At 42.4% G+C, this 576,716-nt stretch overlaps 2 protein-coding genes across 6 annotated transcripts; one reads left to right on the forward strand and one right to left on the reverse strand.

The window, feature by feature from the left end:
- Positions 1–53,328: 53,328 nt before the first annotated feature.
- LOC148148906 (uncharacterized) lies at positions 53,329–104,556 on the reverse strand. Of its 5 annotated transcripts, XR_015758344.1 has the most exons (9): positions 76,354–77,137; positions 76,083–76,225; positions 69,829–69,987; positions 66,871–67,221; positions 66,180–66,297; positions 64,640–64,780; positions 62,795–62,903; positions 57,818–57,914; positions 53,329–55,153 (listed from the first exon to the last, which is right to left on the reverse strand). XR_015758344.1 is itself a non-coding variant. In XM_087991093.1 (8 exons), exons 1-6 carry the CDS (start codon positions 104,416–104,418, stop codon positions 57,888–57,890), a joined length of 600 nt encoding a protein of 199 aa, XP_087847219.1. In that variant the 5' UTR covers positions 104,419–104,556; the 3' UTR covers positions 53,329–54,896; positions 55,061–55,153; positions 57,818–57,887. The 5 variants fall into 5 exon arrangements, 3 of the variants coding, with proteins under 3 accessions (XP_087847219.1, XP_087847221.1, XP_087847220.1); XM_087991093.1 differs by lacking the exons at positions 66,180–66,297; positions 66,871–67,221; positions 69,829–69,987; positions 76,354–77,137 and adding exons at positions 73,031–73,134; positions 104,358–104,556 and having other exon boundaries at positions 53,329–54,896; positions 55,061–55,153; positions 62,780–62,903; XM_087991095.1 differs by lacking the exons at positions 66,180–66,297; positions 66,871–67,221; positions 69,829–69,987; positions 76,354–77,137 and adding exons at positions 73,031–73,134; positions 104,358–104,556 and having other exon boundaries at positions 57,818–57,911.
- Positions 104,557–145,384: 40,828 nt separating this feature from the next.
- Positions 145,385–420,759, forward strand: LOC122552587 (collagen alpha-1(XII) chain-like). The gene is made up of 65 exons (XM_087991107.1): positions 145,385–145,537; positions 159,228–159,335; positions 166,217–166,333; positions 175,799–175,942; positions 177,139–177,195; positions 181,513–181,776; positions 182,123–182,287; positions 183,435–183,608; positions 185,133–185,423; positions 187,388–187,990; positions 190,012–190,284; positions 197,870–198,142; positions 216,918–217,187; positions 219,697–219,963; positions 221,257–221,449; positions 228,434–228,558; positions 234,647–234,796; positions 234,902–235,021; positions 236,567–236,731; positions 237,318–237,464; positions 239,928–240,067; positions 240,821–240,950; positions 242,045–242,190; positions 249,658–249,787; positions 251,664–251,803; positions 254,327–254,456; positions 257,610–257,749; positions 259,388–259,520; positions 262,390–262,416; positions 264,405–264,547; positions 269,848–269,977; positions 274,095–274,237; positions 276,436–276,565; positions 277,919–278,061; positions 278,311–278,440; positions 279,520–279,662; positions 279,780–279,909; positions 294,700–294,819; positions 295,997–296,143; positions 301,697–301,813; positions 307,144–307,296; positions 309,436–309,510; positions 311,814–311,953; positions 312,765–312,888; positions 319,657–319,800; positions 321,119–321,283; positions 322,638–322,676; positions 323,757–323,895; positions 328,269–328,411; positions 330,422–330,531; positions 355,336–355,494; positions 358,115–358,192; positions 360,699–360,785; positions 361,333–361,386; positions 362,469–362,564; positions 376,752–376,805; positions 378,707–378,760; positions 382,847–382,900; positions 386,803–386,874; positions 394,494–394,529; positions 395,781–395,847; positions 404,743–404,931; positions 407,175–407,252; positions 412,086–412,250; positions 419,263–420,759. The coding sequence occupies exons 2-65, from the start codon at positions 159,263–159,265 to the stop codon at positions 419,382–419,384; spliced, it is 9,060 nt and encodes a 3,019-aa protein (XP_087847233.1). The 5' UTR covers positions 145,385–145,537; positions 159,228–159,262; the 3' UTR covers positions 419,385–420,759.
- Positions 420,760–576,716: the final 155,957 nt, after the last annotated feature.

Raw genomic sequence — 576,716 nt, forward strand, 5'->3', positions numbered from 1 at the left:
TTACTCACATAAAGTCAATATAATTTTCCTCACTATGTCATAATCCTGAGAAACCTTCACTGCATTAGCGAAGCATAAATTTCCTGTGTTTTGTCTAACAATTAACAACATATGGAATGTTCAGTTCTCTATTGCCCAATTACCTTTTTCTAGTCATTTTCACATGACAAGAATAATACCTCCATATTCTTTTCCTCAAATTTTAGTACAGCCCTTTGCAAACTTAAACATTCCCTTACTGGACCTCAAATTATGACTTCGATTCCCTGCCCTAGGGCTTACATCAGCACCTGCTGTCTTCTATTTCAATTGCATAATTTAAGCTTATATTCATGCACTCCTAATCTCTCTTTTTTTTGCATTTCTCATTGCAGTTGTTGAATTTCCAATTCCTGTCTTTTTAATTTCATCTCCTTTTCCCCATTTTCCTCTGCTCTCTCCTTGTTCTGCCATCTCCATTTTTTCGTTAAGCTCAAGATGTCTTAGTTGTAATTGGATATTACTTCATTCCAGCATTTCACGATCTAAAATATTCAGCCTCTTTTAGAGTCATAGAGTATGGAAACAGAACCTTCAGTCTAACCAGTCCATGCCGATAATAATTCCAATCTAAACTAGTCCCACCCGTCTGCTCTTCACCCATTTCCCTCAAAACATTTCTTATTCATGTACTTATCCAAATGTCTTTGAAACATTGTATTTGTACCTGCAACTACCACTTCCACTGGAAGTTCATTCCATGCACGAACCACTCTCTGTGTAAAAAACAAGTTTCCCCTCATATTGTTTTAAATCTTTCACTCCTCACCTTAAAAGTATGCCTGATAGTCCTGAAATCCCCCACCCTATGGAAAAGAGACCTGCTATTCACCTTACCTATAACTCTCATTGTTTATAAACCTCTATAAGGCCACCTATTAATCTCCCTTGATTATCATCACATCCACAAGCACACAATCCGTCCACCATCAGTGTTCAGTAGCAGCAGTGTGTTTTATCTGCAAGGTACACTGCAGGACTTCAACAAAGATCTTCAGACAGCACCTTCCAATCTCATGGCCACTTCTATCAAGAAGGTCAAGCACAGCAGATACATGGGAACACCAGCCCCTGCCAGTTCCCCTCTATTTCCTTTAAACTCAAGTGTCATGCTTGAGCCTCAATTATTTCTGCCTCTGCAACTCTGTCATGCAATGCAAACTCCAGTTTACCTGCCAAATCAATCAACCGGGACTTCAATAGTTGCCTTAGGATTGCCAGGGACAATTCTGCCATCTGCAGGAAGTCCTTTGCTGCTTCCAAGTAAAACTGTTGGACTTTTACCTGATGTTGTGTGATTTTTAACTTTGTTGCTTCCAATGACATAGAGTCATAGAGGCATACATCACGGAAAAAGATCTTTCGGTCCAACCCGTCTAGGCCAAACACAATCCCAAACTAAGCTAGTCTCACCTGCCTGCTCCTGACCAATATCCTTCCAAACCTTTCTTATTCATGTACATTTCCAAAGGTCTTTTAAATGTTGTTTGTGTGCCCGATTCCACCACTTCATGCCACTTGCGAACCACTCTCTGTTTAAAACATTTTCCCCATGTCTTTTTAAAATTTCTCTCCTCTCACCTTGAATATGTGCCCATTTGTCTGGAAGGTAAGAGATAATCAAACCATCATCCTGTGACATGCACCACTCTCAACAACCCGGGTGTTACCATTGACCTGAAACTGAACAGATTGAGACAGTTTTTTTTAAGACAAAGGGAAAAGACAACTACCATTAATTCTATCTGTACCCCTCAGTATTTTAAAAACTTCTATAATTCGCTTCTTAACCTTCCATGGTCATGTTGTAAAACAAAATACAGGACTTGGTGTTTTCCTTCACTTGAGTTACTTACTCATGTCACACCCAAATCCTCAATGCTTGCTTCTAATGCAATTCTAGACAAGCCCCCATACTTTGTAATGACTCATTGGTGGAGTCATCACAAAAGTAAAATAAAGTAAGTTTACAGAATTCCCCAAATTACCTGATTTTCGGACCCAAATTGATAAAAAATGCATGGGACAGGTTTCTGTATTTAACACAAATTACTATTTATCACAAGTAATTAGACTCTAGTTACAGGTAAACAGTGATAAACTGACAGCATATAACACTACAAATCCAAACTCTAATCTCTTTATAAACTCCCTCCTAGACAAACACACAGACAACAAACAGGCAAGGGGAAGTAGATTATGGGCAGAGGAAAACTGGGAAGCAGTTCATTGGATCCTATTCCTTATGATTCTTGCGCTGGTTATAACTTCATTTTCAGTCATTTTCCTCCACATGCTTCCACTGTTTTACAGGAGACACAAGGTGGCTGGTTCACTTATAAAAGATCTCTGACTTATCAATAAAATATCACAGTTTCCAACCACCATTGATGGAAAGATGATTGGTTTTCTTCAGATTTAAAACAGGTTTTGACTACAAAGAACAGAGAGACAGCTTGTGTCCTGGTGGAAACAAAAATGCTTCTCCCTATCTTGCTCCTCGCCTCAAAATGGTTAGTTACTTGAGGACCGATGATGAGGAGGTGCTGGTGTTGGACTGGGGTGGACAAGGATAAAAATCAACACAACACCAGGTGAGAGTCCAACAGGTTTATTTGGAAGTACTAACTTTCAAAGTGCTGCTCCTTCATCAGGTAGCTAGATTGAGTCTAGGTTTGTTCAAGGTGTCATATTAGTTGCATGACACCATGACCTTCTGCTATAAATTCTGTTGCTTGACATGAGAGTCAGGTTATTTGGTTTCCAAAACATGCAGGAATCCTTGTAGCGTTAGTTTTTAAATTGTTCTCTTTCGTTCCTGTTCACAATTTTTAAAATCTCAGAAATAAAAAGATATGGTTTTCATCATTTCCTGAACCAACGTCATTCTTTTCTATTCTGCCTTTAGTTTTATCATTTTATTCTCTTCAGAAATTCTCGTCTTACCTTTTGGTTGACTCTTTGACTTGAACACTTAGACATTTCATTCTTATTGTGGTCTGTTGATCATTTCCTGTCTTAATACTTTCCTTTTTGGCTTTGACTTTACTCTTTGATTGACCACATCTCCTCAAATTTGATTCCTGCACCTCCCTCCCACCAACACCCAAAACTTTTGTGCTCATATTCCCATTTGCTTCATATCATTCTGGTGAATCTAAACTGCATTCGTTCTAATTCCCTCATACTTTTCCTAAGGTATGCTGTCCAGTGTTGAAGATAATTTTAAAGGTGAGTTTAAATTAAGGTTCTGTGTATCAAAAACACTTTATATTCAAGCTCTCAGGTGTGAAAGGATAATACTCCCATAAGCATTTGAAACTTCTTATTACCCAATATGTTATTTTTTTAAAAATAGAAGTCAAATTTGCATTTGAATAAAGCAATGCTATCTGCTTCCTCTATCTCCCCAGGAGGTCTTATCCTTAAATTGGCCACTTACTTACTGAAACCATGTTTGAGATTTTAAAGGGGAACAGTGACCTAATCATCAGCCTGAATGTCAGGAGCAACCACTCCATAGACAATCATGGGAGCTCCAGCTACATTTTACATTCCTCTGGCAATAACGTGCCTGCATTTGGGGCTATGTAAATGCAACTTTGTTCTGCCTTTTACATTCAGAGCAGGGACAGTAATTTCCATAGGACTGCAAATATATGGCAAGACAATTGGCGCAGTATTGCCAGGTACAATTGATCCACCCCAAAACTCAGCATACAGGAGACAGATGATGGTTCGTCAAGGTTAGAGCATGGTGCATGAAATTACAGCAAGGGCAGGTTTCAGATTCCCTGTGAATCTGATTGGAATCCGTCACTCTGTTCCAGTGTTCATTGCCACCATCTGCATCAGGAATTTCAGAATGTAGAAGTTTGAGGAAGTGCAAGTGTCTGGGATTTCCCAGTCCCTGCTTTCTTCTCTCTCTGGAGAAGAGCAGTCTTGCTGGGAGAAATTTATATGAATGCAGGATTTCCAAATTGCAAACCTTCACATAATCCATAGAGGAAGCCTGTGGTCTTCAAAACCCCTCTTAAAACAATTTAGGATGAGGGGACAATACATCCCTCACTGAGGTCAGGTGTGGAAGCCAAAATGCAAGCACTTCCCTAATGGCATGAATGTGTGTGCAGACAGAAGGAATTTTCTTCATCTACCAACACCTCAACCCCAGAGTGTTCACCTGGTCAATCTTTACTGTTTTAATAAGTTTATTTTTAATTCCAGGCAATGACCATCTCCAGCAAGAGACAATCTAACCACTGCCCCTTGACATCGAAGGGTGTTAATAACACTGAATCCCCCACAATGAACCTATTGGGGGTTATCATGAGAGTCATAAGGATCAATGGGACCGAAGAAAGCCCTTTGATCATTGAGACTGCACTGGTCAAAAACAAACATCTAGCAATTCTATCATTGATCAGAAATGAACTGGACTAGCCATTTGTAGTGATTGTAATGAGTTCAGCCAGCTAGAGCTCATAGAAAATGAGTTCCCTGATTGGACCAGGTTAACAGTGCCAATCAGGGAGCCCTGGCTGACAGATAAAAAGGGGAGTGACAGTTATACTGGCAATCTTGACAGCTGACTCAGACTGAGGCAATACTAAGAGTCAAAGACTTTTCATGTGTAAATAAAGGGTGACTCGGTGACAGGAGACCGGCCTCTGTGGAGTTATTCCATATGTAAATAGTGGCTGCAAGAATCCTGCAGCAAGTAACTCACCTCCTGACTCCCCAAAACCTGTTGACCGTCTGCAAGGCACAAATCAGGAGGGTGATGGAATACTCCTCACTTGTCTGGGTGAGCACAGCTCCAACAATGATTGACACCATCCAGGACAAAGCAGCCTGCTTGATCAACACCACATCTGCAAACATTCGCTGCCTCTACCACCGATGTTCAGGAGCAGCATGTGCCTTATCTACAAGATGCACTACAGAACTTTTAGTATGCACAAGATGCACTACAGTATGTTCCAAACCCACAACCATTTCCATCTGGAAGGACAAAGGCAGCAGATAAATGGAAACACAGTTTCCTGGACATTCCCCTCCATGCCACTCACCATCCTGACTTGGAAATATATCGCAATTCATTCACAGTGGCTGGGTCAAAATCCTGGAATCATACCATAACAACATTGTGGGTCTACCATCACCAAATGCAGTGGTTTAAGAAGGCAGCTCACCACCACCTTCTTAAGGAGCAATTAGGGACGGTCAATAAATGCTGAGTCAGCCAGCAATGATGACTTAATTGAAGGTCTGTGTTGGGGATGGTAGTGCAGTGCGAATGGTACTGGAGATATAGAACATAGAACATACAACATAGAACAGTACAGCACAGAACAGGCCCTTCAGCCCACGATGTTGTGCCAACCACTGATCCTCATGTATGCACCCTCAAATTTCTGTGACCATATGCATGTCCAGTAGTCTCTTAAATGTCCCCAATGACCTTGCTTCCACAACTGTTGCTGGCAACGCATTCCATGCTCTCACAACTCTCTGTGGAAAGAACACATCTCTGACACCCCCTCTATACTTTCCTCCAACCAGCTTAAAACTATGACCCCTTGTGTTAATCATTTCTGCCCTGGGAAATAGTCTCTGGCTATCGACTTTATCTATGCCTCTCATATGACACAGAACAATGCTGATTGGAGGTGGGGATGGTAGTTGGCATATAGTCAACCTTTTGTCTTCATGGTCCTTGCAATTAATTCTCGGATGGGAGGGGAAAGGCTGACAACTACCTTCTTAGCATGAAACTCATTGAGACTCATAAATGGCCACTGGTAATTATCCACCAATATGGATAGGGGCGAGGAACAAAAGGGAAGCTATCTCTTTGTCTTTCACAATGACATTCCCTGTCCCCATCCCCTCCCTTCCCCTCACCAACTCACTGGGCCTTCCCTGACTGATCCTAGTGATCTCATTAGGGCACAGCACGGTGGTTAGCTCAGTGGTTAGCAGTGCGGCCTCACAGTCCCAGGGACCCGGGTTCGATTCCACCCTCGGTTGTCTGTCTATGTGGATTCTAGATCAATGGCGCTGGAAGAGCACAGCAATTCAGGCGGCATCCAACGAGCAGCGAAATCGACGTTTCGGGCAAAAGCCCTTCATCAGGAATAAAGGCAGAGAGCCTGAAGCGTTGAGAGATAAGCTAGGGGAGGATGGGAGTGGGGAGAGAGTAGCATAGAGTACAATGGGTGAGTGGGGGAGGAGATGAAGGTGATAGGTCAGGGAGGAGAGGGTGGAGTGGACAGGTGGAAAAGGAGCTAGGCAGGTCGGACAAGTCCGGACAAGTCAAGGGGACAGTGCGGAGCTGGAAGTTTGAAACTAGGATGAGGTGGGGAAGGGGAAATGAGAAAGCTGTTGAAGTCCACATTGATGCCCTGGGGTTGAAGTGTTCCGAGGCAGAAGATGAGGCGTTCTTCCTCCAGGGGTCTGGTGGTGAGGGAGCGGTGAAGGAGGCCCAGGACCTCCATGTCCTCGGCAGGGTGGGAGGAGGAGTTGAAATGTTGAAATGTTGGGCCACGGGGCGGTGTGGTTGATTGGTGCGGGTGTCTCGGAGATGTTCCCTAAAGCGCTCTGCTAGGAGGCGCCCAGTCTCCCCAATGTAGAGGAGGCCGCATCATGAGCAACGGATACAATAAATGATATTGGTGGATGTGCAAGTAAAACTTTGATGGATGTGGAAGGCTCCTTTAGGGCCTTGGATAGAGGTGAGGGAGGTGGTGTGGGCACAGGTTTTTCAGTTCCTGCAGTGGCAGGGGAAAGTGCCAGGATGGAAGGGTGGGTCGTAGGGGGGCATGGACCTGACCAGGTGGTCACAGAGGGAATGGTCTTTGCGGAAGGCGGAAAGGGGTGGGGAGGGAAATATATCCCTGTTGATGGGGTCTTTTTGGAGGTGGCGGAAATGTCGGCGGATGATTTGGTTTATGCAGATGTTTGTAGGGTGGAAGGTGAGCACCAGGGGCATTCTGTCCTTGTTACGGTTGGCGGGGTGGGGTCTGAGAGCGGAGGTGCGGGATGTGGATGAGATGCGTTGGAGGGCATCTTTAACCACGTGGGAAGGGAAATTGCGGTCTCGAAAGAAGGAGGCCATCTGGTGTGTTCTATGGTGGAACTGGTCCTCCTGGGAGCAGATACGGCGGAGGCAGAGGAATTGGGAATACGGGATGGCATCGTTTGCACATTCTCTCCATGTCTGCATGGGTTTCCTCAGGTGCTCTGGTTTCCTCACACAGTCCAAAGATGTGCAGGTTAGGTGGATTGGCCATGCTAAATTACCCATAGCATCCAGGAATGTGCAGGGTAGATGGATTTGCCATGGGAAATGAAGGGTTACAGTTATAGGGTGGGCAGCTCTTTGGAGGGTTAGGGTGGACTTGATGGACTGAATGGCCTGCTTCCACACTGTAGTGATTCTATGATCTCACTCACCATGATGTCGGACTCCATCAAGGATCCTCAGCCTTGGGCCTCCTGCAGTACCAGCAGTGACCACCACTCCCGGTGGGGGTGCTATCAGGATTGGAGATTGGCTGGCGGCTTCTGGAAACAGGGCATATGTTACAAAGGAAATTTGCCAGGTTCCAATTTCTCCTTGTGGAGCGGGCAAGTCTGTCAGCAGCCCTTGGATAGCAGATTGGAACTTAATTTTGATGGGGATCCCAGAAATAATTGTAGTATGGTTACCACTAGCTGTTCACCCAATGAACAGGCCTATACAATGACCATTAAATTCTACCCACAGGCTCAAATCTCACCTCAGTAGCTTTTATCACTCAGCCAGTCCCAATGTGTATTCCTCATTAATAATGCGTCAGTTCTTCTGAACCTAATGAATGGAAATCGCAGGCCTTTATTTCAAAGGAAATGGAATATCAAAATAGGGAAGTATTTCCAAAACTATACAAGACACTAGACAGACTGCAGTTAGAATACGGTGAACAGTTTTACATGGAACTAAGAACCTGAGGATGTTTCAGGGAGGGGAGAGGTTGAGAAGGACAATTCTTCATGGTAACCTCAGCTGGTGTAGGAACAGAGTTGAAAAATGTGGTGCTGGAAAAACACCGCAGGCCAGGCAGCATCCGAGGAGCAGGAGAATCGGCGTTTCGGGCATAAGCCCTTCTTCAGGAATGGCACTCCAGCATCTGCAGTCCTTTCTCCTGGTGTAGGAACAGAACCCATAGTGTTAGCAATATTCTGCATCACAAACCAAACATCCAGCTAAGAACTCGCATGAGAATAGATGCACTGGCATTGGGGACAGTCCAGAGAAGGTTCCTTGATGCCACACTCAGTCGAATGCAGCGTTGATGACAAGGGCTGTCACTCTCACCTCTCCTCTGGAATTCAGCTCTTTTGTCCATGTTTGAACCAAGGCTGTAATGAGGTCAGGAGCTGAGTGGCCCTGGCAGAACCCAAACTGGGCGTCACTGAGCAGGTTATTGCTGAGCAGGTGCTGTTTGACAGCACTAATGAGACACCTTCCATCACTTTACCTATGTTTGAGAGTAAACTGGTGGGGCAGTAATTGGCCAAGTTGGATTCCTGATGAAGGGCTTATGCCCAAAATATTGATTCTCCTGCTCCTTGCACGCTGCCTGACCTGCTGTGCTTTTCCAGCACCACGCTCTTGACTCTGATCTCCAGCATCTGCAGTCCTCACTTTTTCCAAGTTGGATTTGTCCTGTTTTATGTGTACAGGACATACCTGGGTAATTTTCCACATTGTCGGGTAGATGCCAGTTTGTAACTGTACTGGAATAGCTTGTTCTGGAGCACACGTCTTAAGTTCTATTGCTGGAATGTTGTCAGGGCCCATAGTCTTTGCTGTGTGAAGTGCCTCCAACTATTTCTTGATATCACGTGGAGTGGGTCAAATTGGTTAAAGACTGGCATCTGTGACACTGAGATGGGGTGCTCTTCCATTGTTGAGGATGGGGATATTTGTAGAGTCTTCTCCTCCAGTGAGTTGATAAATTGTCCACCTCAATTCACAGTTGGACGCGGTCGGACTGAAGAGCTTAGATATGTTCAGTTGGCTGTGGGATCACTTATTTGTCTATCATGTGCTGCTCATGCTGTTTGGCACACCGTTAGCCCTGTTTGGTAGCTTCACCAGGTTGACACCTCATTTTTAGGTATGCCTGGTGCTGCTTCTGACATGCCCTCCTGTACTGTCCATTGAGCCAGAGCCCTGGCTTGATGCTAATGGTTGAGTGGGGGATGTACCAGGCCATGAGGTTATGGATTGTGCTGGAGTACAATTCTGCTGCTGTTGATAGCCCGCACTGCTTCATTATTCTCCAGTTAGAAATCAACCTGTATGTATTAAATAAACCCATTTGAATTGAATAATTTAATTAACTTTAATGGATTAAAAGAGATTTTTTTTGGCAGTAGGTGACAAATTTTGAATTGATATCAGAAATGCCAAAGCTGGAAATGCCTCTTGAAGTAAATCTCACTTTTGACCAGAAGGTGGCAGTGTCAGTCTACTAAAGGCCTCTGAAAATGCACCAACCATTACACAAGCTGATAAATATTTAAAACAATCAATAATTTTTTCAAAAGTTCATATTTAACAAAATAGACAACTAAAAATCCCAGATTACATACAGTAGGACATTTGTCATCGTATATTCTTGAGTTACTTTAAATAAAAGAAAGTGTGCATTTCATTCCATCGAAAGCAATATGTTACAAATCATGGAATGAACAGCAGGGTATTCGTGCAATATAAAACTATCCACTGAACATTTCATACCTTCTCATCAGCCTCTGTCTGATGTTTTAAGTGTAAGAGCTTCCACTTATATAACACGTTTTATTACCACAGTATGTGCCAAGGCAATTTACAGCAGTGATGTGCTCTCCTCTGGCAGTGTGGTCACTGTTGTAATGTACGAAACACAGCAGCCAATTCTTTGCATAGCAAGTTCCACAACAAAGATAAAATGACCAAGCCACCTGTTCAAACGATGTAGGTAGAGGGATAAGTCTCAGTGAGCAGTTCACATGTTGATCTTGCTGTGCAGTTGCAATCTTGTATGTTTCGCTCTGTCTAAGCACCCTATGATCTGTATATGTCCTGTTTGCTATGATCTGCCTGTACTGCTCACAAAACAAACCTTTTAACTGTATTCAGGTAGATGTGACTACAATAAATCAAATCAAATTAATTCAGTCCCGGAAACGATACAGAACTGAAGGAGGCCATTTGGCCCATCCTGATTTCACCAGCTCTCCTAATGAGCCTCTTGACTTAGTGTCCTTTTTGATCATTGTCTCTCTTTAAATAATCACCTAATTCCTTCTTGGAATGCCCCAATTAAATATGCATCCACCACATTTCCAGGCAGTACATTTCAGATCCAAATCACACTTTGGGTGAAACTGCTTTCATTTTCCCACATCACATTTCACATCTTTTGCAAATCACTCCATTTCAAATGATTCCATGGAAATCACTGGCGAGAGAGTGCAGCCTGGATTCACAACTGTAAGACATGGAGCAGAGGTGAGCTATTGTAATGGACGAGGCCAGACCACTCAAAACATTCTTCAGCAGGCAGCCCCAGACCATATCTTCGCAATTTGTTTTGGTAAATGTGCAGTGAAAATTACCCAGAGTACACTAGCTAGGTTAACTATTGGATTTTAAAACACACAAAAATGTATTCACAACATTACATAATGAAACACAAAGAACAGAATAAAGAACCCCTACAGAACTCGGACTATCCAACTAGACTTAATTATGCTGTTCTGAATACACACAACAGTCCCAATAAACAAACTCCCTTTAAAACCCAATATAAATTAGATTACTTACAGTGTGGAAACAGGCCCTTCGGCCCAACAAGTCCACACCGACCCGCCGAAGCGTAACCCACCCATTCCCGTACATTTACCCCTTTACCTAACACTACGGGCAATTTGGCATGGCCAATTCACCTGACGTGCATATCTTTGGACTGTGGGAGGAAACCGGAGCGCCCAGAGGAAACCCACGCAGACACGGGGAGAATGTGCAAACTCCACACAGTGAGTCGCCTGAGTCGGGAATTGAACCCAGGTTTCTGGCACTGTGAGGCAGCAGTGCTAACCACTGTGCCACCGCGCCGCCCACAAATGGAACACATGCTTACAGGTTGAAGTTGAAGAGCAGAAAGAGAGAGAGTTTCTACACATCTCCCTGTTGATCTTCCAATCAATTCAAGACTGAAGTAAAAATTGCTCCGCTAGAGAGCTGACCACACCCCTTTTTATACAGGTCACTTCTAAAACATGACCACTTTGGCCTGAAGTCTCATCTGTTTACATATGAACAATAAGTCTCTCAAAGACCTTTTCATCCATGCATCAAACCAGTCTGATGGGAGCCCGGTGTGGTTTATTACCCCTCTGAAGAAAATCAAGCACATAGTATCCTTGAGCCAAGGAACAATTTTTAGAAAAAAAAGGACTAGCTTAGTGACACCATTCAGCCCATTGAGTCTGCACTGCCACTTGATGAAATGATGGCTAATCTGATCATCCTAAACTCCACTTACCTGCCCTTCCTCCATAACCCTTGCTTCCCTTACTGATTAAAAGTCTAACTATCTCAACATTGAGTATACTTACTTCTGCATCAGAAGCAAGCAGCTACTATTGAATTACAGCAGACACTCGACTTTGTGTATGGAAAGCTGATCACCTGCCTCATTCTCTACCTCACTCTCCCTTACTGTCACCTTCGGCATCAGCCAGGCAGAACTCAAAGCAACATTTAAACATCATCCATATGACAGTGGGGCTTAGTGAATTAAAACAGGCAAAATAAACGTGGGTCATATTTCTGTGTCACACACAAAAAACTGACAGCCTGAAATAAAAATTTAGTGTTCAGCAGGTCAGGCAATATGTAGAGACAGAAACCAAGTTTAAATTTTAGGTCATTGACTGTCTATCCGTTAAATGATAAAATCAAGTTTGTTGGAAGATTCTGATGAGTGGTCATGGACTCTGAAGTGTTGATTTGGTCTCTGTTGCTCTGCAGATGCTGCCTGACCTGCTGGATACTTCCCACATTTCATGCGATTGTGGAAATTCTCACAGTGGACTGTCGAGGTTGGGTCATTAAGCATATTCAAGGCTGAGATAAACAAATTTTTAATCAGTAAGGGAATCGAGGGTTACAGGGAAAAGGCAGAGTGGGGGATTATCAGATTAACTGTGATCACATTGAATTGAGGAGCAAACTGCTGAGCGGTCTATTTCTGCTCCTTTGTTTTATGGTCTTACTGTTAGAGTTTGGATGACTGAGGAATCTGCTTGAAGTGTCAAAAAGATTTGATTGTGTACATACAGAGAAACAATTTGTTCTGGTGTAGAAATTAAGAGTTAGAAAGAAAGTGAGAGCTTAAAATTTTGCAATAAGGGGCCATGTCAATTTCGTTAAAGATGTTAGGATAACTGGAGCTTTCAAGACTAAATCAATTAGAGTTATACAATTAAATGTAGGGCCTTGGGTTGAGAGACCCAGAGGTTCAGGGACATAATTCTTTGCGGTTTGCGTAACATGTAGACAGGGTGGTTAAGAAGGCACATGAGGGGCTTGTTTACTTAGGGTTTACTAATGGTTGACCTTTTACTAATAGTTGGAGACAGTGAGGTCTACAGATGCTGGGGATCAGAGTTGAGAGTGTGTTGCTGGAAAAGACAGCAGGTCAGGCAACATCCGAGGAGCCGGAAAATCAATGTTTCAGACCGGAGCCCTTCATCAGGAATGAACTGATTCCTGCTGAAGGGCTCCAGCCCAAAACATCGATTTTCCTCGGATGCTGCCTGAACTGCTGTGCTTTTCCAGCAACACACTCTCAACTCTAATCCCCAGCATCTGCAGACCTCATTGTCTCCAACCATTAGTAAAAGGTCAACCATTAGTAAACCCTAAGTAAACAAGCCCCTCATGTGTCAAAAAACATACAAACAACATTTATCAAGCTTCTAGTGAGTCAGATCTCACACTTCATCCAAATATTTCTTCCCAATTCCAATCACAGTCTTAAAAATGAGTCTGCTTTTCTGTTCCTTCATTGTTGGGAGATGTAAGGCAAGGTGACCCAAGCAATGTAATGCAAATCACTACAAAAGCTTTCAAGGTTTAAGAGGAAATGAGACAAGGATTGATGGTGATGCATGGACTGGGACAACATAGTACAGATACTGAATGGCCTTCTTCTGTGCCATAACTATTCTGTGTTCTGTGACAAGCAAGAAATCAGGTCTTTCAAAGCGGGTGGGGGCACATTTAACAAGTGGATATGGTAACTGCTACCTATTTCCCATTAAAAACCTCACCATCAGTAACCTGAATACTGCTTACATAACACAATGTAATCAGGCTCCATGGATTATCCACCAATTGTGGAGCTGACTCTCTGATCAACATATTGAAATTGGGCAGGCTTGTCTCAGAAAGGACAGGAGAGGGCAGTGGTGGTTTGTCTAGGCGAGTGATGAGATGCTGGTAAAAATGATCTACAGTTGCCCTTGAATCTAAGACATGTTTATCCATAAGATCATTATCCAGGACTTCCCTTCTTTACCTGACAAACTTTAGTGATCTTTCCGGGAATTTCATTAAGACTTCTTACATACCACAAAACTGGTAAGCCATCTGTAAGAATAATTTTCTCCATACAAGTTGATTCTATCCCTAACTTTCTCCTTAATTCCCGTGTCCTCATAATTGTACTATCGCCAATGCGACTTTCACTGGAAATTAGAAGATTATGACCACTCCATTCCAACATCCTGAAGTGCACCCGATGTTGTGTCCTCCTGAGCACAATTTGAAATTGATTTTAAAGCCCAGCTTAGCAGCTTCACTCCGTGATTACCTCATCTATTCCTCTTCACTCTGGTGCTGCACAGTGATCTTTAATTCTGCATCTCATTCCAATATGACTATGTCTTGAAGACAATATAGGGGGGAGCCGGTGTTGGGGTGGACAAAGTTAAAAATCACACAACACCAGGTTATAGTCCAACAGGTTTATTTGGAAGCACTAACTTTCAGAGCGCTGCTCCTTCATCAGATAACTGTGGAGCAGGCTCATAAGACACAGAATGCTCTTTTGCTCTAAATTCAGTGTCTTCTGATCCTGCTCCACAACCACCTGATGAAGGAGCAGCACTCCAAAAGTTTGCACTTCCAAATAAACCTGTTGGACTATCACCTGGTATTGTGTGATTTTTAACTTTGAGGACAATAGGGAGAGGTTGCAAGCACCAGCAATAGTGTCTACAGCATTTAAAACAAAGAAAGGAAGACACCCGAAAAGAAAGCTAGATTTCTATAGCACCATTAATGTCCTTAGGATATCTCAAAGCCGTTCCCATTTTCTGGATATTTTTTGTAATGTTGGCAGGATACAGAGTACTGACAGGGCCAATATTTACACCTTAACCAAAGCCTGAAACCTGATTATCTGGTCAGTATCAGATTGCTTTTTATGGGATCTTGCAGTGCACAAATTGTCTGCTGTTCTTGTTGCATGACAACAGTGACCACATTTAAAAGGTGTTTCACTTTGGATGTCTGATTGTCTGTGAAAGGCGCTATATCTATGCAATTGCTTTCATTATTTTTAAGCCTGCACGGTGAACAAGAGAGACAAACAAAGACTGCAGGAGACCAACATATTTCAACTGCTCTGAGGTTATGAGAGTTTTTTTTAAACTCAACTCACTTTCGGAAAAGACTTAGTGGATTTCAACAGGATGTTTTCCACAGGATCCCTGTGGCTTTAAACAAAAAAAAATTGGAACGATAAAATATTATGAGAACCTGGGAGGACAGAAATAAATAGCAGATCCTAAGAACAACCAGCCTGAGTTATATAACTTCACTGCCTTTCACTTATCCTCAACAAGGGAGTTGAAATTCATTAACATCAATGCACTGAGTACAATGTTAAACCCAGGCAGATCCCAGCGAGACCAATGATTGATCTCCATTTTGTGTTGAACTAATAGGACTCTCTTGGGGAATTTTCATACCTTACCAGTGTACAGCACTAATGGAGTCAACCCACTGCATCTGTGCCAGCATTTTGCTTAGAACCATCCAAAATTCATCACTGAAAACATGGGTTCAATTCCCACCAGGGCAGTTTGAATTTAGTTAAAATAAATATGGACTCTCTTCTCATAGCAGTGTACTTATCCACTGCTTCAAACACGATCAATTCTTCCTTTAAAGGATATAAAAATTCATGTCTCACTCACTCCCTGTAGGAAAGTAGTGCAGGCTCCTCAGTGTAAAGAAATTTCTTCAAAACTCTCTCTCTCATCACAATTTTAACTTGTGTGTGTGACGTCCAAGTATATGCATGTGTGTCTATTTATATGAATAAATGTGAATGTGTGCTATTGAGTACACATGTGAATATGTTTATTTGATATTCCAACAGTGTGTGGTTATTTTTACAAATTACAATTTTTTTTTATTTCCAGATCTTTAAACTAAATCCAATTGAACTGAATTCAAATTCTCAAATGACATATTGGAGGGTGTTTGATCTCACTTCCTTATTTTTTATGTCCGAGACTCTGGCATTATCATGGAATAGACAGATACTGTGTGAAAGTATATCTGTGCTTGACCCCTCAAACAGAACAGGGCTCAGCATGATGTATGTAACATTAATCAAGTTTTAACTGAGGCTCGTTTAATATTGTACCCATCTCTGAAAGTGGGTGGCTGGGTTCAAGTCCCATTTCAGCCTATAGTTAAGGTATGCATCCTTTCCAGGGTAATGTTGAGTGCCCAGCAGCATTTTCAGAGGTATCATCTTCTGGATGAGGAATTAAACCCAGGTCTCATAGATTCTCTCATGAGAATGTGAATTTCCTTTGAATGAAGGAGGGTGAATTTTCACTTCAGCCAATGCTCATCTTTCAATCAGGAACAAAAATAGATCAACTAATCAATTATTTCCTGTCATATCGAGTGACTTCCCCTTATGCTTGGTTTCCTTATTTATAACTACTTGTTAAAATTGTCAATTGAACTTCCACGAGTTCAGTATTCGGTTGACTCCTTGTGTGGTAACTTGGCAAAAATGTTTGGAAGTCCATATACGCGATATCCACCACAAATCCCCCATTTTCAATCTGTCACCTCCTCAAAAATATTAGTCAAGTACAATTTTCATAACTTTTCTTCTCATCTCCCGGCACTTAGTAACTTCATCTTTAAATAAATAGCTGGTGAAATTCTTGCTCCCACCAATCTGAGGGCATTCCTCCTAACTAATTAATCCAGAAATTGGCACCCTTCCAAATACTTTTTTTTTATTTCATTCAATCACAGACTGTGGCTTTCACTAGCTAGGCCAGTGTTTACCAACTATCCCGAGTTGCCAAAAGGGCAGTTAAAAATTAATCACATTGCTGTGGACCTAAAGTCATTTGTAGCTCAGACCCAGGTAAGGATGATAGTTTCCTTCCCTAAAGGACATTAGAGAGCCAGATGGGTTTTCCCCTGGCAATCAGGCAACAGTTTTATGGTCTTCATTAAACTCCCAATGCCAGATATTTATTGGATTCAGGTTTCACCATTTGCCACAGTGAGAATCAAACCCTAGTTCCCCAGGACATTTCCCTGGGTCTCTGGATTAATTGTCCAGTGATAATGCCAGTAAACCATCACCTCCTCTGCTGCATCATATGAAGTGAAGTAGCTGACAAAGACTCATCAATATTTCCATCAACAACAACTCAATCTCCTATCTGAGGTCTCAATTCACACTTGAATACTCTTTCTTTGCCAATTTTTTTTAGAATTCTTTCATGTTTGTTTCAAAGTTTCCTCTGATTACCTCATCGGCCTCCTAACCTCCTTCCTTATTTGTCATATTGCTGTTGATTTTAATCATGTCAAACAGACTCTTTATTTCCATTTGTTCTTGCATCTACTCTTATTTATACATAGCTTTCTGAAGGAGTCTCCCTTTTCCACTGTTCATTTTATGTTCTGTAACTCTATACCTCATGTTTGAAATTATTCTGCAGTTGTATTTGTCAATTCCTCTGGACATCTCCCCTCAGCTAACTGGCTGACCTTGTCAATATTACTCCTGAACTAATTTGCACTAACTTTGCATACAGACTTTTAAATCTCTACACATAAACTCATTTGGCTCATTTACCTGATCTATTATGCTGTTCATTCTTGGACATTATAACACTTCCCTCTTAGTAGATAAAAGGAAATAGTTCCATTTATATAACACCTCTCAAGACCACTGGAAGTTCCAAAGTGCTTGACAGCCAATGAAAAGCAGCATCTATTGTAACAAAACACAATAACCAGTATGTACAGCAAACTCCCATAATCAGTAATGAGAAAATGATGAGATAATCTATTAGTTTTGTGGGATTGATTGGGGGAAACAGATTGGCCAGGGCAGCAGAGATAGCTTCCCACTTTTCTTCAAAATAGTGCCATGGATCTTTTACATTCACTCAAGCAGGCAGATTAACTTGGTTTCATGTCACTGATAATGCAGCAAGCCCTCCGCCCTGCATTGGAGCATCAACCTGGGTTTTTCAACCAAGCCTGAGAATGGGACTTGAACTTGAATCTTTGTGCTTCATTGGTACCACCAACTAAGTCAAGTGTGACACTCACCTGAGCATCCTATTTGTGGAAGGAGCACTTCATACACTTTAGCAATCCCATCTCTTTGTCACCTCCCATGCATTCCTCTTATTTATATACACAAATACATAAAATGAAACTATATGTGTATTTCTATAAAACTACACCGATGTGGACATACTCGTTTTATATACAGACATTATAAACCTGTTTATGTGTTTGTAACACTGCTTGTGAAATTGATGTCTCTTCATTAAACAAGAATTGGCTGAATTAACAAGCATGCTATTCCCAAAGACATTGATATCCTTCCTTCACTTCTGAGACCCAAACCTCATTCGGATTCTTTTCACGTTTCCCCAATCTGTGTTAATGTAGTATTCCCTATATTGCAGCTCTCCCCTGCATCCCCACTTTATCCACTCTGCTAGCTACCACCTCATAAAATTCAAGCATACTTTTCAAATGGTATTTTCCTTTTGAAAATCTCTGTTGAATCTGACAATGGCATTGGGATTTTCAAAGGGTGTAATCTCATCATCTCTCGTACTTTCCTCGCCACTGGTAACTGTTTCAAGGTTCCTTTGTTTAAACTTTCTTGGGCTGAAGGGCCTGTACTGCGCTGTAATGTTCTATTTTCTACAATCATTCCTCTTCCCTATTCTGTACCTAAGCAAACTGGTCTAAAAAAGATCAGCTTGATTAATTCCCTGACGTTCTCCTCCATAAGAGTACTGAAAATTAGGGTTGGTTATTCTTTGTAAAGATGAAACTGCATGTGATTGCTGTATTACCCTTGTTATACGTAACTCTAATGTCCTCATATATTCTGCCCAACACTATAACCAATGTTGGATATCAATAGCTGTTGCAATTTTCCTGTATGGCCATGTAGGATTTAAAGCCAGATAGGATGGATCAGAGGTAGGGACACTACCACTGCATCACAAGACCTGCTGTGCTGCAACAAAATGTACTAACAATACTTGCAGTCCCTTGTGCTTTTAAGCTCCATCAGAACTGATTCTATACCTTCATCTTCAAAGCTAAAACCTTTTGACTTCTCTGCATTCTGTAATTTTGAGATTATTTACCTCCCGTGTCACTCACAGCCACTCAAGGTTGAGGAGTAATTACCAAAGTAAAAGGTATATTAGCCCTTAATGTGAAGGGGATGGAATGTAAATGCTGGGAAGATAAACAGAGATTATAGAAGGCCCTATTATGACCATACACATCTTAAAAATCACAGCTGAGCATCTTCTGATTTAGAGGATTCCAAAAATTCACAAGCTCTGACTGAAGATATTTCTCCACAGTTCCGTAGTAAATAGCAATTCTGAGACCCAGGTTCAAGTATTATACTCCAGATAAGCTATGGAATGTCTCTTCACTGCTTAGAATATAAGCAATAGGAGCAGGAGTAGGCCATTCGGCCCCTCGAGCCTGCTCTGTTCAATAGCATCATTGCTGGTCTTTTTGTGGACTCAGCTGCATTCACCTACCTACCCACCAAATCCCTTACTTCTCTTACTATTCAAAAATCTGTCTATCTATCTTTGTTTTAAATACATTCATTGGCAGGGAATTCCACAGATTCACAGCCCTTTGGTGAAGAAGTTCTTCCTCAATGACGAGCAACATAAATCCTCTGAGAATTGTATATCTTTTTGATTAGATCATTGCTTATTTCCCAGAACTCTGGAAGCAAAGATCCATCCTGCTCAATTTCTCCTGGGAGAAGGACAGTCCTTTCAATCCTGGAATCAGTCTCATGAACCCTGTTTAAGCCAAGTAAATCCTTCTTATTGGTAAGCACATTGAATTCTACAAAGTTACGGTCTCAGAAGCCTCCTATGTTACTGCAGCAAGATTACTGTTGTACTCCAACCCCTTTCCAATAAAGTTAACAACCTAGTTTCTTTCTGAATTACTTAGTGTACCAAAATGTCAAAGTGGTTTTGTGGTACAGTGGGTAGTGTCTCTGCCTCAGAGCCAAAGCACTAGGTTTGAGTGGCACTCGAGGAGTTGAAGGTCAAGGAATGTGTCATCATAATTCAGTTAAAGATGCTGATTAGCAACCTACGAATCTTTTCAATACTCACCAATGGCAGGGGGCAAGAATGGGAGAGATTCCTGGTGAGCCACGAGGTGGAAAGAAGTTTGGGCATTCTACCAGCACCATCCATAGCTCCGGATTACAATGTACATGTAAATGTGAATGTTACCACAGCAAATCAAAGACACCACCATCACCACTTGATGTTAAATCTCTCTGATTTTCTTACAGCGACACCTAAAACCTACCTCCGATCAACACGCAATAGTCTCTTAGTTTTCAAAAGCATGTGTTGCCTTTTTATTCGTCTGCTCAAAACAGATATTTTATATTTCACCAACTTATACTCAATTGCCACCTTTATGCCCACTCATTAGAATTTCCTTATTCTATTCCACCCTTTTTGTATTGTACTCACAGCTTTCACACACTCACATCTTTCTTAAGCAAACTTGGAAACTTTGTGTCTGATTCCCTGAACGAAGTCTTTGCTACAGCCTATAAATACCCATGCCTGGATTTATAAGCCAATCTGAAAATATTCCATTCATTTCTAGTTCCTATTTTCTGTCTACTAACCAATTTTCTATCTTTGCTGATATATTACCCCAATCCACTGAGCCCGAGTTGAATGTAACAAATTATTGCAAGACACCTTACTAAATATGGTAAAAACAAGGACTGCAGATGCTGGAAACCAGAGTCTAGATTAGAGTGGTGCTGGAAAAGCACAGCAGGTCAGACTCGGACGCTGCCAGAACTACTGCGCTTTTCCAGCACCACTCTAATCTAGACCTTAGTAAATATCATCAGTGTACATTACATCCACTTGTTCTCTGTAATCTTAAATTAAGTAATAAAACTGGAGTAAGATATGAATCTCATTAATAATTATTTTGAAACTACTGACTTGTCAGTAAACACCCCTCTGGTTCATTAATGCCCTTTAGAGAAGGAAGTCAGCTGTCTGGTCTACATGTGACCCCAGAACCACAGAAATGGGGTTGACTTTTAAGCCAACCATTGCAAAAGCTTAACAACCCAGTTGTGGTGACTCACCACCAAGTGCTCAAAGGGTAAAAAAGACTGGCAAATAATTACTAGTGATGCTTGTCTCTCAAAAGGAAACCAAGCCATTCAGATCCGAGAAAATCTCTAACAGATTTGTAAACCATGTGATTTTCCTTTCACAAAGCAATGCTCATTCTGTTTCACCTTAATACAAATTTTTATGTGTCCTGTTATCACTTCCTTCATTATATGAAGCAACTTTCCCAACAACTCATATCAGGTGAATTGACGTTTCATTTCATTCCATGCCTACTCTCTCACTCCTTTCTTGAACTGCAGAGGTGCATTAATGGGCGGCATGTTGGCTCAGTGGTTAGTACTGCTGCCTCACCGCACCAGGGTCCTGGGTTCAATTCCCGCCTGTCTGTGTGGAGTTTGCACATTCTCCCTGTGACTGCGTGGGTTTGCTCCGGTTTCCTCCCACAATTCAAAGATGTGCAGGACAGGTGAATTGGCCATGCTAAATTGCTCACAGTGTTGGGTGTGTTAGTGAGGGGTAAATATAGGGTAGGGGAACCCAACAAGTCCACACCAACCCTCCCAAGAGTAACCCACCCAGACCCATTTCCCCCTGACTAATGTACCTAACACTATGGGCAATTTAGCACAACTAATTCACCTGACCTGCTCATCTTTGGACTGTGGGAGGAAATCAGAGCACACAGAGGAAGCCCATGCAGACACTGGGAGAACTTGCAAACTCCACACAGACAGTCGTCCATGGCTGGAATTGAACTTGGGATCCTGATGCTGTGAGGCAGCAGGGCTAACCACTGAGTCACCATGCCACCCATAGTCCTCTTGCTTGGAGAGGGATGTAATTTCAGAGGAGACAGTTCAGAGGAGGTTGAATAGATTGACTTGAGGGAACAGGGCTTTCTCCTATGAAGAGAGATTAAGTAGTTTAGGTCTGTACTCTCTGAAGTTCAGATGAATGAGAGGGGATCTAATTGTATGAATTGCTAAAAGGGATTGACAAAATATTTGTACAGAGAATGTTTCCTCTTGTGGGACCATACAGAATGTGAGATCACAGTTATAGGGATAAGGGGTAGCATGTTTAAAACAGAGATGTGGAGAAATTACTTTTGTCAAAGAGTGACAATCTGTGGAATTTACTGTCCCAGAGTGTGATGGATGCTGGGATTTTGAGGACATTGGGGGCGATAGCCAGATTTTTAAATAGCAAGGGGTTGAAGGAGTATGGAGAGCAAGCAGGACGGTGAAGTTGGGACCCAATGGAGATCAGCCATGATTGTCTTAAAAAGTGGCACAGGCTGGAGGGGCTGAATGGCCTACTCCTGTTCTTTATTCTCATATACTTATGTAAAGTTGAACCATTTCACACGTATTATTTCTGTTTGTGTTTAAATGCAGAAAAATGCAGAAAAAGAATTTTGTGTGTGAATGTGTTTGGTAGGGTTAAGGCAAAATCGGGTAGCATCACTGTCTTGTGTCTGAACTTCCGGGACAGTTGGTTTTTGTTTAGTTCGCCGTCAGCTCCACATCCAGAGGATAAAGATACAAACCCAGTAACATTTCCAGCCTGGGGTCCTGTTACTTTAAGCAAAAGTGAGGACCGCAGATGCTGTAAACCAGAGTTTGGAATCAGAGTGGTGCTGGAAAAGCACAGCAGGTCAGGCAGCATTGGAGGGGCAGGAAAACCCTTCATCAGGAATAGAGGCAGGAAGCCTCCAGGGTGGAGAGATAAATGGGGGTGGGGGTGGAGCTGGGGAGAAGGTAGCAAAGTGTACAATAGGTGAATTCTAGTCTTTGCTCCCTTCCCCCAACCTCCTCCCTGACCTATCACCTCAATCCCCACCCGCATTCACCTATTGTACTCTTTGCTACCTTCCCCCACCCTCCTCCCTGACCTATCACCTCCACCCCCACCCCCATTCACCTATTGGAATCTTCCCTACCTTCTCCCGACCCCCACCCCCATTTATCCCTCCACCCTGGAGGCTTCCTGCCTCTATTCCTGATGAAGGGTTTTTGCCCGAGACGTCGATTTTCCTGCCCCTCCCTCGGATGCTGCCTGACCTGCTGGGCTTTCCCAGCCCCACTCTGATCTCAACTCCCGTTACTTTCAGACTGGAAATCATTAAAGAGCTTCAGAGACTGTCTCAAGTAAAATGCCGAAACTTTGCGGAGGTTGAAAAGTTCCCAGTTCTCAGGGTAGAGCAGAGGGGCAGCACTTGTGGTGAAATGGTAAAGCTATCATTTTAGATCAAGTTGTTAAATGTGTGTGTCTGGTTCATTAAAGGGACCGCCTCCCCCTCCTCGCCAATACTTCAGAAAGATCTCGCACTAATTGCATTGCATCACCTCAGACCAATGAAACTGTTGTTCCTTCCCGCCCCCTCTGCCCCAAATCTATTCCTAAAATCAACTTGTGTAATACCAATAAATTCGCCAGCCGAAGGAGTTCTTCCGCTTTTCCGGGATGTCTCCTGTGTGATTTTAGGAGCCAAAGCGAGTATCCCAAGGAAGTCTGACTAGATTCCCAATGATGAGCTTTACCGCATCTGAGGTTCGGTATTCCCGCTTTGCTATGCACGTTATGTCTAGACAGGTCACTGTGGCCAACCCTTGAACAGGAGAGAGCGAAGCTGGATTGGATTTCATTCCTGCAATTGGCAATTTTACTGCAGTTCCCCCCTTATCACATAAAGCAGCAATAAACCCTTCTGCTGTCTTAAGTGTCAGCACTGAACCGGGTCTGAAGGCGGTCACAGAGCACAGGCAAGACCAGGTCAGATTCCCCCTGATATAGATATAACTTCCTTAATTTCAGCGAGTGAATTAGAAATAAGGAGTAGCGGGGAGGGGATGGAGAATCATTATCCTATTACTTTTGGAAGGGGGCTGTTTGAATCGGGGTGGTGCTGGTGCTGAATAAAACTCATGAATCATAAAAGAAGATGCGACAGTAATTTGCAAAAACTCAAACTCCGTCCTTTGGAAAGCCTCTCGCTCGCAATTTCAGATCAGAAGCAAAGAAAGAGAAAATTACAAAGCCTCAATTTTGCTCAAAGTCCTGGAGTTATCCCCCCCCCCCCCACTCCCAAAGTTTTTATCCATCTCCAAATAGATTGCCTTAAAAAATGTGATTTGCTTTTCCCCAACTGTAAATAAATCGAGAGCAGTTTTGGGAGCAATGAGGGAGGAGGTGTTGGAAATCTCAGTAAAGATTCAGGCTGTTCGGGGCAATCGTTTCTGTACGATTCACTGTTCAACTCTCAACTGTGTGTCTGGAACTCTCAGACTTGGCTTGAGGAATATTGTATGAAGATGATGATGGCCTTAGCAATGGAATGTAATTACGTTAGACAAGTATGCAAAATGTTGGCTGCCTTTATTCAAATCAGATATTGCATGATCCCACTATGACACTCTTTTTCCCTCTTCACGTTTACCCCCTCCCTCTTAAGTCTCGTTTCGTAATGGTTTACGAAAGCGGCATTTTTTTCGCTGTTGCATAGGCTATAGAATAGGTCAGTATTAAGCTGGGTTTTCCGACATAGGATCGTCCCATTCCAGACAGACACAGAGGGAGACAGAGAGAGAGAGAGAGACTGCAGACTGAGAGTCAATCCGGCAAAAAGGACTTCCCTAAGTTCCCCAACTCAATCCCTGCCTGTGTGCGCTAACCTCCGTCTCCAGGAATTCCCTGTCTGCACAGGTTTGCTGTCTGTTCTTTCACTACACGGTTTAAGCGATTTTTTTTTCGAAAAGAATTCACTCCTAACGTGAAGAGCTTTATTTGTACATTTGAATGCATTTCGTGATGTACATATGGAGATGGGAATTTTAAATTAAGAGTGGTTGTATTGGAATGAATGTTTTGTCTAAACTCTCAGTGTAATGCCTGAGTTGAGATACAATTGGTGGGGGCCGGCGATTCACTGCAATAATTCACCTTGTGCTAACTGTGGGGTTTTATTTTAAACTTCCTGATACTTGTCTTTTCTATTTGGAGCGCGCGACTTGCTTCCACTTTGGACCGGGCAGAGTAGGAACTCATTGAGATACTTTCGAGTTATCCCTAGAGAGTGTTTTTAGTGTGTGAATTAGCAATAACAAAAGAACAACTACAGGCTCTTGTTCATTCTCAGCGGACAAAGCCCCAGCACTGATCCTTGACTGAAGCAGCTCCACGACTGAGCTGCCGGGGTGGGGCAGATTGGGGAGGCTGAGAGAGAGGGGGGCTACTCCTGAGAGAGGGGGCTACTCCTGAGAGAGAGGGTGGCAAGCGATAAGGGAGATTGGTCACATAGTCCGCTGTTTTGTATGCACTGTCTCTCAAAACACACTTAAACACACACAGACAGAAGCAGACCGACACACAGATATGAACACAGTCTCACACACAGACAAACACAGACACACAATCACACAGACATCAACACAAAAAGAAACAAGCACAAAGAGACAGACACAAACCCTGTCAATCCGCAAAGGGATCGTCTCCCAGTTTATAAAAGTTACCTGGAATCACGAGAAGTTAGAAATAAGTTTGGTTTTAAAATAACGACTTTTCATGACGGTTATCTCGTTCAACTCCAATCTGCGGTTCAACAATCCAGAAAGAAAACTCACAAATTTGAACTTTAAAAACTTTCAGCGATTTTGGATTTTGTTTGCAATGTAATTCATTATCGGAGACCCCATTTAAATCTACTCACTGCTCGGCTACTTGACCTATTTGATCCAGGGACTGCGTTGTGTTTAAATACGTTGGCTATTGTTTTCACTGTACGACATAAGTAGAGAGATTTACAGACCTGGCTGCTCCCCCACGTGTAGTCAAAGAGAATCTGAACGCATTCCCTCCCTCTGAGTCCCTCCTGGTTCCTGGGACCTGACTGGATGCAGATCCTCAGTCCAGCCGCGAGGTGGCGGTGTAATACCAGCTCAGAATCTAAGCAGGAGACTTCGATTTTTAAAGTCTTTTAAAAACTTTTCTATTGGAAAAAGTGTTTTTTTCTAATATCAGTCAGTGAAATATAACGCCGATTGCCACCGACGTAGAAAAGCTAATCACTACGAAATGTTATTTATTTTGTATGTTTGTTATTTGAAATAGAAACTTGGAGCAAAATATCTGTGACTTGTGTTTGAGCTTGTGCCTTGAGCCAACGAGAGTGAAATTAAAGACCCAGGTTTCGATTTTAACTGCTAGCAGAACAGCGTAGGTGTTCAAAATCTCCCAGTTATTTCCTACGTTGGGCTGCGTGACCGAATTTCATTGCAATTTTGCAAAAAGTTACAAGGGGTCATCGAAGTGTTTTTAGTGGGGACAGAGAGAAGGGAGCTGGTTCAGAGGTTGTTGCTTTGGGAATGAATATAAAAAAATATAAAGAAAGGGAGCTTTGAATCTGAAAATGACTTCGGGTGAGAGATAAACTGCAGGATCCTCGAGTCTACGAAAAAAAACCCAAACGATAACATCAGAGACTGGTGACTCAGGTTAAACCACCAACTGTTTGTATTGAATGAGAGAGCAGCCCCATGGTCTGGTAAGACTATGGCGACTTTAGGTTAGATTTATTTTATCAGAACTCGGTGAGTGTCTGTGTATGTGTCTGTACGTTTGTATGTGTCTATATGTGTGCCTGTGTACGTCTCTGTGTGTCTGTATCTGTGTGTTTCTGTGTGTCTGTATCTGTCTGTCTGTGTCTCTGTGCGTGTCTGTATCTGTGTCTGTCTGTGTGCGTCTGTACCTGTGTGTCTGTGTCTATGTGTCTGTGTGCGTGTGTCTGTACCTGTGTGTCTGTCTGTGTCTATGAGTGTGCGTCTGTATCTGTCTGTCTGTGTGTCTATGTGTCTGTGTGCGTGTGTCTGTACCTGTGTGTCTGTCTGTGTGTGTCTGTGTGCGTGTGTCTGTACCTGTGTGTCTGTGTGCATATCTGTATCTATGTCTGTCTGTGTGTGTCTATGTGTCTGTACCTGTGTGTCTGTGTCTATGTGTCTGTGTGTGCGTGTGTCTGTGTAGGGGGAGCTGAGAAGTTGTCAGCGAAAGAATTTGTGCTATTTCTTCACGTGAATAGGAATGTCCCCGCATCCCCAGCAAGTCTAAACTCCAGCCTTGGTAATTCAATCCAGACTCTCAGAAAGCAGACTTAGGGTTGTTTTTGCTTTCGGGTATAATAGAATGGGGCAGAATTTTACGAGCTGCCATCTCAGTACAAGTAGTTGATGTAATCTATAACCAAAGGGGAACCTCCTGCAAAGGTATTGACCAGACCCCCTCCTCCTGCCCACCCCCATTGTCCTGCCCAACCCCCTCCCCCTGCCCTATCTCGACAGTGGAAGAGTTAGACTGGGTAGGGAGTTGACAGGTACATATTAACCTCATGTCAGCTTGTAGGAGCCCCCGTGGGATAGTCTTTTAGTCTGCCCCTAATTGATTCGAACCATCTTTATGATTTCCAGACTGTGTCTGAAACGTATGTGTGTGTGACAGAGAGAGAAGGAGCTGGTCAGATATGGGGATGGTGATTTATGAGCAGAGATTGAGGCTACATTAGACTGGAATTGGGGAGGGACTCTTGAGAGGTCTCTGTCCCTGCAACAGATCAGCTGCCGACAGAAAATAAACACCACACTCTTTCCCCACCGCCCGGTGTCCCCCTCAGGAACGGTTGAGCCCACTGTCGGGGAAAGTAAAACGGGGCTGGTAGGTTCGGTTTGCAAATGGTGCAACGCTGAGAGACGGGCAGCTTTGCAAACAGGCTTTTTAAGTCCATAGAAAATCCGGGAGGCATATACAAACAAACACACTCCTCGGGGACAGACAGCTGCAGATAGCAGGCTGGATGGGCCGAACGGCCTTCTGTCAGCTTTCCCTGTCTCTGCTCGCCTCCCTCCCCACGCGGGTTCACTTACCCGGTTCCAGGCACTGGGGCTTTTCCAAAGAACTAAAGGGAAAGGATGGAGGGGAGTCAAATCTGAACCACTCCCAGCGCCCTATAAAATAATCCTCAATGTCTGAAACTGCAGGCGATTTCAATCAAACCTAATCGGTGATTTTTTTTTAAAAAAGGGAGAGGACAGTGGATACAGGCTCCCGACAATGTCACACATGACCCACACCCACAAGACCGTCTTAGTCTTACACACTTTCTCAGGCTTCCAAATTCAGGGCAACAGCGATACAACAATAAAGTTGTCAGAGTGAAAACAAAACTTCACACATATTTCCGTCTCAGGGGAAGCTCCATCCTTATCCCCTCCCTGAACATTCACTCCCAGTGTCACACCTGCCGCGGCCACTGGGGACGGTATATTCCTCTCTTTGAGTTTTCCAAGACACTGTACGGGCGTAGACCGTTCGGCCCATGGTACCAGGGACGGCTCTCTGGAAGGGCGACACAGTTAGTCCCTCCAGTTTTCAATCTTTCTTCCCCCCCTCTCACCCCGCCCCACCAATCCGGTCCCTTTCAACCAGGACATCACAGCAAAAAATAAAAGTTATTTCTTCCTGCGTGGATTATCTCAAACTCTCGATGCCTTAGTCAATGCCCCATTTCCCATTGGTACGTTGTGCCATCAGGGGTGGTTGAGATGGTAACTGTTTACTCTGGATTTACCATTCCTCTGGGATATTTATATTCAACATCAAAAATCTCTCCATAGGTCACTCTATCGGTGTCCTTAGTATCTCTGATTTCCTGGTTGAAAATTTTGGAAATGTTGTGATGTGACAGATTAGGTTCACACCACTCCCCCCACCCCCTTCCCCAACACACACACCCATACCCACTCGCTCCCATATTCATGTTATATTCGGCTTGGCTGACAGATCCCAGTGCAGTGATGCGGAAATACTCCGTGCTCCGTCGCTGGTCCCTCTCGGATGAGACTGAGGTTAAACTGCCCACTCTCTCCTTGGAAGGAAAGATCACCTGGGCATGAGGAGGGCAGCGTCCTGGCCAATTCTTATCTCCCCTCCTCACAATCAGCATTACTAACCCACCGTCTCAATAGTGTCTGTGGGATCTTGCCGTGCACAAGCAGCCTCACATATTACCTGCATTGCCAGTGCCTTCAACTGTGCTGTATTGGCTGCGGAGCATACTGGAGTGAGCTGGGATAGAAATATTCCTGATGAAGGGCTTTAGCCCGAAGCATTGATTTTGCTGCTCCTCGGATGCTGCCTGAACTGTTGTGCTCTTCCAGCACCACTAATCCAAAATCTGGTTTCCAGCATCTGCAGTCATTGTTTTTACCATAGAAATGCAGTACCCTATTCCTTTGTTCTGACCTGTTCAGTAGGTACCAAAAGATATGACCCGCCCTCTCTCTTGTCCCAGCACCTTGGCAAGTTGAGGCTAGGATGAGAAAGGGGGTCATTGATTAGGATCCTGGAAGTTGATCTCAATTTATTCTCTCTGTCAGAAGGATTTGTGTGTATGTGTGTGTGTGTGTGTGCGTGTGTGTGTTTCGGAGTGAGGTGTGAGATGAATAGGATTGGAGATCATTAGTTGAGGTCAGAATTTGCCATGGTCGTGATGTCTAGTATAGATGAATACCACCCCTCCACCCTCTTTCAATGCTCTCAAAGGAAAGGTCGGTTTTTGAGCAAGGGCATTGTTGGAAAAATAAGCCAGTCAGAAGCTGACAATTTCTTCACCTGGGAATGATAGTGGGGTCAGGCGGTGAGGGGAGAGAGGACATTAGCTCGATGCAACTTGGCAGTCACTCCAATAGAAACTGAATATGCTGCAAATACGCAGCAGTTCAGGCAGTGCCTGTGAGGAGAGGCACAGAATTACCATTTCACCAACATCAGAAAGGTTGAAAAATGTCACAGGATTTAAGCAAGTGAAGAGGCAAGGATGTACATGTAAGGTCACCATTGTCCCAGAGGACCATAGGGCTACTCGCTCATTACAGAGAGAGATGCCTGGTGATGGTTTAACATGACAGTAACACTGTCTCAGGCAAGGGGAGAAGTTGAAGAAGATGGAACTATCATGGTAATCTCAGCCAGTGCTAGGCCTTGAACCTGCACTGTTTGTCATCACTTTGTCTCGCAAACCTGTCATCCGTCCATCTGAGGGGAGAGCAGAACTTTGTGATATCACAGAAGGTAGGAGATTTGAAATGTAAAAGTGACAGAGCTTTGTGGGAAAAGTTAGTATCGTTAGGGCAAGTACAGAAAGGAAAGATGAGTGTGCAGAAATAAAGAATCATCATCAAAAAGTTCTCTCTATAAAAGGGCTTTCAGCAGTACCCTAACATTGTCAGAATATATCATTGGTTTCTGAGTGGAGGAATGCGTCAATTTAAACTCTGAACGGAATTGTGAAGCAGCTTAGCGATGTCCGATATATAAATGACCTTAATTGTAAATACAATCCTTATCGTTGTTGGAGACAGAATATTTCAGTAACCACAGGTGCCTGTCAGTAACTGGCAGTGTTTGAAAACTTACAGATAGTTCTTGTAGAAATACAGTCCCAATGATTATGAAAGGGATCAGGCCGGAGATACAACCACTTCAGTGACCTTGCTATTTAAAAATCACAAACATTTAAGAACACAAGATGTAAGAACAAAAGTAAACCCATTGAATCTGCTCCATTATTCAATGGTGGATCTGATAATCCTCAACTTCAAGTTCCTTTCTTATACCATAACCCTTGATTTCCCTTACTGCTCAAAAAAATCTATCTTCGCCTTGATTATACTTTAATAACCAGACTTGACAGCCTTCGGTTGTGAAGAGTTCACTGTCCCCTGAGAAAAAAAATTCCTCTTCATCTCTGTTTTAAGTGGGTAGTCCCCTACGCTCAGATGATGTCCACTGGTCCTAGACTATCTGACAGGAGGAAACAACCATTCTGCATCTACCCTGTGACATTCTCTTATATAGAATATTAAGAATCTTATAAATTTCAATAAAGTCTCATATCATTTTTCTAAATTCCAATAAATACAAGCTCAACCTACTTAGCTTTCCAGTTAAGAAAATCCCTTGTTGAGGTAGATATGCCTGAAAGATGGATTCAGGAGATGCCTAGACTTTGGAGAGAAAAGATTTTGGAGACAGGGTGCTAGTTTGTAAGGAGGGTGTAATGAAGTGTTTTTTTTTCTTGAAGGCAGGTGTAATTATAGCAGATTTGAAGAAGAAAGGAAACAATAACTGAATAGAGAATGGTGGAGATATTTGCCAAGACAGGAACCCAGAAGGAAGTGGCTGATCAGTGGTTTTGTGGGAATTGGATAGAGGTAAGTGTCATGGGTGAGATGAGCCAGGAGTGTCACCATGGGAGACAGGACAGAAGTACAGAATGATGCATGTATGGAGGTAAGGCGGCAAGAAGTTTGATTGGAAGTTTGGTTCTGTGGACAGATGGAAGGGAGGGGAGCAGCAGAAGCAGCTCATCAAATGGTCAAAATCTTAGTGAAAAAGAAGTTAATGTGTTCCTCAAACATGCTGGAGAAACTGAGCAGGTCCAGTTTTTTTTCCTCACAGAAGAAGCGGGAGGAGCAGGGGGCAGTGACGACGCCCAGAGGGGCAGGCGGGAAGGAAAGGGGTGAGTATAAATACTCACCATTCGACGCCAACGGTCACCTTGAGTGCGAGCAGCAGCTGAGGTTAAACGAACCCGGAAGACTGTAGCTAAGGTAAGACAGTTTGCTTTAAAATTACTTACCGGTATCGGGCAGCGGTGAGTTTTTTCTTCCCTCACAGAAGGAGCATGAGCAGCAGGGGGAAGTGACGACGACCAGAGGCGCCTTCCCGATTTATATACTCATTGCTTTCCTTCCCGGCTGCCCCTCTGGTCGTCGTCACTTCCCCCTGCTGCTCCCGCTCTGGTCGTCGTCACTTCCCCCTGCTGCTCCCGCTCTGGTCGTCGTCACTTCCCCCTGCTGCTCCCGCTCCTTCTGTGGGGGGAAAAAAAGCACACCGCAGAGATGGCTGGGCAGGTGAAGTGCTGTAGCTGTATGATGTGGGAGCTGGCTGATCCCATTGTGAATGGCAGTGACCACATCTGCAGCAAGTGTTTGTTGCTGGAAGAACTCCGCATCAGAGATGATGATCTGGAGTCTGAGCTTCAAACACTGCGGCCCATCCGGGAGGGGGAGAGTTACCAGGACGCTTTGTTTCAGGAGGCAGTCACACCTGGGAGATTAAGTAATTCACATCCAGTTAGTGATCAGGGACATCAGAGTGTGACTGTAAGTGAGGCAGGTAGGGGGAACCTGAGTGCAGGACTGCAGGAGCCTCAGCCCTTGACCTTGTCCAACAGATATGAGATTCTTGCTCCCTATACGGATGAGGAAAAGGGCTGTGGACAGGATGAGCCAGCTGACCACGGCACCATGGTGCAGAAGGCCATTCAAGAGGGGGAAGCAAAAAGACAAGTAGTTGTTATAGGGGATTCTATAATTAGAGGGACAGATAGTATCCTTTGCAAGCCGGATCGGGAGTCTTGCATGGTGTTGTTAGCCCGGTGCCAGGGTGCGGGACATCTCTGACCGGTTTGAAAGGATATTGGAGCGGGAGGGGGAGGATCCAGTTGTTGTGGTCCACGTTGGGACTAACAACATAGGGTGGAGGACCTGTTTGGAGATTAACAGCACTAGGAAGGAAATTGAAGTACAGGTCCTCAAGGGTCATAATCTCCAGATTACTGCCCGAGCCACGTGCCAATTGGCATAGGGATAAGAAAATTAGGGAAGTAAACACATGGCTAAGGGATTGGTGTGGGAAAGAGTGATTCCACTTCATGGGGCATTGGCATCAGTTTTGGAACCGGGGGGATCTGTACCGTTGGGATGGTCTCCACCTGAACCGATCAGCCTCTACCATTGTTCTAGCGAAGAGGATAAATAGGGTGGTCAGTAGGACTTTAAACTTCTGAGTTGGGGGGAAGGGAAAGTGAAAGCGACAGGGAGTATGGAGTTAAATGGAAAGAGAAGCAGCAGGATAGCATGTGTGCAGGTGGATTTAAACTTGAGGCAGACTGGGAATGCAGCAAAAAGGAAGGATAACTTAGGACATCTTATGACTTCCAATATCTCTAATGATAAGAAAGTTAGCATTAAGGCACTTTACCTGAATGCTCATAGCATTTGTAACAAAGCAGATGAACTAATGGCACAGATCATCGTGAATGATTTATGATGTGGTAGCATCACAGAGATGTGGTTGCAGGGGGGTCAGGACTGGCAGTTAAACATCCAAGGGTTTTCAACTTATCGAAAAGACAAGGAGGTGGGCAGAGGGGGGCGGGGTTGCCTTGTTAGTCAAGAACAAAATTAATTAAATCTATGGCACTGAATGACATAGCGTCGGATGATGTGGAGTCTGTGTGGGTGGAATTGAGGGACCACAAAGGCAAAAAAACCATAGTGGGAGTTATGTTCAGACCTCCTAACAGTGGGCAGGACCAGGGGCGCAACATGTACCGGGAAATAGAGAAGGCATATCAGAAAGGCAAGGTCACGGTGATCATGGGAGACTTCAATATGCAGGTGGACTGGGTAAATAATGTTGCCAGTGGATCCAAAGAAAGGGAATTCATGGAATGCTTGCAGGATGGCTTTTTGGAACAGTTTGTCATGGAGCCCACAAGGGAGCAGGCTATTCTGGACCTAGTGCTATGTAATGGACCAGACTTTATAAAAAATCTTGAAGTAAGGGAACAGTTAGGAAGCAGCGATCATAATATGGTAGAGTTCAGTCTGCAGTTTGAAAGAGAGAAGGCAAAATCAGATGTAATGGTGTTACAGTTAAATAAAGGTAATTATGAGAGCATGAGAGAGGAACTGACAAAAATATACTGGAAGCAGAGCCTAGCAGGGAAGACAGTAGAGCAAAAATGGCAGGAGTTTGTTGGTGTAACTGAGGACACTGTACAGGGGTTCATCCCCAAGAAAAGAGAGATTATCTGGCGAGGGATTAGACAGCCATGGCTGACAAAGGAAATCAGGAAATGTATTAAAGAAAAAGAGAGATCCTATAAAGTGGCTAAGAGCACTGGGAAATCAGAAGATTGTGAAGGCTACAAAAACAGGATAACAAAGAGAAATAAGGAAAGAGAGGAACAAATATGAAGATAGGCTAGCCAGTAATATTAGAAATGATAGTAAAAGTTTCTTTCAGTACATAAGAAACAAACGACAGGCAAAAGTAGACATTGGGCCACTTCAAACTGATGCTGGAAGCCTAGTGATGGGAGATAAGGAAATAGCTGGAGAACTTAATAAGTACTTTGCATCAGTCTTCACAGTGGAAGACATGAGTAATATCGCAACAATTAAAGGGAGTCAGGGGGCTGAGTAGAGTATGGTTGCCATTACAAAAGAGGAAGTGCTAGAAAAGTTAACAGATCTTAAAATTGATAAATCTCCTGGCCATGATGGGCTACATCCGAGAGTTCTGAGGGAGGTGGCTGAGCAAATAGCAGAGGTGTTGCTTGAGATCTTTCAAAAGTCACTGGAGTCAGGGAAAGTCCTGGATGATTGGAAGATCGCTGTTGTAACCCTCTTGTTCAAGAAAGGATCAAGACAAAAGATGGAAAATTATAGGCCGATTAGCCTAACCTCGGTTGTTGGTAAAATTCTAGAATCCATCATTAAGGATGAGGCTTCTAAATTCTTGGAAGAGCAGGGTCGGATTAGAACAAGTCAACATGGATTTAGTAAGGGGAGGTCGTGCCTGACAAACCTGTTGGAATTCTTTGAAGAGGTGACAAGTAGGTTAGACCAGGGAAACCCAGTGGATGTGGTCTGTCTAGACTTCCAAAAGGCCTTTGATAAGATGCCACACGGGAGGCTGCTGAGTAAGGTGAGGGCCCATGGTGTTCGAGGTGAGCTACTGGTATGGATTGAGGGTTGGCTGTCTGACAGAAGGCAGAGAATTGGGATAAAAGGTTCTTTTTCGGAATGGCATCCGGTGACAAGCGGTGTTCCGCAAGGTTCAGTGTTGTTCACGTCATATATTAATGATCTGGATGAAGGGACTGGGGACATTCTAGCGAAGTTTGCTGATGATACGAAGTTAGGTGGACAGGCAGGTAGTACTGAGGAAGTGGGTAGGCTGCAGAAGGATCGAGACAGTTTGGGAGAGTGGTCCAGGAAATGGTTGATGGAATTCAATGTGAGCAAATGCGAGGTCTTGCACTTTGGAAAAAAGAATACAAGCATGGACTACTTGCGAAACGGTGAGAAAATTCATAAAGCCAAAGTACAAAGGGATCTGGGGGCGCTAGTCGAGGATTCTCTGAAAGTAAACGTGCAGGTTGAGTCCGTGATTAAGAAAGCGAATGCAATGTTGTCATTGATCTCAAGAGGGTTGGAATATAAAAGCACTGTTGTGCTGCTGAGACTCTATAAAGCTCTATAAAGCCTTTCCTGAAGAAGGGCTTATGCCCGAAACGTCGATTCTCCTGTTCCCTGGATGCTGCCTGACCTGCTGCGCTTTTCCAGCAACACATTTTTGGCAAAGCTCTAGTTAGGCGCCATTTGGAGTACTGTGTCCAGTTTTGGTCCCCACACCTCAGGAAGGACATACTAGCACTGGAGCATGTCCAGCGGAGATTCACATGGATAATCCCTGGAATGGTAGGTCTAACATACGAGGAATAGCTGAGGATCCTGGGATAGTATTCATTGGAGTTTAGAAGATTAAGGGGAGATCTAATAGAAACTTACAAGATAATACATGGCTTGGAAAGGGTGGACGCTAGGAAATTGTTTCCATTAGGCGAGGAGACTAGGACCTGTGGACACAGCCTTAGAATTAGAGGGGGTAAATTCAGAACAGAAATGCGGAGACATTTCTTCAGCCAGAGAGTGGTGGGCCTGTGGAATTCATTGCCGCAGAGTGCAGTGGAAGCCGGAACGCTAAATGTCTTCAAGGCAGAGATTGATAAATTCTTGATGTCACAAGGAATTAAGGGCTACGGAGAGAATGCGGGTAAGTGGAGTTGAAACGCCCATCAGCCATGATTGAATGGCACAGTGGACCCGATGGGCCAAATGGCCTTACTTCCACTCCTCTGTCTTATGGTCTTATAGATTAAGTTAGGATGACAGTTTCCTTCACTAAAGGACAGGGGTGAACCAGATGGGTTTCCCCTGACAATTCATAATGGTTTCGTGGACATAAAACATAGAACATAGAAGAATACAGCGCAGTACAGGCCCGTCGGCCCTCGATGTTGCGCCGATCCAAGCCCACCTAACTTACACTAGCCCACTATCCTCCATATGCCTATCCAATGCCCGCTTAAATGCCCATAATGAGGGAGAGTCCACCACTGCTACTGGCAGGGCATTCCATGAACTCACGACTCGCTGAGTAACGAATCTACCCCTAACATCTGTCCTATACCTACCCCCCCTTAATTTAAAGCTATGCCCCCTTGTAATAGCTGACTCCATACGTGGAAAAAGATTCTCACTGTCGTCCCTATCTAAACCCCTAATCATCTTGTACACCTCTATCAAGTCACCCCTAAACCTTCTTTTCTCCAATGAAAACAACCCCAAGTGCCTCAGCCTTTCCTCATATGATCTTTCTACCATACCAGGCAACATCCTGGTAAACCTCCTCTGCACCCATTCCAGTGCCTCCACATCCTTCCTATAGTATGGCGACCAAAACTGCACACAATACTCCAGATGCGGCTGCACCAGAGTCTTATACAACTGCAACATGACCTCAGTACTCCGGAACTCAATTCCTCTACCAATAAAAGCCAGTACGCCATATGCCTTCTTCACCGCACTATTTACCTTGGTGGCAACTTTCAAAGATCTGTGTACATGGACACCAAGATCCCTCTGCTCATCCACACTACCAAGTATCCGACCATTAGCCCAGTACCCCATCTTTTTGTTACTCTTACCAAAGTGAATCACCTCACACTTAGCTACATTGAACTCCATTTGCCACCTTTCTGCCTAGTTCTGCAGCTTATCTATATCCCGCTGTAACCTGCCACATCCTTCCTCACTGTCTACAACTCCTCCGACTTTCGTATCATCCGCAAACTTGCTCACCCAACCTTCTAACCCCTCCTCCAGGTCATTTATAAAAATGACAAACAGCAATGGTCCCAAAACAGATTCTTGCGGAACACCGCTATTGCCGGCACTCCAAGATGAACCTTTGCCATCAACTACTACCCTCTGTCTTCTTCCAGCCAGCCAACTCCTAATCCAAACCTCCAACTCACCCTCAATGCCATACCTCCGTATTTTTTGCAGTAGTCTACCATGGGGAACCTTATCAAACGCCTTACTAAAATCCATGTACACCACATCTACCGCTTTCCTCTCGTCCACCTCCTTAGTCACCTTCTCAAAGAATTCAATAAGGTTTGTGAGGCATAACCTGCCTTTCACAAAACCATGCTGACTAGCCTTGATCACATTATTCCTATCCAGATGTTCATAAATCCTATCCCTTACAATTCTATCTAAGATTTTGCCCACAACAGAAGTGAGACTCACCGGCCTATAGTTACTAGGGTTATCCCTACTCCCCTTCTTGAACAAGGGAACCACATTTGCTAGCCTCCAATCTTCTGGCACTACTCCTGTAGACAACGAGGAGATAAAAATCAAGGCCAATGGCTCTGCAATCTCCTTCCTTGCTTCCCAGAGAATCCTAGGATAAATGCCATCAGGCCCAGGGGACTTATCTATTTTCACCCTTTCCAGAATTTCCAACACCTCTTCTCTACATACCTCAAAGCTATCCATTCTACTTAATTGTGACTCAGTATTCACATTGACAACAATGTCCTGTTCCTGATTGAATACTGATGAAAAGTATTCATTCAGTGTCTCCCCAATCTCTTCAGCCTCCACACGCAACTTCCCACTACTATCCTTGACTGGACCTATTCCTACCCTAGTCATTCTTTTATTCCTGACATACCTATAGAAAGCCTTAGGGTTTTCCCTAATCCTACCAACTAAGGACCTTTCATGTCCCCTCCTTGCTGCTCTTATCTCTCTCTTCAGGTCCTTCCTGGCTACCTTATGACTCTCAATCGCCCCAATTGAATCTTCACGCCTCATCTTTACATAGGCCGCCCTCTTCCATTTCACAAGGGATTCCAATTCCAATTCCTTATTAAACCACATTAAACTCTGAATTCCCCCTACTTATTGAATTCAAATTCCAACATCTGCCTTGGCAGAATTCAAACTTGTGTTCACTGATCATTACCAGGGTCTCTGGATTGATAGTCTAGGGGTAATACCACTGGATCATCACCTCCTCTTGAATCATGGTCTTGAACTGCTGCAGTCATGAATTAAAGGGTACCCTCAGTGTTTGTTGTAGTTGGAGGAGGCAAGAGGAAGAGGTGAGAGATGGGGGAAGGGGGAATGGAATCTCATAATATTGACCCATCAATACTGAAGGAAGGAGCAATATCACAGATGCACTGAATTATTACATCTGCAACATCTTTATTATCTCATATGAGTCTCTTGAATTTTCCACACATCCCTGCACACTATCTCAGTCCAAATAACTATGCAATGCCCTCTTGAATACCTCAGTTAAAACATCCTCCATCACATTTCCAGACAGTCCATTCCATACCCTCACTACGTGCTCTGAGAAAATGGTTTCTCTCTCACATTATCCTTGCTTCATTTGCACATCACTTATCTTGAACTCACCAATGCAGTAGCGATCAAAGTAGCAGCAATGTGCTCTTCCCAGAGACAGCTGGTTGGAATTCCACAGACCCTGTTGTATTCGAGCTTTAGTTTTACTTTGATGTGTTGCTGGAACAGTGCAGCAGGTCAGGCAGCATCCAGGGAACAGAATGCCCGAAACGTCGATTCTCCTGTTCCCTGGATGCTGCCTGACTTGCTGCGCTGTTCCAGCAACACATTTTCAGTTTGACAGAATTATTTCAGTGCAGGAGAAGACCATTCAGTCCATCGTGTCTATACCAGCTCTATTATCTGGGGCTAATCTCCTGCCTTTTCTCCGTATCCCTGCACATCACTTCTATTCAGGAAACCAGTCCAGGCCTTCCTGAATTGAACCTATCTCTACCACATTTCCAGGCAGTGAAATCCAAACCTGAACAACCACTGCGTGAAAATGTTTTTTTTAATCTGACGTCCCCCATGCTTGGTTTGAACACTACTTTAAATCTTTGCCCTGTCATTCTGAAATAAAAACTGGGAAGTACTGCAGATACTGTAAATCAGAAATTGCTGGAAAAGCTCAGCAGGTCTGACAGCATCTGTGGGGGGAATTCAGAGTTAACGTTTCAATTCGATTGACACTCCTTTCCTCTTACTCTTGTTTCTTTATCAAGCAGAAACAGTTGCAGCCTTTCTATTCTGTCCAGCTGTCTCCATCAGATCTTCTTTCAGCCCTGTTCTGTCCGGAGAAAACACTCCCAATGTTTTCAACCTATTTTCATAGCTGAAGTTTCTCTCTCCTGAAACCAGTTCTAGTAAATTGCTTCTGCACTTGAGAGATAGGAACATCAAAACAGAGGGAGGTCATTCTTTCCCTCCAGCCTGTTGTCCCATTCAGTCAGAACTCGATTGATCTGTATTCGAACTGTATCGACTTGCCTTGATCCATTGTCCCGTGTGACCTCAGCCGAACAAAATTTTGTCATTCTTTGTTTTGGAATTTTCAATTGACAATCAGACACAGCTTTCTGAGGAAGTGAATTCCAGATTTGCATTTCTTTTCATTTGTGAAGGAAGGAGAGCTTTCAGTGACCACCTCTGAATGATCTCGATTTAATTTTATCATTGCATTCCCTTTCCACCATGAAAGAAAACAGTTTATCTTGAAACCCACCTATTTTCTTTAAATAGATTAAACACTTCAATAAAGTTACCCTTTCATCTTCTGCAGTCAAGGTAATACAATTCTGCCCTGTGTGCCTGTCCTCACAAATTAACCCTCAATGTCCTCAGTACTTTTCTGATGAATTTGCATTCACCCCACTGCAGGACTATCCTTGCTGCAGTGTGGTCCCAGAATCAAAAGCAATGCTCCGGTAGGAAAATGTTTACATGTGATAAATTAGATTCCCTCCAGTGTGGAAACAGGCCCTTCAACCCAGCAAGTCCACACTGACCCTCTGAAGAGTAGCCCACCAGACCCATTTCCCTCTGTTTAATGCACCTCACACTATGGGCAATTTAGCACAGCCAATTCACCCTAACCTGCACATTTTTGTGACTGTAGAAGGAAACCAGAGGAAACCCATGCAGAGACAGGGAGAATGTGCCAACTCCACACAGACAGTCACCCAAGGCTGGAATCAAACTTGGGAGCCAGGTGCTGTGAGACAGCAGTGCTAACCACTGAGCCACCGTGCCACTGGTAATCTTCCCCCCTCCCCAACTATTGTCACACTTTGAATGAGGTACTAGAACAATTGTGTTAGCTGTAGAACTAGGCAAAAGTGAGGACTGCAGATGCTGGAAACCAGAGTTTAGATCAGAGTGGTGCTAGAAAAGCTACTCCACACTGGAGACTTCCAGCCGACATTCCTGATGAAGGGCTTCTGTCCGAAACGTCGATTTTCCTGCTCCTCGGACGCTGCCTGTCCTGTTGTGCTTTTTCAGCACCACTCTGATCTAAACTTAGCTATAGAACTGCAACGCAAGATAGTTTAATCAGCCCTGTCAGGAGAGCAGGGGAGAAAAGACCAGACAGAGGAAGAGCTATTGCAGGAATAAAGAATACATTTGAGTGGATGAAACAGACTGAAAGAACAAAAAAAGACTTTCAAAAAATACTCTTCAGCAAGACAAGAAAATAAAGAAAATTGGAGAAGATATTGAACTAGAATTTCCAGGAAGTTACTGGAGAAATTAAGTCAAAGGCAGAGGTTGATAAAATGATTCATAATCTGAAAGCTCACACTATGAAGGTTTGATGGTTGTGATCAGAGCTGAATGAGAGGACAGGCTGTCCGAAGGGCAACAGAATAATGTGTGCACCTGGCAGGATGGAATATTGCAAAATATTAATTATTTCATCTCCACTCCAAAAAACACACTGTTCTGTTAGATTAAATTATTGAACTCTTTATGCCAGTTGAAAATCACATTCTGCCATTATTTGATTATTGAAAGGTACATTCTGTCACTGTGTTAGAGAATTGTTAACATATTTTGTTTTTCATGCTGTAATTCATTGTTTTTATCCATCTGATGCTCTGTATGATCAATGTGATGGCAGGTGGTGTACATGCCAAACAGATAACTCTTGGCTGGCATCTATCCATTCAGGGAGGAGAAAGTGAGGACTGCAGATGCTGGAGATCAGAGCTTAAAAGTGTGTTGCTGGAAAAGCGCAGCAGGTCAAGCAGCATCAAAGGAACAGGAGAATTGACACTTCGGGCATAAACGCTTCTTCAGGAATGGGGAGGCCAAGCAGGCTAAGGTAAAAGGTAGGGAGGAGGGACTTGGAGGAGGGGCGTTGGGAATACGAAGGTGGAAGGAGGTTAAGGTGAGGGTTATAGGCCGGAGAGGGGGTGGGGACGGAGAGGTCGGGAAAAAGATTGCAGGTCAAGAAGGCAGTGCTGAGTCTGAGGGTTGGGACTGAGAAAAGGTGGGGGGGGGAGGGGAAATGAGAAAGCTGGAGAAATCTGCATTCATCCCTTGTGGCTGGTGGGTTCCTCAGTGAAAGATGAGGTGCTCTTCCTCCAGATGTCGTGTTGCCATGATCTGGCGATGGAGGAGGCCAAAGACCTGCATGTCCTTGGTGAAGTGGGAGGGGGAGTTAAAGTGTTCAGCCACAGGGCGGTTGGGTTGGTTAGTGAGGGTATCCCAAAGGTGTTCTCTGAAACGTCTCCGCAAGTAGGTGGCCTGTTTCCCCAATGTATAGGAGGCCACATCGGGTGCAGCGGATGCAGTAAATGATGTGTATGGAGGTGCAGGTGAATTTCTGATGGATATGGAAGGATCCCTTGGGGCCTTGGAGGGAAGTGAGGGGGGAGGTGTGGGTGCAAGTTTTGCATTTCTTGCGGTTGCAGGGGAAGGTGGCGGGAGTGGAGGTTGGGTTGGTGGGGGATGTGGATCTGACGAGCGAGTCGCAGAGGGAGTGGTCTTTCCGGAACGCTGATAGGGGTGGGGAGGGAAATATATCCCTGGTGGTGGGGTCTGTTTGGAGGTGGCGGAAATGACGAAGGATGATGCGATGTATCTGGTGGTTGGTGGGGTGGTAGGTGAGGACCAGTGGGGTTCTGTCATGATTGTGTTGGAGGGGTAGGGTTCAAGGGCAGAGGAGCGGGAAGTGGAGGAGATGCAGTGGAGAGCATCGTCAACCAAGTCTGAGGGGAAATTGCGGTATTTGAAGAAGGAGGCTATCTGGGTTGTTTGGTATTGGAATTGGTCCTCCTGGGAGCAGATGCGGCGAAGGCGAAGGAATTGGGAATATGGGATGGCGTTTGTACAGAGGGCAGGGTGGGAGGAGGTGTAATCTAGGTAGCTGTGGGAGTCAGTCAGTTTATAGTAAACATCCGTGTTGAGTCGGTCGTCCGAGATAGAAATGGAGAGGTCTAGGAAGGGGAGGGAGGAGTCTGAGATGGTTCAGGTAAATTTGAGGTCGGGGTGGAAGGTGTTAGTAAAGGTGTCATTCAACTGCTTGTCTTGATTCAGCTGAAGACATTCTTTCCTGCAAATCTAGCCCCCAATCAACAGACTCTACAATATCTCAGCCAGCTTTCCCAGTGCAGTACTGAGAGGGTGCTGCACTAACGGAGGTGCTGTTTTTTTGGGTGCTAGTAAGTTTGCCTGCCCTCTCAAGTGGAAGAGAAAGATCCCATAGCAAGAAAGGGAGACTTTTCCCCTTAGAGTCCGAACTGAAAATGATCTCTCAAGCAGTTTTGTGACCTCGAGATGGCACAATCCACATGGGTACTTCAGGAATGTGATCATTATTTAAATGTCAGAGAAGATTTTAAAACCACCAGATGGTCTGTTATAATAATATTGACAGAGGATCCGACATCCAGAGCTTTGACACTGGGGAGAACTCTCTTTCCCTGACAGCCATTAGGTCGTATTGAACTTGAGTATTGCCGAAAAAAACCCACATTTTGTTGAAGATTTTAATATTTTTTGAGAGGGCAAACAATTACTAATCAACCATCACTCTCCTCTCATGCAGTCTAAATGTAGGTTTCCCCTTGAATTGGTAATCCTGCAAATAATCCCGACGACAACAGGTTGTAAAACTTTGACAAAATCCCTTTTCTCCTCCCGTTGTCCAAAATGTGCTGAGATCTTTTATATTCACTTGAAAGGGCAGGTAGGTGATTAATTTGAAGGTTGATTTGGACAGCTGAATGTCCAACAGTGTGGCATGACACCAGTCTAGTATTGAGATCTAGATACTGTGTGCTAGACTCTGGAGCAGGACTTGGACCCACTCTTCCTTCCTCTGAGAGCAGGAGGGCTGCACAGAAAGCCACAGCTGATATGAACACTGCTCCTCGTAGTTTCAATCTTAGTGGGATGTATCGTATGCCTTGAATCTTCACTTAGCTTTTTCATTAAGGGAAGGCGGGGTTGGTCATGTGTAAGTTATTTGAAAGAAAAGAAAATTAAGTCAATCAATAGAAATGCCCCTGCAGTGGGACTTGAAATCATGATCATTATTCTTAAATGTAACCTAGTTTATTTTGTTTGATTATGTTAACCAATCATCACTTATATCACTTAGTAAAGCTGGAATTCTCCCTGTTTTAACGTAGGCTTTCATTTCGCCATAAGAAAAAGGAACATTTGTAATGACATTCAGCCCTTTGAGTCGAGAGTGTGTTACTGGAAAAGCACAGCAAGTCAGGCAACATCCGAGGAGAAGGAGGATCAACGTTTTGGGTATAAGCCTGTGATCAGGAACCTGATAAGGGTTTATGCCCGAAATATGGACTCTCCTGCTCCTCCAAAGCTGCCTGACCTGCTGTGCTTTTCCAACAATGCACTCTCATATCTGACCTCCAGCGTTTTCAGTCCTCACTTTCTCTAACTGCAATTTGAGCCTACTCTGTTGTTCGAGAAGATCTTGGCTGATCTGATTGGATCACAACCTTCCAGTCCAGTATCTCATCAGTTGCTTGCATGTTCGTAAAGAATCCATCTATTTTTGCCTTAAAATCTGAATCTCCAACACACTGTTCCTAAGGTTCAAGACCCTCCAAGATAAATAATTCTTCCTCATCTCTATTGTAAATAGGAGGTCCCTTATATCTAAACCTATATCCATAGGTTCTAATATCTCCCACAAAGGAGAATTTTTTTTTTACCATCCACTCATCACCCTCTGTCACTCTGCCATCCATGACTTATGATCGAGCTCCATAATAACTGTTTTGTACAGTTGCTAACCTGGGGCCAATACCACAAGAGAGTTGAGCTGTCAGAGTAGAAACATCAGCCCCAATAATTGAACACCGTGTCGTGTTCAGTCGCTGAGCCCAGCCTCCAAATTATAGTTTCCAAGTCCACTCGCAGGAATTTCCTCTTTTGATTCTTGTCAAGTCCTTTCACCCAGTCGGGTTGTTACAGATATACATATTTAATATCTTAAGTGAAGTTTCATTAGCTCAGACTCATTAACTTTCCAATTGACAGGAATTCTTGATTCTCCTGTTCCTTACCGTCGTTCTAATAATCTTTTGACTACAGATGTCAAGCTAATGGTCATTTAATTTCCATGATTATTATCTGCCCTTTCTGAAATTCCGATAATTGGAAACATGTTTTGTCTGGGGAGAAATTGTACAGGAAATGATCATTCCAATTATGTCGGGTGACAAATCTTAGTTGTCCCCTTTGAATTGCAAAGGATATAGATATTATTCTTTTGAAGCTTAGCTTTGCCTAACAGGTTCATTGGCGGGGAGGAGAGTAAGTTTCTCTACAGCTAATATTAAAGTTCTTGATGAAACTGGTGAGGGGTGTATGTGACATCATGCCTTGATGGTAATCTCCCTGAGGCGGAAGTGGGTACTGCAGATGCTGGAGTTTAGAATCAAGATTAGAGTGGTGCTGGAAAAACACAGCAGGTCAGGCAGCATCTGAGGAGCAGGAGAATTGACGTTTCGAGTAAAAGCCCTTCATCAGTATTCTCCCTGAGACCGTTCCTCCATCATTGCCCAATTTTTGACCCATTGGTGTTTACAATGGTACTGATTGTTAACATCAATGAGCAGGAAACCAGCTCCTTAGAACACCAAGTGTTGAGGAAAAACTTATCTCTAGTTCTGGTTTTAAAATACATTTTGGGGTGTGATTGCTGGTGTTTCTTTTGCCCATTCTCGGTTGCCCTCCGAAGGTGGTATGCACAGAAACATGTCTGTGTTACCTCTAAATTGATGAATCTGATAGACATCAGGCTGGCCAGAAATCATCTAAAGTTCATAAACCTCAACTCATTGACAACTCTTCTGCCCTTAAATTAGCTTGCACCATATCCCATTGATCTATCCGTACCTTGCTGACTGAGCTTGGCTCCTTGACCAATTTGAAATCTATCCTCTTTGTTGCCAAATCCCTCTATGGCCTCAGGACCATCCAAACTACTCAGTGCTCCAAGATATTCATGTATCTCCATTTCTGGTCTCTTGCATATCCCCAATTTTGAAGACTTCCCCTTTGGCAGCTATGGTTTTAACTCCTAAGCTCTGGGATGTGCTTCATAAACATTTCTACCTCTCTTTCCTGTTTTAAAACGATCCTTAAAATCTATCTCTTTGATCCAATCTTTCCTTATCCATAGGGTGTAGGTTTGCTCGCTGAGCTGTAGGTTCAACCTACACCCTAAACCTCAACCTGAGCTACAAACCTTCACTTTCCTTATCCATCTTAGTACCTCCAAAACAAAACAAACATTGCTGGTAATTCTCAGCAGGTCAGGCAGCATCTGTGGAGAGAAATCAGAGTTAACATTTCATCGAATCCCTACACTATGGTAGCAGGCCATTCAGCCCATATTGACCCTCCAAAGAGCATCCCAGCTAACCCCTGTAACTCTGTATTTCTAATGGCTAATCACTTAGTCTACACATCCCTGGACACCATGGACAATTTAGCATGGTCACTTGACCTAACCTGCAAATATTTGGACATTTGGACGAAGGACAAAGCCAGAGCACTCAAAAGAAACCTACACAGACACGGGGAGAATGTGCAAACTCCACATAGTCACCTGATGCTGGAATCAAACCTGGGCCCCTAGCACTGTGACGCAGTGATACTCAGCACTGAGCCACCATATTGCCCACAAAGCGTCCAGTGACACTTCTTCAGAACTAATGGTAACTAGGCACAAGTTGTTTCTTTTTAATGCAAAAGGTTTGGGTGGGGGCGACGGGCAGGTGGTATGTTGTAAGTGATAGATGGAGGTAGAGCCCAAAGAGAGAGAAGAACAGTTGGACAGACACATGGATAATGGTTGGCCTGGGAAAACGAATGTATACTGATGGGGACTATTAGTGGCTAACAATGGGTAGTGTGTAAGAGCAGATCATATGATAACAAGGCCTGGTGTGTGGGGGCTGGTTTAAGGACATGGGAGAAGGTGTCTCATGCACTAAAATTGGGGTTGGTGAGCTTAGTTAGCTGGGTGCCTGCTTTATGTTGAGTGACATCAACAGCATGTGTCCAATTCCTGTACTGGCTGAGGTCACCATGAAGGTTCAACCTTGCCCTTGCCTGAGCTGCAGTGACTGTCAGGTTAAACCCACCGCTAATTGTCTCTCTTTAATTCGACAATGGTACTGTAGTGGTATTATTCTGTTGCGATTCATTGAATTGAATTTATTATCACGTGTACCGAGGCAGTGTCTTGCGAGCAATATAGGCAGATCACAGAGTTAAGTAGCATAGATAAGTAAATAACAGATAAACAGCAGCTAAAACAAAAACACAGGTACAGGCGAATGTTCAGAGTTTGTGAGTCCATTCAATATTCTAACAACAATGCGGTAGAAACTGTTACGAAACTGGCTGGTGCAGGTGTTCAGGCTTCTGTACCTTCTCCCTGATGATAGAGGTTGTAGACAAACATTGTGAGGGTGGGATGGATCTTTAAGAATGCTGGCGGCCTTAAACACTTATCGATTAAAATAATATCAGTTCAGGATTCATCAGTGTTGAGTGTTGAAACAAACTTATTTTCTCTCCGAGAAATTCGGGGCATTTCAGGAAACCAGTTACCTCAGCAGAAGGATTTATTTTGTGAAATTTCCAAACTAGGAAAGTGTAGTGAGCAATTTGCAAGTGATTGAAGGTGGCAGGACCGGTGGAGAGGCTAAATTTGAAAGCATGCTGTGTTGTCAGCTTTATTAATAGGGGCATAGAGTGCAAGAGTGAGGAGATGACATTGAACTTGTACAAGACAATTTGTTAGACCTCAGGTGCTCATAGAATCCATACAGTGTCGAAGCAGGCCATTCAGCCCATCAGGTCCACACCAATCCTCTGAAGATCATCCCACACAGACCTACCCTATCCCTGTCAGCCTGCATTTACCATGGCTAGTCCATCTAGCTTGCACATCTCTGGATGCTGTAGGCAATTTATCATGGCCAATTCAATCAACCTGCACATCTTTGGACTGAGGCAGAAAACCGTTCTACCTGGAGGAAACCCACACAGACACAGGGAGAATGTGCAAACTCCACATAGACATTCATCTTAAGGTGGAATCAAACATGGATCCCTGGCGCTGTGCTGACCACTGAGCCCACTGCCACCCAAAGGAGCATTGTGTACAGTTGTAGGCAACACATCAGAGGAAAGATATGAATTCATTTGCAAGTGCACAGAAGTAACTTACAGGAATCCTTCCAGAAATGAGAAACTTCAGTTGTATGGGTAGATTTTTTTCCTTTATTCTGTAACAACATGAGGGCATCCCTGACTAGGCAGCATTTATTTCCCATCCCTAATTGCCTAGAGGGCAGTTGAGAGTCAACCACATTGCATCGGGTCTAGAATCACGTGAAGGCCAGACCAAGTAAGGATGACAGTTTCCTTTCCTAAAGGGCATTAGTGAACCAGAAGATTTTTTTCTGACAATCAGCAATGGACTTATAGTAGTCCTTACATTCTTAATTCCAGATAATTATTGAATTTGAATTCCACCATTTGCTTTGGTTGGATTCGAATCCAGGTCCCTAGAACATTATCTGGGTCACTGGATTCACAGTCCAGTGATAATACCACAAGCCATCATCTCCCCATAACTCCACATAGTCCCCAGACTGAAGAAATTGGGAGTGCTCTCCTCGGAGAGAAGAACGCTGAGAGGATATTTGCTGGAGACTTTTTAAATCATGTGTGTGTTGGGAAGAACAGATAGTGAGAAGCTGTTCCCACTCATAAAAGAAAAAAGAGTGAGAGGGCACAGATTTTAAACAATTTGCAAATGAAATAAGGGTGATGTGAGAAAAAAAAATTCAGACATGATTCGAGTATGCAATGCGCTACCTGAAAATATGGTGAAGATAGTTGCAATTGAAGCATTCAAGAGGGCATTGGATGTTTACTTGGATAGAAATACAGTGCAGGGATATGGGGCAAAGAAAGGTGTTATGGACCAGGTCAGAACATTTGAAGGAAGTAGCCCAGACCATAAATTTGCTAGTTGTTTTAAGCAGGTGTAAAGTCGATATCCCAGGAGTTATGCAGCTGGCCCAGCCACTTAGTTTTAAACAAAACAGAATTTGTTAGCAAGATTATTGAATGAAACATGAACAAAAAAGAATGGAATACAAAATAACTTAATCTATCTGAAAACACAACAGATTATTCCAACTTAATGATGCTGTTCCAAATACTTGCAACAATCCCTATAAACACTCCTTAGCCCAAACGGTAAAACCAAACATGGGGTCCTACAGGAGAGATGTCAGAGAGAAGAGGATCTGCATGGACCTGCTTCTTTGGGTCCAGCAACTTCACAACAACCAACTGCTTGCTCAAACCAACCCAAACCAGAGTTAAGCTGAGCTGCCAGAACTGAATACTCCACTTTCATTGTACAAGTTTTTTTAAAAGACTTGAATGCCTTTTGTGTGAGGCAGTATCTGTTAGCTATAATCAAATTGGCCATAAAACCCTTCAACTCTAAACCTTTCGGAATTGCTGCTTTTATGACATCACTGAAAAAATGTCAAGGACAGTATGACCTTGTAAAAGGAGCAGCATCGGCATACAAGAGATTGGCATTAGTTAATTCTGGACAATTAATGAGTTCATTAAATATTTAATTCTGGACAATTGAAAAATGATACCATCAAAAGTGGGACTCCCTTAGATAAAATATTATCATTTGAGAATTTGTATTCTCTAAATGGTCTTTAGTTTTAGCCCTGTGAAGGGGCTTTATTTAAGATGGAAGAAAGTAATATTTTAAGAGTCTGTTCAAACATAATTCCAAGAAACAAGTGATTTCATTCAAATGACTAGCAAGCTATTTAGGGAGTTAACTTTGTTTTTAAATGTTCGCTCAGATGTTTACTGTGACACACAGAGAAACAAGTGAAACATTCACCATTTGAGTTCAGAACAAACACAACTGAAACCTAGAGAAGGGCAGTGAGTTCATTGAAATCTTCAGGGAGGAAATAATTATTTTACCAATCTAAGGAGCAGAACTGGGGGACACCCTAAGTTTCTCTTGATATTCACTGAGAAAAGCCAATGGGTTAACTTGCATTATAGGTTCTCAGTGAGAGCTGCAGAGAATCACATTTGATAAGTATGCAGAAAGTTTTAAAGGAAAGAACTTTCAACCTCATAAGTTAACTCAGACGTTATAAGAATTAAACTCGCTGTAATATGTCACTGGGTTTGAGTGTCCATAATGAATATTGTTTGGAAAATAGGATAAATGATCCATTTTGATGCTTATATGCTCTTTCAAAATTGCCTTATGAACATAGATTATTTTCCCTTTAGTGCAATAGATTCATGGACAAGCATGTGCGTGAGATCAAAGTTCTAGACTAGGTAAGGCCAATTTTAATTAGATCAGTTATGATGTAGCCAGAGTGGAGTGGGAATAGATGGTTTTCGGATGCTTATGTCAAAGCAGTAGAAAGCATTCAAGATTGAAATAGGGTGAGCAAAGCACCAGAGTCTTCCAATAAAGATACAGGGTGGGACCAACAAATTCAGTAATCCATGGATATTAAAGATCTATAGACAAAAGGAGACTTTTGGCAGATACCAAGGGCTCAAAACAGGAAAAGACCGAAAGGAATATGGAAGAGCAAGGGGAATTTTAGAAAGGAAATTAAGAGAGGAAAAAGGATGCAGGAAAGAGTATTAGAAGGTAAAGTAACAGAAAATCCTAAGTTATTTTACAAGTACATTAAGGATAAAAGTATAGCGAGAGAAACAGAATGATCCATTAAGGAACACAATATTAATTTGTGCATGAAGCCAGAGGATGGAGATAGGGTTCCAAATGAATATTTTGTTTCAGTGTTCACCAGAAAGAGTGACATTTTGGGTACAGAAATCAGGGAGAGGCACTGTGTTATGATATACCAGGCCAAGCAATAATAACAATTAAGTATTTTCAGAAGGCCAGTAGAAAGATTAAAGCCAGAGTACAGGATGTGCATACTGTCAAGGGCACCACATAAAAGAAAAGAAGATGTTCAGTGTGAGGAAAACAGTACTCTAACTTCAGAAACAGAGTGCATTTGTGTATAAGTGTTTGACTAGGAAGAAGCAAGGGAAGCCTATAAAGATGGAGAGAAGTCAGACTTGATCTTGATGAGTCAATCTATACCAAACAAAATATTGGCACCATCAGGTCTGAATAATTTGTGACAGCTAGAATGATGACAGTAGAAGGAGAGGATCAAACCTGTGAGGTGCCAGGTAGATGACAAATGAAGGTTGGAGGCTAATACAATGGGAAGAATGAAAATCAGCAGTTGCAGATAATGGCTGCTAAGCAAAATCTGCAGCTCACAGCTGAAAAAATTCCAAAGGGATGGACAATAAATGTTGGATTACCCAGCAATGTGGAACAGGTTTTTTTAAAATTCACTTATGGGATGTGGGTGTCGCTGGCTGGGCCCAGCATTTATTGCTCGTCCCTAGTTGCCCTTGAGAAGGTGGGGGTGAGCTGCATTCTTGAACTTCTGCAGTCCACCTGCTGTGGGTTGACCCACAATGCCCTTCAGGAGGGAATTCTAGGATTTTGATCCAGAAACAGTGAAGGAATGGAGATATATTTCCAAGTCAGGATGGTGAGTAGCTTAAAGACAAAATTGTAGTTGGTGGTGTTCCCATATCCTTGGTCATTATTCTTGTCCTTGGTCATGGGTTTGGAAGGTGATGTCTAAGAATCTTTGGTGAATTTCTGCAGTGCATCTTGTAGATAGTACACATTGCTGCAACTGAATGTGATGGGGGTAGATGATTATGGATAGTGTCAAATGCCTTGCGTGTTGCTAAAGCTGCACCCATCCAGGCAGGTGGGGAGTGTTCCATCACACTCCTGACTTATGCCTTGTAGATGGTGGACGGGCTTTGGGGAACCGGGAGGTGAGTTACTCGGCGCAGTATTCCTAGCCTCTGACCTGCTCTTGTAGCCACTGTGTTTATGTGGTGAGTTGAGTTTCTGTTCAATGATAAGCCCCAGGATTGAGAAAATGGGAGATTCAGTGATGATAATACCATTGAATGTCATGGGGTAGTGTTTAGATTGTCATAGCATGGTAATAGTCAGAACCTCGCATTTGTGTGACATGAGTGTTACTTGCCACTTCTCAGCCTAAGTCTAGGTATTGTCCAGATCTTGTTGCATTTGAACATAGACAGCTTCAGTATCTGAGGAGTTGCCATTGGTGCTGAACATTGTGCAATCATTAGCGAACATCCCCACATTTGACCTTATAATGATGAAGCAGCTGAAGATGATTGGGCGTAGGACACTACCCTAAGGAACTCCTACAGAGATGTCCTGGAGCTTAGATGACTGTCTTCCAATTACGACAACCATCTTTGTATGTGTCAAGTATGACTCCAACCACTGGAGAGTTTGCTCCCTGATACCAATTGATTACAGTTTTGCTAGGGCCCCTTGATGCCACTCTGGACCGAATGCAGCCTTGTTGTGAATGAGGGTAACAGACTTGAACAGATCGAGATAGAGGAAGTTGATGTGCCAGACATTTTGGCAAACATTAAAATTGATACGAGCTGAGGACCAGACCACATTTATCCGGGAAGCGAGAAAGGAGGTTGCTAAGCTGGTGGTGAAGATCTTTGTTTAAAGGCAGTCAGCATGGCTTTGTGAGGGGCAGGTCGTGCCTCACAAATCTTATTGAGTTCTTTGAGGAGGGGACGAGACAGGTTAACAAAGTTCAGGCAGTGGATGTGGTGTCTATGGACTTCAGCAAGGCATTTCTTAAGGGTCCCCATGGTAAGCTCATTCATGAAGTCAGGACATATGGGATACAGGGAGATTTGGCTATCTGGATTCAGAATTGGTTGGCTGACAAAAGGCAGAGAGTGGTTGTAGATGGAAAGCATTCTGCCTGGAGGTCGGTGGTGAGTGGTGACCCGCAGGGATTTGTTCCTGGGCCTCTGCTCTTTGTAGTTTTTATAAATGACTTGGATGAGGAAGTTGAACATAGAACATAGAACATAGAAGAATACAGCGCAGTACAGGCCCTTTGGCCCTCGATGTTGCGCCGATCCAAGCCCACCTAACCTATACTAACCCACTATCCTCCATATACCTATCCAATGCCCGCTTAAATGCCCATAAAGAGGGAGAGTCCACCACTGCTACTGGCAGGGCATTCCATGAACTTACGACTCGCTGAGTGAAGAACCTACCCCTAACTTCAGTCCTATATCTACCCCCCCTTAATTTAAAGCTATGCCCCCTTGTAATACCCGACTCCATACGCGGGAAAAGGTTCACACTGTCAACCCTATCTAACCCCCTAATCATCTTGTACACCTCAATCAAGTCACCCCTAAACCTTCTTTTCTCTAATGAAAACAGCCCCAAGTGTCTCAATCTTTCCTCATACGATCTTCCTTCCATACCAGGCAACATCCTGGTAAACCTCCTCTGCACCCGTTCCAGTGCCTCCACATCCTTCCTATAGTATGGCGACCAAAACTGCACACAATATTCCAGATGCGGCCGCACCAGAGTCTTATACAACTGCATCATGACCTCAGGACTCCGGAACTCAATTCCTCTACCAATAAAAGCCAGTACGCCATATGCCTTCCTCACTGAGGGGTGGGTTAGAGAATTTGCCGATGACACAAGGGTTGGACGCGCCGTTGATAGTATTGAGGGGTCTTGTAGGCTGCAGTACAATATTGACAGGATGCAGAGCTGGGCTGAGAAATAGCAGATGGATAAGTGCGAAGTTCTGCATTTTGGAAGGAATAACTTGAATGCCGAATATATAATTAAAGACAGGATTCTTGACAGTGTGGAGGAACAGAGGTATTCAAGTACATAGATCCGTTAAAGTTGCCACCCAATTGGATAGGGTTGTTAAGAAACCATATAGTGTTTTAGCTTTCATTAACAGGGGGATCATATTTAAGAGCTGCAAGGTTTTGCTGCAAATCGATAAAACCCTGGTGAGACCACACTTGGAATATTGTGTCCAGTTCTGGTCGCCCTCTTATAGAAAAGATACAGAGGCTTTGGAGAAGGTGCAAAGAAGGTTTACTGAGATGCTGCCGTGACTGGAGGGCCTAACTTATGAAGAGAGGTTGACTAAACTTGGACTTTTCTCTCTGGAGAGAAGGAGCAAGAGAGGTGACCTGATCGAGGTGTACAAGATAATGAGAGGCATAGATAGAGTTGATAGCCTGAGACTTTTCCCCAGGGCAGGATTGACTGCCACAAGGGCTTATAGTTTTAAGGTGTTAGGAGGAAGGTATAGCAGAGACAATAGAAGTAGGTTCTTTACGCAGAGAGCTGTGAACGCACGGAATGTATTGCCAGCGGTGGTGGTGGAAGCAGAGTCATTAAGTAACTTTAAACAACTGGTGGACATGCATATGGATAGCAGTGAATTGAGGGGTGATTACATTAGATTATTTTATTTTAAATTAGGATTAATCCTCGTCACAACATTGTGGGCCAAAGGGCCTGTTCTGTACTGTACTTTTCTATGTTATTTATAGATAGAAACAATTTGCAGAGCTACAGGGAAAAGTAGATTAACTTTAAGTTAAATCAGTAAAGAGAGCCAGTGCAGATGTGATGGTCTGAATGGCCTCTGTCTGTTCTGTAATGAATTTGTGACCTGTAGTCGCAACCTTACTTTGACGGTTTTACCTATGAATCATTCTGTTGAGCCTTTTTACACATGTTATGCACCAGTGAATATTTGTCACTTTATGTTGACTAGATATTGCACTTTTCAGTCAATATTCCAAAAGCCGCAAACCTTTCCACAGAGTTTAACTCCTTTTATGTTTGGACTCGATAGTTTCAATCCATTTGTTCAGACATATCTCTGGAGTGGGTGGGACTTGACCCAGACCTATTGTCTAAGAAGTAGGGACACTACCACAACTGTGAATCTGCACTGCAGCCCCTGCAAGGCCAATGTCTCCTTCCTGAGGTGCTCCCTCAAAACTGAATGCAATCCACCAGCTGGTAAGTTTTAAGCAAATAACACAAATTTCATCCCTTTGTATTGGGTCCCTTTGACATAAAGGCTTCCCTTGCAACTAGAGTAAGACAAAGGGAAACAAATTATATACGACTTAATACACCAGAGATATAATTCAAACTTTATAGTCCAGAGGTGAGAACAATTGAGATAACTCATTAACAGCCTTGAGTGTAATGGGTACGCTTACAACATAAGTTAATACAGTGTGTCTTTCACATGCTGCATTCAATACATTTATTAGGGGTTAAGGCCCTGAAGAAGGGCTCATGCCCAAAACATCGATTCTCCTGCTCCTTGGATGCTGCCTGACCTGCTGCACTTTTCCGGCAACACATTTTCACCTCTGATCTCCAGCATCTGCAGTCCTCACTTTCTCCTCAGGGCAGTATAGAAGAGTAACATTGTCAATATATATTTAATAGATATATACAACTTTTAGACAAAGGTTGACCAAAAAAGATGTTATTTATAGTGAATGAACAGTGACTCTCATTTGCAAGGAACTAAATAGGTCACCAAGACTTTCACTACACAACATACTAGCTTTGGAGTCTGATGCGTTCTCTCCTGATTAATAAAGGAAAAAGGCTGTATGTAGTTTTCAGCTCAATAATTCGGAGGTCTTCAGAGATTCTATTTAAAACAGAAAGAGCAGCTATTAGACAGTGTATGTCTTTCTCGAATCAGAGACTCAATACATTCAGTGATATTGCAGCCCCCCCTTCACTGTCCATTTCAATAAGAAATCTTTGAAAAACATTATGTTAATTTTGGCCTTATTAACTCAAATAAATTACAACTTGTTTTAAATTCTTGACAATGATACATTTTGGTCCAAGGTACAAGGAAGAATTCTCCCTCTTCTCTACTGTTCTTCCACTGGGTAATTTACCTCTACCTAAGAGAGGGCAGGTAAAACAACTCTATAGAAGTCATATCCTCTCACAAAGCCCCCTTTATTGACATGTAGGTACGTGTATGGAATGAGCTGCCAGAGGATGTGGTGGAGGCTGGTACAATTGCAACATTTAAGAGGCATTTGGATGGGTATATGAATAGGAAGGGTTTGGAGGGATATGGAGGCTGGCAGGTTGGACTAGATTGGGTTGGGATATCTGGTCGGCGTGGACAGTTTGGACCGAAGGGTCTGTTTCCATGCTGTACATCTCTATGACTCCATGTACATAGTACTTGATATACCAGCTTTCTCATGCCAGCTCTCAGTGAACAGAGCCCCTGACATTCCTGTTGACACCTGTCAGCCAGGGTTCCCTGTTTGACCCGAGAATCACAGACCCAATCAGGGAACACATATTCCAAGAGGTCTACCTAGCTGATTTCAGTAGAATCACTGCAGCAGGGAACCCCTTTTAATATGACAACCCCTTTTAATATGTACTCTCTTAATATTGCATCAAGAACATTGCTGAGTTTGCGTGCTCCAGTCTCTAGAGCAGGAATTGAACCCACAAATCTTCTAGGTATTCATTTCACAATCTGCTTTTTAAGGCAAGTGTGGCCAAGCTCACTTGCAACTATTTGGTTTACATTTGGTTGGGAGAGGCAAGATGGAAATCTTTAATCTGGCCCATCCATCAGGGGACTGATGCAATCTGGTTGGCGAGTCATTTTATATCCTGGTCAATTTCTTTCCACATTTTATTTATCAATTGTAAATTTAGCAGCATTTAAAAATGGTACAGAACATCTAACTGCTTCCACTTGCCTTGAAGAAAGATTAAAATGACCCCCCTTTAATCTAGAAACAGCAACGGAACAGATGACAGACTGAGTAATCAACAAATACTTTGTTAAATAAAGGGAAAGAAAAGCAAATAATTTTACACTTCAAAAAAAAATTGTCATTCAATTGGCTCTCCAGAGGAGGTGCTTTGATAGATTTAGTTAGCCAAGGCAGGAATAGAAAATGGTGGCATGGTAATGTCACTGGACTGGTAACCTTGATATCTATGTTAATGCTCTGCAGATATGGATTCAAATCCCAACCACAACAGTTGGGGGAAATTTAATTCAATTATCTAAATATTCTGGAATTGGAAACTCATCACAGTAACGGTGACCATGAAATTATCAACTGTCACAAAAGCTTTGTTTCAGTCACACCCTTTGGGAAGGAAATCTACCATCCTTGCATGGTCCAGGCTACATGTGACTCCTGACTCACAGCAATACAGTTGGCTCTGAAGTGGCCTCCCAAGTCACTCAGCTCAAGGCACCCAGAGAAGGGTGACAATTGTTGGCCTTGCCTGGGATGCTCACGTCCCATGAAATATTAAATGAAAAAGTCAAATTGATGGAGTCCTACTCTCTAAAATCAGGTCACTTTTAAGTCTGCCACTGCTCACAATAAATCTCAGGAAAGTAAGGCATTGACTGCAAATGTGTATGGGGATATTAGTAGGAAATATCACAATGATGAAACCTTTAATTTTAATTCTATAATTATTCCCAAACATAGTCCAACCTGAACATTACTCACTGATATAGACCACTTGAGAAAAATGCTTCATCACTTCTCATTTACTTTATAGCAAAATATCTGACAGGAGTAACTACAGTCTATTCCAGAGGAAACTGTACATTGCATTAAGCACCTTCAAGCATGGCATTCAGAGAGAATACATCCAGTAATACAAGCTACCCTATTGTATCTGTGGTTGTGACTCATATTCCCTTTTAGCATAGCTCGCAGCTCAGAGCATGAGGTTGATGAATTTATCCTTTTATCTACAAAAAGCCTCTAAAAGTAGCTTTGATAAAATATTGTTATTTCCAGAGCATTGTGAACAGAATTTTATTTCCAGATGCATCATCACACAGATTGCAAACCCATTTCAATGAATGGAACTGTTCTCTTTTTAATTGATTCTCAGGATGTGGGTGTCACTGTCAAGGTCAGCATTTATTTTGAGTCTTTAGATGTCTTTGGAAAATATTAGTGCACCTTCTTCTTGAACCATTATTCCAATACAACTGAGTGGCTTATTAACCACACTAGTATGTTTAAGTCAGACTGGGAATGGATGCTAGATTTCCTTTTTGACAGGACATTCGTGAACAAATGAGTTATTAAGGCAATCTGCCAGATGATAAACCATATCGTACCTGCAGGAAGTTACAGAACAGAAAAAACTCCTTTGCCATACTGTACTGACCAAACCTGTGAGAAACTGATAGTTTGTTTTAATGCAAATGAATACTCATTAACTACAATTGCACTTACTGAAAATTATCCAGGACTTTCACATGTATCCCGGTGGGAGAATCTATACCTACCTAATCTTGAAGCTGACTCTAAATCGCATCACTGACATAATTTTCAACAGGCGAGGGGTTGTCTAAGGTATCAGCTGAGTTTGGATCTTGCTGGCTGCTGGAAAATTAGAAAGAGTTGTTCACCATACTTAGAACAATAATTCTTTCTATTACCTGGATTTGTTACCTTTAACTCTTGAAAGGCATTGAATCATTACATAAAATTAAGTGTTGAATCAATTCAGTTGGAAATCTAGAAGAAAAATATACAAAAAGAATTCAATGCTAAGTTCTACTCTATTAAGAAGCCCACTTCTGAAATGTATTAGCAAGTGCATTGCTTAAACTGGAACAAGCACACTTAAGCTTAGGTTTCGTGCACATGTTTTGAGATCAAATTTGGCAGCAGGAGGATTGCTCAGACTTCAGGACTTGAGTGTCCATATTATTCTTCCAAACGTTAGACATGAAGTTTAATGAGATTGTTATAGCTTTTGATTTTGTGGGTGGGTTAGCTTGGTTGGCTGGATAGGTCGTTTGCAATGTAAAATGATTCCAACAGTGTGGGTTTAATTCCCACACCTGCTGAAGTTACTATGAACAATGCTTCTTCTCAAACTCTCTCCTCACCTGAGGCATTGTGACCCTCAGGTTAAACCACCATCAGTTCTCTCTCTAAGGGGAAAGTACACCAATAAGACAATGGTGACTTTACCTTTACTTATATTTTAATCTAAGGTAAAATGAAAGGGGCTTTGGAACTTTTCCTAACCCTGTCCAACAACAAGATGGGATGAAATGTCTGTTAGAGATTATCGGGAGATGTAAGTTATTTTATTGGAAAGAAGGTGGGAAACATTCACGCATGAACCAATGGCAGCAACAGTCCTGTTTACATTAATTAGATTTATAATCTCTGAAATCCCTGGAACATGGTCAGATTGTGAATTTGCAAACACTTATGTTTTAATTTAATTTCATGATAAGCAATTTGGGGTCTCAATGTGGCGAATCAGCAATCACAAGGTCAGTGTGATTCACAGTATCATGGAGTTGGGCTTTGAGGACGGGCTCAGTTTTAGAACTATCCCTGAGAAAATCACAATCGCTTCATTAGGATCTGGGGGACGGAATGAATAAAATTTGATAGTCTGTCTGGTTCACTCTACAGAAACAGAGTGGTGCTCATGCTCAGATTGAAAGGAACAATGTATGAAGGATTTGCAACAAGGATGGAAGATTTGCCTGGCCTATGCCAGATGGAGAACCTCCAGGAAAAGTAATCATAAGAGATAGTTCTTGGGGTTCTGTTCGCCGAGCTGGAAGTTTTTGTTGCAAACGTTTCGTCCCCTGGCTAGGCGACATCATCAGTGCTTGGGAGCCTCCTGCGAAGCGCTTCTTTGATGTTTCCTCCGGGGTTTATAGTGGTCTGTCCCTGCCGCTTCCGGTTGTCAGTTTCAGCTGTCCGCTGTAGTGGTTGGTATATTGGGTCCAGGTCGATGTGTTTGTTGATGGAGTTTGTGGATGAATGCCATGCCTCTAGGAATTCCCTGGCTGTTCTCTGTCTGGCTTGCCCTATGATAGTAGTGTTGTCCCAGTCGAATTCATGTTGCTTGTTGTCTGCATGTGTGGCTACTAAGGATAGCTGGTCGTGTCGTTTTGTGGCTAGTTGATGTTCATGTATGCGGATTGTTAGCTGTCTTCCTGTTTGTCCTATATAGTGTTTTGTGCAGTCTTTGCATGGTATTTTGTACACTACTTTAGTTTTGCTCATGTTGGGTATCGGGTCCTTCGTTCTGGTGAGTTGTTGTCTGAGCGTGGCTGTTGGTTTGTGTGCCGTTATGAGTCCTAGGAGTCGCAGTAGACTGGCTGTCAGTTCTGAGATGCTCCTGATGTATGGTAGTGTGGCTCATCCTTTTGGTTGTGGTATGTCCTCGTTCCGTGGTCTTTCTCTTAGGCATCTGTTGATGAAGTTGCGCGGGTATCCGTTTTTGGCGAATACCTTGTATAGGTATACCTTGCCAGACAGAGAACAGCCAGGGAATTCCTAGAGGCATGGCATTCATCCACAAACTCCATCAACAAACACATCGTCCTGGACCCAATATACCAACCACTACAGCGGACAGCTGAAACTGACAACCGGAAGCGGCAGGGACAGACCACTATAAACACCGGAGGAAACATCAAAGAAGCGCTTCGCAGGAGGCTCCCAAGCACTGATGATGTCGCCTAGCCAGGGGACGAAACGTTTGCAACAAAAACTTCCAGCTCGGCGAACAGAACCACAACAACGAGCACCCGAGCTACAAATCTTTGCACAAACTTTGGATAGTTCTTGGGTTAAAAAGGTACCTGGCTGGGAAATAAAAGGAAGTAAAGGAAGCAAGCATTTGCAATCTAAGGATCAATTTCGGTCTGGATCTGGGAAAACTGATTGCATACTTAAGGGCAGAGTTATATGTAGTTGTGAAGTGAATTTTTCTTTTGTCGACAGTAAAGGGGAAATTTTCTGTTCTGTAGTTGACAGTATAAGTTTACTACAATAATAGTGTTTAGCTGATAACGCTTTTAGTCTGATTGTTACAGAGAAAGATCTTAAAATATGAAAAAGTATTTATCACCCTTTTCTCCATTAACGGAAAGGGTGAATTGTTTTAAGGTTGCTGGTCTCTGCAGGGATAGTAATGAATGGTAGTGCCACTGACAAACATGTATGAAACAACTAGGAAGAGCATGATTTACTTCCCATCTTTAACAAAATCAAGACCTTCCAAAGGACTTCACAGCCAATTAAGTAGCTTTAAGATGAAGTACTAATATAAGGAAAGATACGTTTACCAATTTCCAATACCACGGACCCACTAGCAGCAGTGAGATAATGAATGCTGGTTGAAGGAGAAATATTGGTCAAGGCACAGAGAAATCCCCCACCATTTTCATATAGGGTCAGTGGATCTTTACATCTATCTGGGGATATTAAATGACAGAATGCCTAACAGTGTAGCATCCCTTCAACACTCCATTGAACCATGTCTTACATGTTGAATTGAATATGAGAGGCTTTGGATAGAGAGACTATATCTGGTTTTGCAAGGCTACGTGACAATAGCAGAGATTGAGTGTTTTAAGTTGAGAAATTGAATATATGGTGTGTGCAGGGCAAACACATATTGGGTTAGATCAAGTAACCTGTGTCATGGTTGTTTCTCAACACAATGTTTATACCATGCATACACAGGACAGATTTGCATTGATCTGGGCTTACGGACTCTTGAGGCACATTCTGGTCATTTTCACTAAGCAAAAGGAGAATATTGTAGAGGAGAAGAATGAGGTATGAGATATTAGACTAGAAAGGATCTAGGTTAGTTATGACCAGGAGTTATCAATTCTAGAAGGAGTGAAAGGAGACAAGTCCCCTGGGCCAGATGGAATTTATCCGAGGATTCTCTGGGAAGCTAGGAGGAGATAGCAGGGCCTTTGGCTTTGATGTTTGAGTCGTCATTGTCTACAGGTTTGGTACCAGAGGACTGGAGCCTTACAAATGTTGTGCCCTTGTTCAAGAAGGGCATAGAGATGAGCCAGGTAATTGTAGACCAGTGAGCCTTATTTCTGTTGTAGGAAAGGTTTTGGAAAGGATTATAAGAGATAAGATTTATAATTATCTCGCAAACAACAATTTGATTTCAGATAGTCAACATGGTTTCATCAAGGGCAGGTCGTGTCTCACAAACCTCATTGAATATTTTGAGAAGGTGACGAAGCATGTAGATAATGGTAGGGCAATTGACGTGGTATACATAGACTTCAGGAAAGCCTTTCATAAGGTTCCACATGGTAGACTGTTGGAGAAAATGCAGAGGCATGAAATTGAGGGTAATTTAGCAGTTTGGATTAGAAACTGGCTTTCTGAAAGAAGGCAGCGAGTGGTGGTTGATGGAAAATATTTAGCCTGGAGTCTGGTTACTACTGGTGTGCCACAAGGATCTGCTTTGGGACCACTGCTGTTTGTCATTTTCATAAATGACTTAGACACAGGCATAGGTGGATGGATTCGTAAATTTGCAGACGACACTAAAGTTGGTGGAGTAGTGGACAGTGTGGAAAAGTGGTACAGGTTGCAGGGGGACTTGGATAAACTGCAAAATTGGGTTGAGAGGTGGCAAATGGAGTTCAATGCAGCTAAATGTGAGGTGATGCACTTTGGGCATCAGCAAGGCAGAGTACTGGGTCAATGGAAAGATTCTTGGTAGTCTGCATATGCAGAGGGATCTTGGAGTCCATGTACATAGATCCCTAAAAGTTGCACCCAGGAGGATAGTGTTGTTAAGAAGGCATACAGTGTGTTAGGTTTCATTCGTAGAGGGATTGAGTTCCGGAGCCGCAATATCATGCTGCAACTATACAAAACGCTGATGCGGCTACACTTGGAATATTGTGTACAGTTCTGGTCCCGAGATTTTGGGAAGGGTGTGGAAGCATTGGAAAAAGTGCAGAGGAGATTTACCAGGATTTTGCCTGGTCTGGAGGGAAGGTCTTATGAGGAAAGGCTGAGAGACTAGAACCTGTTCTGATTGGCAAGAAGAAGGCTAAGAGGGGATTTGATAGAGACATACAAGATGATCAGAGGATTAGATAGGGTAGACAGTGAAAGTCTGTTTCCTAGAATGATTACTTCAGTGTGTACGAGGGGGCATCACAACAAATTGAGGGTTGGTAGATTTAAGACAGATGTCAGAGGCAGGTTCTTTGTGCAGAGAGTGGTAAGGGCGTGGAATGCCCTACCTGCTAATGTAGTTAACTCAACCACATTAGGGAGATTTAAACAATCCTCAGATAAGCACATGGATGATTTTGGGACAAGCTGAGAATAGTTCACAGTCAGCGCAACATCGAGGGCTGAAGGGCCTGTTCTGTGCTGTATTGTTCTATGTTCTATATTCTATAACCTTGTCATTGCTCCAAATGTGTTTAAAGTACCTTATCTCCATTTACCAGCATTTTGATAAAGTCATCCAATGCCTTCTTCAACATTGCATTCATGTACGTATTGTGGAATTCCGCATCAACGTGACGTTTGCTTGCGTTCTGCTCATCCTGGGTTCTGGTTATCAGAAACAAAAGCATCTTCAGTCTAAAATGTTCAGGCCAAGCACATGATTCAGTTAAAAAGATTCAATATGCCTGCTCCCTGACCTCAGAAGTACATTACACATGATAAAACGTTTCCATTAGAATTCTTCTGTTAAGTGGCTGAAACCATGATTAAATTCGGAATGGAAAGGAGATTATGCTTCAGTTATACAGAGCATTGGTAGGATCACATCTAGAGTATTGGGTCCAGTGCTAGTCAGGGTGCTTAAGGATGCTAATGCATTGGAAGCAGCTCAGAAAAGGTTTACAAGACTAAGACCTAGAATGAGTAGGTTGCTTTGGAGGAAAAGTTAAATCGACTAGATCTGTATCCTCTGGAGAAAGTCAGTAGTGACTTAGTTGAAACATAAAAGATCTTAAGGTGACTTGACCAGTTGTACATTGAAAGGAGTTTCCTCTTGTCAGGTGGAACTGGGAGTAATAGTTTTAAAATAGGGTGTTGCTCAGCTAAGACAGATGAGGAAACATATTTTTCCTCGAAGAAGATTAGGAGTCTTTGGAATTCAATTCCTTAAAGGGCAATGGATGCAGAGTCTTCAAACATTCTGAAGGCAGAGGTAGATCAATGCTTAATTAGCCAGGGGATGAAAGGTTATTGATGATGTGTAGGAATACAGAGTTGAGTTAAAACCAGATCAACCATGATCTTATAAAATGGCAGAGCAGGCTTGAAGAGACTTTCTCAAGTGGCTTACTCTTGATCTTTGTTCAAATGGAACACCCTTTAGATTCAATTAAAATTAAAAATTTGGGGAAATATTCATCAATACAGTTGCCATATCAAAACACTGAGTCATAGAGTCTGACATCACAGACAGAGACCATTCAGCCAATGCTAGACTATCTTTCAAAGGGCTATCTAATTGCCCCACTCTATCTCTATCATCCTGCATCTTTTTTATTCTTTCTTTTTGAAAGTCAGTATGGAATCCTTCATATTCCGTAGCATATGCTGGATCAGGACAATCTGCAGCACATGAGAAACCATATTTTCCAATTACCTTAAACTGGTGCACTTTGGTTATCAAACCTTCCATCAAACGGTTTCTTCACTCTTAAGCTTTTAAAAACCTTCATAATTTTGAACAATTCAACTAACTTGCTCCCTAACATAGTGATGGACATTTATAAACCATTCAAACACACACCAGCACTTGCCTAAGCAGTATGGCTACTGAGAAGTCATGTGCTCAACATTAATGGGAATAAGAGATTGCATTAGGCATAAAGGTTGGGCCTGTACTCACTGGATGTCAGCGGAAAGGGAGGAAATCTTCTTGGAAAAGATTCTGAGGTGCTTCTTGGGAGAGGCACAGTTCATAAATAAAATGTATTTCGCTTAAGATACAAATGAGGAGATAATTCTGCTCTCAGTTGCACCTCTTGGGAATTCTCTTCCTATGAGCATTGAAGGCAAAGTTACTGAATATGTTCAATTCTGAACTAACAGATTTTCTTTTTAAAATCAAAAAGGAGTCAAGGGTTATAGGGCTGGGGAGGGAAATTAGACAAGAGAAATAAGGCTGCAACCAGATCAATCACAAATTGAGTTTGAACGTGGAACAGGCTCCAAGGTGCCTTTTTTTCCTAAGTTTTAATGTAGATCATTGTGCTGGACCAATATAGTGAGCAGTTCTGAATTTTTTTTTGTTTAAATATGCAGGATTGGCAATGTAATTCTCTCACCTTGGCATGCTTGCGGACAACTGGTAATAGACTTTGTCGCTGTCTGACGATGGGTTTTGATAAATGTCACTATCAGCTCTCACTGGTGATTGTGACTGATCCTCACTGGACTGTCCATCGAAACCAACAGCATTTCGCAGCCTGAAGGTCAGAGGTAAATAAAGTCAGTCCAACTATAGTCAGCCTTGATGGAGCCATCACTGGCGTCAGATTACGAATTAGCATGGGTCTGATTATAAACAGCATAAGGCTGGCTCACAATGTGTTGGTGTAACTCAGTGGCCACAGTGCAGACAAGCAGCATAGACAGAACCAAATATGGCAACAATCCAAACTATGAAAAGTATCAAAATAACAGAAACTAATTGTATAAAAGGGTAATATGTACGCAATTTGAGGCACAAGTGATTTTGTCACTATCTGTAGGCACTGGTTACTTTATCGTTGAAGTTTTCCAGACGATTTCCGCTACGTACCGATTAGGACAAACCTCGAATTACCTAATCGTGGCCCAACACAGGATCACTGCACTTCTACTCCAACAGCATTCGGGACAGACTAAAGGAAGCCGTTCGCAATAAACAGCGAAACTCTCAATCGGATGGATGCCCTTCTCTTCACCCGGGACAGTCGGGGCATCCCCTAACACAGGCCACTATAAATGCCGGAGGAAACACCACAGAAGCGCTTCACAGGAGGCTCCCAAGCACTGAGGATGTCACCTAGACAGGGGAACGAAACGTTTGCAACAAAAACTTCCAGCTCGGCGAACAGAACCACAGCAACGAGCACCCGAGCGACAAATCTTCTCACAAACTTTGTGTACAATTTTATTCGGTATGGAGGCCATAATTATTTATGAACATTATATACGCACTTAATGTGATGGATTAATATCAGGCGAAATGAAATGAAATACTCTGGAAGTTGTGATCATCATCAGCGAATCCTCCCCGCTCCCCACCCGCAACAGCGCGTGTTGCCATAGCAAAGCTCTGGACTTGAGGCTGAGCCAGCCATCCCACCCCCAAGTAAGTGCTACATCCTGCAATGTACAATCGAGATTGCAGATGAGCCCATAAGAAATAGGAACAGGAGTAGGCCATTCAGCCCCGCGAGTTTGCTCTACCATTTTGCTCATTCCATGCTCCTCACTTCCCTGCTCCTTTCCGGTAACCCTTGACCTAACTGGTCAAGAATCCATCTTCATAATGAAGGGCTTTTGCCCGAAACGTCGATTCTCCTGCTCCTCGGATGCTGCCTGACCCGCTGTGCTTTTCCAGCACCACATCACACAAGAATCTATCTCAGCCTTAAATCTACAGAATGAGCCACCTCCCCACAAACCTCCTCCCTCCCCTACCACGACAGCTCTCTGTACAGCTCAATGCTATATTTTCAAATCTACAATAATGTAGGATTGCCCACATTAGTTCAGGACACTTTAGACAAAGAAAGTTAATGGGGCGGGTGGGGGTGGGGGATTGAAATGGAATTGAGTGCCTTTGGAAGCTGGAGAGAAAGGGGGGAGTGAACTTACCCCAGGTGGGAGTAGGTTCCGAGGGCCGCGAACCCCGATGTGCGGGAGCAGAACACATTCAGAAGAGCGAAAAGCGTCAGGAAGTGGGAGCTGAGCCGGATCATCATTGCGTCGGGTCCTGAAATCCAACACAAAAAGGCGTTACCTCACTCGGCTGAATGGGTTCCGACCTGTGTCCTGGCTGAAAAATTAGGGAAGTCCACTTTGGGGGGAATGTGGGGTGACGGAATAAAAGGATCAAAGTTCGCCCTTCAATCTTTCTTGGAAATAAGACATACTCGACTTGAAATTCTAATCTATTATCTCTCAAACCCATTTCTCTCATTCTCTCTCTCACACACATACGCACAATAACTATCAATTCGTCTGGAAATACATGGGAAAGTACACTGTTAAAAATGATTCGGAGATGCCGGTGTTGGACTGGGGTGTACAAAGTTAAAAATCACACAACACCAGGTTATAGTCCAACAGGTTTAATTGGAAGCACACTAGCTTTCGGAGCGACGCTCCTTCATCAGGTGATTGTGGAGGACTCGATCGTAATTTTTGCTATAAATTCTGTGTTACGATCGAGCCCTCCACAAGCCCTCCACCTGGTGTTGTGTGATTTTTAACTTTGTTAAAAATGATGCAGTTTTGCATTTTCCAGAAACAAATTTATCGACCGAAAGCCAGTTGAAAGGCTTACCAGATACTGCACTACGTTGTTGCTTGAGGCTGTAGTTGGAGGTTTGGTCGCTGCCCTTGGTGCTGAATTGGACAACGAGAAATTGAAGCACAAACGATCTCTTTCAGTTGTTTGCGTCTGTTTCTGATCCTCTGACAATTTCTTTAGCTCTCTGTCTCTCTCTCTTTCTCGCAGTAAAGTCGAGATCTCCTAGTTCTCTTCAAGTCCCAGGACTGGAACTCTGATATCCAACACTCAGAAACTTGTGGGTTTTATACGACAGAGCAAGTCACCGTCCACGTGGAGCAGTCACGCTCCGGTTCCAAGGAAAAAAAGGACAAAATACATACACAAGGACGTCATCGGCATTCCCTATGGAATGAGAACACGTAGTCAAAGCCGGTTTAACAACTTATCGTGGGAGGTGCTTGTAATGCGTGGACATCTCCAGAGCCTGGTCTCTTCTGTATATTGAAATGTTCAGCGTCAAATTCCAAACTTTCCCCGACTTCTAATGTCCCTCCATTAGAAATGTGCATGTTTCAACAGTCCCCAACCCCCTACCGTGTAGAATCTTACAGCACGGAAGGAGACATCACAATGCCTTTCTATTAAAACTAACCAATATCTTAACCCCACAAATTTCGCTCCTACAACTAATGATCTAGTTCTTTTTGAAAAAAAACGTTTCAAAGTTGTGTATCTCAATCACATCTCACTCCCTCTATAAAGTGTTAATGTTTCCTTTGGATCTTTTGCCAATTATCTTAAATTTGTACCTTTTGGTTACTGACCCATTGGTCACAGTCTCTTCTCATGCCCTCTTCATTTTCAATCCCTCTATTAAATTTCCCCTTAACCTCGAATGAACAGGAACAGTCTCAGTCTTTCCACGTCATGAAAAAACAAATCGCTTTTATAAATCTATTTAGATATGGCTGAATTGTCTGTACAACTGATGAATAGCTAAAAACACCCAAATACAATAATTCGAGCAATTGAACATGACCTGGACATTAGAATTTGTGCAAATTTAGATTTTGTACTTAATGATATTTCTTCCCCACCTCCAATTGCCGTGGCATTAGATGCAGAATAGATACACACGACTGTATATGTCTGTATCAATTTTTTTAGAATATGATATTAGGAATTTATACATGGCACATTACCTTGTCAGCGATGAAATTATTAATCAAAAGATTACTTTTTTGTACCAACAAACTAAGACAAAAGGGAAAATTAATCCCAATTGAAAACTGTCTCGGTATAATTGGTTTGCGTGCAATTGCAATTCAGTCAATGGTTTGAATGTATTAAGTGACAGTTTAGGAAGAGCCTGTCGATACCATGGGTGGGTTAGCAAAGGTAATCTAATGAAGGGTTCACAAAGTTTATGTATGGATTAATGGAAGCGGCGACTGCAGCAGAATCTAATCGAAGAGTTCAGAGAGTTTGCGTTCAAAACAGTCAATGGTTGGTTGATAGTGGGGCAGTGGTAGTGTCCCTATCTCTGAAGTTCCGAGGCCGAGGTTCAAGTAATATCTATTTCATAAAGACATATTATAACCTGTCGGTTCACAATGTTGAGTGACAGTAGAAGCGAGACTCCCGAATCTCTTCTGTGTAAAAACAGACCCAGAACTGAGGGGATGGTAGAAGGCAGTAAACGTAAGGGAACTTGTGTCACAACAACGACATTAAATGGCTGGGTACAACATTATTCCGGGAAACATGCACGACATTTCTTCAGATTACTTATATGGAGGAGGCAAATTTAGGATTAGTTTACTCAAGGAATTCAAGAGAATTTGCGTGTAGAATCATTCATATCCAGAAACGAAGTGGTGTGGAATTTAGATGAATTCCAGATTAATTGAATGCTCAGTAAGTATTCTCTGGGAACATTTTGAAAATTAATGGAATATGTCATAGATGGCCTCTATGGAGGAAACGTTGGATACTCGAGAGTAAATTACAATCGTAACTCACCAAATCTGTTCAATTCGTTAATCAATGGATACCTAATTGCAAGTTATGGGCTACGATTTAACAAAGGTTTGGTTGGGTTAGGGATACCTGGGAATTAAAACAAAAACGTTTTTTTTCCGGAGCAGAAGTGCTCTTATATACACCTGGAGCACGTGGAACTCGAATTCAGGTCTCTCGATCTCGGGATAGAGACACTACTACTGTACAGCAAGAGAACCCCAGGGATGCTATAGGTGGGGTTCTAATAAGGTAATCCTGTTAATCTGACAATTCACTGAATTCAATATGAGAAAATGGTCGGTTACCTGGATCCCATTCCCAAATCAGACCATTTAGATTGCGTTTTAGTGGGCTTTGTTTGTAGATATCTAACTGGCCAGATGGCTGATTACTGGTGATAGTTAATGATAAAAGAAAGCCATGGTAATTTGGTGGTGGAAAAGCAGTTCAGTTGTGCGTGATAGCTCTTCTGGGCAATAAAAAAAGTCTAGATTGTGTTTACCTCTAGACCAAGTGGCCTAGGTTCAAGTTCTACCTGCCCCAGAGGTGTGGATTAGCATCTCTGAACAGGTCCATCAGAAAATATCTAGATCGCTTTAAGGGTTGAATGGCACCGTGTTCGTGTAACTACTTCTGGTCCTGAAAGCCTGGGTAAAGCGCCACCTGCTCTCGAAGCATGTCATAACCCATTTGAACAGATTGCTTCAAAGCATCTATCTGGATTGCGTTGTGGCTTTCCTCCAATGGCTTAGCTGCGAGGATTGGAGGACTATAGTGTGTCACAAAATAAATTAAGTTGTCTTGAGGAGGGCTCCTGTGAAACAGTGATCGTGTCCCTACTTTTGAGCCAGGAAGCGTAAATTCAAGTCCCAGCAGCTCCAAAGGTGTAATAACATCTCTGACAGGTTGATTAGTTGCATTGAAAGCTGATTAAATAATGTATTAGATTTGTGTTGAGCTTTTGTGGTGCAGTGGCAAAATCCCTACCTTTGAAACAGGAGGCCTGGGTTCATGCACCATTTGTTCCAAAGGGGAAAGCTAATAATCGTGATCCAAACTCAGCGAATGTTTTCAATAGGAACCATCAGCTGATTAATGAGTTGACATGCACGAAATCTTCTTTGCTCTTTTGTCAACACATTCACCCTTAAGTCAGACACAAAAAAATCTGTTTTGAATAATGTTTCTTTTATGTTTGAACTTAACAATCAAACGCATTGAAGGAATTTATTTTTTGTTCTCTAGTTTGTGAGAACATTCATTTAAAATAAAATCTTCCGATTTTGTTACGGAGTGCAGGCATTTATTTTTCTTTTGTTAACATTTTTGTTTGACTGACCCAGTTCGAACTGAGTACAACAGATCATCAAACGGAAGTTGAATGTGTTCTCTTGAGCTGCATTGAAAGCTGATTAAATAATGTATTTTGATTCATGTGTCTTTAATTTTCTGCTTCCCTAATTAAGAGTACACTTGGCGTATTTGGAACTGAATGCAATTAAGTGATCTTTAACTTTCTGTAGTATTTTAGTATTTGGTGGTGGTATTAAAGTGAAGGTGCCCAAATAAGTATCGCGAGGGAGTTCTAACAATATTTGGACTAACCATCATCTGCGCAGTTAATATATAAATTCAACTTTAAAATATTAGTAAAGCTTTCTCATATTTATTAAGTTTCCATGTTCTAACGAATGTCACTGTATATTGTATTAGGTCAACTTGTTCTGGATCATTTTGAAACTAAGTTGATAACACTTAGTTCTGATGAGAAAAAGCCTGTTGGACACCAGGGAGTGAGTCATATCCCAATCAAATTCAGATCACAAAACTTTTTTAAGAACCACTTGAAAGTGAGAATCTCGGTAAATTAAATCTTTAGAGATATCTGGGATAACTTAAAAGAAAAATAATTTTTAGTATGGATGTGTCTTTTTCAAAGTCTACAATTGTTGTCTATTCCTGATGAAGGGCTTATGTCCAAAACATCGAGTCTCCTGCTCCTTGGATGCTGCCTGACCTGCTGTGCTTTTCCAGCACCACCTTTTTTGACTTGGAATTGTTGCCTATTCCTAATTAATCCTGAAAGCCAGTGATGGCTTTTACACTGAAACACTGCAGTCCTGAAATTAACTTGCTCGCAAAGTGTAATGAGGGCAGTTAAGATTTTTGACACTTGCACTGTGGAGATTATTTAACTTGATAAGGATTGATTCAATCTTAGGAAATCCATTTTATCCATTTTCTGAATTGCCTTGTGTGAGGTATTGAGTCAAGTGTGTAATGCTGGAAAAGCACAGTCGGTCAGGCAACATCTGAGGAGCAGGAGAATCGACGTTTCGGGCAGAAGCCCTTCATCAGGAATCTGCTTTATGGCAGAGGGGATGACCTCGAGACGGGGGGGTGGAATGAGAGAGGGACTCACTTAAGATCCTTGTAGAGAGAGGAGGAGAACTTCTTCAAGGTAGGCATCCTTGGAAGAGGCTTCACAGTAAGGTTAAAAGCAACTGATAGAAAGTGAGGACTGCAGATGTTGGCAATCAGAGTTGAGAGCGTGGTGCTGGAAAAGTATCCGACGAGGAGGAGAATTCAGGCATAAGCCCTTCATCAGGAATCTTGTTTTGTGAGGTATTGCTGATTTCAATTTAAATGATCATTTAGTGAATTATGGTTACCTGGATTTGAGTTCCAGATGGGATCTAATTAAAGATTTTTAATCAGTAAGGCAAGTTATGGGGATATGCAGGAAAGTGAAGATGAGGATGATTAGATCAGCCATGACCTCATTCAATGGTGGAGCACACTAACTTGGCCAAATGGTCTACTTCTGCTCCTTAATGGGTTTGGTTGCTACTTATATAAAATAATTGAAATCTATGAACAACAGTCATAATGTAGGAAGATAAGCATTTGTAATAAAGACAAAAGACCTGATGTTTATTTTCAATATGTTGCTATTTCAGATTTCCAAGAATTTACAGTTTTTTTGCTTTTTAAGGTTGGAGATGGATAATCTTGGATAAATAGTCTCTTAAATGAATAACTATATCAAGCCTTGCAGAAATTAAGAAATGTCTCCCTTCAGAATGCAACAAGAGCTGATGTTGATTTATATCTCACACTAATTCTGAGAGTGACTTTATTTGAGAGTTTAAGATCAATCTTGCAACTAGAAATACTTGGTAATTAAATGGATGTTTTGTCTGACACAGAAATCTAATGGATTTAGCAATGTAACTGAATTGTTTTAGTTAAAAATCAGTTTGGATGAGGACCCAATTTTCTCCTCTTTTGCCCACTATTCCCTATAACCACCACCAAATGTAAGCTTACCCATGCTTTTGATGGAATTTGAATAAATCCCCATCCAACCATATAGTTTGAAATGGGATGAAATTAAGAGCTCATCAATGAGGGCATGACAATGTGTATAAGAGTGCAGATTTGCACTGAATCACTAAAGCACTGCTATAGGTAGCCAGAACACATTCCTTTGTTTAAAACTCCCATTACTGAAGATAAAAAATGTAATATTGCTATTTGTGGGATCTCTTGTTGTTTTTGTATTTTCCTACATTATGACAGTGACAATGTTTTGTAAGAGTGGACAAAGTGTAAAGCTGGAAAAAACACAGCATGTCAAGCATCATCAGAAGAGATTTCAGGTCAGAACGTTTCATGCTTTGTGGGCAGTGAAGACAATGGAGATTTCTTGAGGTCATCAAAGGCACTATGTCATGCAACTGCCTCCCTAATTTGTTCATTGTAATAAAGGTATGACAGCAATATTTTTGTCTCAAGCATTTTTTTTTTGTCAGCATCTGCTCAGTGGTAGCACTCTCACCCCCAAAATCTGAAGCTTTTGTTCATTCAAGTTCCATCCAGATTTGAGCCTGAAATCTTGATTGTCATGCAAAAGTTGCTGCACTGTCAGAGATATCATCTACCAAATCATGTATTGAAACAAACCTAGTGGACCCAAGCAGTTGAAAGTAAAAGTTTATCATGATTGAGATCACATCAGGAGAAATACCAAGGAATGCAGCATTAAGCAATGTGACTTAAGTGGCGTTTGAAATCACAATTATCCATTCACATTACACTTTCACATCTGCTTGAATATATTAACAGCCAGAGAAACACACCGTACCCTTTATTGCAATCACATTCACTAACACACTTTAGCACTCACCTTGGCGTAATGTCAGAGTAAGGAGCCATCCATTTAAGACAGAAATGAGGAGGAGTTTCTTCTCTCAGAGGCTGGTGATCCTGAGGAATCCTTTCTACAGAGGGCTGTAAAGGCTGGGTCATTAACTATGTTTATGACTGAGATAGATTTTCAATCATTAAGAAAATCAGGGGTGATAAGCAGAAGGCAGGTGCAATGACAAGCTCTATATAAATGAATATGAAATTACAGAATTGTAGAATCCCTACAGTGCAGAATGAGGCCATTCAGCCCATTGTTAGTACTGGTTTTCTGCAGAAGCCTGGTGTCAACCCCAGCCCCACCTTTCTCGTATTCTGACAAATTCCTCTGCTTCAGACAATGATTGAATTCTTCAACTGCCATGATTTAATCGCCACTAAAGTTTAAGGTGGGACATTCCAAAATGCCAACCACTGACTGTTTTAAAAAAAGTCTTTGTCATATATTCACAGCTTCTTTCATCAATCATCTTAAATCTGTGTCACTTTATTCTTGATCCTTCCAATAATGTAGTTTCTCCCTGGGTCCTCTGTAGATACTCCTTATGATTTAGTACACCCCATTAAAATCTGTTCCCAATCCTAACTTCTCCATGGAGACTACCCCAGCTTCTGCAGTCTATTCTCAACTTTGGTACCAATCACCTTAATCTTTTCTGCACCCTCTCCAACATGTACATATTCTTCTTTAAGTGTGTTACCTGGAACTTGACACTACTTCACTTGTGACCAAATCATACCCTGTTTTATACAGGGTCACTATAGCTAGGAGGGTTGGTTAGCTTATTTGGCTAGATGTTTGGTTCATACTGTAAAGTATTGATAACAACATGGTCCAATTCCTGCACTGATTGAGGTTACCATGATTAGCTGTCCTTCTCAACCTTTCCCCCTCCACTGAGGCTTGTTAACCCTCCAGGAGAAAGTGAGGTCTGCAGATGCTGGAGATCAAAGTTGAAACTTTATTGCTGGAACAGCACAGCAGGTCAGGCAGCATCCAGGGAACAGGAGATTCAACGTTTTGGGCACAGGCCGTTCTTCAGCATTCCTGAAGAAGGGACTGTGCCCGAAACGTCGAATCTCCTGTTCCCTGGATGCTGCCTGACCTGCTGTGCTGTTCCAGCAATAAAGTTTCAACCTTGTTAACCCTCCAGGTTAAATTGCTTCCAGCTGACAGTCTCTCATGAGAAAGCAGTTCAATCGGAGAATGATAGTTTTACTTGTATTAAACCTTCCTTGATATTGTAACCTATACCACTATTTATATGGTCCAGGACTCTACTGTATTATTTTAAATAACACTCTCAGTCACTTAACCTATCTACATTCCTTGGTAGGCGCTTTATATCATCTTCACAACTAACTTTCCTACCTGCCTGTTGCATCATCAGCAATTTAGCAATCATACCTTCCATCCCTTCATCTATATCAATGATCAAGTTAGGTCCCAGCACTGATCCCTGTGGCATGACAGTCATGATGTCTTGCAAACCAGAAAATTACTCATTATTAAGTTTTCTGTTAGCTTGTTAATCTTTTACCCATGTTTATATATTCTCCTCATGCCAAGTGCTTTTAATTTTCACCAACTTTGTGACATCTAATCAAATGAATTCTAGAGATCTAAATACAGTACATCTACCAGTTCTACTTTATCGGCAGCATTTCACAATGTTAAAGAAATTCAGTAAATTGAAAGAGAAATCATGTTTAATCACAAAACTTTGAATTTTTCAAATTAAATATAATATCTACAACAACAGCTTTTAAATCCTTCCTCAGATAACTGTTTGTAGTTTGGTGCTTTCTGCCTATCTCCCCTTTTGCATAAAGGACTTATATTTCCCATCTGATTCTTTTGCAACCTATCTCAACTCCTGCCAGTGGAAACAGGTTCTCTCTCCTTATTCAATGCTCAGCCTGATCAAAAGTGTGGCGTTGGAAAAGCACAACCATTCATACAGCATTCAACGAGCTGGAGAGTTGATGTTTCAAGCATAAGCTATGGAGAGCTTATACTTGAAATGTTGCCTGTTCTGCTCCTTGGATGTTGCTTGACATGTTGTCTTTTTCCAGGATCACAGCTTTCGACTCAGATGTCCAGCATCTGCAGTCCTCACTTTGTCTTAGCTCAACCCTTGTGGTTCACCTTTCATTGGTCTCTTTAGGACATATTTGGGTCACTTCAGAATATAAAGGTAATCTGCTTGCAAGGTTGCATTTATAAGGCAAACTGTTTGGACACAGGGATCCAGCGCTGCTTATCATTACAGCTTCCTGACTGAAGTGTGGTAATTGCTGGACAGATTACAGATGGTCAAGCAAACTTTCTCTTAGTTCATCCAACATATTGTGTGCCGAAAGAATTGGCCTTTGAACTATTTTCCTGTTCTCTGCTGGCATTTATACCTCAACTACACCCAAACTTAGATTACTTCCCATTCTTGTCAGCTTCTTGACAATGCATGTCCATGTTCTTTGTGTTTAGATAAGTGTGTTATGCCCTAAACAAATGAAGGTATATGCTGCTTCCCTTTACTGCATGGGGATCTGTCAGTTGTTTGGCTGTTCGTTTGATAATATGTCTCTGCAGGTGATTTGCATCCCAATTGAGTCGTTAAAACATTAAAGATTATGGCCATGTTTTAAAGAAAGAAGATACAATAAGTCAGTTGCAGACAGAATTACAAAAGCAGGTTAATTTCCATCCTTTTAATGAGTAGAACAAATGCAACATCGCTTACAAAACTGAAGAACAAAAAGAAAATTCCTCAAAGTTCAATTCCATTGAAACAAAATGTATTAAGGCTTTAATAAAAAAAGAAACAATTAAAAGTATGTATTTTGTAGGTTATGGCTAACAATGAATTGAGAACACTCTGCCATGTGCAGGTCATGTCAGTATATTAGAGCATAGTAAGAAGGGACAGCAATAATTTCAGGCTTCATGGCAAACAGCAATTTATATTTTCACTCATCCGCACGACATAATAATACAGATGCTGAATGTATTTGTATTGATTTCTCTTTACCTGGTAGTATTTTACTGCTCCTCGGATGCTGCCAGAACTGCTGTGCTGATTTGACTGCTCCTCCGATGCTGCCTGAACTGCTGTGCTGTTCCAGCACCACTGATCCAGAATCCAGTTTACCAAAGTTGGCCACTTATTTAAACCTATTAAAATAAACAGGCTAATGCTTGTTTGAAAACAATGGACAAGAACTTCATACAAAAGAAAGTCTTATGTGAGTAAATTGTGAGCTAAGTTCAGATGGACATTCTCCAAAATGCAAGGTATTTACATGAATGCTTGCCTGTCTTTGCAGTGTGTCATGATTTCAAGGTGTTATTCACAACCACGAAGACCCAGTTGCAAATTGGTGGTGAATTGCTTCTGAAAATTACAAATCTTGTGCTCCGGATCTCCAACATGAAGAGGGACCATCTTCTCTTGTTCATAATGGGAAATAAGTTGAAGGAGTCCAATTATCTTACTGACTTCTCTGAAATTAGTTTTACAGCATTTCTGAAGGAAAGTTGCACTGTCAGAAATGCTTTTCTCTTTGGATAGGGCTTTAATGTAAGACCTCATCCCCATCTCAGGTAAATGTAAAATATTTTGAAAAAGACTATAAATCTTTAACTTAAGGCTTCTGGGCCAACATATCTCCTTCATGCTACATCATACACATATGCAAAAAGCAGATTATTGATCATTATCACATTGGTATTCGTGGAAGCTTGCTGTGTGTAAATTGGATCTGCATTTCCATCACCACAACAGTGATTAAAAATTAATTTAAAGCATTTATGAAAATTACTAAGTATATACTTTGTTATAGAAATTATCCTGAGATGTTGACAAATGCTATAGAAATGCAGAGTTTCTTTAATAAATGCAGGTCCCTTTCAGGAGTACAGTAATTGTGCAATTTACTGCTTGGCTGAGCATAAATGAGTGAGTTTGAACTGAGGTCTTTAAGACAACCAACTATTCTACAATCTGGCAACTGTTCGTCTTCAATGGGTGATGGACATAGAACATAGAACATAGAAGAATACAGCGCAGTACAGGCCCTTTGACCCTCAATGTTGCGCTGATCCAAGCCCACCTAACCTACACTAACCCACTATCCTCTATATGCCTATCCAATGCCCGCTTAAATGCCGATAAGGAGGGAGAGTCCACCACTGCTGCTGGCAGGGCATTCCATGAACTCACGACTCGCTGAGTAAAGAACCTACCCCTAACATCTGTCCTATACCTACCCCCACTTAATTTAAAGCTATGCACCCTCGTAATAGTGGAAAAAGGTTCTCATGGTCAACCCAATCTAAACCCCTAATCATCTTGTACACCTCTATCAATCACCCCTAAACCTTCTTTTCTCCAATGAAAACAACCCCAAGTGCCTCAGCCTTTCCTCACATGATCTTCCTACCATACCAGGCAACATCCTGGTAAACCTCCTCTGCACCCATTCCAGTGCCTCCACATCCTTCCTATAGTATGGCGACCAAAACTGCACACAATACTCCAGATGCGGCTGCACCAGAGTCTTATACAACTGCAACATGACCTCAGGACTCCGGAACTCAATTCCTCTACCAATAAAAGCCAGTACGCCATATGCCTTCTTCACCGCACTATTTACCTGGGTGGCAACTTTCAAAGATCTGTGTACATGGACACCAAGATCCCTCTGCTCATCCACACTACCAATATCCGACCATTAGCCCAGTACCCCAGCTTTTTGTTACTCTTACCAAGGTGAATCACCTCACACTTAGCTACATTGAACTCCATTTGCCACCTTTCTGCCCAGTTCTGCAGCTTATCTATATCCCGCTGTAACCTGCCACATCCTTCCTCACTGTCAACAACTCCTCCGACTTTCGTATCATCCGCAAACTTGCTCACCCAACCTTCTAGCCCCTCCTCCAGGTCATTTATAAAAAATGACAAACAGCAATGGTCCCAAAACAGATTCTTGCGGAACACCGCTAGTAACATGACTCCAAGATGAATCTTTACCATCAACTACTACCCTCTGTCTTCTTCCAGCCAGCCAATTCCTAATCCAAAACTCCAACTCACCCTCAATGCCATACCTCCGTATTTTTGAAGTAGCCTACCATGGGGAACCTTATCAAATGCCTTTCTAAAATCCATATACACCACATCTACCGCTTTCCCCTCGTCCACCTCCTTAGTCACCTTCTCAATAATTCAATAAGGTTTGTGAGACATGACCTGCCCTTCATAAAACCATGCTGACTATCCTTGATCACATTATTCTTATCCAGATGTTCATAAATCCTATCCCTTACAATTCTCTCTAAGATTTTGCCCACAACAGAAGTGAGACTCACCGGCCTATAGTTACTAGGGTTATCCCTACTCCCCTTCTTGAACAAGGGAACCACATTTGCTAGCCTCCAGTCTTCTGGCACTACTCCTGTAGACAACGAGGATATAAAAATCAAGGCCAATGACTCAGCAATCTCCTCCTTTGCTTCCCAGAGAATCCTAGGATAAATGCCATCAGGCCCAGGGGACTTATCTATTTTCACCCTTTACAGAATTTCTAACACCTCTTCCCTACATACCTCAAAGCCATTCATTCTACTTAACTGTGACTCAGTATTCACATCGGCAACAATGTCCTGTTCCTGAGTGAATACTGACGAAAAGTATTCATTCAGTGTCTCCCCAATCTCTTCAGCCTCCACACGCAACGTCCCACTACTATCCTTGACTGGACCTATTCCTACCCTAGTCATTCTTTTATTCCTGACATACCTATAGAAAGCCTTAGGGATTTCCCTAATCCTACCAACTAAGGACCTTTCATGTCCCCTCCTTGCTGCTCTTATCTCTCTCCAGGTCCTTTCTGGCTACCTTATAACTCTCAATCGCCCCAATTGAACCTTCATGCCTCATCTTTACATAGGCGACCCTCTTCCATTTAACAAGGGATTCCAATTCCTTATTAAACCACGGCTCCCTCACACGACCCTTTCCTCCCCTCCTGACAGGTACATACTTATCAAGCTCCACATATAAATTACGCTCTTGCCTTGAAGCCTACTTTTCTAAGCCACGCATCCTAAATCATGCCTCACCGCATCATAATTTCCCTGCCCCCAGCTATAACTCTTGCCCTGCAGTGCACACTTATCCCTCTCCATCACGAGAGTAAAACTCACCGAATTGTGGTCACTGTCCCCAAAGTGCTCACCTACCTCTAATTCTAGCACCTGGCCTGGTTTGTTACCCAGAACCAAATCCAGTGTGGCCTCACCTCTTGTTGGCCTATCTACATATTGTGTCAGGAAACCCTCCTGCACACATTGGACAAACACCGACCCATCTAACGAACTAGAGCTATAGCTTTCCCAATCAATATCAAGAAAGTTAAAGTCCCCCATAACAACCACCCTATTACTTTCACTCTTCTCCTGAATCATCCTCGCAATCCTTTTTTCTACGTTTCTAGGACTATTAGGAGCCCTGTAAAAAACTCCTACCAGGGTGACCTCACCTTTCCTATTCCTAACTTCAGCCCAAACTACCTCAGATGGCGAGTCTTCATCCATCGTCCTTTCCACCGCTGTAATATGATTTTTGACAAGCAATGCCACACCTCCCCTCTTTTACCCCCACCTCTGGCCCTACTAAAACATTTAAATCCTGGAACCTGCAACAGCCAATCCTGTCCCTATTCTACCCATGTCTCCGTAATAGCCAAAACATCGAAGTCCCAGGTACCAACCCACGCTGCAAGTTCACCTACCTTATTTCGTATACTTCTTGCATTGAAGTATACACACTTCAAGCCACTTTCCTGTTTACAGGCACCCTCCTCTGAGATTGACGCCATGTTCCTAACCTCCCTACACTCCAGGTCCTGCACCCTAAAGCTACAGTCTAGGTTCCCATGCCCCTGCAGAGTTAGTTTAAACCCCCCCCCCCTCCCCAAGAGCACTAGCAAATCTCCCGCCAAGGATACTGGTGCCCCTCAGGTTGAGGTGTAGACCATCCTGTTTATAGAGGTCCCACCTTCCCCAGAAATAACCCCAGTTATCCAAATTCCGGAATCCCTCCCTCCTGCACCATCCCTGTAGCCACGCATTTAACTGCAGCAAACTGTCCATTTCAGCTGGGTTTGTCTTCATATGTCTTCATATGTTGCACCTTTTGTGTGTCACAAGTGCCCCACGTTAAACTGGGGGTTGCTCAGTTGGAATGGATGGCCAGTTTTGCCGAATTGATTTTAACCTTACTGCGAATCCTCTTGCAAGGATGCCTCCCTTGAAGAAGTTCTCCTCCTCTCTCCACAAGAATCTCAGTGAGTCTCTCTCTCGCTGCAACCCCCAGGTCATCTCCTCTGCCCTGAAGCTCTTACTCTTTGCTACCTTCCCCCACCCTCCTCTTTTGACCTATCACCTCCATCCCCATCCCCATTCATCTATTGTACACTTTGCTACCTTCTCCCCAACCCCAACCCCCCATTTGTCTCTCCACCCTGAAGGCTCCCTGCCTCTATTCCCAATGAAGGGCTTTTGCCTGAAACATCGATTTTCCTGCTCCTTAGATGCTGCCTGACCTGCTGTACTTTTCCAGCACCAATCTGATCTAAACTCTGGTTTCCAGCATCTGCAGTCCTCACTTTTGCCTGGCCAGTTTATAATGCAGAGTGATGCCAAAAGCATGGGTTCAATTCCCACCCAACCTTCTGCCTCATCTGTGGTGTGGTGACCCTCTCAGTAGTGGGATTGTGGTATCTTTACCTTTTCCACGTAGCCTTCAAATATTGCAAATCTTTTTCCAGGCTGTAATCACTGGTTCATGAAGGCTGTACATGCAAGCCCATATGAGGTGTCACCATTTTCCTCCAAGCTTGATTAGTGACCTCCAGATGTGATGATGTCCAAAGTTTTCATATTGCACATGTAAACACCCTTGAAGCATACCTTTGTGTGTCTGACCGAATGCTGGCTCTGACTGATTGCCCAGTCCCAGTTCTTTCCCCTTACCAGAGATACTTGGGTATGCAGTTGTCTTCCAGCCTGTGAATGGGCCTGAACTAACAAGGCTATCTCTGCTTGATGAGTGTTAGCAAACTTGTAAGCTCTGTCCTGAGGACTGCCATATTTGTCACTTGTCCTGCCAGGATATACCCATTAGATATGGTAGACAACAAAGATGGAAACTGAAAGCTGTAAATATCCAATTGCAGCAAGGTGCTGAGAGCCCAAGCTTCATAAACCATCAGTTTAAAGTCTTAAGAGTTAACATGATGTTATCCCATGTGCTTTGGTTTGAGTTGTCCAAAGGCTGAAGCTGCTTTCCCAATGTATGTCTCATATCTTGCACCAAGGAACAGACTGTGTGTCATTGTAGATTTGAGGTAACAATATATGCTCGTCACTTCCATTGGAGTGTTATTTGGTGTAATAAGGGTTAACGATGCAACATCTGTCCCATGAATGTTTAAACTTGTGGAGAACAATTTTCAAAATGGGAAAGACAGCCTATGAGTATTTGCCGTTGAGTTTTCATGTGGCTGGTGTGGCATCATCAGTATAGATGAGATCTTTGATCAGTGTAACATGTTTTTGTCTTTGCTTTCAGTCTTAAAAGACCATAGAGATTGTCCTCTGACCTGGCATGCAAGTGGACTCCTTCATCTGAGGGGCAGAAAAAGTCAGGCGCTGGGAGAAGAAAATGATGGACCGCAGGCATGCATCGCTCCATTCTTCACTCTGACACTATTGGAAGTGGAACGATCTAACTGTATATTATGTCATGGAGAGCGCGGATGGGACTGAGGTGTTTTGGCGAACAGTCAATTTTTCCCAAAATCATGCAGAGTCCCACCCTGTGGATAATGTCAAATTCCTTAGTGAGATCTGTGAAAGTATGGAAAGAAGTATATTCTGTTCCCTGCACTTGTCTTTTGGCTGGCACAGGGGAAAGATTATGTCCAGAGCAGATCTGTCAGTAGAAAAGTCGCACTGCTCCTGATCTGTTAAAGAGACTTGTGCAAATGCCTTGTCTGTGATGTTAAGGAGTGAGATCCAGCTGTGGTTGTTGCTGTCTTTGCAGTTGTCTTTGTTTTAGATAGTATGACAACTTTTGCATCATGCACCTCCTCTAGGGACGGTTGAGTTGGAATCCAATGGGGTGCGAACAGCATCGTTTCAAATCCCATCACCAGCTGCAGTTACCATAAAGGATCCTCCTTCTCAACCTCTCCCATTACCTAAGGAATGATGGCCCTCAGGTTAAATCACCACCTGTTTTCCCTCTCTAATGAGAGAGCAACTCTATGGTCTGGTAAGCCTCTGGTGACTTGACTTGACTCCAGTCTGCTAACAACTCTCCCCTTTTTCAGCAGTTATAGATTAGTCAAGTGACATGCCAATTCTATTGGTGGCAACACATTTCTGAGGCTTGCAATGTTCATCTCAATAGCATGTAATGAGCAGAAATGTACATTCTGTGTCCTGAGGGTGGGATACATTCTTCATGAGCTTTAAAATGTTCCAGTTACTATCAATTTTCCTACAAAACTATGACATTCTATCATTCTCTCTAGATTCAGAGTTGGGTTTTGAGAGTTCGTGCAGCGGGTAAAGGTATTTTTTCACAATACCCATTTCAAATTGTCGTAAGTTGAATACAGAGTAAAACTCCATCTGTATTACCTCTTTGCCCATTTATACTAATCAACTATACTGAGGTTTCAGTTCCATGCAGAGTAGGACTTTTTCCATATTACCATGCAGAATATGCTCGGCCTTAGGCCTGTCATGGTTTAGATGTCACTCAAATGCTCCTTCTCTTGAATACTGCTAGGTCAGGTGTATTGTGGAATGATGACAGCACAGGAGGAGGCTGTTCGATTCAGTATGCCGATACTAGCTCATTCATAGAACAATCTTGTCTTCAGGTACCCACTAATCAGGGCAGGACTTATATACTTAATGGCAGGATCCTGGGAAGTATTGCCGAACAAAGAGACCTATGGGTGCAGGTGCACAGTTCTTTGAAAGTGGAGTCGCAGGTGGTGTTTGGCACTTTTGCCTTTTTTGGTCAGTGCATTGAGTTTAAGAGTTGGGATGCATGTTGCGGCTGTGCAGGACATTGGTTAGGCCATTTTTGGAATACTGCATTTAGTTCTGGTCTCCCAGCTATAGGAAAGATGTTGTTAAACTCGAAAAGGTTCAGAAATTATTTACAAGGATGCTGCCAGAGTTGGAGGGTTTGAGCTATTAGGGAGAGGCTGAATAGGCTGGGGCTATTTTCCCTGGAGTGTCGGAGGCTGAGGAGTGACCTTATAAAAGTTTATGAAATCATGAGGGGCATGGATAGAGTGAATAGTCATGGTATTTTTTGCAGGATGGGGGAGTCCAAAGCTTGAAGGTATAGCTTTAAGGTGAGATGGGAAGATTTAAAAGGAATGCAAGGGGCACTTTTTTCTCGCAGCGGGTGGTGCATGTATGGAACAAGCTGCCAGATGAAGTAGTGGAGGCCGGTACAGTTACAACATTTAAAAGATATCTGGATGAATAGGAAGGGTTTAGAGGGACATGGGCCAAATGCTGGCAAATAGGACTAGATCAAAGTAGGATACCTGGTCGGCATGGACAAGTTGGACTGAAGTGTCTGTTTCCGTGCTGTACAGCTCTGTGATTCTACTTCATTCAGAGTCAGATGCAAAGTAGGCTGCCAAACAACATGCTATAACTTCAACGCTCAGAAAGAAGCTCTTCATTGCAGTAGTGAAATGATTTCTCCTTTTTACCTAAATCATGTAGAGAGCACGACGAGAGCATTAGGCTCCAAACTCAGGTTGGTTGGAAATGAGATGGAATTTACTCTCAGAATCTTACAGCCAGCAGAGAGAGACTTTCATTTAGTGGATTTTGATTCAGGTTACTTTTAATCATGACATCATCCATAGTGCCAATCGATTTTTTTGGACACTCAGTATTTAGTATGATATTCCGTGCAGTACTGGGTAATGTTTATTCTAAGCTGCATGGGTTCACAGCTTCACAGAGCTCAGAAATGTACCAGGCAATGTAATCACCAGACTGTGTGCAAGGAATAAAATTAGAAGGAGCATTGGTATTGAAGGAGTGCTACTCTGCAGGAGGGAGGTTGTTCAGATGAAAATATGAGCTGGGCACATGATTTAGGTAAAAAGGAGAAATCATTTCACTACTGCAATGAAGAGCTTCTTTCTGAGCGTTGTGGGCGGCACGGTGGCACAGTGGTTAGCACTGCTGCCTCACAGCGCCAGAGACCCGGGTACAATTCCCGCCTCAGGCGACTGACTGTGTGGAGTTTGCACGTTCTCCCCATGTCTGCGTGGGTTTCCTCCGGGTGCTCCGGTTTCCTCCCACAGTCCAAAGATGTGCAGGTTAGGTGAATTGGCCATACTAAATTGCCCCTAATGTTAGGTAAGGGGTAAATGTAGGGGTATGGGTGGGTTGCGCTTCGGCGGGTTGTTGTGGACTTGTTGGGCCGAAGGGCCTGTTTCCACACTGTAAGTAATCTAATCTAATCTAATGATCCTGTGGCAATTTAGGAAGAATAGCAGCGAATCTCTCCATAACATCCTGCTCAATATTTTTGCCTTAGTCAGCTTACTAAACAAGATTCTTTGATCATTATTTTATTGTTGTTTGTGGGAACTTGCTGTGTGTAGATTAGCTGCTGTGTTTTTCACAATATAGCATTAACTACACTTCGAGAAACACACTTCATTTAATGTGGGATACTTTGGCTCATACGGAGATAGGGGCATGTGCTCAATGAAAGCGAGCTTTTCTTGTCACTGCAACTATTAGAATCACTTAATTTTTACAATACTTGGCACAGAATTATTGAATGGTTACAGTATAGAAGGAGGTCATTCAGCCCAATGAGTCTATACTAGTTCTCTGCAAAAGGAACTTGAATGGTTCCACTTCTCTGCCCTTTGCCCCTTGCCCTATAAATATTTTCTCTTTGACCAACTCCTCTTTTGAAAGTTTAGGTTCTGAAAGCCTCAGTCATCCTTTCAAACTGTGCATCCCTGATCACTTCATTGGAAAAACTTTCTTTGTATTGTCAATGTTGCTTTTGCCAATCATCTGTGCACTTCTGATTCTTGACCCTTCATGTAGTGGGAACAGTTTCTCTCTATATGCCCTGACTCGAGGATTTCAATGTTGCATTGTATGCTTTTGCACAGTTTGTAAAGCCACCAACCAACCAATTAAATTACAAACATTGAGAATCCATCGAGCCTCAAATGTTGAGGCCGGAGCATCATGGTAGAGACTCTTTACTGGGTTCCACCACAAAATCGTATGCAGGAGGTGGGGTCTGGGATGAGTGACAAACGTAGTGTCGGGCCTCTGACCAGTGCTGCTCCTGGTAGCCCAGGCTGCAGTTGAGTGTGGATGATTAAGTCACTTTGATGGAGCAGACTCGATGGGCTGAATGGCCTGCTTTTGCTCCTAGTTCTTCTGTTCTTGCCTTGGATGAGACATGTGTCACTGTTGCAAGAGAAACAACATTGACTTTGAGGTAATGTGGCATTCTTGTCAAGGACCCAGAAGAATGGAAGTCCTACCCCTGAGAGATGGCAGCCAATCAGAGGATGACAACTCGATTGAACAGCAGCGCCACTACTCATGGTGGCCACTGCCAGTATTGCACCGGGGCTAACCCGGGGATCAACCATGAATCCTCCAGAACAGGTAAGCACAGTGGGAGATGGATTCCAAGGAAGAGGAACACCAGCCTCGTGAGAGACGGGAGGGGGTGAAGGAAGGGAGCTCAGAAAATGGGCAAGAGTTGGCTTCTTGTCAGCTCATCCCACCCTTTTCCCCATCTCCCCATCCCCAGTTTACATTGTCAGGTCTCTCATTTAGGCTCAAAATTACGGACGTTGGAGGAATATTAGCCTTTGAATGAAGGACCTGCACTCCATCACCCCCGCATTCAGAAGGACAAACTCAATGGAGTTTGCTTAGTGTATTTCCTAACAGTTAAGTTTACCATTCATTACCAGTTGACGAGCTGTGGCGATAGGGTAAAGTCCATAAATTATTCATCAGAATCACTAAAGGGCCTCAATTGGCCTCTGAGCAGGAAGACTGACCAAACCCTTTCCACCCTGGACTTAATCAGGGGGAAGCAGGGAGACAGGGATTTTCACCCACGCCTACATGCCCCAATCACTTGAGTCCCCCTCTTTCGGGTATTCACCATTGTAATGTAGGAAACGTAGCAACTGATCTGCTCAGAGCAAGCTCCACAAACAAGTGATGAGACAATCTGTTATTTTTATTGATGGTGATTGAAGGACAGATATTGTCCAAGGTACAAGGGAGAATTGCCTTTCTCTACTTGTTTGAATTGTGCTCTGTGGTCTTTAAGATTAGATTAGATTACTTTACAGTGTGGAAACAGGCCCTTCGGCCCAACAAGTCCACACCGACCCGCCGAAGCGCAACCCACCCATACCCCTACATTTACCCCTTACCTAACACTAGGGGCAATTTAGCATGGCCAATTCACCTGACCTGCACATCTTTGGACTGTGGGAGGAAACCGGAGCACCTGGAGGAAACCCACGCAGACACGGGGAGAACGTGCAAACTCCACACAGTCAGTCGCCTGAGACGGGAATTGAACCCGGGTCTCTGGCGCTGCGAGAAGCGCCATTCATGAGAAGGTACAATATCTCATTGAAAAGCCAGTATTCCTGATAATGCAGCATTCCTTCAATACTGGACTGTGCCAACCGAGCTGGTTAAGTCTTTGAAGTGGAAGGTGAACCCATGACCTTTCGGCTCATAGCAAGCGTGCTGCTGATTGACATCCAATATGAGTCATTCAACCACATGTCGTTGAAGGTAGTATCAAGATTTGAATGCGAGACACAAGAACAAACTTGCAGTAATGCGGTCTTCTATATACTCAAAGGTTCATCACAGACAAGGTAAAAAAATTACTTTTGATGCAGATTCACTGTTTTGGAGACCGCTGAAGGAAGCAAATTAATCCAAAACCCTCTGACTCAGAGATGAGAGTGCAATGACTGAGTGAAGACAATATTAAAATTAGAGGTTACTAAATCCTGAAGAGAGAATGGGCTTCACAACAAAAGTTAGTTCCTCTTTCACAAAATGCTGGGATTTTGTTTTTATTCTCTTGTGGGACATGGGTGTCACTGACAGGTCAGTATTTATTGCCCATGTCTCGTTGTCCTTGAGAATGTAGTGGTGAGCAACCTTCTTGAACCATTTCAAATCATGTGCTTTATACAGACCCATAATGCTCTGAGGAGGGAATTCCAGGAGTTTGAGGAAACGGGGATATATTTCCGTGTCAGGATGGTGTGTGGCTAGGAGAGAAATTTGTAAGGGCTGGTGTGCCCATCTATTTGCTACCCTTGTCCTTCTAGATGAAAGTATTCATGGGTTTGGAAAGCACATTTTAAGGATCTTGCTTGTAAATTTCCGCAGTGCATCTTATGCATAGTACACACTGCGGTAAAAACAATGACTGCAGATTCTGAAAACCAGATTTTGGATTAGTGGTGCTGGAAGAGCACAGCAGTTCAGGCAGCATCAGGCAGCAGCAAAATCGACGTTTTGGGCAAAAGACCTTCATCAGGAATAAAGGCAGAGACCTTGAAGCATGGAGAGATAAGCTAGAGGAGGGTGTCAGTGGGGAGAAAGTAGCATGGAGTACAATAGGTGACTGGGGGAGGGGATGAAGGTGATAGGTCAGGGAGGAGAGTGGAGTGGATATGTGGAAAAGAAGATAGGCAGGTAGGACAAGTCATGGAGACAGTGTTGAGCTGGAAGTTTCGAACTAGGGTGAGGTGGGGGAAGGAGAAATGAGGAAACTGTTGAAGTCTACATTGATGCCCTGGGATTGAAGTGTTCCGAGGCGGAAGATGAGGCATTCTTCCTCCAGGCGTCTGGTGGTGAGGGAGCGGCGGTGAAGGAGGCCCAGGACCTCCATGTCCTCGACAGAGTGGGAAGGGGAGTTGAAATATTGGGCCACGGGGCGGTGTGGTTGATTGGTGCAGTACACACTGCTGCTACTGAGCTAATGTTATTGTTGGAAAGCTGAAATAATTTGGTGGAAAAAACTAAAAAAGAACATTTCAGCAGTTCTACCATTCCTTCATATAACTGCAGCATCTCAACTCCATGTACACTGACTCTGTATCCTTTTTCCACCCAAAGATCAGCTCCATGGAGAAAAAAAAAAGGCTGAAGCCTTCAAGTGGATGATTTGTATCAGAATGTCATTGTCCTGAAGTAGTCTGTCAATTTTTTGGAGAAAGATTCTGTTCCCGAAATGCCATGGGATAATGAATAATTAATGAACATTTTCTCTTAGATGAGAGTCCCCACAGTGTGGAAACAGGCCCTTTGGCCGAACAAGTCCACACCAACCATCCAAACGGCAACCCATTCTCCCACCCCATATTTAAACCTGATTAATACATCCAACATGGCCAATTCACCTGCCTATCTTTGGATTGTGGGAGGAAACCTGAGTACCCAGAGGAAACCCATGCAGACACGGGGAGAATGTGCAAACTCCATACAGGCAATCACCTGAGGTGGGAATTGAACCCAGGTGCCTGGTGCTGTGAGGCAGCAGTGCTAACCACTCATCCACCATACCACTCTGGACTACCTACAAGATGCGCTGCAGAAACTTACCAAAAAGATCCTTAAAAAGCACCTCCCAAACCCATGAATACTGTCATCTAGAAGGATAAGGGCATTAAATACATGGGAACATTATTACCTTCAAGCTTCACACATTCTCACCATTTCTCCTCAAATCACAAGCAATCCTGACCTTGATGTGTATCTCTGTTTCTTTCTATCTCTTGGTGTGATACCCTGGAATTCCCTTCTCCATATCACTCACAATGTTCACCATATGCACTGCAGTGGCTCAAGTGGAAAGCAGCTCACCACCACACCGCTTTTCCAGCAACACATTTTCAGCTCTGATCTCCAGCATCTGCAGTCCTCACTTTCCCCACTACCACATCTTGACAGGCAAATAGACATAGAAACTGATAAAGCCAGCGATGCCCACATGCCATTTAGAAAACAGCACACTTTATTCCACTGACCTGTCTTCTTCTGTATCGTAGTATGTGCAAACTCCACACAGACTGTCACCTGAGGTTGGAATCGAATCCAGGTCCCTGACTACTTGAGGCAGTAGTGCTAACCACTGAGCCACCTTACCACCTGCAGCTTGGGCTATGTTGCCCTGAAGTCAGGCTTTGCAAAAAATCAAATTCCTACAGCACATTAGTTTAGATGTGATGAATTCAAACTGATCTTTGTGTTTATACCTCAGTCAATTTTGTACTAATCTGACACATTTAATAAACTACCTGCTGATGCCTCTTATTGTGGATCAGCTAGAGTGCTGGATAACAATGATATACTTAACACAGTAAGGAAATTGTTGAAAAGAAACATATTTTGTAAAATATTTTTGTCTTGCACCCATCAGAACACCAGAAGGGAAATTGTAGTGATTAGAATGAACTCTGCCATTCCAATTCAGGACATCACAGAATATGAGTTCGCTAATTGGGGCTGTTAACCTGATCCAATCCGGGAGTCCTGGCTGACAGAGATAAAAAGGGTGTTACGTTAGAACCTGGGTGTCTCTGGAGAAGGAGCACACCGTGTCCACCAACACCCTGGAGTTTTTCAGGGAGGGGTGTGCGCCGCAGGGAGTGGAGTGTATTATTTCCCCTTCCAACTCTATTTTGGTTTAATCCCTGCCCTCCCCTTCACTGCTTGACCACGCAGCATTGCCCTTTGATGTGAAGGGCACTGCCTGTCACTGGCCACTCAGGTGTTTCCTTTCTTCCTGGTAGTGGAAATTTGAATAAAGTTTCATGCACCTTGTGTCTTTCACTGTGTCTCACACCTGCACACACACAACACGGGTGCTGGGGAAAAAATAAACACTACCACAGTTAGGTGGTAATGTGGCAGTAATTTTAAAAAAATAAACAGGAGCGTCAATCATTCTGTAAGAAAACAAATAAATAAACAAGAGTGTCAGTAGTTCTGTTCACTGTAGAGTTAGCTGGGTCATTGTTATATACTATGCACAGATAAATAAAGGGTCACTTGGTGATGGCATACCAGCTTATAGTGGAGTTATTTCAGAAATAACATTTTATATTGTTTGAGAAGAGAGTGCTGAGTGGTTGGCAAGTGGACTCCGATGTATGGAGTTACCACATGAATTCACAATAAGTGGGATGGCATGATTGCTGACAGTTAACTGTCAAGCTTTGTTTAAATTTAAACCAGACAAGTTGACGCTGATTGGCGGAGGGTTGTCAGGAGGAATGAAGCACAACATGACCTGACCTACAGGCACAATGAATGTTCATATTTTATGCAATTTCCTGTATATGCATCACACTGCAAGCATGACAAGCTAACAAATTTATAAAGGCATATAGATAAGAGAGAATCGAAAGCAGAAAGTACAGGAAAAACTCAGCAAGTCTGGAAGCATCTGTGGAAAGAGAAATAAAGTTAACAATTTGAGTAAGATCTGATGAAGGGTCACTGGATTGAAACATTAACCATTTTTCTCTCCGCAGATGCTGCCAGACCTGCTCAGAACCTCCTCTATTGGTTTGTTTCAGATCTCCAGGATCCAATGATCTTTGTTTTATTTTAGGTAAGAAAGAATAGGATCTGGGTGTTAATGAAAAAGTTAAGACTGACTCTAAGGTACCACTGGTTTTAAAAAAAAAACTGAACAAGCCAGAGGTATTGCTGTAACGATATGAGGGGTTTTCGTCGAAAAACCATTGTTATTTTAATGTGATTATCTTGGTCATTCTGGTTCCTTGGTCATTGGTCACTCTGTAAATATAGGTGTGAAAGGATAATTTTACATTTTCTGTTCACTTCACTGTATCACCAACAAGCAAACGGAAATGTTAAAGTTCATATCCATGCAGAAATATGTTTTGAGATCGGTGTTATTAAACATTAAAGAGCCAGAAATGGGTCACATCTAATGACACACACATGGCTCGTATATTGGACAACATACTCTGAAAACAATTTGAATAGTGTCTTGAGACTTATTACATTTTCCAGAAAGAGCAAACGGGGATGTTGTTGTTTAATCCTTATCCAGAAAGATACACCTTCCAACAATGTAGCATTCCACAAGAGGTTTTATGCTTAAATCTCTAAAGTAGGATTTGAACCCACAACTCCCTGAGGCAGGAGCGATGAGACACAGATGACAAAAACCTCCCTGTCTCACCTTTTTATTTCCCTTTTTGTAGCGGGTTGTACTGATCATTTTAGTCCTTCCGCTAGCTTTCTCTGAGCCAGGACATTTGAAAAGTTGCATTAAATTTTGTGCATAACAAATTTGTGTTTAGTCATGTTCTTGTTAAATCTGGCAAACTCAGTTGGCAGGTTTGGACTGTGGCAGTGGTTCATTATTTCATCATTCTCCAACTATTACGAACACCAGATGGCAGGAAATTCCTGAGACAGTCAAGGTCTCGTTGATAAACTCATTATCAATATGAATCAACTCGACTGACTGAGGAAGAGAATTAGATCATCAGTATCCGCAGTTTTGTCTTTCAGAGGCTGAGATGTGTTCTCTTCAACAGCAACAGTTCATTTTTTGAGGCCTCAAAGCTTGAAAACTATTGACTCGGTTCAAGTCAGGAATGTGATCACAGAATGGCCTTCTCTGGGTGAAATCATTCAGCCCATCAACCATATGGCACCTCTCTGGAAGGGACCTTGATCCTCATCATTCTCCCCTGACCTTACCCTCCCAAACTGGCAAATAATTTCCTTGTTTATTGAGTGTAGATTCACTATTCATCTGGCTGACTAAGTCCAATCTGCACAATGGTCCAATAGACCACAAAAATTATTAAACAGAAAAGTCAACACTTTTTCTTTTCTGTTCACCAGTGGAATGTGCACATTGCTGATTGGACCAGCATTTATTTCTCACCCATAGCTGCCCTGGAGAAGGATCTGGTGAGCTGCCACCTTGAATCAATACAGTCCGTGTACTGTGGGTAAATCAATATCACTGCTCAGGAGGGACTTCCACAATGTTGACTCAATGATACTAAAGGAACATAGATACACTTCCAAGTCAGGATGATGAGTGGTTTGAAGGGGAACTTGCATGTGATGGTGTTCTCATGTATCTACTGTCCTCCGTTTCAAGGTGGCAGAGATCACAAGGTTTGAAGGTGCTACCTAAGGAATGTTGGTGAATTTCAGCAGTGTATCTTTTAGATGGTAATCATTGCTGCTCTGAGCGTCAGTGTTGCAGGAAGTGGATGCTTGAGGATATGGTGCCAATCGATTGAGCTGCCTTGTCCTGGATGGTGTCAAACTTCTTGAGTATGGTTGGAGTTGCACACATTCAGGTCAATGGTAACCCCCAGGACAGTGTTGCCATTGAATGTCAAGGGATGATTTTCATTTGACACTCATTAGGACTGGGATACAAGAAATCACATTTGGAAAGGGGACACCAATTTATACGACTTGCGAAGAAGATGCTGATGGTTGTATCATGATTGGCTTGGGGATGCAGGGGGAAATTTTAGCTGTCTATCTGAAGGAACTGATTGAACTCAGATCAGGCAAGTAGTCAGCAGTCAGAATGTCACTATGGGGAATGTCACAGGGGACCCTTAGAATACCATGTCCAACATGAGATGTGATTCTGCTTTGGACAGCAGTAAGTAATCCCAACTGTCCTAGGAATTAAACCAGCAAAGTAATTTTAAGATTATCAGTTTGGTTTGCAACTTGAAGCATTTAGGCCACACTGGGTCCTGTTCAATATACGCGATAGGGATTTGTTCATACATCTCAATTTTTTAATGCCAATCCCTGCTGCATTCCCCATGGCAATACCTCAATCAATCAGAGTCTACCTGCCTCATCTAAATTTCTTTTAGCTAACTGTGATTGACAATTAACAGATGCTGAAAACAAATTGAGGGGCAGAATGTATCTGCTCCTGGTTTGATGTTGGTTCTCATTTCCCTGAAAACTGGTTGTAAGGTGGGGTTTGGGGCCCAGCTCTGTCACTCCTTTCCTTTGTAAATTGCTGTTTCGTGTATATGACTGTTCACATTAACTGTTTGTAATTTCTACTGGTTCATAAAATTATATATATATTTTTCTGGTCCTGGAGTGGTATGGACTGATTAGGGATGTAAACATGGATTAGTTAATGGAAGTTCATGATTTACAAATTTAATCAATATGCTTTGAAGAAGTAACCAGGGGTGTTGATTAGGGAATTCTTTTGATATGATTTAGATGAACATTAGTGGGATTTCTCATAAGATCCCTCATGGTAGACTAACCAAGATAGTTAAAGGCCATGAGATCAAGAGCAAAACGGCTTATTGTTTACAAAACTGTCTGAAATGCAAGACGCAGGGGTTACACCACGCATGGTAGGGCACTGGAAAGTACTGAAGAGCCAAGGGACCTTGGCATTCATATCTATGGATCCCTGAAGGTAGCAGGGCAGGTAGATAAGTTGCTTAAGAAATCACATGGGCAGCTGCAGTTAGAAGCTAAGGCATGGAATACAGAGCAAGCTGGTCATGCTATAACTGCATAACACACTAGTTAGGCCACAACTGGAGAACTGTGTGTAGTTCTAAATACCATGTTAAAGGAATGATATGATTTCACTGGAGGAGGGTTAATCCAGAGGCTAAGTCTGAAGCTCTGCTGACATAGATTCATATCCTACTGTGTCAACTTGTAAAACTTAAATTCAATCAATTGGGAATTTAGAGACAAATGTGTTTGATTCATTAATGCTGTTTAATCTGCTTCCCTTACCTCGTCTGACCTACATGTGACTCCAGACCCAGCCTCAATTTTAGCAAACCACTCAGTTTAAGGAAACTTACAATGGGCAACAAATTGTACCATTGTCAACAATCTCACATCCCATCAAAACAATAACAAAAGCCTCAATTTCAAGGATGAGGATCAAACATCATTTCATGTCCATTGACCTTCTTTGGATGCATTTGATTCATTCAAAGTCAGGCATCAAGTGAAACAGTTCCCACCTTGTGCCAAGCACTGTACATGATGATTTCTACTTTTTCCTGACGCAGCTTATGAACTACATCTAGTCGTCCACTTGAATGGGATTAAGACAATTATAATGCGTTAGTTTGTTACAGAGATATTGAGAATAAAGGTGCTCAAAAATGTTTGAGAAATAACCTTTTAGAAAAATAGTAAGGTGTAGATCATGAGCTGATGTTTAGAGTTTGAACAGGGTAACTGGTACATAAGTTACTTTTAAGATAGGCTTAGGAAATATGAAATTACAGAGAGTGTTTTCTTCCAATAAATGTTAATTTCATGGACAAGACTTTGAGGAAACCATTGCATTTGCACACAAATATTCACTCACAGTCAAAAACAACCAAAGAACGTCAAATGCAATTGCAGAAACACAAACAGAAATTGCTTCAAAAACTCAGCAAGACTATTGGGCGAAAGCATAGTTAATGTTTCAGATCTCATGACCCTTCTTCAGAAAGGACCCAAAATGTTAACTCTACTCTCTCTCTCCACGGATGCTATCACATCTCAATTTAACTTAGATTTGCCACAGTGTGGAAATAGGCCATTTGGTCCAACAAGTCCACACTGACCCTTCAAAGAATAATCCACCCAGACGCATTTCCCTCTGACTAATGCACCTAACACGATGAGCAATACCTCACGGCCAATTCACCTGACCTGCATATCTTTGGATTGTGGGAGGAAATTGGAGCACAGAGGAAACCCACGCAGACACGGCGAAGAATGTGCGTAGACAGAATGCCCGAGGCTGGAATCAAACCCAGGTCACTGGCATTGTGAGGCAGTGGTGCTAACCACTGAGCCACCATGCCACCCTCAAACCTGTTGAGTTTTTCCAGCAATTTCTGTTTATTTGATTTCCAACATGTAGTTCTTTTGTTTTTTTTTGTCTGGATTTGAGTCCAATAATGATCATAAAACCACTGTTGGATAAAACTCATCTGCTTCTTTAGGGATGGAAATTGACATCATTACCATGTGTGACTACAGTAATGGGGTTGACTTGTAACTGCCCTCTGGGGTGATGAAGGATGGACAATAATCGCTTCCCTAGCCAGCGATGCCCACATCTTGTTAATGAATTTAAACAAAAATCTCGCACTTTTCAGATGATGTACATTTTAACTTCCCAGTTCAAAGGAAGACATATTTCTATGTTTTGGTTTATGTGTGAATAGTGACATCAGCTTTGGTCCAAACTGGTGAAGAAGCATTCATAAAGTGTCTTCAGTAGACTCAGATGGAAGCCTTGCATAAAGAAGGGAAGGAGTGTGCAAACATCAAAGCATCCCATTGACTAGTGCAAACACCCACTGCTCCATCTGCCAAAGGGTGTGCAAACAGTGGACTGTTCAGTCACCTCTGGACCCACAACAAGTGGGGAATAAAATCGTCTTTGATCTCGAGGGCACAGAATTGGGAGAACAGGGAGTAATTGAATGTGAGTGGGCGTGCAATCAGTGGGAGAAATGAGAAAAAAAAGCAGGGGAAAGCTGACATGACAAGTATGGTAAAAAGTGAGGACTGCAGATGCTGGAGATCAGAGTCAAAGAGTGTGGTGCTAGAAAAGCACAGCAGGTCAGGCAGCATCCGAGGAGCAGGAGAGTCGACATTTTGGGCATAAGCCCTTCATCAGGAATGATGCTTGTGGGCCAAGTTGACAGATAAATGGGTGGGGGTTGGGACTGGGGGGGTAGGTAGCGGGGAATGCGATGCCTAGATGGAGATGAGGGTGAAAGAGATAGGTTGGAGAAGAGGGTGGAGCAGATCAGTGGGAAGGAAGATGGACAGGTTGGACAGGTAAAGAATGGTAGGGTGCGGTGTGGAGAAAGAACAATGTCTGGGAGAAGCTTCTTCACCAATGAGATGACCAGTCAACTTTACTGTGCCACACCAAGGTCTGAGACCCTAAATCAGTCCGCTCTCGGGCCTACCCATTCAGACTCAAGGATTGTTCCTTCTGCTAGTTTTCAGGTCCTTGGATGTAAGGCACTTTACAAACAACACACTGGATTCCTGATGCTTTTCTCTAACCCCATGACTGGTGTTGTTATATAAGGTATCAGCTGTCAATCACATTATGAATGACATCACAGGAAGTGACATCTGACATTCAGTGTGTCAAAGGACTTGCTCCAACCACGCGGGGGTCACTCCTTTTTCTGTGTGTGCATAGTTCAATGAAGGTTTTGGTGACTGAAGTCTGCTTTATGTCCATAAGCAAAGTTACAATGGGTTATGAGCTTTAATAAAGAGAGATTAATCCACGTTAGAAACTTTCAAATGCGGTGAATTGTTATCATTACATGTAGAGAAACTCAGCAGGCATTTTGTCAACATCAAGGTCTCACAGCTATCCATGAATCATGAGATCATCTGGTTTCTGATTAGATGAGGAAGGCACATTTGATGAGAACACCACAGGGAAGCTTTCAGCTATTTGTCAAATGAGAGGGTAGTGAACACAGAGGAGCTAGCTTGGCTTGACATCTCAGGTGTCATTTCAGCAGCAGTACATTACCCCAGTACTGTGTGAAACTTGATTACAGGTATCCATTCTTGTCAGCAGCAAGTAAATCCATAGCCTTTAGACTGGTAGCAAAGGTTTCTTTTAACTGAGCCAAATACTTGATGAGGAAACAAGCAGTGAGTAGACCTATGTTACTGGGACGAGTAACCCTAGTCTCTGAGCCAACGTCTAACACATGACCCCATCACCCCTGAGTAACATAACACTTGTGAGAGTAAAGAATGGAACAATCATTTCTCTCTGGTGCTGAACAAATTGCTGTATACACCCTGTTTCTTGTTTATATAATGCTGCCTTGTAGTCTCTCCACCAAACCGTGATCCCTACATGATTCGGAGATGCCGGTGTTGGACTGGGGTGTACAAAGTTAAAATTATACATTGAAGAATTGATTGTCTTAACAGACAATCTTAACAGGCTTAACAGACAATCAATTCTTCAATGTATAATTTCAGTTACATCACACTGCAAATTTTTGCTCTAAATTCTGTGTTACGATCGAGCCCTCCACAATCACCTGATGAAGGATCATCGCTCTGAAAGTTTGTGTGCTTCCAATTAAACCTGTTGGACTGTAACCTGGTGTTGTGTGATTTTTAACTTTGATCCCTACAGATAGTTTCCTGCCATGTTGCTCTTTGTATGATTTTGTATCATATTTTGGAGAGGGCTCATTCCACATTGAGCTACATCTGTGATGTTGAGAGTGAGGAGGTGGGATGGGGATAGCCAGCTTTCCTCCCATCATGACACTGACAATCAGCTTCAGAACTGACCCTGATCGCGAAAGGGAAACAAAGACTTGCATTTCTGTAGCGCCAGGATATCCAAGACAGTGTCATGTTTTCAGTACTTGTGCACAGCTTGTCATTGACTGCCAAGTTTCCTACATTGCAACAACATGCGCACAGCAAGATTCCACAAGCTACAATGTAATAATTGTGACCAGACTATTAGTCTTAAGGATATTTATCACAGGATCAACACTGGGCCAGGTCTGGGGAGACAGAAAACAGGAAACTATAGGCTGCTTAGCCTGATATTGGTCATTGGTAAAACTTTCGAGTCCATTATTAAGGATGAGTTTGCAAAGTGGTAGGAAGTGTATTGTAAAATAGGGCTGAGTCAGCATGGCTTCATCAAGGGGAGATGATGTCTGATAAATCCATTAGAATTCTTTGAGGAGGTAACGAGCAAGTTAGACAAAGGAAAGCCAATGGATCTTTTTGGATTTCTGAAAGGACTTTGACAAGGTGCCGCACGGGAAATTGGTAAATAAGATAAAAGCCCATCATGTTAGGTGCAAGGTATTGGCATGGATAGAGGATTGGCTGACTGGCAGAAGGCAGAGAATGGGGTTAAAGGGGACTTTTAATCATAATGATCTGGACAAAGGAACTGAGGGCATTGTTGCTCTGTTTTCAGATGACACAAAGGTGGTGGAGGGAGAGATAAAGTTGAGAAAGCGGGGAGGTTGCACAAGGACCTGGACAGGCTAGGAGAGTGGGGAAAGAGTGGCAGATGGAATACAATGTGGGCAACTGTGAAATAGAGGCACAGACTATTTTCTAAATGTGACGGGCTCCAGAAAACTGAAGTGCAAAGGAAACTGGGAGGCCTAGATCAGGATTCTCTTAAAGTTATCATATAGATTCAGTTCATGGTTCAGAAGGCAAATGCAATGTTAGCATTCATTTCAAAAGGTCTAGAGTACAAGAGCAGGGATGTACTGCTGGGGGTGTATAAGGCTCCGGTGAGACCACATTTGGAATATTATGAGTAGTTTGGGCCCTGTATCTAGTGAACAATTTTCTGGCATTGGCGGGGTTACTGAGGAGATTTACAATAATGATTGCAGGGATGAAGGGTTTGTTATATGAGGAATGGTTGAGGACTCTGAGTCTGTACTTATTGGAGTTTTGACGGACAAAGGGGAACCTTATTGAAACTTACAGGATAATGAGAGGCCTGCATAGATTGGATGTAGAGAAGATGTTTCCACCAAAAGGAGAGACTCGGTCCTCAGGCACAGCCTCAGAATGAAGGGATGACTCTTTTGAACTCAGATGGCGACGAATTTCTTCAGCCAGAGATGATGACTCTGTGGAACTTATTGCTGCAGAAGGCTGTGGAGATTGAGTGTACTTAAGACAGAGATAGATAGGTTCTTGATTGGTAAGCAGATCAAGAGCTGGGAGAAAGGCAAATTAATGGGATTGATGAACATATCAGCCATGATCAAATGGTGGAACAGACTAAATAGGCTAAATGGACTAATTCTGTTTCTATTTCTTATAGTGTAATGGACTGGCCTATCTACACTAATCTCACTTTCCAGCCCTTAGTCTTGACTGTTATGACATTTAAAAGTTCATCCATGTACTGTACTTTTTAAAGGTGAGGTTTCCTGCCTCTATTTCTCCTTCCCCCATATTTGTCCCCAGTGCATTCCAGACCCCCACCCTTTGGATGCCAAAATTTTGATTCAAATTTTCTCAAAATCTCCTGTCCTTAAATTTGTTATGTCCCATTATTATTACAGCTGAAGGTAACAGCTGCTTCCTCTGCACCCTGTCTATGCCCCTCATAATGTTATACACCTCTATCAGGCTTCTTCACTTTTTTTTGTTTGAAAGAAATAATCCCATTTCTCTTTATAGCTAAGATTCTCCATCCCAGGCAACATCCTGGAGAATGAAAGAGAGAACTGCAGATGTCGGGGATTGGAAACAAAGACATTTGCTGGAGAGACTCAACCGGTCTTGCAGTATCTGTGTAAGAGAAATTGAGCTAGTGTTTCATGTTCAATGATCCTTCTTCACAAATACTAACTGTGCTTTCTGTTCACAGAAGTTGCCAGATCTTCTGAGTTTCTCCAACATCCCAGTGGATATTGACTTTGTCCAGTCAGATAATTATTTTTTAGATGTTCAGTTATCACAATAAGAGATTTGAGTCATTTCTCTACTGCTGACATCAGACTATCAGGTCTGTAGTCCATTTTTATTGTCTCTCTTTCCTTTCTTAAATAGTGGGGTTAAGTTTTTAACCTTCCCATCTGGAGGTATTTTTTCCCAAATATACATAATTTCGAAAGATGACCACCAATGTATCTAACGCCAACTCCTTCAACATTCTGAAATGTAGATCATTGGGATCTGGGAACTGGTCAACCTTCATTCCCATTCATTTCCCAATAACCATTTTTTAAACTAACTTATTTCATTCCCTATTCTCATTAATGTAGTTATTTTAACAAGGTCAGCCAGCTGAACCTCATAGAATATGAGTTCCCTGATTGGGCTATTAATCTGGTCCAATCAGGGAGTCCTGGCTGATGGATAAAAAGGTGAATATCAGAGATGCTGACACTTTAGTAGTTAATGCTGAATGAGCCAGCACTGATATCAAGGACTATTCATGTGTTAATAAAGGGCACCTTACTGACAGATACTGGCCTCTGTGAAGTTATTTAGATAGTCTCTTGTATCTATAACTCTGGGAGATTTCTAGTATGTCCCTCTGTGAAGACAGACACAAACTTCTCTGCCACTCCCTCAGTACTGTCCAAGTGTTAGGTTGAGTAATGTGCTCAAGTGACTGGAGGAAGAAACTAGGGTGGTCCCTGTCCCAAATATTCTCTGGATTAAAACCAATTATTTTTATGCCTGTTGTCAAAAGCATGTGAGAAAAATGTTACAGGGTTAACACAGCCTGGTTCATTTTGTTTAGGAGGGAGGAGTCCTTGTTTGAATTACAAGAACTTGAGAAGGTGGATTTTGCAGCTTGTAAAACAAAATAAGTTCCAACTGTAGAGGAATCTGTGTGCTCTGGTTTCCTGAATTAAATTCTTCTGCTTACTTTCAGGTAAGCAGGTTGTTAGTCATATGTGTTCCCAAACCATCTGGTTCCTTCCTTGCTAATTGTTTGCGATGTTAAAGGTCAACTGTCTTCCTATGAGAAAGGGGTTGGTGGAGACTGATGGTTGGTCAGGGCACGGAGAGACAGAGTCTGGTTAGATCCACACTCATATGACAATTCTGTGATGACAGAATATATTGTTGACACAAATTTGATAGATGATCATGATAAAGGGTGTGTCCCCTTTAAGAAATGTCATTAAATATTTAAGGATTAAGGCCTGTGGGAGAACAGTTCTTGGAGGAATTCTTGCTCACACCTCTCAAGAAAGGGTTACTGAATCTCGATCAGGCATAAATTCAGGTGGCTTTGAGTTACAATTCTTTCGTGAGCCATAGAGTCAAACAACATGGGAACAGGCCCTTCAGCCCACATTGTCTATGCCAACCTGCAAACATCAAACTACACTAATCCCATTTACCTGCATTCGCTCTACAGCCTACTGTGCCCCAGAATTTAAAGTACACATCCAGATGTTTCTTCAATGTTTTAAGAATCCCTACCTTCAACACATTCTAAGGCAGTGTGCTCCACAGATCTATCGACATTTGGATCAAATGATTTTTCTCAAACCTCCCATAAGCCACTTACACCCCATCCAGTCCTTTTGTACCCTCTGGTCTTAGACATGTCTGCCATGGGGAAAATATTCTCATGCTCTATTCAATCTATAGCTCTTGTACACTTCAATCAGATTCCCCCTTAGCCTCCTCTGCTCCAAGGAAAGCAAACCTAGCCTATCCAATCTCTCCTCACAACTGACACTTTTCATCTCAGGCCACATCCTGGTGAATCTTCTCTGCATCCTGTCCAATACAATCACATCCTTCTGTTAGTGTCCAGAACCACACACAATATTCCATCTGTGCCTTCCACATATATTCCATCTGTGGTCTAACCAATATTTTGGAACGTTGTAATATGACTTTCTTGTTCCTAGATTCTACATCCAAACTGATGAAGGCAGGCATCCCATATGACTTCTTCCCCAGCCTGTCTACCTGAGCTGACAACTTCAGGGATCTATGGACTTGTACACCAAGGTCCCTTTATTTCTCAGTCCTCCCCAGGGATCTACCACTCACTGTGTATATCCTTCCCTTACTAGACTTTTATTACACTATACCTATCTTGCTGCCATAGGAATTGTATCTGTCCTTTCAATGGGTCAATTGTGGTCTTGAGCCCCTAAGTGGTCAACCAGTGACAACAAGAGCAACCTCCTGCTCTGGTAGTATTTCATCAACAGTCATGGAACAAAACAATAAGGTGAACTCTAATGACTTGGTTGTGGTTTGGTGATTGGTCCCTACAGATCTCTGTGTCAAATGAATGTGCCCCAGGACTTGGCTTCCCCACCTGCTTGCGGCATGCAGTAGACACTGTCCTCCCAATTGCAGCAACTTCCATCCCACACATTGGGACCTGTTGGCCTGGCTCGAATGAAACCCCTTCCATGTACATCTAGGTATCAAATCCAGCAATGAAGCTGCATTGAGTCAAACACCACAGAAGCTGCCCTTCAACTCAATGGGTTTGTGCTAATCTGTCCATACAAATCTCATTTTCTAACACTTGACCCATAGCCTTGAATGTTATGGCCTTTCAAGTGCTCATTAGAGATTCACTTTTCAGGTTTGTGAGGTTTCTTGCCTCAACAGTCCCCCCGGTCTGTGCCCCCATCACCCCCAGGTGAAAAAAGACCTTTCCTCAAATTCCCTCTAAATGTCCTGTCGTTAATCCATGAAATAATGGCCCTTTGTTACTGACCCTTCAACTCAGGGCGACAGCTGCTTCCTATCCATGGGTGCCTAATGGCTTTGCTGGGACTGGAGGTCTGCTAGTCATCTAATTGACCTGCAATTTTCCTGGAGGTGGGGCTTCCTCGAAGATGGGCAGAAGTCCCAATCTGAACCGATTGAGAGAATGACGACTGTTAAACCAGCTCAGGGTTTTGTAGCTTTGCACTGGCATTCTCAACCCTCAACTTGGGAGATTCTGGGCAGGGAATTTGTTTCACAAAGAAAGAGCAAAGCTGGAGAGTGGGTTTATGAATCAAACTGAAAAGGACAGTCAAATATTTGGAAGCTGCATCTAAAAGTGGAGTTTAAATGAAAGTTGGATTGAACAGCCTGCTTTGTTTTGGTTTTAAATCCAGTCAGACGCAAAAGCTATCAAATAAAACTTTCCCTTTCCACGAACGTTTTCTTGAATGTGTGACTTAAGAAGTGCATGATGCATTTCTAAATCATTTATTGCTCAGAAGAGCAAGAGCTTTAATTCAGAGAGATTAACAGGAATGGAACGGAAAGACAAAGTCATGAGTGACGCATTCCATCGTAGAGAGACTGAGGGAGAAACATGGAAATATACAAGCGAGGTTTGGAACACAGGATATTCAAGACTGGAAAAACTGATTTCTGACCTGGGAGATACTTGTGCACGAAATAAAGATAGCTAGCAGATAGGTACAACAGAAATCAGGAAGGTTCATGGAATGTTGGCCCGAATTTCAAGGGAGTTGCATATAAGAGTAGGGAAAACTTACAGCAAGGTGCTGTACAACAGTGCAACATGCTGGCGAGACCACATCTGGAGTATTCTAAGCAGTTTTGATCCCCTTATTTAGGGAAATATTATTTCGTCAGAGGCAGTTCAGAGAAGGTTCACTCAGATGACTCCCGGTATGGAGGGATTGTCTTGTGAGCAGAAGTGATCTCATTGAAACATGTAAGTGACTTGATAGGGTAAATACTGAATGGATGCTTTTCCTCATAGTAGAGTCTATGAGGAAAAGGCATCATCTCAGAATAAAGGAGCACCAATTTAAGATCAAGATGAAGAGGAATTTTCTTCTCTCAGATGGTTGTGCATCTTTTGGCCCAGAGTGCTGTGGAGGCAGAGACTTTCTATTTACTTAAAGCTGAGCTAGATAAGTTCTTGATCAATATGGGAATCAAAGAATATGAGGAAAGGACAGGAAAGGGGACATAAGAAATGTTGGATCAGCCAGAATCCCATTGAATGCCAGAGCAGGCATGATGGACTGAACTGTCTGCTTCTGTTCCTATTTCTTACAGTCTTCTGTCTACCTGCTGGATGGTCAGAGTACACTCTAAGTGATTAATCATCTCTTCAAGTGTTCTCTATGCAACATAAGTCAGAGATGGGCAAAAATGAAAACAATGGATATGGAAGTACAAAGAGAAGCAACATAGAATGGCTGAGAAAAAGAGTGTGGGAGACAGTATAATGAATGGAAAAGCGCAGAGTGACCAGTACCTGAAAACGGAGCAAACTTAGGGTATTGGGCTATGAGGGAGTGAGGCAGAGTAATTAAGAGAGTACAATGGAGTAGAATTAATTGGAAAAGGCAGTTGTAAAGTAACAGAGAACATGTGTAAGAAATAGAGAGAGAAAAGGGAAGAAAATGATATCTGGACAAATATATGAAAGAGATAAACCAAATAGAGGTGGAGAATCTCTCACACAGTGTGAAGTGGAGAAAAAAATGAGGAAAGAAAAATCGAGAGTGAACTGGAGAGCTCCTCAAACCCGCTGATATTCCTAAATTAACACTTTACAACAGCAAAACAATCAGTTCCAATCCCAGCAGATAATTTGTGTGCAACTTACCAAGAAATCTGTCAGGTAACGAGTAACTCACTGAATAATTCGCAGTCCTATTGACATCCATGATCAGTTCAGTGGAGCCAGTGAAAACCAGACACTGTGAGGTGTCAGCTCACCAGACAAACTGAACAAAGTTACCTCTCAGTGAGGAAAAAGAAGTTTTCCTTATTCGCTCAAAAAATAAAATTGGACTGTTTGTTGGAATGGAAACTCTGCTGCAGTGGTCTTCCTGCTTTTGTACTGAAATTAGTAACTGCTGCCCTTATCAGTGTTAAACACTGGGCTGAAAGAATGTTGCTATTTCCTTGCTATCATTTCCTCTAATTGAAATTATTGAACTGAAAGACACAAGGGAAGGGGCTGCAGAGAGAAAGATATTGCAGTCAAATATCATTCTCTGCACATATTGGAAAAAACCGTTAGGGCACTTGTTTGCTCTGGGTGGGTACGATAAATGTCCATGATTATTCTGCTTTTGAATGAATCTATTAATATCAAATAACAGCTTGAGTGAAGGACTGGAAAATGACCTCGACCTCTATGAGAGGATAACCTTGGGGACAGGAGCAGTGTTTTCAAATCAGAATAGCAAGAACTGAAAGCATTTTTTAAAAATGAAATTGCAATTAATTAATTAACTCCAAATATTTGCTTTGAAACTGAAAAATTTCCAATCCTGTGATTGAATTTTTAGTTTCTGCTGAGTTTTACCAGGTTTGCAGGGTTAGGTGGAATGAACCGGAGATTGAGACGAATGGCATAATCTCTTTCAATGGGCTGGAATGGTTAGAATGGGCTGAAAGGCCTGCTTCTCATAGAAATCTGTGAACTTTCAATGGATACTTTTTGAGTTGGAGGAAGATTTGTCATGGCGTTCCTCAGGACTCTATACTGGGCTCTTGTTTTTCCCGATCGGTATATTAATGATCTGGAACTTGGTGTGCTGGTGTGTTTCAAAACTTTCAGATGAAACTAAACTTAGAAGGATTGCAACTGTGAGGAGGACTGTGGGGAACTCCAAAGGAATATTGACAAGTTGGTGGATTGGGCAGATAGGTGTCCAGAAGAGCATTGAAAGAATTTAAAACAAGGGTTACCATTCTAAAGGCGTACAGGAGCAGAGGAACCTGAGTGGGTATGTGCACAGATCATTGAAGATGACAGGATGGGTAGGTCAACTAGGAGAAAGTGAGGACTGCAGATGCTGGAGACCAGAGTTGGAAAATGTGGTGCTGGAAAAACACAGCAGGCCAGGCAGCATCCGAGGAGCAGAAGAATCGACGTTTTGGGCATAAGCCCTTCTTCAGGAATGAGGCTGGTGTGCCAAGCGGGCTGAGATAAAAGGTAGAGGGGAGGGAATTTGGGGGGAGGGGCACTGGGAATACGATAGATGGAAGGAGGTGAGGGTGAGGGTGATAGGCCGGAGAGGGGATGGGGGCGGAGAGGTCGGGAAAAGATCGCAGGCCAAGAGGGCGGTGCTGAATCCGGGGGTTGGGACTGTGATAAGGTGGGGGAAGGGGAAATAAGGAAGCTGGAGAAATCTACATTCATCCTGTGTAGTTGGAGGGTTCCTAGGCGGAAGATGAGGTGCTCTTCCTCCAGGCGTCGTGTGGTCAGGGTCTGGCGATGGAGGAGGCTAAGGACCGGCATGTCCTTGGCAGAGTGGGAGGGGGAGTTAAAATGTTCAGCCACAGGGCGGTTGGGTTCGTTGGTGCGGCTGTCCCGGAGGTGTTCCCTGAAACGTTCCGCAAATAGGCGGCCTGTCTCCCCAATGTAGAGGAGACCACATCGGTTGCAGTGGATGCAGTAAATGATGTGTACGGAGGTGCAGGTGAATTTGCGCTGGATATGGAAGGATCCACTGGGGCCTTGGAGTGAGGTGAGAGGGGAGGTGTGGCCGCAAGTTTTGCACTTCTTGCGGTTGCAGGGGAAGGTGCCGGGAGTGGAGGTTGGGTTGGTGGAGGGTGTGGACCTGACGAGGGAGTCGCGGAGGGAGTGGTCACTCCAGAACGCTGATAGGGAAGGGGAGGGAAATATATCCCTAGTGGTGGGGTCTGTTTGGAGGTGGCGGAAATGACGGAGGATGATACGATGTATCCGGAAGTTGGTGGGGTGGAAGGTGAGGACCAGTGGGGTTCTGTCCTAGTGGCGATTGGAGGGGCAGTGTTCAAGGGCGGAGGTGCGGGAAGTGGAGGAAATGTGGTGGAGAGCATCGTCAACCAAGTCGGAGGGGAAATTGCAGTCTTTGAAGAAAGAGGCCATTTCGGTTGTTCGGTAGTGGAATTGGTCCTCCTGGGAGCAGATGCGGCGGAGGTGAAGGAATTGGGAATATGGGATGGCGTTTTTACAGGGGGCAGGGTCAGAGGAGGTGCAATCTATGTAGCTGTGGGAGTTGGTCAGTTTGTAGTAAATGTTTGTGTTGAGTCGGTCGCCCGAGATAGAAATGGAGAGGTCTAGGAAGGGGAGGGAGGAGTCTGAGATGGTCCAGGTAAATTTGAGGTCGGGGTGGAAGGTGTTAGTAAAGTGGATGAACTGTTCAACCTCCTCGTGGGAGCACGAGGTAGCACCAATACAATCATCGATGTACCAGAGGAAAAGGTGGGAGGTGGTGCCAGTGTAGCTGCAGAAGATGGACTGTTCCATATATCCGATGAAGAGGCAGGCATAGCTGGGGCCCATGCGGGTGCCCACGGCTACTCCTTTGGTTTGGAGGAAGTGGGAGGATTGGAAGGAGAAGTTGTTAAGAGTGAGGACCAGTTCAGTCAGTCGAAGGAGGGTATCAGTGGAAGGGTACTGGTTGGGTCAGCGGGAGAGGAAGAAGAGGAGGGCTTGGAGGCCTTCGTGATGGGGGGATGGAAGTGTATAGGGAGTAGATGTCCCATTGTGAAGATAAAGCGTTGGGGGCCGGGAAAATTATGGAGGAGGTGGAGGGCGTGGGTGGTGTCACGAACGTAGGTGGGGAGTTCTTGGACTAAGGGGGACAGGACAGTGTCGAGGTATGCAGAGATGTGTTCAGTGGGGCAGGAGCAGGCTGACACAATGGGTCGGCCGGGGCAGTCGGGTTTGTGGATTTTGGGCAGGATGTAGAAATGGGCGGTGCGGGGTTGTGGGGCTATGAGGTTGGAGGCGGTGGATGGGAGATCTCCTGAGGTCATGAGGTTATGGATGGTCTGGGAGGTGATGGTTTGGTAGTGGTAGGTGGGGTCAAGTTCAAGGGGGCAGTAGGAGGAGGTGTCCGCGAGTTGGCGTTTAGCCTCAGCGGTGTAAAGATCGGTGCGCCAAACTGCACCTCCCTTGTCTACCGGTTTGATGGTGAGGTTGGGGTTGGAGCAGAGAGAGTGGAGGGCTGCATGTTGTGAGGGTGAGAGGTTGGAGTGGGTGAAAGGGGTGGACAGGTTGAGGCGGTCAATGTCATGGCGGCAGTTGGATATGAAGAGATTGAGGGCGGGTAAGAGGCCAGCACGGGGTGTCCAGGTGGATGGGGTGTGTTGGAGGGGGAGAAGGGGTCATCCGAGGGTGGGCAAGAGTCCTGGTTGAAGAAGTAGGCACGGAGGCGAAGGCAGCGGAAGAAATGCTCGATGTCTAGCCGCGTGTCGAACCCATTGATCCGGGAGCATAGGGGGATGAAGGTGAGACCTCTGCTGAAGACTGATTGTTCATCCTCAGAGAGGGGGAGGTCTCGAGGGATGGTGAAAATACAGCAGGGCTGGGAGCTACGACCTGGTGTGGGGCTGGAGCCTGGAGTTGGGTGCGGAGTTAGGCATGGGGGCAGAGTTAGTCGTGGGGGTGGAGTTGGTCGTGGGGACGGAGTTGGTCGTGGGGGCGGAGATCGACGTGGGGGCGGAGATCAAGGTGGGGGTGGAGATGTGTGGAGACAGCAGTTAACAAAGCATACAATAAGACCATAAGACTGTCAAAAATAGGAATACCCCATTCAGCCCCTCGAGCCTACTCAATAGGATCTTGGCTGATCCAACAATCATCATACCTACTTTCCTGCTCTGTCCTTATAACTCTTGGTTCCCTGACTTATCAAAAATCTATCAAACTCAACCTTACACAGGCACAAGGACTGTGTCCCCACAGCTCTCTGTGGCAAGGACTTCCAAATATTTCCAACCATCAGAGAGAAGAAATTCCTCCACAGTGTTAGAATAAAATAGAATGGAATGCCTATAGTGTGGAAACTGGCCAGTTGGCCCAACAAGTCCACACTGACCCTCCAAGGAGTATCTCACCCAGACTCATTCCCCGAACCTAGCCGACACATCCCTGAACACTTTGGGAAATTTAGCTTGGCCAATTCACCTAACCCACGCACTGTGGGAGGAAACCAGAGCACCCAGAGGAAACCCCCACAGGCAGAGGGAAAATGTGCAAACTCCATGCAGACAGTTGCCCGAGGCTGGAATCAAAGCTGGTTCCCTGGCGCAGTGACGCAGCAGTGCTAATCACTGAGCCACCGTATCACCTGAGCCACTGTGTTCTTGTCTTATTAATATTTTTATTGTGTATGAGTACCTGGGGAGCCAATGCAAGTAAGTGGGGTTAGGGTACAAATTAGTTGTGATTAAATTAAATATTGCAGAAATAAATCCACAGAGGCTGGTGACATGTCACCTAGTCACCCTTCATTTACATATGGAAAGCCCTTGACACTGATCCAACTCGCTCAGAGCCAGCTCTCAGAGTGTTGGACTGTCTGATGCTCCTGGTTTTATCTGTCAGCTAGGGCTCCTTGATTGGATCAGATTTATTTTTCTTTATTTATTCACGGGATGAGGGAGTCGCTGGCTAGGCAGCATTTATTGCTCATCCCTAATTGCCCAGAGGAAAGTTAAAAGTCAACCCCATTGCTGTAGGTCTGGAGTCACATGCAGGCAAGAACAGGTATGAGCAGCAGTTTCCTTCCCTAAAGGACATTAGTGAACCAAATGGTTTTTTTCCAGCAATCGACAATGGATTAATGGTCATTAGAACCTTAATGCCAGATATTTATTGAATTCAAATTATACCACCTGCCATGGAAGGATTCAAACTCAAGCCCCCAGACATTATCTGGATCTCTGGATTAAAAGTCCAGTGATGGGGGGATTCAAGACGGCAGTGACCCAGCAAGACTCAGTCTGTAGTGTTCTCCCTAAGACTCAGGCAAAGTGGGGTACCCGTCTTCACCACACCCTTTAAATCATTTTAGATAGCTTTTGCCCAGCACAGTGAGTCATTTTACATCAAACTTGGACAGTTTGGTGTTGTTTTTAAAATGACTCAGGGCAAACATTCCCACAGTTCGCAACAGACAGGGACCCCTCCCCCACCCCTCCCCCGCAGCAGCAGAGACGTCCGCGGCCGCCTCAGGGGAGTTACCTGCAGAGGTGGGCCTGATCTCCAGGATCAACAAACTCCAGGAAAAGATCAACGGCTTCAATGAAGAATCCAAGTCCTGGTGGGAGTTGTTCTCAGTCGTACTGCAGAAGCATGACCAAGAAATCCAAAAATTGAACAGCGCGTCAGAGGGGCGGAGTCAGGGCTGCGGCCTCGGAGTCGGCTGCCGAGTCGTCCATGGGTCAGGTCCGGGCTCTCGAGTAGCAAATCCAGACCCTGGAGGAGCACATCGACGACCTCGACAATCGGGGCCATCGAAAAAAATCGAGTTTCCCGAATGGGAAGAAGAAGGCCAGCTCACAGTCTTTTTGGAGCAATGGCTCCCTCAAATATTAAAGTTGGAGTTGGGATCAGGGCCAGGTGCAGGAGGTGTGTGCCCATTGGGTTGCTATACCCAGGCCCGGGTCGGACCAGCGTCCCCGCCCAGTTCTATTCTGGCTCCAATGTTATAGAGATAAACAAATGCCTCTGGAAGCCTCCAGAGTCATGGGGAAGGTTCCCCAGGCCATGATACACAAGGGTTCCAGGATAATGTTATTTCAGGATTTTTCTCCAACCGTGCTCTGCAAGAGGAGGGCAATCGATGAGATGAAGATACATTTAAAAGACCTAAATATTGCATACTCTGTGCGTTACCCAGCAACGCTGCATTTCAGCCACGAAGGATCGTGTATAACTTTGGATCACCGGACAAAGTTAAAGAATTCTAGGACTCTCCTAAATAGACTGTGGGACTGAAACGATAAGGATAACGATTTTATTTTGCCTCCCCCTGTCTACCCTTATTTCCTTCTTTATTTCTTTCCCTTTTTGTCTTTCCTAGGGATGGGGAGGTGGGGGCTTGTTCTTTACTCTCTCTTTTGTTTCTTTTTTTACAGGCTGTGCGGCCTATTCGATTTGTGTGTGTGTGTGTGGTCGGGGGGAGGTGGTTTGTTCTGTTTTATCTGTCTTTAGTGCGGGGTTTTCTTCTTTGTCATTTTACTCAGTCACCTAATACTTGCGGGGATTGTAACTTTGTAGTTTTATATAGTTATATTTTGTATTACCCTTGTTCAATGCACCTAGGTGTAGTTGGGGGGGGAGGGAATGGGTCACTCACTTTTAACTTTGTCTACCCCATTCTATAACACCTGGGCCAAGGGCAGGACCTGAGTTCGAAGAGGTTATGGTGAGGTTATTGCCAGGTAGACATGCCCTCTGGGAGCAAGGGGGAAATACTCCCTTCAAATATGTTCTGTGTTTTTCTTTGCACTTAGGAATAGTTTTTAATTGTGTTGGTGTAAAATGTTTTAAAGATTTCTCTCATTTGTGAATTTTCTCTGATTTTTATTCAAAGTATCTTGGGTGGGGTTCTTGAGTCTGGACGATACATATTGATCAAAGCCCTAATACATGGAGTAGAATATGAAATTTTGAATCTTTATTGCCCCCAGCACACCCCTTTAAATTTGTAACAGAAGCCTTTTCTAAGTTGATGGCTTTTGGGGCCCACCGTACAATTATAGGAGGAGATTTTAACTGCATTATGGACCCAGAGATAGATAGGATACCTGAGAGCACTTTGGGTATACCTCTTAGGTCTAGACAATTGGCAGATCTGAATAAAGAGCTAGGGCTAGTAGATGTGTGGAGGTGCCTTCACCCTCAGAGTAATGTATGATATCCTATTTTATCTTTTGGTTGTTTATAGGATAGATCAGTAGTTTATTGGGTTTTTCACCTTTTTCTTGTTCGTCATTTCGGTTATTTTAAAATTTTATTTTCTTATTTATTTAACCTTATATTGGTATTTATACTTGTATTACTTTTGTAATTTTGTAAAAAAAAACTTTAAGAAGTTTTCTTTTTTCAATAAAAGTATCTATAAAAAAAGTCCAATGATAATATCACTCGGCTATTGCCTCCCTTATTAACAGCCCCAATCAGGGAACTCAGACCCTATGTTATCCAACTCACTGAGATTGATTTTAACTGCATTATGAAATGGCTTGGCAAAGCACTCTGTTCAAGGGCACTTAGGGATGGGCAACAGGTGCTGGCCTTGATCACATTGCATGAAAGAATAAACAAAAATCAGCCATTGTCTCAGGGCAAACTTCATCAAGGTGATCAGTGTAAGCAATATATTGACATACTGGAAGTGAACATGACAAAGCTCTATAATGCAGGCCATCTCACTCGGGAAAACATTGAGCTGACACACCCCTTTTGGAGGTGAGCACTAAAACTTGGTTCAGCTTCAGTGCTTCTTTGATGACCATCTCCTCCACAGCTGCAAAACTCCCACATGCCCAGAAGGAGGGCAGTAGTGAAACATCATCAACAATGACAACATGGACAATCAGTTCTGTGGTCGCTTCTGCTGATCTGGCACTGCACTCTCCAGTCATGAGAAGATCTACAGAACTTTGGGTATACTTGGAGAAAGTGAGGACTGCAGATGCTTGAGATCAGAGTTGAGAGTGTGGTGCTGGAAAAGCGCAGCAGGTCAGGCAGCATCCGAGGAGCAGCAGAGTCAACGTTCCGAGCATAAGCCAGATTCTCCTGTTCCTCGGATGCTGCCTGACCGGCACGCTTTTCCACCACCACACTCTCGACTTTGGGTGCACTTGAGCAACATACAGCCTACCATAGAGCCATAGATCTGTACAGCATGGAAGGAGGACCTTTGGCCCATCATGTTTGTGCTGGCCATTGAGCATCTATCTATCCCATTTTCCAAAACTTGGTCCATAGCCTTGTATGCTATGGCATTTGAAGTGATAATCTATGTACTTCTGAAATGTTGTGATGGTTCCCATCTTGACCATCATTTCAGGCAGTGAGTTCCAGTTATTCACTACACCCTGCATGAACAAATCATCCTTAATTCCCATTTAAAGCTTAAATCGATGACCCGGTTAATAATCCCTCTACCAAGAAATAGTTCTTGCTATCTCCCTTATCTATGCCCTCATAATCCTGTACACCTCAGTCAGAACCCCTGCCTCATCCTTCTCCACTCTAAGAGAAACAATTATAGCCTATCTTGTCTCTCTTCATGGCTACCTCTATTGTCAGAAGTCATCCTTCAATGTGACATTTGGCACATAGACTGACTGACCTAAATCTGTTCCTATCATGCCTGCTCCATCATTCTGTGTTGGTGTCCACTACTGTGGTGAGTGCTGGGTCCACTACTTTTCATCATTTATATAAATGATTTGGGTGTGAGCATAAGAGGTATAGTCAGTAAGTTTGGAGATGACACAAAAATTAGAGGTGCAAAGAAGGTTACCTCAGATTACAATGGGATCTTGATCAGATGGACCAATGGGCTGAGAAGTGGCAGATGGAGTTTAATTAAGATAAATGCGAGGTGCTGCATTTTTGGAAAGCAAACCTTAGTAGGACTTATACACTTAATGGTAAGGTCATAGGGCGTGTTGCTGAACAAAGAGATCTTGGAGTGCAGGTTCATAGCTCCTTGAACGTAGAGTCGCATGGAGATAGAATAGTGAAGAAGGTATTTGATTTGCTTTACTTTATCGGTCAGAGTATTCAGTACAGGAGTTGGGAGGTCATGTTGCGGCTGTACAGGGCATTGGTTAGACCAGTATTGGACTAATGTGTGCAATTCTGGTTTCCTTCGTATTGGAAAGATGTAGTGAAACTTGAAAGGAGTCAGAAAGGATTTACAAGGATGTTGTCAGGGTTGGAGGGAGCGGTTGAATAGGCTAGGGCTGTTTTCACTTGAGCATCAGAGGCTGAGGGGTGACCTTAAAGAGGTTTATACATTCATGAGGGGCATGGATAGGATAAATAGATAATGTCTTTTCTCTGGGGTGGGGGAGTCCAGAACTAGAGGGCATAGGTTTAGGTTGAGAGGGGAAATATATGAAAGAGACGTTAAGGGGCAACTTTTTCACACAGAGGGTACCCATATGGAATTAACTGCCAGAGGGAGTGGTGGAGGCTGGTACAATTGCAACATTTAAAAGGCATCTGGATGGGTATATGAATAGGAAGGGTTTGGAGGGATATGGGCCAGGTGCTGGCAAGGTGGGACTAGATTGGGTTGGAATATCTGGTCGGCATGGACAAGTTGGACCTAAGGGTCTGATTCCATGCTGTACATCTCTATGACTCTAATACTTAGATTTGTGATTATTGCTGGATGGATTAGAGAGAATATGTGGAAAAACATTTTCCTCCTCTTTGAGGTGGGTGTTTGGAATTCACTGCCTGGTTTGGTTATGAAGGCAAAAACCTTCTCTCTGTTTGAAAGGTAGCTGGAGCACTGTGACCTGAACGTGGAATTGGAATGGCTGGCTAGTTTGGTTTTCTCTCTCTGCCTGCACAGATACAATGGACAGAATGGCTGCTCTCTGTACTGTCACATTTCCCTTGTTCCAGATCGTGGCTGATCATCCACCTCAATAACTGATGTCATCAGTCTCCAAAAGCTGAAGGATTCTGTCTCAAACTCACTAAAAGATTGAACTTCTCAGCCCTCTAAAGTAGATAGTGCTAAAGATCTACCACCGTCTGGATGAAGAAATACATCGTCATCCCAGTCATAAAATGGCCTCTGTCTTATTCTGAAACTACGCCCCTGGTTCTAGGCTCACCATCCAGGGGAAATAGCCACACCTTATAAATTTCAATGAAATCACCTCTCGTTCTTTGAAACTATAGAGAATACAGGCCCAGTCAAAGTACTCTTGGAATATGGTCACATTTGTCAGAAACACTGCATTCTACAAACAGCAAATTCCCATGAACTGCATGGTAACACAGGGCAATCTGTTTTAGTATTGTTTGTTGAAGGATAGTTATTGGCCTTGTTCTTTTTGAAGTATGGGATCTTTTATTTCCACCGGAGATGGTGTCTCAGTTTGACGTCCACATCAGAAAGATGGCATCACCCTGAGCACAGACTGTCGTACCAGTCTATAATTGTACAATTCGAATGCATTTCTAATCTGGTTATGACTTAGGTGATGTACACTTACGTTATTCACAGTCTGGAAGCATTTAGTCTAGGCATCTTAAAAATGATGTCCATTGTTAAATTCAGAAGCAGCACCCTGTGGATGATCCGTGTCAGTGCGGTTGCAGTCTTTCAGATACCAAATTGAACTGTTGGCATGATACCAGCTTTCACTTAGCCAACCTGGTGCAAATTCAGCTAAACCATTTTAAAATACATAGCCTTCTGTGTCCAATTGAGTACAGAATAATGGTGCACAATCTTTAAAATTGGAACTAGACTGTTCACGAATGAAATCTAGAGGCATTTCATCTGAAAAAGTGGTGGAAATCTCTTCCACAAGGTGTTGTAGATGCTATGGTTTAATTAAAACTTATGGTGATTGTAGTTGAATTTTTCTTGAGTGAGGTTATCATGGGATATAGAGATCTTTCAAGAATCTTTATGTTCTTAAGTCCTAGAGGATTAGAAAACTGCCAATATAACACCCTTTTTCAAAAAAGAAAGAGACAAAAAATGGTAAATATAGGCCAGCTTGCTTAATATCTGTCATCAGGAAAATGGTAGAGTCCATTTACAGATGTAATAGCAGAGCTTTTTGCTTTGAATTGGCAAGCATTATGTACCTCAAATACCACATAGTTTTCTTTATTGTTTTGTCCAATTATTATTTTAAATTTCTTTACCTCTATGTCAATATACTTGTTCGATCGAATGGCCACAAAAAATATCAACAGTTGATTCAGTTTCAAGTCAATTTTCCTTAAATACTTCGAACTTTGCTGTGCAACTTGTAAGGGTTCAGAAAAGATTAACAAAGATGATGCCAGGGTTTCGGTGGGGAGGGTGTTTTGAACTATCAGGAGAGGCTGAATAGGCTGGGGCTATTTTCCCTGGAGCATTAGAGGCTGAGGAGTGACTTCATAGTATCCTGGGGATTTTCTATGACTTAGTGTATTTTACATTGATTGTGGACCTCATAGAGCCATAGAGATGTGCAGCACAGAAACAGACCCTTCGGTCCACCTTGCCCTTGCCAACCAGATATCCTAAATTAATTTTGTCTCATTTGCCAGTACGTGGCCCAAACCGATCTAAATACTACTTATTCATGTACCTATCCAGGTGCCATTTAAATGTTGTAATCATGCCAGTCTCCTTCCCTTCCTCTGGCACTTCATTCCATACACGCATCACCCTCTGCATGAAAACTTTGCCCCTAAGGTCCCTTTTTAATATCTTTTCCCCCTCTCACCCTAAATCTATGCCCTCTGGGCCTGGACTCACCCAACCTGGGGCAAGGCCTTGTCTATTCAACTTATCCATGCTCCTCATGATCTTATAAACCTGATTTTCTGGAATATTTGATCAACCAGTACACTCCTGGTCCCATAGATTAGATTAGATTCCCTACAGTGTGGAAGCAGGCCCTTCGGCCCAACGCGTCCACGCCGACCCTCCGAAGAGCAACCCACCCAGATCCATTTCCCTACACCGAACACTACGGGCAATTTAACATGGCCAATTCACCTAACCTGCACATCTTTGGATTGTAGGAGGAGACTGGAGGAAACCAAGGCAGACACTGGGAGAATGTGCAAACTCCACACAGATGCTCAGGGCGGGAATTGAACCTGGGTCCCTGGCACTGTGAGGCAGCAATGCTAACCACTAAGCCACCCCATAGGTGCTGGTTAATATTTTATTGAACCATTTTTGGGAAATACCAAGCAGAATATACAGAGGCAAGAAGTGTGGTGCTGGAAAAGCACAGCCAATCAGGCAGCATCCGAGGAGTAGGAGAGTCGACTTTGAGTACAAGGCCTTCATCGGGAAGCACAGAGGAACAGCTGACATTGTGTAAATATATTTGAATTTCCAAAACTCGATGGAACGATGGCCTCTTTCTGTACTGTGGGGATTCTACGACTCTTGTGCTTTGGGGATAGCCTCTCAATCCTTTGACCTCAATCATCAGATCATACGGCACAGGAGCAAACGTAGGCTGTGGCCATGTGTCAGACTATGGGCCAAGGGCTGGAAAATGAGCTTGGAGTAGTTGGATGCTTGATTTTGACTGGCATAGACTTGATGGGTTGAAGGGCCTAGGTTCCATTCAATAGACCCCTATAACAAAAGGCCAGTCTGCTCATCCTGTCTGCTGTGCTATTCAGTAAGATCATGGCTGATTTGATTACCCTCAACTCCACTTTCTCACCTTTTCCCCATAATCCTTCATTCCCAATTGTCGGATTGTTCTGTCTGCAATGAGCTGCCACAATTTCTACCTTCCAGCAGGTGTGAGCAGATTGGAGGGACCCATTTTAATACCACTGTGAACAATTGCAAAACTTGAGGAATAGTTCAACCAATTTCCTTCAACCTGTTATTTTTCGCTTGGACTGACAAGTGACTCCAGTCCTGACTTGCTCTACGTGGTGACACTGAATGGCCTCAGACTGACTGGGAATGGGCAATGAATGCTGTTTTGTCCACATTGTCTGCACTTGAGGAACTATCTGTACCAGCTGCAAGGTCCAAGGGTTTTCTGAGTGCCAGGTCACTGACTCCAATCCTACCAAATTTCTGAAGACTGGCAGAGCTTTTGCTGCTGGTTATAGTGTTACTAACACGCTGACGTGCCTTTTTCATCCCTAATTTAACCATTGTTTAACTGTTGACAATAAAGTCTCGTCATTTTTTCTAGTCATTCCTGATGAAGGGCTTTTGCCCGAAACGTCGATTTTACTGCTCCTCGGATGCTGCCTGACCTGCTGTGTTTTTCCAGCACCATTCTGATCTAAACTCTGGTTCCCAGCATTTGCAGTCCTCACTTTTGCCTAATAAAGTTTAATTTTCACTTTAATTGCTCAGCAGCAGTATTTGCCACACAAATATTTAATGCCAGAGAATGCTTGACTTTCAAACCTGATACATCTGCTCGTGTTCTCTTAGTGAATGACTTGCATTTTCACCCCTCCCTTCTGGTGTCTGCAAACTGTTGAATTTACCTCCAGGCTTTTATAATTCCTTATGACTACACTTTTCCTGAACTTTCCTTTACTTGCCTCAACAAATCTTTAGTCTACCTGCTCCTCCTAAGCTAGAGGCTGAAAAAACTTGAAGTTATAATTATTTTCTTAAGAGTATCATTAATTTTTTATCCATTTGCCGTTTGATGTTTCCCCTTTTTAACATAGGAATTGCAAGATTCAAAATGATAAAATTCCATCGAGTTCACTCTCTATCATCCTGGACTCCCTTGGCAGTTATTGATTAATCCCAGTGATCAATTTTGACCAATGGATCTACAGCAGAGCGAGGCATGAGCTCAGGAAAGCCCTCAGTGGTGGAGACTGTTGGAAATTGCTTCAAAATTACTAGTTCCTTCCACTCACAACACACCATGTCTCAAATTAAGTTCATGGAATAGGATCAGGCCATTCAGCCCCTTGAGCCTGTTCTGTCATTCAATTTGATTATGGCTGATCTATATATTCATTCATTCTAAACATTGTCGGTAGATTAACCCAAACCTCCCCTCCAATACTGCTATCTCTAGGGTTCTGGCTGAACTTCTCCAAGAGAAAATAGTCAAAATGTCCAATTCAACTTTAATAGTTTATTGTAAGGTTGATTAATTTTTCAAACATCAGTAAACTATCACCCTCTTAAATTAAAATCTGCATTCTACTCACCAGTCCCTGTGAGTTTGATGCTGTTTGGTGATGTTACAAACGCAAGCTTGTGTCCTTTGCTAACTTTGGCTCCTACTTTTGAGAAACAAAATTACACCAGTAACAACGATTGTCACAAGAACCCCTCCTCCAAACTGCAAATTCTTACATATTGAAGCATTCTGCTAACAACGGAAGCTAGTTTTGATGGGGGACCATCCTGCTATTGCCAGGTCACCTTCACTTACATTATATGTCTTTCTCTGGGATTAGCATTTGCAAGATATATGGGGAACATTCAGAGTCAGTGACTCCAAAGCTCCAGATATATTTATAGTTCTGAAGTGTGTTTGTGTCAGCCTGTTCATGTCCTGTAAGAGGCATGACGTGTTGCTGTTGGTGTTGACTTGGAGTGGACAAAGCTGGAAGTCACAGGACACCAAGGTATAGTCCAATATATATATTTAAAATTACAAGCTTTCAGAGCATTGCACCTTCGTCAGGTGAAGTCCTGTTGGATGATAAGCTGGTGTCATGTGACGTCTGACTCCATAGGAGGCAAAACTTAGCTAATTTCTGAAAATTGTATACCACAAACAGCTTTTGCTTTTAACCATTGGCTCCTTTTACGTTAAATGCTGAAAGACCTGCTAAATGGTCTCATCTCCCTGCCCCGTGTTCAACAACTATTTATCAATCTCAGCTTTAAAATGACCGACCCTCTCCTGGAAATGTTTGTTCTTGATTTACACAGGGGTTTTCTGCATTTAAACGACATTTTGTGGGAGTGGTTTCCTCACCTCATTCCAGAATAATCTGACTGACTCTTTTGTCCTGAAGATTGTCTTCAGCTACAAAGTATTGCTTTATTTACTGAGTCAATTCGTCGATTTCGCTGCTCCTTGGATGCTGCCTGAACTGCTGTGCTCTTCCAGCACCACTAATCCAGAATCTGGTCTCCAGCATCTGCAGTCATTGTTTTGACCTCCTTATAAAAAGCCCCCAGACATACACAGCCTTTGATAGTCCAATGAATGGTTGTAACTTCTTCATATAATCTAATCACCGGATTCACAGAACGTACCAATCAGGTGCAGGAGAAGGCCATTTGATCCCTTAAGCCTTCAATAAGGTTAAAGCTGATCTGATAGAATATAGAACAGTACAGTGTCGGAAGAGGCGGCTTGGCCCACCATATCTGTGCTGACCAGATGCTGTTCAGAACCAATCCCATCTGCCTGACCTGGTCAATGTTTTTCATCTTTTTTGTCAAGATCTTTCAGGATTCTATATGTTTCTTACTCTACAAAACCCCTGTTTGTCCAACCTTTCCTTATAGAGTGACAGCCCTATTCCAGTTGGGACTAGTTTTGTTTAGGATTATGGGTGACATGGACTGATCAGACTGAAGGGTCGGTTCATGTGCTGTATGACTCTGTGACTCTCAAAGTCCAGGTATTAGTTGAGTAAATGTTCTTTGAACTGCCTCGCCTGCATTTACATCCCTCCTTAAATAAGGTGACCAATGCTATACAGAGCACTCCAGATGTGGTCTCACATCTGCCCTGTATAAGTGGAGCACAGCCTTCCTTATCGGGTATTCAATTGCCCTCATGATATTGGCAACACTCTATTAGCTTTTCTAACTACTTGCTGTAACTGCATACCATCATCTTGTGATTCATGCAGGAGGACACCCTGATCCCTCTGCATATCAGAGCTCAAAGGATCAGTTAGACTCAAAACGTCAGCTCTTTTCTCTCCTTACAGATGCTGCCAGACCTGCTGAGATTTTCCAGCGTTTTCTCTTTTGGTTTCAGATTCCAGCATCTGCAGTAATTTGCTTTTAACCTCTGTAACCTTTCACCTTTTAGATAATACTTGGTTTTATTTTTCCTAACAAAATGGACAATTCCACATTTTCACACACAAACTGCCACATCTTGGTCACTCACTTGTTATGTATATCTTTCTGGTAATAGCCTAGTATTTTCTTTGCACCTCATATCCCCAACCATACTTTCAATCTCTTTTTCAAAGTAATTTATACAGCTTGTGAACAGTTGAGGTCCCAGCACTGATCCCTATAGCACACCATTTGTTATATCTTGCCAACCTGAAAAGGACCCATTTATCCCTACTCCCTTCATCCTGTTTACCAGATATTCTTCTATCCATGCCAACTTGTTACTTGCTATACTAAGTACTTTTGTTAACCACAATAACCTTTCATGTGTCAACTTAACCATTGCCTGATAGAGGTACTCACTGGGTGAGTACACATTTGCAAACCTTCAGTCCTCAACATAGGTTTTTTATTATGGATGGTAGGGAATGTTTAAATCCCTCTTTAAAAAAGAAATTCTCAAGGTTCTTCATAGATGGTTTCAGTTTCAATGCTCTTATTCACCTGACAAAATTACTTTATTTAACTCTCTCTAATCCAATATATGATTGCCCAAGTTGCTTCCTTTAATTCAGGAGTGCCGAACTGCATTAGATACTTACTCACATACAGTCAATATAATTTTCCTCACTATGTCATAATCCTGAGAAACCTTCACTGCATTAGCGAAGCATAAATTTCCTGTGTTTTGTCTAACAATTAACAACATATGGAATGTTCAGTTCTCTATTGCCCAATTACCTTTTTCTAGTCATTTTCACATGACAAGAATAATACCTCCATATCCTTTTTCTCAAATTTTAATACAGCCCTTTGCAAACTTAAACATTCCCTTACTGGACCTCAAATTATGACTTCGATTCCCTGCCCTAGGGCTTACATCAGCACCTGCTGTCTTCTATTTCAATTGCATAATTTAAGCTTATATTCATGCACTCCTAATCTCTCTTTTTTTTTGCATTTCTCATTGCAGTTGTTGAATTTCCAATTCCTGTCTTTTTAATTTCATCTCCTTTTCCTCATTTTCCTCTGCTCTCTCCTTGTTCTGCCATCTCCATTTTTTCGTTAAGCTCAAGATGTCTTAGTTGTAATTGGATATTACTTCATTCCAGCATTTCACTATCTAAAATATTCAGCCTCTTTTAGAGTCATAGAGTATGGAAACAGAACCTTCAGTCTAACCAGTCCATGCCGATAATAATTCCAATCTAAACTAGTCCCACCCGTCTGCTCTTCACCCATTTCCCTCAAAACATTTCTTATTCATGTACTTATCCAAATGTCTTTGAAACATTGTATTTGTACCTGCAACTACCACTTCCACTGGAAGTTCATTCCATGCACGAACCACTCTCTGTGTAAAAAACAAGTTTCCCCTCATATTGTTTTAAATCTTTCACTCCTCACCTTAAAAGTATGCCTGATAGTCCTGAAATCCCCCACCCTATGGAAAAGAGACCTGCTATTCACCTTACCTATAACTCTCATTGTTTATAAACCTCTATAAGGCCACCTATTAATCTCCCTTGATTATCATCACATCCACAAGCACACAGTCCGTCCACCACCAGTGTTCAGTAGCAGCAGTGTGTTTTATCTGCAAGGTACACTGCAGGACTTCAACAAAGATCTTCAGACAGCACCTTCCAATCTCATGGCCACTTCTATCAAGAAGGTCAAGCACAGCAGATACATGGGAACACCAGCCCCTGCCAGTTCCCCTCTATTTCCTTTAAACTCAAGTGTCATGCTTGAGCCTCAATTATTTCTGCCTCTGCAACTCTGTCATGCAATGCAAACTCCAGTTTACCTGCCAAATCAATCAACCGGGACTTCAATAGTTGCCTTAGGATTGCCAGGGACAATTCTGCCATCTGCAGGAAGTCCTTTGCTGCTTCCAAGTAAAACTGTTGGACTTTTACCTGATGTTGTGTGATTTTTAACTTTGTTGCTTCCAATGACATAGAGTCATAGAGGCATACATCACGGAAAAAGATCTTTCGGTCCAACCCGTCTAGGCCAAACACAATCCCAAACTAAGCTAGTCTCACCTGCCTGCTCCTGACCCATATCCTTCCAAACCTTTCTTATTCATGTACATTTCCAAAGGACTTTTAAATGTTGTTTGTGTGCCCGATTCCACCACTTCATGCCACTTGCGAACCACTCTCTGTTTAAAACATTTTCCCCATGTCTTTTTAAAATTTCTCTCCTCTCACCTTGAATATGTGCCCATTTGTCTGGAAGGTAAGAGATAATCAAACCATCATCCTGTGACATGCACTACTCTCAACAACCCGGGTGTTACCATTGACCTGAAACTGAACAGATTGAGACAGTTTTTTTTAAGACAAAGGGAAAAGACAACTACCATTAATTCTATCTGTACCCCTCAGTATTTTAAAAACTTCTATAATTCGCTTCTTAACCTTCCATGGTCATGTTGTAAAACAAAATACAGGACTTGGTGTTTTCCTTCACTTGAGTTACTTACTCATGTCACACCCAAATCCTCAATGCTTGCGTCTAATGCAATTCTAGACAAGCCCCCATACTTTGAAATGACTCATTGGTGGAGTCATCACAAAAGTAAAATAAAGTAAGTTTACAGAATTCCCCAAATTACCTGATTTTCGGACCCAAATTGATAAAAAATGCATGGGACAGGTTTCTGTATTTAACACAAATTACTATTTATCACAAGTAATTAGACTCTAGTTACAGGTAAACAGTGATAAACTGACAGCATATAACACTACAAATCCAAACTCTAATCTCTTTATAAACTCCCTCCTAGACAAACACACAGACAACAAACAGGCAAGGGGAAGTAGATTATGGGCAGAGGAAAACTGGGAAGCAGTTCATTGGATCCTATTCCTTATGATTCTTGCGCTGGTTATAACTTCATTTTCAGTCATTTTCCTCCACATGCTTCCACTGTTTTACAGGAGACACAAGGTGGCTGGTTCACTTATAAAAGATCTCTGACTTATCAATAAAATATCACAGTTTCCAACCACCATTGATGGAAAGATGATTGGTTTTCTTCAGATTTAAAACAGGTTTTGACTACAAAGAACAGAGAGACAGCTTGTGTCCTGGTGGAAACAAAAATGCTTCTCCCTATCTTGCTCCTCGCCTCAAAATGGTTAGTTACTTGAGGACCGATGATGAGGAGGTGCTGGTGTTGGACTGGGGTGGACAAGGATAAAAATCAACACAACACCAGGTGAGAGTCCAACAGGTTTATTTGGAAGTACTAACTTTCAGAGTGCTGCTCCTTCATCAGGTAGCTAGATTGAGTCTAGGTTTGTTCAAGGTGTCATATTAGTTGCATGACACCATGACCTTCTGCTATAAATTCTGTTGCTTGACATGAGAGTCAGGTTATTTGGTTTCCAAAACATGCAGGAATCCTTGTAGCGTTAGTTTTTAAATTGTTCTCTTTCGTTCCTGTTCACAATTTTTAAAATCTCAGAAATAAAAAGATATGGTTTTCATCATTTCCTGAACCAACGTCATTCTTTTCTATTCTGCCTTTAGTTTTATCATTTTATTCTCTTCAGAAATTCTCGTCTTACCTTTTGGTTGACTCTTTGACTTGAACACTTAGACATTTCATTCTTATTGTGGTCTGTTGATCATTTCCTGTCTTAATACTTTCCTTTTTGGCTTTGACTTTACTCTTTGATTGACCACATCTCCTCAAATTTGATTCCTGCACCTCCCTCCCACCAACACCCAAAACTTTTGTGCTCATATTCCCATTTGCTTCATATCATTCTGGTGAATCTAAACTGCATTCGTTCTAATTCCCTTATACTTTTCCTAAGGTATGCTGTCCAGTGTTGAAGATAATTTTAAAGGTGAGTTTAAATTAAGGTTCTGTGTATCAAAAACACTTTATATTCAAGCTCTCAGGTGTGAAAGGATAATACTCCCATAAGCATTTGAAACTTCTTATTACCCAATATGTTATTTTTTTAAAAATAGAAGTCAAATTTGCATTTGAATAAAGCAATGCTATCTGCTTCCTCTATCTCCCCAGGAGGTCTTATCCTTAAATTGGCCACTTACTTACTGAAACCATGTTTGAGATTTTAAAGGGGAACAGTGACCTAATCATCAGCCTGAATGTCAGGAGCAACCACTCCATAGACAATCATGGGAGCTCCAGCTACATTTTACATTCCTCTGGCAATAACGTGCCTGCATTTGGGGCTATGTAAATGCAACTTTGTTCTGTCTTTTACATTCAGAGCAGGGACAGTAATTTCCATAGGACTGCAAATATATGGCAAGACAATTGGCGCAGTATTGCCAGGTACAATTGATCCACCCCAAAACTCAGCATACAGGAGACAGATGATGGTTCGTCAAGGTTAGAGCATGGTGCATGAAATTACAGCAAGGGCAGGTTTCAGATTCCCTGTGAATCTGATTGGAATCCGTCACTCTGTTCCAGTGTTCATTGCCACCATCTGCATCAGGAATTTCAGAATGTAGAAGTTTGAGGAAGTGCAAGTGTCTGGGATTTCCCAGTCCCTGCTTTCTTCTCTCTCTGGAGAAGAGCAGTCTTGCTGGGAGAAATTTATATGAATGCAGGATTTCCAAATTGCAAACCTTCACATAATCCATAGAGGAAGCCTGTGGTCTTCAAAACCCCTCTTAAAACAATTTAGGATGAGGGGACAATACATCCCTCACTGAGGTCAGGTGTGGAAGCCAAAATGCAAGCACTTCCCTAATGGCATGAATGTGTGTGCAGACAGAAGGAATTTTCTTCATCTACCAACACCTCAACCCCAGAGTGTTCACCTGGTCAATCTTTACTGTTTTAATAAGTTTATTTTTAATTCCAGGCAATGACCATCTCCAGCAAGAGACAATCTAACCACTGCCCCTTGACATCGAAGGGTGTTAATAACACTGAATCCCCCACAATGAACCTATTGGGGGTTATCATGAGAGTCATAAGGATCAATGGGACCGAAGAAAGCCCTTTGATCATTGAGACTGCACTGGTCAAAAACAAACATCTAGCAATTCTATCATTGATCAGAAATGAACTGGACTAGCCATTTGTAGTGATTGTAATGAGTTCAGCCAGCTAGAGCTCATAGAAAATGAGTTCCCTGATTGGACCAGGTTAACAGTGCCAATCAGGGAGCCCTGGCTGACAGATAAAAAGGGGAGTGACAGTTATACTGGCAATCTTGACAGCTGACTCAGACTGAGGCAATACTAAGAGTCAAAGACTTTTCATGTGTAAATAAAGGGTGACTCGGTGACAGGAGACCGGCCTCTGTGGAGTTATTCCATATGTAAATAGTGGCTGCAAGAATCCTGCAGCAAGTAACTCACCTCCTGACTCCCCAAAACCTGTTGACCGTCTGCAAGGCACAAATCAGGAGGGTGATGGAATACTCCTCACTTGTCTGGGTGAGCACAGCTCCAACAATGATTGACACCATCCAGGACAAAGCAGCCTGCTTGATCAACACCACATCTGCAAACATTCGCTGCCTCTACCACCGATGTTCAGGAGCAGCATGTGCCTTATCTACAAGATGCACTACAGAACTTTTAGTATGCACAAGATGCACTACAGTATGTTCCAAACCCACAACCATTTCCATCTGGAAGGACAAAGGCAGCAGATAAATGGAAACACAGTTTCCTGGACATTCCCCTCCATGCCACTCACCATCCTGACTTGGAAATATATCGCAATTCATTCACAGTGGCTGGGTCAAAATCCTGGAATCATACCATAACAACATTGTGGGTCTACCATCACCAAATGCAGTGGTTTAAGAAGGCAGCTCACCACCACCTTCTTAAGGAGCAATTAGGGACGGTCAATAAATGCTGAGTCAGCCAGCAATGATGACTTAATTGAAGGTGTGTGTTGGGGATGGTAGTGCAGTGCGAATGGTACTGGTAATGGTTCTAGAACATAGAACATACAACATAGAACAGTACAGCACAGAACAGGCCCTTCAGCCCACGATGTTGTGCCAACCACTGATCCTCATGTATGCACCCTCAAATTTCTGTGACCATATGCATGTCCAGTAGTCTCTTAAATGTCCCCAATGACCTTGCTTCCACAACTGTTGCTGGCAACGCATTCCATGCTCTCACAACTCTCTGTGGAAAGAACACATCTCTGACACCCCCTCTATACTTTCCTCCAACCAGCTTAAAACTATGACCCCTTGTGTTAATCATTTCTGCCCTGGGAAATAGTCTCTGGCTATCGACTTTATCTATGCCTCTCATATGACACAGAACAATGCTGATTGGAGGTGGGGATGGTAGTTGGCATATAGTCAACCTTTTGTCTTCATGGTCCTTGCAATTAATTCTCGGATGGGAGGGGAAAGGCTGACAACTACCTTCTTAGCATGAAACTCATTGAGACTCATAAATGGCCACTGGTAATTATCCACCAATATGGATAGGGGCGAGGAACAAAAGGGAAGCTATCTCTTTGTCTTTCACAATGACATTCCCTGTCCCCATCCCCTCCCTTCCCCTCACCAACTCACTGGGCCTTCCCTGACTGATCCTAGTGATCTCATTAGGGCACAGCACGGTGGTTAGCTCAGTGGTTAGCAGTGCGGCCTCACAGTCCCAGGGACCCGGGTTCGATTCCACCCTCGGTTGTCTGTCTATGTGGATTCTAGATCAATGGCGCTGGAAGAGCACAGCAATTCAGGCGGCATCCAACGAGCAGCGAAATCGACGTTTCGGGCAAAAGCCCTTCATCAGGAATAAAGGCAGAGAGCCTGAAGCGTTGAGAGATAAGCTAGGGGAGGATGGGAGTGGGGAGAGAGTAGCATAGAGTACAATGGGTGAGTGGGGGAGGAGATGAAGGTGATAGGTCAGGGAGGAGAGGGTGGAGTGGACAGGTGGAAAAGGAGCTAGGCAGGTCGGACAAGTCCGGACAAGTCAAGGGGACAGTGCGGAGCTGGAAGTTTGAAACTAGGATGAGGTGGGGAAGGGGAAATGAGAAAGCTGTTGAAGTCCACATTGATGCCCTGGGGTTGAAGTGTTCCGAGGCAGAAGATGAGGCGTTCTTCCTCCAGGGGTCTGGTGGTGAGGGAGCGGTGAAGGAGGCCCAGGACCTCCATGTCCTCGGCAGGGTGGGAGGAGGAGTTGAAATGTTGAAATGTTGGGCCACGGGGCGGTGTGGTTGATTGGTGCGGGTGTCTCGGAGATGTTCCCTAAAGCGCTCTGCTAGGAGGCGCCCAGTCTCCCCAATGTAGAGGAGGCCGCATCATGAGCAACGGATACAATAAATGATATTGGTGGATGTGCAAGTAAAACTTTGATGGATGTGGAAGGCTCCTTTAGGGCCTTGGATAGAGGTGAGGGAGGTGGTGTGGGCACAGGTTTTACAGTTCCTGCAGTGGCAGGGGAAAGTGCCAGGATGGAAGGGTGGGTCGTAGGGGGGCATGGACCTGACCAGGTGGTCACAGAGGGAATGGTCTTTGCGGAAGGCGGAAAGGGGTGGGGAGGGAAATATATCCCTGTTGATGGGGTCTTTTTGGAGGTGGCGGAAATGTCGGCGGATGATTTGGTTTATGCAGATGTTTGTAGGGTGGAAGGTGAGCACCAGGGGCATTCTGTCCTTGTTACGGTTGGCGGGGTGGGGTCTGAGAGCGGAGGTGCGGGATGTGGATGAGATGCGTTGGAGGGCATCTTTAACCACGTGGGAAGGGAAATTGCGGTCTCGAAAGAAGGAGGCCATCTGGTGTGTTCTATGGTGGAACTGGTCCTCCTGGGAGCAGATACGGCGGAGGCAGAGGAATTGGGAATACGGGATGGCATAGTTTGCACATTCTCTCCATGTCTGCATGGGTTTCCTCAGGTGCTCTGGTTTCCTCACACAGTCCAAAGATGTGCAGGTTAGGTGGATTGGCCATGCTAAATTACCCATAGCATCCAGGAATGTGCAGGGTAGATGGATTTGCCATGGGAAATGAAGGGTTACAGTTATAGGGTGGGCAGCTCTTTGGAGGGTTAGGGTGGACTTGATGGACTGAATGGCCTGCTTCCACACTGTAGTGATTCTATGATCTCACTCACCATGATGTCGGACTCCATCAAGGATCCTCAGCCTTGGGCCTCCTGCAGTACCAGCAGTGACCACCACTCCCGGTGGGGGTGCTATCAGGATTGGAGATTGGCTGGCGGCTTCTGGAAACAGGGCATATGTTACAAAGGAAATTTGCCAGGTTCCAATTTCTCCTTGTGGAGCGGGCAAGTCTGTCAGCAGCCCTTGGATAGCAGATTGGAACTTAATTTTGATGGGGATCCCAGAAATAATTGTAGTATGGTTACCACTAGCTGTTCACCCAATGAACAGGCCTATACAATGACCATTAAATTCTACCCACAGGCTCAAATCTCACCTCAGTAGCTTTTATCACTCAGCCAGTCCCAATGTGTATTCCTCATTAATAATGCGTCAGTTCTTCTGAACCTAATGAATGGAAATCGCAGGCCTTTATTTCAAAGGAAATGGAATATCAAAATAGGGAAGTATTTCCAAAACTATACAAGACACTAGACAGACTGCAGTTAGAATACGGTGAACAGTTTTACATGGAACAAAGAACCTGAGGATGTTTCAGGGAGGGGAGAGGTTGAGAAGGACAATTCTTCATGGTAACCTCAGCTGGTGTAGGAACAGAGTTGAAAAATGTGGTGCTGGAAAAACACCGCAGGCAAGGCAGCATCCGAGGAGCAGGAGAATCGGCGTTTCGGGCATAAGCCCTTCTTCAGGAATGGCACTCCAGCATCTGCAGTCCTTTCTCCTGGTGTAGGAACAGAACCCATAGTGTTAGCAATATTCTGCATCACAAACCAAACATCCAGCTAAGAACTCGCATGAGAATAGATGCACTGGCATTGGGGACAGTCCAGAGAAGGTTCCTTGATGCCACACTCAGTCGAATGCAGCGTTGATGACAAGGGCTGTCACTCTCACCTCTCCTCTGGAATTCAGCTCTTTTCTCCATGTTTGAACCAAGGCTGTAATGAGGTCAGGAGCTGAGTGGCCCTGGCAGAACCCAAACTGGGCGTCACTGAGCAGGTTATTGCTGAGCAGGTGCTGTTTGACAGCACTAATGAGACACCTTCCATCACTTTACCTATGTTTGAGAGTAAACTGGTGGGGCAGTAATTGGCCAAGTTGGATTCCTGATGAAGGGCTTATGCCCAAAATATTGATTCTCCTGCTCCTTGCACGCTGCCTGACCTGCTGTGCTTTTCCAGCACCACGCTCTTGACTCTGATCTCCAGCATCTGCAGTCCTCACTTTTTCCAAGTTGGATTTGTCCTGTTTTATGTGTACAGGACATACCTGGGTAATTTTCCACTTTGTCGGGTAGATGCCAGTTTGTAACTGTCCTGGAATAGCTTGTTCTGGAGCACACGTCTTAAGTTCTATTGCTGGAATGTTGTCAGGGCCCATAGTCTTTGCTGTATGAAGTGCCTCCAACTATTTCTTGATATCACGTGGAGTGGGTCAAATTGGTTAAAGACTGGCATCTGTGACACTGAGATGGGGTGCTCTTCCATTGTTGAGGATGGGGATATTTGTAGAGTCTTCTCCTCCAGTGAGTTGATAAATTGTCCACCTCAATTCACAGTTGGACGCGGTCGGACTGAAGAGCTTAGATATGTTCAGTTGGTTGTGGGATCACTTATTTGTCTATCATGTGCTGCTCATGCTGTTTGGCACACCGTTAGCCCTGTTTGGTAGCTTCACCAGGTTGACACCTCATTTTTAGGTATGCCTGGTGCTGCTTCTGACATGCCCTCCTGTACTGTCCATTGAGCCAGAGCCCTGGCTTGATGCTAATGGTTGAGTGGGGGATGTACCAGGCCATGAGGTTATGGATTGTGCTGGAGTACAATTCTGCTGCTGTTGATAGCCCGCACTGCTTCATTATTCTCCAGTTAGAAATCAACCTGTATGTATTAAATAAACCCATTTGAATTGAATAATTTAATTAACTTTAATGGATTAAAAGAGATTTTTTTTGGCAGTAGGTGACAAATTTTGAATTGATATCAGAAATGCCAAAGCTGGAAATGCCTCTTGAAGTAAATCTCACTTTTGACCAGAAGGTGGCAGTGTCAGTCTACTAAAGGCCTCTGAAAATGCACCAACCATTACACAAGCTGATAAATATTTAAAACAATCAATAATTTTTTCAGAAGTTCATATTTAACAAAATAGACAACTAAAAATCCCAGATTACATACAGTAGGACATTTGTCATCGTATATTCTTGAGTTACTTTAAATAAAAGAAAGTGTGCATTTCATTCCATCGAAAGCAATATGTTACAAATCATGGAATGAACAGCAGGGTATTCGTGCAATATAAAACTATCCACTGAACATTTCGTACCTTCTCATCAGCCTCTGTCTGATGTTTTAAGTGTAAGAGCTTCCACTTATATAACACGTTTTATTACCACAGTATGTGCCAAGGCAATTTACAGCAGTGATGTGCTCTCCTCTGGCAGTGTGGTCACTGTTGTAATGTACAAAACACAGCAGCCAATTCTTTGCATAGCAAGTTCCACAACAAAGATAAAATGACCAAGCCACCTGTTCAAACGATGTAGGTAGAGGGATAGGTCTCAGTGAGCAGTTCACATGTTGATCTTGCTGTGCAGTTGCAATCTTGTATGTTTCGCTCTGTCTAAGCACCCTATGATCTGTATATGTCCTGTTTGCTATGATCTGCCTGTACTGCTCACAAAACAAACCTTTTAACTGTATTCAGGTAGATGTGACTACAATAAATCAAATCAAATTAATTCAGTCCCGGAAACGATACAGAACTGAAGGAGGCCATTTGGCCCATCCTGATTTTACCAGCTCTCCTAATGAGCCTCTTGACTTAGTGTCCTTTTTGATCATTGTCTCTCTTTAAATAATCACCTAATTCCTTCTTGGAATGCCCCAATTAAATATGCATCCACCACATTTCCAGGCAGTACATTTCAGATCCAAATCACACTTTGGGTGAAACTGCTTTCATTTTCCCACATCACATTTCACATCTTTTGCAAATCACTCCATTTCAAATGATTCCATGGAAATCACTGGCGAGAGAGTGCAGCCTGGATTCACAACTGTAAGACATGGAGCAGAGGTGAGCTATTGTAATGGACTAGGCCAGACCACTCAAAACATTCTTCAGCAGGCAGCCCCAGACCATATCTTCGCAATTTGTTTTGGTAAATGTGCAGTGAAAATTACCCAGAGTACACTAGCTAGGTTAACTATTGGATTTTAAAACACACAAAAATGTATTCACAACATTACATAATGAAACACAAAGAACAGAATAAAGAACCCCTACAGAACTCGGACTATCCAACTAGACTTAATTATGCTGTTCTGAATACACACAACAGTCCCAATAAACAACTCCCTTTAAAACCCAATATAAATTAGATTACTTACAGTGTGGAAACAGGCCCTTCGGCCCAACAAGTCCACACCGACCCGCCGAAGCGTAACCCACCCATTCCCGTACATTTACCCCTTTACCTAACACTACGGGCAATTTGGCATGGCCAATTCACCTGACGTGCATATCTTTGGACTGTGGGAGGAAACCGGAGCGCCCAGAGGAAACCCACGCAGACACGGGGAGAATGTGCAAACTCCACACAGTGAGTCGCCTGAGTCGGGAATTGAACCCAGGTTTCTGGCACTGTGAGGCAGCAGTGCTAACCACTGTGCCACCGCGCCGCCCACAAATGGAACACATGCTTACAGGTTGAAGTTGAAGAGCAGAAAGAGAGAGAGTTTCCACACAGCTCCCTGTTGATCTTCCAATCAATTCAAGACTGAAGTAAAAATTGCTCCGCTAGAGAGCTGACCACACCCCTTTTTATACAGGTCACTTCTAAAACATGACCACTTTGGCCTGAAGTCTCATCTGTTTACATATGAACAATAAGTCTCTCAAAGACCTTTTCATCCATGCATCAAACCAGTCTGATGGGAGCCCGGTGTGGTTTATTACCCCTCTGAAGAAGATCAAGCACATAGTATCCTTGAGCCAAGGAACAATTTTTAGAAAAAAAAGGACTAGCTTAGTGACACCATTCAGCCCATTGAGTCTGCACTGCCACTTGATGAAATGATGGCTAATCTGATCATCCTAAACTCCACTTACCTGCCCTTCCTCCATAACCCTTGCTTCCCTTACTGATTAAAAGTCTAACTATCTCAACATTGAGTATACTTACTTCTGCATCAGAAGCAAGCAGCTACTATTGAATTACAGCAGACACTCGACTTTGTGTATGGAAAGCTGATCACCTGCCTCATTCTCTACCTCACTCTCCCTTACTGTCACCTATAGGCATCAGCCAGGCATAACTCAAAGCAACATTTAAACATCATCCATATGACAGTGGGGCTTAGTGAATTAAAACAGGCAAAATAAACGTGGGTCATATTTCTGTGTCACACACAAAAAACTGACAGCCTGAAATAAAAGTTTAGTGTTCAGCAGGTCAGGCAATATGTAGAGACAGAAACCAAGTTTAAATTTTAGGTCATTGACTGTCTATCCGTTAAATGATAAAATGAAGTTTGTTGGAAGATTCTGATGAGTGGTCATGGACTCTGAAGTGTTGATTTGGTCTCTGTTGCTCTGCAGATGCTGCCTGAACTGCTGGATACTTCCCACATTTCATGCGATTGTGGAAATTCTCACAGTGGACTGTCGAGGTTGGGTCATTAAGCATATTCAAGGCTGAGATAAACAAATTTTTAATCAGTAAGGGAATCGAGGGTTACAGGGAAAAGGCAGAGTGGGGGATTATCAGATTAACTGTGATCACATTGAATTGAGGAGCAAACTGCTGAGCGGTCTATTTCTGCTCCTTTGTTTTATGGTCTTACTGTTAGAGTTTGGATGACTGAGGAATCTGCTTGAAGTGTCAAAAAGATTTGATTGTGTACATACAGAGAAACAATTTGTTCTGGTGTAGAAATTAAGAGTTAGAAAGAAAGTGAGAGCTTAAAATTTTGCAATAAGGGGCCATGTCAATTTCGTTAAAGATGTTAGGATAACTGGAGCTTTCAAGACTAAATCAATTAGAGTTATACAATTAAATGTAGGGCCTTGGGTCGAGAGACCCAGAGGTTCAGGGACATAATTCTTTGCGGTTTGCGTAACATGTAGACAGGGTGGTTAAGAAGGCACATGAGGGGCTTGTTTACTTAGGGTTTACTAATGGTTGACCTTTTACTAATAGTTGGAGACAGTGAGGTCTACAGATGCTGGGGATCAGAGTTGAGAGTGTGTTGCTGGAAAAGACAGCAGGTCAGGCAACATCCGAGGAGCCGGAAAATCAATGTTTCAGACCGGAGCCCTTCATCAGGAATGAACTGATTCCTGCTGAAGGGCTCCAGCCCAAAACATCGATTTTCCTCGGATGCTGCCTGAACTGCTGTGCTTTTCCAGCAACACACTCTCAACTCTAATCCCCAGCATCTGCAGACCTCATTGTCTCCAACCATTAGTAAAAGGTCAACCATTAGTAAACCCTAAGTAAACAAGCCCCTCATGTGTCAAAAAACATACAAACAACATTTATCAAGCTTCTAGTGAGTCAGATCTCACACTTCATCCAAATATTTCTTCCCAATTCCAATCACAGTCTTAAAAATGAGTCTGCTTTTCTGTTCCTTCATTGTTGGGAGATGTAAGGCAAGGTGACCCAAGCAATGTAATGCAAATCACTACAAAAGCTTTCAAGGTTTAAGAGGAAATGAGACAAGGATTGATGGTGATGCATGGACTGGGACAACATAGTACAGATACTGAATGGCCTTCTTCTGTGCCATAACTATTCTGTGTTCTGTGACAAGCAAGAAATCAGGTCTTTCAAAGCGGGTGGGGGCACATTTAACAAGTGGATATGGTAACTGCTACCTATTTCCCATTAAAAACCTCACCATCAGTAACCTGAATACTGCTTACATAACACAATGTAATCAGGCTCCATGGATTATCCACCAATTGTGGAGCTGACTCTCTGATCAACATATTGAAATTGGGCAGGCTTGTCTCAGAAAGGACAGGAGAGGGCAGTGGTGGTTTGTCTAGGCGAGTGATGAGATGCTGGTAAAAATGATCTACAGTTGCCCTTGAATCTAAGACATGTTTATCCATAAGATCATTATCCAGGACTTCCCTTCTTTACCTGACAAACTTTAGTGATCTTTCCGGGAATTTCATGAAGACTTCTTACATACCACAAAACTGGTAAGCCATCTGTAAGAATAATTTTCTCCATACAAGTTGATTCTATCCCTAACTTTCTCCTTAATTCCCGTGTCCTCATAATTGTACTATCGCCAATGCGACTTTCACTGGAAATTAGAAGATTATGACCACTCCATTCCAACATCCTGAAGTGCACCCGATGTTGTGTCCTCCTGAGCACAATTTGAAATTGATTTTAAAGCCCAGCTTAGCAGCTTCACTCCGTGATTACCTCATCTATTCCTCTTCACTCTGGTGCTGCACAGTGATCTTTAATTCTGCATCTCATTCCAATATGACTATGTCTTGAAGACAATATAGGGGGGAGCCGGTGTTGGGGTGGACAAAGTTAAAAATCACCAGGTTATAGTCCAACAGGTTTATTTGGAAGCACTAACTTTCAGAGCGCTGCTCCTTCATCAGATAACTGTGGAGCAGGCTCATAAGACACAGAATGCTCTTTTGCTCTAAATTCAGTGTCTTCTGATCCTGCTCCACAACCACCTGATGAAGGAGCAGCACTCCAAAAGTTTGCACTTCCAAATAAACCTGTTGGACTATCACCTGGTATTGTGTGATTTTTAACTTTGAGGACAATAGGGAGAGGTTGCAAGCACCAGCAATAGTGTCTACAGCATTTAAAACAAAGAAAGGAAGACACCCGAAAAGAAAGCTAGATTTCTATAGCACCATTAATGTCCTTAGGATATCTCAAAGCCGTTCCCATTTTCTGGATATTTTTTGTAATGTTGGCAGGATACAGAATACTGACAGGGCCAATATTTACACCTTAACCAAAGCCTGAAACCTGATTATCTGGTCAGTATCAGATTGCTTTTTATGGGATCTTGCAGTGCACAAATTGTCTGCTGTTCTTGTTGCATGACAACAGTGACCACATTTAAAAGGTGTTTCACTTTGGATGTCTGATTGTCTGTGAAAGGCGCTATATCTATGCAATTGCTTTCATTATTTTTAAGCCTGCACGGTGAACAAGAGAGACAAACAAAGACTGCAGGAGACCAACATATTTCAACTGCTCTGAGGTTATGAGAGTTTTTTTTAAACTCAACTCACTTTCGGAAAAGACTTAGTGGATTTCAACAGGATGTTTTCCACAGGATCCCTGTGGCTTTAAACAAAAAAAAATTGGAACGATAAAATATTATGAGAACCTGGGAGGACAGAAATAAATAGCAGATCCTAAGAACAACCAGCCTGAGTTATATAACTTCACTGCCTTTCACTTATCCTCAACAAGGGAGTTGAAATTCATTAACATCAATGCACTGAGTACAATGTTAAACCCAGGCAGATCCCAGCGAGACCAATGATTGATCTCCATTTTGTGTTGAACTAATAGGACTCTCTTGGGGAATTTTCATACCTTACCAGTGTACAGCACTAATGGAGTCAACCCACTGCATCTGTGCCAGCATTTTGCTTAGAACCATCCAAAATTCATCACTGAAAACATGGGTTCAATTCCCACCAGGGCAGTTTGAATTTAGTTAAAATAAATATGGACTCTCTTCTCATAGCAGTGTACTTATCCACTGCTTCAAACACGATCAATTCTTCCTTTAAAGGATATAAAAATTCATGTCTCACTCACTCCCTGTAGGAAAGTAGTGCAGGCTCCTCAGTGTAAAGAAATTTCTTCAAAACTCTCTCTCTCATCACAATTTTAACTTGTGTGTGTGACGTCCAAGTATATGCATGTGTGTCTATTTATATGAATAAATGTGAATGTGTGCTATTGAGTACACATGTGAATATGTTTATTTGATATTCCAACAGTGTGTGGTTATTTTTACAAATTACAAATTTTTTTTATTTCCAGATCTTTAAACTAAATCCAATTGAACTGAATTCAAATTCTCAAATGACATATTGGAGGGTGTTTGATCTCACTTCCTTATTTTTTATGTCCGAGACTCTGGCATTATCATGGAATAGACAGATACTGTGTGAAAGTATATCTGTGCTTGACCCCTCAAACAGAACAGGGCTCAGCATGATGTATGTAACATTAATCAAGTTTTAACTGAGGCTCGTTTAATATTGTACCCATCTCTGAAAGTGGGTGGCTGGGTTCAAGTCCCATTTCAGCCTATAGTTAAGGTATGCATCCTTTCCAGGGTAATGTTGAGTGCCCAGCAGCATTTTCAGAGGTATCATCTTCTGGATGAGGAATTAAACCCAGGTCTCATAGATTCTCTCATGAGAATGTGAATTTCCTTTGAATGAAGGAGGGTGAATTTTCACTTCAGCCAATGCTCATCTTTCAATCAGGAACAAAAATAGATCAACTAATCAATTATTTCCTGTCATATCGAGTGACTTCCCCTTATGCTTGGTTTCCTTATTTATAACTACTTGTTAAAATTGTCAATTGAACTTCCACGAGTTCAGTATTCGGTTGGCTCCTTGTGTGGTAACTTGGCAAAAATGTTTGGAAGTCCATATACGCGATATCCACCACAAATCCCCCATTTTCAATCTGTCACCTCCTCAAAAATATTAGTCAAGTACAATTTTCATAACTTTTCTTCTCATCTCCCGGCACTTAGTAACTTCATCTTTAAATAAATAGCTGGTGAAATTCTTGCTCCCACCAATCTGAGGGCATTCCTCCTAACTAATTAATCCAGAAATTGGCACCCTTCCAAATACTTTTTTTTTATTTCATTCAATCACAGACTGTGGCTTTCACTAGCTAGGCCAGTGTTTACCAACTATCCCGAGTTGCCAAAAGGGCAGTTAAAAATTAATCACATTGCTGTGGACCTAAAGTCATTTGTAGCTCAGACCCAGGTAAGGATGATAGTTTCCTTCCCTAAAGGACATTAGAGAGCCAGATGGGTTTTCCCCTGGCAATCAGGCAACAGTTTTATGGTCTTCATTAAACTCCCAATGCCAGATATTTATTGGATTCAGGTTTCACCATTTGCCACAGTGAGAATCAAACCCTAGTTCCCCAGGACATTTCCCTGGGTCTCTGGATTAATTGTCCAGTGATAATGCCAGTAAACCATCACCTCCTCTGCTGCATCATATGAAGTGAAGTAGCTGACAAAGACTCATCAATATTTCCATCAACAACAACTCAATCTCCTATCTGAGGTCTCAATTCACACTTGAATACTCTTTCTTTGCCAATTTTTTTTAGAATTCTTTCATGTTTGTTTCAAAGTTTCCTCTGATTACCTCATCGGCCTCCTAACCTCCTTCCTTATTTGTCATATTGCTGTTGATTTTAATCATGTCAAACAGACTCTTTATTTCCATTTGTTCTTGCATCTACTCTTATTTATACATAGCTTTCTGAAGGAGTCTCCCTTTTCCACTGTTCATTTTATGTTCTGTAACTCTATACCTCATGTTTGAAATTATTCTGCAGTTGTATTTGTCAATTCCTCTGGACATCTCCCCTCAGCTAACTGGCTGACCTTGTCAATATTACTCCTGAACTAATTTGCACTAACTTTGCATACAGACTTTTAAATCTCTACACATAAACTCATTTGGCTCATTTACCTGATCTATTATGCTGTTCATTCTTGGACATTATAACACTTCCCTCTTAGTAGATAAAAGGAAATAGTTCCATTTATATAACACCTCTCAATACCACTGGAAGTTCCAAAGTGCTTGACAGCCAATGAAAAGCAGCATCTATTGTAACAAAACACAATAACCAGTATGTACAGCAAACTCCCATAATCAGTAATGAGAAAATGATGAGATAATCTATTAGTTTTGTGGGATTGATTGGGGGAAACAGATTGGCCAGGGCAGCAGAGATAGCTTCCCACTTTTCTTCAAAATAGTGCCATGGATCTTTTACATTCACTCAAGCAGGCAGATTAACTTGGTTTCATGTCACTGATAATGCAGCAAGCCCTCCGCCCTGCATTGGAGCATCAACCTGGGTTTTTGAACCCAAGCCTGAGAGTGGGACTTGAACTTGAATCTTTGTGCTTCATTGGTACCACCAACTAAGTCAAGTGTGACACTCACCTGAGCATCCTATTTGTGGAAGGAGCACTTCATACACTTTAGCAATCCCATCTCTTTGTCACCTCCCATGCATTCCTCTTATTTATATACACAAATACATAAAATGAAACTATATGTGTATTTCTATAAAACTACACCGATGTGGACATACTCGTTTTATATACAGACATTATAAACCTGTTTATGTGTTTGTAACACTGCTTGTGAAATTGATGTCTCTTCATTAAACAAGAATTGGCTGAATTAACAAGCATGCTATTCCCAAAGACATTGATATCCTTCCTTCACTTCTGAGACCCAAACCTCATTCGGATTCTTTTCACGTTTCCCCAATCTGTGTTAATGTAGTATTCCCTATATTGCAGCTCTCCCCTGCATCCCCACTTTATCCACTCTGCTAGCTACCACCTCATAAAATTCAAGCATACTTTTCAAATGGTATTTTCCTTTTGAAAATCTCTGTTGAATCTGACAATGGCATTGGGATTTTCAAAGGGTGTAATCTCATCATCTCTCGTACTTTCCTCGCCACTGGTAACTGTTTCAAGGTTCCTTTGTTTAAACTTTCTTGGGCTGAAGGGCCTGTACTGCGCTGTAATGTTCTATTTTCTACAATCATTCCTCTTCCCTATTCTGTACCTAAGCAAACTGGTCTAAAAAAGATCAGCTTGATTAATTCCCTGACGTTCTCCTCCATAAGAGTACTGAAAATTAGGGTTGGTTATTCTTTGTAAAGATGAAACTGCATGTGATTGCTGTATTACCCTTGTTATACGTAACTCTAATGTCCTCATATATTCTGCCCAACACTATAACCAATGTTGGATATCAATAGCTGTTGCAATTTTCCTGTATGGCCATGCAGGATTTAAAGCCAGATAGGATGGATCAGAGGTAGGGACACTACCACTGCATCACAAGACCTGCTGTGCTGCAACAAAATGTACTACCAATACTTGCAGTCCCTTGTGCTTTTAAGCTCCATCAGAACTGATTCTACACCTTCATCTTCAAAGCTAAAACCTTTTGACTCCTCTGCATTCTGTAATTTTGAGATTATTTACCTCCCGTGCCACTCACAGCCACTCAAGGTTGAGGAGTAATTACCAAAGTAAAAGGTATATTAGCCCTTAATGTGAAGGGGATGGAATGCAAATGCTGGGAAGATAAACAGAGATTATAGAAGGCCCTATTATGACCATACACATCTTAAAAATCACAGCTGAGCATCTTCTGATTTAGAGGATTCCAAAAATTCACAAGCTCTGACTGAAGATATTTCTCCACAGTTCCGTAGTAAATAGCAATTCTGAGACCCAGGTTCAAGTATTATACTCCAGATAAGCTAAGGAATGTCTCTTCACTGCTTAGAATATAAGCAATAGGAGCAGGAGTAGGCCATTCGGCCCCTAGAGCCTGCTCTGTTCAATAGCATCATTGCTGGTCTTTTTGTGGACTCAGCTCCACTCACCTACCTACCCACCAAATCCCTTACTTCCTTTACTATTCAAAAATCTGTCTATCTATCTTTGTTTTAAATACATTCATTGGCAGGGAATTCCACAGATTCACAGCCCTTTGGTGAAGAAGTTCTTCCTCAATGACGAGCAACATAAATCCTCTGAGAATTGTATATCTTTTGATTAGATCATTGCTTATTTCCCAGAACTCTGGAAGCAAAGATCCATCCTGCTCAATCTCTCCTGGGAGAAGGACAGTCCTTTCAATCCTGGAATCAGTCTCATGAACCCTGTTTAAGCCAAGTAAATCCTTCTTATTGGTAAGCACATTGAATTCTACAAAGTTACGGTCTCAGAAGCCTCCTATGTTACTGCAGCAAGATTACTGTTGTACTCCAACCCCTTTCCAATAAGTTAACAACCTAGTTTCTTTCTGAATTACTTGGTGTACCTCCATGTCAAAGTGGTTTTGTGGTACAGTGGGTAGTGTCCCTGCCTCAGAGCCAAAGCACTAGGTTTGAGTGGCACTCGAGGAGTTGAAGGTCAAGGAATGTGTCATCATAATGCAGTTAAATATGCTGATTAGCAACCTACGAATCTTTTCAATACTCACCAATGGCAGGGGGCAAGAATGGGAGAGATTCCTGGTGAGCCACGAGGTGGAAAGAAGTTTGGGCATTCTACCAGCACCATCCATAGCTCCGGATTACAATGTACATGTAAATGTGAATGTTACCACAGCAAATCAAAGACACCACCATCACCACTTGATGTTAAATCTCTCTGATTTTCTTACAGCGACACCTAAAATCTTCCTCCGATCAACACGCACTAGTCTCTTAGTTTTCAAAAGCATGTGTTGCCTTTTTATTCGTCTGCTCAAAACAGATATTTTATATTTCACCAACTTATACTCAATTGCCACCTTTATGCCCACTCATTAGAATTTCCTTATTCTATTCCACCCTTTTTGTATTGTACTCACCGCTTTCACACACTCACATCTTTCTTAAGCAAACTTGGAAACTTTGTGTCTGATTCCCTGAACGAAGTCTTTGCTACAGCCTATAAATACCCATGCCTGGATTTACAAGCCAATCTGAAAATATTCCATTCATTTCGAGTTCCTATTTTCTGTCTACTAACCAATTTTCTATCTTTGCTGATATATTACCCCAATCCACTGAGCCCGAGTTGAATGTAACAAATTATTGCAAGACACCTTTAAAATATGGTAAAAACAAGGACTGCAGATGCTGGAAACCAGAGTCTAGATTAGAGTAGTGCTGGAAAAGCACAGCAGGTCAGACTCGGACGCTGCCAGACCTGCTGCGCTTTTCCAGCACCACTCTAATCTAGACCTTAGTAAATATCATCAGTGTACATTACATCCACTTGTTCTCTGTAATCTTAAATTAAGTAATAAAACTGGAGTAAGATATGAATCTCATTAATAATGATTTTGAAACTACTGACTTGTCAGTAAACACCCCTCTGGTTCATTAATGCCCTTCAGAGAAGGAAGTCAGCTGTCTGGTCTACATGTGACCCCAGAACCACAGAAATGGGGTTGACTCTTAAGCCAACCATTGCAAAAGCTTAACAACCCAGTTGTGGTGACTCACCACCAAGTGCTCAAAGGGTAAAAAAGACTGGCAAATAATTACTAGGGATGCTTGTCTCTCAAAAGGGAATTTTACAAATGTACCAAGCCATTCACATCCTAGAAAATCTCTAACAGATTTGTAAACCATGTGATTTTCCTTTCACAAAGCAATGCTCATTCTGTTTCACCTTAATACAAATTTTTATGTGTCCTGTTATCACTTCCTTCGTTATATGAAGCAACTTTCCCAACAACTCATATCAGGTGAATTGACGTGTCATTTCATTCCATGCCTACTCTCTCACTCCTTTCTTGAACTGCAGAGGTGCATTAATGGGCGGCATGGTGGCTCAGTGGTTAGTACTGCTGCCTCACCGCACCAGGGTCCTGGGTTCAATTCCCGCCTGTCTGTGTGGAGTTTGCACATTCTCCCTGTGTCTGCGTGGGTTTGCTCCGATTTCCTCCCACAATTCAAAGATGTGCAGGACAGGTGAATTGGCCATGCTAAATTGCTCACAGTGTTGGGTATGTTAGTGAGGGGTAAATATAGGGTAGGGGAACCCAACAAGTCCACACCAACCCTCCCAAGAGTAACCCGCCCAGACCCATTTCCCCCTGACTAATGTACCTAACACTATGGGCAATTTAGCACAGCTAATTCACCTGACCTGCTCATCTTTGGACTGTGGGAGGAAATCAGAGCACACAGAGGAAGCCCATGCAGACACTGGGAGAACTTGCAAACTCCACACAGACAGTCGTCCACGGCTGGAATTGAACTTGTGATCCTGATGCTGTGAGGCAGCAGGGCTAACCACTGAGTTACCATGCCACCCATAGTCCTCTTGCTTGGAGAGGGATGTAATTTCAGTGGAGACAGTTCAGAGGAGGTTGAATAGATTGACTTGAGGGAACAGGGCTTTCTCCTATGAAGAGAGATTAAGTAGTTTAGGTCTGTACTCTCTGGAGTTCAGATGAATGAGAGGAGATCTAATTGTATGAATTGCTAAAGGGGATTGACAAAATATTTGTACAGAGAATGTTTCATCTTGTGGGACCATACAGAATGTGAGATCACAGTTATAGGGATAAGGGGTAGCAGATTTAAAACAGAGATGTGGAGAAATTACTTTTGTCAAAGAGTGACAATCTGTGGAATTTACTGTCCCAGAGTGTGATGGATGCTGGGATTTTGAGGACATTGGGGGCGATAGCCAGATTTTTAAATAGCAAGGGGTTGAAGGAGTATGGAGAGCAAGCAGGACGGTGAAGTTGGGACCCAATGGAGATCAGCCATGATTGTCTTAAAAAAGTGGCACAGGCTGGAGGGGCTGAATGGCCTGCTCTTCTTCTTTATTCTCATATACTTATGTAAAGTTGAACCATTTCGCACGTATTATTTCTGTTTGTGTTTAAATACAGAAAAAAGAATCACCTCTATTTTGTGTGTGAATGTGTTTGGTAGGGGTAAGGTAAAATCGGGTAGCATCACTCTCTTGTGTCTGAACTTCCGGGACAGTTGGTTTTTGTTTAGTTCGCCGTCAGCTCCACATCCAGAGGATAAAGATACAAACCCAGTAACATTTCCAGCCTGGGGTCCTGTTACTTTAAGGCAAAAGTGAAGACCGCAGATGCTGGAAACCAGAGTTTGGAATCAGAGTGGTGCTGGAAAAGCACAGCAGGTCAGGCAGCATTGGAGGGGCAGGAAAATCGACATTTCGCGCAAAAGCCCTTCATCAGGAATAAAGGCAGGAAGCCTCCAGGGTGGAGAGATAAATGGGAGGGGGGTGGGGGGGTGGAGCTGGGAAGAAGGTAGCAAAGTGTACAATAGGTGAATTCTAGTATTTGCTCCCTTCCTCCACCCTCCTCCCTGACCTATCACCTCCACCCCCACCCCCATTCACCCATTGTACTCTTTGCTACCTTCCCCCACCCTCCTCCCTGACCTATCACCTCCATCCCCACCCCCATTCACCCATTGTACTCTTTGCTACCTTCCCCCACCCTCCTCTCTGACCTATCACCTCCATCCCCACCCCCATTCACCTATTAGAATCTTCCCTACCTTCTCCCCACCCCCACCCCCATTTATCCCTCCACCCTGGAGGCTTCCAGCCTCTGTTCCTGATGAAGGGCTTTTGCCCGAGACGTCGATTTTCCTGCCCCTCCCTCGGATGCTGCCTGACCTGCTGGGCTTTCCCAGCCCCACTCTGATCTAAACTCCCGTTACTTTCAGACTGGAAATCATTAAAGAGCTTCAGAGACTGTCTCAAGGAAAATGCCTCAACTTTGCGGAGGTTGAAAAGTTCCCAGTTCTCAGGGTAGAGCTGAGGGGCAGCACTTGTGGGGAAATGGTAAAGCTATCATTTTAGATCAAGTTGTTAAATGTGTGTGTCTGGTTCATTAAAGGGACCGCCTCCCCCTCCTCGCCAATACTTCAGAAAGATCTCGCACTAATTGAATTGCATCACCTCAGACCAATGAAACTGTTGTTCCTTCCCGCCCCCTCTGCCCCAAATCTATTCCTAAAATCAACTTGTGTAATACCAATAAATTCGCCAGCCGAAGGAGTTCTTCCGCTTTTCCGGGATGTCTCCTGTGTGATTTTAGGAGCCAAAGCGAGTATCCCAAGGAAGTCTGACTAGATTCCCAATGATGAGCTTTACCGCATCTGAGGTTCGGTATTCCCGCTTTGCTATGCACGTTATGTCTAGACAGGTCACTGTGGCCAACCCTTGAACAGGAGAGAGCGAAGGTGGATTGGATTTCATTCCTGCAATTGGCAATTTTACTGCAGTTCCCCCCTTATCACATAAAGCAGCAATAAACCCTTCTGCTGTCTTAAGTGTCAGCACTGAACCGGGTCTGAAGGCGGTCACAGAGCACAGGCAAGACCAGGTCAGATTCCCCCTGATATCGATATAACTTCCTTAATTTCAGCGAGTGAATTAGAAATAAGGAGTAGCGGGGAGGGGATGGAGAATCATTATCCTATTACTTTTGGAAGGGGGCTGTTTGAATCGGGGTGGTGCTGGTGCTGAATAAAACTCATGAATCATAAAAGAAGATGTGACAGTAATTTGCAAAAACTCAAACTCCGTCCTTTGGAAAGCCTCTCGCTCGCAATTTCAGATCAGAAGAAAGAGAAAATTACAAAGCCTCAATTTTGCTCAAGGTCCTGGAGTTTTCCTCCCCCCCCCCCCCCCACTCCCAAAGTTTTTATCCATCTCCAAATAGATTGCCTTAAAAAATTGATTTGCTTTTCCCCAACTGTAAATAAATCGAGAGCAGTTTTGGGAGCAATGAGGGAGGAGGTGTTGGAAATCTCAGTAAAGATTCAGGCTGTTCGGGGCAATCGTTTCTGTACGATTCACTGTTAAACTCTCAACTGTGTGTCTGGAACTCTCAGACTTGGCTTGAGGAATATTGTATGAAGATGATGATGGCCTTAGCAATGGAATGTAATTACGTTAGACAAGTATGCAAAATGTTGGCTGCCTTTATTCAAATCAGATATTGCATGATCCCACTATGACACTCTTTTTCCCTCTTCACGTTTACCCCCTCCCTCTTAAGTCTCGTTTCGTAATGGTTTACGAAAGCGGCATTTTTTTTCGCTGTTGCATAGGCTATAGAATAGGTCAGTATTAAGCTGGGTTTTCCGACATAGGATCGTCCCATTCCAGACAGACACAGAGGGAGACAGAGAGAGAGAGAGAGACTGCAGACTGAGAGTCAATCCGGCAAAAAGGACTTCCCTAAGTTCCCCAACTCAATCCCTGCCTGTGTGCGCTAACCTCCGTCTCCAGGAATTCCCTGTCTGCACAGGTTTGCTGTCTGTTCTTTCACTACACGGTTTAAGCGATTTTTTTTCGAAAAGAATTCACTCCTAACGTGAAGAGCTTTATTTATACATTTGAATGCATTTCGTGATGTACATATGGAGATGGGAATTTTAAATTAAGAGTGGTTGTATTGGAATGAATGTTTTGTCTAAACTCTCAGTGTAATGCCTGAGTTGAGATACAATTGGTGGGGGCCGGCGATTCACTGCAATAATTCACCTTGTGCTAACTGTGGGGTTTTATTTTAAACTTCCTGATACTTGTCTTTTCTATTTGGAGCGCGCGACTTGCTTCCACTTTGGACCGGGCAGAGTAGGAACTCATTGAGATACTTTCGAGTTATCCCTAGAGAGTGTTTTTAGTGTGTGAATTAGCAACAACAAAAGAACAACTACAGGCTCTTGTTCATTCTCAGCGGACAAAGCCCCAGCACTGATCCTTGACTGAAGCAGCTCCACGACTGAGCTGCCGGGGTGGGGCAGATTAGGGAGGCTAAGAGAGAGGGGGGCTACTCCTGAGAGAGGGGGCTACTCCTGAGAGAGGGGGTGGCAAGCGATAAGGGAGATTGGTCACATAGTCCGCTGTTTTGTATGCACTGTCTCTCAAAACACACTTAAACACACACAGACAGAAGCAGACCGACACACAATCACACAGATATGAACACAGTCTCTCACACACACAAACACAGACACACAATCACACAGAATCAACACAAAAAGAAACAAGCACAAAGAGACAGACACAAACCCTGTCAATCCGCAAAGGGATCGTCTCCCAGTTTATAAAAGTTACCTGGAATCACGAGAAGTTAGAAATAAGTTTGGTTTTAAAATAACGACTTTTCATGACGGTTATCTCGTTCAACTCCAATCTGCCGTTCAACAATCCAGAAAGAAAACTCACAAATTTGAACTTTAAAAACTTTCAGCGATTTTGGATTTTGTTTGCAATGTAATTCATTATCGGAGACCCCATTTAAATCTACTCACTGCTCGGCTACTTGATCTATTTGATACAGGGACTGCGTTGTGTTTAAATACGTTGGCTATTGTTTTCACTGTACGACATAAGTGGAGAGATTACAGACCTGGCTGCTCCCCCACGTGTAGTCAAAGAGAATCTGAACGCATTCCCTCCCTCTGAGTCCCTCCTGGTTCCTGGGACCTGACTGGGTGCAGATCCTCAGTCCAGCCGCGAGGTGGCGGTGTAATACCAGCTCAGAATCGAAGCAGGAGACTTCGATTTTTAAAGTCTTTTAAAAACTTCTCTATTGAAAAAAGTTTTTTTTCTAATATCAGTCAGTGAAATATAACGCCGATTGCCACCGACGTAGAAAAGCTAATCACTACGAAATGTTATTTCTTTTGTATGTTTGTTATTTGAAATAGAAACTTGGAGCAAAATATCTGTGACTTGTGTTTGAGCTTGTGCCTTGAGCCAACGAGAGTGAAATTAAAGACCCAGGTTTCGATTTTAACTGCTAGCAGAACAGCGTAGGTGTTCAAAATCTCCCAGTTATTTCCTACGTTGGGCTGCGTGACCGAATTTCATTGCAATTTTGCAAAAAGTTACAAGGGGTCATCGAAGTGTTTTTAGTGGGGACAGAGAGAAGGGAGTTGGTTCAGAGGTTGTTGCTTTGGGAATGAATATAAAAAAATATAAAGAAAGGGAGCTTTGAATCTGAAAATGACTTCGGGTGAGAGATAAACTGCAGGATCCTCGAGTCTACGAAAAAAAAACCAAACGATAGGTTAACATCAGAGACTGGTGACTCAGGTTAAACCACCAACTGTTTGTATTGAATGAGAGAGCAGCCCCATGGTCTGGTAAGACTATGGCGACTTTAGGTTAGATTTATTTTATCAGAACTCGGTGAGTGTCTGTGTATGTGTCTGTACGTTTGTATGTGTCTATATGTGTGCCTGTGTACGTCTCTGTGTGTCTGTATCTGTGTGTTTCTGTGTGTCTGTATCTGTCTGTCTGTGTCTCTGTGCGTGTCTGTATCTGTGTCTGTCTGTGTGCGTCTGTACCTGTGTGTCTGTGTCTATGTGTCTGTGTGCGTGTGTCTGTACCTGTGTGTCTGTCTGTGTCTATGAGTGTGCGTCTGTATCTGTCTGTCTGTGTGTCTATGTGTCTGTGTGCGTGTGTCTGTACCTGTGTGTCTGTCTGTGTGTGTCTGTGTGCGTGTGTCTGTACCTGTGTGTCTGTGTGTCTGTGTGCATATCTGTATCTATGTCTGTCTGTGTGTGTCTATGTGTCTGTACCTGTGTGTCTGTCTGTGTCTATGTGTCTGTGTGTGCGTGTGTCTGTGTAGGGGGAGCTGAGAAGTTGTCAGCGAAAGAATTTGTGCTATTTCTTCACGTGAAGAGGAATGTCCCCGCATCCCCAGCAAGTCTAAACTCCAGCCTTGGTAATTCAATCCAGACTCTCAGAAAGCAGACTTAGGTTTTTTTTGCTTTCGGGTATAATAGAATGGGGCAGAATTTTACGAGCTGCCATCTCAGTACAAGTAGTTGATGTAATCTATAACCAAAGGGGAACCTCCTGCAAAGGTATTGACCAGACCCCCTCCTCCTGCCCACCCCCATTGTCCTGCCCAACCCCCTCCCCCTGCCCTATCTCGACAGTGGAAGAGTTAAACTGGGTAGGGAGTTGACAGGTACATATTAACCTCATGTCAGCTTGTAGGAGCCCCCGTGGGATAGTCTTTGAGTCTGCCCCTAATTGATTCGAACCATCTTTATGATTTCCAGACTGTGTCTGAAACGTATGTGTGTGTGACAGAGAGAGAAGGAGCTGGTCAGATATGGGGATGGTGATTTATGAGCAGAGATTGAGGCTACATTAGACTGGAATTGGGGAGGGACTCTTGAGAGGTCTCTGTCCCTGCAACAGATCAGCTGCCGACAGAAAATAAACACCACACTCTTTCCCCACCGCCCGGTGTCCCCCTCAGGAACGGTTGAGCCCACTGTCGGGGAAAGTAAAACGGGGCTGGTGGGTTCGGTTTGCAAATGGTGCAACGCTGAGAGACGGGCAGCTTTGCAAACAGGCTTTTTAAGTCCATAGAAAATCCGGGAGGCATATACAAACAAACACACTCCTCGGGGACAGACAGCTGCAGATAGCAGGCTGGATGGGCCGAACGGCCTTCTGTCAGCTTTCCCTGTCTCTGCTCGCCTCCCTCCCCACGCGGGTTCACTTACCCGGTTCCAGGCACTGGGGCTTTTCCAAAGAACTAAAGGGAAAGGATGGAGGGGAGTCAAATCTGAACCACTCCCAGCGCCCTATAAAATAATCCTCAATGTCTGAAACTGCAGGCGATTTCAATCAAACCCAATCGGTGATTTTTTTTTAAAAAAGGGAGAGGACAGTGGATACAGGCTCCCTACAATGTCACACACGACCCACACCCACAAGACCGTCTTAGTCTTACTCACTTTCTCAGGCTTCCAAATTCAGGGCAACAGCGATACAACAATAAAGTTGTCAGAGTGAAAACAAAACTTCACACATATTTCCGTCTCAGGGGAAGCTCCATCCTTATCCCCTCCCTGAACATTCACTCCCAGTGTCACACCTGCCGCGGCCACTGGGGACGGTATATTCCTCTCTTTGAGTTTTCCAAGACACTGTACGGGCGTAGACCGTTCGGCCCATGGTACCAGGGACGGCTCTCTGGAAGGGCGACACAGTTAGTCCCTCCAGTTTTCAATCTTTCTTCCCCCCCTCCCACCCCGCCCCACCAATCCGGTCCCTTTCAACCAGGACATCACAGCAAAAAATAAAAGTTATTTCTTCCTGCGTGGATTATCTCAAACTCTCGATGCCTTAGTCAATGCCCCATTTCCCATTGGTACGTTGTGCCATCAGGGGTGGTTGAGATGGTAACTGTTTACTCTGGATTTACCATTCCTCTGGGATATTTATATTCAACATCAAAAATCTCTCTATAGGTCACTGGGATAGAAATATTCCTGATGAAGGGCTTTAGCCCGAAGCATCGATTTTGCTGCTCCTCGGATGCTGCCTGAACTGTTGTGCTCTTCCAGCACCACTAATGCAAAATCTGGTTTCCAGCATCTGCAGTCATTGTTTTTACCATAGAAATGCAGTACCCTATTCCTTTGTTCTGACCTGTTCAGTAGGTACCAAAAGATATGACCCGCCCTCTCTCTTGTCCCAGCACCTTGGCAAGTTGAGGCTAGGATGAGAAAGGGGGTCATTGATTAGGATCCTGGAAGTTGATCTCAATTTATTCTCTCTGTCAGAAGGATTTGTGTGTATGTGTGTATGTGTGTGTGTGTGTTTCGGAGTGAGGTGTGAGATGAATAGGATTGGAGATCATTAGTTGAGGTCAGAATTTGCCATGGTCGTGATGTCTAGTATAGTTGAATACCACCCCTCCACCCTCTTTCAATGCTCTCAAAGGAAAGGTCGGTTTTTGAGCAAGGGCATTGTTGGAAAAATAAGCCAGTCAGAAGCTGACAATTTCTTCACCTGGGAATGATAGTGGGGTCGGGCGGTGAGGGGAGAGAGGACATGAGCTCGATGCAACTTGGCAGTCACTCCAATAGAAACCGAATATGCTGCAAATACGCAGCAGTTCAGGCAGTGCCTGTGAGGAGAGGTACAGAATTACCATTTCACCAACATCAGAAAGGTTGAAAAATGTCACAGGATTTAAGCAAGTGAAGAGGAAAGGATGTACATGTAAGGTCACCATTGTTCCCGAGGACCATAGGGCTACTCGCTCATTACAGAAAGAGAGAGAGACAGAGATGCCTGGCGATGGTTTAACATGACAGTAACAACGTCTCAGGCGAGGGGAGAGGTTGAAGAAGATGGAACTATCATGGTAATCTCAGCCAGTGCTAGGCCTTGAACCTGCACTGTTTGTCATCACTTTGTCTCGCAAACCTGTCATCCATCCATCTGAGGGGAGAACAGAACTTTGTCTGTGATATCACAGAAGGTAGGAGATTTGAAATGTAAAAGTGACAGAGCTTTGTGGGAAAAGTTAGTGTCGTTAGGGCAAGTACAGAAAGATGAGTGTGCAGAAATAAAGAATCATCATCAAAAGTTCTCTCTATAAAAGGGTTTTCAGCAGTACCCTAACATTGTCAGAATATATCATTGGTTCCTGACTGGAGGAATGCGACAATTTAAACTCTGAATGGAATTGTGAAGCAGCTTAGCGATGTCCGATACAATTAAGGTCATTCATATAAATACTATCCTTATCCTTGTTGGAGACAGAATATTTCAGTAACCACAGGCGCCTGTCAGTAACTGGCAGTGTTTGAAAACTTACAGATGGTTCTTGTAGAAATACTGTTCCAATGATTATGAAAGGGATCAGGCCGGAGATACAACCACTTCAGTGACCTTTCTATTTGCTAAAACTAAAAATCACAAACATTTAAGAACACAAGATGTAAAAACAAAAGTAAACCCATTGAATCTGCTCCACCATTCAATGGAGGATCTGATAATCCTCAAGTCCAAGTTTCTTCCTTATACCATAACCCTTGATTTCCCTTACTGCTCAAAAAAATCTATCTTCGCCTTGATTATGCTTTAATAGCCAGACTTGACAGCCTTAGATTGTGAAGAGTTCACTGTCCCCTGAGAGAAGAAATTCCTCTTCATCTCTGTTTTAAATGGGTGGTCCCCTACGCTGAGATGATGTCCACTGGTCCTAGACTCTCTGACAGGAGGAAACAACCATTCTGCATCTACCCTGTGACATTCTCTTATATTGAATATTAAGAATCTTATAAATTTCAATAAAGTCTCGTCTCATTTTTCTAAATTCCAATAAATACAAGCTCAACCTACTTAGCTTTCCAGTTAAGAAAATCCCTTCATACCTGAGATAAACCTCGTGAACCTTCCCTAGGCTGTCTCCAATACTCGTGCATCATTCCCTAAATAACGTGAACAAAACAGTTCACAGTATTCCAGCTCTGTTCTAACTGTCTTGTATGTATAGTTTTAGCAAAATTGCTTTAGTTTTATGTTGCATTTCCTTGGGAATAAACGCCACCATTCTATCTCCCTTCCACATTACCTGCTGAATTTGGATGCTAGCCTTTTGCAATTTATTTGCCCTGGCTCCACAGTTTTTCAATATGTTGACATGATGCATGTAGATTTTGTCTTTGTGTGTGCATATTGCTATTTCAATGTGTCTGCATATGTGTGTGTGAGAATGAGTGAATGAGGTTGCACGTTTGTCAGTTTGGTGGATTTGAGGTGAGTGAGTGGGGGTGTGAATGTATGGATTTTGTGAGTGAGTGTGTGTGTGCCTGTGAGTGATGGGTGTGTTTCTGTGTGTGTGGTTCAGTTTATGGCTGAATGTTTGTGCATATGCATGCATAACAGTGAGAGTCAGTGTGTATGTGTCTGTATGTAGATTAGTGTGTGTGTGAATGAGTTTGTACGTGTGTGTCCATTCACGTGTGTGTGCATGCGTGCCTGTAACACAGGCCATATTTTTAAAATGAGCAAAGAAAAGGATTGCATTTTCCAGCTTCTGTCAGGAGATGGCAACAAGACAAACAAAGCTAAAATGTGTGGGACTGTACCTCTCAGATTGCAGCAAACACTGGACAGATATTTCTGTTCTGATGTGAGCTCCAAGAGACACTGCATTCTTTTGAAATTTTTCGACAGGTGGAAAGTTGTCAAGCTAATTATACAAAATCCAACAAGAGCTTAACAATTTAATTTTTGAATAGTTTCTGATCTTAATTAAATCAGAGCTCATCTTTCGCTGTAAACTCTAGAATACTCTGTCTCATCACAGTCACATACTTGGACTTAAGCATTTTTAGTGTTCCAATTATTTGTAATATATGTCCAAGCAATCTCTTCTTTCTGGTGCCAACCATTCCCCATCCCCACTCAGTGAGATGTGTAGCCCTCTACCACCCCAGCACTGTCAGCACCATTTTTACTTCGGTATAGACCCAAGTTAGAAAGTGAGGATATCTTTTCCATCCATCATCACCCCTTCAATCTGTTGCTGATGTCTTGACCATAATAAAGAATCAAGCATTCACATTGCATCTTACATATGCCTAGGACATCCCAAAGTCCCTTCCTTATATGTACTGTTGAAGTATAATCACCATTGTTGGATATCTGCAAGTCAATTTATACACAGCAAGCTCTTACAAATAGCAATATGATAATGATGTGATCGTTAGTTTTAGTTATGTAATTGAAGGGAGTAAATGTTGTTCAGGGCAAATATACTGTTGTTCTTTGAAATTTTGACAAGGAGTTTTTTACATATAAACTCTGCCTTCTTTCCTCTTCACTTGGGCTCGGGGTTGTTTACAATGTTAGAAGTGTTATATAAGTGGAAGTCATTTTTTTGTTTATTGCATATCCTAACCTCTTCCATTCCATTGGGCTCATTGAGTGATATGTTGTAGTGTTCAGGAAATTAAACTTGATTTACTGGAGATTCCTGGGACAATCCTGGAGACCTGGGAGCCCCATATCCTTTACCATTCCTGCTAGCTGGATCATTGTGCATTGGAAACGTAGTCAGTGTTGTGATGTTTAAATATAAGGACCCAAGCTCCCTCAACCAACAAATTCAATCAATACAGTTAATCTGTTTTAATGATAAGGTTGGAGGAATGAAAATTGGGCTTGTAACCAAAGAAATCTTCATTGTTGTCAAGTATTGTCTAGTGATTTTTGATATCTATCTGAAGAGCAGCTCACACGAGTGATGATGCCTCTGATAGTCCTGGGAATGTTAGCCAGGATTATGTACTCTTTTCTCTGCAGCAAAGCCCTGGGTTATTGATCTGGAGTATTGCACAATGTATTGCTGGCAGATCATAGTTATGCAGCTGACGACCCAACAGTATCCCATGAGAACTCGGCTTGTACTGCTGGTAACATTGAGCACTGGTGGAGCAGGAGCATCACATCTGTCTGGCTGCATGACCATGCAGCAACAGTGTTTATAAAGTGCTTCCATGCTCCAGTTATCAATGCAATTAAATTATGGCTGTGCTACAATTCACATTGGCGGAGGTGTCCAGGGGAACTGAGCCAACCATTTCAACCAACCTCTCAGCTTCAATGTCCTTGGAATTCAAATCAAGACTTCTGCTTTCATTCTAATGTTGAACTGCATCCAAAACCTGGCTGCACTGACACAGAAGTGGTAGAGTCTAGCACTGTAATACATATATTTTACAGGTCTTGTATCTTGCTGAAAAGACAGAGAAGAAATAAATATTGTAAACATTATTTGTCTTCATCAGGACCAATGCAAAAATTTAAAATGTCAAGTGATCACACCAATTTACATGAGAAAACTGTGCTAACTGGTTGCCAAGTTGACTCTGATTGACACAGGTACTGCTGTGGAGAGAACAATGGGAACCTAGAGGCTCCCCAAGCTCCTGGGTAATTCAGTAAAAACAATGACTGCAGATGCTGGAAACCAGAGTCGAGATTAGAGTGGTGCTGGAAAAGCACAGCAGTTCAGACAGCATCCCAAGGAGCAGGAAAATTGACATTTCGGGCAAAAGCCCTTCATCAGGAATACAGGAAGAGTGCCCAAAGGCCATCTCTCCACCCTTCAGGCACTCTGCCTGAATTGAAGCAAAGAACTGTGGATCTGGAAGTCTGAAACAATAATAGAAATTGCTGGAGAAATTCTGCAGGTTTGGCAGCATCTGTGGATGAAAGCAATGTTAATATTTTGGGTCCAGTGACTCTTCTACAGAACTGACAGAAGCGCATTGGATCCAAAACATTAATGCTGCCAGACCTGTTGAGTTTTGCTTTTTTTGCTTTTGCTAGATTCTGTTTGTTTGCAGAGAATTGGTCCCTTTGTATCACTTAATATGTTACCTCTAGCAAGCGTAATTTAGACACACTATGAGCTCAAATGATTATCTTCAATTGGAAGTTAGTGTTACTATCTATCAGCGTACTTAGGATTGTTCAGCAAGTCCTGCCTAATCACAGAATCTCATCAAGCAGTGTATAATTTGTTTTAAGTTGTATGAGCATGATCACAGTTGACTTGTCAACCAATCAGCACCTTGTTCTCATATTATATATTACTGTGATCACAGGAAATAGGAGCAAGAATAGGGCATTTGGCCTCTCAAACCTGCTCTGCCAATCAATCAGTTTATGGCTGATCTTTTAACTCAACTCCACTTTCCTGAGTTACCCACCTAGCACTTGCTATATTTAATACATAGAAATACATTGATCACAGTCTTGAAGATACTCAATGATGTGATGTCCTCTAAGATATGGAATTCCAAAAATTCACTGCCATTTCAGTGAGGAAATTCTTCCTCACCACAGTCTTAAATGCTTATCCTGAGACTATGTCCTTTGTTTGTTGCCTGATTGTTTGAAATTTGGCATTCTTGTATTTGACTTGATGAATTCAAGATGAGAAGCTTTGGCAACATGTCTTTATTTTCAGCAAAATTCAAGTCCTATTCTATCAAGTAAACTGTTTATAACAGATATTTCATCTGTGAAGAGGCAATGACTGGGGCACTGATCAGTTAGAACAACAGCAACAAATCACATTTAGATAGACCATAAGATGTAGGTGCAGAAATAGGCCATTCAGCCCATCAAGTCTGCTCCTTCATTCAAGAAGATCATGGGTACACTGATAATCCTCAGCTCCAAATTCCTATCTTAACACCATACCCTTTAGTTCCCTTCATTATAAGCCCAGAAGACATAAAAGCGAAGGTCGGCTATTCAGGCCAAAAGTCCCTAAATGTTTCTCAAGTAGCAAAACTTTCAAAGGGACATCACAAAAGTGCAGTCAGACACAAAATTGACAGTGAACAAAAGAGGGAGATAGAGACAGCCTAGAGCTAGTTCAAAGAGATCAGCTTTAAAGAAAGCAGAAAGGTGGAGATAATAATTAGGGAGGAAATTGCAGAGCTTCATGCCCAGACAGCTGAAGGCACGCAGCCAAGGGTGGATTAACAAAAATCATGAACATGCAGGAGACCAGAATTTAAAAAAAAATCATTGTTCACTTGCAGTTGTAGGGCCAGAGAAAGTCATAGAGATTGGGAGGGTTAAGGTAATGGAGGGATTTGAACATAATAATGATAATATGCAGAGGTTACATCATGGATAAGAGTGGTTTTAAATAAATCTATACATAAAGTTGCCAACAGTAACATTACAGTCGCTATCTTTAGGATTTTCACTATCAGGCCCTGCTTATCACCATGGTAAACAAATACATTATTTTCTTGACTGGATAGCATTTTTTTTACTCATTACATTATTAGTTAGGTATAGCTACTCTGGTGATGTATCACCACCATGCATACCTCAAGATCCAGGGGACATTTACTCTCCCTTTGAGTTGGAAGATAGCCTAACCACTGGGAGAACTATTTATTCTGATGGGATACCATGAATACAGTGGTTACGTTCAGGCATCAGTGCTACTCGGCTCAATGGGCAGTGCTATCATCTCTGAGCCTGAAGGCAGAAGGTTCTTGATCCACCCCAGTGTCTTAGTTTTACACAGTCCTAAAGAGTGTGCTTTCTGGAAGGAGCTGTGTGTAAAGTCATCAGGAATGGTTGATGATGGTTGTCTTGCTGCTGGCATTTAACAGCAATGTTGTAAGTGGCAGATGGCCTCACGTATATCAGGGTCCAATCGAAGCCTGTACACAGCCAGCACCAGCACTGACGGGCACTGTTCCACATGTGAAGACTGACGGGTAAGCCTCCTCATGGGCTCCTGTTTGTGTGGCCCTTGCCAACGTCTCTGCCCATTGAAAGACAACCCTGGTCGCAGAACCAATCTGGCCACTCCTCTCCCCCAAACTCACCATTCTCCCATTTCCAGTTCATTGCCAGCCTGATTGGCTTCTGTGAACTCCACATACTTGGCTTCTACATCTTATGACCATAAGACGTAGGGGCAGAAATTGGGCCATTCAACCTGTTGAGTCTGCTCCGCCATTCAATCATGGCTGATAGGTTTCTCAATCCCATTCTCCCATTTTCTCTCCTTGATCCACTTGATACTCAAGAACCTATCTATCTCTGTCTTAAATACACTCAATGACCTGGCCTCTACAGCCTTCTGTGGCAGTGAATTCCATCGATTCACCACTCTCTGGTCTGTTGCAATTCCTGCAATGGCCACTGCTCTAAGTGAGACTGAAAAGAACTGAAGTGTTGCAATTGTCCAGCAGCCTTTGGGGGATCACATCCTCTAGTGCAGGCCTGGGGAACATAACTTATAGCCTGTGTCTCCATGGTTAGCTGAAGCAAGGTTTCTCTCCAAGTTCTGATGGAGGGATGGACTCACTGCTGTTCCGTAAGTTCCCAGCCCCAACATTGAGTTCATAATTCAGCATGACTCCGGTAGTGCTGCACTGTCAGAGGTGCCATCTTTCAGTTGAGAGATTAAAACGAAGCCCTGGTTGTCCTCTCAGTTGGATGTAAAAGATCCCATTGCTTTATTTGAAAAAGTATAGAGGAATTCTTACTAATATTGATTCCCAAAACAACATTATTGAAAACAGATTGTTTAGCCATTGTTATGTTACTATATGTGGGAGCTTGCTGTGTGTAAATTTCCCATGGCTGACCTACACGTCCCTGGACACTATGGGCAATTTAGCATGGCAAATCCACCTAACTTGCACACCTTTGGACCATGGGAAGAAACTGGAGCAGAAACCCATACAGACACAGGGAGAATGTGCAAACTCCATAAAGGGTGGAATCAAACCTGGGTCCCTGGCGCTGTGAGGCAACAATGCTAACCACTGAGCCACCCTGCCACCCCCTGTTTGCTAAATTGCAACATTGACTGCACATCAGAAATATCTCATTGGTTGTAAGGGGGGTTGTGGTCTGAAAATGGCTATATAAATTCATGAATAAAAGCAAAATAATGCAGATGCTGTAAATCTGAAACAAACACAGAGAATGCTGGAGAAACTGAGGAGGTCTGGAAGTATCTGTGGTGTGAAAAAAGAAGTTACTGTTTTCAAGTCTGGTCTGAAGACATCATATTGGACTTAAAACGTTAATTCTGTTTCTCTCTCCACAGATGCTGCCAGACATGCTGAGTTTCTCATTTACTGCGTTTGTTTTACACAAATGCAAGATCTTCTTTTATGCATTGACATCCATGTATATGCAACTCCTTAACTTGGATGTGCCTGTGCAGCCACTCACATACAACAGTACACATGGTAAATTACATATTATGAAATGTCAGAGACGTGGTGGTTGCTATTACTGTTTTACTTTCCTGAGATAATGGTTCTGCACTCAGGACCTTCCTTTCCAAGAACAATTCAGAACACTACGAGCTATCAGTCCCCAGGTGAGACAGTGCAGACTATGAATTGTTTGCACACAAGCAGAACCTGACTCATACATAATGTAGAGAGAAAGTGAGGGCTGCAGATGCTGGAGATCAGATCCTGAAGAAGGGCTTATGCCCGAAACGTCGATTCTCCTGTTCCTTGGATGCTGCCTGACCTGCTGCGCTTTTCCAGCAACACATTTTCAGCTCATACATAATGTAATCTGGGATGCACCAATTAACAATTAGTGCAGCCCTTTTGACCACAGTAATTTAATGCCTAAAGCTTTCACTTAGCTGCAACAGTAAATTGGTTAAAGGGGAGGTGATGGCCTATTGAGCCAGAGACCCAGATAATGTTTTGAGGGACCTGGGCTCAAATCCTACCACAGCAGATAGTAGGATTTGAATTTAATAAAAAGGGAAACCTGGAGTGAAGAGTCTAATGATGACCATGAATCAATTGCTCGAAAATCCCATTTGCGTCACTAATATCCCTTAGAGAAAGCAACTCCTGTCCTTGCCTGATCTGGCGGACATGTGACTCGAGACCCACGTTGACTCTTAACTGCCCTCTAGGCAATAAATGCTGCCTAGTAAGTGATGCTCTCATCCCATAAATGAATAAAGAAAATAAGTTCCAGACCTAAACAAATCTTTTGCATTTAATTCCACATGGAAAAGTGAGGCACTAGTTTTACTTGAGGTCTTAAGTGATATGAACTTTTTCTTCTTCTATCCAACTTCTTTTGCCTCAAGTTGAAATTGTTCTTCTGATGTCAAGTAATGATTGTTACATTCTGGAGTCCAAGGCAAATGTGAACAGAGGATATGAACCTTATTAGGCTGTTTAATTGTGTACATGCATGAGTGAGTATTTGTGTGTGTAAGCATTTCATGTGTGTTCCTGAGAGTTTCGGTTTATCTGTAAGTTTTCACGCATATGTGTATGAATAGTTCTGAATTTGTGTATCTGTGGGCATGTTGATTGTAGTTGCATGTGTTTTTGTACATGTGAGCATTTGAGACAGTGTGTCTTTCTGTTTGTGTGTTTATACGGGCATGTATGCCTTTGCATGTTTCTCCAATGTGTGTGTGTGTCTGCCTGTGTTTGACTGCACATATTTGTGAATGTGTGTCTGCCTTTGCGTTTGTGCGTGTGGCTACATATGTATGTTTGCCTGTGTACCTGTTTGTGTATTACCGTTCAGTGAGTCACAGCTTCCAGTGAACTGAGCCCATTCTTAAATCTGTTTCGTTCTCTTCACAACACCACTGTTGAGTGTTTCTATTCTCTTTTCAGATTCATTCATGCACTTGTGAATCCAACGAGTGAAAATGAAGAGTAGGCTATGCCTAGCAGTTGCTGCTCTCCTCGCAGCTCTATCTGCCCCCTCGGTGGAAGCTCAAGGTAATCTCTCATTCCTGTTCAGCAACTCCTGCACAGAAGTGGTCCAGGAGCAGTGCACATGAGCTACTCCAGAATGATGATCAGCTCCTTCTATTTTCCTAGTGATTGTTTTGGATTCATTTCCCGGGAAATATAATCCTCCTGGAGATTGACTGTAAATAAAACTTACCCTTTCTCTCAATAGGTTCTCCATGAAACCCTTGTTATTAAGAGATCAATCTATATTTATTGTCATGCTTATCTGATTTTGGCTGCAGTTTTCTATTAATAATTTATTTATTCTTAACAGGTTATCTAAAAGCCCACAGGAATACATTTATATTATTGCTTTAATAAGTGTTTGGTTTTATTTGCCTATCACATCAGAACTGAGAATTATTCGAGTGGAATTCAGTCACTACATGGATTCAGCTTTTCTATTCAAAGTATATATTCAACTATGAAATGCTAATGATTTTATTCAGATAATGATTTAATAATTATGCTTTAATTTATTTTTCTTTTCTCAGCATATGGATATCATGAGAAAAGTCTATCCATAGCACCTACTGTAAAAGCAAAATCACTAATGCAATGAATTGATTTTCTTTAGATTTACAAATCCTTGCAAAGTTATTCGAAATACAGACAAGAATGGATCTTTCCACAGTATTTACAATGTCACCAGTACACAGTAAAATAATTTTATCACCACACATTCCACTAAAAATTTCACATTCTCGATCCTTCAGATTACCTTTTTCCTGTCTGTTTGTTTTGGTCACACTTTATATTAAAGCAGCATGAAATGCATTACTGCATTGTATTAAATATTATTGAAATATGAGTCCTTTAGATTAAACTTTATATTTAGGAGAAAATGACATGAATTTGGATAGGTCTTTACGGAATTGATAACTTGGTGTGTTATGCATCAGATTAGGCAATGATTAGGGGCACAGTGCCTCAGTGGTTAGCACTGCTACCTCACAACACCAGGGAAGTAGGTTTGATTCCAGCCTTGGGTGACTGTGTGGAGTTTGCATGTTCTACCTGTGTCTGTGTGCATTTCCTCTAGGTGCTCTTGTTTTCTCCCACAATCCAAAGATGTGCAGGTTAGGTGGATTGGCCATGCTAAATTGCCCGTAGTGTTCAGGGATATGCAGGCTTGATGGGTTAGGCATGGGAAATGCAGAGTTACAGGGATGGGTGGGGTCTGGATCTTCAGAGAATTAGGGTGGACTCAATGGGCCAAATGGCCTGCTTCTACACAGTAGGGATTCTATGTGCAGAAAGGAACCTATCAGTCTTTTTAGACTTCTGTTCTAATTGGCAATATCTTTATGCAACCACACTTAATAGTGTCTAAACCCAAACACTGAAAAATTCACATTAGTCCTTTCAGTTTTGTCAGATAAGAAGTGCAGATTGTTTGTCAATGTACTTAGACAGGACCACCGGATTTACAGCAAATTGGAGATGCTCCACTTGGCAACAAAGTGCACTCACCCTCCCTGACTGCAATTAATGACCTAAAAAGGCAAGACCCACCTCCTCCAAAGCCACTGGTTAAATGGAGAATCAAAACAGTCGTGTTGTTTGACTTAAACTTACGTTTTTGGAAAATCCTCATTGAAATGATATAAATGTGGCTTGTTCTAATTAATGCAAAAAAGACTGAGTTTTCCTTTTGTGGGTCCCATATTGAAGTAAGATATTTTATCCAAAATGTTTATGACAAACCACTGATACAGAAATCAAAGGAAAAGTTTCAATGACATTGCTGTACTGTTGTGCTGCCACTGACGAAAAAGCACTAAATGTTTCATGTTATAATTAAACAGAACACTGATGTTTTATAGTAAATTTATTAAATTGCTCCCAACACTGGCCATAAATTTTATAGGATGATACTGCGCAGGAAGTCTAGTTAACCAGTTAGACTCATTCACCCATACAGTCCTACATTTCTTCCCATTAATTCCCTTTGTTTTTATCTATTGAAGTTCATCCCAGATGATAAGAACATCTTTTGCTAACCAAGTGAAATCTGTGGACCCTCCCCCGCCAGTGGAAACAGTTTTTTTCTTATTTACCAAAAGTGTACCCTCCCTGATTGAGCACATAAATAAACATGCCAACCAGTGGTTGCTTCAGGGCTGAAGTCATGACTACAAAATCCTTCGGTCACTGAGATAGTGGCAGGATGTGGAAGATTTTGAAATGTTTAATTGTGGTTTGCCAACATTTGGGAATTGTTTAGAAATGATTTATTTTCCCTTTAATCAGCAGGAGCAATTGCGGGCTTGCAAATCCGTCTAATCTTATAGAATCATGCTCTTTTTCTCTCAGCAGGGAATCACTTTAATTAAAACATATCAATTCAGATTTACCAGGGGTGTGTCATTGTGTGTGTGAATGGCATGAACAGCTTGACAAAGTGCAACATTCGGTGTTGGTGAAAGGCCTAGGGTTTCAAGGGGATTTGGGGAAAGAAAATTGTCACCCTGAGGGCGGTGAGGATTTGGAATGTAATGCCTGGGAGGGCAGGAAACCTCACAATCTTTTGTAAGTACACTTGAAGTGTCATAACATTCAAGGCTATAGGCCCACTGCAGAAAAGTGGGACTAGTGTGAATATAGCTTTGGCAGTACAGATTTGTTGTCCACTGTACCATTCTTTGATTTGGATTTTCAAAGGAGGAACTGAGGCTGAAGCTGCAGAACCTTCTCTGATGCAAATTCTAGGAAACAGCATGAGGCAATGTCCAACACAACCAGCTGCAAGACTGTAAAGGCTGCTTTGGCAACTCCCACCTTGAACATTCGGATGAAGATTATTCCTGGGGACACCACCAGTGACGGACAAAGGAACAGACCATTGTCTGCACACAGGAACCACTTCTTCACCTTATACGTCAAGACAAGGCAGCAGCATTTGAACCAGTGAGGGGAGGGGGCGCGCAATCCCTCGTACTCGCGCTCTGCTTGTGTCACGCGCTTTCGCGGGGACGCGCACATGGAGAGGATCTGCCAAAAATGTTTTCTTTGTGGGGGAGGTTTGTGCTAAAAGACACCCCCCTTCTAATAGTCAGAGAAAGTTAAAATCTACAAAAGTCATACCTTGAATATCTTATTTTTTTAAGGAAAAAAAGAGACATTTTATGCAATTGCTTTTATAACACGAAAACACATCCCATTGCTTTACTGATGCTGTAGAGACTGATTATTTCAGCAATCACTTTCAAGGGAGGCGCCAACGCTGTTTAGAAACAGTAGATTGGCGTCTGAGTTCATGGGCAAAATCCTGCGAATGCGTTAAGGAGGAAGGATGGTTCGAATCAGGAATCTCTGAACTCATTGAAAAGTCGGGGTGGGGGGGTATAAATCCCCGAATGATTGGAGTGGTGGATGAGATGTGCTTGCATTTGAGTGAATGTGAAAAGAACGTTGCTTTTTCTGCACAAACACACAGAGGAATAATTTCCCTGTAAACAAAAAAAAACTAGATGTGCTAGACTCCCTCCCACCCCGCTAGAGAGGGGAAGACAGCGCAGATTGCGAATATGTGCGTGTGTGCTTCGTGCGATTTTAACCGTCGGATTTTCCACCGAGAAGCGGAATCCTTTAGCCCTCAGCTCTGTCCTGGGGCTGACAGACAGGAGGTGCTGAATACCTGGACCCACTGACTGCCATCCCTCTGCGAATCACTTGCCCCAATTTAAAACAAAAACACACACACCCAGGTTGGTAATACTGCTTTTATTTCCACCTAACAATATTTTAATAACAACCACAAAAAGTGTTCATTTAAAAAACTCAGCTCAGTTTTCTGTACCTTTGCATTAAATTTGTCCTGAGCTGTAGATCTTGGAAACAAGAAGGATATTTTACAATGATATTCTGTCCTCCTGTACACTAACTGCTTTGGAATTCTTAAGCCACTATCTTTCTTCACATGTTAACTGTATTTTATACATTTGTATTAATAATGTCTTGTTGGAAAATACAGCATGTTTAATTTGCCTCCTACTTTCTGACAGCATGGCATTTTTAAATATAAGAATTATTAATTATATTTGATTTCTTTACTTGCAGCCAAAGTTTAGGAATCAAATATTTTTTAAAAAGCGACTCCAGAGTTTAGACTGTAATGCACCCCTGTCTCCTCCTTTGACTGATTAATAAACACATCTTATCCCGATTCAGGAACACTCTCCAGTTCTTGTATACTTCAACATCGAGAATATCATTATAAAATATGTGAAACAGTCTTTTGTGTTCAAGCTTTCACTGTGTGAGGGTGGAAACTCCTGTTCCTGCCATCAGTTTCAATCTGCATGAGTGTGAGACACTAATTAATGTTACAATATCAGTCGCTAATCAGAATTTTAAAATCCATTTGTCTCCGAATGTTTTATTTTATTTCTATTTATAACTTTTGTTACAGTGCTTCTGTGTGTATAGGGATCCCTGTATTTTGCGAGTGTCTGGAATGGGGAGGGGGTCAGCAGGGGAACATCGTCTGAATCTATGGGGGGGCCGGTGATTTATTATGAATCTCTATGACCACCTGGACACTGACTGGATTGAGGTACAACCTGGCTTTTACTTGCAAAGCCACAATTTGCTCTCCATCAAAATCCCAGGAGAGCAACATTTTAAAGTAGTGAAAGATAGAAACAGTAGGCCATTCAGTCGATCTATGCAATCCTATTACTAGATGGAGCTATATCTTAACCCCACATACCTGACTTCATCCTTCCTTCCGAATACCTGTGCCAAAATTGAACTTCAAGTTTTACATTTTAAATTGCATCATTCCATCCTTCCCTATATCAACAGATTTTGGTGGAGGAGGTTCCAGATTTTCAATATTGTTTGTCTGAAGAAGTCATATCTGATTAGCATCGCTCTTATATCATGCCTTGCTCTTTCCATTTCTCCAGCAGAGAAAATAGCTTCTCTGTATCTGCCCATAGAATACCTTGATGATTATATCATCATGTGGAAGTACAGAACTTGAGTATTTGTCAAAAAAAAAGAAAAGCTGCCATGTTTTTTATTTTGTACTCACCAGGAAAGATGTAAGAACACACAATTTCAAAGGCAGCAGTAATTTATGCACTGCAGCAATTAACCAAATATCCTCAGACAGCATCTTCCAAACCCATGACCACTTCCATCTAGAAGGACATGAGTAGCAGATACATGGGAACGCCATCACTTCCAAGTTCCCCTCCAAACCACTCACCATCCTACTTGGAATATATCACTGTTCCTTCACTGTAGCTGGGTCAAAACCCTTCAATTCCCTTCCTAAGGGCATTTTGGGTCAATTCTTAGCAGATGGACTACTGAAACTATTCTCTTTAATGCATAGAAAGGACAATGCATTGACAAGTTTTCCTTGTAGAATACAGAGGTCCTTGCCTATGAATAACAATCAGGCAAGTTAGGTTAAAATGCTGGTATGTAGCATGGATGGGTACAGGGGAGAAACAAACTAAAATAGATACACGGTGAAATACAGGCAAACTCTGATCATATAACAGAAGTACTGTTGTTCGCAACACCCACGTTTCTTTGTGAAGGTCCCCGTGAATGTCTTGCAGTGTCTCTGGCTGTGGATTATGTGATTGTGAAAAAAAGCTTGTCTGTTCAAATGTGAGCATTTCAGCAAGATCTCTCTCAAACACCAACAGGTGCTTTGAAGATTGCCAGTGTGTGGCCTGGTGTACAAATTAACAGCATCTTCTTGTGATTTCTTTCAATACAGAAGCTTTAGCAAATTATCAGAAGATCATACAGTAATGGTGTTTATGTGTGTGCATCTTTAGGCAATTTTAATGTTCAACTGGTGTTTAAACTCAGAGGACTTTGCTTTCTTAACTAAAAAAAAGTTTTATGTTTTTGAAAGAAGTCAAAGTCAGTATTTTGTATTCACATTAATGCTGATCTTAAACATAACCATGACTTTCCATCATTCAGGTTTAATCTAACACCAGATCGACAATGATTATAATAATTAATTAAATATAATGACAAATCGATTAAAATGATGTTCAATGTTATGCACATTTATTAATTCTAGTGGATGAGGACAACCACCATTAGTATTAAAGTAAAAGTTACAAAATCTCTTTGTGTTTCAAATCAGCTGTCAAAAATTGCTTTCGTGAAGTCACTGGAAAATTTGAAATTACTTTATTTGGCTGCTGAATTCCTTTTTAAATTATATATATAAAAACATAAATGAACAACCGTTTGCAATTAATCTTTCAAGATTATTGGAGATGACGTTGCACTAATTGGACATTCTGAAATCCCTAACTCTTGGGCAACTTGTGAAGTCTCAAGTGTTCTATTCTGGCAAGTAATTTGACAAGCTTTGTATTGAGTGCAGCAAGCATGTAATGATCAAAACTTGTCCCCAGATTGAGTGTCAGATGTTCGCCTACTTTTGGATTAGTTTGTATCTGTGTAGCTGCTCTATTTGTACTTGGGTGTGTTAATAATTGTTGTTTTATCCTTTTCTGTTTTCTGCTGCAACTCGTGAACTTCCCTGATGGTGCAAAACCCAATGTCTTGTGCTCTCCTTGTGCTGTTTATATTTTATGTTAATATTAATTTGTGTTTACGTCAGCTTTTGATATTCGTGTTATATGGTCCTCTCTATCTACCAACAATAGACATCAAACTCCGAATGCTTATTGTTGGAAGCAAATTTATGCAAAGATGTAGGTTTCGAAATGCTTATAGCTGCCATTCGGCCAACTCTGCTTTTAAGCATTGCAGTTTGAACCATCTTTTCATAAAACAATTTATTTTGCTTTTATCATGTAGCGGGAATCCTACCTGAGACTAACGTCTTCCTGTTTGTGGCATTCTTCTCTCTGCAGTGGAGCCTCCTTCACAGTTGAAGTTTAAAATTTTAACTGAAAATAGTGTTCAAATGATGTGGAGACGTTCGCCCAGCAGATTACAGGGGTACAGGCTTACGCTAGCACCCACCACTGGTGAGTAAATGTTGCAGCAGTCGGCACTGACTGATTGGTGAACGTCCATTGAAATAGAGTTGCATTTCAATTACAGCTTTCGGGAGATCCATGCCATAAATCGGTGCCACTTGCCCCAGTCACACAATAGTTCTGGCTCAGGAGGGGGCCATTCGGCCCATCGTGTCTGCGCAACTCTCCAAATGAGCATCTCACCCGGTTCCATTCTTCCTGCCTACTCCCACACCTCTGCATGTTCATCATTTGCAAATAAACTTCAAATTTCCTGTAGACAACCTTGATTGAACCTCTCCTGAGCACAAACAGGCAGCACATTCCAGACCCGAATCAGTTACTGTGTGATAGAAATGGTTCTCGTATCACTTTGACTTTTTTTTCAATCAACTTTGAATATGTGTCCTATCATTTGCAATCCTTTCTTGGGTGGGCATATTATTCTCTCTATTCAATCTGCACAGAGTTCTCATAATATGGACTATTTCAATTGGATTTCGTGTCAGCCTTCTCTTGTCCAAGGACAGTAGAGTCCCAACTTTTCCAGTCTATCTATACACAGAAATTCTCATTCCTGGAACCATTCTCGTAAACCTTTTCTACACTCCCTCAGCTGCCTTCACATCCTTCTGAAAATGTGATGCTCAGAAAGGGATACTATGCTGTAGTTGAGGCTGATGTGGTATGTTGCATAAGTTCAAAAGCACCTCCTCACTCTGATCCCATTAATAAAACACAGGATATGGATTATGTTTAATAACTGCTCTCCTAACTTGGAGAAAGTGAGTACTGCAGATGCTGGAAAGTGGTGACATAAGCACATATTGCACCCAGGTTCCTCGGTTATCCTTCAATTTGTACTGTCTCCCCATGGTCTTTCTACCAAAACATAACATCTCATGCTTCTCTGTAGAGGTTCATCAGTCCATTTACAAACATGTTCTGCCCACTTTACATGTACATTCCATTGATTCTTTGAATGGAGTACCCCGGGGCTACATTTATGGCAGTGGAACTCCTTGAAAGAAATGTACTTTTATGGAAATAGATATGTTTTCTTTGTTTGCAAACTGCAATTTTAAAATGTTAAATTAGCAGATATTTGTATTAATATAATAGCACCTTCAGTGGTTCACTAACAACATAAGAAATCAGGTTGCATTTGAAGATAAAAATTTTTTTTTTGCTCAGGCAGTAAAATCTGCTTGACAAAATATTTTGTTTTTTTTCTTAACTATTTTTTCCTTCTTCTGATGGTAATGACCCCTTATTGGGAACTGCGTCCATGGTTACTGGTAGCTCTCTGACTTGGCTTAAAAAAAATGTGTATGAGTCTAGCTCTTGAATATGGACTGCGCATCATTCCTCTGGCAATTTGCCCCACGAAACCCAGGCAAACTATTTCCATTTTTAACTAAATTTATTAGTTGCTCAGTTTACGTTGTTTCAATTAAGTTGGTTTGGAATGGGCTGCATTTTTTTTATGATTGGCTTGTTGCTCCTTCCTTTGTAGATATATTTTAAATGAGAGTGATGAGATCTGTCAGAATGTGCAACTTAACATAGCTATGTGAAAACAGATGGGAATGTGGACTATGACGTGGGTTGACTGAGATACTATAAATGGTTGGCATTCATGTAGCTCCTGAAAGCAGAACACTTGCACATCTCTGGCCTTAACATTGAAGTTTGGCAAACTGTTCCATCTTGAAACTTGGAACATCAGGAATAAAGTGAAATCCATTTGAATAATCCAGAAGGAATCACTGATGGGGATGTGGTTACACTCCACTTGGACTATTGTGAGTAGACCTAGGCACAGCACCTTACAAAGGGCATATTGGCCTTGAAGAGATGTTATGAAGATGTGGGTGGACTGTACCTTTAAGAGAGTTTGAAGCTAGCAGAACTACCTGACAGCACCAAGTTTTCTTATTAAGGTAACAATGTAACACTTGGTTAAAAGCTAGATTAGATGGGTTGCCTGGAGACTTGAATAGATTTGAATTAGACCAATTAGTTTAAATTATACTCCAAAAAAAAACTCCAATCAAATTTGAATTTAGTATATTGACAATCTTAAAAACCAATGACACAATCCGATGCTTTGAGGGGGTATAAGACTGAAGAATAATTAAACAGTAAGGAGGAGAACTGCCCTGCCACCAGCATGTAGAGACTGCCCAAAAATAGCTCTCTTAAAAGTACCATTATCGATTCATGACTGGTGAAGTATAATCCCTAAGAAAAAAAGAAGACACAGGAAGATCCAAATAGAAGATCCGACACTGGCTTGTTTTGAAAACTTGAATTTTTGGTAAATCTTAATTGGGGTTTTTTTATTGGACTACTATTATAAAAGATAAGGTAAGTGATAAGTTAGAGGAAGGAGTTGTAAATAGTTGTTTGGTAATTATTCTCTGCAACACTTTAAGAAATAAAGTTATTAATTTTTACTTTAAATAGTTCTTAGCCTCTCTGATTTTCACAGATTGCTGCATGGAATAACACAGGAGGGTTTACCCCATGTCGTAACAGAGAATACAACATAGGTTTTCAAGACTAATACGTGGACCTCAGTTGCTAAGTGTTGAGGAGAGGTTATGCAAACTAGGCCTATTTTCTCTAGAATTTAGAAGGTTAACGAGTGATCAGATCAAAGTTTTCAAGATATTAGCAGGAAAAGACAGGAACAGATAAACTATTTTCACGAGTTGGGGATTCTACAAATAGGTTGCATAGTCAGAGAATCTCGGGCCAGAACGTTCAGGAGAGATGTTAGGAAGCGGTTCCATGAATAAAGAGTGGTAGAGATTTGGAACTCTCTTCCACAAACAGCAGTGAATTCTAGATCAGTAATTTTAAGTCTGAACTAGACAAAGGTTTGATAAGGAAATGGGCCAAAGACCAGTCTATGAAGTTTGGCCACAGATCAGCCATGAGCTCATTGAATGATGGGACAGGCTCGAGGAGCTGAATGGCCTACTCCTTTCTTATGTTCCTGTCTGATGACTAAATACAATATTGTAGTATACCTGGGATTAGCACAAAGCATTGTTTGATGTGAGTAAAGGCGAAAAGTTAAAGTCTCAATTTTCTAAGATAGTTACATCTACTGAGATTGTTCATTTGACAACAGAGCCTTGCTATTGATCCTTGTATGTATGATGTACTTTTTAAAAATGTGATTCATACATGTTTTATCCTGACAATCGATCAGATTCAGAGTGAGTTGAGTTGGTTCTCAAGGAGATCCAGAAAGGAGATGAATTGATCTTTTTGGGGATTTTACATGGGGAATAAAGGTATAAAATCTTAGAAACTGGAGGATGCCACTCAGCCCTCTATCCTATTCTATCATTGAATGAGATAATGGCTTAACTGTATTTTAACTTGATCCATCAAAATTAGCTGTATATTCCTTTTGTTTTTCTGTCCAGAAAAAGTTTTGCCAATCCCATTGAAATTCTAATTAACATCTAGTTTTTGTGTAAGAGAATTATATACTTCTAGCAGCATTTGTGTGCAGAAGCATTTTCTAAACTCTCACTTGAATGGTCATCCTTTTCCTAAACACCCTCCATACAAAAGCAGTAGCTTGAAAACTTCAATCAATTCAGCTTTGACCTTCCACATTTCATGGGGCAAAAGCCTATTTGATGCAATGACACTTCACAATCTATTATTTGTCACCTTCGGTGAATTCTGCTTCTGATCCACATCCCCATCTGATCAACAGGCTCAAGCAAAATTAGCACTAGGTAAAGCTTACTTTGCTCATCCTCATGAGGTTGTCAGTGAATGTAAAACATGCTCATAAAGGGCAAAGATGGAATGTGCATTTTGCACATGAAATCGCAAACCTATTTCTCTCAGGTCCATTGTGGGACTGAGCCACTTGATTCACATAAATCGACCAAACTTGTTCCCTTCATAACTTCATCACCAAAAGTGATGTTCATAATGCAATCATATCCCTGAAATCTTCATTTTCTGGTGTTGAAAGTACTGTTAAAATGCACCCACTGGGGAAGAACTTGATAAATCCCCAACATCTTTGAAACAGGAGGATTTTGCATTTTGATCTGCAAGATTGGGAGCATTGAGTGAGCTGTCAGTCATCACTGACGACATTTTCCACTTGCAGTCCAGACTGAGAGGGGAAAAAAGTACCGAATGCATAATTCCATTTCTGATTCTGTAATAGGCATCACATGAACTACTGCTGCTGGTGTCTAGACTAACTTTTGAAATTAGCATCCTTAGGGAAATGCTTTCAAGTTCATATCCTGCTCATTGCCACTGATGTGATCTCTGTCATGTACTTAGGGACCTGCTTCTTTTCATTTTGGTTTTACATGTGGTCTCCATTGTGAGAAGTGAGAGCAAAGTAATGGAATGTAGGCAGAATTCCATCATCATTCTTCCTAATGCATATTCCTTACAGCGCTGAGCTGCCGTGTTGGTTTGGGAGGGGAGGTGGGGATGAGGGAAGGTAATAATCTGTTCCAGATGTTGCTTTTTCCATTGCATTTGAGAAAAAAAACTGAACAGCCTTCAGCATGAAATATAGGCATCTACAGAAGAAAATTCAAAAAGTTGAGAGAAGCCATTGAACTGTCACTTCTCAGCCCTCCACATCAGACTTTGATCTTATCGTCAGATTGCACTTTGAACTTTCCAATGATTACTTGCTTCTTACGTTCTTTAAACAAAATGGGGACAAGGTTAGGAAAGCCATTGTTACTGAACATAAGAGCTAAACTTGATCTAGATTTGATGTTTGCAATGCAAGTTGCACTCTTAGTCCTTTTGAATAATTTTGACTCACTGGAGTTACAGTTACATTTATGGGAATCAAGTAGTTCCTAATTAGATTATGGATTTTGCTTGTTGCAAATCTTGTGGGTTACTTTGAAATATTATTTGGTTTTATCTTGTCCAACCTGTAAATCATTTTACAGACCTTGACAGAATGTTCGCTTCAATATCCCCTTTGAAAAGCAAGTTGTTGGCTTCCCCTATCCTCTTTTTGCATTTTCTCCATTATGCCTGTACCAGGTTGGTTTGGTTTTTACATGTGGCAGGATTCAACCCTAGACCCATTGTAACTTCACCAACTTAATGAAACTTTATCCTAATCTCTGTGACTTTGTACTGCACTTTTCTGTTGGCATAGCTTCATTGTGGGCTCCGTTAAACAATCCCAAGATGCTTGGAGCACTCAATTTGGCACCTTAGGCTGCTATCCAGTGTGAATGGCCTCCTGATTGTATGAACTATCATTCTAAGGTGTTTTGCTAACTTTTAAATGGATAGTTGATTTATCTTTATTTTGTGCATATTTTCTAATCAATATTTATTCTTTTCATTTTGCAAAAAATATCTTATTCCTTTCTTGACATCTCAGTTGCACCGTAATCAAAATCTCCTTCCCTAGATACATCAGCCTCCTTTACTTATTTACCTGTTTTGGGGTTATCCGCACATCAGATTGTTTTTTTAGTGACCAGACCAGTTGCATAGAACTTTTGAACCCAAACCAATGATCATAACTCAGGACCTAATCTGAAAAATCTCATAAACCCCAACAAATATTTACAGTCACTGTTTTTAAACCAAAGAGAATCTAAGACCCTGTTCTGCATTGGAGTCCTGATGCTTTATAGTTTCATAAAGAACCTTAGAAGATTTATGCCAAAACCTTTGAATGTTCAATTACAAAGAGCAATCCTTAATCAAACAAAAACCAAAGGGAATTTATCAAGTGAAGTTTTCCCTTTTTGTGTCCACTTTGGCTATCACATCAAATTACTATTGTGAAAATGTCCACATTCCACCATTATCTATGTCTAAACTGCCTGAATTAAATTAAGTATTGCTTTTAAATAACTCCAGGTCCAGAGGAACAGCAATAGTCAACGTTCTTTGATTTTTGATTTGATACCCAGGAGCAGTGAAAGTTTTATGTGCAGTACAGGTAGATCATGCCATAGAAGGTGCATTGGGGTAATAGAGTGAGGAATACATTGTTACAGCATTAGTAACTCTCATGATGATGGGCAGTGTCTTTATAAATCTCCCTTGTAATCCTCAGTGCCTTTAAATAAAGCAGCATGTACCTGGCTGAAAGGATATATTTGTTTTACAGATGAGCATTGAAATTAGGAGCAGGAGGAGGCTATTTGGCCCTTTGATCCTACTTCACCATTCATGATGATCATGGCTGACCATTCAACTTAATAACCTGTTCCTGCTTTTCCCCAATATCTTTTGATCTCTTTAGTTCCTGAGACTTTGATCTCTGGTTCTAGACTCCCCCACCATTGGGAAGATCCTTCCTGTGCTTACATCGTCTAGAATTTTCCTTTTTAGCTTTCACTACTCAGAATACTCTAGAAGACGGCCATCCTCATTATCATTGGGTTTTGGAAAATAATCATCTGATATTCTTTAAAAAGCTTACTTTTCTAAAGCCATCTGTTTTGTTACTTTTGTCCCTGCAATGAGATTGCCAACCAGTCCTGGATTTAATCATATCATCGCTACTGGTCTCCAGACAATCAGTGTTGTCTCATATTATTGGTGGTTATCCGGTTGCAAGAACCCGATTTAGAGATATATTTTTCAAAGCAGCAGTATGTCATAACACACATAATCACAAAGATCGTTTTTGCTGTTTGCTTGGCAAGTCTTGCAGTGACGCCATTGATGTTAATTTTGATTTTGGCCAGTGCTCTGAAGTGGTGCTAGTACATGGCAGTGCATCACACATCTCTACATTTTTAAGTCCATGGAAGTTAATTGTCATCACCTGTTGTTACACTATTGCATATAGTCACGCTTTACCACACTGCCATTCAAACTAACAAATGATTGCAGTCCTTCAGATAATTTGCAATTTGTTTCCCTTCTCAGCGTCACTCAGAGCAAATCTGTTGATCAGTTAATTGATCAGCTTGTCAAGAAGGCGATGGGGGGGGTTGATAGGTTGTAGAAGGAAGTATTCGACTATTGATTAGAGTAAGTAAATCAAGACAGCCTCTTTATATCCTGGCGAAGCTTGGTACAAAATTCCCTTTGCCTTCAGACTTTTTGCTTCTTAGAAGTTACTATATAAATGCACATTGTTGCTGATGCACTTTGACGACTTAAAGAGAGTGCCAGTCGTCACTCAATATGTGGAAAGTTGTCTGAATACTACGGTCATTCTTGGAGGTGCTGCAATTCCTCCATCTTGACCCCTGAGGAACCACAATATTTGTTACAGCCTTAGTCTGAAAATGGTCAAAAGAGCTGAACTCCAAAGGTGAAATAAAAGTGACTGCTTTTGGCATCAACTTCACCAACAAGCTGATTAAGTAACATTTGCTCCACACAAATGTCTAACATGAACTTCTTCAACGGGAGAGAATCTAACCATCACCCCTTGAAATTCAATGGGATTGCCATTACTAATTCCACCCTATCAATGTTCTGGAGGGTTTACCATAGACAGGACGTTGGACTGGACCAACCATATAAATATTGAGGCTTTATGTGCAGGTCAGAGACATTTTCCAAAGAGTAACTCACCTCCTGCAGGGTGGGTTTGTGGAGGGAGTGGGGTTTGCTGTTGGGAGCCGGGAAGTGGGGACATTGTTGAGAAGCGATGAGAAGTGGGTAAAAGGTTGAGGTGACACCTTCATCTCCATGTTATTGCAAAAAGATCTGTCAAGGTGCTAGTCCCTGATAGCGATCCAGAAGATCATGTTGAAAGGTGTGCGCATGTCACTGGTGATTGAGGGCAGAGTCTGGGTAGCTCTGAAGGAGTAATTTGAGATAGGCATATGCTGGGTGTAGTATCCTTGTGAGCAACAGGTGACTTTAGTGCCCTAAAGGATTGTAGTGAACCAGATGAGATTTTACAACAATTGATAGGAGTTATGTCATAGAGTCACGAGAAATACAGCATAGAAACAGACCCTTCAGTCCAATTCATCTATGTCGGTCAGATATCCTAAATTAATCTAGTCCCATTTGCCAGCATTTGGCCCATATCCCTCTAAACCCTTCCTATTCATATACCCATCTAGGTGCCTTTTAAATGTTGTAATTGTACCAGCCTCCACCACTTCCACTGGCAGCTCATTCCATACATGCAAGCCATCACCGGTTTTCTTCCCTCGATTTCCACAGGATTAAAATTATACTATCTACACTATACAAATGTTTAAAACATTGGCCTGAGGTTCTGGGTTACCAGTCTAGTGACAGTACCACACACCTCTGCCTCCCCTATAACTCCACAGTCGAATAGCTGGCTGACATTCCTCTTTGTGGATATTTAAGGCTGAGATAGATAGATTCTTGATCAGCTGGGGAATCAAAGGTTATAGGGAAAGGGCAGGAAAGTGGGTGTAGGGACTATCAGATCAGCCATGATCCTATTAAATGACAGAGCAGGTTCAAGGAGTCGAGTTGCCTACTCCTGTTTCTATATCTTATGGTCTCATTCACAAATGCTAGTTCCCATCTAAGGCTATTTCCGCATGTCTGGCTGAGCCGTTCACAAAGCCAGCAATAAACTGGATTGAAAACCTGACGCTGAGAGTCAATTCAAGAGGGCAGATTTGTTGACCCCAGAGTTCCTATTCTTAAAGTGCCCCATGATTTCCAACCCAGTTGATTCCTGTTGTGGTGCTATCTGACCAATATTTGTCTGTGGAATGCACCCTGGAAAAAGTGGGATTTTGTTCGCGAGCATTCTCTGTTGTGAGACTGACAGGAATGAGGAACATGCCTGTTAATTTCCCAACCTCTTTCGCAAAGGGAGCCTGCATTTGCAAAATCCATTCTACCACTTTCAGGAGAGGATGGAGAAAGGAAAGGGAAAATGCATTGAGGAATGAAACATGAGTAAAACATGAGTGCACCACAACAGGAATCAACTGGGTTGGAAATCATGGGGCACTTTAAGAATAGGAACTCTGGGGTCAACAAATCTGCCCTCTTGAATTGACTCTCAGCGTCAGGTTTTCAATCCAGTTTATTGCTGGCTTTGTGAACGGCTCAGCCAGACATGTGGAAATAGCCTTAGATGGGAACTAGCATTTGTGAACTGAAATCTCTTTGCATTTTTCCATTTTCAAGCCTATAAAGTCTCTCTATATTTATTGGTTGTTAAATTAATTGTGTAGTGGTTGCTATGGTGCAACTCAGAATCTTTTCTACACTATATTATCCTAACTGATTCTGCCAGGAAGTGATAATTGTTATTTTACAGTGACTTTGAATCCATTAGTTTCCTTCCAGGTAGGTCAGGTTAAACTTACCTATCAGAGCTTATTATAGATTTATAAAACACACAAAAAATATTCCATTTATTCCTCAGAATGACTTTTCTATCACTCACATATCTGTTGCATTACTGTTGTGATTTTTGATGTATGTTTTACGTACCTTTTAATTGGATCATTTGCTCTTTTCCAGTTGGATCTGCAAAGGAAATGATATTACCCCAGGGTGCAAGCAAAACAACGTTAACAGACTTAATTCCTGACGTGGAATATGTGGTGACGTTAGTTGCATTTGACCGTTCATCAGAAAGTGTACCAGTTTATGGACAACTTACAAGTAGGTGCAAACTGCATCTTAAAGCCTATATATGGATTAAGGGTATTAAAAATATATTGGTACATGCATATACGCAATCGTTTATAATGTGTGCATGCTGTGTTCTATTTATGACACCTGTTACACTAGTTAATGCTCAGATTAAAGAGCATGGATAGATATTTTGGTAGGAACCTAAGGACCACAAGCTCAAATTCTATCAATGACCAATTGTGAAAGTGAACTAAATAAACCTGTCCTTTTCTCGTCTAGCACCAGAATAAAAGAAAAGTATTGACTCCAAAAATTGCTGAATTGTTAAAGAAAACCTGTCTGGTTCAATCAAATTCTTCAAAGTTAAAAATCACACAACACCAGGTTATAGTCCAACAGATTTAATTGGAAGCACTAGCTTTCAGAACGCTGCTCCTTCATCAGGTGATTGACAACCACCTGATGAAGGAGCAGCGCTCTGAAAGCTAGTGCTTCCAAATAAACCTGATGGACTATAGCCTGGTGTTGTGTGATTTTTAACTTTGTACACCCCAGTCCAACACCGACATCTCCAAATCACAAATTCTTCAAGGAAGGGAATCTGCTGCCCCCTTTTGGACTGTGTGTGAACATTTTCATGCCCCTCATCGTTTATTGCAGATGAATACTGTGAGACTCCCAGGTGACTCAGTAAGTAGATTGTCAGACTCTTCGCCTCAGTCATGGGTTTGAGCCATGCATTGTCTGCTATATCCTTTTAGGGCTGTTGAGATGGAGTGGTGTTGTCCCTGTCTCTGGGCTAGAAGGTCTGGGTTCACATTCTCCATGCTTCAGAGATGTGTCATAGCATCTTCGAACAGTTGGTTAAAATATTTACAATCAGCTGCACACATGTTTATTCGCTTCATGAACCAGCTCACATAATGCTGTTGAGTCCAGGGTTAAAGTTGCTAATCACACAACACCAAGTTACAGTCCAACAGGTTTATTTGGAAGCACCAACTTTTGGATCACTGCTCCTTCATCAGGTAGTTGTCTACCTGAAATGTAGTGTTTCCAAATAAACCTGTTGGATTATAACCTGGTGTTGTGTGATTTTAACTTTGTCCACCCCATTCCAACATGGCTCGTCCACATCTGTCCAGGGATGTATAGTTGTGGTTTAATGTCAGAAAATGAATGAACATATTTGCTGATTTACATATGTTTTGTTTCTCTCCTAGTTCAGTCAGGTCGTACACCAACTAAGCGACCGAAAAAACTAGAAGAACTTTCCAAAAGTAAGTTTGATGGGTTTATTTTCAGTCTCCTCAGGTACACGGAGTGTCTAGAAACACAAGCAAAGTCAGCAATAGTGTGTCATAATACGATCTCAGAAGGACAAGGGCAGCAGACGCATTGACCACCACCAGTTGCCAGTTTCTTTCTATTTCACTCACCGTCCTGATTTAGAAATATATCGCCATTCCTTCAGTGTTGCTCAGTCAAAATCATGGAGCCCTCTCCTTAAGAGAATTTTGGAGGTACCTGCACCCCAAGACCTGCTGTGGTTTGAGAAGGCAGCTCACCACCACCTTCTCAAGGGCAGGTTGAGATTATCAATACATGTAGTTCCCACCACTGATGCCCACACATTGAGAATCAAGTTTTAAAAGGGCACACTTAACGTAATCCCAAATTCTTAGTATTGCTATCATAACCATTTGGCATTTGAAAGGTCAAGTCTATCAGTGATATAGATCAGGGAACAGACGACATTGCTCCAAATTGTATATGAGAATGAAGCCATGTTAGGATCTCCGTTTTTGATTGTTGCCATCTGGATAAGGTTGTTCCCTGTGGCTCTACGTGTAGTGTTGTGTGTTAGAGCAGGAACTGGCTCCATTCTTGAAGGCTGAGAGCCAGTTGCTGTAGCATTGATGCCCATCGAGTTTTGTCGTCCAAGGTGTCAAGACACATGTTAACCTGTCTTTGTGTTCTCATGATGTGAATGGAAGTTTACTAGGAGGTTCATGGGAGCAATGGGATTTTGGGGAACTTGTCCTCAGAAGCCTGAAGGGGGCAGGGCATATTAGTAGGGTAAATAAGAAGGCATTTGGGACAATTTAGCAGTCAAGGCATAGACTATTAGAGCAGGGAGGTTATAATAGAGCTGTACAGGTCTTTGGTCAGGCCACAGCTGGAATTCTGTGTATGGTTCTGATACCACACCAGAGGAAGAATGTGATTGCACTGGAGGGGGTGCAGAGGACATTGCCTGGGATGGAGCATTTCAGTGATGAAGAGAGCCTGGATAAGCTCAGGTCATTTTCTTTGGAACAGAGAAGGTTGAGAGGTGACCTGATAGAGATAGAAAAGATAATGAGGCAATGGACTTGTTAAACAGCAAACAGGGTCATTGAAAGGCTAGTTACAAGGGGACATAATTTTAAAGTCAAAGGAAGGAAGTTTAGAGGCGATTTGAGAAGCTTTGTCACCCAGAGGGTGGTGGGAATCTGGAATGCACTTCCTGGGAGGGTAGTTGAGGTGGGAAACCTCACACCTGTTAACAGTACTTGGATGAGCACTTGAAGTGTCATGTTGTTTGAGGTTTTGGGCGTAGTTTGGGAAATTGGATTAATTTTGAGAGTAGTGTATTTTTGGCAGTATAGACTGGATGGACTGAAGAACCTCTTCAATTCTTTTTGATTCTATGATTCTCAGAGAAATTAGCGTGGGGTGGCTTTTAATCTGAGCTTTGAAGGAAATTCCAGAGCTTAAGGGCCAAGCAATTGAAGAGTCGGTCACTAAGTGATTAAAAGATAATGACGTGCTGGAGGCCAGAATTGGTGTAATGTATAGATTTCAGCGAGCTATAGAATTGGTGGAGGTTGCAAATATCAGATATGTTTGAAGACAAAGATAAGAATTTTACAATTGAGGAGCTACTGGTTGAGAGTCAGTGCTGATCAGTAAGCAAGGGGTGATGATGGATGCATTGAACTTGGTGCAAGAAAGTCTGGGCAGGAAGCTATTGGTTGATTGCAAGTTTAAAGAGCTTGGGAGGTGACAGGCTCACCAGTGGAATTTTGGAATGGTCAAGTCTATCAGTGACATAGATCAGGGAACAGACAACATTGCTCCAAAGTGTACATGAGATTGAAGCCATGTTAGGATCTCCATTTTTGGTTGTTGCTGCCTGGATAAGGTTGTTCCCTATGGCCCCATGTCTTCACTTGTAGTGTTGTGTGTCAGAACAGGAACTGGCTTCATTCTTGAAGGCTGAGAGCCAGTTGCTGTAGCACTGACGCCCATCAAGTTTTGTTGTCTAAAGTGTCAAGACACATGTTGACCTGTCTTTGTGTTCTGATGATGTTGTTATTTGTGGGACTTTTATACTGTGCTGTGAGATTAAGTCTCCAATCAGTGATACCACTTTGACAAAACTATGCGTTTAGAACAATCATTTACAGAAAGTGCTGGACACTGTCCCATCGAAAAGTGGGAGCTGGAATAAATCAGTGTTTTCCAACACATAAGCCACATGTTGTTAATTGTAAATCCAGATGTGGTTAATTATATTTCTGATTAGTATGTAATCTTGATACTCACATTTGCATAGTGTGTGTGAACTCTTAATCTTTGGCACGTTAGTTGGTAAATCGCTACAATGAAAAGGAGAAGATGCAAATGCTTTTCTGATTGTTATGAGTTTAAAATGTCCTTATTGCTGAATGTTTATGTTCATCCATTAAGTTCGTTTTTAGTCTTTCATGGGATGTGGGTGTCACTGGTTGCGCTAACATTTATTACCCATCCTTAATTGCCCTTAAAATGGTCGTGGTGAACTGCCCTCTTGGACTACAGCCCATGTGATGTACATAGACCTTCAGTTCCATTCAGGTTGGAAGTCCAGGATGTTGACCCAGTGACAGTGAAGCGACAGCAACATTATTCTACATCAGGAAGGGGTGTAGCTTAGACAGGAACTTACAGGAAGTGATGTTCCTACGTATTTGCTGCCCTTGTCTTTCTAGGTGGTAGAAATTATAGTTTTGGAAAGTGCTGTTGATCGAGATTCATTGAGTTGTGGTAACGCATCTAATGGATGGTTCATATCCTTGCTACTGTGTGGTGATAGTGGAGGATTCAATTGTTTAAGCTGATGAATAGGGTACCATTCAAGGGATAAAAACAACGACTGCAGATGCTGGAAACCAGAGTCTAGATTAGAATGGTGCTGGAAAAGCACAGCAGGTCAGGCAGCATCCGAGGAGCAGGAAAATCGACGTTTTGGGCAAAAGCCCTTCATCAGGAATAGATGACTTTTGCCCGAAACATCAATTTTCTTGCTCCTTGGATGCTGCCTGACCTGCTGTGCTTTTCCAGCATTACTCTAATCTAGACACTACCATTCAAAGGGGCCAATTTGTCCTGGATAGTATCCAACCTCTTGAGTGTTATTGGAGCTACAATCATCCAAGCAAGTGGAAAGTATTCTATCACACTCTGACCTGAGCTGTCACCTTTTTTATACTGATAAAACCTTAAATTAACTTGGTGCAGTGACTTGAAAAGAATTCTGCAATATACATTTTAATCACTTGAAACCTGCACCTCCATTCTAATTGATTAAAGACTTAATAGCTATCTAGGTTTGTTCAGTTCATTTGGGTCAGTTGTATGAGCGTTTGATCTTTTACTTATAAATTTTGTATCTGATATACCCTCTCTCACTAGCTACTTGCAAAAGGAGCAGAGCTTTGTAAGCTTATGCTTTCAAATAAACCTGTTGGACTATAACCCGGGGTCGTGTGATTTTTGACTGTATATTTTGTGCCTATTCACTTCCTTCCACTTCACCTGATGAAGGAGCAGTGCTCTGAAAACTTGAGATTTTAAATGAACCTGTAACCTGTCCAGTCCAACACCAGCACCTCTACATCAAAACTGTTTTCCTCGTTCTTTCACTGTCTGCCTTCCCATTACTTTAAGTCTGTGTTCTCTCATTACACACCCTCCTGTCTGTAATTTTCTTTTTAGTTGTTTCATTAAAACCTTTAAGATGTCAAGAACCCCAGACCAAGTTTCCTCTTCACTGCCTCAGTTCCAAATAGAACAACTCCTCTTTCTTTAGTTTCTTCTCATTACCACTGTTTCTCAACCCTGGGACCAATCAGGTGAAGCTGCTCCACTCCTTTCACATACTCTATACCTCACCATTGGCTGGGATGTTGTGTCATTGTATTTACTTTGAGTGTTGGTGTTATGGTTAATCCTCATTAAATCCTGCTGTCAATACAGCCCCCTGTTGGGGTGGCATGGTGGCTCAGTGGTTAGCACTGCTCCCTCACAGCACTAGGGTCCTAGGTTTGATTCCAGCCTCAGGCGACTGTCTGTGTGGAGTTTGCACGTCTTCTCTGTGTGGGTTTGCTCTGGTTTCCTCCCACAGTCAAAAGATGTGCAGGTCAGGTGAATTGGCCATGCTGAATTGCCTATTAGTCCTTGTGTTAGGAGGGAAATGGTCCTGGATGGGTTACTCTTTGGAGGATTGGTTTGGGCTGAAGGGCCTGTTTCCACACTGTAAGTAATCTAATCTAAATATTTTATTCCTCCAGAGTGCTCAGCCTCTGCAGTTGCCGATTTGGTATTTCTCGTTGATGGATCATGGAGTGTGGGCAGGGCAAATTTCAAAAAAATCAGGGAATTCATCTACTCCCTCGTTTCTGCATTTGAGATTGGAGAAGATAAGACCAGAGTTGGAATTGTGCAGTACAGTTCGGACACAAGGACAGAGTTTGACTTAAACAGATACAATCGGAAGCAGGAGCTACTGAGTGCGATTACTAATCTTCCTTACAAGGGAGGCAATACAATGACTGGTACAGAACATTATTTTTATCTCGCTTTCAAGTACTCCAGCTATCTTATAAACTGTGATTTAAAGTCAATGTAAGATGAAAGGTTAGGTATAGATGCTCATTCAGCGAATGTAATGAATATTTGCATGTGAGTTGGAGGCTGAAATCTAATCAAGGGGTTGAGGTAGTTTATGTATCAAATAATGGATGTGAATTAAAGGCTTGAAATTAATCAAAGAGTCAGGTCATATGGGGAAATGAGAATAACATAAAGGCATTAATCTCAGGAGAGCTGAAATGTCTGTTGTGGATTAAAATGTATTGAATACCGTGACTGATTTGAAATTGTCTAATGTTTGGTTTGTAGGTGAAGCCATTAATTACTTGGTACAGAACACCTTTAGTGAAACTGCTGGAGCAAGAAAATCCTATCCCAAAATAGCAGTCATCATCACTGACGGCAAGTCCCAGGACCCTGTGACAGAAAGTGCTGAAGCTCTACGCAATATCGGGGTTGAGGTATTTACATTAGGTGAGATGCTTTATACCTACAATTCTTTCTTTAACCCTAAAGCCACACTTGCCTAGCATTGCACGCAGACTGTAGAGCATGGAAAGGAAAATGACCATCCAGCCCTATCAACCTCTTCCTTCCACAGCCTGCATACAAACCTCTCTATCTGAGACTCAACATGCTGAGTGTCCTGTGGAAAACGTCTGTAAAGTTTCTCGCTTTGCTGCCCAAGATAAATAAACTAGACTATACATCCAATCCTGCATCCAACCTTATATTCCCACAAGCTGCTGCTTTCTTTGGCATGATGTCTAATGTCTTACAATGTCCACATCTGTCCAAGACTTGAATAGTTCTCCTATATCTGGGGAGCCTCTCTGGCACCTTCTTCTCACACTCCTGGATAGAACACAAAATAAGGCTTGTTTTCTCAATTTGGAACTGTCTCCCTACCTACAACCCCAATCCTCTCTCTCTCACAACCAGTCTGCCCTTTCATTTGATCCCAAGTCAGATGTATCATTGCTCGTCATCACTTTCTTTTCTCATTCACTCCAGGTTTTAGTTGTGACACCTAATGCACTGTTCCTTCCTCTTTCTCTTTGTACTGCCTTCTGCTTGGAATTACGCTTTTTCAGAAATGAACTAGTGCCGAGCTCCTCAATGCCTTTCAATGTTCTGCCTTGCTGTGTGTAAATTGGTTGCTGCATTTGCTTCACTGCACTGGTGACTACACTTCAGAAGTACTCCATGGGTGTAAAGTGTTTTGGGGCCTCTGAAGGTTGTGAAAGGTGCTATGTAAATACAGGTCTTTTTTCCCCCTCTTCTGTGTATGCTCTAAAGGTTTCTAAATGTCAAGCCTGGTGGCACCCAATTTAGTTTTCCTTGATTTGCCCTGTGTCTTGTTCTTGTTATCTTTCTGAAGTGCGGGCTGCTGAATTATATCTGCCTGTGAATACTTTCTGTGCATGTTGAGATCTTTGGCTTTTTTTCTTATGACTTTGAACTATGACAGAAACATGAAGGCATCCAACAAAGCACTGTGAGCATGGATGATTAAACTGTCATGAAACATCACTTGTCGGCTTTCCTCCAATGCCATGCTTTGAAAGAATCAGCGCAAGCCTTTATTTGCTCCAAAACCCTTTTGCTTTCCCTTCCCCAGGTATAAAAGGAGCTGATTTGGATGAATTGAAATTGATCGGCTCCTCCCCCCTAAACAAGCATGTCTTCAAAGTGGCAGACTTTGACAACATCCAGGATGTTCAAAATGAAATAATAAACCTGGTGTGTTCTGGCATCGAGGAACAACTCAGCGATATCGTGAGTGGGGAGGAAGGTAGGATTTATTAATAAGAGGGAAAGAACTTCTTCCTTTCCATTAGAATTAAACAGTAATTTTACTGGAGTGTCGGATGTTGAGAGGTTTATAAAATAATGAAGAGTGTAGATCGTATGATGGTAGTTGTCTTTTCCCTCGGGTGGGGAACTTCAAGACCGGGGCAACATTTTTAAGGTGAGAGAAGAGAGATTTAAAAAAGACATGGGAGGCAAATGTTTTACACAGAGGGTGGTTCGTGTGTGCGATGAACTTTCTGAGGCAGTGGTGGATGTGCGTTCAATTACAACAAATAAAATACATTTTGATAGGTACATAAATAAGAAAGGTATTGGATGGCCAAGAGCAGGCAGGTAGGGCTAGTTTAGTTTGGGATTATGTTCAGCATGGACTGATTGGACAGATGGGTCTGTTTCCATCCTGTACGACTGTATGACTCAATATACTCAGGTTTGTGCAGAATGTTCCCAGGGTTGTGAGTTTGGAGGTGGGAGTTGGGAATGAAGTTTTTTATTGATTTGCTCATGCATTGGGACTTTGCTGATTAAGCCAGCATTTATTGCCCATGCTTAATTGGCCAGAGGGCTGTTATGAGTCAACCACATTGCTGTGGGTCTGGAGTCACATGTAGGCCTGACCTGATTAGGACAGCTGCTTCCTTCCCTAAAGGAAATCAACGAGGCAGATAGGGTTTCCCCCAGAAATCAACAATCAGTTGACAATCAAGGGTTTGGAGGCAGAGTCACTTAACCGGAAATGCTAATTTTGATTTCTCTCTACAGATGCTGCCAGACCTGCTAAGCTTTTCCAGCAATTTCTGATTTTTTTTTTGATTTACAGCATCCATAATTAATTTGCTTTTTAAAAAAATCAACAACAGTTGCATGGTCATTATTAAACCCATTGTTCCAGACTTTTTAAAATTCAAATTCCAACATCTGCCATGATAGGACCTAGAACCTTGCCTGAGTCTTGGGATTAATAGTCTCCCCACCCATGGAAATGGCTCAGAATAATGAAACAAAGAACTGCAGATGCTGGAGATCTGAAACAAACTAAAACAGAAATTGCTGGCGAAACTCTATCGGTCTGGCAGAAACAATATTGCAAATCCAATGATTCTTCATCAGAATGGTTTTGTCCATTGCCAATGCTGCTGTTGCAATGGCAGTCTCATGGAGAGGTTTTCTGATAGAGGCCTTTAAAATTGTGAAAGACCTTGATAGGGTAGATGTGGAAAAGATATTTTGGGGAAGTCCAGAACCAGGTGTCATAACTAGGAGATCATCATCAATAAGGAATCTAGAGGTTTTTTTAAAATCAGAGTGGTGAGAATATGGCACACAGGGAATAGTTGAGGGAGTAGCCATGTGGAATATAAACCGAATGGTCAGTTTCTGTGTTGTAGCATCCATCCTGATAGATGAAGTCAATCAAAGACTGAACTCTTAACATCTACATTACATGTTCAGAACATTTCTTGGGAAGTCTTTTCATGTTGTAATATTTTTCTGCAATCTACAGTGGTGGAGCCACCTTCCAATCTACAAGTCTTGGAGATTGCGTCTAATTTCATGAAGCTCGTCTGGGATTCATCTCCCAGTCAGGTCACTGGTTACAGAGTCCATCTCATTCCCATGGTGGCTGGCATTCCGGAGCAAAGCGTCAATGTTGATGCCAGGACCAGGACAGCCGTGGTCAAAGACCTTACTGCTGAAACCGAGTATCAGGTTAATCTGTACGCCATGCGAGGGCTAGCATCCAGTGAGCCTGTATCACTCATGGAAAAGACACAGCCAGTCAAGGAGTCAGTTGGTAAGTTGCCATTGTTGTCCTCCAAGATTCAGTACGCATTTAGCAGACCCATAGACAAAATACCAAGTTACTTCCCATTGTGGCCATGCACTGACACTGAACAAAGGAACAGAAAGATAGATAAGGCTTTGCAGAGATGGTTTAAGAGTCATATAACTCAGATGGTTACTCTTTTGAGGAGGATTATCAACTGCAATGATTCATAGAGTGAACTAAACACAGGAACAAGAAGGGAATTGTTTTAAAAAGTGGAGTCAATGGGAGTTGGGGAAATTCTCTGTGGTCTTAACTAGCATGAGGAATCATACCTAGAACAAGGGAAGTCATTGTGAATGGTGGAGGCCAATCATGCCATCTCCAGGTTATCACTGCAGAGGTTTCTGAAGGTAGTGTCCTGAGGCACTCATCCTCAGTTGCTTCATCAATGATCTTCCCTTCATCATATAGTCAGAAGTGGGAATGTTCCTGAAGATGGAACAATGTTCAACAGATGCTAAAGCATGACCCAGTGGTAGTTTTATCATGAAGTGGGAAGACTGTGGGTTGTGCCTTATTCAAACGCAGAGGAAAATACAAAAATAAGACCTGCTGGTACACTAACCTGTGCCATATAGTTGTGGTGCGGACTTCAAGAACTAATTGACAATAAGAAGGCCCTGCCATCTTAAATGGCATCAGATGTTACACACAGAATCATACAGTACAGAAAAAGCCCTTCAGTCCATCTACCCTGTCACCAAAAGTACTTCCTGAAGAAGGGCTCATGCCCGAAACGTCGATTCTCCTGCTCCCTGGATGCTGCGCTTTTCCAGCAACACATTTTCAGCTCTGATCTCCAGCATCTGCAGTCCTCACTTTCTCCTACCAAAAGTACACTGCCAAACATAGTGGTCCTACTTTCCTACATTAGGCCCATAGCCTTGCATGATATAGTTAAAAATCACACAACACCAGGTTATAGTCCAACAGGTTTATTTGGAAACAGTGAAGGAGCAGTGCTCCGAAAGCTAGCGCTTCCAAATAAACCTGTTGGACTATAACCTGACATTGTGTGATTTTTAACATAGTCGACCCCAGTCCAACACCGGCTCCTTCACAACATGACTTGCATGATATGACCACTTCAAGTGCTCATCCAAGTACTTTTTGAAGATTATGAGAGCCTTGCCTTAATGACCCTCCCAGTTAATGCATTCCACACCTTCTGGTTGAAGCTCTATTCATCAAATCTTCTCTAAACCTCCTGCCTTTAACATAAAATTAGATCGTCTTGTTGTTGACCCTTTGACTAAGGATTACATTAACTTTCTATTCCCCCTTATAATGCCCCTCTTAATCTTATACACCTCCATCAGATCCCCCCTCAACCATCTCTACTCCAGAGAAAGCAACTCGAGCTTATCTTGCCTCTCTTCCTTGTTGAAATTCTCCATCCCAGACAACATCCTGTTGAGGGTCCTCTGCACCCCCTCCATTGCAATCACATCCTTCCCTCACAGTCTTTTCATCAGAATAGTACAGCATACAATCCTCTGATAGAGGTCTTTAAGATCATGAAATTGGAAATGAAGTGAAGGTATTTCTATTTGTTGGGAGGTCGGACCAAACTATCATCAATAAATATAAGAGCATCACTAATAAATCTAATTGGAACTGTCTTTACTCAGAGAAGGTAGGAATTTTAAAGTTGTTAGTTCAGGGAGTAATTGACTTGTAAAGCAGTCGACATATGAGGGAGAATGATATGAAAGGACATGTTGATGGAGTTAAATCAGATGGGAGGAGGACTATATGACATCAACAATGATCAGATGGGCCAAATGGCCTGTTTCTATGTTGTAAACTCAATGTTCCATAGTATCAATGACGATCTCATTTGTCATGAGATGATCAGAAAAGCTATTAAAAATTTCTTAGTATCAGAAAAAAAAGTGACAGTGGATTTTATCTTTTGATCCCTGCAGAATGTACCCTGGATGAAACCACACAAGCTGATGTTGTCCTGTTGGTGGATGGCTCCTATAGCATTGGCCTGAGTAACTTTGCTAAGGTCAAAGACTTTCTGGAAACCTTGGTCAAAACATTCCAGGTTGGTCCCAACCGCATCCAAATTGGCCTCGTTCAGTACAGCCGGGAACCCCATACAGAGTTTACCCTCATGAGACATCAAACGCTGGAGGATGTGCTAAGCGCTATACGGACTTTCCCCTATAGGGGAGGCTCCACCAACACTGGCAGGGCCATGACTTACGTGAGGCAGAAGGTCTTTGTCCCAGAGAAAGGGGCTAGGTTCAACGTGCCACGGGTGATGGTGCTGATCACGGATGGCAAGTCCTCCGACGCCTTCAAGGAACCTGCCTTGAAACTGCGAGATGCTGGGGTGGAGATCTTTGCGGTGGGCGTCAAAGATGCAGTGTTTAGTGAGCTGGTGGCTATCGCCTCGCCTCCTGAAAATACTCACGTGTACCAGGTGGACGATTTTGACTCCTTCCAGCGAGTGTCAACGAAGCTGACGCAGACCCTATGTCTCAGGATCGTGGAGGAGGTGAAAGCCATCAGGGCAAGGGGTGAGTGAGTGAGCGGGATCTCTGCTCAAACCATTTACGTGGCATTTCATGGAGCAAACTGTCCCCCTGCTCAGAAAACACAAGAACTGGGATAGAAATTTGTCTCTGGCATTTGCTTAAAAGGGGTGGTATTATTTTGACTACCTGTTATACTCACTTCCTGCATGGAGTTATATGAATGGAACTAAACATTGGGCCGGGCTTCTGTTAAGTACCACAATCCAAGATTAATTTCTACTCAAGTGCTTGTTCTGCCCAAAGATTCAATCAAAAGGTGTGTTAAATTTTCAAAAAATGCATTTCAACTGTTCTCACAGCCTTGAAATAGCACCATCCATATAATCACAATAATCCTGATGTGTTTGTTTAAAATATCTCCATTCAATATTTGAAAAACTAATTAACAGATTCATGGCCAGCCTGTCAGTATCCACTGCAGTTCCTGTATCGTTGGTGCATCACAGTAATGTTTAGAAAGGGTATTCCAGGATTTTAACCCCAGCAACACTGAAGGAACAGTGCTGTTGTTCCAGATCAAGACAATTCAGAAGCTTATAGGGGAACTGGCAATTGATGGTCTTCCCATACGTCCGCTGCCCTTGTCCTTCTAGATGGTGGCAGGTTGTGGGTTGGAAGGTGCTGCCTCAGATGTCTTGACAAGTGACTGCAGTGTATCTTCTGTATCTACACACTGTGGCCACTGTGCATCAATCTTGAAGGGAGTGAATGTTTCAGGTAATGGATGGGTTGCTGATTGGGCAAGGATAGAGTCTTGAGTGCTGTTGGAAATGCACTCATTCAGGCAAGGGGGAGCATTCCATCACACTCCTGACTTGAATCATGCGGATGGTGAACAGACACTAGGGAATCAGCAGGTGTGCTACTTGATGCAGATCTCTCAACGTCTGATTTGCTCGGGTCACCGTGCAGCTTGGGTAGTAATTGGTTCAGGCAGTTTTTTTGTGGGTGGTCACCCCTCATATTTGATTGCAGCATTCAGCTAAAGTAACAAATAAATGTCTCACAACTGTGTTAATAGGCAAATTATTAATATCACATAATATTAATTCATGGCAGGAACACCTTGTTGGTGACTATTCAGTGTGACTTACTTCTTATCCTAGAAGAGATGGCAATGACATTTGGAACAAGTGAATGCTCCCATTAACAACAAATCCCTACAGTATGGAAACAGGCCATTTGGCCCATCAAGTCCACACTGTCCCTTAGAAGAGCATCCCACCCAGGACCACCCCATCCCTGCATTTCCCATGGCTAATTCACCCAGCCTGCACATCCCTGGACACAATGAGCAATTTAGCATCCCCAGTCCACCTAACTTGCACATCTTTGGGCTGTGGGATGGACCCCACGCAGACATGGTGAGAACGTGCAAACTTCACACAGACAGTCGTCTAAGGCTAGAATTGAACCCAGGTCCCTGGTGCTGTGAGGCAGCAGTGCTAACCACTGAGCCATTGTCAGGCTTTTCTTTGAACAATCAACTTTTGATTTTCCTTTTGCCTTATTGATAAATGTTGGTGCTCAGGTTAAACAGCTTTGATCCAGCAACGTGAAATGACCAGAAGACATAGGCCAAATAATGTACTTCTATTCCTATCAGGTCTCTTCTGCCATTCAGTGAGATCATGTCTGATCTGACTATCCTCATCTCCACTTTCCTGCCTTATCCCCATATGCCTCGATTCCCTTATTGATGAAAAGTTTTGAAAAATGTGTTGCTGGAAAAGCGCAGCAGGTCAGGCAGCATCCAAGGAGCAGGAGAATCGAGGTTTCGGGCATAAGCCCTTCTTCAGGAATCAAAAGTTTGTCTATTACACCCTTGAATATGGTAATGGTATTCAAGTGAATGTGAAAGTGTCGATTTATGGAATCAGAGATAAGTTATCATTGAAAGCCTTCTCAATGATGGGCACAAATAGACAATGAAACATTAAAAATAAGGTCTGATCATTCCGACAGAACCAGTAAATAATTGGTGTCTCTTTCTCTGATTGTAGCCTTCACGGCAGCCACAGATTTGAGGACCTCCGAGGTAACATCTCGCAGTTTCCGAGTGAGTTGGACCGGAGCTGGCCCAGATGTCCTGTCCTACCTGTTGAAGTATAAAGTAGCAGTAGGAGGTGATTTCACTTCCATCCGGGTGCCTGCAGACCAGACGACCAGAGTCCTGACTGACCTCTTGCCTGAAACGACCTACCTGGTCAATGTGATTGCAGAATATACTGAAGGCAGCAGCCTTCCTCTAGAAGGAGAAGAGACTACTCTTGAAGGTATTGTATGGCTGTTGTTTTCAGGAATGGAGTGGTAATTATCTAGAGAATAAGCGTTTACATGCCATCATTTGCAGTTTGAGAATTCAGTCTGAATGTAAAATTTCAGGCAACACTAAAAACTACTGTGCTTGTTTTAATAACTATTTGGAGATAGTGAGGACTGCAGATGCTGGAGAAGTCAGAGTTGATAAAGTGTAGCTCTGGAAAAAGCACAGCACATCAGGCAGCATCCAAGGAGCAAGTGAGTCAATGTTTCAGGCATAAACCTTCATCAATTTTCTCTTTGCTTTGCTTTTATCTGAATTGTATCGACATTAATAATAGGCCAGTTATTACTTCTTGATTTTTTTTTGCCTTTCTCAAAGCATTTTTTGCTATTCAGTTTCCTTATGTCTGAAAGTCTGTGATACACTCTTAATACTATGATTACCCCTCTGTAATCTTCAGTTCAAACCATACAGTGTGAGTGTAAGGTTTTATGCAAGTGTATGGACATCACTGAGGGTGCCTTCAAGCAGGACTGTTATGCTGTTCCTCACTCAAGTAGCCTCTTGCCAATCTTTCAATGGTAACTGCCCCATTTTGAACAATGCTGATGCTTTGAGGGCAGTTTGCATTCCTTGAAGATGTTCATACATGAAACCACAGCCTGCCCATGCAGCTATTGCCACAAAAGTGAAATGTATTTGATTCAGTGGTTGCCAGATTATTTCATGACTTCCCACCCCATCGCACATCAGCATCCATTCAGAAACTCTCCGCGTGTTTGGTGCTGCCCATGCCCATTCTCCCCTTCCTCTTCATCTGCAAAAGTGCCTTTTGGACATCACACCCTGCCCTTTGCAACTGCAGCATTTCATTTCCTTCCTCCCTTCAAAATAAGGCTTCCAAGAATTCTTCTTTGTACTTTTAGATTCCTCTGCTAGCTTTGTTCATCTACAAACTATATTAAATGTCTTTCTATCTCTGAGCAGTTTTAATTTAAGCAATTTAACTGTATTTACAGTACTCTGCACTAGTTAGCATTTCACAACTCCCCTCTAATTCACAGTTTTCTTCTCTTATCCCTTGAGGAGAGTAATTGCTGAAAAGATTGGTTCTAGGCTATTGAAACTTTGCTGCTGCTCCTGTGAAGACTTTTAGGAAAAAGCTCATAAGATTCGTCTGCGATTTTATAATCTTTCCTTTATCCCATGTAGTATTTCTATACACAAACTTACAAAGCATACAAATCCCAATTGTAATCACACATGAATATGCACAGATGCCAATGTGGGCACACACCAATAATGAATGCATAAACATGCATGCACACAAAGACATGAGTGTACACATACCAACATACTCACTTCAACATACATGAACACTAGCATGTGCACACATTAGCATACATACAAGCAAGCCAACATGTCCATAGACATCACAAATGCCCAATGTAAATATCCTAACAGGCAATCATGCCAATGCATGGGTGCAAATAATATTTTCCAGCAGGGTAGAGTCACTAATAATTTAATGTAGGAAGACAAATTGCTTCTCCTTGTTGCTTAGCTGAGATTCTGGTACCAGTTCACATGCTCAAAAATATCTCCTGAGATCAAGTAATCGAACCCTGTGATGTCTCCAAATCTACATTACACATCAGACCATCTGCTAACTTAACCCTACCACCAAAATGCTCATTGTTACTCTTTACCTTGTTGCTTTACATAACTGCTAACTTTCATATCAGTTCAAACCAGACCAGAACTCAGATGAACTGTGAGATGTGAAATCTCCAGGGGCTCACTGCAATCATCTCCTGGCAGGCAACACCAAACAAAGTTGACTCATTTAATCTCAATGATACCACATTCTCTGTTTCTTGCTTTGTAAATAGTCTCGGGGTGGTGAAGGGAAGGGACGAATGGTTGTCATTGCTGCCAGCAAAGTAAAAGCATCAAGTGCCTCTTAGATTAAACTGAAAGAAACAACAGAGCCAGTCAACTGTGAAGTTTAATTGGAGAAAGCATTATAAACCACCACTTTGACTGTCCTTTGATGTGAAGGGCAGTGTTTGTCACTGGCCACCCGGGTGTTTTCCTGTCTTCCTGGTGGTGGAAACTGAATAAAGATTCGTGCACTTTGTGTCTTTCACAGTGTCTTACACCTGCACACACACACCATGGGTGCTGGGGATAAAATAAGCACTACCGCAGTTAGGTGGTAGTGTAGGGTAAAGAAAAAAATAAAAAAAAAAAAAAAAAAATAAACCACCACTTTGAATCAACATCGCAGTGACTTGAGAAAAGGCCATATCTGTTTGATTAAAAAATGGTGCGGATCTTGGATGGAAAGCCTGCTTTGCAATCTTTCCTCATAACCTGCGTCTCCCGAATAAAATCAAACTAAACAAAATGAAATTGCTTCAAGAGGGTTTTCACAAAAGGTGGAGCGATATAGATTCTGCCACTGGACTGTGTCCTCTGCTGAATCTGGATACACTCAAATCCTTTCAATGTACTTGCATCCTCTTCACTCTTATTCCCAAGGTTAACATAAACCCTAAGGAATTAGTGGATGTCTTGCAGACCTTAAGTTTGTATGATCTGTCGTTCAATATGATGATGGGTGATCTGTATCTACCAGAGATTTCTGTAAACCTAATGATTCTACAACTTAACCCCAGTACTTGCCTTAGGTTTTCTATAAGTACACAGTGTGAGAGTGTAGGTGATGAGGAATCTGGACTAGGAGTGAGATTGAAACCAATCCCAATAAAAGTCTGTCGTTTTGCATGAAAAAAATGTGCAACTTTTAGTCTTTCACTAGAGAAAAACCAACCACAAAAGTTGTTGGATTTTTGTTTAAACTCACCTGGCTCCAAGTAATTTCCTTAAGGAAAGGGAACTTGGTGCTCTGATGCATTCTGACTTCTCTGTAAATCTCATTCCCCTCTGAAATGAGCAGAGGAAGTCACTCAGGTCAGTTTTATGCCACTATAGAGAGATAGGACAATGCATCTTGTGAGGCCCACTTTTCAATATCACGTTCGTCGATAAAATGTTTTGTGTGATACAACTGAGGTTTGCAGAATTCTGTAGGGTTTCTTAGCCTTGGTTGTACCAAGAGATTCTACATTCCTTGCCTAGTTCAAGTAAAAACAAAAGATTAGATTCCCTGCAGTGTGGAAACAGACCCTTTGGCCCAACCAGTCCACACCGACCCTCCGAACAGTAACCCACCTAGATCCATTTCCCTCTGACTAGTGCATCTAACACTATGGGCAGTTTAGTATGGACGATTCACCTGACCTGCACATCTTCGGACTGTGGAAGGAAACCGGAGCACCCGGAAAAAACCCACACAGACACAGGGAGAATGTGCAAACTCCACACAGACAGTCACCTGAGGCTGAAATTGAACCTGGGACCCTGGTCCTATGAGGCAGCAATGCTAACCACTGAGCCACTGTGGCAACATGATTACTCAGCATGATTACTGTATGAACAGTGTTCATTCATAACTAGTGATATTTATACAACCTGTCAAATTAACTTCAAATACACACAGGACATCATGGCTACATTAATTTATTGTGCTCCCAGAGTGTAGCTGTTACTTTTAGGTGCAAATTTGTGAAAGTTGTTATTTTAAAACAGGTGTAAACTGGCAGACTAAACTGTTTCAAATGTTTCTGGTACCATTTAAAGTCTTCCACGGTAAAAGGTCATCAATTGAGTGTGTATTATTTCTTGACACAACCGACCAGGGAAGATCTTGAATTTGGGTGATCATGTTGAATGGATGATATGTTTTGACAACCTCTTGGGTTTGTCTACCCAATTTCATCCACCAAAGCTAACCTCCTTTAAAGAATCACAGAAATGTTATAGCACAGAAGGAGACCATTCTGCCCATCATATTTACACTGGCTCTCCAAATCAGAGTTTCACTTAATATCACTTTCTTGCCTTCTGCTATGACTGGATTCCTTGACTCCATTTGAATATTTTTTAGAGATGTTAGTTCAGTGTTTATTTAATGCATGTTTCACAGTTGTCTTTCTCTTAAAGTGTAGTTATTTATTATCCAGTCAATCTTTGGAAATCAATAAATTGCTGCAATTTATTTTGATGAACATCATCATTCCAAGTCCCTTGAACATATAACTTGGTCTCTTTGCTTGGAGCATTCTGATCCTTATTACCTGGATATAATAACATATCCAGCAGAGCCTAAAATAGACCAAACAGTAATTTTCTCCAAACTAGTTAACAGTTGCTCTCTGGCAGTGCACAAGGTGCCAGAATTGGTGAAAGTTCTTGAAGGGTAATTAGGCTGCAGAAGGTTACAGAAGTTAGGTGGATGATCGGTTTTAAATGTAAGATTAACAAGTTTAAGTAAAGGCATTAGAACAAGGAGAGATATTGTCAGATATTGAGTATTGGGGTGATGGTGAACAGGACTTGATGCAGGACAGCATTAGGGCAGTAGAGTTTGGAGAGAAGCTGTCCAGGAGAGCCTTTCCCAAGCAGTAAGTTGGGGTGAGATCACAGAACTTGTCCACTTCGTCATGAGAGTGTGGGTAGAAGAATGAGAATAATGAGCAATTTCAGACAATTGTTTGAAGAGAAACATTTTCTGTATCTTTGCTGTAGTTGTATATTGTTGACCAGAATCCGATTTTAGTAATTAGTTCACCTTTGCAAAAAAGTCAAGATTCCATTAATTATTGAACCTTCTCCTGGTGAAGCCTTTCTATCAGCCATGTGTGTGTACTACACCATAGAATCATACAATCACGACAGTATGGAAGCAGTCCATTCGGCCCATCAAGCCCACATTGACACTCTGCAGAGCATTTCACTAAGATCTGGCCCCCTAGCCTATCCCTGTAACCCTGCATTTCCCATTGCTAATCCATCCACCCTACACATCTTTGGACTATGGGAGGAGACTGGAGCACCTAGAGGAAACCCACACAGACACAGGGAGAATGTGCAAACTCCACATAGGCAGTTGCACACCAGATGGACTGCAACTCACCACTACCTTCTTAAGGGCAGTTAGGAATGGGTAACAAATTTTAGCTTTGCAAGTGATGTTGACATCCCATGATCTATTAAAAGAAAATGAATATCATTTACAGCAATTGTGGGGAACCTCCATGACAATATTCATAATCCTGTCTTTCTTCTTTCCTGTGAATGTACACTCTGTAACGTCCTATGTAATTTCCACCATCACTTGGAAAAGCTGCGGGGTTAATAATATTATAATCTGCACTTGCTTTGTTAGAAGCACTTAAGTACATGCCAAATGAAATACCAAAATGTTTATCATTTTTCAGATTTATTTATCTAATCCCATAAAATATAAAACCTGTGCTACTGCAAACATGTTCACTTAGCTATCATATCCCTTGAGGGATATGATATCCTCTTATACCCTAGGTACCTTTTCAAAGGGAGTGAGCTTGAATTACATTTAATATTAAATTAAAAATCTTGTTTTTAGCATTATTGAAAATCATTGTTCTTTCTATAGAGGAATAGTGGCTTTAATTTTGTATAAGTATGTGAAACTCCCATGTAAACAAGTATCTATCCTGTTAATAATCAATGCCAACAAGTCATTCAGTTTATTTATGTGCAAGAGAAACACAGTTAATTCTGTTTTTTTTAAAAAATTGTCAAAGTACTTATTGCAACTGGCTTAGATGCAAGTAACATTATCTTGGCTCCAGTCGTTGGTGTCATAGGGGTCTACAAACATATTTTGGCAAAACAATCACTTGAACATCGTACATAAATCATGTAGCAGTCAGCAAGAAAACCTCTAATTTACCCTTGTACTAGAGCATAGCAGCTGATGTGCTGACTGTAGTTTATAACTCTGACCTTGAGATGCTCTCAGATCATATGGGGAATCAGGCATCATGTTGCTCACACATTTTGCTAAATCCATTGCATTCACTTGTGGCTTACATAATGGTATTGTATAATATCCCTGTCCAATATTTGAGCACCCTAGCCCTCACATGATTGCTTGTTTTAGGCTGGGTACATTTATGCAGAAATATCTTGGGCTCAAACAGATAATTAATATCCAAAAAAAATCAGATAAGGATTGAACAGGAAGAAATTGCAGATCTATGGTGAAAGAGAAATGGCGATAGGACTAATTGGAGAATATTGTTAAAAGACCCAGCACACACACAGTGGGCCAGTTGGCCTTGATGTGTGCCGTAGAATTCCAGAGTTAATTTTTTTTAAGAGCCTGCTGCATTTTATTAAGGCTAGCTGACTAATGCATTGTTAATTCAGTTGAAAGGTAGAACATCATTCATACCCAAGCTATGATTGCTGATTCAGGATGTAACACTTGCAACAGTCAAATTCCCAAAATTAAACCTAGAGACCAGACTATATAAAGGATCCCGTTCTTAAACCTAGTTTTGAAGAACTTAATCCTTTGGTGGGGGGGGGGTGAACAGACTGTCTGGGCTTTATTGTAAAAATGTGAGACTTGTCAGCTAGGTCATAGAAGGAATACTTGATTCTTCATACATATGATCTGAGTTTTGTTATTTATTGCGAAAGGTATATTGTAAAAAAAAGTAGGGAAGTGATGCTGCAACTATACAAGGCATTAGTGACTGGTGTATTGCATGCAATTTTGGTCCCTTTATTTGTGGAGTGATGTAGTTGCACTGGAGGCAGTTCAGAGGAGGCTGACTCAATTGATTCCAGAGATGAGAGGTTCAGTTATGAAGAGCGATTGAGTAGTTTAGGCTGATACTGGGTTTTAGAAGGATGAGAGAAGACTTGATTGAGGTAGATAAGATGCTAAAGGGAATTGACAAGATAGACATACAGAAGATGTTTCCTCATGTGGCGCAATCTAGAATGAGAGGTCATTGTTTTAGGAAAATGAGTGGCAGATTTAAAACAGAGATGAAGAGAAACAACTTCCCTCAAAGGGTTGTAGATCTGTGGATCTACATACTCCAGGGCATGATAGATGCTGGAACACTGAATAAATTTAAGGAGGAGATAGATTTTAATTAGGAATCGGTTGAAGGGTTATGGGGAGCTGGCAGAAAAGTGGAGTTGAGGCTGAGGTCAGATCAGCCATGATTGTATTAAATGGCAGAGAGGGCTGAAGGGACTGAATTACATACTCCTGCTCCTGTTCTTTTGGGTTAAAATGTTCTTTAAAAAAAAACAAATAAATAAATTAAGAATTGAACCAGTTTTTTGTTTGTTGAACGTGCAGAACACATGTGACGGAGTTCCATGTTTGAGGGTTTTAATTGAGATATAAACATGTGAAATTCAAGCTAATTGATAGCTGACTGAAATCTGGAATATCATTGCCTTTTTATTAATGTATCCCCATAATATTATGGGCTGTCTGATGCATCCTGGTTCACGAACATAAGCAACACGTTTTGTGAAATGGTGCGTGAATTATTCGGATTTTGTTGCCTCAGATCTAGCTCCTTAACCAGCAGACCACTGGTACCCCTCTCTGTGGAGCCCATGTGATATTTTCCTTGCTATTAACAATGCTGTTTTTTTTCTGTGTTTCACCACAGAGGTTGGGTCACCGAGTAACTTGGAGGTATTGGATGAAACCACAGACAGTTTCAAGGTCAGGTGGACAGCTGCTCCCGGGAATGTTCAGCAATACAGAGTGGCGTACAGACCAGTTTTGGGAGGCGAGAGCAAGGAAGTGACTGTTGGAGGTCTGGAGACATGGACAACCCTCCAGAACCTGCTCCCAGACACCAAGTATTCAGTGACAATTATACCTGAATACCAAACTCTTGTTGGTCAACCGCTAGTTGGAGAAGGCACCACTAAAGAAGGTACATTTCACACAAAATTATTAAATTATTAAATGAGAAAATTTAATAACCTCATCAGAATAAATTTTTAACAAGTTTACACAGTGGAGTCAGGCCACACTGGGGGGTCCAGTTGGTTCAGTTGGCTGGAAGGCAAGAACGTTCTTTTGAATAATGCTGAGCGCAGCTGTTTGATCTCCATTCCAGTTTAACTAGACTTGGGACCTGCCAACATGCCCAGCCGCTGAGAGTGGGAGGGAGTGACTAGCCATCCCTGATGAAAGTAACAGCCCAGGATGGATCACCAGCAGTCAGTCAGCCCCAGACTTGCCTTCAGGCAGAGCACAAATAACATCAATACAACAATCATTGAGCCAGTTAAATCCCAAACATCACAGCCCAACTGTCGTGCCCTGCTGTTGAGAGAAAATCGTGTAGCAATAAAATAACAACACTGGCCATATACTACTGGGTCTACATCTTGACCTAGAGAGTGGCGTCTCATGGGATCCTCAGGCAAAATTAATAATTACATATCATTTCCCAGCAATTAACTGATGGGTATATCCATGGTGAGGGTCGGCTAGAGTGACAACAATAGTGCAGTTCAGTTCCCACACCAGTTGAAGGTGCATGAAGGTCCTGCCTTCTCAACCTTGCTCCTGGTCTGAGATGTGGTGACCCATTACCTACTACTATCGTGCAATAGAGTTATATTCCTCCACCACAATTATTAATTGCTCTTGAAAGGGACACAAATAAAGGACAAATGATTCTTTAAGACCACATGCGGGCAGTACCATTATATACTGCACCCAATTCAGTTAACCCCTTGATGTAAGATTCTGAAAAACCTTGCTCAATCCTTTACTCCTCCAAAGGTAGATGCGTTGGAAATATGGAATCACATGCAGCGTTAGACCATTTTGATAGATCGCATTTCTTAGCATGAAGTTTCCCTAGTCTAACTTTATAGGGAAGGTGATCAGGAAGCCAGGAGCAAACTCTCTGTCAGACTATGATGAAACTGGTGTCAGCACAAGAAGAGAAACTGGAACCAAATTGGATCATCCTTTTATAAACATCGCAGTAACAAACAAAAACAAATGAAGAAATACTTGAATTATTTCAAGATGGTACCACATTCATAGATGTTGCATGCTGTCCAAATGTCATTATGATTATTTGTGTGTTACGATTACTGCATCATAACCATCCCCAGGTATCTGTGATTATGCTTAACATATGTGCAGGCAAGAGATGTTTATTGTCAATAGAAGGGAGATGAGTGGAAATTATGTAGTGTTATGATTACTGAAGTCTGGTCATTTTCAACATTGTGAAACTTTTAGCAATTTTATCTGCCAAACATTACAACTTATTATAGTTTTGGGTTATTGGGGATGTGGGGATGGGGAGCTCACAGTGGAAATCTCACAAAGAATGCTGTAAGACACAGAATGGTGGGGCAGGGGTTGTAGACCAGAGCCCAACATAGTGCGAGGAGCAGGGATAAAAAAAAATTCTCCTGACGGAGCAGAAACATCAACATTTCTTACAGCTATTGATTCTTGCAACTTAGGGGATGGGAGGGAATTCTGTGATAGGGTTATGGTTCAATCCTGGAGGCAACGGAACATGTAGGAACAGGCAATTTCAGGGCCTTGATAAAATGAATTTCTGGTTGCAAAGTAAAATAAAAATAGTATGCATTTTTATAAATTTCTTGTATGCAGATGTTAATTATCCAGCCCAAACCTAGGCAGGTGAAAATCTTCATCTGCTCTATTTTATCCCGCATTATGATGCCAATGCATCATGAAAGTGACTGTTAGCAAGTTTCCTCTCCTGCGTTTTGACACGTTAAGGAAATGTGAGATGCAAAAGACACCGAGGAAAGATTTGCAATTTTACTGTTTCTTTGTACCAGCTGCAGTCCAGTTAGTAGCAAAGATGTTTCAAGATTCTGGCTTTAAGTCTCATCCCAGGTCCTAAGCACAAGATTCCAGGCTAACACATCATTGCTAACACTGAGGGTGTGCTGGACTCCCTGAAATGCTTAGGCCATGACTGAACTCTCAGCTCACAGTTGAAAAATACTTTGGCACTCTTTTGAAGAAGAGCAAGAGGGAGTTAACCATGATGCTCTGGGTACTTGTTTTATTCATTCATGGAATGTGGGTGGCACTGACTAGGTCAGCATTTATTGCCCATCCATAATTGCCCAGAGGACAGTTAAGAGTCAACGACATTGCTGTAGGTCTGGAGTCACATGTAGGCCAGCCCAGGTAAGGATGGCAGTTTCCTTCCCTGAAGAACATTTAGTGAACTAGGTGGGGTTTTCCAATAATCAACAATGGATTCATGTTCATCATTAGATTCTTAATTCTAGATTTTTGTTTAATTCAAATTCCACCATCTGCCATGGCAGGATTCAAGCTGAGGTCCCCAGAACATGACCTGGGCCTCTGGATTAACAATCCAGCAATAATACCACCAGGCCATCCACTTGCTGTGCATGTTTCCTGCATAACGCAAGTGACTACACTTCAAAAATTAGTTCCTAACTCTCAAGCACTTTCAGATTGATAGTACTGCTCGAACAAATGGGACATAAATGCAAATCTCGCCTTTTCCTTATTTATTTCAAATCCTTAGGACATCCCAAAGCACTCCACTGTTGATGAAATCCATTCGTACTCAGTGCTGTCATGAACGTCGTGACCAGGAATTTTTTAACTCATTCATGCAATGTGGGTGTTGCTGGCTGGCCAGCATTTATTACTGTCATTGGTTGCTCTTGAGAAGGTGGTGATGAGTTTGCAGCAAGCTCTCAGAAAGAGCAAGGCAATTTATATTTCTAAAATTACATTTTATTGCATAAAATCTGGAGAAATACATTCCAAAATGTTGCAAGTTTCAGAAGGTGCACCAAAATTCAACTCATCTCCGTACAGCAAGTTCTACCCTTATCATAGAATCATAGAGTTTTACATCCCCTAAAATCTACACTAAATCTACAGTAGTCCCACTTCCCAGCACTAGGCTCATAGGGACTTCAACTAGGAGAAAGTGAGGACTGCAGATGCTGGAGACCAGAGTTGAAAAGTGTGTTGCGCTTTTCCAGCACCACAATTTTCATCTCATAGGGGCTTCAATACAATTATAATGGCCTTAATATTTACAATATCCATTCCATGTCAAGCATATACAGCCTGTAGCAAAACGTTTTTGCAGTATAAATTAACTTTTCTCCCTCCACCATGTTCTATTCCTGTTCACCTCAATGCAATTTTATTACTCTTGATGTTCACAATGTATAGTTCTTGTTAAATACAAAACCTGTGGCACTCTATAGATTCCAATTCCTTGTCTAGTATAGTTACAAAGCCTCAGAAAGAGCAAGGAGATAAGTGATCAGGTGACCTGCTATTGATGATGTGGAATATACTGGAAGAATGTCCCTTCTTTTCTTCAGATCTTTTGCCCCTACCCAAGCTGTCAGACAGTTCAGGTCACAGACCACATCTTGAACATCAGAGATCAATGACTCAGTGGTTAGCACTGCTGCCACACAGTGTCAGGGACCCTGGTTTGATTCCACTCTCTGTATGGAGTTTGCACATTCTCCCCGTGTCTGAATGGGTTTTCTCCGGGTGCTCCTGTTTCCTCCCACAGTCCAAAGATGTGCAGATTAGGTAGATTGGCCATGCTAAATTATCCATAGTGTCCAGGGATGTGCAGGCTGGATTGATTCAACTTGGAAGTGCAGGGTTACAGGGGTGAGTCTGGGTGCAACGCTCTTTGGAGGGTCAGTTTGGACTTGATGGGCTGAATGGCCTGCTTCCATACTATAGGGACTCTATGAGACTCTTTCACTAAGGAACAGGTTAGGTGCTCTCAGATGGAGCTTGATCCCATGTTTCCCTCTTTTATTCAAATCCTGAAGCAGCCTGACTCCAAGGAACAGGAAAATACATGTTGCTGGCTTTAAATAAAACTCAGCTGAGCGTTTTCTCATATTGCAAGGTAATAGGATACTTCACAAAGTGGCAGATGTTGCATATTTCCTTTGAAGTTTATAAAGTTGCATGACATTCACACTTACCCTTTTGGGAAGATTCCTCTGCAGGACCTTCTGAGAATTCTGGGCGGGTCCCCATTAAATTGCAAAGTGGGTGTATGTTTCTATGTGTTACTGGGCTGAGCATTGATGTCTCTGTTCGTGCAAGCATGTACAAATAAAAAAAAACAAATTGCGCTCAATGTGCATGGATTATTAACCACATTACCACAGGATAATGCTTGCGACAAAAGGAAAGGATCTTAAAATGTTGACTGATTCAGTGAAGCTAATTAGTTCAGCCTAACTTCAGTCACGTTAGAATGGTTAGAATGTTGCAGTGGTTTGGGGCTCTTGTCTCTGATTGTTATCCAGTTAATGTTAGACCATAAGATCAGAAGGAACAGGATTAGGCTATTCAGTCCATCGAGCCTACTCCGCCATTCCATAGGATCATGGCTGATTCAACATTCCTGACATCCACCTTCCTGCTCTTTTCCCACAGCCCTTGGTTCCCTGATTAATTATGAGTTGATAACATCAGCAGTTTGGTAACTTGACTTCAGCTTCAAAATATCTGGAAGCAAAGAACTGGCGCCAGTAAAAGTGGACATGACACTGTCCAGTGGTCATAAAAATCCATCTGCTTCCATGTACTTCAAAGAAAGAAGGTTTCCATCATTATGTGGTCTGGTTTATATAGCGTCATAGAGATGTACAGCATGGAAACAAACCTTCAGTCCAAATTGGCCATGCCGACCAGATATCCTAAATTAATCTAGGCATATTTGCCAGCACTTGACCCATAACCCTCTGACCCCTTCCTAGTCATATGCCCATCTAAATGCCTTTTAAATGTTGTAATTGTGCCAGCTTCCTGCACTTCCTCTGGCAGCTCATTCCATACACACACCAGCTGAAAATGTGTTGCTGGAAAAGCGCAGCAGGTCAGGCAACATCCAAGGAACAGGAGAATCGATGTTTCGGGTATAAGCCCTTCTTCAGGAATGAGGAAAGTGTGTCCAGCAGGCTAAGATAAAAGGTAGGGAGGAGGGACTTGGGGGAGGGGCGTTGGAAATGCGATAGGTGGAGGGAGGTCAAGGTGAGGGTGATAGGCCGGAGTGGGGTGGGGGCGGAGAGGTCAGGAAGAAGATTGCAGGTTAGGAAGGCGGTGCTGAGTTCGAGGGATTTGACTGAGACAAGGTGGGGGGGAGGGGAAATGAGGAAACTGGAGAAATCTGAGTTCATCCCTTGTGGTTGGAGGCTTCCCAGGCAGAAGATGAGGCGCTCTTCCTCCAACCGTCGTGTTGCCATGGTCTGGCGATGAAGGAGTCCAAGGACCTGCATGTCCTTGGTGGAGTGGGAGGGGGAGTTAAAGTGTTGGGCTACAGGGTGGTTGGGTTGGTTGGTCCGGGTGTCCCAGAGGTGACTGAACTGGTCCTCACCCTGAACAACTTCTCTTTCCAATCCTCCCACTTCCTCCAAACCAAAGGAGTAGCCATGGGCACCCACATGGGCCCCAGCTATGCCTGCCTCTTCGTAGGATATGTGGAACAGTCCATCTTTCGCAGCTACACTGGCACCACCTCCCACCTTTTCCTCCGCTACATCGATGACTGTATTGGCGCTGCTTCATGCTCCCACGAGGAGGTTGAACAGTTCATCCACTTTACCAACACCTTCCACCCCCACCTCAAATTCACCTGGACCGTCTCAGACTCCTCCCTCCCCTTCCTAGACCTTTCTATTTCTATCTCAGGTGACCGAATCGACACGGACATTTACTATAAACCGACAGACTCCCACAGCTACCTAGACTACACCTCCTCCCACCCTGCCTCCTGTAAAAACGCCATCCCATATTCCCAATTCCTTCGTCTCCGCCGCATCTGCTCTCAGGAGGACCAGTTCCAAAACCGTACAACCCAGATGGCCTCCTTCTTCAAGGACCGCAATTTCCTGCCATTCGTAGTCGACGATGCCCTCCACCGCATCTCTTCCACTTCCCGCTCCTCCGCCCTTGAGCCCCGCCCCTCCAACCGCTACCAGGACAGAACCCCACTGGTCCTCACCTACCATCCCACCAACCTCCATGTACAACGTATCATCCGCCGTCATTTCCGCCACCTCCAAACGGACCCCACCACCAGGGATATATTTCCCTCCCCTCCCCTATCAGCGTTCCGAAAAGACCACTCCCTCCGTGACTCCCTCGTCAGGTCCACACTCCCCACCAACCCAACCTCCACTCCCAGCACCTTCCCCTGCAACCGCAAGAAATGCAAAACTTGCGCCCACACCTCCCCCCTTACTTCCCTCCAAGGCCCCAAGGGACACTTCCATATCCACCACAAATTCACCTGCACCTCCACACACATCATCTATTGCATCTGCTGCAGCCGATGTGGCCTCCTCTATATTGGGGAGACAGGCCACCTACTTGCGGAATGTTTCAGAGAACACCTCTGGGATACCTGGACAAACCAACCCAACCACCCTGTAGCCCAACACTTTAACTCCCCCTCCCACTCCACAAAGGACATGCAGGTCCTTGGACTCCTTCATCGCCAGACCATGGCAACACGACGGTTGGAGGAAGAGCGTCTCATCTTCTGCCTGGGAACCCTCCAATCACAAGGGATGAACTCAGATTTATCTAGCTTCCTCATTTCCCCTCCCCCCACCTTGTCTCAGTCAAATCCCTCGAACTGAGCACCGCCTTCCTAACCTGCAATCTTCTTCCTGACCTCTCCGCCCCCACCCCACTCTGGCCTACCACCCTCACCTTGACCTCCCTCCACCTATCGCATTTCCAATGCCCCTCCCCCAAGTCCCTCCTCCCTACCTTTTATCTTAGCCTGCTGGACACACTTTCCTCATTCCTGAAGAAGGGCTTATGCCCGAAACGTCGATTCTCCTGTTCCTTGGATGCTGCCTGACCTGCTGCTCTTTTCCAGCAACACATTTTCAGCTCTGATCTCCAGCATCTGCAGTCCTCACTTTCTCCATACACACATCACCCCTACATGAAAAATTTGCCCCTTAAGTCTCTTTAATATTTTTCACCTTTCATCTTAAAGCTATGTCCTCGAGTTTTGGGCTTCCTTACTGTGGGGAAAAGACCTTGACTATTCACCCTGTGCATACCTCTCATGATTATAAACTTTTATAAGGTCAGCCCTCAGCCTCCAACACTTAAGGGAAATACATGACCCCAGATCAACAGAAATGGGTGTGGATCTTGACTACCCTCTGAAGTGAATTCCGCTCAGTTACATCAAACCAGTTACTACAGATGGACATTTAACTCAGCACCATCAGCAGAGACAGGAGATCAAGGCAGGTAAGCTTGAAAATTGAAGGAAGAGTTCAGTTATAAAAGAATTTGATTGGGAGAGATCATTTCACAGAGTGAAGGGAGGAAATGGAGTTGGGGGGCAGGGACAGACTGTGCATCAATGTCTTGACCCTGGAACATTAAAAGCACTCCCTCCATTGTTTGAAGATTAAAATTGCATCAAAAAGGATTCTGCAAGGGCTTGTTTTTTGTTTTGGCAGTGCACTGCCAAATGAGGAGATCAGGATCGAGAAGCATCTTTCTCATTGTAGCTGGCAAACGCTGAGCAATGGAGCTTTAGCCAGCTCCAGCGTGCAGCCTCCCGGGACCTCGCTAAGTCTTTACAAAATTGTGGAAAGATCACGGAATAACAAGGGCCAGCATGGAAAATTGAATGGTTTTTACATTCTTCCTTCTTGACTAATAGTCAATGATATCACAACCCATTTAACAGCCTAGTTACAAGCACTTGACAAATCTTGGATAAGTTGAATGTAAAGATTGATGCGGTTTCTTTGCAGACTATCATATACACTCATTAGCTGAGTGACTGAATGTTTTTGGCTCAGAGTTGTGCACGAGGCTGATTTTTATTTTTGCTGTCGCAATCGCAACTTGATGTGGTCATGCAGTGGTCATGTTACTGAACTAGATCCTTGAAGCCTGGGTTAATAATCCAGAGATTGTGACTTCAAATCTCTACCATGGTGCTTTGAGAATGTGAATTCAGTTTGTGTAAATGACATAGCGGTCTGGCATCAGAACAGATTGACAAAGAGCCTGACTAATGCCATTACCTGGTCCAGGCATTGTCTCACACCATGCTATTAATTCTTCAGTATTTTCCAAAGTGGTTAAAAAGCTGGGAAACTTCGGACTGAAAATAAATGCTAGTTTCAATGCCCAAAAATAAATAAACTGTCTCTCTTGATTTGGAAGTACAGTGAGAATGTAGATACTCCCAATATGGTGTATTCCAATATGATGGATGGAGCTTTGTCAAGTACTGGTTCTGAATTAGAGACAATTCCCCAACATTACTGGCAATGCTACTGGTAGGGGTGCATGATGGTTGTGGAATTGGTGGTGGTAAAGGCAAGTAACAATCAGGTACTACAACAAAGCAAAGCCTAGTGGAAAATTTATTCCTAGGTCCACTCGTACAGTTTGTCATGTTGGCCATGAAAGGAATAGCAGAGACTGGAAACTAATTGGGAAATACGGGATGACAACACTCATACAAAATTTCAAGTGGGGTGAGGGGTTAAGAAAACTAATTTCCCTAAGGATGGGGAAGATGTTGTAAAATACTCAGATAGTTGATTTTGAAGTTAGTTGGTAGTTTCGAATTTAGCTGGCTTGATACCAGGTGGTACAGGTTTTCATGTTACAATACTGCAGTGGTTTTTCATAGCAGCTTCAGGAAAGAAGATTGTATTCCCTAAGGCAGCAAATAGGAAGTGGTTTTCAAGAGGGAATAATCAGGCTTGAACTCTAATTGTAATAGTTCTGATGGGCTGAAAGATCTTTTCCTTTTCTTGAGTTTTCTCTCTGTATTTATAGCCTTGGTAGAAGCTTGGTTCAAGTCTAATGGTTGGCCTGGTAAGAGATACAAGGAGTAAGAGAAAAGCAGTGCAAATTTAAAAATATTATACATTAATTGTCTTAATAGAAGTGAAGAGCTCAGTTAGTTGTGTGCAGTGATTCTGAAGTGGAGAAATACATTTATTTATCTTATGATGTAGGAGGAGAACAGAATATTGCCATATTCTTATGGGTCATCATTGGCATTATCAGTAACTCGCTAAGCTTCCTTTGACAGCAGTTTCTAAGCCACAAACTCTAAACCCAGGTTTAAAGTGTTAGCCCACAAGGGCAGACTGAATAAACTTGGCTTGTATTCCCTTAACTTTCATTGATTAAAGGGTGATCTACCCCTGATAACTCAAGATCCCAGCTCCTTGGGGCAGAAAGGTTTATGGAAGATTTAGCAGAGGCGTTCAGATTTAGAAATGTTGAGTTAGGAGAAATGGTTTCCACTTGAAGGAGGGTTGCAAGCAGAATTCACAGATTATTATCAAAAACAATAGAGAGAGGAGGAGGAGGATTTGTTTTTTTACATAGAGAGTTGTTATGATCTGGAATGCACTGCCTGACTCAGAAACTAGTGTGCTTCCAATTGAGTCATAGTCGGCATCGTTTCACTGTAACAAGTGACTATTACTGCTTCCTTCAAATAACACAGTCACTTTTTGGCAACATAGTTCTGACACTGGCTGAAGATAAGGGAAGCAAGATTACATGTGGTCCCTCAGATATATTGACCCCACGAATGGTCGCCTCTCTCCACTATGGCAGGGCAGTCCTAGCTTTGCAATCCAGTGGAAGCTGGAGAGAAACACTGATCAAAAATAAGATAACCGCAAGATTTAAATCTTTACGCAAACTGGGCAAACAAATTTGTTATCTTTGTGCGTTTGCCACTTTTCCATTGGGTATATAAATCTTCTGAAGTTAAAACAATAAATATCTTTTGGCCTTGTCAGAATGGTATGTAGTTTGCAGTTACTGTGTGCTCTCATGGCCAGGATTTGTCAGTTGAAAGCATGCAGCTTAAGTGGAACCCAGTGAGCTTTGCAGCAGAGCTCATCAAAACTCTGGAAAGTGCTTTCGGGAGTCTTAATGAGATCAGCAGACAGAATATTTCACCGTAAATACTCAAGTTCTGTGAAAGTGCCGACTAATCTTCCTCGTAGATGGAACCGCTCAAACGCACTTCTTATAGCTGGGTCAGAACACAAAATGTAAAGCAGTGGATTAACGCACCTCTGAGGATTCGCCTATCGGCTGGGGCCCTGTCTTGATTTTGGATTGTGTCGTGTCTGATGTTTTGTCTCCTCTGCATCAGTCTTTGTTTATTGCACCGCTCCAAACTCATTTTCTTCCCATCCACTAATTACCATTCCCATCTCTCTACTGGATAGATGTGCAACTAACGATTTCCACTCTGAGTCTTATCAAAGATGAACAAAGACCTTGAAGATGCTTTATTGAGTTTTGCGGACACTTTTCTCCGATATAAACACTAAGGTCAATGCAATAAATTTCCATGACTCTAAGTTGAGTAATTACAGTTATATCACCTCCAAATCTCCAAATTTCCAAGGAATAAAAGCCAATTTTGGCTTCAATAATATGTCAATACAGTCCTGGTACCAGTCCAGTCAATTTCCTTTGTACCCACTCCAAAGCTTCAACACCCTTCCAAAAGCATGGTGCCCAGAGTTGGACATAATGCTCCAATTGAGACTTAATCATTGTTTCATTAAATGTTTTCTGCAACAATAGTCTATGCAAGCAGAATTTATTTGGTGAAGTGTTTTTGAATTTTTGTCTTCAACAGTCTATTCGGTTTAAACGCAAGTAAAATATAGCTGTAGCTTCTAGCTTGATAACTAAGACAAAACAGGTTTATATCAGTCTTAAAATAAAAGAGGAAAGATACTTATATGACAAAGGACTTTTTTTGTCAAATAATTCAAAATTGGCATCAAAGTCCATTCACAGAAAAAGTCGCAGAGTTTTAGTTAAAAAAAAATGCCTCTCACATTTACTTTTGAAATTGTCTTCCTTTTATTAACTCAGGCTTAGGATGTATATTGACAAAAATGGGTTTTAAATTTAAGATGGATTATGCATTATAAAAAGAAGCAAGGCACCAACGTCAACCAGATTTAAAGGCACCTTAGTAATATTTCATAGTTGAGGTTACACAGTGAGACTAAAGATGTGCAGGTTAGGTGGATTGGCCATGGAACGTGTGGGGCTTGGGGGCTTATGAGGATGGCATGAAGGGCTGGTTTTGGTTGACAGTCTATTTAGAAAGGTTAGGGCAGGTGTGATGGGCCAAATGGCCTTTTTCTGCTCTGTTGGGATTCTCTGATTCTTGTCAGGGATTTGCAGTTAGCCTATGGTACTGTGGGACATCAATCAGGCACTCAATGCTTAAATGTATATTGGTTGCCATCTGGATGTTATATTAAATTGGCTTCTGCATCTGGAATCCACTAAAACATCTGCACAGATACTTCATATATATTCACAGTTTGGCACTTGCAAGCTGTAAAGATACACATGAGGTGTGGAGAGATGAATGCATTTGAACTGCTGAGTTGAGTCCGGGAGAATTGCGGAATGTGTCACAGAAAATTAGCAGAAATAAGATTATATTGCTTTGGTTGAACCTGGGGACCATTTCTAGGTGATATAAGATCACAACAGGGAGCAGACACTGAAAGGACTGCATTGGACTGTATCAAGACATCCAGCTGAATATATCTGTGGAAGGAGCTACATGTTTTATTACTCAGGACAGGCATCTTTCCTACATAGTGCTTTCATGCTTTTCTTGTTCTGGTGTTGAATGCACAGGGATTGATTGAGTTGCAGATAATTTTGAGGGAAAAATGGATATGTCTTTGAAACAAAGGAATGTAACAAGGCCATGGGGAGAGAATGTGGCTCTGAGATTGGCTTTGGATTAATAAAGTGAAGAAGTACTCAGATTGGCCTTCTTGGATACTGTAATATTTGATGGTTCAATGGGTCATTTCCCATTGCCATCCATTGGCAGTTCTGCATGAAGAAAGTTCTTTGACCATCTTGACTAAGCAGGGACGCTGGTACAGCAATAAAACCACTGTGTTAGTAATTCAAAGGACCAGGCCATTACTGTGGGAGTCAATGATTCAAAATCTATCACGGCAGCAGTTGGAAATGAAATTCAGTTCATCAAAGTGTGAACTTGAAAGCAAGCCTCAGTAATAGTGAGTTTAACATTGATTCTTGTAAAAACCTATCTGGATTTATGAATGTCCCTCAAGGAAGGAAAACAACCATTTTTGCACAGCCTGGCTCTCATATGGAGCCCGGGACCCACAGCAATGTGGTTGACCCTTAACCAAGCAAGACATTCAGTTCAAGGGCGACAAATGTTGTCCTTTGTTGTGTGTACTGTGGAAGAAAAAGCAATATTTCGTAGTGCACAGCCTGGAAGGTGGTCTGGACTGGAAATATAACCTTAGTGGTTATTGTTACACTCAGCTGAGCCAGATGACATGCACATGCACACAATCAGAGCACATTGGTATCTACACATGGAGCAGCTAGATCTTGACTTTTAGTCTAATTATAATAATGGGCAAAGGAAATCTTCAGCTTGGTTTACAATTTTCCATAGAACATACAACATAGAACATTACAGCGCAGTACAGGCCCTTCGGCCCTCGATGTTGCGCTGCCCTGTCATACTAATCTGAAGCCCATCCCACCTACACTATTCCATCTACGTCCATATGCCTGTCCAACGATGACTTAAATGCACTTAAACTTGGTGAATCTACTACCGTTGCAGGCAAAGCATTCCATACCCTTACTACTCTCTGAGTAAAGAAACTATCTCTGACATCTGTCTTATACCTATCTCCCCTCACTTTAAAGTTGTGTCCCCTCGTGTTTGCCGTCCCTATACTTGGAAAAAGGTTCTCCTGTCCACCCTATCTAACCCTCTGATTATCTTGTATGTCTCTATTAAGTCACCTCTCAACCTTCTTCTCTCTAACCAGAACAGCCTCAAGGCCCTCAGCCTTTCCTCGTAAGACATTCCTTCCATACCAGGCAACATCCTATAAATCTCCTCTGCACCCTTTCCAAAGCTTCCACATCCTTCTTATAATGCGGCGACCAGAACTGTACACAATACTCCAAGTGTGGCCGTACCAGAGCTTTGTACAGCTGCAGCATAACCTCCTGGTTCCGGAACTCAATCCCTCTATTAATAAAGGCCAAAACACTGTATGCCTTCTTAACAACCCTGTCAATCTGGTTGCAACTTTCAGGGGTCTGTGTACATGGACACCGAGATCTCTCTGCTCATCTGCACTCCCAAGGATCTTACCATTAGCCCAATACTTTGCATTCCGATTTCTCTGTCCAAAGTGTATCACCTCACACTTGTCCACGTTAAACTCCATTTGCCACCTCTCAACCCAGCTCTGCATCCTATCTATGTCTCTCTGCAACCTACTACATCCTTTGTCACTATCCACAACTCCACCGACCTTAGTGTCGTCCGCAAATTTTCTAACCCATCCTTCTAAGCCCTCATCCAGGTCATTTATAAAAATGATGAACAGCAGTGGACCCAACACCGACACTTAAGGTACGCTGCTAGTAACTGGACACCAAGATGAACATGTTCCATCAACTACAACCCTCTGTTTTCTTTCAGCAAGCCAATTACTGATCCAAACTGCTATGTCTCCCACAATCCCATTCCTCCGCATTTTGTATAATAGCCTACTGTGGGGAACCTTATCGAACGCCTTGCTGAAATCCATATACACCACATCAACCGGTTTACTCTCATCTACCTGTTTGGTCACTTTGTCAAAAAGCTCAATAAGATTCGTTAGGCACAACCTACCCTTCACAAAACCGTGCTGACTGTCCCTGATCAGATTATTCTTTTCTAGATGGTTATAAGTCCTATCTCTTATAACCTTTTCCAACACTTTACCAACAACTGAAGTGAGATTCACTGGTCTGTAATTACCAGGGTTGTCTCTACTACCCTTTTTGAACAAGGGAACCACATTTGCTATCCTCCAGTCCTCAGGCACTATTCCTTGTAGACAATGATGATTTGAAGATCAATGTCAAAGGCTCGGCAATCTCTTCCCTTGCTCCCCAGAGGATCCTAGGATAGATCCCATCCTGCCCAGGGGACTTGTCTATTTTCACACTCTGCAGTATTTCTAATACCTCTTCCTTGTGAACCTCAGTCTCTTCTAGTCTAGATGCAAGTCCCTCTGTATCTTCCTCACCATTTTCATTTTCTATAGTGAACACTGTCGAAAAATATTTATTTAGTGCTTCCCTTATCTCCTCTGACTCCACACACAACTTCCCACTAGTATCCTTGATTGGCCCTAATTTAACTCTCGTCATTCTTTTATTCCTGACATACCTATGGAAAGCCTTGGGGTTAACCTTGATCCTATCCGCCAGCAACTTCTCATGTCTCCTCCTGGCTCTTCTGAGCTCTCTTTTTGGGTCTTTCCTGACTTCCTTGTAACCCTCAAGCGCCCTAACTGAGTTTTCACATTTTGTCCTAGCATAAGCCTTCTTCTTCTTCTTGACCAGGGATTCCACTCTCTTAGTAAACCACGGCTCACGCGTTCTATATCTTCCTCCTTGCCTGACAGGTACATACTTATCTAGGGCACACAAGAGCTTTTCCTTGAATAAGCTCCACATTTTTAATGTGCTCATCCCCTGCAGTTTCCTTCCCCATAGCTAATGCTTAGTAAAATGAGGATGATAACGCAACATTTTTTTCACAAAACTGCGCAAAGTCCAAAGTTGCACCTAGCAAGAACTTATCTTATGGTGAACAGGTTTTAGAAGCAGCAGGGTGAATGATTTAGTGGGATTGAAGGATAATTACAAATGGATGGGCGAAATTGGAAGGCAGTTGGCCCCTAAGCTGTTCCGAATGTTGAAATCACATGGCCAAGCAAGGCAGTCAGTCACGAATGAGTAATATGGCATTTAAAATGGCAACGGCATGTTTTACTGCAGCTTGGCGTTAGTAGGGAGAAGGACTGCAGAAACTCTCCTCAGAGATTAAACAGGCTGGGTAGAATCCACGCTAAAACGACTGTATATGGAAGCAGTAGACTATTGGACCACAAAGCCCTTTTTCGTTCCATATTTCTCTTTGCTGTTTTACGCACACAGATGCAGTCATGATCCAACTCCTACCTTCAGGGAGAAAATGCTTTACATCTCACGCAATTAAAAAAACACATAAGTCCTCCGAGTCCAAGCAATCACATTGTCAAAATAGAACTAAATGAGCTGAGGTACTTTGCATGAGCAAGATCATTTTAACTTTGTCCTTTCAGGCAATGAGTATATTCTAAATCATAATAACTTGTGAAGTATAATGCTGTGTCCACTCGTTATTTACCCTCCAGCAAGGAGAAGTGGTTTCTCTGTCCACATCAAATCAAATCCTCACATTGTCCTGAACACTTTGATGATTTTGAAAATTGTTGAGTACAGTGTATATAATATATCTTTATCTGCATTCTTGGGATGTGGACATTTCAGGAAATGTCTGTATTTATTGGTCACTGACAATTGGCCTTGCCAAGGTGGTGGTTGAATGCCTTCTTGGACAACTGCAGCCCATCGGGAATGATGGTCTAATGGTATTATCACTGAACTGTTAATCCAGAGCTCCAGATAATGTTCTGGGGACCCAGATTGGAATCCAGCCACGGCAGATGCTGTAATTTGAATTCTATAAAAGTAAAGCCAAATGAAATCATTATGACCATGAAACAGTGCTGAATGTCAAGAAAACCCATCTATTTCACCAATGTCCTTTAGAAAAAGAGATCTGCCATCCTTGCCTGGTCTGCCCTACATGTGACTTCAGGCCCACAGCAATGTGGTTGAGTCAATGCAATTAATGTTTGCTTATGCAGTGATGCCCACATCCTGATATTGCTCCCACAACAATGTTACATAGGAGTGTTCCAGGGATTTTGACCCAGGGAACTGAACAATCTCACAAACGTGGCTGAAGGAGACATGTTTGGCACACTAGCCTTCATTGCTCAGTCCTTGGTGTATAAGAGTTGGGAAGTCATATTGAGGTTGTACAGGACATTGGTGAGGCCTCTTCTGGAATACAGAGTCCAGTTCTGGTTGCCCAGTCATAGGAAGGAGATTATTAATCTGGAGAGGGTTCAGAAGAGATTTACCAGGATGTTGCCAGGTGTGGAAGGTTTGAGTTGTAAAGAAAGTCTGGAAAGACTTATAAAGAGAGGCTGGGGGTTTTCTTTTCACTGGAGCCTGGAGGTTGAGAGGCAACCTGAGAGAAATTTATTAAGTAATGAGAGGTATAGACAAGGCTAATTGTCATTGTCTTTTCCCTCGGATGGGAGATTTCAAGACCAGAGGGCACATTTTTAAGGTGAGAGGAGAGAGATTTGAAAAAGACTTGAGAGGCAAGTTTTTTTGCAGAGGGTGGTTCACGTGTGGATGAACATCCTGAGGAAGTGGTGGATGCAAGTTCGGTCACAACATTTAAAAGACATTTGGATAAGTATGTGAACAAGAAAGATTTGGAGCAGGCAGGTGGGACTAGTTTGGTTTGGGATTCTGTTCAGCATAAACAGGTTAGACCGTAGGGTCTGTTTCCATGTTGTATGACTCTCTGACTCTATGATAAATATTGTTTCTGGACAAGTGGATTAGTTTATTATCATAAGGCCAAAGGTCAACGTGTCAGATCTGATTGCTGGTCTTCTGTTGTTGCTTCACTGGCGTGTTGCTCAGAATAAACAAAGGGAAGGGAATTGGAAAATCTGACAGTTCAAAAATACAGTCCAGAAAGTCAGGAGGTATGAACAATTCAGATGCAGAAGAGAAGGAGTTTGGAGAGTTGAATGGGTATGAAAATGAATTCAAGACTCCTGCTTCATTCATAGGAAGTGGGTATTGTTGGTATTAGTTGCCCATTACTAACCATCCTTGAGAAGGTGATGTGCGCACATATTGAACCACTCAAGTCCATATGGTTTAGGGTATACCCACAATATTATTAGGGAGGAAGTCCCAGGATTTTGATTCAGTGATGCAGGAACTGCAATATGATTTTAATTCAAGATAGTAATTGGCTTGGAGGGAATCTTCTTAGTGATGTTTTTATGAGTCAATTGTTCTTATTTTTCTATAAAACCATAAGAAATAGGAACAGGAGTAAGTTGATTGGCTCCTTGAGCCTGCTCCAGCCTTCAATAGGATTAGGCTGATCCAACATTCCTGATGTCCACTTTCCTGCCCTTGCCCCATAAGCCTTAATTTCCTGACAGATCAGAATCTACCTTTCTCAGGCTTAAATATCCACAAGGACTCTGCCCCTGCAACCCTGTTGTGTCAAGGACTCTCAACCCTCTGAGACAAGAAATTCCTCCTCAACTCAGTCTTAGATTGGTGTCCTTTTATCTCAGACTAAGCCATCTGGCCCTAGACCTAGACTTTCCCATGAGGGGAAACCTTCTCTCAGCCTTTACCCTGCCAAGCCTCTTAAGAAGACTCAATGTTTCAATGAGAATTGGTAGATCGACGTTTCAGGCATAAGTCCTTCATCAGGAATGAGGCTGGGAGCCTTGGGGTGGAGAGATAAATGGGTGGGGGTGGTACTGGTGGAAGGTAGCTGAGAGTGCAATAGGTGGATGAGGTCGGGGTAAAGGTAATAGGTGAGAGAGGAGGGTGGAGCGGATAGGTGGGAAGGAAGATGGACCCAGTGGGACAGGTCATGATGGTGATGCTGAGCTGGAACGTTGGAACTGGGAAAAGGTGGGGGGACGGGAAATGAGGAAACTGGTGAAATCCACATTGATGCCGTGGGGTTGGAGGGTCCCGAGGCAGAAGATGAGGTGTTCTTCCTCCAGGTGCAAGTGGTGAGGGAGTGGCAATCGAGGAGGTCCAGACCTGCATGTCCTCGGCGGAGTGGGAGATGGAGTTAAAGTGTTCAGCCACGGGGTGGTGGGTTGGTTGGTGTGGGTGTCCCAGAGATGTTCTTTGAAGCACTCCGTGAGAAGGCATCCAGTCTCCCCAATGTAGAGGAGACCGCATTGGGAGCAACAGATACAATAAATGACGTGTGGAAGTGCAAGTGAAACATTGATGGATGTGGAAGGCTCCTTTGGGGCCTTGGATGGAGGTGAGGGATGCGGTGGCGGGGGAAGGAATTGCAAAACTTGTGCCCACCTATCCACTCCAACTTCCACTCCGACCTATCACCTTTACCCCCACCTCCATCCACCTCTTGGGACAATGATGACTTTACTTTATTTATGTGACTAGTCGAGTTGAGCTTCTGGTTAATGTGGCTGATCCAGTTAAATTCTGGTCAAGCATTTAGATTGGTGAGATAGTGGGGATTTGGGAATACTCACACCTGTTCAGGTGTTAAAGTGAAGACGGATAATGGAAGCATCAAGGTGACGAGATGCAGTAAGCCTGGTTTCCAAGGAGTGACACCTTCAGTCAGCTGGTTACAGACAATCATTAATGAAATGATGCTGGTGATAGAGAGCTCAATTTGAGCAGCGTGTCATATGGAAAGCAAAATCAGATAGCCATAAAACAAATGGGAAGAAAATACAAGTGCTTACAAATCATGTGTATTTGAATTAATCTGATAAAGTATTAATCAGTGAAAGCATTGATAAAGCTGGATTATGAAACGTAATGACTCAAGTGAAAAAAGATGATAGAACCGATTCTGACCTTGCACTGATCTGGTTGTTTATTAGTACGTGGCTCAGCTCGTAACCTTGTGACTGAAAACGTTACACCAACCACAATCGACGTTTCGTGGACTTCAGCTCCAGGCAACGTGTACAACTATCGTGTCACCTGGAAATCTCTCTTTGATGATGATAGTGGAGAAAAGTGGGTCCCTGGATACAGCACCACAACAACACTGGAGAATCTACGGCCAGAGACCAAGTACCAGATCAGGATTTATGCTTCATACGGCAGTGGGGAAGGAGATCCGCTTGAAGGAACAGAAACCACTGATGGTACAGTAAATCATGCCAGTATGACAAGCCTTACCTTTTATACTGTAATAATCATGTTTTGAATGGCTCTCGTGCAGACCTGTCACCATATTTTTAAATAAAGCAAAGAGCTGCAGATGCTGGAGATCTGAAACAGAATCAGAAACTGTTGGAGAAACTCAACAGGTCTGACAGCATCTGTGGGAAGAGTGAGAGACAGAGTTCATATTTTGAGTCCAGTGACTCTTCTTAAGAACATATTCTTAAAGTTAGGATGCCTTATCCTATTGTCCAATAAACCTCTCACTATGAGAATATAATGTGTGAAATAATCCCTTTCTCTTTTTAACTCATCCATTTCCTCTCTTCTACTGAAAAGTTGACTTGTGTCCTGTTTGATGGACACTACCTTTCCTCCAATAACTTGCATCTGTGGCAACCTTCAGGCCCTAGTCTGGTGGCTTTGCAGACACAGGTGATACCATAGCCAGGTCTGGTATTGCTTATACATGTCATAATGCATGTATATAGTGCTGCTTACAAGGGGATTTCTGAATAGCAATCTAGGGTGGCACAGTGGCTCAGTGGTTAGCATTGCTACCTCACAATGCCAGGGATACAGGTTTGATTCCAACCTCAGGCAACTGTCTGTGTGCAGTTTGCACATTCCCTCTGTGTTTGTGTGGCCTTCCTCTGGGTGCTCCGGTTTCCTCCCATTGTCCAAAGTTGTGCGGGTTAGGATGGATTGGCCTCGCTGAATTCCCCATTAGTGTCCAGGGATGTGCAGGCTAGGTGGGTCATCCATGGGAATTGCAGGGCTACAGAGATTGGGTGATATGCTCTTCAGAGGATTGGTGTCGACTTGATGGGCTGAATGGCCTGTTTCCACACTGTAGGGATTCTATGATGGCTGTCCAACATTGGTAGACCTGTCCTTTTGCCAGGTCTTCCAGAGCTGATTTGAGTCTCATTTGGTTAAGATCAACCAATTTAGCACTGACTGATGATCAACTTTAGAACATCCCTGATGTGTCCACTTTCTTGATGATTAATACTTAACTGTATCAACTTACTCAGCAGATAAGAGCAATCCATTTACCTTAAATAGATTCTTAATTTGTGCGGTTGTATAAAACCTGCGATAGCAAGTTGGCTGTCTGCTTTACATCTCTGCTCTGATGTCAGCAGAGACTCAGTGTGCTCTGTCAAGCACAGTGTAAAAAGCTTCTGCAGCATTGTGTTGGGAAAGAGCAGTGGAAATACCCCAGTACCCTAGTCAATCTTTATCCCTTACCTAATAAATTGCAAGTAGATGACCTGGTTGTGATTGTCTGTGGGAGCTTACTATTTGTAGTTTGTTTGCCTCTTTTCTCTAAATTCCCTGCATTTCCAGTATCGGTGAGATTTATAGAGTCTTACAGCACAGAAACAGATGCTTCGGAACAACTCGTCCATGCCAACCAGTTTTCCTAAACTGAACTAGTATCATTTGCCTGCATTTTGCCCCTCTAAACCTTTCCTAACCATGTACCTATTCAGATGCCTTTTAAATATGGTAATTGTACTCACCTCTAGCATCTCCTCGGCAGCTCGTTCCACACATACATCTCTGTGTGAAGAAGGTGTCCCTCGGGTCCCTTTTTAATCTTTCTTCTCTCATCTTAAATCTATTTCCCGGTGTAGGGGAGTCCAAAACTAGAGGGCAAAGACCTTAGCTTTTTACCTTATCCATCCCCCTTATGATTTTGTCAGCCTCGATAAGATCACACCTCAGCGTCCTACACTCCATGGAAAAAAGTGCCGGTCTATCCTTATATCTCAAACCCTCCAGTCTTGGTAACATCCTGGTAAATCTTCTTTGCAAACTTTTCAGTTTAATAACATACTTTCTATAGCAGGGCTATCAAAATTGTATGCCGTACTGCAAAAGTGGCCTTACCTGTCTCTTGTACAGCCCCATGATGTCTTAACTCTTGTATCAATGCTCTGACAAATAACTTACCAGGAAGTTGTCTGGGCTGGATAGTTTGAGTTATGAAGAGAGATTTAACAGGCTGTAATTGTTTCTCTTGGCACAGAGCAGAATAAGAGGGGACATGATTGAATTGTTTAAAATTATGAGGGGCATAGATTGGGTAGATATTTCCCCTTGATAGAGGGATAAATAACCAGGGGGTACAGGTTTAAGGAAGGGGCAGAAGATTTAGTGGAGGTGTGAGGGAAAGTGCTTGAACCCAGAGGATGGTAGGAATCTGAAACTCACTGCCTGTAAGGGTGTAGAGGTAGAAACCCTTGTTACATTTAAGAAGTATTTAGATGTGTACTTGTGATGCCAAGCCATACAAAGTTATGGGTCATGTGCTGGGAAAGGAGATTAGAATGGTTAGGTTGGTGCAGATTTGATGGATGAAAGGACCTTTTTCTGTACTGCAGACCTCTATGGCTCCATTCCTACACTTCAAAAGTTAACCAAACTGACTTGTCAAAAAAAAAATCAACTCCAACATCTTTCTCTTCTACTGTTGAACAGCTACACCAGAGGCTAAGATGTTGACCATATCAGACGAAACGGTCAACAGTTTCCGTGTGAGGTGGCTACCAGCTCCAGGCAATGTCCTGAACTACAGACTCTCGTACCGACCAGCCACAGGAGGAAGGGCCATTGGAACCAAGATTCCTTCTCACGTGACCACCACTGTCCTAAGGCGACTCAGTCCTCAAACAACGTACAATATCTCTGTGATTCCAATGTACAGAAAAGCAGAAGGGAAATTAAGATCAGGACAAGGAACCACAGGTGAGATGGTTGTATCTGAACCACCTAAACTGAGATATAAAAGCTTTCTGAATTGATATTCCCAACCAGCAAGTCTTATTTTTAAGATTTCTGCCAGTTATACGTCTTAAGATAAAGTCATCATAATCCATAAGAATTAGGAACAGGAGTAGGCCATTCAGCCCGTCAGGTCTGCTGCACCAGTAATTTAGATCATGGCTGATCTGACATTCCTCACACCCACTTTCCTGCCCTTTTACCATAACTCTTGGTGTGTCGGCTGATCAAAAATCTATCTGTTTCAGCCTTAAGTATGCACAAGGACTCTGCCCCCCTCTATAGCTCTCTGTGGGAAGAAGTTTCAAAGACTCACAACCCTCTGAGAGAAGTAATTAACCTTTATATCAGTATGAAATTGGTGCCACTTTATCCCAGAGGACAGCTTTCACATTCGAGAGAGACAATTGATGGTGAGTTGAACCGGAGGGTCACCACACCTCAAATAAAGGCAGGATTTGGGAAGGTGGGCCTTTCGTTGTAACCTCAGCTTGTTTGGCATCCAACCCATACTGTTCGCACAAATCTGCTTCACAAAGCAGCATTGAGGCAACTGAGTGATGGTACGATTAAAGACTTGTGTTCTCATGTCAGTCCAAGCACTTTTGAACACACAACCCGGCTGACATTACCATGAGGGACATGCTATTCGAGGAGACATTAAACTGTAGCTCAATCTGCCCTCTCAGTTTGATGTAGAAGATCCCATGGCACTATTCCAAAGAATGTCCTGGCCGATATCCTGGACAATATTTATCTGTTCGTCAATGTTACAGAAATGCAGATTGCCAGAGTGCTGTTTGTGAGATCTTGCTGTGCACTTGTTAATTGCTCCCCTTTTCTTTTCCATGACAATAGGCAATGACTGCTTCAATTAAACGTCATCATCCGACGTCGCCAATAGCAGTTTCTGTGTTGAAGTGCAGTGAGAACAAATCACTGTCCTCAATTCTCCTGGCCATCTGTAAGGCCCTTAACTACTTGACTTCAGACCTGTCAACATTGCTTGGCCTGTCCTAATGTTTGATTCTTTGTCTCTCCCGGGAGATTCTCTAGGCTGCCAGATGGGTGGGGAGTGCTGGTGTTGTGTTGACAAGACATTAAAACTATACGGGTCACGCTGGGAGTTGTGTTGTTCTGTTCCTGCCTGCATTTTAATATGCTGATATTTAGTAAATTGCTTTAATGTGTTGCATTCAGTACTGTTTGTGATGACATCCTGTCATTAACACTGGATCGTTTCCCACTCTTCAACAGCCTCTCCATACAAACCTCCACAAAACTTACAAACTTCCGAACCTGCCCGGACGAGCTTCAGAGTAACCTGGGACCCCTCCCCGGGGGAAGTCACAGGATATAAGGTCATCTACCATCCCAGGGGAAGAGAAGAACAACAGGGAGAAATGGTACTGGGGCCATATGATACAACCGTGGTACTGGAAGAGTTGAGGTAAATACAATGTTGTTTATAAAGAGATAATCCTTGAGAACTGAGGGGAGGAGGAATTTCTCCAGCGAGAGGGTGGTGAATGTCATAGAATCCATGCAGTTCACATAGAGGTCATTTGGCCCATCCAGTCCACACTGATCATCTGAAGAGCACCCCACCTGTAGCCACCCTATCCCTGTATTTCCCATGACTAAGCCACCTATCCTGGACACTATGAGCAATTTAGCATGGCCAATTCATCGAACCTGCATTTCCTTGGACTACTGGAGGAAATCGGAGCACCAGGAGAAAGCCCACACAGTCACCCAAGGATGGGATTGAACCTGGGTCCCTGGTTGCAGTGCTAACCACTGACCCACCACGTCACCCTGTGGAATGTGTTGCCACAGAAGACTGTGGAGGTCAAGTCATTGAGTGTGTTTAAGCTAGATGAATTCTTGATTAGTAAAGGGATCAAAAACTAAGTGGAAAAGGCAGGAGAATGGGGTTGAAAAACATATCAGTTATGATCGAATAATGGAGCAGACCTGATGGGCTGAATGGCCTAATTATGCTCCTATATCTTCTTGCTAGAGTATACTTTAGAATGATGCTAACATAACCAGTTTAATCCTGAGCTTATTAATCATGGAAGATTGCTCCTGGCTTCCCCGCATTCTTTGTTTGGAAAGGGATGACCTTTTGGAACTGAGATGAGGAAGAATTCATTCCGCCAGTAATACCCCTCCAGGAAGATGCCTGTGGTCCTTCATAGACTAATTACCATCTACTAGAGAAAATCTGGAAATATGTTTAGTTAAGAGCTTGAATTATGATATTGAGATCCCCTCTTTTGATTTTACTGACTTTATAGAGCAGTCACCAATGACAAGTTGTAGCTTCCTGCCAGAAATAGATGAAAGTAATCAAGATGCATGTCAGTGAGGAAGACTGGTTTCCTCTCTGTCCCTCCACCAGGATGTAACAGGGACCATATGCTCAGGGTGTCTATACATTGTTTTAATAAGGCCCTATCTTATTTTAAAAATACATTCATGTGAATGTGATCATCGCTGGCTAGCTGAGCATTTATTGTCCATCAGTAATTGGTCTAGAACTGAATGACTTGTTTGGCTATTTCAGAGTGAATTCCCTTGCTGTGGGCCTGGGTAAGGATGGCGGCAGATCTTCTTCCTTAAAGGCATTTGTTGCAGCAAAAGCTAACATTGGGTAAATGGCTACTGTTTAATTCCAAATTTGGGCTCATGCAGTTCAGTGGTGGTGTCCCTACCTCAGAGCCATGAAGTCCTACCCATGACAGAAGTGTGTCATAACAACATCTCTGAACAGGTTGAATAAATTTCTTTTTCCATTTTACATTTTTGTCAAATTCCTATTTTGCCATGGTGGGATGTGAACTCATATTCCCCAGAATATTGGGGCAGGCTGAATCACTGGCTGAGTAACATTACCATAATGCCACCAACTCCCTTGATGGCTTGATTCTAGTGCATCTGAGAATAATGTTTGATTATTTTGATGTGGGAATGGCTTGTACTATGGATTTTCTCTTAAATTAATGTTGTGTTTAGATTATTTGGTTCAATTTTGCATCCTGCCGCCCAGTAGTATGTCTGAAAGACTCAGAGAGGTGAAAAATGGGCTGGTTGGGTTGATGGTGTGGCCAGTCCTATATTCCACAGGGCACATTGTTGGGAGCACTAGCTCATGTCAAGTGTTGGACCCCACTATAGGTTCCAAGCATCCTTGGACTCCCAACTAAATGTTTGCACTCAAATTCAAATGGGAGACTGTCCTGTTTTATCCCAATAAGTTTGAAGTTTCATGCTCATCTCCATGCAGGAGGATTTCTCCATGCATTACCTGACTTAGTTTTGTAACTTCATTTCAGTGTTAAACACAATAACTGGAGCCAGTTGCACTGTAAGCCATTGTATGTCTCGGTCCAATTTAGACTTTAGCTCCCACTCCAGCTTGTGCCATCTTCAGGTTAAGTGGGGTTCAAGATTGGGAATTGTTAACTAAGAGCTCAGAAATGGAATGAATTCCCAATTTTGAAGCCATGTGGAATCCTTTGGGATTCTCCTGCTCATCTTGCATGTCTCTGTCAGGAGAATAACACAACTCCTGGAAAAATAGGATACTGTTTACCCTGTTCTTCTAAGATTTCTGAAGCTTTTACACTGAGACTTTGGGGACGAGAGGGGAATGCCCTGGCAGTCTAACTTTATTTTTATAGTTTCCATGTTTGTGGAGCTAAATATTTAAAATGAAGGTTACCCATGTAATTATCTCATGTCTGCTAGTGGAGGTACTCTATCCTGGGGTACTCAGTTTTGGGTATACTCTACTGCATTTAGTTTTTTTAAATTAATTCATGGGACAGTGTTGTCTCTGACTAGGGCAATGTTTATTGACCATCCCTAATTGCCCCAGAGGACATTTAAGAGTTAACCACATTGCTGTGGGTCTGGAGTCACATGTAGACCAGACCAGGTAACGATGGCAGTTTCCTACCCAGAAGAATATTAATGAGTCAGATAGGCCTTTTCGCCAACAATCAACTCATGGTCATCGTTACACTCTTAATTCCTGATTTCAAATTCTACCATCTATCATGGCAGGATTATGAACCCAGGTCCCCAGAATATTACCTGGGTTTCTGAATTGATAATCCAGTGATAATACCACCAGTCCATTGCCTCCCTATTAAACATCCTCAACCTCGCGAATACATTCCAGCCCACAACTCTCTGCCATTTATCTATTAGTTCACATGTAAATCTATCGATCTATCCATGAGATGATGTCTGCCTACTGAGTTTCTGATATCTGTCCCTTTGTAGTACATTGATGGCTGGATTTATGGCCCAATCTTGATGGGCCAAGTTTTGAAAATTGGTGGTTCAAATGGAAGTAAAAACAAGCTACTGAGAAATGATGTGTTGATTTGCCTCAATAAGTTTAAGGATTCATTTATGCATTGTCAGAGGTCTCAGGCGACTCCTGTTTAATCATGCAGAACTCTAAATTTTTATGCATCTTTTGTTTTTAAAGTTCGGCCATTTAAGCTCTTCCAAATGTGTACTATTGGAAGGAGAAAGGCTGAACCTTTTGTAATTTGCTGTGTTAAATGTTATTTGTATGAAGAATTCTGGGTGAAGAGCCAAGGGCAGATGTCCACTGAACTTGGAAGAGGGTAGAAGGGGAGAATGAGCTAAAGTAAGGAGAGGTGACATTCCCAAATTTGGGATTTCAGTGTTGATTCTTGGAAAGTATTCTGATTGTGGGGTAATTGAGATCATTGCCTGACCTCACAAAAGGGCAGGGAGCCCTGGTGAGATCAGAGACTTTGAAAATATGGTTTCTTTTCTCTTCTTACTCATAATAAAACAGCAGCAGTGAACTGAAACCGAATAGAATCATCATTACTGACTTGGAAGGAGTGACAGTGATGAAAGAATGATTACAGCCCAGTTTGGGAAATGTGGTGGCTGGTTTGCATTACTCTCTTTGCTGCAAACATCTTCTTTTCATTACACTCTGGTTGACCGAATTGTGTTTCTGCCAGCTTTTGGTTGTCATTTCACCTGAACACAAGGGTCCCTGGGCCAAGAGAAATGATTACTGGTTGACCACTTATCCCCACTCGATAACCATTGATAACTACCCTCTCTTTTTATTCTGCAGAAAATGCTTGGTGGTTGCTTTATCTGTTTTCCATTAGACCATGATGTCACTGTTTTCATATTTATTTTAGCTTCATCCTTTAAGTTTTGTTTTAACTCAAATTTCTTTAGAGTTGAGTCACCTCCCATTGGTACAATTAGATATTAGTGTTCCATATATTTGCTAAACTATGTTACCAGTTTGAGTGGGGAAGGTAAAGACTGAAACAAATTTTGATGCTCATGAGGGAGTTATCATATTTAAACATTTATTTAATGCTGTTTTGATTGCAACCATTTGGAATAGTTTGTCAATCAAAGGCACTCAGTGCTATTAACAACAGCCACATACAGAATGCCTGTAGAATATTTTATCATATTGTTGTTATGTTCTCCATACATAACAGCTCGCTGGAAAGCCTGTCTTCCAGCTGAAGCTTTGCTAACCATCTGGTTCCGGCAGAATGATTCCTTTTGCTCTACATTTTGTCAATCTGTTCCTATTTGACCCTAAGCTGAGTTCAAGACTGCACGCACTGTCCAGTGCCACAATTGCCCGCCTCCTTCCGCAAAGTTCCCCTTTCTACCCCTGCCTGAGGTCATTTGCTGCTGAAGCTTCATCCATGACCATGTCACTTCCAGCTTCCGCCATTCCAACATTCTCCTGGCTGCACTTTTCATCCTCCAGAAACCTGAGATCGTCTGGAATTCTGAATCACACAGTACAGAAGGGACTCTTTGGCCTATCAAGTCTGCACTGCCAAAAATACACAGTAGTTCCACTGCCCCACACCAGAACCATGGCCTTGAATGTTACTTCAACAGCAGTCACATCCAGACTCAAACCTGCAATCTTCTGCTCTCAATACCCACAGAAATACCAAACTCCCCCTCTCACTGATAGCCATTATTCTCACTGCTCCATGTAACTGCCAGCGACTCAGATTTAACATTTTCATAGTTGCGTTCAAATGGCCTCAACCTTCACCAGCCTCACCATCCCTCTGCACCAAACCCACCCACCTCAACCTCCAGGATTTGGAGATGCCAGTTTTGGACTGGGGTGAACAAAGTTAAAAATCACACAACACCAGGTTATTGTCCAACAGGTTTAATTGGAAGCACTAGCTTTCAGAGTGGCGCTCCTTCACCAGGTGGTTGTGGGCCACCTAATGGAGCAGCGCTCCGAAAGCTAGTGCTTCCAATTAAACCTGTTGGACTATAACCTGGTGTTGTGTGATTTTTAACTTTGTACAACCTCCAGGACATTTGCACTTCTTCAGTTCTGGCAGCTTGTGCATCCCTAAGTTTCGTAACTGGATTGTTAGCACTTATGCCTTCAGCTTTCTGAATACCGAGCTCTGAAATTCTCTCCCTAAATCTTTCTATATCTCTCTCCTCCATTAAGTTAATTCTTTCGAAATTCACACCGACTAGTCATTTCCCTGTGTCTCCCTGTGTGGCACAAGGTAAAGTTTGTTAAATAGTGCTCTGGTGAAATGCCCTCAAACTCTGAGAAGTCCTATGAGCAGCTGGAAGCAGAGATCAGAGATAAAAGGGGATGGAGGCAGATGTAATGGTGGTAGAGGAAGAAGAGATGGGGGCGCGGTTTGTCGGAAACCTCACTTAAAGTACTCCCGCCAAACTCATTCCAAGCTGTTGTGAGAGAAATTTAGGTAGTTTTGGGTCATTTAGGAAGAATGTGGAGGCTTTGGAGAAGACCAAAAGAGGTCTACCAGGATGTGAGAGTGGATTGGATTGTATTATCTGTATGGAAAGGTTAGACAAACTCAGATTGTTTTCACTCGAGCATTAGAAGCTGATGGGTGACCTACTAGAAGTCTATAAAATTATGAGAGGCATGGATAGGGTAGATAGTCAGAGTCTTTTCCAAAGCATAGAATGTCAACCTCTAGGGGACATAAGTTTAAAATGAGAGGGGGAAAGTTTAAAAGAGATATGCAAGGCATATGTTGTTTTTATATAGAGTCTGTTAGTTAGCTGGAACTCACTGCCAGGGGAGGTATTAGATGCAGATACAATAGCAATGTTTAAGAGGCATCTTGACAGGCCGGCTACTTGCGGAGCGTTTCAGAGAACACCTCTGGGACACCCGGACCAACCAACCCAACCACCCTGTAGCTCAACATTTCAATTCGGGAGACAGGCCGGCTACTTGCGGAGCATTTCAGAGAACACCTCTGGGACACCCGGACCAACCAACCCAACCACCCTGTAGCTCAACATTTCAATTCCCCCTCCCACTCCACCAAGGATATGCAGGTCTTTGGACTCCTCCATCGTCAGACCACAACAAAACGACGGTTGGAGGAAGAACGCCTCATCTTCCGGCTAGGAACCCTCCAACCACAAGGGATGAACTCGGATTTCACCAGTTTCCTCATTTCCCCTCCCCCCACCCTGTCTCAGTCAAATCCATCAAATTCAGCACCGCCTTCCTAACCTGAGATCTTCTTCCCGACCTCTCCGCCCCCACCCCAGTCTGACCTATCACCCTCACCTTGACCTCTTTCCACCTATCACATTTCCGACGCCCCTCCCCCAAGTCCCTCCTCCCTACCTTTTATCTTAGCCTGCTGGACAAACTTTTCTCATTCCTGAAGAAGGGCTTATGCCCGAAACGTCGATTCTCCTGTTCCCTGGATGCTGCATGACCTGCTGCGCTTTTCCAGCAACACATTTTCAACTCTGATCGCCAGCATCTGCAGACCTCACTTTCTCCTCAGATGCATGAACAAGCAGAGAATAGAGGGATAAGGATCATGTGCAGGCAAAAAGGATTAGTTTAGAATGACATCTGGTTGGTATATGCATGGTAGGCTGAAGGGCCAGAACCTATGCTCCACTATCCTATGTTCGAAATGTTTTAGACCAGCAATGACTGTACAGAAGGATGATAAATGCTGAGTTCTGAAGTAGAGTCACCAGACCTGAAACAGCTTTGACAAAGGGTCAGTTAGACTCGAAACGTCGGCTCTTTTCTCTCCTTACAGATGCTGCCAGGCCTGCTGAGATTTTCCAGCATTTTCTCTTTTGGTTTCCGAAACAATAATTCTGTTTGCCTCTCCACAACTGTTGTCAGACCTGTTGACTTTCTCCAGCAATTTCTCTTTTTGTAGTAAATTGGGAATACAGTTGAGGGAGTGACTACCTTGTAAACAATTTTTTTTTACTCATACCCTCTTGGAATTGTTAACAACTGGACACAGGTTTTTCTCATCATGAAGTGATCAATTTGATTGCAAGATGAACATTTTGATATGAACGATTGTGTCAAATTGTGTTTTATTTCCAGAGCTGGCACCACCTATAAAGTGGCTGTTTCTGGAATGTTTGAGGGTGGAGAAAGTTTGCCACTGTATGGGGAGGAACAGACAACCCTCTCAGATGAAGCATTAGAGAAACCTCTGGGACCACCAGGTAACGAGTTTACTGATTGATCAGTGACTTAACATGAAGCTTCTCTCCAAATCAGTGACGTCTTAGATATTGGCATTAATGGGAACATAAGGAGCCCGTTCAGTCACCCAAACCTGACTTAGAAAACCTCCTGCACCTTGAGGTGGATGGGGCAGACATAACACATGCTTAAGTCAGTGATTTATTGCTTGTTTTCCCTGGTGAAAGTCAGATATGTCAAGTATCACTGACCACACACTGTTCTCAATCTCCCTTAGGCATCTTGGAAGGATTTACTAATACACAATGCACTAGTAAGTTCTAAACGTACCATCAGTGGCCATCAGATCCTCAAGTGAGACTCGAGCCTGGAGCTTCTAGCTGAGAGTCAGGGCACTACCCAGTGCAACACAAGACCTCCCTTGTAAATCTGATCTGCCATAAAATTATATCACAGCTGACCTGAATCTCAACTCTATTGGTTCCATAATAACCATACCTGACAAAAAACTATCAATATCAGCTTAAATTTTTCAATTGATATCACCTCAAAATCTTTTAAGAATTTAACATTGGAATTTTTTAAACGTTCTTTTTGTAAATAGATAATTTGATAAGTAGCAAGGTAGATGGATAATGGAGAATTTTTAAGAACTAGATATAGATCATTGCATATCGATTTCCAAAAGTCATTTGACAAGCTACCATGAAAGGCTATGGTAGAAAGGGGAACATCGATAAAAGATTTATTAATTAACTATCAGTTAGTGAACAGGAAGCAGTCAGTAATGACACTCACATCGTTTTTTGGATTAGCAAGCTGTAATTATATGAATGCCACAGGTAAGAGTGCTGGCACCTCAAATATTTACAATCTGTACCAATGACTTGAATGTGGAAACTGAAAGCACTGCAGTTAAATTTGCCAAGGAAGCCAAGATCGGTAAGCAAGTAAAAGTAAAGTATTGCGGATGTTGGAAGCAAACACAGAGAAGACTGGAGAAACTCAGCAGGTCTGGCAGCATCTGCGAAGAGATGTTCTGAGTGAGACTCAAACAGAACTTGAAATATTAACTCCGTATATCTCTCCACAGATGCTCCCAGACCTGCTGAGCATTATTTGCATTCTCGGTCTTTGTTATTGTAAGGGGTGTTAGAGGGTCTGAAAATGGATATGGACTGGACAAGTGAATATGCAACAAAATCGCAGATGGAGTATAATGTGGGAACTGGTGAACTTTGGTAGTATATTGTTTAATGGAGGAAGATTGCAGAATTTGGTGGTCCAGAAGGATCTGGTGATTTGGGTACACAAATTCGCAACAAGTTAGTAAGTAGGTATAGCACTGTTTTCCCCAGAAAACAGTATGGACTGAGTCATAGAGTCATAAAGGCATAGAGATGTACAGCACAGAAACAGACCCTACGATCCAATCCGTCCATGCTGGCCAGATGTCCCAACCCAATCTAGTCCCACTAGCCAGCACCCGGCCCATATCCCTCCAAACCCTTCCTATTCATATACCCATCCAAATGCCTTTTAAATGTTGCAGTTGTACTAGCCTCCACAACTTCCTCTGGCAGCTCATTCCATGCATGTACCACCCTCTGCGTAAAATAGTTGTCCCTTAGGTCTCTTTTATATCTTTCCCCTCTCACCTTAAACCTATGACCTCTAGTTCTGGATTCTCCGACCCCAGGGAAAAGACTTTGTCTATTTACTCTATCCATGCCTCTCATAATTTTGTAAATGTCTATAAGGTCACCCCATAGTCTCCGACGCTCCAGGGAAAACAGCCCCAGCCTGTTCAACCTCTCCCTATAGTTCAAATCCTCCAACCCTGGCAAAATGCTTGTAAATCTTTTCTGAACCCTTTCAAGTTTCACAACATCTCTCCGATAGGAAGAAGACCAGAATTGCAAGCAGTGTTCTAACAGTGGCCTAACCAATGTCCTGTACAGCAGCAGTGTGACCTCCCAACTCCTGTACTCAATACTCTGACCAATAAAGGAAAGCATACCAAACACCTTCTTCACTATCATATCTACCTGTGACTCCACTTTCAAGGAGCTATGAACCTGCACTCCAAGGTTTCTTTGTTTAGCAACAATCCCGAGGAACTTTCCATTAAGTGTATAAGTCCTGCTAAGATTTGCTTTCCCAAAATGCAGAACCTCGTGTTTATCTGAATTAAACTCCATCTGCCACTTCTTAGCCCATTGGCACATCTGTAATCCAAGGTTATCCTCTTCGCTGTCCACTACACCTCCAATTTTGGTGTCATCTGCAAACTTACTAACTATGCCTCTTATGATCACATCCAAATCATTTATATAAATGACAAAAAGTAGTGGACCCAGCACCGATCCTTGTGGCACTCCACTGGTCACAGGCCTCCAGTCTGAAAAACAACTCTCCACCTCCACCCTCTGTCATAGCCAAATGGCTAGTTCTCCCTGTATTCCATGAGATCTAACCTTGCTAACCAGTCTCCCATGGGGAACCTTATCGAATGCCGTACTGAAGTCCATATAGATCACATCTACTACTCTGCCCCCATCAATCCTCTTTGTTACTTCTTCAAAAATCACAATCAAGTTTTGTGAGCCATGATTCCCCACGCATAAAGCCATGGTGAGTCCTTGAATTTAGTTAAGGCTGATTAGATAGATTTCTATTTGACTTAGGAATCAAGGCTTATGGGAGGCAGAATAGAAAGTGGAGCTGACAGCATGAGATCATCCTTGGAGGAGCAATCATGAAGGGCTGAATAGCCTACACATGCTTCTAAGGCTTATGTTCTATTATTTATGAACATATTGCATGACAATGACTTGATGTTATTTTGAGGACTATTTCCAGCTCAAGAGGATGTTAAGAAAATGTAAAAGTTGATCCACATTCATACTTGTCTTAATCTTCCTTCCCAATTCTTCCAAAGTCCTAATCCTGCAATCTTAATCCTACTGCTCAACCATCTATTTATATTCCATTAGCATAAACAATTTGCTGGGAAATTTCAGCACATGTTCACTCACCACCCACTGGAATCTGAGATAAGAAGGGTTTGGGCAAGGGTTAAGTCCTGAAAATACAGCTAATGGCCCAACTCTCAGGAAACCACTTTAAAAGGGGGCTCAGTGCGCCTTCATTAATCACCAGAGTGCTGCTGTCACCCTTGGTATTGCCTGCAGGGGGAGTGCCCGAGCACCATCAGTCCAAAAAACTCAAATTGTCATTTGTGAGATTAAAGTAATAAAACTAGAACATAGTGTGTGCATATGAATTGAATTTCCTCAGACTGGGATTCCAATTTTGTCCTCTTATGATCATTTAATGCCCTCATATGAATCTCCCCTCTGCACTCTATCAATGCAGATGTGAATGTCTATGCAGAGGTGAATTTCTGCATAAATGTTTTCACTAAATCTAACTTAATGACTCAATTCTGCATTTAAACAGTTGACCCAACAGTTCTAAAGTGGCAATAAGATAGTTGCAAAACTAGTTGCTAAAACTAATTGCCTCAAAGTATTAAAGTCAAATTACATTCACACAAACCATACTGTCGCATTTGGTTAGCTCAGTTGGCTGGATGGCCGGTTTGTAATGCAGAGTGATGCCAACAGCATGGGTTCTTTCAAGGGTTCTCCTTCTGAACCTACACCCCTTCCTGAGTTTAAAGTTTAAACTTACCACCACTTGTTTCTCTCTGCTAAAAAAGTAACTTCATTACATTCTACCAGATCACACCAACTGTGATGCTCATAGATAATATTACAAATATTTCATAGCAGTGGCATTGCGTCATGTTGTATTTCAGCAATTATTTTGCTTTAGTAGAATTGCCCATTGCAATCCTAAACATACAGCAACAAATAAAAGGTCTCACAATACTGCACTGAACAGCAGGTGATCCCAAAGGATACTCATGAGGCCAATGGTCTTTTAAACTCTCATACAAATAGGGTGAGAAAACATTCTCAATGTATGTCAGGCATTTCAAACAGTGAGGCTTTTATATTTTGGGCAGGAAAACGTGGTAGCTCATTCAGCCACAAACTGCAAAAGCTTAAATCCTCCTTCAGTTTCCTTGCCATTAAATGTAACTATTTGCCTCACACTGAAATGTTACTATATGCAAACATTCCGAAGAAACAATATCCCACTTCAGACATTTGCTTTTAATTTTGGAAGAGTGTCTCTGACAGATGAACAGATTTGGGGCTTAATGATTAAAACTATAATTTAAGTATGATAGATTCATTTGAATATAGATCTTGGAAATCCCGCTCAGAACAGAAGAATATTTGACCTTCAAAGCGTTGAATCTTTCCCTGTTCCTGTCTTCTCCGATTCCTTAACATTTGGACATTAACCTGTTTATTTTCAATTAATTGATGTAACACATGGAAGTAGGCAGAATGAGTGTACTCAGTGCTTGCATGGGACATTAGTAAGTATGCTGTAACTGTTGCAGAGTTTACCACTGCAGCTATCAGTGAGATTAAAGTACCACTGCAGCTTTCAGTTCTCTGTACACACTTTAAGGTGCCTTTACTGGTTAAAATATAAATTTGTTCTTTTTCTTCCCAGTCATGAGCATGGACAGTCTATAAATTGCACATGGATCAGAGACTCTGATTAATGGTTATTTATTCCTTTGTGAAGCAGTAACATTTTCAATTTTGACATTTACGCAGAAGACGACCTTCCTCCACTCCCGTTCCCTTTTGATTTTGCAGCTAGCACTATATACCTGCTTACAATATTCCAGCCATTGAAAGCAGTAATCGTACATGAGCACAGAAGAAACTTATGAAGTGATGGAGTGGATGTTTTTTGAAATTTCCAAGAGGGTACAAATGAGGCCAAAGGCTGGGAGGATTGCAATGTCATGTAACCAGCAATTGCGTGGATTGTCACGAAAACAGCAAAAAAAAATGTTGTTGGAACATACGCAAGCACTTTATTCATTTAAATAAAAATTCCTCTCAAACCTTCTCTGTGTCTTGTCATCTTTGGTGTTTCTGCAATGCGATCCTTCATATATTATCCTCAAATTCTGCAGATTTGTGCCTCAAGCTGAAGGGAGTTGATCTATACTTCAGTTTGTTTATTGAGATTGTGAAACCTAGGAACTGTTTTCGTGCTGCGTGTTCTCTTACCAAAATCATGAGCACTTATATGTGACAATACTAACCTACCTGCTGTTGGATTTGTTAGAATTGAGTGTTTGACTGACAGTATCATCCCTTTTATTTACTTTGGTGTTTTTACAGCATTTGGTTTGGAATCGGATACAATGCCTGCTTGTTTTTGAATTCGAAGAACCTTCAAAAACATTGGGTGACTTTCAGCATTAAGGAAACAGTATTTAACCTAATTAATATTCCTTATTCAAAATGAACTGGTGAGGAAGATGGTAATCCAAGTTGGGGATTATAGTTAGGGTGCTGTAAATGAGGAATATTATATTTGACAATGGCTTTAGAATAGTTTTGTAGTATTGCATGACACTCTGCTTTACCAATTGGAACAACACATAAATAATTCTTTATTACTTCAATTTCCAATTCAAAAATTGAAATTGAATGTTATTTTTAGAATGGTAACATCTGTAGCCCTATGCTAGGATTACCATGTACCAATTCACCACTGTCCAATATGTTTTAGCTTTAAAAAGTAGTCTCTAAGATTTATTTTCTGATCTGCTTAAACGTAAGTGATACAACGATGTGAAATGTCACAACTAGCATCATTGTGACACTTATATGTGATGGCATTGTGTGGCAGAAGTGGCAAAAAATACGTTGAACTCTTGTCACAAAAACAATGTCAATTATAACTCCAATTTTATTCCCAAGGTCAATAGAGATTTCTTGATGTTAATTGCAAAGGTGAGCATACCAGCAAATTTCACCCTGGTTTTCTTGCATTGCTTAACCATATTCTAATGCAAATTGTCTTTTATGTTTTGTTGATTTATACATTTCATTCCTGAATAATAGTATCAGCTGCATAATGTGCACATTTTTCTTCTTCTGAAGTAGGTTAAAAATTTACGCCGGAGGTTTGTTCCTTAGTAACTGTTTTTCACTGTGACAGGGCTGCAGTGTACCACTAGGGCAGCTGCTGACATCGTGCTGCTTGTGGATGGATCTTGGAGTATCGGGCGACTTAATTTCCGACAGATCAGAAATTTCATCTCCAAGCTGGTTCAAGTCTTCGACATTGGTCCCAGAAGAGTACAGTTTGGTGAGCTCTCGCAGAGTCCTCCTTGATTCTGTCAATTTGCTATTTCATTTCCTCAAGCAACAAAATAAATTGACATGGCTCACTGGATTGTCTGAATGTCCTTAGGTCTGGCCCAGTACAGCGGAGACCCAAGGACCGAATGGAACCTTAATCAGCACAGGGACAAGAAGAGCTTACTTGATGCTGTAGCGGGTCTACCTTACAAAGGGGGCAACACCTTGACAGGTAGGCTGTTTTACCCTGTGGATCTGGATGATCTTGTGGAAACACAGGCCATTCAGCCTTTTGAGACTGTGCTGTCCTTCAGTGAGATCACAGCCGATTTGTAGCTGATTGTGACTTGAACCAGTCATGAGTGAAGACTAGCTATCACAGAATCACTGCTTCGACACTCTCTCTAGTGCATTCATGTCCTTCCTATAATGTGATGCCCAGGATTGTACAAAATACTCCTGCTGAGGTCTCCCAAATGTCTTAAATAAGTTGAACATCACCTTTTTGCTCTTCCACTGAAAGCCCTTAGCAATAAAAATGAGTCTACTGTGTGTTACTCACTGCTCTCTCTACCTATTCTGCTACCTTCAAAGATCTGTACACATACACAGAACAACCTCAGTTATTTGAACGAGACGGATGGGGAGTATTTTGTTAAGATAACTGATTGTTCGGATTTCGGATTGTTCGGATAACAAATTGTTCGGATAACTGATTGTTCGGATAACTGATTGTTCGGATAACTGATTGTTCGGATAACAGATTGCTTGGATAACTGATTGTTTGGATTACTGATCTGATCATAAACAAAGGAAGCATTTACAGGACCCTGAGACATGTTTGGAGAATCCGAAATTCGGATAATTGATGTGCCCTCCCCAACTTGGAAGTGAACTCCCTATTTCATTTTATCTTTCCATGTTTTTCTGACCAAAGTACATCTCCTTACACTTCTCTGCATGAACCTCATCTACCACCTTCCCTTCTACACCCCCAACTTCTCTATGTCCTTTTTGATTGCCACACTGTCTTCCTTATACCTTACAATTCTTCCAAGCTCAGGTGGTTTCCCATGATCTTTACCTTTTAAAAAATTCACTTGTGGGATGTAGTGTCTCTGGCTGCGCCAGCATCTGTTTCCCATCCATCGTTGCCCTTGAGTAGGTGGAAAGCTGCCTTCTTGAATCACTGCAGTCCATGTGCAACAATGTCTTTAGGGAGGGAGTTCCACAATTTTGACCCAGCAACACTGAAGGGACAGTGATATACTTTCCTCAGGATGGTGAGGGGAGGGGAACTTACAGGTACTGGTGTTCCCATGTATCTGCTGCCCTTGTCCTTCTAGATGGCAGTGGTCCTGGGTTTGGAACGTGCTTCCTCAGGGATTTGTCATGTGTTCAGAATATCTTTGCTGCAATGCTAAATACAACCTGTACAATAAGGGGGGAGCCATACTGTCAGAGCCAGTGCACACCAAAGCAATATTGGCAGCCTTAGCTTGTAATGACTGACCAGAGTATAGCACAAGTTTAACCATTCTAACTCTGAAGTGAGGATGGTGATCTGTCTGTGCAGCCGTGAATTCTCCCAATGACTATTGCTGCATTTTTCTGGACCCATGTTCTAATCTCTCTCACCTCGTAACTCAGAGCAGAGAACATCTTTTGCCAAAGCTTTCATCCAATTCCCACTCTCAATTTACTTCTCAAGTAACCCTCCTTCAATGATTGATGCAAGTTGCCTGTTTTTACCTTATTTTCTCACTGTTATTCTCAGGCATGGCTCTCAACCACATATTGCAAAACAACTTTAATACTGATGCTGGTGCTCGTCCGAACGCACGTAAGATTGGTGTCCTCATCACTGATGGCAAGTCGCAAGATGATGTTGGCATTCCCTCCGATACTTTGCGCAACATGGGAGTGGAGCTGTATGCTGTTGGTGAGTTGGCATGGTGTGAAACAGAGTGGGAAACTGGAAGGAAGCGAAGGCAGTCAAGGTATTGAACATAACTTGGGCAGAGCAGCAGATTCTCTAAGCTCAAGCAACTAAGGTGATATCACCATTCAAGTCTAACATTCTTTTCTAAAGTATAGCTAACCACTTGACATTTTATGATAAGCTGACACTTTTGCTGATACCAAAGGTCTTTTCCTATTTTTCAAATAAACTAAGTTTGATTTCTCAAATGTCTTTGGTGGGATCCAAGCTTGCATCCTCTGGATTGCTAGATCAGTAATAACCACATTGTTACCATATGTATCAATAATAGTTATACCTGCAGTATTACTTTTAATAAAGTGACTTTGCAATGGCATTCTTTGAAGAGGTAGTAAAAATCATAGTTTGTTAACTTTAGTGTTTAAGTTAGATATGCAATTCTGCTCTGAACACTGAGCTGTAGAAACCATCTCTGAAGCCATACTGCAGAACAATAGCCTGGGCATTGGATTGCTAGTCTGGTGACTGTACGACTGTGCCACTTTCTTGAGTACTCACTGTTATCAAATATGATGTTCTTCCTTAGGTATTAAGAATGCGGATGAAGCCGAATTGAAGCAGATTGCCACTGACCCAGACAGCATTCACGTGTACACCGTGGCTGATTTTGCTTTACTCACTGAAATTGTTGATGACCTGAGCACGAATCTCTGTAACAGTGTAAAGGGGCCAGGTATGAAATATCGTTCGAGAACTTGATTTTAGCAAACGCTGTGCAGAGAATCAGATTGCAGCAAAAGAATCCACTCAGCCCATTGTTCCTGTACTAGCTCTTGGAAAGAGATTTCTAATTCATCTGACTGCCCCATTGGTTTGGTTTGCAAGTATTTATAATTCCCTTTCGATTCAAGCAGTCAAAATGGACCAATCAAGTTTCAATCTGCTGCCTACTGTTGGGTGGTTTTACAATGTCAAGACTGTACTGTGGTTAGGGTTTGGACTAGGATTCTTACCTTGGCTATAGGTTTATGAGGGACATGGACAGGGTGAATAAAAAACAACTGTTCCCCTAAGTTGAAGGGATAATAACAAGGGGGCTTAACTTTAAAGAGAAAGGCTGGAGATTCAAAGGGCAATTGCAGAAAACCACTTTCACCCAGAGGGTGGTGGAGCCTGGAGTGCATTGCCTGGGACAGTAATTGAGATATGAAGCTCACAACCTTAATAAAGCACTTGGATAAGCATTTGAACTGTTGTAACATTGGAGGCTATGGACCCAGTGCAGGAAAGTGGGACGATTGTAGATTTAGTGGAACTTTGGCAGTACAGACTTGATGGGCCCAACAGAATAGCAAGCAGTTAAATTATGTGTTTTTTTTTCACATTTGATGACAATTTACACCATTAAAGTGTTGAGAGGGAACAGGTCATCTTAGGTTACCCGTGTTAAATAGCAGTGTGCTGACTGAATACTTCCATCATGCCTGTGTGAACGTGGAACTGGCAGATTTCTTTGGGAAGCAGGAGACAGATACAGGCAGAGGGGAAGCAGGTATGGAAAGCCAATAGCTGCTCCTTTGGTTGAAAATTGATCTGGAAAATAATCAGTGTTAGGCCGAAGCGATGTTTTCTTCACACGAGCAAATTAATCACCTTGCTGCCTCTATCAAGTTTAAAATAGCAAATTCTGGCTAATGAGGCAAAACAGTCAATGTCAACATTCCTTTGCATTGAGCCATACCCAATAATACAGCCTAAATTCCAATTTTTGGCCTGCCTTCAGTTAGTTGGACTTCAGCCCTGGACTATAAACTGATCGTGTCAGAATGTGTGAAATTACGGAGATTATCAATTGTTGAGCCTTCTTAGTTTAGGGCTTAACTCATGGAAATGTTCAGAATGGATATGGGTAGATTTCTGATCTTACAGGTGTGGAGCAATTTTGGTTTCTGTGAAAGTGGGAGGGGCATGGAATGAATATTATAGTGGCAAAAATGAAGGGCCTGTGTGCCTGCTATGCTGTGCAAACTAATTGTGGGCTATGGTGCATGGTATTAAAACAGAGCCCCAGTGTGAGAACATTTGTGAGTTGGTGTCAGTCACCTCAATAATTGCAAAGGGAGAGCAGCAAAGTGACAAAGCATAAATGAAATGTACCTCCAGAAATTTGGGATGAATAATCTTTTTAATACCACTAAATGATCTATCAAGTTAAAAAATCACACAACGCCAGGTTATAGTCCAACAGGTTTATTTGGAAGCACTAGCTTTCGGAGCGCTGCTCCAAATTGACAACCACCTGATGAAGGAGCAGCGCTCCGAAAGCCAGTGCTTCCAAATAAACCTGTTGGACCACAACCTGGTGTTGTGTGATTTTTAATTTTGTACATCCCAGTCCAACACTGGCATCTCCAAAAAATGATCTATCAATATCATACTCTTTCTCCAGGTAATTATTGGGAACAAATTGTACAGCTGCAATGCTACCAGTACCGGCACAATAGGCTGAATGGCCTCCTTCTGCACCATAATAGTTGTGTACAGTGCTATAAGAAGGGTTGTAGAAAATAATAGTACATACATTTCAAGAGGAAATGGTTAAGTGGTAATGTCATCAATATAAATAAACAGGTAATATAATGTAGATATGTAAATCCAGAAGTTTATTTTGAGCAACTCAATGAATTTAAACAATTTAGAGCATTTTTAGTTGTAGGAAATCTGTATTTACCTAATTGTAGATCCTGTAATTAAGATTCATTCTCTGGACATGGGTGTTGATGACGAAGCTAGTATTTACTATCCATTTCCTAACTACCCTTGAGGAAATGGTGACGGGCCATTTTCAGAAACCTCTACAGTTCAGCTGGTGACATTGCTGCCTCGTGCTGTTATAGAGAGGTCTAGGAATTTGATCTATCGACAATGGAGGAATGAGAATACATGTCCAATTCAGGGAGCATGGAACTTGGAGGAGTACTTGGAAATAATCGTGTTTTCTTGCAACTGCTACCCTTGACTTTCCAGATGTCGGAGAGTTCAGAGTTTGGGAGGTGCAGCTGAAGGAACTTTAGCAAGAAGCTCGGGATTGTCCATCAGACAGGTTGGGGACTATGAGAAATGAGTGGGTGCTAAGCTAGCAGAGTGAGTACCAGAGGGATCTACTCATGCTGTCTCTTGACATTTGCTGTCGTAGGTGACTTGAATCCTCCAACAAACCTGGTTACCTCTGAGGCGACTCATCACACCTTCCGGGTAACTTGGGATCACTCTGATTCAAACTTTGATCGGTACAGGGTGGAATACCAACCAGTGGCTGGAGGGAAACCTGAAGAGGTTAGTGAACTGCTTCCCAAGTGTTGTATAAATATCAATAAAATCAAATTGAGAGAGCTGTTAAGAGGTCAAACATTGGTCTAAGTTTAGTAAGTATATACATTTATTTATTATTATGCATTTGATTCCTCCTCCTGCTGCTCCCCCCCCCCCCCCCCGTCCAGCCCCGACACCCAGCATGCTGAGCTGGGCTGTCTAACAGTGGCCTCTGTGTTGTGGGGATGCTGTTACAGAAAAGTCACCTAACTGTATATTCAAAACATATGTGGTCTCCTTGAGTTCACAGGGATAAGAGAGAGTTGTTTTAACATTGCTACTCGCGAGTCAGGGCACTTCCAAACTTCAGCTGTGATCGTTGTGGACCCTGCAATGATTAAGTCTGGAGTGGGCTCAAACTGGAGTGGGAATGCAGTGTCAGATAGGCACAGGCAGCCTCTTTCAGAGCTGAGGCAGAGATTTTATGGTTGCCCTCACTCTGTGTGGCTGCAGTAGTGAACGCAATTGTGTCAACTCCCTCTTCCCACTCTTCCAATAAAAGCATGAAGCCATTTCTGTCAACTGGCTTCTTAACCAATGCAGACACAGGGAATTTCATGCTGCCATTTCACTTACCAATAAATATGGGTCAGAATCAAAGATTCAAAACTTCGGATTGTGTATGGAACCACATATCCAGCCTTCCTCCTGTTGCTTGCATTGTTTTACTGTCCCAGTTCATGGCCATATTTGGATGATGGCGACGTGCTCTTTCAGGTGTTAGTAAATGGAAGAACCAAGACCACAGTATTGAGAAACCTGCAGCCTGACACGGAATATGTTGTCAATGTGTACGGACTGCTGGAAGGAGAAGTCAGTGAACCTCTTATGGGAACAGAGACCACACGTGAGCCAGATATTATCTACTTGCTTTTACTTTATTACGAGGTCTATGTAACAAAAAAATGTTTGTCAAACCTTTCTGATTGTTTTGTTTGAAATCGCTTGATTGTAATGGCAGAACATCCACAGAAACTTGGCTTCAAGCTATTTGTAACTGTTGATGTAGTGAAAACGTTCCAGGTCTTTCTTGTCTGGCATATTTCCCTAAACAAAGAGATCAGCCACACAATTTTTCTGGTGCCTCTCTAGCTCTGTTTTGAGTCAGTATCAGCATGCTCGTCAGTGATGCAGGGAGCAAAACTCGTACAGTTAGCTATGTTCTTCAGTGTACAAGTTAAGGTACATTGCCGGGGCATTGCAGAGGGAGCTCTACTCTGCAACTAACTAGTCATAGAGTCAGAGCGGTCCACAGCATTGAAACAGGCCCTTCAGCGCAACCTGTTCATGCAGCCCAGTTTTCAGAATTAAATAGTTTCATTTGCCTGCATTTGGTCTGTATCCCTCCTTGGAGATATTGAGGTCTGCAGATGCCAGAAAGTCAGAGTTGATAAAGTGTGGAGCTGGAAAAAGCACAGCAGAGGAGCAGGGGAGTTGACATTTCAGGTTGGAACCTTCCATTAGGACTCCCCCGCATTTCCATCCAGACCTATCCCATCCATGTATCTGTTTAAATGCTTCTGAAATGAAGAAATTGTACTTGCTTTCACCACTACCTCTGGCAGACCATTCTAGACATTCACCACCCTCTGTGCAAAAACATTGCCCCGTGGACCCTTTGTGTCTCACCTCTCTGACCTTAAACCTATGTCGTCTAATTTTATACTCCCCTACCATAGGGTAGAGCTATTATCTGCCTACCCTATCTAGTGTGCTGTCCCTGACAGGGCAAGTCCTTCACTCTGAAACTCACACAGTGGTTCCCCAGCAATGGTTTTCATTCTCTTCCTCTCAGTGCCATTGTGACTTGGAATTTCAAGGCTCCTTTTTGCTAGTCAGAAAATCCATCTCAAGATACCTGAAAGGTGCTGGATGTCAGATAAGAGGATATCACTTTCTTAGCAATTACTTCTTCATGATTTTTAAATTCTCTTTTGACAGTGCCCATTCCTGGTGTGAGAAATCTAAATGTCTACGATATTACCCCGACCACGATGAATGTCAGATGGGAGCCAGCTCGTGGTGCCTCGGGATATATGCTGCTCTACACACCGATGAATGCCAGTCAGCCAGCTGTACAGAAAGAGGTATCGGAAAATACGATTTAATTTCCCTGGCTCCTTCAGACATTACCAATCAAATTCCATCCTGATTATTAGCTCAAACCAGCTTCTGTGTGATCTGTATTTTGCTTGTGTGTGGACTGAGTGGAGAAGACAAAGAAGCAATTTATTATTCATTCTCAGGGTTAGGGTCATTGGCAAAACCAGTACTTATTGTTCATCTCCCAGTTGTCCCTGAGGACCTGGTGGTTGTGGTGGAAATTCTTCCTCAACCACAGGGGCTTTGCACAGCTAAGAAGACTGCTAGCCCACATCTAGGCAGCTAAAACCCAACCACATTTATGGGTGGGACTGAAGTCACAAATAAACTCAGCTCAGTTATTTCCCTGGAGACATTGTTAAAAGAGTTGGACTTCTGATGAATATTGACATGTTTTAAATTAAACTCCAATTTGCCAACGACCATACTGGGAGTTCACTACTTTGTGAGGATTACTGATCACGTTCCATAATAATTAGGCTACTGTAATTCTATCTTTGCATAAAACAACTGGAGCTGCATTGCAACATCTTTTTGGCAATTTATTTTATCAGTTTCAAATACAAAATGGCCTGGTCCTGTGAGGCAGCAGTACTAACCACTGAGCCATTCTGTGTATATCCTCAACATTACATTACACAATTAATAATTGCCACTAGATTCCAATGCCAGCCGATTGAGTTGTTGCATTTAGATTTCCACAAACTACTGTGGCACGATTTGAACTCATGACCTAAGGGTCTCTAAGTTATAGAGTGGTGATATTACCACCACACCATCATCTCCCAAGTCCACCTTGGCACTTAGGGAGTTTAAATTCAGCTAACAAACCAAACAATTTTGAATAAAGCTAGGATCAGTAACACTGACATTACAAAGAAATTAATAGTTAGGTGAAGAGGAGGGAAAGCGTTTCCCTCTAGTTCACCTGACAAAGGAGCACCGTTCTGAAAGCTTGTGATTTCGTATAAACCACTTGGACTATGAGCTGGTGTCAAGTGACTTCTGACATTGTCTGCCCCAGTCCAATACTGGCACCTCCATGTCTGGAAATTAACGGACCAATATATTTTTAAAAAATCAGTTTCACAACTGTTCCTTCAGGGTGGAAAATGAGTTGACCTTAAGAGTCCTTTGAAATGGCCAAGTGACCCATGCAGTTAAATTCAAAGAGGTGATTCATTGCCCATTACCTCAAGGAAAAGTGGGAACGATAATACTGGAACAGCCTGATCCCATGAAGGAGTGAAGAAAGTAAATAAGATCACAAGGAATAGGCGAAGGAGTAGATGTTTTAACCCACGGAGTCTGCTCCATCAACCAGTAAGATCATGAGTGACCCACTTGCTCCATAACACCTGACTTCTTTGCAGATTAAAAAAAAGTCGGTTTACCTCAACCCTGAATATTTCAATGACTCTAACTCCGCAGTTCTGTATGAAAGAAAATTTAAAAACTCGTGGACTCTCTGAGAGATCACTTCTTTTCTTCCACTTTAAATGGGGGCCTTTTACTTTGAAACAATACCCCTAAGTTTTAGATTCTCAATGAGAGGAAACATCTCAACATCCACCCTGTCAAGACCCCTTCAAATCTTATATGTTTCACTGAGATCACCCCTCATTCTGCTGAACTCCAACAAGTATAGTTCCAATCTGCTCAACCTATTCTTGTAAGAAAATCCCTTCACTGCAGGAACTGCAGTTAGTGGTGGACAAAGAGAATCAACAGAGGAAGAATATTGCCCGGGCATACATTGGGTCAATGTGTTTGAAAATGTTTTCAGTGATAAATGCTCAAATGCCCAAAATGCTTGACATTACTCAACTTGTTTCTGAGATCCTTGCCATCTTCGATCCTGGTGTCCTGTCTGTTTGGTTCATCTCTCATAACACTGAGGGAAGGGAACTCCTCTCAGTGCAAGACATATGTATTAGATTAATCTGTTCCATGTTCCAAGCTGTTCTCGGACAGTTATGAACACTAGCTGTACTCAATGTGTGTGTTGGATCCCCAAATATGTCTTATTAAGACAAATCAACTAATTTGGTTAGCCACTATCTTATTCAGCTTTATCCTAATCAATTGTTGGAAGGAATTAACCACGCCAGCATGAAAAAGCATAAGTTACCAATAGCCTGCCCACATCAGTTTGAATCCTATCAAAAGTCACTTGACCCAGACCTAACACAAGCTGAATTAAACTGGAAAAGCAAGAGTAGGTCTCCTCAACTTCACGGCAACATTCAGCCAAGTGTGTAACCAGTGCGTCCTGTTGTAATGGAGGGTAATTGTTGACAGTAGGAAACCCTCTGAGTGTGGGGCCATGGAGACCATGGTAGTGTGATTGGATTGGTAATTCGGTGCTGCATGTTAATACTCTGGGGTCAGGGGTTCAAATTGCACCATAGCAGCTTAAATTCACTTAATTGATAGATCTACACTAAAAGCTAGTCTCAGTAATGGCAGCCAGGAAACTATCATTGATTTGTGGAAAAAAATATCTTGTTCACTCATACCTTTTGGGGAAGGAGGTCTGCTATCATTATCCATTTGGCCTCCATGTGAGTCCAGATCCACAGCAATGCAAGTCTGAACAAGGCACTGAAATAGCTGAGCAAGTTCAAAGGCTGTGAGGTAAGGGCAAGAAATCCTGGCTTTGCCAGTGATGCCCACCTCCCTTGAGAGAGTTAAGGGAAAAATAATTCTGACTTGATGAGATTAAGAAATGCTTGTCATGCAGCCCCAGAGCATCAGTGGTGGAGTTCCTCAGCCAAGTGCCTTTGGGTCTTGCATCCTGATCTGCTTCACATGAGTTTTCTCTGATTCTGTATTGTTCAGCTCCACGTATAACACTATCCAGAATGAATCAGCCCATTCCATGCTCGAATTGGCACCCTGTTCAGAGGAAGAAAGCATTTATGCTACAGTTTTGAACAATGGCCACCCCAAAGCAGAGAAAGTTGAGCCTTCTCCCCTATCACCAATCTCTTGGGTGTTTTATTGACCAGGAGGGGGACTTAATCAACCATCTTGGCTACATCCAAGGCAGAGGCTTGAGCTCTATTCATCTTCCACTGTATATATGCTCAGTCTTTGCCTGGATGAATACAAATCAACAGTCCCTAAAAATAATTGCAGTGTTTTCTCAAGGACAGTTAAGAATGTGCAATAATTGCTGTTACAGCCAATGAAGCTGATATCCCAGGAATGAATATAAAAAGGCATACAACTGCTGATCACTCTTGCTACTACAACTACTAATCATTGTTGCATTATGGTTGCAGTATATATGATCAATAGGAGTCACTGTATTAACACACCCACGCTTGCTTACTACTGGGCCACCTTTCCTGTGGAGAAGGACAAGGATTGCCATGTTGTTGGCACAGTGTCCCCTTGTAGGTCACAAACCATCGACTTGGGTGCATGTCATTGCTCCTTTATTGCTATTGGGTCAATGGTCAATGCTATTGGGAGATTATTCCGCAAGAACTACAGCAGTTCAGGAACAATGCCAATCAGTATCTGCTAGGGATGCCACTGTCAACACAGAAACACATTATTAGCAATATCCAGGCCTGAATGACCTATCACTAACTTCCAGTCCTGCTTCCTGTGATCTTGATATCCAGCTCAGTGATATGATCCCTTTCTCTAGCTCTCTGACCTACCTACCTCCTGCAGCTTGGATGATTTTCCTCAAATCTATTTGAAAGGTGCATATTCTACCCCTATATAAGGTATGGTTTCTTTGAAGGTTCCTTAATGTACTTTTGGAAAGGAAACTGCCACCTTTAGCTGGTCTGGCCTACACGTGGCTCCAGACTCACAGTAACATGGTTGACCCTTGTCTGCCCTCTGGGCAATTAGGGTTGGGTAACAAATGCTGGCCTAGCCAGTGACACCCTCATCCTGTGAATGAAAAAGAAAAGAAAAACTGAATTCAGCCATCCCCTTTGCCAATTAATGATACTTTGGTACATGATGAATTAATGATAGTTCTGTTTGTAATGCTTAACTATTGTTGAAAATGTTTGGACTTTAATTGTGAGGGGGAGCTGGTGGTATCATGACAATGCCACTGGACTAGTAATGTAGAGAAGGGCTTTTGCCTGAAACGTCGATTCTCCTGCTCCTTGGATGCTGCCTGACCTGCTGTGCTTTTCCAGCACCACACTCTTGACTCTAATCTCCAGCGTCTGCACTCCTCACTTTCACCTAGTAATTTAGAGACCCAAACAATTGTTCTGGGTGATGGATTCTAATCCCACCATGGAGACAATGACATTTGAATAAAATAATATAGAATTAAAAGCCAGCCTCATGATGGCCAGATAACTAACAATTGTTGTAACATACATCATTTAATGCCCTTTAAGAAGGAAATCTGCCATCTTTACTCTGATAAACATGTGATTCCAGAGCTAAAACAAAGTGACCTACTCTTAACTCCCTTCTGAAATAGCCCAGAGGATCAATCAGTTTAAGGGCAACTAGGGATGGACGACAAATGCTGGCAATACTTACATTCCATATGAGAATTTTTTAAAAATAGTGCTATTAGAGAACTGCTTTGCTTGATTAATGTTTTTTTCAGAAACAATGAGCAACAAGCAATGTGACTGGCAGTGAAACATGATCTTGAGCTACAATCTCCACAGTATTTCATCCTGTGTTAAGAAATAGCTAACCAGTTTCACTCACCGTCTGCCTCACATCACATTCAGTTTTATTGCTCAGACAGCCACAATCTTTAGTCATAATCTCTCTCACGCTCTCTCTCTTTTAAGAGATTTTAACACATGCAAATATTTTCCCATTTAAGTGACTTAGCTTGTGAATACAGAATTACACATGCACTAAGTGGCCCCGTTAAACTTTAGCCAAACCTCTCTGAAACGTTTACAGAGTGCCTAACACATCATTGTGTGACCCTATGCAGAGCATAAGCAGCACTTCAGCTCCACTTTGACTTTGGCATGCGTCTCTTCACTTGAGAAAGGCAGAATCATCAAAGTTGTAGGGAGGCCAGCCACAGAGTTAATATTGGTCAACATAATTAGGTGATTTATGTCTTGAACTTAAGAACTGTTGAGTAAGAATTTATAGGAGAACTCCTTCAGTCCTGAATTGTCAGCAATGGCTCAGTGTCAGACGAGGTTATAGTTTCTAATCCCTACTCTAGTGGCTTGAACATATAATTCAGGCTAGAAGTTGGAAATACTGAATCTCAAATGAGGTATTAAACTGTGTCCTTACCAGTTGGATGCAAAAAATTATACGTAATTTTAAAGAAAGGATTGGGGAGTTTTCTCCAGTTCCAGCCTAAAAACGTCATTCAGACACAGAATCATAATCCCAAACTAAACTAGTCCCACCTGCCTGCTCCTGGTCCATATCCCTCCAAACCTTTACTTTTCGTGTATGTATCCAAATGATTTTTAAAAGTTGTAATTGTACCCACATCCACTATTTCCACAGGAAGTTCATCCCACACGCAAACCACCTTCTATGTAAATAAATTGCCCCCACGTATTTGTTAACTCTCTCTCCTCACACTTTAAAAATGTCCCCCCCCACCGGCCTGGTCTTAGAATCTCCCACCCTAGGGCAAAGACAACTACCATTAACACTATCTAAACCTCTCATTTTATAACCTTCTATAAGGTCGCCCCCTCAACCTCCTATGATCCAATGAAAAAGTCCCAGTCTATCCAGTTTATAATTCAAACTTTCCATACTTGGCAATGTCCTGATAATTCTCTTCTGAACTCCCTCCAGCTTAATAATATCCTTCCTATAAACCAAAAAGAATTGCAGATGCTGCAAATGTGAAACAAAAACAGACATTGCTAAAAAACCTCAGCAGATCTGGCAGCATCTGTAGAGAGAAATCAGAGTTAACATTTCAGGCCCAGTGACTCTTCCTCAGAATTGATGGTAGATAGGAAAAGGATTTTTTTTATACAGAAGATAGAGTGGAGGAGGAGGAGAAAAAGAATTGGTGGAGATACAGCTCAAAGGCAGAGAAAAACAGTTAGACAAAGGAATATTAAAAGTCAGTCTGAGGAAATGAGTAGCTGCTAATGGCGACGATTAGTGGCTGACAATGGGTAGTGTGTAGTAGCAGCCCATGTAATAACAGGCCGGGTGTACAGGAGGTGAGAGAAAACATGGGGAAGGATACTCAAACCCTAAAACTCAATGGTCCAGAAGGCTGCAGGGTTCTCAAGTGATAAATGAGGTGTTGTTCTGATGTAAGTTTACTCGCTGAGCTGGAAGGTTCGGTTTCAGATGTTTCGTCACCATACTAGATAACATCATCAATGAGCCTCTGGACGAAGCACTGGTGGTATGGTCCACTTTCTATTTATGTGTTTCGGTTGCTCTGAGATTGGCTGGAGCACTGCAGCATAAAGATAATTTATATTTGATATCATCTGTTCCCAAAATGCTTTACAGTCAATGAAATAAATTGTGAAGATCAGGGTAGAATTTTACAAGGTGCCTGGCTCCCAACTTCCTCAACTATAATAGGCTTCTGCCCTTCAACAACAGGAAGCCCATCTTAGAGAGCTGCTGATCTATCAGAGGCCTGTGTCTCTTAAGCATTTTGGGACAGAGACATGTGGTATTGGATTGGAATTTAGTAAATATTATGAAGTTCTGAGAGGAGCTCAGCTCACAGGCCCAGGCAAGATGGCAGGCTGGGGTGTGGGGGTATAGTTGTGACGCACTTTGAGTAGAGGGGTTGAGAGGTCAGTGGGGTGAAGGCAACCTGGTTGGGATTTGGATGACAGCAAAACCTCAGATAGGACATTTGGTAATTTTGGGGGGGATACCCTCTCCCTTTGCCTGGCAACAACCCATGATGGTGGGTTGATGGCACCTCTTCTGTCATTGGTTAAATCACAGGAACAGTCGAAGCAGTCTTTTTTGGGAACTAATTGCCTGCTGAAGGACTCCAATTGACCTATTGCTGGAGGGGGCACCTGACAGCACACTCACTGCTGATATAGTTGTGGCGTTTGGTGGGGCCAGGTGGGTACGAAAAAGGCATGCTTGATTTAACTAGTGCCCTCACCCCCATTCTTCAAACCTGTTGAAGTGGGTGCACAAAGTCTAGCCCATTAACATGGGAATATGATGCGAGTAGGGAAAAATGGCTGCTTATCTACACGCATCAAGCTCTCAAACACAGCAATGTGCTGACAGCCAAACAATCCGTTCTTTAATGACATTGGTTGCTGGATCAGTATTACTCACACACATATTCAACTTCATGTAGTAAGTGTCACACAGAAGATCAGTTGGAAAGAAAAACAAGGATTGATGCATGAAATTGTCATCAATTTCATTGTGATTTAAAGTGAGTTTGTAATAATGCTGCTCTTTTTTCTTCATTATCCCCCATATTATTTACAAATTATTGATCTTTTCTCTTGCAGTTGAAAGTTGGCCCTGATAACACTGATGTGAGGCTGGACAATTTATTTCCCAACACTGAGTATACACTTACAATTCATGCCTTGTACGAAGATGTCCCCAGTGATCCACTGAGTGTGCAAGCAACTACCTGTAAGATATTTTAATTACACAGTCTCTAAAGCTTGCAGGTTTTCACCCAGTTCAGGAGATTGAATCTCTGGCATGCAATATTAACCACAAACCTTTGCGTTTCAAATTCGAGTATCTATCTTTTCAATAACAAAGTTTATCCATTTCATTGAGCAAAACAGCATCTTTGTTTAGCAGTTTCACCGTCCAGGCCATGCAGGTGGAAGCAGGAAAATAGACAATGGCCAGGGAGAAGTGAGCAGGTAAACCTATGGTAGACAGAGCTCAGAGTGAAGACCTTGTACCCTTTGGATGAAAGGAAATCCATTTGGAATTGGAACTCATGGAGGCACAGTGGAATTTGTTTCCTTGCTGATATGTCATGAAAGATAAGTGTACAGATACTGGAAACATGGAAGGAAGAGACATGAATAGGACCGAAAGGAATAGATGAGAGTATCACACATAATGATAGAGAAGTGATGGAAATATTAAGAAGAATGATCTTACATTGGAATTTATCTAGGAGATGGAATAGATAGATATTTCAGTGAATTATGTGCAGTGCTGATCACCATATTGTCAAAAGGATATAGAAGAATGCAGAAGGATGAAGAGCTCTCTTCGGAGGGTTGGTGCAGACTCAATGGGCCAAATGGCTTTTCTTCTGCACTGTAGGGATTCTATGTTTCTTTGATTCATTGGAGAGGCTGCAGAGGATGTTTCTGAAGCCGATACCAAATATGTGTCAGTATCCATTTCAGAAATGGATTAGCAAGCTGGTCTCTTTTATCATGGGTTCAGAAAAGGTTGAAGGGTCCCCAAAAGAGATCTTTACATTACAATGGGTTTTGATAGAGTGGGTACAGAGAGATTGATTCCTTTTGTGGGAAGCGCTTAGTTAGAGGTCTTCAAGATAACGTAGTCACCAAGACATTGGTAGATGAAAAAAACTTATTTCTTAAGATGGATGTTCTCAGCGCAGGCAGTGCTTAAAGTAAATAATGCAGATATATTTAAGGAAAGGCTCAACAAGAATATGTGGAAGAAAGGAATGAAGGATCATGCTCATAGATTTAAATGTGAATGGTAATGGGAGGAATCTCAAGGGAAGCATAACATGAGCATAGGAGAAAGTGAGGACTGCTGGATATCAGAGTTGAGAGTGTGGTGCTGGAAAAGCACAGCAGGTCAGGCAGCATCCGAGGAGCAGGAGAATCGATGTTTCAGGCATAAGCCCTTCATCAGGAATGAAGAAGAGCTTATGCCCGAAACGTCGCTTCTCCTGCTTTCCTGTTGAAGGGCTTATGCGAAACGTCGATTCTTCTGCTCCTTGGATGCTGCCTGACCTGCACCACACTCTTGACTCTGATCTCCAGCATCTGCAGTCCTCACTTTCTCCTCGTAATATGGGCATCGCCTGGTTGAGTCAGATAGTCTAATTCTATGCTGTATGTCATGTATAATCCTGCACAAAGTAATGAGAAGACAAATGTAATGCTGACTTTTATCATATGGCGGCTATCACATGAGTTTAATGGTGTGTTCAGGTGCAAATCTCAGAATGGTTCTAATTCATCCTTGAAAGCTTCACTTTCTTCAGAATTCTTGTATTTTTTTCAGAGTAAAAATCGATTCCACTTTGACAATTTAAAGACAAATTCTAGTTTTTTGAGAGTTATTTTAGTCTCTGAAAGATTATTGCAGAGATTAGTTTAACATCAGTGTGAAAAATTAGATGTTCTCAGAGGAATTTAAACACGTTCTGGAAGGAGCCACATAATGTAGCCACAGTGTGTCATGTCAAAACTCAGTACCTGATTTTGTTTTGACTTGCTTCATGGTATTTTGTCACCTGTTTTTCTCTGTTGAGCTCTGTTTCATTCTGTCTCCACAGTGCCACTGGGTGGACCCAGGAATATCTGGTTTTCCGATGTCACTCACAGTCACTTACGGGCCCACTGGGATCCTGCACCAGGCAGGGTGCTTAAATATGTGATTAAATACAATGAAGTGGGTGATGAGACCGTCAAGGAGGTGAGGTGATATGTTCCATTGCAGAGTAACATGATTTTTAAAAATTTCTTTGTCTTATAGAAAAAAGTTTTAAGGTTCTTGTTATGTTAGGGCATGAAAGTTTATCGGGATAGATGGAAATACTCAGATCAGCTATGATTTTATTAAATGGTGGAGCTGGTTAGAAATAGGGAGTATTAAAAATAAATCAAAGACCTGTGTAGATGCTGCAGATCTGATACAAACAAAAGTTGGAAATTGCTGGAGAAACTCAGCAAGTCTGGCAGCAGCTGTGAAGAGAAAGCAGTCAATTAGCTCAGTGGGCTGGATGGTTTGCGAAGCAGTGTATGTGCGACTGTGGGTTCAGTTCCTACCTGACTGAAGTTACAATGAAGGTCCCTCTTCCCCTCGCCTGAGGTGTGTAAAGAATTAACGTGACCCTTCTTCAAAACTGTTGGGTTTCTGCAGCAGTTTCCGTGTTTAAAAATAGGAAGCCTTGTGGCAACTGTGCAAGGCATTAATAAGATAGCTGTTTTGCTGTCCATATTTAATGAGGGAAATCCTTGCATTGTAAACAGTTCAGAGAAGGTTCTCATGGGTTACTCCTGGGATAAAGGATTTACTTTGAGAGGAAAGGTTGGGCAGATTTGGCTTGGAATCACTAGAGTTTGCAAGAATGAAAGGTGACCTTATTTATACATCTAAGACACAGATGTACCATGACAGAGTAGCTGCTGAGAGAATATTTAAGCTTGTAGGGGAATCAAGAGCTTTCATTGGTCTTCCATTTAAGATGCATTTGTCATGAGAGAAGGTCATTAATCCTGAGACAAAGCTATAAATCACACAACTCCAGGTTATAGTCCGATTCTGTGTCTTATGATTTTATTCTCCACAACCACCTGATGAAGGAACAGTGCTCTGAAAGCTAGTGCTTCCAAACAAACCTGTTGGACTATAACCTGGTGTTTTGTGGTTTTTAACTTTGTCCACTCCAGGCTCCTCCACATCATTAATCCTTTGAAATGTGTACCCAGAGAGGAATAAAAGTTGGATCATTGTATATATTTAATAATTTACAAAAGAAAGTCAAAGGTTATAGGCTGCAAGATTGAGTTCGGACAGGATCTTAATGAATGATGGAGCAGACTCAGAGGCCAATTAGTTCACTGCTGTTCCTATTTCTGATGACCTCACATTCCTACAACAACCTAACATTTTCATTATCACTTTTATTGATATGATATTGACAATGTAATCAGAATTCAAATCCTCAAACTCTCCACAGTGAGATTTGAATGCCCAAGCTCTGGATTATTCATCCAAGCTTGTGGAGAATTTAAATTTGAGTCAAAAATAATCTCTAAATAAAGATGAGTTGTGTCAATGTCCTACCAATCGTTTCCAAAGGAAGTCCATCACTAGCTTCTCAAGGGGCAACAGGGAATGGACTAACTACCTATCTTGTCAGTGATGACTACATTCTGAGATGAAATAATCGAAATGGCCAGCATATTTTCTTCCCTTGAGAGGGTGGTGTTGGAGTGCCTTCATAAGTTGCCATTTAGGGAGTCAATTAGCTCAGTTGGTTGGATGGCTTGCAATTAAGAATGACAGCAACAGTGTGGGTTCAACTCCTGTACTGACTGAGGTTACAGTGATGGTCTCGCCTTCTCAACCTGTCCTCTCGCCTGAAGTGTGGTGACCCTCAGGTTAAACCACTACCAGTTGTCTATCTCTAATGAGCAAGTGGGACTATAATGCCTATACTTTTAATTTGCCAGTCACAGTCGGATATGACTGAGAGTGTTGCTAGACTAGAGGAGAGTGATGAAGCAAACCACAAGTTGGAAAACAAGACTCAGAATTAAAGAGAACCATGATTAGGATGGGTGGTGGGAAACAACAAAATGCAACACTGGCAAACGGAGTGAACTTAGTTACATGAGTTGACCCAAAGAAAAGCACATCTCTTAAACCAGATCGTATGGTATTTGAAACTCGTCACTAAGTAACTCATTTATGACAAGAACATTCTTCCAGGGTAGTTATACAATTCCGTGGACTGGGTGAGTTTGATGGAGAAAGACAAATAAGCTCCAATAGACTTCTCCCATTGTCCCTTTGTGATTCCAGGGGAGGTGATGGCTTAGTGGTATTATTGCTGGACTCTTAATCCAGAGACTCAGATAATGTTGTGGGGACCCAGGTTTGAAACCTGCCACAGCAGATGGTGGGGTTTGAATTCAACGAATATCTGAAATTAAGAGTCTACGATGATGAGGAATTGATTGTTGGGAAAAATCCATCTGGGTCACTAATGCCCTTTCGGGAAGGAAACTGCCATCTTTCCATGGTCTGGCCTCCAGGTGACCCCAGACCCATAGCAATGTGTTTGGCTCTTAACTGCCCTCTGGGCAATAAATGGTGGCCTAGTCCTCATCACATGAATGAATTTTAAAAAAAACTTTACATTACATTTTGCTATGAATTCACTCTGTTACCCGAACAAGTGTAACCAATATCTTTTCTTCAACCTTATAGGTGGAAATCCCCGGCAATGAGAACTCAGTGTCACTATCAGGCCTTGCGTCACAGACGGAGTATAAGGTTGCAGTTACTGCGGTACATGATCATGGCCCCTCAGCTCCCCTGATTGGGAGAGAAAACACCTGTAAGTGAGACACTTCAGTCAAAATATTGAGGGCTTCCATTGAGCCTGTAACAATTCTAATAGTTTCAGGCACACTGAGAAAGGCTATGATTGTTCATCTTGAGGCAGGGAACGTGAGCAGGAGATCAAATGGAGGTGCTCAAAATCATGAAGCACTCCAATATAGTAAAGGAAGAAAGATCATTTTGCATCATTAACCAATGGACACCAAATTTTTGATAGTTGACAACAAACAATAGAACAGAGAAAGATTTTGTTTTAACCCAATGAGCTGTTCTGATTAGGACCATGCTGACTGAATAAGTGGTGGAAACAAGTTCAACAGTAGCTTTCAAATAGGAATTAGGTAAATACTTCGAACCATAACATTGTTACAGCACAGAAGGATGCCATTTGGCTTGTTATGTCTGTGTATTGACTTTTTAACGTGAGTACCTCAATTAAGTTCTAGTCTAGAACTTTGCCTGTACACCCGCTAATATGTTCTATTCAAATAAATATCCAATTTCTGTGAGCATCTCTGTCAATATGTTGCTGAAGTCTAACTTACAATGACAGCACGCTGTTAGGTTAGTTGTATGATAGGTTATCCCCTACATCCATGCCACCTCCTAATGCCCCCATGATAAAACAATTATCCAATGCACAGAGATGTTTTATTCCCCCCAGATTCATGTCTCTGCTGAAAGTGACCTCGAGCCCTTTGGATGCTTAGTTCATCAGAAGAGTTGGTTCCTTGATCTTTGAGTTAATCTCACTGGGTGAAATATGGTGCCCTTCCCCATGACAGGCTTGGTGAGGGGCTGGTGTTTAATCAATTGGTTGGGGAGTCTGCTGCAAAGGCCCCCTGGATGACTCAGCCACCCAGTGCCAACTGAGAATTTCAAGTGGGTCTTTAATATCTGCTACAGGGCCTCATCCTGCTCCAGGCAAGTTTGAACCCAGACACAGTAGAGGTATTGTGGACTGGAAGCTCAATGAACAAACGTGTGCGAGGTTGCTTGCAGGTTCTCCTTGTGGGAAATGGAGGAATGGTGGGTGTAGTAGACGTGGGTGACAGCAGTTGAGGAAGGTGTGGAATCTCTGTTGCTCAAAATCACTTCAGATCAGAAGTGTCTAATTGAAGGACTTGACATCAGAAAGCAGGAAGCCCTCTGCTGACAACATACTCATCACCTGTGACCGCCAAGCCTTGAGCATCCTCCATGACCTCCTTCATCACTCAGCTGTGGCCTGTATCCTGATAATGGCTGTAATACTCCCAGCAACAATTGCTTTCTCTGTGCCACTGCTGCTCTTCAATAGATCTGATCAGCCAGCAAACCCTCGGGTCATTGATCCAGTATGGTGCCTGAGGATGATGATAACACCCTAACAGAGGAGACAAGGGGCCTTTCACTGTCTCTATAGCCAGGGAACCAGAACCTTTCCAACCTCCATTCAATACCATCCACTCGCTCAGCAAGTAGTGTGCTGAGTGGGAAGTTTGCATTGCACACCTGATCAAGGAATGGTTAAAAACTAACTGAAGTTCCTCCAGTGTCTGAATATTCCATTTACTCAATGCAAACAACCATGTTGAGATGGACCAATTCAACAGAAACTAGAAGTTTCATAACTCCCAGTTTCCATCTCATCAGACTCCTCAGATTTCCCAACAGTGAGATCAAGTCATATTCATTCATTAGATGTCTGATACTGCCAACACCAGTATTTGTTGCTTATCCCTCATTGCCTTGGTGATGGTGATGGTGAGCCACCATCTTGAACCACTGGAGTCCTCAGAGTACTTATGTCCATCTATGGTGCTATTACAGGGGACCAACAGTGAAGGATTAGCAGTGCAGCTCCAAGCAGTTTATACCACCAATATAGTTCCAAACCATGATGGTGTGTGACTTGGAGGAATGGTGTTCCCATGTGTCTGCTGTCTTTATCCTTGTCATGGGTTTGGGAAGGATTGTCAAAAGAACCCTAGTGAGTTGCTGCAGTAAATCTTGTAGAAAGTACACACTGCTGTTACTGTGCATGGGTGTTGAAGGGAGTGAGTCTTAATACAGGTCGTTCTGCTATAACGCACATTTAATTAACATGAATTCACTATAACTTGATTGACGAATTGGGGACACTGTTTCAAAAGCATGAACTTTTAAAACATATGTTGGCTGTAGGGTGATTACATCACCAACACTTTAAGCGCTGTTTCTAAAGCGCAATTTTTCTACAATGTGGGGTTGCAAAAGAATGCAACCATTGTGTTATAGAAGAACTACCTTTAGTTGAGGTGCTGATCAAGTCGGCGGCTTTGTCCTGGATTGTGTAAACTTTCTTCAGTGTTGTTGGAGCTGCACTCATCCTGACAAGTTGAGAATATCCCACAATATTCTGAGCAATGCTTTCCAAACTGGATGTATGATGTATGGGACATCATGCGTCTATCCCTGCAGGGCTCTGAAAGTCATAAAGATGTCAGTTTGGCACTGGTCGGAATGTAATGTGATATAAAGTTCAATATTTTTAGAGATTGTAGAGTAAGATAAAAACCAGAACCTATCCCCAAATGACTTGCCAGACACTGAAAAAATGCAAAGCAAGAGATGAAACACAGCACTTAATTGGAAATGATATATTAGAATTGAGCAAAAACTGTGTTTTTAAGTCTTCACTGTGCTGGGAGAGAGTTATTCCTGATTATTATATACAAGAGAATCAAAATTATATTGGCCAAATGTTTGCACATATTAGAGATCTTCTTACTGCCATCAGCTCATGGCAATGTAAATTTGCCTACTGTGATTTTGTATCTGTCTTTTGTCCTAAATCTTGCTAATGTCTTCCCTGATGGAACACGTCTTAAAATCTGCCTCCTTGGTGAAGCTTCTGATCACCTGAGGAGAAATCCTATTCTTTGTTTGTTGTCAATTCAGTTTTTTTAAACTGTCTATGCTCCTTTGAAACATCTTTACTGCATTAAATGTACTATATAAATGTAAGTTATTCATGTTATAACATCAGATAACAGTGACAGTATCTTGAAACGTTTTCTTGTATTCTGCTTCCTTTCCTGACTATTCTACTGGGCCATGATCCTGTTATCAGTGTTCATGTCATGTACATTTAAGGTCCCACAGCTTCTGTTTTCTCTCACTCCAGTGGTTGTCCCAGCTCCATCAAACCTACGCTTCACCGACATCGGGGAGAGGCGTTTCCGTGTACACTGGGATCATGGAGGTAGGGATGTTGCCCTCTACAGACTCTCCTGGGTTCCATCTGGAGGAGGGGAAAGAAAAGAGGTGAGGAGATCAGTGCTTTCTGTTTCTGTTATCATTTTGATTTCCCCTTAAAGAGGTGAATGTGATGCAAATTGCAGATGGGCAGATCTTTAGATGTATGGAAATGTTCCTGCTGTACACCATTGATGTTGCGCAGGTTTTTGTTATCCCTTCCATCGTTTGCAGATGAATTTCATACTCTGCTGAATTCCAGCTCAGTGAATCCATCTCAACTGGCTCATATAATAATGATTGGGAATGCCAATGGGCCATTCACTGTGATGGGACTCACAACAGCATTCAATCCTATTTTGAACCCAAAATCCATGTGTGTGAACAGGCTTTTGGATTGGATGGGGAATGGGAAAATTTATAGTAAACCCCAATCCCTGGCTGTACCAAGTCAGAAGTAACATGACACCAGGTTATAGTCCAACAGGCTTATTTGAAATCACAAGCTTTTGGAGTGCTGCTCCTTCGTCAAGTGAAGTCAGGAGAGTAGCGTTACGAAAGCTTGTGATTTCAAATAAACCTGTTGCATTATAACCTGGTGTTGTGTGACTTCTGACTTTGTCCACCCCAGTCCAACACTGGCACCTCTACATCCTTACTGTACCAGGAAGGGACTAGTTTGGTCCTTTAGCACAGCCTGGATGAACCTGTTGAGGTTTGTGGAGAGTCTTCCTTGTCCAAAGACTTCTGCAGACCTCCCCCAGAATGAAACTGAAAAAACCCTTTATTTTCAAATTATTGGTCTTTCCCCTAGACTTGAAAAGAAATACACATTCAGAAATTTCGAAAGGGAACCCTGATGCACAGTTGTTCATCTTACTTAGTTGCAAGCTCTTCAAATGTACACAAAAACACATGACTTTTGAGAGCTACTTCACAATCATGTTGTTTTAAAAGAAAAGGGCGGCACGGTGGCACAGTGGTTAGCACTGCTGCCTCACAGCGCCGTAGACCTGGGTTCAATTCCCACCTCAGGCGACTCCCTGTGTGGAGTTTGCACATTCTCCCCGTGTCTGCGTGGGCTTCCTCCCACAATCCAAAAATGTGCAGGTCAGGTGAATTGGTCATGCTCAATTGCCCGTAGTGTTAGGTGTAGGGGAATGGGTCTGGGTGGGTTGCGCTTCAGCGGGTTGGTGTGGACGTGTTGGGCCGAAGGGCCTGTTTCCACACTGTAAGTAATCTAATCATGGTGACAAAAATGCTTATAAATTAAACACTTCAGACACACTGAAAAACCCATATATCACTAATTTTCAAATTAAACCTAAAAATAAATGATATTAAAATTGATATACATCACAATGGGAAGAGTCCTTTCAATCACTTGTAGCAAAGTCCATAAACATATTCTTTACCTGTGCATTCATATTATGGCTACACAAATTGATTTTGACCATTGTGCATTAGCGATGTTGGGCCTAGTTGAATCAACTACATAAGAGTATTTATTCACTGAGCAGATCATTCCAAATTTGGGACAGTGGCTGCAGTCAGAGGTTAAGAAATTCAGGGTATGATTACTGTAGTTGCCTGGATGATATCAAATTGAAGCCTCCCATTTCATTAGGAAAATGAGGTTTCAGAAAGAAAATTGGCTCCAGGTTCTGACACCCTATTGACCTTAGTGTTGATGCTGGTTCTGTCTAGATGATTATAAATGGCGTGGATAACAGCCAAGTTTTAGACAGCCTGACTCCTGACACCTTATACGATGTCTCGCTTACTGCCATCTACCCAGATGAGATGGAAAGCGAAGATCTCCTTGGCTCCCAGCGCACATGTAAGTCTTTAGCACAAAAACATCTTTGTCAGGCTTTTCCTTTTTCCCCTATCCCTGCTTCTGCTATTGTGGTTTGGAAACAGGCACTTGATAGTGTTGGTCAGGGAGGGGGAAGAGATTCAACCCCTCAGTAATCTATTCCTCATCAAAGTTTAAAGGCTTTCAACAGCTTAGCTTTACCAGTTTGGGTGAAAGGTTATCGATCTTAAATGTTAACACAGTTTTTCTACCTGTCTCGAATATAATGAGCCAATATCCCCCACCATCAAATTCATTATCTCCTCCTTGTCGAGAAAATGTTGGCTCCAGTTGTACTGTCTGCCTATCTTGGGATTATGATCTTTGGATAAGGATGGAACCCCCTGGTCCTCACCTTCCACCCCACCAACCTCCATATACATCACATCATCCTCTGCCACTTTTGCCACCTACAAACAGACCCCACCACAAGGGATATATTTCCCTCCCCACCCCTATCAGCATTCCAGAGAGACCATTCCCTCCTAGACTCCCTTGTCAACCCATTCCCAGCACCTTCCCTTGCCACCGCACGAAGTGCAAAATCTGCACATGCCCACTCACCTCCACCCAAGGCTGCAAAAGGTCCTTCCACACCAACAGACATTTACCTGTACCTCCACCAATGTCATCTACTGTACCTGTTACACCCGATGTGGTCTCCTTTACGTTGGGGAGACAGGACACCAACTTGCAGATCTTTTCAGAGAACATCTCTGGGCCACCCGCACCAACCAACCCCACCGTCCTGTGCCTGAACACTTCAACTCCCCCTCCCACTCCACCAAGGACACGCAGGTCCTCGACCTCCTCCATCGCCAAACCCTAACCCCCCGACGCCTGGAGGAAGAATGCATCATCTTCGATCTTGGGTCCCTGCAACCATACAGGATTAATTTGAATTTCACCAGTTTCCCATTTCCCCTTCCCCCATCTGATCCCAGTCCCAGGCCTCTAACTCAGCACCACCCTCTTGAACTGTCCATCGTCTTTCCCATCTATCTGCTCCACCCTCCTCTCTGACTTATCACCTTCTCCCCCATCTTCATCTACCTATCGCATTCATGCTATCTTCTCCCCAGCCCCCATTCCCCTCCCATTTATCTGTCAGCCCGTGGTACCACAAGCCTCATTCCTGATGAAGGGCTCATGCCCAAAACTCATGCTGTCTGACCTGCTGTGCTTTTCCAGCACCACACTCTTCTACCCTGATCTCCAGCATCTGCAGTCCTCACTTTTTCCATTATGTGACAATCAGTTGATATTTTCTTGATGCATTCCATCTAGATTGTCCCATGTTAACTTTATTGGATGACATCAGATCGCTAATCATTGATGTTTGTTTTTATGAAACGCTAAACAATACCAGACCATGTGTTTTAACAGAAGCAAGTAAGGTGATTGGAAAGGCAATCTGTCTTAATTAGTGTGTCCCATTTGAAGGAATTCAACCTCACTCTCTCATGCTGTTCATGATCTACTGATACACAATGAACAAAATCACAAAGAACTGCAGATGCTGGGAATCTGAAACAAAGACACATTTCTGGGCAATCTCAGCTGGTCTGGCAGCATTGGTGAAGCAGAGTTAATGTTTCGGGTCCAGTGACCCTTCTTTGGAACAGCTCTGAAGAAGGATCACTGGACCCAAAACATTAACTCTGCTTTCTCTCCACCCCTGCTGCTGGCCATGTTGATGTTTTTCAGAAAGTTCCGTTTTTGTTCCAGTGATGCACATCCCTGTTGCTTAGACCTGTGTTTACTGGTGTGTTAAATAAGCTTTCATGAGGATTCACTTCAGTCTGTTGCCCCCACCCCTACTCTATTTACCCAGAGAGAATTCTACTTCATTCCAGTTTCTGAAATTGTTCCTTACATCTCCTAGTATCAATTTTGCCCTGCTCTTTCACTGACTTTGCTGTCCTTGGGCTCCCGCACTGTTCCAGTGGAGCTCAATGTAAGCTTAACAAGCAGCAACTCAACCTTCAGTTAGACACCTTTTAGCCTTCCACAACTAACTTTGAATTCAGCAATGTTGGACCATAGTCACTCCCTCCATTTTGCTTTGTTTTTCTTTGAAGTTTTCTCCTTTAAATAATTTTTTTTTTCAGTTTTGCTTTTGAATGGCAGCTTGTCTTATTTCTTTACTTGCTCAACCAACTCTTTCATTATTTAATTTCACGTCTCCTCTAGCTGATCAATTACTTTCCCTTGTGTTGCTGCCCCTCTCTCCTTTAAACCTGCTTAAAGCCTTTTAAAAATTTAGTTTTACCAGTTTGGATGAAAGATTATCCACCTGAAAAGTTAACACTTTTTTTTTGCCTCAGCCATTGCCAGACCTGCTGAGTGTTATTATCATTTTCTTAGGTCACTTTTATCTTGTCTCTCTTGCTAAACTTTCTTCCAAAGTTGCACAGCACAATAAGAGAACTAAAGTCCAAAGATGTGCAAGTTAGGTCGATTGGGAATAGGAAAATGGCCATAGTGTCCAGGTAAGTGCAGGCGAGGTGGATTAGCCATTAGGTTACAGAGATATGGTGGTTGTGGGGAGCGTATCTGGGTGGCACGATCTTCAGAGGTACTGTGTAGACTCAATAGGCTGCATGGCCTGCTTCCATACTGTAGGGTTTCTATGGCTCTATTCTATTGCTGGGGAAACTCAGAAGGTCTGGCAGCAGTTGTGGAGAGAAAGCAGGGTTAATGTTTTGGATCCAGTGACCCTTCTTCAGAATTTCGTTCACTGTGACTATAAACTTGAGAATTTAACGAGTTCTGAATGTTGACCAGATTTTTGCTCTACTTTAACGAAAACACCTGATATTAACAAATGCCCTCTTTTAATTTTTTTTAGTGCCCAAGACGATTCCAATTACACCCTGTAAGTGTTCAGTTTCTGTTACTTTCATTGGTAAATCTCTGCTTACAAAACATGTGAATCAGAGTATCAAACTGCCATGTTTATCTCTGGGTCTGTAAGGATTTTCTTTCTGGGAGAACTCCTGTTTCTGAATTTAAATGAACCCAGTTCCAGACATTCCCAGTGCCTGTACACCAAAACTCTTCCTCGGAATTTCCAAATGATCTTTTACCTCCATCAGCTGGATGAGTGCACTGCTTTCTTCTCTAGGTTCTGGTGAGACTAAGGTCCCCAGGCTCGGAGAAAGATTATCAGAACCACAGAGGAACCAGTAAAATTTCAATCTGTCAGGTTGTTACTCAACCTGTTCCTCCTTCTGATGCTTTACATGTTCCTCCAAGGGAGCAGCATGAAGATACCAAAACAATTGTAATTTCTCCCTTTGATCCTTGCCTCCTGTGGGCTCAGACCCCTCCTGGGACTCACATTTACCTTGATATCATGAATGAAAATACTGAACAAGAATTATTGTGAATGATCATATAAATGGAACACTGCCTTTATGCAAAAACATGTTTGCAATATGTTTTTTTTCTCTCATTCATAAATGTACGGTCCATGATGTAACTGTCATCTGGATTAAATAAAATTGTAGGTCTTGCAATACTAGAAGAGACCATTCATCTCATCTTTGCCTGGAACGGCTGTTTGAATGAGTTATCCACATTCCTTGTGCCACTTTATTTTTCCTTATGACACTGCAAATATACTCCCTTTCAAGTGTTTGTCCACGATAAGCACCATGCAAACTGGTAAAATGATGGAACATGCTTGATGGGCCAAATGGTCTCCACAGAATTGCAGTGGAGTTCTTCAGGAATTCAGTAGTAAACGTTTGCCAGGAGGTTTCCCATGAACATGCAAATTACCTATCTACTGTGTTGCTAAAGTATTTTACAAAATACAAAGTGTAATTGTGGATGACTGAGGAGGATGTAATGATCTAATATTCAAACCCAGCTTAGGGAATCCATCTGTTGCCTTAGAAAATCTGACGTGAAATGCGTTTTGACAGCTGGAGTACTGTTGTTAGTGAGTAAGGCTGCTGCATACAATAACCACTCCAAGTCTGGCACTGATTTTGGCATTGCTCACTGAGAGACATGCTGTGGAGGTGCCTGGAGAGACACGCACACACAAATGCCTATGTGTTACAACAGAGGATGTTCTGAAAAGGTGAGCCTGAGGCATGTTATTGCAATTAAGAAGCAGCTTTATTGTAAAGCTGGTCTGCTTGGCCAGAAATTGAAAATTTCCAACCTCGAGCTCATCGTTCTGGCTGACGTTCGCACTGCCCAGTACTGCACTTGTCTGAGATTCCATCTTTCCATTAGATCTTGTACTGACACTTAATTTAACCCTCCAATGAATGGGAAAAAGCCCATGATATTAGTTCAAAGTAAGATGCAAGGATTTTTCTCTGGTGTTCTGGCTTATGCTTTCTGAACCAAAATCATGGAAAAACAAATAATCTGGTTGTTATCACCCTGCTGTTGATGGGATTTTACTGTGTGTAAATTGGCTGCTGCATTTCCCACATTGACTTCACTTCAGAAGGTTGTGGAGTGTGAATGTCCTAAGCTTGTGAAAGATGCTAATGCTATCAGATTCTTTTATCTTTTTCTAAAGGATGAAAGGGGAAAGATATAAAAGGGACCTAAGGGGTAACGTTTTCACACAGAGGGTGGTGCATGTATGGAATGAGCTGCCAGAGGAAGTGGTGGAGGCTAGTACAATTACAGCTTTTAAAAGGCATCTTGATGTGTACATGATTAGGAAGCGTTGAGAGCGATATGGACCAAGTTCTGGCAAATGAGACTAGATTAGGTTAAGATATCTGGTCGGCATGAATGAGTTGGAACAAAGGGTCTGTTTCCGTACTGTAAATATCCATGACTCTAAGAGGGAGGAAATGGCAATAATTCTCATGATGTCTATTTACTCTACAGCCACTCCCACTCCCCCTCGTAACCTCCAAGTTTACAATGCCACATCTCACAGCCTGACAGTGAAGTGGGACCCTGCCATTGGTCGAGTCCGGGGTTATCGGGTTATCTACGCTCCCATGACTGGAGACCCCATTGATGAAACGGTAATCTCAATTGTCTTCATGATTCTTGTCTGTCTTTTTGTAGGTTAGAGTCCGTATGAAGCAGTGATACAGGGTGGATAATGGTATGGTAACTGACTTATCTGGATCCCAGAATCCAGGGACTGATAGGAAAGCTGTCACTGGGAGGAAAAAAGCTTTCATGTCTGACAAAGTGAGGGAGAACCAGCAATGGGCTGAATGGCCTGAACAAAGGTGCTCTAGTTTCCTCCCACAGTCCAGAGGACTGATGTCTGAGGAAGAATCACTCGACTAGAAATATTAACTTTGATTTCTCTCCACAGATGCTGCCAGCTCTGCTCATTTCTATTTTTGTCCAAAGATGTGCAGGTTAGGTGGATTGGCTATGCTAAAGTGCCCCTAGTGTCCAGGGATGTGCAGGCTGTGCGGATTAGCCATGGGAAATGCAGGGTTACAGTGGGTCTGTTTGGGACGCTCTTTTGGAGGGTTGGTATGGACTCGATTGGCCGAATGGCCTGATTTCATGCTGTAGGGATTCTATGATTCTGTGAACTGCATGGGTATGGAGCCAAACCTATTGAAACAAAAATGTTACATAATTTTCCAGGCAATTAGAAAAGAATGTAATTGATGACATTAATTCCCTTGACTATAATGCAGCTTCAATTACATAAGTTAACCATCGGCTTCTTTTGGTAATAGTTGTTGCAATACATGTCAATGTCAGTGCCCATTCAGGGGACCAAAGGAATAGATTGAAATCCAGTTCAACTCCTTCATGTGTTGATGGAAATCATCCTGAAACAGGTTTTTGGTAATCAGTTGCAATATCTTGGAACTTGACAGCCCCAAATGCAATGACACACTTGTGATTACAGATTAACGAGTTATTATTACACAGTTGCTTTTACATTCAAAATTATTTGCAGATCCCTTAAATTGCTTTTATACGATTGCCATGCAACTAGCAAGGAGATCTTAAAGTATCCACAATCAAGTCTTAATGCGAATCGTCAGAATAAGTTTTCGTTGTTGTGCATTGTTGAGGCTTTTATAGAATTGTTTAAAAATCGAAGCGGGGTGCAGACATTATCCTGTGCAGATACTAAACACATCTGTTTCAAGTTTCTCTGTTTTAGCAGATGTCTTATTTTTAGTATCAGAGGAAGGGGTTGATTCCAGTTCATTTCAGTAACACCCCATTTAATCATTACCAACAGGCTTTTTTTTTAAACCACTGTTTCAATTTGCAAGGATTATGAAAAGAAGGCACTGAGATCATCCATTGGTGTTAAAATGGACAGGCTACCAAATACAGCACAGCAGAATGGACACTCAGAGTAGATTGGGATCGAGATTAGAGTGGTGCTGGGAAAGCACAGCAGGTCAGGCAGCATCCGAGGATCAGGAAAATGGATGTTTCGGGCAAAATCCCTTCATCAGGAATGAGCTTTTGCCCAAAACGTCAATTTTTCTGCTCCTTGGATGTGCCTGACCTGCTGTGCTTTCCCAGCGCAACTCTAATCTTGACTCTAATCTCCAGCATCTGCAGTACCTACTTCCCCTCTCAGAGTATCTTGTTTACAGAGCTGGTGCAGACACAATCAGCCAAATGACCACCTCCTGTGCTGTTACCTTTCTTTGAGCTATGAAAAGTATAATTTCCCAAAAAAAGAACAATTGTTGGAGCATCATTTCGAATCAGTACTGATTCTGTCCGTAAACACGAGTGCTCTTGGATCAAAGCCAACTCTTTTTTCAGATCATGGTATTAAAGAAAATGAGAAAAAAAATCTTTCTTCCTTTCAACTATCCTGGTATTCACATGATTCCAGCATAATTGAATTAGTTTGTTAATCAGAGAAATCTATATTCATTTCACTGAAAGTGACCCAAGTTGGAAATAAGGGAAAATGTTATTTCTGGGAGCTTTACAAAACATTGTTTCAAATCCATATATTCCTTCCAAATATGCCGCATCCACCACACACATATCTCTGATTACTCATGTAATCTTAAAAGCACTCTAGTTTATATTCAAAGCGGTCGTCATTCATTAAGATAATAGGGATTATATTAATGTCGCCTTGTGAGCTAAATACATACCTCCTGACATTACTCCTGTGACTTTGCAAGAGAGTAGAATCAAAGTCTAAACCAGATGTTGTACCTTATACAGTTTTCCTGTTTCAGTTCTAGAGTTATCACAGATTGATTTTAAATATCTTCAAACCTCCTCTGAACTTACTTATCAGTGTGAACCATATGGTCAGTTCTATTCTGGACAAGGTGACTTCACACGACCTAGACTTAGATCATTGATGAAAGCCTCAGCCTGTTTTCTGACTCAATGTTCCGTCTGCAGCCAGCAGACACTCCCAGCTTTCCACAACAGGATTTACTCAAGGCATTGGAGATCGGACAGTCAATCACACCCTCCCTTCTTGGAGGCTTGGACTTTCTACAATTTGCGAAATCATTTGACACACTCTTGCTTCATCAAATAATTACTATGTTTAACCTTCAGAAACTGCCAATGATACTTTCTAATAGCCTGAATAATTGTAGAGGAATATGTTATCACAGAATCCCTACAGTGTGGAAACAGGCCATCCGGCCCAGCAAGTCCACATTGAGCCTCCGAACAACATCCCACTCAGACCCACCTCATCTCTGTGACTCTGCACATTTTATGACTAATCCATCTAGCCAGCACACCGCTGGACACTATGGACAATTTAGCATGGCCAATCCACCTCACCAGCACATCTTTGGACTGTGGGAGGAAATCAGAGCACCCTGGGGAAACCCACGCAGACGCAGAGAGAAAACTCCACACAGATAGTTGCCCAAGGGTGGAATCAAACCCAGATCCTGGCTCTGTGAGGTGGCAGTGCTAACCACTGAGTCACCATGCTGCCCCAATATACTCTGGCTGTGGACTGAAATGCTCTACAATCCCTGGTAAGCCACTCAGTTCAAGAGTATTTCGGGGCAAACAAAATATACTGGCTCTACCATTGACACCCCATGACAGAATAAAGGAGGAAAGGATGTTAAGAAGAATCCACAGTCTGACATTCCTTTTGTAAACTGTATTGACTAATTCACTCGATAGATTCAAACATTCGCGTGTGTTCCTTTATTGAATAGTTCATGTATCAGTACCAACAAGCCTTTCTCAGACTCAGTTTGAAAAAACACAAAATAGAAAACACCAGTTACTGTTTGCTGTGTGCCAATAAATTGTTTTCCAGTAAATTGGATTACTTTCCTTGTGTTATGGCTAACCTTTTGATGTTTTTGTTTGAGTTAGTATCTAATCTGTCAAGAATAGAGAGGTTTTAACTAATCTTCAGTGACCCATTGTACTGGGTTATGTTGCATTGCACCATGTTCTTTATGCAAAGCAGACTTGTAGGTCATCTAAGACAAATCCATCCAAGAGGTTTGTTTTTAAAACTCTCATTGTCTTCATGTCGTAAAAAAAAATCAATGATGTTTCTCCAGGTGACTGCCAGAATGCCAACAGCACAATTTCTCACAATTCTGCTTCTTTCTAAAATAACCTTAGTACACCCCATAAAAATTACGCCCTAACTGGATATAACAAAGAAGGAAGACTTTAATCCACATTTAACACCCAGGCATTTTCAGTTACATTTGAGAAATTAGCTGCAATTAAGAACATCTAAGGTTTGATGTTTTGGAGTTCACACATTTTTGCATTTATATTGCACACAGCTACCATTTATCATGAACTTTTTCAACTTAGAAAATGGGAACAGCATCCTGCTCTGTAATATCACTCCCAGAAACAGAAAGGAGCTGTTTACTGTTGAGAAACAAAAATGTAATAACTTCCAGATGGCTCGCTGGCAGATTGGCAGCAGTGTCCGGTTTGAGGTAGCCCACAAATGGTGCAGGATTATAGAATCTGTCTACCAGAGAGCCTGCCTCTGCCAACGTGAAATGATGTGACAGCGTTGGACCCAAAAGGGCTGACAACCTCAACATATCCCCAAGCTCCTTCACATTTAATTAAAATCCAAGGATAGTGACTTTCTGAATGAAATTAGACTAGCAATGCCCCATTGACACAGGATGGCATTGGAAAATTTTCTTGAAGGTTGTTCGTGGCTGAAGCATTTAAAGCAGTCAAGAGGGAGCTTTTTTCAAAATGGTTTCATATCCAGACTTGGCTCTGGACGTTTTCTTCGCTGTGACATAAAACATTTTTAAGGCAGGATTTTGGACATTCAATGTCTGAGAGAAAGAAATGTTTCACAACCTCAGGATGTGTCACAATGTTTTACAGCCAATTAGATATTGTAGTCTCTGTAAGTCACATGGCTCTCATTCTGTGCACAGCAGGATCCCACAAAAAGCGAAGCATACATGACCAGGTGAGCTGTTTTATTGGTATTGATACCTGTTGGACTATAACCTGGTGTTGTGTGATTGTATCTTTGTCCACGCTAGTCCAACACCAGCACCCCCACATTATTGATATTGGTTGAGGAAAATATATGATCTATGATGTCAGAAGGTTTTTCTTTCAAGTAGTACAATAGAATCTTGTATTTTCACCAGACGAGACAGAATGCCTTTGGATCTTATTTGATAGATGGCATCTCCAATCATCATTGAGTCATAGAGTTTTTGACATCACAGAAAGGGGCCCATCAGTCCATGGAGTTTGCACCAATCATCAAACATCCATCTATTCGAATCCAGCACTTTCCAACACTTTGCCCATAGCCTTTCATGTTCTACAATAGTGTGGCAATCCATTAGTACCACATTGGGCTGAATTTTGTCTGACCTAGGACTGAGAATGATACTGCTAAGCTGCTGCCCAGTCTGAGCTCCATGTTTGCAGTGATGGACAGTGTGGGAGGCCCCAATTCCTGGGACTGCAAAAGCCAGGCATTCCTTTCTTCAGTTACCCTTCTTTACAGATTGTTCAGGATAATTGAGGAAGGATATTCCAATGACTGGACAATCCAGAATCAAGGATTGCAGGATATGGGGTGGGTCATTGAGGATTGAAATGGAGAACTGAATTCATCCAGAGAGTGGTGAGTCTGTGGAATTCTCTGGCATGGAATATGATTGAGGCTAAAACACTGAAGGAGTTAGATGCAGTTTTTAGGCCTGAAGGGATCATAGAGAGAAATCAGAAACAGGATATTGATTTGAATGATCAGCCATGATCATACTGAATGGTGGAACAAGCTCAGAGGGCCTACTCCTGCTCTGATTTTCTATGTTTCCATATCCATTGAATATTTAACTCAAGGCATTTATTTCTCTTCAAGGTCACTGTGGGCGCCAGACAGAACAGCGTGGTGCTGCAGAACCTGGATCCAGACACGCCTTACTCAATCAAAGTGGTATCTGTCTCTAGAGCTGGAGATGGGGGACAGATCATTGGAAATGGCAGAACAAGTATGTTCGATGACCTTGCACATGATTGCTCAGTGTAGGGGTCGTGGGGAGAATGGTGGTTGGGGATTGGGTGGGAGGTTGGCTAGGAGAAATTACATCACCTGAGGGTTCAAAAACTGAACTAGACCAGCCATATAAATACTGTATACTGCGGTTACAAGGATTACTCAAAGACTGGGAATTGACCAGAGAGGAACCCAGCTCCCTGATCCTCAAAGTCTGTCCACCATGTACAGGGCACAATTCAGGAGTGTGATAGAATACTCCCCACTTGCCCAGAGGTGTGGAGCTCCAATAAACTTTTTCCAAAGTATCCTGTTTGATTGGCACTCCATCTGCCAGCTTCCAATTTTGCTGCCTCCACCACTGATGCTCAGCATCAGCAGTGTGTAACATCTGCTAGACACTGTAGTAATTCACCAAGGTACTTTCAGCAGCATTTTGCAAACCCAGGACCTATACCAATCAGAAGGTCAAGGGAAAGCAGATACATGGGAACACCACCAGCAGCAAGTTCCCCTTGAAGCCACATACCATCCTGAATTGGAAATATATCACTGCTTTATGTCAAAACCATGGCGCTCTCTCCCTAAAAATACTGTGAATGCTCCTATATCCCAAAGACTGCAGTGGTTCATGAAAGCAGCTCACCATCATCTTGTGGAGGGTAAATGGTAATGGGCACTAAAAGCTGGATTAGCCAGTGACCTTTGTATCCAATGAATTAATTTTAAAACTGTACAGTATCTCTGTGATCTTTGACTTTAGTAGCACATGTAGATCATTCAGCTCCTTAGTACGGTCCATCATTCTGTCCAAACATCTCTCCTCAATATTAACCTAACAAGAAAGGGGCAGGCTTAATCATTGGCCAATAGAGTATCACAATTGGGTGGATTTATATCATGTATTCAACTATTTACACTGGGTGAGTGAAGTTCGAAACCAGGAGTTATTTAACTTTATATTCAAAATTCCCTGCTCTTCATTAATACTTGATAACCTAATTTTCAAAATAATAATGTCCCTTTCTAAAGCCTCAGTTGCTTCTCAATTCCTTCTTGGGCTGATGGAATAGAATTCTGCCTCTTCCTCCACATGTGTCCCGCAGTGGAATGGAATTTTCAACTTGCCTGAGTGCAATATCAAAGAGATCCAAAACCCATAGCACAAACTAGTTGCTATTTGGCATCAATCTCACAGCCTCCTTCAAAAGGAGCTCAAGAAAATAATTGTTTTTTTCTAAATGTAAAATAATTAGTTTGGGAGTAAGGAAACCAAATAGTGGAGTATGTTTTGAATAAATCAGCAGCAGGCCGTGCTGATTGGGAAAGGGATTTGGGGCATTTTGTGGAGAAGTTATTGAAACCACCCGCTCAGTGTATGGTTACGTTGGGAAAGGCAAGTAAACTTTCTGGTTTCTTAGCAATAGGATGGAGTGTAAATCAAAACAGGTGATGTTGTTCCTTTAGAAGAAAGAACATTCATTTAATTAGTGCCTTTTACAACCTCAGGACATTCCAAAGTATTTTGGAGCCAATTAAATACTTTTGAAGTGTAGTCACCATTACACTTCTGTAATACACGAAATACAGCAGCTTCGTTTTGCACAACTTGTCACAATCAGCAATGAGATAAAGAAACAGTCAATTGGTATCATTAATGACAATTGATGGATAACTGTTGACTAGGTAACTTACCTCCTGACTTTTCAAAACCTGGCCACCATCTACAAGGCACAAGTCAGGAGTGTGATGGACCACTCCCCATCTGCCTGAATGGGGGCAACTCCAACAACACTCAAGAAGCCTGACACCATCCAGGCCAAAGCAGTCCACTTGATTGTCACCACATCCACTACCATCCACTCCAATCATCACTGGTGCTCAGTAGCAGCAGTGTGTACTATCTACAGAAGCACTGCAGAAATTCTAGAAAGATTCTCAGACAGCACCTTCCAAATCCACAACCACTTACATGTAGAAAGTCAAGAGCAGCAGATATGTGGGAAAACCACCACCTGCAAGTTCCCCTCCAAGTCAATCACCATCCTCACTTGGAAATATATCGTTATTCCTTCAGTGTCACTGGGTCAAAATCCTGGAATTCTGTCCCTAAGGGCATTGTGGGTCAACTTCTAAAATGTGGACTGCAGCGATTCAAGAAAGCAGCTCACCACCATCTTCTCAAGAGCAACTATGGATGGGCAATTAATGCTGCCCCAGCATTGCCCATGTCCCAGAGATGACTGAGAAAAAGTTGACAGTGGAGATTTTCATCAAAATATGCCACAAGATCATTTCTTCCCCATCCGAAAGGACCTCAGTTTATGTCACAGCAGCTCCAATCAAACTCCAATAGTGCACTGCAGTGCCAAGTGGGCCATGCATTCACATTCCTGAATGATGAGGGGCTGCTTTTGTTCACAACGGTTTTGCAGTATTAAGCAGGAATGAAGAGTCACTCACGTTTCAGAATGCTTGCCCCGCCCACTCAAATCCCTGAGGACTGATGCAGTTTGTTTAAAAGATTTGAGATCTTTTTTGAGGGCGGCATGGTAGCCCAGTGGTTAGCATTGCTGCCTCACCTGACCTCTCACCCCCCATTTCCATTGCCCTTCCCGCTCCCTCTCCGAAATGACCAGCCTTGGCCTCCTTCATTGCCACAGCGAATCAGATCGCAAATTGGGGGAACAACACCTCATCTTCCACCTAGGCAGCCTACAGCCTGGAGGACTCAACATTGAGTTCTCCAATGTCAAATAACCTCCCTCCCCAGTCCTTCCCCTTCCCTTCCATTCCTCTGACTGACCCTTCCTTCCAGCTACTGATTGGATTAGTTCCTCCCATCGACCAACCAGGCCGTACCCTCTACCTGTGTTCACCTATCCCTACCTCACCACCCTGCCCCTCTCCCCACCCAAAACCCTCCTCCGCCCTTCCCTTTATCTGGAGCTTCCCTGATACCCACCCTCAGCCCTGAAGAAGTGTTATATCTGAAACGTTGACTTCTCAACCTCGTGATGCTGCCGGGCTTGCTGTGTTCTTCCAGTCTCATGCTGGTCTACCTTGGATTCCAGCATCTGCTGTAATTTTTGTCTCCACATATGCCAGTGACATAAAAAACTCCTGGGATTTGCAGAAGCGGATATCTACGCATTCATATTTTCCAAATTTTCCATCTGGTGGGTGAATCCAGAACAAGCAAAGGTGGAAAAGGAGGTTGAAGTACAGATGTACTGTGAGGTATAGCAGGCTTGATGGATTGAATGGCCTCCTCCCCACTCCTTTGCAGGCTATGTAGCTTGCATGTGGCAAATATGAATGGCACCCGGTAGCTACTGGTGTCGGATCAGTCATTTACTCGATAACAGTTCCAGAGACAATGTGGTTTTGCCAGGATAGTCCTCGTTTTCATTAGATGTCCTGGTGTCCCAACAATTTCCTAAAGATACTTCAGATTTCCCAGTTTTCACCTTATCCCTTTAGAGTTGATGCCCATAAGCCTTGTGTATGCTCTCATAGCATCTTACAGATCTCTAAGCACAGTAAAAAGACTTTGGCCTTTCATTTCTGCACCAGTCAGAAACAGTTACATGATTATTCTAAACCTGCTTTCCATCATTTGACCCATAGCCTTGTATGCCATGGCATCACAAGTGTACATCGAAATCCTTCTGAAATGTGATGAGGATTTCTGTGTCTCCCACCCTTACAGGCACTGAATTCCTGATTTACACACCCTCTGGGTGTAAAGGTGTTTCCTCAAATCTCCTCTAAACCTCCTGTCCCTCACTTTAAATCTATGTCCCTTAAATCATTTAGCCCTCCATTGAGAACTGAATGGCCTCATTCTATGCTTTCTGAGAGTGAAACTTGATACCTCTGAGGGTGTGAAGACCACATCTAGCTCTCTGATCACATCTCCCATTGTGAGTTACTCACTCAGTACAGACTGGGAATCATTGCCTAATCCTTTATGCTGATGGACTCTATTTGAAACCATGGTTTATGTTGGGAGACACAAGTTGGTAGCGCACAGTGGAAATCAAGGGAGCATTTGGGAGCTCTGTCTAGGCCCTTCATATAAAACCATCTGAAATGTTTGTGTTTTTCAGAGCCACTTGCTTCTGTTCGAAATCTCAGGGTGTACAACCCAACAACGAGCTCGCTCAATGTGATCTGGGATCCTGCTGAAGGAGTTGTACGTCGCTATAAGATTCATTATGTTCCAACAACTGGAGCTGGAAATGAAGAAGTGGTGAGCATCACAACTCAGTGTAGTTCATTGCTAAATGTAGCTCAGGGCTTACTGCAGATGCAATGTAGCGATAGTCAACAGCATCGAGTGGCATTTCCATAGCGCCGTTAATGCTGGGAAACCTTCCCAAGGTGCTTCACAGGAATACGATCCATAAAATGTTGACATTGACTCACGCAAAGATGTAAAAACAAACCTTGGTGAAAGTGGTAGGCTTTAAGGAATGTGCTCAAGGAGGAGAGAAGGGTAAGTACAGCAGAGAGACTTATGGAAGGAATTCCAGGGCTTCAGGCCCAAACAGTTGAATTATAGAATCCCTAAAGTGTGGAAACAGACTACTTGGTCATTGAATCCACACTGCCCTTCTAAAAAGCATTCTACTCCAACCCAACCCCCTTCCCTGCAACCCTGTACTTTCCATGGCCAATCCACATAATCTGCGCATCCTTTGACTGTGGGAGAAAACCGGAGCACCCAGAGGAAATCTACGTGGACGCAGGGAAAATGTGAAAACTCCACACAGAGAGTCAACTGAGGTTCGAATTGAACCCAGGTCCCTAGCACAGTGCTAACCACTGAGCCATCAAAGGTGTGGTTGGCGATAGTGGAATCAGGGATATTGAGGGTATGCAAGCACAATCTGATGGTGATTGAGTAGGAAACGCACCACACATTTCACTATGACTGCTTATGCTATCTATTAATCTCTTATTTAGTCCCTATACCAATGACACACTGTCAAACAAATGTCAGGGGTGTCAGAGCCCTTGTGTATACTTAAGACTGACACAAATGGATTCTTGATCAGTGGAGGAATCAAGGGTTATGGGGAAAGGGCAAGAAAGTGAGTGTGAGGAATCTCAGAACAGTTGTGATCCCCTTGAATGGGAGGGCAGGCTCAAGGGGCTAGATGGCCGACTCGTGATCCTATTTCTTCTGGTCTGTGGAAAGGTTACTGCCTTACAGCTGGAAATTTGGGGAAATCAGTCCTTGCTTCCTTGCATGAATATGATCTCTGTCAAATTCACAGCAGCAAGACCCAGGAGCTTCATCCCAAGGTTTTGAAATGATGTTTGTTTGTGTCTGAGGACTTATTCATGTTGCTATGCACACTTCTAGAATACTTTCTCCTCGTTGAGTAGCTGTACGGAGTTTTCTGTAAATAGGACTTAGGACCAGAGGGAAATAAGTGTAATCACAAAGTCATCACTGCACAAAAAAAAGGCCATCCACTCCATTAAGCCCATGCTATCCATTGTTCTACTTGACCCTCATTGTCTTGTGAGTTTATTTCCTTCAACTGTCGACACCCATTTGAATTTCCTTTTGAAACCATTGACCATCCTTGCAAAGATCCATGAACTTGAAGCTCCCAGCTCCTCTGTTTTTTTTTGATTTTGAACTTAATTACAAGAATTAATAAAGGCACTGAGCTTTATATAGAAAGAAAGAGCTGCTATTTGTATGCTATACTTTACAGCCATTGAAGTAAGTTAGATATAAGTTCACTGTCAACCAATTAGCGCACAGCAAGCTCTCCTTGTTAATTAAGAAATTAATGAGCAATAAAACTTTATTCTTAGTATGTGGGTCATCACAGGTAAGTCAGGCATTTATTGCTCTTCATAATCCGATTCAACTGCTAAACTACTTCATTGGCTGATTAAGGCTGATATGGTACTGGAGTCACATGGAGACCCAGAATGGGTAACTTCAACAAGTTTCCTTCCCTAAAGGGCCTGAATGAAGCAATGTTTACAAGTGGACAGACAGCCTTATGATCACTTTAACTGGGATCAAATGTTTATATTTCTTTTTTGTTTGAAACTGAGTTGAGGCTGCCCGTTGAGAGATTTAAAAATCACACAGCACCAGGTTACAGTCCAACAGGTTTATTTGGAAGCACTAGCTTTCGGAATGATTCTCCTTGAGCAGTGCTCTGAAAGCTAGTGCTTCCAAATAAACCTGTTGGACTATAACCTGGTGCTGTGTGATTTTTAAATCTCTCAACGGGCAGCCTCAACTCAGTTTCAAACAAAAAAGAAATATAAACTTTGTACACCCCAGTCCAAATCATTGAGAGAATTGAATTTACACTCTAATGGACTATTAGTACATTAACAACACTGTGGCACAACTGAATTCCATCCAATAATATTTGCAGATGGTGCTGAGTTGTGTTGCCTTTATTTTGCCAGGTCACTGTGCCAGGAAATACACACAGCACGGTCCTCAGGAGCCTGAATCCGGATACACCTTACAAAGTGACAGTGGTTCCTGTCTACAGCGAAGGTGAAGGTGCTCGTAGATCCAGTACTGGGAGAACATGTAAGTGCTCAGTAAGATCATGACCTAAAGCAGATAGTTTGCTTTTCTTCAGGTCAAAAGCTGGGTAGCTTAAAACAGAGCATAGCAGAAATGATTTCTCTCAAAGGATCATGAATCATAGAATCCCGACAGTATTGAAGCAGGCCATTCAGCCCATGGAGTCCACGCTGACCCTTCGATAAGATCCCACCCAGTCCCACCCCCTACTCTGTCCCTGTAACCTTGCATTTCCCATGGCTAATCTACTTAGCCTGCACATCCCTGGACACGACAGGCAATTTAGAATGGTCTAACCTGGACTGTGGGAGGAAGCCCGCACAGACACGGGAAGATTGTGCAAACTCTGCACAGCCAGACACCCAAGGGGGAAATTGAACCTGGGTCGCTGGTGCTGTGAGGTAACCTGTGAGTCACCGTGCCATCCTTTGTGGAATTCCCCCCAGAATGTAGTGGACCACATTAATTGGGGATTGCTTTCATCAACATTGACTTTCACCTTGAACCACAGCAGTGTGTGTGAAGATGGGAGTCTCAGCATCCCGTTGAGAAGGGGAAGTGCACTCCAGTCATCTGCAGGCCATGTCGTATGTTTAGATCAGAGTGGTGTTGGAAAAGCACAGCAGGTCAAGCAGCATCTGAGGAGCAGGACCTCGGATGCTGCCTGACCTGCTGTGCTTTTCCAGCACCAGTCTGATCTAAACTCTGGTTTCCAGCATCTGCCATCCTCACTTTTGCCTAGGCCATGTCATATGCAGGGGCAAATTTTATAGGCACTGGAGGTGATCAATGTTTTGCCAAATTGACCAGTGTATCGGTCTAGTCAAGTCAGTGCATGATTTTTAACATTGTTTCAGTCAAGCCCAATCCTGTTTTCAAAAGAAGTTTGCAAAATGTTCCAGCAGACAAGAGAAAGATCGAATTGATCTAAACATATACCATCGAGGGAGCATTGATTTCCTTATTATCACTCCTTTGTCTCCCATTAATAATGGGGACAGTAGTGCTTTGACTGTGTAATGTATCCCATCCTAGCCCACTTTGTGACCTCATTGTCATCTCAAGATACAGCAATGGCATTTGGAACTCCAGAAGTTGCACAGAGGTAGCTATTCTCTCACCACCACCTTCTCAAAGGCAATTAGGGATGGGCAATAAATGCTGGCCCAGACAGCAACACCCATGATTCACAAGTGAATAAAGCAGGAAATTCTCCCCTCTACATCTTGACCAACAAAATGTATTGAGCTGCATGATTAGAGAGAGAGAGAGAGAGAGAGAGAGAGTGTGTGTGTGTTTGTGTGTGTGTGTGTGTGTGTGTCATAACTGTAATACAGTCTTTCTTCCTATGTCTAGTAATCCGTGGGGCACCTGGAAACGTTCAAGTCTTCAACCCATCACCAAACAGCCTGAATGTTCGCTGGACCAGTGCACCGGGGCCTGTGCAGCAGTACAGGGTGGTTTATGCACCACTGACTGGAACCCAACCCCCTCAATATGTAAGTCACCATTACCCAGAAACCAGTACAGTAAGGAACGTTTCTGACTGATTCATTTCGCTGAGCTTCAGTGCAGTTTGTGATAATCTAAAACTAAAAATGACTGTGTAATCAGTTTGGCTTCACTCATTGGCACGTTAGTAAGTTGCCATCTGACTGCAATATGAATGTTGGCTGTGGGTTTATGGACTCTGATCCTTTTTTTGTGATTGTGTATATGCTGATGTGGATCTGCTGTTCGCTGTTCAGGTTGTGGTGCCCGGAAACACCAACAATGTGCTCTTGCAACGTCTGCAACCAGACACAAAGTATTCTGTCAACGTGGTAGCAATGTATGCTGATGGGGAAGGGGATCCGCAAGCCAGCGAGGGCCAAACATGTAAGTTCAGTAGCTGTTCACGCATCTTTATTTGCGTAAGCCCATGTGCATGTACCTGTTGTGTCCATACATCTGTGCGACGATGAATGGGTGCATTTTGTATGAATGTGACTCTAACTCCGATACAGCTATCAGGAGTGGCTGATGAGGCAGAGGCTATTTCCTGTCTCTAAGCCTGAAGAGTGTTCTGATCAAAATCCTTAAAAGTTCAAAAAGATCTGAGGGGATGGACAGTGAGACATGACCTCAGAGGAAGGAGGTGAACGCAGTTGAGAGAGTACAGAAAAGATTTACAAGAACAGTTCCACGGATGAGAAACTTCAGTTCTGAGGCGAGATTGAAGACTTTAGGACTGTTCTTCTTGGAGAACAGGGACTAAGAGAAGATTTGATTGATATTTTCAAAATCATGAGTAGCCTAGATAGGGTAAGTAGGGAGAAGCTTTTCATGCTCAGTAAAGGAACAAGAATGTGAGGGAGTAGCTTTAAAGTGATCTTCAAGAGAAGCAAGAATGACGTTAGGGAAAAAAAAAACATTTCACTTAGCAAGTAGTTAGGGTATGGAATGCGCTGACAGGAAATGTGGTCGAGGCAGGTTCAATTGAGGCATTCAAGAAAGCATTAGGTGGTTATATAGATAAAAATAACATCCAAGGGTAAGGGGATGAAGTAGGGGATTGGCTCTAGGTAATTTAATGAGATAGGGCAGGCACAATGGGCTGAATGGCCTGCAACAATTCTGTGATTCTGTGACATTTGGGGGATCACAACTAAGGGCCATAAAAATAAGACATTTGCAAATAAAACCAAGAGGAAGAACGTTCTTTACTCACAAGAAGTGGTTAGGGTGAGTTGAATGCAATCCTTTCATGGGGAGCTGGAAAAACACCCGAAAAGGAAAGGAATAGAAAAATCTGGGGATAAGGGTAATGAAGTGGGGGGTGGTGGGAGGTGGAGGAGAGACACCGATATAGTTGGGATGAATGGCCTGTTTCTGTTGTGTGAATTGTCTGTGATTTCTCCTGCACTTGGTGCACATCACAATCATAATTGACATTATGTTTCCCCCCATCTGCACAGTAACCCGGAGTGGACCCAGGAATATGAGGGTGTATGATGCTACAACCAACAGCTTGACTGTGAGCTGGGATCATGCTGAGGGTCCTGTTCAGCAGTACCGGATTATATACGCTCCCACTGTCGGAGACCCCATCGAGGAGTTTGTAAGTGCACTCAACAATCCTTCCCTGAGTTTCAGATCTTTGAATTGGTCACTTTTATCTCCTTGCTCCATCCCTCCGCAGTGGGCTTAACTCATGGAATTGTTTCCTGTTTTCCAGACCTTTGTTCCTGGAAGGCGAAACACAGTCACTCTGCAGCCCCTCACAGCCGACACTCCCTACAGAATAAGTGTTGTGGCGATGTACGAGGATGGAGATGGAGGACAGTTGACTGGAGACGGGAGGACAGGTGATCACTCTTTCTTTGTTGTTTTGTGTCGCTTGTAAAATTATCTCTGGTGTTTGTTGGCCAATTCTTTGAAAAAACAGGAACCAGTGTATATTCTCGTGATTCGCTCAGATGCAGAGATACTGCAGTGTGATTTGGATGGGCTGAGTAAGTGGGCAAATGCACAACAAACACAGCATAATGTGGATAAATGTACCCACTTTTACAGCAAAAATAGGATAGCAGATTATTATTGGATGGCTACAAATTTAGAGAGGGACATATTCAATGAGTCCTGGGTGTCCTTGTACGCTTGTCACTGAACATAAGCACGCAGGTATAGCATGCAATCAAGATAGTAAACTGTTGGCCTTCATCATGATAGGATTTGTGTACAGGACCAAGAAATATTGCTGCAACTGTACATTGGTGAGGCCACACCAGCAATATTGCATGCAGTTTTAGTCTCCTTATCTGAGGAAGGATATTCTTGCTATGGAGGGAGTACAGCGAAGGTTTATTGAGACTGATTACATTAGATTAGATTACTTATAGTGTGGAAACAGGCCCTTCGGCCCAACAAGTCCACACCGCCCCGCCGAAGCGCAACCCACCCATACCCCTACATTTACCCCTTACCTAACACTACGGACAATTTAGCATGGCCAATTCACCTGACCTGCACATCTTTGGACTGTGGGAGGAAACCGGAGCACCCGGAGGAAACCCACGCAGACACGGGGAGAACGTGCAAACTCCACACAGTCAGTCGCCTGAGGTGGGAATTGAACCCGGGTCTCTGGCGCTGAGGCAGCAGTGCTAACCACTGTGCCACCGTGCCACCCACTGATTCCTGGAATGGCAGGAATGATGTATGAGGAGAGATTGAGTCGGTTAGGACAATATTCATGGGAGTTTGGAAAAATGAGGGGGGATCTCCAAGAAACCGTGAAAAATTCTAGCACGTCTAAAGAGGTTAAATGCAAGAAGGATGGACCCTATTATGTTGGGCAAGTCCAGAACCATGAGCCACAGTCTAAGGTTAAGGAGGTAAATCTTTGAAGACTAAGATGAAGAGAAACATCTTTAATGAGAGAATGGTGAGCTTGTGGAATTCACTAGCACAGATAGTGGTAGAGGCCAAAATACTATATGTTTTCAAGAAGGGGATCAGTACAGTTCTTGTAGCTAAAGGGAGTCAAGAGTTTGGTGCTGGGAAAGCACAGCAGGTCAGGCAGCATCCGAGGAGCAGGAGAATCGATGTTTCAAGTTTAAGCCCTTCATCAGGATGAAAGTCGATTTTCATGCACCTTGGATGCTGCCTGACCTGCTGTGCTTTTCCAGTGACACAGTCTATACTGGATGTTCTGACTGATGAACACATGCTGCCAAATGCCTTCTTCACCACCCTACCTACCTGTGAGACCACTTCCAAGGAACTATGTACCTGCACCCATGGGTCTCTCTGTTCAAAAACATGCTCCAGGGCTCTTTCATTAACTATGTAAGTCCTGCCGTGGTTTGTCTCACCAAAATGCAACACCACAGATTTATCTAAATTCAACTCCAATGCCATTCCTCAGCCCACTGATATTTCAAGGATAAGCTCTTTATCAGGAATGTCACCTACTCTCCCTGCAATCAGCCCTGCCCCAGCTCAGGGCCACACTTGCCCAGACCTGCAAGGGATCTCTGCTGTGCTTCATCCTGAGAAGAATCTGCAGACTCAACATACGCTTTTTCTCCAGCTTATCGGACATTAAGGAAAGTAAGTGCATCAAACTTCCATGTACTTAACCTCCAAGCTTGGGATTCCTCAATCATTTCAGAACCTTCTTCCGGCCTCAGGAACTGCTCGGACGCCATTTAGCCACGTAGCCACTACAGTCACCACTACAGCAGCCAATGATGCCGTCACTTCCACCCCCGTCACCCCACAGCCCGCAGCCACTACTGACACCATTGCCTCCGCGATCGCTGGCAAGACAACAGCCTCCAAAACCACTGCCAGAATCACCGACAAGGTTAACTGACACATCACCTCCGCTCCCATACTTGCCGCCACCTCAGCTACTTCTGCCCCCACCGACATCACTCACTGGATCACCACTGACAACCACACCACACAGAACGTCACTTCCACTCCCGCGGATGCCACTGAAGGCACCACTTCCACCAACCCCCGACCTCCCATTCCTGATGAAGAACTTATGCCTGAAACGCCGACTCTCCTGCTCCTCAGATGCTGCCTGACTGGCTGAGCTTTTCCAGCGCCTCACGTTTTGACTCTGATCTCCAGCATCTGCAGTCCTCACCTTCTCCCTGTCTTCTTAGATAACCTTCCTCACTCTCCACTGTACCACCAATTTTGGTGTCATCAACAAACTCACTAAACATGCCTCCTATATTCTCGATTTGGTGTGCCGGTGTTGAACTGTGGTGGACAAAGCTAAAAATCACATCACACCAGGTCATAGTCGAACAAGTTTATTTGAAAGTGCTCACTTTTGGAGTGCTGTTCCTTCACCAGGTATTTGTGGAGTATCAGATCCGAGATCAAATATGCCAGATTTCGTAGGAAATCAAACGTTTCAACATTGAGAAATCCCTGACAAATATTGGCACACACCGAGGGACCCACAGAAAGAATTATCCGTCAGTTGGGAATCCCATGTAAATCATGACACACTCCCAGTCATCTGCTATAAATATTGATTCACTCCCCAGGTCCCCCTTGTAAAAATGCTGGCACTCAGCCAGAGACAACCCCCACCCCAACCTCACTACTGCAAATATTGATACAAACCCAGGCATTCTGCTGCAAAGTTAACATACACACAGGAGTCTCATAAAACATCCGACAAACTCTCATGCACCCCTGGCAAATACTAACATGCTTATTGGCAACAAGAGAAAGTCAACATCACTTGGAAAACAGTACATTTTGAGGAATATTTAACGTTCGGAGACCACGACCTATATGTCAGCATGTTAAATAGTGAAAAGAACAAATCTCTTGACAGCTGGATAGAATTTGCTTGCCTTAGGGACACTCTGAAGTCCTCTGTATGAAAACCAGTGCTGTAATTAAGAAACAAAGGTTAATGTTTTGCACAGATTAGTCTTTACTCTGCTGGTTTGTAGAATTAATTTATAGTCTCAATCGTTAGATGATCCGGTATCATTAATCTTTGGCTGGCCACAGTTTACTCCAACTGATACAGGACTCATATGTATTTAACTATGGAATCTTATAGCATGGAAGACATTGCACAAGTGCTTGTTTATTGAAAATGTATCGAGTCAGATCTAATTCCTTGCCCTCTCCACCACACTCCATCAAATCTTTCCTTTTGAACCATTGATCCAAGTACCGTTTGAGTGTTATAAGTGAATTTGCTTCATTTCAGGCGTCCTATTCTTCATCAAAATAACTTGCCAAGTTTAAGAGAAAGAAAAATCTTCTCATCTCTACAGCTTAATCACAGATCAGAGAATGGTACAGTGCCCAAGGAGGTCATTTGATCCATCGTTGACTGCGCCTGTTCTCTGTGAGAATGGTTCTCTTCAGTCGCTTACCATAGCCTTTGCTCTGCAACCCGACAAATCGGTCTTGCTCAAGAGTCCAGTTGCCTTTTCGAAGGTCCCAAAGGGATCTGATTCCACCATCCTTACAGTAGCAAGTTCCACATCTTAAGAGTCGATAAAATGTGGAGCTGGGAAAGCACAATAGGTCAGACAGCATCAGAGGAGCAGTCAAGTCAAACGTTTCAGGTCAGGTCCTGATGGATGGTCCTGATCCAAAACATCGATTTTCCTGCTCCTCTGATGCTGTCTGATCTGCTGTGATTTACCAACTCCACACTTTATCGTCTCTGACTTCCAGCATCTGCAGTCTTTACTATCCCCACGTCTTAAGACTCTCTTGTGTGAAAAAAATAAATTCGCCTTACCTAGTCTCTGGTTCCCTTGCCCGTTATTTCATGCCTGTTGAGCTCTGGTTACTGACCCACGCCAGAGGAAACAGTTTTTGCTGCTTGCTCTATCGAAAACACCTCGTAACTTTAAAAAAAAGCCTCTGTCTGGTTCATTTCTAATTTTGTTAAATCTGTGTCTTGTGGTTACCAACCCCCCTGCCAGTGGAAACAATTTCTCTTTGTTTCCTGTTATGATAGACAATTCCTCAGCGTAGATGGTGATTTTATTACAGCGATGTGGGTAACAGCAGTGTACAGATTGGGTTACTGGACTAACATTCCAAAAGCCTAGGATAATAATCCAGCTCTTAAATCCCACCCTGGCAGCTTGAGAAATTGAATTCAGTTTTAAGTCTGAGAAACAAAAAGCAGAGATCAGCGAAACGTGTCTGTGGAGCTGTTGGTTTGTATTGAAACAAAAATGAAGCACTTTCACTTGTGAAAAGAAGACCTGCCATCCTTACCCAAGTCTGAGTCTGCACACGACTCCAGCTCATGTGGGTAACTGTTCCTTTGAATGCCTTCTGAAGTGAACAGGAAAAATAGGAATCAGCATTAAATGTAGGCTTTGCTAACAAGCCCCCACATCCTGAGGATGAAACAATGATGTACTTGTTAAGCTACCTGTTGCTTGCCCACCGTGGAGTATTCATTGCTCCTTGTATTCCTATGTATCCATTAGACTCTTAGCAACATTTGCAGAGTTGATATCGAATCCCGTACATTGAAGATTACATTCACTGGTCTCCACATGCGAGAGAAGATGATTTGCAGTTACATAACGCTGAAAATACTGGAGAAGCTCAGCAGTTTTGGCAGCATCTTTGGAGAGCGAAACAGAGTTAACGTTTTGAGTCCAGTGCGATTCTTCTTTGGAAGCAGAACCACATTGGACTCAAAGCATTAATTTTCTTCTCTCTCTCTCTCTCTCTCCTCACTCTCTCTGTCTCTCTCTTTCTTTGGAAACATCTCAACTGTTAGATTAGATTAGATTATAGTGTGGAAACAGGCCCTTCGGCCCAACAAGTCCACACTGACCCGCTGAAGCGCAACCCACCCATACCCCTACATTTACCCCTTACCTAACACTACGGACAATTTAGCATGGCCAATTCACCTGACCTGCACATCTTTGGACTGTGGGAGGAAACCGGAGCACCCGGAGGAAACCCACGCAGACACGGGGAGAACGTGCAAACTCCACACAGTCAGTCGCCTGAGGCGGGAATTGAACCCGGGTCTCCGGCGCTGTGAGGCAGCAGTGCTAACCACTGTGCCACCGTGCCATCCAGAGATACTGCCAGACTTGCTGAGTTTCTCCAGCATTATCTGTGTTTGTTTCAGATTTGTATATTTAGGCTTTCAGATTTGATACAGTGGCACATGGCAGGTTAGTTAGCAAATTGGACATGTTTAGCTTTGCTGGGTCCTCCACGGCATTGGTTAAAAGATAGGAAACAAAGTATAGGTATAAATAGGCATTTCTCAGTGTGGAGATGAGTTGAAAGGAGTGTTGCCCAGGGATCGGTGTTGGAACCTTTGCTTTTTCTGATCTTTATAAACACTTCGGAGATGGGTTTTGTGGGCAAAACCTCTAAGTTTGCAGATGATTTGGGGAAAGCCATGAATTGTGAGGATGATGCTCAGTGACTTCAGAGAGACATTGACAAGTTGGCTAAATGGGCAGAAGCCTGGCAGATGAATTTCAATGCAGAGAAACATGAGGTAACGCATTTTGGTAGCAGAAACACAGAAAGCCAATACAGGCTCAATGGTACAACTTTGAGGGGAATACAAGAGAAGAGGGGCTTTGGGTTTCGTGTGCATGATTCTCTGAAAGTGGCCAGGCAAGTTGAAACAATTGTTAAGAAGGTTTGTAAGATCATCAGGTTTATAAATAGAGGCATAGAGTATAAAGGCAAGCAGGCATGGTCAGACTACATTTGGAGTATTGTGTTCACTTCTGGGCCTTATGTTAAAGCCCTGGAGAGAGTTCAAAGGAGATTTACTAGAATGATACCGGGACCGATGGATTTTAGAAACAAGGAAAGGTGAGAGAGATTAGAGTGGTGTTCAAAATTATGAACAATTTTGACAGGGTAAAGAAGGATATTCTGCTTCCATGAGTTGCCATGTCAGTAACTAGAGGGGTCACAATTTCAAGATTGTCAGCAAGAGAGCTAGGAGTGAGATGAGGAGAAGCTTCTTTACTCAGAGAGTTGTTAGGATTTGGAATGCATTGCCTGGGAGAGTGGGGGAGGAGGATTCCATTCCAGGTTTCAAAAGAGGGCTGGATATATATCAAAAAGGAATAAATTTGAAGGGCTGCAGAGATTGAGCTGGTGAGTGACACTAGCTGGGTAGCTCTTTCAGGAGTCAGTGCAGACACGATGGGCTGAATGGCCTTCTTCTGTACTGTAAAATTCAATAATGCTATGATTCGTTTCATGCATCTGCAGTATTTTGCCTTTATTGCAGTTAGGTATCATGTGTATTAAAGTATTTTACAGAAAATTTGTTGACTTTAGTGGGCTGTAGTCATCATCGTTAAACAATGTCATCCATTAGTTTTCTCACACAACAAATACCGCAGAAGACACTGAAAGGCTGGAGTGATATTTTGGTTGGCGTTGGTTGAGAAGTCACGAGGGCCCAGGGCACTGGTGGACTTCCACTAAATTGCCCTCAACCAAGAGGCATGCAGACAATCTTTTCCTGAATATGCACAGAGTTGGCCCTGCCACATCTTAACTTTATTGGCCATCCCTTATTCCTCTTGAGAAAGTGAGACTGAGCCGCAACTTCCATTCCATGTGGTGATGGTACTTCCCGCAGTTCTGTTAATTATGTGGGTTGGCACAGTACAACTGAGTGGCTTGCTAGGCCATTTCAGGCAGCAGTCAACTTCAGAGCATCTTTGTTTTCTTCCATTCTCCAACACATCTCAATCTTTGCTTCATCACCCTTTGCCTTTGGCTTTGAGCACCCTCAGTCCGTTTCACCTACTCCTCCTTCCTTTTTGTCTATAGCATAAACAAAACACCTTTTCCAAACCCCTACTCTGATTTGGAAGAAGATTTAGGCTGGAGGCAATACATTAGCTCTGTTTCTCCCTCACAGATGCTGCTAGACCTGTTGAGGTTCTCAAGCACTTTCTCTTCTTATAACAATCAAGAGGATAACCGGGTATCCAGCCTATTTCAGACCAACACAATTTGGACCCAACCAGGACAACCAGTACCTGCAACAAATCTGAAGCCTCCAGCAGCAGACCTCTCTCCGTATCCTCCGCTCCACGCTCGCAGCCATGCGCCGCCACCTACACTCCCTGCAGTCAGCCCTGCCCCAGCTCAGGGCAACACTCTCCCAGACCTGCAAAGGACCTTTGCTGTTACCTCTCCGTTCCCACCCCCTCTCCGGCCTATCACCCTCACCCTCACCTTCCTCCACCTATCGTATTCCCAGCGCCCCTCCCCCCAAATTCCCTCCCCCCTACCTTTTATCTCAGCCCGCCTGGCACAACAGCCTCATTCCTGAAGAAGGGCATATGCCCGAAACGTCGATTCTCCTGCTCCTCAGATGCTGCCTGGCCTGCTGTGTTTTTCCAGCACCACATTTTTCAAATCCAGCCTAGAATGACAAGTTTCCCTCACTATACAGCATTTGTGAAGTTGCTTAGATTCTACAGCAATCTAACTAATCATGGTCATTTCAAAATTAATTTGAGTTCTTAAGTTGTTTTGGTGGAACTTAAACTCATGTTCTGGTACAAGTGATTGATGTGGGCCTCTGGATTACTAATCCAGGAGATGTTACACAACACCACTATTCCCCATCTCCTCATTTTCTCAGCCTGCAGACATTGAGGCAAATTGCAATGTCTCCAAATGCTGTCTCAGCTGAGATCAACTAACTGGATATAGTCGATTCTTCATTAACCCAGCACTCCCAGGTGTATTTCAAAATTTTATAGCCAACATCTATTAGAAATTGCATTTTAAAACTCAGCCAGAAAAGAAATCATGAGCTGGCTGCCATCCTTGAATCTTGGAGCTGCAATTTGGTGCATTGAGGATTGGTTTTATGTTGGAATGTTGTGAGCAGCAGGCCAGGTGATAGGGTACTCAGTAACCTCTGTACCTTACAGAATGTTGGCAGTGGCTCAGTAGGGTAGCAAGCCTAGCTTGGCGTCTGAAAGTTGTGGGTTCAAATCCCAGTCCTGGAATGTGTGTATGCAATCCATATTCCACTTCACGGTTGCAGTACTGCAGGAGATGTAATCAGTAAAATAATATCCTGCTTGCCCTTTCAGGTCATAGTCATAGAGATGTACAGCATGGAAATAGATCCTTCGGTCCAACCCATCCATGCCGACCCAGATATCCAAACTCAATCTGGCCCAAACCCTTCCTATTTATGTGCCTCTTAAAGGTTGCAATTGGACTCGTCTCCACCACTTCCTTCGGCAGCTCATTCCATACATGTACCACCCTCTGTGTGAAAAAGTTGCCCCGTAGGTCTCTTTTATATCTTTCCCCTCCCACCCTAAACCTATCCCCTCTAGTTCTGGACTCCCCGACCGCAGGGAGAAGACTTTGTCTATTTATCCTATCCATGCCCCTCATAATTTTGTAAACCTCTATAAGGTCACCCCTCAGCCTCCGATGCTCCAGGGAAAACAGCCCCAGGCTGTTCAGCCTCTCCTTATAGCTCAAAACCTCCAACCCTGTCAACATCCTTGTAAATCTTTTCTGAACCCTTTCAAGTTTCACAACATCTTTCCAATAGGAAGGAGTCTAGAATTGCACGCAATATTCCCACAGTGGCCTAATAATGTCCTGTACAGCCGCAGCATGACCTCCCAACTCCCGTACTCAATACTCTGACCAATAAAGGAAAGCATACCAAACACTGCCTTCTTCACTATCCTATCTACCTGTGACTCCACTTTCAAGGAGCTATGAACCTGCACGTGGATGTAACAGATCTAGTGTAAATCACAAAGAAGGGAAACAAGTTCTGCCCAGTCTCCGGGCTGATATTCACTTCTCAATCAACTGAAAACAAGTGGTTCTGCCACCCAACTGGGTAACCTTTCAAAAGATGCTATATAAATGCAAGTCCTCCTATCAGTTCATCAATCACCTGTGGCTTAGAGAATCCAAGGAAAATGGTGAGCAAGGTGGAGTACAGTTAAATCCTGATGGAGGGATCAATAACCAGGGGCATAGGTTTAAGGTAAGGGATTCGAGGTTTAGAGAGAATGTGTGGAAGTGTTTTCACCCAGAGGATGGTGAGAATCTTGAATTCGCTGCCTGTAAAACTGGTATTGACAGAAACCCTCATAACATTCAAGAAGTACCTGTATTTCATGTCCACTTGCGATGCCAGGGTAATGGGCCAAATGCTGGAAGACAAGATTAGAAGAGTTAGGTGGTTGTTTGTGGCTGGCACAGGGTCAGTGTGCCAAAGATATTGTTTCTGTGCTGTAGGCCTTCATTGACTCTCAATCCTGATAATTAAACAAAAGCTGAGGGAATTCTGCAAAGGAAAGGGGGTTTCCATCAAGTTTTAGACCTATTTTCAGTGTACTTCAGTGTTAGTGAGTGCAAAATGTGGAGGTGGTGAGGCTGGATAAGGAACAAGAGCTAACTAGGGAATTTGGTGGAAGTGGGAATTCAGTTTAAGTGGGACAGGAAATGCTTTTTTGATGCCTTTTCTCAGCTTCCAACACCTGGTGGTTCTTGCATTAAATTTATAGCTTAGCTCTTTACCAATGATCCTGAGACAGCGTCTTCCAAACCTGTGACCACTTCTATCTAGAAGGACAAGGGCAGCAGATACATAGAGACACCATCACCTTCAAGCTCCCCTGCAAGCCAATCAACTATCCTGACTTGGAAATATATCACCGTACTATTAGTGTTCCAGGGGTCAAACTTTTTAAGCTCCTTCCCTAACAGCATTGTGGGTCTACCTACAGCAAATGGACTGCAACGTTTCAGGAACGCAGCTCACCCCACCTTCTCAAGGGCAACTAGGGATGGGCAATAAATACTGGTTGAACCAGTGATGGCCACATCCCATGAGCGAAAAAAAAACAAAGACTAGTTAATGTAACTATGGATAACAGTTGAGAGATATTTTTAAGTTTGAAACTTAATTAGTTAAATAAAGGACAATAAAAGTGTCAGGTTAAGATATGTGTTGCAGCTGTAGCATTTTGGAGATGGTGAATGCCTGTGTGATCGAAAGCTGAGTTGGTGTTTGAGTTGCAGACACAGCGATGTATTAGGAAAGGGGAACATTACCTGGACCCTTTGTTTCTGGAGGTGGTATTAGCTCTTAGGATAGAAATGTCTGATGAGATCCATAGTCAAGGGCAAGAGGGTATGAGTAACAGTAAGGCAGCAGTGGAGGAATCTCCAACAAATAGTCTTGTAGCTTGCAGACTTCTTTACTTGCTCTATGTTAGGGTGAAGGGCATCTCCTCACGACTGGAATGAAATGGACGGACGGAGGATCTGTTCGCAGTTTTCCATGTGGGTCCCAATAATATAGGTAGGCCACAGAAAGAAGTTGTATTTGGGAATAATGAGGAACTAGCACTAAATTGGAAAGCAGAACCACAAAGACAGTAAAAACTGAAAGGACTGTGAATGCTGTAAATCAGAAACAAAGACAGAAGTTGCGGGAAAAGCTCAGCTGGCCAGGCAGTAACTGTGAAGAGAAATCAAAGTTAACACTTTGGGTCCGGTGATACTTCCTCAGAGCTGGACCCGAAACATTAACTCTGACTTCTCTTCACAGATGCTGCCAGATCTGCTGAGCTTTCCAGAAACTTCTGTTTTTTGGCACAAAGATAATAATCTAATTTTGTGACGATAAAGGCCTGGTGGTCACATAACTAGGCTCATAATCTGTGGATTGGGATTTGAATCTTTTGTCTGTCATGTGGTAAAATTTCAATTTGGGGAGAAGGATTCAGGTGAAAGAAGGTTAGAAATCTCATGGTAAAAGGTGAGGAATTAGAGAAGCATATTATTGTGGGTAAAGAAAAGGGAAGTTGAACAGGAAGGGACGGGGAAGTTTAATGATAAGAGTGCATCAAAGAGTAAGTCTGTGCAGGGAAATCCTTTTGGCCGTGCAGAACATCTGCACTGAGATATATGAACAAGTAGCGCAAGTAGAAGGAAATTACATAGGTCTGATTGGCCATTACTAAGAGATTGTTAGAGGGTGACCAAGTTTGGAAAATAAACATTCCTAGGAAAACATTTTAAAATAAAACAAACAAAATGGAAAGTGAGAGCAGTAACTCTGAAAACAAAACATGGCATTCGGATATTTGGGAGAAAGTAACTGAGCACAAAAAAAAATCAGGAAGTTGAAACAATATGGTTAAGGATTGTTAATATCAAGGATCAGAACATAAGAGTTTAAAAGGCCCCTTGGTTTGTGGATAATGCAAACGTTACTTGTCACTTCTAAGCACATGCCTGCATATTTTTAATATCTGAGTAATCACGATTGGTGTTGAACATTTCTAACCATTGGCAAATACCCTCACTTGTGACTTCGTGATGGAGGATTAGTCATTTATGAAGCAATTACAACTGCAACATTGAAAAGGCATCTGGATGGGTTTATGACTAGGAAGGATTTGGAGGAATATGGGCTGGGTGCTGGCAGGTGGGACTAGATTGGGTTGGGATATCTGATCAGCATGGATGAGTTGGACCGAAGGGTCTGTTTCCATGCTATACATCTCTATGACTCTATGACTCTAACAGTAATTATATTGATGGAAAGAGCATTTAAAAATAAATGGTTGGAGCTTTTTAAAATGCAATTAAATAGTTGTGGGCAATGTTAATTGTAATACTGATGGGAATATATCAAATTGGCAAAAATATCTGGAAGTTCAGTTTATCAAATGTTTTTGTGATAGATTTCTGGAGCAAGATGTTATGGAACCAATTAGGTATGAAGCTATTTTAGATCTAGTTTTTTGTAAAGAGATAAGATAAATAAATATCATCATAATAAAATATCCACTGGGAAGTCGTCATCATAATACCATTAAATACCACATTAAATTTGAAAACAACATTATACAATGTGGAATATGTGCACAATAATATAAGATGTGGAGTTTAATGTTTGCTTAATTTAGGATCAGCTGTTCTACACCATCATAAAACATTGATTTATTCCTCATTATGTGTGTGTGGGGGTACATTTACCTTTTCATTTATTTGACTTTCTGAGCAGAAGATGGAGATTTGAGGTAATTGGCATAGAAGCAATGGGGTAATGAAGAGAAAACTTTCAGATAGTTATTGTCATGTGGAATGTTCTATCTGAAATGGGAGGGGAATCCAATTCAATAGTTAACTTTCAAAATGAATTGCATAAATAATTGTGAAGGAGAAATGACCTAGCCCTTGCAGAAAGCGCCGAGTCAGTGAGGCGGATTGGATCAATTCTTGCAAAAGCTCACAAACAATGTGCTGATTTGTCTCTGAAATAACTGCACAGAGGCTGGTATCCTGTTATGAAGTCACCCTTTATTTACGTGTGCACAGTACATAGGCTGTGACCACCCAGCTCAGAGCCAGTCCCTCGAATGAGGAGACTATGTGACTCTCCAGGTTTCCTGACTTTTTTTCTTGCACAATACATTGGGTCTGACCAGCCTGCTCAAAACCAGTCCCTAGATTGAGTAGACCTTAAGACCATAAGATCATCAGACATAGGAGCAGAAATTATGCCATTCAGCCCATCGAGTCTGCTCCACCATTCAATCATGGCTGATAAGTTTCTCAACCCCATTCTCTCGTTTTCTCCCCGTTACCCTTGCTCACCTTGATAATAAAGAACCTATCTATGTCATTCTTAAATATACTTAATGACCTGGTCTCCACAGCCTTCTGTAGCAAAGAATTCCACAGATTCACCACGCTTTGGCTGAAAAAGTGTCTCCTTATCTCTATTCTAAAAGGTCTTCTCTTTACTTTAAGGCTGTGCCCTCCAGTCCTAGTCTCTCCTACCAATAGAAACATCATCACAATAACCACGCTGTCCAGGCCATTCAATATTCTCTATGTTTCAATTAGATTCCCCTCCTCATTCTTCTGAGCTCCATCAAGTATAAACCCAGAGTCCTCAACTGTTCCTCATATGTTAAGCTTTTCATTCCTGGGACCAGTCTCGTGAACCTTCTCTGAACAAGCTCCAGTGCCAGTACATCCTTCCTGAGATATGGGGCCCACAACAGCATACAATATTCCAAATGTGGTCTGACCAGAGCCTGATAGAGCCTCAGAATTACATCTCTGCTTTTATATTCAAATCCTCTCAAAATAAATGCCATTATTGCATTTGCCTTCCTGACTACTGACTCAACCTGCAAGTTTACTTGGAGAGAATCCTGAATGAGAAATCCCATGTCTCTTTGCACTTCAGACTTCTGAATTTTCTCCCCATTTAGAAAATAGTCTATGCCTCTATCCTTCCTACCAAAGTGCATGAGCTCATCCTTCCCATATTGTACTCCATCTGCCACTTCTTTGTCCACTCTCCTAACCTGTCCAAATCCTTATGCAGCCACCCCACCTCCTCAATACTACCTGCCCCTCTACCTATCTTTGTATCATCTGCAGATTTAGTTCCTTCGTCTAGATCATTAATGTAGATAGTGAAAAATTGTGGTCCCAACACTGAGCCTTGAGGAACACCACTTGTCACTGGCTGCCAGTCTGGGAAGGACCCTTTTATCCCCACTCTCTGCTTTCTGCCAGAAGCTTCTATCCATGCCAGCACCTTGCCTCTAACACCAAGGCCCTTATCTTACTCAGCAGCCTCCTGTGCGGTACCTTGTCAAAGGCCTTTTTGAAGTCCAGGTAGATAATATCCATTGGCTCTCCTAGGTCTAACCTGTTCATTACTTCCGCAAATCATTCTAGCAGGTTTGTCAGGCATGACCTCCCCCTGATGAAACCATGCTGAGTTTCCCCCTATTTTATCATACACTTCCAAGTATTCAGAAATCTTGTCCTGCACAATGGATTTCTACCCACGACTGAGGTTAGGCTAATAAGTCTGTACTTTTCCATCTTTTGCCTTATTCCCATTTTAATCAGGGGTGTCACTTTAGTCATTTCCCAGTCCTCTGGAACCCTCTCTGATTCTAGTGATTCCTGAAAGATCACCACTAACACCTTCACTACCTCTTCAGCTATCTGTCTTAGAACTCTGGGGTGTAGTCCATCTGGTCCAGGTGATATATCCACCTTCAGGCCATTCAGTTTTTCTAGCACCTTCTCCTTGGAGATGACCACCATATTCAGCTGTTCTCCTCACTCTCTTGAATTTTTGGGATATTACTCACGTCTTCCACCATGAAGACTGACATGAAGTAATTATTCAGTTCTTTCTGAATTTCCTGTTCATATCTGTCAGCCAGAGCTCCCTGATTGACCCAGATTAACAGCCCCACACAGGGATCTCATAGTCAATGAGATCCACATGAGCCCTCATTCCAACCTCCAATGTCTCCTTCTATGATTGTTTCTGTTGTGACTCTAGCCTCAGAAGATTCGCCCCTACATCTTCTATGTTATTTCCTGAATGTCAGCAGTCTCTATAATGAGGTGTCTTCCTCTTTATTGTTTATGAATCTTTGCCAGCAGACCTGTTTAGATACCAGCAATCAGCATCAAAGCTCAGAGCAGGAGACAAATCTCAGACATATTTTTTTGCTTTCACTGTGAATGAATTCAAGGTTTTTTTTTGTGTTCATTCTGTAACTCTTCTCCTTTACCCCCTTCAGTGGGATTGCTGGAGCCACGCAATCTGAGGGTGTCTGATGAGTGGTATACTCGATTCCGTGTGACCTGGGATCCTGCACCATCTCCAGTCCTGGGATATAAGCTTGCTTACCAGCCCGCAGGTAGGTAAACACCACATCTGTGCTGCATATGTCCCATTCGCCTGCTCTTTTACATAGCTTTATTTCCCCTCCTGTGGTTTCACTGCAGGTAATAATGCATTGCCTTCAATTTTCCATTTCCATCATTTCTGAGCTCCTTCCAGCTTAAATATGCTGCAGTCCAAGAGTTTACGATCTGCCTCCCCTGGATTTTATTCATCTGGTATTTGGAATAACAAAAGAATAACAAAAATTGCTCGTAATCAAATGACTGAATTAAAACATGGACTCACCTGGCCTTCCAGACCTAATATTCTGCCTCTCAACTTTGTGCATCTTAGCCAGTGCTTGCTGATTTAGGGAGGATTAGGAGATCAGTCAAGGGTTTCTGGTTCAAGGAAGTTAGCTGAGGGTAGATTTCGGTTGCAATCTCACCCAGAATTATACAGTTCACCCACAAGCGGAATCAGGCACTGTGTGCCAAATTCAAAGACCAACACCTCCATTGTTTCATAGCTACCTGACCGAAGTCTGACACAAAAGATTGGCCTGTGCATGGCTTCTGAATAAGCTTCATCTCTTCACAAGTATAGAGTGAGGCCTAACATCTGTTTTAAGCCCCTCTCTGAAAGTGCTTGGATTGAGATTCAGGCCTGCACTGACCAGGATTCTTCAACCTTCAAAACAATAACTGCTTTCAAGATAAAATTGCAGGAAATACATTTGGGAACAGTGGCTCTACCTTTCCAGCAATATCACCTCCCACCTCCACCCCCACCTGGTCCCTGGCTGATATTCCATGAAACGTGAATGTTTCCCTAATTTTGAAATGGCTGAGCTACCAAGCAAGATGCACCTGGTTCAATAAGCTGCCCTAGAAAATCAGGCACCAGTCTTAATGTTTGTTGCTGATTTGGGGGTGTGAGGCCCAGTCTGTGACCTTGAGCCCAACTTTGGGCACAAAGCCTGAATCTCAGTTGAGTTGTTGCACCATGTTGAAGATGTGTATGAATCTATGTTCACATTCAATTGTCAGATTGCAATTATACAGAGCTGAAGTTCAACACAACAGGTACATTTATTATTCAGTGTTTGTACTGCCCCCTCCCTTCTCATTGACATGGAAGCCAGACTCGTAAAGGAAAAGTAAATCGTGAGAGAAGGTCAAATCTAAAATTGAATGCATTGGTTGTTCCAGGCAGTGATGAGAAAATGGAGTTGTTCGTGGGGGATGTGACATCTTACACACCGCAGAATCTGAAACCTGGGACACCGTATGATGTCAACGTCTACGCCATCTACGATTCGGGGAGCAGTGGGCCATTGGCAGGCCAAGGCACTACCCGTAAGTTAATGAGGCCGAATTTATATTGTGGCAAAGTGGTGCTGCTTTTGGTTCCTTTTCTCAACCGTTCTTCAAAGTTCACCACCAGCTTTATCCGCTGGGCCTTAATCAAGAGCTCGCCCCTAGTCTTGCACAACACGCTGCCATTGATGGATTGAAGGTCACAGCTCCTTGGTATAACTCCCTGGCAGAGTGAAGGTGCCATGCTGACAATGCCAACCTACATGGCTTCATTCGTGAGTGGGCCACTTGCATGGACGAGAAGGACGTGATTCAGGACAAAGGGATTGGTGTTTCTCTTACACACATAGATTCGGTAATGCCTCTTTTGTTGCGAAAGGACAAATTTGCAATGCCATCGCACCAGCTATGCAACAGCAAGTGACCATGCAGACACTACCTTTAAAAATACCTCTGTGTGTCTCGTAGGCTCATAGAGTCACAGAGATGTACAGCACGGAAACAGACCCTTCAGTCCAACTTATCCATGCAGACAAGATATCTTAAATTAATTTAGTCCCATTTGCCAGCACTTGGCCCATATCCCTCTAAACCCTTCCTGTTCGTGTACCCATTCCTTTTAAATGTTGTATATCCACCAGCCTCCATCACTTCCTCTGGCAGCTCATTCCATACACATACCACCTTCTATGTGAAAAAGTTGCCCCTTAGGTCTCTTTTATATCTTTCCCCTCTCACCCTAAACCTATGCCCTCTAGTTCTGGACTCCCCCACCCCAGGGAAAAGACCTTGTCTATTTAGCCTATCAATGCCCCTCATGAATTTGTAAACCTCTCTAAGGTGACCCCTCAGCCTCTGGCAGTCCAGGGAAAGCAGCCCCAGCCTATTCAGCCTCTCCCTGTTGCTCAAACCCTCCAACTCTGGCAACATCCCGTAAATCATTTCTGAACCCTTTCAAGCTTCACAACATCCTTCCGATAGCACGGAGATCAAAATTGCATGCTGTATTCCAAAAGTGGCCAAACCAATGTCCCGTACAGCCACAACATGACCTCCCAATGCCTATACTCAGTGCTCTGTCCAATAAACTGTTTCGATTCACACATAAAGAGGGTGAGGAAAACAGCCAAAGTTTTCAGCCTGAATGCTGAGTTGGGGTTAAGTCTTAATGAGCTTCCCTGAGGATTCACTGAGTTTCAATCAGTGCCTAAGCTGAGCCACACGGACTGTGAGTGCAGCACATCTCAGTGTTGGACAGGGCAGGGGCTCGGACCTTGCCTCTCAGCATACCTTGGGAGCAATGCCCTGTGATCTTGCTCCCAGTTTCCATTCACTCACAGGCCATTGGTGTTGCTGGGAATACCAGCACTGATTCACAATCCAGTGAGACACTATTTAATGGGCAGTGTCTGGGGAGTAAGGCAGGACGAGATTCTGAACACATGAACAAGGTACAAGAGTAGACCAATTGGCCCTTCAAGCCTGCTCTGCCATTCAATAAAATTATAGAAGTTCGAATTTTAACCACAATGCTATACTCCTTACTCTCTGATAATCTTTCATCTCCTTGGTAATCAATAATTTATCTACCTCAGCCTTAAAAAAATTGAAAAATTCTGCATCCAATGCATTTTAAGGAAGGGAATTCTGAAGATTCTCAACCCTCTGAGAGATAAAAGAATGTTTCCTCATTTCCATCTTCACTTTCCAAGTGACGCAGGTGACAAGTCTGAAATCCTACAGTGGACTGTTCTGTGCAGCGATGCTCAGGTGGCTCTGGATGGACCGAATGGTCATTCTCAGGTTCAAACACATTGTGATGCTCTACTTGATCCTGAGAATGAATGCAGGGGAGAAAAAAAATCACTTGCTCACACAGAGGGGTTTGGCTGTAATATCCAACTTTCACATAGAGTTTGCAAGGGGAGCAAGGTGCTAATGGTTTGAAGATTAATTTGAGAGATCGAGAAAGAAAAAATATTTTGAAATATCTATTCTCAGGGCATGTCTTCACTGGCAAGGAGGGTGTTTATTTTCTTAACAAGATGGTAGTTTTTTTTTACCCCTGTAACATTACCCTAATATCTTTCTCTCAGCTTCTCTATTTCTTATCTGTAAGGGGAGTACAGAGGCGCTGATTTTACTTTGCACCAATCTGCTTGTGGCCTCCCTTCGCTCCCCAGACATATCACACATTGCCTTTGCAGGATGAATTTGTTTTTTTTTGCTGAATGCTGATTTCCTCTGGGATTATACTGACGGGCTGCCAGGTTCACTGTAAGCACTGGCCAGTGTTAAATTACCAGCCCCTGCACGCGCTCAGTTTTCACTCCCCACAGAAAAGTTGCAGGATATTCCTGTCAACCCTTTGTTCCAGCCAACACAGACTTCACACTTTCAGAGTTCAAGCCAACTTGGAGGTTGTGTGGTGAAAAGTTTATTTCAGAATGTAGGTGAAGAGATTAAAGCATCATCATTGAGCCTAACCTGCTGTATGAAGGTCAGACACTTTATTGACATCCGTCAGATGTCCCCTTTTTATCTATCCATTTAAAAAAAATTTTACCCCTCTTTCCCAGTTTCCTTGCTTCTTTAATATCTCCCGTATTGGATATTCTTCCAATCCAAATTCCCTCCCCCAACCTTAGTCTTAACAATCCCTACTAGGCGAAAGTGAGTACCGCAGATGCTGGAGATTAGAGTCGAGAGTGTGGTGCTGGAAAAGCACAGCAGGTCAGGCAGCACCAGAGGAGCAAGAGAATCGACGTTCCAGGCAAAAGCCCTTCATCAGGAATGAGGCTGGGAACCTTGGGGGTGGAGAGATAAATTGGGGGGGTGGGGAGATGGGGGAAGGGGGGCTGGGGTGATTGTAGCTGGGAGTGGAATAGGTGAATGGAGGTGGAGGTAAAGGTGATACGTCAGAGGGGAGGGTGGAGTGGATAGGTGGGAAGGAAGATTGACAGGTGGGATGGGTCATAAGGATGGTGCTGAGCTGGCAGGTTGGAACTGGGGTAAGGTGGGGGAACGGGAAATGAAGAAATCCACATTGTTGCCATGGGGTTAGAGGATCCCGAGGTGGAAAATGAGGCGTTCTTCCTCCAGGCCACGGGTGGTGAGGGAGTGGCGATAGAGGAGGCCCAGGAACTGCATGTCCTCGGCAGAGTGGGAGGGGGAGTTAAAGTGGTCGGCCACGGGGCAGAAGGGTTGATTAGTGCGGGTATCTGAAGCGCTTTGCGAGTAGGTGTCCTGTCATAGAGTCATAGACTCATAAGAGGTACAGCATGGAAACAGACCCTTCAGTCTAACCCGTCCATGCCAACCAGATATCCCAACCCAATCTAGTCCCACCTGCCAGCACCCAGCCCATATCCCTCCAAACCCTTCCTATTCATATACCCATCCAAATGCCTCTTAAATGTTGCAATTGTACCAGCCTCCACCACTTCCTCTGGCAGCTCATTCCCTACATGTACCACCCTCTGCGTGAAAACGTTGCCCCTTAGGTCTCTTTTATATCTTTCCCCTCTCATCCTAAACCTATGTCCTCTCGTTCTGTACTCCCCGGCCCCTGGGAAAAGACTTTTCCTATTTACCCTATCCATGCCCCTCATAATTTTGTAAACCTCTATAAGGTCATCCCTTAGCCTCCGGTGCTCCAGGGAAAACAGCCCCAGCCTGTTCAGGCTCTCCCTATCGCTCAAATCCTCCAACCCTGGCAACATCCTTGTAAATCTTTTCTGAACCCTTTTTTGTTTCACAACATCTTTCCGATAAGAAGGAGACCAGAATTGCACACAATATTCCAACAGTGGCCTAACCAATGTCCTGTACAGATGCAACATGACCTCCCGACCCCTGTATTCAATACTCTGACCAATAAAGGAAAACATACCAAATGCCTTCTTCACTATCCTATCTACCTGTGACTCCACTTTCGAGGAGCTATGAACCTGCTCTCCAAGGTCTCTTTGTTCAGCATCACTCCCTCGGACCTTATCTCTCCCCAATGTAGAGGAGACCGCATTGGGAGCAACGGATACAATCCGCTCCACACTCCCCTCCAACCTATCACCTTTGCCCCCACCTCCATCCACCTATTGCGCTCTCAGCTACCTTCATCCCAGTCCCACTCCCCTCCCATTTATCTCTCCATACCCGAGGCTCCCAGCCCCATTCCTGATGAAGGACTTTTGCTTGAAACGTTGATTTTCCTGCTCCTTGGATGCTGCCTGACCTGCTGTGCTTTTCCAGAACCACACTTTTAACAGTCCCTACTGTCCTTCCATATTTTTCAGCTTGAATCTCTCTTAGATAGTCTGTAGCTTCCCTCTGCATCTCGGAGTGGGCTCCATAGGGACCATTGAGGAACTCATTGCTTATGACCCACAAGCCCTAACCGCCCCATTCTCCTCTCTCATAATGAGCAGTTTTAGGCCTCATATCTAAGGATGGATCTGCTGGAGGGGTCCAGAGGAGATTTACAAGAATGATCCCGGTGATGAAGGGTGTGTCAAATGAGAAGTGGCTGAGGACTCTGGATCTGTACTCGATGGGGTTTAGAAGGAGTGGGGAAGATCTGATTGAAACTGACAGAATACTGAGAAGCCTGGATAGGGTGGATGTGGAGAAAATGTTTCCACAAACAGGAGAGACTAGGACCTGAGGGCACAGCCTCAGAGTGAAGGTACACCTCTTTAAAACTGAGATGAGGAAGAATTTCTTCAGCCAGAAGGTGGTGACTCTATTGCTGTAGAGACAAAGTGATTGAGTGTATTTAAGACAAAGATAGATGGGGGTCTTGATTTTTAAAGAGATCAAGGGTTGCAGGAAGAAGGCAGGAGAATGGGGTTGAGAAACATATCATGATTGAATAATAAAGCAGAATCAATGGGCAGAATGGCCTAATTCTGGTCCTATATCATATGTTCTTATGGTCTTACTGAATGAGCCATCTTGTTGGGGGGGGGGGGGGGGGAGAGGATAATCCTTCCAATCTTCTCCATTTCCAATCAACTTCACATCCAACTCATCACTTGCCATGTTGACCCAAAGAATTCTAGCCACATTTCCCAACAGAAAGTCTTGTGAACAAAGCCCTTACCACCTCTCAGCTGAGGGCTGATAACCCCTTCCTCCTGAATGAATCCTTATCTGTTACGCTGTCGATTTAAATACTATCTCTGCCATGTCCACCAGGGTCGTAGTGTAGCATGTGTCATTGTTACCCACCTTGCTTGTTCCCCACCATTTCTCTGGCACTTTCTGCTTCTCCATGGCTGGGTGTGAGGAGGTAGGGTGGAGTGGAGAAGGGGAAGAGAGGTGGTGGTTTCCTCCCCTCATGTTTGGATCTCATACAGATTAATTGATAAATTTTAAGTTTTGTAATCTGTGTGGCAACTCCGTTATCACGGGTATTGGTGAAAAAGAAGCAGATGGACCTGGGGGACTTGTTGCATTCTGCAATCCCTCGGCTTCCAATATCCAGCGACCTGTGACACAAGATATCAGCTGAGCAGTGATGTGCGCGGTGATTACTCATGTTGCTCATGAGACTGGATATAATGTTCTTTGGTTTTTCTTTTTCTCTCCTAGTGTACCTGAATGTGACGGGAATAAACACGTACAACATTGGCTGGGATACCTTCTGCATGCAGTGGAATTCTCATAGGGCAGCAACCTCCTACAGAATAAAACTACAACCAGTGAATGGTAATCAGAAATTCTAGAAGGATTTTTGTTGTTAACAACCTGCTTGTTTTTACATCTTAGATTAGACTAGTTAGGTGGGTGTTTTTGACTGGCACAGACGTGATGGGCCCAAGGATCATTTTCTGAGCTGTAGGTCTGTATGATTCTATCATTTTGATATTTATCCAATGTACAGCAGCCTATATCCTACCAAGTTCCACTTACTCAGCTTCCCTGTGCTTGTGACCTCTATTGGTTGTTGATCCAGTATCTTTGGAATTTAAGATTCTTGACCTTGTTTTCAAATACCTCTGTGTCCTCTCCCGTTTCCTTTAATTAATTTGTGGGACTTGAGTGTCGCTGGCTGGGCCAGCATTGATAGCCCATCCCAATTTGCCCTTGAGAAGGTGGTGGTGAGCTGCCTTCTTGAATCGCTGCAGTCCACTTGCTGTGGGTTGACCCACAATGCTGTCTTAGCCAGATCCTAAATCCTTTCAAGTTCTCAGTGTTCTTGATTGGTCTATTCTCACACGTCCTTTCACCCACAATCCATCACTCAATAAACTTCCATCTCAATGCTGTCAGTCACCCAGTAGACTGATATGCTCTGGGAGTGACTCAGTGTTGTGACTGGAGAGGACTAGCAAAAGAATTCCAAGACATGGATAAAAGGATAGGAAATTGGATGGTGCAGTGGGTTAGGTGGTGACACTGGCATTTAATTTTCAGCAGCTGTGGTTTGAATTCACTCCAGATTAAGTCTCCGTTATCCAGTCAACTGTTGCATCTGGTTTGAAAACCAGAATAGGGGCGTCGATTTTGTCAGCATAAATCTGGCCTGAATTAAGATTGAGTTAGCAATGCTACTTGAAGGCAGGATGGCACTGGTGTGAAATGGAAAGCCTTTCATATTTTCGAGCTGAACCATGTTGTTAGGACAGTGTAACGGGAGTTTTTACAATGCATCTCAAAGTGATGTGTTTAATAGTGAACTTGCACATATTCAGTGACATCCATGAGCTCAGTATATCCTGAGCTCAGCCACTCAAGTACTGGGCAGTGCAGTCCATCACTCAATTTCTGCACAGCAAGCTCCCATTAATAGAAAATGATAAGTCCTTCTGCTTTAGCTGTTTGGTAACTGGTCAATATTAGCCTGAACACTGGGAAAATCTCCCCTGCTCTTCTTGAATAGCCTCAAGGGATCTTTTGTGTCTAATTCAGGGAGCAGATGAGGCTTGACATTTCATCTGAATGATAGCATCTTCAATTGTGCGGCACTCCATTAGTACTGCTCAGGGGAGTGTATGTGCCTGAGTGTAGATGCACAGTTTAACCAATAGGGGATGCCTAGTGTCTTTATCATGAGACTGTTAATTCAGAGATCCAGGCAGTATTCTGGGGAGTTGGTTTCAAATCCTGCCAAAGCAGATGGTTAAGTTTAATTTTTTAAAAAATCTGGAATTAAGAATGATGACCACAATTCCAATTGTTGGGAAAAACTCACCTGGTTTAGGGAAGGAAACTGCCATCCTTAACTGATCTGGCCTACGTGTGACTCCAGACCCACAACAATGTGGTTGACTCTTAACTGCCCTCTGGGTAATTAGGGATGGGCAATAAATGCTGCCCTAGCCAGAGATACCCTCATCCCATGAATGAATGAAGAAAAGGGTCTTCCTGACCAATAATAAAGCAAGTTCCACACCTGAAGTTCCTCGCTGAAGTTGGGGCAGCCAGGAAATGAGGAGGAGTGTCTGACCCTTGGAATACTGTCTGCAGACATGCCTTCACCTGGTACTCTGAATTGGATGGTCATGTTGTGGAGCCCCACATAATCTCCCAATCTCGACTGACACTCCAGTGTGGCACTCACTGAATGGTGCGCTGTTGAGCATCATCTTTCCACGCTCCATGACTGTTCTGATGAACCTTAGAAATTTGCACAATTCTGGAGAAGATCAGGGGAGGTAGTATGTGCTGATATCCACACCAATATTCCTGGCTGAAGCAACACCATCAGTAACAGATGGTTATATGTTTTCTGTAAACAAACACAGTTCAGCATCCTCCACAAACATAGTGATTGCGCCTACATCATTAGCTGATAAACACTGAGATAATTTGTTGATACGATAAGAGGCCATATTGATGAAATTGTTCCCATCATGTTTTAGAACTCTCCAGAAACAAGTTGTAGTAAAGGACAACTCATACATAAACCTGCAAATTTTTATTATGCTGAAGTGATTTTGGAATGTTTTCAGCTACACCTTGTTTCCATATGGATTCAGTTCACAACAAAGCCTGTAAGATGTTAAAAAACAGGAAACCGAAGTGTGCACTGGAGACTACAATTCATTAGCCTCCATTAGCATAGCCTTTGAAGGTTTGCCAACTAATTCTCGAACAAATATGAAACAAAAGACGTTTAATAGTATCAGAAAGGGATCCTGAAGCCCAATTGAGTTGAATCCACATATGCATATAAACTCCAACATGTGTACACACACGCAATGATGCAGATGGGAGGCGATGGCCTCACAGTATTATCACTGGTCTGTTAATCTAGAGATCCAGATGATGTTCTGGGGACTGGGATCTAATCCTGCTATGGCAGATAGTGGAATTTAAATTCAGTTGAAAAAAACTCTGGAGTTATGAGTCTAATGCTGACCATGAATCTATTGTTGATTGTCAGGAAAAACCCATATGGTCACTCATGTCTTGTAGGGAAGGTAACAGCTATCCTTCCCTGGTCTGGCCTACATGTGACTCCAGATCCACAGCCATGGGGCTGACTCTTAACTGCCTTGTGGGCAATTAGGGAGGGCAATAAATACTGGTCTCGCTCGAGATGCCGTTATCCTGTGAATGAATAAAAAGCAAGAAAAATGCAAGTGCAAACATACATGCTTGCAGATATATGAGTTAGTTGCAGGAGTAGGAGTTTGACATTGCTCCACTGTTTAGTAAGGTCGTGGGCCCGATCTGGTTGATGAATTCCACATTCCCGATAACTTTTCACCCCCTTGCTTAGCAAAAGTCTATCCATCTCCACCTTAAAAATATTCAAGGACTCTGTGTCCACCACCAATTTAGGAAGAGCCTTCCAAAGGCTCAGGACCCAGAATGAGAAACATTTCTGCCCAACTCTGTCTTAACTGGACATTCTCTTGTTTTTAATCACTGACCTCTGAGTTGTATATTCTTCCACAAGTGGAAATATCCTTTCCATGTCCACTCAGGCAAAGCTTGATCGAGGTCCTATGCGATTCAGTTGAGTCACCTCTTAATTTTCTAAACTCCAGTGGATAGAAACCTAGACTTTCCAACCTTTCTTCATAAAAAAGATATGCAAGTTTGGTGGATTGGCCTTGGTAAAATTGTCCATTGGGTCCAGGGATGTGGAGGCTAGGTGGGTTAGCCATGGGAAATGTGGGATAACAGAGATAAAGTGGGGTCTGGTTCTGGGTGGGATGCTTTTCGGAAGGTCGGTGTTGATCCGATGGGCTGAATGGCCTCTTTCTGCACTGTGGGGATTACCTGATTCTAAGACAACCACTACACACAAATACACACAGTACATCTACACGCATTCACGCACACGCACAAACATGCTTCTTTATACAAACAGATTTTAAACAATATCCAAGGGAAATATACCTGCCCCCGTCAGAGAGCTAAATGTATCTGTGAGCTGAACAGCATTTCCTGTTTTCATTGTACTGCCATTCTGCCACATGATTTGGAGATCAATGGAAAGCAGAAATGCCTGTCAGCTAAAAAAAAAGTCTTACTTGGTTTTTTGACATGTCGTCAGGTTGAAAATAGGGAGGGATTCTGAGTTGCTGCTGTGCATAGTTGGAAAGGTTTTTACAGATTCTGCTTCTAGCCCTGTTATAAACTCACAGGAGTGAATGGAGAGCTGAATGGAGCTGATGAATGGTAACACCAATGGAATACCATTCCAGTACTTTGGAAATTTTAGGAAGCAAAGAAAAGGCTGAAAACTCAACAAGCCTCATCCTGATTACTTGCCTCCAGCAAACTTCTTCCCAATTTCTGAATTAAAGTCTGACAGCACAATCGTGGAGGGGTTTGAGATTATTTTGTGGGTTCCTTCAGATTCCCCAGGAATAATGTGATCTTATCCAACCCTGCCATCACCATCTGCAACCCACCTCACTGCTAAGCCAGGTCTGTCAAAACTTGCTCATGTTGAAAGGACTTTCTGTCTTAAAATATCAGGCAGGATGGCCAAGAGGACAGACAACTGCTTTAAATGTGGATTGTCTGTCAAGACTTATGCACAAAATGCCACCTACTCCATTCTCTGCACAGACACTGGCTTATCTTCATAATGTATCCATGATCTCTTTATTCAGATTTCCTGGCATCTGCGGTTTTATTTTGGTTTATCTTACATGGTACATTCAGAAAGTCTGCATCCTACACACCCCAGTCTAATTATTGTTAAGTTCCATAGTCGTTAAATCATGAGGCTCGCTCAAGAGCAAACTCCCCCACCACAGCTCTCTGGTTTTAATCATACTTACTTGCTCTATCCCCATTCACTTTAATGCTGAGCATTCACCTTATATTGTATTTGCATGAATAAGCCTTGTGTTGGTGATTCCAAAAGATTGCCGGAGAATTTCCTCCAGCATTTTAGGGTCCCTAACATTGGTATTACATTACATAGAGCTCTCTTTGAAAACTGATATGTCAGTCGAGGGCCTTCTTAAATGAATGATGATATCCAAAGGGAAATGAAATAAATATTCCTGCTTCACAGATACTCCTGGACATTTCAATCCAAGGAAGTGAACAGTTGAAAGACAATATCAAATAATTGACTGGCAGCGTCTAAGGATAGGTCAACAAACAACTCAGCATAGATTCCCACACAGGATGCTGCGCAGTGGACCAATTTGAAAAGTTCACATTTGTTACATGAATATTAATGACCAAAATACTACAATATCAAAAACAAGTAACAGCTATGTCTTTATAAAGATTATCATTAAGTTTAAACTCTAGATGCTCACGTTGTATTTTATGTCTCCAGCATAAGTTATTGTGATTTAGAATTCATACAAAATGCGCTGCAGGAATTATGTTAGCCTGCTCACACTGAATACTCATTCATAAAACAAACGCAGAGAATGTTGGAGAAACTCAGCAGGTCTGGCAACATCTGTGGAGTGAGGAACAGAATGTATGTTTTGAGTCCAATGTGACTGTTTTTCAGAACAGTTTGAGTCATACTGGACTCATTGAAACGTTGACAGTATCCATTGTATTTCATTTTCAATGGACACTCATTCATGCCTCTCTTTGTTTTGAAGCTTATGCCGGTGGTCATCAAGAGGTAACCATCAGTGGTGCTGAAACCAGCCATTGTTTCACTGGGCTTTCTCCAGATTCCCTTTATGAGGCCGTCATTTACACTCAGCTGCCAAACCTCGAGGGACCTGGAGTCCACGTGCAGGAGAGGACCTGTAAGTATTGAGGTGCAAACTATCATTGACAAGAGGGCAAGGGAGGAACAATAAACTTTCAACTTGCAAGTGAGAGTTGGGACACTATCTCTATTGATACAATCAGTAACACAAGGTACTTGGGGAGCCATCACAGAGGGTAAAGTGCGAGAGAGAGAGCTATAACTGTATCAGTAGAGAAATACAGTCAGTAACCCCAGGCACTGGGGGGAAAGGGTTACTGAGTGACTGTGCAATTTAGCTGGATTAACATCAATAATGATACAATCAGTAACATGGTGCTGGGGGGAGAATGGTTACTGAGTGACTGCAATTTAGCTGGATTAACATCAATAGAGATACAGTCAGTAACACGGTGCTGGGGGGAGAACGGTTACTGAGTGACTGCAATTTAGCTGGATTAACATCAATAGAGATACAGTCAGTAACATAGTGCTGGGGGGAGAGGGGTTACTGAGTGACTGTGCAATTTAACTGAATTAACTTTAATAGTGATAGGGTCAGTAATACAGGGTCTTGGGGGGAGAGGGGTCACTGAGTGACTGTACAATTTAGCTGGATTAACTTCAACAGTGATACAGTCAGTAACACCAGACGCTGGGGGAGAGGGGTTACTGAGTGAGAGTGTGAGGGAGCTGGATCCTCATCAGTGGAAAAACAGTCAGTAACGCAGGGCACTGAAGGGAGAGGGGTTACTGAGTGACAGTGTGAGGGAGATGGATCCACATCAGTAGAGATACAGTCAATTATGCAGGGTGCTGGGTGGGGAGAGGTGTTATTACGTGACAGTGTGAGGGAGCTGGATCCACAATCGTAGGGACATAGGTGGAACATTCAAATGCACCTTGCATGAGAAATTGTTAGGTAAATAGACAATGCTTTCATGGCACTTGAGAGCCAATCTGTGTTCTTTAACTCACCTCGAGCTCATCCTGTCTCCAGGTTTAATTGGTGATTGCAACAGTTTGTTATACTGAACTGTACAGGGTAAGAAGGGCCCCCCAGAAATGAGAGATACCACCTCTTTTAGAGGACATGACATTAAAATAAGAGTCAGGGTGAGATTAGGAAGATCTTCCTCATGGAAAGGGAGGTGGAAATCCAGAACGATCTTTCCGAAAATGCTGTAGAGTTGGGAATCAATTCAACATGGCAAAGCAAGATGTTTGATGGGCACGGGTATTAAGGGTTGAGAGTGTGGTGTTGGACAAGCACAGCAGGTCAGGGAGCATCCAAGGAGCAGGAGAATCAATGTTTTGGGCATAAGCTCTTCATCAGGAGTAGATGGAGTTTTTATACAGACCAGCCATGATCCAACTGAATGATGGAACATGCTTCTGTATTAGAGTAAAGATAGTGTAGTGGAAATGCCGCAGGGCTAGTAGTCCAGGATTCTAGTTAATGTTCTGGAGATGTAAGTTCAAATCCCCCCATCATGTCATATGGTGAACGTTGAATCTGGAGTTAAAAAAACAGCACACCTCATGCCAACTACATAACTGCTGTTTGCCTTAAAAACTGACCTAATGCCTAATGGGAAAGGAAAGCTGTGTCCATACCTAATCTGGGTCTGACTCCAGACTCACAGCAAAGTGGTTGAAACTTAACTGTCCAACTGATAATTAGGGATGGATAGTAAGTATTGACCCGTCCTGTGAATGAATGAAAAGAAATGGACTCCAATGGGAGTGGGTGGGATAGAGCCTGGCTACTGTTTAATCCCCACTGAAAACACATGTGAATGTATACTGGAGGAGTACATAGTTATCCTGTGACCGCCCATTTGATCATTTACGCAAGACTCAGTTTCCAATCTCTCAGAGAATAAAATGGACCCTTCATTGCCTTTGACTGTGGTCATGTACTCCAGTTCAAGCCATTCTCGCCTGGGCAGGGGAAGAGGGAATGGCGGAGGGTGAGGAGAGCGGGGAAGTGGGTGAGAATGTTGCCAAAGGGCTACGGTTTTGAGTTTGAATTTGAGCATTGCTATTAAGCTCACAAACTGAATTGCTGAACCTGATCTACAATACGATGGTCAAAAAGTGAATGCCTTTTTTCAGGAACTGGGGTTTTTGATTTTGTGATCATTGAAGAAATATTTCATTGAGATCTGAACTGCATGCTTAATTTCCTTTGCAGTGCTTCGCCCGACAGAGGTTCCAACAGAACCCCCATCTCCTCCTCCTCCACCGACCATCCCTCCAGCCCGGGAAGGTGAGCTCTTTACCTTAACTGTGTTGCCATTTCTGATGATCTTACTTGGAGCATTGCGATGAAAGGAAATGGTCCAAAATTTGGAAGCCTCTCTGGAAACTTTTAGGTTTTGGATTTCAGTCAGAATGAAACCTGGAATTCTGCACAAAAAGCAGAGAGCTTTGGAATTATGCAACACGTCTGACTGCGCCTGAGGGAGATTTTTCAGGGGCCTGTAGGATTACTGCTCTGATTCGATGTATTTCTAGATTTTATATTTATGTCACATCAATGATCTGGATATTAAATCATGACAGAACCTCTTGCATCAGCTGCCGCATCAATTAATCAAATATTTTGCATGAACATTTTTGTAACGAACAAGAAAGCAGAAGAAAAGTGAATGGTTTTTAAAATGTCCTCTGGTTTTTGTTCTGGCTTGTAGGAATGCTCTGAGGAAAAACCTTTAAATTCCAGAGAATCCAACACAGTCCTGAAGGGCTTATAATTCTTTGGCCAGTCACCTTTCAGTGACACAGCACCAGAATGCTATAATCCCCTTTGTCCCTGTAATGAAATGGACCTGTCAGTGTATTCCTAGTTATTACACTTTGCACTTCAATTTTCCTACATGTAGATTGAATTGAATTGAATTGAATTTATTATCATGTGTGCCGAGGCACAATGAAATGCTAGATTAGAGGCGATAGTGTTGGGGTGGGGTGGGTTATTGTGGCAATTGATTCCATCTGTGGTTAAAAAAGTTGCATTTATTCTATACCTGGTGGATATCTGGTGGAATTGACTGTTTGCAATTAGAAGAAACTTAGGAGATGTCACCCATTACACAACAAGAATGAACTTTGCGTTAGAGGCAAAGTCCCCTCCTGGGCTAAAGAATGGGGTTTTGCTCCACTTTAGCTGGAGATGAGATCTGGGGAAGCACATTCCCCTGGTGGCAATTGATGGCCCTGCAATCCCTGTTGATTGCAATGGCCTATGTCCATCTTCCAAGAGTCGCTGATACACTCAGAGGGTAGCCATTGCTGGCTCAGCACCAAAAGGAGGGGTGAGCATTGATGGATGCATGCCCCAAAGACAGGCATGTAGTGTCTAGGGACAATGGGGCCAGGCACCCAGAGAGAAGATGACCACATGCCAAGGGCAGGGGTCACTTTGTCATGGGAATCAGCTGTGGCATCAGGAATGCCCTCTATGGATCATGAAGCAGTCCTGCAGCCCCCCAAAACCTAACCCTAGTGGAACCCACTGGGAGACTGATGGGTCTTTCATATACAATCTCCCGTGTGGTGAGTGGTCCCTCCCACTGCCTACAGTGGCTGGAAGAGATGTTAATCAGTTACTTAAATGGCTTGATTTGGCTTCAGGTAGGTGATAAGACTGCCAGCTCTCCAGCCATTGGCAGGAAGTGATGGAGCATGGCCACTCCTCCCCCAGTACTTTAACACCTCATTTTGCCAGCCTTCCCATCTCCCTGTCCATCATCATGGGGACACTGGTGAACGTCTGAGGAAACAAGCCATCCTCAGCAAGGGAGGAATGAGGTCACTGGAATCAAAGAAACCTGTAAAACTAGGCAGGATTAAATATTTTGAATCAAACTTTTCAACTGTGGTAACGTATACCCCTGGAAGAGCTGGTACGTGAAACCAAACCTCACTACCACTGCACCACAAGAGGTCCATCAATGTTTCCTGTGATTCACACCATTCCCTGAATGACTGAAATCCATTCTCATCCTATTCTGCACAAACTCACCAAGAATTGTGCCATTGTAGATATTTTCTAGTCAACTTGTTCAGGGACATCATTGCATACCTCTGCAGCAGATGGGTCTTGTATCCAGGACTCCTGGGCTACCACTTTACCACAACTGGTCACAATTAGGGAGAACTAAAGGAAGGCTGATAATTGAAATCACTGGGAATGTTTTAGCATTGACAGATGGAAATAGACCATTTTGCCAAACTGGTTCATTCCAAGACCCTCCATCTAAATGTCTTTATCTAACTCTATCAATGTACCCTTCTTTCTCCCTCATGGTCTTGTTTCCCTCATCTCCATTATTTGTCACATCTTCACTGTTCAATGTGTCTTGGCCCCAGATAAAACATTGACCTGTTATTTGTCTTTCGTTCAACTGTTCATTGACCGAAGGATTACATTTCTATTGTTATTGCACTTAACTTGTTGTACATCTTTTCAACGTTTGAAGAGAAATCTTTCAGTTTGTGAAATCAACACGTAATGTGAAGGAAAACAAAACCTTGTGACGATCTTTATCCTTTCCTTTCCACGGCCAGTGTGCCTGGGTGCAAAGGCCGACCTGGTGTTCCTGATTGATGGTTCTTGGAGTATTGGTGATGAAAACTTCCACAAAATATTGCAGTTCTGTTTCGACACTATCGGAGCTCTTGATAACATCAGCCCACAGGGAATGCAGGTGGGTATGGTGTTTCATGCTATCCTCAACATGTAAAAGTGGTTCAGCTTTTTTTTAACCTCTTTAATTTGGCACGGTTGGCTCCAGCATCAACTTGGAGATATACGACTGTGGGCACAAGCCTCCAGTGCATGACATGATCAGTACTGGGGAAGTGGTGCACCTTTTGGAATTGCTGACATATTAAACTAAAGATTTCTGTCTGTCTGTCTAAAAGCCACTACACACCAATCTATATTTACACATTGTTTCAGTGTAGCGAAAGGCAGAGAAACAATTTCTTTCACTCTGGCCACTGGCATAAATCCCCAACCTCCACATCTCTTCATTGCATCAGTGATGATAGCATCTTCAGCCACTCTGCTCCCAAGAATTGCCTCCTTAAACCTTCCTTCCTTATCAAGCTGTCCATCACTTCTGCAAACATAGCCCTTTCTGGTCCCATCGGGTGTCCTACCTATATAAATACAAGTCTGTATGGGCTAAATGTACATCACAAATAATCTTGCCTTAGCAGTCACTGCATTACATTACAACCCTTTGTATGTAGAAAGCTCTGGGATATAATCAGAAATGTGTAAAAGTATTGCTTTCAGGTACAAGTTCTTCACCACATTCCTGACATTCAAATCTTCTTCCTTCCTTCCTTCCTTTTTCTCCCTTTGCATTCTATGTTTTGGTTTATTTTTCTGTGTTTTAAGTTGGGGCCAGAGAGTGGCAACACTACACAACACTTTCCACTCTATTTTGTAACAAGATACCTGTGCTAATAAATAAATCCAATCAAACTTTGCTTTCTTTGTTTGTTCAGGTTTCTCTGGTTCAGTTCAGTGATGATGCAAAAGCTGAATTTAAATTGGACACTTACAGAGATAAGGGAATGGTCCTTGCTGCTCTTCAACTCATCCAGTACAAAGGTGGAAACACAAAAACAGGTACAGTAAACGTTCCCCTATTGAAAGGAAGGATGTAAATGCATTGGAAGCAGTACAGAGGTTTACCAGATTTATATGTGGAATGTGCTGGTTATCTCATGAGGAAAAACCGGACAGTCTAGACTTGAATCCATTAGAATTTAGAAGATTGGCTTCATTGAAATGTAAAGGATCCTGAGGGATAGATGTGGAGAGGATGTTTCCTCTTGTGAGAACATCTAGAGTTATGGGGTCACAGTTTAAAACAAACAGGTCACCCATTTATGAAGAGGAGAAATGTTTTCCCACAGAGGTTCATGAGTTTTTAAAGAATTTAAGGCGCCACAGTCTCATTAGACGATGAGGCTGTTCTTTCATTAGAGAGACACAAACTGGTGGTGGTTTAACCTGAGGGTCACCTCATGGTAACCTTTGCTGGTGTGGGAATAGACCCACTGCTGTTAGTGTCACTCTAAATTACAAACTGGCCCATACAATCAACTGAGCTGAGCAACACCCTCTGGCATTGCAGTAGTGAATACTTCCAATTGGCCATAAATCCCTTTGACATATTCAGTTGTTGTGAAAAATGTGATGTGAACACAATTTTTTTTTTACTTTCATTGGTTGGGAAGTGCTTTGGCTCATCCTGAAACTAAAGTGCTTTGAAAAGCCACGTCATTTATCTGTGCGTGTAGCTGTTTTGAAGTAGAAAGTTTAGTGTTACGTCCCACTGAGTCAACGAGAACAAATCCTCATTGTATCTGGTCCTCCTAAACACCATCCAGTGACTCCTGCAAGAAGGTACAATATTCTAACGTGTGTACAATAACCCTCATGAATCTTGATTACTGGATTGCTGTCTTCAGTTACGCACATAATCATTTTTGAGTTTGTGAACTTCTTTGAACTAAAAGCTTTTTGAAGCAATTTTACTTTCAGTTCTAATTTGGAGTTATTATTGCCTGATTTGCTCCCCCACTAGGCTAATTTAGCAGAATATGTCCACGTTTCATGTCTAGTGTTAAAGCTCATGATGTTACACATTAAATAATCAGCAGACACAATTATTTATTGTCTGCATGGTAACGGCATTATCAGTAACTGCCAATACAAGGTTTGGCAAGTATCCCCATCATTTTTCTGTTCTCTACCATAGTGACCTCATCCTGTATACTTAACAACACCAGCTCAAGCTCCAATCTTCCCCACTCCCCACTAAATACCTTCTCCAAACTTATCCCTTCTAACAATATTTTGGCTTTGGTTTGGTTTACTCTTAACTAACTTCTGAATTTGCCCAAGCAAACCCCTCAGTTCATGGGCAACTAGAGATGAACAGTAAATGCTTTCCCAGCCAGTGATGGCCTCATGCCATTCATGACAAAATAATCCAGGTGCTTTGGCAAATGCCCTTGGAAGACCAGTTCGAATCTCATGACAGCTGATGGAATTTAAATTCCACCAATTCAATCTGGAATGTGTGAAATCAGTAATGGTGACCTTGGGGCTGCCTTCAATTGTTGTACAAGCCCATCTGGTACTTTGCTGTTGTTTAGGGAAGCTGTTTTTACATATGATTCCAGATCCACTACAATGTGGTTGACTTGTAACAGCCCTCTGCAGTGGACTGGCAAACTGGGCACTGAGGATGGGCAACAAATGGTCTTGCCAGTGATGCCCACACCCCATGAAAGACTGATTTAACTGGAGAGAAAAATAGAAATGTTGGAGAACTTTGGGAAACAGGTCCAAAATTATCTGCTCCTCTCTAAACATCCTACATACATAAAAACACAGAAAATATAAGCAGGAAGAGCATTCCACCCTCACAGGCTGCCCTGCCATTCATTAGGATTGTGCCTGACCATGCAACCTCACTAGTTGGCCCTCCTTTTCCCAAAATCCATTGATCCATTTGGCCCCAAATGCCATATGCAACTCCTTCTTGAAATAATGCAATGTTTTGGGCTCAATTGCTTTCTCTGGGAAAGAATGCCACAGGCTCACCACTCTGGGTGAAGACATTTCTCCTCATCTCAGTCCTTGAAAGATTTACCCTGTATCTATAGATGGTGACCTCTGCATTTTGGATTCCCCAGTCATGGGAACGTCCTTGCTGCATCTTCCATGTCTCGCTCTCTTAGAAGTTTTTGGGTTTCTATGAGATTCCGCTCATTCTTCTGTGAATTCGCCTGATGTTGTGTCATCCCAAAATCTATGGATTAATAATAATGAATGGAATAATAATAATACTAACCACACCCACTGTCTCCATGGATGGAAATTAAATTACTGAAATACTTTCATTTTCTATTAATCCTCTAAACACTCAGAAAACCCAAATGGAAAGGAACATTGTTTATTGCTGAACACCAAAATAGAGCCACTACTCATGGCATAGATCATGGCTAGTCCCAGCCCTGGCTCCTTATTTTTATTTATATCCAGAAGTGTTTTTACACACAACTAAATGGCTTTTCTCCCATCACCAAATCACCTGTTTCTTCTATTAACCAGCACTACTAAATCGCCAGTGTTTTCATCTGGGGTCTGTTTTACGTTTTTTTGTTATTTGATCTATTTTTCTAATTAACCTGTTCAGAGATATTACTGTACACATCTGGAGTAGGTGGGACATGAACCCGGGTCTGCTGATGCAAGACAGGTACTGCAAGAGAGCCCTCGAGGTCTGCTTTACAAAGGGTTCAGGTGATGAGTACAACTAGGGAGGCCATTGCCTGTTACCAAGGAAACTCATACTCAGTGAGCTTTCCAGGAAGATTATTTAGTGGTTCCCTATGGGCCTTGTAAGGGTTATCACAAGTTCAGAGTTTGCCCCACTAACCTCCCCCTCCTGGTGAAAGAAGCTTCAAGATAAATTTTATAGAATCAGAAAGCAATTGTATAAATATGAAGAAGACAATTTTTCATGGCTGTGGTAATTTTTCATGGCAATACAGTCAAATGGATTGAACAATCATTTGCCATAGAGCTGTCATAGACATGATGGATGGACCAGTGACTTAGGAAAGCTGAGAGTAATTTATTGCCTTTGTATCTTATGCCTAGGATATAGGCATACTAATGCTAGGATCCCATTTCTTTTTAATAGCCGTCCTCGATTCTCCTATCATCTTTCACACTCTTTGAATGTATGCCCCTCCTGGGTCTTTCATTTCCCACATCCCTATGAGATTTGTGCCATTGATCTTGTGTCACACTCAAAATAAAGTTAATCAGCTGCACGTTACTACAAGGACAAGTTCCCTTTGTTTCCCTTTGCAAATAACATAAGCTTTCCAATCTTGACGAACTCCCTCCATATAGGTCAACCACTGGGCTCTCATGAGATCTGAGTGATATTTGTCAGTGCATTAGCTCACATATTCTGCCCTTGGCTGGGGTGAGTCACCCACATGTTATGTCTGGACATTTGTGTTACAGACTGGAAAACTGGGAGCCCTGAGGTTCACCTCCCGACAGGATTTGTGATTAGTTTCCATAGGAAGTACATGCAGAATTTCCATCCTAGGATCTTCAGGCTCGTTAAGGGGATAGTAGTATTTTGTTGGCTTTTAATAAAGAAAGAAAGCATTTGTTGAGATTAGTGTACCAGGGGACTTTTCTATGCAATTACTTTGGGCAAATATTGAAAATGATGATGAAATTCTTTAAACTCTCTTCGTCTCCAAAAAATTATAAGATTTGTCAAATTTTATACAGTTGACGGTAGCAATCCTTTGAAATAAACAACTTGGTGTAGACAAATCCAATTTTTTTCCCTGCCTTCACATCCAGTATGTGACCCAGCATTCAGTACCAAGGAAAAAATCTATTGGTCTTCACCGCCATCTGATGTTTTTGTAACAGACCTCTGTTATATTAAGGCAGTTAGGAGGTGACCCGATAACAGTAGACTAAGAGACGATGTTTCCACTCATTGCAGGAGATGGAGTGTTGGGGGTAAAATGGCTACACTATAAAACTAGGATCCTAAATTGAAGACAGTCACTGATAAATATAATGAAAAATTCAAAAGAAACATCTTAACCTAAAGATTGGTGAAAACATAGGAGAAAGATAAGGATGAAACATTCAAACACCCTTCAGCCAGATGTGCCCAGTGAATAATCCAGACCAGCCTCCTCCATGGGTCCCAAACATTTTGCATGCTGCCTTCAGCCAATTGCACATGAAATCAAGAACCTACCTGACAATGTCTAAAATTTTTTAATTTAGACATTATAGGTATGTCCTGTACACAAAAAGCAGGACAAATCTAACCCAGACAATTACTGCCCCATTAATCTACTCTCAATCACCAGTAAAGTGATGGAAGGTGTCGGCAACAATGCTTTTGGCTTTGCAATAACCTCTCAGTTTGGGTTCTGCCAGAGCCACTCAGCTCCTGACCTCATTACAGTGTTGGTTCAAACATGGACAAGAGAGCTGAATTCCAGAGGGGAGGTGAGAGTGACAGCCCTTGACTGTTGCATTTGACAGTTTACGGCAGCAAAGAATCCGAGCAAAACTGGACTCAAAGGGATTAGGGGGAAAACTGTCCACTGGTTAGAGCTATACCAAGCATAAAGGAAGATGGCTGTGGTTGTTGGAAGTCAGTCATCTCAGCTCCACGACATCTCTGCAGGAGTTGCTCAGTGTTGTGTCCTTGATCCAGCCACCTTCATTGCTTCGTCAATGGCTTTTCCACTATCATATCTAACTATTAGCCCTTGATGTTTTATCGCATTACCATTATCAAATTCCCCACTAACTATCAATATTCTGGGGATCACAATTGATCAGGAACTGAACTGGATTCTCCAGTTAAATACAATGGCTACAAGAGTAAGTTCTCATAAAGTAATCCCTCATACCTGTTAACAGCGTAGTGAGCTTTCTCTGGACTGCCTCCAATGCCAGTTTATCTTTCCTTAGATAAGACCCCAAAAAGCTTCACGGTATTCCAACTACAGCATGTATAATGCCTTGCATACATTTAGAAAAACATCTCTACTTATCTTCTGAATGCCACCCAGGACAAAGCAGCCTGCTTTATTGGCACCACAGCCATAAAAATCCACTCCCTCCACCGCCGACACTCAGTAACAGCAGTGTGTGCTATCTACAAAATGTACTGCAGAAATTCACCAAGTCTTCTGAGAGAGCATCTTCCAAACCCATGACCACTTCCATCTAGAAGAACAAGGGCAGCAGATACATGGGAACACCATCCTCTAAAGGTCCAAGATACTCACCATCCTGACTTAGAAAAATATTGCTGTTGCTCAATCTTGCATTCCTGCCTTTTCCCTATAACCCTTGATTCCCTTATTTCACGTTTATTTCATGGACATACTTCATGACCCACCCTCAATAGCCTTATGTGGTAAAGAATTCCTTCACTGTTGCCAGGTCAAGATCTTGAAATTCCCTCCCTAATGGTATTGTGGGTCCAGCTACAGCAGATCGACTGCTGAGGTTCAAGAAGGCAACTTAGCACCAAGGATGAGCAATAAATGCTGAGTCGGCCAGTAACACCCACATCCACATGAATGTACTAAAATAAACAGAGGGAATAATTATGGTCAATAACATATCAGCATTAGGCAAGTTAAACACATGCAGGAGAAGAGGAGAGGGTGAGGGGAGACTTGTACAGAGCATAAAGGTAATATAGAATATTAAGGCAATATGATCTATTTTGGACTAATTTGCATTGATTAATATTCCATTCATTTAAATATATACAAAGTAATACCCTACGCAGATGTTAAGCTTTTGTCTCCTAATTCTTAATAACATGATTTTTTATGTTGACATGAATAGGGTAAGCTTTTCAGATGACAGTTATAAAGTATGACACAGCAATGATTTATACAAAACAAACCACTCCATTATTAATAGGATACATGTGGTAAGTGAGTGAGTAACAGCAGCAAGATGCAACTCATCACCTCAAAGTCATTGCTTAATTCCCATGCCGGTCTGAATTTCACCCCTGGTGTTGCTCTCTCAGCAAAAAGACAGGCAATTATAAATTTGATGAAACACTTGTTGTTAATCGTGATTAATGATATCCCTTGAGAGGGCTGTGGGAACCTTTTTGACAACTCACTCAGATTACATTAAGTCTGATTATTAAAATACTTGGGCTGGAAGTTGCACTTAAAAATAAACTAGATCATCTGTTAGGGATTGACTAAGGGACTCGACCCTGCCCGATCTCCAAACCAAATAGTGTCATGGGCACACTTATGGCCACCTGAGTGGGCAAATGGTGATTCAATTTATGTTTCAATGTAGCCAGCTCCTCTGGAGGTGCAGCACTTCCTCAGCTGGGTGTGTCAGCCTGGACTTTTGCATCCACATCACTAAAGTAAGGGTTGAAGCCCATGACTTTCTGACTCCAAGGCAAAAATATTAACAATTGACACTGGAGAAAAATCCCTCCACTGGCAAATACTATGGTTCTAAGCATGAGTTTGCCTCAGTCTCAATCTTGCAACTTGAAGTGAAGGAAAGAAATCTCAGCGTTAAATCTCTTCCTGTTTGCTTTCATAATTAAGAGCAGAATGTACTTTGCCTGTAACCTCCTAGCTTTCCTGGGCAATGGGATCTGACTCAGCAATGTCTGAACTTGGTTTTGCTTGAAGCTAAATGGTGTTAAGTATAGAATGATTTCTGGTTGTTAACAGTCCAGTCTGTCACATTCGCAAATGCAAAAAATGAGGCAGAAAGATAATGTACAGCTGATTTAAATCGATCTTCACTTTTCTGTTCCAGGGCGAGCTCTCAAGTTTCTACGCGACCATGTCTTTGTTTCTCAAAATGGCATGAGAAGGACTGTACCGAAAGTTCTCGTTGTTGTCACTGATGGACGTTCACAGGATGAGGTTAAGAAACCTGCACTTTTGTTACAAGAAGCTGGTAAGTGTCCTGAAAGATGGCTGTACCAGTCATTGATCTTATCTGAGCACTAAGACACAGCATTGGTTATTCTATTGTGTCATTAGTCCAGTCCTCAGTCTTTTGCTTAATCTGAATCATTCAGTTTAATTGGGAGGTACTTTCTGTTGTACGATGAATCCTCACTGTAGCTCCTCATGTTGTATGAGCTAGAGGATGGATTTACAGCCACCAAGCTCTTTTTTGCAAGGGATGGATCTACTGGAGCTGTTTGGTCCATTGTGGTCCAGGAAATTCACCTGGTCATCCCACATAAAGAAGATATAGGTATTGCATGACAGCAATTATGCACAAGAAACATTAATATGATAGATATTGTGACAGAGACTATAAGAAGATGTTAGTTCTCACTTTTTCAAAGTCTTAACCCATTCTCCTACCAAATTCACTTGGTATCATCATAGTCGGTGATCCTTAAATCACTCCACAGAATTAACCGTTACACACTTATACAGCACTTGCCTTTTCTTCCATATCATAGTCAAAAAGTGTGGTGCTGGAAAAAGCACAGCAGATAAGGCAGCATCTGAGGAACAGGAGAGTCGATGTTTCGAGCATAAGCTCTTCATCCCTGATGAAGGGCTATTGCCTGAAACATCGAATCTCCTGCTCCTCGGACGCTGCCTGACCTGCTGTGCTTTTTCCAGCACCACACTCTTCGACTTTGATGCTCCAGCATCTGCAATCCTCACTTTCTACTTGTTTCCATATCACAGTGTCCATTTAATTGTTCTGAAGTGAATGTTTCCAGAAGTGATGCAGTAAATCATTTAGCTTCTGCACCTAAAGCGTTATTTTAAAACTGAGAGTTCCATGCAGTGAGGATATAAAAAGAACCAAAACATTTTTTACTGAATGATTAGTAACCTGAGGGTCACCACACCTCAGGCAAGGGGAGAGATTCAGAAGGTGGAACCGTCATGGTAACGTCAGCTGGTCTAGGAATTGAACCCACTTTGTTGACTTTACTCTGCATTGCACACTAGCCATCCAGCCAACAGAGCTAAGCAACTCCAAAATAAAGTAAAATGGCCATTGATCCAAATATCAGTGGAGAGACACATCTGGTGGTGGTTTGATTAGAACAGTGACAAAGGTTGCTCTCTGCCACTACTCTTATTGAGTAACTTGTAACTCCCAGGAAATAAGATGGAGGACTTGATGAATCAATGTTCTTTTTGTTTACCGCCTAGCAATTTTGGCATTCTTAATGACAGTCCAACCACAGTTCCTGGCAATCTCTGAAACTGAAGAATTGTTGATTTTTCCTTCCTTGCAGGTTACAGTGTGTTTGTTGTGGGGGTGGCTGATATTGATGTCACAGAGCTGAAGAACATTGGCAGCAAACCCAGCGAAAGGCACCTGTTCATCGTGGACGACTTTGATGCTTTTGCAAAGATTCAGGATGAGCTTATCACCTTCCTTTGTGAAACGGCTACTTCTAGTGAGTATTTCCATCCATTACAATGATTGCCTTCCTCTCCCTCTCACTGTCAATGTAACAGCTATGGTATTCATTAGCATTCCATGGAAACTAGATAGAAGCATACATAGGAATTCCTAGAATAACTGCATTACAATGGTCCACCAATTAATATAGGCAATTGACAGATGTAACAAAGGGCTGTTAGCACCAGTGGGACCATTCCTGCAGTTGGATTAATGCCAGAATGAGAATCATCAATGGCAAACAGTGGAAAGGAACACAATGTTTGCTGTTAGCCAGCTCAGTTGTGTAAGCAGCATGTCATTGCCTATAAGCCTAATGCGAAATGCATTTCTTGCTTTGTTTCAGTCAGGCCTCCTGGCTTGATAACTGGATTCATCTGTGACTAGAGAGAAAGTCTTAAGACAATTTTGCATTGACTCTGTAATTGGAAAGAAGGCTTCAAGACATTTCTTGTACTGTTTCTGGAAGCTTTTTTTAAGTATCTGTTCTTCAATGAAAAATGACAGTGCTTTCTTGTTGCTGTAATCATAGACTTGCAGCTAGTTGTGCTTTAGAATGAAAAGATTATTGGTAACCACCAGCATTCTCATCATTTTTGATGGTTGTTTCTTGGTAGTTTGTAATAGCCCACATTTTTGGTTACTTTCATTTTACCGCCTTGTCCTTAAGTGGCCATTATTGACTGTTGGCAAATGGTTTGGCGATGGGTGATGTCTTAGCTGAAGCCAATTTGATGTGCCCTTGGAGTTGCAATCAGAACAGCATTGAATACCACACACACACACCCCATTATTTCTGTTGAGACCCCTCTCCATTTAAGGGATTAGGAGGGGGGAAGCTCAATAACACTTCTCACCATGGATCCTCAATCACTCCGAGAAATTCCAGAAAAGTGGCTCATTGTCAGACAGTGCTATAGTGGTTTAATGGTTAGCACTGCTGTTTCATAGCACAATGGTTTAATTCTCTGTGTGCACATTCTCCCCCTTGTGTCTGTGTGGGTTTTCTTTGAGTGCTCTGGTTTCCTCCCACCATCCAAAGATGTGCAGGTTAGGTGGAAATGCAGGGTTACAGGGATAGGCCAGGAGGTTGGGATGTTCCTAAGGGGGTTGGTGTGGACTTGATGACCTGTTGCCACACTGTAGGGGTTCTATGTATGTACCATCAAAGTTGTTACTAATGACTGAAAGAGAATCCTTGCAGAAAATCAATCCCATCATTTCAAGGTTCCCCTTGTCTTCATGTGCTGAATACACGGCAGTGTTTATCTGGTGATGTGTTGGTATGGTTAGTCCATGTATTCTTTTGAAAGAATGTATGTTAATATTTCTTTTCTCTCATGTTACAGCTTGTCCACTGATTTATCTCAATGGATTCACTACTCCAGGTAGGGGACACATTGCGGTCACAACTGTTCCCTTTCTGAATCTGTCATTATCTCACTCCAAAGAATTTGGTTGAAGTTAGGAGTAATGTACTAGTACTGCAATGGAATGTTCATTGTGATTTATAGTATTTGGATAAATGTTGGTTTATAGTTTAAAAATTATGACCTAACATTACAAGCTGTTTTTTACACTGCACATGCACAATAAATTAGCTCTTTCCATCATCTCTCTGCTCTTCTTTCTAAACTCTCTCTCCTTACTTGTGTTTGTCTTTTCCTCTCGCATCTTTTAACTGTTTCACCCCTCACCTCTCTTAACATCTCGCCAATCTCTTCCCTTTCCACTGCTCTGCTCCATCACTCATTTCCCGCCTCAGGCGACTGACTGTGTGGAGTTTGCACGTTCTCCCCGTGTCTGCGTGGGTTTCCTCCGGGTGCCCCGGTTTCCTCCCACAGTCTAAAGATGTGCAGGTCAGGTGAATTGGCCATGTTAAATTGCCCATAGTGTTAGGTAAGGGGTAAATGTAGGGGTATGGGTGGGTTGCGCTTCGGCGGGTCGGTGTGGACTTGTTGGGCCGAAGGGCCTGTTTCCATGCTGTAATGTAATGTAATCTAATCTAATCTCTCCATTTCTGAACACTCTGTCTCCTCTTTACCTTTCTCTGTCTCTCTCTTAATTCTCTCTTTATTCAATTTCCACCTCTTTCATGATCTAGTTTCTGTCATCTCTTTGTTACTTTCTTTTTTGGCCTCTTCACTGATGTCTTAGGAAGTATTCATTCATAAAGTTACTTGCGATTACTTTAGATATAAAATGGGAAGTCATGGGGCCATCCAAGGAGGAGATGGCGAGGGCCTGGTTGAGTTTCAACAGAATTCTGTTAAATTTATAAAGAGCAGCAGAAGCAATTACAAGGAAAGGCTGAGATGTCAGTCCCTATCCGGGAGTAACTAATCAGAATCTTGTTGAATCATCAGGTCATCGAGTTATTCGTAGAATGTGAATTGAGTGGTTCTTTTACACCATCCAAATACAATGACAGTGACTAACAGGTTTCCGTATGTTTCCCTGTTCTGAAGGTTACAGAATGCTGGAGTCATTTAATCTGACGGAGAAGGATGCTGCATCAGTCCCAGGTGTTTCTACGGGACCAGGGTCTTTCAATGGCTACACAGCTTATAGCCTTCATAAGGATGCACACCTCCTTCAACCTACCATGTAAGTCCAGGTGCCACCACTCACCAGGTCTTGTTCTCTCACAGCTGAAATCAACAGGTAGCATTCTTGTCTCAGACAGAAAGCTGTGAATTCAAACTCCATGTCAGACCCTTCAGCATATCATCTCAATTTAGTGCAGTAACAAGGGAGTGCAACACTGCTAGAGCCATTTCTCAGGTGAGACTTTAAACTGACAACCTCTCGTGCTAAGTTAGTTAGACATTGCTGACAAAAGACATGAAGTTGCAGATTTTTGTGTTGTGCTGATCACATGAACAAGAAAACCAACTTTCAAAAGAAAGTAACAGGTTCTACAACATGAGAAGCAAGAGATTAAAAACGTGTTGCTGGAAAAGCGCAGCAGGTCAGGCAGCATCAAAGGAACAGGAGAATCGATGTTTCGGGCATAAGCCTTCTTCTCCTGTTCCTTTGATGCTGCCTGACCTTCTGCGCTTTTCCAGCAACACATTTTTAAGCTCTGATCTCCAGCATCTGCAGTCCTCACTTTCTCCAACATGAGAAGCAAGGCTGATTTGTCAGACTACCAGACAAATATTTATAAACAATTTTGTTCCAGCAATGTGAGTCCCCAACTAAACGTTGGAGAGCTGGTGAGAACTCCATGTCACTTCTGAAGGGTGACAGCTCTCTAGTCTCAGTGGCGCCACAGGGAGCAGTGGCTGCTGCTAGTAATGCACCGTGGCCCAATCCCAGGATTGATCGATTCATTGATTTATTTATTGTGTGTACCGAAATACAGTGAAAAGCTTTGTTTACGAGCAGTACAGGTAGATCATAGTAAGCGAGGATGTACAGAATAAAAGGAGGCACACAGATAACTTTGCAAAGGGTGTACATGAGAGATCAATGTTTGCAAGACCAGCATTATTTGAGGTTAGAGGGTCCATTCAACAGTCTAATAATAACGAGGAAAAAGCTGTCCCTGAATCTTCTGGTACGTGGAAGACAGCTTCCTTTTCACAGGTGCGAGAGGATGGGGAGGGGGGAGTCATAGAGGTGCAGGTAGCCAGAGAGGGGGGTACAATGCAGCAATGCCAGACGTTTGCACAGGGATAGCTGCCAGCAGTGTCCACTTGCATTTTCCCGATGCTGGTTTTCGTCATTAGGCAGATTGTGCCTATCAGCCAGGCATGCAGGATTCCCACATCAGGCTCTTTCCAGTCCCAATTTAGTTTGGGACAGTTTTCCCAATGTTGGGAATCCGATGGACATACTCACAACTGACTGTCTTGACACCCTGCCCCTTCTTGTCATCATACCAGCTCTGATTGTCTCCCACTAAATCTAGCCTTGTAGTTCCCTTCAAAACAACAGGTCACAGCACTTCGACAGAACATTTCTACAACTTAAGGTAATAAGAACCAGAGCTTTCACAAGATGACAATTTACATGATCTGGAAAACATCACCTGAAAGGACAGTGGAAGCAGATTTAATAGTTATTTATAAAAGATGAAAAAAGGAAACATTTACAAAGCAGTTGGGAAAGAAAAGGAGAGCTCTTTGAAAGAACTGGCCCAGCCGCTGACACTCTATATGGACTCCCTCTGTGTTCTTTGAGTCTCTTACCCAAGCCCATTTCTTGGAATGCTGTTATTGTTACAGAGAAGGGAAGTTCTCATAAATCTTGGCAAAATGTTTGGAAGTGAAAGGACAATGTGTGATTGTACGGAATGAATCTGCACCAAAGATGAACATGGATGTGGGCACGTTATACCTCAAACCTAGTGAAATATCATGACTAATTAATGTGCATGGGATTTGCTCAAGGAAAGCCAAATCCACAACTATGCTAAATAAAAGGCTTGAAATGATCGACAAGTGGTTAACCAACCATGCTAAGAAACAATTGCTCATCGCATTTCATATTTAGCCAATTCTGTCATACTGTAAAAGGTCATGTGTGTATAAGACCCCTCTACTTTACACACTGACTCTCTCTGTCACCCTCCCCTAATCTTTTATTCCGCAGTTTTTCTCTCTAAAAATACTAGGAAGGATCTTCAATCTTCAGTGAAACTGTTCATTTTCTGTATTTATTTACACAGTATCTGCAACCCATCTCATTTCTCCTTTAAATTGCTCATTCTTGCATAATCTTTTACTGTCTCTTGACATTGTCACAATAGTTTTATATTTGAGTTCATTAAATCCCACAACTTGTGAATTTGGGTTTTCTAGGAATAATTATTGACTAAAGCAGTTGAATGGACTCAGTAACAGAATGACTTTTGGAATACTGCGTTCAGTTCTGGTTTCCTGCTGTAGGAAAGATTTTGTTAAACTTGAAAAAGTTCAGAAAAGGTTTACAAGGATATTGCCAAGGTTGCAGGGTTTGAACTAGAGGGAGAGGCTGAATAGGCTGGAGCTATTTTCCTTGGAGCGCCGGAAGCTGAGAGGTGACCTTAAAGAAGTTTATAAAATCATGAGGTGAATAGCCAAAGGAGGGTAGGAGTAGGGGAGTCCAAAACTAGAGGGTATAGATTAAAGGTGAGAGGAGAAAAGTTTAAAAGGGGTGTGAGGGACAACCTTTTCACACAGAGGCTGGTTGGTAAATGGAACGAGCTGCCAGAAGAAAGGGTAAGGTCCAGTGCAATCACAACATTTAGAAGTCATTTGGACAGGTACATGGATAGGAAACATTTAAATGGATATGAGACTGGTTCAGTTGAGGATCCCTGGTCAGCATAGATGAGTTGGGCTGAAGAGCTATTTCCATGCTGTATACCTCCATGACTCCATTACCTCTAATGGGTACACAGAAGTTAATCTGAGGAGTTCAAGGTTGAATGGTTATATAAGGTCTCTGTAATGCCAATTAGCATAAGAAGATAAGAGCTAGGAGCAGGAGCTGGAGTAGGCCATTCAGCCATTTGAGCATGCTTCTATACCAATCTGGCTGATCAAACCTAGGTCTCAACTCCACTCACTCACCGGTTTTCCATAACATTTTAATCCATTACTAATTACAACCTGTCTATCTCCTCATTCAATTTACTCAATGTCTCAGTATCCAACGCAGTCTGGGGTAGAAAATTCCACCCATTCATGACCCGTTGAGCGAAGTAATTCCTCCTCATCTCTGTTTTAAATCTACTACCCCTTATTCTCAGAGGGCATTTGTTAAGATGCCCGTCAAGAGATTTGTTACAAGAATTACAGTATCCTGTATTGACGATACTGTAATGCTGACATTTGGAGCTTGACTGGATTGATTGCATTCTTGACAGTAAGAAGCTGGAGGCTGTAACTCCATTCCATTGTCTTAAGCACATAATATGTATCAGCAATACATATTGTCGTGCAATGCTGCATTATGACAGTCCTGTTCTTCAGAGTAGATGATATACTGAGGTTATATATTTTCTGTTCACAGTTTTAAATATCCATTGGGAGCTGAAGAACATTGGAATAGGAGTCGGCCATTCAGCCCCTCAAGCCTGTCCTGCCATTCAATGAGATCACCTCTGATCTGTAGCCTAACTTCCCTTAATTCCTCTACTTAACAAAAACTGATCCATCTCATAGTTACAGCCAGTTGCTAAGACGATTGAATTTGCTGCATCAAACCTCTCATTTGAGGCGATATCTACAAAACAGTTTTATTTTCTTGAAAAACAAACGATATCAAAAGATGTAAGGAGTGAACAGCGAAGTGAGGCTTGTGAAGAAAGGGAACTTGATGGGCCAAATGGCCTTATTCTGACTCTCAGCTATGCTTACCCTGTGGCTTCATGTAAACAAAGGATGCACCCCAATATTGAAAAAGAATTGACAAAGTTTCACCTAAGACTGACAATGTGTATTACAGTGCTGTTTAGCTAGAGCTTTCCTTGACTTGCTTACTGGTGCTATCTTCCCCACTTTCTGAATTTGGATGAATAAATTCATGGACGAGACATGGAAGTATGTCACATTTGCTATTTTCAACAATTTTTGAAATTGTGAAGGAAAGTATTTTGCTCAAAAATACCATTTCTTCACAAATCTCAATGGCTTACATTGTGTAACTAAGAGAAACAGAGGCTGTTGCGTCCATATTCACTTTCCCCATTCAATGTTTTACCGATATCTCCCATGTCTCACCTTACCTTTCCCCTCATAGCCCTGTTGCCAAATGAAGGCTTACTTCTCAATTGAAACTTTTTCTGCAACTTCCTCAGAAATGATTAATCAAGCCCAACAGAGGCCAGATCTTTGGAATAATTAAATTCATTCTCCGTTTCCAGCAGCAGTTATGGTGACTGAAAGTAGACATTTGAACATTTCTAAATATTGTGTTAAGGTGCTATAACAATGCAGTTCTTACTTTTATATCGCATCATCTTTTTGTTTATTTATCTTACCAAACAGAGACATTCACCCTGATGGTCTGCCGCCAACCTATACCATCATGATACTCTTCCGACTTCTTCCAACCACTACCTCTGAGCCTTTTGCCATTTGGCAGATCACAGACCAAGATTATAAACCAGAAGTCGGAGTGCTTCTAGATGGTGAGCTGTGGTTTCTAATGCTTGAGCAAGTAGCTGTTTTGTAATTGAGGAGGAGATGGCCTAGTGATATTATTGTTAGCTCATTAATCCAGAGCCCAGCTAATGCTTTGGGGACCTGGGTTCAAATCCTGCCAAAGCAAATGGTGGAATTTGATTGTACTATATACAGGTTGTCCTGATGTAATGTGGATTTTGTCAATGCAAATTGAGTATAATACAATTGGTGAATTTTGGACATTGTTTCGATAACATGAACTTCCTACTGAATGGGTATAGTGATCTTCTACAGCATGATTTTCTGCAGATGTTTTCCCTAGCAAGACTTTCTATAGCACAAGGTCACAGAAGAAAATGACTCTCACATTATAGCAGAATGACCTGTACCAGAATTAAGAGTCTCATGATGACAATAAAACAATTGCCTAATTGCTGGAAAAGCCCATGTGGTTCACTAATGTCTTTTAGAGAGCAAATCTACTATCCTTACCTGATCTTGCGTACATATGACTCTCGACAGTGACATCCACATCCTGTGAGTGAATTTGAAAAATGGATATTAGAGCTGTAGGTCACTAGTGAGATATTGGATCTTTCTGTCGTTCCTGAAGTCTGCTTTGATTTCCGTTTCAGTTGGCAGACACATTGAATCCATCTACATATTTCAAGACATGAAGTACAGAAATTGCTGAACTTGAATGCTGAACATGTGCAATAGGTCTATCGGCATCCTGTGTTTATTTACTCTTATGTTGTGGGCAATACTAGCAATTTTTATTGGCCATCTTTACTTGCCTTGGATCAATGAAGACATGCATAGTTTGGGACTGGAGTAATGTGTAGAACAGACTAGGCCAGGGCAGCAGATTAACTTTCCCTGAGGAATTTGAGTGGAGCACTTGGGTTCATATAATGTTCAGTAGTTTCCCAAATTGAATTTAAATTAACCAAATTCTGTAATGCGATTTAAAAGTTCCCATCCTTCTTAAAAATTATTTCAATGCTGCATTCACCCAGACCTGACAGAATAATGGTATGAAATCTAAGAACTTTAAGGGAGCTTCTACCCAAAGAGACCTATATAGTCCAAAAGGTTCAGAACTTATTAGAAATACAGGGCCAGGAATAAATGATTCAGCTCCTCAAGCCTGCTCCGTCATTCAATTAAATCATGCTTTACCTGGATCTTAACCTTCATTGGTAATCCCTTGATCTGCTTACCTTACAAAACGTTAGTCAGTACTCCACCCAGCCACATCCTTAGGAAGGGAGGAATATTGGAACAGGAGGAGGCCATTCAGCCCCTTGAGCCTGCTGCACCATTCAGTGAGATCATGGCAGATCTGTGGTCTAACAAAATATACTTGCCTTTGATCTATAACCCTTAATACCTTTGCTCAACAATAATTTATCCATTAAAAAAAAAGTTCCAAGGAAGGGTCACTGGACCTGAAATATTAACTATGAATTCTCTCCATAAATGCTGTCAGACCTGCTGAGTTTTTCCAGCAATTTCTGTTTTTGTTGTTGTTGATAATTCATCTCTCTCTCAGATTTAAAGTTAACAACTGATCCAGCATCCACTGCCATTAGTCAATGAGAGTTGCAAACCCCTCTCACCCTGTGTGTGTGTGTGGAAATGTTCTGAACATCTCTCCTGAATGGTCTGACCCTAATTCTCAGACTATGCCCCCTAGTTTATCTCTACCTTTCTAACCTTCCAAATTCTGAAGAAAACAGCCCACTAATTTCCTTTTCTCTCCAAATCTCAATTGTACTGTCCCAGGTCTTCCATGAATTGTATTCCGATAATTAAATACTCTTTGCACACAGAGTCTGTCTGGTCTTTTGTTAATTTTTTATTTCCAAATGCCTATCTCCTGGTGTTTCCCACCTTGCAAAATTCTGAACAATCTCCCTGTGTAGTTTGGAAAATGGATAAATTCAGTAAAAATGTTTTTTTAAATGTATAAAATAAAGTAACACTTATTAATGGTATTCCCCAAACCATAGGCAACAGCAAAACACTGTCATACTTTAACAAGGATGAAAGAGGAGAGTCTCAAACAATCACGTTTGACAATGAAGATATGAAGAAACTCTTCTATGGAAATTTTCACAAGGTCAGTGTTTATTTATCTTTTATTCTGCTGATGACTTTTTAATTCCCCCTCAGTGCAGCCTGTTTATATTCTTGTGATTAGGTCATTATGTTGCCATGAATCATTGAGGAGACAAAATGTGCTGGAATGTAGCCTCTGGACACGTCATGTGGGATGCCTCACAAATTTCTGTCTGCAATTCTTCTGATTTTTATTCCACTTCTTTTTGAAGGTGTTGACTCTCACCAGGGGAGGCTTCATATGCCCTGGCAGACCCATCATGACATGTCGGAGATTGACATTCTTCTAACCTGGGTTGACAGGCAGGAGGCTGGAAGAACACAGCAAGCCAGGCAGCATTAGGAGTTAGAAAAGTCAACGTTTGGGTATAACCTGAGTCCCAAAGAATGGTTACATCCAAAATGATGACTTATCCACCTGATGCTAACTGGCTTTCTGTGTTCTCCCAGCCTCCTGCTTGTCTATTTTGGATTCCAGCATCTGCAGTTTGTTTGTCTCTAACTAATTCTTCTGGCCTGTGCATAGGCAACACAGCATGGAGCACAGAAACACCATATCCCACCCTCACTGCGTCCTGTATAAAATCCAGTACAAATAAGGAAGCGGGCAAGTACAGCTCAGTTTGAAATGCCATGCCTTGTCCAGAGTTACTGAGGCCAATTGGAACACATCAGTTGCTACCTTAATTAAGATCAGGACCATCCTTTATTGTGGAGTTAATGACTCAACACAAGTCTTCTCAGTTTCCTGTTGGACCTCTCCCGTGAAATATGTAGCCAATCTTTATTCTTTGCTTTACAAACTATCATGAAGTGTAACATTGTTTTTGTGTCGTTTTTCCTTTCACTCATTTTTTTTATAGTTGGACTTTTTTGTTTTTTTTTACCACCCGAAGTCTGCATTTCATCTGACCTACTCTAGTGGAAATTCAATGACCCAACACCAACAGCGATCCTACCTCATGTTAGAAGCTCAAACTTGTATTTATATATACCAAGTCCTTTACAACCTCAGGAGATTGTAGAGAGCTTTAGAGTCAAGGAAATACTTTTGAAGTATCACGATTGTAATGTAGGCGATATTGCAAGTAATAGCAAAATACTGCTGGAAATCTGAAACAAACACAGAAATGGCTGGAGAAACGCAACCAGCCTCACAGCATCTGTGGGAAGAGAAACAGAAAACCTTTCAGAAAATGGGTCATACCACACTCGAAACAGTAACTCTGTTTCGCTCTCCACAGACACTGCCAGACCTGCTGAGTTATTGAAAGTTGCATAGGGTCAACACTCAAATCATGTACTGGAAGTTCACAGGAAATTAAATTAGTTAGCTGCTTTTGTTCACTGGAGTGAAGGCAGTATGCCAACTTTGTGCCATCAGCTGATTTGAATAATTTCGACATTGAGCTAACATGAACTCTGCTGTTGATTGGCAGGGTCTTCAGTTGGAGCCAATATCACAAAAGCTTACTTGTGCAATCTGCATTGCCTAAATCTAGCTTTTCACACCTTTCTCCTTTGAAATACCTGACAATTTAGAACTTGGGGCCAATCAGTAGAAGAGGAGCAAGGCTCTTCAAAGCAGACTTCTTGAAAGACCGCAATTTCCCCCTAGACTTGATCGACGATGCTCTCCACCGCATCTCCTCCACTTCCCGCTCCTCCACCCTTGAGCCCCGCCCCTTCAATCGTCAACAGGACTGAACCCCACTGGTCCTCACCTACCATCCCACCAACCTCCATATACATCGTATCATCCGTCGTCATTTCCGCCACCTCCAAACGGACCCCACCACCAGGGATATATTTTCCTCCCCTCCTCTATCAGCGTTCCGAAAAGACCACTCCCTCCGTGATTCCCTCGTCAGGTCCACACCCCCCCACCAACCCAACCTCTACTCCCGGCACCTTCCCCTGCAACCACAAGAAATGCAAAACTTGCGCCCACACCTCCCCCCTTACTTCCCTTCAAGGCCCCAAGGGATCCTTCCATATCCGCCACAAATTCACCTGCACCTCCACACACATCATTTACTGTATCCGCTGCACCCGATGTGGCCTCCTTTATATTGGGGAGACAGGCCGCCTACTTGCGGAACGCTTCAGAGAACACCTTTGGGACACCCAGACCAACCAACCCAACCACCCCATGGCTCAACACTTTAACTCCTCCTCCCACTCCACCAAGGACATGCAGGTCCTTGGACTCCTCCATCGCCAGACCATAGCAACACAACGGCTGGAGGAAGAGTGCCTCATCTTCCACCTAGGAACCCTCCAACCACAAGGGATGAACTCAGATTTCTCCAGTTTCCTCATTTCCCCTCCCCCCACCTTGTCTCAGTCCCAACCCTCGAACTCAGCACCGCCTTCCTAACCTGCAATTTTCTTCCTGACCTCTCCGCCCCCACCCCCACTCTGGCCTATCACCCTCACCTTGACCTCCTTCCATCTGTCGCATTTCCAACACCCCTTCCCCAAGTCCCTCCTCCCTACCTTTTATCTTAACCTGCTGGACACACTTTCCTCATTCCTGAAGAAGGGCTCATGCCTGAAACGTCGATTCTCCTGCTCCCTGGATGCTGCCTGACCTGCTGCACTTTTCCAGCAACACATTTTCAGCTCTGATCTCCAGCATCTGCAGTCCTCACCGTCTCCTCAGTGATGGTAAAGTCACATCATCATTTGATTTCAGACTTGCACACCAGCTCAGATGTTGTCCATAAATTTACAGGAGAGCACAGTGCAATCACTGGTCACAAGGGGCCTGCAGATAACAGGGGGTAGGAATATCAGACGGTGAGGATACATTCACTGCTGAGGATTCACACAAAACATGTCTCCCTAGACATGGTAGCGGTGTTCCTGAGAAACATTACCCGCCTCCCAATTCTTCCCTCTTCCCTTTTCCAGCTTGTTTTGCTCTGAGAGGACTTTGTTCATTCTTATAGTGTGTTCCAACGGGAATGTCAGCTACTGCACCTATGCCTGGCCATAACTATCTCATGCAGGTGTCTTGAAGTCAGCAAAAAGTATTTTTTAACTCATGCCACACGACTTCCTTTAGAATGTTGATGTTTGAAACACTTTTCAAAAGCATCAAACAGTGAGAGAACCACGGTAAGGAAAAAAGAATGACTAGCATTTACAGAATGGTTTTCTAATATTACTGGGATGTGACAGCCTGGTATGATCAGAAAGCCAGGTAATGTTAAGGGCATTCAGGCTGAAATCCCACCAGACCTAGAGGGAGAGGTGGCGGGAGGGTGGGATGCTCTTCGGAGGGTCAGTTCAGACATGATGGGCTGAACAACCTTTTTCAACACTATAGCGATTCTATAAAATTTGGGGGTCATCAGAAACGTAGATGACAGGCAACACAGTAGCCTATGGAACACACCCCCCCTGCACTTATCCCTGACTTCCTTCTTCCCGTACAAAGAGACTTTGTTTAACACGTAAGATCTCCAAAAGACAAAACTATCCTAATAACAGTAATGCCAACTTATGTCACGGGCCTGCCAAAAAAGACACAAGAAAAGACTTACCTTCCAGCTCCTGGATCCCTTGAGGAGATAAGTTATGACTGGTCGCATTTAGGACCCAGCCTCTCATTGGCTGGGAAGTCAGTGTTGAGTGCAGTGATGGAGCAAGACCCTTAAGCTGATTGGTGGGCAATTGGGTGAGTTAAACTGACAATAGATTAAATAATTTAATAACAATGAGTGAATTCTGCCTTCAGTTAATGCTTCAGGTTGGTAACCTTTCAACAGGACTGGGAAACATGATAGACATCATCTGATTAACTATTTAAGTTTAGAAAATACCAAAGTAATCAGACTTCTGACCTGCCTTTTTGTGGGCTCCACAAAGTCCTGGAAAAAAATTGCAGTACAAACATTTTCTGGTTCAGCATAGTCCAGAATATTTATCAATGCCACATCCACTCTGTTTAAGAACAGATCTGTTGCTTTTAATGTTTTCCCCTTCCTCTGCTCACTCTATCCCAACACAAACTAACGTTATCCCATGGAATTATTGAGCTGCCTCTCTCATGGGACTTGGCTTCATGTCTTGCTTTAAGTCCATTCATTCCCTGGCCTTTCATTCATCGATCTTTGGCCCATGCCCAGTTCCCCAGTCAACAGCTTCCTTCATTTCACATTTTAAAAATAATGTGGCCAACAGTTTCACTTTCACTTACAGATTGGTAATATACAAAGGGGTGGAAATCTGAGTTAATGGGCTTAGAGATAGTGCACAGTATTTCCCAACTTAGCATTTAAAACAAGAGTCAGGCCCTGCCTGCTGTCATTGGTCAGCTTTGTGTTTTGGATATTTTACCATGTTAAATAAAGCTGAAAATGTGTTGCTGGAAAAGCGCAGCAGGTCAGGCAGCATCCAAGGAACAGGAGAATCGACGTTTCGGGCATAAGCCCATTCCTGAAGAAGGGCTTATGCCCGAAACGTCAATTCTCCTGTTCCCTGGATGCTGCCTGACCTGCTGCGCTTTTCCAGCAACACATTTTCAGCTCTGATCTCCAGCATCTGCAGTCCTCACTTTCTCCATGTTAAATAAAGACCATGCCATTATTTTAGCAGCAATCTTGATCACACATATTTGATATTCCCCTGATGAAAACCTTGTATTTACTTTGTCTATTATGTGCTCCTGTGATTTACAAGAATTCATCGAGGTATTATGTTGAAAACCTCCAATTTCTTCTGTTATGTTTTCCTAATGATTTTCTTTTATGTTTTCTGGCAAATTACATGTTTTATTTCTTGTGACCTTAGTCAAGAAAGAAAATCTTGCATTTGCATGCATCTTTTATGCTATTTGTGTGTCCTAAAGCACTTTATAATGAAGTACTTATGCAATGAAATCACTGAAGTAATGCAGGACAGTGTAGCTTCCACTTTGAATATAGCAACCTGCTACAAAAAACAATGACATGATGACCAGATCATCTGTTTTCATGATAAGAACATAAGAACTAGGAGCAGGGGTAGGCCATCTGGCCCTTCGAGCCTGCTCTGCCATTCAATAAGATCATGGCTGATCTTTTCATAGACTCAGCTCCAATTATTCACCCTCTCACCATTGTCCTTAATTCCTTTACTGTTCAAAAATCCGTCTATCTTTGCCTTAAAAACATTCAATGAAGTCGCCTCAACTGCTTCACTGGGCAGGGAATTCCATAGATTCACAACCCTTTGGGTGAAGAACTTCCTCCTCATCTCAGTCCTAAATCCTACTTCCCGCTATTTTGAGGCTATGCCCTCTAGTTCTAGTTTCACCTGCCAGTGTAAACACTCAATCTGCTTCTCCCTTATCTATGCCCTGCATACTTTTAAATTTTCATGTGACGCTAATGAGGACTTAATATCAGCCTGGAAATAGGGCATAACAGACTTGCTATTCGTAAAAGTTGTGCAAAGAGATCTTTCACATCTCTCCAGGTGGGCAAATTTGGTTTGATGTTTTATCCAAAGGAAAGTGCTTTCACCAGTACAGAGCATATATAACACTGCATTGGAGTGTCACCCTCATTTTGGGAAGCTGGTCTGGGACTTAAATCCACAACTTTCCAGAACTAGATGCGAGAGTATCCTCAGCGAATCTAAACTGACACAATCACTTGGAAAAAACAAAGAACTGTGGATGCTGAAATTCTGAAGTTACATAATCTTAGGGACTGAATATCTTCTTCCATGTCATCTACCTACCCTGAACCTCAGGACCTGTCATCACATGGTCTGCTTTCAGCCGACTGATGGAGCCCGTTAGCAACTTTTCATTGTCTGTGGCTCATGATTATGCATCCCTTTATCACACACGCGCACACACACACACAACATCTTCTAGTTATACTCGGTCTGCAAAGGAATCATTGGCCTGAAACATTTATTTTGCTTTCTGCCCACTGATGCTACCAGACCTGCTGACTTTCTACAATAATTTAGCAATTCCTTCTGAATATCCTGAGTTTTTTTTTAATACCATTCCTTTTGAACATCACTAAAAGCCATTCACCTGCCTTCTCCATCTCATTTACACAGTAGGTTGACCCCACATGACACACAAGGATTATAACCATATGTTGATTCCTCAACCAAAACCACTGAACCTTCCAGTCTTAGGATTGGCACAGTGGCTCAGTGGTTAGCGCTGCTGCCTTACAGCGTGAGGGACCCAGGTTAAATTTCACAATCAGTTGATTGTGTGGAGTTTGCACATTCTCCTGTGTCCTTGTGGGTTTCCTCTGGGTTCTCCAGTTTCCTCCCAAAGTCCAAAGATGTTCAGGTTAGGTGGGTTAGCTGTGGGAAATGCAGGGATAGGGTAGGGGTGTGAGTCTGGGTGGGATGCTGTTTGGAGGGACAGTGTGGACTTGTTGGGTTGAATGGCCTGCTTCCACATAGTAGGGATTCTATGATTCTGCAGCCCTTTCTTAAAAATTGCCAGGGAAGACTCAAGAGGCCTGGTGGAAAGAATCAATAAGCAATTAACACCCAAATTGCCAGAGATGGCCGAAACTGAGATTACTTCATTAAGCTGAATGGCAAATTGGAAATGGTTCTGCAGAAAGAAGAGTTTAAGCCAAGATTTCCCAAAAGCAGTGTTCAGGAGGCTGAGTGAGGGTCTTGAGCTGAAATATTAGGGACCCATGCTCTGAGGGAGCAATGGCTTGGTGGCGTACAGGGAATGGGATGAGGAAAAGGCATTGAAGTGTTCGATTGGCCATGACTCTTGTTTATATTAGAATGGTGAGGTGTTTAAAATGATACAAACATTGACATTTTGCACTGAAATCAGGAAATATTCTTCCTCACAAATAGTAATATAAATCTTGAACTCTGGTCTGTTCTTCTGGAAAGCTCTTGAGTCAGAGGAAGAGAGATTTTGAGGCCCCAAATGATATAAGAACCGACGTCTTTATGAATACAAAGAGTAATCTAGAAGCAGCAGGACTAATTTATTGGATATAAAGCAAATGCCTTCTTTTGGCATTGAAACAACCCCCTTTCATTCCTGTTTTGTAAATCAAAGAGAGAAATATTAACATATGACACTTATCAAATGATTGTTTTTGGAATCTAAGTGGATGGAATATTTCTAGCTGGAAGCCTTCATTCTGAGGGCATGTTAGCGTGAAGTGAGCAGAGCATGTGTGTCATACTGTACGCCAGTCTTCAGGAAAAAGCGGAATATTAATGGTGTATTCTCTGGCTGTGCTTAAAGGCAAGTTTGTTAATTTCAAATTATCTGTAAATTTGGCTCACAGTGTGCACTTGGCAAACACTATGTAGAAAGAAAAATATCTGAATGAGTTAATGTTTTGCAAGGCTCGACTGGGTGAATGACAGAGTGGAGCAAATTGCTATGAACTTGGATCTTCTCGAATGATAGACCTTGAAACAAGGACGCGCAAAGCAGATTTGTGGAAGGGGAAGTTTAAGACTAGAAGTGAGAGGAGAAAGATTTAAAAAGGACAGGAGTGATTAGTGTGTGGAATGAACATCCAGAAGGAGTGGTGGATGCAGGTACAGTTAGAATATTTGTAAAGATATTTGAATAAACACATGGATTAGGAAAGGTTTGGAGAGATATGGGCCAAGGGGGATGAGTTTAGTTTGGGAACGTGGTCAGCATGGGCTGGTTGGACCGAAGGGTCAGTTTCTGAGTTGTGTTACAGCGAGGTTATGACCTCATTGAGGAAAACATATCAGGTCTTTTTGTCCTGGTTTGATGGTATGTCTATTGCAACTGCCTCAGCAATTCTTTGTCTATGAAAATGAATGTGAAACAATGGGCTGTCTACCTGTGGATTTCCATCCCTAGCTGAACCCAAGTTGTACTCCAAATTGTGGCCTATCCATACTCTTGGAGGAATAATACTGTTCATTCTGAATCAGTTCAGATCGACACATTTTTAATCAGTAAGGGAAGTTATGGGGGAAAGACATGAAAGTGAAGCTGAGGACTATCAGATCAGCAATGATCTCATTGAATGACAGAGCAGACTTAGAGTCATAGAGATGTACAGCATGGAAACAGACCTTTCTGTCCAACTCGTTGATGCCGACCAGATAACCTAACCTAATCTAGTCCCATTTGCCAGTATTTGGCCGATATCCCTCCAAACCCTTCATATTCATATACCCATCCAGGTGCCTTTTGCATGTTGTAATTGTACCAGCCTCTACCACTCCCTGACAGCTCATTCCACACGCACACCACCCTTTGTGTGAAAAGTTGCCCTTTAGGTCCCTTTTTTATATTTCCCCTCTCACCCTAAACCGATGCCTCTGGACACCCCCACCCCAGTGAAACTACTTTGTCTATTTACCCTATCCATGCTCTTCATGATTTTATAAACCGCTATAAGGTCACTCCTCAGCCTCTGATGCTCCAGGGAAAAAAGGCCCAGCCTATTCAACCTCTCCCTATAGCTCAAATCCTCCAATCCTGGCAATCTTGTAAATCCTTTCTGAATCCTGTCAAGTTTCACAACATCCTTCCGATAGGAAGGAGACCAGAATTGCACGCAATATTTTGAAAGTGGCCTAACCAATACCCAGTACAGCTGCAACATGACCTCCCAACTCCTATACTCAATGTTCTGACCAATAAAGGAAAACATACCAAACGCCTTCTTCAGTATCCTATCAACCTGCAATGCTACTTTCAAGGAACTATGAACCTGCACTCCAAGGTCTCTTTGTTAGCAACACTCCCTAGGACCTTACCATTAAGTGGATAAGTCCGCTCTGATTTTCTTTTCCAAAATGCAGCACCTTGCATTTATCTGAATTAAACTCCATCTGCCACTCCTCAACCCATTGGTTCATCTGATCAAGGTCCCATTGTAATCCAAGGTAACCTTCTTCACTGTCCACTACACCTCCAATTTTGGTGTCATCTGCAAACCTACTAACTTAACCTCCTGTGTTCACAGCCAAATCATTTACATAAATGACAAGAAGTAGTGGACCCAGCACCGATCCTTATGGCACTCTACTGATCACAGGCCTTCAGTCTGAAGAGCAACCCTCTACCACCACCCTCTGTTTTCTACCTTTGAGCCTGTTCTCCTGGTTCTCTCTGTATTCATGAGATCCAATCTTGCCATCCAGTCTCCCATGGGGAACCTAGTCAAATGCCTTACTGAAGTCCATATAGAGGCTCTACCTTCATCAATCCTCTTATTACTTCTTCAAAAAACTCACTCAAGTTCGTGAGACATGATATCCCACACATGTTGACTATCCATAATAAGTCCTTGCCTTTCTGAATACATGTAATTCCCGTCCCTCAGTATTCCCTCCAACAACTTGCCCACCACCAATGTCAGACTCGCTGGTCTATAGTTCCCTGGCTTTTTGTTACACCTTTCTTAAATAGTGGCACCATGTCAGCCAACCTTCAGTCTTCCGGCACCTCATCTGTGACTATCAACTTGATGGGCTGAATGGCCTACTTCTGCTCTGGCACCTTGTGGTCTTTTTAATTATCTGGCAATATTTGATGGAGTCGTAACTTCTTTAGATCCCCCTTTAACTTTCAATGCCAGAAGGCCAAGACACAATCTTGTACTTTTCTTCAAAAGCACTCGTGGCAATTTTATCTTGGTTCTAAATCTCATTTGTTCCACACTTACTGAACCAAATAAAAAGTTGTAATTCATCCGGCTGGAGTGAAGGGAAAGTGGACGTGGAAAATCCTAAAGAGAAAAAAGGAAGAAAAAGTGTAGATTTTCAGAGTCTACTGGGCTTCATCGCTTTTAATTACATCATCAGAGTCAGTCGGAGACAGATTCCATACTTTCTTTTCTCTTTCATAACTTGAAACTTGAGTAAATAGAGCCCTGTAAAAGGAAAATATTGATGCGGTTTCCATTTTCTTTTGACTGAAACTTGGCGACGCTTTCAAAATAAGTGGGATATGCAACATAGTTGTTGTGTTTATATTCTGCTCACGTTCCCAAGGAGAACTGAGATCATTTTGAAGTGCGGTTGTGTTAATAATGGGATGCCATTGGGATAGTGAGCCAGTGAGTTTTTGTGCAGTCTTTGTGGTGATAAAGCAGTGTTAGTTCACACTAACTAGTGTTAGTGCGGCTACATTCCAGAACCAAGCCGACTCCCAGCCATTCCGTGGTTATAAGTTTAAGACAGACAACGTCGTATCCCCCTTCACATAATGGCAGATCAACAGCTGGGATGGGTTACCCAAAAAGGCTACTCAAGGTCAGATTCTTGGAATAGTTTGACGACGTGCTGAAAAGGCCTTTGGGTTGATGGATGGCCATCTGATTTGGGGAAATGGAGATTGGGATTTCTCTATCTCAACTTAGCTTGCAGTTGGATAGGTTTGATTTCTGCGGTCTAGTGGTGAATATTTTCATCAATCTGTGAGTTCTTTTGAACAATATTAAGTTACAGAGTTTTTTCCTTTTAGCTTCATCTTCCCAACTGGGAACCTTATCTATCGAGCTGCATGTCTGTTGCCTCTGTAGTATAAAAGATAAGAATGTTTGCAAAGCATGGATCCAATAATGGTTCTCATTGTAGAACAACAGAATGCCAGGAGCTAATTCAAAGCAAATGGAGTTAAGTGAATAGTTTCAGAAAGGGATATATTATTGTATAACACCTGACAATATCCATATTCACTACATGCTTAACTCCTGGCTACTGTTTAACTGTGTGTCCACAATGATTCATTGAGACCTCTCTTTTTTTTGAGTTAGAGGGTTATAGGTTCAGGTTCCAATCCAGAGACTGACTGAGATAATCTAATGCTTTCAATGCAGCACAGAGACAGCACTTTCGGAGATACCGATTTCTGGCTATATCATTAAACCAAGGCACTGACTTGCTTACTGAGAATATATCATAAGGTCTGACCTCTGTTTGAAGAAGAAGGGATCTGTTTTTTTCCTGGATTCCAATAATGATCCATTAACCAAACCTAAAGCAAGTGAAACAAAAAGAAATGTAGATACTGACAAAACAAACCACAAAGTGCTGGAGAAACTCAACAGGTTTGGCACCATCTGTGGAGAGAATGCAAAGTACGCATTTTGAGTCCAGTGGTTCTGAAGAAGAGTCATTGGATTTGAAACCTTAACTCTGTTTCTCTCTTTGCAGACCTGCTGAGTCTCACCTAAACTAAGTGATCAGTTATTATTTCTGCACTGTGAGTGGGTTCTTGATATGACAAATTGCCTGCTAAGTGTTCTTATAGTGGAAAGTAATGTCTAGGGCAATGCAGGAAGCTGATTATAACGTGTTTGGGGCATTCTGGGATTTTGAAAGCATCATAGAGTCATGGAGATGTACAGCATGGAAACATGAGACCCTAGGGTCCAACTTGTTCATACTAACCGAATATCTTAAATTAAGCTAGTCCCACTTGCTAGCATTTGTTCCATAATTCCATATCCTTTCCTATTCATATGCCCATCCAGAAACTTTTTAAATTTTGTAATTGTACCGGCCTCCACTACTTCCTCTGGCAGTTCATTCCATCCACCCTCTGCATGAAAAGGTTGCCCCTTAGGTCCCTCTTAAATCATTCCCTTCTCACCTTAAACCTATGCCCTCTAGTTTTAGACTCCTCTGCCCTGGGGAAAAGACCTTGAATAGTCACGCTATCCATGGCCCTCATGATTTTTATAAACTTCTATAAGGTCACCCCTCATCCGCCGCCGCTCCAGGGAAAATAGCTGGATGCTATATAGATGGAAAGTTAGCGACTTTTGAAATGCAAAGTTCTTTTAAGTTCACTACACACTTGGACGAGAAGCTCACTTTTCTTTGACCAGCTTATTTCCTTCAGGGAGCTGTGCGTCTTGAGAAACAGAATGAAGAAGATTGAGGGTGACATCTAAGACAGTAAATATTTATCAAGCCATGGAAGCTGTGGTAGTTGCCATGAGTTTTGTAATAAGTAAGGGTGAACTCATCCTGTCTGTGGTGAATTAAAGTTCATAATGCATCCCTTGCTTTGGTGGTAACCTTATATTTTGGATAATGACCGTGAATTAAAACAGGATTTAGCAAATTTGCTGAATGCGCAAATGAGCCAAACATGGGCATGCTGACTAAAACAAGCAAAGCCACAATAATCATGGTCTTGTCAGGATGTGCAGCATGCAATCCTTCAGGAAGGGCTACACACACTGAATCTTTCTGCTGTGCAATTGAAAAAAAAGCAGTATCTTACATGAGTTGGCTGCTTATTTCAGCACAGTTTGTCTCAGCACAGTAATAAGAGGGCTGAGGGAAAGGGCAATGGAGTGCTGCTTTGCAAGAATTTAAGAGAAAGTTAATATCCGCATTGGTGGACCAGTGTCTGCTCTATCTTCAGTGGAACTGTGCCAGTTGGCTGCAGATCTGGATTGTTCCTACATTTCCTTGGTTGAGTCGGTCAACAGAATCCTTAATACTGCCTCTGTTCCTGTTTCTGGTACAGGGGCCATTGTATCCGCAATTTATGGACTTTGACCAAGTGGGACTAGGTCAGATTAGGATATCTGGAAGGCACAGATGAGTTGCACCAAAGGGTGTGTTTCCCTGCTGTATGGCATGACTCTATGGCTCTCATGTTCTGGGGACCCAACTTTAAATCCTGTCACAAAGAATGTGGAATTTGAATTCAATAAAAATCTGGAATTAAGTGTATAATGATGACCAAGAATCCATTGCTGATTACCAGGAAAACCTACGTGGTTCATTAATGGAAGGAAACTGCCATTGTTACCTAGTCTGGCCGACATCTGACACCAGACCCACAGCAATGTGGTTGACACTTAACCGACCCTTAACAATCAGTGATGGACAGCAATGCCCTCATCCTATGAATGAATAAAACAAATCACAGTCCATATCAGAGGGTGGGCATTACTAAATTAACTCTATTTACAATATGATTATTGAAAGAAGAGTAGGTTTACTGGTGTTATTCTGTGTAATGACTTTTACATCACTGACCATGTACTGGTATTAGAATCACAGAGTCATAGCGATGTACAGCACAGAAACAGACCCTTCAGTCCAACTCGTCAATGCCAACTTAATCTTGTCCCATTTGCCAGCACATGGCCCATGTCCCTCTAAACCCTTCCTATTCATATACCCATCAAGATGCCTTTTAAATAATGCAGTTGTACCAGCCTCCACTACTTCCTCTGGCAGCTCATTCCATACACGCACCATCTTCTGTGTGAAAAAGTTGCCCCTTAGGTCTCTTTTATATCTTTCTCCTCTCAACCTAAAGCCACGCCCTCTAGTTCTAGAGATATATATAGCATGGAAACAGACCCTTCGGTCCTACCCATCCATGCCGACCAGATATTCCAACCCAATTTGGTCCCACCTGCCAGCACCTGGCCCATATCCCTCCAAACGCTTTCTATTCATATACCCATCCAAATGCCACTTAAATGTTGCAATTGTACCAGCCTCTACCACTTCCTCTGGCAGCTCATTCCATACACATACCACCCTCTGCGTGAAAAAGTTGCCCTTTAGGTCTCTTTTATATCTTTCCCCTCTCACCCTAAACCTATGCCCTATAGTTCTGGACTCCCCGACCCCAGGAAAAAGACTTTGCCTATTTACCCTATCCATGCCCCTCATAATTTTGTAAACCTCTATAAGGTCACGCCTCATCCTCCAACGCTCCAGGGAAAACAGCCCCAGCCTGTTCCAAAGTGTATCTATTTGTTTGGAATGGGTCTTCCTCAAAAGAAATAACATTTCAGCTTTCTCCTTAAAAACTCAAAATGTTTCTGTGGTATGTCCATCAAGAACACGTACCTTCAGATTCATAACTCATGTCTTTGAGTTTTGTATAATCTTGTTGAGTGTAAACAGCTGGTCTCAGAGTAGCAGATAGTCACTGTGATGCAGAATTCTTGCACTTCGTCAATGTCAATTATAGTAGCTGGACTTGGAACAGAGTCAACATCTCCTACCCTATGAGCCTGTAAGGAAACTATTGAGAGAGGAATCGCTGAAAATAACCAAATGGTGGAATTTATCATTTTTAGATACTTCCCGGTATATCTCCTTTCCTTGTGAAAGCAGTAACTCTGACAGAGGTTCAGTTTCATGGACACAACAGCTGCTCCCGGGATTTCATCCAAGTGGCCATTTGTCATCTCTCAACAGGGATTGTTAGTGTTATCCGAGGCCATGTTAAACTTGGAGAGTTTACAGCCAAGACCATTCCTGATTTCGTCTGTTACTAGAAGGGTGTCTTTATGCCATGATCAGAAATGGGGAATGTGGCTGATTTACTCTATAATCTTCCTTTTCCCCCGCTTTGGGCACTGACACAGATTGTAATGCTATTCTTAGCAATTTGACTGGAATCACTTAACTTGATGTAAGTTCACCATCCCTTGGCACTACTCTATAGGAGGAATCCTGATAAGTTTTTTTGTTTAATGTTTCCCTCCAATCCGATGCACTGAGCTAATGAGAGGACTTTATTGCATTCAGCTGAAATAGGATAGACCTGCAACTGGATCTTCAGTATATATGTACATATACTATAGATGCACCTTCCAGTTTGAAAATGAACCTTCCAGCTCAGCAAGCAAACCTACGTCCACAAACAGGCTAGAGTGGTTCAAGTTGGCAATTCACCATCACCTTCTCAAGTTCAATTAGTTACGGGTATTGCCTAGGTTACATACAAAGAGCTTATACCCAAAACGTCGATTCTCTTCCTCCTTGGATGCTGCCTGACCTGCTGTGCTTTTCCAGGATCACACTCTTGACACATATATCTCATAAGTACAGAAGTTACTGGAAAAGCTCAGCAGGTCTGGCAGCATCTGTGAAGAGAAATCAGAATTATCGTTTCGGGTCCAATGACCCTTCTTCAGAACTGATGGTAGCTCTGTCCATTTCTGATTTACTGCACCCACAGTTCTTTCAGTTTTTATGTCTCATAAGTAGCCAGACTAATTCCGGGAATATCATGATTGACGTACAAGGACAGATTGGATCAGTTCACTGGAGTTTAGAAGAATGAGGAGATATCTCATAGACATCTCATAAAATTCTAACATGACCAGACAAGGTAAACACAGGAAGGGTGTTCCCTACAACCAGGGAGTCCAGAACCAGGGGTCACAGTCTAACAATATAGGGTGAAACATTTAAAACTGAGATGAAGAGAAATTCATTCATTCAGAGGGTGGGAGTCTGTGGAATTTTCTGCCACAGAGAAAGGTTGAGGCCAAAACATTGAACATTTTCAAGAAGGAGTTAGATATATTTCTGAAGGCTAAAGGGATCAAAGGCTGTGGGGAGAAGCAGAAAGAGGATACTGAGTTGAATAATCAGCCATGATCATATTGAATGGTGCATGAGGCTCGAAGGGCCAAGTCCAAGAGTTTATAGAAACCCTACAGTGTGGAAACAGGCCATTCAGCCCAACAAGTCCACCCCATTCTCCAAAGAACATCCCACCCAGACTCACCCCATCCCTGAAGCCCCCCCACGACAGCTAATCCACCCTAACCTGCACATCCCCGGTAACTATGGGCAATTGAACATGGCCAATCCACCCTAACCTGCACATCTTTGGATTATGGGAGGAAACTGGAGCATCCGAAGGAAACCCAGGCAGACTGGGGGATAATGTGCAAACTCCACGCAGACAGTCGCCCAAGGTCGGAATTGAACCCAGGTCCCTGGCGCTGTGAGGCAGCAGTGCTAACCATTGAGCCACAGTGCCACCCCAAGTACCTACTCTTGCCCCTCTTTCTATATAAAACAAATTTGAATAAGTATCTTGGCAGCAATGCCAGTTTCTGTTTTTCGTTTAGCCCTCATTGGTTTAGATCTATGAAGCTTTGCATTTACCCAACAAGCCTTCAATGGTGTACATCATGAGAGATTTGTTTGAAGAATGGTTGATAATTTCACTAATTGCATTCCACAGCCTTCCATGTAACCAATGCAAAAAGCTCCACGGGGAAATAAGAGTTGTAGTGGTAAACGTGATAAATGTTTTCTTTAGGGATTGCAGACACAGTGGCTTTATGCTTGAAGAGTTATGATGTTTTTGGAATCACTTCTAACTCTCATTGATGCAAATCTGCAAACATATGTGGAAGGGCTGGTGGAAAAATATTCAGTTGCAGTTATGAAAATAGAGGGTTCCGGGCTCCTGCCCCAGACCAAAGCCATTAGTCCACTTCTATTTTCATAATACAGTTCAGCACAAGAGTTTTCCAGTCATGATAGTGCGTTTCACCACCTCAAGGTTTCATAAAGGATGTTAGAATCAATTAAGTATTTTTGAAGTAATGTCATAACGTAGGAAACAAAAGAAACCAGTTTTCAAACTGACACTCCTGACTTGTGGGTTGAAGGAGGTGGAGCAGTGTTTGAGATGTAGCAGGTGAACATGTTAATTTAACAAGTAATTAAGGTCAGAAGGGAACCAATTGATGGTTGTTAAATGGTTTATTGTTGTTCAGCTGTCTAGGCTCTTTTGTGTGCAGTCGTAGTGTCCCTATGTTTGGACTAGGAGTCTCAGGTTCAAATCTTACTTATTCCAGAGGTGTGTCATAACATGCCTGGGCAAGTTGATTAAAAAGAAATCGTCTAGATGGCTAAGGATTTTTTGATGCAGTGATAGTGTCCTTACCTCTGACCCAGGAGGCCCAGTTTCAAGTCCTAACTGCTCCAGTGTAATAACATCTCTCTACAGGCTGATTAGAAAGTATTTTGTCTAGATATCTAGGGGCTCTTGAGGCACAGTGGTATTGTCCAGACCTCAGAGCTGGAAATCTTGGGTTCACATCCTACCTGTTTCAGAGGTGTGTTATGTCTGAACTGGTTGAGCAGGGGATTTTTGTGATGCAGATGTAGTGTCCCTCCCTCTGAGCCAAGAGGCCTAGGGCTCAAGTCCCATGTGCTCTAGAGGTGTTTAATAACATCTCGTTACAGGTTGAGTAGAACATATCCAAAGGGAGAAGAACTGGAAGAGAGTACTGTTAGTTTGGAGCAGTCATAGAGTCATAGAGATGTACAGCACAGAAACAGAACCTTCAATCCAACTCGTCCATGCTGACCAGATATCCCTTGTCCTATTTGCCAGCACATGGCCCATATCCCTCCAAACCCTTCCTATTCGTATACCCATCCAGATGCCTTTTAAATAATGCAATTGTACCAGCCTCTACCACAACCTCTAGCAGCTCATTCCATACACGCACCACCCTCTGCGTGAAAGTGTTGCCCCTTAGGTCTCTTTTATATCTTTCTCCTCTCACCCTTAACCTATGCCCTCTAGTTCTAGACTCCCTCACAAAAGACTTTGTCCGTTTATCCTATCCAAACTCTGCCCTTTAGTTTCTGCCTGGCCAACTTGCTTGGGTTCCATTAACAAACCACTCAAGACAGAGAACAAAGACTCTGGCGATTAGTTGTAGCCTGAGCTATGAGAAAGCTCTTCTGATTCTGAAAGCTATGTGTAGAAATGCCATTCTAAAGCCTTTGTCACGTAGCCCACCAGGCTGATACTGTAACGTAGTGTCATGGAATTGGTAATGCACAATAAAAGATGTTAAGCAGAAGTTTGCCTGCCCCCCCACCAATGGGAATGAAGGATGTTCCCTCTCTATGCTCTATTATTGGGGAATTTTATAGAAAGAGGGATCAGATTCAGGGAGCCTATTCGAAAGGTAGTGTGCAGACGTTAGGGCCCGATTAAGGGCCATTTTGGCACTATTTTGGTATTTTGCCGATGAAAGATCACCTCCTTACCTCATAGGGAGGGTGCCAGATAAATGGAGGCAGCTTTCTAGTGACGGAGAGAGGGACGTTATATCAAAAAGGGGGTTGGTAGTAGATGAGGCAGCAGCCACAGCTCCATCAGTGTCCCGGAAGGACCACCAGGACCTATCATTTCAGACATTTCCTCTCCTCCTGTAGGCCCCTGGCTTCCCACAGTGGTGGCCCAGGCTCGGCTTTTCCAACTGGGCTAGCAGGTCTGTGAATGGGCTGCAGCCCCTGGACCAGATGGCAGCACTGGTCCCAGTCACCCAGACAGCTGGCACGTTAATGTTGAGTGGAAGGCTCACCATCCGCGCATGTGACAGTGACACATATTTCCAGCTAACTGGGCCAGTCCCCCAACCAGTACAATTCAGCCCAGTGTTTTTCAGCTGTACTTAAAACCTAGAGATAAGCTAGAGGGACATGTAGATTTTCTTTTGAAGAAGAATAATGAATTATCTTGGTTTTTTAGGCAATATCTCTTTCTCGAAAATCCCAAGAAGAGGTTTAGGATGAAAATTGGCTTTGGCAGGGTCCACAAAACAGCCAATAGAAAAATCACCTGTATAGTAAACACTTGGCCTGATTTCTCTCCTATTGGTGCAAATGACAAAGTAACTTATTTGGCTGTGAAATGCTTTGGGAATTTGTCCTCTTTTGAATAATATAATGAAATAGACAGCTTTTAGTCTCAAAACTCAGTCGAGTGATTCCTTGAAGTCGAATAAGTATTTTTTTTAACTCTGCAACATTCTCTTAAACAACATCAAAGAACTCTGAGGAAACTTGGATTATGTATAATAAAGCAAGGGTTAGTGATCCTGACACCTGAGAATTGAGTGAATTTCAGTTCCATTTGGACACTGATGTGAGCACTCAGGGATCTAGTGGAATATAGGAACTGCTGCAGTTCTGAAACTTTTGACTTGTTTTTAAGAAAAACTTTAATCAATAGAAAGGATATTAAGCTGGACAGAGCTCAGAAGAGATTTGCCTGGATGTTGCTGGGTATGGAAGGTTTGAGTTATAAAGAAAGGCTGGATAGGCTGGGACTTTTTTCACTGGAGTGTAGGAGGTTGAGAGGTGACCTGGTAGAAGTTTATAAAATAATGTGAGGTATAAATAAAGTTAATGGTAGTTGTCTTTTCACTAGAATGGGGAATTTCAAGATGAGGAGGTACAATTTTAAGGTGAAAGGCAAAAGATTTAAAATAGACAAATTGAGGGGCAACTTTTTATACAGAGGGCGGTTTGCGTGTGGAATGAACTTCCTGAGGAAGTAGTGGACGTGGGTACGTGGCAATGTTTAAAAGACATTTGGATGAGTACGTGAGTAGGGTGGGTTTGGAGGGATGTGGGCCAGGAGCAGACAGGTGGGACTAGTTTTGTTTGGGATAATGGTTGATGAGGACTGGTTGGACGGAAGGGTCTGTTTCTGCGCTCTATGACTTTTATGAGACCTAGCACAGCAAGTACATTGTTGAACCAAAGTTAAGCAAAGGATTGTTTTCGTACTGGCATTGTAGATGAACGGCTCAACAGCTGTAAAATGTTTATCAGATCTGTGTGACATGAACCTTGCTAAAATCAGCCAAGACTGTGAAGTTTAACTAAGCAAAAATAAACACGCAGAAAACATGATGGGATTGCACTGACCTGGAGATTGACTGGGGAGAGGGCAGTTAAAAATAAAACAGACTGAAAAATTACAATCAAGATCATTTTAAAGGCGGGTATCAGTCAAAGATAAGTGTCGGATTTGAAAGATGGGTGCTGAATCCTTACATAAGCAAGATCAATCCTTGTGGATTGTTTTTCTGGTTCTAAGTAAAACTTTTTTATGTGCATAGTCCCAAAAGTTAAAGTCTCCTTTCATGTCTGTACTGGAGCCACAAGAAATGACACAACCCTGAGTCCCAGAGGTCAACATCACAGCCAGGCTTAGATTTGAACGTTGATTAAAAGGCTCCAAGCCAGACAAACTTGAGTAATCATCCTCTTTAAAAGGGAAGGAAAGTGTAACAAAAGCACTTTCTATAATACTCACTTCATTTTATTTTAAAAAAACAGTAGATGTAATTTAGAAACTATGCTGGATTCTGCCATTATTCTCATCCAAACAGAGACTGACATTTGCATTTCCATGTCTCCATCAGTCATTTTGATGAAACATATTCATTGACATGTCATCAAGTGTTGAATGCGGTCTTTGTCAGGTTTTGAATCTGAGCCTGTACAAGCTAGTTATGACCTCCCTTCACATTCTGATCAGGTTTCAAGCCTTTCAACAATATTTATCAAGATCAAGAGTGACATGTGCTTTGACTATGATTGTGGTAAATATCTCTTCCTTATCCCATCAATGATACATTTGGTTTCTCACCGTAACACACGCGGCCTTTTCCACCCCTTCTTATGCTTGATGTCCAATCTTTGCTTCCTTCTATCACATGGAATGCCTTGCTGTTTCCTGTAAATCAAAAGTGCTGTGGAAGTGCACTCTGTCTGACCTTCCATGTGGTGTAATCCAATGGAATGATTTAAAACCCTTTGCTTTTAAATCATTCAGTTTTCTGTTCTCTTCCATTCAGTCTGTTCCATATTGAAATTACCTTCTCGATTCCTCTTTCTAACTCTACTTCATCAGCATTTTTAGAACCTTGATGCATAGCCTTATTGTCTTAAAATTAAAGCATTTCTGATTGACCTCACATTTTTGAACACAATGAAAACCTATCTCTTTCAATTCTGCAAAGGCCAGGTTCTTTTACGTTGGTTGCAAGGCTGACAAGAGACCTCTTTTCTTTGCTGATATTCCTTCTTATTCTATCAACATCTTACTATCATCAAAACAATCTCATTAACTCCTTTTCTGAGATAAAATTTCCCATGTCCCTTCCACTGCCAGATGCGTCACGAAACTTAGATTTTCTTATCAAGAAAAGAAAATTGTTCTTTTTCCTTGAATGATACCTATGATTTGAGACTGTCCAAGATTTGCACAATGTCCTTATGAATGGTTGACTATTTTTTGCTGCAGTCCTGGATATACTGCAAGATAAAATTACCATTGAGATGATCTTCAACTCCAACTTGTCACCATCCATCCCAACCATTTATCATAAGAACAGGAGTAGGCAATTTTACCCATAAAGCCTATTCTACTTTTTAATGTGATCATTGTTTATCATTGCATAAAATCCATTGATGTATGTGCTTTCCCTCATAGCCTTAATATCTTTATCTCATACAAATTCTTGATCTCAGTCTTGGGAAATATAATTTGACTCATCAATCATAGTCTTTTGGAGAGAGTTCCAGATTTTCACAACCTCCGTTGGATCAAAGCGTGCTTTTCACTCTTGATTTTTGTGATTGAGTCCCATTTATTCTGGATGCCCTCACCAGAGGAAATGAGTTTTCATTTACTTAATAGATAAAAGCCCCTTGTAATTTAATAAATCTGAACTACCCACCCCCTCCACCCCCACTTACTGATTTCTGAAATTATGGGAGTACAACCCAATGGTTATGTAACCTTAGAATTTTATTCCTGAACCCTGATATCACTTTCGTTCAAAGTTTATGAGAAGATTTGTAGTTCGGGTGCTCATTGTTGTGGTTCTGTTCGCTGAGCTGGGAATTTGTGTTGCAGACGTTTTGTCCCCTGTCTAGGTGACATCCTCAGTGCTTGGGACCCTCCTGTGAAGCGCTTCTGTGATCACTTTTGTGAAATTGTGTAATGTACTCTTAGAGAACACTACCTATTTCATGGGGTGAAATGTAATTCATCATACAGTTTCCTGATTCATTCATCAAATGCTCAGAACTAGCTGTGGAACTCATCATCTCCATCAGCTGTTTCACCTTTTTCCGTCTTGAGCTTTGAAAAGTTTGGTTCATCCAGGTTTGTCTTTCATAAGACGTGCTGGTATTTCAATCGATACAACCAGAAAGAACATCTATTTCTTATGCTATGTGTAAAAATAAGTGATCGGTCCTCAATAAAATTAAACAGGAAGTGCTGGAGAAACTCAGCAATTCTGGTAACTTCTATGAAGAGAGAAACAAAGTTAACATTTTGAGTCTAATCTGACTCATCTTGGAAATGATGTATCGATACAGTCTTGTGTAGAAAGCTACCTCCATCATGCCTTCATCCTTCAATGTTTCTACACATAACATTTTCTAAAACAAATATTTATCGTAAAATATATTCTAGGCTTCTTCTGCAAAATTAAAATTTGTTGCAGCATTACAGACATTTTACATTTAATATAGCTTGGGGGACTTTGACAGATTGCATTAAAAATGAATTTATTTCAAGTTTTGTGAACATACCTGAAGTGGTTTGTTCAAAAGAGGTAATTGGAAGTTCTTAGATTAGATTACTTACAGTGTGGAAACAGGCCCTTCGGCCCAACAAGTCCACACCGCCCCGCCAAAGCACAACCCACCCATACCCCTACATTTACCTCTTACCTAACACTACGGGCAATTTAGCATGGCCAATTCACCTGACCTGCACATCTTTGGACTGTGGGAGGAAACCGGAGCACCCGGAGGAAACCCACGCAGACACGGGGAGAATGTGCAAACTCCACACAGTCAGTCGCCTGAGGCGGGAATTGAACCCGGGTCTCTGGCGCTGTGAGGCAGCAGTGCTAATCACTGTGCCACCGTGCCGCCCACCGTTCTGTCGGGACATTAGAGAACTTTTGAAACAAGGCTTCCTAAAAATCACCGGGTGGCACGGTAGCTCAGTGCTTAGTATTACTGCCTCACAGCACCAGGGTCCCATGTTTGATTCCAGCCTTGGGCGACTGTCTGTGTGGAGTTTGCACGTTCTCCCCGTGTCTGCGTGGGTTTCCTCCGGGTGCTCCGGTTTCCTCCCACAGTCCAAAGATGTGCAGGTCAGGTCAATTGGCCATGCTAAATTGCCCATAGTGTTAGGTGCATTAGTCAGAGGGAAATGGGTCTGGGTGGGTTACTCTTCGAAGGGTCGGTGTGGACTTGTTGGGCTGAAGGGCTTGTTTCCAGACGAGGGAATCAAATGACTGGTAATAACTGTGTTCTTTTCCATAGACCTTACTCAGACTGCTTTTGAATACTAATTGGCTTGGAGAAGTTCTTGTTTTATCTGGTATTGATGGACGAAAGCCTGCTAAGAACAAGCTGAGCTAGATAGAAGCTAGTTAAGGACAAACTGAGTTGGTAGAAAGCTTACTATGAACAAGCTGCCCAGCTCATTATCTCTCCTTTCTTTAAAGAAACCTTATATGTCAGTTCAGGGTGAAATTTAATTGTTCTTTTGAAAAAGTGATTGAAAAGAATATTTCAAGATTGTATTTCCTGAATAAGCTGTGCCTGCAAGCCTTCAGAGACAATGGTTCATGTTTAGCATTGTCCAGAATATCAGTGCAACAGACTGGAAAGTATCCAATACTTTAAGAATAAGCCATTATGGCCAAAGTGATTTTTTTTTTTGTGGAAAACTGATCTCTGCAGAGAGTTTTATCTTACCTCTCAAAGTGCATATTTATAGGGCGAAGTATTTATATTTCTGACTGTGTGTGCTAACCAATTATTGCATCTTCATTGAATAATTTTGCTTTGATATTATTATCAATTATTATGTTTATAGTCTTCTGTTCCAATCAGATATTGTCACCGTGGTAACTGGAAAAGTATTTTTATGTGATGTAGTTTAGAGAGACAGTTCACTAACTGCAGCCTTGGTCGCAACAATAGGAAGCACAGAATGTATGCTCAGGATGAAATTGAGGGACAGACACTTGAAAACAAAATACCAAAAAAAAGATAAACTAACATCAGTGTGCAGAAGTAATTCTGGAAATGTCATTTTCTTCTGCTAACAGATTCAATGCTGAGAAAACATTCTAAACCCCTGACAAATCAGTTGTTGAGTCATTATATGCAAGTATACTTCAAGACACCTTAAGTGTCGCTGAGTCAATATCTTCAGACTTCTTCCCTAGCAGCATTGTAGGTCTATGCAAAATGGACTATAGCACTTCAAGATGACAGTTCACCACCACTTTCTCAAGGGCATTTCAAGATGGGCAGTAAATGTAGGCCCAGCCAGCAATGTCCTAGACTCCATGAATAAATGGTAAAAGAAGTAAGGCATGCTTGCAGTAAATATATCACAGTCGAGAGTGTGTTGCTGGAAAATCACAGCAGGTCAGGCAGCATCTGAGGAGCAGGAAAATCGACATTTTGGGCACAAGCCCTTCATCAGGAATGAGGCTTGTGGATTGGGGGTGAGAGATAAATCTCTCAGCCCCGACCCACAAGCCTCTCTCAGCCCCGGCCCACAAGCCTCAATCCTGATGAAGGGCTTAAGCCCAAAACATCGATTCTCCTGCTCCTTAGATGCTGCCTGACTGGCTGGGCTTTTCCAGCAACACACTCTCGCCTGTGATCTCCAACATCTGCAGTCCTCACAATATATCACAGCTAGGGATCTCGGTAAAGCAATCCAGTGAAAATGAATACATAATGAAGCAAAAATGTATTCTTCATACTCGTTTGATAAAGTAAAACAATTCATTGGGACAGTTTATTACTTTAAACTTGTTTGTTTCAGATGTTACAGGAGGCAGGTAAAGAGACAACTTGCATTGAAATAATGCTTTAAACTAGCAAACCATCCCAGTTAGTCATACCTACTCACACTGTGACCCCAAACTATGTGAGGAGATATTTGATCACACAGCCCAAAACCTTAGTCAAAGATGCAGATTTCAAAAATTCTTACAAAGACGGGAAGGAGAACAGGTTTAAGTATGAGATTCCAAGGTTTAATGTTCAGGCAGCTGAAAGTAAGGCCACCAAGTTTACTAAGGAGACGCGAAACTGGGGTCACGCTGTGTTTAATGAATCCTTGCATTTAGTGAATACAAAAAAGATGTACATCATTCTGTGGAATGTGAATTTCACTCTCATGTTTCCAATGTCCCCTTTGCAGGTTCATCTCATGGTGAATCAGAACACTGTCAAACTGATTGTGGACTGTGAAGAGGTTGAAGAGAAGACGGCAAATCCGCCCGGTAACATTACCACCGACGGATACGAAATTCTTGGAAAGCTGGCAAAAACTAGAGGGCCAAAGGGCAGGTCGGCTCCAGTAAGTGACAACAATTTCATTGAGTTAAAGGTGCTAACCTTTTCGATACTTCTTTGCCTCCCTTGCAGATCTTTGATTGTTCAGAGCATTTGATACCCAACTAGTTGGCATGAGTATATGCCAAGCTGTTAACTGACATCAACATTTATTAGCTATTTTTTCTGAATGGTACAGTTATGTCACATAATCAAGAAACTGATTATGAAACACGCAGATGACAAGCAACATGAATTCGACTGGGACAACACTACTATTATAGGACAAGCCAAACAGAGAACAGCCAGGGAATTCCTAGAGGCATGGCACTCATCCACAGATTCAAATCAATAAGCACATTGAACTGGACCCAATATACTGACTACTGCAACGGACAGCTGGAACTGACAACCGGAAGCGGCAGAGCCAAACCACTATAAATGCCGGAGGAAACATCACAGAAGCGCTTCACAGGAGGTTCCCAAGCACTGAGGATGTCACCTAGACAGGGGACGAAACGTCTGCAACGCAAATTCCCAGCTCGGTGAACAGAACCACAACAACGAGCACCCGAGCTACAAATCTTCTCACAAACTTTGATCAAGAAACTGAAATTATTTTTGGTTAAGTTAGCCCTTTTCTCAAAAGCTTAAGTGTTAAACACCCAAATGGGGGTTCTACCAGAACTGGGTGAGTGTGGGTCAATACCAGCGACAACCATGTGTGACTATATATGCCCCCCATTGCTTTTATATTTAGAATCATCAATCCTGGAAGTTTCAGTTCAGTCCTTCTCCAATCTGTTAATTCTCCTCTGTTCCAATAGCTCAACAGTGTGCCAGAGATGAAATCAAGAACTGCCTGTGGGAGGAGAACATTTCTAGTTTTAAATGTTTTAGTGAGCAAACACAGCTATATTGTGCCTTTTGTCCATATAACCATCAGAAAAACAAATTTCTCTAATGTATAAAAGATGGTGCAGGAGCATGTTTGTTACCTTGTGTGAGACCAAGGGTCTGAAGGCATTTATCATTGATCCTTTTTGGGTAAAAAGAAAATGCACCATTTGTCCGCCAATCTCTGGTATCATGGGTATAGAGGAATGGGTTCCCATTTTATGGGATAGTGTTTTACAATGCTGAATTTGATTCTGATCAAGGCCTCATCCACAATTGTAGGCCAATGGTCTGTGCTCCATTTAAAGATGTAACTTTGCGAATAGACTTTGGGCATAATTTTCAGGCTTGGAGCATCAGGTTGGAGATGGGTGCAGAAGCGAGTGAAACTCCAAACCAGGAGCAGAGTGCATGTTCATGTGCAATCTCACGATCCTTAGCCTATTATACTCATGCACACATGAGGATCCTGGCAAGTCTTGCAATAGGGCATGCAGAATGTTGACAACCCACTCACACATCATGGGGTGATTGGGCATCCTGTCAGCAAAGAGAAGACATGACCCCAATGCTTCCTGGGTCAGTTCTTCTCCTTTCCCAACAGACCCTCCTCCCCTATGCTACCTTTGCTCCACTTGGGGAAACGTACACTGCAACTCAACCATTCACATACCTTAACGGTGCATTGCTTGCTCTGAACTCACGCCAAGGTCCTGGAAAAAGGTTAACTTGCCAGATGCATGTAGCTAGGTCTCTGAATATAGTTGGAATGAACTATATTGGGAACCTGATTCTGGTGAATTGGGCTTGCGATGAGTTGCAAATGTACGCAGATAGGTTTCCCGGAACTTCCCCACCTTCCAAGGTTGGAGGACATCATTGCAAATGTTTACCTGGCTGTCGGGTTTCCAGTGTTTTTCTGCCTTTTATCTAATCTCTTGTGGACCAGATACTTCTGCCTCAATGAATAGCTTGTGTCAAGCTCCAGTATTTAAGGTGCACCTTCTCATGGGTTTGAATAAAAGGAGAGCACAAAACTGGGGTAAAATCATTGCAGTCCAATAGCAATTATAAATAACTTTCCTATCCATGAACAATTTATTCAACAGAAACATTGAGTGAAACATTTTGTTGAATATTAATTGGTCTAATGGGCCATTTTCAATAATTGGAATATCTGGAGAATTTAAGGTGAGGAACAGAGAATTCTGGTAATGCAGGGCATATCCCAGTGTTGAGTTGTTGCTATAGACAATTACGCTATTTGTCAAGCTCAGAACTGGAATAACTGTGAGGCTTAAATGAGATTAAAAACAATGGAACAAAGAAAGACTAGAGTGATAGTTGTACTGACTGCCATTGCAGCAGTGCATGGAAAAATAAAAGAATGTCAAGAGATGAAAATCATTGGGCAAAAAACTCCAATCAGCTAGTGAAAAAGCATTAGGCAAAATAAAAGCATTGAAGACAGAAGGGAATACAGAACAAAGTGCTACTGATGTTGGAAATCTGTAACACACTTGAAGATGCTATAGGCACTCCAAAGTTCCAACTGTATCTGTACAGGCAGGAGAGAGAAGAAAACCAAAGGGTATAGCTTTGCGAGTTGATGAACATTTCATTAGAAAGGAATAAATGGAGCACATTGGTTTGAGTGAAGACCATTGGCAAGACCAAGGGACATTCAGGCTAATTGCCACAACATCTGTTGATTTGCTTCAATGTTTTTTTTTCTCTTTTGATTACAGTTTGAAATTCAAAGCTTCGACATCATCTGCAGCCTAGGTTGGGTTATGAGAGACAAATGCTGCGATCTTCCTTCCATGGCAAGTATCCACCTGTCAGTAGGTGACAGACGCCAGTGTTTTGGCCCGTTTGTGTTTTCCTTGAATTGTCAGAGGTGCCTGTTTTTCATAACTGAGGAGGTATTTCTGTTGCAAAAAAAGTGTCGGGAAAGCAAAACAATTTTGTGTTTCTGAAATAACTGCACAGAAGCCAGTATCCTGTCACAAGAAACCCTTTATTTACACATGCACAGTACATGGGCTCTGACCAATCAGTTCAGAGCCAGCTCCTAGCATGAGGAGAATCTATGAATCTCCTGATTAATATCTGTCAGCCAGGGCTCTCTGTTTGGGCCAGGTTAAAAACCCCAATCAGGGAATTCATAGCTAATGAGATGTCCCTGGCCCTTGTTCCAAGCACTGCAGAATTCTTTCAGAATGAAAACATAAGAACTGGGAGCAGGAGTAGGCGATCTGGTCCCTCGAGCCTGCTCCCCCATTCAATAAGATCATGGCTGATCTTTTCATGGCCTCAGCTTCACTTCCCCACCCTCTCATTGTAATCCTTAATTCCTTTACTGTTCAAAAAATTATCTTTCTTAGCTTTGAAAGCATTTACTGAGGAAGCCTCAACTCCTTCACTGGGCAGAGAATTCCATAGATTCACAACCCTCTGGGTGAAGACGTTCCTTCTCAGTTCAGTCCTAAATCTGCTCCCCCTAATCTTGAGGCTGTGCCCTCTTGTCCTAGTTTCACCGGCCAGTGTAAACATCCTCTCTGCTTCTATCTTATCTATTGACTTCATAATTTTATATGGTTCTATAAGATCCTCCCGCATTCTTCTAAATTCCAATAAATATAATCCCAGTCTACTCAGTCTGTCCTCATAAGCCAACCCTAGTAAATGCACTCATTAATGAAGCAGCACTCAACAAGGGCTGCTTCATCAACACCAAATATCAGCCCAATTGGATAACAGTGAGTCTCCCAAACTTAAGTGGGCATGCCGTATCCCTGGGTGATGGATCAATTTCAGGAGCGTGACAGAGGTGGGGCTGACTTTGAGTTCAAGTGATGACACCTCCAGGATAACATACAGCTGGAGTTGGCAAAACCGCATCCAATGCACACTTGAGTCATTGTGACTTTATTAACATTACAGGAGAGGTAGGGTTGATTACTCACATTCAGTTGGTGTCATAAAGGCACTTTATTTCCACTTGCTGTGCTTCACTCAGTAAAATTTAGTCTCAAAATAACTGAGGTAATGGAAAGCTTCCCAATGATTAGTACAAGATTCATTGTACTTTATCACCAGAAATAGGTGATCATGAACATTTCCAAATTGGTGCAAAACTCCTAATATCTTTGGTGCAAGTAATATTCAGTGACACGGGGAACATATCCATCTACCTGTCTGCATTCTGCCACTTCCAAATTTGTTATGGGTAACTCAGCAATAAATGGATACATTTCTATATTTTTCAATCTTCTGAGAATCAAAGTGAAATTGCACCAAATTTTGGTTTTGAAAGATGGCAGGTTGTATCATCCTGGTGTCCCAGGGAAGCATCACTTGGTGTGGAGAAACAGATGGATTCTATATTTTTACATGGAATGGCAACACTCATCAAATGGTATTTCATGGTCATGTTTTATTTACAGACTGAGGAACTGGTGGGCGGCACGGTGGCACAGTGGTTAGCACTGCTGCCTCACAGCGCCAGAGACCCGGGTTCAATTCCCGACTCAGGCGACTGACTGTGTGGAGTTTGCACATTCTCCCCGTGTCTGCGTGGGTTTCCTCCAGGTGCTCCGGTTTCCTCCCGCAGTCACAAAGATGTGCAGGGTCAGGTGAATTGGCCATGCTAAATTGCCCGTAGTGTTAGGTTAAAGGGGTAAATGTAGGGGTATGGGTGGGTGGCGCTTCGGCAGGTCGGTGTGGACTTGTTGGGCCGAAGGGCCTGTTTCCACACTGTAAGTAATCTAATCTAAAAAAAAACTATGCCAAGTATTGTACCTGATATTTGGCAGGAAACTATTTTTGTTACTGCTCTTAGAAGCCCTTAACTTCCCAACAAAGATGCATGCAAATAAAAATAACAATACAGAATATCAGTTAAAGTTGAATAAATGCCAAAGTAGAAAATGTGTTGCTGGAAAAGCGCAGCAGGTCAGGCAGCATCCAAGGAGCAGGAGAATCAACGTTTTGGGCATAAGCCCTTCTTCAGGAATGATGCTAATGCCCGAAACGTCAATTCTCCTGCTCCTTGGATGCTGCCTGACCTGCTGCGCTTTTCCAGCAACACATTTTCAGCTCTGATCTCCAGCATATGCAGTCCTCACTTTCTCCTAAATGCCAAAGTAGACTTCCACATAAAAGATGCCTCTGCTTTATTTGATTTTCTTTTAAAATGCTGTCTATTTGGCTTCATAGCTTTTTACATCAATGGCCATACATAGAGGATGACTTTGTTTTGTATTGGTTTTCTTCCTGTAATGATTTACTTCATTATCTGATGAAATCGCGTGTTTTCTGTGACTTCAGAGAGACGAAGCAAAGTGTCCAGCTCTTCCACACGCCTGCACGTGTGCTCAGGACAGCATTGGGCCCCCTGGACCTCCTGGACCTTCTGTAAGGAAATGCCTCATTCATTTTCATTTCCTGGCTTAGAAAGCAGTTCACGTAATCCATCGAGCTAACAGGAAAGACGGAGAGGGAGAGAGAGAATAAGATATTGTGGCAAAAGGGTAATCATTGCAGGGTGCATCAGTACTGATGGTACTTGAAATGCTAGCAAGAAAGCTCTTGGTCTTGGAGAGAGAGAGAGAGAGAGAGAGAAATACGCTGTGCATGTAGCTTAAATTGAAACGAAAATGAAAGGATTGTGTTGAACAATTATGAATTACCTAATGTAGAAATAAGGGAAAATGCTGAGCCAGGTTTTTTTATGCATGAATGTGTATAATTTACTAATTGTGTCCATGTGTAATGAAACTCACTCAGCCACCCAACGTATCCAAACAAGACAATCTCAGACATTTCCTTCTCCGCTTGATTATTTTACAAGCCTGGGGCGGGGTGGCGGGGGGGGGGAGCGTTCAGTGTTGGAGGGAATCAATGTGTATTGAATGCAAGCTGTGCTTATTTTGCCTTCTCTGTGGTTTTTCTCCATTGACAGGGTCAAAGTGGTAGCAAAGGTCCAAGAGGAGAAAGAGGTCAACATGGACCACCTGTGAGTATCTTCCTTTCTGTTAATTGATTCTGCTATTCAGGCCTAGTGCTGCCAGCAAACCCATGATGCAATGGCTGGGAGTGTTATCAGGCTCTTCTTCAATGGGGTCTATTCTCAATCCAGCTCAATTTCACCCTTAACTGATATCGTGTATATATATTATACCTTCCATCATGGACCAACAGACAGCAACACAAATGGGATCACTGGTTAATACCTCCCTTCCTGCCACCCTTAGGACATAGAGTTATAAAGTTTTACTGCACAGACCAAGGCCCTTTGACCCATTCTATCCATGCTGGTCATCAAGCGGTCTATCTATTCCAATTCCATTATGCAACACTTGGCCCATCACCTGGTACGCTGTGGCATTTCAAGTGTTCATTGAAATAACTCTGAAATGTCTTTAAGACCCCCATCTGTACAACCTTTTGAGACAGGAATTCCAGATACACACCTCCCTCTGGCTTAAAAAAAATTGGTTTTCTTCACATCCCCTCTAAACCTATCTTAAGACTGTGCCCCTTCGTCATTGTCACCTCTACTAAGCGGAAATGTCTTTCACCTGAGCTATTATTCAGTGAGTATCAGTCTTGTAGGTTGAATGTAGACTCTTAATCCAAGCTGGTACTGATACAGTATTGAGAGAGTGTTGTAGGAGTCAAACACCAGATGATAAGTTAAGTTGAGGCCGAGTTTGCTAAGCTTGCAGGTGGACCACAACATCTCATAGCAGTACTCAGTCAATCGGCATCTCTCAGGATTACAGGGACATTGTTTCATTGATTTCTTTCAGGCTTTGCTGTATAAGTAATTGTAGCATTTGTCACCTTATAACAGGTCAGTTAGCAGAGATTTAACTTGCCCTGTGTAGTGGTTCAATTACATGCTGATTGATGTAATTACCAACAAAGCCATCGGGGTGTGTAAGTCAATATTCGGATGAAATTTATGCATATTTGGTTTGGAGCAATGTCCAGATTTACATGACGGCTGCAGATGACTGCAGTCACAGCTACATACTGTTTTCCTTTTGTCATGCAGAAAGCTCACCGAGAAACCTCCTCATTGCTGTTTTGCAGGGTCCAGCAGGTCCACGTGGTGATATCGGACCACCAGGTGCACAAGGTCTTCCTGGCCCTCAGGGTGCGAATGGGCTCTCACTTCCAGGAGAACCAGTGAGTCTAACTGCTTTCTTTTCCATCCCTTATTTCCCACCCCCACCCATTTCTGTTAGAGTATATAGTTGAAAACAGTTCAGAATTATTACACGTTAATCAAAAAACTGTCAATCTTCAACAGAGAGAGAGAGAGAGAAACTATGTAGTGAATGTGCCTTAAACTACTGCACCAATATTGTCATCCTGTTTGCTTTCCTTAATTTCAAGAATGAACAACAGGACCATTCCCAGAGTTGTATTACAATTCTCATGGTGGTCCTTCAATTGTAAGGCATATAATATATAATATTTATTTTATTCTTCCCTCTCCTTTCGAACAGCTAGTTTTAAATGTTGTTTTAAAAAAGACATAATTAGACACAAAGTACTTGTATTAACCATTGAAATTTTCAAATTTTGGCTTATCTCACTCAATTCAAATAAGATACATTTGCTTTGGACCAGTAAGCATTCAGTAACTGTCAAATCCCAAACTCATGGCTGATTTGTCAAGATGAAAACACATTTCATTAATGTGTCTCTCTCCCCACCCCCCCCCCCCCCCCCCACCCCCACCCCCCCACACACACACACACACACATTTCCAGTTTTAAAATAATATAGGGATCAGAATTTCAAAAGTGAGTCAAGAGGGATCTGGAATGTTTATTTGGGAATTATCTTTGCCCATGTATAAAACTTACTTCACGGTTGGGCATTGCTAGTCAGACTAGCATTTACTGCCTATCTTTTAATGCTCTCGAGATGCAGGTGATGAGCCTTCTACCTTGAACAGTTGACATTCCTGTTGTGAAGCTATTTCCAAAATGTTGTGAGGTAAGGTGTTCCAGGAGTTTGACTCACTAATAATAATGGAATTGGGATAAATTGCCAGGTCACCAGGTTATGTGGCTAGGATGGAGATTACCCCCTGAATGGTTAGTACACCATTAAGGTACCCTTGTACGTTAATGTGCTATTGATCAGAGATTTGGGAGATTCTACACATGAAACAAAGTCCCAAAACATCTGATATAGGGAGAAGCCTCTAAATCAGCTTTCATTGCTGATCGGCTTTGATACTTACATGAACAACTTAAATTTCTGATTTGACTCAGCCCAGATTGATCAACGCTTCTGATGGCAGTAGGATTGGTTGGCCAGATGATGGAGTCGTTAGTTGTTTGTTCTATACTCAGCTTGGCTTTCTACATGATTTACTTAGAGCTATCCACATTAAACTCCCATGTCTGTATTAAACCCAGAGGAAGTAAATCAGCTGGCATGTCAAAATAGTTCGAGATGTGCTTCAACAACCATCCTGTTCACCCCCCAGCCTCTCCAGACAGCTTATCCCATCGTACACTCCTTTCCCAGCTCCTATCTGGCCAATGTCAGAAGAATCAGTAAAGTGAGGAAAGCCATGTTGGAGGGGAGCAATTAAAAATATTTGTGAAGTGGGGAAATGAGAGAGAGCTAAACATTGAGGGTGCTAAACATTGTCAGGGTGGGAGACGGGGGGATCAAACACTAAATAGTATTGGAATGAGAGGGGAAGATGACCGTTCTCAGGAGATGACTGTTGACCAGTAGATCTGGGTCTCCATTGCATGTATTCTTCCCTTAAGTGCTAAGTGGTTAGTTTGCGTCACCAGTGAAGAATCTCTTTAACAAAGAATATGTTGTTGTGAAGTCCTGACTTCTGGTGTGAGTCGGATTACATTTCCAGGCATCTTTGCTGTTTAGGAGTTATCAAAGCATTCCATAGATTAGGTCTGCTTTTCTCAAACAAGGAATGCTATCAGCTATCATCTGTAACATATGTGATTTTTAACAGTATCAGTCTTGTGACGTTTAAAATAGAAGAGATTCAACAGGTGGATAATCTGCAATATCAAGGCTAATTTTCCACCTCCAAGAAAAATTACAATGTTAACTTTTCATGAAAGGCTTACTGTTTAATGAATCAAAATGTGATAGTGTACAGTGTTATCTGAAACTTGTATAAATGTAAAATTACTTGTATAAATTTCTCAATAGCTTCATTTCTCATGCGGCATTGCAGTGACCAAAAGGTGACTGGACTATAACGAACATATGAACTAGCAACAAGAGTTGTCCATATAGCCCTTGAGCCTGCTGTGCCATTGGAGTAGCATAAGAACAGAAGTAGGCCATTCAGCCCCTCAAGCCTGTCAGCCATTCAATGAGATCAGGCCTTATCTGTGACCTAACTCCATATACCTGTTTTTTTCCCATATCCCTTAATACCTTTGCTCAACAAAAAAATATCTATTACAGATCTAAACTTAACAATTGACCCACCATCCACTGCCACTTGTGGAAGACAGTTGCAGATCTACCACACTTTGTGAGTCGAAGTGCTTTCTAATGTCTCTCCTGATTGGTCTGGCTCTAATTCTCAGATTATGGCCCCTAGTTTGAGAATTCACAACCAGTTAACTAGTCCTCAAGCTTGCTCTATTATTCACTAAGATTTTAACCTCCATCTACATTCCTACATATCCCGATGATGTTTCATCCCCTTGGTAATCAAGATTCGATCTAATTTTGCATTAAAAATATTTTTAATATTCTGTATGCCCTTCCTTTTAAGGAAAGGAATTCCAAAAACCCTCTCGTTTGGTCAGTCAGTTTCCTTCTTTGGTAGTGGTAAATCATTTCATTAGTTGACCATCCAGTGACGGTCACTTGGACCCTGGTTAGCATTGTCAAATTGTTGATAATATGAAATTAGTTGCTTCTGATAATAAAACAATGAATACAAGTAACTAGTTTCAAAATGTTTCTTGCCATCTATGCCAGGCCATAGGTGCTGTCCAATGTCACAGAGTTCCACATGTGATAAGAGATGAAGGGATTTCAGGTCCACATCTGTTGACTTAGGGCAGACTACAGAACCTTGTGAAGAAATTAGGAACATTGCAATGCCAAGGGATGTTTTTCTGCATCAAATAAATTTGCCCTGCTTTTTGAGCAACTTGATGGTTACATGTATAAAGACACATTCAGAAGAAAAATGAGTTCAGTTCTTTGACGAGCAAGGAAATGCTTTGTCGATGAGCTAGATGCCAGAGAAGAGATAATAGAGAGACCTCATTAATTCCCTATTACTCCCAAGTGCCCTGTTATACATTTCTCCAGATGTAAATTTTACCTTTGGTCAACCAAAGTCATTGTAACAAAGGTCTCCATCAGTGTCACCAAATGACACTGTGCAGATGGATGAAATTGAATAAATAAGTTTTAAAACATCAAGATTTGACTTTGTGATAGATGTTACACCAGTTTATGGTAATTGTATTCATGAATAGCAAAAGAAACATGCTTTAATAAATGTGCAAGGCAGAATGTGGTGTAGCTATTGCATTTTCTATTCCTCAGTTCCAATTAATCTCTCAACAATCTGCTACTTTATCCATGGCACAACTCCATTGGCATCAAGTCTTGAGTAAGACAAGATCTATTGGCACTGCAATACTCGAATGAATGTCATGGCAACGGACCAGCCTCAGATAGAAAACCCTTTCCAAGTTTGCGTAACTGTAAATGTCCCAATACAATTGCCAGCTTCCGCAATCCATAATTTAGCTAATCATTTCATGTATACTGAGGAAAGAACCTAATTGCTAGAAACTAAACCAAACAAGATTAGCTTACCTTGAAAGACACATGTGAAAGACCTTTATACTTCTACAGCCTGAAGCTTTAGACTTTAATCTTAACTGTATCCAGAGGCTGATTGTCTTATACCTATCCGTATCATAGAATGGTTACAGTACAGAGGAAGGGCATCAGCCTGTTGTGTCTGTACTATTGTTCTGAAGGAGAAATTCACTGATTAGAATGCCCCGGTCTTTCCCCTGCCATCCTGTATTTGTTTTAGGAGAATGATCCTTTTGAAAGTGTCAAGTGACCCTGTGTCAGTCATCTTTTTTTTCATCAGGCAGTGCATTCTAGATGCTAACCACTCACTCTCTGAAATAGTTTCGCCTTTCATAATTGCTCCTTGAATTTCTGCTCTCTTGTTCTCAACTTTCCATGGATAGGAGCGGTTTGTCATGTTACAGACCTTCTTGATTTTGAACACCTCAGTTAAATCTCCTTTCAAACTTCTCCTTTCCAGGTAGAAAATTCTCAATTTCTCCAATCTGTCCACATAACTAAACTTCCTCATCCCTGGAATCATTCTCATGAATTGTTTCTGCATCCCCTCTCTAAACTTCACTGTATGATTTAACTTCTCTGACACTATGTCTCTAGTGTCTTACACAGGTTTAATATAACTTCTTTGCTTTATACTGTGTATCCCTACTGCTAAAGCCTAGGATGTTGAGAGGTTTAGTTATTGTCCTTTCAGTCTATCCTCCCACCTTCAATAAATTGTATAAGTATATACTCAAGTGCTTCTGCACCAGCTTCACCTCTAGAACTGCATCTTGTATTTAGCATCGTGTCGCCGTGCTCTTTCTACAAAAATGAATTGCTTCACACTTGCTGCATTAAATTGCATTTTCCACTTGTATGACCATTTAACTAATATATCTTTCTTTCTCATGAAGTTTTATAATATTCTCCTCATGTTTCACATGTTTTGTATCATCTGTAAATTTTAGACGTTTGTCCTGCAGAACACGATGTAGGTCATGAATAGATATCAGGAGGAGTAGGAGTCCTATCACTGATCCCTGGAAACTGCACTAGAAACTTTCCTTCACACTGCAAAATAACCATTCACCACTATGTCTAGCTCCTGTCAGTCAGCCAATATTATATCTAAGTTGCTACTCTGCCTGCATTTCTCTATAATATCGAACTCGTCTATTCCATTCCTGAAGAAGAGCTTATGCCCGAAATGTCGATTCTCCTGTTCCTTTGATGCTGCCTGACCTGCTGCGCTTTTCCAGCAACACATTTTCAAGCTCTGATCCCCAGCATCTGCAGTCCTCACTTTCTCCTATTCCATGCTGTTGCACTGAATGGGACTTGGTAAACTCAGTTGGCTGGATTTGTGATGCAGGCTGATACTAATAGCATGGGTTCAATTCCTGCACCAACTGAGGTTACCATGAAGGTATTGTGTTCTCAACCACTTTCTTGCCTGAGACATGGTTGCCCCTCAGATGAAGCTCACCACTAGTTCTCTCTCCCTAATAAGAAAATGGGACTCTGGTGACTTTACTGTGATTGCACTCTAGTCCATTGTGTGTCACTCTATCAAACATTTCTAGGTAGACCATGGAGACCACATCAAAGCATTACCCTCACAAACCCTGTTACCTCCTCAAGAAACTCAAGCAAGCTACTCAATTTGCCTTAACAAATTTGTTCTGCTTTTTTAAGTTAACCCATGTGACTATTAATATTATCCCAAATTATTGTTTTTAAAAGTCTGCCTATTACCAGGGTTAAACAAACTGGACTGTAGTTGCTAGTCTTCTCTTCATATTTCTGAAGAATGGTGTAACATTTGAAATTTAGTCTTCAAAGTCACCTTTCATCATAAAGAAACCTGGAAAATTATGGACTGTGCCTCTGCAATTTTGACTCTCATCTTGTTCAGTAACAGTACATACATCTCCACCAGTTCTCATGCTTGATAAGCTTTAAGTACAGGCAGCTTATTGTCAATGTCTCTTTAATAATTCAAGTACAGGCAGCATCTTGTCAACACCTCTTTATTAATTTAAGTACAGGCAGCCTATTGTCAATGTCTCTTTAATAATTCAAGTACAGGCAGTCTATTATCAATGTCTCTTTATTAATTTAGTTACAGGCAGCATCTTGTCAACACCTCTTTATTAATTTAAGTACAGGCAGCCTATTGTCAATGCCTCTTTATTAATTTAATTAGAGGCAGCTTATTGTCAACACCTCTTTAATAATTCAAGTACAGGCAGCCTATTGTCAATGTCTCTTTATTACTTTAAATACAGGCAGTCTATTGTCAATGCCTCTTTAATAATTCAAGTACAGGCAGTCTATTATCAATGTCTCTTTATTAATTTAGTTACAGGCAGCATCTTGTCAACACCTCTTTATTAATTTAAGTACAGGCAGCCTATTGTCAATGCCTCTTTATTAATTTAATTAGAGGCAGCTTATTGTCAACACCTCTTAAATAATTCAAGTACAGGCAGCCTATTGTCAATGTCTCTTTATTACTTTAAATACAGGCAGTCTATTGTCAATGCCTCTTTAATAATTCAAGTACAGGCAGCTTATTGTCAATGCCTCTTTATTAATTTAAGTACGGGCAGCCTATTGCCAATGCTTCCTTATTAATTTAAGTACAGCTAGCCTATTGTCAATGTCTCTTTATTAATTTAAGTACAGGCAGCCTATTGTCAATGTCTCTTTATTAATTTAAGTACGGGCAGCCTATTGCCAATGCTTCCTTATTAATTTAAGTACAGCTAGCCTATTGTCAATGTCTCTTTATTAATTTAAGTACAGGCAGCCTATTGCCAATGCTTCCTTATTAATTTAAGTACAGGCAGCCTATTGTCAAAACCTCTTTATTAATTTAAGTACAGACAGCCTATTGCCAATGCTTTTTAATTAATTTAAGTACAGGCAGTCTATTGTCAACGCCTCTTTATTAATTTAAGTACAGGCAGCCTGTTGCCAATGCTTCCTTATTAATTTAAGTACAGGCAGCCTATTGCCAATGCTTCTTAATTAATTTAAGTACGGGTAGCGCCAGGCTATTGTCAATGCCTCTTTATTAATTTAAGTACAGGCAGCCTGTTGCCAATGCTTTTTAATTAATTTAAGTACAGGCAGTCTATTGTCAATGCCTCTTTATTAATTTAAGTACAGGCAGCCTATTGTCAATGTCTCTTTATTAATTTAATTAGAGGCAGCTTATTGTCAACACCTCTTTAATAATTCAAGTACAGGCAGCCTATTGTCAATGTCTCTTTATTACTTTAAATACAGGCAATCTATTGTCAATGCCTCTTTAATAATTCAAGTACATGCAGCCTATTGTCAATGTCTCTTTATTACTTTAAATACAGGCAGTCTATTGTCAATGTCTCTTTAATAATTCAAGTACAGGCAGTCTATTATCAATGTCTCTTTATTAATTTAGTTACAGGCAGCATCTTGTCAACACCTCTTTATTAATTTAAGTACAGGCAGCCTATTGTCAATGCCTCTTTATTAATTTAATTAGAGGCAGCTTATTGTCAACACCTCTTTAATAATTCAAGTACAGGCAGCCTATTGTCAATGTCTCTTTATTACTTTAAATACAGGCAGTCTATTGTCAATGCCTCTTTAATAATTCAAGTACAGGCAGCTTATTGTCAATGCCTCTTAATTAATTTAAGTACAGGCAGTCTATTGTCAATGTCTCTTTATTAATTTAAGTACAGGCAGCCTGTTGCCAATGCTTTTTAATTAATTTAAGTACAGGCAGCCTATTGCCAATGCTTCCTTATTAATTTAAGTACAGGCAGCCTATTGTCACGCCTCTTTATTAATTTAAGTACAGGCAGCGCCAGCCTATTGTCAATGCCTCTTTATTAATTTAAGTACAGGCAGCCTATTGTCAACGCCTCTTTATTAATTTAATTAGAGGCAGCTTATTGTCAACACCTCTTTAATAATTCAAGTACAGGCAGCCTATTGTCAATGTCTCTTTATTACTTTAAATACAGGCAGTCTATTGTCAATGCCTCTTTAATAATTCAAGTACAGGCAGCCTATTGTCAATGCCTCTTAATTAATTTAAGTACAGGCAGCCTATTGCCAATGCTTCTTAATTAATTTAAGTACAGGCAGCGGCAGCCTATTGTCAACGCCTCTTTATTAATTTAAGTACAGGCAGCGTGTTGCCAATGCTTCCATATTAATTTAAGTACAGGCAGCCTATTGTCAATGCCTCTTTATTAATTTAAGTACGGGCAGCCTATTGCCAATGCTTCCTTATTAATTTAAGTACAGCTAGCCTATTGTCAATGTCTCTTTATTAATTTAAGTACAGGCAGCCTATTGTCAAAACCTCTTTATTAATTTAAGTACAGACAGCCTATTGCCAATGCTTTTTAATTAATTTAAGTACAGGCAGTCTATTGTCAACGCCTCTTTATTAATTTAAGTACAGGCAGCCTGTTGCCAATGCTTCCTTATTAATTTAAGTACAGGCAGCCTATTGCCAATGCTTCTTAATTAATTTAAGTACGGGTAGCGCCAGGCTATTGTCAATGCCTCTTTATTAATTTAAGTACAGGCAGCCTGTTGCCAATGCTTTTTAATTAATTTAAGTACAGGCAGCCTATTGTCAACGCCTCTTTATTAATTTAAGTACAGGCAGCCTGTTGCCAATGCTTCCTTATTAATTTAAGTACAGGCAGCGCCAGCCTATTGTCAATGTCTCTTTATTAATTTAAGTACAGGCAGCCTGTTGCCAATGCTTTTTAATTAATTTAAGTACAGGCAGTCTATTGTCAATGCCTCTTTATTAATTTAAGTACAGGCAGCCTTTTGTCAATGCTTCTTAATTAATTTTAAACCCTTTAAGTCTTTGAACTGTCTCCTCTTCCTAGGTCAAAACAGGATGTAAAGTATTTATTTAAAAGCTCACTCTTGTCCCCTGTCTCCACTCTAAATGACAATCTTGATGTCTAATGGTCCCCAGTTCTCCCTTTACTATCTTTTTACTGACTTTTTATCTGTAGAAGACTTTAGAATTACCAAACCATTTATCAAACCATTTATCATGACCATTTATCATTTTGCTTCTCTTGGCTACTTTTTAACTGATTCCTGATGTAGGGCTTACTCCTGAAACGTCGATTCTCCTGCCCCTCGGACGCTGTGCTTTTCCAGCGCTACACTTTTTGACTCTGATCTCCAGTGTCTGCAGTCTTCACTTTCTCCTAGTTTTTAAATGAGCCATCTACACTCGGCCTGGAATTTTTGTTTAAGTTGTACTGTCTATCTGACATCTATCATAAGCACACTCTTTATGCTTTATCTCAATTTCTATCCCTTTCATAATCCAGGAAGTTTGTTTGCCCTCCCTTTTCCCATTACAAATATACCCGGACTGTGTTTGAATTCCCTCTCCTTTAAAGGCAGCCCATTGTTCGATTCGTTGATTTCCAACTAATCCATGCTACAGATTTCTCTTGGCCCGAACCATTTTGATGCAATTGAATAAATACCAAAGATCTGAGGATACTGGAAATCTGTGGAGAGATGCTGTCAGATTTGCTGAGCTCCTCCAGCAATTTCTGCTTTTGTAGGCCATTGAAGTTGATTTTATCTGAATTAATTATTGTCCTTTTCTGTAGCCAACTTAGTTAAATGATCACTACCATCTAACTGTTTCATTTGTTACAATCCTCAAAGAGATCAATAACTTTAAAAAAAACTACGTAAACTTTGAATCAACAGCTGAATGGATGACACAAAATTTCATGTTCAAGACTTCTTCAACAAATGGACCAAAAGCACTGTTAACTGAGTATTATTTTTGTAGGCAGCTATACTATAAACTACAGGAGAGAGCATCGCTCTTTTACTTCAAGTACAGCAGAAAACCCAAATCATATAGATACTTTAAACTGACATTTAAAGATTTATTTGATTTTTCCAGTCCAATTCCTTTCTTAGCTTCCAAATCTTTACTTCCCTTCACTTCTTTTTCCAACTTAGTAACCTTTAACCACAAGCCTGTCATTCACTGTAAGAGTTGTTCCTGGCAATTCTCCCTCTTCCACAAAGTTGGTCAATCTTCCAGGTGCAAATCTTTATGAATTTTTGATCTACTCAGTTGAGCATGAGATCCCAGAAATGTTCCATTTGGTAGGCTATTGAGAGTTTGCATATCTCGCTCGGTCTCCCCCTTTTGGATCTTGGCAGCTTAGCACTGTCAGTGTGGTTCAGTGATAATGTTGGGAAACCTTTTGTAATCACAAAACCCATCTCTATGGCAATATGAATCAAATGAGCCTTATAAGCAGGTCGAAATGCTAATTATTTATGTTTGAGACCCTAACTGTGTTTTAATTTTGCAGTAAATGGAGATTTAAAAGCAAAACCGTTTCTTGCCTGACATTCTGCACACCATTGTGGGGCCAGTCAAACCCCTGCAATCACAGATGCTGCTGCCTTTCATCTTCTCTCTGCAAACAGCCCGAACTGCCCTTTAAGCTTTAACTGCGATAACGTCAGGCAGATTTCAGAACAGGTTACATGGATCCTTAATTTGTATCCTAACTTAAACCACAGTCTTAAAACATCACTGTATTATGTATATCATATCTGTAAAACCCTAGTCACACTTAATCCACTTGGCCCACTTTGTTCCCAAAAAGCAGATCTGATGCCTCTTGCTCACTAGTCTGAAACAAAGACCTTTAAGGTAGAACTGGCTGCCATACTTTAAGTAATCATATAATTTAACTGGAATCATTGAGGCACTCTTACAAATTTGGGACTGCAGCACTTCTGAGGAATCTTTAAATGGCTATATTTAACTTTCCCCAGCATTGCCCTCTCTCCTGTTCCTGACACAGAATTCCATTTTGTACCAGTTGGGGCATGTTTCACTGGTGTGCTCTCGTCATATAAAAGCTGAATGCATTTGCCTTAAGTCCTTCATCCACCAACTTGAATAGTTACATTAAAACATAAGGGTCAGTTTATTCATTAGATTGGTGATAAAGGAATATCTCTTGAATATTTTCAGCACTTGTTCTCCAATGTCACTCAGTTGAACTTTAAAGGCATCATCTATTTGTTACTTACAACTTCGTGTAATGTGTTTTTTGAAGGCAAGATTTATTTCAACAGATTAGAGTGATAGAAAAATATTTTGCATTTTTAATTTTGTGACAATGAGGTTGAGAACCATCCCAATAAGATAGATGCAAAGACCATACATAAACCCACTCTGCTGAAGTGGCTGTTTCAAGCAATCAAAAGGTTTGCATTCCTTCCTACAGAGATGTTGTTGCATTCATTGCCTGGTTGCCATGGTAGTGTTCCATTTGAGTTCGAATCACTTCAGCCACCCACAAACCCATACATGGCCAATTTTCATCAGGCTTGCCTCTCCAGTATGTGTGCTCTTAGCAACAAGGACAAAACAGATCACAACTATTGAACAAGACATAGAGATGGCTGTTAACATAGCGGATGCTGATGTCATCTCCGTGAACATAGAAATCAATCAGAATAGTAATCTTTCAGTGCTGTGCTATCTTTCAGAAATGGTTTCGCTCCAACGGCACACCTGATACCTCCCCCCTCATTCTGGGTTCTAGCACCATCTGATAATGAGAGAACCATACCACTGATTTCCATTAAATAAACTGATTTATTTACAGTGGCTTCTCCCATCCAGAGCCTCTTCTAGATTTTAGTTTCTTTTAAAAAAAAGATTGCCCTCATTTGAACTTTAAACAGAATCCCACAAAATCTTGCAGCGATTACACATTGATAAAAGGAGATGCCTGACTTTGACATAGATACAGTTCCAAAATGTCTTGCTCACTGCTATTTACCTCACCACATATTGAGGTCTGCTGTTAACTACCAGATAGAGTTTAATTGCTTTGGTCAGTAACTGACTCCATATCATTTTATCATGTGACTACTCGGTGGATTTTAGGCAAGCTAAACCTCAGTCTTTTATCAACTGACAATTCCTACCATATTCAGTGCAGCCTCACTGTATTTCATAATGACGCTTGGTTTATGATTAAGATAGCTTTCTCATTTCAGTTAACAATCAATTTATTTGTCTGACTATCAGTCCATCTTACCTTTAAACTAATTTAAAAAACAAAAGACAACCAATGTAATTTCAGCCACAGGAATTTGAGGTGCATTGTTTTTTTCTGGATAGGAAATTGGTTAAAACAATATGAAATTAAGTGTAGGTGTTGAGTGAAGTCCTACTGAGTCGGTGTTTAAAACGTATTGTTTCTAATTTGCAGTACTGGTGTAGACATTGCTCTTCAGATTTGTTGCTGACACTAAAATAGGAAGAACAGAAAGAGCAGGCAGTACTGTAAGCCTAAAACCCCACTTCATCAAGGACTTTCACATTAAGACCAGAAGTGGGCTGTTTACTGATGATAGCATGATGTTCACCTCCATTTGCAACTGCTTAGATAATTAACAGTCCATGCCCCATTCAGCAAGACAATGGCAATATGAAAGTTTGGGATAAATAGTAGCAAGTAACGTTTATATCACACGAGAGTTAGGTAAAGATTATTCAAGGAAGAGAAAGATCTTCCATTGATAATCAATCGTACTTTCCTTGCCAAATTCTCAATCATCAGTATTCCTTAAGAAGCTCACAGCATCCATGACAAAGGAGTCATTTTAATTGACATTCAGTCCATCACCTTAAGCATTCACATTTCTACCACCTGCATTTTCATTTCTACCACCTGCACACCATAGTTGCAGTGTGTACCATCTTTAAGATTCATTGCTGTAACTCTTTAGTAGCAGAGCCTATCCCACTGCCTAGAAGAACAAGGGCAGTGTGCTTAATGGACTTGGAAGTATATCCTTGTTCCTCCATCATTACTGGATCAAAATCCTACAACAGCCTCCCCACCAGTGCTATGAGAGTACTTCATCACACAGAAGTGGTTCAAGAGAACAGCTCACTTTGACCTTCTCCAGTGCAATTAGGGATGTATACTGTACAAAATGCAGGACCTGCCAGTGATGCTCATCCACCAGGAAAGAAAAGAAAAGTGAATAATGTCGCTAGAGACTTGCTTCAGGCAAAAAAACACATTCTAAGAGTTGAATAAATGAAAATGGATATAACACAGACAGACTTGGAGAGGGAACCTGGGAATAACATCAGACCTTTAACTTTCAATATGGTAAAAATGTTGATAGAATACTAGAATGGAACAATAGAGAGTATAACTCTTCAGAGATTTTACAATACACTGGTCAGATCACACTTGGCGCAGTGTTCGGTTCTGCTATTCATGCATTGGGAAGGGATTCAGCAAGGCTAGTCCCAGATGTAAAGAGGATGAGCTATGAGGCAAGATTAGAGGCAGCCAAATTCACCAGCCAAAAATGAAGACACTTTCAGGATATTCACACATACAAAATATGAAATGGGGGAAGCATTTCTTCATTATTTCAAAACAAGCTAGGAAAGCAAGTGTAGGAGGCATTATTTAAAGTTTTGACAAGTAAACGTAAAACAGACAGAGGAAGATTTACTTCACGCAGGGATAAATGTTGGGAATAATCTGCCAGGTGAGATAGTAAAGAAAAAACAACTGAGAAGATTGAAAATACAGCTGGATGCTATTATGTGAAAGTTATGGGACTAGAAGGTGAGTTGAATGGGTCAAATAGCTATTTCTCATCTTTGGCTTTTCTCATATCACATTAAGGAAGTCAGTATTTCCATTGCTCCATCTATCTTTCTATCTCAATGAGAAGAAAATAGTGCTGAATATGCAGTAGGTCTGTCATCATCTGATTGGAGACAGGTTAATGTTTCAAATCAGGGGGATCTACAAAGCATTAAACATTGACCAGATTTTTCTCTTCACTGATCCTTAGCGATGTCCTAGAGTGTGGCTGAACTGATGTATTCATCAATAAAATAATTGTTAGCAACAAGAAAGAGAGATAAGTTACAATTTATATCTACCAAACTGCCTGTATTTTCTTTTTAAAAGTTGTACGAGGTTTGACATAAGATAGGTTTGGTTGAAAGCAGAATAGTTAGGAGTTGATTAAAGTGTGATTAAACTAAATAACACAACCAACATTTCAACTGCTTGAATATCTGTGTTTAATTGATTTTTTTTCTCTGGTAAGGGAATTGGAGTAACCGTATATAATCTCAAAATTGGAACCAGGCAATGCAGGAAGCACTGCAAAGTTGAAATTGCGAACTCTGCTAAGAGGCTGTAGATGCTGGCACAATTAAAGCTTTCAAGAGATAAAGTTGCACTGAATAAAGGGATTGAGTGATTGAATACAAAGTCAGGTCATGGGAATTAAGATACAGATCAGCCATGAACTCACTGAAAGATAGAATAAGCTGAATGGCCTAATTCTGTTATATTCTCTCTGTCAGTGCTTTCATTCAGACGAGATTACTGGGAAACTGTTTCTGATGGGCCATTTTCTTTGCTGTGCTTACGATCTGGGCTATGTCTGTTACAGGGACGCCCTGGAATGAAAGGTGATTCAGGAGAACCGGGATTGCCAGGCCGGCAAGTAAGTCATTTTTGCTCTTCCTCTTTTATTTTCTCTGGGGTTGCTATGTAGTGCAAAGGCTGGTGAGATTGCAGTGTTAAACTTGAATTGCAATGGAAACCTAATTGTGATAGATGCTACGTGACTGGTACAGGTAGTCGAAGGAATGCAAAGGATGCTCCTCTGAGGCTGGGGGAGAATTGTGCTTGATCCTAGGTTGCTTGATGGGAATGTAAAGGGAGGTTTATTACTCTCCATCGATCCAATGCTGTGATTGCTTGATAAAGCAGTGCAGTAGGAGCTTCAGCCTTACAGGAAAGCCACATAGCTGGACGGCAGATGTGCAATGCAGACATCAATGGTGTTCAATTCCCTCACCAGCTGAGGTTACCATAAAAGACTGATCTTCTTAACCTCTCCCCTTATCTGAGGCACGTTGATTAGGTTGAACCACCACCAGTCCCCTCTCTCTGATGAGAGACCAGCCCTATGGTCTGGTAATACTATGGTGATTTGACCTTTTTCTGGGCAAACTTGAAAGCAGAGTGTAGCAAATACCTTAAATTATATTTATCCTGTCTTGTACCCAGGAGTACCTCTCAGCAAGGTATTGTGGGAGTTTGGCTTGCACTGGCCTGTGCTGTTCTGGTTCGTTTGACATAGAACAGTCCATTCAATGTACATGCTGCAATAGTTTGCTTAAGTCTGATCATTTTTATGATGCTCTATTTAAAGAAACAATGCATCATTTTCACCATTAAACTGAAATATCTGGACAGAGCCACATATGGAGATGTTAACAATATTTAAAATCATTTCAGATTGAAGAACATGTAGCACTCTCAAGTTCTGGGCTTAAGTTACACATAGTGACCAAACTTGTGTGACTTCTCATCCACATCTTCAGGATTTCTGAGTCAGCACACTTACCAAACAGATTTTAGTTCTTTTCACACTTGGTGCGAGTGTAAAACTCTTCCTTCACAGACACTCCCTGGGCTACCTTAGCCTATGGCACGCTATGGCACCCTTAGTTCCTGCCGAAGTTTTAGATGGCGTAGTACTTCTCTGAGTCTATTCCTTGTTTCACCCAGAATCCCACATTCAAAAGTGTCCCAACTCTTTCTTGACAAAAGCCAACTGAGACAATTGATACTGAATGTTTTCAAAAAAAGTGGTAAATTCCTTTCAAAATATCATAAGGAACAAAGGCATGTGACCCGTTGAGCTTGTTCTGCCAATCATAGAATCATAGAGTTGTACATCATGGAAACAGATCCTTTGGTCCAACGTATCCATACCGACTAGATATCCTAAATTATTCAAGAAGATCATGGCTGTTCTGAACGGGCCCTTAAGTCCTCTTTCTGGTCTGTCTGTTCCCTCTATCCTTGACACACTTGAGACCCACAATCTGATATTCTGTGATTCTTTTCCTGAAATTTTTCTCAATAAGAAAACTTCCAGATTGGATAGGTGAAAGTAGTGGTCCAATTTGGTTGGAGGCACAGTTGTGTTGACCATCTTAGACTCCACTTCCAGTTTTTTAGCATCCAATGCTGTAAGAAACAGAGAAGTCTGGAATACATTACACACATTGTAAATATCAACATAACTTAAAAGGGCACCAAAACTGCTTGACATTTTTAAATACCTTTCGTTTACAAGTCCTTCCACATCTGTGAGGGTCACAAACTGAACAATATGGAAGAATGGTGAATGGTATTTGTCTAGCAGTCTATTTTGTGAGACAAGCTAGCTCTTTAAGAGTTTGTTTGAAAGGCAATTTACAATGTAGATCTTAGCAGGGCCCAAGACTTAAGGGAGTTTTGATGTTATGTACTTTTACAAGTTAATGATGAAAGTCAGATGAGGGCGAATTGTGATACTAGTATCTGACTGAAAACCTTGTTTGTTAACAGGGACCATCTGGTCGTGTTGGCCCTCCAGGTACAGCAGGAACAGAGGGTCCAAGGGTGAGTACTGTTTTACTCATGTGAATCAGAGAGATCCCAAAAAGGTGCAGATTTTCGACACAAATGTATATCCTTTCCTACAACACTGGCTACACTTTTATTTCACTGGCTGTAAAACACCTTGACACATCCCAATCATTTTCAGAAGGACCTCTTGTATCTGGACATTGTAAAAGATGAAAGGCTTAATAGAAACCTAGGTTTGTTTAATATATGGTTTCTATTTTTTTAACATTTAGATTCCCTACAGTGTGGAAACAGGCCCTTCGGCCCAACAAGTCCACACTAACCCTCTGAAGAGTAACCCACCCAGACCCATTTCCCTCTGACTAATACACCTAAAACTGTGGGCAATTTAGCATGGCCAATTCACCTGGCCTGCACACCTTTGAATTGTGAGAGGAAACTGGAGCAAACCCACACAGACGCAGGGAGAATGTGCAAGCTCCATACAGAAAGTTGCCTAAGGCTGGAATTGAACCTGGGTCCCTGGTACTATGAGGCTGCAGTGCTAACCACTGAGCCACCCTGCTTCCCCCTGTTTCAGTTGTATGAAATTGTAGTCATTTAATATAAATTCTGTGTCTTCTGATCCAGCTCCACAACCACCTGATGAAGGAACAGCGATCCTAAAGCTAGTGCTTCCAAATAAACCTGTTGGACTATAACCTGGTGATGTGTGACTTTTAACTTTGTACGCCCCAGTCCAACACCGGCACCTCCACTTCTTGTACCTGGGCATACATAATAGCAGAGGGCAGTAAACGCTTTGAAGTATATTTACATAAATTGCAAGTTTTTATTTACTGCAGTATGAGTGCAACCTTCAGGTTTTCCTGGAACATATCTCGGATGATAAGGTGCCCTATGTGAGGGCTTTACAAGGCCCCCCGGGGGGGAGAAAAACATAAAGCAGATCCAATTTTTTGGTGATTTAAAAAATCTTTTGTTGTGTTTTTAGTTGCACTTCAGCCCCCACGCTCCTGATCTTTGGGCAACCAGTGTGAAGGGGTGTGGGCGGATGGGAGGAGCTCCTCCTATGTCAGGTCCAGGCAGCAGGCCGTGGAGGGGGGTCATCTCTGCCACCTGTCCAATTAATTGTCAGTGTGATTTGGTGACGGGAAATAAAATGTTCAGTAGTGTGTAAGAACACTTCTGGAAAAGGCAAAACAAGACATCAGACCCAAGGATGGGTCTGTCCTGTACTGGGACTAACCTATGTATGACACTATTTTGATGTTTAACTCTAAATAATGTTCCTTTCCAGTGGGGTTTTCTGAGTTATTACACCCTGCCAGGATGGAACTAAGCCATATGGAACGGAAGGATCTTGAATTTCTCCTTGTGGATGTGGTTTTTATTTGATTTCAGTTGTAATCAGGGCAGAGTGGTCTTGGATCTGAAAATGTGTTGCTGGAAAAGCTCAGCAGGTCAGGCAGCATCCAAAGAACAGGAGAATCGACGTTTCGGGCATGAGCCCTTCTTCCTCAGCTCTGATCTCCAGCATCTGCAGTCCTCACTTTCTCCTCAGAGTGGTCTTGGATGTCAAAGAAGGAAACCTAAGTGTCATACTCCTGGTTGTGAGTTCCTGAACAGTGTATTTAAATGTGGGACTTTTGCTGAGTTACCCCCAGGAACAAGCAGTCTGCTCACTGTAACAGACAAGTCTTAGATGTGGAGACATGGTACTGAGGTAAAGCTCCAAAGACTGCTGGATAGTCATGGATCATATCTACCAGGAGTGGGCGCCTTCATGAAATTGGGGGCACGTAGGGAAGTGAGATATACAAGGTGTAATATACAAAGCAGTGATGAGTACACTCCCACAAATGGTATAGAGATAAATAACCAATTGCTTTATACTTTTGTACCATTATGTGTACAAGAAGGATGGCAGTTACTCTTTGTTCAGTAGTGATACAATGGCCTAACATTTTCAATCAAAACACCAACGGGAACCCAATGAGCTGAATAGCTTACAGTCGTAAAATTGAGGTCAGAATGTTTAACATCTAGAACAACACGTAAGTGATAAAAACAGAAATCGTTGGAAAAGCTCAGCAGGTCTGGTAGCATCTATGGAGAGAAAGGAGAAAATGAGGGCTGCAGATGCTGGAGATCAGAGCTGAAAATGTGTTGCTGGAAAAGCGCAGCAGGTCAGGCAGCATCCAGGGAACAGGAGAATCGACGTTTCGGGCATAAGCCCTTCTTCAGGCTTCATTCCTGAAGAAGGGCTTATGCCCGAATTGTCGATTCTCCTGTTCCTTGGATGCTGCCTGACCTGCTGCGCTTTTCCAGCAACACATTTTCAGCTCTATGGAGAGAAAGCAAAGTTAACTTTTCGTGTCCAGTGACCGTTCCTCAGAACCATGTTCTAAGGAAGGGTCACTGGACCTGAAACGTTAACTTTGATTTCTCTCCACAGATGCTGCTGGACCTGCTGAGGTTTTTCAGCAATTTCTGTTTGTCTTTGTGATTTACAGAATCTGCAGTTTTTTTGGTTTTTAACAAGTAAGTGATGACTTCAACAAGTCATCTGGACAAGAACATTTACCAAAGTGCAGTGCTAGATGGTAGGATTAAGCCATGGAGGGAGATTGAACTGACTTGTCTTAAGGTGGAGGAACGACCAAATGAGTTAAGCTTAACAATAAGAAATAAAAGCTCTTCACTAGTGTTACCTTCATGTTAATCACTAACTGACTGAATGATTAGTGTCAGCTAAACTAGACAACAGAGTGAGAGACTGTATAAAGCTGAGGATCTGAATGAATAATTCAGAGTTATTCTGTTGCATTGCAAAAGAAAAAAACTTAGATGCATTCCTCTGATCAAACAAATTATCTTTACCATGATGTTATTTCCTGCACAAAGCTACTGTTCTGTTTCCTAAATTGCACTTCAAAAATACTTTAGTGACTCCAAGGAGCTTTGAGATGCCCAGTGGTCATTGAATAAATGCCAGATTATTTTTAAGCTGAGCTGCAAAAGATTGATGGTGAATCAGCGACCTCTTTTCTACCCCATGCTAATTTCTACTAAGGATGAAAATCTGGCAGTGTGTAAATCAGGCCACCGAGTCTCCAACATCAATTTTGCAAAACTTATTCAGATCCACTTCATTCTTGCTGTGGGCTGACTAGAAATTTATCCCATGAATTTTTTTCCAAGATCTCCTGGCAGAAGCCACTTCTCTTGATGCTGCTAGAGTCAAAGGGACACGCCTTCTATTACTGAGCGATGGTATATAAACATGAATGCCATGGTGGGTTTACTCAGGTTGCTTGTTGAATGAGGGAAGGAGGCAGAAAAAGTGACCCTGGCAGTCATACAGGACCACTGCTGTTTGATTTTGTCAAGGATGATTTGTTGCTGCTTCAGCTTTGACAGGCCTGGAATACCCAGTGGGTGGCACTTTCTGACCTTTAGCTAACTGGTTGTCAGGCATTTGAACATTTGGCACTGAAAGAGACCAGTGCAGGGAAGGTTCCCCATTTGGGATTCCTCTTTGTTTGGTTTAACCCATCTCTGTGATGTAATGTGCCATATTTGGAGCAGTTGGAAGAGTCTGGGAAGGCATTGGCCTTGGGTATTATTGTTGGATTGTTAATGCAGAAATCTAGTTAATGTTCTGGGGACCTGAGTTCAACTCCCACCATGAAAGATGGTGAAATTTTAATCCAGTTAAAAATTTGAAACTAAGAGTCTAATGATGATCATTGTCAATTGTTGTGGAAAACACCCTCCAGGCTCACTAATGCCCTTTAGGAAGGAAATGGCCATCCTTATCTGGTCTGGCCTATATGTGACTCCAGACTCAGAACAATGTGGCTGACTCTGAACTGACATCTGACATGCTTGCCCATTCAGCAACACCCTCATTGATGTCCCACAATAAATGAATTAATAAGAGGTCCCACTTAACAAGATCCTCAAGTAGCTGATTCATGATACTTGCCAATTCCAGCTGATTGATGTCAAGACTGTGCTGCCAGACAGTTTTTTATGGGGGGGGCATAAATGCTTAATGCCAAAAGATACATTAACTCCAATCTCTTTCAAGACTGTGTTTCTTTCATATTACAGGGTTTTCCGGGTAAACAAGGACCAATTGGACCTTCAGGACCACGAGGACCACCTGTAAGTCATACCTTCAGAAAGAAATACCGCTGTTCAATGTCTTTAACCAATGTTATGAATTATGAATAATCATCATACAAACAGTTTTAGCTTAAAGTTTCACTGCACAAGTTCTTCACTGTAACTCAGCATCAAGGACAGAAATCATGGAATAACAAAAGGTTTTCCTTTGCCTTAAATCTGATTAAGGAAAGGTAAAGTCTCCATAGTCCCTGATAGCTTTCTTATTAAAGAGAGTCAATTGGTGAGTTTAACCTGAGAGTCACCATGTCTTAATGACCTCTTGTTCTCACTCATTGATTTAATCTATGAAGCAACAGAAGTTTACAGCATAGTATGAATCTATTCAGTCCATAATAACAGCACCAACTAATATTAGAGCAGTTGAAAACCAGTTCCATTGTCCCAGGGACCTATATCACCTTCTGATTAAATTTTATACACTTTTGTTCTGAAAGATACATTTGTCTCTGCCTCTTCCATTCTCTGCAGTGGAACATTTCAAGCTCACAGCATCTATTTGACTCAGTCCATCGAGAAAATAGGATGGAGTTATGATGATAGACTAAAGCCACTTTATTTGCTCAAGAAGCTTGACCCCATCCAGGACAAAGCAGCTGCTTGATTGGCACCACATCCATAAGCATCCATTCCCTCCAACACCAACCCTCAGTAGCAGCAGTGTGTATCATCTACAGATGCACTGCAGAAATTCACCAAAGATCCTCAGACAGTACCTTCCAAACCCACAAACACCTTCATTTAAGAGGACAAGGGCAGCAGATACATGGGAACGTCACCTCCTGCAAGCTCCCCTCCAAGCCATTCACCACCCTGAGTTGGAAATATGTTGCTGTTCCTTCACTGTCACTGGGCCAAAATCCTGGGTCTCCCTCCCTAAAGATATTATGGGTCAATCCACAGCACATGGACTGCAGCAATTCAAGAAGGCAGCTCACCCCCACCTTCTCAAGGGGCAACTAGAGATGGGCAAAAAGATGCTGACTCAGTCAGCAAAGCCCACATCCTACAAATGAATAAAGAAAAACAAAACTATCACAGGAAGTGCAGGTGGGGTGCGGTTGTCAAGTTAAGTTTGTTGTTTCGGGAGGATGTCAGACTGGGATCGGGGGGCTGTTGGGGTCTGACAGTGGAAATGGCTGTCGGTTCCGACATCAAGTGGGAGAGATGTCAGTTCAGGGGTGAGAGGGGTTGGTCAAGCTGGTGATGGAGTGGAACGGAGTCAGGGGCGAAGGTTGTGGTGACAGGATGAGGTCTGAGGGTAATTAGGCGTACGAAGTGGAATCAGTTTCAGGCAGGACAGAGGGTCTGTTCAGTGGGTATATTTGGGTAAGTCACTGATGAGTTTGGAGCTCAGTTTTAGAGTTATCCAGCAGTTATCTTGCAGAGTAGCCAGTCTGCAGAATTCTTTACCATAGAGCTCTATTGAGCATGGGTCTTTAAGTATATTCAAGGTTGAGGGACATAGATTTTTAATCAGTGAGGCAATCTAGGACGATTGGGAAAAGGCACAAAAGTGGAATCGAGGATTATCAGATCAGCAATGATCTTGTTGAGTGGTGGAGCAGAATTGATGGGCTGAATGGCCTACTTTTGCTCCTGTGTCTTCTGGCCTTCTGTCCAGATGAAGACTTTAGTCCTCTAACTGTAGGTGCGTAATGACTAAGTTTTAGTGAGTTGGAATACTCCTAATTCTTCATCTTCAGTGGGATCTTCTGGAAGATTCCAGTCTTGAGGGTGTTGCCCACAAGAAAATCAAGGTTCTTGGGCAGTTCCCCAGTGAGGGATCCACATGACCCAATTGTGGAAATACAGTCTGCACTGCTCCAATGACTCTCTGGCCATCAGATTATTTAGGCCAATACAAGTTGGAAAGAAGATGCTCGTATCTCCAATGTAGAGATAGCCTCGCTACAGGTTCAAGAGGACAGTTGCCTACATTTGTATGTGCAAACACAAAGCTCAGAAATAATCAGAATTTGTCTCAGGCAGGATTGTAGGATGAGCATTATTGGATTGGACACCCATCCCACAATATACGTGGTTTTATTTTCCACTGACTTCAACAGAAAGGACAATTGAGCTGCTCGCGCAGCCAGCTTCCTGTCCACTGTGAGACGGGGCGTTATTAACCCATTGCGTTATTGAGAGCATTCAGTTACCTCTGCCTTTACTTCACCTTGTAATGCTCATCTCATTCTCTGTCAGGATAACCATCCAATCCTCTTGAGATGAAGCTTACTATTTTATGCTTACACCGTGCACACCATTGCTGAAATTATATTACACCAGTCTTTATACTGGCTCCAGTCCACTGCATTATGTCACAAGTTAAACAGATAATGCAACAAGTATGGCTCAGATTCAATCCATGACACCATTGTTGGAACACCCCCATCACAGGGAGTCAGGAGAGACAAGAGGATATCACTGAACTTGTAATTAGGTTTAAAAGGAACATGAATGGCAGGGTGGCACAGTGGTTAGCACTGCTGCCTCACAGCGCCAGAGACCCGGGTTCAATTCCCACCCACTGACTGTGTGGAGTTTGCACGTTCTCCCTGTATCTGCGCGGGTTTCCTCCCGGTGCTCCGGTTTCCTCCCACAGTCACAAAGATGTGCAGGTCAGGTGAATTGGCCAAGCTAAATTGCCCGTAGTGTTAGGTAAGGGGTAAATGTAGGGGTATGGGTGGGTTGCGCTTCGGCGGGGCGGTGTGGACTTGTTGGGCCGAAGGGCCTATTTCCACACTGTAAAGTAATCTAATCTAATGAACCAAAAGAGTGTGAGGAATCTGTCACCTGCTAACATTCCAAGGACCACTGTCATTGTTACAGTGGAGAGACAGGACTCAGAATTGGTATTGGTGCCATCTCTCTGTGTAACAACATACAAGCACAGGTAGACACTCATTGTATGATTGCAGTGCATTAAATAATAGAATGACAGTTTCTGTGGCTTTTTGAGGAGAGCCAATACAAGGGGAAAGCCTGCTTACTGTCATCTTTGGAAAACCTCCCAGCTACAGATGAATCTAATGACCGGAGCAGTTTAGGTCTCTGTGATCAATACACAGAATTTAGAGTGAAGTTCCACCTTCACAGTGAACCACCTCTACCACTGTGGCATTGGCATTATACAGTCATAGAATCACTACAGTGTCGCTGGAGGCCATTGGCCCATTGAATCCATGCTGACCCTCTGCAAGTCATCTCACCCTGACCTACCCCCCCAATCCTGTCCCGTAAGCTTGCCTTTCCCATGGTTAATGCACCTCACCTACACATCCCTGAACACGATGGGAAATTTAATATGGCTAATCCACCTAACCTGGACATCCTTGGACACTATGGGCAATTTAGCATGGCCAATCCACTTGCACATCTTTGGACTGTGGGAGGAAACCTAGATAAATAATCCAGGGACTGGGGGTTCAGCATTTAACTTGGCAATTTGAGGGTTTGAATTTAGTTTTCAGAGGAACATGATGTGTTGTGCCTACAGTGAATTCAGATGATGTTTTTTTTCAGTTCAATGCACACTATCCTGTTTGCCAATCCCTGCTGTCTAGAAATGTAACTTCAAATTAATTTTGACATAGTGATATTCCACATTCCTCTTCCTAATAATGACCTCAATCTTCACCATCTCTGACTCATCAGAGAATTACACTTGCTGAACTACTTTTGACTGATGTAACTGTCTATCTTTCCGAGACTAGAACTTAGAGGGCCACAAGGACTGAGACTGGCTGGGTAACTCTTTCAGGAGCCGGTACAGTCATGATGGGTCAAATGGCCTCCTTCTGTTCTGTAAAATTCTATGATTCTATGAAATGCTAATTATAGATTCTCAATACTCACAAATTATTTGTTTTGTTTAGGGCCCAATTGGTGTTTCTGGCCCTCCCGGTCAACCAGGGAGTCAAGGACCAAAAGGTGAAATGGGATCAGTGGTAAGTGATGAACTTAACAAATTCAAATTTGCAGAAGGAAGGGATATAGCATTTGACATGAATCAGCTGGAGTCTGTGCTGTCTGCTATTCCCTTTACAATTGCATAAGACTGAAGCCCGTGCGGCAGCAGATCAGAAGAGGACGTGTGCAATCCCATATTGTTTTTCAAAGGCAAGCTGTGTTCTGTTGCTATGAGAATTAGGATGAGCATAGAGAAAGCCTGTTGTTGAAAAATGAAGCAGTTTGCAGTGCACACGCAAAATCAAGTCAAATCTGTCAAGCCATGGGACATTGATGCCTTCCCTATATGCATAATTTTACCCATGTGTATGGTCCTGTGGGTTGGGTGTGGGCAATTTGCAAGCATTACACCACTTCCTATTTTTTCATATGAAATGCGTGGATGAAAACTCCAAATTTCTTCTCAGTTTTGCCCAAATGGCATCAGTTTGTATCCCTGCATTGTTGCATTGGCACTTTTCCTCCAATTCTCTGCAATCAATCAAGTCAATTTCACTGGACAGCTATCCTTAATGCAGCCATGCCCAGTGGTTGAGCAACAAAATATTTTCTTTTCCACTAGAGTAACTGAACCTCATATTTTCTCCTTCCCAATATTAATCATTGAGGGCTGATTTAGGTCCTCAATGTGCATATCAATCAGTTGATGGCATTTAAAAATAACTTTAGATTTGAGAAACAGTGTGGAGTGTGCAAATATTTAACACATCCACATAACTTTTCACTCCCTGCTATTTTAAAGGAAATGTTAACTTTCTTTTAAAATTCCCTATGTGGGGAACTTCAGATCAACCCCCATTAAATATTCAGACACTAATATTGAACATGGTAGTTTCAAAGTCCTTATGATTCTCACTGCTGACTGTTTCAAGCTGTGTATATTCAGTGATTTGAGCTGGTTCCTGACTTACCAATAAATTAAACTCAGATGTGACCTCAATGTTATAGTCTTTACACTAACATTGTTATGTGACTAGTCTTATTTCTAACAAATCCTGATCTAATGTATATCAATGAAGTCTTTCCTTATGACTTCAGTTTACCCTGACAGGCCTTAGTCTTGATTTTTAATTGTCTGTATAATTTAACCCAATTGACTGTCTTGTCAGCGGACACAAATAGAAGTTTCAAACAAAAGCAGAAACTGCTGGAGAAAATCAGCAGGTCTGGCAAGATCTATGAAGAGAAAGCAGAATCAACGTGTCGAGCCCAGTGACCCCTTTTTCAGAACTCATAACTTTCCTAGCTGCCATAAGTTCTGAGGAAAAGTCACTGGACTTAAATATTAACTCTGCTTCCACTCCACAGATGCTGCTGGACCTGCTGAGCTTCTCCAGCGGTTTCTGCTTTCATTTCAGATCTTCAGCATCCACATCTCTTGGTTTTATTTTTAGATCAATGGAAATTTGTTGCTTGTGCAAAATTTTCTAAAGCCAGCTCATGAGTGAAAAGTTGGATGAAGTTAGGAAGTCTACCAGTGAATGGAAAATTGTGCACTGAAGAAATTTAAGGGGTCGAAGGAGTGTTGGAACGGAGTACAAAACCTTGAAACGTGTCAGACAGTCTGAAAGAAATTTACATTAATGGCTATTGTCAAGTCTAGGGAGGCAGGGAATAAGAAGCAATGGACAAATAATAGGGAAAGGGCAATCAAGGTGAAATCATGAGCCTGTGGGAAGCATCAATAGAAATGATATTGCACAGCGTGGTAGGGTGGAGTTTCATCCTCTTCCATTGTGCCAACTGGAGGTACAATCAAGATTTAGCTTCCAAGGTAAGTACTGACCCCACTGGACATACCAGCTCCAGGATATGTATTAGGGACAGACACCTTTCAGCAGGTCCTCCAACTGTACTTCATGAAACAGGCTCTGAGACATTAGTTCGCCTTTAAGACCACTGCATTGAGCAGCTTAGGTCCCCTTACCTCAGAAAAAAATTTTGTTTCATTGGAGGCAGTTGAGAGAAAGTTCGTTTGGATGATCCGTGGATATGGAGAGACTGTCCAGAGAGCAAAGATTAAGCAGATTAGGACTGTGTTCACTGGAGTTTAGAAGAATGGGACGTGATCTGATTGGAATGTATCAGATTTTTAAGGGGTTTGACAGTAAATGCTGAGAGGCTGTTTCCCCTCATGGGAGAGTCTATGGCCAGAGGGCATAGTCTCAAAATAGTCTCAATTTAAGACTGAGATGAGGAAGAATTTATTCTCTCCGAGAGTTGTGATTCTTTGGAACTCCTTGCCATAGAGCGCTGTGAACGCAGAGTCCTTGTGTACATTTAAGACTAAGATCGAGGGATACTTGATCAGTCGGGGAATCAAGGGTTACGGGGAATCAGCAGGAATGTGGACATGAGGAATATCGGATCAGCCATGATTCTATTGAATGGTGAAGCAGATTTGAGGGGTCAAATGGTCTCCTCCTATCTCTTAAGGTCTTCAGACTTTTAGGTGGGTATGATTGGCAGCCTTTGACAGGAGTCAACTTAGGTAATGCAGCTTGCTCATCCCCCAGCATGTCTTTCATACTATGATTTCATTTTTAATAACATCCAGTTTTGGGAAATGGCTCTGACTAGCGATGCCAGCATTTATTGCCCAGTCAAAATATATAGAAATATGAAAATAGCCCAAACTGTAAATATTAAAAAACAATAGTAATAAAATAAACTTTTGAATTCAACAGCTGCTTTGCATTAGGACTCTTGTTCCTTGTGGGTTAAATTATTTTTGTTGGTTGGATTGAGAAAGGCTTGTAGCTGTACAGTACATTCTCATAGGAAAAATAGTGTAATGTTCCAGGATTTCAGACTCGTTTCCAGATATAGTTCTATCATAGAAAAATGTAGAAAGCTGCATATGGGAATGTGGACCACAAATAGATCAATGAGGTTGTTTTGGCAACTTTTCATTTCCATGCAACAAAGAATTCCACACACATCCTTCATCTAAGGTAAACTCAGTGCTCTCCTGGAAGAAAACCCCTCTGAGGTCCTATTGTTAAAGAGATGGTGAATACATTTGGCTGAACTTCTCCTGTAAGATGCTTGAATTGACAAATTGATTAACTTGTTCTTGAGGTATCCCTGTGCAGTGCTTTCAATGAATTCATTAAAAGTTGAAGTACATTTTCTCTGTGTATTGTTATTCATGATTGTTGGATTGTTTGGTGTAGTTTCCGTACACAACACTTACAATGAAGTGGTAAACATTTTGTGATGTCGTAACTAGTTGTAATGAATTTGTGAACATGCTATGGTGAACTTTGTGTGCTCTTTGGCACAAAATTAACAAAACGTTTTGCCCATTCTGCAAAAACAGTGATCAGAGAAGATCACTCCAGTCAACTCATAGAGTCATAGAGATGTACAGCACGGAAACAGACCCTTCGGTCCAACTCGTCCATGCCGACCAGATATCCTTAATAAACCTAGTCCCATTTGCCAGCGCTTGGCCCATATCCCTCTAAACCTTTCCTATTCATATACCCATCCAGATGCCTTTTAAATGTTGCAATTGTATCAGCCTCCACCACTTCCTCTGGCAGCTCATTCCATACACGTACCAGCCTCTGTGTGAAAACGTTGCCTCTTAGGTCCCTCTTAAAATTTTCTCCTCTCACCTTAAACCTATGCCCTCTAGATTTGGACTTCCCTGCCCTGGGGAAAATACCTTGTCTATTCACCCTATCCATGCCCCTCTAGACAAATGTATAAATCAAACACAGGCATTCTGCATACTCACTCCCCACAGCCTGGCCACCATCTACAAGGTGCAAGTCAGGACTGTGATGGAATACTCCCCACTTGCTTGGATGGGTACAGCTCCAACAACATTCAAGAAGCTTGGCACCATCCAGGACTAAGCAGCCCTTTTGATTGGTGCCACACCCACAAGCATCCACTCCCTCCACCACCTACGCTCGGTAGCAGTAGTGTGTACTATCTACAAGATGCACTGCAGAAATTCTCCAAAGATCTTTAGACAGCACCTTCTAAGCCCACATCCCTTCCATCTTGAAGGACAAGGGCAGCAGATACGTGGGAGCAGCACTCCCTGCAAGTTCACCTCCAAGCCACTTACCATCCTGACATGGAAACATCTAGACGTTCCTTCACTGTGGCTGGGTCAAAATCCTGGAATTCCCTCCACTAGGGCATTGTGTGTCAACTCATAGCTGTGGTTCCAGAAGGCAGCTCACCATCACCTTCTCAAGGTCAACTCGGCTCAGGCAATAAATACTGGCCCTGCCAGTAACACCCACATTCAATGAGTTTAAAAAAAAGCAAAAAATATGTAAACTAGTCAAACATGACCTTGGGTGGCTCCTCATGATCACCCAGTAGCAGTAGCTTGGTTAATAGAAAGCTGTTGCTGATTATTGTTGGGAAACAATAGATTGCCTAGCAGGGTGCTTGCAGGGACTTGTCTGGAGGGTATTATTTCGGAGAGTCCCAGTTGCTGGCGTCAAGCTCATCTGGCACCAGGGCAGTCTAGCTTCTGTATTGAGCGTCAGATGCTGCTTCAGGCTGGGGACCTCAGTATTGGCTGCCACTATGCATTGGAAAGGATGCTATCCAAGCCCCATGAAAATCCCTAGTGTGCCGTATTAATGTCAGACTGCTGCAGGCTCCCTGACATGTATTTCAGCGGGTTTGCCAATGCATCAAGTATTTTACTGTGCAAATCCATCAGTCTACTCATGTAGGCCAGGCATCAAGGACCTCTGCAGCAAATCTCCCCTGTGATCCTTACAGCGAACTAGCACCTGGGCTTATTCCTTATTCCTCAACTGTCTGCAGGCAGTCTGATTGAAGGTCTATGTTATCCTTTAGGATGATGGTTGTGGAGTCAGAGAGTCATAGAGATGTACAGCACGGAAACAGACCCTTTGGTTCAACTCATCCATGATGACCAGATATCCTAAATTAATCTAGTCCTGTTTACCAGCATCTGGCCCAATACCCCCTTAAGCCTTCCTATTCATATACCCAATCAGATGCTTTTTAAATGCTGTAATTGTAGAGTGCATAAATAATTGATGGTATTCCATCTCTGTCCTTCTTGCTCTTGACTTGGAAATCTGAAAGAAGTAAGATATACAGGTAGGGAAGAAACAGAAGGTGCTGGAGGAACTGCAGCAACTATAAGAAAAAAAGTTCACATTTGGATGTTGGTCTCAGTTACCCTCAGAACTGCTAGTTCTGAAGAAGGTCACTGAACGCAAGGTGATTACTCTGCTTTCTCTCCACAAATGCTGCCAGACCTGCTGAGTTTCTGTAGCATTTTCTGGTTTTGTTTCAGATTTCAGCATCTGCAGTTCTTTTGTTTTACGATAGCTGCAGGGATTTGGTAAAAGGAGTGAGCAAAGCATAAGGTTCTTTCAACCGTCCATCTGTAGCTGACAAATCAGAACAGATTCAGTGATCAATGTGTATGTCAGGATTACTACAACTCCACAAGCTATGAGCTTAGCCCTATCGTAAATCTTGTAAATAGTGCTTAAGTCATTTACTCACCTTGGAGGCTTGATGGTCAAATAGGGCATATCAAAACAGTCCCACAATACAATGGCTACCAATGCAGATCAATGCAACAGGTGAAGTTAGTTGTTCATGGTGCTGCTCTTTTAACCAACAGAATGTAGTCTCACCAAAAAGACGTTCTTCCTACCACATAAATGAGTAATGTGGTGAATGAGTTTCAATTCTGGTGTAATGCCAGGTCTGTTGTCTGTCTGTCCCAGTGAGTGGCGCATCATAACAAAAAACACATCTTTTTGACTATTTGCAACAGTAAGATTATTGGATGTACTCAACCAATCTGTGTTTTCAAACCTCAAGACAGAATGTCCAGCATTGGAAGTGGTTCAATGCTTCGCCAACACTTATTCGACATTCCTAAATTTGCCAACATTTCCACGAAAAACTATTTAAAATTATCATTTGAGCTGACACTTTCTAGAAGCTACATATACGTGTGTGCAGAACCTGGTCCTCTGCAGGAGAACAGAATTTGTCCAAGCATTGCATCTTCTCAATTAAACAAAATCTTGAGAGGACATTGTTTCTCAATGCTTTCCCTGTGGCTTGTCTCATCCAATCATAGAGTCATACAGCATGGAAACAGACCCTTCAGTCCAACCAGTTTATGCTGACCATAGTCCCAAACTAAACTAGTCCCACCTACCTGTGCATGGTCCAAGTCCCTCCAAACATTTCCTATTCATGATCTAATTGGAGTTGACTTACCTTTTTGAATTAAAATAAAATCTTGAGGATAAATTGGTGCATTCACATGGCAATGTCTCAAGTGCCAACCAGTCAGCACCCTGTGCAGTATAAACTGTTGTTCCTTTTGAAATTTTATATTCTTGTGTTGGTCCTGATGGGTGCAGGTCAGAAAGATTCAAATGCATGTCCCTTTCACTTCTCAGCAACATATTGTGTGATGTGGGAAGGAGGATTGTTTGTGGGGAAATGATCAACTTTGTTGGTTTGAGTCCAGTTGCTGTCCACAGCCTCAGCATTCCAGTGATGGTGATAATTTCCGCTGGGAAATGCGATCATGCTTAGCCCTGTCAGTCAGATGTTGCCACCTTCAGCTCTTGTCCATCCACCGCTCTTATGAATGAGGCTGGTGCAATCCATTTGGGTGATATGGGCTGGGTTGTTGTGAACCAAGCAGTGCATGCAAGTTGTGAGATGTAGGTGCGAGTTTTGGACCAGTGGTGAGAGAGAGCTGAAGTGAAACTATGGATGTTAGATATGTCTTGCCACTGACAAAGATGGTTATTCAGTGGCTCATGTAAGTGTGGTCATGTAAGCAGTGTGCGAGGCTAGTTTTGAAGTTAGTAGGATGGACCAGTGAAGATTTTTCACTGACCTTAACCATTCATGGTAAGGACTTCTAACTTCTTAGAGCCCAGCATCCAGGATATGAGGTTTGTTGTACAGTTGTTGGGATGTGGCTTTTAAAACTATATGGAGAGACTTGTGAGACTGTCAGCGTGTGAGACCATTGAACACTTAGTTCTGAATCCAGGACCATTGAGGTGAGACTTCTGGGATTGAAGTCAAGGCGATCTGGTTCCATTGCTTCCACTAAGTTTCTTTGGAAAGTCTCATAGAAGTCTATGCATAGGTGATATCTTGATGTGTCAAAGCCTCCAGTGCAGCTGCAGAAAGCCTTACCTTTTTCTGTCTGCCATTTTACACCGTGATTGAATGTACCCCCATATCAAAATCAATGAGAATAGCTTGCAGCACTTGCTTTAGTGAAAATCACTTTGTTCCTTAGAAAGTGGCTTTTATTGGTGAAGGCTAGCTCTAACGTATGCTATAGTCTCTCAATATTACACCACCTCCTGCAATAAGATTAGAGTTAGTCACTTGGCAATTAACATAATGCTGGCCATAGGCCTCTATCATTGAAATTAGCAGGCAGTACAAAGATTGCATGCTGTTTACTTCAGAAGCAGTGGGACTGGGTAATCCCTTGATGTGATCCTCTGGGTGTTTTCATACTGAAACCAAAGAGATTCAATTACATTTGATGCTGAAATGCAACTAAATTAATGTACTTTCTTTTGTATAGGGACAAACTGGTCCAAAGGGAGAGAAAGGTGACCGGGTAAGTGCAGATACTAACCCTATTTCTATTTTGTGACTCAATCTCTGCTTGTAATGCAGCATCTCTGAAGGTAAGAGGGTATCAGTTGAGACTCCCCCAGCTTCTAAAGGAGCTGTTTGAGCTCATGACCTGGCTCTGTGTGAATTAAAGGTTGGAATTGAGCCGAGAGTTAATATAATGTAGAATTTGTGAGTTACGGACAGAATTTGTCTAGCTAACTTCAGATGCCTATGGGTGTTGCCTCAGCATGTGTAACTCAAGAGCATTCATAAGATGAGGCATCCATCAAGCAGCCCAGATACCCCTACTGGGGGCACTCTGAAGTGGCCCAATGGCATTGCCCACTTTGTAGCCACTTTATAATTCCAAGATCTGGGAACGGCATCCCACACGGTTTATAATCACCATCATCTGTTGACCTGAACATAACAATAGCATCACTCTTCTGTGAGCTACTGTTAAACCTTCCATAACCCACCACCCCAGAAGCTTATTTTATTGGAAAATGAGCACATCTTTCCTGAACGTTTAGCATCAGTTTCATTGTGTGTTCTGTGCAGGAGACGAAGCAACAGGTAGCCATTAGGATGCAGCAGGACAGCATCTTTAAGCAAAACACCTTAAAAGTTTGGATACCACTGAGTAAAATTCATAATGAACAAAAGATCCAAGTACAATTTATTGTGTGTTCTCTCTCACTGCTTTACAGCACTTTATGACTGAAACTAGTCTTAGACATTAGTGTGTAAAAGCGAGTTCTTTTTTAACAATGACTTGCCCTCACTTCTGAGTGAGAATTTTGTGAGCTCAAACCCCACTCCAGAGATTTGAGACCATCATTGAGGATACTTTTCCAGGCCAGTACCGAGGTTGTGCTGCACTGTCAAACATATCCTCCTGTGGATTAGACATTAAACTACAGGAGAGTGCATCTGATCCCACTGCCCTCTTTGCAGAGGAATCAGCACATTTTTGTGGTTTGCTGGCTGAAGTCCACCCTTCAGCCATTACCTAAAAACAAACATCTGGTAATTCATTTCATTGCTGCTTCTGGGGGCTCATTGTCTGAAAATTGGCTGCCATGTTCGCTCCAATTTAATGTGACCATACTTCAAAAGTACATCTTTGGCTGCTGAACACTTTGGAATGCACTATTTATCTGAATAAATGACAGATCTAACTTTTCTTTTCCTATTCCTTTCTGATAATTGAATTTGTGATATGTGTTTCCTTTTTTCATAATGTTTCCAGGGTGACTTTGCCCCCCAGAACATGATGAGAGCAATTTCAAGGCAGGTCTGTGAGCAGCTGATGAACAGTGAGTATGACTGGGTTGGTTACTCAGGGAAACCTCAAGGTTGTTGCGACTAGAGTTGGAACTCTATGATGTTTCTGTTTCCATGCACTCGAGACAGCAATTAGCATTACCTGATCTACATTCTCATGTATCTGAGAGTGAGGTGGTGCAAAGAAAGCATTTCACATCATTTAGCCAATTACAATCATACTTTCCATCTTCGGAGCCACAGGACTGAAGTTCGCTGTCAGTTGCCTGACACACCAGTCGGAGAATTTTGGCACACACACCCAGGTTTTACTTGTCCCCGTTCAATCTAGCTATTTCATTTTTGTAAACAGACGAAGCCTTCTCCTGTTAAGTGGTAAATAGTGGGCGGTCAACATTTCAAATGCCAATTTTCTTCTGCGAACTTTAATATCTTATATTTATCAATTGGTTTCCTTGGGGGAAGGGGTGGAGAGGGGAAGTTTACACAAACACTTATACAATCAAAAGAGTATGTAAAATGGACCATAAGTTTCTGAAACTGATATGTAGACCAAAAGAAGGTTCAGCTAAACTTGAGGACACTTCAATAATGCCGACATATCAAATATCTCCAGTGGTATTTAAAGTGTTTTGTGAGTCCTTAGAGTCAGGAGCAGGAAATGAGAACCTACAACAATTGACCTCCCAGTAATGACAGATGGCATTCAGACATGCTATTCCCATTGTGGCTCTTGCTGTGCATTAATTGGCAGCTGGGTTTGCTTCGTTAAAACAGAGACTACACTTCAAAAGAACTCTGTTGGCTGTGGGGTGCTTTGGGACATTTTGAGGTCCTGGAAGGCACTATAGAAATGTATGCCTTTCATCCGTTCTTACTGCAAAGGTAAGTGCAGGAAGCATGCACTCAGAACTTGCAACAGATTAGGAATAGAGGAGGAGTAAACTCACTGTGGAAATTCAGTCATAAAAGACTGCAAACAAACATTGTTCATTCAATCATTATTTAGTTGAATGCCAATGATGGAGTTGTTTGTATGACAATCTTTGACTGAGGATATGGTAAAATATTTGCTGAAAATTCTTGATATCTAGTCATACAAATCCTGAGTAAGTGTAGACTAGATGGTTAATTCTACTGGATTTTACTTTGCCATAATCATCAATATGAGTGGTGATGTAGATATGTGTTATATTTAGATGTGTTTGTATATCTTTACATACATATATATAGAAAATGTATGTGTGTTCATATTTAGGTTTATCATTAACTGGACAAAAGACATTCATAATCTTTTAAAAAATTATTTCAATTCTTGGACACTAGTTGTATGTGTGTCTGCAATAGGATGATTAGGTAGTGAGTACAGCTCACAATATGAATGCTCTCATGACCAGCTTTCTCTTCAGATCTCCCCCAAGCAGGCTGATGTTTGCCAACTTCACAAAGCTCCTAGCATGTTGCAAGGAAGTCCATATCCCGCTGAGATCAAAGAGCAGCAACTGAACCACGTCACCTCACAATGATTTGCTTCTGTTCAGACAGATCAAACATTTCCCAACATCACAGATTGGTAATGCTGCAGGAGAAGGCCATTCAGCCCTTTTTGTCTGCTGCAGCTCTCCACATGGGTATCATTACTCGGTGCCATACACTTGAACATTGTTTCTATTTAAATAACCAACCAATGACCTTTTAGATACTTGCCTTCATCACACTTCTGGGCAGCACATTTGCAGACCTAAACCACTTGTTAAAATAAGAAGTGTTTTCTGACCTTGCATCTGTTTCAGATTACTTTAAATCTGAGCCCCTTGTTCATTATCCTTCTGAAAGCAGCAACAGCTTCTTCCAATTCACTGTATGCAGACCCCTCATAATTTTGAAAAAACCATCATATCGCCTCTTAGCTTTGTAAAGCTCCTTTCATTTCCTTTAGTTTTGAACTATGATCTAAAAAAAGGAAGATACCACTTTAAACAAAGTGGAGTGATCATCCAGGGGTGTTATTGCTAGACTATTAATCGAGAGACTCAGACAATGTCCTGGGACTAGATAAAATATGGAATACCCAATAGAAAATCTGGAAATAAGAATGTAATGGTGAAATTGTTGCAGATTGTCAGGTAAAACCCACCTGGTTTGCGAATGTTCTTTAAGAATGAAAATCTTCCATCCTTACCTGGTCTAGCCTACATGTGACTCCAGGCCCACAGGAATGTGGTAGACTCTTAACTGCCCTCTAGGCAATTAGAGAAGGGCAATAAATGCTGGTCTAGCCACCGATACCCACAACACCTGAACAAATATGATGGCTCAATGGTTAGCACTGCTACCTCACACCACAAGGGACCTCGGTTCAATTCCAGCCTCGGGCAACTGTCTGTATGGAGTTTGCACGTTCTCCCAATTTCTGAGTGGGTTTTTTCCCACAGTCCAAAGATGAGCAGTTTAGGTGGATTGACCATGCTAAATTGCCTATAGGGTCCAGGGATGTGTAGGTTAGATGGATTAGCCATGGGAAATGTGAGGTGATAGGGTAAGGGGGTGAGTCTGGCTGGGATACTCATCAGAAAGTTGGTGTGGGCTTGTTGGGCTGAATGGAACACTGTAGGGATTTTATGAAATAAAATTATGACTCTTAGCTGGTTCAGAGCATCATTGGCTAAAATTTAAGAGCATACCTGTTAGTCTAAATCATTTAATTTAGTTTACCTGAAGTATTTCATATTGGCTATTATCTAGCTGGCTCTGGCTGAAGATTGCTGTGAAAGCTTCAGCCTTATCTTTTGCACTGATGTGTTGAGCTCTTCCATCATTGAGGATGGGAATATTTGTGAAGGTCCACCGTCCAGAATTGGATATGCCAGGACTGCAGAGATTAGATCTGATTTGTTAGTTGTGAGATTGCTTGATGCTGTCTATCACTTGCTGCTTACGTTGTTTGGTGTGCATGCTTGGTGGCTTCACCAGGTTGACACCTCATCTTCAGATATGCCTGGTGCTGCTCCTGGCATGCTCTCTTGCACTCTCCATTGAACCAGGCTTGATCTCCTGGCTTGATGGTAATGGTTGAGTAGGGGATATGCCAGTCCAAGAGATTACAGACTGTGCTGGAGTATAATTTTGCTGCTGTTGATGACCCACAGCGCCTCATGGAGACCCAGTCTTGAATTGCTTGATTTGTTTGAAATCTGTCCTATTTAGCACAGTGATAGTGCCAACATCAAGATGAAGAGTATTATCAATGTGAAGGTGGGACTTTGTCTCCACAAGGACTGTGCAGTGGTCACTCTTACCGATGCTGTCATGGACAGATGCATCTGCAGCCGGCAAATTGGTAAGGATGAGGTTAGGTATGGTTTTCCCTCTTGGTGGTTCCCTCACCACCTGCTGCAGACCCAGTTTAGCAGCTCAGTCCTTTAGGACCCGTCCAGCTCCATCAGTCGTATTGCTGCCGAGCCACTCTTGATGGTGACATTGAAATCCCCCACCCAGGATACGTTTTGTGTCATAGAACATAGAACATAGAACAATACAGCACAGAACAGGCCCTTCGGCCCACGATGTTGTGCCGAACATTTGGCCTAACTTAAGCACCTATCCATGTACCTATCCAATTGCCGCTTAAAGGTCACCAATTATTCTGACTCTGCCACTCCCACAGGCAGCGCATTCCATGCCCCCACCACTCTCTGGGTAAAGAACCTAGCCCTGACATCCCCCTTATACCTTCCACCCTTCACCTTAAATTTATGTCCCCTTGTAACACTCTGTTGTACCCGGGGAAAAAGTCTCTGACTGTCTACTCTATCTATTCCCCTGATCATCTTATAAACCTCTATCAAGTCACCCCTCATCCTTCGCTGTTCCAATGAGAAAAGGCCTAGCATTCTCAGCCTATCCTCGTATGACCTATTCTCCATTCCAGGCAACATCCTGGTAAATCTTCTCTGTACCCTCTCCAAAGCTTCCACATCTTTCCTAAAGTGAGACGACCAGAACTGCACAAAGTACTCCAAATGTGGCCTTACCAAAGTCCTGTACAGCTGCAACATCACCTCACGACTCTTGAATTCAATCCCTCTGCTAATGAACGCTAATACACCATAGGCCTTCTTACAAGCTCTATCCACCTGAGTGGCAACTTTCAAAGAGCTATGAACATAGACCCCAAGATCCCTCTGCACCTCCACCTGACTAAGAACCCTACTGTTAACCCTGTATTCCGCATTCTTATTTGTCCTTCCAAAATGGACAACCTCACACTTGACAAGGTTGAACTCCATCTGCTACTCCTCAGCCCAGCTCTGCATCATATCTAAGTCCCTTTGCAGCTGACAACAGCCCTCCTAACTATCCACAACTTCACCAATCTTCGTATCGTCTGCAAATTTACTGACCCACCCTTCGACTCCCTCTTCCAAGTCATTAATAAAAATTACAAACAGCAGAGGACCCAGAACTGATCCCTGTGGAACTCCACTTGTAACTGGGCTCCAGGCTGAATATTCACCATCTACCACCACTCTCTGACTTCGACCCGTTAGCCAGTTCTCTATCCAACTGGCCAAATTTCCCACTATCCCATGCCTCCTGACTTTCCGCATAAGCCTACCATGGGGAACCTTATCAAAGGCCTTACTAAAATCCATATACACTACATCCACTGCTCTATCCTCATCCACATGCTTGGTTACCTCCTCAAAGAATTCAATAAGACTTGTAAGGCAAGACCTACCCTTCACAAATCCGTGCTGGCTGTCCCTAATCAAGCAGTGCCTTTCCAGATACTCATAAATCCTATCCTTCAGTACCCTTTCCATTACTTTGCCTACCACCGAAGTAAGACTAACTGGCCTGTAATTCCCGGGGTTATCCCTATTCCCTTTTTTGAACAGGGGCACAACATTCGCCACTCTCCAGTCCCCTGGTACCACCCCCGTTGACAGTGAAGACGAAAAGATCATTGCCAACGGTTCTGCAATTTCCTCTCTTGCTTCCCACATAATCCTAGGATATATCCCGTCAGGCCCGGGGGACTTGTCTATCCTCAAGTTTTTCAAAATGCCCAACACATCTTCCTTCCTAACAAGTATCTCCTCTAGCTTACCAGTCCGTTTCATACTCTCCTCTTCAACAATACGGTCCCTCTCATTTGTAAATACTGAAGAAAAGTACTAATTCAAGACCTCTCCTATCTCTTCCGACTCAATACACAGTCTCTCACTACTGTCCTTGATCGGATCTACCCTCATTCTCATGTTTCTCACATACGCATAAAATACCTTGGGGTTATCCTTAATCCTACCCGCCAAAGATTTTTCATATCCTCTCTTCGCTCTCCTAATCCCTTTCTTCAGCTCCCTCCTGGCTATCCTGTATCCCTCCAACGCTCTGTCTGAACCTTGTTTCCTCAACCTTATGTAAGCCTCCTTCTTCCTCTTTACTACTTCCTCTCCCTCGTCAACTAAGGTTCCCTCACACGACCATCTCTTTCCTGCCTGACAGGTACATACATATCAAGGACACGTCGTATCTGTTCCTTGAAAAAGTTCCACATTTCAATGACATCCTTCCCTGACAGCCTATGCTCCCAACTTATGCTCCTCAGATCCTGTCTTGCAGCATCGTATTTACCCTTCCCTCAATTGTAAATCCTACCCTGTTGCACGCACCTTTCTCTCTCCATAACCAAGGTGAAAGTCACAGAATTGTGGTCATCATCACCAAAATGCTCACCCACTAACAAGCCCATCACTTGTCCCGGTTCGTTACCGAGTACCAAATCCAATATGGCCTCCCCTCTTGTCGGACAATCTACATCCTGAGTTAGAAAAGCTTCCTGGACACACTGCACTAACACCGCCCCATCCAATCTACTTGATCTAAAGAGCTTCCAATCAACATTTGGGAAGTTGAAATCGCCCATGACTACTACCCTGTGGCTTCTGCACCTTTCCAAAATCTGTTTCCCAATCTGTTTCTCCACATCTCTGCTGCTATTGGGGGGCCTATAGTAAACACCCAACAAGGTGACTCCTCCTTTCCTATTTCTGACTTCAGCCCATACTACCTCCAAAGGCAGATCCCTCTCGAACTGCCTTTCTGCAGCCATTATACCATTTCTAATTAACAACGCCACATCCCCTCCTTTTTTACCATCCTCCCTAATCTTACTGAAACATCTGTAACCAGGAACCTCCAACAACCATTCCTGTCCCTCTTCTATCCACGTTTCCGTGATGGCCACAACATCGTAGTCCCAAGTACCAATCCACGCCTTAAGTTCACCCACCTTATTTCTGATACTCCTTGCGTTGAAGTATACACACTTGAATCCATCTCTGTGTCTGCAAGTATTCCCTGTCAGTGCTACCTTCTCCACAGCCTCTCTACATTCTTGGACATCCTGACAAACAGCTAGCCTACTTGCTGGACTACAAGTCTGGATCCCATCCCCCTGCCAAATTAGTTTAACCCCCCCCGAAGAGTGCTAGCAAACCTACCTCCCAGGATATTGGTGCCCTTCTGGTTCAGGTGCAACCCACCTTCCCCAGAATGCAGTCCAATTGTCCAAATACCTGAAGCTCTCCCTCCTACACCATTCTTGCAGCCACGTGCTCAACTGCACTCTCTCCCTATTCCTTGCCTCACTGTCACGTGGCACCGGCAACAACCCAGAGATGACGACTCTGTCCGTCCTAGCTTTTAGCTTCCAGCCTAACTCCCTGAGCTCCTGAATTACCTCCCCATCCCTCTTCCTACCCATGTCGTTGATGCCAATGTGCTCCACGACTTCTGGCTGCACATCCCCCCCCTTAAGTTTTCTGAAGACACGGTCCGAGACGTCTTGGACCCTATCACCCGGGAGGCATCAAACCAACTGAGAGTCTCTCCAATGTCCACAGAACCCCCTGTCTGTCCCTCTAACTATAGAGTCTCCTATAACTAGCGCTCTCCTCCTCTCCCCCTTTCCCTTCTGAGCCTCAGAGCCGGACCTTGTGCCAGAGACCTGGTCACTGCAGCTTACCCCTGCTAGGCTGTCCCCCCCCAACAGTATCCAAAGTGGTATACTTATTGTTGAGGGGAACGACCACAGGGGATCCCTGCACTGCCTGCTTCCTCCCCTTCCCACCTCTAACTGTTACCCAGCTACCTCTGTTCTCTGGCGTAACTATGTCCCTGTAGCTTCCATCTATCACCCTCTCAGCCTCTCGAATAATTCTCAGTTCATCCAACTCCAGCTCCAGTTCCCTAACACGGTCTGTGAGGAGCTGGAGCTGGCTGCACTTCCTGTAGATGAAGTCAGCAGGAGCATCGGTGGTCACCCCTACCTCAAACATCCTGCAGGAGGAACATTCCACTGCCTGCGCTGCCATAACTCTACACTTAGTCTCCAAAACAAGAACACCAAGTAGTTTACCTTTTATTTTAAGGTTAGAGGAGGAAGGAGGGTGGGAGACACTACACGTGTAGTGTCTCGGGTTCCTTCTCCGCTCAAATAACAATCACTTACCTTCCCGACCGGCTTTGCACTCCGACTTCACTTCCGCCCAGCTCCCGCTACTCTCTGCCATCCTCAGCACTTCCTCTAAGTGCTGTTCAACATTCATCAGCTGAGAGAGGATGGTACTTGGGAATCAGTAGGAGGTTTCCTTGTCCCTGTTAACCTGAAGCTACGAGACACATGGGGCCCAGAGTCAATGTTGAAGAAACTCCCTCCTGACTGTATACCACTGTGCCACCACCTCTGCTGGGTCTGTCCTGCCAATGGGACAGGACATATCCAGGGATGGTATCATGGTGTCCAGAACCTTGTCAGGTATGATTCCATGAGTGCGAATATGTTGGACTATTGCTTTGTGAGTCTGGGTGAGACAGCTCTCCCAATGTTGGAACTAGACCCCAGAAGTTAGTGATGCAGACTTTGAAGAGTTGACAGCGCTGTTTCTGCCGTTGTCTTTTCCAGTGCCTAGGCTGATGCAGGCTGACCCATCCAGTTTCATTTTTTTGTTGAGACTTCGTAGTGGCTTATATATTTCGAGGGCAGTTGAAGATAGTTGAGAGTCAACCCCATTACTGTGGGTCTGGAGTCACATATAGGCCAGACCAGGTAAGGATAGCAGATTTCCTTCCCAAAACAGCATTAGTGAACTAGGTGGGTTTTCTGACAATTAACAACGGTTTCATGGCCATCAATAGATTCTTAATTCAAAGTTCTACCATCTGCTGTGGTGGGATTCAAATCCAGGCCCCAGAAGATTAGCTAAATTCTGGATTAATAGTCTAGTGACATTATCACCAGTCCATTGCCTCCCTGTAAGACGTGGAGAAACTTCTTCACCCAGAGAGTGGTGAGTCTGTTGGGATTCTCCGTCATAGAAAGTGTTTGAGGGAAAAACACTGAATGTTTTCAAGAAGGAGTTAGATATGGCTTATAGAGTTAAAGGTTATGTGGAGAAAAACAGCAACAGGGTACTACTTGGATCGCCAGCCATGATCGTACTGAAGGGCAGAGCAGACTCACGGGGCTGAATGACCTGCTCCTACTCCAATTTCCAATCTTTAGTTAACAGGTGATGCTGTTCTGCCAGGAGGAAATCCAGAAAAAGCTGTTGAATGGTACGTCCCTTCCTGACCTTTCCTGTATATTTCAAAGTGGGGTGCTGACACTAACAAGTATTACTGGTTTTCCCCCCTGGGCCACAAGGTAGGGAAATGGCTGTGAATAGTTCACAAAAGGTTGAATTAAAACACAGTGGAAGCCTTAACTGCATTACTTACACAAAATTGTTCAGGCAGGCAAGTATTTCTGGGTCTGGTCATTGCACCAAAAGATAGGAGTATCAAATGCATAGCAAGTACGGAATGAAAAGTTAGCTGCTGGCTCGAGATAATGTTAACATTTATCTTCTAATTTGCAGACCATATGAGGAGAGTGAACTCATTGATAAACCAAATCCCCAACGGTTACTACTCGAACCGAGCTGTTCCTGGTCCACCTGGTCCACCTGGTCCACCAGGTAGTGCTGGACAACTCGGAGAAGCAGGACCCCCAGGCCCACCAGGTTTCCCAGGATCCCCTGGTGATCAAGGCCGAGCTGGTGAAAGAGGTAAGAGGCACCTCGTCGGGAATTTGAAATTACATTTGCCAGACTTAAAGCTCCTTATAGATTTACAAATATGCATGTTACAGAAGGTAGCAACTGAGCCCATCACACCTGATCTTGGAAAAAGCTATTCAGCTCAATTACCTCCCCAGTCTTAGTCCATACAGCTGTAGGTTACAGCTCTTAAGATGCATAGTCAATTGCTTTTTATATACAATGAGGGTTTTGATGCTGTATTCTTTCAAAATTAAAAATCACACAAGAGCAGGTTATAGTCTGACAGATTTATTTGGAAGCACTAGCTTTCAGAGCGCTGCTCCTTCATCAGGTAGCTGTGGAGCAGGACCATAAGACACAGAATTTATAGCAAAAGAATGCAGTGTCATGCAACCAAATTGCTGTTAAGTCTTTCATCTTTTAGATTGGTGTGCAAGTTCATTAATATGTAAATCCCAGAAATTCTTTTAAGTCACATTCTCGAGATAACTTAAGGTTTTATATAAAAAAAGGTGACATCTCAGCTCAGACAATGCATTAAAGGTATACCCTCATCTATTCTTTCAAGACCTAGTTCCTGATACTTAACAGCCTCAACATAAGAATGTAGAAATACAAGCAGGAGCGGACAATTTGGCCCATCAAACCTGTTCCATCATTCAGTACGATCTTCGCCTTCACCTTTACCTTCATTTTCCCATCTGCTCCACACATCCCTAGATTCCCAGGTAGACCCAGAAGTTGTCTATTTCTGCTTAAAGAATTTCTCTTCATCTCCCCTCTGGTCCTTATGCCACTCACTTTAAATCTGACCTCTGACCTCTGAAGTGATGACCAAAACTGTATGTCTAGCTGCAACCGAAGGAGGTGTTTATAATATTCCAGCACAACCTCCTTTTAAAATCAATGATTCACTTAATGAGGAATATACCCCATCAGCATTATTGACCTGACCTGATACCTTCAGAGGATAATGGAAATGCATTCCTTGGTCCATCTGTTTCTCTACATTTCTCATTTCTTATTTATCACTTGTTGTGTATTCAAGTTTGCATTCCTGAAATATATTATCTCACATTTTGCTGGATTAGAGTTCCATTTTTTTCTTCTCCACCTGACCGCTCCACTAATATATTCCTGCAGTTTTATTCCACAATATCAAACTACCTGGCCGATTTTTGTTTTAGCTGAAAAATTCTTAATTATGCCAACTATACTTAAGTCCGAATAGTTAATATATCCCACAAAAAGCAGCACCAACTCTGAGCTCCATGAAAATACATCGGCAAATATTTCCCAGTTACAAAAGTACCAGTCAATCTTTACCCTTCATGTTGCTGAGCCAATTTGGGATCCAGACTTGCCAACTTCCTGTGAATCCCACAGGTTTTTATTTTTGTGACCAATCTACCATATGGGACCTTGTCAAAAGCTTTGCTAAATTGCCAGTAGACTGTCATTAACATGCCAATCTCATCAATATTCCTTGTTACCCTCTCAAAAGCTTCAGTCAAGTTAGGCAGACATGACCTTCCCTTAACAAATCCATGCAAAATACTGATTGTTCATCCTGGACTTGTCACAGAATAGAATCCCTATGGTGTGGAAGCAGGCTATTCAGCTCATCAAGTCTGCACTGATTCTCCATAGAGTATCCCACCCAGACTCACAACCCCATCCCTGTAACCCTGCATTTCCCATGGCTAATCCACCTAACCTGCACATCCATGGACACTGTGGGCAATTCACCTAACCTGAACATATTTTTGGACTATGGGAGGAAACCGGAGCTCCCCGAGGAAACCCACACAGGCACAGGGAGAATGTGCAAACTTCACACAGGCATTTACCTGAGGCTGGAAACGAACCTGGGTCCCTGGCACTGTGAGGCAGCAGTGCTAACCACTGAGCCACCCCTTGCCAACTTGTTAAATGATAATATTTTGTCCATCACTGAGGTTAGGCTAATTCATCTTTCATTTATCACTCCTGGATCAGAGGTATGGGCATGATTAACATGACACCAGAGGCCTCAGTACCTTATTGACTAATGGAGGGCCATATGGCTCATTCCCGCTTAAAACCAGTTATACTGGTACATTCATTCTCTTGACAAACAACAGTGTTGGAAGTGCAGATAGTTGACCTGTTGTTGCTTACTTTTTAATTGCATTGTGAGTGAATCATTTGAAGTTTCCTGTGTTTTAGCACACTCTCAATGGTACATCTTTTCCCCCCTTGACTAACAGGAAGCCCTGGAGAGAAAGGTGAACAAGGCAGTTCAGGCATTGGGAAACCAGGACAACGTGGCTTACCTGGACCTCCAGGTATGTCGTTTTATGTTCAGGTCGTTCTGCCATAAGGCGCGTTTCATTGACGCAAATTCGCTGTTACACGAGTGACAAATTGGAGACACTGTTTCCAAAGAGCGAACTTTTAAAATGAGCATTGACTGTAATGCGATTACGTTGCCAGCACTTTAAGCGTTGTTTCTAAAGCACAATTTTACTATAATGTGGGGCTGCACAAGAGTGCAACCATCACGCTATAGAAGAACCACCTGCATGTTTGGGTCCCAACATGTAAATCGCATGATGAAAAAGGTTGTGAAATCCTCAAAGTTTTCACTGTTTTCACACAATTTAAATGACAAACAAACAGAGTAACCCCCCTCCCCAGTGCCAGTATATCTTGGGTACCATTTTTAATTTGGCTGGCTGTGCAATAAATTGGATGTCTATTAAATGCAGCATTTTCTGATCCAAAATCAATTATTCCGAATGAGCTTTGGACAATTTCTCTCTGTCGTCATCTTTGTGCCAAATTGTGGCCAGACAGCTCTCATCTTCTCTGGCAGAGATATCAAAAGCTCCTTCCCAAACATTCTGCCATGTGAACGATAAATCATAATTTATTCAAGGCAAAACCAAGTTGGCAGAACTTTGTTTGTTCTTTGTTTTGCCACAAACTTGTTTTGTTGTCCCCATTTGCACGCAGCAGTGACTGGGAAATTGATTCTTAATTCCTGAAGACAATTGCGATTTGCAAATTCTAGAAGATGTCCCGTTTTTGCCTCCTTCCTTGATAGAATTCCACTACTGGCACAAGGACTCAGCCAGGGTGCAAAGTGCTGGTTCCTGATGAGCAGTAGCTAGCAGAAAACTGAATTATATGATGTCCCAGGAGTACTAAAAGTTTCTTCTGTTGAGGAACACAAAATGTGCAGTGCACGTAGTTTGCAGAGTCCTCAGCAGTAGAGGTTGAGTTGTTTGGTTACCCATGACTTGGCTCATTCCAACACAAGCATTACATCAGCCACTCATGGGTCAGAGGGAAGCAAAGGTGCTACCTTGTTTTATTTATTTAAGGTAGGCTATCCCCTGAGGTAGCCATAATTCATAATTTAAAAAAAAAGCAAAGCCATGCATTTCTGTGTAGCCTCCTACCCACAGGCGAATAGTTCAATCGTTAAATAGGAGTCAAATGCTCATGGAAAATTTTTTAAAAATGAAGTGAATAATGGCTCATTTTTCATTTCAATTGTCAGAATTTTAATTTACAGTAGCAGGATAAAAGGGAGACCCCGTGAGGTTGGGAATGGGGGTGTTTAGTTTTGTGGCTTTGTTTACAACAAATGTGGAAACGTGCAAGCAACTGCTCTTGAATTACATGAAAACAGTCTGGACAGCATGGGGAACAGCTGCCAGTAAGGTTTGGGGTTAGATATGAGTTTTCCAAGTTAATGAACGGAGAGAAGGGTAAAAGCACAAGTCATTTAAAACCGCTATTCTTGTAATGGATAGGTGTAAAAGATTTCATTCTCCCTTCCAAATTGATTTAAAGTGAGGTGAGAGCAAAGTGGCAAGGAATAACTTTTTCACACAGCGAGTAATTAGGGTCTGGATTTGATTGGATTTATTATTGTCACATGTACTTCAGTGCAGTGAAAGGTTTTGTTCTGTGTGCAGTACAGGTGCATCATACCATACAAAAACACAAAGATCTTAGGGTGATTGAACTGACCGAAAGAAATGTGAGAGTAAGATCTGTAGTAGAGAGCTCACAAAGAGTCATAGAGTCACCCTGCGTCAGAGCTATCTTGAATCCATGTAAATGCGCGCCCTGGGAATGTGGTGGGGGCAGGCTGAATTGAGGCATTTATCAGGGCTTTGGATGATTATTTAGATAGAAATTGTGTGTAGTGCATATAATCTGAACAAATAGAAATCTAGGTAATTTACTAGTGCTAGTTAGTGAAAATTGCCACAGGTGATTTCTTGATGGGAACAGCCATTCATTGAACATCCGTTGTTCGAACATCCGGATTATAAAAATGAAAGAAGAAAGCTGAAATAACTCCACAGAGGCTGGTATCCTGTCACCAAGTCACTCTTTTATTTACACAGTGCTTGACCTTAGTACTGCTCATTCAGAGCCAGCTCTCCAAGTGCCAGAATCTCAGGCACTCCCCTTTATTTATTTTTTCTCCTGTTCTTTTTTATTCTTTCCCCCACACTACCGCCTAACTGCGGTAGTGCTTATTTTTTTTCCCAGCATCCAGGTGTGTGTGTGCAGGTGTGAGACACAGTGAGAGACACAAGGTGCACGAATCTTTATTCCGTTTCCACCACCAGGAAGATAGGAAACACCCGAGTGGCCAGTGACAAGCAGTGCCCTTCACATCAAAGGGCAATGCTGTGTGATCATACAGTGAAGGGGAGGGCAGGGATTAAATCAAAATAGAGTTGGAGGGGGAAATAATGCACTCCACTCCTTGCGGCGCCCACCTCTCCCTGAACAACTCCAGGGTATCGGACACCGCGTGCTCCTTTTCCAGAGACACCCGGGCTCTAACGTAACCACGGAAGAGGGGCAAGCAGTCGGCCCTAATGACCCCCTCCACGGCCCGTTGCCTGGACCTAAGACGCTCCCCTTTTTTTTTGACAAGCAGTGCCCTTAATCTACTGTTTATTTTTTTCTTTTTTTTCCTTTTTTTTGTATTAACCCCCACACTACCACCTAAGTGCGGTAGTGCTTATTTTTTCCCCAGCACCCATGGTGTGTGTGTATATGTGTGAGACACAGTGAAAGACACAAAGTGCACAAATCTTTATTCAGTTTCCACCACCAGGAAGATAGGAAAACACCCGGGTGGCCAGTGACAAACACTGCCCTTCACATCAAAGGGCAATGCTGTGTGATCATACAGTGAAGGGGAGGGCAGGGACACCCGGGCTCTAACGTAACCATGGAAGAGGGGCAAACAGTCGGCCCTAATGACCCCCTCCACGGCCCGTGGCTGGACCTAAGACGCTCCCCTTTAACCTGCTTTTCGGATGCTGCCTGACTTGCTGTGCTTTTCCAGCACCGCATTTTTCAACTCTGACCCTCCAGCGTCTGCAGTCTTCACTATATTCACAGTCCTGCCTGTGTGGTTGTACATGCCTGCATGTTTGTGTTAAGAAGTGCACGGTACCCAATTCATCTTCCCATAGTGCAGTGTCTAGCAGCAGACCCTCAGGGTTAAGTTTCATCTGGCTGTTTGGGACCAAGGTGGATGAGTCAGCAATTTTCTCAGAATGAGCTGGCATGGTGGATTGTCAGCTGGTTCTTGTACCCATGCCGTTTTTGGATCAGGTTTCTTCAGGGTATGCTGGGGTTGGGGAGGGGGGCAAACAATGGGTAAATGCCCCCACACAAATCAAGTAGATACTTGAACTAATTAAATGTCCAATAAGACCAACTGTGACTGATGCTTTCCAGTTGCCATTCTGAAAACCCAGAGAATGACAGGAGTAGGAGTGCTCCATTATTGAAGTTAAGTAACCATTTGATATAATAGAGTCACAGATCACACTGGTGATGTAGTCACTTTTTACTTTAAAAGGATCCTTCAAAGGACATTTCCAATGTGCAAACCTCAGGGTTAGCACCCATCTCAAAGGCTAGTCCCTTATTGCTCGAAATCCTCCTTAACTTCCAAAGCCATGTATCACAGGCCAGCTATCTTGACCTTTTCTCCCAGGTCAATTTGTGTAAAAAATGCTGAGTTGGGAATCAGAAATACTCCTCACACTGAGGTACTGACTCAAAGATGAAAGTCCAACTCAGTCTCCAGGCTGATCTACAAGGAAAGGTTGAGTTTGTTTTTTTTGGTGGGGGAAGGAGCAATGTTTCTGAAGAGGTGATAGAAAACAAAATGGATAGGAAATAAAATGTCTCCTATTGGAAAGATTTGTTCAACTTGAAAAGGTTCAGAGAGATTAACAAGGATGTTGCCACGGTTGGAAGGCTCGAGCTGTAGGGAGAGGCTAAATAAGCTGGGGCTGTTTTCCCTGGAGCGTCGAAGGCTGAGACGTGACCTTATAGAGGTTTATAAAATCACGAGGGGCACGTATAGGGTAAATAGACAAGGTCTCTTCCCAGGGGAGGGGAGTCCAAAACTAGAGGGCATAGGTTCAGGGTGAGAGAGGAAAGATACAAATCGGTCATAAAGGGCAACATTTTTACTCAGAGGATGTTGCGTGAATGGAATGAGCTGCCAGGGGAAGTGGTAAAGGTTGGTACGATTACAACATTTCAAAAGCATCTGGATGGGTATATGAATAGGAATATGGGCCAAATGGGACTAGATTAGGTTAGGATATCTGGTCAGCATGGACGAGTTTGACCAAAGGGTCTGTTTCTGTGCTGTACATCTCTATGACTCTATAAACAGAAGGTCGATGGAAGGATTGTACTAATCTCCAGAGGGTCAGAGGCTGAGGGGTGACCTTATAGAGGTCTAAAAGATCATGAGGAGCATGGATAGGGTGAATAGCCAAGGTCTTTTCCCTGTTGTGGGGGAGTCCAAAACTAGGGGATACAGGCTTAAGGTGAAAGAGGAAAGATTTAAAAGGGACTTAAGAGAAAACGTTTTCATGCAGAGGGTGGTGTGTATATGGAATGAGCTACCAGAGGAAGCAGTGGAGGCTGGTACAATTACAACATTTAAAAAGTGTCTGTATGGATAGAAGAATAGGAAGGGTTTAGAGGGATATGGGCCAAGTGCTGGCAAATAGGACTAGATTAATTCAGTCGATGTGAACAAGTTGGGCTGACAGGTCTGTTTCTGTGCTGTACATCTCTATGACTCAATGACTCTCTGCGTTTAATCATAGGCCCACCAGGACAATCAAGAACTGGTCCCACAGGTCCTCCAGGTCCAAGGGGGCCAATTGGACCACCAGGTCGTCCAGGGCGATATGGGTCTCGGGGTCCAGCTGGTCCACCTGGTTACTGTGATTCCTCGATGTGTGCAGGCATTCCCTACAATGGTTATCCAGGTAGGTTGCAATCTTCAGAATTAGTGCAACAATTGTGACGGGTTTTTAAAGTCGGTAAGTGATTGACATCAGGCAACATTCTTTAAAACCTTTAAACACGGCTGATTTGGGTGAAATTATTTTTAACTGCTTTTATAACTATTCTATAAACAACCTTTTAAAAGAAATTTAACACGATTAATTAACTTGAATTAAACTGAGGCACTAAAATCTAATGAGCTTCTTATATAATTTGTAAACTAACCACTCGGTAGGCAAGTAAAGAGTTTACACCTCAGTAAACTGGAGAATGGTCAGTCGACCATTCTGTCCTGGACCTTGCAATGCATGAGACCTAACTGCACCCCAGGCAAGAGATTAAAGAGAACAAGAGAAGCATCCATTGCAAAGATTTATAAGGCTGTAACTTTTCTTTCTTTAAACTTATGGAGTGGCAGGAACATTTGCTAAATGATCCAGTGGCTGCTGATATAAATTTGACTATTATTTTTAAAAAGCATCTAAACTAGGAAGTAACAAAGTAACGTAGTAGGTTACCACAAGGTAGTGGTGAAATGTATTCTTGGTTAGTCATTGTGTTTAAGGAAGCTAATCCAAAATGATTGTCTCCTAGTAGAGAGGAGTGTTCAGTAAGGTGTACGACCTGCCTATTTGGGCTGTTAGTCATTGAGGTTTGGTGAAGAGGTTATGGGAGCAGTGTCCATGAAGCTGGATGACCGTGAGTGTAAGAGAAATCCACATGATCTCAGGAACATGAGTGGAAAGACCAAGTCAGGAGGAGGAGAATCGACCACAACCCACAGCACAGTCCCAGTCGCAATTCTTAGATTCTTGTAACTGATACCCTGAAAACTCAAACAAAATACAAGCTGTCACCTTAGCTTTTGAGAAACAAATAATGATCTGGGTAATTTCTGTCAATTACTAAAGCTACCCACCACTCCAGAGCACTTGACTATAATTTCACTTGGCAAAAGTTCCTAAACCTTTATAAATCACTACTTAGACCTCATTTGGAGTATAGTATTTAATTTTAGGCACCACTGTGTAGAAGAGATGTCATGGCTTTGGAAGGGGTGCAGAGGAGATTTACTCACATGGTTCCAGGGATCATAGTAAAGTGCAAACACTGGAGAAACTGTAATTGTTCTCCATCCAGATTCACGAGAGGTGCTTGAAATTGTGAGTGTGAAATTGAGGAAATAAGGCAAAACTGTTTCCTTTGCTGACAGGAAGAATTAGCACAGAGCATAAGTTTAGATATTTCCCCAAAGGAAAAGGAAGGAAATAAGGAAAGCCTGCTCTTTATGCAAAGAGTTGTTCTGACCTGGAAGGCGGTGGAAGCGGATTCAATCATAATTTCCAAGGGAGAATTGGAAAAATGATTTGCAGGTCAACAGAGAAATAGTGGGATAATTGACTGGCCCTATCAAAAAATCAGCACAGGCATGACAGCCCAAATGTACAATTTTATTGTACTGTGTGATTCTGACACTTTGCTCAGTTGAATTGTCAACATAAAGGCTTAAGGGATACAAGTAATAGGAGGCCATTCGGCCCCTTGAGCCTGCTGTATCATTCATTCAGATAATAGTTGATCTTCTAATTCAACTCCACCTTCATGCACTATTCCTACATCTTTGATTGCCTTAATATCCACAAATCTCTTGACCTCTGACTTAAGCTCACCAACTGATTGAGCATCCATAGGTTTCTCGGATAGAACCCTTTGAGTGAAGACATTGGTCCCCTTCCCAGTTCTAAATGGGCCACCCTTCATCTGTGATCATGATCCTTCGTGCTACCTTCCCCACCCAGGAGAAATATTTTCTCAGCTTCTAATTGGTTAACACCGTATGAATTTTGTATGTTTCAATAATAACTTCTAACTGTCAGACCTATTCTTCTCAATTTCTCTGAACAGCTGATTTCATCCCAGAAATCAGTCCTTCTGAGGATTCCTTCAGTATAAGGAGAGAAGAATTGTACGCAACACCACGTATAATTTCACCACGACCCTATATTCTTGCAATAAGACCTTTCGCCTTGTACTCCCAACTGTGTGTTTGCTTTCCTAATTGTTTTCTGCCTGGATTAATTCGTAGTTCTGGGCTTGCACCTGTGGCTCTTACAACTTCAGTCATTACAACTGCTGGCTAAACCCATGTGCAAAGATACAAAAAGCAAAGTTTGGGTGGAGTAATGTTTGCAAGCAGATGAAACTTGAATCAATAGCACATGATCAGGTATCATCACATGACTATAGGGACAGGAGTAGGCCATTCAGCCCATTGAGCCTTCTCCACCATTCAATACAATCATGGCTGTTCAAACGTTTATCCACTCCATCCCTATAACCCTGTACAGCACCATTATTCAGAAATCTATCAATCTCAAGATTAAACAAACTCAAAGGCAGCCCTCCAAAGCCATGAATTCCAAAGATCCACAATTCTCTGAGTTAAATACTTAGCTCTTATCTCCAACCAAAGTGCTCCCTGCCCCCACATTATCTATCAACGATGCTCCCGGGTTTTAGGCTTCCCAACCAGGGAAAATATTTTACTTGCATTTACCCCTTTCAGTCAAGTTAAATTGCCATAGTCTTACCAGACCTCCTGCTTTCTCATTAGACAGAAATGACTATTTGGTGGTTTAACCTGAGGGTGACAATACCTCAGGTGAGGGGGGGGATGTTGAGAAGGAGAGTCCTTCATGGTATCTTCAGCTGGTGTGGGACTGAAGCCAGGCATCACAAACCAACCATCCAGCCAACTGAGCCAAATCAACCTCCATCTCTTTAATGTATATTAACAAACAATAGGCATAAGTCCAATCTCAAAGCTAAGAAAGAGGGAGCCCTGAAAGGGAAACACCAATGCAGTGAGACCTGTCTGAGAGATACTGAAAACGACCCCACAGATTTTGGCTTATTGTCTGGCAAAAATGTCATTAGCTCAGATTCAAGGAGACCAATCTCTTCAGAACATTGACAGGCTATTTGTTAACTAAAGCAGCAATAAAGTGTAATCATGAATGAAATTTTATTTTCTTTAGATAGAAAAATAATATTTCAACAGTAAAATATTTTAAACTTCATTGTTAAACAGCCTTGGTTGGCTTGAAGTATTTTACTAAAATATCAGTATTATTAAACATAAATCTAGACTCACACGTGGCTGTACTGATCGTTAAAAACTTATGAAGAATAAAAGTTTTCCAAGTTTCTCTTCTTTTGAGGAAGGAGATGGATCATCTGTTACTTTGGACAATTTAACTTGTATTGCATGTTTAAACAAAGATAATTACCTTTAAACTCAATATGACCTCAGTATTCCTTTTGATTTCTGGCCAGCAGAAGGCAAGGGAAAGTGTTGAGATTTTTAAGAAGTGCCATCTTCTTAAAATTAAATGCTTGAAAACTTTCTTAATGGAGAAATCTCTTGCACAGCAACAAATTGTATTAACACTGATGCACTGACACATCCCTTCCTCTTTTTTGAACCATATTATTCCCCAAAGTTACCCAATTGAAAAATTGCACAAAAAGGTTTGCTTGAAGAAATATACCTTTACTACACCTTCTCAATTTTTACAACGTTAAGATGAGCACATATAGAGCAGTCTGTAGCTAAACACAAAAACATTTGTTTCAATGAAGTACTTCTTAAAGAAAGCCATATGTATAACTCAGAAGAATTCAGCATATAAACCTCCTCCATTAGCTGGAGGGTGTAAAACCAGATTTTAATCCATCAGTGTAACTTCTTGCATTGATTACTGTAAGCAGAATATTCCCCTTAGACCCCATCCCATATCAAGAACTTTATTCTTCTTGTGGGATTTTACTGGTTATCTGGATATTTCTTGGAAACTAAAGCCTGGAAGCATTCCTTGCAAAAATAACATAATTGTCCCTTTTCAGCGGGTAAACTATTATATCTTTGTATCTGCCTAGATCTATTGCTTGGATAGCAATGTGGGACCAGGTTAATTGTAAAGAGTGATCCAGAAGGCACTGCACATCTTTGTAAGGCATCCTGAAAATCTATCCTTAAATATATCCAATGCATATCTTTCCTGCCAGCTGCATTACTGTTCTTGTCTTTCAATTCTCTATCACTGTTATGAACCAATACATTCAAATTATTGGTAATTTGTACCAGTTTTCTTGCGACTGACTTGGCTCACGTCTCAAAATTTTGAATTTTCGTCAAACTTTCAGAAACCAGGATCAAATAGTCCCAGTAAAGTTTATGCAGCCTAGCAAGTGAATTGAAAGTAGCCAGTTGAAATGAATCCTCTTCCAACCAACTCAGTATTTGTAGAGTAGCCTTATCTCCATCAGTTCCCCTTCAGCCATCAACCTCATTGTGCAGTTTCTAATGATCCATCAAATCTATACCTACGACTTGTTTTTACTCACCAATCCAATGTCCAGAGCTTCCCCTCCCTCAAGAACCCAATGTAAGCTTTCCATTCTTCTCCAAATCTCTGAGTTAAGGCTCCCCTTCCCTTCTGGCTATTAATCCCTGAGTGATCCATTTTATATATATGACCTCCTAACTCAGCACTGCAGCATTTCAGGTCAAATTGTTGCTGGAACTAAGCTCTGCTCGAATCACAGAGAAAGCTGGCTCTGAATAAAAGGAACAAACAAATTGTTGCAATTATAAAAGAGTTTTGCAGCTACTGACTGATCCCTAAATAGAGGCATTATGTTTGTAACCAATCTTATAAAAATAACCATATTTTAACAAAAATTAACAAAGTATAAAACTCTCAATCTGATTATAAAAAAACCTAAAGGAACTAAAAAAAAGTTAATATTTAGATATAACTTAAGACCGTAAAGTCCAATTTATTTTATAATTTCGGGCAAAAAAAAGTAATGTTTTCGCCTGTCGTCAATAGTTCAAATATACTGCTTTAAATAGCAATTGCAATTAAAGTATTGACAAAGCGAACTTTAATATTCTTAGTGCTCTGATTCTAGTGACCTTGCGTTCTACCCCGATTTGTATTGATGGAAGACAAGCTGTTTGTTTGAAAGTAGCTGTTATGTCACAAGACTGACTACAACTTAGCACCAACCAGAACGTCAAAAAATCTGGGCAGCCCAGATATGTTAACAGTCTAATTATTGTGATGTTATGTGTTTGATTTTTGTTCTGAGTAATTAAAAACAAAACAGAAATAGCTCATTTATTCTCCACTGCAGAAAAAAACAAAAATATATAGCAATTTTTCCCAAAACTAACAACATTCTTAACCTGTTTCAGGTTCCGGATAAATTTTACTAGGTTACCCATGATGTTCACAAAAACCGAAAAGCCCTGTTTCTGAAATATTTGTTCCCGAGCTTAATAAGAAATGAGCCTTTTTGGAAAATTCACCAGGAGTTGATTTAACGAACTCTGTTGACCATCAGTTCTTCGTAAGGAGACAGAAAGACACACCTACTAAACTAAGAGAGTTTGCAGTTTCTATATATGAAACAGACGTCAGATGCCTGTCCTTTTAAGGCTGTTTCATCGTGAAGCAAAAAAAAAGTCTCACTCACGAACAAGGCTTAAACTTACTACTAACCTTGTGGAGATACACCATTTTACAAACTACAGCTACAAAACAAAACACAGACTTTTTAGCCTGGAATGTTCAAATTACTTTGTCGTATTGTTTCTGTAAATAACTAATTGCGGCACCGCAAAGGTTCGAACTGAATTACAACCCACACCAGCTGTAACATCTAGTAAACCGGCTTCTGCGTTCGGGCCTGCTGCTTGCTACTTGCTTTAGATAGGAACCGCCCACCTGAAACTGTACTAGAACACTGAGAATACCAACAAATGTCAATGGAAAAAGTAGAGTTAAAACCAGTCTCAGCTGCAAGATGGGTGATGGCAAATTGGCAGTCTGTTCTATGCCCTGGCTGAATTTCTTATCCAACGGAATGGAAAATTAGGCAGAGTGTAAAACTGGCTTAAAAATTCACTATTATCCATCTTGTGCTGTTGGAAGAGACTGACTTCAACCCCAAAACATTTCAATGGTGGGACATTAGGAAAAATGATTTCTGTTTCAGGTTTCTTGAACTTCGCAATGCAAATTATTTCTTTTGGAAGTATTGATCAGCTAGAAAGAACATAGGTTTTGTGCAATCATGCATGATTGGCAGAAGGAATACCATGTGGCATAACTGTTGTGGCATTCCACCTGGACAGAAGCTTGTAGTACAGGAGCAGCACCACAAATTTTGAGCATTCACAGTCACAAGTAAGCATGGGTTGGAATTTCAGCTCTGCCTTTGACCTGTGCTCCCTCTGCCAGCATTTGATTAGTGAATTCGAAACTTAAGTTTTAGCAGTGCACCCACCATTGCTTTTCACTTTGTTTCCCGTCTCTCTCGTGTTTCTATGTTTGCTGACACTTATTTTTGTCTGCTCTTTCCATTTTACTATTGTGGTCTTTAGTTAAAACTGTAATCGCCATTGAATGATTCTCTTTCATGTTATTGTTTTGAAGTTAATGGATAATTTTTAAACAGCCATGGGCAGTTCAAATCGTAGTGTTCTGTATTAGTAATGATCAAGCTGAGAAATTCATATGACATACATTTTAACATTCGGCTCAGCAACTTTGTTAAAGCAGCCCCTTACTACAACAGCACAGCATGATTTCAACTGCCCTGTCACTACATAGTGTTGATTATACATTCTGTGCAATTATTGCTTCTTTTGTTCCAACAAAAAAAATCTCTTCTTGTTTTTATAAATATTAATAACGATTGAAAAGAAAGCAATTTTAACCACCCCACTACTTTGTTAGAAAATAGTATAATTGAGCTAAAGCCTCATTTCCAGATGAATGTGCCTACAAATATATATATATGTAAAATGTATATGTTATAAGAATTTAACTTGCCTATGACATGTCAAATGCATGTCTAAACAAGAGCATTGGTGATTGCCAAATATAGTGTTTGTTATATTAGACCCATATTTCCAACCAGGACCATACGAGCCGCAACCTTATCGACCAGAAACCCATGTTGTACCCATAGAAAGGGAAGAGGAAGAAGACCAAATTGAAACTGAAATTCAGTCGCCTGGATTTAGCCGAGCCTATTCATGAGGAACGACCATCATTTATCCAATACCAAAAACAGGGGAGGGCATGGAGTGGTTTTATATGAACTAAACTTTCAATCTTTCTTTTGTTGCGACATTCACATCTGCAGATCATCTCTGTGCTTTTAAATTTGAGCAAACCTGTGTTAGTTTGACTTGTAACCACTTAATTTTGGTGTTGGCTATGACCAGTAAAAGATAACTTTATTCTCATTCCAACCACAGCACAAGGATGCTCCTTTTCAACTCACATTTCTTTTAATGTTACTGAACAAATAATGAGAGCTCTTCCTTATCTATACCTCTTGTAACTGTAATGGTGCACTGGGGAATAGCAAAAGTCAGAAACTTCCAATTGCAAAGAGTTGGGATATCATACAGGGAGACAACTGTCCCATCCCAGCCCTGTGCCCTGTACAAACTGCATTTACATCTTTGCAAGAAATACTAAGCAGCAATAACTTTTCTTAACATTGACAATCAAGCTAATTTTTTACCCTGCCCCCTTCCCTACGAATGTTTGAAAGCCAGGACTCTTGCACATGTGACTGATGCAAAATGAACCTAACGCCTGTGTAATCTCAATCTGTCACTTTCCACTGTTGTGTATATGCTTCTATGTAGTAACTCACCTGTTCTGTTGGTCTCAACCTGCAGAGATTGGTTTTAACTGTGCCTCTGTTCACTTTATTTACACTGCGCTAAAAAAAAACCCAAAAAAAATCCTATAATCAATATTTTTTTTCAAAATAGAAAAAAAACAAAAAAAATGCCCACATTGATCCACACCATAGACAGTCTCCTACCCTTCCTTCCAATGGCACTCAATACTCACCCTTCACAATGGTTACTCTGCAACTTTATCCCAAGTTAGCATTTCAAATGCTATTTAAATACGACAAGCTTGTCTACTACATTCCAATTATATAGTTTATCTGTATTTTCAGTTATAATCCTATTAGGAATATGTTACTTTATCTTACAAGTGTATCAGCTGGTTAAATCAAGAATTAGGTGCAACACACTCTTAAAACAAATACTGCTTAAAATCATTGTACCTACCAATACAGTACTTAACACTGCTTATAACTTTTTTTTTTACATTAAAACTTTAAATATAAATGTGCTGGTTCTCAGCAGATCTGTTACAAAGGGTGGTGGAAATGCATGTCTGTGATGTATATTTAGTATGGAACCTTTACCAGAATATAGTGTTTTCAGAAACTCGAATGCAGTTGGAATCTGTTTGCAAGACTATGGATATAGAATTGCTGCTTCATATTTGTAACTGCAGATTGTGAATTTCACAGCCTAAATTTCCTATTTATTTCTGAAATGAAAGAGGCATTTTTCAATAAAACTACTGAAATTAAACCAAACTCTCTGTCTTCATTTAGCCAATGACATTTTTATTTTACTTAGAGTGATACCAGGAATGACGTGTTTCGGCTATGTATACAGCCTAGAGAAAAAAAGAGTAAGTGAATGATATGATGGAGGTGTTCAACATTACAGTGACTAAATAAGGAGAAAATATTTTCACTGATAAGAGTGGTAGAAGAACCACAGGCAACATTTGATCCTCACAAATCATAAAATCTCTGCAGTGCAGACACAGGCCAATTGGCCAAACCTGTCCACATTGACCCTCTGAAGAGTATCCACCCAGACCCATTCCCCTACCTCTATTACTTTACATTTCCCCTGAATAATGCTCCTAAGCTACATCCCAGAACACTATGGGCAATTTCCCTTGGACATTTCAACCTAATCTGCACATCTTTGGACTGTGGGAGGAAACCCATGCAGACACGGGGAGAATGTGTAAACTCCATACAGACAGTCACCTGTGGCTGGAATTGAACCTGGGTCCCTGCCCTGTGAGGCAGCAGTGCTAACGACTCGTCCACCGTGCTGGAGGTTGTTATGATACATAGAACATAGAACATAGAAACATACAGCGCAGTACAGGCCCTTTGGCCCTCGATGTTGCGCCGATCCAAGCCCACCTAACCTACACTAGCCCACTATCCTCCATATGCCTATCCAATGCCCATTTAAATGCCCATAAAGAGGGAGAGTCCACCACTGCTACTGGCAGGGCATCCCATGAACAGAATGGAACAGAGAAAGAGCTGGGCAGTGGAACTAATTGAGTAGCTTATACTAAGAGCTAACGCTGGAATGAAATTGAGTTCAAATACAGAAATAGCTGGAAAAGCTCATCAGGACTGGCTGCACTGGTGGAGAGAAATCAGAGTTTACCTTTCAGGTTGAGTGACCCTTCCTCAGAACTTAACCTGAAGCTTTAACTCTGATTTCTCTCCACAGGTGCTGCCAGACCTGCTGAGCTTTTCCAGCAATTTCTGTTTTTGATTTTCTGACTTACAGCATTCCCAATTTTTTTCGTTTTTTTACTTCGAGGTTGAGTACACTGGGATTATGCATTTTGGAATTCAGAAGAATGAGGGGGTGTCTTATAGAAGCATACAAAATTATGACGGGAATAGATAAGATAGAATCAGGGAGGTTGTTTCCACTGGCGGGTGAAACTAGAACTAGGAGGCATGGCCTCAAAATAACAGGGAGTAGGATTTAGGACTGAGCAGAGGAGGAATGTCTTCACCCAGAGGGTTGTGAATCTGTGGAATTCCCTGCCCAGTGAAGTTGTTGAGGTTACTGTGTTGAATTTTTTTCAGGCAATGACAGATAACTATTTGAACAGTAAAGGAATTAAGGGTTTTGGTGAGCGGGTGGATAAGTGGAGCTGAGTCCATGAAACAGTCTCCAGTGCTTTAAGATTTTGGGAGTTTAACTCACAAGGGAGTCAGGAAAAGATATCCAGTTATATCAGAACATCAAACTACTGCATGAGTCACAGGAAGCTAGTTTGCAGATACCACAAACGATTAAGGAGACCAAATGGAATGCTATTGTTTATTAAGAGAGGGATTTAACATAACAGTAAGAAAATAACATTTCACTGTGACAGAGCGTTAATAAGCCCACCTCCCAAATACAGTGTGCAGTTTTGGTCTCCTTATTTAAGTGAGAAGCTAATGCTTTGGAACTGGTTCAGGTGAGGCTTGCTGGATTGATGCTTCTCACAAAGGGCTGTGAATCTGTGGAATTCCAAATCGCAGAGTGCAGTAAAGGAACAGTCATCGTAGACTTACCAGACCATAAGCCTGCTCTCTCATTAGAGAGAGAGAGATGACTGCTGGTCTTTTAACCTGAGGATCACCGCACCTCAGGCAAGGTGAGAGGTTGAGAACGAGAGTCCATCTTGGTAACCTCAGCTGGTGTAGGAATTGAACCCATGCTGTTGGTTTCACTCACCAATCATCTAGCCAACTGAACTAATCAAGCCCCTCCTTCTCGAGTGTGAAGGGTGCTGGGACATTGAGTAAATTTAACAAGAAGGTTTTAAATTGGGAATGGGTTGAAGGGTGAGAGAGAGTGGCAGGAAAGTGGAGTTGAGGCTGAGATGAGATCAGCCATGATGGTAATAAACGACAGAGCAGACTCGAGGTGCTGAATGGTCTACTCCTTCTCCTAGTTTCGACATGTGGATCATGAGGAAAGGTTGGATAGGCTGGGCTTGTCTCCATTGGAGTTGAGAAGTGTCAGGGATGATTTGATTGAAGTGTATAAGATCCGGAATGGTCTTGACAAGGTGGGTGTGGAAAGACTGTTTCCTCTCGTGGGTGAGTGGAGAACGAGGTGGGTATTATTTTCAAATTAGGGGTCACCCTTTTAGAACAGAGATCAGAGGAAACAATTTCTCTCAGACTGGGTGTGACTTTGTAACTCAGCTGAGGAAGGCTGTCGAGGTGGGTTCATTGTAAGTTTTTAAGGCAGAGGTAGATATTTTCGTGTTGTGCAAGATATCCAGAAGCTATCAGGGATAACAAGGGATGTGGAATTCAGAATACAATCAGATCATCCATGATCTCATTGAGTGGCAGACCAGACTTGAAGGACTGAGCAGCCTGATTCTGCTCCTAATTCATAAGTTCATGTACCGTGGCATTCCAGAACATGATAAATGTTTAAAAGTTTGCTCCGTTCAGAATCACAGTGTCACTGTTACCGTGCAAAAGGAGGCCATTTGGACCAGTGAACCTGTACTGGCTCATTAAATGAGCATCATTACCTCATGCAAATCTGCTACCTTTTCCCCATCCCTTTCTACCTAAATAATCATCCATTTCCCTCTTGAATACCTCAATTGAATGTGCCTCCATCACATTTCCAAGCAATACATTCCTATACACCAACTACTTTACCTCATTTCACTCTTACTTCTTTTTGCCGATCCATTAAATCTATGTTTTCTCAATCTTTTTCCTTTACGAGCAGAAACAGTGTCTCTCTGTCAACTCTATCCAGCTTGCTCATGATTTTGAAAGCCTTTATCAAAGCCTTACTCTTAGCTTTCTTCTCTCCAAGAAGAATAGTCTCAACTTCTTCACTCTATCCTTACAACTAAAATTCCCCAACCCTCACTCCACTCTTGTAAACCACCTCTGCACTCTCTCTATATTTCCTTCCTATCATATGGCGTCCGGAACATTACACAATACTCTAGCTGGGGTCGAACAAGAATCTTCCCCTGAACATAAAGCTGAGACGGCTGTATGCTGTACCTGATATCGTCTCTACCTACTCTGCCTCTTTCAATGTATGTTCACACAGATCCTGCTGTTCCTGCAACCTCCACTGAGAATTGTACCCCTCTTTTATATTGTCTTTCAATGTTCTTCTGACCAAAGTGCATCACCTTGCCCGTCTTTGCATTGAACATCACCTGCCACCTATCTGTCTACTCCAACAGCTTGTCAATGATCTTCTTGAGTTCTACAATGTCATCCTCAATTTGAGTCATCTGTAAGCCTTGAAACTGCCCCCTCTGCATGAGCATCTAAATCATTAATGTATATCAGGAAAAGCAATAGTCCCAACACTGACCCCTGGAGAACTCCAGTACAAGCCCTCCTCCAGCTCAAAAGGCCATTGCTGACCATTACTGTCTGCTTCCGATCATCCTTCCCATCACAGAGTTTTTTACTCACATTACTGTTGTTTGGCAGTATATCAAATGCCTTCTGAAAGTTCATGTACGCCACATCATTACCCTCAGTGTGACCTGTTACCTCTTCAAAAAAACTTCAGCAAGTTAGATAAGCAAGGCTTCCTTTAGAAATCCACGCTGACCCATCCTAATCTACCCACTTGGTCCCACATAACTACAATTCTATCCTGGATAATTATCTTCAGAAGCTTCCCCACCACTGAAGTTAAACTGACTAGTCTGTAATACTGGCTTATCCTTACAACCTTTCTTGAACAAAGGCACAATGTTTGCAAATCTCCAGTCTTCTGCCACTTGGCCCGAGTGCAGGGAGGACTGAAGGTCATGGTCAATGTCCCTGCAATTTCCACCCCCATTTCCTTCAAAATGTTTGGATGCATCTCATCTGACCCCCAGCAACTTTGTCAACTTTCAGTACAGATAGTTTTTTGAAATGCTGCCTGTCAATTTTGAACCTTTCTAAGGGCTGAGTTCTCTCCTGTGCCACCATGGGCACGGTTTCATCTCACTCTTTGGGAAAGACAGGTGGAAAGTATTCTTTGAACACTTCAGCTATGCACCCTGTTTCTAGGTGTAAATCTCCTTTGTAGCCCCTAATCTGCACTACACCTTGACCTACCATTCTCTTTTTATTAAATTGCTTTAGAAGGCTTTAAACACCTCCTTATACTGGCTGCCAGTCTTCTCTCATAATTTCTCTTTGCTCCTCTGATTTTTCACATCCCCACAAACCTTGGATATTCCTATTGGTTCTCATTTTGATATTCTACCGGACACTTTTTCTTCCTTATCGTTTTATCTTAATTACTACCTCCTTCATCATTCAGGGAGCTCTGGATTGGTTTGTCCTACCTTTCCCATTTGAGGGCCTATATCTCGATTATACCCGAACTATTTCTTCTTTGAAGGTAGCCCACTGATTTTCCTCTCATTCCAGTCAATCCTGCTCAGCTTCTGATCTTTTTTTCTGCAAACATTTCTGGATTGTTACATCTCATTCTCTACCCATCATTGTGAATCTTTTGATACGATGATCACTGTTAAAGAGGGAATAATTCTGGCTCCAATTTAAATGACTTTCTCAGTATTCAGGAAGAGAAACTCCTATGCTTGGAACTCAAATCTAAATAAGAACCCTGGAACAAGAGATGGAAGCAGAAATAAGCCACCTGGGACTTTGGGCCAGGCCCATTTTTCAGTAAGGTCAAAGCTGGTCTGATCTTGAGCTCAACTCAACTTTCCAGCCTTCCCCCTTCGCTTTTAAAGAATGACCTCACCACCAGGATTCTTTTTGGTGATAGTTAAACCACTGAGACTCATTTAAAAGAAACAATTTCACTACCATGACTCCAGTCAAAGAAAATGTTTGAGGAACTATTTTTAAGAATCTACATGAAAGGAAATCCTTGTCTACATGTGATTTCTCTTTTACCAAATTTCTTGTTCAAAAAATGTGATAATCTCCAGTGATGAATAACTCAGTTACTCAGCTAAACAGTAACAGCAAACCGAACACACACGCAGAATGAAGCTCAGTTGCTTTATGCTGTTGGAAACAGGAAATTCTTCAGGCCAGCATGTCTGTAATTGTAATTAGAGCCCTCTTGTTTAAAGAAAACAGAATAATTACAAATGGACCAAGTGCATCATCCAACACATTCCTTTACTTCTCTGCATTTTCACTTGTTAAATTAACTCATTCCTTTCCAGGACTTCAGAACTCCTCACATCTCTCAATCATCGCTTCTCCTAAAAGTTTCTTATGCCCCAAATATACTGTCATCCATTCCCCATGGGCTCAAGTTATTGGCAAGTTATGTGACATGGGGGCGGCACAGTGGCTCAGTGGTTAGCACTGTTGCCTCACAACATCAGGTTCTAGGTTCGATTCCAACCTCAAGTGACTGTCTGTGTGGAGTTTGCACCTTCTCCCCGTGTCTGCGTGGGTTTCCTCTGGGTGCTCCGGTTTCCTCCCACAGTCCAAAGGTGTGCAGGTCAGGTGAATTGGTCATGCTAAATTGTCCGTAGTGTTAGGTACATTAGTCAAAAGGGAAATGGGTCTGGGTGGGTTACTCTTCGGAGGGTCGGTGTGGACTGGTTGGGCCGAAGGGCCTGTTTCCACGCTGTAGGGAATCTAAATTACAGGCTCTGTGGGCTAAAAGCCCTCTTCTAGACAATATGATTTGTCCTGTATGATTCCATTAAGTGCTTTAGGATATCATGTAGATATTAAACACATTCAAATTTATTTTCATTGATTTGTTTAAATTATGGTCACTTCAATGGTCACTGGACAATTCATGTCACTGGACTCTGGGCAGAAACAGCTGCAACAATCTAGTGGTGGTGAACCAGAATTCTACTGGGACTTACTGCCCAGAACCAGGAGAGAATATACTGGGCAAGCAGAATCTAGCAGTCTGTAGGTAATTGCAGGTAGATTTCTGCTTCTATCAGTCCAGTACAACTCCCGGTTCCTTCTGGGCTTGTACAGAACTCACTGAAGGAACTGCAAGTCACATGTAGCCACAACAGGAGAAACTTCATCCTCAATGTTATCTGATGTGCTCTGTCTCACATCTTTAGCTCCTCATAGTACAAAAGGATATCCTTTGAAAAACCTTCAGAAACTGACCACATTATGCCTGGACTACATCTTTCTTTCATTCTCCCCTTACCCTCTGCCAACCACCACCAACCCCACACAGCCCTGTCTTGTTTGTGTAAAAAAGTATGGAGCTGGAAAAGCACAGCAGGTCAGGCAGCATCCGAGGAGCAGGGGAATTGATGTTTTGGGCACACGCCCTTCCTGATGAAGGGCTTATGCCTGAAATATTGATTCTCCTGCTCCTCAGATGCTGCCTGACTTGCTGTGCTTTTCCAGCACTACACTCTCGTCCTTACAGTCCTCACCTTCTCTTGTCTTGTTTGTGACTTGTTTACCTTGCATTTAGTGGAGAGGATCAATTCTCTTACTTTCACAACTTAATTTACGCCTGATTTCCATCAATTCTTTTTTGTATTCATCATTATCAGGCCTTTTGTCCTTTACACTGGGCCTCCATGTCTATTAAAAGTTTGTACAAAAAGAAATTACCAACCCCTTTCAGCTCTGAAAAAGAGTCTTACCAGACTCAAAACGTCACCTCTCATTTCTTACCAACGATGCTGCCAGACCTGCTGAGTTTCTCCAGTATTCTCCATGTTTGTTGTTTCCATTTGGGCGGCACGGTGGCTCAGTTGTTAGCACTGCTGCCTCACAGCACCAGGGTCCCAGGTTCGATTCCAGCTTCGGGCGACTGTCTGTGTGGAGTTTGCACATTCTCCCCATGTCTGCATGGGTTTCCTCCGGGTGCTCCGGTTTCCTCCCACAGTCCAAATATGTGCAGGTCAGGTGAATTGGCCACGCTAAATTGTCCATAGTGTTAGGTGCATTAGTCAAAAGGAAATGGGACTGGGTGGGTTACTCTTCAGAGGGTCGATGTGGACTTGTTGGGCTGAAGGGCCTGTTTCCACACTGTAGGGAATCTAATCTAATCTAAGAAATTCATGTGCAAATTAACATCTATACTGGGATACATTCCTTCTCCATCATTAAATATTTGCGTTTCCATAGGTGTATTCATCTCAACTCTCCAGAATTCCATTCAGATTTGGGATTGTGGTGCTGGAAAAGCACATGAGGTCAGGCAGCATCCGAGGAGCAGGAGAATTGACATTTCGGGCAAAAGACTTTCAATCTGGAAAATCCCAATTTTGATTTCCAGTATCTGCAGTCCTCACTTTCTACCAGAATTTCATTCGGGCCTTGTGAGGATCTGAAGAATGAAAATCCTGGAATCTCACTAACAAATGCTTCTTTGATGTGTAGGATAGAGCTGATGGAATATTTAGCCCCATCCTGCCTGCCCACATATTGAGGTAAAAACAATGACTGCAGATGCTGGAAACCAGATTCTGGATTAGTGGTGCTGGAAGAGCACAGCAGTTCAGGCAGCATCCAATTTCAAGGGTTGGATTAACAATGGCTAACCATTGCTTCATCGCGTTTTTTCCACGCCAAGCAGAGTTTGGGGTGGCTGCAGAGGAAAACACAACTAGGTCAAGTATAATTTGCTTTGTAAATTCCGTGTTCCTCCAATTCCGGTCTCTTCTGCATCCTCCACTTACATTGCACTGACATAAGGTTCTTTTTTTTTGCATTATAAGACCATAAGAAACAGGAACGGGAGTAGGCTGTTCGGTCCCTCGAGCCTACTCTGTCATTAAATAGGATCATAATATAGACCAGCAGGAGGCTGGAAGAACACAGCAAGTTAGGCAGTATCAGGAGGTGGAGAGGTCAACGTTTCAGGTGTAACCCTTCTTTAGGGATGTCTCTATGCAATAGGATCATGGCTGATCTGGCATTCCAATTTTTTGCCCTTCCACCGTAACCCTTGATTCCTTAGTTCACCAAAAACCTATCTATCTCATCTTAAATATATACAAGAATTTTGTCCCCACAGCTCTCTCTAGCAAAGAGTTCCAAAGACTCACAACCCTCTGAGAGAAGAAATTCCTTCTCATCTCAACCTTAAATTGGTGCCCCTATATCTTGTGGCCTCTGGTCCTAGACTCTCCCATGAGAGGAAATATTCAGCATTGACCCTGTCAAGCCCTTTAAGTTCCAATGAGATCACCTCTCATTCTTCTAAACTCCAGTGAGTAGCGTCCCAATCCATTTAGCTTTTGCTCATAAGACAAATCCTCTATACCAAAGATCATCCCAGTGAACCTTCTCTGACCAGTCTCCAAAAAATGAATACTTTCTTTAAATACGGAGACCAAAACAGCTCACAGTACTCCAGATGTGGTCTCCCCAGTCCCTTGTATAGTTGCAGTAAGACTTCCCTACTCTTATACTCCAATCCTCTTGAAATAAGGGCCAACATTCCATTCCCCTTCCTGATTACTTGCTGTCCTTGCGTGCTAGCTTTCTGTGTTTTATGTACAAGTTCCCCCAAGACCCTTCATGTTGTAGATTTTGTCAATTTGGCTCCAGTTAAATAATAGTCTGGTCTTTTGTCCCTTCTGAAATGTACAACTTTGTATTTTCCAATACTGTACTCCATTTGCCAAATTTTGCCCATTTGATTAACCCATCAATATCCATCTGTAAACGGTAAAATATCACACAACACCAGGTTATAATCCAACAGGTTTATTTGGAAGCACTAGCTTTCAGAGCACTGCTCCTTCATCAGGTGGTTGTGGAGTATAAGATCGTAAGACACAGAATTTACAGCAAAGGTTCACAGTGTGATGTAACTGAAATTATATATTGAAAAAGATCTGGACTGTTTGTTAAGTCTCTCATCTTTTAGAATGAACATGTTAGTTTCAGTTCTTTCATATGTAAATCATAAAACCTTTTTTTAGAAGTTATATTCTCAAGTGAACTTTAACAATAGGTATCATGTCGGCCCAAATAGTGTATCGAAGGTGTGAGGTGCCCTGTGTGAGACTGTGCCACAACAGGTTTTAGATTAGAGTGGTGCTGGAAAAGCACAGTAGTTCAGGCAGCATCTGAGGACCAGTAAAATCGACGTTTTGGGCAAAAGCCTGATGAAGGGCTTTTGCCCGAAACGTCGATTTTACTGCTCCTCGGATGCTGCCTGGACTGCTGTGCTTTTCCAACACCACTCTAATCTAAACTCTGGTTTCCAGCATCTGCAGTCATTGTTGTTACCTGTGCCACAACAGTCAGACTGATTCTAATCTAAAAGATGGATTTACAGAATCTGACATGGATTCATGCAGTTTTTGAGCAAAGTAAAATGTAATTCTGCAAGTACAAATTCACCCCACAAGCTTATATGTGTGTGTGTGTGTGTGTGTGTGTGTGTGCGTGTATTGCAATGGGGTCACCTGTAGTGTGACATGAACCCAAGGTCCCGGTTGAGGTCATCCTCATGGGTACCGAACTCGGCTAACAGCCTCGGCTCGGCCACTTTTCGTTGTTGCCTGTCCCAAAATCTGCCTTGAAGAATGGTCGTGTGAAGGTCGAAGGTCAAATTTCCTGGACTGTTAGACAATAGACAATAGACAATAGGTGCAGGAGTAGGCCATTCAGCCCTTCGAGCCTGCACCGCCATTCAATATAATCATGGCTGATCATTCCTAATCAGTATCCTGTTCCTGCCTTATCTCCATAACCCTTGACTCCACTATCTTTGAGAGCTCTATCCAACGCCTTCTTAAATGAATCCAGAGAGTGGGCCTCCACTGCCCTCTGGGGCAGAGCATTCCACACAGCCACCACTCTCTGGTGAAGAAGTTTCTCCTGAGCTCTGTCCTAAATGGTCTACCCCGTATTTTTAAGCTGTGTCCTCTGGTTCGGCACTCACCCATCAGTGGAAATATGTTTCCTACTGCCAGAGTGTCCAATCCTTTCATAATCTTATACGTCTCAATCAGATCCCCTCTCAGTCTTTGAAACTCAAGGGTATACAAGCCCAGTCGCTTCAGTCTTTCAGTGTAAGGTAATCCTGCCATTCCAGGAATTGACCTCGTGAATCTACGCTGCACTCCCTCAATAGCCAGAATGTCTTTTCTCAAATTTGGAGACCAGAACTGCACACAGTACTCCAGGTGTGGTCTCACCAGGGCCCTGTACAGCTGCAGAAGCACCTCTTTGCTTCTATACTCAATTCCTCTTGTTATGAAGGCCAGCATGCTATTAGCCTTCTTCACTACCTGCTGTACCTGCATGCTGACCTTCATTGACTGGTGTACAAGAACACCCAGATCTCTCTGTACTGCCCCTTTACATAAATTGATTCCATTGAGGTAGTAGTCTGCCTTCCTGTTCTTGCCACCAAAGTGGATAACCATACATTTATCCACATTAAACTGCATCTGCCATGCATCTGCCCACTCACTTAACTTGTCCAGGTCACCCTGTAATCTCCTAACATCCTCATCACATTTCACCCTGCCACCCAGCTTTGTATCATCAGCAAATTTGCTAATGTTATTGCTGATACCATCTTCTATATCATTAACATATATTGTAAAAAGCTGCGGTCCCAGCACGGATCCCTGCGGAACCCCATTGGTCACTGCCTGCCATTCCGAAATGGAGCCGTTTATCACTACCCTTTGTTTCCTATTAGCCAACCAATTTTCAATCCAATCTAGTACTTTGCCCCCAATACCATGCGCCCTAATTTTACTCACTAACCTCCTGTGTGGGACTTTATCAAAAGCTTTCTGAAAGTCCAGGTACACTACATCTACTGGATCTCCCTCGTCCAACTTCAGAGTTACATCCTCAAAAAATTCAAGAAGATTAGTCAAGCATGATTTCCCCTTTATAAATCCATGCTGACTCTGTCCTATCCTGTTACTAATATCCAGATGTGCAGTAATTTCATTCTTTATAATAGACTCCAGCATCTTTCCCACCACTGAGGTCAGACTAACTGGTCTATAATTTCCTGCTTTCTCTCGCTCACCTTTCTTAAAAAGTGGTATAACATTAGCCACCCTCCAATCCTCAGGAACCGACCCCGAATCTATTGAACTCTGGAAAATAATCACAAATGCATCCACGATTTCTCGAGCCACCTCCTTCAGTACCCTGAGATTCAGACCATCAGGCCCCGGAGACTTATCAACCTTCAGACCTAACAGTCTCTCCAACACCAAATCCTGGCAAATATAAATTCCCTTAAGTTCAGGTCCTTCAACCACTGTTACCTCAGGGAGATTGCTTGTGTCTTCCCCAGTGAACACAGATCTGAAGTACCCATTTAATTCCTCTGCCATTTCTTTGTTCCTAGTAATATATTCCCCTGTTTCTGTCTTCAAGGGCCCAATTTTTGTCCTAACCATTTTTTTGCCTTGCACATACCTAAAAAAGCTTTTACTATCCTCCTTAATATTCTTGGCCAGTTTACCTTCATACCTAATTTTTCCTCTGCGTATTTCCTTCTTAGTAATCCTCTGTTGCTCTGTTGCTCTGTTGAAGTAGTCTCCGAGGGAACATTCTAAAAGATGAGAGACTTTACAAACAATCCAGGCTGTTTTCAATATATAATTTCAGTTACATCACACTGCAAACTTTTGCTGTAAATTCTGTGTCTTATGATCTTATTCTCCACAACCACCTGATGAAGGAGCAGCGCTCCAAAAGCTAGTGCTTCCAAATAAACCTGTTGGACTATAACCTGGTGTTGTGTGATTTTTAACTTTGTACACTGTAGTCTAACACCAGCATCTCCAAATCATATCTGTAAACTGTTTGTAACCCTCTCACAGTTTACCTTTTCACCTATTCTTGTGTCCCCTACAAATTTGGCTACAGTACATTCGCTTCCTTTCTCCAAGTCATCGACATATATTGAAATAGTTGAAGTCACAGCACTGATCCCTGTGGAACACCACTGGTCATCAACCTGAAAAAATACCCTTATTCCCATTCCCTGTTTCCTGTTTTTGAGCCAATTCTCTATCCACGACAATATGCTACATTGAACACCATGGGCTCTTATCTTATGACTTAATACTTTGTGAGGCGCTGTGCTAAACACAAATTTGAAATTCGAAATACAGCACATCTACTTGTTCCCCTCTATCCACTCTGGTTGAGAATTCCTTGAAAAACTCTAATAAATTAATCAGGCACAGCTTCCCATTCTGACTCTGCTTGATTAGATATTACAATCAGATCAATCATATATTTATTAGTGCAAGTAAATGCACATGAATACTTGCAATTTTCTGTGTCTTCCTCTTGCAGAGCAGATGGATTCTATCCAGCAGTGCAGGAATTGGCTTAATCCCAGGGAAAGGATGCTGTTTCACTGTGAGGCAGCTAACAGCTGTTTGTTATCAGATCCCATTAAGTCCTGGAGGGGGGGAACTAAAATTGATCTCTGTTGCTGCTTTAGGCAGGCTCTTTTATCATAGTATGATGCGAAAGTGAGAAAAATCAAAAGAATCGCAGAAAAGCAGAGGGAATTTCCACTTTGAAATCACAGATCTGAGATAATATGGGCGTAGTGGGAGTTAGAATACAAAATAACAAGACTGCAGGGAACTTACATAGATATAACACACCTATTTTATTTGGACAATATGTTAGGAATACAATTATCTTGCACAAGTTAAAATTATTCTTGGAAAGATGCTTGAAAATTTTAAAAGATAATTTGGAAATTATGCATCTCAGAAAGATCTTACATGTGCTGGTATACATTCAGTGATGGGTTGGAGCTACAGCCCAGCCAGGTTTTGTGCAGACTTTCCCATCTATTCTGCTGTTTTATCTTGTCCTGAAGAACCAGTCATTACAACTTGTATTTGATACATAATTCAAAATAAATCGTGGAGACAATGGAGGTAGTTTAACTTTACTCCTCAGGATGGATACCAAAAATAATTAATAGTATGTTTATTTTACAAACTGTTCTGTGTTACTGTCCATTAACTTCAAAGAAGAGCAAACCAGGTGAGATTTGCATTGAATCAAGATAAGTCACCATCATTTTTAATGGTCTCTAACTCATAGATCTTACAAGTTGGTAAAAGGTGCTGCATAAGGTGGTGCTTTTGAAAGGGTCAATGTTGGAGATTGCATCAAGATGGTGATGTCAAACTAGATTTGGTAGGAATAAACCAGAAAATAGATTTTGTGCAGTGAAATCTACAGGTCTCCTCATTGTTAATTTTTCAACAAGCTGTTTGAACATGCTATGGCTTATGTCTGGGGACAGTCAGACTGAAAACAAACCTTCTGAATCAGAGGTAGAGGCAGAACCACAGCGCTGCAAGAGCCCAAAGCATTCAACACTCTCTGAGCAAAGGGGTTCCTGATAATTATTTAAATCATCTTGTTCAGACATGGTAAGACATACTGCTGAAGCAGGTGGGACTTGAATCCAGATCTCCTGGCTCAGAGATGAGGACACTACCATGGCATCACAAAGGCCCTTACTATCTCCTCATATTCTAGAATTTATTTATAGAAACATTTTTCTCATTAGTCTGTTTAGAGATGTTACTACACACCTCTGGAGCTGGTGGGACTTGAAACTGGGCCTCTCAGTCCAGGGGTAAGGAAACTACCACTGCAAGAGGGGCCCCTTCTCCTCATGTTCTAAGTTAGAATGTTCAAAAGCTAACCTAAGTGTAATAAAGTACAATTTGTTACAAATCAATGATGGCGGTTAGTCAACCAATATGAACCAATTAGGCTCTTAAACCCAATCAAAGAAAAAGGATTTGTGGCAAAATCTTTGTGCTCACAAATGCCACAGAATGTTCTACAGCCGTAGTTTTGGAACATGCTGCTGCAGTCCTGTCCCAGGAAAACTAACCTCAGTTATTCATCACAATACAGTCCTTTCTGCTATAACATGGTAGTTGTGTCCTTGCGTGACCTTGAGCTACATAAAAATTGTGCAATAAAAATATACTTAAAGTGTCGGGATGGAATGGTGTTATAGCCAATACACATATGCAAAAGTGTGTGTTTTACAAACAATGTTCACCTATTCATCAATTGCTTTACAGTCAACTTGTGTTGACAAAACATACATAATACCAGAAAGGATGGTACCTGCCATCAGATAGCCCCAGTCAAGACATAGGAGCAATGGAAGGGTGACATTAATGAAGGAGCTACATCAATCAAGCAGTGCCCCTCGCTAAGGTGTGTCATAGGGGTTGTGAGTGATTGTTGAAGTGACCAAAGGCAATCTAAATGTGTGATCATTCTTTGATAGTAATGCAATGTGAATGGGAGCCAATAACTAATCTGGTGTCAGTGAACCTGAGGGATCAGACAAGGATTTGTAAGCAAAGAAGATCACTCTGATAGGGTGGAGTAAGACTATGGAAAGCTGTTCAATTTGTGGACAAGGATCTTGTTGGAGGAACTACTGGAGTGTAAAAAAAGATGAAGGAATGCTGGTTGTCCAGAATGTTCTCAAACAATAGTTCTACAAAACTTCTTTTCAGGAACAAAGGAACAGGGGATGTTTCTGTCAGTCGCCTGAGATTGTTCACATTTCTCTTTCTTATAGTATAATCACCTTTCATCATCTCCCATCACCTCCCCAAAGGTTCAGCAACATCTGCAAAGTCAGGTGATGTTTTTTCACTTCCCTTTCCTCTGAGCGGCTCTCTATAGAATCCTTTCTTTATCAGTATAGTTCCAGTCACAATCATTCTTTTTACTTTCTCTGACTTTTGTTGATTTTCACTGCTCTTGAGAACATCCTATTCAATGGCTTCTTCCTTTGGGAATCAATTGCTCATTTAGCAGAACAATGAACCTTGTCTAAATCCAAAATACCGGGATGGAATTTGAGTGTTTTTTAAAGATTCCCACTAAATCTCAGAGATGAATCCACACACTGACAATTCCATGCTAACTCCATCCCAAATAAATCCAAGGACAAAAGTCTTCTCGAGTGCTGTAGATTCGGAGATCTGACTTTGTCCAGCTTAGGTGAATCTTCATCCCTCTAGTGAGTCAATTAGTTGAGTTGTCCAGAGTGTGGTGCAGAATGATCACAATGGTGTGGGTTTTATCCCTACGTCAATTGCAGTAGCTCATGGATAGCTACCTGATCACATTCTCTGACGCTTGGTGCAGACTTGTGCCCCTAAGCTGTATACAGGGGTTCCCTAATTTACAAACCTCTGACTTACGAATGCTCGCATATGCAAACACGATCTCATATGTGGTTTCAATTTTTAAAGACCCAATGTATAAACATTCCCATTATATGACTGGCTATTTTATATTGTCCTGCATTGCGTCTGGAGTGGTACCAGAGTGGGATTTTGCAGTGAGGTGGCTAACGTGGCAATGGAGTATGGACAAGCGTGGGCCCAGATGGTGGCGAGGCGGTGGTCAACAGCGAAGGATGGCGGCAGCCGTAAAAAGATGGCGGCAGTAATGGTCAGTGGCGAAGGGGCGGTCAGGGCCGAAGTTTTGCAAGCAACTCTGAAGCCCAGAGTGTCCTATCGAGGTCAGCAGAGGCAGTCAGCTGTGAAGGCAGTTGGTGAGCACAGCTGGATCTTAGCCCAGTGTGGTAAAACGTGGTCAGTATGGGGGAGAGTGAGCCCTCCTGGGGACAGCCCAGCTTGGAGTGTTTGCTGAACTATGGCTTAGGAAAGAACTGTCCTGTTTGACTTTTAATGTTAGTTCTTCATTTTCCACTTTATGCTCAAAAGACTGTAGTGTTGAACTTTTTAACTTATTTCCTTATTTTCCTACTTCTGTAACTAAGAATTTGTACCAGGGTACTTTGCACCTCAGATGGTGCTGCGTGTGGTGACATTGTACACTTTTCACTGGACTCGTGTACCCTGTACTTGAGTACACATGACAATGAAAGCTAAATCTAAAATCTGCCTTGTGTACAAATCAACTTGCAATTCGACGCAAGAACGGAAACCTGGGTTTGCAACTCAGGAACTACCTGCAGCCTACTATTCCTTCTCTAACAAACAGAATACCTCTGACCATATCGATATTATCCATAACTGATATTTAAGATTACCTATCTGTAGTTCCCATTGTCACTTTTTAGATATGGATATTGTTATTATTTCCATGATTAAGTGAGGCTGTACCTACCTGGACCCACATGTGCCAATTGTATCTGGTTCCTTGATGTGGTTTAGTTTCTTAGTCCATTGGTGAATGTCTTAGCTGATATTTTTTTGTCTGTCGATGCTTTTATCATTCACTTCTCTGCTTCTCAGCAAAATAAACTTTTTTGTTGTTGGGTAGACTGACCCTCACCATAGCAATGAGAAGAAGAACACATTCAGTTGCATTTGTTTTCTCCTGGTCACTTGATATCAGTGTAATTTTTAGCTGGGCAGTGGGAACACTGCTGCCTGAGGTCAGTGGCAACAGTAAGGAGGGGATTCAGAATGACCGGTGAGTGGATTAATATTTGAGGCAGACTGATGAGAATTCATAGTTGGACAGGTGGCAAAACAATAAGTCAAAGAAGTTTGCCATTTCAATCTTTGCATTTATTTCCCTAAAGTATTTGTTTGCCAACTCTATACACAATTTCACATGAAACAAGAATGAAATGCTTGCTTTAAAATTTTTATTGAATCTCTACAGTGTGGAAATAGGCCCTTTGACCAAAAAAGTCCACACCAACCCTCCGAATATTAACCCACCCAGACCCATATCCCTCCCTATTTACCCCTATTTGCCCTGACTAATGCACCTAACCCACACATCCCTGAACACCATGGGGAATTTAGCATGGCCACCTAACCTGCACATCTTTGGACTGTGGGAAGAAATCCACGCAGATTCAGGGAGAATGTACAAACTCCACACAGTCACCCAAGGCTGAAATCAAACCTGGGTCCCTGGTGCTGTGAGGCAGCAGTGCTAACCACTGAACCACCTTCCACCCTATAATAGCACCTTTCATGACCTCGGATTATCACAAAGGATAAAACCGATAATGCCATGGAAAAACCAACAACCAGTTTGTACACAGCAAAGTTCCACAAACAATAATGTCTATTACTGATATTTGCTGATGTGTTGTCGAAAAGTGTGGCGCTGTGTCTCCTCCACCCTTCACAATCTGCAGTCCTCACTTTCTCTCATTAGCTGAAATATTCCCAGGCCACCTAGATGAATCCCACTTTCTGCTTTACAATTGCCGCCTGGGATAATTTATGCTGAACCACGATGTCAAGTGAATCTTGATTTAATTTCTTGTCTGTTTCTTGTTGGTGCTACCACCAAGAATTGTAGCTACTGTCGGCTGGAAACTGTAACATTGTGATGTTAAAGGAGGGGTGCTATCAGTTTTTGCTTGAAATAGAAAACTGTATGAAAGGACAAAGGTTATTACAGCACCAAGAAACAATGCCTGGGCATCGGATTAAGGCTCTGTTCTTCATATTTGCTTCAGACGGTCAAATTATCCTGTTGCTGTTTATGTCTCGCTCTAAATATAATTGAGAACAGATTTCCCTGTCGAAAATTTGAAGTTTGATTTATGAATTCTGTGGAAACACTCTCAAAATCTGCGACATAGTTTAATATTACATTAAAAGTTCAAATAAGTCTGTAAGGAATAGAAACAGGAGGAGGCCATTTGTCCCCTTGAACCTGCCCTGTCAGGCAGTAGGATCATGGCTGATCTGAAATTCCTCATGTCCACCTTTGTGCCATTTCCCTGTTATCTTTGATTCTATGGTTCAACAAAAATCTACCTAACTCAGCCCTTGTATTTCGAATAGGACTCTGCCCACACAAGTGTCTACAGCAAAGAGTTCCAAAGACTTGCAATCTTCTGAGAGAAGAAATTCCTTCTCATCTCAGTCTTAAATTGGTGTTCCTTTATGCTTAAGTTATACCCTCTGGTCCTAGACTCTCCATTGAGGGGAAATATCTTCTCAGCCTTTAAAAATACCAAAAGAACTGTGGATGTTGTAAATTAGAGACAAAGGTTAACTCTGATCTCTCTTCATAGATGCCACCAGACCTGCTGAGCCTTTCTAGTAATTTCTACTTTTGTCTCTCAGCCCTTACCCTGCCAAGCCCCTGTATGTTTCAATGAGATTACCTTTCATTCTTATCAACTCCAATGGATGGAGTCCCAACCTCTTTAGCCTTTTCTCATAAGACAATCCCTCCATACCAGGGATCATCCTCGCAAATCTTCCCTGAACCGCCTCCAAAGAAATGAAATCTTTCCTTAAATAAGGGGACCAAAACTGCCTAGAGTACTCCAGCTGTGGTCTCCCCAGCACCTTGTACAGTTGCATTAAGACTTCTCCCCTTGAAATAAGGGCCAACATTGCATTTGCCTTTTTGATCTCCTGCTGCCTCTGTGGTGCTAGCTGTCTGTATTTCATGCATAAGTATCCCCAGGCCTGTTTGACCTGCAGCTTTCTGCAGTTTCTATTGTTTGCTTCATGATGCCATATGGTTGTGGAGGCAGCATCTGGGCTCCTGTGCTCGAGGCTTGTCCACTCCATCTTCTTTTCTTTTCTATTTTTTAACTTTTCTGTTTTTTTAAATCTCTTCTTTGCTTTCTCTCCCCTTCTTTTTTAAGTCATGTTTTGGCAGGAAGGTGGCTTTGTCAGGTTCCAGAAGGTGGCAGTGACTAGCATGCTCCCTAGTTTTGAACTCCCCCACCCTGGGGAAAAGACCTTTGCTAGTCATCTTATCTATACCCGTCATAATTGTATAAGCTTCAATAAGGTCACTCCTCAACTTCCTATGCTCCAGTAAAAAAGAGTTCTAACTTACCCTTCTAACTCAAGCTCTCCCCAACATCTGGGAAAAACTTTTTCTAAACCATCTCCAATTTAATAATATCCTTCCTACAGCAGGATGACCAGAACTGTACACAGTACCCCAAACCTGGCCTTTTCTTAGTGAGTTTTGAGATGATTTAGATCTCAGGTTGAAGTTCTGGATGTAGGTTTGCTCATTGAGCTGGAAAGTTTGTTTTCAGACGTTTTGTCACCGTACTAGGCAACATCATAAGTGAGTTTCTGGTGAAGCACTGGTGTTAGAGACCAGCTTTCTATTTTGTGTTTAGGTTTCCTTGGGTTCGTGATGTAATTTCCTGTGGTGATGTCATTTCCGTTTCTTTTTCTGAAAGCTTGAATTCAAGGTGATGTATTACAGCATCATCAGTTGCCTCATTCTTTGCCCAATGCTATGGGGAGCAAAACCTCCTTTCCTGCTGTTTGGCTCAGGGATGCTGTGGAAAGTTACCATCACTCCTCTTATCACAGCACAGGTGCAGAACCAAACGTGAGATCTTCATGTGCTTACATTGGTTGGAATTTTCTCTTGTCAGATCAAGTGTTTTATCCAGTGAGATTCACAGCACCTGCTTCTCCATGTCCCAGAGTGACATTTCTTTCAGAATGCACCTCCCTTCACCTCGTTCATTTTTCACCTTGGACACTTTCTCGTGCCATTGGACAGCAGGAGAGGTGCAAGCATCATTCACATCATGAGCATCATGTTTAAAGCCCAGTTGTAAACCGATTTGTACGCTGCAAACCAGGAACTGTGCCTCAAACTGTGCTGCTCAAGCATCATGGCCCAGGAAGGATGTCTCACACCTTTTTCTGAGACCTGGAGGTGCTGGTGAACTTGTGTGGTGGAAAGGAAGGTTGTCCTTTCTCCAGCTGACCTCTACAAGAGGTCATGCTACCAGACTGAGCCAGCCTGACCACCGCTAGTAACTTGGGTGACTACTGTGTCCCAGGGGAAGCTGGATGCCCCTCAGTATGGAAAGAAGTTTGATGACTTTCTGAGCTCAGCAATGTAAAACTCCACTATCTTCTCTCTGCTACCCCACAGAAACAGGACCAGCATTCACTTCTATATTACCTTTCACCACTAAGGCATTTTTGAATCCAATTTGCCAAAGTACTCCATATCCAATGGGTTTGTACCATCTTGAACAGACTCCCACATTAAACCCGTTCAAAAGCTTTGCTAATGCTTACATCAACTGCACTAGCCTCATCTTACACAGCTTGTAACTGTTTGAAAAAAAATCAGTCAAATGTTTTAGACATAATTATCCCTGACACTGTCATGTAGACTTTCCTTGATTAATCTTTGCCTCTCCAAGTGGAGATTAGTTCTGGACTACAATTCTTTTTCCAGTGGTTTACTTTCCACTGATGTCTGGCTTATATTTGTATAGTTTCCTGGTTTTTCCCAACCTACCTTCTGGTAAGGTGCCACATGATCTGCCCAGTTCTGTGACCAGAGAGGATTTGAAAATTAATGTCAGAGCTCTAAAATCTCCTCTCTTGCCTCCCACAGCAGTCTGAAACATATCTTACCTGGGCCTAGGGATTTATCCATCTTCTAGTCTGCTAAAACCATTAACACATCTTTCCTCTCAATGCTAATTTGTTAAGTATATCACAGTATCCCTCTCTGGTTTCGATACCTACATCGTCCTTCTTTACACTGAATACAAATGCAAACTACTCATTGAAAACATTACCGACATCTTCCAGCTTCACATCCAGATTGCTGCTTTGGTCCCTGATGGCCTTGACTCTTTTCCTGGTAATTCTTTTCACCTTAATATACTATTTAATTCTTCTCACCTTAATATATTTTGGATTATCCTTTAATTTATCTGCCAGTGTTTTTCATGTCCCCTCTTCACTTTCCTAATTTCTAACTGCCTCGAAGCCATTCACATTTTCGGAACTTCAGTATCTACCATAAGCCTCTCTTTGTTTAATCCAATCCTGTACTTTCCTCGATACCCAAGGTGCTTTAGATTTTGTTGATCTCACTCTTTGCCTTGACACAAATAGATTGGTCTGCACTCTCACGATTTCCTTTCTGAATGACTCCTTGCCTCTTAGAAGCTGCTCCCAGACTACTTTAGCCAGGTCCTGACTTATCATATTAAAATCAATCCTTCCCCTCAAGTTATTTCTTGTCAATCTTTGTCCTTTTCCATAACTACCTGAAATCTTATTGAGTTATGGTCACTTTCACCAAAACGTGCCCCACTCACCAACCAGGTGAAGGTTGGTGGATTGACCATGTTAAATTGCCTCATAATGTCCATGGATGTGCGGGCGATGTGGGTTAGCCATGGGAAGTGAGGGATTACAGGGATGAGATAAGGGATGCTGGGATGCTCATCGGAGGGTCGATGGGGACTTGTTGGGCCGAATAGGGATTCTATGGATAGTGTAGAAGGTACTGTTTGATTCTATACTTTAGGCCAGCTCTCTATTCTAGATTGTACAGAATTAAATATCACCATCTGATATAGCAGGATTCAAACCCCATCCATCTATAGAATTCACTTGTCCCACTGTTTAAAGTTGGGAGAATACCTGAAGACTTTGAAGTTTGCAGTCTCCTTGTCTCAATACTGGACAATGGAAAAGTTTGGAACTCGATTGTCTCCATCTGTTTCTTGTTATATCACAGTGGCTGGAATAACTGCACAGAGACCACTATCCAGTCAACATTTACCAGAGTCTTCATACTGCCTGCAGTGTAAACACCAAACGTCACATGAATTTGCGACAGCCATTTTAAGAGCAAGTTTCTATCCAGCTTTTGAATTTCATCATGTCATAATTCAATATGGCTGTACTGGGCTTAGTATTTGAGAAAACGAAAATTTGGAGCAATTTGATTAAACAATGGTCAAATTTGATTATGACAAATGATGAATCATTTCAAAAAGGCTTTCAAGGACAAGGGATATATCGATTATTTTTGGGAAGCGCTATGTTATTGTGTTTATAATATTTAAGGTATTATGAGTGTCCCTGGCAAGGCCACCATTTTTTGCCAATCCCTAATTGCTCCTCAACTGAATGACTTACTGGCCAGTGCAAAGAACTGTTAAGAATCAAACATATTCCTGCGGATCTGGCTTTTATATATTTAGACCCCAGACCAGGTTAGAACAATAGCATTACAGAATTGTGCAGAAGAAGCCATTTGGCCCATTGTGCCAGCACTTAATGCCAATCCCCTGCCTTTCCTCCATCTTTCTCCCCTGCCCAACATTCTATCCAAATAATCATAAAATACCCTCTTCAGTGCCTCAGATGAACCAATCTCCATCAGTACATTCCTGGCAGTTCATTCCAGACTGTCTCTACTCGCTGTCTGAAAAAGCTTGTACTCATAACTCCCTTGATTTGTTTGCTAACGCTTTAAATCCATGCCCTCTTCCTTTTGTTGCTTTCATGACTGATTCGATAAATTTCCACTCCTAAAGAATATTAGTGATTCAGATGGTTTTCACAACTAGTGATAGGCATCATAGTTATCATTACTGAGAGTTATGCAATCGGCGGTGGAGATTCCCACTCCTGACCTTACAATGGAGGCAAGACCATAGACGAAGAAGCTGAAAATGGTTGGGCCTAGGACACTACCCTAAGGGAATGCCTACGAGATGATTTGAGACTAAGATAATTGACCCTCAAGAATCACAACTATCTCCTTTGTGGTTGGAGCAGTACTGTCTAATGCAGAAAAATACATGTTAAATACTTTATACAATAATTTATAAGCAGCATAATTAAAGAAGAGAGGGGGTGTGCTGGAGAGAGTTTGGAGGTAAGATTTGAGAGGGCTATCAGATGCTAGTTTTGGATATCATCTAGCGCTGTTATGCAGTTTCCCCGGACAGACTGAAGTCTACTCTCGTCATTGTAATTTTTGGAAGAAGAGAAGAATTTTTTCAAGGATAAGTAGAGGCTATTAAAACCAATGAGTCAGTCCAGTTTTATAGATCAGATGGCTGTCTGCAAATCACCAGCCAAATCCTTCAATGCGTTGTCTTCAGGAGATATCTAGTACTCCCTTGAACCTATTTGTCATATCTACTTCAGGGAAACTCCCCTGAATCGTTTCTACAATCATTCCTTGAATGTGATAGTCCCACTGACTACCTTCTAATTTCCTATTTTTATAAGTCAACATTTATTATTTGACTACTTATCATGGAAAGCGCAATTGATATGAGAAAAGCATTCATAAGCATTGGAAAAAAGTGTAATCTCTCTCCCTGGGCCACTAAATCCAACAATTATTAACTCGGTTCAGAGTTTCCATCTGCGCTTTCAACTTTTCAACTTTGAAGCAGATTTTTTTCAGAGAGTTGAGGACCGGAGATGAGGGATCTATCAATCCCTCATTTCAAAACCCAAGCATGTTCCCTACACCACACTTGATAACCATCCCAGAGGAGGAAAAAGCTTGAAATATTGGCATTTGTTACTTTACAACAGAAAAAAAGAATATTCCTGGAGTTGCTGCATGAGAAATATACAATAAGGATGCTCCATTATCATCATGATGTCTGCTTAATCTAGTCTGCAAGGTTTCTCATCATGTGATGTCCAGCTTCAGTAATGGCCACACTGTTGTACAGTGGGTTCTGATATCTTTCTGATCAGCCACTTCCACTTAATTCACTTACAATCACATCGTTGGTGTAATGGCTCGAATTGGTGCCAAAGTTAAGTCTGGAAGAAAAGATGACTTTTATCATAATGACAGTCAGTTTAACTCTTGACTTAGGCTGAGTAAGTTGGTTGTGTCCTGTGATACCCTCAAACATAGAAACTAGAAGCAAAAGTAGATCATTTGGTCCTTCAGTATGATTCTGGTTGGCCCTCTCTCTCAATGTCATATCCCCACATTTTCTCCAAACCCTTTGATGCCTTTAAAATCTAAAAATTTATGTCCCTTTTTGGAATATATTCAGTGAGTTGGCTTCCACAGACTTCGGTGGTAGTGAATTCTATAGTGAATGAAGAAATGCGTCCTCATGTTTGTCATAATTGGTCTAGAGACACATCCAGAGACAGTTTCCCCTGGATCTGGACTCCCCAGTGAGGGAAAACATTCTCCCAAAATCTAGTCTGCCAGTCCCGTTCGAAGTTTATCAGTTTCAATCAGATCCCCTCTCATCCTCTATACTCCAGTGGATACAGACTCAGTTGAACCAATCTTTCCACATTGAACTGTCCTGCCATGCCCGGTATCAGCCTAATGCAACCTCTGCTGCTCTCCCTCCATGGGCAAGGGCATCCTTCCTTAGGTAGGGAGACTAAAAACACATGTTATTATCCAGGTGGGGACTTATTGAAACACTATATAACTGCAGTAATACATCCTTTTCTTGTGAAGGATGATAACACCACTCCAGGCATCATTTCTGATGAGAGGAAATGAATATCTCTGCTTGCCTCCTGCTGATGGTTTGATGGTCTCTGTTAGAAAGACAGGGCTGCACCTGATTATAAATCAGTTCACCTGCTAATGCCAGACAAAATGATTTGTATCTGCCATAATAAAAGAAACCAGATAAACGCAGCATGTGTGAGCACATTGAGGAGAGGAGGGAGGAAGATTGGCGGATTTAGTTTCTAAACAGTTATCATGCCTCGGACAAGATTGGGGGGTGAGAAGGTGAGACCTGCATCAACCAAGAGATTCGGTATTAATTGTCTATGCAATCACACAGATAAGGAACTTAATCTTTTCTGTTGCAAGCTTTGTTTGACCACCTGCAACTATTTTTTCAAGTCTTAACTCATTTCCACTTTCTCATGTTACAGTCCTACAGTCTTTTTTGTATTCTTGCATCTTGACTTTCTCTGTCATTGGATAAATTATTAATCTTACATTTATCTGATACAGAGCTGAAAATGTGTTGCTGGAGAAGCGCAGCAGGTCAGGCAGCATCCAGGGAACAGGAGAATCGACGTTTCGGGCATAAGCCCTTCTTCAGGAATTTATCTGATACAGTAAAGTGTAATTCTTCAGCCTTCTGGAAGGTAAACACTGTATATAGATATTGTGAGGTATTAGTTGGATCTGGGTTGACAAGTTGAGCCGAACTTGGATGAACTAGGTATGTATGGAGTGTAATTAGAGGATGTTACATAGTCTTCCATACTGACGGATAGTTAATTCCTGTGTTTTAATAATTTCTTTCACTCAAATATTTCCAGGGCATTGTCCTGCTTAATAAGAAAAATGGGTCAGCCACTGTTTTTAAACATGCCAATCAATGGATGTAGGTTTGCTCACTGAGCTGGAAGGTTCATTTTCAGATGTTTTATCACCATACTAGGTAACATCTTTAGTGAGCCTCTGGACAAAACACTGCTGTTGTTTCTTGCTTTCTATTTATATGTTTGGGTTTCCTTGGGTTGGTGATGTCATTTCCTATGGTGACATAATTTCCTTTGGTGATGTCATTCCCTGTTCTTTTTCTCAGGGGGTGGTAAATGCGAGCTAACCTACATCCAGAATCTCAACCTGAGCTACAAATCTTCTCAAAACTTGCTAATGCTAATCAATCACTGAAATGGCACAGCCACTGTAGCCCATAGGGCTGCTGTCTCTTTGGGCAGGGATGACTGGTGATGTCTTAACCTGAGGGCCACCACACCTCAGGCAGGAGACAGGTTGAGAAGGTTAGTCCTTCATGGCAATTACTTCTGGTGTGGGAACTGAACACATTCCACGCTATTAACTAGCGTTGCAAGCTAATTATCCAGCCCACCGAGATAACCAAGCATACAAAATCCAGAAGAAATGCAGATGCTGTAAATCAGGAACAGAAACAGAAATTGCTTCTGATAGCTCAGCAGGTCTGGCAGCATCTGTGAAGGGAAATCAAAGTTAACATTCCTCAGAGGAAGGGTCACTCGACCTGAAATGTTAACTTTGATTTCTTTTCACAGATGCTGCCAGACCTGCTGAGATTTTAGAAGCAACTTCTGTTTCTGTTTCTGAGCTAACGAACCCCCTGACACTCACCAGGGGCTCCAATATAATTCAAATTGTCAGGTAGGCTACATAAGTAGGCAACTAAAAGTCAGCCACCTGATATATGGTTGAAGTCACGTGCAGTGCCCACACACTGGGCAATGATGACAGACTTTCTTCATTAAATTAGTGAACATTTAAGATCACTTTTATTGATACCAGCTTTACAGACTTTTTCAATGCATTCAAATTCTCAAACTGCCAAAATGAAATGTGTACTATCACTCTGTTATGTATTACATGGACTCACAGTATTAACAAAAGAAATAAACTTTGTAGTGAATGAAACCTTTGAAGAGCAGGTGTGAATGCTGGAATGGATAGAGATAGAGGAAACTCATCTACTGAAAATTTTGTCAAGCATTAAGATTGACAAGTCGCCAGGCCCGTAACAGATTTGTCCTCGGCTGCTTTGGGAAATGAGAAATGCAATTGCTTCGCCACTTGTGAAGATCTTTGCATCCTTGCTCTCCACTGGAGTCGTACCTGAGGACTGGAGAGAGGGAAGTGTAATTCCTCTCTTCAAGCAAGAAAATAGGGAAATCCCCGGCAATTACAGACCAGTGAGTCTCACGTCTGTCGCCCGCAAGGTGTTAGAAAGGATTCTAGGGATAGGATTTATGACCATCTGGAAGAGCATGGCTTGATTAAATGCAGTCAACACAGCGTTGTGAGGGGCAGGTCATGCCTCACAAACCTCACAAATCTTTGAGGATGTGACTAGAAAAGTTGATGTGGGTTGAGCTGTGGATGTGGTGTATATGGACTTCAGCAAGGCATTTGATAAGGTTCCCCATGGTAGGCTCATTCAGAAGGTCAGGAGCAATGGGATACAGGGGAACTTAGCTGTCTGGATATAGAATTGGCTGGCCAACAGAAGACAGCAAGTGGTAGCAGGAGGAAAATATTCTGCTTGGAAGTCTGTGGTGAGTGGTGTTCCACAGGGCTCTGTTCGTGGGCCTCTACTCTTTGTAATTTTTATTAATGACTTGGATGAGGGGATTGAAGGATGGGTCAGCAAACTTGCAGACGACACAAAGGTTGGAGGTGTCGTTAGAGGGCTGTTGTAGGCTGCAGCATGACATTGACAGGATGCAGAGATGGGCTGAGAGGTGGCAGATGGAGTTCAATCTGGATAAATGCGAGGTGATGCGTTTTGGAAGGTCGAATTTGAAAGCTGAGTACAGGATTAAGGATAGGATTCTTGGCAGTGTGGAGGAACAGAGGGATCTTGGTGTGCAGATCCATAGATCCCTTAAAATGGCCACCCAAGTGAACAGGGTTGTTAAGAAAGCATATGGTGTTTTGGCTTTCATTAACAGGGGGATTGAGTTTAAGAGTCGTGAGATCTTGTTGCAGCTTTGGTTAGACCGCACTTGGAATACTGCGTCCAGTTCTGGTCGCCCTATTAGAGGAAAGATGTGGATGCTTTGGAGAGGGTTCAGAGGAGGTTTACCAGGATGCTGCCTGGACTGGTGGGCTTATCTTATGAAGAGAGGTTGACTGAGCTCAGACGTTTTTCATTGGAGAAAAGAAGGAGAGGGGACCTAATTAAGATATACAAGATAATGAGAGGCATAGATAGAGGTGATAGCCAGAGACTATTTCCCAGGGCAGAAATGGCTAATACAAAGTTTTAAGTTGGTTGGAGGAAAGTATAGAAGGGATATCAGAGGCAGGTTCTTTACACAGAGAGTTGTGAGAGCATGGAATGCATTGCCAGCAGCAGTTGTGAAAGCAAGGTCACTGGGGACATTTAAGAGACTACTGGACATGCATATGGTCACAAAAATTTGAGGGTGCACACATGAGGATCAATGGTCGGCACAACATCGTGGGCTGAAGGGCCTGTTCTGTGCTGTACTGTTCTTTGTTCTATGTTCTATGTAACATGACAGGATCAAAGGGGAGAAGGCAGAGAATGAGGTTGAGAAATATATTGGCCATGGCCTAATGGTGGAGCAGACTTGTTGGGCCGAAAGGCCTAATTCTGGTCCTACATCTTTTGGTTTTATGTCAATCAGGCTTCTGAATGACTTGTCAGTAATGCTATAAAGCTGTGCCCAACTATTCACAATATTAACAGGTTGGGATGATTTAATGGTTTCCTGATGCATTAAAGTCCAGGTTATGGAGTGCAGTTTTCATTCACAAAAACCTTCATGTGGTGTCTCCCAATGGACTCATACGCAGAGTGTAATGCTGAGAATATTTTGTCACAATCATTTATTTTCATTGATTTCCCTTCATCCTTTGCCTACTTGAAGAGAGAGACCTCAAAGTGAAACCTGGTTTAGTGGTAAATTTGGTTACCATCGTGCTCAGTTTCCGAACATACACACAAGACAATCAATGTACTCTTAAGAGAAGAACATAAGATTATTACACAGATGAAAAGTTATTGATATGATAATTGGAAAGGTCTTCTTATTATCAAGAAGGACAGATTATTTTTCACATGGACTTTGAGGGAGAGCCTATCAATATGTTTGCTAATGGCTCTCAAAGAGATTTTCTTTTCTGTATACATGAACAGAACTCTGAAGATTTTCCTTTTCAACCTGTTTTCTGTAATTGTTTAAATAATAACATTGATCAGGGATCAGAATTTCTTTTCTCAGATGAAAGACTTTTGCCCGAAACGCCGATTCTCCTGCTCCTCGGATGCTGCCTGACCTGCTGTGCTTTTCCAGCACCAAACTCTCGACTCTAATCTCCAGCATCTGCAATCCTCATTTTCGCCTGTTCCCATTCTCAGATCTGATGATTTGAAAGCTGACTGACAGAGGATTTGAGGAGGCTTTTCTTGTTTGATAAAAGTTTCAGCTAAGTGCTTGAATTTTTTTTTAAATTTTAAATGCTTAATCTTTTTATTTTCCCTTTTGCATGGTTAAGAATGAATTCTGTGTTAAGGAAGGATAGTATTTTTTTTAAAGATATCTAAAGTTCCTTTAAGAGCTTCATTTTTTAGGTTTAATACCACTGAGGGCATTCAGAGTGTAATGTTTAGTAGATATGTAGAGGTGGTTACACAGCAGAATCACTCAGATAGATGGGTTACTGTCAGGAATGGTATAAAAGTTGTTCAGAAGTCTCCTGTGGCTATTCCTCTCGCAGACGGTACTTCATCTTGGGTACTATTGAAGGGGATAGTCTCTCAGAGGAAAATAGATGTGGCAGTCAGATCTTGGGCACTAAAAATGAATCTTATGAATCCAGGATAGTATTTACCTTCCTGGTGCAGGGATAAGGATGCTTCAAAACAATTGATGCATATTATCAAAGAAGAGAGTGAGAAGCCAGAAGTTATTGTCCAAGTTAGTAAGAATGACATAGTTAGGGAAATGGTTAAGCCTTTGCTGAGTGAATATAAGAGGTTAGGTTGAAGGTTGAAAAGCAGAACCTCAAAGGTAGTAACCTCTGCCATATTCTAATGAGATTAGGGGTAAAAAGATAGGACAAATCCATCAACGGTTGATAAGATTGTGCAATGTGCAAAGATTCAGATTTTTGGATCATTGGGATGTCTTTTGGGGCAGAAATGATGTGTTCAAAAGGGATGGGTTTCACCTGAACTGGAAAGGGACCAACACCCTGGCTGGGAGATTTGCGAGTTCTGTTTCAGGAGCCTTTAAAATAGTGAGGGGATGGGGAGTTGCTAAGTGGCATAAAAAATAGAAAGGCAGATGAGGTTGGTTCTGAGAACAATTTAATTAGAAAAAACAGGCAAGAATGAGTCACTGAATGAGGTAGCTTTGAAGAATCAAACTGGATTTATTTCAATGCAAGGGGTCTTACAGATAGGGCTGGTGAACTCAGGACATGTATGGCAACATGGGACAGGGATGTCATAGCTCTTCCAGACACTTGGCTGAGGGAAGGACAGGGAGAAAGTGAGGACTGCAGATGCTGGAGATCAGAGTCGAGAGTGTGGTGCAGGACAGGACTGGCAGCTTAATGTTCCAGGTTTTAGATGCTATAGGAAAAACAGAATGGGAGGCAAGAGGGGAAAGGGAGTAATGTTTTTGATCAAGAAAAATTACTACTGTACCTAGAGAGGATATTTCTGAGGGGTCATCCAGTGAAGCTTTTTTGGGAGAAATTAGAAATAATAAAGGGATGATCACCTTGATGGGATTGCACTATAGGCCCCCCCATTAGTCACAGAGAAATTGAGGAGCAAACATATTGACAGATCACAGATCTATGTAAGCATAATAGGGTTGAAATAGTGGAGGATTTTAATTTTAATTTTAATTTTTCGAACATTGAGTTGGACTACTATAATGTTAAAGGCTTGAATGGTGAGGAATTTGTTAAATGTGTTCAGTATAATTTCCTTAATCAATATGTAAATGTACCTTCAAGAGAAGGAGCAAAACTTGACCTTCTCTTGGGAAATAAGGCAGGGCAAGTGACTGAAGTGTTAGTAGGGGAGCACATTGCAACTAGTGATCATAATTCTATTTGTTTTTAAATAATTATGGAAAAGGATGAATATTCAATAAGAATTAACATTTTTAATTGGAGTAGAACTGATTTTAATGGTATGAGACAAGCACTTTCAAAAGTTGATTGAAGTATACTGGTCGCAGGTAAAGGGATGATTGACAAGTGGGAGGCTTTCAAAAGTGAGATAATGACAGTTCCAAGGTATTATATTCCAGTTAAAGTGAAAGGTTAGAGTGGTAAGAGTTGGGAACAAGAGATGAATAAACACATTGAGGTTCTGGTCAAGAATAACAAAGAGTCATATGTTAGTATGGACAACTGTGATCAAATGAATCTCGTGAAGAGTATAAAGGTTTTAGAGGCATCCTTAAGAGGGAAATCAGGAGAACGAAAAGAGGATATGAAATAACCTTCGCAGATAAGATTAAGGATAATCCAAAGAAATTCTACAAGTATATTAAGAGCAAAAAAGCAACAAGAGACAGAACAGGGCCTCTTAAATATCAATGAAATCATCAATGTGTTGAACACCAGATGGGACATATACCAAATAATATTTTGTGTCAGTTTTTACTGTGAAGAAAGAAATGGAGACCAGAGAACTCGTGGAAATAAGTACTCATTTTTTGAAAACAGTCCACATTACAGAAGAGGATGTTTTGGAGGTGTTAGAAAACAGAGGTGGATAAATCTCCTGGACTTGATCAAATATATCCTAGGGTGTTGTGTGAAGTTATGGAGAAAATTGTGGGGCCTCTGGCAGATTGTATCATCTATAACCACAAGTAAGATGCCAGAGGACTGAAGGGTGGCTTTATTTAAGAACAAAGAACAAAGAGAACAAAGAAAATTTACAGCCCAGGAACAGACCTTTCGGCCCTCCAAGCATGTGCCAATCCAAATCCACTGTCTAAACCCAATTCCTAAGGATCTGTATCCCTCTGCTCCCCACCTACTCATACATTTGTCCAAATTCATCTTAAATGAATCGACCGTGCCTGCTACTGCTACTCTGCTGGCAATGTGTTCCAGGTACCTACCACCCTCTATGTAAAGTACTTTCCACGTGTATCCCCCTTATAGTTTTCTCTTCTCACCTTGAATGCATGACCTCTCATTATTGAATCCCTCACCCTGGGAAAAAGTTCATCCCTAACCACCTTGTCTATACACTTCATGATTTTATAGACCTCAATCAGATCCCCCCTCAATCTCCTTTTTTCTAATAAAAACAATCCTAACCAACTCAACCTCTCTTCATAGCTAGCACCTTCCATACCAGGCAACATCCTCGTAAACCTTCTCTGCACTCTCTCCAAAGCGCCTGCATCCTTTTGGTAATATAGAGACCAGAACTGTACACAGTATTTTAAATGCAGCTGAACCAAATTTAACATGACTTGCCAGCTCTTATACTCAATACCATGTCCAATGAAGGCAAGCATACCATATGCCTTCTTGACCACTCTATCCACGTGTGCAGCCGTCTTCAGGGTACAATTGACCTGAACTCCCAGATCTCTCTGTTCATCAACCTTTCCCAAGGCTCTTCCATTTACAGTATAGTTCACTCTCAAATTAGACCTCCCAAAATACATCACCTCACATTTGCCGAGATTGAACTCCATCTGCCACTTCTCCACCCAACTCTCTAGTCTATCTATAATCTCCTGTATTCTTTGACAGTCCCTTATGCTTTCTGCTACTCCATAATCTTCATGTCATCTGCAAACTTACTGATCGGACCAACAATGCCCTCTTCCAGATCATATATGTATATCACAAACAACAGTGGCCCCAATACTGACCCCTGTGGAACACCACTGGTCACCTTTCTCCATTTCAAGAAACACCCTTCAACTCTCTGTCTCCTGTTGCTTAACCAGTTCTTTATCCACCTAGCTAGAACAGTCTGCACACCATGTGACTTCACTTTCTCCATTAGTCTACCACGGGGAACCTTATCAAACACCTTACTAAAGTACATGTATATGACATCAACAGCTCTTCCTTCATCTATCAACTTGGTCACTTCCTCAAAGAAATCTATTAAGTTGGTAAGGCACGATCTCCCCCGCACAAAACCATGTTGCCTATCACTGATAAGCTCATTCTTTTCCAAATATAAATAGATTCTATCCCTCAGTACCTTCTCCAGCAACTTTCCCATCACTGACATCAGGCTCACTGGTCTGTAGTTACCTGGAATATCCTTACTACCCTTCTTGTACAGGGGGACAACATTAGCAACTCTCCAGTCCTCTGACACTTCACCTGTGTTTAAGAATGCTACAAAGATATCTGTCAGGGCCCCAGCTATTTCCTCTCTCGCCTCCCTCAGCAACCTGGGATAGATCCCATCTGGTCCTGGAGATTTGTCCTTCTTAATATCCTTTAGCCTACCCAACACATCTTCCCTGCTTATGTCAACATGATCCAGAGTAAACAAACTTCTATCTTTAATCTCAATATTCATCATGTTCCTCTCCTCAATGAACACTGATGTAAAGTAATCATTGATATCTCACTCATTTTCTCAGGTTTCCTTCCTTCATTATCCTTTAGTGGACCAAATTTCTCTAGTTATCCTCTTGCTTCTTATATAAGGGATTCTCCTTAATTCTGCTCGCTAAATTTATTTCATGACCCTTTTTAGCCCACTAGATTCCTCATTTAAGATTGGTCCTACTCTCCCAATATTCGTCTAAAGCCTGTTCTGTTCTTAGCTGCCTGGGCCTTATGTACGCTTCCCTTTTCCTCTTGGCTAATCGCACAATTTCTCCTGTCATCCACGGTTCATGAATCTTGCCTTTCCTAGCCCTTGTTTTCAAAGAGACATGTCTATCCTGCACTATCTTCAACCTATCTTTGAAAGCCTCCCACATATCAAATAGGTACTTCCCTTCAAATAGCTGCCCCCAGTCCACATTTCCCAACTCCTGTCGAATTTTGATAAAATTGGTTTGGCCCAGTTTAGTACTCATCTCTTAGAACCACTCTCTTCTTTGTCCACGGGTATTCTAAAACTTACAGAATTGTGGTCACTATTCCCAAAGAAATCCTCACTGCAACTTCTACCACCTGGCCTGGCTCATTCCCCAACACCAGGTCCAATATGCCCCCTTCCCTAGTTGGACTATTGACATACTGCTCTAGAAAACTTTCCTGGACGCTCCTTACAAATTCTGCCCCATCCAGACCTCTGACACTAAGTATATCCCTGTCAATGTTGGGAAAATTAAAATCTCCCATCACCACCACCCTGTTGCCTCTACATCTTTCAATAATCTGTTTACCTATTTGTTCTTCTACCTCACACTCACTGTTGGGAGGCCTGTAGTACAGCCCCAACAATATAACTGCACCCTTCTTATTTCTCAGCTCTACCCATAATGCCTCACTGCTCAAGCCCTCCATAGCGCCCTCCTTTAGCATAGCCGTGGTATCATCTCTGACCAGCAATGCAATTCCTCCCTCCACTTTTACTTCCCTTTCTGTCCTGTGTGAAGCATTTATATCCTGGAACATTTAGTTGCCAATCATGCCCTGCCTTCAACCTAGTCTCTGTGATCGCAATAACATCATACTCCCAGGCACCAATCCAAGCCCTAAATTCATCTGCCTTTCACACTATACTCCTTGCATTAAAGTATCTGCACTTCAGACCACCGGTTCCTTTGTGTTCATCTGCCCTCTGCCTACTCTTCCCTTTGGTAATGCTAACTTCATGATCTTGTTCCTTACAGTCTCTGTTTTCCACCTCACTGTCTACTAGTCTTCGCTTCTGATTCCCAGCCCCCCCAACATTAGTTTAAACCCTCCCCGACAGCAGTAGCATAAACTCCCCCAAGGACATTAGTTCCAGTCTGGTTCAGATGTTGACCATCCAATGTGTAATAGTCCCAGCTTCCCCAGAACTAGTCCCAATGTCCCACAAATCTGAACTCCTCCCTCCTACACCATCCCTCAAGCCACGTGTTCGTCCTGCTTATTCTTTCATTTCTACCCTGGCTAGCATGTGGTGTGGTAGCAATCCTGAGATCACTACCTTTGCGGTCCTCCTGTTTAACTTCTCTCCTAGCTCCCTGAATTCTGTTTTCAGGACCTCATCTCGTTTTGTTTTTACTTGTATCATTGGTGTCTATATGTACCACGACAACTGGCTGTTCACCATCCCCTTTCAGAATGCTCTGCAGCCAATTAGTGACATCCCTGACCTGAGCTGGGAGGCAACATACCATCTGGGAGTCTCGTTTTCAGCCACAAACCACCTAACTACTCCTCTTACAATAGAATCCCCTATTGCTATAACCCTTCCACTGTTTTTCCAGCCCTACTGAGCAGCAGTGCCCGCCGCGATGTCAGGAACCTGGCAACTGCTGCCCTCCTTGGTGAGCCATCTCCCACAACAATATCCAAAATGGTAGACCTGTTTTGGATGGAGATGACCATAGGGGACTACTGCACTGCCTTCCTACTCTTTCTCTACCTTTTGGTCAAAGTTTGTGTGAAGATTTGTAGCTCGGGTGCTCGTTGCTGTGGTTCTGTTCGCCGACCTGGAAGTTTTTGTTGCAAACGTTTCGTCCCCTGGCTAGGCGACATCATCAGTGCTTGGGAGCCTCCTGCGAAGCGCTTCTTTGATGTTTCCTCCGGTGTTTATAGTGGTCTGTCCCTGCCGCTTCCGGTTGTCAGTTTCAGCTGTCCGCTGTAGTGGTTGGTATATTGGGTCCAGGTCGATGTGTTTGTTGATGGAGTTTGTGGATGAATGCCATGCCTCTAGGAATTCCCTGGCTGTTCTCTGTCTGGCTTGCCCTATGGTAGTAGTGTTGTCCCAGTCGAATTCATGTTGCTTGTTGTCTGCGTGTGTGGCTACTAAGGATAGCTGGTCGTGTCGTTTCGTGGCTAGTTGATGTTCATGTATGCGGATTGTTAGCTGTCTTCCTGTTTGTCCTATATAGTGTTTTGTGCAGTCCTTGCATGGTATTTTGTACACTACATTAGTTTTGCTCATGTTGGGCACCTTTTGGTCACCCATTCACTGTGTCCCCCAGCAACTCTAACCTGCGGTGTGACCAGTTCACTAAATGTGCTATCCACGACCTCTTCAGCATCGCAGATGCTCCACAGTGAGTCCATCCGCAGCTCCAGAGCTGTCATGTGGGTCAAACAAGAGCTGCAACTGGACACACTTCTTGCAAGTGTAAGAGTCAGGGACGTCAGCCACATCCCTGAGCTCCCACATCAAGCAAAAGGCATATCCTACAGGTCTGAGGTCCCCTGCCATTGTAAGCCTTAGCTTTAACTCAACTAACTAATACCAAATGATGCACTTAAATATATAAAAGAAAAGAAAAAGAAAACCTTACCTTACAGAGTCCTTTTCTTCTGTTTGGGGTGGGGGAGGAGGGCAGGAGGGAGATATTGCACGTGTTGTTTCTCGGGTTTAGCCGCTACCCAAATATATCCTAAGTCCTTACCTTCACAGCTACTTCCTGGTCTCCAACGTCCTTTCCGCTCTGTGTCCTGCTGCTCCTGGACAGGAATAAGGACGCGGGCATCGAAGGTAATATCTGTACTGTTCACTTACCTTCCTGGCAAGCTCCTGGTCCCAACGTCACCTCCGCTCTGTCTCCCACTGCTCCCGGACAGGAAAAAAGAGTCCATGTAAACCACGCTTATTGCTCTGCCTCATCAATCTTTCTGGTTAACTTAATTGAGTTTGTGAGACATGATTTCCCTCGCACAAAACCATGCTGACTTTCCTTAAACAGTCTTTGTCTCTCCAAATGCATGTAAATCCTATCATTTAGAATCATCTCCAACAATTTATCCATCACCAATGTCAGACTCATAGGTCTTCATTCCCAGGCTTATCGGAAGGAGTCTCGTCAGACGGACAAGAAAAGCTGTAAGGAGAAGCCTGGGAACTCAGACCCATGAGTCTGACATCGGTAATGGATAAATTGTGGGAGGTGATTCTGAAAGATTGGATTTACATGCATTTGGAGAGACAAGGACTGTTTAATGATAGTCAGCATGGCTTTGTGCGAGGGAAAGATTGATGAGGCAAAAGTGAGGACTGCAGATACTGGAAATCAGAGTCTAGATTAGAGTGGTGTTGGAAAAGCACAGCAGGTCAGGCAGCATCCGAGGAGCAGGAAAATCGATGTTTCGGGCAAAAGCCCTCTAATCTAGAAAAGTTGATGAGGGCAGAGCAGAAGACGTGGTTTACATTGACTTTAGTAAAGTCTTTGACATAGTTCCACGTGGTAGACTGATTGGTAACGTTGGATCACATAGGATTCAGGGAGAGCTTGCCAATTGGCTTGATGGTAGGAGACAGAGAGTGGTGGTCGAGGGTTGTTTTTCAGGCTGAAGGCCTGTGACCAGCAATGTCCCACATGGATCGATATTGGAGCCACTTTTGTTTTTCATTTATATGAACAATTTGGATGAAAATTTAAGAAATACAGTTAGTAAGCTTAGAGATGACGCCAAAATTGGTGGTGGAGGGGACAGTGAAAAAGACTATCTAAGACTACAAAGAGATGTTGATTAATTGGGTCATTGGGCTGAGAAGGGGCAGATAGAGTTTAAGTTGGATAAATGAGGGGTATTGCATTTTAGTAAAAAAAGTCAAAGGCGGGACTTATATAATTAATGGTGGGGCTCAGGGTAATGTTGTAGGACAGAGATCTACGGGGGCAGGTACATAGCTCTTTGAAATTTGCATCACATATAGACAGGGTGGTTAAGAAAGCATTTAGCATGCTTGCCTTCATTGCTCAGAACTTACAGTATAGGAGTTGGGATATCATGTTGAATAAAGTGAATAGTAAGGGTCTTTTCCCTAGGGTTGGAGAGTTCAAAACTAGGGGACATATTGTTCAGGTGAGAGGAGAAAGGTTTAAAAAGGACACGAAGGGTAACTTTTTTTTCACAGAGGGTGGTTCGTAGTAGGATGAACTGCCAGAGGAAGTGGTAGATGCTGGTACAGTTACAACATTAAAAGACATTTGGATAAGTAAATGAATAGGAAATGTTTGGAGGGATGTGGGTCAAACATAGGTAAGTTGGATTAGTTTGATTTGGGAACAAGGTTGGTGGAGACTGGTTGACTGAAGGGTCTGTTTCTATGCTGTATGGCTCTATGATTCTATGACTTTTAAAAAACTCAATCTATTTTTCCCAGCATTATACTTTACAGATACTCAATCATAGTGGGGTGGTATCTTTTCCATTTTCACTCTTTAATTTCTTACTCAAAGTTTTTTTATAAACTTTCCGTACATTCTCCAAATGGGATTCTCTCAATTTATGAAACTTCCCAAGTTAGACAGACATTGGCTCTCTCCCTGGCAATTCCTCTTAAGGGGAACATATGGCTTTTTCCAGCAGTGACTCAAGTGAAGGGATGCAAGGTATCAGGAAACAGGGGTAGAAGGAAATGGAAGGAAGTTCCCGGACAGCTTCTTACCACTAATAAACGTTCTAATAACATTCCTGTATTTTGCACAGGTCAAGTGCCAGAATATCATAGCAGGCTGGGCAGGAAATGAGTTGAAGACTATTTGCTAGCACAACAAACAGCATGTGCTGCGTCAATTGAAACCATAAATATATAAAATTTCATGTCCATCTATAAAACCTCACCTAATATATGACCAACTCAAGGCAAGAAATCATCAGTTCATCAGGACCTTGTGCTGTTCACAGCATATTCAGTCAGTGAATAATTTAAAACATCAAGCTAACCTTATCCTACCATCAAAGGCTGCTTATGTCTTTTATCTCTAGAATAATAGTTTCCATCTGAACTCCATTTAAATTGCCATTTACACGTTGACAATCTTAAGATTTAAATCCATCCTGTGAGCTGGAATTTAGTGCTTAAATTTACAAACCTTTTTCTTTTTGAACATCATTCTGGTCAACCTTCAATGCAATATGACTATTTTTGAAAGTTTCACATCTGGAAGCAATTCATTATTAATTTTCTCACTTTTTTCTAGTCTATTGTCACCGTGAATGTGGAGGAAGGTTGCTCTTCATCTTGAATTAAACACTAGATCTATAAATCCCAAAACAGATACTCGCACAATGAAAAGAAAGCTGGAAAATCAAATTGGAGTGTAGAGGGTCTGAATTAGGAAGAGAGTACAGAATAAAGATGAGCTCTACCATCCAGAGTTTCATGCATTGGAGTAAGACTGTTGAAACTAAAGGAGAAAATTGCAAAGTGTCTGGCTGTCAAAACATTTGTTATTCTTTTCAGCTTTGTATTTTTTCTTTCGCATACACACCAGTGGTTTCAGGGACTGCTCCTTCCCAGACAATTGGTTATTAGACAATTGAATGGACTCGGAGAAAGTGAGGACTGCAGATGCTGGAGATCAGAATCGAGAGCATGGTGCTGGAAAAGCACAGCAGGTCAGGCAGCATCCAGGAGAACTTCTTTAAGGTAGGCATCCTTGGAAGAGGCTTCGCAGTAAGGTTATAATCAACTAGGAGAAAGTGAGGACTGCAGATGCTGGAGATCAGCGGATGCAGGACTGCGGATGCTGCCGACTGGCTGTGCTTTTCCAGCATCACACTCTCAACTGTTGAATGGACTGTCTAGCCTCAAACGATGAGGACCTTGCTAAAGTTGATCTCTCTTGTACACCCTGTGCAATGTTACCTTCATGCCTTCATCTTTTGTTCTGCACATTTTTACTTAGTTTGATCTGCCTGTACTGCTTATAAACAAATCTTTTCACCATACTTTGGACATGTGACAATAAATAAATCAATCGACCAATCAATCAGGGGCAGTTAAGAGTGAACCACTTTGCTGTGGGTCTGGAGTCACATGTCCACAAGATCGGATGAGGATGGCAGTTTCCTTCCCTAAAGGACATTGGTGAACTGGGATGGGTTTTCCCAACAATCATCAATGGTTACCTGGTCACCATTAGGACAGCATTTTGTTCCAGACTTTTATGAAATGGCACGATGAAATTCAAACCCATGTCCTCACAACATTAGCCTGGGGTTTGGGATTACATGTCCAGTGACATTAAAACTACACCACTACCTCCCTTCACTAAAGATGTTTTCCTTTGTTGTGAGCTCACTGGTCATATTCCCCAATGATCTAAGGGTCTGATGGGATCACAGTAGCATTAATTTGGAAAATTAAACCTTGGCATTCAAGATTATGAACAATTTGGTTCAATACTATGATAATTAGTTACTGGAACTTTATCAGTGGGAGTCTCAGTGGAACTCAACAATTTCAGCAAATTATGGCCCACCTACTTAATGCCATTAAGTTGCCTGTATTATCATTCCCTGGAATTTCTGCCTTTTGACAATACAGTATGTCATAGATATGGAATTAATGATGCAAACTAATTCTGATTGTAAGTAAAATTCTTCACAAATTAGATTAGTGGAACCAAAGAATACAAATGCAAATGAGAAAAGAACATATATTTGAGAACGGGTATTAGAATGAGATTCTTTATTCCATCTGGATGAATTTGTTAGATGGAAACCATTACTGGCATTAAAATTGAGCTAGAATAATGTATTAGAGTGTTGAAATTCTACAGAGATGAGCTTCATTCGGCACAATTGCAATGATTTAGCCTTTGCTGTTCCTATGCTCTGATATTTACAAACTACAACCCATTTGGGTCACTAATTCCCTTCAGGGAAGGAAATCTGTCATCCTTACCTGGTCGGGCCTACATGTGACTCTAGACCCACAACAATGTGGTTGACTCTTAACTGCCCTCTGGGCAATAAATGCTGCCTAGTCAGCGACACTGTCATCCTGCAAATGAATAAAGAGAAAAAAGTCTTGGTGACATTTTAGCATAAGCCTGGAATGTTTTAGTCAACTGATGTTTCCAATTTCCATGATTGCAACAGTTGGATGTGGGGCTTAATAAACCAAAGATAAGGCTTCAAGTACACAATATTCTTGTCTGTCCTGTCTTTTATATCAGGGTTTCCTTTCAATAAGAATGCTATTTTAACAAGATTTATAGTTAGTATTTACTTCACTGCAGGCAGCTGATTTGTGTGAGCTGCTTTTAACCATACTTTTCAGTAAAGTTTCTAATATCATAATATAAATCCAATCAAAACCTTAGCTTTCTGCATCATAGATCCTTTCAAACAACAATGATTTCTGTACAATGTAAAGCCAAGTGATTTCAAGCCTTGATTTCTTAAAAAATGCAATGTCTGTGGATAGAGAAACAGAAGTAAAATTTCATGTCCAATATGACTCTTCCTCAGAGCTGAAGAAGTCTTCCATTGCCTTACAAGACCCGTTTCCACCCTCCATAATGATCACCAGGCAGGCCCCAGGATCGTACTGGCCCCAGGCTTCCTACTGATTTCAACTAGCACTCCTAGACAATGACAGGCCAGACTCTGACCTGTACCACAGCAGCTCTTTGACAGATGATCCATGATTCCTCTGACTGCCGCTGCCGGACTCACAGAACTGACCCCTGTCCATTCCCCAGACCGCAGATCCCCTGGACTGTATGTATACCAAAAGAACAGCTGTCTGTGGCCAAGCCTGTGGACTGTGTTTCTGCTGTGTCCATCACTGATGGCACTGGCACACCCTGACTCACCACTGCCCCTCCCTGAATTGACCGATGACTAAATGCCTTCCCACCCAGCCTGATGCCACACAGTCAGGGGAATCCTGTATCATCAGTGGGAAACTGCAAAGCCATGGTCCGTCTTGCTGAGGAGGTGGTCGAAGATCAGGTCCCATCACAACTCTTGCCAAAATATTCCTCCAATACAGGAAGAAGCTGTTTAGCCCATCGTGTCTACATCTGCCTGAAGAGCATCTCTTTCAGATCCCTGTAACCCTACATTTCCCATGGTTAATCCACCTAGCCTGCACATCGCTGGACACTACGGATAATTTAACATGGCAAATCCACCTAACCTGCACATTTTCGGACTGTGGGAGAAAACCAGAGTACATGGAGGAAACCCAAGCAGACACAGGGAGAAGGTGCAAACTCCAACAGTCGCCCAAGGGTGGAATCGAGCCTGGGTCCCTGACATTGTGAGGCCACAGTGCTAACCACCGAGAGAACAGTGGTGACCAAAATCCCCATGAGATTCCATGCTTCTTAACTGTGTTCCTGTGAAGTTGCCCACCAGTGCTGATTCACAGCTGACGTGGTACATTTTGAATTGTACACCAAGTATGGGTTGGTCTGATCAAAGTGGGCAAGGGAGTTTGCCTTCAGTCCTGTTTCCCACCGTCACTGTGCACTATCCTGAAAGGAAGCGTGAGAGTTGATTTCAAAGAGAAGGAAATAAGGTGCGTATCCCTGCAAGCGAAAGCCTAAATGCCAGGAGAGGATTGAGGCAGCAGAGTTTTTTCTAATAAAACCCATTATTGAATGTGTATTGATGCAAGTTAGAGAATATGCCTTGATTCAAAGCAGTGAACCAGACAAACCTCTCTCTTTTAGTCAACATTAAATTAACATCAACTCCCCCCAATGAAATACAAAATTCAATACTCAGCCGACTAGAAGTGTAAAGATAATATCATTTTGTTGCATGAAACAATTGCTTTCCATCAAGCGAAATATTTCTCTCATTGTTAGGATGCTTGCCTGAGCTGTAAATGATATTGTAAAATTTTCCATCTTACATGCCATGGGAAAACTAGTAATTTATATTAAAATGTTTGGTCTTGTCTGGAACGTTTAATACTCACTCTCTCAGTATCTCTAAAATGTTGCAATAACTTGGACTATGAAGGGAAAATGGCAGGTTATTGAAGGTGAATAAATCTGAATGAAGCTTGACATTGATTCATTAAATGTCATCTCTCTCTCCCACATCAACATCCCGCCAAAATCTCACATCCATCACTACACTCAGTATAGTGTCCTCCATATTTGTATGGTTCAGTTCGAACATAGAACATAGAACATTACAATGCAGTGCAGGCCCTTTGGCCATTGATGTTGCATTGACCTGTGAAACCAATCTGAAGACCATCTAACCTACACTATTCCATTCTCAATGAACTGACCCCTGTCCATTCCCCAGACCGCAGATCCCCTGGACTGTATGTATACCAAAAGAACAGCTGTCTGTGGCCAAGCCTGTGGACTGTGTTTCTGCTGTGTCCATCGCTGATGGTACTGGCACACCCTGACTCACCACTGCCCCTCCCTGAATTGACCGATGACTAAATGCCTTCCCACCCAGCCTGATGCCTCACAGTCAGGGGAATCCTGTATCATCAGTGGGAAACTGCAAAGCCATGGTCTGTCTTGCTGAGGAGGTGGTCGGAGATCAGGTCCCATCACAACTCTTGCCAAAAATGCTCTTAAAGTTGGCAAGTCTACTACTGTGGCCTACTACTACATTCCATGCCCTTATTGCTCTCTGAGTAAAGAATCTATCTCTAACATCTGTCCTATATCTATATCACCCCTCAATTTAAAGCTATGTCCACTCATGCTAGCCATCACCATCAAAGGAAAAAGACTTTAACAGCCCACCCTATCTAATCCTCAGATCATCATGTATGTCTCTAATAAATCACCTCTCAAACTTTTACTCTCTAACGAAAACAGCCTCAAGTCCCTCAGCCTTTCCTCATAAGACATTCCCTCCATCCCAGGCAACATCCTGGTAAATGTCCTCTGAACCCTTTTCAAAGCTTCCACATCCTTCCTATAGTGGGACAACCAGAACTATACACAATGCACCAAATGAGTCCGCACCAGAGTTTTGTCCAGCTGCAAGATGACCTTATGGCTCCGAAACTCAACCTCTCTACCAATAAAAGCTAACACACTATACGTCTTCTTAACAACCCTGTCAACCTGGGTGACAACTTTCAGGGATTGATGCACATGGACACTGAAATCTCTCTGCTCATCCACACTACTAAGAACCTTACCATTAGCCCAGTACTCTGAATTCCTGTTACTCCTTCCAAAGTGAATCACCTCACATTTTCCGGAATAAAGCTCCATTTGCCACCTCTCAGCCCAGCTCTGCAGCTTATCTATGTCCCTCCGTAACCTGCAACATCCTTCCGCACTGTCCACAGCTCCACCAATTCTAGTAACATCCGCAAATTTACTAAACCAAAACAGATCCTTGTGATACACCACTAGTAACTGAACTCCCGGATGAACATTTCCCAATAACCACCACCCTCTTTCTTCTTACAACACCTTTACAACCATGGTTCCCTCATTCAACCACTTCCTCCCTGCCTGGCAGCACACAATTATCAAGGACATGCAGTAGCTGTTCCTTGAACAAGCTTCACATTTCAGTTGTGTCCATCCCCTGCAGTTTTCTTCCCCATCCTATGCATCTTAAATCTTGCCTAATCGCCTCATAATTGCCTTTCCCCCAGCTACAACTCTTGCCTGTGGTATATACCTATCCCTTTCCATTGCTGAAGTAAACATAACCAAAGTGTGGTCACTATAACCGAATTGTGGTCACTATAACCAAAATGCTCTCACCTACCTCCAAATCTAAACCTGGCCTTGTTCATTCCCAGTACCAAATCCAATATGGCTTCACCTCTGTTGACCTATTGAATACTGTGTCAGGAAGTTCTATCCATTTTCCATTAGTCAGTATTCACTGGGGGAAAAAAGGCGATGAGTTTTGCTTAAGTCAAGAAACAGTGGACAACATTACGTCATGAAAACAGATACATTCTTACTCTCTAAGAGACTTACTGGAAGACTAGAAAAATATAATAATGCATAAAACCCAATCACAACCACATTCTTTTTATTTACGCATGGGATGTGGGCAGCACAAGCTAAGCCAACAATTATTGTCCATCCCTACTCGTCTAGAGAACAGTTAAAGAGCCAACACATAGCTTTGTGGATTGGGAGTCACACATAGTCCAGACCAAGTAAGGACAGCAGATTTCCTTCCCGAAAGAACATCAGTGAACCAGATGGGATTTTATGACAATTCCATAGGGGTGGACACTTATAGGGGCCTGAACAATGTGGACTATGGTGTGATTTATGTCAGAATCATGTAATAGGTCCATCAAGGCCTATTTCAACTTTTGGAGCAACTCACTAAATCTTTTGAGCTCTTCTAAGCTTTGAGATGAGTTTCTTGCTAGCCAGCAACAAGTGGGAGAAGTGCATCCTGAAGTTGTCCTTGAATGACTTAGCTCCAATTCATATCCCCATCTTCTCACTTCCTCAACAGAGGACATGGCTTCTCCAAATCTCTCCCACCACATCTTGTTCACATTCTCAATCAGTTCACTCCTCTCTTTTCCACGTTCAATCTGACTTGATAAAATTTGCCTGCACAATATAGTTTTCTGAGTTCCAGAATAATTCTGAAAGAGGGTTGAGTTTAATCACTGGAAGTCCACTTAGTTTGATGACCAATGAGACAGCTTTGTGCACAATGAAACTCATACCACTGTTATTACCCATACAACATTTTGAAAGGATTGCTTTGCAAAGTGGGTTTGAAACAAATGGGATGGAAATGCTGTACAGTGATTGCAGGAAGAAGATTTTATGATTTGGCAATCTTAGAAGAGTTTACAACCAACCTTTTGAAGTGTAGTCAATATTGTAATGTAGGAAGTACAATAAATTGAGTATTGCTGAAAAGTGCCAGATTTGGTTGAATCAGAACATTGACAGGAATGCAAATGCAAAGTAGAACAACATTTTAGACTTCATAGGAAGTGAGTGTAGATTGATTGGCATTGGAATGTGATTGGGAACAATGCTGTCATGGAGAATTTGACAGTTAGATGACGACTGGCAGTTAATCTTTACTTGCAATTGAACCAGGCCTGCTGACTCTAATTAGTAAAGGCACTGACCCAATGAATGAATCAGAACATGACTGTCATCCTTTTGCTCAGTTGAGGGAGGGACACTTTAAGTGTATGCCCTTTGCATCTGCAATGATTAGGACCTTGTTTACACTGTTGTTTGAAGGAATGCTGTTGTTCAGGATTTTGTACATATGGCCACAAAGTGCTTCAGTATCTGAGGAGTTGTGACTGGTGCTAATCTCTGTAGAATTATTGACAAACATTCTTAGGGCTGGAGAGACCATCATTCATGAAGCAACTGAAGATGGTTAGGCGTAGGATTAAGACTGAGGAAATCTTGCAGTGATGATTGACCATCAACAACCACAGCCATCTTCCTTTATGACTCCAACCAGCAATGTTTTCCCTCTGATTCCCAATGACACTAGTTTTGCTAGGGCTCCTTGATGCCATACTCAGTTGACTGCTGCTTTGAGGTGACAGTCACTGTCACCTCACCTCTTGGAGCCAGCTCTCATTTTTACCAAGGCTGAAATGAGGTCAGGAGCTGGGTAATCATGGCACAACAGAAACGGAGATCAAAACTGCACACAAAGATCCAGGTGTGGTTTCACCAAGGTCCCTGTACAAGTGCGGCAACACATCCCTGCTCCTGTTCTCAAACCCTCTCTCTATGAAGGCCAATGTTACATCAACTTTCCTCACTGCTTGCTTCTCCATAAGACTATATGAAATGGGAACAGGAATGGGCCATTCAGCCCTTCAGGCCTACCCCACCATTGAATAGAATCATGGCTCATCCAACATTCCTCACTTCCCCTTTCTTGCCAAGTAGACAGAGTGGTAAATAAAACATGTAACATGCTTGCCTTTATCAAACAATTGAGTATCAAAGTTGGGACGTCATATTGCGGTTGTACCGGACGAGGCCACCTTTGTTGTACAGTGTGCAGTTCTGGTTGCTCTGCTGTAGGAAAGATCATATTAAGTTGGAGAAGGTTCAGAAAAGAGTTGCAAGGATGTTACTGGGACTGGAGGATTTGAGTTATGGGGAGAGGCTGAATAGACTGGGATTTTTTTCACTGGAGCATAGGAGGTTGAGAGGTGACTGTATGGAGGTTTATAAAGTCATGCAGGCCATAGATAAGGTGAATATCAAAGGTCTTTTCCCAAGGGAGGGAGAGTCTAAAATTAGAGGGCAAATATTTTAAGGTGAGAGGGATAGATTAAAAGGGACATGAAGGACAACTTTTTCACATAGAGAGTGGTTCGTGATGCCAGAGGAAGTGGTGGATACAGATACAGTTAGAACGTTTAAAAGTCATTTGGACAGGTACAGGAATAGGAAGGGTTTCGAGGGATACAGAGAAAACACAGGTAAATGGGACTAGTTTAGTTTGGGAAGGTTGGTTGTCATGGACAAGCTGGACCAAAAGGCTTGTTTCTGTGCTGTATGGTTCTATGATTCTCTGACTCTATGACTTTACTGATCAAGAATATCTCCACCTCAGCCTTGAATATACACAAGGACTCTACCCCTATAGCTTTCGGTGACAAGGAGTTCCAAAAACTCACAACCCTCTGAGAGAAGAAAGTCCTCTTCATCACATTCTTAAATTGGTGCCCTTTAGAAAGTATGCTACTTCATGGCTACTGACAAGAACATCGAGGTCTTGTTGACCTCCTCTTTTCCCAATCCATCACCATTCAGATAATAATCCATCTTCCTGTTGTTGCTACCAAAGTGGGTAACCTCACTTTTATCCACATAATAACCTCACGTTAAGCTGTAGAGAAAAGACAGGAACATTCAAAAGTGCATATACTATATAGTATATAGTGCATATACTATAAACTTGGTTTTAATGATTCTTTTTATTGAGGAGGGGAGAGAAGTTGAAGGAGGTGTTGCTTTAGAGGTCCTAAGAGACTAAAGTGACCTAGAAAAGGAGACTGAGATGAGCCTGGATTTTAGCCCAGTCTCAATACAAAGAGGGTCCATCTTGAAAAAGAACACATTTCAAACTTGGCAGGAACTAGAGGAGAATGTTAAGGAAACAATAATAAAATAGACAATAAAAAGGGTTACAGTGAAACAATATAAAGTTTGGAGGGTAGCAGCCAATCAAAGGATAGATTTTGACTGGTAACCAGTCTAGACATTGTCGACTGTTGATCTTGAAAATGGCTTAACAAAAATTTGTTTTCATTCGTGCTGCTCCTTGTATCGAGGCTTCCCAGCGTGCATTATAGCTAGCTAAGAACTCTCTAAATATCATTACTGTTATAACAAAATCAGTTTGAACACATCAGGATTTCAAAATTTAATGCGATAAATGGTCAGATAGAGTCATGGAGTGACAGAGGTCTACAGCACAGAAAAAGGCCCTTTACCCATCAGGCCTGTGCTGGCCAAAAACAAGCACCCCATTCTAGTCCCACTTTCCAACACTTGGCCCAAAGCCTTGTAATCCTTAGCATCAAACATGCATCCCTAAATACTTCTTGAATGTGATGAGAGTTTCTGCCTCTCCCACCCTTTGCAGACAGTGAATTCCAGATTCCCACCATTTTTCCTCACATCCCCTCGAAACCTTCTGCCCCTTGCCTTAAATCTATGTCCTTGGTGATTGATCCCTCCACCAACTGGAAAGATTTCTTCCTGTCTGCCCTATCTATGCTCCTCATCATTTTATATATTTCAATCTCTCAATCTCTTCTTCTCTGAGGACAACAACCCCAAATATGTCCAATCTCTCTTCATCATTGAATCTCTCCAACTCAGTTTGACTGTGTTGGCTAACCAGGGAGGAGACCAGGAAGAGGTCTTAGTGTCATAGAGTCATATAGCATGGAAACAGACCCTTCAGTCCATCCAGCCCATGTCCACCATAATCCCAAACTAAACGAGTCCTATCTGCCAGCGCTTGGCCCCTAACCTTCCATACATTTCTTCTTCATGTACTTATCTAAATGTCTTTTAAACATTGTAACTGTAGCTGCAACCACCATTTCCTCTGGAAGTTCATTCCACACATGAACGCTTGAATGTAATGTCATGGGACTATTTGCATCCATGTGTGAGGTGGAAGACAGGATCTTGGCTTAACATTTCATCTGAAAGACCGATTCTTAGCATTTTAAAGGACAGTTTGATCAATGAGTGTATTTCAGATGTATTCATTTTTAGTCAAATTGAAACTGGAACCTATAATTACAACATATTTAGGCTCTTTTCAAGAATACTTTAGGAATTTGGGCTTCACTAGCTGGGCCAGCATTTATTGGTCATCCCTCATTGCTCTTCAGAAGTTGGTAGTGAGCTGCCCTCTTGAACTGCTGCAGTCCATGAATCTAATCCTTACAGACAAGGTCATGAACTGTTTGCTAATTGTACCTCATGTAATTCAATTTCAGCATGTGGGTAGATCAGGGAAGGTCAGTCATCATTTCAGCATGTGGGTAGATCAGGGAAGGTCAGTCATCATTTCAGCATGTGGGTAGATCAGGGAAGGTCAGTCATCATTTCCAACACTGGTTCTTCTGAATAAAAATTGTGTAACATAAAACCAGGCAGGATCTTCCTGACTTATCTGCCTGACAGCAACTAGTTCAATATAAAGAGGATTATAGTTATATTGACGGCACCAGAGGCTACAATATTGGCTTTGCTACTTAAAATTGTTTTTCATTATGAATGAGAAATCATTATGATTTATCTCCATTAACTTTAATTGGTAGTTTTGCAATTGTTCTATATTATTAAAACAAAATTTACTTGTACTCTATTCAATATAAATATGGCCTACTATGTTTTGAATTACCATGCTTTTAGCGTAATGATTGAAATGCCAAGGGCTATTCAGACATAATATTCTCATTGTATAAACATTCTTGGCATTTAAGTATCACTGGGGCAATTATTGCCCATCCTAATGTCTTGCTAGACCACTTAAAATCAACCACAGTAGTGCGTGACTGGAGTCACGTATTGGGCAATCCGAATAATGCCTGTCAATTTCCATTACCAAAGGCCATGAGTGAAGAAGGGCCTGTGCCCGAAACGTCGAATCTCCTGTTCCCTGAATGCTGCCTGACCTGCTGTGCTGTTCCAGCAATAAAGTTTCAACCATGAGTGAACCCATTGGATTTTTTAACAACAATCTTACAGCTTTGTGGATGCTTTGATTGATATCAATTTCCTTTCCAGAATTCAAATTCTTAAACTATTATGACGGGATAACAAACCCAATTCTCTGGAAAACTACATAAACAACATATCACTACTCCAATATATTCTATAGTTCATACATTCTTATTGGTCAGCATCCTAATTTTTCAGAGGTCACTGTTCTCTTCATAATCCATGAGTTGGCTGTTCTTCATTATCCTATCACACCTCCCTGGGAAACACACGAGAAATCAAGCTCCACTATTCTCAGAATCATCACAAAGTTGAAAGATTTTATGGAAGTATATAAAATTACTCAACTTTCCTGCCCATTGGTCCCAGGTTGACAGAAAATACTGACCAGATTTCTGCAATAAGAAGTGTGAGAAATGGCTCTCACTCTTCAATAATTTCAGTCGCAGTCAAATTCCGAAGCAGGTATTTATTACAACATTCTTATAAGAATGGGTGACAAGTAGGCACCCCAATTAACATGTTACATCGCAAGTTATACAGTTCAGCTAAGTCTCTCGGTACTCCTCTTTTAGCTTATTGGTTTACCATGCAAAGCATCAAACCTATTATAAGCCAACCCACTTCACTCCTCCTCTGTTTACTTCTCCCACTATTCTAAGCCTGTCACCCCATACTCTTGTTTATTTCTTGCCTTTATTTGGCCTTACACGTGACAAAGTGCAGATGTTAGCTTGGCTGTTTTGTGGTCTTTTGTTAGCGTGCATCCCTTGTTGCTGCAAACTGTGTGCATGCTTGCTAGCTCAACACTTCTCCCCCACACTGAGCCTTATGACCCTGTTTGTGGTTTCGTGTACGTGTTTGCTAAGGCAACATTCCATTCCCGATGGTCCACACTGAGCCTTATGGCCTCTGATTGTGGTTTCTGCAGTACTGAGCCTTATACTTTGCACAAAATTTATTATTTTTACAAGCCTCTTGCAGAAGGAACACTTACATTTTTCACAAGCATATTTTCCACAGAAGGATGACAATTATTAAAAATTAGTAGATTTTAACTACAGGTAAATGATTATTACACATGGACATTTAACACTACTAGTTAAAACCCTAACCCCCTTTTAAACTTCCCCTTGCACACACATGCAGATAGAGACACAAAAACAAGTGGGTGTTATAGATGGAGGAAAAGACGGGGAAAGTAGTTCATTGGTCCCTGTTTATAGGGTTTACTGAGATGAACTTCTTGGTTTGTCAGGGCATGCTGATCCTTGAGTTTTCTTCTCTTTCACTTGCGTGCAGAAGGTACAGAGTGACTGGCTCACATGTATAAAATCTCTGTTTTGCTGATTAAGAGTCACAGCTTACAGCAAATGGTATATGGAAATAAACTGACTATCTTTTAGCTTGATGTGTTTTCAATTGCAAGAGCAGAAATAGCTCTTTCCCCTCGCGAGGTCTGATAGTTACTGACAAAACATTCATATCCACAAGCTGTTCAGCAACTAGGGAGCCTATCACATCGTTGTTGTCAGGCAGAAGGCCTTTGTCACAGACAACTGGTCACCAATCCACAGACCAATCAGCTACCTGTTGCTGGTCTGTTCTTGGCTGCAGTAACTTCCTCCACTGCTTGAACAAACATCAGTGTAAAAAAATATTCATAATGAGCTGCAAGTGATATGCTTTTTAAAAAAAATGCAGTAATCTTTTCTCAGTCCTTGGTTTTTAAAACAGCCCTTTTCCTGTTTCAGTCTGAAATAATTCCACACAGGCTGGTATCCCGTCACCAAGTCACCCTTTATCTACACATGGAGAGTCCTTGACACTGACCCAGCTCTCTCAGAGCCAGCTCTCAGAGTGAACAGAATCTCTGATGCTCCTGTTTGTATCTGTCAGTCAGGGCTCCCTGATTGGGGCTGTTAATGTGGCCCAATCAGGAAACTCATATTCTATGAAGTCCCCTGGCTGATCTCACTACAATCACTGAATCCCCCACACTGAGTCGGAGGATATAGGCTTGTCCTATTACTGTAGCACCTCCTGCGGGTGTTTTGGCACTGGATCGGGTTCCTCCAACCCTGCCTCGGATGTGGCTGGTATGTACCAGACCATAGCTTGCCTTTTCTGCCTGGAGTGTCTCGGAAGAAATTCATTCTCCTCTTCTGGCAGTAAAGGCATCAAAGCGGTGATGTCCACTGTGTCAATTTTAGAATCTGAGGTATATTCAGCACTTGACTGAGAGGGAGGGCCCACAGGTTCTCAAACAGTCAGAAAGACTGTCAAGGAACTGGTCACAGTTTGAATTCACACTGTTGCAAGTTTGCAGCTTTCATATGGTCCGTGTTCTAGTTCAGGACCTACCCGAACCTTGTATGCCACTGCACATGACCTCACATTGACCATGCCTCAATCCATGCAGGGCCATTCCTATGGTTCTGATAACAAACTTTGTCCCCTGAAGTAAACTATCTCCCTCACTTAACAGAGTTGTGTGTCCAGCATTGGTGTTCCTGATGCTGTTTCACTCACCTCCCCAGCCAAGGCCGGGAAGATCAGATTTAACCTGGAGTGGAGTCTTCTCCCCATTAGTAACTCTGCTGGAGCTGTCCCTGTTGTTGCTTGAAGGGTGGCCCTATAATCAAACAGGAACCGGGATGGTTTGGTATTGAGTGAAGCTGTAGGCTGTTTCTTTAAGCCGTCCTTCAAAGTTTGGACTGCTCTTTGTGCCAGACCATTGGATGATGGATGGTATAGAGCTGTCCTTATATGTTGAATACCATTTGAGTTTAGGAAATATTCAAATTCTCTGCTGGTAAATGATGGCCTGTTATCCATGACCAACAATTCCGGGAGCATGTGTATTGCAAAAATTGCGTGCAGGTTTTCTATCGCTGAGCCCATGTTTGACGAATGAACTCGTACATGTCCAGCCACTTTGAGTGGGCGTCCACAGTGATTAAGAACATTGAGCCCATGAAAGGGCCTGCACAGTCAATGTGTAACTGAGTCTAGGGTTTACCCAACCATTCCAACGAATGTGGGGGAGCAGCTGGTGGCAACGTTTGACCTTGCTGGCACTCTGGGTATTGCCCCCACCAATGCAGCTATGTCTCCATCCAATCCTAGCCACCAGACATAACATCTCACCAAGATCTTCATTTTGGAAACCCCTGGAGCCTCCCTCCTCCCCACCCCCGGTGGAGTTCAGCCAGTATGTGGTGACACCTTTGCTCAGGACAATCCCTCTTGCTCTCCATAATAACATGTGATCTAATTTCTTCGGGTCCAGAAAGGTTTCAATTCTGGTTTTGACCGCCCTTTGGTTTCTCCATCACCACCAGCTGCTTCAATTTGTCCAGGATTGGAACTTTCTGCTTCCGAAGTCTGATATTGTCAGCTGTGACTGGAAGTGTGTCCAGAAAATGTGAACCATTACAGATTCTTCCAGTGGCCATACCATCGGTGGTGTATCTGCCAGTGAGAGGCAGCTCAATGTATCAGCATTTGCTACTTTGCCTGTTGGACAATGTTCCAACTTGTTATGACTTAGTATTAGGACCAACCATAGAATTTGGTCTGAAGCTATGGGTGATACGGCCATGTCCTCTTAAATAGACCTAGCAGGGGTTTGTGTCCATTATTGTTACAAATCTACATTAGTAAATTGTTGGATCTTCCTGACTCTAAGTATGACCGCCAAACCTTCCTTCTCTATCTGAACATATTTACACCCTGCATTAGCCAAAGTCCTGGATGCATACACTATTGGGTGTTCCTCTCTATTGGGCCACCTATGAACCAATACTACCCTGATGCCACATGCAGAGGCACCGCATATCAATACCAGATCTCACTTGGAATCATAATGTGCCAACACCTTCGAGGATGATAACTGTTTCTTCTCTTCCCTGAAAGCTATAGCTTGGCTACGTGACCATTTCTAAGGCTGACCCCTTTTTTAGGAGGTGATGCAAAGGTGCCAGGATAGAGGCCAGGTTATGTGTGAACTTTCCGCAATAATTCACCAGCTCGAGGACAATCTAAACTGTTGTACTGATGTGGGAACTGGGGCACCTTTGGTCGCCCTCAGTTTATCTTCCACCGGTATAACCTGGTCTTGTTGATTCTGTCACACAAGTAGGCCACTTGTGGGGCCTGGAATACACATTTTTCCCTTCTAAGGCATACACTCGCCTGGGACAAACACCTAAGGGCTATGTCCAAGTTCTCTAAATGCTCCTAACTGATCTTCCTTGTTACCTAGATAAATGGTGACCTGGGGTACACCTTATAAAATGTTCTCCATCATCTGCTGAAAACTTGCACAGGCTGACAATACCCCAGATGACAGTCTGGGATATTTATACAAACCCTGATGGATTGCATGGACACATGGCTCATGTCCAGCTTCCTGAAGGACAGCTCCCCCTGCCAGCTCTGTGTATAAATCCTCTCTGTGAGGGACTGGGTATTTATCCAGCTGTGAGAAGCAGTTTATCATTAATTTAAAATCCACACAAAGGGGAACTAGCCCATTGGGCTCCCAATTGGTATGACAGGTGCTGTCCATTCCTCACACCACACTGGTTTGATGAAGCCTTCACTTTCCAACTTCCTGATTTCGGCCTCCACTTTTGTCTCTAAGACAAATAGCACTGGGTGGACCTTGCAGAATCATGGAATTGCTTCCTGGTCAACTGGCAAACTTACAGATTGGAATCCAGAAGGAATTCAGTTAAAGACTAGTTCAGCAATCTCTGAACTGGCTGCACTAGTATTGACCTCCATTAGAACCGGGTGACCATTTAATCAGACATTTATTTTGATTGGTTCTGATTTGGATATTGCTAAGCAACTTAACTGTTTCAAATCAGATGTAAGTGAACTTTCCAGTGTGTGCACTCTCCCGGACACCAGCTTCTAACTTCCTTTACTCAATTTAATCTAGTGAGTCTCTTTTGCTGTCTCAAGTCCTCATTCCAGCAGCAACTACAAAAACTCTCCAGCCTGGATCCTGAAAAAAACTTTTAACCATTTGGCTGAAGCTTGGCTTTGTTTTGGAGTTTTGCTGTGGGCTGACCGAGACTCCCTCTGCTTAGGACATGTCCTGAGTGAGGCTGTGCAACCGCCTTCACTCAAGCGGTGTTCCCCAAGCTCGGTCGGCCTGGCGAGAGTCTACAACTCACATGCTCTACTTGCTACTTTCTCCAATGATAAAGCCAGCTGTAGTGCTTGTTTGATGTCCATCTGGGCTTCAGCTATTGGGCACTTTTGTACATTCACACCATTAATCTCAATTATCAAACAGTCACTCAGCGTCTCATTAAGGCTTAAACCAAAGTCAGATGCCTCTGTCAATCATCTTAACTTATTTAAAAATCATGACGTGGATTTACCCAGTTCTCAATTTCCTGATGAAGGGCTTTTGCCTGAAATGTCAATTTTCCTGCTCCTCAGATGCTGCCTGTCCTGCTGTGCTTTTCCAGCACCACACACTCCACCCTAATCTCCAGCATCTGCAGTGCTCACTTTCGCCTGGTTCTCGAATTGCTTAGTTAAAGTGATAGCATCTCAGTATTAGTAGAGGCTTTGACTTGTAATATTCATTAACTCAAATCCCTCAATTCTTGGACTGTTTTAGAATCTGGTGACTCAGGGAAAGGCAGGTTACCAATAATTCCATAGCACGGTTGGGCTGGGAGTCCATGAACCACCGTAAACTGCTGTCGCAGGGGACTGCTGCGTGCAGCACTGCCCACCACAGATCCCTGAGAGAAAGGGGGAGGACTCCCACGTAAAGAGTCTTCCACTGGGGATCTCCACCGTTTGGTGGCAAATGGGCACACCAAGGCATGTCTGGGCGGTGGTTGAGAGAAAAGAGATGGACATTGTGCAGCAATAGTCGATAAAGGGTCCGCCATTTAACACTCCTGTTCTTATTTGTCAAACACAGCTCTCTCATTGGACCAGATTCAGAGCCCCAATCAGGGAACTCATATTCTCCAATGTCTAGCTAGCTAAATGTGTTACACTTATTACAAAAGTGAGTGGGAGGAATTAAAAATGGAAAATAAGGCTGAGGTGGACTGAGATTTTAATCAGTAAAGGAATGAGAGTAATAGTGATAGGCATGAAAGTGGGGTCGAAGTTTATTAGATTAGCCATGATCTCATTGAGTGATGCAACAGACTCAATGGGCTGAATGGACTTCTTCTGCTCTACATCTTATAGTTTGATAGGAAATAGGACTTATCAGATCAACAAAACAATTAAATTGTCGAGGAGGCTTCATGAGGCAAGTGGCCCCTAATTCCTATGTTTGTATGTACTGCAGTAACTCCGAGAGGGTATCTTTATGTGTTGGCGTGGAATTTTGTAAACCTTAAAAATGTACGTCTTGGAAAGGTTGAGACTACCTGGTAAAACTTGCTGGTGAGTTGGTAATACTTGGAATGACATGTTTAAAAAATCCTGCTCCCTCAACTGTAATATTTAGCCTGGTTTTCAATGTAGGCATGTGCTCTATCCAATGATTCATCCTGTCACTCCATCAGACAACGACATTTACACTGACAGACTTTGTACAATTATCATCATGCATTGTAGTCGTTTTTGAATTGTCAAAAGTGCTAACATTACGGACCAGACCAAACCCCCTCAAAGAAGATAAGCAGGACCCTGACGTCTTCTTATTTTAAAGGAAAATATAAGACGTTGTGTTCCAGATGCAATTCGATTGGTCAAACTACTCAACTTTAAACAAGCACACTTTAATTTTACACCACCGTTAAAACACAGACAAAATAAAAATCAAATAAAACAGTTGGCTGAACAGTAGCTCTATTGAAATGCTTAACAAAATAATACATATATTAACTTCTACTAATTAGCTGTTCTAATGTAGTAATATCCCATAAACACACCCTTGGCAAAGGCAAATTCGGTAAAACAGATTGTCTCAGAGGCAATTCAGGGCAGGAAGAGGCACCCAGTTTTTACCTGTAACAGGGAGAGAACTAAGAGCTTCCACATCCAGCTTCAAGACCCCAGTAACTGCGGAAAGCTAAACCTAAACCTTCTGTTTCTGTGGGAGTTTGACCCCACCCATTCCGATTGCTTCGATTGTTCCGACTTTTAAAAAAAACCAAAGCCCTCACCAGCTGTTTACTTTATCGGCTCTGAGAGTACTGCTCACCATCTTTCAACCGTTCTTCATAAAGAAAAGGACAAGGTTTACCTCTTAAAACCATAGAATTCTCACTGCCAAAGTGAATTAAAAATGAAGAAACCTTGATGTGCCAGTCTCTACTGTCATGATTTGAGCCACCATTTAAACCAATTAACAGCTCTAGCTGTCAATAAATGCTACTATTAAAAATAGAAAAGAAAGGTCATTTTGTTCCTCCCTTGTAACTGACGGGCACCTGATTTGAAATACAAATTGGATTCTGTTTCAGGCAATATAGTTGTACATATTTGGCATGATAGCTGTAAGTGATAGGATGCTTGGCTGAGTTTCAAAAGCTAATGATGGGTTTAGGTCAGCAGGTACTCTCTTGATCTAAGAACCATTCTACTCTTAAAGAGGTTGTTAAAAAAAGCAAATGCATTTTATGTGGCTTATTGTTTGCTTACTAAACTAATGGGCAATTAAAGCTTTTAAACATACACTGGAGTATTTCTCAGTATCTGTTAAAGTATTCTTAAAGAAATGATTGTAACCAACTTGGTCTTGTTGATTATTAGATCCTTGATTAGGGTTGTTAACTTGGTCAAATCAGGAAAGACCTGGCTGACCGACATAACCAGTAGATTTATAATCTCCTCAGTTCAGGGACTGACTCTGAGCTGATTGGCCACAGCCAGTGTACTATGCAAAAAAAAATAACCTGGAGATTAGAATCTCCTCAGTTGAGGACTGACTCTGAGCGAGGTGAAAGTGAGGATTGCAGATGCTGGAGATCAGAGTTGAGAATGTGGTGCTGGATAAACATAGCAGGTCAGGCAGCATCCGAGAAGCAGGAGGAGCAGGAAAATCAGCATTTCGGGCATAAGCCCTTCGTCAGGAATGTTAAAGAAAGGGGGACTTGGTGACGGGATACCAGCGTCTGTTTGCAGACTTATTGCAGAAATATAAAGATTAGTAAAGGAAGACAAAAAAGTGGCTGTGTTGAAAAATACATTTATGAGGGATATCAAGGTTAACACCGTTTGGAAGTACTGAGCCATCATTGTCCAGATGCCCTTAATTCACATTAACACATTAACAACATAGAGGTGAAAAGAGTGGAGAGTGTTGTGGTCATCCACAACAAGCTTTCTTGGATTCTTCATGTGGACGCACTGGTTACAAAGGCCCAACGATGTCTCTTCTTCCTTAGGCAGCTGAGGAAGATTGGCAAGATGGCGAATACCCTTGCCAACTTTTATAGGTGTGCCATCGAGAATATTCTGTCTGGATGTATCACTACCTGGTATGGCAACTGTACCATTCAAGATCGGAGATGGTTACAGAGAATGGTGAATTCAGCCCGGACAATCACAAAGACCAAACTCCCATCTTTAGAATCCATCTACAAGCCCACTGTCAAGGAAAGGCCACCAGTATTCAAAAAGATCCATCCCACCCTGGCAAATATAACCTTTACCAGAAGCCTGAACACACGCACCAGCCAGTTTCGAAACAGTTTCTACCCTATTGTTGTTAGAATACCGAATGGACTCAAACACTCTTAACATTCACCTGTACTTGTGTTTTTGTTTTGGCCGCTGTTTACCTATTATTTACTTATCTACGCTACTTAACTTTGTGATCTGCCTGTATTGCTCGCAAGACAAAGCTTTTCACCGTGCCTCGGTACACGTGACAATAAATTCAATTCATAGTGAGTTTTGAGCAGATTTGTAGCTCAGGTTGAGGTTTTGGATATAGGTTTGCTCACTGAGCTGAAAGGTTCATTTCCAGACATTTTGTTATCTAGGTAACATCTTCAGTGGACCTCATGTGAAGCAATGCTGAAAATTCCTGCTTTCTATTTATATGATTGGGTTTCTTTGGGTTGATGATGTCATTCCCTGTGGTGATGTTATTTCCTGTGGTGAAATCACTTTCTGTTCCTTTTCTCAGGGGGTGGTAGATGAAGTCTAACTCGATGTGTTTGTTGATAGAGTTCCAGTTGGAATGCCATACTTCTAGGAATTCTATTGTGTGTCTTTGTTTGGCTTGTCCTAGGATGGATGTGTTGTCCCAGTCGAAGCAGTGTCCTTCCTCATCCATATGTGAGGATACTAGTGAAAGAGCGTCATGTCTTTTTGTGGCTAGTTGGTGTTCATGTATCCTGGTGGCTAGTTTTCTGCCTGTTTGTCCAATCTAGTGTTTGTTACAGTCCTTGCACGGTATTTTGTAAATGGCATTAGTTTTGCTCGTTGTCTGTATAGAGTCTTTCAAGTTCATTAGCTGCTGTTTTAGTGTGTAGGTGGGTTTGTGGGCTACCATGATGCCAAGGGGTCTGGGTATTCTGGCAGTCATTTCTGCGATGCCTTTGATGTAGGGGAGAGTGGCTAGGGTTTTTGGACATGTCTTGTCTGCTTGTTTGAGTTTGTTGCTGAGAAATCGGTGGACTGTGGTCATTGGGTCCCTATTCTTTTTGAATACATGGTATAGGTGATTTTCCTCTGCTCTGCGTAGCTCTTTTGTGCTGCATTGTGTGTTGGCTCATTGAAATAATGTTCTGATGCAGCTTCATTTGTGGGTGTTGGGATGATTGCTTCTGTAGTTCAGTATTTGGTCCGTATGTGTTGTTTTTCTGTTTGAAATTCCCCATTGGCTGTTCACTCTACTGTGACATCTAGGAATGGCAGTTTCAATTCATTTCAATTCAGTTCAGGAATTGTCCCTTATTATATTGTGGACAATTGAAAAGAAAAGTAAATTAATGAAAAAGGAAAAAACTATAACCAGGAGATTTATGATCTCCTCAGTTTAAAGACTAATTCTGAGCTGACTGACCACATGTACGAGAAAAGAAAAAAATGGAGATTAGAATCTCCTCAGTTGATAACTGACTCCAAGCTGGTTGGCTACAGACAGTGTACGTTACAGTAGTAAATAAAGGATGATTTGATTAACAAAATATAACCAGGGGATTTAGAATCTCTTCAATTCAGAGGACTGACTCTGAGCTGGCTGGTCACATATCCAGTGTGTACTACTGGAGAACTGATTTCTGTGCTGGCTGTGCTGCTGCAGCCAATGTGTACCGCTGTTTGTTCAAGCTGCTTCCTGAACTGGATGGCTGCAGCCACTGGCACTGATGGGAAAAAAAGAAGTATAACTCGGAGATTTATAATCTCCTCAGTTCAGGGACTGACTTCGAGCTGATTGGCCAGAGCCAAGTGCATTGTTCAAAAAAATATATAATCAAGAGATGAAAATTTGAAGACTGACTTCGAGCTGCCTGGCCACAACCAGTGTACTTGAAAGGAAAAGAAAAAAAGGTTGGGAGATTAGAATCTCCTCAGTTGAGGACTGACTCCAAGCTGGCTGGCTACAATCAGTGTACAGTACACAAAGAAATAAAGGGTGACCTAGTGACGGGATGCCACATCTCTGTACAGTTATTTCAGTTAATTACAGAGTTTTGTTGGATTATTAGAGGTTTAAAATCTTTTCTAATGATTTTTTAAAAAAAGTTCCCATTCACTTTTCTATCTATTGGGAACTGTACAGAGTACATATTTGGTCAGTGGTTATTGCAACCATCAAGGCAGAAGGAGGTGGAATGGGAGCTATGAATGACGGAGTCAACCTGGGGTATCTCAGTGGTGTATGTGGTGACATGGAGAGTAAGAGGGTCCAGAGGTGGCTGTGGAACATTGGGTGGACTGGGGGTGGGTGGGGATAGGATTTAGGGGGCTTTAAACAGTTTTGGGAATTGGGCTTCCATGGTGTAGACCTGAGGTAATCCTCTAACCACTCTGTATCTGAGACACACATGCACTCTCTTGTGGTTCAGAGGATGTACTGGGAAGATGGTGAAAAGATAGAAGTCCTGAGCGAAGCTCTACATGGATTTGATGTGCATTTGGAAAATGCGAAAGTATTCAAGTCAGTTTGTCCCTAATCCTAGCCTTGCGATTCTTCCCTGAACTCTCAATAGTGTTTGAGGGTCTCTCTTCCTTCTTGGTAATCAGAGCATTATGATCAGATTCCAGTAAAATTTGCTCTTTGCATTCTCTGAATCATACTTTATGAAACACCTGCTTTATTGATTGCTGGACATGATTACTGTCAAATATAACAGGAGTTTCAACTTTCTTTCAAGTTTCAAAGGAGAGAAGAGGAAACTAGCTCATCTGATAGCCCAGCGACTAACTGCATTCATCAAAATAAGTGCTAACTATATTGTTCTGATGTTTTCAAGTGTATGTGTGTATTTGTGTGTGTGCGTGTGTATGCATGCACACGTATGTGTGTGCATTGGTGTCTGTGTGCATGTGCATGTGCGTCTGTGTGCATGTGCATGTGCGTCTGTGTGCATGTGTGATGTGTGTGTGTGTATGTGACTCTGTGTGTGTGTGTCTGTGTGTCTGTGTGCATGTACATTTGAGTCAATTCTGAGATAAAACATCTTGCATTCAAGGAACACAAAGTTGAGGTTGACAGAGCTAAGGTAACATCTCATGGTTCAACGTGACATTTTCCATTTGAGACATAATTCAAATGCCCTCTAACATGAACACCAGAGATCTCATTGTACTATTTTGAAGGTGAGCAGATGACATTTACTGCACTTTGGCAAAGCAATCACTCATCCAGCATCACTGGAGCAGGTCATCTGATCATTGCTTTATTGTTTGCCGAGTTTCCTTGCATTAAGCATTCTATTGACTCAAAGCTTTGAGATGGCCTGACGTCATAAAAGGAAATATATAAATGCAAGCATTCTATTTTATAAATCTAAGTTCTTTCTAACAATATATGCATAGCTTTGTTTATTTGTTGCATATTTTGTACAATAAACACTGTTGTGAATATGTTTTAGTAATCAACCATCAAGTTGGCCAAATGGAAATATAAAGTGAAAGGTAAAGTTGCCACCATCATACTTTCGCATTAGAGAGGAGACCTTTGGTGAATTTAACCTGAGGGTCACCACACCTCATGTCAAGAAGGTAAATCCTTCAGGTGACTTCAGCTACTGTGGGAATTGAACCCTATTGACAGTGACACTCTGCAACAGAAATCAGCCATCCAAGCTAAGCAACTGGCCTCAGCAATTCATCACCAATCAAACCAGGGAACATTCTGAGATCTGACTTCTTCTTGCATTCCCATCAGCTGTGATGACAACAACATACACGTGTGTAAATGTTTTGAAGGATTAGTAAAATTTAATAAGGAACCATGTCCAAGTTTTCCAAGTCATCCAAAGCTTTGGGAATGTAGAGGTGCAAAGTTTCCGACTGTGAAAAGTACAATGTGAGAATTATCACTGGAAGGAGGAAGTGGAAAGTGATGAATGTTTTGCCATATGCGGACTTAGAATTATTGGGAATATTGAGACTATGGTGATGGTCTGGAATTTTCCACCGATGATATGGTGCTGGGAAGATTTGCCAACCCCATCATTCCAGGCAGCAGTACCCTGGGTCATTGGCTGCCTCAATTCGGGGGCACTCTCTAAGGTGGGTGAACTGTTTTCAGGATCAAGCCAGGGGCAGATACATTCATCTGAACAAACCTACATGTTGCCTCCTGTCTTACTGCATGTGGACTTGGATTGCATGAGTAACTAAGGAGTTGTGAATGCCGCTCAGTACTCGCAATCAGTGAATATTCCCATTGGTGACCTTATGCAAAGGGAAAGGTAATGCATGAAGCAGTTGAAGATGGTTGAGCCTTGGATGTTAAACTAAGGAGCTGGCTTCTTGTGGTGCAGTGATAATGTTCATGCCTCTGAGCCAGAAGGCCTGAGTTCAAATTCTACCTACTTTAGATACGCACAATAATGTTTCGAAATGGGTTGATTAGGATAATGCTAATGAGTTCTTGCAGTCAGATGCTTGACATGAGGCTACTTTCCTTGTGCTATTGTAACTCTCTGTCATTCAAATTTAGCCAGAGCTCCTCGGTTTCACTCTCAGCCAAATACTATTTCAGTATCAAGAGCAGTTACTTTTGTCTCACCTCTTGGTTTGCTTTGATTTGATGTGATTTGATTAATTATTGTCACATGCACCTCGGTACAGAGAAAGGTTTTGTTTTGCGTGCAGCACAGGCAGGTCATGCCATACAAAGTGCAATAGAACAGAGTGAGGAATACAATGTTACAGCTGCAGAGAAGGTGCGCAACGAGCAAGATCAACATTAAATTTAAAATTTGAAAGGTCCATTCACAAATCTAACAATAGTATGTGTTTAAGTTTTTGTATCTTCTCCCTGACAGAAGAGATTTACAGAGATTATAACTGGGGTGGGAGGGGTCTTTGACGATGTTGACTGCCTTCCCAAGGCAGTGAGCAATATACATGGAGCCAGGAGCAAGGGGATTGATAGAGCAGTGTGTAGCTTGCTTGGATTTGTTTTGCTTTTTGTGGACACAATATACCTCTTCAATTTTTCACATTGTCAGATAAATGAAGATATTGTAGCCATGCTGAAATAGGGATGTAGATAATTCTGGTACACATGTCTTCAGTACTACAACCTGAACTGCGGTCAGAGCCATAACCTTTGCAATATTCACTGCTTCAGCCATTTCGGACATATACAAGGCATGAGTCAAATCATGGTTTTAGATCCGTTTTCTAAAGAAAGGTATCTGAGTTTGGAGGCTGGCCAGAGAAGTTTCCAATGGCTAATCAAAGGCATGGAAGGGACAACTTTATGAAGAGAGATTGAACAGTTTGGGTCAGTACTCATTAGAATACAGGAGATTGAGGGGTGACCTTATTGAAACATACAAGATTTCTTAGAGGACTTGATAGGGTAGATGAGCAAAAGTTGTTTCCTCTTGTGGGAGAGTCTAGAGACAGCATATAATCTCAGAATAAGGTGTTGCAGATTTAAGTCGGAGGTGAGGAATTTCTTCTCTCACAGCGTAATGAATCTGTGGAATTCTTTACCACAGAGGAGTGTTGAGGTTGGGTCATTAAATATATTCAAGGTTGAGATAGAAAGATTTTTAACTTGCAAGAGAATCAAGGGTTATGGGGAGAAGTCAGAAAAGATGGGGATTATCAGATAAATCAGATTGTATTTAATGACAGAGCAGACTTGATGGGCCGAGTGGCCTATTTCTGCTCCTTCTTCATAAGCCTTATGCCTTTATTTCTTGACATCACTGGAATGAATCAAATGGATTGAAAACTGGCATTGATGATGTTGGAGACCTTAGTAAGCAATTCCTCATTAGTCGGCACTTCTGGATGCCATCACTGAGCTCGGCTCCCGAGTATTGAGGACAGGAGCCTCCTGCTACAGTTAATTGTTTAGTTGTCCAAAGTCATTCACAATGGGATGTGGTGGAACTTAGAATAATCCATTCGCTGGGTGATTGCTTACCTATCACATGATGCTTCCATTGTTAAGCTTGAATATAATCCTGTGTTGTATCTTCACCAGGCCAGCATCCCATTACTGAACATCTGCTCCTGGCATAGCCTCTGCACTCATTATCTATTCTAGTTCTGCACCTCTATCACTTTCTTTCTCTTAAGTAGATTCCAACAAGCATTTTACTAACCAGCTCCACGATTCACGTTTATAGGAAGATTACAATGGGGTAAATATTCTTGTATGTGTATTGCTAAGTGATAAGGTGTTGCCTATCTATAAAATCAGATTATCCTTTAAGTTTAAAAAAAAAAATACAATCTTGGACAGACTTCAATACACTGCACCCAGACAGAGTAAACCAAAGTAACTGAGGGGGGATCTGACAACCCTGTATTTCACCAAAGTCTGAGACGAGTTAGGAATTGTCTGTTTTTCAAATTTGGTTTGTCTTTTTATAGCTTCAGATGTTTGCCTTCTGAGAGTCAGAAAGAATGTTGATTTAGGTAACACCTTATCAAAACATTCAGATGGATCTCAAAAAAAACTTCTCCTGAAATCAATCATTTTGATGGTTTTTTAAAAAAATGACAATGTATTGCTCTCATAACACCTAATGACTGAAGTCAGTTTTGATAATGTTGGATGAGGAAATTATATCGACTAGGGCATGACTAAGTTCCTGTACTTTATTCCAGTAACCCATCCATCAAAGCCAATATAAGAGACAATTGATCAACTTCATGGTCAAAACAACATCACTTCCTCAGTAAGTAATGAAGTAAATCAGTAAGAGAATCAAAGGTATGTGGGGAGGAGGCAGGAAAGTGGAATTGATGATTATCAGATCAACCATGATCTCATTGAATGGTGGAGAAGACTTGATGGGCTGAATGGCCTATTTCTATTCCTACATCTTATCGTTGTCAGTAGAATACTGGAATGGCAGGGTGCAGGATCCCTGTTGTGGGCACAAACCCAGAACTAACTTGATGCACAACCAAAACGAAAGATGGTGAAAAGACATTTTAAATTATGTATGATTGTTTGAAGTCTCATTTTGACACTGCATGTTCGCTATAATTCAGGTGGTGGCATTCTTAATTCATAAAGTTCCAGGTTCAAACTCCTTTCCCTGAAGCATTGGAGACTGAGGGGTGACCTTATCGGGATTTGTAAAATCATGAGGGGCATGTATAGATAAATAGACAAGGCCTTTTCCCACAGTGGGGGAGTCCAAACCTAGAGGACAGAGGTTTATGGTGAGAGGAGAAAGTTATAAAAGGGACCTAAAGGGCTACTTTCTCACACAGAGAGTGGTGCGTGCATGGAATGAGCTGCCAGAGGAAGTAGTGGAGGCTGATACATTTATAATATTTAAGAAACATCTGAGGTATATGAATAAGAAGGGCTTAGAGGGATATGGGCCAAATGGTGGTAAATAAGACTAAATTAATTTAGGATATCTGGTTGGCATGGGCAAGTTAGACAAAAAGGTCTGTTTCCATGCTGTACAACTCAATGACTCTAAGTCCGAGTTTTGGTTGTGAGGATGCAAGTCAAGGCTGGCCATTCAGTGTAGTGCTGATGGAATGCTATGCTGTTGGAGATGCCTGAATCCATGAAATGTTAATCTGAAGCACCATTTACCAGTTTGGGTAGATGTGAAAGATCTGAGTGGCACTGTTCCACAGATGAGCAGGTGAGTAATCCCCAATGTTGTGACAAATATTTAACTCTCAATTAATATTACAGAAGCATATTATCTGGCCATTATCTTATTTCTGTTTTGGGGAATTTACTCTGCGTATTGGCTGTCATATTTCCGACATTAAAACATGTCAAACATGCTGCATTGACCATAAGGTGATCTGAGCTATCAGGTGGACAAAGGAGCTACACAAGCGTAACTTTCTTCTCTTGCTTTTTCTGGATGTAGGTTTGCTTGCTGACCTGGGAGGTTCACTTCCAGATGTTTCGTCACCCTACTAGGTAACATCTTCAGTGAGCCTCAGGCGAAGCAGTGTCCATGATTCCTGCTTTCTGTTTATGTGTTTGGGTTTCTTTGGATTGGTGATGTTATTTCCTGTGGTGATGTCATTTCATGTGCTTTTTCTCAGGGGTGGTAGATGGGGTCGAACTCGATGTGTTTGTTGATAGAGTTCCGGTTGGAATGCCATGCTTCTAGAAATTCTCGCGTGTGTCTCTGTTTGGTTTATCCTAAGGTGGATGTGTTGTCCCAACTGGAACTCTATCAACAAGCACATCAAGTTAGACCCCATCTACCACCCCTGAGAAAAAAAAACAGGAAATGACATCACCACAGGAAGTAACATCACCAACCCAAAGAAACCCAAACATATAAATAGAAAGCAGGAATCATGTACACTGCTTCGCCTCAGGCCCACTGAAGATGTTACCTAGTAGGATGACAAAATGTCTGGAAATGAACATTCCAGCTCAGCGAGCAAACCTACATCCAGAACCTCAACCTGAGCTACAAATCTTCTCAAAATTCGCTAAGACCTATGGGCGCAATACGCTAAGAATGGCCCGAAAATGGGAAACGAATGTCATCCGACAGAGCGCCACCCACGAACAGCTGTACCTCCTGCACGAATGCCTAAGGAAACAGGTACTACCTAAATGTCTTCAATACAAACCTCCCCTTAACACCCCACTAGCCAAAAGAATAGCAGAGCAAAACAGCCGCAGAATGCCTAAAGAAATGATTAACGATGCCCCACAACAGACTCCGTAAATACAACCAGGAAAGTTTGCACCAAAAATCTTTACTCACTCATGCAACAGACCATGAATGGACAGACACAGTACAACAAGCCATAGATATTAGACAGCGACAAACATAGAAAATGAAAAAAAAATAGACCTGCAGAAGAAACTAGACAAACTTACACAAAGTAACAACAATGACAACACAGAAGCGTGGATAAAAAAATCTTATCTACCAACCCTTAACAGACACTGAAAAAACTGTCTTAGTAAGAGGATTAAATTACAACTGCCAGGACGTGGATAAGAAAGATTTCTTTGCAGCATTAGAAACAACACTGAAAGACGACCAACTCACAGAAGTAACCCAGCAAACCATCAGACAGGTAGTCGCACCAACATTAAGCAGAAAAAAAGAAAGGAAACACACTTAATACACAAGAAAGGAAAGCACTGGAAAGACTAAAAAAGATTAAAACATTGTTATCCTACCTGCAGACAAAGGACGCTTGACAGTCATTCTAAATCGAAGAGACTACATTGAAAAAGCGAACACACTACTGACAGATACCAACACTTACCAACAGGTGGCGATAGACCCAACCCCACAACTGGAGAACCAAATCACAGCCTTATTCAAAAACCTTCAGAAATCTGGAGCAATAAATAAGACCGACTTCCAAAAAATGAAAGCAAACAGATCCAACACACCACGCTTCTACGGATTACTCAAAATTCACAAACCAGGAGCCCACTCTCAGACCCATAGCCTTGCTACCTGGAACACCAACTTACAGATTAGTCAAGGAGCTACACCTTCGTAGCTAAAATACTTAGTAGAAGACTCACACCACTCCATCCACTTCACGCAAGAATTCCTGGAGACCATCAAAGACACTAAGATAGCAGAGGATGAAATAATGGTCTCCTTTGATGTAACAGCCCTGTTTACATCAATCAACATTAACCTGGCCAAGGAAACACAGACTACACTATTAGAAGACCCAAAGACATGCTCCAAACACCACCAACTTCATCAGCAAGGACAGCATTGGGAAGCTACTGGACCGATGCCTTACCACACATTCACCTTCAACAACAAAACCTACAGACAAACCAACGGAACACCCATGGGATCTCCGATATCAGGGTTCTTAGCAGAGGCAGTAATGCAGAGACTCGAACAAACAGCTCTGCCAAACGTCCAACCCAAGCTTTGGGTCTGCTACGTGGATGACACCTTTGTCATCACTAAACGAAACAAAATTAGAGAAAACTTTCAAGTTGATCAATAATACCCGCATTGGCATAAAATTCACTAAAGAGGAGGAAAACAACAACAAACTGCCATTCCTTGATGTCACAGTAGAGCGAACAGCCAAACCAGTGTCTACAGGAAAACAACACATACGAACCAAATACTGAAACTACAGAAGCAATCATCCCAACATCCACAAATGTGGCTGCATCAGAACATTATTTCAATGAGCCAACACACACTGCAGTACAGAGGAACTACGCAGAGTAGCGGAAAATCACCTATACCGTGTATTCAAAAAGAATGGGTACCCAATGACCACAGTCCACTGATTTCTCAGCAACAAACCCAAACAAGCAGACAAACACGTCCAGAAACCCTAAACGTTCTCCCCTACCTCAAAGACATCTCGGAAATGACTGCCCGACTACTCAGACTCCTTGGCATCATGGTAGCCCACAAACCCACCAACACACTAAAACAGCAGCTAATGAACTTGAAAGACCCTACACAGACAACAAGCAAAACGAATGGTATTTACAAAATACCGTGCAAGAACTGTAACAAACACTACATTGGACAAACAGACAGAAAACTAGCCACTAGGATACATGACCACCAACTAGACACAAAACGACATGACCCTCTCTCACTAGTATCTGTACACACAGATAAGGAAGGACACGACTTTGACTGGGAGAATACATCCATCCTAGGACAGGCCAAACAGAGACATGCACGAGAATTCCTAGAACCATAGCATTCCAAACAGAACTCTATCAACATTGAGTTAGACCCCATCTACCACCCCCTGAGAAAGAAAACAGGAAATCACCACAGGAAATTATATCACCACAGGAAATAACATCACCAACCCAAAGAAACCCAAGCATATAAACAGAAAGCAGGAATCATGGACACTGCTTTGCTTGAGGCCCACTGAAGATGTTACCTAGTATGGTGATGAAATGTCTGAAAATGAACCTTCTAGATCAGTGAGCAAACCTACATCCAGAACCTCAACCTGAGCTACAAATCTTCTCAAAACTCGCTCTTGCTTTTTACTTAAGTCATGATTCCAGATCATGGTAATACAGTCAGATCTTTGAGCTCAACCTGGTCTGATAGATCATAAGTTTTATTTTCCTAATTTCATTACCATGTGGTCTCTAAACATATTAGGAACAATGCTTGAACTCACTGTTCAAAAGTGACCTTCTGCCCTCTGTAAACTTTGGGTGGCACAGTGGCTCAGTGGTTGGCACTGCTGCCTCACAGCACCAGAGTCCAGGATTCTACCCTCGGGTGACTGTCTGTGTGGAGTTTGCATGTTCTCCCTCTGTCTGCGTGGATTTCCTCCAGGTGTTCCGGTTTCCTCTCAATGTCCAAAGATGTGCAGGGGGAGGGGGAGAAGGTGTACCACGGTTTTTGGTCACAGCGGGGGCAAGCTTCCAGTGTTGTTCACGTCAACCGCCCAGGGGCTTGTGCAGAGGATGCCAAATCTGGTCCTGTAAGTGCTCTGTGATCTTGGGAGTGTGGAGCTGGTAAGCCTTGAAGTGTCTGGTGCCTTGTGAGCTGTGAGAGATGTCTGTGTGGGGTCTGGGAGCATGGACAGCTTCTCAGAGAGTAGGGGAGTGAAAATGGATCCTATTGTGTTGTGGTGGTGGTGTTGGGGATAGGCAGCCGCTCCAGAGGGGAGCCTGAAACCTGCAGGGAAGCGAGTATCAATTTTCAATTTCTGATTCATTGTCAAGCCCTTTCAATTTAAAAAAAAAATCCTGTATTTTCACCTCTGCAAATGCACTCTGTCCCTTTTGTTGTTTCTTCATTGTGGGCATCACTGACTGGGCTCGTACTTATTGCCCATCCCTAATTGCCCAGAGGGCAGTTAAGAGTTTCCCACATTATTGTGGGTCTGGAGTGACATGTAGGCCAGATAAGGATGGCAGTTTTCTTCCCTCAAGAACCTTAGTGAACCCGATAGTTTTTCCCCCCAACAATCAGTAATGGTTTTGCCTGTCGAAATTTTATTCCAGATTTTTTTATTTATTGATTTCATATTCCATCATCTGCCATGGTGAGTTTGAACTTCAGCTCCAGAATATTATACAAAAGTGAGGATGGCAGATGCTGGAAACCAGAGTTTAGATCAGAGTGGTGCTGGAAAAGCACAGCAGGTCCTGCTCCTCAGATGCTGCCTGACCTTTTTTTTTTAGATTACTTACAGTGTGGAAACAGGCCCTTTGGTCCAATAAGTCCACACCGACCCGCCACAGCGTAACCCACCCAGACCCATTCCCTTACATTCACCCCACGCTACAGGCAATTTAGCGTGGCCAATTTGCCTAACCTGCACATTTTTGGACTGTGGGCGGAAACCGCACCCGGAGGAAACCCACACAGACACGGGGAGAATGTGCAAACTCCACATAGAGCGTCGCCTGAGGCGGGAACTAAACGCGGGTCTCTGGCGCTGTGAGGCAGCTGTGCTAACCACTGTGCCACCGTGCCACTCTGATCTAAGCCCTAGAATATTATCTGGGTCCTTGGATGAATAATCTAGAGATAATACAACAAAGCAATCACCGCCCCATAATTATCTGACCATCCTTCATGTTATACAAACTCTTTAACATGCTAACATCCATATATACTGATTCTTCCTTTCTATCTGGAGTGCTCACACATATTTTTGATCACTGAGTTTCCTTTTTGAGTTATGGAATCCCTACAATGCAGAACCAACCCTCCAAAGAGCATCCCACCCAGATGCACACTCCTACCCTATCACTGTAACACCCCTCCTCACCCCTGACTAATTTACCATAATACCATAAGAAATAGGAGCGGAAGTAAGGCCATTCGGCCCATTGAGTCCACTCCACTATTTAATCATGGCTGATGGCGTTTCAACGCCATTTACCGCACTCTCCCCGTATTCCTTAATTCCTTGCGAGATTAAGAATTTATCAATCTGTGCCTTGAAGACTTTTAACGACCCGGTCTCCACTGCACTCCGTGGCAGTGAATTCCACAGGCCCACCACTCTCTGGCTGAAGAAATGTCTCCTCATTTCCATTCTAAATTGATCCCTTGTAATAAGGCTCTGCCCACGAGTCTTAGTATCCCTGCCTGACAGAAACAATTTCCCAGCGTCCACCCTTTCTAAGCCATGCATTATCTTGTAAGTTTCTATTAGATCTCCCCTCAACCTTCTGAACTCTAATGAATACAATCCCAGGATTCTCAGCCGTTCATCGTATGTTAGACCTCCCATTCCAGGGGTCATCCGTGTGAATCTCCGCTGGACACGTTCCTGTGCAAGTATGTCCTTCCTGAGGTGTGAGGCTCAACATTGGTCACAGTATTTTAAATGGGGCCTAACTAGAGCTTTATAAAGTCTCAGTAGCACCTCACTGCTTTTACATTCCAACCCTCTTGAAATAAATGACAACGTTACATTTGCTTTCTTAACCACGGACTCAACCTGCAACTTTTAAAGAATCCTATATTAGCACTCCCAGATCCCTTTGTACTTTGGCTTCATGAATTTTCTCACCACTTATAAAATAGTTTATGCATGTATTCTTTTTACCAAATTGCAAGACCTCACATTTGCTCACATTGAATTTCATCAGCCATTTCTTAGACCTCTCTCCTAAACTGTCCAAATCTTTCTGCAGCCTCCCCACCTCCTCAGAACTACCTGCCTGTCCACCTAACTTAATGATGGATTCTGGAATTTTACCTACAACTGAGGTTAGGCTAATTGACCTATAATTTTCCATCTTTCTTGAACAAGGGGATTACAACAGCAATTTTTCAATCATCTGGGATTTTCCCTGACTCTAACCCACACCTCCACTATTTCTTCAGCCACCTCCCTCAGAACTCTAGGATGTAGCCCATTCGGGGCAGGAGATTTATCAATTTTAGACTTTTTAGCTTATCAAGTCCTTTCTCCTTCGTAATGGCCACCATACTCAACTCTGCCCCTTGACCCTCCTTAATTGTTTGGATATTATTCCTGTCTTCCACTGTGAAGACTGACACAAGTATTTATTAAGTTCTTCAGCTATTTCCTTATCTCCTATCACCAGCCTTCCTGCATCAATTTGGCGTGGCCCAATCTCTATTTTTACCTCTTGTTTGTTTCTTATATATTGAAAGAAACTTTTACTATCATTTCTAATATCACTGGCTAGCCTACCTTCATATTTCTCCTTCCTTATTTCTGTCTTTGCTATCCTCTGTTTGTTTTTGTAGTCTTCCCAGTCTTCTGATTTCCCTGTGCTCTTGGTCACTTTATAGGCCCTCTCTTTTTCTGTGATACGTTTCCTGAGTTCCTTTGTCAGCCATGGTTGTCTAATTTCGCCCTCCCCCATCCTGCTATCCCAGATAATCTTTCTTTTCTTTGGGATGAACCTCTGTACTGCATCCTCAATTACAACCAGAAACTCCTGACATTGTTGCTCTACAGTCTTCCTCACTAAGCTCTGCTTCCAGGCAATTTTCATCAGTTCCTCTCTCATGCCCCTGTATTTAACTGTAACACCATTACATCCAATTTTGCCTTCTCTCTTTCGAACTGCAGACTGAACTCTACCATATTATGATCGCTGCCTCCTAAGTGTTCCCTAATTTTAAGATTTTTTATAAAGTCTGACACGTTACATAGCATTAACTCCAGAATAGCCTGCTCCCTTGTAGGCTCCATCACAAGCTTTTCCAAAAAGCCATCCTATACGCATTCCATGAATTCCCTTTCTTTGGAACCACCAGCAACATTATTCATTTGCATATTGAAGTCCCCCATGATCACCGTGACCTTACCTTTGAGACATGCCCTATCTATTCCCTGGTACATCTTGTGTCCCTGGTCCTGACCACTGCTGGAAGGTCTGTACATAACTCACATTATGGTTTTTTTTGCCTTTGTGGTTTCTCAACTCCACCCACACAGACTCCACATCATCTGACCCTATATCATTAATGCCATAGATTTAATTTCATTCTTAACTAATAGGGCAATCCTGCCCCTCTGCCCACTTCCCTGTCTTTCGATAAATTTTAAATTCTTGCATGTTTAACCACCAGTCCTGAACCCCCTGCAACCATGTCTCTGTGATGCCGACCACATCATAATCATTCGCGATGATTTGTGTTGTTAATTCATCAACTTTGTTTTGAATACTTCAAGCATTCAGATATAGCACCTTAATGCTAATTTTCTTATCCTCATGATGTCCAACATCTCTAGTAATATGTCTGAAGTTATCCTTCCTTTTTGCTTCATTCCTAGTCTGCCTTGAACTTGAACCCTGCACACATGCTAACCTGCTGCTTCTCTTTCTACCTGACTCCATACTCCCTGTCGCTTTCCCTTTCCCTTCCCCCAGACTCACAAGTTTAAAGTCCCAGTGACCATCCTATTTATCCTTTTTGCCAGAACACTGGTTCCAGATTGATTCAGGTGGAGACCGTCCCATCGGTACAGATCACCCCGGTTCCAAAACTGATGTCAATGTCCCATGAAGTGGAATCCCTCTTTCCCACACCAATCTCACAGCCATATGTTTACTTCCCTAATTTTCTTATCCCTAAGCCAATTAGCACGTGGCTCGGGTAGTAATCCAGAGATTATGACCCTCAAGGACCTGTTCTTCAATTTCCTTCCTAGAGTTTGATACTCCCCAAACAGGTCCTCCTTCCTAGCCTTGCCTATGTTGTTAGTGCCCACGTGGACCACGACAACTGGATCTACCCCTTCCCGCTCCAATATCCTTTCAAGCCATTCAGAGATGTCCTGCACCCTGGCACCGGGCAGGCAACACACCATGTGGGACTCCTGATCCAGTGTTTACAATAGCTGATCCACCTAGACTGCACACCCATGGACACTATGGGAAATGTAGCATGTTCAATTCACCTAACCTGCACATCTTTGGACTGTGGGAGTAAATCAGAGCACCCAGAGAAAACCCACACAGACACGGGGAGAATGTGCAAACTCCACACAGACAGTCGCTCGAGGGTGGGATCGAACCCAAGTCCCTGGCGCCGTGAGGCAGCAGTGCTAACCACTGAGCCACTGTGCCATCTGTTATTATAGCCATGTAGTTTGAAATATTTAATTTTATATAAAAAGAGTTTAGTGAAATGCTATTTTATCTTCATTTCTGTCACATAATAAACTTGTTTTATTGTTAAAACCACTTTTGCAGGATGGCATGCTTATATTTCAGTGAAGGGCCACCTCAATTAAAAAGTGAACCAGCAGCCTGGGATTTAATTTGTCCAGAAATAACACCAGCTGGGATCATAAAATGAGAAAGCATAAAAAGAGATGACATGAAAGGGACTTTCAAGGTTTACATTGACATAAAAATAATAAAGACCGATTAGAAGACTGAAAAGGCTGTTTGAGAACAAAAAGGGTGATCTACACATAGAGGGGGAGAGCATGATCAAGGCATTCAAAGGGCAATTTGCATCTGAATTTTACCAAATACGATGTTCCCAGGGCAGAGTGACAAAGGAGGCAATTCACCAGTAGAGGGTATAACTCACTTATAATGGCTCCTCGGAGACAGTTAATGATATAAATACCTTATCTCAAGCAACAAAGTTCTAAGCTTTGGCCTTTTTGAATTGTTTTGTTTTCATTGAATGTTGAGCAGTTTTCAAATGTGTTGGGTCAACTCACAAGTTTTAGTTAGATTTTCTCAAAAACTGGATATTCTCTAGGTTTCTCTGTCACATCTGCTCCAATTATACCATTATCCATGAAGCAGTGTGCATCCTGCAGCTGCTCCTGGGATTGGAGGCTGAGTTAAAGATTTATTGTAATCTTTTTGCAGTTATTACAATCATTATAGTTTATTAATATACATTTTTTTTTTCATTTTGTTTTATTAACATTCCAAAAAAGCCAAAAAAAGATTGCATTTTTTCAAATGTACTTTTCTTAAAACTTTGATTTTCAGAGTCTTCACTGAACAGCTGAAGTTTATTTTTATTCTTAATTCAGAAATCAATAAGAAGTCTACGTGTTTAGAAGTTTTTTTTACATTGCAAAGTTTATTTGTTGAAAAACTGAACAGTTTTGTTTTAAATAAGGTGTTGTGTTTTCACTCCGGACAGTCCTATACACGGTCATCTCTGGAGAAGATTTATTTATCTTTGAGGAATGTATTGAAGAGGCATCACTTTTATTCAGTTAATCAGCTAAGTGGCTGATTTTAAATAAGCTTTATATCTTTAAGACATACATTTTACATTTTTTTCATTATTTTCTGAAGGTAATTAAAGATTGTTTATTTTATATATAAGGTGTTATCGAGGATTTTTTAGTCTTAGTGGTATTAAGGAACAGAGTGAGATGGCTAGTAGACTTAGAAAAGCTATCACCCAGCAGGATCAGTCAGAAAGATGAGTGACTGTCAGGAAAGGTGAGAAGCTCATTCAAAAGCCTCCTGTGACTATTCTGCTATTAAACAGATGTTCCATTTTTGAAACTGTAGAAAGGGACAGTCTCTCCCAGGACAATGGATGGGCCAGTCAGTTATTGGAGATTTGGAATGATTCTTATGTTAGGCAGTGTTTGACAATATTTAGTAGAATTACTGTTGGGGAGTCTCCTGTCAGGGGCATAGACAGGAGATTCTGTGGCAGTATAAATTTAGGATGGTTTGTTGCTTTTCTGGTTCTAGGATTAAGGATGTCTCTAAACATTTCAAATATATTGTTAAAAGTGAGATTGAGAAGCCAGAAATTATTGTGCGTATTGATAGAAATGACACTTTTAGGGAAAATATTAAAGCAGTACAGAGTAATTTAAGAAGTTAGGAAGAAGATTAAAAAAAATCTTAAAAGTAGTCATTTCTAGTTTACGCCCAATGCCAAACTCAAACAAGGGAACAAACCCTACCCTAGGGAAAAGACTTTTGCTATCTACCCTATCCATGCCCCTCATGGTTTTATAAACCTTTGTAAGGTTACCCCTCAGCTCCTATGATCCAGGGAAAAAGGTCCCAGCCAATCCAGCCCTTCCTTATAACTCAAACCCTCCAGTCTCAGTAACATTCTTGTAAATATTTTCTGCACCCTTTCCCATTCTATAACACCTCTCCTATAGCAAGGCCACCAAAACTGTATGCAGTACTCCGAAAATTGCCTCACCAACATTCTGTGAGGCTATAATGTGACATCCCAACTCCTATACTCAATGGTCTGAGCAACGATGGCAAACACCTACTTCACCATCCTGTCTACCTGTAACATCACTTTCAAAGAACTATATACCTGAACCATTAGCTCTCTCTGTTCAACAGCACTCCCCTGGATCCTATCTATAACTGTGCACAATATGAGCCTGTTTCAACCCAACATAATAGGTGATAGCCATATGCTGGTCCCTTCCTTAGAGGCAATTCTTGGACCAATCAGTTAACCTGCCTTTTAAAATTTAAACAAAGCCTGGCTGTTAACTGTCAATCAGCATGAATGGGTGCATTCTCCATGGCAATATCTCTACTGATCAAAGTTGTGTTGGCAACTAATCAGCACTCCCCTCTCACACAATATGAATGCTGGGTTTCCGCTTGAATTTATGGTTTAAATGCGATATCTTAAAGAGTGCAAAGCAAAAGGCTTGACAAAATGTGTTCTTTTTTCAACAATATTTTAGTTGGAAAGCGCCCAGTTACATCCTTAGTTAAGAATGGAGGCAAAGGTTATAAGGATCCAGATTGACTTCACTGAAAAAAATACAGCAGAACATTTTGATTCGAGCTTTGTGCTCTGAGAGTTCAACTATCGAACTTTTCAAGTCAAATTTAAACTTGACTGGAACCAGAATTTCTTCATTATCTCACCTCAGTCAAGATTATTCACATATAAACTTTGCCAGTAAACATAGTGTTCTGTCTAGCTTTAAAAATAAAGTTCACAAGATGTGGGTATTACTGGCTGGGCCAATATTAATTTCCCATCCCTAAATGCCCTTTGATCTGAGTGACTGCCTCAACCACTCTCAGTTAATAGTCAGCCCAAGAGACAGAAATTGATGGAGAAACTCAGCAGGTCTGGCAGCATCTGTAGATTGAGAAGCACAGTTAATGTTTTGAGTCCAGCGACTCTTCTTCCATTCCTCTCGCCACAGATGCTGCCAGACCTGCTGAGTTTCTCCAGCATCCTCTATGTTTGTTTCAGACTTTCAGCATCTGCAGTATTACACGGTGATGAGAGTCAATCACACTGCTGTAGATCTGGAGTCATATGTCGGCCTGACAAGGTAAGGGCAGCAGATTTGTTTCTCCAAAAGAGTATTAGTGAAGCAGATGAGCTTTTAAACTACAGTCGTACAGTCAAGCTAGCCTTAGTGGAGTCAGGAGCACAGTGGTAATATCTCTGTGTGAGGAGGAGATATAACTCCAGGCTAATCTTGAATTACAGATTTTTATCAAATTCAAATGTCATGGCAGGACTTGAACACTTGCTTCCAGCCTGTGGATTATCTTGATTTTTAACCCTGGCTGCACTAAGGCTCGTGCAACTGAACAGAGATATGGAGTGTCATCCAACCCCCATCACCCTTTTGATTCTTTCCTCTGACTCGTTTAATGAGAGTGTATTGCCCTGAAATCTAGCCCTTCTAGGATAACTAATAAATCTAAATAAAAGTAAATAAAAGTAAATTGATCCTCCAAAGCTTTTAATCATTGTCAAGGATTTGATCAGAGTTTCCTTGCCTTTGAAATATGATGGATTTACCTATCGCATTTCCAAAGCCCCTCCCCCAAGTCCCTCCTCCCTACCTTTTATCTTAGCCTGCTGGACACACTTTCCTCATTCCTGAAGAAGGGCTTATGCCCGAAACGTCGATTTTCCTGTTCCCTGGATGCTGCCTGACCTGCTGCGCTGTTCCAGCAACACATTTTCAGCTTTGAAATACGATGTTGAGTTGTCTAGCAGATTAAATGAGCTGTGTTAATGGACAGCTTGTACACTTCACTTCAGACTCCATAACCTTAAATGGAAAAGCAGACAAGCTGTGTTTTCTCAAAGGCACAGTAGGTCTGTGACCTGAACAGGGTGGAACTAAGCCGTGAAGATGAGGAAGGCCAAAGTTGGATCCCTTGGCTCCTGGTTCATTAGCTGATCCTGGTGTCCGAATATGAATAATTGTTCTATTTTCTCTTAGAATGCCACAGATGATGAAAGTGTTTAAAACTCTAAAAGGTTGGAAGAGTGCTGTTGAAGCAGACAAATCCCATTCCTTGAGTCAAAATGAAGGAGTGTGAATGCAGAATTAACTGTAAGCAACAGTAGGTAGAAGAGATTTCTCCTGTGTGGTGTTGACATTAATTTCCCAGAGTTGCACTCAAGGGACAAATTGATGAAGCAATTGAAGATGGTTAGGCCTAAGAGATTCTCCAATGGTGTATGATAGCCTCCCTGTACAGGCAGATGAGGAAATATTGGCCCTGAGCAATTCAGGACTCCTGTAGTGCATCAAGTCCCATCTGCTCCAGAGGTGTGTCATGACATATATTGTTAAATAGCTTGGAATATCATTGGCACAGAAGAGGCCCTTCAGCCCATCAGGTCTACACCTACTAAACTACTCTAAACCTATACTAGTCCCATTTTCCAGCACTTGATCTGTCGACTTGAATTTTATAGCAATTCAAGTGTTCATCCAAGTACTTTGAAAATTTTGTGATGTTTCTTGCATCTACTATCCTTCCAGGCAATGCACTCTACGTTCCCACCACCATCACTGGGTGAAATAAAATCCTCAAATCTGTCAGCACGGTGGCTCATTGGTCAACACTGCTGCCTCACTGCACCAGGGAGCCAAGTTGATTCCAGCCTCAGGTGACTGTCTGTGTGGAGTTTGCACATTCTCCCTGTGTTTGCACTGGTTTCCTCCGGCTGCTCTAGTTTCCTCTCACAATCCAAAGATGTGCAGGTTAGGTGGATTGGCCATGCTAAATTGCCCTCGATGTCCAGGGATTTGCAAGCTTGGTGAATTAGCCATAATAAATATGGGGATTGGGTAGGATGCACTTCAGGGTCAGTGCAGATTTGGTGCCCTGAATGGCCTCTTTCTGCACTGTAGAAATTCTAAGATAAATATCCTGCCATTAATATTATGTCCCTTTGTTATTGATCTATTCCCTTTATTCTCCAGCTGGTAGAAGTCACGGTTTTGGAAGGTGCTGTCAAAGGTTGCTTCGTGCATCTGCATCTTGTAGGTGATACACTGTTCCCACTGTGTATCAGTGTCAAAGAGTCATATAGCACAGAAACAGGCCCATTGGCCTAACTAATCCATGCATGCCAGGTTTCCAAAACTTAACTAGACCCATTTGTCTTCAATTGGTCCATATCCCTGTAAGCCTTTCAGCTTTAAGTGTCTCTCCAAATGTCTTTCAAATGTTGTAATTGTACTTACCTTTATCACTTCCTCTGGTAGCTCATTCCACACACGCATCACCTTCTGTGTGAAAAAGAGGAATAATGTTTGCAGCTCAAGCCTGAATGTTTGCTGGGTCTATCTGCACATCCCCATTGGCTGTTTCAGTATCTGAGGAGTAGTGAATGGTGCTGAACATTGTGCGATCATCAATGACCCTCCCTACATCTAATCTTGTGATTGAGAAGATCAGCACTTGGAGCAGATCATCCTGATGGAAATACAAGCCAAACCTATGCATTCAAAGTTTGTGCGAAGATTTGTAGCTCGGGTGCTCGTTGTTGTGGTTCTGTTCGCAAAGCTGGAAGTTTTTGTTGCAAACGTTTCGTCCCCTGGCTAGGCGACATCATCAGTGCTTGGGAGCTTCCTGCGAAGCTTCGCCTAGCCAGGGGACGAAACGTTTGCAACAAAAACTTCCAGCTCGGCGAACAGAACCACAACAAACTTATGCATCTTATCTTTGTAATTTAAGCTATTTAACCCCACAATCACTCTATCTTCATTTCTCATCCTCAAAAGCTAACATATCCCTCCTGCAATACAGTGTCCAGAACTGAGTACAATGCTCCTGATGCAGTATTAGATCATGACAAAATGAAAAGAGAAACTACCTGCATTAGATTGGGAAGAAATTTGCTGCAGTATTTACGAATGATTTGCAAGCAGTTAACATTGGAGCAGACACCGTAATCACTGGAGCTAAGCAGAGGGTTTAACAAAAATCTCTTTATGCAGTTAGCAATCCTCTCCCCTGGGCTGACTGATTTATAGCTCTGTTTTGTTTTTACTGCAGAAGAAAGAAATTTCACATTAAATATTTTGGAAGCTGACCGAATCAATCTCTGAGAGCGTATTGCTAATGGAGCTCATCTGGCACGCAGGTGTTTCTCCTGCACACTGAGCAACCGTAACTTCAGTGTGAACAGCATCCCCCTCAGAGAATTGAAGAGGGGCATTGGAAAAATCATTCCTGTTCATCTGTTTGCCAGTTGCAGCTTATACTACGGAACCATATGCCTGACTGAACCCGGACAAAAGTCAAGAGCTGACCTGTAGGCATATTTTATAATAGCCACATCCCAGAAGTGGTCAAATATAGAGACAAAGGCTGGTAAAGCTATCAAGACTGATTATTTATTTTATATAACAGGCGCATTATTAGCTCTATATTTCAAGTTATAATAAATTCCTTTGGAAGTTTTGTGCTTTTTTTCTGTTTTACATCCAAAAGCTCCTTGGAGCTGACCTTAAGCTGGCATTACGATGGGCACTGAATTAGTCCAAATGGCTGGTTACGTCAGGCTGCTAAATTTGTTTTGACCTCTAACCAGGGATAGTGGACATGGCTAATAAATTATGTCTTCAGAAGATTGAGATCCGACAGCATGATTTCCTGGGAACTTGTTGAACTGTGTGGGTTTTAGCAAGAAAGGACCACCATTATCCCCTTGATTGTTCCCTCATTATGTATAGAGAGAGAGAGAGAGAGAGAGAGATGCATCTCATGGTGAGTTTAACCTGGGCGTCACCACACCTCAGACCAGGGCAAGTTGGGACCTTTGTGTAAAACGTCTGGCAGTGTCACTCTGTATTGCAAACCAGCTGTCCACTCAACTGAACTAACCAATGCTTTGGTTTTAAGGTCAGTTTATTAAATGTGCTGCTAAAATGAGGCCTTCAGGGCATCCTATACTTCATGAGATAGTAGCATAGAGTTATTGCTAGCTAGGTAGTGTCAGTTACAGTCACTTAAAAGATGGTTGGCTGAATTCTCAGCATTTTCATAAAATGTACAAGCAGGCTATTCAGCCCATCAAGTCCACACCAACCCTCTGAACAGCATCCCACCCAGACTTACATCTCTACCCTATAACCCTGCATTTCCAATGGCCAATCCACCTAACCCGCACACTTTTGGAAGGAAACCAGAGCACCCGGAGGAAACCCACACAGGCACAGGGAGAACATACAAACTTAACACAGGCTGCTGCTCATGGGCGCAATCAAACCCGGGTCCCTGGTGCTGTGAGGCAGTAGTACTAACCACTGAGCCACTGTGTCGTTTTAGTGACAGCTTGAAAACTGGAGACTGTCTAATATTCAATGAGGAGAGCCCAATGTCTTCACATTGCATCTGGATATTATGAAGGCTGGCTAGGCTGGAGGGAGGACCCCATAGTGAAATGTGTGGGAAGGTAAGTAAACTTATCAAACAAGCAATTGCTGTTATGTTATGGTTTCCTAACTTTATGATGTGTGCTTGGGAATAAGCAGGCTTTGGAACTTTTCCAGGTTGAAGGAGGTTGTGGATGAGTGGGAAGTCAGTGTTGGTTCAGGACAGCTTTCATTGTGTGTGGCAGTATAGCTCAGCAAGGTGAGTCAAACAGCAGTGGGCAGTGGTTGTGGTAATTGGAAACAGACAAGCATTCCAGCAGAATGGAAGATATTGCTTGAGTGGTCTCTTGGACCTGGTAATTGAATGTGTAAAGCCAAGGGCAACAGACAGCACCTACAGCAATATGATATCATGCTGCTCATGCATCTGGGTGGATGGTTGTTCTGCCTCTCAAGACTGAGTTACAAAGTTTAGCCTGCTCCCCTGCTCGGCTTCCCCCATTAAATTAATTAAATCCAGCCTATCATTCCCCAGCAAAATGATGTTGGCTTATATTTACCCTTGCTGTGACTCGATTGTAGTGTCCTTGATAGAATCTATATGGTGCAGAAAAGGCTATACACCCCATCAAGTCTATACCAACCATTGGAAGGTCATCCCACCAAGACCCAGTCCCCAACCCTATAATCCCACAATTCCCATTGCCAACCCACCTAACCTGAATATCTTTGGACTGTAGGAGGAAATCCATGCAGACACGGGGAAAAGGTACAAACTCCATGCAGACAGTTAGCCAAGGCTGCAATTGGACCTGCGTCCCTGGCGTTGTGAGGCAACAGTGCTAACCATTGAGCCACCATGCCGCCCCAACTCTGGTTAACTCTTAACTCTTCCTACTCTGTCAGCTCAAGGGCATAGTTAGCTGGACGGCAGCAATCCCTGCATTCCTATGTATCTCGATGACTTAGACATTGAATAGTAGGTGCCTGAAGGTACTGGGGAAGTACCAATGGTGTCTTTGTAAAGCAGGTTAAAAACAAAGATACCTTTGCAAGATTCTCAATTGCAAAATGATGACTTCAGTCACAGAGAAAGACAAGGGTAATATGTGCGTGGGAACATCACACCTGCATGTGGTCCCTCCAAACGACTCACCATCATGACCAGAAACTGTATTGACATTCCATCACTGTCACTGGGTCACCATGTAGGCATTTACTCTCTATTGGCACTCTGGAAACACCCAGAACACAGCAGTTCCAGAAGGTTGATCACCACGGCCTTATCCAAGGCAATTCGAGATTGGTCATCCCGTGCAAGAATCAATAAAAACTCCAATCTGGTGATTAGTAAGGTAGTCCAAAGAGCAGAGACTTCTTCCAGACCAAAATAGTCTCAGCCCTGAGGTGCGAATCAGTGAATTCCATTTTATAATGCCAGTGTCATTTGCAGTAGGACTGTAGATGCTGTCAATCAGAAACAACCAGAAATTGCTGGAGAAATTCTGCAGGTCTGGCAGCATCTGTGGACAGAAATTAAAGTTAACTTTTCTAGTCCAGTGACCCTTCCTCAGAACTGAGTTTGCATACTTGATAAAGGTAAATTCACCACAATCCCACTCTCTCATTAGAGACAGAGAGACATGACTGGTAGTGATTTAACCTGAAGGTCAACATGCCTCAGGTAAAAGAGGAGGGGGAACGGGAGAGAGAGCAAGAGAGTTCTGTATAGCGCCTCACCTGGTGCAGGAACGGAACCCTTTTCCCCGCTGTTATCAGACTTTTGAATCAACGTCTCAAATGTTAATTCTGATCGCTCTCTCTCTCTCTCTCTCTCTCTCTCTTTCTCTGCACCTTCACTTTGGTGATCACACTGTATTCTGCGCTCTGTTATGCTACCCTGATTCACTTTGTAAGGTGCGAGTTGCCTGTACAGCAGGCAAAACACTTTTCACTGTATCTTAGGATATGTGACAACAATAAATCAATCACTCAATCAATCAATCACCCTACACTGTTGGCATCATTTAACAATGCAAACCAGCTGTCCAGCTAACTGAGCTAACCAACTCAGTTAAGGACACCATGAATCCTTTGGGTGAATATAATAGGCACTATTCAGAAAGAAGCAGTGAAATACACCAGCTGTCCTCATTATTCTCTAACCCACATGTGAAGGCTGATGCTCTGTCCAGTTGTATCATTGCCATTTGTGGGAGTTTGCAATGAGCAAATTGGTCAGTGTGGTTTCCTACAAAAATACATTTCAAAAGAGTGCTAACTGCAGAGAGTGAAACGCTGGGATTTGAGGTGAGTATGGGAGTTTAGGGAATTGGGGGAGGGAGCCATTCCTGAGCTTTGGTTCCCTTCCTCCTTCCACAGGTGCAGTGGGGACAGGAATAGACCAGATGTAACCGTTCAGCAAGTGAGTGGGAGCAACGGGGTGAATAAGTCTTAGTAGGCATTTTCCAAACTGCTATTTTGTAAGCCATTGTTTAAGCGTGGGACTTGTTTAGTTCATTTAGTTTTTAAAATCTTCCAAAGCTTTTAAACTTTAAAAAGTTCAGTAAAAAAAAACGAGTAATTAATGGGACAGAGAGTCAATGGAGTAATGTGCTTCTTCTGTATCATGTGGGAGATCAGACAATTGTCCCTGGTGACTATGTCTGCAGGAAGCGTGTCTGGCTGCAGTTCCTCTCGACCACATGGGTGGCAGCTGGACACACTGAGAAGCATACAGGAAGCAGAGAGTGTGATAGAAAGTAACTTTAGGGAGGTGATCACATTGTAGGTACCGTCAGGTAGATGGGTGACCATCAAGAGAGGTAACCAGGTTGTGCAGGAGTCTTCTGTGGCTATCCCCTTCCCAAACAAGTATACCATTCTAGACATTATTATGGGGGAGAACCTCTCCGGGGAAAACAGCACCTGTCGCCAGGGCTGTGGCACCACAGCTGGCTCTGCTGTGAAGCAGGGTATGGCAAAGTCCAAGCAAATGACAGGAGACTGTCTAGTCAGGGGCACAGAATGGATTTCTGAGCTCACAAACGAGACTCCAGGTTGGTATGTTGACTCCCTGGTGCCAGGGCCAAGGACATCTCAGAGTGGCTGCAGAAAATTCCCAAAGTGAAATGTGACAGGTCAGAGGTCATTAGTACCAACAATTTAGGTTAAAAAAAAAGGAATGACCCTGTGTAGCAAATGTAAGGAATTAGGCAGGAGATTAAAAAGCAGGACCTCAAGACTGGCAATCACTGGATGACTCCCAATGTCATGTGCTGGTGAGAGTAGGAATAGGAGGACAGGGTAGATGAATGTGTGGCTGAGGAGTTGGTGCTGAGGGCAAAGATTCAGATTGTTGGATCACTGGGATCTCTTCTGCAGCAGAGGTGACCCATATAAGAGGGATGTGTTGTACCCGAACCGGAGGGCGACCAGTATCCTGCTGGGGAGATTTGTTAGAGCTGCTCAGGAGGATTTAAACTAGTCCAGCAAGCGGTGGGACCCTAAATAGTAGTGAAACAAAACAGAACGTTGAGGCGAGTGCAGGAGTTAACGAGAACAAGTTAATTAGACAGGACAGGCAAAAACATGGCAGGGAACGACGGAAGACTGACAAATTATACTGCATTTATTTCAATGCAAAAGGTAAGGTAGATGAATTCAGGGTATGGATGAGTATGTGGGACTGGGATATCATAGCTAATACAAAAACATGGCTGAGGGATGGACGGATCTAACAGCTCAATGTTCCAGGGTACAGATGCTAAGGAAGGTTAGAAGGGGAAGCGAGACAGGAGTGGGAATGGATTTTTTGATGATGGAAAGCATTATGGCAGTACTTAGAGAGGATATTCCTTGGGGATCATCCAGTGAAGCTATATGGGTGGAAGTGAGAAATAAGAAATGGGTGACACTTTGATGGGATTGTACTATAGGCCTCCCTAAAAGTCAGCAGGAAACTGAGGAGCAGATATATCAGGAGATCTCAGATATCTGTAAGAATAATAATTGGGGATTTTAACATTCCAAAAATAGTCTGGGACTGCCATAGTGTTAAGGGCTGGGGTAGGGAAGACTTTGTTAAAAGTGTTCAGGAAAAATTTCTCAAGCATTATGTAGATGGTCCTACTGGAAAAGAGGCAAAATTCAGCCTCCTATTAGGAAATAAGGCAGGGCAAGTGATTGAGGTGTAAGTGGAGGAGCAATTGGGACCAGTGAGCATTAGTGTCAAGATTAGAGTGGTGCTGGAAAAGCACAGCAGGTCAGGCAGCATCCGAGGAGCAGGAAAATCGATGTTTCGGGCAGGAGCCACTCCTGATGAAGGGCTTTTGCCCGAAACGTCGATTCTCCTGCTCCTCAGATGCTGCCTGACCTGCTGTGCTTTTCCAGCACCACTCTAATCTTGACTCTGATCTCCAGCATCTGCAGTCCTTACTTTCACCCAGCGAGCATTAGTCAATTCATTTTAAAATAGGTATGTAAAGGATGGTCTGGTCTGCAAATTAAAGTCCAGCTTTGATGGTGGTAGACAGGAACTTTCATAGGTTGATTGGGGGAGGCTATTCACAGGTAAAGGGACATCTGGCAAATGAAGAGTTTTCAAAAGCGAGATAATGAGAGTTCAGGGACAGCATGATCCTCGTAGTATGAATAGCGAGGCTGGCAGGAGTAAGGAACACTGGATGACTAGAGATATTGAGGCTCTGGCCAAGAAAAGGAAGATGGCATACGTCAGGTATAGACAGCTGTGATCAAGTGAATCCCTTGAGAAGTATAGGGGCTGTAGGAGTACACTTAACAGGGAAATTAGGAGGGAAAAATCAGGAGGGCATGAGATAGGTTAGGCAAATAAGGCAAACAAGAGTCTAAACAAAGATTCTACAAGTATATTAAGGACAAATGAATAACTAGGGAGAAAAGAGAGCCCCTTAAAGATCAACAAGGTCGTCTATCTGTGGAACCACAGGAGATGAGTGAGATTCTAAAAGAATATTTCTTATCAGTATTTACTTTAGAGGAACATATGGAAACTAGAGAACTTAGGGAAGTAAATAGTCTTGAAAAGAGTCCACATAGAAGGACATGTGCTGGAGGTCTTAAAACAGATAAAGGTAGATAATTCCCCGAGACTTGATAAAGTGTATCCCAGGACATTGTGGGAAGCTAGGAAAGAGATTGCCGGGCCCCTTGCAAAGATATTTGAATCATTGAGGGCTGGAAGACTGGAGGTTAGCTAATATGGTGCCTTTATTTAAGAAAGAATGTAAGGAAAACCCAGGAAACTACAGGCTGGTGAGCTGAATGTCAGTGGTGGGTAAGTTGTTGAGAGACAGGATCTACATGCATTTGGAGAGGGATGGACTGATTAGGGATGGTCATCATGGCTTTGTGCCTGGGAAATTGTGTCTCACCAGCTTGATTGAGGTTTTTGAAGAGGTGGCTGGGAGAAACATGGGGGCAGTGCAGTTGATATTATTTACATGGACTTTAGCAAGGTATTCTACATAGACTTGTTAGTTAAGGTTAGATCACATGAGATCCAGGGAGAGCAAGCCAATTGGATACAAAATTGGCTGGACGATAAGAGCAGAGAGTGGTGGTACAGGGTTTGTTGTTCAGACTGGAGGCTTGTGACCAGTGGTGTACTGTTAGGATTGATGCTGGGTCCACTGTTGTTTGTCATTGATATGAACAATGTGGATGAGAATACCAGAGGCATGGTTAGTACGTTTGCGGATAACACCAACATTGGTGGTACAGAGGACACTGACGAAGTTATCTAAGAGTACAACACAATCTTGATCAATTGGGCCAGTAGGCTGAGGAATGTCAGAATGGAGCAGAAAGCATAGTAGACTCTCAAAGAATACAGGAGCATGTGGATAGACTGGAGAGTTGAGCTGGAAATGTGTTGCTGGAAAAGCGCAGCAGGTCAGGCAGCGTCTAGGGAACAGGAGAATCGACGTTTCGGGCATTAGCCCTTCTTCAGGAATGGAGAGTTGGGCAGAGAAATGGCAGATGGAGTTCAATCCAGCCAAGTATGAGGTGATGCATTTTGATAAGTCTAGAGCAAACTATGCTGTAAATGGAAGAGCCTTGGGAAAAGGTGATGAGCAGAGAGATCTGGGAGTTCAGGTCCATTGTACCCTGAAAGTGGCTGCACAGGTGGATAGAGTGGTCAAGACGGCATATAGTATGCCTGCCTTCATTGGATGGGGTATTGAGTATAAGAGCTGGCAGGTCATGTTAAAATTGTACAAGACTTTGGTTTGGCCACCTTTAGAATACTGTGTACAGTTCTGGTTGCCACATTACCAAAAGGATGTGAATGCTTTGGAGAGGGTGCAGAGAAAATTTACAAGGATGTTGCCTGGTATGGAAGGTGCTAACTGTGATGAGAGGTTGAGTAGGTTAGGATTGTTTTATTTAGAAAACAGGAGATTGAGGGGGACCTGATTGAGGTCTACAAAATCATGAAGAGCATAGACAAAGTTGGTAGAGATAAGCTTTTTCCCAGGGTGAGGGATACAATAACAAGAGGTCATGCATTCAAGATGAGAGGTGAAAAGTTTAAGGGGGATACACGTGGAAAGTACTTTACACAGAGGGTGGTGATGCCTGGAACACATTGCCAGCAAAGGTGGTAGAGGCAGATATGGTAGATTCATTTAAGGTGTGTCTGGACAGATACATGAGTAGGTGGGGAGCAGAGGGATACAGATCCTTAGGAATTGGGTGACAGGTTTAAACAGTGGATTTAGATCGGCTCAGGCTTGGAGGGCCAAAGGCCTGTTCTTGGGCTGTAAATTTCCTTTGTTTTTTGTTCTGTTCAGAAAAATACGAGGTATTGCATTTTGGTAAGACAGGTCAGGACAGGACTTAGGTAAGCCTCTGGGGAGTGTTGTTGAACAAAGTTTTCCAACACAATTCCAGATATAGAGTTGTGATTCTCATTTGACAGTGGTGAGGAGCCTATAAAGAGGGAGCATTGCTTGTTGCTGGCCTCATGAACCATACACCTCACCTCATCAATACATAGCTTTGTATCATAGCACCACTACACCAACCAGTATCTCCACTGGGGGAAGTAGATGCTGAGAATTCCCAAAAGGAATGTCAGAGTGGGATATCTGCAACTTCAGCTTGCTGCTTGCTCCTCCAGGTCGCCATCTTGGATGACAGCAATGACATCTCAGGGAGAGGTAGGAGAGTACAAAAGTGAAGAAATTCTGCTGGAATGTGAGAAATCACTGGCTTGGCTTTAGCCGGAGTGTTGTGTCCTGAGATGGGCTGTTGGAGGGATACGAGGTCTCGGAGAGAATGTCAAGGAGATTTATGACAATAGCACCAGGGATGCGAGTCTCCAATTTTGTGGTGAAGCTGGAATTTGAAAAGAGGATAATTGAAGCGTATATTTGGAATATCAAATATTTAAAGGCTTGAGGACATTTTGAGGTCATGCAGGGTTCCTATAAATGTGTCCTTTTGTTTGATGCTTCTGTCTTCATTTGAAGGAATTCCTGTCTTTTATAAGCTTTAGCGATATTAAGACCAGCTGAAAAATCAATATAAATCTCCAGCATTCAGAAGTTAAGGGAAAAAAATCACTTTGAGTACCATTTGTTCAAATAGTCAATGCCTTATGTAGCTATAGGGGTAATCTATATTGTTAGCACAGACATTAAGGGTAAAAACTATAATAGACCTATGCAAGAAGTAAAGAAAGGCAAGCATAATAGAATTAATTCTGTTTCATTGTGCCAAGTTATAAAGACCACCCTTGCTGAGCATTTCAGCGTCTCAACCACATTCAGCGTAACAACGATAGGATTCCTATGTCCTGAAGGGTGTGTTCTCAAACCAGACACACTGATCTTTATTCAAGAATGGAGTTCTGTGCCTGGGACTCTCAAAGGGAACTGACCAAATACACAGCTGTTTTCCCTGCTGTTGGGACACCAAAATCTTTCATTGATCTTGGCTTATCCTCATTCTCCAAACCAGATTCATAATTTAAACTCACAGCGCTGTACAGCACAGAAACAGAACCTACGGTCCGACCAGAAAACCAAAATTAGTCTAGTCCCATTGCCAGCAGTTGGCCATATCCCTCTAATTCCTTCCGTTTTGGGTACCCTTGTTTCATTGCTTCATGTACCTCTGCTTTCATTGGGAACATCCTTTATTGTTTTGCTCTGCTCCATCCAAAATGCCTTTACCTCGGAGAGTCGGTGTGAACCAGGCCATTTGACTCATAACTCTCCGGCTAGTTTAGTGAAAGTTATGCTGCCTGAAAACCTTTTCTTTTCAACCAAAGCCATTTCAGAAAATTACGACGAGCTCTTCCTCCTGAATGTTGTGTTGCCATAGCCATATCAGACCATGTGGGTTGCTCTCTGATTAGAGAGAAGGACTGGTGGTGATTTAACCTGAGGGCCACCAGACCTTAGGTAAGGGAAGAGGTTGAGAAGGAGAGTCCTTCATGGTGACCTCAAACCGGTGATGGAAATTGAACCCACGCTGTAACAGGACAGGTAAAAATACTTCTCCTTTTCATGCTTCTCCCTCTTTGGCTGTTTGTCTTTCACTTTGACACTCTGACCAGGATTATCCACGTTGGTGGTGGGTGTTTTAGAGGACTGTGTAGAGTTGCCCCACATCATTGCTGGCTTTTCTGCATGCAAGTGAGTTGCAGCTAATGTTAAATGGCAGATTATATTCGTCCAGTGGGTAAAGAGCTTTTTGTGCATCACAGGGACCCTTCTGGGGTCAAAGATTCTGCTATTGCACGGAAAGACTGACCACCTGAATGTGTGACCATGTGCCGAGAGCAACAGAACAGCTTGTGGTCACTTCCATGCACAACCCCTGCCCATTCCCTGCCAACACATATCTGACTGATGAGGCATTACTGCTTTTGCACTGCGACACCTGTAATTGTCTTGTAGAATTAGCAAGGTGCCTGCAGTCTCTCTCAAAATCCAGCAAACACTGGATCTAGTGTGTTGACAGTAGAGTCAAAAAGGTAGCTTTCAGGGATGCACACTTTGTTCCATAAGTTCAATAAGAGGATACTGGGCCTGGGACAGACATATAGATTTCGCTGCTCCTTGGATGCTGCCTCAACTGCTGTGCTCTTCCAGCACTACTGATTTCGCTGCTCCTTGGATGCTGCCTCAACTGCTGTGCTCTTCCAGCACCACTAATCCAGAATATACACATCGCTGACCCTTCACAGGCGGTGACTGGAAGTGAGGAAAAGGAGAGACTTGGAGCAATAAGATGCAGGAAACAAAGTCCTTTCCCATGACTGGGTTCTTGTGGTAGAAAGTGAGGACTGCAGATGCTGGAGATCAGAGTCAAGAGTGTGGTGCTGAAAAGCACAGCGGGGCAGGCAGCACCCGAGGGGCAGGGGAATTGACGTTTCGGGCATAAGCCCTTCATCAGGAAGGACTGGGTTCTTGTAGCCAGGGACAGCATTCTTAGCAACTGGAGAGGTGACATTCCATCTCCCTTAGTGAGGGATTGAGCTGAAGTATGTGTATTTCGCACTGTTAGCTCACTCACTGAGGATGCTGAGTCGTTGCAAGGATCTGTAGGGTCACAGTATTCAGCAGAATGGTAGGGATAGCGAGTGAAGAATCTAACAGCTGAAATCAGGTGAAATGTCATCGAACTCGGAGGGTGTGGCCCTGTCTAGGGAGAGCGTTCTTTCCTGTCATTATGGGCCAGAATATTACAGCCCCTCATGAACCTGTGTTCTCTGGACTACCCATTATGCAGCTCCTAAACACATGCAGTTTGCGCAAAGCCGAGATTTCTCATCAAACTTCTTGCCTTAAATAATAAAAAAAATACTTTGACATTTATTGCATACAAAGTGAAATGCTTCTCAGTTAAGGACGTATATTATGGTGCTCACAGAGCTGGCTCCTGACCAACTGGTGCATGACTAACAAAATATTGCGATTGCAGACAGCTGTACGCTCATGTTGTGTAGTGCTTTGAGACAGGGTGGTTGGAGGGAAATGTGGAACAGAACCCAAGATTTTCCCTCACCCTCTCTTGATTCTCCCTCCCTCTGCTGGTCTCAACATTACTCCAGTTCCTGCTTGCAGTTTAGGTCCTGCCTGAGCTACTCAGTTCCTGAATCTCACTCAGTTCAAACATGGAAAAAGACTTGAATTCCAGAAGGGAGGTGAGAGTGACAGCCTTTGCATCAAGTTCACAATTGACAGAGTGGTACATCAAGGAGCCCTCGCGAAACTTCAGGCCACTGTCCCTGCCTGTTTCAAGAGGGCCAACATCATCCCTGTGCCTTAGAAGGCTCATGCAGCATGTCTCAATGACTACCGCCCAGTGGCCCTAACTTCGGTGGTCATGAAGTGCTTTGAAAGGCTGATCATGGCATTAGCTGAAAATGTTTTGCTGGAAAAGCGCAGCAGGTCAGGCAGCATCCAAGGAGCAGGAGAATCGACGTTTCGGGCATGAGCCCTTCTTCAGTAAAGTTTCCTCACTAAGGTTTCCTGAAGAAGGGCTCATGCCCGAAACGTCGATTCTCCTGCTCCTTGGATGCTGCCTGACCTGCTGCGCTTTTCTATGCAACACATTTTCAGCTCTGATCTCCAGCATCTGCAGTCCTCACTTTCTCCTTGATCATGGCATTAATCAACTCCAGCCTTCCCACTGCTTTTGACCCGCTCCAATTTGCCTATCAGACCAACAGATCCACATCAGATACCATATCACTTGCCCTTCAGTCCTCGCTAGAACATCTTGACACCAAGAACAGCTCTGTAAGAATCCTACTCATTAACTACAGTTCAGCCTTCAACACTATTATCCCCTTGAGACTGATTACTAAACTTAGTGGTCTCGGACTAAGCCCCACTCGCTACAACTGGATCCTCAGTTTCCTGACTCACAGGCCACAATCAGTGAAGATTGGGGACAATATTTTATCCTCACTAACACTCAACACTGGAGCCACCCAAGGGTGCGTACTCAGCCCTCTACTATATTCAGTGTATATCTTTGACTGCAGTGCCAAATACCAGAATAATGCCATTTACAAGTTCATTGATGACACCACCATAGTCGGTCGAATCTCAGATGGCGATGAAACAGACTACAGACGGGAGGTGGAAGACCTGGAAAAATGGTGCACTGAGAACAACCTGGCTCTCAATGCTGACAAAACTAAGAAAATCATGATTGATTTTCGGCAGGATGTTACTCGTGCCCCCCTACAGCACAGGCATGGAATGAGTGGAGATTGTCAAGCTCCTGGGAGTGGTCATCCACAACAAGCTTTCTTGGACTCTTCATGTGGATGCACTGGTTACAAAGGCCCAACAGTGTCTCTTCTTCCTCATGCAACTGAGGAAATTTGGCATGATGGCGAATACCCTTGCCAACTTTTATAGGTGCGACATTGAGAGCGTTCTGTCTGGATGTATCACTACCTGGTATGGGAACTGTACCGTTCAAGATCAGAGATGGTTACAGAGAGTGGTGAACTTGGCCGAGACAGTCACAAAGGCCAACCTCCCATAGAATCCATCTACCAGGCCCACTGTCAAGGAAAGGCCGCCAGCATTCTCAAAGATCCATCCCACCCTGGAAATGTTTTTCTACAACCTCTACCATCGAGGAGAAGGTACAGAAGTCTGAACACATGCACCAGCCGGTTTCAAAACAGTTTCTACCCTACTGTTGTTAGAATACTGAATGGACTCACAAACTCTTAATATTCGCCTGTACCTGTGTTTTTGTTTTTGCTGCTGTTTACCTATTATTTATTTATCTATGCTATTTAACTCTGTGATCTGCCTGTATTGCTCGCAAGACAAATCTTTTCATTGTGCATCAGTACATGTGACAATCAATTCAAATCGATTCAATTAAATATAGAAAGATTGTTGTGTTTGTTGAACATCAGTCATCTCCGCTCTGGGGCACCTCTGCAGGAGTTTCTTAGGGTAGTGTCCTAAGCCCATTTATCTTCAGGAAATTACCATCTTCAATCAGAGAAAATCTAACCATCTTCTCTTGACATTACCGTCATTGAATCCCCCCCTGTCAACATCCTGTGGGGTTACCATTGGCCAAAAACCGAATTGAGCTTGCCATATAAAGAAAATAGATATAAAAACAGTTTAGAGGCTAGGAATCCTGCAGTGACCAACTCATCTCTTGACTTCCCAAAGCCTGACCACTATCTACAAGGCATAAGTCCCACTTGCCTGGATGAGTGCATCTCCAATGACATTTCATAAGTTTGGCATCATCCAGGATTGATAAGCACCCCATCCACAAACATCCACTCCCTCCACCACCAACACTCAGTAGCAGCAGTGTGTACTATCAACAAGATGCACTGCAGAAATTCACAAAAGATCCAAACCACAACTATTTCCATCTGGAAGGTCAAACAGCAATATATGGGAACACTAGTTCCCCTCCAAAATACTTTCTATCTTGACTTGGAAATATACTGCCATTCCTTCACCATCACTGGTTCAAAATCCAGGAATTCCCTCCCTCATGATATCAGTGTCAACCTACAGAGATGGATTACAGTACAAGAAGGCAGCTCATCACCACCTTCTCAAGGGCAACTGGGAATGGTAATAAATGCTGGGCTCAGCCAGTAACATTCACAACCCCTGAATTAATTTTAAAAACTCTCTCGTTAGATTCCAAACTAGTTCTTTCATTTCTACTGGGGCCTAAAGAAGGTACTTTTCTCTCCACAGATGCTGCCAGATCTGCTGAGTTTCTCCAGCTAATTCTGTTTTTATTTCAGATTTCCAGTAACCGCAGTTACTGGAAATCTGAATTTCATTTGTGCCCTCCAGATCCTCCATGAACAAAAATGTATAATTCTCTTTCTCTTTACTGAACAGAATAAATAAAGACAGACAGAATAAAAGAAGAAAATGTAGCAAATAATCTTAGAAAATTATTTGAACGTATCTGAGATAAAAATTAAAATAATCAAGAATCTTAGAAAATTATTTGAACGTATCTGAGATAAAAATTAAAATAATCAAGAATTCAGCACTTTTCAAAACAAACATAGGTATGGTGAGAGTAGACTGAGAATATGAGGAGCAAGAGTGTGAGATTTAAGCGATTTGTGAAGGAGGTCAATGAGCTGTGAGAAGCAGATATTTGGGATCTGGAATGCACTGATTGAAGGTGTAATGGAGCCTGGTTCAATGGCACCATTCAGTAGGGCATTCGATATTTATTCAAACAGAAATAGTGTGCAGGGACATAGGGAAAGGGCAGTAGAATGGTTCCAGGTCATGGTGCTCATTTGGCGAGCTAATAAAGTGGGCACAATGATCTCCTGCTACAGCAAAACAAATCTTTGATTCTGACTGCTGTTTTTCCGACTGGGGCAAACGTAATTGGTTGAAATCCCTTGTACCGTAAGTTAGTGCCTCCATCAGCTCAACACCAATTGCTCATAAGGATTGTTTGAACTCTGGATCTGTACTTGATGGGGTTTAGAAGGATGAGGGGAAGCACACTGAAACTGACAGAATACTGAGAGGCCTGGACAGAGTGGAATGGAGAAGATGTTTCCATGAGTAGGAGAGACTAGGACCTGAGGGCTCAGCCTCAAAGTAAAGGGATAACACTTACAGAACATAAAAGATGATATTGTGCCTAACCTGACAACAAATTAAACTACTCCCTTCTGCTTGCCCTTGGTCCAAATCGCTCCATCCCTTGCATGCTCATGTGTTTATCTAAAAGTCCCTTAAATGCCCTTATCATATTTATCTCCACCAACACCCGCGCCAGTGTGTTATATACACCTACCGCTCTCTGTGTAAAAATCATGCCCCTCACATCGCCTTTAAACTTACCCACCTCACCTTAAATGCATGCCCCCTGGTATTAGACATCTCAACCCTGGAAAAAAGATTCTAACTGTCAACCTTATCTATGCATCTCATAGCTTTATAGACTTTTATCAAGTCTCCCCTCGGCCTCTGCTGCTCCAGTGAAAACAAATCAATTTTTTCTACCCTCTCTTTATAGTTCATGCCCTCTCATCCAGGCAGCATCCTGGTAAACCTCTTCTATACCCTCTCCAGAGCCTCCATAACCTTCCTGTAATGTGGTGACCATAACTGAGGTGAGAACTGACTTTAGAACTGATAAGGAGGAACTCCTTCAGTGTGCAGAAAATAATTTATAAAAGCGTTGCCAGGACTGGAGGGTTTGAGTTATAAGAACAGGCTGGATAGGCTGGGACTTTTTTTCCTGGACTGTCATAAACTGAGGGGTGACCTTACAGAGGTTTGTAAAATCATGAGGGGCATGGATAACATGAATAGCCAAAGTCTTGTTCCAAGGGTAGGGAGTCCAAAACTGGAGGACATAGTTTAAGGTGAGATGGGAAAGATTTAAAAGGGATCTGAGGGGCAATGTCTAAACTCAGAGGGCAGTGTGTACATGGAATGAACTGCCAGATGAAGTGGTAGAGGCGGGTACAAGTACAATATTTAAAATACATTTGGATTTGTACGTGACTAGGAAAGGTTTCTAGGGATATGGACCAAATGCAGGTAAATAGGACTAGTTCAGTTTGGGATACCTGGTCAGCACGGAGAGAAGGGACCGAATGGTCTGTTTCCATGCTGGATGGCTCTTTGACTCTAACACCAGGTTGGTGAATCGGCAGAACTCATTACCACAGAGACCAATATTGAGCACTTTTAAGACGGAGATAGGTAGGTTCCTGATTTGTAAAGGGATTAAGGATTACAGTAGAAAGAAGGAGAATGGGGTTGAAAAACATTTCAGTCAGGATTGAATAGTGGAGAAGACTCAATGGGACACGTGGCAGAATTCTGCTCCTGTACATTGTGGTCTTATGGCAATAAGTATATCTGAATCTCTGCTGACAATGTTGGCACTTCTGTGGTGACCAGCTCAGCTGCTTTCACTTACCCTAAAAGAATCAAACAATAACAAGAAGTACATTCAAAACTGTTCACACATTCTCCAGTAAAGCCAGGAATTAGCTATTTCAGTGGGAAGTTACTGTGGCTAATAGCTATTGCCAGCTGGAGTGAAATGTCAGTCAGGATCTTAGCTGTTTGGCGTCTGTGAAGTTGCCAACAATCTGAGCACTCAAGCAGAAGATGAGGATCGGTGAACGTATACAGACCTATCATAATTGAGATGGAGCCACTGCTTTATTGAACTCTACAAGCAATGTGCCAACTCTACACCTCAAGGATTTTGCTTGTTTTGTTCCCAGTTCAAAGATTGTAATCCAAAATATAATTGGCTTTAGGTTCATATTTTCATATAATTCACGAAAACTAAAAGTTCATTGATTATTGTTTACCAAGTATGGGACTGACTGAAGTTGTGGAGCTCTCTGCAATCTTAGATACAAGTTTCATTCAGTTACTGCTAACATGCATTGACTTCTGATTTGATTTGATTTATTATTGCCACATGTATCAAGATACAGTGAAAAGTATTGATTTGTGTGCTAAACAGACAAATTATACCTTACATGAGTACATCAGGGAAATAGAACAGAATGCTGGGAAGATGCAAAGTAAGATCAACTCTAATATATATAGAAGTCCATTCATAAGTCAAATAATAGCAGAGAATAAGCTGCTCTTAAATCTGTTTGTAGGTGTTTTGAAACTTTTATATTGTCTGCCTAATGGAAGAGGGTTTAGAAGAGTTCAGTGGGTCTGGCAGTATTTGTGGAGGGACCCAGCAGGCAGGATTTGTATACACTGTTTGACATTTCCATTGCTCTCAAAGGCTATCACAGAGGACAGCATGGGACAGGCAGTGATCTTCCTGGAATGGAAGTTATTGTGGAAAATTTGCTCATTTATAGATAGGGACACACAATGGAAGAAACCATCAGAATTTAGTTAAAAATCATTCAATACCAGGTTATAGTCCAACAGGTTTATTTGAAAACACCCTAGCTTTCGGAGCATCGCTCCTTCATCAGATGGTAATGGAGGGTTCAAGCCTCAATTAAAGTGGAGGATTGAGCCCTCCACTATCATCTGTTGAAGGAGCGATGCTCCAAAAGCTAGGGTGCTTCCAATTAAACCTGTTGGACTATAACCTGGTGTTGTGTGATTTTTAACTTTGTACACCCCAGTCCAACACCGGCATCTCCAAATCATCAGAATTTATTGTGACTGCTCAAGAGAGCTCACCACCTGAACCCAAAGCTTAAGAAAAAAATGCAATTAAAAATGTCTCAAGTCAAGTGCTGAGAGCAAAGACTCTTCACCTGGATCCTGACAAGGTGAGAGCTCGAGCAGAAATTTAGCAATTGACAGATATGAAAACAGTGCACTCATAAACTATTTAGTAAAGTTCTTGCCCAATTTGTCGGTAGCGTTGAAGCTCTCAATTCAGGTTTACTGCTAAAGTGTACAGTTGTAGTGGAGCACCAGACACGAAGCAGCTTTCACTAAAACGACTCAATGGTGTCAATGATAAAGTCACTTTGTTACATGACATCACAGAGACAGGATGTGGAGCAACCCCTATTCAGCAAAAATAGACAATTGCTTTTTCATTCAGAGCACTAATGCAATCCATATGATGCTACAGAGAGATTGAACATACCAGAAGATGTAGGAGCAGAAATAAGCCATTCAGTCATTCTAGTCTACTCTGCCTCTCAAAGAGGTCATGGCTGATTTGTGAACCCTCAAATCTGCTTTCCTGTCCTTTGTTCCCCATAACTCCTGATTCCCTTCCCGATCAAAAGTCTGTCTATCTCAGCCTCAAATATATTTGATGACCCAGCCATGATAGCTCTCTGTGATAAAGACTTCCACAGATTCACTACCCTCTGAGAGAAGCAATTCCTCCTTATCTCTGTCTTATTCAGAGATTACAAGCCTCTGGTCTTTGACTGTCCCACAAGGGGAAACAACTTCTCCACATCTATCCTGTCCCCTAAGAGGTAAGTGGAAAGAAGTGAAGAACAAATATTTTTCTGACAGGGGGAAGATTTATAGTGGGGTTTCCCCAAAGGTTGGTGTTAGGTCTTCTGCATATATATTTATGACAAAGGGAATGTCATACAGCACATTTTCAAAACTTAACAGTGACACAAAAGCTGGAAATATTTTGAACTGTGGGGACTATAAATCCACAAAAATGACAGACAGGTTGAGAGATTGGTTACAAAATCATAACAAAACCTAGTCAATGAACGCAAAAGGAAATCTGAAATATAAACAGTACAATGCTGGAGAAACTCAGGAAGGTAAAAACAATGACTGCAGATGCTGGAAACCAGATTCTGGATTAGTGGTGCTGGAAAAGCACAGCAGTTCAGGCAGCATCCGAGAAGCAGGAAAATCGATGTTTCGGGCAAAAGCCCTTCATCAGGAATACAGGCAGAGAGCATGAAGGGTGGAGAGATAAATGAGAGGAGGGTGGGGGTGGGGAGAAAGTAGCATAGAGTACAATAGGTGAGTGGGGGAGGAGATGAAGGTGATAGGTCAGAGTGGATAGGTGGAAAAGAAGATAGGCAGGTAGGACAAGTCATGGGGACAGAGCTGAGCTGGAAGTTTGGAACCGGGATGAGGTGAGGGAAGGGGAAATGAGGAAACTGTTGAAGTCCACATTGATGCCCTGGGGTTGAAGTGTTCCGAGGTGGAAGATGAGGCGTTCTTCCTCCAGGCATTGGGTGGTGAGGGAGCGGCGGTGAAGGAGGCCCAGGACCTCCATGTCCTCGGCAGAGTGGGAGGGGGAGTTGAAATATTGGGCCACAGGGCGGTGTGGTTGATTGGTGCGGGTGTCTCAGAGATGTTCCCTAAAGCGCTGTGCTAGGAGGCGTCCAGTCTCCCCAATGTAGAGGAGACCGCATCGGGAGCAACGGATACAATAAATGATATTGGTGGATGTGCAGGTAAAACTTTGATGGATGTGGAAGGCTCCTTTAGGGCCTTGGATGGAGATGAGGGGGGAGGTGTGGGTGCAGGTTTTGCAATTCCTGCAGTGGCAGGGGAAGGTGCCAGAATGGGAGGGTTGGTTGTTGGGGGTGTGGACCTGACCAGGTAGTCACGGAGGGAACGGTCTTTGCGGAAGGCGGAAAGGGGTGGAGAGGGAAATATATTTTTCGATCTGTTGCTGTGCTGTACATCTCTATGACTCTATGACTCTAAAAGGGGAGTACTTATTTCTATGTACAAGTTTATTTCCATAGAATCACAGGTACAGGAGAGCACAATCCTAGGTCTAGAGTTGAGAACAGACCAACCACATTGAAATAATAAGTAATGTCTCTTAGGATCAGAAAAACTGCAGGCATTCTTCGCCTGCTCCACAATGGTGTTTGTGTTTCAACGTGATTCAATGTGAGAACATCTCGAAGAGATGTGATCAACTGGATAATTGGAACTGCTTTATATTTACGTGAAGATGCCAAAACAATTCAGGTTCTTGGTGCCCAAGACTGAATTCAACAAAGCACACAGGCCATTAAATTAAAACAATCTTAGGGTTTTGGCTGCATTTGAATACTCCCTGTAGCGCATGTACTGCAATTGCGTAGCAGCTAATGGATGAACCAGGCATCAGGTCAAGATCTATTATTTACTGTCCAATGAAATGACTCACTGTTTTTCAGAATGAGGTTGTTTTTTTGCTCTCCATTCTACGTATGAAAAGATTTAGAACTGATAGATTTGTTTGATTTCATGCTATCTGGCAGATGAGGTAAGAGTAATTTATTTTAGTTTCCGATGTAGAATATCAACAGTTCAATAAATTTTCTCACAGCACCTAATCTGAGTGTGGAAGAACTGTGGCAAGAGACCATTATTTCAGACGGAAGAGGTATGCATGTAGGGAGTTAAGCAGGGAGTTACATTGATCTATGCAATTATTCAGGGAGCACACAGTTATTAATCTATGAGGCTCTTATAGAGTTATATAAGGATTAACATACAGTTCTGAAGGGGAGTTATGTCTAGTCAAATAGGAGGAAACAACAGCATGGCTCAGTCTGACTCATTCCAGTCAGTAGGGTTGGAACTGAGTTCACCTGCATTAGAGTATTCCAAACATCATGTGTATTAAATCATCTAACAGTCACTTCAAACCAGGTTCTCACTTGTCTGGATTAGAGTGGTGCTGGAAAAGCACAGCAGGTCAAGCAACGTCCGAGGAGCAGGTAAATCAACGTTTCGGGCAAAGGCCTTCATCAGGAATCTCACTTGTCTGCCGCAATTAGGGAGGACACGATTGGAAAAGGAAATAAGGTGCATCATCCTTAAAGAGCTGAAAAAAAAATGCCAACCATTAGTGCTAGTCCGTTCAAAATCACAGACCTGAAGAAAGCATTAGGAGCCTGAACTGTGGTAAAGCTGCAGGATGGGACTGCATTGCATCCAGAACTCCTGAAACAACTCAGCTCACACGCTCATGGCCTGGCTAAGTCAGTTCAAGATTGATCAGCTCAGAAGGGTTTCTGTAAGGAGAGTTGTACTATGGAGTTTTGACGCGCCATCTACATTGAAAACAGGGGTCTTCCAGTGGAACCTGAAGACAGGCATAGAGTTACAATAAGATGTAGGAGCTTTAAAAGGCCATTCAATGAGGTCATGGCTGATCTGATTGCCCTCAAATGTAGTTTCCTGCCTCTTCCCCAAAACTCTGATTCCCTTACTCAGCCTTGAATGGACATAATAATCTCTCTGTCATGAAGAATTTCATACATTCACCACCCACTAAGAGAAGAGATTTCCCTTTGTCCTCTGTCCTAAATGTGAGATTATGCCCTCTGGTCCACGTATAGTGTCTTGGGTTTAGCTGCAGCCCGAATATATCAGTTCACTTACCCAGCAATCCCCGCATCTGCATCCACTCCTATAAAGCTTTCACTCCACTGATTCATGAGGTAAGTCTTTAAGAGGAAAATTTACCTTCCTGGTAGCTCCCTGCTCTTCTGTCTCTTTGGGCACTATCCCTACCCATCATTTACTCCTTACCACTTCCCCTACCCTATCTTCTGCATAAAAACCACCATTTTCCTCAATATCATCAGTTCTGAGGGAGGATCCCTTTGATTTCTCTTCACAGATGCTGCCAGACCTGCTGAGCTTTTCCAGCAACCTCTGTTTCAGTTTCTGATCTCCAGCATCTGCAGTTTTTTGATTTTTAACAGAAGAGTTTGACTGGTCTATTTTAGAATCTTGCCATGGGACTTTGAGCTCAGTTGGGCTGGATGCTGATCTTTGATGCAGAATAGTGCCAACATTGTGGGGTCAATTCCTGCCCTCTCAACCTTGACCCTTACCTGAAAGGTAGTGGCCTGCAGCTGAACTCAACACCAGCTGTTTGTTTCTAATGAGAGTGTGAGACTGTGGTGACTTAATCCTTTACAATCTCTACATGGAAACATAGGGTGCAGCTTAGTGACCTCCTGTGGGATGTGCTTGGAGGTAGGAGGCATTCAATTTGCCAGCAAGGATCCTGCCTCATTCCCACCTCAATCCCAATTGAATCCAGCGCAGGAAATCTTATGGATTCCTTTTCTATGTTGCTGCAAATTGATGCTCTTAATTGACTATTAAGTACATTAAGATGAGTGGTAGAGCAAAGTGTGCAGAGGACTGTGAAACTTTGCAAAGGGACACAGACAGTTTAAGTGAGTGGGCAAAGATCTGGCAGATGGAGTGCAATGATAATAAATGTGAAGTTACCAATTTTGGTAGGAATAACAGTAAAAAGGATGATTGCTTTAATAGTAAGAAAGTGCAGCATGCTGCTGTGCAGAGGGACCTGGATGTCCTTGTGCATGAATCGCAGAAGGTTGGTTTGCAGATGCAGCGGGTAATTAAGCAGGCAAATGGAATTTTGTCCTTCATTGCTGAAGGGATTGAGTTTAAAAGCAGGGAGGTAATGTTACAGCTGTATAGGTGAGGCCACACCTGGAGTGGCCTCACCTATACATGCAATTTTGGTCTCCGTACTTGAGAAAGGATATCCTGGTACCAGACGGGGTGCAGGGGAGGTTTGCTAGTTTGATACCAGGAGATGAAGGCATTGGCTTATGAGGAGAGACTGAGTAAACTGTGATTATATTCATTGTAATTTCGAAGAATGGAAGAGAATCTTATAGAAATATATGAAATCATGAAGGAAACAGATAAGATGGGCGTGGAGAGGATGTTTCCACTGCCAGGTGAAATTAGGACAAGAGGGCATTGCCTCAAAATTAGGGGGAGCAGATTTAGGGCAGAACTGAGAAGGAATTTCTTCACCCAGAGGGTTGTGAATCTGTGGAATTCCCTGCCCAGTGATATGGTTGAGGTTTCCTCAGTAAATATTTTTCAAGCTAAGATAGATAATTTTTTGAACAGGAAAGGAATTAAGGGTTATGGTGAGAGTGTGGGTAAGTGGAGCTGAGGCCATGAAAAGATCAGCCATGATCTTAGTGAATGGGGGAGCAGGCTCGAGGGACCAGATGGCCCACTCCTGCTCCAAGTTCTTACGTTGTTACGTGTCACTTCAGGGGACAATTGCCTAAAATTGGAATCCCAAAAAGAGCAAATCCTTTTGATGATAGTCTAGTCAGGAGACTGCCAATTGGGAGGGGGGGGGGGGGGTTGGATGCTCTGCTAAAAGTCAGCTCTCAGTCCTTACTGTCAGTCTCTGTTCCCCATCTTTTGAAACCGCCCCCATCACTGCCACTCTGCACTCACGTTCCTTTAGCTTGGGGTCACCCTGCCAGGCATCTGGTGGATGGACCTCCTGCCAGGGGTACTACTTGAAACCAACAGCGTTCACTGTCCAATCAACCAACAGCTCCCAGTGGGGGATCTCTGGCCTGGGGTCTTTGATTGCAGTGCAGGCCCACCACTGACGACTTAACTGCCTGTTGACACTTCAGCGAGCGGGGCGTTAATCTGTGGAACTCATTGCTGAAGGATGCTGTGGAGGCCAAGTCACTGAGTTTCTTTGAGTCAGAGATTAATAGGTTCTTAATTAATAAGGGAATCAAGGGTTCCCAGGAGAAAGCAGAAGAATGGGGTTAAGGAACACAACAGTTATGATGGAATGGTGGAGCAGACTTGATGGGCAGAATGGCCTTATTCAGCTCCTATATCATATGGTGTATGATCTTAATAGATCTACCCCAAAGCAGGGCAGGCAGAGCTGTCCAGCTGGCCTGCTGGAAATATCTGAAGAATAGATATGTCTCATCTGAAAGATTAAGCCACTGAATGTACAACTCCGAAAGCATTCCAATGAAAGGTCAGATTGCATATTGAGCTCATGAAAACTCTGGGTCTCAGTTCCATGGCATTCTCACTGATGGTGAGTATACTACCAGCTGAGCCCTGGCTGGAAGGGGGATAGAAGTTTGACCCCTGAAAACTCTGGGAGATCTCGAAATGGCAGCAGCAGACAGTACTCCGACACAATGACTGGAATCGCCTTGGAAATGTCAGCCCAAATTGCTTTGACATTCCCGATGTTTGTCTGTTTCGCCTCTGTTCCCAAACAATAAGCATTTGGAATTTCAATGGCATCAAGCCATGAAAGGTAATGTGTGTTCTTTTCATAGGGGAAATTAATGAAGGGCAGCTCTAGCACAGCAATAAATCTGTCCAAGATAAAAAAAACATAATGTCGTTGTGACCTGATTCTAATTCCCCACATTTCTAACTCAACAAACAAGGAATTAAGAAGGTTAGACATTCTCAAAAGAGCATCATATATCTGTCAGACCACAACATCTTTTCATTTTTGATTGAATATGTTAAGAACTAATTGTTTAGAACACAACTCATGCTGTCTGGCTTGGATTCTACTGGAGAGATGACATAGAGTTTGAAAGTTCGAGTGTGCTTTCAGACTGAACCCTTTTGAATCCTGTTCCCTCTCTGCAATGCAGTCAATCAAATGAGTGTTGCTAATTTCTGTGGGATATGAGTGGTGGTGGTTGATGTGGGTTATGACTCCCACAGGATCTTTTACTAGAAGCAGCAATTGTTATCATAGAATCTCCACAGTGTGGAAAGAGGCCATTCGACCCAACAAGTCCACATGATCCTCTGAAGAGTAATCCATCCATACTCATTGCTCCCTATCCTATTACTCTATATGTACCCTGGCTAATGTACCTAACCTACACATTCCTGAATGCTATGGACAATTTAGCATGGCCAATTCACCTGACCTGCACATCTTTGGACTGTGGGAGGAAACCGGAGCACCCAAAGAAAACCCATTCAGACACGGAGAGAATGTGCAAACTCCCCACATACAGTGGCCCAAGGCTGGAATTGAATGTGGGTCCCTGGTGCTGTGAGGCAGCAGTGCTAACCCTGAGCCACCGTGTCATCCCTTACTGTTATCCATGGTAACATAAGAAACTCAGTTTGGATAATGTGATATAAAGATATCCAAAAATGTTTATTCCAGTTTACTAATCTGTACAAATGTCACATTCTCAGGCACATCAGTGATTGGGCTAATATAAGGCAATGAAGTTACAAAGAGCATAAGATGCTTCAAGTGATCCCAAGTAAGATGGCATATGAGACCTTTATACCCTCAGGACACATACTATGATATAGTGATGATTTCATGAGCATGTCTCTTATAGGTCTAATGATGTATACTAACTGTGAGACATAGCATAGAAGTACTCTGTCCTTCTGTGACCACAACATGAATGGATGGTCAATGGACATGGTGAATAAATGAAGCCCAAAGCTCCTCAAGAGACTCTGACAGAAGTTAGGCAACCCACTACGCTAATGTCATGCTAAGTTAATTGGCAAGGGACCTTAGTGTACAAGTCCATTGATCCCTGAAGGTGTCAGCGTAGGTTGACAGGGTGGGGAAGAAAGCATACTGGATGATTGTCTTCAATACCAGAGGCATAGAATATAGGAGCAAGGAAGTCTTGTTACAACTTTATAAAACATTGAATTGAAATAAAATAAAGAAATAGCACAAAGAACTGTGGAGGCTGGAGATCTGAAACAGAAACAGAAATTGCTGAAAAAACTCAGCAGGTCTAGCAGCATCTGTGAAAAGAAAGCAGAGTTAACATTGTGATTCTCGGAAAAAGAAGAGGAACCAGACTCGAAATTTTAATTCTGCTTTCTTCCCACAGACCTGCTGAGTTTCTCCAATAATTTCTGTTTCTATTTGACATAACACTGGTTAGGCCATCGATGGAATACTGTGTGCAGTTTTGGTTGCCATGCTATCAGAAGGATGAGATCGTATTGGAGAAGGTGCAGAGGAGATTCACCAGGATGTTGCCTGGGATGAAAAATATCTGTTATGAAGAGAGACTGGATAGGCTGGGTTTGTTTTGCCCGGAGCAGGGGAAGCTAAGGGGAGAATCTGACTGAGATATACAAAATGATGAGAGGCCGAGAGAGAGGAGATCATGAGAATCAGTTCTCCATAGCAGATGTATCTAAGACCAGAGGACATAAATTTAAATTGAAGAGTAACTAGTTCAAAGGAGATCTGAGAAAGAATATTTTCACTTAGAGCATGGTAACTGGCATGGTGGCTCAGTGGTTAGCACTGCTGCCTCACGGAGCCAGAGACCCGGGTTTGATTCCCGCCACAGGTGAGTGTCTGTGAGTTTGCACATTCTCCCTGTGTGGATTTCCTCTGGGTGCTCCAGCATCCTCCCACAACCCAAAGATGTGCAGAATTGGTGAATTGGCTGTGCTAAATTTCCCAATGTTCAGGGACGTGTAGGGTAGGTGCATTAATCATGGGTAAATGTTGGGGAATGGGTCTGGGTGGGTTACTCTCCGGAGGATTGGTGTGGGCTTGTTGGGCCAAATGGCCTGTTCCCACACTGTAAGGAATCTAATCTAATAAGCATGGTAGGAATATGGAGTGTGCTGCCTGACAGAGTGGTGGAGGAAGGTACTTTGAAGAAATATATGAAGGAATACTTAAAATACTAAGGCTAAGGACCAAGTACAAGTAAATGGGATTAGTGTAGATTGGTGTTTGTTGCTTGGCGTAGATGTGGTGAGCCAATGGGCCTGTTCCTGTGCAGAAACCCACGCAGACACAGAGGGAATGTACAAACTCCACACAGGCAGTCACCCGAGGATGGAATTGAACATAGCTCCCTGGTGATGTGAGCCAGCAGCGCTAATCACTGAGCTGCTATGCCACCCTCATTCTTGGAAAGATAAAGAGTAATAGTTTTGTAGTACATTGGGAAGACTTTACCGTTAATACTCTGGCTGTATTTAGAAAGATAAGAATCAACGTGGTGAGACGTTTCCATTGTATGATAGTGGACTATGTTACAGAAACCAACTGCATCAACAACAGAAAGACTTTTCAAGAAGCACAAGGAAAGACAGTTTACTCTTGTCCTGTGCACAGAGGATTTTAGTTGTGACCATGACCTGTTTTAGTCATGTGACAAGGGCTGAAACCTGCTTCAAAACCTGGAATTGCACCAAAAACTGAATTTCAGAAGTGACAGCATTTTCAAGGTCATTGGAGAGGAAAGGTATCTTGGAGATAGGGTGGTATTTTGCAAGAATGAAACACATTTTAGATACAAAACTTTCTCCTGAAGGAATATCAACTGTTCACATTCACTTGCAGTATGAAGGTTTAATCCAGTAGAGGCTTAAGATGGGGTTTCTCTGTATCTCACTAGTGATTCCAATCAGCAAAGTAAATCCAAGATGCGAATTAATCATTCCCTCTTTGTTAAACCCAGTCACAGGTCTGCATTCTGTTTCTCTGTAGCAATGCTAAAGCCCCCCGCACCATGTCCTTAGCTTTGTTCAACCAGCAGAGTTACGTCAATCCCTTTTATTCCCGTCACCACCCAGTCTCAGCCAACCAGTTATTTCATAACATTGTAATTCCCTTTTGTGAACCACGTGACATTTTTGGTCATTGAAGTACCCCTCAAAATGCCGACCCCTGAGCTCATTTCAACGACTTGGTGGTTGAACTCCAGACAGGCACAGTATTGGGTTTATAGTGATGATTGGACTTTAGTAATCTTTCATCAGCAGCCAGCGCTGTGGGTGCAGTACACATATGTGGCAACTTATGTATCACAGGCAAACAAAGCAATACAATATGGGCTTCGTGTTAGATGCAGGCTTTAAGGGGAATGATGAAAACCACAGCACTGATCTCCTGACAGTGCCAACCTCACACACATTAGCCAAAGGAGGAGTAAATAGTCAGGAATCTCACCCTCGAATATTTGCGTGCACAATCTGTGAGGCACACATCACAGCATGATGGAAATCTTATGGCACAGATGGAGACTGTTTCACCCATCAGGTCTCCATAAGTGAGTATCATGACTTAGTGGTATTCTCCAGCTTTCTCTCCATGATAATGCTTATCGTTTTTATTTAAATAATCATTCGATGCGCTCCTTAAAACCCAATTAATTCCACCTTCAGGCAGTGTATTCCACACCCAAACCACCTGTTGTGGAAAAGATTTTCCTCACATCACATGATCCCTCCATTCAGCCCATGGATTCTACACGAAATCTCTAAAGGGCATCCCACCCAGACCCACACTCTCCCTGTAACCCTGCATTTACCCATGGCCATTCCACCAAACCTACACATCCCTGGACACTTATGGGCAATTTAGCATGACAAATTCACCCTAATCTGCACATCTTGGACTGTGGGAGGAAACCAGAGCACCCAGAGGATACCCACAAGGACATAGAGAGAACGTGCAAACTCGACACAGACAGTTGCCTGAGGGTAGAATCGAGCTGAGGTCCCTCGCACTGTGAGGCAGCAGTGCTAACCACTCTGCTGCCTTGCTTTAAGCCTGTGCCCCCTCGTTCTTGTTTCTTTTCTGAGCAGAAATATTTTCTCCTTATTTACTGTATCCAACCCACTCACAACTTTGAAAACTTTTATCAAATCTTCTTCCAGCCTTCTTGTCTCCAGGGACAACAGTCTAACTTCAATCCATCCTTATGACTAATGTTTCTCATTTCTAGAACCATTCTTATGAATCGCTTTTGTGTTTTCTCCAATTTATTCACATCTTTCTGATAACCTAGCACCCACACTATTCCAGCTGAGGTCTATAAAACCATAAGACCAGAATAAACAGAAACAGGAGTAGACTGTTCAGCCCCCTCGAGTCTGCTAGTAGATGTCATATATAAGTTCAAAAACACCTCATTACTATTGTACTGTCTGCCCCTATTATGAAGCCCAAAATCTGTATATTTAAGACTGCTCTCTTCAGGAGTTCTGTTATCTTCAATGATCTGTGCACACAAACACCTTTGTGGCATCCCTCTTAGAGTTATACCCCCACATTCTTCCTCCCATAATATATCAGCTCACACTTCGTCACATTGAAATTCATCTGCCACCTATCTGTCCCTGCCACAAACTTATCAGTGTCCTTTTGAAATTCCATACTGTCCTCTTTGCATTTGACAATGCTTCCAAATTCTATATCAGTCTCAAACTTTGATATTGTCACCTACACACCAAGATCTTGATCATCAATATAGATCAGGACAAGCAAGGTGACCTCTTGCTGACCCTGGGGACGTCCACTGAAATATCCATTGACTATTATTCTCTAATAAAAGCCATAAAAACTGCGAATGGTGTATACCAGAGACAAAAACAGAAATTGCTGGATAAGCTCAGCAGATCTCTCAGCACCTGTGGAGAGAAATCAGAGTTATTAGATTAGATTAGATTACTTACAGTGTGGAAACAGGCCCTTCGGCCCAACAAGTCCACACCGACCCGCCGAAGCGCACCCACTCAGACCCATTCCCCTACATTTACCCCTGCACCTAACACTACAGGCAATTTAGCATGGCCAATTCACCTGACCTGCACATTTTTGGAGTGTGGGAGGAAACCGGAGCACCCGGAGGAAACCCACGCAGACACGGGGAGAACGTGCAAACTCCACACAGTCAGTCGCCTGAGGCGGGAATTGAACCCGGGTCTCTGGCGCTGTGAGGCAGCAGTGCTAACCACTGTGCCACCGTGCTGCCCACAGTTATGTTTCAGGTCGAATGACTCCTGCTCAGTTCCCTATTGTTAGTCACTAACAATCCCCATTAACAGCTATTCACCCTCCCAGCCAGATCATTAACCACTCCTTTGTCTGTCCAACTGTTCTTCTCTCTCTTTGGGCTCTATATCTGCCTATCGCTTATTCCTTAGCCCCTCCTCCCACCCTATCTTCTGCATAAAAACCAACATCTTCTGAGCTATCATCAGTTCTGAAGAAGACCCAAAATGCCAACTCTGATTTCTCTCAACAGATTCTGCCAGACCTGCTGAGCTTTTCCAGCAATTTCTCTTTTTATTTCTGATTTCCAGCACCCGCGGTTCTTTTGGTCTTTTAAAAGTTTTTATCCACATTGCTTCTGACCCTTTTAGCCCATGAGCTATACATTTGTCACAAGTCTGTTTGTGGCAATGCATTAAATACTTTGTGGAAGCCCACATACATGACATCAACAGGGAAATCCTTATCAACCACTTCTGTTCACTCTTCCAAAAACACCAGCAAGTTGAAATCTGTGCTGACTCTTCCTAATCAGTCTACCTGTTTTGACATGGCTGCTAATTCTATCAGAATAACAATGTCAAGAAGCTCTCTCAATACAGACATTAGACATGAAAAAAGCAATGGTAGCACTTTAAGCTGTAATGATCTTGCTTTCCAAAGAAAAACTGATTAATCAGCAGAGCAACCAAATCTGTTAAGCAGGTTTTTTCTTGATACATTTTCAAGTGATTGATTCTGAACCAAGCAATGTCAAAGTATTAAAAATGAACGGCTCAATTCAAATAGAGAGAAATAAATTTACAGCAGTCTCAGTAACTGCATTCAAAGGAGTGAATTTTCAATGGTCAATTGCCTTATCAGCCTGAATGGTATCTGACTATCTTGAACTGCAGCGATGGTAACTGCGTGGGTATGAATGGTCGAAACTTCTGTTAAATTCCTGGGGCAAGGAAGTGGGCACAATCTTTCAATTTATTTCAACAAAAGAGGATAGATAACTCAGTTGCTGAATGGTAAACTAACAGCAAGAGGTTGATTCACATTCTGTTAGACTGTTAGCCCTGTCTCCTCAACCTGTCCCTGACAGCAAGGGGAATGGCAAACCACCACTGGTGAGAACCACCAAGAAAATGACTTGAGATGAAGGATCAGCAGACAATGAGTCAAGGATCGGCATTCAGCCAGACAATGTCCAAGTTAATTAATTAATAAATAAGTACATTAATGTATTCTCTCCAGTTTTTGAGTTCTGCACTTGATTTGCTAGCTTAGCTACTTGTTCCTTTAAAGACCTGTTTGAAGGAAAATACAGTGGGTGTCCAAAGAGATTTGGGGGTTTAGGTTAACAGCCTGGATGTTTAAGTGTGTGGAGTCATGTACTGTGAGATTACAGTTCTGAGAGAAGCCATTAAATAAGCCTGCAAATCAGGCAAAAAGAAAGGGAAAAGATACTCTCTCGCTCTGAATGAGGTCAATCAGACAATGTCGGAAGGACCCGGAGCAAAAGAATTTCGATCGACCTGCATAGTTAAGCATTGTGAAATCCACTATACAACTACCAACATCATGACTGGTGACAATTATCCTATGCTGCAAATCTCTTCCATTTACTTTTCACAAATCATTGAGAGAACAACCTGTATCGTTTATAATTTCTATACTTTTTGACTCACTTCTTACTTTTAATCTGTGTATGTGTTTTTTTGACCTTATTTCTTCTCACACTAAGTAGATAATAAACTCACTACCTGTATTTTATTAACTCAAGATTTGGAGGTGCCAGTGTTGGACTGGTGTTTACAAAGTTAAAAATCACACAACACCAGGTTATAGTCCAACAGGTTTATTTGGAAGCACTAGCTTTCGGAGCGCTGCTCCTTCATCAGGTGGTTGTGGAGCATAAAATCATAAGACACAGAAATTCATAGCAAAACTTTACAGTGTGATGTAACTGAACTTACACATTGAAAAAGATGAGAGATGAGAGACTTAACTAACAATCCAGGTCTTTTTCAATATATAATTTCAGTTGCATCACACTGTAAAATTTTGCTATAAATTCTGTGTCTTGTGATATTATACTACACAACCATCTGATGAAGGAGTAATGCTCTGAAAACTAGTGTTTCCAAATAAACCTGTTGGACAGTAACCTGATGTTGTGTTAGTTTTAACTTCATTAACTCAAGATAGTCTGGTTAAGCTGTCTCCTTTTCAAACATAAATGAGTTTGGTCTGGGAGAAGGAAGGATGTCCTTTGAAAATGAATGTGACGGACCAAAGGGTGGGTGAATAGAGGAAGGGAGGGGTCCACTTTGTTCCTGCTCACAAGGGAGCTCGACAGTTTGGGGGTATCCCATCTGGAACATTAATATCTTGGGAAACCTCATCTGGAGTCTGGTTTACTCAGCATGGATCTTCGGAATGCTTTGTGCAGAGCCGCCTCACAAAAGGTTTCTCTAGCTGGTTCAATCTTCAGTGCTGGTCAAAGGTGAGCTGTTTAGCCATTCCTACATTACATTTTTCTGGTGAAATCCTTTCTTTAAGGTTCAGAATTATTTTCCTACTCACCTCTGACACGAACTGGTATGCTCTTGGACTGGCATTTGCTCCTCATAGTCAGTACAGGTTTGTAACACCAACAATGTGGTTTCAGTTCCCGTCCTGGCTGAGGTCACAGTGAAGGGCACACTTTCTCAAACTTGTCTTGTCACATGAGGTATGGTGGCCCTCAGGTTAAACTCACCACCAGTTGTCTCTCGTTAATGGGAGAGCAGGACTACAGTGCAGGAGGACCATGGCCACTTTACCTTTACTGTAGTCAGTGGCACTTGCCTCTGCGGGAGCGAAAGTAAACTTTGAGGACTTTCATCATCAGCCTTCTCGACAACAGCAATTGGACGGGCCACTTTACAATTGTACTAACCAATCTAAAGAAAATAAAAAAACATGAGGGGCACATTCTTTACACAGAGAGTGGTTTGTGTGTGGAATGAACCTTCTAAGGAAGTGGTCGATGTGGGCACAGTTACAACATTTAAAAGACACTGGAAAACACTTAGCAAAGGCAAACTCAGTAAAATAGATTGTCTCACATACGATTCTGGCAGCAGAAAATGAACTCAAGCTTTTAGCTGTAACAGAGAGAGACATAACAGCTTCCACATCCAACTTCAAGATCCCAACAAATGTTATAAGTTAAACTAAAACCCTGGTTCTGTGGGAGCCTGACTTCACCCATTCATGCTGCTACTATTGTCCTAACTTTAAAAAAAAACAAGCTTTCACATGCTATTTACTTTATTGGCTTTGAATAGACAGTTTTGCACCTATGGCTTTAAATCTCTCTTCAAAGAAAAAGGGAAAAATACATCTCTTAAAGCCATAGTATCATCACAGCACCTTGCTGTGGGTCTGGAGTCACATGTAGGCCAGACCAGGTAAGGATGGCAGTTTCCTTCTTTCAAGGACACTAGTGAACCAGATGGGTTTTTCCAACAATCAATAATGGTTTCATGATCATTATTAGACACTTAGTTCCATATTTATATTGAAATCAAATTCCACCATCTGCCATGGAGATAGAAAGAACAACAATCAGTATCCCCACTGTCATCAGTTCATGTTGCTTTCTCTCTCTTTGCTCCTTTAACCAACCTAATTGAATATTGTCCATTTGTACTTTCCAAATCAAACTTAATTGTTATTTACAGACTAAATACTCTGTAGGTCTCCTTTAATCTAATGATATGCAAATTTATCATGCTACTGTGAGTTGAAACAAGAGATGCAAACTTCTTAATGCCTCACTGTCTTTTGGTTTCTCTTAATTAAAACAGTAATTCTAATATGGTTGGTTTCATATATTCCACACGGGTTACCTGGGATTGTCAGCTGATTACAACAATTGTGCTACATTAACAATGCCCTTCTTACAACCAGCGTGAATGCCTCAAGTACAAATTCCAATGATAAAAGTTGAATAATGATAATCTATTTCCAACACAATCAGCGCAGAATTCCCAATCTCTAACATGTTTTTGCAGCCACTGTATTTACACTGCTGGTGCAACCCACTGTTCTGGTTAATTCGTACCCCATGATGCTGATTATGGTGATTTTAACAATGGTAATGCCATTGAATGTCAAATGGCAATGCTTGGAGTTGGTCACTGTCTGGCACTTGTATGGCATAAATTTACTTGCTGCTTGCCAACCCAAGTCTGAATACCGCCCAGGTTTTGTTACATTTGGACATGGACTGCTTCACTATATGAGGAGTCAAAAATGGTGCTGGACATTGGGCAATCGTCAGTCAATATCTCAACTTCGGAAGCTGTGATAAAAGGGAGGTCATTGGTGAAGCAGCTGAAGATGGTTGGGCTCAGATTGTAACCTGAGGAACTTCTCCAGAGCTAAAATGGTTGAACTTCCCTCAATCACAACTCCTATCTTCCCTTGTGCTAGAAATGACTCCACCACCAAGGCATTTCCCCTTCATTTCCACGACAATTTTTTCTAGTATCCTTTAATGCCATATTTGGTCAACTGCTGCTTTGATGTTAAAAGCAAACACTCATCTCACCTCTGGAATTCAGCTGTTTTGTCCATGTTTGGACTAAGGCTGTAATGGGTTTAGCAGATTAGGAACCAATCTGAACATCAGTGAATGTTACTCGAGTCATAGAGATGTACAGCATGGAAATAAACCCATCAGTCCAACTCATCCATGCTAACCAAATGTTCTAAATTAATCAGTCCCATTTGCCAGCATTTGGTCCATATCCCTATTCATATACGCATCCAGATGCCTTTTAAATGTTGTAATTTTACCAGCTTCCACCACCTCCTCTGACAACTCATTCTATACACACACCACCCGCTCCATGAATAAATTGCTCCTTAGATCCCTTATATGTCTTTCTCCCCCCCCCCCGCCTCCCTCACCTTAAACCTATGTTCTCTAGTTTTGGACTCCCATACCCTGCAAAATGACCATGGCTATTCACCTTATCCATACCCTTCATGATCTTGTAAACTCCTGTAAGGTTACGCCTCAGCTTCTGATGCTCCAGGGAAAACAGCCCCAGCCTATTCAGCCTCTCCCTGTTGCATAAACCCTCCAACCCTAGTAACATCCTTGCCAATCTTTTCTGAACCCTTTCAAGTTTAACAATATTTTTCCAATTACATGGAGACCAGAATTGAACAGAGTCTTCCAAAAGTGGCCTAACCAGTGTCCTGTACAGCCACAAGTCACATCCCAACTCCTGTAGTCAATGCACTGATCAATAAAGGCAAGCATACCAAACAAATTGTTGCATTAGCACTATTAATGACGTATTCTATACTTTATTGTTATGGATAAATAAGACTATAAGACCATAAGACATAGGAGTGGAAGTAAGGCCAATTGTTCCATCAAGTCCACTCCACCATTTAATCATGGCTGATGGGTGTTTCCACACCACTTACCTGCACTCTCCTTGCGGGATCAAGAATTTATCAATTTCTGCATTGAAAACATTTAACATCCCGGCCTCCACTGCACTCCATGCCAATGAATTCCCCAGGCCCACCACTCTCTGGCTGAAAAAATGTCTCCTCATTTCCATTCTAAATTGACCCCTTCTAATTCTAAAGCTGTGCCCACGGGTCCTAGTCTCCCCACCTAATGGAAACAATTTCCCAGTGTCCACTCTTTCTAAGCCATGCATTATCTTGTAAGTTCATATTAGATCTCCCTTCAACCTTCTAAACTCTAATGAATACAATCCCAGGATCCTCAGCCGTTCATCATATGTTAGACCTACCATTCTGGGGATCATCCGTGTGAACCTCCGCTGGACACGCTCCAGTGCCAGTGTGTCCTTCCTGAGGTGTGGGACCCAACATTGGACAAAGTATTCTAAATGGGGCCTAACTAGAGGTTTATAAAGTCTCAGAAACACATCGCTGCTTGAGATAAACAACAACATTACATTCGCTTTCTTAATCATGGACTCAACCTGCAAATCAACCTTTAGAGAATCCTGGACTAGCACTCGCAGATCCCTTTGTACTTTGGCTTTATGAATTTTCTCACTGTTTAGAAAATAGTTCATGCCTGTATTCTTTTTTCCAAAGTGCAAACGTCTCATTTGCTCACACTAAATTTCATCAGCCATCTCCTGGACCACTCTCCTAAATCTTTCTGCAGCCTCCTCACCTCCTCAGTACTACCTGCCTGTCCGCCTAACTTCGGAGCATCGGTGAGCTTTGCCAGAATGCCCCCAGTCCCTTCATCCAGATCATTCATATATAAAGTGAACAGCTGCGGCCCCAACACTGAACACTGCAGGGCACCACTTGTCACCGGCTGCCATTCCGAAGAAGAATCTTTTATCCCAACTCTCTGCCTTCTGTCAGACAGCCAATCCTCAATCCATACCAGTAGCTCACCTCGAACACCATGGGCCATCATCTTACTCAGCAGCCTCTTGTGAGACACCTTATCAAAGGCCTTTTGGAAGTCTAGATAGATAACACCCACTGGGTTTCCCTACTTGTTACCTCTTCAAAGAGTTCTAACAGGTTTGTCAGGCACGAGCTCCCCTTACTAGATCTATGCAAACTTGTTCTGAACCGATCTTGCACTTCCAAGAATTTAGAAATCTCATCCTTAACGATGGATCCTAGAATTTTACCAACAACCGAGGTTAGGCTAATCGGCCTATAATTTTCCATCTTTTGTCTTGATCCTTTCTTGAACAAGGGGGTTACAACAGTGATTGTCCAATCATTTAGGACTTTCCCTGACTCCAGTGACTTTTGAAAGATCACAACCAATGCCTCCGATATTTCCTCAGCCACCTCCCTTAGAACTCTAGAATGTAGCCCATTGGGGCCAGGAGATTTATCAATTTTTAGATCTATTAGCTTTTCTAGCACTGTAAGTGAGGTGGATACCTGGCAAAGGAAGTCAATATGGAGGTTAGGGATTGTAGAATATTGTACATTAATTTTTGAATTCTGAGCCAACCATGTATTATAAGAGATCACATCCATTATCCATTTTTTCCTCCAAGTTTATGTTAGTTTTCTCATAACTTTTTCCATATAATCAATAAAAATCACAATATAGCACACTTTTACAGAAGGAAATTTACACAACCAACAACAGCAACAACTTGAGTTTATCTCGAAATTTTCACTTAATGGGTATAATCCTGTCGTCCCTCACAGAATGAGAATGGGAAAAGCTGGTAAGTCTGGAAAGGCGAGATTTGGAGCATCACTGATGTTTCAGCCAAAGGAGGAGGTTGTGGTGGAAAAATTTGAAAATAAGAAGAGCAAATGCATGTATGACAGTGAAATCTGTTTCCTAAAGGATGGTTCTAATTATCGTTCAAGCACATACACAGCCAATTTGCATGCAATAAGGCCCTTAGAAACAGGAGCGAGAAAGATTCCTTGTTTTAGTTGTATTCATTGAGGGATGAATATGTCAATCTCTCTGCTTGTGTTTGACTTGCTTCTACATGCAACTGAGTGAGCAAACCATATGTTGACTTAACATTTGAATTATGGGATTGATATACAGCACTGAAGGGGAATGGCCAGACAATTAGACTCACACAATAGTAGGCTTTGTTACTATTGATGACAATGCAGGGGAGGTGGTTATCCAACTAGCTGGTATCAAAGGCACAAAGATTATACAAGTTGCCTTTTCAGAATTTTGCTGCATTGATGATAGAAATAAGAGGAATATGAAATATTAGGAGACATCTGACTTTTGTCAAATTAAGGTCAGGATTAATCCAAACGTAGGACAAACTGGAATTCAGAAGGTCCCATATAAAACAACCTTAAAGTCTTGTCTAAAGCTGTAACTGATTGTAAAGTAAGGGAGTTGAGGACAGGACACTGATCGGCTGGTTTGGCATCCTTCCAGTATGTGAAATCAAATTTTCTTTCACTGAAATGATCTTGTGTACTGGTCTCCTCACTTGAGAAAAGATGTACTTGTACTGGAGTGGATGCAAAGGAGGTACACGAGGTTAACTCTGGGATTGAGAGGGTTAGCTTATAATAAGAGATTGAGTAGGCTGGGACTATACTCATTGGAATTTTGAAGAATTGGGGGGATTTAATAAAATTATGAAGGGAATAGATAAGAGAGAAGCGGGAGGTTGTATTGATCGGTGGGCGAAATTAGAACTAGGGGCGCAGCCTCAAGTTAAGGGGGAGCAGATTTGGGACAGAGTTGAGGAGTTGTGGATTCCCTGCCCAATGAAGCAGTTGAGGTTACGTTGTTGAATGTTTTTAAAGTGATGTTAGATTTTTGAACAGTAAAGGAATTAGGGGTTATGGTGAGAGGGCGGGTACATGGAGCTGAGGCCATGAAAAGACCAGCCACAATCTTATTGAATGGCGGAGCAGGCTCGAGGGGCCGGATGGTCTACTCCTGCTCTTCGTTATGATGTTCTTATGACTGATGTCACTCAAAGGATCTCATCAATGGCCATAGAAATCAGGATGGTTTGAAATGGAACTTTGCCCCTGGCACCATAACGGTTAATGTGGACTTTTATTGAGTTGTCTGAGTGTATTTAGAACTGTTGATGCTGGTGCACTCCACACCCTACATTTGGAGTGATGCTAACAATATTGTGTTTCGCAGTGATGAACTAGTACAAACAAGATCTAATCGAAACCATATAACAAGTAGAAAATATAAACCAGACTAAGAATTTGCCTGTAATCATCTGCAGACTGTGCATAAATAAGCTCTAAATAATAATTTCACAATGGTTAATCCGCCTTTGTAAACATCACCACACATCAAGGTTGTGGAGAACATTGATCACTCGGGTTAGATTTGAGAGATTACATCATGCTCATAAACTTGACCAGAAAAGAAAAGAAAATAGCTCCACTTCAAACACAAACATATTATGCTGCAAATAAAAACAGATATGAGAAAGTGATTCCAAGTCTACAGCCAATTACAGCTATTTCTTAATTGGTTTATAGCAACATTTTAACATTCAGATTAGATTCCAGCCTGGAGCTTAATCCAGGTATACATTATTCTACATATCAACTCTCTGTACTCCCTCAGTTAGATTGCAACTTCTAACTCATTCTCAGGCATCAAGTATTCAACAACCAAATTGTCTGAATTCTTTGATTAGACACCAGATTATAACAAACTTTTAAGGCAACGATCATTACATAACATTGAGAAATGGAATGATACAGAACAGGAGGCTATTTCTATACCACCTTGTTAGAGAGTGGAACTTGAAAACAGGTCTATCTGGCCCAGAGGTGGGGATACTACCACTATGCTACAAGAGCCCTACAGAACAGCAAAAGCTATACAGTCAGTTGGATCTACACCTGTAAACCATCCAAACAGGTCATTTTCTCTGATGATTTCTCATTACCCATATTTCAACATTTATAGATTCAGGTGAAGGGTGGAATAGACACAGGAATAATGCAGAGATTGAAGGTGGCCGCTGCACAAGAGTGGGAGTGCTTCATTTCCACATCAACTTCATCTGGATTTAGCCCCCTCCCTCCCTACCTCTCCTTTATCTTTGATGTCCTTAATAGGCTTTGCATGTTAATTAATCAACTGGAAACACTGGTGATTTACTGGTGATGGTCAGGAAGTAAAAATTGGCATAGTGGATTTGGGAAAAGGCAATTGGCTGTGTGTGATGGCACTTCTGAGGTTAAAAAAGAGAGAGAAAAAAATAATGTAGTAATCAGAGAGACACAGAAACTGCAAAAGGGAAAGGAGAGAGAAAATAAAGGAGAAATACGGATGAAAACATATATGGCCATACCTACAGAGTAAATAGGCATAATGTGAAAGATGTATGCAAAACATAGAGGAACAGTGTACAATAAACATAAGAGAATTTTGGATAAGTATAAGGGCAAGCAATATGTACAAGATCAACACTGGAAAATATGAGAAAGAACTGGGAACTGAGGAAAATTGTAACGTTATCGGGAAAGTAACAATCTCAGGCAACTGTCATTCTATAGCATTCTATAGCATTCTATTCCATTGCTAAATGGAATGATAAAGATTAGGAGGCTATTTTTACACCAACTTGTTATAGACACATGCCTGGGCCAGGTCTATCTGGCCCAGGTCTATTTGGCCCAGAGATGAGTGACTAGGCAGCATTGTAGCTCAGTGGTTAGCACTGATGTCTTACAGTGATTGAGACTCTAGTTCGATTCCAGCCTCGGGCAACTGTCTGTGTAGAGTTTGTGTGTTCTCCTTGTGTCTGCACAGGCTATCTCTGGGTGCTCTAGTTTCCTCCTACTGTCCAAAAATGTAAAGCCTGGGTGAATTGGCCATGCAAAATTGTCCATAATGTCCAGGTATGTGTAGGCTAGGTGGGTTAACCATCAAAAATGCGGGATTGGAGGATGTCTGGGACGGATGATCTTTGGAGGATCAGTGTGGATGTAATGGGATGCTTCCTCACTGTAGGGTTTCTATCTATATTCAGAAAAAGGGGAAAACAAAAGAGATTGCAGAGAAGGGTGGCTGAAATAGAGATCATCAGGGAAAGAGATGAATTATGTAAAATGTCAACAAAATTGAAAAAGAAGGGGAAGACAGGGAAGAGGAAACAGAAAAGGCACTGGTAGAAGAAAAGTTTAGAAGAGTATATAAAAGTATTATAATTTTTTATATGTTTTAGTATCTAAGAATTTCAATTAGGAAATGTTGAGTAACTTTGTACCTATTAGAAAACAAATACAGCTGGGCTGAGAAAAGATACTCACAACAGAAGTGATTCATTTCAAATTAACACTGTTGTAGCCAATGTAGAGAGGGGTTGAATAAAGAAGGGGAAACATTTAAACTTTCCTCAAGAGGAAGCATGTCCGGTTGAGTGTTTTATCAATAATCATAGTTAATGAGGTTTGTGACGAAGCTGCTCCTTTACTAAGATTATATTGCCCTTAGGTTTTATTTTTCAGAGAGGTTGTAAACAACAGACTCCGAAACGTCTGAGGTTGAAGAGTTTCAGGGCCAATTTGAGAATAGCTAACATATACTGCCTCAGGTAGAAGGCTTTCAAGTTTTAGAACAAGAACACTTGTACAATGAAAGGGAGTGGCCAGTTCTCCCAGCTTAGCTTTTCTCTGGTTTGGTTTGGTTTTGAACAGTAGCATGGAAAAGCTGCTGGACCCACAGAAGCAGGCCCAGGCTGGCACTCCCTCTCTCTCTGACTTCTTTCCTGTAAGACCCTGGATTTGATTTTACCTTTTGTGCCAAGAGTTGTTTATGGGGATTGTTGAAAGTATTTGGAACAGCATCATTAAGTTGGGATGACCTGTTGGGTTTTCGGATAGGTTAAGCTATTTGGTGTTCTGTTTTCTGCTGTTTGTGTTTCATTCAGTAATCTTGTAAATAAATTCTGTTTGTTTAAAACTTAAATGGTTTGACCAACTGATTCTCCCCTGGAATATCCATGTTATATCTGCTTAAAACAACTCGCAATGTTAAGGTCTGGGATACCTTCTTGAAATTTTTTGAGGGGTATGGCCTGGTCCATAACAGGTTCAATTGTAACAAGTCTTGTAGTACTCTGAAGCAGTCGCCTCACTATGTACAATATCAACAGGTTGAATTTGAAAATGTTGCAACACCTAAACCTATTGGTTTGAATGTGCTATGGTGTATGCTTTTGCCAGTTGTGATGCTAATAATGTGGGTTTAATTCCTGCTCTGTTTGATGTAACCATGAGGTTCCATATCATTAATGTCTCTTTCCTGAGGAAGTGGAACTATGGCTATTTTACTTCGTGTTTGCACAGCAGCGGGCATTTTGAAAAATAGCTCATTTCAAAAGCAGAGGGACAGATAACACTCATAAAAATCACATTCATTCTGAGCTTTCTGGGTACCAGGGAATTTTAAATTCCTTTTAGAAGTTATCAGATAAAAACAATTCTGTGAGATTACCAGATTGCCAAAGATCAACAGGCAATAAAGGGAATGTTGTATAAAATGATCAAGATTGGAGCAATCTGTTTACAATTTATGTAGATTAGGACAATAAATGAAGCTGACAAGGTCAATGGATATCAGATGAAGAGGTAATAACAAACAAGGTCCAATATTTCTCAGATTTCTTTGAGACTCAAGACAGAAATGGGCTGTGTGTGCCTTGAGTTGATAATTGACTTGTAAGTAGTTCTGTAGCCATGGTGATTTCTTTCAAAACAGTTTATGAGGACTACTTTGGCAACCAAATAGAATTGTGATTACTTTCGCATTTTATGACCTAGCAGGATGAACCATTGTGTGTCAAGGCTTCTGTTGGAAATTTCTAAACTTGGAGCTTTTTTAAGCTAAAAGAAAACACCCATACTAAAGAAAGAGACAATTCTTTCAGTATTACTTTGATTTGGAGTATTCTATGAAATCCTTGCATGGAGATGCATGTATAGAGCAATACTTCTAACATAACTGAATAGAGGGGAACAAGTGGATATGGTGTATTTGGACTTCCAGAAAATATTTGACAAGGTACTTTGCAAAATCATAAATTATAAGATGAGAACCCACAGTATTGTGAGTACTATATTGACATGGATAGAGAATTGACTCATTGGCATGAAACAGAGAATGGGGAGAAGAGATTCATTTTCAGGTTTATGACCTAAGGAAAGATATTTCATTGGAGACAGTTGAAATAAGGTGCATTAGGATGATCCTTGGTATGGAGGGATTGTCTAATGAGTAAAGGTTAAACAGTTGGGGCTCTACTCATTGGAGTTTAGAAGAATGAGAAGCACAAAGGGTTCTTAAAGGGCATGACAATGTAAATAATGAGAGGATGTTCCCATAGCATCCGAGGAGTAAGAGACTTGATGCTTCAGGCAGGACCCTTCTTCAGGAAGAGTCCTAAAGAAAAGTCCTGCCCGAAATGTCAATTATCCTGCTCCTTGGATACTGCCTGACCTGCTGTGCTTTTCCAACACCACACTTTATCAGCTCTGACCCTCCAGCCTGTGCAGTCCTCACTTTCCCCGAAAGGATGTTCCCATTAAAGGAGAGTCTAAGACCAGAAGGCATGGTCTCAGACTGTAGGGACACCAATCTAAGACTTAGATGAGGAGAAAGTTCTTCTTTTAGAGGGTTGTGAGTGTTTGAAACTTCTTGCCACCCCAAGCTTTGAGGGCAGAATCCTCATGTATATTTAAGGCTAAGATGGATCGATTCTTGATCAGTCGGGGAATCAAGGCTCATGGAGAAAGTGTGGGAAAGTGAATGTGATGAGTGTTGGATTAGCCACGATTCTACTGAATGGTGGAGTAGACTCAATGGACCAATAGCCCACTTCTGCTCCTATTTCATGTGGTCATATGGTCTTATGGAGGAATAAAGTAATCTAGTTTATCTTAAATTCATGAGTCAAGGATTGTCCCCGATTAAAACCCGTGAAGAAGACATGGAACTGAATTTGTTATGACTCAGTTAAGTGATCGCTCCAGTAATAGATTATCAAAGGTTCCAGTGTTGGAATAAAAGTCATAGTTGAAGTATCAGAGAAAAAGATTCTGGTATGAGTAAACTACTAAGGTTTTTGTTGGATTTTGTAAAGAATATTTTTCAAACTTGTCAAGGAGTGATTTGGGATAAATCATTTATATTTGAACAGCGTGTTTAAAACTTTTGAATTTGTGTTCTAATTAAATACATTTGTTTAGATTACTGTATTTATTTTCATTTATTTGGCTTTATAAACCTCTGTTTCATTGTTAAAAGAAGATGTGCAACATTTTGTACTTCTGTCTCAGTAAGAGGCTGCCTAGTTAAAACCAAAACAAAACAAAATTTTTTTTAGATTAGATTACATTACAGCGTGGAAACAGGCCCTTCGGCCCAACAAGTCCATACCGACCCGTCGAAGCGCAACCCACCCATAACCCTACATTTACCCCTTACCTAACACTACGGGCAATTTAACATGGCCAATTCACCTGACCTGCACATCTTTGGACTGTGGGAGGAAACCGGAGCACCCGGAGGAAACCCACGCAGACACGGGGAGAACGTGCAAACTCCACACAGTCAGTCGCCTGAGCCAGGAATTGAACCCGGGTCTCAGGCGCTGTGAGGCAGCAGTGCTAACCACTGTGCCACCGTGCCGCCCAGTGACCTATCAAACCATATTTCAATCTGGGACTGACTTGTCCACTGTTATTGTCTGCTGACATAATAACAAATGGGATCTCTTGGTAGGATCAGTCAGTTCATTGGATTTAAAAGTGTTTTGAGTTTTTCTTGTCAATGTAACAACTATATGGTGGTTCTGGGCACAAAGCAGCTATATTGCCATGAGGTTATTGTGTGGAATTTGAAGATGGCTTTGAATGCGAATGAGAATTTTCGGCAAATGGAAGATATAGCAGTGGATTATTTAAACCTATGAGAGAGGTTAAATTGAAAGAGATAGAAGACAAATTATTGTTCAAGTAAAAGCAGTATCTCATAAGGATATGATGCTTCAAGTGATTGTACAAAAGTTAGAACTGGAAGAAAAATGTCCTGAATCTGGGACGGCATAGTTAGCGTTCATTAAAATGGTAGTTAGAAATTAAAATAAAGAAAATTCTGGCGTTAGAGAAAGAGGAATGAAAAGACTTGAAATTGAGGAGAGAGAAAAGCAGACAGAAATAGACTTTTGAAAATTTGAAACGATAACAAAAAGAAGTAAAGCAAAAATGTTGGAAATTGAAATAATGACTTGAAGTGAAATTAAAGATCATGACTATGCATAAGAAAAGTGTACAAGAAAGAAGGAAGAATGAGGTAGCCAACTGGACAATGATTCTGATTCCAATGAGGGATTTAATTTAAACAAGAATCTTCCCTTAATGCCTAAATTCAATAAGGATAGAGGCAAAAGGTCTAATCTGAGAAGGTACCTAGGGAAATGAAATAGCCAAAAAATGCTCGAGCCTTAGTGTTACAGGGTATTTTGACAGGTGCAGCTATGACATTGTATGTCAGTTTGCCAGAAGGACAAAATGCATAGTTTGAAAATGTCAGAGACTGTACTCCAAGCTTATGAGCTTGTGCTGTGGGTATTCAATTGAAACTTAGACTACCCAAAATAAATCTTGTCAGATGTTTGCGGAATCTGTGAAGGAGAAAGAGATTCTGTGGGATCAGTGGTTTTGATCATTCAAGCAAGAAAATGATTTTGAAAATGCTTGGGAATTTATAATCATGGAAGAATTTCAAAATAGCATTCCTGTAGATTCAAGCACTTACTTAAATAAGTATTAAGTATTCAAGATCAGAGGTGCAACAGATACTGCAAATAAATGTGAGATTTCACAAGTGGACAGGAAGAAAAGGAGTCAGGACATGATTTGGGAATTCAATTATTTGAAACATTTAAAAAATATAGAAAGACTGAAGGCAAAGACAATGTTTAATCCATCTTCTTCAATAAAGTTAACCTGAGAATGTAACTTTCAAAATAATAGCAGGGAAGAAACTGTTTTTGAATCTATTCGTACGTGAATTCCAGCTTTCATATTTTCTGCCCAATGGAAGAGGTTAGAAGAGAGTATAACCGGGGTGGGAGGGGTCTTTATTATGTTGGCTGCCTTTCTGAGGCAGCGGGAATTATAAATGAAGCCAATGGATGGACGACTGGTTCGTATGATGGACAGGGCTGAGCTCATAATTCTGTAGTTTCTTGTGGTCTTGGGAGGACCAGTTGCTATACCACACTGTGATGCATCCAGATAGAATGCTTTCCATGGTGCAACTATAAAAATTGGTGTGTCTCCTTGTGAACATGCCAAATTTCCTTAGTCTCCAGAGGAAGGAGAAATGTTGTTGTGCTTTTACTTATTTGGACCACACTGTGACAAAATGCCAAGTAGCAGCTCGAGAGTCAAAATACAATCTATTTGGAATTTCCCATGCTTAAGATGAAGTATAACATGTTGCTGTTTATTGGCATGAGTGGATTATTTCATAAGTTTGTTTGAATGAATGAGTGAGCGCCAAATTGTCATTGATAACTTAAAAAGCAGTGTTGACAACTACACAGTTTTAGTCACGGCAAATTGTCTGGAGCCATCTGAAGTGCCTGATGTTGCTTGCAGCATTGGAGTGGGGGCTGAGATGAGGACTGTCTGTTACTGTTCAAAGAAACTGACCACATGCCAGCAAAAGTATCCAACCATTGAAAAAGAGACATTGTGCCTTTTGCTGGCTTTACATCATTTTAAAATATACATTATCAACAACATGGAAGAAACTGTTATTTATACAGACCACAATCCTTTCATTTCTTTACAAACAACTGATGACAAGAACCTATGGTTATTTCGATGGAGCTAACTTCTCCAACTGTATATTGCAAATGCTTTATTCTTTTACTTTTTGAATTTGTATTACAAGTAAATAGATTTGTTTATAGTATTTCAACATCATCTCTTTTGCTTTTACAAATTTCTGTTTTAAAACTAGATCTGCAGTGGGAGAGCTTTGTTAAAACCAAATCAAAGCAGGATCTGCGAAGCTAGGTTTCAGTCTGGGGTTAGACTTGTGCAGAAATAATGCCAGCTGGGATCATCACACACACCAACAAAGCTTTGTGAAATTTTTCAGTAGTCGTACACGACAGCATAATCCCACAGCTGGGAGGATATTCAGGATTTTGGTAAGATCATTGATGGAGCAAAATATTTGTGCAAAGCTTGCAGTGTCTCCAAAATCTCGCAGCCAGTGGAAGTGCTTGTCTACTCTGATGGTCCTTTGTTACAGGAAAATGAATATCCAATGGTAAATTCTTGATCACACGCTCCCAGTATTCAATGGAGGCAATGTTTCAGAAATCAATCAAGTAACATTCATCCCAAACAATGACCAGGCAATTACCACCTCCAATAAGAGACAATCTAGCCATCGTCCCTTGACATTAAATGATATCACCATCACTGAATCGCCCACTATCAACAACCTGGGAATTACCATTGATCAGAAACTGAACTGGGATCACAATATAAATACAGTGGATATTACAGCAGGTTATAGAGTCATATTCATACAGCATGGAAACAGACCCTTCGGTCCACCATGCTAACCATGTTCCCAAACTAAATCAGTCCCACTTGCTTGCATTTGGCCCATTTCCCTCCATACCTTTCCTCCTTATATAGTTTTCAAAATGTCTTTTAAATTCTATAACTGTATGCGCATCCATCGCTTCTTCTGACAGTTCACTTCCACACACAAACCACTCTCTGTGTAAAAGTATTGCCCTTCATGTCCTTTTTAAAACTTCCCCTCTCACCTTAAAAATATGCCCCCAAGTTTTGAACTCTGCATCCTAAGGAAAAGACCCTTGCCATTTACCTTTTCTATACTCCTCATGATTTTATAAACCTCAATAAGGTCATCCCTCAATCTCTTACTCTCCAGTGAAAAAAAGTCTCAGCTTATCCAGCCTATTTTTATACATCAATACCTCCATTCCCAGGAACATTCTGGTAAATGCTTTCCAAAGCCTTTCCAATTTAAGAATATCCTTCTTACAGTAGGGTGACTGGAATGGCACACAGTACACTGGAAGAGGCCTCACCAACATCCTGTACAATCTCAACGTGCCATCTCAACTCCTCTACTTAAAATGTCTGATCAATGAAGGCAAGTGTGCTAACTGTCTTCTTAAATACCCTATTTTTCAAAGACTTACATACCTGAACTCCTTGGTGTCTCTGTTATAAAATAATAACCAGGGCCCTACCATTAACTGGATAACTCCTGCCTTGTTTGTTTTACCAAAATGCAATACCTCATATTTATCCAAATTAAACTCCATCTGCCAGTCCTGAGCCTATTAACTTTATTGCTGGAACAGCACAGCAGGTCAGGCAGCATCCAGGGAACAGGAGATTCGACGTTTCGGACACAGGCCCTTCTTCAGGATTCCTGAAGAAGGGCCTGTGCCCGAAACGTCGAATCTCCTGTTCCCTGGATGCTGCCTGACCTGCTGTGCTGTTCCAGCAATAAAGTTTCAACTTTGATCTCCAGCATCTGCAGACCTCACTTTCTCCCTGAGCCTATTCACCCAATTGATCAAGATCTCTTCGTAATCTTAGATAACTTTCTTCACTGTCTACAGTACCAACAATTTTGACACGCAATACTGCAGCAAGTAACTCACCTCCTGACTCCCCAAAGCTTGTCCATCATCTACAAGGCACAATTCAGGTGTGTGATGGAATACTCCCCAGTTGACTGGATGGATGCAGTTCCAACAGCATTCAAGAAACGTGATACCGTCCAGGACAAAGCAGCCCGCTTGATTGACACTATATTTATAAACATCCATTTTCCCCACCACTGACAATCTGCGTCCTATCTACAAGTCACACTGCAGAAATTCTTCAAAGATCATTAGACAGTTACCTTATAAACTCATGACCACTTCCATCTAGAACAACAAGGGCAGCAGATATATGGGAACACCAAAGATGTAAGTTCTCCTCCAAGCCACTCACCATCCTGACTTGGAATATGTCATTGTCTTCTCACTGTCAGTGGGTTAAAATCCTAGAATTCCCTCTTGAATATCATTACAGGTTTGTCCACAGCATGTGGAACTTCAACAGTCCAAGAAAACAGCTCACCATTGAGTGATTAAAACAACTGGCTTGCAGTGACTCCCTTCCAGGGCTGTGGATTCAGCAAGTTTACGCTTAATCTCCATACTGAATGAAACAAGGTTGCATGGAAAGCTGGAATTAGATTTATTCTGGAGCTGGTTTGTGCAGCAAACATTCAATGGATTTGGGTCAACCTCAATCTGGTTGTTCCAGCGACTTTCTCATGGCTTTGTTGTGTTGAAGATATTGAACACTGTGACACAATCCACATTCAGTGATTTGGTAGGCTCCAGCTCTATTAGTGCACTGGTGAACTAAACAATACCAGTGTTTGATTAGACCTGACTCAATCTACAGAATGTAGGTCAGACTTCCCTCCTGAATGGCATTACATCGAAGGTCCAAGAACAATAAAGACTGATAATTTTTTCTATCGGTTTGGCAGACTCTCCATTTCTGTAATAGAGGCTGGAAACTCAGCAGCTCATTGTAAAAGCAATTTCAGTACATGTCAGGATAGAACATAAAACAGTACAATGCAGAACAGGCCCTTTAGCCCTGGATGTTGCGCTGACCTGTGAACTAATCTAGGCCCATCCCCCTACACTATCCCATCATCCTCCATGTGCTTATCCAAGGATTGTTTAAATCTCTGTAATGTGGCTGAGTTAACTACATTGGTAGGCAGGGCATGCCATGCCCTTACCATTCTCTGAGTATGTGGGGGTTGTCTTTAAAATACTATTATTGGGGAATGGGGTAAAACAGACAAGCAGCTCTGCTGTTTTAACACCTGAAGCGTTTGAGAATGTCTTCTTCATCTTATTGTTGACTAACCCTAGGCTTCTTGAAGAGAGCTGGAGGTCAGCCTGACCACAGTTCTCAGTTGATTGGAATCGAAAGCATGAATTTGTTCTAAACCAGCACTGTATGGCAGCTCATTGGCAATTTTGGTTTGGAAGTGTGAGGACTGAATTACTGCTCGAGCTATCTCGAAGGCTGGCACCTAGCAGAACACAAGGAACTTGGGTGTTTTGAGAAATTGAGAGAACTTGTTTTTTTTCATAAAGCTGGTGAATGGGGCCATGAAGTTATTGGGTTCAACTCATTCATGGATGTCCCTTGGGGAAGGAAGTCAGGAATCTTTCAGCTTGAACCAATGTGAAAAACTCCTATTTATATTCAGAACTCTCCTAGAGAGAGCCATTCAGTAGCATCACCATGACAACACTTTTCACAGGCAAAAGATCCCCAGTAACACCATCATTCCAAAAATGACACATCATTCGGAAAATCCAGGCATGACATAATTTTAAGGCAGATTAGTGAGGTGTTTAAACAGAGCATAACTTTTGACATAAAGAAAACAGGCAGTGCTAGAGAAACTCAGCAGGTCTGGCAGTACCTGTGGTGGGAAAAACCAGAGTTAATGTAATGAGTTCAGTGAGAGATGCATTTACCACACCCTGACTCAGTATCCAACCTGCCCAGGTTCGGAAGTTGAGATCAGAAGAAATAGGAACAGAAGTGGGCTGTCAATTTGCCTACTTTTCTCCAAATGCTTCGTGCATTAAAATACAAATGCTTTATGTTTGTTCCATTATTATATTTCCTGACATTTTTACAGTCCCTTGGTATAATACAGCATTCGCTCATTCTGGCGAGTTTTAAGAAGATTTGTAGTTCAGGTTGAGGTTCCGGATGTATGTTTGCTTGCTGAGCTGGAAGGTTTGTTTTTCAGACGGTGATGAGCCTCACTGACGATGTGGCCTAGTATGGTGATTCACATATTCTGTCCCTTCTTTTTATTTTCTGGTAATAATCAGCCCATCAATAATCGACAATCCTACCTTTTCCTTTGATTTTTAAATTTTCCATGCAACCTAACCCCAACTCACCACTCCTCCCTCTCCCAATGCCTCTACTTCTCCAGAAGGCAAAGGAAATTTAGCATGTCCACAATGAATCTTACGCATTTTGATAGAAAGCATCCCATCACAGCTTGGTTTGGCAACAGAAAGTTGTGAATGCAGCCCAGTCCATCACAAAAGCCAGTCTTGCCTCCACACATTGTCGGGTAGCTGCCAGTGTTGTAATTGTACAGAAGCAGCTAAACTAGGGGGAGCAGCAAGTTCTGGAGCACATGTCTTCTGCACTATTGCCAGAATGTTGTCAGGGCTCAAAGCCTTACTTCCAATGCACGTGGAATAAATCAAAGTGGTTTTAGACTTGCCCCTGTGATTCTGGGGACCTGAGGGGGGGGTGCTGGAGATAACCCACCCATTCAAGACATCTGGCTGAAGAGAGCTGCAATTACTTCTGTGTTATCCATCATCTATTTATTGATTTCTTCACAGGATGAGGGTGTCACTGGTTGGACCAGCATTTATTATTGGGGGGGGGGGGGGGAGGGGAAGGGGTGGTTAAGAGTCAACCACATTGCTGTGGGTTTGGAGTCACATGTAGACCAGACCAGGTAAGATTAGATTAAATTGGATTCCCTACAGTGTGGGAACAGGTCCTTCGGCCCAAAAAGTCCACACTGACCCTCCAAAGAGCAACCCACCTCGACCAATTTCCCTACGTTTACCCCTGACGAATGCATCTAACACTATGGGCAATTTAGCATGGCAAATCCACCTGGCCTGCTCATCTTTGGATTGTGGGAGGAAACCGGAGCACCCGGGGGAAACCCACGCAGACACAGGGAGAAGGTGCAAACTCTACACAAATAGTTGGCTGAGGCGAGAATTGAACCCAGGTCCCTGGTGCTGTGAGGCAGCAGTGCTAACCATTGAGCCACCGTGCCGTCCCTATCAAAAACGCATCTTTCTCAGATTCCCTACAGTGTGGAAACAGGCCCTTCGGCCCAACAAGTCCATACTGACCCTCCAAGGAACAACCCACTCAGACCCATTCCCCGACATTTACGCCTGACTAATCCACCTAACATTATAGGCAACTTAGCATAGCCAATTCACCCTAACCTGCACATCTTTTGGACTGTGGGAGGAAACCCATACAGACACGGACAGAATGTGCAAACTCCACACAAACAGTTGTCCGAGGCTGGAATTGAACCTGGGACGTTGATGCTGTGAGATAGCAGTGCTAACCACTGAGCCACCATGTCACCCCATTGATGGCAGTTTCCTTCCCTAAAGGGCATTAGTGAACCAGATAGGTTTTTCCAATGGATTCATGGCTGTTGGACTCTTAATTCCAATTTCTTATTGAATGCAAATTCTCCCAGGTCTTGTAGCAGAATTCAAACTCAGGTCCCCAGGAATATTACCTGGATCTCTGGATTAACAGGCCAGCGATAATACCACTGAGCTGTCACCTCCTCTTACATGATGTGTTCAATTTTAATCATGCCACCAGCTTGTTATGGCTTCTCACTGCCAAATGTTTAGAGAAAGGAAAAACTATTCTCGGTTCTGGGAAACCATTGTCAGTGAGTTTCTGCTTACCCTTGGAAATGGAGTTTCAAAAGGTTTCTTATAATTTAACTCTGAGACAATTTCAGTTTTACCTCAATACCAGCTGGTGCTACAAAGTTGTCACGTGACTTCTCTGAGCCATTTCTGTAAGCGTCTTTGCCCACTTTGAAAGATGGATTGGTATTGTTTCCACAAAATAAACATTATAAATTACACTGCTGTGACATTATTTTGCATGCTTTTACCCAAGTAGTCATCCATTAAATCAATGATGGATTTTTTTTTGAAAACTAGGGTTTTGAAAACCAGGTCCTTGGTCTAAATTGATACGAATGTTTTTGCATTATAAGATTAGATTACTTACAGTGTGGAAACAGGCCCTTCGGCCCAACAAGTCCACACCAACCTGCCAAAGCGCAACCCACCCAGACCCATTCCCTTATATTTCACCCCTTCACCTAACACTACGGGCAATTTAGCATGGCCAATTCACCTAACCTGCACATTTTTGGACTGTGGGAGGAAACCCACGCAGACACAGGGAGAATGTGCAAACTCCACACAGTCAGTCACCTGAGGCGGGAATTGAAGCCAGGTCTCTGGCGCTGTAAGGCAACAGTGCCAACCACTGTACCACCCTGCAAGGGTGTCAGAAAGCCCAACTTATACTAAAATAAAAATAAAAAATGGCAGAATGAGTCCAAGGAGCTTGGCCTGATCTAGATTTCAGAATTGAAATAGTTTGATACACTTTGCAATGTTTTCAAATCAATGAGTCCATTGATTACAAGATAGAACTTAACACTGTTTGGGAGCGAGTTTGGAAATTTGGTGATTCCTTATCTTCGACCTGGGTTAAGGAGGAATTCTTGGAGGTAAAAGAAAATTCAAACTTCCAGAAATATACTGGCCTAGATTTCCCACTGCCATCCATCAACCCAAGCAAGAATGCAATCCAGTTAAGACTTTGCCAATTAAAAAAAAATACATTCATTGCTGGTGGCCCAACAAATGGAAAGAGTTGTTGGCTTCGTCTTCTACCTCCCTTGATGTGGTGGCCACCCAAGACTCCCGGGTGCCTGCTGGTAATATGGATCTGACTCTGGATACGGCAGTGGAGGCTAGAGAACGTTGAGTTTAGTTACAAAATAAGCCCAGATGGGATCTCTTTAGACGGAGCTGTGGAATAATTTATCCCTCTTTTCCAGCTTTCCCTCACTGACATGCTAATAGGTTCTAGTGGCCTTGTTGTGGCCCTCGCCTCCAGACCTTAGCTCAGTTGGCTGGCTGGCTGATTTGTAAATAAAAATGATTCCAACAGTGTGGGTTCAATTCTTGTGCTGGCTATGATTATCATGAAGGTTCTGCTAGCAACAAGACAGGATACTGCAGATAATCAAGAACTCGATGAGACTAGATCTTCTTCTCTTTGAGTTTTCCCACTGCCTCTAAAATACACTTGCTTTTGAAGGAGGCTGCCTCATTATATGATCCTTGCCTGAGGTGTGGTGACCTTCAGGTTAAACTCATCAACAGTTGCCTCTCTCTAAGGAGAAAGCAGCCTCCAAGGACAGTGGTGACTCTCTTCATTTTAAATCTGCCCTTGCACCCCATCAACTTGTCTGAGCAATTATCTCACACTATCCAGCAGGACGTGATGCCCCTCAGCCTGGGCAGACTCAGAATGATGCATAACCCAGTGCCAACTTGTCGACAGCCCATGTGTTCCTTTCCTTATGTCCATTTGAAAATGATGGTCCCCAATCATGGAGAGGGGCCTCAGTGCTTTACACCTTATGCATCCTTCCTGTCCAGGTCATTGGATAAGACACTGGGCATGGGTGACCTGCCCATTTGGGTATGGTGTAAGGATAGCATGGGCCACCTCCTTTCCCTTCCCTTCCCTGAAGAAGGGCTCATGCCCGAAATGTCAATTCTCCTGCTCCTTGGATGCTGCCTGACCTGCTGCGCTTTTCCAGCAACACATTTTCAGCTCTGATCTCCAGCATCTGCAGTCCTCACTTTCTCCTTCCCTTCCCTTACCTTCCATTCTCTTCCCTGTCCTTCTCTGCCCTTACCTTCCCTTCCTTTCCCTCTCCTTCACTTCTCTTCCCTTCCCTTCTCTTCTCTTCCTCATCCTTCCCTTGCTTTCCATTCCTTTCCCTCTCCTTCCTTCCCCTTCCCTGTTCTTCCCTTCCCTTCCCTTCCTTGCCCTTCCCTGTCCTTCCCTGGCTTTCCCTTCCCTTCCCTTCTCTTCCTCATCCTTCCCTTGTTTTCCCTTCCCTTCCATTCCATTCCCTCTCCTTCCTTTCCCTTCCCTGTCCTTCCCTGTCCTTCCCTTCCTTTCCTCACATTTGCTTGATCTTTGAGACAAAGATAGCCACAGAATCATACAGCATAGGAACAGCCCGTCATCCCATCTGCACTGACAGAGCTACTTTAAATCTGCACTAGTCCCACTATGCAGCCCTTGGCCTATAACCATGTTTATTGTCTTGGGATTTTGGTATCTTTTCAATGTGTACTTAGGTAACAGCTAATGCTAATCTGTATCCAGAAGGTTCTGGTAGAATGATTGAGATGATTGAGAATTAGATGAATTGCTAGACTGGGGTTTCCTCTCATTGAGTTTTCTCACTGCCTCTTGCTTTTGAAAGAGATTACATCTTTTTGCAGTTTTATTGTATCAGTGCGTTGATTCAAGGTAAGCAACTTCCAGGACTCAAAAACAATACCAAAGGTCAAAATAAAGCCCACAGAAGGTCTTTGCGAGTAGTTCCCGTGAGCATCAGGAGACCAGGCCCCAGGCTCAAGCTGTCTGGTGATGCTGGCGTTCAGTACAACTGCATTATGACTGTCTCCACACGATGTGGATGCGTGGTGTGCCAGCCCACACGGACACCTCTGTGTCTGGTGTTTTATTCTGCAATCTAATCTTCAGATCCTTCCCAAGGCATTAGAAGTGAAAGTTTTTCAGCATGACACTGACACACTGTCTAATTGTACTCTTGATGACCCTCCTATCCTGCTGGAAACAAATGCCCTGAAGTTCTGGTCCAGATTGGAAACCCCCCCCCCACCTTCTGACCCTGATCAGACACAAAAACAATACACAGGGCTGAATTCTCTTATGGTTTGGCAGAGTGAGATGTGTTGTACCTGTTCTGCTGTGGTCCATGTCAACCTTTCTTACACAGTTTTCATCAGTTTATCCCATTTGATCAGCTACAGGTCTCTTGTTCACCTGTCTTGTGTTGTGTGGCAGGAGAGACAGAAACTCTCACTATTGCCAGGCCATTCATACCACTAACACCATCGTTGCATCTCAGCTGGGTACGACTTCAGTCAATGCAAAGCACGAGCTTGCTCTTCACACTGCGCTATCACACTTTCGCTGTCTGTGTGGAGTTAGCACATTCTCCCCGTGTCTGCATGGGGTTTCCTCCGGGTGCTCCAGTTTCCTCCCATAGTCTAAAGATGTGCAGGTTAGGTGGATTAACCATGGGAAATGGAGTGTTACAGGGAAAAGGCAGGCAAGTGGGTCTGAGTGGGATGCTTATTGGAATGTGGTGTGGGCTCAATGAGCTGAATGACGTGTGTCCACACTGTGTGAGGTTCGATGATTCACATCATAATTAGTCATAGATTCATAGAGATGTACAGCACAGAAACAGATCCCTCAGTCCAACCCGTCCATGCCAAACCAGATATCCCAACCCAATCTTGTCCCACCTGCCAGCACCCATCCCTCCAAAATCTTCTTATTCATATACCCATCCAGATGCTTTTTAAATGTAGCAATTGTACCAACCTCCACCGCTTCCTCTGGTAGCCCATGCCATACACGTACCACTCTCTGCGTGAAAAAGTTGCCCCTTAGGTCTCTTTTATATCTTTCCCCTCTCACCCTAAACCTATGCCCTCTAGTCCTGGACCCCCCCACCCCAGGGAAAAGACCTTGTCTATTTACCTTAGTCATGACCCCATGATTTTATAAACCTCTATAAGGTCAATACTCAGCCTCCGACGCTCCAGGGAAAACAGCCACAGCCTATTCTACCTCTCCCTATAGTTCAAATCCTCCAACCCTGGCAACATGCTTGTAAATCTTTTCTGAATCCTTTCAAGTTTCCAAGAAAAGACCCAGAAAGGCAAGTTAGCTCCTTGTTCATCAACAGGGACCAGAGATGCTGGTGGACAGGGTGATGAAAAGGAATTCTACCAACTGGCAATGGAGGCCACACAACCAGACTGAAGCAGCCCGGACCGAGGTAGTGGCAGGAACCAGCTGGTGCAGTGTCCCAGGGAAAAGGTGATGCACAGCTGCTCTGTCTTCCACAACAGTAAGTGTTATCACCTTCTCTGCCTGCTGTTTACCACACAGGGCTACCACACAGTCTAACACTGTCACTGTCCACATCCCTGGTCAGGGCTCAGGGACTCCCACTACTGCAGGCATCATGTCCACTTCACCCAGCTCATTCCCTGAAATGAATCACCCTTCTTGCCCTCTCAGCTTCCTACACACTCACTGGGCTCAGCTCCCTCCCTCTCCTGCTCCCGCACTGCAAGTAAATAACTAACTGTCACATCCAATTCCATCATACTCAGTCCCTCCCTTTGTTCCACAATGGGGGAAATTAGCTCATATCTGACCCGATGTTATGTGCACAAAGGCCCAACTAATGTAGCCAGCCTGTTGGAGTTGTTGTCCCAGACTGGGATCAGATGAACCCCTATGGTAGCCCCTGACTGACCGGATTCTCTCTTGAATAGATTAAGGACTGTCCCCTTTTGTCATTGAACATGGTCACACACCTCAGTGCATGAGGTGGATTTTGCTAGCACATGCTGGGGGTATGACATGGGACCATGTAACAATTTGTCTACCCCTTTACTCTTTAGGGGCCAAACTGTGATGAGCTGCTATCTCTCCCCCTTCACTGAACTAATTCACTGAAAAGTCAAGAGTGTGGTGCTGGAAAAGCACAGCAGGTCGGGCAGCATCCGAGGAGTAGGAGAATCCGAAGTGTCAAAACGTCAATTCTCCTGCTCCTCAAATGCTGCCTGACCTGCTGTGCTTTTCTAGCATCACACTCTCAACTCTGATCTCCAGCATCTGCTTCCCACACTTTCACGTAATTCACTGAAAACCAATGCAAGACGCTGGGGTTGCCATAAAGTGGGCAAGGACTCGGAAACTAATTTAAGAGCTGTATGATGCAAACTGTGGAGATGCATGAGGTTTGACTAAGTTCTTGTATGATAAGCTGACCTGGCAACAACCTGGTTGGGGGACATGATGGCCCAGTGGTATTATTGCTTGACCATTAATCCAGAGACCCAGGTGATGTTGTGGGGGCCTGGGTTCGAATCCTGCTATGGTGAAACTGGAATTCAATATATTTTTAAAAATCTGGAATAAAAAGTCTAATGATGACCATGAATCCATCTGGATCACAAGGCATTGAGGAAGGAAATGGCCATCCTTACCTGGTCTAGCTGACAAGTTTTCCAGACCCACAGCAATGTAACTGCGCTCTGGGTAACAAAAGCTGGACTAGCCAGTGACACCGTCATCCTGTGAATGAATAAATAATTAAAACAGGGAGGCTACAAGCCAGAAATATGCCTGAGCTCCAAAACAAAGGGCTGGAGTGGTGTGTGAGTTGGCCTGACGGTAGCTTTACAAATGCACTAAGGTTGGTGGTTTGGCAATGCCCATGTACGTGGACTGTGTGTGAAAAGGGGTGGAGTGTTCAGGGACATTATGGTGGAGACAGAATTTACTGAGGGCTTGGACGGCCAATAACAAGTTACTGACAACAGGTAATTGTTCTGACATTCATTTGGAAAGTCAGTGCTGTTCAGATCCTCAAGAAAAGATTTGGGGGCTGCATAGAGATGAGGCGGGTAAAGGCTATAATGAAATGGAAATAAAGTGAACATCATGCAAGAAAGTAGCTCACCACTGCCTTTCCAAGGGAAACTAGAGACAGGCAAGAAATATTGGCTCAGCCAGTGATACCTATATCCAATGAGTGAATTTAAAAAAAAGAGATATTTAACATGGTTTTTAAAGCTTAGTTGGAAAATTGGAAATGTTTCTTGATGTTCAGAATCTGATTTCTCCATTTTTGCTGAATTTTCAATGCTTTCTCAGACTGCAGCTGCAGTTACATTGAGAATGACTCCTGTCGTGGACATTCTTGCTGAGGTACCCCCTGAGCTGGGAGGGGATGTGGGATGGTCAGGTCACAGTGGTAGGGGGTGTTGGTGTCAGTTCAGGGGTGTGTAGGGTGTTGTTGGGCTAGGATTATGGAGTCAGGTCAAGGGTGCAGTGGTGGGGGGGTACAATAGTATTGGAGGTGGGGGTGGGGGAAGTAGTGGTGGACTGGGAAGGGGGTGCGGTATTGGGTTAGGGATGGTGGTTGAGTGAAGTTGGACTGGGGGTGAGAGTGGTGTTGGGCTGGGAGTGGGGAGAATGGTGTTGGGCTGGGGGTGGTGGGTGTGGCGTTGGGTTGGGATCAGGGAACAGGTTTTGGGTTGGGGGTGGAAGGAGAGTGGTGTTAGGCTGGGAGCGGGGGAAGAATGGTTTTGGTGAAAATGAGGACTGCAGATGCTGGAGATCAGAGTCGAGAGTGTGGTGCTGGAAAAGTACAGCAGGTCAGGCAGCATCTGAGGAGCAGGATAATCAAATTTTCGGACAAAAGCCCTTCATCAGGAAAGTGGTATTGATTTAGAGGTGTGGGAACAGTGTTGAACTGGGAGGAGGGCATGGTGTTGGATTCAGGTGGGGGTACCAGTGTTGGGTTAGGGCTGGGGATGTAGCTGGATTTTTCCCAAAGATGGGGGGAGCAGTATCATGGTGGTGGGGGGGGGGGGGTTGAAATTGCGTCAGAGACATTTGTATTGTCAAAGGAAGCATGTAGCTTCCAGTCTGGCATGGTGATGTCCTGGGGGAGGGGGTGGTGGTTGGTGCGGTGAGGAGATGACGTGTCTGGGGATCTTCATTGGTGAGTTGGAGCTTATAGAGTCATACAGTATGGAAACAGGCTCTTTGGTCCTACTCATTCATGCTGACCAGACATCCCAACCTAATCTATTCCCATTGCCAACATTTGGCCAATAGCCCTCTGTACCTTTCCCATTCATATACCCATCCAGATAGTGAAGCAAGGGTTTGAGTAAATTCAGAAAAATAATAAATATTGGATGGAAAGTGCCAATTCTCTGTCTCTCTCCAGAGTTGCTGCCAGACCTGCTGAGTTTCTCCAGCATTTTCCGTTTTTGTATCAGATTTCTAGCTTCTGCAGTAGCAGTGTCCTTTACGACTCAACCACTTTCACTATGACAAGTTCCTCCAAATATGGACATTCTAAATTGACCCACAGTTGGAGAAATCAGGCCTGACAGAAAATTAGCCAAAATAAATTAGACAGCAGCCAGCTACAGAAGACAATGGAAGCCAAAGTCAAAGAGGTCACAATGGTTCACGGGAACCAGTGCAGGGTTGTGCATTGGAGGAGTATCAATCAGATTTTCTGGCACCTTGACTTCCAGCAGTTGCCTGAGGACGTGCAGTTTATACTTTCCCGGAATGGCAACAGTGAAGGGTGTTGACACAACCCCATTAGATGCTTTGTGCTCTGCTCATAATCCTATTGGCCAAAGGCCACAGAACATTTTGGAAGGGACAGGGTCAATGAAGACTCACAGAAAGGCTCATGGTGGAAGACCATACGGCAACACAAGAAGACCCAGGAGAAGCTCTGCCCTGACCTGTGAGACCTGCCTTTGTTGAAGAGAGCCAGCCCTATGTCAGAGAGAAAAGAGATTCCAACGGCCCAGCTCAAACATGTCGGTCATTTTGAGCAATATCCTTTCTCCGAAATAGAGTCAGATAAAGAGTAAATACTGTGGGAGTTTGGGAAACAGTGACATAGTGTCTTAATAAGGAATGTTTTGTTTATAAAATCAAGTTGATCCGCAAACCAAATTTTGTGACCCAATGTCCACCTCACCACAAGGGGAAAGTGTTTTTAATAAATAAACTGGTTCAAAACACAGCCAACACTCAGGAGAAGAGATGTGAAGAGAGGATGGGCATTCCTTCTGCACTGTAACAATCCGTGATAACATAATTACAAAATTCGGTAATTTGGCGGAGAAATTTTCCTGTCCTCGTTCTTCTCCTGTTTTGAGTTGGCCTGACTCTCTGTATGGCCCACACATTTTCCAATTCTTGTTGTATCCAGAGGGCTACTGACACATTCCTGCCCAGAAGCAAAGTGGTTGCCCTGATGTCTTACCATCAACTGAAAATACCAATATTTGTGGTGCAGAAGAAAGCCATTCTGCCCATCGTGACTCTACAGACTCTATTATTGATTGCCAACGTCCTCCCTTTTCCCCACATCTCTGCACACCATTTCTAAACAAATAACCATCCAACGCCCCTCCTGAATGCCTCAATGGTCCTGCCTCCACCATATTTCCAGACAGTGCATTAGATACCCTCACTACTTGCCGTGTAGAAAAGTATTTTTCTCGTATCACCCTTAATTTGATTGCAGACCATTTTAAATCAAAGCCCTTTTGTTCTTGATCCTTTGACGAGCAGGAGCAGTTTCTCCTTATCCACGCGACCCAACCTGCACATGGCTTTGAAAGCTTCTAGCAAATCTCCTTTCAGCCCTCTTCTCTCCAAGGAAAAGAGTCCCAACTTCCTTAATCGATCTTCATAACTGAAACCATACTGGTACATTGCTTCCTCACTCTCTCCAATTCGATACCTTGAGCACCTTCCTTATCATGCTTTAACGAGTCTTGCAGCTTTAATTACAGATGGTATCAAAATGTAGCATTTGATAAAAGACCCCTAAAGAGCGGAATATAGAATGGCCATGTGGCTATTCTAACGAAACACAGATTTAATATTTAGGCCCACAGTTGCAGAGAAAGTATGAGGAAAAGATTTTTCTGCAATAACTGACAATGACTTAGAATTTAATGCCAGAAAGGGTTACAGATGAGGAACTAATCAAAAATTTGTAAAGGAAAGTTAATGGGCACCTGAGAAAATACATTTTCATTGCGTTAAGGACACTTGTCGCATAGTGGTAGTATCTCTATCTCTATCTCTGCCCATTCATCACTCTGCCTATAAATTCTGTGTCTGTGTGCTTCTCTCTCACCTCACCTGATAAAAGAGCTACACTCTGAAAACTTGTGATTTCAAATAAACCTGTTGGACTATAATCTGGTGTCATGTGACTTCTGACTCTGAGCTAGAAAACCTGGGTTCAAGTTCCATCTGCCCCATTGGTGTGGTACAACATTTCCAGATTGGTTGAATGGTTGTGTAATAATGTGGACTGAGAGGAGGAGTGGGAGTGACTGGAATGCTCTGTGTGGAGCCAGCGTTAACTCACTGGTCAAATGGCCTCCTTGTGAACCATAAACAACTCTATAGCAAACATAATGTGTTCTTGGAACTGTTGGTACAACTTGGAAAGTGAGCCTTCACAGCCCTTGATGGTTTTGCAAAGAATACTCTAAACCTAGCTCTCCAACAAAGTCAAGTGGGCTCCATTGTAAAATCTTATTTGAAACAATGGCATATCCAACAATGCAACAGTCCCTCAGTACTGGATTATACAGATGTATCACCCTACGTACTTATGTTCTGGAAAGAAATGTGAATATACAACTTTCATATTTAGGGGTAATAATGGTATTAATATATTCACTTGCCTGTATGAGTGCTATGGCAATAACACTCAAGTTTGACACCATCTAGGCCAAAGTAGCCTATTTGACTGGCACCACATCCACAAGCATCCACTTCCTCCACTACTGCCTCACAGTAGCAACAGTGTGGGCCATCTACAAAGTGCACAGCAGCCTCGTCTCCTCAGACAGCATCTCACAAACTCATGACCACTTCCAATAATAAGGGCAGCAGATACAAGGGAACACCACTCCCTGAAAGGTCCCCTCCAAACCTCTCAACCCTCAATGGAAATATATGGTTGTTCTTTCAGTGTCAGTCGATCAAAATCCTGGAATTCCCTCTCTAACAGCATTGTGGGTTAACCTACAGTGGGTGGACTGCAGCAGTTCAAAAAGGCAGCTCACCCCCATCTTCTCAAGGGCAACTAGGGTGAAGAAACGCAGAAAATGCTGAATATACTCATCAAGTCTGGCAGTATCTATGAAGAAAGAAAAAAGTAGAGTTAACATTTCTAATCCAATATGAGTGTACTTTAGAATTGGGAAGAAGAGCCACATTAGACAGGAATGCTATTGCTAACTAACAATTTGGCACATGAAATTGAAATAACTGAAAATCAAAGATTGGCCCATGCCAAGTGAGGACCTTGAACAATACAGAAAGAACAAACTCATAATTTCAATTTCTGATCGCATGAGCAGATCTCATTAAATGAGATGGTAGGACCTGAATTACATCCTTGGTCATTTTGACTATAGGTGGGAAGCTTTCCATATTCTGACTTTTAACAGAATGTGCTTGTCAGCTGAGGATCTATGAGTTCAATGGTGTTTTCATCAATCGATATGTGACTTGTAAACAGGAAACAGGAGTCCACCAGTAGCAGTGGTGGACTCTCCCTCTTTATGGGCATTTAAGCGGGCATTGGATAGGTATATGGAGGATAGTGGGTTAGTATAGGTTAGGTGGGCTTGGATCGGCGCAACATCGAGGGCCAAAGGGCCTGTACTGCGCTGTATTCTTCTATGTTCTATAAGGAGAGAAAGCAGTGGGAGTTGATGCCAAATGAAACTGTAACCCAGTAAATTACTGATATTGTATATCATAGCAGCTGAGATCCTCAGAACTCACAGGGCCCTGTATCACCAGAACAAATACAGTCTGCTCTGATATAATGTGATACCTCCATTCCCGTGCAATCCCGCATTGTAAGAAAGTCACGGAATAGCAGCACTGTTTAAACCAGTGGGAACAAAATCACATTACAGCCAATACAGATAAGGACAGTTCGCATTGTACAAATAACTGTTGAACTTCTCCAATCGCATTACAGCAGAACCAGCTGGAGTGAAAATGAATTCAAGAAAGTTGCAGGCTGTTTGCAGAAGAAAATGCAAGTCAAGAATTCCTTCAGGGAGGAAATAGATCTGGTCTGATACCATGTGCAAGCCTATTCTGTCCCTATATGGTTAACACAGCATGTTTTGCAATGAAGTATTCAGTTGTGGAAACAATTTGCATTCAGGTAGAATTGCATTCAATAACATTGTTGTTAAAGGTAAATCAAAATAAGTTTATATCAACAGGACATTTGGAGAACAAGGGTTAGAGTGAGCATAGTGCCTGAATAATAGGGTATCATCTCACTCCAGCTGCCTTCACTTGATTCATGTCCAACAAATCTGGCATCTTTATCTAAATGTCAACTCTCAAATGAATTCCAGAGAGATGCAAGGGATTGTTTCAACTTGATTTCCATGGGCTGCTTTATTCCATTGGCTAGTGAGCCAAATGACGGAATAGCTTTCATTTAGTAGAATCCACCGCTCCCCCAATCATCAGATTATGAGATAATGCCACCCATCACTGTGTTTTGCAATATTAGCATCGCGACTCGTCACTTACATAAGGCTGATGGATTCTGAACTCTTAGTCAGGGATCAATGCCGCAAGTTGGATCTGGACATGAGAAGACAGATATAACATGACATTTACTACAAACACTGCAATATAATATTTCACTCTGCCTGAATCAGTAATTATAAATGAGCTCTTGATTGAAGCCAATTAATCCTAATTGTTTGCATCACTGGACAACGTGGTTGTTTACTTTGTTTTGCTGCAATGGTTTGGAAAAGTGGTTGCCTTAGTTACAATAGCATTTGTTTACATAAAGGCTGACTGCATTTCAAAATGAGAAAGTTACAGAGGAAAAGTAATCTTCAGCACAATTCATCTCAGTGCAATCCACTCATAAACTTTACACAAACAGCCATAATGGGACATTTGGATGGAATAAAGCTGAAAAAGGATGTCGTGTCCAGATTATTGATCGACATCACAGTGTTAAAGACAAGTTAATGTTGTGTACAGAGGAAGAGTTAAAGGCAGCCTCTGGCAAGGAATGAAGTCCTGTTGAAGTTGTGCCAGTACTGTGTTACTCGAAGTGCATCTCATGTTTGGTTGTACTGAATACAGATGTTAGCAGTGTGGGGGGTATAAAATCCTCCCATTTCAGGAGGATAACAAGTCATATTGATTACGTAACTTTCTGCGAACTCATCCCTGTGGGCAAAGATGTCTTAATTCAGCTTCTGCTTGAAGTATTATGTGGAATTACACTTCAAATGGTGCTGCCTATGTTTCCTGTGTATAGAGCTTGCGCGTAGGGGAGGCAATGGCATAGTGATAGTATTTCTTGACTATTAATCCAGAGACCCAGGTAATATCCTAGAGACCTGTGCTCAAATCCCACCACAGCAGATGGTGAGCTTGAATTCGATATAAATCAGGACGTAACAGTCTAATGATAATCATGAATCCATTGTCATAAAAAAACATCTTTTGCAATAATATCCTTAAGGGAAGGAAACTGCCATCCTTCCCTGGTCTGGCCTACATGTAACTCCAGGCCCACAGCAATGTGGCTGACTCTTAACTGCTCTCTGGACAATTGGAATTAGATTCCCTACCGTGTGGTAACAGGCCTTTTGGCCCAGCAAGTCCACACCCACCCTCTGAAGAGTCACCTACACAGACCCATTTCCCTCTGACTAATGCACCTAGCACTACGGGCAATTTAGCACGGCCAATTCACCTGACCTGTACATCTTTGTGACTGTGGGAGGAAACCGGAGCACCTGGAGCAAACCCACATGACACAAGGAGAATGTGCAAAATCCACACAGACAGCCACCCGAGGCTAGAATTGAAACTGGGTCCCTGGTGCTGTGAGGCTACAGTGCTAACCACTGAGCCACCGTGTCGCCCACCTCACTTCCTTGAAAGATCTCAATGATGCCGAAGAAGATCAGGGGGTTATCCTTGTATCTTCAGCAACAACCCTCACTCAACCATCATCCCATCTACACTATCAGATCCCTGTGCCAAAAGCAATATCAGCAAAAGCTTAACAAGCCCTTCAACTCATTACATTTTGAGGGATTTTATTTTGTTCAGAATGGCTGCTGTGTTCATTTAAATAACGTCACTACAGTTTGCTATCGTCCATACATAAACTGCTTGCAGGTGTTTCTGATGGAATACAAGATACTGTACAGCTCTTTCCTCTTATATCATTGCTTTCTGAGAATTGCTCAAAGTGGAAAAATGTGACAGCAACTTTGAGCTTGACCCGTCTGGATAGACACTCATTTTGGCCTTGTGTGAAAAGACAAAAAGATTTCCACCTCTCCATTGGGATATTACAGTAAGAATCTGGGAAGACAAACTGATGGTTTCACTCTGTGAATGCCACTCACTTATGCAGATGTACTGAACGTAGATGTTCGGACATCAGGAGGTAATGAAAAATTCTTGGGTCAGTTAGGCTGGTCTATCAGTTTGCATTAGAATTTCTGTCTCCTCTCTTTACAGACTTCCAGACATTGCTTAGAATCACACAGGTATCTGTTTCTTCTATGCAAACAATGCTGCATATGAGATCTTGGCCAATGCAAGAAAGGAAGTACACTCACTAGTGTTCATTTTCTATCGTATATGAATTGCCATCTGATATGTTAGACCTTCTGTTCCCTAACGCAGGTCTTTTGCCTGAAACGTCGATTCTCCTGCTCCTCGGATGCTGCCTGACCTGCTGTGCTTTTCCAGCACCACACACTCGACTCTGATCTCCAGCATCTGCAGTCCTCACTTTCTCCTACTGTTCCCTTTTGCCTCATGCTATGAAGGGGTGAGATGTCTCATTACTAACTGCTGTGTTTAGGCTGTTGTCTAACATTCAATTGTGGGATGCAGGTATTGCTGGCTGGGCCAGCATTGATTGCCCATTCCTAATTACCCAGAGGTAGTCAGCAGTCAGCCACAGTGCTGGAATCACATACAGGCCAGACCAGGTAAGGATGCAGTTTCCTTCTCTAAAGAGCATCAGTGAACCAGATGGAGTTTTGCTTTAAACAATCAACAACAGTTTTGTGATCATCATTCAACTCTTATTTCCAGATTTTTGTTGAATTCAAATTCCATCAGTTACCATAATGAGATTCAAACCACAGGTTATTACCCTGGACAACAGTACTGCTAGGCTGTAACCTCTGCAGTTAAGATGGGACACTATTAATTTAGTAACATGAATTGTAATTCCTGAACTGACCTTTGACCTTTAGAAAACATGCATTTCTTTATTTTCACATATCCTGAAACTCAGAATGCCGGGTAGTGTTCTGAAAGAGGATTAATGGGTTAGTTGGTTTCTTGATTATTATTACATTTTAATTTTTCAAGAAATGCTGATGTGACTTGGGCTTGATATTGGGATAAACAGCTAAGAAACAAAGGGTAAATAGGCCGTTAATTAGAGTGGGGTTGGGAAAACCTGTTTTCTGTTTTGGTGACTCAGAACAATTTGAGAATTTCCGTAGAGAAGAAATGAGTGGGTTTCTATCCAAACGAAACATATTTCTATTTGGCATTCTATAAGCAGATTCTAGTGTTGAATCAAGTCTCTGAGGATAAAGCACACACTGTATTGCTATGTTTATTATCCGGTTGTGAAGAGTATATTGCAGAACATAGGAATGGTAAATGAGGAAAGACATTCTGGCTATTGAGGGAGTGCAGCGTAGGTTCACCAGGTCAATTCCCAGAATGGCGGGACTATCTTACGTTGAAAGATTGGAGCGACTGGGCTTATATATCCTTGAGTTTAGAAGGCTGAGAGGGGATCTGATTGAGACATATAAGATTATTAAAGGATTCGACACTCTGGAGGCAGGAAGCATGTTTCCGCTGATGGGTGAGTCCCGAACCAAAAACGGACACCCCCCCAATTTCATCAACAGATGCCTAAGGGAAAGACAACAGAATGAGGACATGCCACAACCCAAAGGACTAGCCACACTACCATATATCAAAAACATTTCTGAACTGACAGCCAGACTACTGCAACCACTAGGACTCATAACAGCACACAAACCAACAGCCACTCTCAGACAACAACTCACCAGGACAAAGGACCCGATACCCAGCATGAGCAAAACTAATGTAGTGTACAAAATCCCATGCAAGGACTGCACAAAACACTACATAGGACAAACAGGAAGACAGCTAACGATCTGCATCCATGAACACCAACTAGCCACGAAACGACATGACCAGCTATCCTCAGTAGCCACACACTCAGATGACAAGCAACATGAGTTCAACTGGGACAACACTACTATTATAGGACAAGCCAAACAGAGAACAGCCAGGGAATTCCTAGAGGCATGGCACTCAACTACAGATTCAATCAATAAGCACATCGATCTGGACCCAATATACCGGTCACTGCAGCGGACAGCTGGAACTGACAACCGGAAGCAGCAGATTCAAACCACTACAAATGCCGGAGGAAACATCACAGAAGCGCTTCACAGGAGGCTCCCAAGCACTGAGGATGTCACCTAGACAGGGGACGAAACGTCTGCAACACAAGTTCCCAACTCGGCGAACAGAACCACAACAACGAGCACCCGAGTTACAAATCTTCTCCCAAAATTTAGAACAGAGCTGAGGAGAAACTTCTTCACCCAGAGAGTGGTGGGTGTGTGGAATGCTCTGCCCCAGAAGGCTGTGGAGGCCAAGTCTCTGGATACTTTCCAGAAAGAGTTGGATAGAGCTCTTAAGGATAGTGGAATCGAGGGTTATGGGGATAAGGCAGGAACAGGATACTAATTGAGGATGATCAGCCATGATCATAATGAATGGTGGTGCTGGCTCGAAGGGCAGAATGGCCTACACTTGCACCTATTGTCTATTGTCTATTGAGTTGTGTATTGGGCCACATGTGATGTTGCCATTTTGGTGTTACCAGAGCCATTAAGACTGTTGAAGAGGATCAGCGAAGGCAGTCTTCAGGAACTCAGGACCATCAAGACTGTCATGATATGAGTGAGAATGGATTTGTCAATTTGTCGACAAACATATCCAAAAATGTCAGATGGAATGTGGCTCCTTGTGAATGCGGCTCAGGGGGCAAACCAATTGAGGCGATAATGACAGATGCTCCAAAGCAGAGACCACGTTGGACAGAATGTGAGATTGCACATGGCACCGCATGTATACGCAGGGAAGTAATGCATTACATGTAACTTCACGTGATGTATATTATTGTATCGGCTATTTAAAGTAAAATTTACCTCTTTGCCTGAAATGGCCCTTGGCTGTTAATTGACATTTATTCTCCTGTTCCCTGGATGCTGCCTGACCTGCTGCGTTTTTCCAGCAACACATTTTCAGCATTTATTTTAATAGTTCAAAGGGCCTTGGCTGTACCATAAAGTTCTATGATTAAGTTGGTTCAAGTAATTTAGTAAGTAAAAATTATATAAATGTAAAATCATGTCCGTTGATTTCTCCCTCACGTGGCTGTTTAGAACTCTCTTCATGTTAATATTTACGGGAATAGTAACAGCGATGGGGTGATGCTTCAGTGGTATGTTCAGAGGTTGAGTTGCTTAATTGAAAGTTTGATTCTTATTTACTGCTTTTGGATTTTGTTAAAAATGAGTAGGTGCGTTGCTAGCGTGACATAAATCCAGTGAGATAGGTTTAGGCAAAAACCGAACCACATCGTCAGCTGCTGCCATTAATCCCAGGGCAGGAAATCCTGTCGAGTCATCATGTGATCACACAATCTCAACATCTGGCTCTGCAGGAGTCAGGCGATACAGATGCAGCTGCAGCTGAGGAAACTCTGAGCAAAGTTTCCAGAAGCATTCCAAGCTCCCACTTTTCATCTCCGGTGAACTTCCTTGCTGTGATTTCATACATTTGATGTACAAATCTATCTCTTATCTACAACCAAAAGCAAAACAACTCTGGGAAAAGAAATATCAGCAGCTCACTGACTTATGACCTGCAATGAATATATTTGCTGAAGACCAAAGAGACCATGAACCATACATATAATTAGTCAGGGAGGACTTAATTTGTTAAAGAAACAATCTTCATTGAAATCATGACTGTCATGGTTTCGGTTAATCCTGAAGAGCTTTGCAGCAAATTAGGTATGACTGAAGGCCGGTTACTTTGTAATGTAGAAAATGTAGCAGCCAAATTGGATCCATCAAGATCCCACAAACAACACGAGTCATAAGAACGTAAGAATTAGGAAGAAGAGTAGGCTATTCAGCCCCTCAAGCCTGCTCCACCATTTGGAATGATCACGGCTGATCTCATTACTGCCTCAACTCCTTGTCTTCTCTTCATGACCGTTCAACCCATGACTAAATAAAAATCAGTCTACCTCTGCCTTAAATTTACTCAATGTCCCAGTGTCCAGTGGGTTCTGAGGGAGAGGATTCCACAGATTCATGATCCTTTGAGATAAATAATTTCTCCTCATCTTTGTTTTGAATCGGCTACCTCTAATCCTCCTGTTTTAGATTTCCCCACATGGGAAAACACCCTCCCTACCTCTACTTTGTCAATTACCTTTAGCATCTTATATCTTTCAATTAGATCACCTCTGACTCTTCTAAACACTAGACAATCTGGGCCTAAACTGATCAACCCCTTGTTAAGGCAAACCTCTTGTCTCTGGAATCAATGATTAGATAATTTTTGGCTTTGATTATATTGGTTGATACTGCTGGATATCAAAGTCGCTTAAAAAACAACTTAATTTTCCTAGTGTTTACTGTGTAGCAGGAGATTTCATTTAATAACTATTACAACAATAATTAACCTTCTAAACTTCTAGCATGGAAAAATAAAAGGGAAGCATTGTGAGAAATTCTGAGGTTATGATACATGTTGAACTAGTGTCAATAATTTATTTGGTGCCAAATGTACCCCATTATCAGTGTATTGTTTTCAATAACATAAAGGTTTGTGCTTGCAAGGAATGAAAACTAGCCTTCAAACTAAGGTGGGCAAAGGTTCGAAGCTCACCCAACATCATGAGAAACTGAGTTGAAAAATGTGATGATGGAAAAACACAGCAGGCCAGGCAGCATCCGAGGAGCAGGAGAATCGACGTTTTGGACATAAGCCCTTCTTCATGAGAAACTGTCTCGTGGTCATTGGTCAAAAGGGTTCAGACAGTTGATAGACTGTAAGCTACCTTTTTTGGAAACATGATGCAATTACAAGGGTAGAAGGCAGTTCTTTTTAGGGAACTCACATCAAATGGCAGCAGTTCTCATAGGGCAGTGCCCAGGGAACAGAATTTACCGAGCATTCCTCATCAGGCAGACCAGAAGAAAATATACTTAGATAAGAACATTAATAGGGAAGATTTGGAGGGATACAAACCAGGAGCAGGCAGGCAAGACCAGTTTAATTTGGGATTATGGTCAGCATGGACTGGTTGGATCGAAAGGTCTGTTACTGTGCTGTGTGACTCTATGACAATGACTCTAAGAGGAGGAAGACTGAGAGAAAAATTCCCTAACAGCATTGGTCACAGAATGTAGCCCTGAACCCTCTAATGAAATGGAAACATTCTGTGTCGATAGCTTGATTAAATGAAGGCACTTCCAAACAGAGTAGCATTCCCTCAGTATGGCACTGATGTTTGTGCCTAGGTTCTGAGTGTGGGATTTGAAAGCTCCAACTCAACAGTGAACCAACACATCACGAATGGAGTTATGACTGTAACAATATTCAAATTGCTTCATTTACCTTTAACACCCCAGATATTCGTGGTCTAAAAATGGATTTCGAAAGGATATCGTTGATTTAGAAATGCTGCTATGGTCACCGAAAAGCCCAAGCAAGCCACATGAAATATACAAAACCAACTGCTTTTAGAATTGCCGGTCTAATCAAGAGAAACTCAGTGAGGCATCAAGAAATTTGCATCAAAAAGCTGAAAGAGTTACAGATGCTGGAAAACAGAAACTAAAACAGGTACAGAAATTGCCGGAGAAACTCAGCAGGTCTGACAGCATCTATGGAGAGAAACCAGAGTTCACTAATTTCTTCAGACCTGTTATACTCTGTTATGCTTGCATGATAACTGCACAAATTGTAAGATGAAAGGTTGTCGACAGATTCCCAGCTTGAAATAAAACACAGACCCCAGAATCCCCAAAGGAATGATATGTGGAAAGTAGCAGTTGAGCAAAAGGAGAGAAATCAACATGGGTTGATAACATCAGAAGTCACACAACATCAGGTTACAGTGAAATGACTTCACCTGATGAGGGAACAGCGCTCCAAAAGCTTGTGATTTGAAGTAAACCCCTGTCGGACTATAACCTGGTGTCATGTGACATCGAACTTGTCCAACACTGGCACCTCCACATCAAGGATTAATTACAGCAAGGATACTGGAAATTCCTCTTTCCTTTTTCTTCTCAATCAGGCAAACCAGAGACGATGAAAACGTGCCATGGAAACATGTTCATTCCAGATGCTTCAGCATCGACAATCTTTGGACAGGAGTCCAAATTTCTACTGCCCTATTTCAGAAATAAATCATGATTTTCTTCCCGAATATCCTAGTGATAGATCCCTCATTTTTTATTCTCAACCAGAGAAAATATTTTCCCCATATCCACCCAATAAAATCCAATTAATATTTTAACAGGTATGGTCATATGGGCACCTTAGTCCTCTAAATGTAAGGGGATTGAGATCAAGTTTATGCCATTTTCCTCTTAAATTTAATCTTTGAGATGCTAAATTTTAATTCAATTGTAATGGAAAATTGAGGGATATCAGAGATATATATGTGAATGACCAGGATGTTGCCTGGGTTCAAGGGCATTTGCTATGAGGAAAGGTTAAAAAAAAACTAGGATTGTTTTCACTGGAAAGACAGTGGCTGAGAGGAGACCTGATAGAGGCCTACACAATTATGAGAGATATAGATAGGGTGGGTAGACAGAGGTTTCTTTCCCTAGGTTTGAAGTTTCAATTACAGAGGGGCACAGGTTTAAGGTGAGAGGGGGAAGATTCCATAGAGATGTGCAAGGTAGATTTTTTTCCACAGAGAGTGACACGGTGGCTCATTCGTTAGCACTGTTGCTTCACAGCACCAGGGACCCAGGTTCAATTGCAACCTCAGGCAACTGTCTGTGTGGAGTTTGCACATTCTCCCCGTGTCTAAGTGGGTTTCCTCCAGGTGCTCAAGTTTCCTCCCACAGTACAAAGATATGCAGGATAGGTGAATTGGTCATGTGAAATTGCCCAAAGAGAAAATGCTGGAAAATCTCAGCAGGTCTGGCAGCATCTGTAAGGAGAGAAAAGAGCTGAGTCTAACTGACTCTTTGTCAATGCTAGAGCGAAGAACTGTCAAGTCGTCTTGGTGTGGGATGGAGGTATAAAGAGATTGCACATCCATGGTGAATAGAAGGTGGTTAGGGCCTGCGAATTGAAAGCTGTCAATGTGTCGCAGGGCATCAGAGGAATCCCGGTTGTAGGTGGGGAGGGAGTGAACCAGAGGAGTAAGGATGGAGTCAAGGTCGGAGGAAATAAGTTTAGTGAGGCAGGAGCATGCTGACACAATGGGCCTGCCGGGACAGTCCTTCTTGTCGATTTTGGGGAGTAGGTAGAAACGGGCTGTCTGGGGTTGGGAGACTATGAGGTTGAAAGCTGTGAGGGGGAGGCATCCAGAGGAAATGAGGTCAGTCACGGCGTTGGAGACAATGGTTTGATGCTCAATGGTGTGGTCATACTCCAGGGGTAGGTAGGAGGAAGAATCTGAGAGTTGGCGCTCAGCCTCTGCGAGGTAGAGGTCAGTACGCCAGATGACAACAGCACCCACTTTGTCAGCAGGTTTGATGACAAGGTTGGGGTTGGACCTAAGGGAGCGAAGGGCAGAAAGTTCGGATGGAGAGAGGTTGGAATGGATAAGAGGGGCAGAGAAATTAAGGCGGCCAATGTCCGGTCGACAATTGTCAATGAAAAAATCAAGGACAGGAAATTGTCCTGGCGGGGGTGTCCAATTAGAGGTGGAATGTTGGAGGGATATGAAAGGATCTGTGGAGCGGGGGAAGGACTCTTGCCCAAAGAAGTGAGCACGAAGGCGATGGAAGAAGAGCTCAGCATCATGTCGAGCCTGAATTCATTGAGGTGGGGACGTAAGGGTACAAAGCTGAGTCCTTTGCTGAGAACAGCACACTCAGCCTCAGAGAGGGGAAGGTCAGAGGGTTTGGTGAACACACGGCAAGGGCTGGGGCTGGAAGAGATGGGGTTCGAGGGATTGGGACTTGGAAGGTGGAGGGTGGGCAAGGGTGTGGATGAGAAGTTGAAGCTTGCGTACCTTAACATCTGCATTAACAGGAAAAGTTTGGAGTTAAAGCGTCAAATAATACGAAGGATGAAATGAAACTGTGGACCAGGACAGCTTTGAGAGAGAGTAAGTCGGTGCTGCTGGAGAGAGATGTCGAGTGCTTTCATGTGGCGGCGCATGGCCCTGAGTGTGGCTTTTAGGATGCAGCGAGAACAGCAGTTGGAAAAATGTTGTATATCGTGCAAGTACCTGTAATCCTGGAGGCTGCATGCAGGGTGGGATTTGAGTTGAAATCCACGTGGAGTAAGTCGGAAGCAAGGACAGTCACTGAGGAAGGAAATATGGCTGTGGAAGCGAGTCTTAGTAAATACCTTGTCTAAAACTGAGAGAGAAAAGGAAAGCAGTGAAGGTGGACGGGGAGAGAGACAAACGAAAATCCTGTCGGAGGGAAGAGCAGTATTTCTTCAGGGTAGGCATTCCTGGGAGAGAGGTGGCAGTGGGTTAAACACTGGATAAAAGCAAATTACTGCAGATGCTGGAATCTGAAACCTAAAGAGAAAATGCTGGAAGATCTCAGCAGGTCTGGCAGCATCTGTAAGGAGAGAAAAGAGCTGAGGTTTAGAGTCTAACTGACCCTTTGTCCACGCTTGTGAAATTGCCCATCGTAGGTTAGGTGCATTAGTCAGGGGTAAATGTAGAGTAATAGGTTCAGGAAATGGGTCTGGGTGGGACACCCTTCAGAGATTCAGTGTGGACTTGTTGGGCCGAAGGGCCTGTTTCCACACTGGAGGTATCCTATTCTATGAGTGTGGTAGGAACTTGGAACACACTGCCAGAAGAGGTGGTGGAAGCAGGCATGTTGGCAACATTCAAGAGGCATCTGGATGGTTACACAAATAGGAAGGGAATGGGGGAGATGGACCGGACAAGGACAAGAAGTTTGTTTATTAGTTTGGTTAGGGCACGATGATTGGGACAGGCTTGGAGGGCCGAAGGGCCTGTTCCTGCGCTGTACTTCTGTTCTTTTTTGTTCTCTTTTGAATGGGGACCCTAGTGCTGACTCACGGCTGCTGCTTCGGAGGTGTGCTTTGGTTCCCAGAGCATCTGCATCCAGCACCGATTCACAAAGATGGCGGCGGGGGCGGGATTTGGCCAATTACAGGACCTGGTGCCATCAGCAGCCGGGTTAGTGAAGTGGGCCTGAAGCAGCAGAGTCCAGTTTCGGCTGGTGCAGTGGCCAGTAGTATTGGTGGCATCTCCATTGGCGAGATCCAGCGATGACTCAGAGTGGCGAGGGCATAAACGGAGGCGAGATGGCATTGAAGAGTGGGTGACTTACATTCCAATAGCAGTAGCAGGGCGAGCGGGATTCGTGTCTGGCCACCAGGTCCATGGCCCATGATGGAGCACTTAACAAGGAGGACTCCTTTCCCTTTGTATTCCATGTTTTGGTTTATTTTTCTGTGTTTTAAGATGTGTGGCAATAATATACAATACAAGTCGGTTCTAGTATAATGCACGTTACTTCAATGTGAATTGGCTATAATGCAACTGAAGAATTTGGACCATTATTCGAAGAACGTGAACATTCCTTACCTGTATTGGCTATAATGTAATTCAGGTCCCATTGATTTAAATGGAATGGCTATTATGCAATTTTCTTATAACATGAGACCACTCAGGAATGGAACTATCAGGTTGCATCAGAACAAACTGTACTTTTCACTGTATTTCAGAACAAGGCATAGGTGACAATAAATAAATCAAATCAAAGAATGGGGGGGGGGGGGGGGGGTTGGAAGGGAAAGAATGAATAGAGGGAGGAAACACCTTGGAACTTGCAACAAAAATTCGCTAGATTGTTTCCTGGGATGACAGTGTTGTTCTATGAGGAGAGATGAACAAAATGTGTCCAGTCCCTCTGGAAATTAGAAGACTGAGCATCGACCTCAATGCAATAGAATTCCAAACAGCCTAAGATGGTGAGGCTGCGATGCTACAAAATCTAATGCCAAGAGTCACTCTCCACATGAGGAGCATTTGGAGCTGATATGAGGAAAAATGTCATCACTTTAAATGTCATACACCAGGTACTCAGCCATTGAATGTAGTCAGGATTGGAACTGATAGTTATTTGGATTATAATTGAATCAAGGGACATGGGGATTGGGTGGGGAAGTGCAATTGCAGTGAAGGTCATCTTATTAAGTGACAATGCATACCCAAAGGCCTGCTTACGTCCCTTATGTTCTTACAAAAAGAAAAAGAAATAAAACAGACAAGCCAAAAACATCCAAAAGAAGAGAATGAAAATCCGAGAAATAACTGGCAGCTGTTCATGCCAAAATAGACCTTTTTTTTGCTCCTTGGTGATGATTAATGGTCTTAACAATAAACGAGATTGCAGCAGGAATTTCACAATCAGAAACTGATTGATGTATGACAAGGATTGAGATGGGTTTCAGGTGTACCTCCTTCTCAACGTTTCTCAGTGTAGATAAAAGAGGAGAGAAGTGTGCAATGTCTAACTGACGAGGGTTTCTGACTCCCATGACTGTGAGATCTTCAGATCTTCAGAGGCAAAATCTCCATGATTACTCTGCTTTGAGCTGATTAAGAATATGACTGAATGTTCCTTCCTTCTCAATCCTAAGTGGATTTCTCACTGCCATGGG

Source organism: Chiloscyllium plagiosum, unplaced genomic scaffold, assembly GCF_037043375.1.
Source record: "Chiloscyllium plagiosum isolate Xiang-an unplaced genomic scaffold, Cpla_swu_hap1 HiC_scaffold_10, whole genome shotgun sequence".
NCBI classification, from domain to species: Eukaryota; Metazoa; Chordata; class Chondrichthyes; order Orectolobiformes; family Hemiscylliidae; genus Chiloscyllium; species Chiloscyllium plagiosum.

Excerpts from the sequence above, each read along its gene's own strand:
- LOC148148906 (XM_087991093.1), bottom strand. The coding sequence starts at position 104,418 with ATGGATGTCAATAGGACTGCGAATTATTCAGTGAGTTACTCGTTACCT. Across the intron at positions 64,781-73,030 it reads TACTCTGACATTACGCCAAG|GCTGCGAAATGCTGTTGGTT; the intron begins GTGAGTGCTAAA and ends TCTGACCTTCAG. Across the intron at positions 57,915-62,779 it reads TGCTGGTAAATGGAGATAAG|CAGCCAGCAAGATCCAAACT; the intron begins GTACTTTAAACA and ends CTAATTTTCCAG.
- LOC122552587 (XM_087991107.1), top strand. The coding sequence starts at position 159,263 with ATGAAGAGTAGGCTATGCCTAGCAGTTGCTGCTCTCCTCGCAGCTCTA. Across the intron at positions 312,889-319,656 it reads AGGTGGAAACACAAAAACAG|GGCGAGCTCTCAAGTTTCTA; the intron begins GTACAGTAAACG and ends TTTCTGTTCCAG. Across the intron at positions 360,786-361,332 it reads CTGGACCTCCTGGACCTTCT|GGTCAAAGTGGTAGCAAAGG; the intron begins GTAAGGAAATGC and ends CTCCATTGACAG.